The 470,359-nt window shown below is 37.4% G+C and overlaps 3 protein-coding genes across 8 annotated transcripts; 1 reads left to right on the top strand and 2 right to left on the bottom strand.

Annotated features, from left to right (window-relative positions):
- Nucleotides 1-34,998: 34,998 nt before the first annotated feature.
- Nucleotides 34,999-101,106, bottom strand: MON2 (MON2 homolog, regulator of endosome-to-Golgi trafficking). 3 transcript variants are annotated; one of them, XM_036400597.2, is made up of 35 exons: nt 100,910-101,106; nt 87,912-87,975; nt 83,862-83,989; nt 82,933-83,064; nt 81,309-81,438; nt 80,649-80,746; nt 79,332-79,457; nt 78,363-78,557; nt 77,522-77,646; nt 76,998-77,137; nt 74,239-74,392; nt 71,450-71,679; nt 70,258-70,339; nt 69,393-69,574; nt 68,017-68,129; nt 66,764-66,868; nt 66,432-66,512; nt 66,271-66,344; nt 66,102-66,192; nt 64,808-64,909; nt 62,417-62,527; nt 61,564-61,739; nt 58,200-58,362; nt 57,391-57,684; nt 56,456-56,654; nt 54,492-55,120; nt 51,477-51,620; nt 50,936-50,953; nt 50,541-50,669; nt 48,417-48,607; nt 41,652-41,712; nt 40,264-40,387; nt 39,289-39,496; nt 37,942-38,024; nt 34,999-36,036 (listed from the first exon to the last, which is right to left on the bottom strand). In XM_036400597.2, the coding sequence occupies exons 1-35, from the start codon at nt 101,018-101,020 to the stop codon at nt 35,873-35,875; spliced, it is 5,157 nt and encodes a 1,718-aa protein (XP_036256490.1). In that variant the 5' UTR covers nt 101,021-101,106; the 3' UTR covers nt 34,999-35,872. The 3 variants fall into 3 exon arrangements, with proteins under 3 accessions (XP_036256490.1, XP_054370838.1, XP_036256492.1); XM_054514863.1 differs by lacking the exon at nt 100,910-101,106 and adding an exon at nt 87,052-87,068 and having other exon boundaries at nt 87,912-87,965; XM_036400599.2 differs by lacking the exon at nt 50,936-50,953.
- Nucleotides 101,107-111,699: 10,593 nt separating this feature from the next.
- USP15 (ubiquitin specific peptidase 15) lies at nt 111,700-172,227 on the bottom strand. 3 transcript variants are annotated; one of them, XM_036400709.2, is made up of 22 exons: nt 172,101-172,227; nt 161,112-161,239; nt 157,965-158,095; nt 155,184-155,310; nt 150,661-150,806; nt 148,084-148,145; nt 137,934-138,017; nt 131,473-131,617; nt 122,571-122,744; nt 122,085-122,243; nt 121,177-121,401; nt 119,729-119,812; nt 119,544-119,638; nt 119,183-119,371; nt 118,254-118,369; nt 117,849-118,124; nt 117,476-117,546; nt 117,067-117,182; nt 115,032-115,181; nt 114,543-114,646; nt 113,898-113,986; nt 111,700-113,588 (listed from the first exon to the last, which is right to left on the bottom strand). In XM_036400709.2, the coding sequence occupies exons 1-22, from the start codon at nt 172,187-172,189 to the stop codon at nt 113,403-113,405; spliced, it is 2,946 nt and encodes a 981-aa protein (XP_036256602.1). In that variant the 5' UTR covers nt 172,190-172,227; the 3' UTR covers nt 111,700-113,402. The 3 variants fall into 3 exon arrangements, with proteins under 3 accessions (XP_036256602.1, XP_036256603.1, XP_054370841.1); XM_036400710.2 differs by lacking the exon at nt 137,934-138,017; XM_054514866.1 differs by lacking the exons at nt 157,965-158,095; nt 161,112-161,239; nt 172,101-172,227 and adding an exon at nt 155,928-155,956.
- An 18,493-nt stretch (nt 172,228-190,720) lies between these two features.
- TAFA2 (TAFA chemokine like family member 2) lies at nt 190,721-372,273 on the top strand. 2 transcript variants are annotated; one of them, XR_004981791.2, is made up of 6 exons: nt 190,721-191,364; nt 322,408-322,514; nt 348,653-348,805; nt 349,771-349,895; nt 363,355-363,603; nt 370,079-372,273. XR_004981791.2 is itself a non-coding variant. In XM_036400397.2 (5 exons), the coding sequence occupies exons 2-5, from the start codon at nt 322,409-322,411 to the stop codon at nt 370,088-370,090; spliced, it is 396 nt and encodes a 131-aa protein (XP_036256290.1). In that variant the 5' UTR covers nt 190,722-191,364; nt 322,408; the 3' UTR covers nt 370,091-372,273. The 2 variants fall into 2 exon arrangements, 1 of the variants encoding a protein (XP_036256290.1); XM_036400397.2 differs by lacking the exon at nt 363,355-363,603 and having other exon boundaries at nt 190,722-191,364.
- The last annotated feature ends 98,086 nt before the right edge of the window (nt 372,274-470,359 follow it).

The raw sequence follows: 470,359 nt of genomic DNA, 5'->3' as shown, positions 1-470,359 counted from the left end.
GTTTTGCTTTTTTGGAAAGTACCTGTTACATATTTAGGTGCTTGCCTCCCTGGAGTGTCTGGCACATCTCTGATCCATGCATTAGTACTTGGGCTTTCACTTTTACCTGCTTTCAGTAGGAGGTTCTTGCATACCTGAGCTGGGGTCTGGTGCTCTGCTTCAAGGCATGGTATTAATACATATAAACACCTAAGGCTCACAGAAACAGAAGGCAGAAGTCATTTATTGGGGAGGTATTCTTATTGAAGAGAAGCAAGAAAAATTAAAAGCACTTCCAATTCCCTTTAAAGGCTGAATTACTTTGCATCACACAGCATTAGGAAAGACTGATGGCAGGGAGGATTCCTGGTGCACAATGCCATTTTTCAGATGCAGGATGGCTACTGCCATGTTCAGACTTGCAGCTGCTCTAGGGCTCAGTGAGGCTCCTAAGTTAGGAGCAGACAGCTTGTGTCCTCAAACTGGAGCAAGTTAGGCACTAAGTCCAAATTTTAGATCCCTGGCATGTCATCTTAGCTACTGCCTGATGCTGGCAGTGCTCTGGCTTTTTGCCAGTCAAGTTCCCTCAGTATCCAAAACTGTTACAGCCTTAGCAGCAAGGAACCTCAGTCTCAGTTACATCTGCATTCATATTGCTATTGCACACAGTGCTCTGCCTTGCCTGTGCTTAGAAAGTTGGGCAAATTCTTGTCCCTTCTTGGATAATGGCAAGGAAAGGTGCCAGTAAAGGAGTTCTGTTAGCTGCACTGTCTTCTGCTGCCGAGTCCAGTCCCATTTCTAGAAACTCAAAACCAAGAAGCTTTTACCATTCTCCCAGAAATACTCTTGCAGAAAGTAGAACAGCCATTTCAGATGTTTTTCTCTTGCACTACAGGCTAAAATTTTCTTTCTTTAATTTTATTAAGAAGGTGGTTAGAAATTTAATTTACACCAGATTATGTAACACACAATCATTTTTTGGTGCATTAAGACAATAATGCTTCCTTCATGAACACAAAAGTGTATTGTCTGAGAGGGCTGCTGTTTAGTGGCCTCACACTGAGATTTTTTTTTTAATACATTCTAAGAAACAACAGGGCTAACAGACTAAATGAAAAATGGTCAGAATCTGCTGTTAATAGTGGATTTCCATTTGCAGTTACTTCTGTGTAGAAATATGACAAGAAGTTTTGTGAGGTACTGTCAGCTCTGTCCCTCCAGGATGTTTCTGAAGAACTGCTCTTGATGTTTGGGCAGATTTTGGCTCTGAACTTCTTCTAGGTTTATAAAGAACACTACATGCTTCAAGCAAATCTGCTGTGTTTCTTCCAGCCTTGGTGTTTTCCTTTTATTTTACATTTTATGTACTAATACTTTCAGCATTTTTCTATCAAACATGAATGGCAAACTGTGTGAAACTGTTGTTCCTCTCAGACATTTTAGGTATGTAAGTAGTTTTCCTCCATGTGTCCTAGACGAAGACTCAGTGATGTGGCTGTCATAGAGAGAGTGACTAAATGATGCTGTGACTGTGCTGCTGTATTTCTACCTGTAATGTACTTGAAGGAGGATGCCCTTCTCCACCTCCACGCTCATTCTGTTTTCCTCTTTTTTTTAATCCATTGCTGTTGATGTTCTTTCATAGGTGTCAAATTTTGATTTTTTTAATACTTGCCACATTTATCTTTCCTTCAATGAGCATCTCACTTAATATCTTGAGATCTGTACAACTGTCTAGGGTTTATATGTCCTGAAGAAAGGAAGGACCTGCTGGAGGAAGATGTTTTGGACCAATGTACTTCTGCTTTGTGACTGTGAAATGTTAATCTTTTTGTAACCTAAGAACAAAAAATGTTTAGTAAAGGGATATATTTTGTGTTTTTTGAAACTTTTCAGTGCAATGAACAAAAGAGGAGGATACTGAAGAAGTGTATGTGCAAAGTTTTAAAATAAAATTTTAAATTATATATTATATAATCCATCTAGATGTACAGTCATTTTTATTCTGCCTTTGTCATGAACATTCCCTGAGTCTCTTTATGTGTATTACTAATTGTGCAATGCGGACAAGTAGCACACTGCTTTACAAGGGAATTGATGACTCACTGACAAAAGGTCTGACTCTTGAGTTAGGGAAGTGAATTCCTTTGAGGTGGATTAGTGGATGGGTTGATCTGGAAGAGTTCAGCTGTGGGGTCGCTGTGAGAGCTTTGTGCTGCCATCAGATCACGATTCATCACTCAGACTGCCAGTTGCCATGTTCTGACTCAGTGAAGAGCTGTGCAAAGTGATCCAGTACCAGCTCTCTGAGGCATTGGATGTAATTTTGGAAGTGACAGCATAGTTGGAGGAAGTTTTCCCTCATCCTCAGTTCCTTAGGAATCACTGTCTTAAACTCTGCTCTGAGTTTATGTTCGAGTAAGGGTGAATTTGTGGGTTACACTGAAGCAAGCTCTCAAGGTTATTTAGTAACCAAAGGTGCTTTTGCAGGTACTGAAGGTGCAGGAACTGGCACCCGCCTTGCCCTGTGCCAGCACAGCCATGGGCAGTGGGTTGCCAGCAAGACAATGAGAGCTGGGCATGTACCTACTCATTATATTTTGAAATATTGCATTGTAGCACAAGTGGTTCTCCTGCTTCCTGTTTCACCTCATGGTTAGTAGAAGAGCACTGAAAACATCTGTTCTAGTGCTACTGTGGTTTTTAAATGCTGCACCTGCCCATTGTATTATCCACTGAGCACAGTGGAGAGTGCAGAGAGAGGCAATGTGTTACTTTCTCTCACTCTTGCTTCACTACTCTTCCCTTAAGTCCTACAGTTGATTACTGCAGTCTGACCTCAGTGTCAAGTTTAAAATTGCTGTGCAAATAAAACTTCAGCACAGCTTTGCCTGGCTTGCTTGTGTCAGCTGAATAATAAGTGCTGGTAGCATGCAGTGACAGGGAACTGTTGCACACCAACTGAACCTAAAGGACCTTATTCCACATCATCCTTTTGCATTTCCTATGCCATAAATTCTATAAGCTTGTAGATCAAGTAAGGCTTCTTATTTTAATTTTTTTTAGGTGATTCACACAACTCTTAAAATTTGGACATCAGTTTCTGTAATTCATGTAGGCAATAAGTCAAGTGCTTTGCCAAATAATCCATTCATGTATTCTAATGATGTGCCCAGTTAACTAAAGTGACATAAGGGAACAATCCCAGTAATTTATTGTATTTTGTACAGTTTCTGTAAAACCAGTTTCTTCTTAATGTATCCTGGTAGAGCAATGTACTTGCACAGAAAGTTGACTTCTTTATGCTTTTACACAGTGGCTTTTACTGATTCTGGACTTTCATGCTTTCCAGGAAGGCTTATATCAGTCAAGGCTTTTTCACATCCTGTTCTTGTTAAGAGGAAGGATGAAGGTTGTTTTAAAAAATCCTCCATTTTGCAAAACAAAGGATGCCATAACTTTTTGGGGATGTAAAAACAATTTCAGGGGAAATGGTGCTTTGAGGGTGAGATTGTTACAAAGGAGTTTGATGGAGGTAGACAAAATGTGTCTACAGGTAGATAAAGACACATTAGTTGGAGACTCTTAATAAATTAAGAATAATTAATCATAAATTTGAAGCTGTAGCAATAGTCCACGACACTCTGTCACAAAATGTTAAGGGAAGAGGGAGGTGGCTGTAGCAGAAGAAATAATTAGATATTTACTGTAGCTAATTTAAGACTGATTATTTTGATGTATAGATAGATAAGATCTCTCAACCTTCATGAATTTGAGGCCATCCAATACTAGAATTATGTTCTTATGTGTTTTAGTGAATAATTTCTCAGCCTCTGAAGAGACAAAGTATCCCTCATCTTGACCACAAGCATTTATTCCCTCAAGCGACAGGAATCAATCCCTCACAGTGTTCCTCTGTCAAGATGGCAAACAACCAGCTGTAATGGTGTTTTCTGGTGTTTTCTGTGAGCTTCTCAGTCATCCCTGGATTTACAAGTCTGTTGGTTCTGCTCGTCTGTGGTAATTCAAGGACTTTCCCAACAGACTGGACTCCAACAGAGCATCTTCTGGGTTTATTTATGCTATGGGGTGGTATTTTTCCTTCCTTTCCTCTCCTTACTGTGCCCCTCTCTGATTTAAAATATTTTGGAGTAGTTGACTGCTGTTTGAGATGAGCCACTGAGTCCCTGGCCATCCACCTCCTCCCACCACTTGCTTCCTGCAGGTGCTGACAGCGAGAACATCACCAGCAATGCAGGGATGCTGCTGCCTAAAGGGAAGACTCATAGAAGGGGAAATGGTTTCTTCATTATTCTAATATTGCTCATTACCTCTAAATTAGTGCTTACATGCCTGTAATATTTTAATCCTCCAGTTTGAAAGGGGAAACTTTAATGGTCTTTAGGTTGGTTTTAGAAGGCTCAACTTTTTGACCATTGTTACCCCAGTTCTTTGGCTCAGTTATTCTCCAGGAAAACTACTCCTCTTTGGCAAATAAAGGGCTGTCTGGAGAATCCAAAGGCTGTCATGCAAGCTCAGGTGGAGCATTTAGCTTCTCATATGATAGTCATTGTGCATTTCTGTAATTGCTACAGCTTTCTGGGGACTAAGCAAAGAAACCTGAAATTTTGCTATTTTTGCTTTAAAAGGGTAAGACTTAAGAATATGGAAAGTCTGCAACATATCCATGAGTAAAACTACAAGGAAAGATCCTGCTTTCCCATGAGAGTTACTGTGGAAGACAAATTACTAGGCAGTCACCTTATGAAATAGCACAAACTGTTCCTAAAGAGAGACCATTTCTCTGCCCAGTATAATATTCAATAAAGCTCAAGGATGTAAAAGCAGCTGACAGCCCTGCAGTCATTTCAGTCTGTTCAGAATTTAGACTGACCCTGCCCATTCAGATCTCTTAAATGTGTATTAGTTTAATTTTTAATCCTGCAGCCCTTTGTGGCAGATGTGGGCTGAGGCAGCTGTTTACAGTGCAGTATCACAGCACATTCTGGGATGGGCAAGGGGAGACAGGGAGAAGCCAAACCCAGTTGCAGTTATCCAGGATCTAGAAGCAGACAAATCAGTTATTTAAAGAGGGAATTGCCAAGGAATGTACAAAGAGCAGGGGATTCCTGGAGCCATGAGCTGTTTAGCCCTTAATTCTGAAAAATCCTCTTGTCCCCATGTTGTGCCTGTTTACTTTCATTCCTGGGTTGGTACCACAGCTAATTGCACCAAATGTCTTATTTCTTAACATCCGCCAGCTTTCCCTAGAGCTTTGTCTGCCAAATGTCAACTGCATCTCATCTAGCTGAGATCAAGGTACTCCATGAACAAGCTCCTAATACAAAATTCTTATGCTGTATTTTCTGAGGATTGTGTTCACTATGCTCCCAATTCAAAAAATATTTACTTTTTTGGTCTTTGTGCCCCCTTTTAGAGCTTGATTTTTGCCAGGACTCATGCAATTGAATTTTACATCTGGGAATTTGGAATATGTTAAAAGATCTGGAACATCATTCTTACTCCTTCTCTGCTTGAGCACCAGCATAAAGCAGTTTAAATGAACCAGACAAGGATCAAAACACAACCTTCAAACTCAGTTTCATGTCCAGACATATAAGTATTTTGTGAATGGGAAAAATATAAATCACAATGCTGAGATGGTAAATCCTGCTGTGGTTACATTTTTTAAGAACGGTGTTTTAGTGAAACTTTGTTTAGTGCCAAAAAAAAAAAAAAGAAAGGGAAAAAAAGAAAAATATTTATTGTTATAAAAAATTTCCCAGTCATTCTTTTCCTGCAAGGTTTCCCTGGTGCTGGCTTCATTAGGAAAGCTAGTAGCCGAGGACTTGGGTACTCAGTCAATTAGAAAATGGGAAAAACACACCCAACAAACCTGGAGTCCTGAGCTATATGCCACAGACAGAGTTCTAATAAATAAGCTTTTGTAGAAATAAAAACTGAACATACATAATTATATATATGTAGTTATACACATACACACACATATATGTACATATATGTATATGGAAATATAGGAAAAATTAATAACTAACTTTAAGCAGCAGCTAATAAGACATCCACTTCTCCAGGCACCTCATACTCAATGGAGACAAAATTGAGTTTTAAAAATTGAACAACTCAGTTTTGTTTGTTCTTTGGAGGATTCCACAGCTATCTTGTACTGAAAAGCTGCATCTCTCCACACGTACTGGGAATGCAGCAGACAATGGCTGTCAGACAGCTTGGGCCAGTGAAGCACCTGCACTGGACAACCAGCAGGCTCCTGGTAATTTATTCTATTTTGTACAGTCTTTGTAAAACCAAGGCCTGAAATTTTTTCTTAATGTATCCTGGTAGAGCGAGCCTACTGGGTGATGAGTTGAGCCTACATCTTGTGAGGATCTTCAAGGTTGAGCAATGGCTAAAGAGCATATCTAAGTAAAGGGATAAATCTCTCAGGATATAACCTCCTTTCTTGTTTTTTTCCTTTTCCTTTTTCCCTTTTCCCTTTTTTTCTTTTTCTTTTTCTGTTGAGCTAGGAGATGAATGCTTCTATTTGCACGCCACCTAAAACAAGGCTCAAGAGCATGAACACCAACTCTTGTAAACCTCAGCAGAGTCACTGCTCCTCCACTCAGGAAAATGGAAAATAGAAGGACTCGTCTCTCTTTCTGCTCTGGAAACAGGCAAAGAGACAAAAGCATGGTTTTACCTGCAGTCAAGAACTAGCACAGCTTCTGCTCTTCAGGTCAGGGTCTGCCTCACAAATAGAGCTTGGAAGAGAGACTCGAAGTTTTAAGGGTCTCCTTGTTGTACTGGGCTATAGTTGGTACTTAACAATATTGCTTGTTGTCTTGCAACAGCTGAGGTGGATTGTGTTGCTATTCACCAATTCAGTGTTGCTCTTAAAAACAAATGTGCTGAGGTTTCTGGAGAAATAGTTATTGTTTTTTATTTTAAATGCATCTAGGGCCATAATGTGATGATTGCCTGCCAGCCTTCCCCAGACACTCTCCCCTTGCCCTCCCCAGTAACAGAACATGCTGCTGTATGCAATGAGCTGCTTGCTCCCAAGGAGGTGATTCATTTCCAGGAGGCATATTTGTAGGAGAAAAATGCTTTGAGGGTGTTGCTGTGGCTCTGTGTGACCTGCATTGGGCATGAAGTAGAAACCTCAACATTGCAGACATACTCAGGGTCATGTTCACAGGGGTTGCGGTGGGGGAAGGATGCGAGCAGAGCATGAGCAGCTCTGTTGCTTCATGTGAAAACAAACTCTAATAGCAATTAAGAGAAAGGAGTAGGAAATTAATAAGGCAGTAAAGATTTTTCAAAATTGGTCACAAACCATTGGTTTATCCCTTGAAAAGCTTAGTTGACAAGGATTCTCTCATCCCTTTGTCCTCCTATCTCTTTCAATAATCATCCTTCTTCATGCAAATATAGATGGAAAGGGGGGAACAGTGAAAGGTTAAAATGGAAGCAGGCTATCTTTCATCAACATGGTAATTTCCCTGCTTGGCTCAGTGCCAAGCGCTTACTGCAGCCACTAGCTGCCATTCCAACATGAGTGAAAGGATCTTTAATAAGAGTGTAAATAAAAGCCAGGCTGAGAAATGAGTTTTCCATCCCAGCAATCACTGGCCTAACCTCGGCTGTAAATAGTCTCTCAGAACAGCACAGATGGAGTACCAGCACCTGGGGATCAAGGCAATCTCTGCACAGTGCAATTTAAACAGCTGGGTACAATTGAAACACGAATTAGCAGGGATAGACGGAGGGATTCCATTTTGTGTGCTAGGTAAAAACAAATAATTCCGTCCTTTTTCCCCTTTTTAAAAAAGGTGGTGTATGGGGGGAGAACTTTTGACATGATCTTGTGGGAGGTGCTCATTGCTGCAGCTGTTAGATTAATTTAACCATGAGAATTTCCCACAAGGTGCTGTAAAAACAGAGCCCTAATTTATGATCATTGATTTAACAGCTCGAAAGTGATTTATCTGACCTCAGTAAAGATAGTGAGGACACCAGAAGAATGATCGGTCATTCTGGGCTTTGTGTGGCTGTGATTGGCTTTATTAATTTAGAGCAGAAGGTCTGTTTCAATGTCTTATTGAGACAGTCAAAGGCAGTAGGCAACTGAACCATTTTAAAGACTTTTTTTTTAGCATTACTAATGCTGCTAAGAACTAAAGATTTATTCCACATGGAAAAGATTCTCATTAGTTAAGAAATTGTAAGGCTTCGTTTAGAACTGTGCAGAAACAGATGCCTGGTCTTGGATTTGCAAGTTGTTTTTTCTTAAGTAATTTTTTTTTCTGTTGTTGGGAATCTAAAGCACACTGTGAAATGGAATTGTTAAGCATAACAGTAAATGAGAAATAGCTTTGCAAGAGATAAAAGAGGTTGGCACAAGGGATTGCTGGCTCTTGCTCTTTTTAAGGGCAGATTTCAGAAACACCTCAACGCTTCACATATTTTATTATTTTTATAAATCAGTCCTCTTTATGGAAGTTATAGAGCATATCTGTTGACAAGTAAATATATTTAGGTTTTATTTCAGAAGAATATGCTTTCAGTTAAAATGGGTGTAGCATCCACTACTGAAATGTCACAACTGAGTGATAGAATTTCTTCATACAAATAAGAGGAGAAAGGATGAAAGGCAAAGGGAAAGGTGACTACTGTCTCTCCAGAAATAACAACTGTTTTTAAGAGGAGCATGAAAAGAAATTCAAGTGCTTTAAAAGTTTGCCTGAACTAGAAAATTTGAATACAGAATAAAGTATGTTTGCACAAGTGTGTGCACCTGCACAGAGATCACACGGGAGGTGTGTGATAAGGAGTGCTAACCAGGAAAATGGGCTGGAAACAGTTCTTACCAATTTCTCTTGCCACCTGGACTGACGTGTGGTGGGGTTAAATGTCACTGATTTGTATGGCTCTGCATTTCACTCACCACTGGATTATGCCCAGCTTTTAAGCCCATCTACAAAGATCTCAGTAATCGACTTTCCAAGGTGAGAGACAGAAATGCTGCAGGTTGGGATTTCATCCATGGGGGATAAATGCTTATAGTCATTTTGCTGTCCCAGTGACATGCTATCTGACCTAAGTCCACTTAATCTCCATACAACACGGGAAAAAACAGAAAACAATATTTCAGACTTTCAAAATATAAAATAACAGTAATTTTAAGAAGTGAAAAGACTAGGACAATAGAATAAATTATGATCTATGTAAAGCTTCCACAAAAATCTTATACACATTGTCAAGAGATTAAGAATACATGCACAAACAGCTATAAATCTCACTAAAAGGCTTGAGGGACCAATGGTACCCCTACAGCCAAGCCTCAAATCCCATACAAATAAAACAAAGCTGAAGCCCATGTTTGAAGAATACAGAAGGTTTTATGTCAGCTTGAGCATCTTCTTTCCATCTTGTGATTGCCATCAATCTTGTGTTGTTCCCTATAGCACGCTATAAATACTTCAGGAGAATTTTATAAATTATGTGCAGTATTACTTTACCTAAATTCAAATCTACAGGGAAAAAAATTAATCAATGAGTAGCACAGTAAAATGTTTCCTCACACTGTTTTTACCCATGACAAAAGTCTCCTAAAAAATAAAATAAACCTCCAGAGTACTGACCTGCATCTTTGTCCATCCCAAAATAATGCTATGTATTTCTTCCCACTTAAATCCCATTCTGGATGAGTTCAAATTTTCTTCTGGAAAATTACAAATAACTATCCTCAACAGCACAGATGTCACAAACACTTTGGAAGAAAAGACTGCTTCTTAGCAAATGGTTTGTCTTTTTTTTCCTATCCCTTAATTTACCACGGACTTATTCCAATCCTTGACACGATGGCATAAAAATGTAAATGAATGTCACAGGTTACTTTAAAAGCACAATTATTTTTCATCACAAAAACAACAACCTAAAAGATATTCTCTCTTAGGGGCTAGAGTCCACATGATATTCTGGAGTACTGTTCATCTCAGACTTCTCTTGTTTAATATTCTTAAGGAAGGCTAAATTGGCATCTCAGGATCAAAACTATGATGTGACTTGTTTACTGCTGAAGCACTAGCAGCCCAGGACTAGAATCTAGAATATACAGATTCACTTGGGCTGTTGGTTTTTTTGGTTAAGAAAAAAATCTCAGTTACTGCATTCACAAAAATATTTCTGCTTAACAAGAGACAGACAATGTGAGAGGACAGAACCTTTGAAAAAAATGCTAATAACTGATGAGCCCTACAAGGTGCTCTTTTACACATTGTCCTCCTTCATTTCTTTGAACTTTTAAGAACCGTTTTCATGAAAAGGTGTCTTTAATTACTGCAAGAGCGATCTGCAGACAAATGTGCTCAAGTGCCAATGTGTTTACCATTAAGACACGGAAAGAGACATTCCCTTCCTTTGATGGCCACTTGACCTCCCCAGCTCTGGATCAACCCACTCCCACTCCTGCTTGTGATCCAACAACAAAGACCATAAGCAGACTTCTCTTGGAAAACACTAGAAGGAAATCTCTGACTGCCCAAGGCTGTGATTAAAGCAGCTCTTATATAGTTGCAAACAAAACACAACAAAAACTGCTGCTGCAAGTCTCTTGCAAGTACCCACAGGTTAAGAAAGGACACAGCTTGGGGGTTTGCTGGGCTCAGATTATGTGGCATGACCAGGAAAAGCCTGGTTCGGCTTAAGGAGTGCACAGCATAAACAGGATGGATTTCAGGGGCACCTCTTTGCAATGCTCCAGTCAAAACACTGCACACCTTACAGCCAAGTACTCTTCCCACAGAAAGGCATAACCTATGTGTGAGAATTAAAGTCATGAGCCAAAAGCACAGCACTGCATGTGGTGGTGTGTGCAGGACCACGGGCACAAGGAAGGGTTTGGGGCAAAGCAAGCGCGTGTGCGCTCGGTGACACCCTCACTGTGGGGACACGGGCCCGGCGTGAGCCCACCCAACACTGCAGGGACACAGGCACGGGCAAATGCCACTGTAGGACATCAGCCACCACCACAGCAAGCAGAGCAATGGCAGCAGAAGTGCCACAGAAACCCAAATCCAATCTGCCTGGGACAACAGGCTGGGGTTACGCTGCTCTGCGTACGAAGGACTTGAGCTAACTCTGGCAGCTGAAGTGAATATTGTGCTCATATTCCCTTCCATGCGAAGAACGTTGCTGGAAATAAGCTCATGGAACTGAGTTAGGACAGCGGTGGGGTGGGGGGTTGTTTACCTTTGCAGAAGTTTTAACATGATTTGAGATCTCCTAGAGAAAGGATCAGGCCCAGAAACTTCCGTCCTGATTTGGTCTTCAAAAAAAAATGCTGTTTATTATCAGTCAGGTATACAGCATATTGCTTATAAATGCAGAAGTAAGAGAAAGCCTCCAAGTAGAGTTTTAAAGCTCCAGGACCACAAGGAAAATCCTTTGTAAAGCTCCATTTTTACTCCCACACTGGCACCTTTGTTGCCATCCATAGACCTGTGAGAGGAGAGGTCGCCAGGAGTTTTGATAGGGAGAATATAAATCATCAGTTGCTTGTGTGCAAATGCATGACACTGCAGTACACAACTGGCTGGGGACTAGCAAGTGAGGGTTTGTGAGATCAAAGATGTATGATCACCCTTGCTTACCTTTAGGCCAAAGGTGCTGACTCCACCTCATATTCAAAGAACTATCTGTTGGGTTACAGCTATTACTGACAGGTGTAAAAGTGGTACAGAATATATGTGAAGTTAGGCATAAAAACAGTCTTGTAGTCGAGAAGAAGGAATGTATTTGTGTAACAGAAAAATGCTGAATGCTGTATTTCCTGCTTTCAGCTGCTTTCCTATGGAAAGGAACTAAATTGCTCATTATCATCAGTGGTAAATACAGTCAGAGTTATTTAACTTAAACCTCAGCCTTTAGTGGAAACATGTTTCATCTGTACTGTTACTATTGCTACCATCATTGCATTCATAGTCATTTCTTGTGGCTGGTGTTGCATCACCTTCTGTCATCTGCACTGATAGGCACAGGTAGAAAAGCAGGCTTTCAAGAAATTACTCAGAAGAATAAAATTTGCAAAGTCATAACTTCAAAGTAATTACCCTATGTTCTTAAAAATTGCACTTCATAATAGAACCGCCATGAAACAGTCTTGTTCTCAATATATTCTCCTTTCTCCTAACAGCAGAATTTTTATTTTTAAAAGAGACTCTTTGAATATATGTTGATCCTGTGCCACTGCTGAGAAACCCTAGGCTAGTTCTTAGCACGCTTTCTATAGATACTTAGCTGGGGATGATCAGTAGTCCTTTAAAACTGGTACCAAGAATGATTCATGTGTGTATGCCACTAGTTTAACAAAGTTCTAAAAGTTCTAGTTTTCTGTGTTTTTCTTACACTGCCATTTACTCTGGAGTTGGGCCTATAGGATGATGTCCTCATGTGGATTTTAATGTAACTGATGAGACTGAGCTCTGATGAGACAGCCTCCACTAGCAGGCTCTCTTCCTTATGAAGTTGTTTAGCTAAAGACATAATTTTTTCAGAAACAACATTTCTAGTTTTTCCTCCTGTTGGTCAAATTTGGATTAAATAGGCCAATGAATTCAAGGTTCATAAGGAAAGATTAGTGGATATTAGCACAATCACATAAACCTTATTTTCTTAAAAAGTCAGGTTACAAGTGCTCAGCCATAGCAAAGCAATTGATAAAAAAAAGCAAGTGAAATTACATTATAAAGCAGAACAAGCTTTAGAGTAAGAAAGAACAACAAAGAAGCATGTGGCTATGGATTTATTTTACCCTTCTGTTTCAAGTGACATGGGGATTCTATTAGAACCCATTCCTACAACACACTTCTCTATGTAGTCATTAATAATTGGCGGTTGGTGTAGGGAAAATGAGATTTTTACCAGCATTATTTGAAACATAAAAGAGTAAGTCTAGTCACTATGGACTCTTTACCATGTTGATAAAAAAAATCACAGAATTATCTAGGTTGGAAGAGACCTATAACATCATCACGTCCAACCTTTGACAGATCACCACCCTGTCAACTAAACCATAGCACTAAGTGCCATGTCCAGCCATTCCTTGAACACTTCCAGGTATGGTGACTCAGTCAGACCTGGGCACACACTGGTTCATGTTCAGGTGCTGTTGACCAGCACCCCAAGGTCCTTGTCCACTGAGCAGCTTTCCAGCCACTCTGCCCCCAGCCTGTAGCACTGCCTGGGCTCATCTTAACAAAAGAAGTCAGCATAAAGAAACAAAACATCAGAGGATGTGAAGTCTTCTGATAGGAAGAAGTAAACAAATTCAGAAAAGGAAGAAGGGGTTAAATTATAAGAACATTGAATCAGCAGATACGTTTTATGTTCCTTACATGGTAAGGTTATATACTGTTCCAACAAAAATAAACGCCATAAATTTTATGCAAGACAAATGAGGTCATTAGTTTATGTTTGAAACTGGTTTGATTTCAGTCACAGGCATAGGATTCTCTCTAGTACAGCGTATTTTTGGGAAAAGCTAATGAAAATGGTCACATGGGAATGGTCAAAATAATTTTTAAAAAAAGGAAAATAAGGTCTGTCAGGCAAAGGTATGAAAAAGTGCCTCAATAGATGCATTCATTTTAAGAAAATTATTTTCCATGTGTATGTAAAATCTGTCCTTTTTTCCAAACTGCTAAATCACTTCAGGGAGAATGGAAGTTTATTTTTAAATGCAGAAAGAAAAAAACAGCCAAAATGGAAACTCAATAAAGAAGTGCAGTTATTGCTGGAGAAAATGACCATACTTTCATCTTAAATTTGTGCAGCTCTTAAGGACCTGCTTATTTACATACTTCTTGATAAATAAGCATGTTCTTATGAAGCAACAGTCACATCAAGCCAAAGAGTATAAGAACTCCACTTTCTTTCCATCATTTGCAAATATTGACATAAATGCAATAATTCACCCATCCTGCAGTTTGCCAAATTCAGGTTAGAGTAGATAAAAGAAGGGAGGTGAGAGTAGGAGAAAATATAAATACATGTGTTGCTTTTCAAGCAGTTCCTTCTTTTCTTTTGTAGATACCACGAACAGGCATTTCTGATAACCTCAGCGTGACAGTGAGATAGAGAAGATTGTTTGCTCCTTCACCTTTTTCCCGTAGCTTTCAAGACAAGCTGAGCTTTCCAGGCTCTTACTAGAAATACAAAGGCGGCCGAACAAGTTGTATTACACAGCAACACACCTGAACTACAAACAGGAAATTATGTTTTGGGTCAGGTTCAATACCAGGTTTCAGAATACCGCCTAAAAATGCAGTGAATGTGCCGCCCTGGGGTTTAGGTGACAATACCACGGCAGGTGGCTGCAGACTCCTCATATGAGTACATCCAGGTTTCACAGAAAAGGTTAGTCATTTTTGGCATAACTTCAGACTACATCCAAAACACCAGACTCATCTCTGTAGCACTGTGTTTGAGTCCCTGTTCTCTCACTGCTTCAAGTTCACTTTGGGCAGCTGAAAAAATCTCAGTCTGTTTCCTGAAAAATTTGTAAATGGCTCCTTTCGAGTATTGAAAAAGGCTGGGATTAGGTTTAGCTGGTTATCCTGTAGCAGAACACATAGGAGTGTCCTTGGAGAGGAAGAGCAATCTCAGCACTAGCTTAAGAGAAAAATCTGTTTGCACAAACACAGACACTTAAAATTAAATGTATCATTCCTGTATAAAGAAGGAGGAATCTAAGGAAATTAGCTTTTATCACAGATTTTCTGATATCATTTTTATTAACAAGCAGGCCATAATGTAGATTGATCTAATGGCCCACGTGAAGTGATAGTTTCTTGCTGCAACAACTGCTCAGATGCTTCCATAAATAGAGCACAGGACCTGTATTACTTCAAAGGAATACTGACCATACCAGCAGTGGATCCATCAATTCCCCTGTTGCCTCCTATAGCAAAAAAGACATAAGTGGAAGATCCACTGCTGAATAAAGATCCATATTTAATAATATGGAAAACAAAATATGCTTGAATTAAGATGAGACCAAAGAAAAGAGAAGTGTTTGAGAAGACTAACATTCCTGAAGCAGAGAACTTGTTTGAGGGGGGGTTTTTGCAGCTGTACTTGAATAAGCACCCCAAGAGAAGCAATGTCTATTCAGAACCAGAGCCAATGATGACAGGAAAGGAAGAGAAGCTCCAGTGAAAGCAAAGGAAGCATTCTGTTACAGCCACACCACGACACTAAAATGGCTGTAACCTGCTTGCCAACGCAGCCCCACTGACAAGCTTTATCTCATAGCATAGAAATTCTCCATTTATAAGCAGCATTTTTAAATTGTAACACCAGCAAGTATTTACTAGGTATTTGTCACTGCTTGCTAAAGGCCTCTCCCCCAAAAAACAAACAACCAAAAACCTCCAACTAACAACAAAACCAACCAACCAAATGAACAAAATCAACAAGAAGAAGTTTCTTCCTACAGTCAAATCAGCAGTGCAGACTGTGACTTGTGGAGATTTTCTGATTAGCCCTTTTCCTTTCAGGTGACAGCATAACACTTCCAGAGTCTGTTCACACTCCACATGTAACCTCCCACCCTCCAACCCCCCCAGGAGGAAAAGAGAAAGGAAATCACTGACTTTGAATATTCAATTAATAGCCATAGGCAGTCTGCAGATTTTTATACTGCAGGAAGAAGAGAAGAACCATTACAATAGTCATTGTCTCTTTTGGACTCAATGGAGCTGAGGACTTTAAGTACTGTATGGATGGCAGATTACCATCTCCTAAAAAAGAGAAGGCAGTCCGGGGCCCAGACTGCCAAGGTAAAAGGAGCTGTCTGTTTTAAAGACTAGACTTTAAAATCATTGAGAAGCTCATCCATTAAGTAGACATGGAGTCTGATGCTGCAGACAGTCCCAGGTATGTTTTGGCCTAGCAGTACCAGTGCTGTCACTTGCTCCATACAACAGCCATATAACTTTCTCAAATGTCAAACATCAAACATGGGTCAGTGTGTGTTGATTAAAGACACAGTTGTTAAGACTCTAGCATGCTTCAATTCCACCACTTTTCCCAGTCAACTGTTCAAAGGTTTAATCACTCCTACAATTCAAACTGTAGAAATTAATGGCATAAGATACAGCTGCATCTTCTGTGACTTTATATATTATTAAAAGCCGCCCACAGTCTTTGGCATATGTAAGTGCTATATAACCTTCCATCCCGTTATTTGATCTGCTGACTACATATATTGCATGTATCTTGACAGTTTTCCCCAAACACTTAATTTTTTGAATTCTCTCCAATAGACCCATTTTCTTTCTGAATTAAGAGGATCAGTTTATCAATATACAATAATCAAGTGTTGCATACTGGGAAGATCACTTTGTTCAGCTTAATAGCTTTCTTTCTGTACAGTGACACTGTGTTATGTGAGTCCAATTCAAGAGGACCATGCCAGCCTCTTTCCTAAATCTTTACCTAATGAGATACAGTCCCGGTGGTGACTACCTTGGTCCTTGTATAGTGCCAGAATCAGTGCAAAAGAGTTAACAAAATGCTGCCTTGCCTTGTATGAAATGTCAAAGTTATGCACTCAGCACTTTCATCCTGCTTACTTCCATTGCAGACAACCATATGAGAAATATGCAGGCGCTTTATAAAGAATGTGGGGGAGGCAGTACTAGTCCTACCCAGTTAAAGTATTTGAAGGGTAACCTAAATCTTCTGTTGTATCCCTTTCCCATTATGTTAGATATACAAAATATAGAACAGAAATAACACTCCTGTTTTCACTGTCTTGACAAACCAAAATGTTGGTAATAGTGTTCATGGTATTTTTAGGGATGGGAAACCAAATTGAAATAGCTTAGAGACTCTCAGCATGAAGCCAAAAGGGATGTATAAACACAACTAGAGAGAGAGGGAGGAAAAAACCCTGAATACTAAAAAAGTAAGAAAGTGCCATTTGGTCTTACAAGGTTCTCCCATACCAGCCACTACTAATGGAAAGGTGTCATCTTTCAGTCACTTAAAGCTCTACCAAAGCTTATTGTAACATCAGACACTGCTTTGTACCTCATCACAAGGTTGCAGAAGGCAAGTTTTTGGCTAATTAAATGAAACTTAATTAGCATGAAGGAAAAAAATCAGAAGACTAGAAAAGAAAGAGGGAAAAACAAATGCACAAAAGGGGCAAAATGAGTGAAGTCTTTGGTATTTTGAAAAATGGTTGGGACTAGCTCAGTCAGTAAAGATGGTAAAATCACCTCAGTCCTTGCTACCTAGGCTTAGTCTGAGAACTTTGGGATTTCAAGTATCACGATTGAACCCTGAAGTGTCATGACCCACACTGGTGTTTACTTTGAAGGTAAAAGCTGCACTCTTTTTACCCAATCAACAAATTCTAAAGGACATGAAGAGAGGGGACGCCCTCCTCTTCTACCATTCAAGCTTAATTTCAAAACACTGGGTCCACTGCAATAATTTTCCTGTCAAACACTCCTATTATCCATCAGATATAATCTCAATATGTTCTTTAAACCTGCAGGAATTTTTGACTGAATTAATTCTATTTTTATCTTTTTCCTGACGTTTACAAATAATTTTATATAACAGACCGAGAGTTGCCATCTGTTACCTTAAACTACTTTTAGGTCTCTATACAACACATCCTGCAGATGTAGCCTACTTTTTTTGCTAGTGTATATGGTACTTCATGGTTGACAGTGTTAAATATGTTGGACTGTGACTAAAGAAACAATTGGGATTGCTTTGTAACAGTAAATGCTCCACGTGTACAGTCCCATCAATCACTCTGTCATCTGCAGCTGTCATTATGGATGGTATTCTGCCTTCCTGAGCATTGGTAACTGGAATGAACAATACTGGCATCCATATAGAGAAGTGCAAATTTTAGCCTTGAGTGAACTGTGCCAGACTATGAGTGCCAGAGTAGAGGGGCCTTGGGAAGCAGCCCTGTGCACAGCTCAGCTCCAGTGGTTCAGTCTCTGCTGGATGTTGACGATGGGTTGTGCTGCTCCACAGCTGCCTGCAATCCCTCCTGCCTCTCCACTCAGTAGGGGGCTGTGGGGGTACCACAAAGACCTCAGAATTACCATAAAGGATTTTCTGGGCAAATGCCAAGTCCATCCTTGGCATGAGCTGACCACAGCCATCTGGGCAGCATTACACATGATCATCACAACCAGCTGAGCCACCTGCATTAAGGATTTCTGACACCAAAGTCTTAATGGCACCTGATCTGTTCACACACCACCTCCAGATTCAGCTTCAACTAGCTGCAGCTCATGTAGTGGCTGCTGGAGGTTGTCAGGAGCCATAAGATATCCTAAGAACTCGACCATCATGCTGCTACAACAGCAGGGCCATAGGTAGTACAACACTGGGAAAGGGAGGGGAGAACTTATTGCATAAATATTTAAGCAGCTCTGCTCCCACTAGACTTGGCACTGATAATTTTGTGCCTTGATTGCCATCACTACTATTTATCTACTTTCTTTAAGTTCTGCACTTGTGTTATTAGACCTTTTTACTTTTCAACTGTTAAAAAGGATTGGTAAACTTAAGCACTTGCTTCCTCTGCCACCCTTCCCCATTTTCTTTTCTACTCTAGCCTATAACCATGTACTAATGTAGCAAAGGCAGCAGCTGGGTACAGGATGCATGACAGATCATGTATGACATCAGGGACTAACATGATGAGAAAGCAATCTTTCAGGTGCTGGAAAGAAGAAAGACAGTCATGAGGCTGGGGAGTGGTGGAAAAGTCAGTCACAAGAAAGGGAAGAAACCTGAGGGACCTGGAAAATACTGGCCTCTTAGCTGGAAGACCAGCACACCTATAAACACTTAATGTATATATCACTGCTAGCTCTCACTTGATACCAGCTCAGACCTACCTTCCTCTAGGCATTCTAGCCAAACCTACATGAGATTACACAAGAGTAACCTACTGCATCCTTGCTGACAGAAGCATTTTTGAGTCCATATGCAGGTTTTGCAGCATGAAAGGCCACCATGATGGCACCAGCAATGGGCCTAGCTCAAATGATTACTATTTCAATACTATACTGTATCTCTAGGCTGCCAAATTTCAGCACAACTGAAATCACTGCATAAATCAGACAGGATTACGAGACACAGAGCAGCACAAGACAAATCTGGACTGTGACAATGCATGTGTGCATCTTCATGGCACTTACAATTATCACCTTGGGAAAGAAGACCTCAGAAAGCACAGATACCTCATATTCAGTACAGCCCACTGTCTGTGTAGATACTGGCTCCTAATGAAGTAAGCAGGTGGGTAAGTAGAGGTACAGAAGTGATTTATTTTCTACTTAGCCTGAGAACTGTAGCGAAAACATCATGCAGTAGATTTTTGAATCATCATCCCAGTAGCAGATTCAGGCATCAGATTTACCCATTCTAAATTATCCACTCCACCAGCTGACCAGAACTGGGTGCAGCAAGGCTCACAGAATCATAGGATATCCCAAGGTGCAAGGAGCCTATTAGGATCACTGAACCCAATTCCTGGGCCTGCACAAGGCCAGGGCACCCCAAGAATCACACCATGTGCCTGAGAGCACTGTCCAAATGCTTCTTGAACTCTGTCAGGCTGGTGCTGTGACCACTTCCCTGGGGAGCCTGGTCCAGTGTCCAGCCACCCTCTGGGTGAAGAACCTTTTACTGATATCCAGCCTAAATGTCCACACAATGTACAGAACCACAATGCATGTCGGGTATCATTTTTCTGGACAAGACTGCTACAGCTTTCACTTATACCTACCTAAGGAAAAAAGGCACCACTTCATATTTCAAATACTGAAATGTAATTCACTATCATGAGTAAAGCTTGTAGTAATTAAAACTTAGTATTTTTAGGTTTATTTTAATCTTGCAGAAGCTTCATTCTGGAAACTTAATTGGACCAACCTCCCCTTTAAGAACATGGTGCAGAAACTCTGGGGGTGAACAAGTTTTTAGACTGAAAAGTAAGCTTCAGCCTGAAAAACAACACCTCAGCAAAAACCACACAACACAAACCACACTGATTTTTACCAGATAAACTAGAAACCAGATTAAAAAAAAAAAAAAAGTAGATTTCAAAGCAGCTGAAAATCTGTTGCCATTTTTTTTTTAACTTTCCTTCACACCTCCTATTTCTCTTTGCAGGTGGCACACAACAGATGCTCTTGCCTTTCTGGTCAAAAGCCTTGGCACCACAGTAATGTTCTTTCTAGGAACATACACCTCAGGTAATACAAGGTCACTGGGATTTCACCTGGAGAGTTCCTCCCCATGTGGTTCTTCAAAAGTTAACAGCAAAACTATCCCCTCCTCTCTTCCAATACACACCAACATCCACAGAGAAGACAGGATAAACAGGACCTTGTCTCATTCAATACCAGCATTTTCATACCAATTCCTTCTCATTTTTGTGGAACAAGGCTGCTTAATTTTAAGACAAAGTCCTCTCTTCTTGCAAAGGGTGAATTGGATGGCAAAGCATCCTTCAGAATTGGATGAGACATACTCCAAATTCTCCTCATGTGAAAGGAGGAATTTGGCTATATCACACTAATTTAACAAGATGTTTAAACCTATTTTCTGTGAAGTCAGATGTACATAATTTTCTTTTAAAACATCAACCTTCTTTCAAGTGGCTGAAAAGAATTGAAGTTACTGTGGAGAGGGTAGAAAATAGGGATAAAGCGATCAGGGATCAGGAAGGGAACTGATAACCAGGTGCCATGGATGCTATTTTCTTAGCTGGCCTAGAATAAGAGGCTTCCAGCATTTATGAAGGAATGTGCAAGACTAGATTTCTTTTCCATGTGCGTACTGACACATTGGCATTACTAAGTTCTGGATGTAGCTAATCTCATGCATCAATACAGTTCTTTGTTGCAGCCACTGCAATCCTTCACCAGCAGCCTAAAACAGGTAGGCAAACTTCAAATGCTCTTACCTGAGAAAATGCAGGCAGTTTTGCTTGGGTTGCAGAGACAAGCAGGCTAGACAAACTGGCAAAGCAAGAGCAAGAACTTCAGGTACAAAGGAAGCAGAGTAACAGCAGAAACAACCCAAATTTGGTAAGAGAAACTAAGCCCAGGTAAGAGAGCCTTTTCTGCTGGTAAAGTCTTGGACAAGGAAAAGAAAGAGAAGCTCATCTTCTGGCTTGCTTCTCACAGCAAACATGGCAGCTTTCACTGTGATGTAGCCCTTTCCTTGTCCAAGGAAACACTCCTGCCCCTTTCCATTAAATGCAAGCCTTTCACTTCAGGGATTCCAGCAGATCCCCAGTGCAGGTAACTTTTGCTGTTATATTTCTCCTCATGTCTAACACCTTCAGTGGTAGGATACATTCATTTGGACAGAAGTTCACAAAGCCTACACAATAATGTAGCTAGAGGCTAAAAGACTCTTCTCAGATAAAAAGGCTGACTACTTTCTTAAAAATAAATGTATGCATTTGTAAAAATAGACCCAAAATGTATTAGAAAACTAATATTCAAGACATTCTAGACAAATGTAATGCAGATGTAAGACCAGATTCCCAAACATTCACACTTGAGTGACACTTCCATTTCTGCTACAGAATCTCTCTAGAGGCATATACCATGTGTGGATATGCATATATATACATATATATATGTATGTATGTATGTGTGTGTGTGTATAACAGATATAAAACCTCCTCCAGAAGCAATGTTCTAGAACTAATTTCTCTGATTTCACTGAGTAACACTTAGGCACAGGATAGTGGAAGATGCACATGAACTATTTAAACACAAAGAAAGTGGTCCACTTTCATTTGTGATTACTAGAGTAAACATTTCCTTATGTTAATTTAGTACTCATTCTTATGGAGAAGTATCAAATGAAAAGCCACATATAATTTATCTAATGCACTGAAGCATTTTAAGTAAGTACTTAGGTATTTAGAGGTGTAATTCTCTAGAAACCGGCATTTCCTCTTACTGTCTCAAGCTGCTGCCCAGTGTAAAGCAGGAGGTCTCAGTCATTATTATGTGCATAGTCCAGGACCTAATAAAGTAAAAGGCCCAAGCCAGCCCCCAGTGAAGACAAGTTCTCAAATATCAATTTTGCCAGCATGGGAACACAGCACTCTCCTTGGTGACAGAGAGGGCAACTGCACCCTGCAGGGAAGCAACTATCTTGGATCTAAGATTTTAGGTTGATGCATGCCAGTATCTTTAGAAGCAGAATTGACAGACAGTAGCTGGAGGGGTTAGCAGCTGGTGACTGCTCTTCACAAAATAGGTAAGACAATAGCACAAAAAGACATCAAACCGGGGAATAAGAGCATCCAAAGCTTAATCGACTATGCCGTGAATCTCTGCATTTTTATTATTCCATGAGTCAAAAGAAGTGCTCAGAAAAGCTACAGACGAACATTTCTTGCAGTACTTTCTCACCCAGCACAGCAAACAATACACAATAGGGACACTATAAACGAAATAACTTTGCAGAGAAATTCCATCAAGTCAGCTATGTGCCTATTTTAATGTTTCTATAAAAAATTCACACAAAAAGTTTGACTGAGTGAAATCTCTGAAGAATAAAGGGGAAAATGTCTCAGAAAGAGACGATGCCATGACAATAATGTGCCAGCAGTACTGCTTTTTAATTGGCATGATGAAATTTTTCTTTCCAAACTAATTCATCAAATCACAATAAAGAATTACTAAATTTACAAGATACGAGCTACTCCTGCCATTTTGGGTTTTCACAGTATTTTCAGAGCCCTGACTTTTACAACATCTCTAAGGTAAGGCTCTCCATTCCACCAAGAATTAATCTTTTTGCCTCAAAGCTCTATGTTGCAACTTCCATCATACAAGTACATTAGGGAAGGCGGACAGTTAAACAGTGGCTGAGACTAGGACAAAACTAAGGATGAAATCTGACCTGGATTAACTTCTCTATTTTGAATGCTACATTGAGCAGTGTTGTGAACCAAGAAATGTATGGAGAGCCCTAAAGCAAAGCTAAGTATCTTGTATGCAACTTCTCAAAGAAACAATTCACATGTACTTACCTAAAACCTACTGAGTAATACACAACCAAGACCCATGCGGACATGGGGACAAACCCCCTCATGCATTACAGAACATCTCAGTAGACCACTGCAGGCATTATTTCAGTAGTATTGTCTCATTTTAGTACAGGTTCTTAACATTGTCCTTAAGCCATCCACAGTACAAAACCCTACCAATTCAGGAGGCAAGTGAAGTTTAAGGGAGATACTTTATACAAGAGATAAAACAACTAAGTGCTTAATGGCAGCATGGTCAAGCACATTTTCTCTCATTGATTCTTTCCCTCAAACCCAAAAATCTACAACGGGAGCCAAGACCCATCCTACCCAAGTTGCCTGAGCATAAGGCAAAGCAACAGGGAGGACAATTTCACACAACCAACCTACAAGCACTTAGATTAGCTGAAGCACCTTCACCTCCTTTACAATCAACATACAGAGACAAGCTCAGTGAAAGGCTAATTCAGATCAAATAACACTAAGGCACTTGCCAGCATGGTTTGTATCAGGGATATTTCTCTGCCTTTTCCACTGAGGAGAAAGGGACTGGTGGATTAGCCAGTTATAATAGGATGACTAAAGGTAGATGGGGAAAATACCACCCTAACTTCTAGATCAGACAAGCTCTGCTTAGTATGTGCTGTTTGTAAGGATGTGAAAAGCAGGCAGATACAGCATCCTTTTTGACCCTTCAACTAAGTTAGGGAAAAAACCCAAGGGTGTTTTAAATTTGGAAACAGTCAACAGCTAGGGCTGCTATTTTACTTCAGAGAAAAGCTACTAGTAACAACACTTAATGTGTTGGTTTGTCAGTGAGCATAATAATAGCCAGCTTTTGAAAAGTTTAGTTCATTACAAAGGTTGAATTAGAGAATAATGCAGTGCACAGGGTCAAAATGAAGTATCATCAGATTAAACTTTTTCTCTGTGTTCTGCAAGACACTTTACATTCAGCAGAGGTGCAAGAGCAACCTCTGCATGTCTTCTAAACACATAATGAGTTCAAACAATTCAAAAAGAGAGGCTGAGTTAAATATCTGCAAGTTTCTTCTCAAGATTATAAATACATTAGAACTATGAACCAGAAGCACTACTAAGGCATCAACTTAATTTCAAGTGTTTAGCTACAGCTTTAATTTTCACTATAAAGTTAACAGACTCATAGTTAGGTCTTACAAAAATTCTGACTGAAAAATTAATTTTTAAAAACATGAGACAGTTATGTATATTTATTGTAAAGGTTTTAATATATAACAAGTTTAAGCCATTGTAATAAAGCAATCAACACACTAAAATTTGTATCCAAAAAATACCCTTAGCCATCACTATAAATATACCAATGATTTTAATTAATTCACAACAGCAAATTCATGACTTTGCTTGTCACAATAAGTTAAAATACACAGGAAAGATATCTCAGAAGTTCACCTAAAATTGTGAGCACCAAGCAGTACAATTGGTCAGCTATACTGTAAAAAGACTCTCTTATCTATATAATGTGGTAATTACATATTTTTGCTTTTGCTAGAGAAATACTCTAGATTTTTTACCATTCAGACAAAAACACTTAATAGCACACATACAAGTTTTGCATATTCAGAACACACAAAATACAAGTCTGTCACTGATCTCCATCTTCACAAAACAGAAAATCCACCTCTTTCAAGGACGCCAGGTGAATAATAAGGTCTAAGCACGAGAAGAAATGCAGGCACTTGCTCTTCAGCCCAAATTCAGGTACCCTCCGAGCAGCATGAAACTAGTGATTTGTCGTCCAGCTCTGCGAAGGAAGGAGCATCCTACTGATGGGGTCGAACCCCACTACTTGTCTCGGTGGCCAAGGCTAGATTCCTCCTGCAGAACTAGGAGGAGAAGGAATTGTTGCCACCTCAGCAGCATGCAATCCCGGGAATACAAAGGGGATTCCCATTGTCATTGTCTTCATCTGCAGCTGATCATCACCAGCACTAGCAAGGCAGTAGCTTGCGCAGTTATCTCCACAGCGGGCAATGTCACAACCCGACCAACAGCACAAACTACTACCTCAGCCAGGGCCCTGGTGCTCCCGACCCCTTCTCAAGGGGGAAACAAGCAGGCAGACAACACAGCAGCGACAAATGAAATTAGAGGGAAAAACAGAAGAAAGATAAAAGGGTTCTGAGGTCTTTTGATGATCCTCGTCTCCTTATCTGCTGCAGACATCAACCAGACTCCTCTCGCCTGACTGTGAAAAGCAAAGGGAAACCCCGCCCAGCTCCCTCCCCAGATTTGCCCTTTTCCTTGCATGACCTGAAACCGACGGGAAGAGCTTCATTTATCAGATACATTACAGACCCCAGCTGGTACAGTAAAGATCACGTTTAATTTCAAACAGCCACAGTTCCGCAAGCCTGTAACAGATGGGGCGGGGAGGGGAAGCAGGGAGGGAGGAAGAAAGGCGAGGAGCCGGGGGGGCAGAAGGGGGGAGAGAAACACAGTCGAAAGACAAACCCCCACCCCCCCTCCCTCCTCTTCCAGCCGCCCTCCTTTCCCCCCCGCGGAACGGCGGCGGCACGGGATCTGCCCGCCGCCCCTCCCGGCAGCGCGGCCGCCCGCCGGCCCCGGGCAGCCCGCCGAGGAACGGGGTGCGGGGCGGAGAGGCGGCCGCCAGCCCGCCCTGACCTCCCGCCACCCCCGCCGGGCCTGCCCGCCCGCTCCCCGGATATGCTGCGATGGGCCGGGACGCTCCGGACCCAGCCCCGCTCGCCCGAGGACGCGCCGTGTCGCCGGCCGGGGCGAAGGGGCCGCAGAAGGACCCCCGCCCCGGCCGCCTCAGCGGGGAGCCCCCGTCGCCTCTGCCGGCGGGAAGGAGGAAGCCGAGCCCTCTGGCGAGGGCGCCGGAGGGCCGGGAAGGGGAAAGCGCTCGCCTTGCCGAGGCCGCAGACAAAGGAGGCGCCGCGCGGGCGCCGCGGCTCCGTCCGCCCGGCCGTCCCTCGCCGCCGCCGCCCGTGTGTCCGGCTGAGCCATAGAGACCGCGCGGCGCGGGGGGAGCGCGGGGCGATTCGCGCCACGTGACCGGGCATGTCACTCACCCCGCCGCCGCCATCTTGCGGAGGGAGGGGGAGCGCTGCCCCCGACGAGCGCCCAAGATGGCGCGGGCGGCGCGGGGCCGCTGCTCGCACAGGAGGGCGCTGCGCTCTGCCGGGGCCCCGGGCACGGCCGCATCTCCCGCTCCCCACACGGGGCCCACGGCAGGGGCAGGCGGGGCGGCCGGGAGCAGCAGATTCGGCCAGGTCTCGGAGCGGCGCGCTACCGGCAGCGGCTGGCCGGGCAGCGGACGTGCCTCCGGGCTCTCACCGCACGGGCCGCTTCGGGGCGGGATTTTCAGCGCCTCAGCCCGAGAGGCACAGTGGGCACGGGCTTTCAGGGTACACAGTACCTTCCTTGGCTCTAGACTTCTAATTTGGAAGCTCTTTTTTTCTAAATGTAAACAGACTCCATGACGATTATTCCACAGAAACTGACCCACTGTGCACCTCATTCACGAAAGTTATAAATACTAACATTCTTATTCTATCTGTCCTTCACCACCAACACAGCTATAAACAAATCTATTGAAAAAACAGCTACCGGCACACCAGAGGGATTAGACTGGAAGAGTTAAAAAATTAAAACGTGTTACTGTCTTTATGAAGACTGTATTAACATCACTGGTGCAGAATATGGAAATAGGAATATGGACAATAGTCTTGAAGTTTCTAATGCAAACATCTGTCTACAACATGGCTTAAGAAGGAAATGCAATGCCTTTTATGACAACTTGCAACAAATTTGCAGTTGAGAAAGTCGCACTGGAAATGAGCCAAAACATTGCCACCTTAGAGACAAAGAGACAAAGATAAAATACATTAAAATTAGGTAGTTCCCCCTTTTTGAAGTTGCTACACACATGAAGCATCATGCACAATCAGATCACTAATCACTTGTTTAAAACACATTTAACCCAGTGACATTCTGTTGGAGAAAACATGCTAAGAGATTGTGCATGATGAGGTGATCCTGAAGCTCATATGGTTTTGATAGCACGTGGCATGTTAAAGAACATTCTACAGCTGAGGAAACAGAAGCATCCAGTTACTCCGAGTCCTTTACCTGTGGTTCTGAAAGGGACTGTTTGATCTCCTCCAGACTGCTTTCTCTCAATTCCTGTTTTCCTCTGTAAATCCATATTTCTCACAGAGACAGTGAGACTTAACTCTTGTATTCTTTGAGGTCAGCTAAGGAGAGGCAAAGCATTACAAATATGGATGCACTAGGGAAATGTATGCTCCGTTCCTACTCAGTTAAGTTGGTGAACATATAAAAACTCAGTTCTGAAAAAGAAATACAATTTAAAATTGGGACATTTAAGTGTTTATTAAAAAGCAAAAGCTAGATATTTTAATATTATTTTTCCTATTAAATAAGCAGATTTATTTTAAAGTATATTACAAAATATATTAGCAGTGGAAAAAATCCTGAAAACTTAGAATATTAAAGTTTTTATTTAATTCTGGGTTAATTTTTACCTTTAATGTGCTCCCTTCTATTCTAAGGCCACCTCAACTATAATGTAAAGCAACTTTTACACAAGACTATTAGTATTTCACATCTCAATGACTTACTTTCCTGAATTAAGGAATCTTTTATATTTGTTCATTAACAGACTGAAATTCATTTTAATAATCATGAGACTATTTAGAAAGTTTCTTAGATAAGGAGTTAGCAATTTCTATTTGAAGAAAATCAGCACTTCAGGGCGAATGTAAAATGTAAATTCAAACCACATCATTTGGATAAGTTCATTATAAGAAGGGGAGATAACTGCAGGATATTGTTTCTTTTTGGAGTTTGGTAAGTTAAATAATTGGAATATTTATCATGTCTAAACAGAAATTGTTTTTAAAATTATAATTGGATATCAGTACAAACTACTGGCAGATACTCAGCATACATCACAGTTTATTATATGGCAAATCAGAAGACCTACCCATCTTTTTTGACTCGCATTTATCTAAAAAGTCCAAGATCTATTACAGTAGATCCTGGAAAGCAATGAAAAATTACCTAATAGGTTAGGAAATATGCAAAGCTGCACCAATCTGCAAGCTTTCAATCCCTAATGTTTGTCGGAACCACCCATCTTGCTGCTTCATGCCATAATACAAAGCTCTGAAAGATTTTGAGGATGGGAGCCCTAGTTACTTTCAGTAACTCAAGTTTTGTTTACCAAGAGTGTAAATGTGCAGCGACTTTCAAAGAACTCATGTTTACTGCCAAGTATTTTCTCATTATCCTAAGAGATGAGAAATTCAAATGCCAAAAATAAGAATTCAGGCACCCAAGTGGACGGCATTGGAAGTAACTGTAACCTTGCTGATCTGAAACACTTGTGAAAAAAGCAGCAGTTAAATGTAATATGTAAAACAATCAGAAAAATTGTCTGACGAGTGTACAAAAGTGTAGCAGTGACGGAAATGGTTAGTTCTGTTTACTGAGCAGTAACATCATGTACTCATCCAAATTGGGAAACCAATGGAAAACCAAGATGGATCAGTAGTAGGGAAAAATTAAGGCTCAAAAAGAGCTCAGCTTTGTACACTAACAGTAACTGCAGATTGTTGCAGTGTGAAGCAATATCCTGTTTTAGCTATCCCAGTTTCCCAGGTGTGCCAACCTCTCCCTTCCCCTCCCCTTGCCCCCTTGCTAAGTGCTGTCCGTCAATCTTAGCATTCCAGCAAGGGCGTCGTGTGATTGGTGAAGTTCAAAAGATGCCCCTCAGCCCTGGGGTCATTGGCCAGTCCAGGTGTCATTGTCCGCTGAGCCTTCCCCCCTTCCACCTGGTTGGTGGCACACCTACCCCTTCCCCTTGCCCTTTCCCTGGGCTTAAAAGGGCACTGAGAGCATGCAGTCGGCATTTTGTTGGAGCTGTTACCAAGATTTGGAGATCTGTGACCATGGGATAAAACTCTGGATTAACCCTCCGGCAGAATCTGTCTCCTTTTCCTCTTCACCTCGCCTAAAGCCTTTCTATTAGAGGTAAAAACTGAATTCCTGCTTGCCTGGACTTGTTCCAAGTGCCAGCTGCAACATCCAGCCAGCCAGGGGTGTCTCTGAGGTGAAAACACCACAGTTGCTGCCTCTGGTCAAGCAGCAAGGGCCAGAAGAGCCCAGGCACGTTCCACCCGGTAATACTGGGATCCCATTCCAATAGCAGATCTCAGCTCTTCATGTAATTAGACTAACGCCGTGACTACAAGGAAGTCACAGCATGTTGTCCCTTGCAGACACAGGGTACAACAGATAAATATTTGAACATTATCTTCACCCATGGAAAAAACAGACAAGCCTTAGAGCAAGCCCTTACAAAGGATATAAGGCATAAACATATGCCTTATGTTTACCCAAAAGGCAAACAACCAAACAAACAAAAGCCACAAAGAAGATGCTCTTAGGGGAACTCAAAAAAACCGTAGCACCATTGACACATTGCAACAGCAAAGTCAACTGCTTTTACTGTGGCTCTCTCATCTTCTCCATTTTGAGATGTCTAAAGTAAACTAAAAAAACACCATGAAACACCAGAATCCCAAGCCTAAGGAAGCTGTCCTATGCTCTGGTAGCAAGAACTGCCACTTCCATATAGCAACTTAGATGACCTTTTAAGATGGAATGACTCTACCTATTTTGTCTTCCCTGACTGCAAATGTAAGCCAGGTTAGTTAATCTTGTGGTAGACCTCAAAATTTTATTTACCTAAATCTCAGAAGAGAAATCTAACTTGTGCATCTCAAAGCAAACATTCCATACTGCCTCTACTAAGTTTATTATAGGAAGAATGATTTCTGTCAAAAGTAGCTTAAATTTAATAATGACTTAAATAAACAAGAAACTACATTTTAAGCCTGATTTTGCACCTACACACATCTCCTCTAAAATATTATTATTTCATTAGCAATTACTTAAATGTTTGCTTGCAATTAAATATAGTCCCACTAAGTCTGGTAACTTTTTAAAACTAGGGAATTCATTTTACGTGGCTAAGATTACATCGCTTGTTAGATGCTAAATGGTTACATTTTATTTGAAAACATCTGAGTACATTTTTTTGATAATTTAACACTTCATTAGTTTGACAAGAGCTCTGTTTGGATTCAAAGTAAAATATGAAAACTGGCATTCAAAATCATTCTTAGATTGAGCTCTTTTAAAAGTATTGAATACATAAATAAAATACATTTTGTTAACAAAGAGCACAGAACTAATTGTTTCTGGTTGTCACTGCCTTCAGCTTTTAGAGAGAGCAGATTTTACTTTCACAGGTCTATCCTGTGTATGGAAGAGGGAAAAAAAGGCAGAATTTTTTTCAGTTCCTAACCCATTTCCAAGTTTGACCTAGTTGTTTGAATTGAAGTGGTTAAAGTGATACTGAACTGCAAGAAAGAGCTACTACTATCAGACTGAAGATTAGTACTTCAAAAGTTTGCTTCCTACTCTATAAAAAGGGAGGGCTCATGCTACTCCATCAGTTCAGTGAATTCTCTTTGAGACTATGACAACAAAACTGCTTAAAATTTTAACAGTATAGTGCGTACAGCTGTAACAGACATTATTAATTTTGTATTTTGAGAGAAAATATTTAATTTAAATAAGTCTGTTCTAAGATAAATGTTTATCTTTCCTCATTTGTTCTAGGGCAGTACTTTGTGTAGACTCTGGAGCTCATTTTAGTGGGAAGGTAGTACCATATAATGCTTCACCAAGCCCAGAGGCATGAACAGATGTTCAGTAAGTAGATCTGCAAGTAATAGTTGTGATGTACTCCAGAAACCAGTTCTTTGTACATGTACATCCCAGCAGCACAATGCACTTAATATTTCTGTCCCCTTCCATGTTTCCTCATGACAGAGATTGATCAAAACCAGACTGCTCTCTGTGCTCTCTCTGAATTGGTGGCAATCCAGTTTTGGCTGCCATTTTTCTATGGAGCCTTTCAGCCCCACCCCTCACAACCAGGCACTGGTCTTTGATGTGATGCAGGACAGAAGTGTCAGTCTTCTGGCAAGGAAGCCAGAAATGTAAGCAATTCCTTGGCAACTTCAATTGTTCTAAGTAAGAAATAGTTACCATTAAAAACATCAGACTGAGTGATATCAGACTTCAAGTTTCCAGCCACCACAGCCTCATGAACTTCTGCAGTCTTCAAGCAGCTTCAGCTTTGGAGATACCACTGGAGACTTGTGTCAAGTCTAAGGCAGATATTTTGTGCACAGAGGGCAGCAGGAATGACCCCAGTTTGAAGATCAGGGTCTTCAGTAACAAAACTGTGAAGGTGCCAGATACCTGACTTCCAAGGGCTTGCCCTTCTTACTTAATTATTGATAATCTCTTCTGAAAACAAAACAGAGGGGCCGATGCCTTTGAGTATGTTTCAACATCACAATATTTTTGATGGAAGAAAAATATGGTAGCTGTACTTAACTCATTCTTTCCATAAGGAATATATTTTAGGTGAAAAAAGAACTACACTGTTGATAAATGAGATTATTTATGAAGTAAGTTCTTAAGGCAGGCATCTGGATCACCAGTGGAAATAAATGTGTTAACATGGAGAAAAAAAAAGCTTATCAAGCTGATCATAAAAATAAGCTTATCTGAGAGTTCCTCTAAACATAGATAATAAAGTAAATTCAAGCAATGAATAGTCTCATCTCTTGCTAGTGAAATCCTGTAGTTAGCACAGTAAACACACAGGTAAATCTTATCCTTTTTATCAGTTGTTTCATAGTCAAGGCATAAATTCTTAAATAAGGAGCTTAGAAAGAGGGATCAGTTTTTAGCAGGTTACTCTCTGACAGACACAAGGACACCACAAAGATGATCTTAAAAATGCTGAGGTTACTCAGATTAGTTCTTTAAATCCCAGGAAGAAATTCTTCAGGCTCAGTCAATTTAACAACATATAACCATTTTCTCTCGTTTCCTTTTTCCTAGGCAAGTAACAAAGGTAATCTTTGTTACTCATATCAATTGCACAAGCAATAGACTGGCAGTAGATTTCTGATGTTTTTGATTAGCCATCACCATAACAAACCAAAAACTTCAACACACAAATTGCATACAGAAACTGAGTAGCTAGCGGCAAATGTGAGGTGAACAGCTAGTGAAGAGACAGAAATGAACTGTACAGAAAGAGATGAGTAGAAAATGTGCAAAATGTGCAAAATGTGCTTTCCTCCTCCCTCCCCACAAGAATACTCATATCTTGAGCTTCTAAATGAGGTTCTGCAAAATACACTGATGACTAGTACTTGTGTTTGCCATTGTGAGGAAAAGAAAGGCATTAGCCTCACTAAAAGTATCTTGCCTGAAGAGTTCAAGGCCAGCTATGAGAAGATTTGCTTTTTGGCAAGAAGAAACAACTCAACCTGGGTAAAAAAAGAACTCCATCTGCAGAGTACAATGATAAACTACTCAAGTTTCACAGACATATTCTTATTTGCTCGTGTAATTAACTAAGTGACCATGTGTTTGATGTGGTTTAACGTCCAGTAACATTCCACAGTTCACCAATAAAGCAGGTGGAGAAGCAGGCTCATGTACAAGGGAACAAAACAGATGTCCAGTTAGATAACCATCTCTGATGATAAGCAAACTACTGTAGGTTACATCTGGGAATAAAGACTTTCTGTAAGAACTTCCCAGCTTGAGACATCTGTTCTTTTTACATAACCAGTTCCTATGCCATCTTAAATCCTCATGTACATTAAAGCAGTGGTCACAGCACTGAGACATACAAGTTTCCCCAAGTAAAGCAAAGTCTTGATATGAACGTGCTAATAATCTTATAATTTTCTCTTTGGATTCCCATCCACATCTTTTTTTAAAGTTGTTCACAAGAAGGAAAAAGGTGAAGATTGTGGTTACATTTAATAAGCAATTAATTCTTATCTTCTAACTTCCAGCTGACACCTTTCTATACGGTCAGCTGTAGCACTTTTCTAGCTGACTTCAGCGACACACTGCGGACCCCATCCTGAAAATGTCCACAGGTTTTAATTCTCATGACTAAGCAACCCTACAGACTTGAAATTAACTTGGACATGGGTCTACTCAACAGGTAATGTTAAATTAATTCAATTTCTTCTGGAACAAGATTTACCTTGCTAGAAACATGTAAAAATTTGAAATTTAAATATTCAAAAATGCTGCTTGCCTCAAAAAAGCCCTAAGAATGCTTAGCAAAAAGTACAAATAGAAAAAAGACATTGATATTTCAAGTTGGAAGAAATATTTGAGTGTTGGACAAGAAGGCACAGTAAAGGGAATAATTTTTGTTCACAAACAAAATTAGTCAAAACATTTTCTAAGCTAAGGAGCTTTGTTTTTAGTTTTCAAACTATTTATACAAAATACCAAAAAGCAATAATACGGTCAACCTCAGATTGCATGTCCAAAACATGCTTCAAATAGCACAGATATTATTCATTTTGTAATTAAGAGGAAAGGATGGTAAGTTAGCTTGATGGTAGTTTATTTCAAAATCTTTTGAAGATCAATTTTCATAGGTGTAAAGTAGTCTAAGGTCTAGAGTCAAGAAAGACTCATGCATCCTTTTTTGAATTACAGATAAAGATGAAGATTTGCCTCAATGAAAAATCACTGAAAAATCCATTCAAAACTAATTAGTAACAAATTCACCCATAGCTTGGACTGCACACCTAGATATTGTAAAACAAATTAATTCCCTTCTTTCCTGGCCTACAGTTTGTTTCTTTAATGACCTCAACTTATCTTCTACTTAATTAGGAGACCAGTTGTCAGGTTTTCACTTTCAGAGTGTGGATGATGTCGCTACTTTTATATAAGATCCAGTTCTGCAGTATCCTGGAACTGCTCTTCCAGAGAGGGTATTTTGACATAAATTCTATTAACAAGAAACATTTGTTTCCTTCATATAAACTGTGTATTCTCTTAAAACTATTCAGGTTTCACAATTATATCCCATGCAACTTTGGTCACAGAAATGTGCAAGGTCTTGAAGCCTCTTTAATATTTACCATCCTTTGAAACAGAAAGCTTTTAAAAAGGACATAATCTGGAGACTTATGGGAGCAAGCTGTCCAAAGAACTGCCTGGAGAACATTATTAATGCAGGGTAACCCTGACCAGTTCATCACACCTTCAGCTTGAAGCTTCTACAGCTTTTACACCTATTCACATGTACCAATCAGTGTTCATTGAGAAAGGAAAGTGCAAAGCAAACAGATGTAATACCATTTCTTATGCATGACAATTTTTTAATATCTACAAAAGACTTGAAGAAATAAAACCCTAAAGGTAAGCTCTGAAATCCATAGAAAGGCACCTGTCTTTTTTTTTTTTTTCACATTTGTCCTTTGTGCTTTCACATCACAGATTAAAAATGTGAATACAGGTGAAACATTATTAAAATCAAAATTCATTAAATAAGAGTTTAAATGCTAGATCACAAACTTTAAAAACAATACCATTAAAAGTGGTTTGCTTCAATTGTGTGCTATGTTAAAATGAAACAAATTCACATTTATTTAATGACAAATTTTACTGCATTTCTAACTGAGTATCTGTCTTCAAAAATACACTTCTCATGGTTTTTATCAGACACAGTTTATAATTAAAAGATTAGAACATTTTTTTTTGGGTTGAAAAGACACTTAAAATTATTGAACAAAATATCACAGCCAAGTATTTTAGGTATTTGAACTTGCTTTTTCTGGGTCATGATTCAAAGACTCTGATACTTGCCAAGAAGGTCAAAAAAGGCTAACAACCCTCAAATATGTTTGTTTTATTTTTAAAGCAAGGCTGCAACTGCAAAAATGGATAGACTTAAGTAGAACAAAAATCTTGAAACAAATTTATTATGAAGTGAGGTATGGTAGTGTTGAAGTGCTACAGTGGATTTGTGCATATTCAAACTTATTTCAGGTCAACTACTCTGAAGTTTGAGATCAGCAGACTGCGACTGCTTGCTTCAATCTTTTGTTATATGACCCTTTGCAGATGTCCAATGGCCACAAAGAAGATACATTCAATTAAGCAAAAACTAACATGATCAGATATGAATGAGCATATCTGGTAATTTAGAAGGCAAACTGTAAGTAAAAATGCAAGCATACAACTTATTAATAATAAATACATTTTCAAGCATTTGACATTATCAATATTTTTAAAAGAATTTAAATAATAAATGCAACTATTTTATACATAACTGTACCATTTATTATACACACAAGTATATCAGTTCCCTTTGTTTACAAAGGCTGGTTACAGATATATGGAATGTTACAGTACCATCTTGCATAAAATTTTAGTACAATTCGTACTTCAAAAAAGGGTGCAAAACACCAGCCTAATAAATCTGACTGAATTGAAATATTTTTAATTACATCATTAACACATACACAACAAGCTGTACATAAGCCCACTTTTCAATCACCACTTCAAGATACTGTAGCAAGTACATTAGATTATAAATGATTCCAACTAGTCAATTAAATTTATTAAAGGTTTGCACTGCTACTCACTCTGGAACCTTTGAGATAAAGCCTGTATTCACGACTTACTGAGCTCTTGTTAGTACAGTTAAGAGGCAGTCAGCACTGGTTGCCAAAGTACTAGTCACAAGAGATTTCCTCAGAGAAACTTCACCCAGGAGCAAACATTTTTGGATATTCCCTTCAAGAATAAAAAAGAAGTTTTATGGGGTCAAGACTCTCCATTCTGTACCTTGGCTGCTGGTGGATGCATGAAGTCCTTAAAGGGAACCAGTGCCTCCTTCAAAGCAGAGCACACTTCTGAGGATGAGCAGGTGATACATTCTACTAAGGTCGGGTACAAGGCAATAACTTGTGCCCATGTGCTAGAATCAACTGCAGGGAAGAAAAGAACAGACTGAATCACTTACCACTGTCCAAATACTGACAACAGATTTTTTCCAATACCTTCTAGGAAATGGCAGATTCACAGTGTGCCTAAACATAGGTACTTAATGCTGTACTGTGGCATCCATGCAAGGCACTCAGATACCGGCCAGGATTTCTGCAGGAGAACCATTTGTTTTTTCAGCTGCAGCCAGAGGCCATATGGGATAATATCCTTAAAGTAGTGCTACACACCTGTGTTTCTACATATGAGTCCTTCACTGTGTCTTTGGGATGAAGAACTGACAAATTTAAGATAATACTTCAATGTGTAATACACGTGTTTTCTGCCTGCTTTTCTCAGCTATTGACAGAAAATTGAACTGGATGCACATTTCACTTTTGGAAAATTGTCAGCAGTGAGACTTTCTATTGACTTCAGATCATTTCAGAACACAAGAGCTATAGAAAGCAAAGGTAAAAACACTGGACAATGACAAAAAATATCCATGGTAAAGCTTTGTTCATCCAACAAGTAAAATTAAACATTGTAGCATGATTCTTAGTATAATGTCACTTCCTTGGTTATTTCTGTTTTAGCTCTGCTTTCAAAAGAGAACAAACCCCAAACCAGACATTAATAATTATCTTAAATAAATAAAATTATTAAAAGATAGAAGAAGTGGGAGTGAAGTGATTCTGCAATTTGTCCAGGAGTTCTCTTTCTAAGAAAGTGTGTGGGAGGTTTGGCAAGCACTACTGCATATGGACCAGGGGAAGAATGTCTCTCTTTGCAGGAAGAGAGATGTCGGGAACAGTCCAGCTGATTCAGCTTCTCTGCTCCTCTAAGAGGAAGACCCACCAGAGCAGCACTTCAGAGGAAGACCCACCAGAGCAGCTTCAGGGTTAGCCAAAAGGCTTTATGCATCCTGGCATAGTTCTACCTGCACACTTTGGCCATGAAACCTTGAAAACCACATCATTATAACTCTGGCTGCTCAGTGATTATACAAATGAGGCACTGCCTCTTTCCAGAAACTGACCTGCCTGTGTTTTTCTGGAAAGGCTGGTTTGTTGGTTGGTTTGTTTGTTTGGGGATTATAAAGGTTGGGTTTTTTCTGTTCCTCCTAATATCAAAAACAGGGAGGTAGAGGGAAATGTTGTATACACAATTCTGTCAGAATTTGAGAGTCCAATACAATGGACTTAAACAAGACTCATGATTAAGTTTCCTTCCAAGAACTCTACACATATACCAGAGGTGCAGCTTACAGGAGGAACAGGATAGGTAATTACAAATGAAGCTGAAGTCTTTCATTTGATTCAGCCCTTTAAATAAATCTGTCAGACATTTACTCAGGCATCAATGACCTAAGCTCAGCCCAGGGGACAGAAAATAATAGTGCAGGAAGAGAGGGAAAAGCAAGACCACAAGTGTAAGTATCTACCAGCCTGTCCATGCATTTAACTTGTATACCCCTTTAACTGCAGAATGCACCCATGTGAACGTGATCCATAACAACCTAAAAAGGTATCATGAGAAGGAAAAAAAAACCTATCCAGGCTTCATATTTTTAAGAATTCCATTAATATTTTATGGAACGGTGTTTTTTCTTTGTTTTCAGAAGACACTAAGCTTTATCTAATAAAGGACACCATAAATTGATGTTTTCTCTTTCATTGAGCATATACTTTTATGTCCTTATACTTTTAGTCATACTGGAAAAACTTTGTGGGGTTTCTTGTCATCTACCTGTCACCTACATATACAAAGAATTACAGAATACTGACTCTTACAGAGTACACTTTTTTTTTCACATTTCTGTGAACACTACTAAAAGAAATAATAAATCCATCTTTGGGGCAGATATAATGTTACCTTGTTTGGAACAATGTTATTCAACAATAACTTACCATTTTCAGGTTGAGTCTTTTTAAGTGAATCTATGAGAGTACTGACAGCTTTTAAAACAAATATGATTTCTGTTACTTGCTGCCTACAAATGAAAACAATGCAAACAATCAACTACTCGTTTTTGTTTCAAGGATGCAAATTTTATAGAAAAAGTTTCCCACTATCATTGCTGTTGTGTCATCTAGGACAGCTTTAACTTCAAACAGTAACACCATACAAATCTCAATCTGAAAACACTTGTTGGAATCCTGGATGCTGAGAATTTTAAACTTTCTGTGCCTAAAGGCACAGACCCACAAGAGAACACTACATTTGACCTGAGGCTGTGAAGAAGGCTTCCAGAATTGATTGATAGTACTGGGATTACGGGTATGTAGTTGATAAGAAGTGTGTAATACCACAGGGTGGAAAACTTAAGAGTTTGGTATTTTAGAATATAGAAATAAATATGAAGCAAGATGGAGGTTTTAGGGCAGAGGCAGGTTGTTCTTCTTTACCTTCTTCTTTCTTCTTCTTCATGGGTTTGGGTGTAATTGGACAGAAAAGTCCGCATTGCGGGCTTCCAGGGATCAGTTATTGGGTTAAAAGGGAAGATAATCTAGGTGTCAGTTCTTAATTGGACAGTTTAGTCTTAAAAGACCTTGTAACAAGAGGTAGTTAGCCATTTTGTGCCTTGCTAATGAAACACTGCTGAACTCATGGTTGTGAGAATGTTTCACTGATAAGAAATAATAAACACCTGAGTCCGAATGTGAACTACTGTCTCAAGTGCCTTCAATCCAGACCCAGAGAAATCAATCCTATCAAAGTACATGATAAGGCTAACAAAGATAATCAATTTCCACATTCATGATTGAAACCTTCAGAAGTAAAGTGCATTTCAAGTAAATTCCCCTTTAAGAGAATTTCCTAGTTTTTTGATCTAATTTTTCCATTTCAAGAACAATTACTTGAGTAATGATTCCCAATATTGCTGTTTGGATGCTTTATTTTTGAGGAGATTCTACTCACCTCTCAATTTAGAAACTACATGTAGCTCTAACGGGTATAAAAGGAAATCAGATTTCAGAAATATAATGCTAGAGATATCAGAAATATTGTTTCAGTAACTGAAAACCATTTTAACAGCACAGAATATGGCCGTTGTTACTTAGAGGCTTTTTTATTTAAAAAATGGGGTACTAGCATTTCTTTTGAGATATCTTCCCCTAAACATTTCCCTGCCTTTTAAACTTCATTTTCTCCTATCCCCCTCATTTTTTTCATGGCTAAGTGATATTTTGAATGCAAACTTCTTCTTATAAAGTCCAGATAATACCTTTATTTTCTAAAGACAATGCACATACCGTGGAAGAGGACATTTCCCACTCAATCGCTCATCTTCTATGTAGCGATGCAATACATCCTGTGACCTTTTCAAGAGCACAGAAAGTGCCATTCTAGAGATGTAGCCTTCTTGAGGAGTTGTGACTTTATTACTGAATGAAAACTGGAGCAGTGTTTCAAAACACACCTTAGAAAACTCTTCTCTCATTCGAATATCTATTTCGGCTTCTGTCAAAGTAAAACGATGCATTTCAATTGTGCACTGCGCATGATGCTGCATTTCAATCCACTTATTACATGCTGAGAAAAGGTTATCACTCTAGTATTAAAAAATAGTAACAGTGATAAGACCAAATATTAAGAATATATTCTAATGAAAAAATGACTGTGCAAAAATCACAATAGTTCTGAACACAAGAGATGAATTATGACACATTCTCAGTAACATATCACATACCTGACATTACTTTAATTAAAAATACATTAAATAATTTAAAAACAGCAAACAATCCTACATCATAAGTACTCATATTTGGAACTGTACAATTTAAGTATTTTTCTATGTAATGGCTTATGTTCACTTTTTTCATCTTTCCAAAAACCCCTACAAATGGTTTTTCTTAAAGACAGAGAAGGTATCTGGCTAGGTACACCATATAGTTACACTAGGGTCATTTAGGTTTTAAGAACAGGATGTCTGTCTTACAATTGTCTGAAATTATTATTAGAACTGGCACAAAGGAAAATAAACTATGTAGAAAGTAACACAAGTTCAATATGATACTGTCCAAGCTGTAAGGAAGCAATTTTTTAAAAATTGCAAGGAAAGCTTGGCAACTTCCACAAAATATAATTTATTCAAGAAGTTGGATATCAAACAGTCTGTACTGAATACATGCCAGGGAACTTCAAGTCTTTATCATAAGCACACTGAACATTTAAATTATTTTCTAGTAGATTTAAACACTGTAATTTTTGTCATTGAGGTACCATACCTGTAAAGGAGGAGGACTGAGAATGTATTGAGCCTTTATTGAGCATAGTCATTATCTGACCAACAAATTCCTTCGGAATAAAATTAGCATATGGCAGTATCTCCGTGCTGATAAGCTGCACCACCTAAAATAAATTACATATATTTATATAGGTTTTCTAAATACTGTAAATCTAGTATGAAGAAACAGTTAACAAGAGAGAAAGGCCTAATTAGACTTCACAAAATCTTCTATTGCTAGCATTTAAAATTTGCAGATATGTCCTAAAGTGTGGTCTTGCATGGGACATTAAACTTGAAATAAAAACCTTTCCCCTGCCACTTTGGCCAGAGTTTCTGATCAGACTTCAAATGACATTTGAAGTACATTCTTCAAGTCAAATGTATGGTTTTGAAAAGAGAAGATTTAACATTAGGAATCTCTCTCCCTCCACCCCACTTCAATATCCTCTCTATGACATTAACACACATAAACATCCCTGATAATGTGATATCTGCAAAGCAGAACAAGTGTGTTAATTATCTAAACCAGCTTAAGGCAGTACATGTGAACAGAAATGCTCTCTATCCTTGTCTTGATGCTCCCATTCAGGAACAAAATAGGTTTAGATCTCCATAAATTAATGCATTAGATTTGAGAGTTCTGCTCACTGCAAGCAGAACCACTCTCTTTTCATCCATATATTTTTGTGTCCCAGCCACCCCTCTGGAAAGATGATGGGTGATGAAAGCACAGATACTGCCGTGTCTTCTCTGCAACTCCTTTTGCTTTGTATCCCTAATCTCTGTTCTGCCATAGCTTTTGTCCTGGAGTGAAAGGAGAGAAGTCCCTCCTTACTTCAGGTATAATCTTCTCCTAATTTTCTTCAGCCTTATACAACCAAACATACAGCGATCTCTGTGCTGCACAAACTACACATAGCTTCTTCATTTATGCCAAAGCTTCTCAGTATAGAGAACACATCTTAAGGGCAACAATGTCTAAGAAAAAATGGCTTTTTGCTGACCACCCCCTCAACATAGAAGGCATTCATTTCAGGTTTAATTCTCAGCTTTCTCTGTGGTCTACAATTACCAGCATAAATGCTCAGCAATAACATAATAAATAAGGATAAAGCTAGAGTCAGAAATGCATTTTGGTTTAGCCAGTCTATACTGTTTTGAAATTGAGATGACAAGAAATACTTTTTGGCATCCCACTTCCTACTTTTTGCATCACCCTGAAGCAGCTGAATTCTGGGCCTATGTCTTGTTTTCAAAAATGAAAACAGTATCACAGAAAAAGTAATGAAAGGGTAACTTTTCAAGAAATTATTTCAGAACAAAATGCAACTCATGAATGTCACTATTTGTTAATTTTAACAGTATTATTTGTTTTAGGCTCCTTACCTCAACATCAATACTCTCATTCTTCTGAAATTCTTGAATTGAGAGATTATCAGGAGGTGTACTAAAAATAAACATACTACGTTATACTTTAAATTTACAACATAAGGAGAAAAGTATGGGAAAGTGCATTACATTTACAGTTATTACATGCAACAAGTTGGTACTATTACATGGTAATGATTAATGATCACAAGGTCAGGTTGGATGGGGGCTTCAAGCAACCTAGTCTTTTCACTCACTGTGCCAAAAATACTTTTGAGTTCCAATGGTACATCTTAATTTTTTTAATTTTACATTTTCTTCTATATTAATGAAACATTTTTCATTAATGGGGTATTACCATGTCCTTTCCCCCTGCTAACTGAAATGATGCATTTGTTCTCATTTTAATGAATTTTATAAAAAGAAAAACCCATTTTATAAACAATAGTTTTGAAGAAATTTAGAACTTTTTTGAGTTCTTCCATTATATACATATATATATATATATATATATATATACATACATATGAATTTGTTTTCAGATGAAATACCCAGAGGTGATTCAGCAGACCCTGGTGAGTAGTTCAGAGCTAAGCAGAGGCTCACAGGCAAGGCAGCTGCCCAGGATAGGACTGTGGACCTGTGCCAATCTTGTCCTCATAAGGGTACTCATCTGGGCCTGCCTCCTCTGTCCCATTGCCAGTTTTAATGAAAGTTTAAGAACCTTGAAGGTTTTGAAATCTCATTCAGATCTGATTAGTTTAGCTGACAGACATTTTTTTTTATGTGATTTTTTCTTCCAATGCTCCTGTATGTTGCTGACAAAGAAAAAGATTTTTCTGAGATAGGCTTTTTTTTCCCCATCTTCTGAATACTTAACATAAAACACTGAAGATCGGTCTTCACATCTACAGCTAATTTTCAGTTTTGACAATTAGGAATGTTTTATATATGTACCAATGTTTCTGCTTGAAAAATAAATATATCTCTGCTCTTCAAAGAGACTTTATGCAGATAAAGTCTAGATCACTTTATCTATGAAACGGACATGTGTTACATGTATGAATAAAAGAATAAAATACTAAATTATTGTATTTATTACTGGATTGTGTACTAGGGAGTTAGGAAGTTTAGAATTTTATGTTGAAAACATAGAATAAAATAAAATATTAAGTAGCTGTTCAATCAGTACCTTTTCTAACACACAAAGTTGTTAAAGTATGGAAAACCTTTTGATAACAATTTAAGTTATTATAATGCATAGAAATGCAGGTCATGTTGAAATACAAGGGAAGATTTCAGACTGACACTTTCCAATTTATGACTCACTCTCTGAGCTGAGGTTTACCTAAAGAGGTGTTCAGGCTTTTCTGCCCAGTCATCCATACCTGATCTACCTTACCTCCTAAAGATTATGTTACATATTTGTTCATGTAGCAAATTATTCCCAAGTAAATAGATTTTTGTCTATGTGGATACACCTATCTGGGGGCCAAATGCTTTGCTGTTCTGGCACAACATATCCAAACCATACCAGAGGGTCAGGAGCCAGGAAAGATAAGAGTGTGATGCAGCAACTTTCCTCAGAGAGGAAAGAGCTCCCAGCCCCTGCCCACTGAACAGGGACGGCTTCAGAGCCAAGAGCAAAGACCTAACAAGCACCTGGAGCCCTGCTGAGCACAGCACTCTGCTCAGAAGCTACTTTACTTTCTTTTTACTTTCTTTTGGGAAAGTATTGATTTAATTCCCTCATGGGCGCATAGACTTCTGCTCTAATAAATTATATATATACACACACACACATATATTTGGTGAATTTTATTGTATATAGTGGCATGACATGTCTCTATGAAAGCCTCTGGGAAAGAAGAACAAATATGAAGTAATAAACATACCAGCTTCTTACTGGAAGACAATTTTGTGTAAATTAAGTTATATGAAATGTATTAATTTTAAATGTCGTCTTGATTTATGACAAAAATCAAGATTATTGAGTCCCCTCAACTGTAGATTGCTCTAATTTTTTTTTTTTTAAGCTGAAACTTCTGTCTTAGAAAGCACTAATGCTCTGACCGTAACATTTTCCTTTTTCATTTACCTGGGCTCTCCTGGCTATATTTGAAATTTCTTGTTGTACAAAGCTGCAGAGAGAATTTCTGCTGTGCTTTATACTTTTTAAACATCATTGAGTATCACCTCTCATTTAAGCTCCATAGCTGGCTTGAAATTCTGTTCCTATCCAAAAGACAGAGGTGGGATACTATTTTAAATACAGCTATTCACAGAGTTTTAGGGGTTTAAGGGTTCAAACTACAGTGGCCTCTTGTCTAATCAATGCCAACTCAGTTTCAATGCCAGAAGTATTGGGCTATCTACACATATGATTTCTAGGACTATGGTGACTAGAAGAGTTACGAGTTAGATCAGAAAAATGTTTCAAATATTGGTTAAAAATTTAGAACATCAGTGAAATAATTTCATTTTTCTACCCAATGCTTAGCCAGGTAGAAACTTGGAGAACATGCATACAAAAATAAGGCAATGTGCACTGGCATATTTTAATGTAAGCAAAAGGAAAAAAACCTAATCAAATCAGTTAGGAAGACTGACTGCATTAAGTCTTTTGTGAGTCTTACAAAGATGCAGATGTTTCATATATAGAACCATCCCAGCAGTCCTAAGTCAGGCTTGGAGAATAAAGATTTGAAGACGAGGTACAAAAGGAAGCCATTTACCTAACTTTGCATATAGCCTGGACAGACAACAGCACAGAACATCTACAACATTTAATAGTGGAAAATGTGGAGTATGAAAATCTATCAATACTGAAGGAAGAAAAGGAAGGGGGATTTTGTGACACAACATTCCAGTTTCATTGAAACAAAGAGCCTAGGAAAAATTACAGAACGCCAGCATAAGAAAGTGGATTTTCAGTTCTAACCATATTCAGGTCTAACTGCATATATCTAACTATTCCTGTCACAAGGGGTGACATGTTAGAGGATGCTAAAAATCCAGATAATGGTTACTCTGTCTCGCTGTCAGCCTCTTGGGGGGCTCAACTGAACTGCATTTCCCAAATTCTTTGTGCTTCAAAACCTTTTCAATCCATGCTGGTCTTAGTGAGATTTGTACACTCCTGCACCTAACTTAAAAACCTTCCTGTCCTGTGTGACACATTTGCAAGTTGGAAAGCCACCAGAGATGACCTGACTCACAGCTGCACTAAAGCCATTTGGACAGGTTCAGCAGAGTTACTAAAACCAATTCAAATTTACAAGTCACAAATCTAACTAAAACCACTCTCCTCTTCTCAGCTGTGGCTTGGTTAATTGATTTGGTGTTATGGACAAAAATGCAAGTAGTTCCAGAATTTTAAAAAACACAACTCATTGTTAATATAAATAAATCAGGAAACACAACAAAACCGGTTCTATACCACATAGCTGTCCTTAAATAAAGGATTAATATGGATAGTTGGAAAGTACATTCTCACTGCCTTCCCCTGCAACCTGAAGGATGACATGCATGTCAACTCAGCAATAAATTTTAGCTGTTATTTTCAAAACAGTGAATAGATTCTCTCAAATTACCCTGGAATAAGGCACCACTATGACTAGCATATGTTTTCTATTAGAATTACAAAAAAAAAAAAAAAAGCACGCACTAAATTTGAAAATTCTGAATTCAATTTCCTTACAAGTGGAACAACAACAAATTTAAGAGACTAAATAAACTGCAATTATAAACCACTAGAAGACACAATTTAGCAAATTTCAAACCAAAAAGGGCAGGTTGCCTTACTTGCCAAGGGTAGTCTCATAGCATCTTGCACAGAGTGCAGAAAGATTTTAGCAGAGGAAATCTGAAAAGAATTACCTCAATGTGGGGAACTTCCACAGCTATCTCTAGAGCCCTCCTTGCATCACAGCGAGAGAGATATGCTTCAGTAGCAATATGGGGAGGAGGAGGAGAATGAGGATGAAGAAAAGGAAAAATGACTGCTATTACTAATTGTCCTGACTAGTGGCATGAGGAAGATGTATTCCCTTTTCAGCTTTAATGTTTTTTTAGGAGCACAAGGTTCAGGCTGATAGAAAGAACAGAAAGTCTATCTATCTATCCTAAAGATACCAAGGTACAAGGCTCTAACTGTATGTAGGACAACCATACACTTGGAAGGCAAACTGCTATTTAGAAAAAGATGAGCACTAGGGAGTTAAAAAAAAACAAAACAACCCCAGACATTCTGTAGCCACACAAAATACAAGTACATAAGCAAAATTAATCTACTCACAAGAAGCCTGGAAAGCGTAATGATAGTGGCCATTAATTACACTAACAGGTCAAATTATCTTGCTGTAGCCATGTGGTTCTACAATACATTGGCCTATTTTTAGTGCTTTAAATTAATTTAAACTTTAAAGTTTCTAAGTGAAAAAAAAGTTTCCTACACTTTTCTAAAGACACCTTTAATTAGGATGAAAAAATTTTCTCTAAAACACATTTTGCATGTTTAGCAACCAGAGTGTATACTATAATTTAAGAGGCAAAACCAGACTGAAGTCAAGACAGACATCATAAGGCATCATAAATATTCACACAAGTACTATTTTTTCTTCTAACTCCAGAGAGTATTTGTCCATACATGATAAATGAAAAAAGGTATTAGAATTAACATAAAGAGTAATAGTTTCTAGCAAGCAACACATTAAGATGAAATTTCTACGTTTGAAATAATATTCAAGTAAAGTATAAATCGCTCACTGTAAATTAAACATATTTGTTATAGACAAACAGATTTGGCCAAAAAGTCATGCAGATGATCGTGGATTACCCTGAATTACACTAAAGAGCTGAGATAATTTTGCTTCCCTGAATTTATGACCAATTAATACCAAGAAGCTGTAGTAGTACTAGTCTTGTTCAGCTAAGAATATGCAAAACAGAAATGTTTAATTTGCTTTGCAAATATTTAGGAATAATTAAATTACAACAAATAGTAATATGTATTTCCAAAGCAACTTTTAAGTGAACATACATTCTTCTACAATAACCTGAAAAACCTTCATTTGAATTCTGATCACCCAACAATGATATAGATTATAGAGCGTTAACTGATGTGGACTGCCTGTCTCAGAATGGAAGCAAGAATACTAACTGCAGCTGAAAAGAAAACCAAGCAAGATACTGCAAGGATTATTTCACATTAAAGAAGTAGTGAAGCATAAAACAAAAACTTGGATGATTGAAGTACCTTTTATGTCATCATGGATGACCTTTTCTATTTTAAGGTCCTCCTACTTAACAGAATTTTTTTTCAAGGAAATGCAAAAACAACAGGAAGATTTTTCACCTGATTGCCTTTCTATGGATGGTAATCCTATTCATGATATTCCAAACTCATTCATTATTATGCATTTCCACTAGCGACACATGTGTCTCTAAAATAAATTTTCATTGGTATTTTTTTTTTGTTTGCCTGTTTGTTTTGGGCAAGCTGGTATTTATCCATCATTAGTAAATACAGCTGTGTTTGGTTGCTGACTTTTGTGTACTTCAAAACTAAACACACAGCATATTAGTGTAAGGCTGAAGTACTGAAGAACTTTACTGTTTTCTGTTCAAAAGAAAGATTTATTTGTTACTGAAAATATTTTTCTTTTCACCTTGTTCTTTATTCTAAAACACTATTAGAATACTTAAACTACTCCTAAAAGATGCTTGTCCACAGCTGTTTACAGAAGATGGAAATTCCATACCACTCCTAAGCAATTATCTAAAATACCTAACCTTCCTTAGAGTAAATGATTCTCTTAGTGTCTAACCTAGAAAATCTTTGCTGTACTGAAACAAGTTTTTACCCATTGCCAAGGGACAAAAAAAATTCTTCTCTGAAGCAAGCTTTTATTATATTCTGAAAATTTACAATGTTTTGCTAATGTTGTAGTCTTTTATTTGAACAAACAGATCAAAGGCCAGGCTGGATGGGGATCTGAGCAACCTGGTCTAGTGGAGGGTGTCCTGCCCATGGCAGGCTGTCTGGAACTAGATGATCTTTAAGAGCCTTTCCAACTCAAACCATTCTATGATTCTGTGATTAAACTGTCTGTCTCTGATCATTACTATTTTTCACTTCTGGACTTCCTCAGCCTGCCCATTGTAGACTGAGACTGTGTTTCATTCTTGAGAGGAATCTATCCATCTTTATAGTCTTAAATATGACTATTTAACTACACTTTTCAAAGAGTATAATAAATAAAGTGTGGTTAATTATTAAGGTGCAGTCAATTTATCTTAGGTAGAAACAAATATAACTATGGGCTTCTAAGTGAACAGCAGTGTACTAAATAATTTTCAAAAATTCACAATAAGTGGGGTCTTTCATAATGGAACTCAGGACAAATACATATAGTTAATGCTGTTAATTAGAAAAAATACCATTGCAACTCTGTTCAAAGTGAAGAAAGGAACAAATTGTGTACACATCAGCAGCTCTTTATCAAATCTAGAATAAACATACTTGGAGTCCATACAGAAAGACTATGCCATATATTGAGAGTTCAGCTGAGCTCTTTCTTGCTCTTACACTTCACCTTTTGATTGAAGCTTTTTGTACTACTTTCTAAAAGTAGAGCTTTTTGAAGTTGGCAGATTGGTTACCTCTTCTCCATCATTCATTAAAATAATTTTCATATATCAAATAGCTCTACTGACATGTATAGTGAACAAATTACTTATGAGTATTTTCCTTTAAAAATAAAAAAAGGAAGTTGTGTTTACCTTTTTGTGAATAAAAAGTCTTCAAAAGTATTTGCTAGCTCTGGCCACATACTGTCAAATTTTCCAGAAGAAGCATGCTGCCTTGCAACAGGCAGTCCAATGGAGAGAACTTTGAGAAGAGAGGACACAGCTAGCTTCCATGTGCTTTCAGAAGGACATGAGTACTTCAGACTAAGAGGTATTCTAAGTGTCTGCAAAATGAAAGTCAAAACAAAATTTATAGTTGCTCAGAGAAATCTAAGATTACAGCAAGTTTCCGCACAAGATCTTGGAGGACACTGTCATAGATGGCAATACACAATCCCTACCTTTTCTGCTAGTATATGAGATGGCCTTTCACAAATGCAATTCTGAAGATAATTTATCATATTTATCATATATATGCTGGCTAAAGCACACGTCTGTAGCCAAGTACAAGGTTAGAAGTCAGAATTGATCCATTATCATTTTCACTACAAAATCGCATACTAATTTTCTTTTTCTGGATTGCCATCCACCATTTCTGCTAAGTCTGACAAATGGGCTTTCCTAGCACATAAGAGACTGCAGGCAGTCTGTTATCACAAATGTATTCTGGAGAATTCAGTCCCTACAAAGCCATCCCAAGTGCTTCCACAGTAAAGAAAAAGAGCCTCATTGCATTTAAATTTTTCCTAGTAAAGTTGAACTTTAAACACTGGAACATAAACACTGGAAGAAATCTGGTCATTATTGACTGTTAAACCACATGAAATTTGAAAGTAAGAACAGTTAGAGAAATTCTAAGATAAAGGCTTCAATACAACTCAAATGTAAAGCAGATGAAAGTACAGCAAATTTTAAGTCTTTTAGATAGAAAGTCATCTTCAGTATCTATAAAAAAGTCATTAATAATTTTTTTTAATTAGGCATATGAACTATTTACACGTATATGCATTCTTTTTAGTATTGTTAGTCAAACTTTAGAACCTGATAGTAAGTTTTTGGTTTTCTTGGAAAATCAATTATTTACTTGACATTTCAAATACATAGTGACTAAATTCAGGTACTGTATGTATACCCTCCATGCCTTTAGTGCAGTCTCCGAGTTGAGGAAAGCAAAAGGAGGAAAGACTCCCTCTGACTCTCACAAGGGAGTCAATTATAATTAACTCTCTATGGCAAAAAATCACGACAGCTAGACTCTAACCCTAGAGATAAACAGAACTTTTTTTTCTGCTTTTGGTCATATGTGTCAAATCTAATTCCAAAATCAACATGGGCTTTAGAAACATGAAAAATAAATTTTAAAGCATTTTCGTATATCACAATAGATCCTACTGTTATCAACTGCAAATGTTATAAAAAAGTGGTATTTCTATCAGTTCCACCAATCCCATTAAAACAGAAGTGGAAAACAACTATTTAACTCTGAAATACAAATATTTCATTCAAAACAGATTTCAAATAATATCATCTGTTTTAAACACATTCAGGTTTCTATATTTCTATACAGGAAAATCCTGATGTCAGCCAAGGCATTGCAAACAAGCCAGGTCAGACACATTCTTATTTTCCAGACTTCTGGAAAATATTACTTCTATTATTTACTAAAATTTTTTACTGAAATTGAATGGTCAAAAAAAGTGAAGCATTTGACAATTTCACTTTAAAGGTATATTAGGTACATTTATTATGTATTATAAGGTGTATTAGGTAACATTTCAGAGCTGTATTGACACATGAAGTCATTAAAAGCAAATCAAAAGTAACAGAGCATACACCTTTGAAGTTTTTATGCCAGTCTACAGAAACTGGGCTTTGGCCTTCAATGCCATATTTACTAAGGCACCTACTTACCACACTCAGGTGCATAACACTTTCAAAGATGAACATTTTGGGGCCTAACACGTTTGTTAATTTTTATCCTAACACTGAAATACTGATGCTGACATTACCCAGCTAAGAACAGTACAAATAGACTAATAAATAGCCTTTCAGCTTCAGAAGAAATTATTCCCTGCTGCTCATCTTCATAAAATATCTATCTGTTTACTACAGCTTGAAGCTTCCCAGGAAGTGTTTGTCAACACTAGCTGAAAATAAAACTCATGATTTTCAGTATAAGCTCATTAAATTCAGAGTACATGCAGGTCAAACTTTTACCTTAATAATGTTCTGAAGAACCTTCTCTGTTACTACAGCTTTGTGGCAAGCTGTCTTTTGGTATAAGTCCACCACAACTTCCAACGATCTCTCTGCAAATGGTACGTAATTCAATGCCACCCATTCCGCCTAGGAAAAGGAATTAGTAAATTACTAAATTATGTGTGAAAACATATTAATTAAGGAACAGAAAGTGTATGTTTTGCACTGAACTCTCAGTTTAATGCATGCAAGGTTTGCTAAGAATATGGTCCAAGCCACAAAACTGCAAATACAACATAGTCTGGCTATGAAAATGTACTCTACATTGAAGTAAAGTACATTTAAGTAGAAGAAGTGTTGCAGTCTAAGCAAGACAACTACATTAGGACAATCTTTAAGGAAATTTAACTCACCGGTGCAAATAGTTGTATCTAGTGTGATTCCATTGTGTTGCAGGACAAACAGAATAAGAAGAATTAATACATACATAATAGTTACCTCTTTGATTACACTGAATCAGATGCTCATGCTTAGTGAACAGCAGTGTACACAGATAAAAAGAATTACTGAACACGTTCCATTTCTTTACAGCACGTGCAATTCAAAAACCTGCAGCTTGAGGGAATTTTCTCCATTCAAAATTATCATGCCTCTGTGTTAAATTTAGTATCTCTTGTAGGACAAATTATTTTAGATTTATTCATGTACAAATTCAGACACATTTGTCTGGTGTCCAAGCCAGACCTTTCCTACATGAAGGAATACGAAGTACAAAAGCAAAGAAAAATGCAAAGGGAGTAAAAGAAGATAACAAAAGCATGTAAAAAAACTTATTACACAACATGCAGTTAAATTTTTACAGATTGAACAAATGCATCTTGCTGGACGACCTATATCTGAAGCTGAATTGGATTAACCAGCCAAGTGAAACGAGTGAGATTTCTAATTAATTACCTGATTATACTTTGCATTTGCTATGTGCTTTGTTTCCAGCTGTCCATACTGTGGAGGCTTGCAGGAAAATTCTACAAAGGCCAGTAGTTGGTCAAAGATTGCAGGATACATTATCTGCATACCTTCTGAGCCCACACATATAGCCTTTCTCAAAAGAAGATAAAAGAAGTTTAATATATATTTCTTGAGTTTTTGCTTTAACACCTGCATCAGTACAAGGAACTCCTACAGAAAACTCCCCATATAAGACTATGCAGGAGTCCTGCTGTATGAAAGATTGTGTATAGTTCCAATAGTTTAAGGAAATTACATTTTGTTACTTTATTGAAGTAAATAAAGTTGCAAGATACCTGGGCATATATAGTCCAGTAAATACAGCTATCTCATCCAATAAAAGATAACTTTTCTTCACTCTGCTTTGATTGTCAGTAAAATAAAGTCTTATATAAGTCTTGTACATAGATCTCAGCCACATCTTCTTTAAGTTCTACTTCAATAAACATTTAAATCTCAGAAGTCAATTATAGAAGGCTTCAAAAAGTAGTTAAAAGAATGTCTTATAGAAAGGAATAGAAATAAAATGAGAATTATATGGTTTGGCATAGCTAAAACTCATGATCTTGCTTTAAAATGGGAAACATCTCAGGAACAGTGTACTTACACTACCAAAAAACCTCAATCCCCTCTATACTACAGCAGTAAAAGATTAGAAGATGAGTTCTAATGAGAAACAAAAAGAACAAACCAAAGGGTGTAAAATGGACTCCATATATGGAAGCCTGAAAAGAGATGCAAAGCTCCCTTCCATTCCCATGTTCTTGAGTTGCAATGGTGTCCTGTCCTTTGTTAGTGGAATCACATTATAAGACATATTTATTAAACTAGTCAGGGTTCAGTCTGAAAAATGTTAAGTTTTTTTCATGCTATTCAAACTGCAAAGTTGTTCCACAACTTCAGAGAAAATCAGAACTGAGCCAAGTTTTCCTGTATCAGCAAAGAACCTGATCCTACACACAGACACAGAGAAATGTTTTGTTTCAAAGATTGCAAGTATTTACTTCTTTAATGCTTTCTGTGTGTACTCCTGAGAGTATCAATTGATTTCAAGAGAGGAAGAAGGTACTGTGGCCTAAAGCAAAACCAGCTGACTCGTGGCCTTTGCTTCACATCAGCACTGGCTGGCTGCCCTGCCATGTGAACTGTACTGTGTTTATACAGCCAAGAGAAGCAATCACACAACTTCACAGAACTTACTGATGTCCAAAAACACATTAATGTTTTTAGGAACTTCAGTGCTGTTGTGTTAGTAACATAACTATAGCTGGGATAGGAGGTTTGAGGTACCATCTTATGGAAGTCTGTATTTGCAAAGGCTTGTAACTGCCATGGTAACCCATTGAAACTGGGAGTGGGGAAGGGGAGATGTCTCACTTTCTCATGTAGAGTTATGGCTTTTGTTACTGTTTAGAAACCTTTAGCTAAAACATCTTGACAAGAACAAGAGTATAATAATGTGTAGTTTTTCCCCAGGTTAAAACTTTGGTAACCCCTTTTTTGAAAACCTCTAATGCCTGCAGCCTTTGGAAACTAACATCATCTGGATATGAAGACTAAAAACCAGAAAAATCTGAGATAAATAAATGGACTGATCAAATGGGAAAAACAGGATTTGGGTTAGACTGACTTGCTGGAAAAGGGAGGATAAAAAAGGGTAAGCCTGACTGGAAAAGGCTGAAAATGCAGACATGACTGGTTTTAAAACTTTTTGTTATTTACACACCCACACACAAAACTGAGATTCAATACCAACTTCTATCCAAGCAAACTGAATTGAAATTTAAACAAAATAATTCACTCCATAGCATTTTCATAGCAGGGGTGGTTGGAACTAGATGATCTTTAAGGTTCCTTCCAACCCAAGCCTTTTTATGATGCTATTCTTATACCTCTGTTTTCAAAATACATGAATGAATTTTTGTTAAAACTATCAGCTAAAGGGATGGCTGAGATTAATCACCTCACACTACACAAAAGAGAAAACAAGACACTGAATTGCTGCTCATTTGTCAGCCACCACGTGTTTCGTGAGCTAAATGGGGCAGGATCCTGACAGCAGCCAGGGGGATACATGGCCACATAGTTAAGCAAAGTAGTCCTAACATGAAATCCCAAAGGAAATGAAGTCAGGTCATGTGGATATTTTAATTCTGGCATTTCCCAAGTAAGTTTGTGAGGGCTTTTTTTGGGGGGGGGAAGGGGGGTGTTTTTTTAAAGTAGTGCTCAATATAAATGCATTATTTAATTCATGACCAACTCTGCTTCTTTTGAATAAATAAGTTTTGTGAATGAGCACTGAATTTTGCAAGGAGATATGTTACAACTGCAAAAAGAAAATAACAAGCAGCGTTATTTTCTTTTTTTTTGGCTTTCAGAGAAAGAGCGCCCTCATTTGTTGTTAATAGATTTACTTGCATGAAGGGTGCTCTTTGAGCATGAGTTCTATAGTAAGAATTTCTTAAGCAGAGATGCAGCATTTTCCTTAAATATCTGATTATTAAGAGTCCAGAATGTAGGTAATCTGCCAGAGAACCTTCTATATTTTATGCTTTGTGTGAACTGTAAGTTCTCATAATTGCTGTTCTTTCTAGACTGTTCATAGCAGCACCTGGACATCATTTGGAACACTGTGGGACTGCTCCTCCATCTCCATGTACAGACCTTCAGTATCAACAGTACTTCAATGTTAGATGGACACATGAATGGCTACAAACACAGCCCAACACTTAAGGTACTTCTGCAATCAAGCAAAGCACATTTCATAAAGATTACACCATTCCTTTCAATACTTTCATCTATTCTGCAGCAGGAATGGAGATCTGATTGTTAAAATACAACACACTGTGCAATTAAAAATAATTTTTTAAATCATGTTTAAATCACCCCACTATAGTTCTATAGAGTAAAAGTAGCACACACTGTAGTTTACCTTTCACACACTAGAAGTTGCATGATTACCTTTTGTAAAACATCTAAAGCTGTAAGCACTGCTTCCTGTAAACTTGTCAGAACTGCTTCAGTGTAAGATGGAAGGATGAAAGGGGAAGCATCTGAACTGATTGGAACTGAAACAGCACCGTGCAAAATGACACCGAGCTTTTGGAGATCATCCATGCTGAAACCAGTTTTGATGTGTTGGTAAAGAGCTGGGAATATTTGAATTAAAGCTGTAAGAAAAGGCTGGCTGGGAATGAAAGTCAACTTATCACAAGTAATTGGAGGCCTTGTACTTTCTGATCCAATCCTATACCAGCTGTTCCAGGCTGCCCACCAAAGATTCAAATCTTCAATCTCATCTGTTATTACAGGAGGTTCAGATCCATTATATCTTCCTATTCTTTCTCCTATGGAGTCAGTTCTCATGAATGATCTGCCAAGACTAGTGGCAGTAGTTGTCCCTACCACCAAAGGTACAGAAACATTGATGGCAGGTGGTGTCTCAGGCTTCTCAGAGTCTCGAACAGGAGAAACAATTTGCAGGATTTCCTGGAAGCTTTTCAGAGCAGCCAAGGAAACTTCATTATTTTTGCTAAGTGCTGCTGACTGGATGTGATCAAGAAGAACATCCCAGGCTTGGGAAAAGTCTCCTATTTAAAAAAAGAGAGAGGACGGAAAAAAATCAATTTGGAACTTGCTTCCTATTCCCATTCCCACCCACCCTGCCTCTCTAAAAGGCTGCTCATGTACATGTTAGTCTAATACACAGAAATTTCAAGAGATTAGGTGGCCACTTGAATGACTTTTATATCAGTTCAACCATAAGCTGAAAGAATGAATGTGACAGAGAAACACATAAATATGAAGAATGAAACAATATACCTATGTTCATGCTAAATTTGCTAGCAAAAAATCACATACCACATCCCATACCAGTAAAATACATTTTATTCATTCAGTATAGTAAGCCAGATTTATTCTTAAACATACCAGATGCCTGTTGATTTCAAGAAGGGTTAAACCCACACAAGGAATTAAGGGTCAAATTAATGCAATTACTCATGCAATGCATTTATAAAGAATTGATTTTAAAATGCTCTGATAATTGTACTGTGGAAAGATTTCATTTGAGGCATTTGAGTTTTTCATTAAATTTAACCTTAACCTTCAATTTTCTGTATTACTAATTACAGGGTTTAAATAATTAAAGTAGTTCTAATTTTTTTATTCAGTTTTAACTCAAGTTTAATATAGCCTAAATTCCACCACATTTCTGCAAATGACTGATACACTTACTAGCTGTTAATATGTTGATACCTGTATCACAAATGACCAAAATGAAATACAACTTATATCCAGTTAATATACATTAACTGCATACTATAGGATGCTGAAGGTAGAATAATCTAATGAGAACTTTTCTTTATAAGCTATACAGTCTCTATTCCTTTTGCACTTTTTCCTTGTAGAAATTACCAAGCTATTTTAAAATATTACTACATACAGCTGAACAATGAAAATGTTCAATACTCCACTGACTTTACAGGTAAGTTCTCTTTATGCTCTCAGAGTGCTGTTAAATGTGACACACTGATACCACAGAAGAGTTCCAGGCAAGTGTGGCATTCCCTTAGACAGATAAAAGGAAAAGCATGTTCTGACAAGAACAAAGAAAAGACAAAGTACTATTGTTGTCAGTCTACTATAATTTAAAGCTATTTAGCACCCAGAATTGGGACTGAATTGTGACTACTGAGATTTAATCTCAAGTACCATGATACAGAAGAGGAAATCTGTAGTTACAATTTTTTGCTCTATGAAGCATGAATTAATAACTCCATAATTTTCATAACTTTTGAGGTGACACAACAAAAAACATTTTTGAGCTAAGATTGAGCTAAGCATCTTGCCCAGTACATTAACTGAAAAGAACATACAAAAGAAGAAAGTTTATCACTGTGTCTTTTAATATCTATAAATTTTACCTAGAGGCTGCAGTAAGTATCTCCTAGTGTTAAATATCCTTGCAACTCCAGCCAGTGTTAATACCCATGTCTCAGCCCACTGTTTCTCAGCTGTATCCCTTGAATGATGAATGAGAATGTTGCCTCCTCCTGATTCAATCTTCTCTTTGTCAGCTGTCGTAGAAGATTCTCGAACCCTATCCAACAGGTGAAATAAAACCTGTAACAGCCAGAAAAAAAGAGGAAAAACGCAACTTTTCAAATAACATGGCTGCATTCATAGTAAACCAACAAATTCTTTCATTATCCTTTCTGTCACTATGTCACCTTGAAAATTCCCTTGTTCTAAATAGTCTCCATAGCAGTCAAGATTAACAACCAGTCAACTGATGGCCACTTGAGAAAGGCTGGAAATAGGACACTCAAACCCACCAAGAACACTGTCAGCACCAGGAGAACGCTTAAACCAGTGGATCTCAGACGCTTCACAGGTACAACAGGCAGGTTCAAATATAGCCCAAAGTTTCCATAAAGCACAACAAACACGACCATGACTTAGAACACAGCATTCTGATAGATCCAAAACAGAATGCAGAGCAAAGCTCTATCCAATACCAGATCAGCCCTGTCACATGACCCTCAAACATCTCCCTTTTCACACAAAAGATAAGTCATTCTTGTAAGAAAGACACCATCTTTTTATCAAACTCCTGAGTAAAAAATAAATTATTAGGATATTAAAATTGTATTTTAGAAGAGGCTTTAAAGGCCAGAGAAGACAGAGTATAAAAAATATTCCCAAAACCCAAGAGATTAGATTTCTGCCATCTTACGTTATCTTTTAAAAGTCTTAATAAATTATCTAAATGATGTGGTTATTAAATGGTAAATGGTTAATGGTTAATAAAACGTAAATGCTCTTTACAAAACCTTCAGAGGAAGCTTACACATCATACCTTCCATATTACTGTGTGCCACGTTGAATGTTGCAGCAAAGTTCCATGAGCACCAATAGTAGAAAACAATGTCTGCCCTGCGCTCTTTCTAACTGCAGGTCGGGGATCCACACACAGCTCTCCAAGTTTGGCATACAGGCATAACCAAAGACAGTCAAATGGTGATGCAGGATGGAAAGGTCTGTTCAGCAACACCCCCTTTTCTTCTGCCTGTTTCTGCAACACTGCTTCTTCTTTGTTTAGCTCCTTTTCAATTATTTCACCTCTTTGGAAAAAATAATCTGAAATATTCCACTACAAAATAAATAAGACATATGGTGTTGTACAATAAAAATAGGGTAACGCTTTAATGTTCATGAAATAAATTGTCTCTTATTTTCACAAAGTATTTTGCAAAGTACATCAAGATATTAATTTCCCCACACTGTTGAAATAAAATCAGCACATAAATTTTGCAAGATCCAAAAATTACTCTTCTTTCTCAGCTTTTAGGATCCTGTTATGAAGAATGAACTCATCATTTTAATACATTTTTTGTAAAAAAATGTATTAAAAATAAGATACTGATGAACATGCTTGCAATGCAATGCTATTTCTTTTAGTAGGCAGGAATCATGGAGATTAAAGGTAAGATGTGCTAACTCAATTTACCTACAATTCCAAATGACAGCATAGGAGTTCAGTAAGAACCCAAAAAGCTACGTTGTGGTTTTCATTTGTATAACTGGCTACAGAAAAGTTGTCATTAAAAAAGAAAAGCAAAAATGAAAGCCTGAAGCAGCATCTCTGTAGGTTAATAAAAAACTCACCAGCAAACCAATTGAAGTTAAGCTAATATTTAGCTCTTGATTGTGAAGTCCAAAGCTTCCTGCAACTTCAACAACTATCTGCAGACAAGTACATGGCATGGTAGGAAGGAAGTCGGTCACAACCAGCTGAAGACACTGGAATGCAGTCCGTATTAAGGACTCTCTTAAAAAAACAAAATGAAAACAAAGCACACACACACACTCATTTCACATTTCTTCAAGAGCATGGAAATATTTTGAATACAGTACCTCAGGAGATAGCATTATTAAATACAAAAAGAAAAAATGAAATTAATGTTTTTGAGAAGAATTTGCATCACTTTAAATGGGGTTTTTGAGATATAATTTTAAGTTGAAGCTTAAAATTCTGATGAAGTAGTTTAGTCCATGTTAACTACCTAGTGGAGTTGGAATTTTAAGCTTTCCAGTGGTCCTTAGTTAACTTTACATAGTGAAGCCCATTTCTCTGTTTTAGAGTTCTGAGGCTTGTTAGTTCAAATGTGTTAGCCAGAACATTAGAAAAAAGCCACAATGGACCAAAAAAAAAAAAAAAAAAGACAAGCTTAATTTAAGCATGATAATCTTCCAAAGAGCAAGCTGTTCTGAAGAGTTTCTCATATCAGCAGTTACAAATTACTTCAAATATACCAAGCAGGTGGGCAAAATTTGTTTTTATTTATTAGGAAAGATGCACACTAATATAATTGTAGTCTTACTTGCTTCAATACTACATTATATCAGACAAAAACTTTTCAAAATATCTACTCTTAAATAGATCCTTAATAATTACTTTGCCTTCAGAATTTGATTCTGAATACAAACATAAAAATATAGTACAGAAAAGGTTTGCAAGAAGGAGTTCTCAGAAGAGCAAGGCCATTTGCAACTAAAATCTTGTTCAGTGAGAGACAAAATGAAGGCATCAAAAGGAGTGGTGGAGTGCAGGTAACATAAATAGGGAAGCTGCATTTAAATTTCACTGCAGGGTTTTTCAATGTTTAATGTACAACAGAAATAACTTCAAAGCTTTGTAACACAGAAACTTGGTGTCCTTCAGGATATACATCCTGAGAAAAAATTTCAGACTATAGACATGTCAGTTACCTATTTCAAAATTACAAATGAATTTTTTTTTATTAATCCTAAATCAAAATCAGATGTGGGTCATTTCCACTGTATTGTAACAGCCAACATGATACAGAAACCAGAGGAATATACAAGAAACTTCACATGGACAGTAATGATTTAACTAATAGTTCTCTAATATGATGAATACTGCAGAGAAACATCCATCCTACCATGTAAGATCAAAGTATTTATCATTGCTATACTGATGGAGAAAAGACTCAAACAATACTTTCCCTCATACTCATTAGAGGAGTCCATAAAGTGAAACAGACCCAAAACTGCTGCAGTTCCCCCTCCAGTACATAGTTTCAGAGGTATGTGACCCTCAAGGACTCTAAGAGAAAAGAGAAGGAGGCAGGAAATCGAAGTATAGTTCCACTACTCATTCTGAAGTACTGAGCTAATGCAAAAGTAACCTGTCTTTCTAAACTTCAAATGGAAAGCTACAAGAACAAATTCAGAACAGTTTTTCCAAATTAAGGTCCCACACTGCTATGTGCTTGAAGAAAGGTTTTAAAGTCCCTCATGCAAGTAGTAACAGTGATACAACTCTTCAAATTGTGAAACTGTCCTTGGTGTTACAGGTGACCACGAAAAGGTAACTATAAATAGAAGAAACTTAGCTCAGTGAGAAATCTTAAGATTGTGTAGGGCTTTATCTATGCTTAAAATAAACAGAGGCTTTCCACTGAAAAAGACTTCAAAGACAGGCTTCCTTTTGTTTGGCAGGATATTACTGTACAATCCAGAAGTGACCAAAGTATGGTTTTTGATTATCAAAACAGCATTTTCTGTTTTTATAAAAGCCTGGAAAGCAGTTCTCCAGGAAGATAAATGGACTCTGTCCTGGAATCCAGGATGTTCACCGATCAGAGGGAAGACAGTTGTGAATAAAGTCTTGTGGTCAGTAAGTTAATATTTAAAGTACAATAATAACATCTGCACCTAGCACTCACAGCTGTAACTTAGGTAAAAAATTAAGTTTTTTCTGAAGGAAAAGGAGGCATGCTTTTTTTTTTTCCTACTTTACTTAATATGATGGGGACAAATAGTGCTACAAACATGTAGGTGAAGTAGATTATTCCATATACTTTGTGGAGGAGACTAAGATATAACACAAGATGTTAGTAACATCTTGAGATATCAGCCAGTGAGATATGGGTTTGAGATTTAATGGGATCTGAAGACTGTCTTGAGAAGGAATTTGTGGTGGTTCTCATCCATCACTAACAACAGTGAAAATCAAAAGGCATGCAGGAACACATTGCACCAAGTGTGGAAACAACAACTACCAAATGAAGCTTAATTACAAAAAAGAGGATGCTCACAAAATGAAGAATGCCAAAATCCTTGGGAATTTTGGTAGGTATTACTGAAAATGCAAACAATACTGGTCCAAGAGCAAAATCCTTCAAGCATTTGAAGGGGCTTTAGGTTTTTATATGACCAGAAGACTAAAGCTAAGGTGAGACAAAAGGAGAGCTATGCCAAGGAGAATTCTACTGACACTAGAATATGTGATGACCTATCCTGCTGCTGGTCTTGACTAGCACCTAAAAAACCAATACATATGGTTTGAGTGTGTGGGTATAATTCTTGGTGCTTACAGTTACAAAGGCAGATGTTCAATTCATTGCTCATTTCAAAAATACTCATTGCAACTTCATCTCTCACTTTCCCTTGTGGGCGGAGAACAAGTCCACCTCTGCTGGCAACAGAGTCAATTGTCTAAGTCAAGGGATTCGCCCTCAGCCAGTAAATAATCTTCCATCCTTCTGCTACCAGCAACCATTTAGGTACGAAGGCTTCAAGAAAAAGAGAGAGCTATCAGAAGAAAACACACACTAGAGACTACTAGAAGATTTAAGAAGAAAAAGAAACAATAGATAAACTGAGCAAGAGCTGATTCACACAGAAGTATTGGCAAGCAACAGAGAGATGTGTCCACCAGATGGTCAAGATCAAATGAAATGGCACACTGAGTGTATACTGCATGACTACAGGAGAATATAGAGTGGAATAATATTCTGGTCTTTTGGAAGATTAATTCAGTAAAATAAAGTGTGCTTCAAGAAGAATTAAAAAGTGTACTTTTGTTGAGTAAAATTTTTCACAAGCCGAAAATTACATTGAAACTACGATTATTGAAGTGGCTATTAAAGTACAAAAATACAAGCAGAATTTTTTCTACTGTTCTTACCTTACATGAGTTTAAAATTTTATTTCCACCACTTACCCCTGATCACTTTGGATTGCCCCCATGACTCCAAGCACCAATGGCCAACCAGGTCCTAGGCTGTCACCCTGACTCTGTAAAATCTGTAGCACACACTCCAACTGCTTGATCCTGATATCAGGATGACTAATGTTTGACAGCTCCTTTAGTGGATTCAATAAAAGCAACTGCAGTCTCTAAAAGTAAACAGTAAAGCATATTAAGGATGCTAACATTTAACTGATTCTTAAGTATTTTTATGTATGAGTTAAAACATCCAGTACAAATTAAAGAGTCATTGAATTAACTCAGTAGCTCACTCACAAAATGCTCAAATTCAGACCATAAAGGGTCTTTGCAGAAAACCTACCTACCTGGCTCCTGTTCTTCAAGTTCCTCAGGAAGCAGCTACAGATGCTACTACAGTTGCATAAAAAGTGTCATGCAACTTTTATGTTTACTCAGCAGGGCTACACTCAGCTTCCTCAAGAGACCATGGAAAAAATATCCAATGACTATCAGTAAAAATATTAGAATATTTTATTAATCATGGATTGAACTGCTGTAATTTAGAAGGTTAGATAAAACACATTTTCTACCTGCCACAGAATCAATCACATATATACTACTAAACATTTTGTAATTGCTTTGCACTCATGGAGGTGACCCATAATTTGTTCTAAGAAATGGACATAATATGCAAGCATTACTCTTAGTTAGGTATTTGAAAAATGAAAGAGGATTGTTCATTAGAATGCATGTGATGGTCCACAACAGTTACAACTGAGTGTTACAGCCACTGACTTTATATACTTAATAGCAAAGCTACTTTAAGAATGAAGGAGGAAAGCATCTGCTTTTAAACTTACTTTACCTGGTTTTGAGATAATGGAGGATCATGTCTGAATGTCAGTCCTGCTTTAATGAGAGAAGTTAAAGCTTCTGCTCCCCATTCTCTCATTCTGGAGTTGGGATGCTGACAGACCTGAAAACACACCAATGTTTTGTTTAAAGACACTTTTATTTAACCAACATATATAATACATTAAAAACTGGTATTTTAATTATATTAGAATGTACATACAATAGTATAAGAATAATACAATAGATCTCTAAATGGTAAAATTTGGCTTCAGAGTAAAAAAAGAAATTTATCTTTTGGATAGACATACCTTCTGAATAAGGAAGCAATAGGAAGCAGAGAAAGACACAGAAGGAAACATAATGAAAATTACATATATAATTCAAGTAAATAAATTTTCCAAAATGAATAAACTAACTGCTAATTCTGATAATGACTGATAAAAAAGCACCAAACAACCCTTCAACAAATGCCTGAGAGTCTCAGGTTTAACTTAACCTAAAGCTACAAAATTGGAATTTTCACACACTGCTTAACATAATCAAGTGAGGAGCATGACAATAGCCAACAAAGAAAGAGTCTTCTATATTCTCAAATACAAAAAGTAACTACATATTGAAGACAAAATAAACCTCACACTCCCTTTATTTTAAAAACTTGACAAAGCAATAGTGAGCATCTTTAAACTTGAGTTTCAAATGCATATCTTCATTTCTCTTGTCTTTAAGTTCTCTAAACCTAACAACTTTTCTAATTGCTTTTTTAGAATATAAAAATTAAAAACATTGTGCATATTCATTTCTTAGATAGCTTGTATGAACTGTGCTGTATCTAATACATTACCCTCACACTAATATGGGAAGTGTACAGTTTCATTGACCACTCCATAATTATTCCCACCCCCTCTTCCAGCCCTAGCTCTGATGGTGTGAGAACCCAGAGTCAAGTCCAAGGCAGTTTCATGAAGAAGGCTGATGCCTTTTATTGGTGGACCATTCTCCTCTCAACCACTAGCCAAACTGAAAAGGTGAACAATGTAAAAGAGATAGCTTAACATTTAAAAATGTGGACAAGAAATAGCCAGTCTCCTGATTTAATTGCATTTAAAAAATTTTATATAAAATAAAAAGAGAAAATTTGAAGTACTTCATGCTCTGATTCTATCCAGATGACCAGTTCCAGAAGCAGGGAACAAGCTATTCCCTCAGGTTGTGTTTAATTAAATCATAGCTGATAGTTTCCTCCTTCCTTATTGTACCTCAACAACTTAGGTTTAAAAGGAAATAAGGCAGTACACTTTGAAAGAAAATGAAAGACTCTGTACTTCCTACAAAACAGTGGCAGATTATCTGCACTGCGTGGGTAACAGACTGAAACAGACTGCTCCCTAGATGGAAACAGTCTTAGGATGTGGACGGTGAACCTTACTGTTTTGCAGGGCAAGAAATAAACAAGAGAAAGAGATGCCTGTGCTTTAAGTATTTAAACCCAGAAGTATCTATTTTTGTTTTCTAGATAAAGCAAAATGTGGCTTCCATAAAAAGATATGGCCAATCCTTGATACTGGTTGAAACAATGCACTGGTGCTAAGGAAGTATCTGATATATTCTGAATTATGAGGAAGAAAAGCCTTCTCCTTTACCCACTCTGAAACAAACCCTTTTCTTACATTTTATTCTCCTATATAGAGAATTACATTCTTTTCTTACATTTTATTCTCCTATATGGAGAACTAAAACTACAGTTACATTCAGTCACCTGTTGTGAGTTTTCAATTCAAAATGTAAGGTTTTTTCCCTTCGTAAAGTATATTTTTCATGTTGAAGTTAAAATACTAAAAAAATTGCAACAGGTTTTTTCCCTTCGTAAAGTATATTTTTCATGTTGAAGTTAAAATACTAAAAAAATTGCAACAGGATTGAACAGTATTCTCTTAAAGAAAGCAATCAGAAGTTAGCTTAAATATTAAAAAAACAAACCAATAATCAACCCTTTCTTAATAAATCTCCTGGCTTCAATTCTAGGAAGATTCTATCTCAGAATCATCCTAAATATGTGTACTGTGTGAATTAGTAAATTTGCGCTACCTTAATTAGAACAAATATGTGAAGTATAATTACTTGATCTTTTTAAACACTGCTGCGTCAAAACCATATAAAGAGTGACAGCACCATAAAGAGAAAGTTACCAAGAGATATTAAAATATTGCAATTTAAATATAATAAATTCACTTTTAAATCCAAACCATAATGCACTCAAGTTGCAACAATAAAGTGCCTAAAGTAAAATATATAATTATGATTTAGATTTTTTTTTTTTAATTACACATTAACAATGTAGTTCCACAAGATTTTCATTAATACAAACTAAATTCTAGTACAAGTGATAAAAGCCATTAGTTACCTCCAGAAGATGACCGGTCAGAGGTCTCCAAAGAATCTCAATCCTGCGCATGTTAACTAGTCCCGTTTCCAGTAGTTTAGCAACAGCAAAAAGTGATGGTTCCTAAATGAAATGGAATCGGAGCAGGTGACTCGGAGGTAGCTCGATAAGGCGTTTCGCTGGGGGTGATTTCTAAGCCGCGGTGCCGCTCGTTCCGCGGAGGCCGGGGAGCCCGCGCGGCCAGCGCAGCGCCGCAGAGCGGCCACACGGGGGCAGCCGGCTGACAGAAACCGAGCACTGCCGGCCCCGCACGAGCTCGCCCGGCACAGCCCCTGCCTCCGACCGGCCCTGGAACGTGACTGCCCAGCACAGCAGCTTCTGCCCGCTGCAACTCTTCAAATTACACCGACGTGACAAAATCTGGAACGTTTCATTTCACAATACCCTAATTATTTAGCTTTCACTGGCTTCATAAATGCTCTGCAGGAATATGATACATTTTGCATTCATCAAATGTATCTGCAAATATTTGTCATAAGCTTCATTCAATTTTACTTTCTTTTTAAATCAACATATAGTCAAAATGACTGTTGCACTGAAATCATTATCTCTTCCCATTTCTGCTGATTTCTTACTCTAATTTTCAACTGCTTTTAAACACAAACTTTGCTTATTAAATTCATTCTTTGTTGCTGTAATAGCAAAATATTATAAAACCTGTTCTCTGCCTTAATTATATCTAGTGTAACAGATTAAGGACAAGCTTTCAGAAACTCTCCTCTGGGATAAGATTATGACTAGGAGAATATATATTCAATTTTACCCAATCACAGGGTCTTCAACCTTTCTGGGATAAAGGTTGTTTACTGAAGCCAACATGATTACTAACCATGCTTTCCCAAGTAAATATGACTTACCAGGTTTTTAAATACCTAACCGTCAGGCTTTCTCTGAAGTACATTGTAAGAGAAAATTGAAATGAAAATGAACATCTCACCGAACATACTGTGCTACTCAGCATCCATAACCTCTGAAATTACATGGGCTTTTAAAAGTTTCATCCACCCACAACCTTATTAATGGAAACACATGACGTTCCTTAAAAAGCACAGGAATGCAGTGAGGATGTTCAGAGAATGTAGTAACTGTATGAACCATTAAAAACAAGACCTTCTCTGGTTCATATTTTATTTTTTAATCTAGCATCAAAGGTATTACTGGTTTTAGTGTTAGGAATAATTAATTAAAGAATAAATGTACAAGTCTTCTGCCTGTTTCATAAAAACATCTAAAAAAATAAACAACTTTTTTATACCTTATTGTTTCCATAGGCCATATCCATGGCTTCCAGGGACAAGGAGCAAAGGGCATTTATTAAGTGATGTAAAGACACATCATCAAGGTACCTGAAAAATAACTGCTATCAAAACACTGTCAACTTTGATATACAGATATTATTTTGATTACAAGATAAGGTTTCTTACTGTGAGTTTTCAAAAAGCTTTGAAATCATACTGGATATAGATGGCAGATCAGTCATAACTGCTGTAGTCAGAACCTTGAATAAAAGACAGAAATGTATCTTACAGATTGTAACAGAAAATAATATGTAATCATTAACTGCAAAACAAACAATCATACTTACTGTGCTTGGCCCTTCCACAGCTCTCCCAGGTTTTAATGCACCCCCAACACTAGGCTTCAGTCCCAGAATCCACACAAGATGCTGAAAAATACAAAAGGATCATTTTTCAGGCAGAGAAGAAATTAGCACAGTACTCAAGCTAGCCACCAAACAGAACTCAAGAGAAAACAGCTACAGTACTTATTCAAGGCAATTCACAGAACACCATGAGAAGACTGAAAGCTTCTTCTATTCCCCACTGAGCAATCGAAAACCAAATTATAGCAAAACACCAAGGCATAACAGCAAGGCATAACAGCAAGGCATAAATATTTCCTCACAGGAAATATTACCTGAAGGGTAGCCAGGACAAGTTGCCACGATGTACCAAGAACAGCTCCATGGAAGTGAGCTAGGTTGAGTAATGTCCTCATACACTGGATATTTTTTGATGTCAGCTACAAAAAAAAAAAAAAAAAAAAAAAAAAAAAACAACCAAACAGCCATCCAGTTTTTATCATTCATAATGATAGTGTTTCTAGCAAACTTCCAATTTTTACTGAAGTGCCTCAAAATTACATTTTGTTTGCACTACTGAAATATATTATTTTAGAGAATTAGTTCAGTATTTCTACTTCTTCTCTCAGCCTTATCTTGGTGAAGCTGAATATGAGTACTTGAGTGCAGCATCCAGCTCTGCGGTCCCCAACACTGGAAGGACATCAATCTGTTGGAGGCCCACCAAGATGTTTAGAGGGGTAAAACACCCTTCCTATGAGGAAAAGCTGGGAGAATCAGGATTGTTCAGCCTGGAGAAGAGAAGGCTTAGGGATGACCTAATTGCAGCCTTCCAGTACCCGAAAGGAACTTCCAGGAAAAACAGGGCAAGACTATTTACAAGAGCATGTGAAAGTACAAGAGGGAATGGGTTCAAATTGAAAGAGAACAGGTTTCAGTATTAGGAAAGAAATCTTTACTTTGAGGCTGGTGAGTCACTGGAACTCACCAGCCTCACTGGAACAGGTTGCCCAGGGAAGAAGTCAATGCCCCATCCCTGGCAGTGTTCAAAACCAGGTTGGATGGGGCTTTGAGCAAGCTGGTCTAGTGGAAGGTGTCCCTGCACATAGCAAGTGGGTTGGAATGAGATGATCTTTAAGATCCTTTCCATCCCAAACCATCCTGTGATTCTCTGATTTGATCACTGCCCTCTCCTCCCAGTTTCACATTGTTATCAGACACAAGTTGAAGTACTCCAGCTTAATTGCACCAACTCCACAAAAATCAGTCTATCTTAAATGAACATCATCTTAAATGAACTTTTACACACATGCACATAACACAGCTGGGATCCAGAATTTTCCAAGTGGAATGGATAAGAACTTCAGCGCTAGAAGTCAGAAAAAAACAAGAATAAGAATTCTTTGCAATTAGATAACTTTACTGTCCAGGACTGTTCCAAATGAAAGCCTTAGGACAATAGACCAGCTCACCATTCTTACACCATTATTTGTAAGAATGCTGTGCATCTGTAGCCTGGTTTTGAGACACGCTGAGATGCAGAAAGAAGTAATTAAGCAAAGCAAGATCACTTACAAGTTGTACTTACCATAACTGTTCCCTGTGGCTGAAGAGCTAAGGGTTGCCCTACTGCTACAACTTGCTGGTGAGACTCACTTGAGGGACTAATCATTTGAACATTCTGTCCCTGAATGGAATATGCTGGAGGAAAATTGGAAAGAGAAGGAAAAAAACCCTCTAAATTTAAAATCCAGTATTTACTTGTAGTAAGAACCACCTCCTGGCAAACAGACTCCACAAAATTTCTTTACAGTGTTACCTTTAACATACCTCACTTTGAGACCTTTGGTTATATTTAGATTACAGTGTCATTGCCCTAGAGATTTAAAGATCTTGCAATTAATCCCTGTTTCTAACTATTAGACATTGCTTGACTATTAGACATTTATACATTTTATGTCAAGACTGAAATATTTATGCTTAAGAGATGAGCATTAGACTTTCTCAACTCAGTTTTTTATAGTAATTGTGTATAAATGTATCACTGTGTATCACTGTGTGCTACCATTGTACCAGTACACTCAGAAAATGACAGTGCCATTGATGCTGTATCATTATATTTTTCCAATATGGGACTCCAGGACACCCATTTTATAACTCAATTGTAAAAAGAAGAGCAACCTACACAAAATAACTGAGGTTCCCTTCTTTGTTTTTATAGATATCTGTGTAGTTCAGTCATGTGTTCTTAACAGACTTATAATCTAATAATACACTTAGCTGGTACACTGGACTGAAGTAAAGGTGCTGGTCCTTGTTCCCAGAGTAAGATATTTTTGTTTTATATTAAGAGCTCTAATGTTAGATGCATCTGTATATTTTTCAGGTAGTTGCTTTTCTTAGTAAGTAGTAATTCAATTTCAAAGTTAGAAACAGAGTACATCCTAAACCAGCGTATATTATGAATTACAACATTCTCTCAAGATGTGGGATGCATCAGTTCAGCTTTTTGTAGGCTATAGAGAGCCCAGAACTTAGATCTTCCATTTATGCATAAGCATTACCATCACCAGACAATTGTAGATAAGACTGTAGTACATCACAAATGCAGGAGGTTCTAGCCAAAGCTTCAGAATCCAAGTTGCCCAGAGACCTCTTCAGATTTTGAATGCCTTAATTACACATCCTATCAGATCTTTACAATGGTAGACAGACCTCAGAATTTGAATTTTTGACATATGTGAATCTTTCAGGAAATTTTAGGTTGATCAGAATGGCAGTAAGCAAATGCTGCAAGACTAACCAGTTCTGGAAAGCAGGTGATCTAGGTGCTGTCTGAGGATTCTAACTTAATTTAATATAGTCAAATACTACAGCTGCATATCTTTGGAACCACATCCCAAAAAAAATTGGGTTTAGAGGACAGTACGAAGAAACAGAATTAAGAAAAATGTATATATTTACATTTGCTGGACAGAGCTGCAGTTGTGCTGTTTAATACAGTAAGGGCATAGTGAGGAGGCAAAGATCCTTTGCAAATGGCAGTGATAAAGGCATCTCTTGATGTTACAAGACCCAGTCTCCCACAAAGTGCAGCCATGGTCAATTCTGCTTTTAGAATATTTTCAGTGGCAGCTTCATCAGTGCTGAAAGAGTACACATTGTTCAGCAAGAATTAATACAGAGCACAGAGGCAGGCAGCTAACCAAAACTGAAAGCCATAAGAAAATATACTTTAAACCCATTAACAGTATAAATATTGAAGAACAAGCATAACCAATCAACAAATTCTTCAGAACCACTTCCTACAAAATTGAACTTTACTTTTCAGTAACTTGATAATGATATTATAAGAAGATATTTTAAACTAATTTCAGAAAATGGTGTTTGATTACAAAAGGCCCTTTGAAAGAGTCAATTAATTTACCACAGTCATTTCCAAGTAAAAAGCTTTTCCACTTTAAAGATTAGATAGTACTAACAAGTACTAACACATTACTTAGTCTCTTACTTGCAGTAATCAGGACCTGGAATCACTTCAATATGTTGAAACATGCAAGCAAAGTAAAAAGAAATAAAGATAATTTAAATAGCTTAAATGCAACCCTTTGAAAATGCAGTTAATTGTTCTGTATTGAAATACGTTAAAGGTTTATGTTGGACTTCTGTGTCATTTAGCCACTCAGCCTAAGCCACAAACCTGACTGCTCAGATGCCATGAACAGCACTTACATTCACAACTGTCAATTTGTCTAGTATCAAAAGTCAGTTCAAAATATAGCTTGGAATATCAACTTAGAAAAATCAAGAGAAATGAAAGACCAGATACCTTGCATCAAGTAGAAGGGATAGAGCAGCCAGAAGACCACACCAACAAGCGTTCACCATTTCTTCCCAGACAGCTCTGCTAACTTAAAAGAAATATATAAACTTTTTAATAGCAGAAACACAGTGGTTTCCTTAATAACTTTCAACTGTATCATAAACAAAATGCTTACTACGGCATTTTTTTAAGTGCGTTTCTGTACGCGTGTTTACACAGCCACATATATGTGCACACAGAAACACACCTACACCAGTATTATCTAAACAGCTTGCATTTAAGGTAACATTTCTGAGGTAAAAAAAAAAAAAAAAATCACCCGGTAATGCCTCTTCTAAATAGCATAAAAAACCCCATCAAAATCCAACTTACTATGGTATATATAACCATTTTTGATCTTTGTCTATAAAAATAAACATTCACAAGTGCAAAATTATGGGATAAGAAACTCACTGAAATTTTGCAGTGAAGTAAAAATATTCTCCTGTGGTATCTATAATTCTCCATAACTTTTTTGTTTCTTTCATTTAATAGGGGAAAAAGGTACTGGCCTAGCAAAGGGGCAGCTGCACAGCCCATGTGCACCTCCCTCTCTGCCCTGCAGCACCACGGAGAGTGCCCTGCTGCCCTGCTCCCGAGGCAGTGCCTGGGATGAAGCCCTCTGCTTCCCCCTGTCCATTTGGCACCCCCAATGCCTTGGCTCAAACTTCAGCTGTACTGCCTTGGCTTCCTGGGGCAGGAAAACTCACTGCTCAAACACAAGTCTTTCTGTACATACAGACCTCCCTGTACAGACTCATATGTTCCACAAAGACAATCCTCACTTCACAGCAGTTCTGCTTTTAAGGAAGTCCTTCTCTATATAATGCATTCTTACTAAAAATTTCTCCATTAAAACATTCCTTTTATCTTGTTACTAGAAATATATGTTTCTTTTAACGTGGTCATAATTCCATTTCTGTCAGTCAGGTTGTCTCTTATGACCTTAGATCTCGGTGTTCTGCTTTTGGCTTAACACTAAGCCAAGTATTTTTTTTAAATGGAATGCTGTTCCATTAAAAAAATCCCCAAAAATCACACTTCATTGTAAGTTTTTATATAGAAATAAGAAACAATTTTAAGCAAAAATGCATAAAATTTTAAAATCTGCTTTCCGTAAAACTGTTGGATTTCATATAGTTTTTGCATTTTGAAATACCTAGTTCTTTCTCTGATTGGTCAGAAACAGACTGCAGATCTTGCTCTGAAGACTCTGCTGGTAATGAAGTTGCCTCTGTTGTGGTTTGAATGACAGTTTCTGCCTCTCCCAACTCTCCTTCAATCATGGTAGTGATACCACGGACAAGATCCAGCAAACAGTGAAATGCCACTGACATTGCATAGCCCTCAGGAATTGTAGGCGGCTCAACTTTGTCCAGCATCTCCAAACTAAAAAATTGAAAACATGACAAGTGTGTAGCAATACCACTATTATTGTTTTTAGAAACAATAATAAAAAACAAGATTCCAAATGAATCCTAAGTACAAACAGATCCCAAATACTTCAAGATTTATTGCAACTCAAGAAAAAAACCTTTAAGTCAAGAGGTAAAAGAGTAAATGAATGACTAAATAAGACAGTAACCAAAAGGGGACAAACCCTGAGTACAGATCTGCAAAAAATATTTCTAAAAATACACTAACACATATAAGCAAGCATAATGAATAATTCTACTTTGTATTATTATTTTACTTAAGGCCACTGCAACAGAACTTATTCAGAAGAATTATCCAGGAACAATTATCCAGGAACAACAGAAGAAATACATCAGGAAATCATGACAGTGTGAACATAGTTATAACAATCTGAGGACAAGCCAGACATTCTATTATCATTATCTTTGAGTCCACATGACTAGAAAAGCGTGTCCATAGCTAGGTATTACATGGCCAAATACTCACCACCTACATGCACAGGTAAACAATGGAAGTTATTCGTACAAAAAGGATATATCTACATGATTCACTGCTGAAAAACATGCAATTAAAACATCACTGTGCTGGAATAGCAGTCTCATTGCCACTTTTCTCCATTTTTTTCTTTAAAAGCACATAAAGAACTGCTGAGTTACAAATCCAACAGAAATTGTAGCTGACACAGCAGCATCTATACAAGTAGAGACAATCTGTTACAAAAACCACCTGCTACCCCAACAATCATTATTTCATCATTTTTTTACTCTACAAACTACTTTTTAAAAAGATATATATTCCAGCTAAAATATACCAAAGATACTTTTATACTCTAGTGTCACCACTCTTGAATGCACAAAATTTTTCCTTCTCCCAAACTTCAGTTATTACTGTGCCACACTTATGCCACACTTCAGTCATTACCTCTAATTTCCTGAAGATAGCTGCCTCAGATATCTAGGGGAGCAGGAACTACAGCTAAATCAGATGGTCAGCATTTCATTCTCTATATACAAGTAAGTGTGAATATATATACAGGTATAATTAAAATTATGAGTGGGTTTTATAGTTACAATATATTTGTGAGGTAGAGGTCACATCCTTTACTTTTGAAGATAGAAAATGCTAACTACTGAAGAAATTATATGAGTTGTTAATGTTAAACAGCAGTGGTTGTGAAAAGTCTTGAATAGTTTGTCTATTTCTCTCAAAAACATTTAGTTCCTTAAGTAAAGGGGAAGAGAAGGCATAGTGGTCTGTGGATAAAGTTGTGTAAAAGTATGAAATGTGGCCATTGTTTGAAAATCTAATGGCAGCAGAAGAGAATTGGTGCTAGAACATGACATTACAGCAAGTCATCTCCTTACATACAGGGACTACAGACAGAAGTACAAGACAGAAGAAAAAAACTGCTGTGAAATGCTTGTGACAACTCTGTAATCTTATACAAAAGAAAAAATGCAAAAATTATGCAGAGAAAATCACAGAGTCACTTGAGATGTCCAAAGGTAAAACACAAGCAAGTTTAGAGCAAAACAGGAGACGATGATGGTGGCTGCAAGGTTCTTGATCCAGTTAAGAATAGATAGCAAGAAAAAAGAAAAGGGAAAAGAGTGGAAGTTGTAGTAGCTGAGCAAATTAAAAATTTGTATTCTCTGAGAACAGGCAGGTAAACTAAAACAACATTTATGTCCACTGCTGGAATAAAAAGTCAACACATACACATTAACTATTGAAATCTGAGGATGATTTTTTTTCTCCGTCTGCATCTCAAAGGCAGATAAAGGAGTTCCTACCCTAAAAATATTGAGATCCAGGCTATTTGCAGATTTCACTGAATTTTAGTATGCCAAAACTTTATGGTGATACAAACAACTTCAGGTTTGGAAGTGCGTGCCCCTCAATGGTCATGACTGACATGAAAAAAAATTGCACTATTTGAAAAAGTAACAGTATTTGCAGCTTTAAACTGAGAACACCATCTCCATTGTACAAAGTCATGACAAAATAATTTGTCATTCTAAGGAGCATTCAGAATCCAGCCTTGGTATGTAGGTCAATACATTGTTGAAATGACAACCAGACCAGTATCTACCACAATATCCTGCTCAATTAAAACTGTAAATACAGTAAAGCTGGTGTGAGAAAGCTATTTTTCATTCCCACTGATGTCCTGTTTGCTTAATGCCCTTCATGTCTGCCATTACAAAATGCAGCAACAGGTTTTCCAAAATTGTTCTATACTACAGGGAAGCCTAAAAGTGAAAAGTTAATACAGATAATATGGTAGGGAAACAAAATCCAACTGATGCTAAAACCATAGGGGACACCCCAATCAGAATCCAGGGCATGCAGAAAAAAACAGCAAAAAGACTGGAACACGTCATGGCACCAACAAAGAGAAAATTCCTAATAGACTTCAACACCAGTGAAATGAAAATCTCAATATTCACTAGTGAAAAAAACTCCTTACATCATCAAATTCAAAATAAAAATACCTGTTACATACATTTTCAAAAAGCTAGAGGTACTCACTATGTAGCTTTGGCACTGCCTTGTACTGTTACATTCAGGATGGGTATCCAAGTGCCTCTGTACTCAAAGGCAGGTAATACAGTCGCACCTCCACCCATTCCAAGCACTCCTGGGTTTGTTTGTGCTGAGCCAGTATTCCCTGATGCATTGCTTCCTGTCACAAAAACAAAGTGAGAAAATCAACCAATTTGTTGTGATCAACAAATATCCTTTTCCTTTTTCTACATTTAATTTTTGAGACACTAGGATTAATTTGAAGACACCCAGTTCAATAAAAAAATCAACAATAACATAAAAAACTATTTCTGAGCTCCCTCTGCTGTCTAAAACATAATCCTTTGTGCAGTTCATTGATGCCAACTGCCTAATGTTCAGTCAGAACGTAATGTTTCTGTGAAAGGTACAGCAACATTGATTCATTCACAGAATGTTATTAAACTTTCACAGTCTTGATGAAACAATGTATTGTTTTAGCGAAGAGTCAGACAGATACTTGAAAGTTAAGGATTATTTACACAGTTGTATCAAGAACTCAGTAGCTAGAAAGTTTAATTATTTTAATAACAAACTTCCAAGATTTCAGAAATGCAAAAACCACAAGAAGAAAATCAAAGAGAATGGCAACATTTGAATCTGTTCCATGCCAAGGCAGAATAAAACAAACCCCATCAGGGATGAGGTGACAATGTGCCAACCAACAGCTAGGAAGGGACAAATTTTGGTTCCAGCTGAGGAAGCCAAAAAAAAGTAGCTAAAAGAACAAGGAAGTCTGTATATATACACTTCCTTCATAGAGAAGGACATCTCTACTTACTAAGAATAGGTCCCACCAGTTCAGATTCTCTCTGAAGAGACAATGGGGAGAGAGAGCAGAGTCCCCAGGACAGAGACTCACAGTGTAACTCACGGCCATTTTGGTGTGCTTGCTTTTAGTATGTGAAGAGTAAGCTACTAATTTTGGCAAAAAACTCCTAACTTAGGCAATATGAATATACAGAAGCTTATGTATACACTTTAACACAGTAACACTTAACAGACTAAAACAATAAAATCATGCTGCTAAACACATGGTTAACCAAACACAGTTACAATGGTGTCATTTTCTATGATTCCACTGTGTAGTCAGATATGTGCAATTAATTTTTTATTAATCTAATTCATTAAAGTGGGTGGTAAACAATGGCCAGTATAGTAAAAGTGACACAGAACTTCAGCAGATGCAGCTTCCAACTCCCACGAAACAGGTAGCCTGTTGCAAGACTGAAGCTCAAAAGTCAAGTGTATAAGGAGTGCAAATGTCCAAAGCCAGGCTGGATAAGGCTTCAAGCAACCTAGTCTGTTGGAAGGTGTCCCTGCCCATGGCCAGGGGGCTGGAACTAGATAACCTTGAAGGTCTCTTCCAACACAAGCCATTCTACAATTCCAAAACACAGCCTTCTATGAGAGGACTGCTGTTATAATCAGAAGACTCAGCTTGAGAATTACATTGCATTGATCTGCTCTTTGCATGTCAAATATGGCCACAGGAGGAAAAAAGGTAGTAAAAAAAAAAAAGGTAGAAAAAAGAAATGAATGAGAAAGTGACATGAGAAGCATTCAGACAGAAAGAAGAAGTGAAAAGAGAAAAAAACCTGAAATAATTATCCAGAGAAATAGCAACAGCACTAGAGGCATGACCCTACTGCACTGCTGTTTCACTTGAGGCAAAATTTAGGTTTTCAGAATGAGTATTACAGAATGGCTTCTCATATATGTGCATGTTACATGGTGAAAAGAGTTCCTCTGATTTACTTTAAGATAATTAAGCTAACCTAGAAATAATACTAATAGAAATGTATAGACAGCTACTGAACAATAGACACTGACACAAATTTTCTCATGCTATCACTCCAGCATGGGATTCCAATTTCATGAGTGAACATTGAAAAGTGTGAGTCTAAACCCAAACTTCTCCAGTAGTAGTGGCAGATATGATAGACAATAATTACATTTATTATCTGGCTTTTATGTCTTTTAAGTAGGCATATCAAAAGACACCCTTACGAAATTTTTTTATGTTGCTTGTGGGTGAGGACTGCTTCCAGAACTACAAGAAAAAGCAGAGAGCCTTAACTTGGGACATAAACAAGTGCAAAGGCATTAACAGGATGATCATTTCTTCTTATTAAAATACAAATATGCCTAGTGAAATGCCAAAACCCTGACTGCAAGAAAAGACAATCAAGTCTTTTCAACATGTGTATGATTACAGCTTACAAAAAAGACAGAGATCATTTGTAAAATACACATCTCTTTCATGGTGCCTATTGGCTCCCTCAACTCCAGTTCTGGCCTTGCACATCCAGTAGAATTAGTGATTGCCTCCCACACACACCTTCTTACTACTTAAATTGTGCACTGCCATAAATGACATCCCCACACAATGAGCCTGAAAGCAGACACATTTTTTAGAGTCAGAAATTAGAAATAACTCCTTTGGAATCTCCCTCTGAAAAGTTGTGAAACAAGGAGCTGGGTCACTGCAGAAACAGGAATCAAGGCAGGAGCACTGCTCTGCTGACTGGGGTCTATGCCTTCCCCACAAACCCCCCAGGTAGATAAAATCCCCTGTTGTACCAGAGCTGAGAACACTAGTTGGTCTCAAGCTAGCTTTTCACCAAAATAAACACAGAAGTACAGAGCTGTACCAGAGCTGAATCAAAACAGAATTCATTATTACAAGAAAATGATGGGAAAATAAAATGACAATAAAGATTTACCAGTTTGGTTCGGTGTTGCTGATGTGCTCCCTGTGCTCGGTACAAGAAATAGAGACTGGATAAAGGACCCCAGTGCATTCACAATATCACGGAAAACTTTAGTGGAATGTTGCTTCATATCATACGACTGACAAAAAGACCTAGAAGGTATTTTGTAAAACAGAAAGTATTTGACAAATCAAGAACTAAAAGAATATTTTAACAGCAACTTCACCTCCACATACACTCCGAACTGTAGACTAAAATCACATTTTATCAGCAAATATTTAGGTAAACAATAATATTTAATTTGTGGTAAATGCTCCTTTGATACTGCTAAGACACAGACATACTCAAATAACTGTAATTCAGCCCTTCCTGCATAATAAGCATTGCCTAATGCATTACACAAATTATCATGAAAAGCTTATTGCATTTAAGTTTCTACACATTTGCAATGTTTTAGGAAGCATTTTCCATTAGAGAAAAATAATAAAAATATATCTTAAACTTTATGTAAAAGCAAAAGCCAATATATTTAATACCTTAATAGCTGAGGCTGCACACAAAGCCTGTGAATAGATTCTACTGCAACAGCTCGTAGCCACTGTGGTTTGTCTGCATCCAGAAACTTAACCAGCAATGACAGAAAGATTTCACACTCTGTTACCTAAAATATATAATTTATAATAATTAATAAAAATAAAAAGCCTCCTACCAAATATTTTCTAAAAAAACCCTCCATCTCGGGAATCCTATTACGGCAAGTTTTGTACAGAATCTAAAAAAATCCCTGGAATGAGTATTTACTCAGAATTATATAAAAATATAACATTTTTGACAAACTAAAATGACATATGCAATTGTACTGAAGGAACTAAATTCCTCAGAGACATTGCAATAAAGGTCATACATTTGCTACAGTAGACAAATGAAAAATATCTTTTTTAGCAGATACCCAAACTCAGGACATAAGAACAGCTGAACATGTGTTTTTATCCACATTCTGTCAACAGCTTTAGCAACTCAAGTCAAAAGCCTCTTAGAAAGAATTAACAAGGCACAGTAATCATCATTATCTAAAGTGAGGCAAACAACAGAAGATCAAAAGGTTCCCAGAACCTGAAAGGCAGTTAAATAGAGAAAAGACAAGAGCTAATCCACTATGAAATTCATACAAGTCCATGTTTAACAAAAATGTACATTTAGAATGCACAGTTTACATGTAAACATAAATAAACGTAAGAGGAAAAGAGTATTTCGCCTTTTCTTCCCTCAGTAGACATCAACAGTTCCCAAGAACTAATCAATACTACTACTGATCACAGCACTGGCATATACATAGAAAAACAGAATTGCATGAAGAAAATTTGAGCATATTCTTACCAGCAAGCTGTAAAACTGTTTAATCAAAACAGAAACTACTCGCAGCAAACGCATACAGATGGGAAAGTATGGTTTTTCCACTGGTGCTGGGGAAGATGAGGTGGTGGAACCTTGCCTGAATTTGATATTGGGGGAGAAGAGCTTTATAACAAGAGGGCATACCCTTTCTTTAAGAAGAAAACTGAATTCCTGATGCTGAAAAACAAAATAGAAAAAGTTATATGCAGATATTCCTTAATTGCTACCAGCAGCTCTGATTATGCATCTTATTTACATTTGTAGTCATGATCAAGCAGTCTGAAATCATGCAAATCTTGGTATAAATTACAATCAGGAAAAGAAAAGGCAGAACTGCAGACACCATTGTAAAGCTACCAAAACCCATGAAATTACAATGGTCAGGTTCATGCCATGCACCCTTCTTGTATTTTGCAGGTTGAAATAGGCTGCTAATATATCACTTACAAATAGATAAATTTCTTTAATCTACCTATTGTCAGCTAGTAAAACACACTACTGCAGGATCATGGTGCATTTATATGCAGTAGATGGATGCAATTCACAGTCTTCATTCTTACTTTACAAGTGGATGAGGTTAATGTTTTTGTAGAAATAACAATTCCACAAATTTAGTTACAGAGCTGTCATAAATCAGGTAAGATAAGAAAATGCATTTTCAGAGGAGATATAAACAGCAAAACCAAAAGTGAAACAGAGTAAAACAAGCAGCACTACAAAATGAATAAACATAAATAAAGTGTTTGGGAATAGAAAAATGATGGGGATAGAAAAACATTCATAAAGCACAGAGAATTTTTCTGTTAAACCCCCCCCCCCACCAATATGTAAAAGCTACAAGTCCTTCAAGAGAACAATATTCTTGTTAAATTAAAGAGGATTTAATAAAGTGTAGATTTTACTACCTATGTGAAAAAAAGTCTTCCTGTTTTCTGTCCAAGAACTACTCACTTGTAAAAACACTTGTGGAAAGTCATTGAGGACCGACTCAAGAAGTTCAAGGCCAAATGTCCGTGTCATTTCTGTCATACCCACGAGCCAGTAGGGAGCATCAGCATTAACTAACTGACAAAGATCCTTAGAAAGAAACACAGCAACATTAACATTCTCTGTACAGTCCTGTACCAAGAAAGTTTCCCGAGTTCATAATGAAATCTACACGCTCTCCTCTTCTGCAGGTAATTTTCTGATTTCAACATAATTTTTCTTTAAATACCTTTTTAACATAAATTATAAAGTATAGAAAAGACATTTCAAACTTTGCTGCTATCCTTGCAGCATGTGTGTTCATTCCTACCCTCAAAAATATCCCAAGACCAGTGACTTTGGTAAGTCAAGAAGATTTTTATTGGTGTGATGAATGCAACTACTCCTTTTCATTACATACTTGCCTTTAATGTCCAATACCAACCACAAGAGACAGGACTGAACTACAGTTGCAGCATTTTGCTCTGTATGGGGTCTGGCTGAGAGGGAGTTAATTTTCTCCATAGCAGCCCTTACAGTGCTGAGCTTCGCATTGGTAGCTAGAAAGGTGCTGCTAACACACCACTGCTTTGGCTACATCTGAATAGCAATGGCACAGCCTCAGTGCTGCCTCTCAAGATTTCCCCCCCCTACCACTAAGGGGCTGAGCAAGATCCTGTGAGAAGACAAAAAATGTCACCCCAAATTAACCAAAGAGATATTCCATACCTCAGTTATAGAACATAAGAAATGGGAGAGGAAGGGAGGCATTCATTACAATGCTTGCCTTTGGGAGCAACCACCATGTATTCTGCTTCCCAGGAAGTGGCTGAACGTTTCTTGCTGATGCACTTTGCTCATACACATGCAAACCTTTGCTTTAGTAAGCTACCTTATCTCAACCTATGAATTGTTTTCCATCTTATTTTCTCTGCCCATCCAGCTGGGACAGGGAGTGGTGGAGTAGCTGGGTGGGCACTTGAGAATCCAGCCAGGGTAAACCCACCACAGGCTCAGAGAAATAAGAATTTTGAATTTAAGGCAGACATGTATGCTTAGCTATTATTTAAGATTTATAGCAGAACATTTCCAAGGCCACTTAGAATCATTTTTCCATCATTCCCCTGTGACAGAGCATATCATCACCAATTAGAATAAATAGCATAAGAAAGCCCAAGGCTCTGGTTAAGGACATTGTCAATATGCAAATCTGCAAAACCAGCAAATTCTTGGAATTTTTTAAAGAAGTGTAGAAGTAACAAATCTTAACTGCAAAGACATAAATACATGCTCCCCAACTACCTGAAAAAGCATATATGCATCCTTAGCACAAGGCTTCAGTGTACTGACAGATCTTCTATTACTATTCCCTTGAACTGCAGCTGGCTGGTCAACAGCATCTGTGAAAAAAAAAAAAAAAACCAAAACAAAACAATGTTTTGTGAACATAGGAGCTGTTAAACACCAAGTATGCATTACGTGTTCCTACAGGAATATTCTACAAGAATGGCCAGGCAATTCTTCTCCAACTTATCATGTCTATAGAAACATTAGATTGATTACCAAAGATCATCAATACTAAGCACTGCTTTCCAATGCTCTCTTCAAAACTACTATTGCCATATATTTCCCACTCAATAATCTATGGTACCTACACCATAAATGACATCCTCACCTGAAATCCCTTTACAGTACTAACCTGAAGACCAGTTCTCACAGCTTGAAAAAAAAAAAATCTAGGTTTTATATATTGCTGCACTGAATTGGACTGACAAATTGGTGAAAGATTTCATCTCCTTTAAATACAAATAAGTGTATAAAAGACAGATAAAATTAATAATGTCTGTGACTTTTTTATAGCATCTATAGACATTTTATTACTTTGTTATCTGAAAGAGAAACATCTGATACGTGTCAAAAAAGCAGGTAAATAACAGCAAGCTGAGTAAGCAGCATGCCCACCTTTGTATCGCTCATCTTCAGCAACCACTCTCTCAAAAACGACAGTCACCACCTGCCGCACTGTAGCTGCTGCAGTGTTATTTGTGATATTATCTTTTGTGAAGTGCAGTCGAAAGCAAAGTACAATAGCCTGAAAGGAAAAAAAATCAACAGAAAAAAACATCATGTTACAGCAATACATTTCATCTTTTAGCTAAGAGTCAAGAAGGTTGATGGACTGAGGAATGCTTTTTGCTACAGTTTGTCAAAAGGTTGTCCAAAAAAAAAGAAAAAAAAAATTAAATTTGAAGAACCAGAATACATTTTATGGATTACCCTAGCCAAAAACTCTTTAGTAATCCTCCACAAAGGCAATCAAAAAGTGGTATTTAACTGAACATATTACAATGTACCAATAAAATTGCTGTCATCATACAGAGAATACGCAGTAATCATCACACAGAACAACTTGTATGAATATTATGTCAAAAGAACATTAGGATTGTAAGGTTAATCACAGAAAGGTCAGTCAACTCCAAAGCTAAAATGTCATTCCTCCTCCTACACTGAATCACAACACTTTCATAATCTTGATGCCTTGACTGCTATTATGCCTAAGACATGCAGTTCAACGTGTCATTGTGCTGGCAATGACCTGAATGCTTTTTCCCACTGGATTCTGTTATTACCTCCAACTCATAGTTTAATACTTACCTGTTTTATAATGAATTTTGAAAATTAACATCCGTATATGTAGTGAAACCTGTGTTTCTTGTTCTTCTGTCCATATACTGTGTTCTGGCAATTTGAAGAACCTCAACCCCACCCTGCCATAGTACTACATGCTGTGAGCCATACAAGATTCAGAATTTCCTTTTGCCTCTTCTTCACGTCTATGATTTGTGGACTCCACTCTGATGGTATCACCACATTAGTTTAAAATCTTACAGCAACTTGACTGAAACATGAATGTGCAATAAATGTCTGGCTGTAACAAATTTTGTACAATGTAATCTAAGAGAGAAACTTACAAAGCAGTTACACAATTCACTGATGGTAAACAATGTTGCATCTTCAAAGAGAAGTATCTTGTAATTTAAATTAAATGGACTGAGGCCTTACTTTTTGTCTAGTTGAAACATAACATCCAAAATGTTTCATGTTTAAAACTATGACCCTAAATTAGTAAAAAAAGAGCAATAACTGGACTGTTTTCAGGAGATTTAAGGCAGGATGGAAAGCAGGTTCTTTTAACATTTTCTCTGTTAGTGAGAGTGTACACTGTGCTATGTGCTCTGATTCCAATTCAAAACCACAACAAATTTAACACATGAGAAGGATAGGCATTAGCTCAGTATTTTTATTTCAAATTTCAATCAAGTCCAAAATGCATATTAGCTCAGTATTTTTATTTCAAATTTCAATCAAGTCCAAAATGCATTATTGTGGAGGAATTACAAAACACGTGGAAAAGGAAGCTAAAAGAAATTCTGTTTTCAGAGTCTAGCCATAAAGACAATAGGGACACAACAGAATCAAGAAAGTCCTCTTCTTGTTCACGGTTTTTGCATGCTTCATATGTGAAAATTCTCCATCTTTCCTCTTGGATATTTCAAATTCAGTAGCTGATACCACAAATTCTTACCTTGGACAGTGCTTCATCATGCACAACTGTATTGGTTGTTAAAAGTACAAGAACTGTTTGGAGCAATTTAAGTTCTTCAAGACTGTTCTCCATCAACTGCCAAAGCATATTGATAATGTTTCCGGCTGCAGCCTACAAAGAAATATTTTTTTGTCACCTATTACAATATTCATGTACTGGTATATCATGTACATATGTAAGAATATCACTGCCATAAGGACATATCACCACTGAATCTGCCTGTTTGTCTATACCATAGCACTAAATTGAGATTTCATTATAAAGCCAATTACACTGTCATAACCTTCCCAAAGTCACTTTGAAGATGTGACAACAGAAATGTTTTAATATGTAGTACAAATTAAAGCCTGTACTTCATTTTTTACTTGGAAATATGGAAGACACAGTAAAAAATTATTTTACCCTCAGAATTCACTAATGTAAAATTAGTGTAATTTTACATTATGCAAGCACAACTGAAGGTGTATTTTAACAGCATTATTTTCATCAGCTTCCTAACACACTATCATGACATTTATTGCTGCAGAAAATGTGCATCCATTTTACCTTATTGTTAAAAATAAAATGTAACAAAAGCACAAAAATGTTATTGCACAGAGTATATTTGTGGATGCACAAGGTTCATTACATGTTCAGTTATTGCAGTGGAAGAATGTGAACTAAATGAGCTGGTTTCAATTTTCATGGATTTCCTTCTAGAGGTTACTAATATTGCCTCACCGTTTTATTTAGTAATGTAAAAGGTTTTCTTTTAAATTACTGAAAAATAGATATAAGTAAAATATTTTGTGTACTATGTTCATTATAATATAAAGAGCCTCCTCCTAAAACAACTCATTCACCTTCCATTTGAGGTCTATATTTTTCACTCTGAAATATTTCTGCTTTTGTATAAAGATCGATCTTACCTCTGAAACAACTTCATGAGACATGAGCCTCTGTATGGCTGCTAGACACAGCTGAGTGATCTTTGGTTCTTTTGTTCCACAGCCCATCAGAAAAGGCTGAACCACCTCTGAACTGTTCTCTTTCAATGCTTTCAAAGAGAAATATGGAAGCAGTCAATGCTTAATACTTTGAAAAATACAATGCAAACACTGTTAACCACACCTATTAATAAAAGCAATCTCTAGTTTTGGAAATTTGGGATTTACACGTGGAACAAGGGAAAAGCCAAGTGAAGACGGACACTAGACTGACACAGCTCACTTCCACAATTACCCTGGTCAAGACTCAAATTCCAAGCACCTTCTCCCTTACACACTCAAGCGACTTTCCAAATCCAAAACGTCCACTTAAGAGTCCATGTGGTTAGCAAGAAGGTGTAAGGTTCTGCCACCCCCAGGGCTTTCCCTGGCCTTGCCCCAGGAACCAGGCTCAGGCTGGTAGCACTGTCCTTCTGCTCTGCGTCACCTCAGCACCTAATGCAGGAGCAACCCACTCTGGCACAGAGCAACATCCCAAAGCACAGGGCAGGAAGGGGAAGAGAAAACTGCCACTGACAAAACAGGAAGAGAGAGACTAGACTGTATCCTGGGTACGTTCACCTGGCTGTGAATTTGTCAAATGCTGTTTTAGTGATAAAGGGTAGCTTCTTAAAATGGACTTTTGCCAGGAGAAAACTAGTTCCCACAAACTTCTCTCCTTTTTTTTGGTTTGGATTTTGTTTGTTTTTTGTTAAGGAGAAAAAGCTTCATAATGAATATAACATTCTACACTGCATATAAAACAGGGTTTTTTTTCATAAAAGTAATTCAAGAAATCTGACATAATAAAATTTTAGACTATGAAAATACCAAAAATATGAAAGGAAAGCATGTCTCTGACTGATAAGTGGTTTTCCATTTGCAGGTATGTTTGCTGATTCATGCAAACTTCTAAGATTTTAGCTGCTCATCACCATTTCAGATACTAAAAATTTCCTCACAGTTGAAAGTTCAATGTCTGTTCTTACACTGAATGTCATACACTGTGTTTTAGTCTATGTGTAATAGAAGAAATGTATTCATGAAAAGTTTCGCATGCTTTTCAGAGGACAGCAGTTACCACAAACAAAAAATACATTCTCACATAAAAATGCAAACATGATCTATACTACTAAGCATCACTACAACTAATTTGGAAAAAAAATGAAACAAGATGAAACTACAAAAAAATACTTCAGTGATATTCTCCAACTGAAACACTAACTGACTCAGAAGTTTCTACAAAAAGAAATGGATGCCAACTTTCTATAAGATAATAGTTCTGCCAGGGTGATATCAACACACAGTCCAGTTTCATCAGCCTCTTCAGAGCCAGTGCAGGCTCAATGTCCAGTTGACATTTCTGAACTACCACTAAATTCTAACCATTAAGCAGAAAAAAGCAAGCAAAAAGATACTACAAAACATTTATCCTTAATATGAAACTCGAGATACAGTTCTGAATGTTTAAAATGGCATGAGTTAATAAATAACAAGACAAAGAACAAATTTAGCCTTTTACAATACATTCTTCTATAATCCATTAAAAGCAACACTCTCACAACAGAATCTATATAAGTATTTTTAGTTAATGAATCTGAAAAATAAATGTTTTGTAGACCTCCTTTGGTACATATCTGGTTTTACAGCAATCAGGCAGAGTTGTTCCTTATTCAGAGGATCTGGAGCTAAATGCTGATAACCCCTTCCAACTCAGAATATTCTGTGATCATGTGTTTCTGTGGCTGTATTAGCTTCAGTCTTAAAATGCACAATAAATTTCTTATTCCCAGGTCTGCCTCCATTTTGCTGCCAATTTATAGCAGAATATATTAAAAAGAAATCTACCTTACTGAATCATAACAAATGAGAAGTTTTTGGGAAGTATAACTTACCTATTCATTTCATCAGCAAGATTATAATTGCGATTTTTTAGAAGAACTCCTAAACCATAAGTTTTTGCACAGCTCAAAGCCACATGGAAATAATTTCTCAAATTTATCTCCTGTGATAAAAGGCTTTCTCCTCCTCTGGAATTTCTCAAATTCTTATAAATAAATAATAAAGCATGTACACACTGCCAAGAATGAAGACTTTGAAACAGCTCAACTTAACTTTTCAAAGAGAAAGAGAGAAGTTAGATCAATGACCTCAAAGTTCTGGCAGATTAAACATATCCCACCAAAAATAACAAAGATTTTAAGATTTTAATAAAGATTTTAAGCCTGCATCTATTTTCCTAAAAATTATAATCCTACACAATGAAACGCTTCAAGAAAGCACCAGATTAGCTTATTCAAAACAATCTGATACATTTGTTCTTATCTATGTTAGTGAAATGACAGTTTACATCCAGATATTAAAAAATCATATCCTGATCAAAATATTTATTTGTGTTACTAGAATGTCTTGTAGATGCTCTTAAATAATCTAGCAGTCAAAATGTATCCACTAGATTCCACAATTACATTGTAGCATTTTGCAGCTTTATTACTACAAAGTGATATATATAATTTTTCTTCAGAAGACTTTAAATATTAGATAGACAATCTCTTGACACTACCTTATTATAAGGTTAGCTTTTAATTGATACCTCAAAAAACACAAAAGCTCATAAAGAATTGAGTCTGTTTAGTGACATTAGGCTTTAACTGTGGAATGTTAGGATAATGTGCAGGCACATTACATTTTCCCAGTACAAAACTGTGGAACAGAGGAAGAAAAAGTTATTATCCTATTAGCAAAGATTAACTAATCAAAATAACTTTTAGGACCTGCTGGTTTCCCACACCTCTTAACAACAAATCTGCACAGGTTTTTTGAATGAAATAAATACTAAGTACATTCCAGTTTGAACTTTCCAAGAGTAAATAATTTTAAAAATTTTTCCAACTAAGAGAAAGTGTTCCCTCAAAAAGATGAAAGCAAAGACTGCCCATCCATGACTAAATTTAATGATCTTTCCTATCTCTTCCCTTTGAAAACTAAAAAACAGAGAACTTTGCAGGATAGTTTTAGAAACTAGCTTTCTAAAATAAAAACTTCTTTATGCAGTAATATGTTGACAGCTTCCAAAATGGCTAACTACTGCTTTCCCTTTTTCATTTGTGTATTTTGATATAGCTGACATTACCTGGCATACTTTTCCCACTTATGTCAGCATACATGACAGCAGTAAAAACAAAGAAAATAAACAAATAAAAAAGAGGCATTAAAGTGAAATACTGAGGAGTGGGTCTGTTAATACAAATAATCCTAGAAAATGCCTCCTTAACAATACCTGATTTACATATCTCAAAAGTAGATATGGTTTTGCAGCTATTTCACCGGACTTGCCAAACATTTCTAGCATTTCAAGGATTTTGACTACATCTGGGCTAGACACTCAAGTATTGATGCAGGGACATTCAAATCCAGCCAAGGGCTTTACCAGCAACTGACAAGAAGCCAACTTTATAAAGCTGAAGACAGTCAGGAGATATTGTTTATGCACTTACAAATCTGCATCTCACAAGATATGTCCCATCTCTTAAGGCATTGGAACATCTTAAATTGAATGACCTAGTCTCAGATAAAGATGGATTTTTGCCTGCCAGTTACAAGTCCCAAAGGCTGGACTAATACATGATGTGGATCATACTGCAGAACTCCACACAGAGCACTCAACCACAATGGCTAAAACACTGAGAATGTAGGGCCTGAGTATTTCATGGTACTTTTCTAAGTGGATGATTACTTTTGTAGAGCATCAACTGAAAATGGAGCCCTTCCTCAGCATCCTAATAGCACTAACAAGAAACAAGTAGTGTTAAAAAATTTCTATGCTTGTATACTTTCTACACTGGATTTTTTGCTAGGTGCCCAAAAGTAAAGCATCAACAATACAGCACACACTAAAAGATGTGTAGCATTATTAGACATATCCAAAACATATTTTTAACATTTTGATCTGTAACTCAGCTTTATTCTTCCTACTGCACAGCAAATAATTACCTGCCAAAATATCTGTGTTTCGTGCAGCTATTGTTTTCACTTTTATTATTCCTGATTCAGCAGCCTGGAAGAAAAGAAAACAAGTAGTTTAGATGCTATATCATACATCAATATCTGCAAATAAATAAAAAATATTGTAGATAAATAAAAAGGTATAGTCTCAGATAAAGAAATCCATTTGCAGTGGTTTCTGCCAGCAGAGTTAACGCAGAAGTGAAATTTTTGTAGTTGCTGGACTTCCTTTCTAGAATTCCACAGGAAGAGTTATATTCAGAATTTTCAGAAATCATGATTCTCATTGTATTACTTTCCAATCTTATGAATGGAAAAAAAAAATCACTAGTAAGCACAAACACTGTTACAGTCTCTAGACAGTTTCAAATTACAAGTAGAAAAATGAAACCCATCTTCCCCCTGGATTTTGGCTCCCAAATGTCCTATACAAATGACCCCATGGCAATGCTGCAAAGGTGACTTTCTAACAATACTTTCTGCTCTTCCCAGCATGCCATACAGAGCACAGCACCAGCTCCTCTTTCCCTTTCCCCCAGGTATGACTTGGCAGAGCAGCAATATCATCCTCTCCCCTCTTCCACTCCTCCAGCAGGGCCAGGGCTGCCCAGCCCAGCCCAGCCAGGGCATCACACATGGCCCCAAGGGAACAGCAACTCCCTCTCCAGTGCCCACAAACACTTCCCTGCAGAAATCACTCAAGTCGTGCTCTCTAATAGAAATCAAGCCAAACTGGAAACATAACACTGAAGCTTTGCATTTCAAGACCATGACTTCTGAAAGCTTTGTGTACAAAACAAAAAAGATATATTCTACATTGTGCTTTTCCAGTTTTTAAATTGAATTAATACACTATAAGCCTCCGGAAAGAATTAAACAAATCAAAATAAATGGTTTTCCCAAATGACTGGATGCAAATTGCTGGAAAATACTGTTCTGCAAATTTGAAAGCACACTTCCCCTTTTATTTTAGCTTTGTATTTCTGTGCACTTTCCACAGTACACATCACTATTTTTCCTCTGATACTACTATTTTAAGATGTGTGCTGTCACCACATAAAACAGATTAGAGAAGCAAAGAAACAGTGTCATCAGAAATATGAAAATGATATTACATGAAGTTTTACCAAGTGTTAATATTCCCTCTCCATCAGAACATTATTCCAAAAAGGTTTCATAGAAAGTCAGGTTAAGGTGACTGTATAAATTCACAATTAAATATTTAAATTAAGAGTTGACATACATATTTCTCAAAATAGCGAAATGAGAAATGCAAAGCTGAGGGGTTTTTGTTTGGTTGTTTTTTTAAAAAAAATATTTCCCAAAACAATATAGGAAGACTAAACACTGCCTTAAAACTCTGGAGATTTATTTAAATTTTTCTGAACACGTTTTGTACTTTAAAAATGAAGTCAATAATATTCACAGTGCCTGATTAACAATACAACATGTTCAAATGAGCACAAAGCAACATGACCATATGTATTTTGCATAACTAAAATAAGGCATGCCAAATGCAGCTCTTATTTATTTTAATCATATTAACTTAATGTGTTGAACTTCTTGTCATAACACTTTGTTTCTATTAATTAATATGAAGGATTTGTCACAGTCCAACTTCAATCATCTTTAAATGAAAACTAATCACAATTACTAATGGCAATTGATTTCTGTCTTGCCAGGAGTAACAAACTCATTTTGATTCCAAGAAATAATAAGCCTTCACATAGTAGTGGCATTCACAAACACCATGCACTTTGCACAAAAATTTTCCAACATAATGGCTCTCAGTTTTTTCCATGCTGGCTTTATATAAAATAATATATATAAAAAAAAAAAAAAAGTAAAACAAAACAACTGCTGAATATAAGCATTCTTCTCCATGAGATACAGAAATTTGTATGATCATCTGCATGATGCTATGGTTTCTATTCCGAATCCCAGTTAAAAATGTTTACAGTTAAAAACTAATTACACCACATGCACCCTACAAAATACTCTATTGTATATGTAAAAGAGACAACATATTAACACTATAAAAATATACCTCAGTTGATCACAAATAGCCAATAGAAAACATGATAACTACAAACAGTTCTAATCTGTATACATTAATGTAAAAGTGTGCTGGGATTGCATCAGTTTAAGTGGCAAATTAAAAGATATATCCCATAGCTTTTAAGTTTACAAATTTACATCAATTACTATAGCAGTTTGCAGGACACTGTCACATGAGAACAGGATCTTATAAAGCACTAATCAAGGAGAGAGCATTATCTTGTGTGTATTTATGGGTATAAATATGAAAATTTACTTTCACATAAATATAAGACACAAAGTTTTTTAATCAATCACCAATTTTAGCTGTAACATACCAGCTTTCCTTAGCACCACAACTCATAGTAGCCTAACAATCAAGTCAGTTCTCTCTTTATTTTGAAAAGAAGAAAATACACATGTAATTCCTGAAACTTAACAAAGCTTAAATGTATTTAAAACCTTCAGCCAATTAGATTTCCAATTCTGCTGCCTTAATAATTGTGAAATGAACTGATATAAAATGTCTCAAACACACACATGCCATTACTGAGTTTTGGTTCATGTTTCTCCTGAAGCAACTGCAGCATCCAGTCTGGGAAGGTGAAATATTGACAAAGAAGAGAAATTGACTCTCAGTGATAGCACATATTCAAGTCAATCTCTTCCAGTACTTTGACCTGATTTTAATCAAACAGTCAATAAACTCAGTAAAATTCAACAAGACCCTCTACACTCAAACACTTGCCCCGTCATCTTTCTGCTTCCTTGGAAATTACCAAGAATTTGCTAATTACATGGAAATCACCCTTCACAGAAATCAAAGTAAGGCAAAGAGACAACCTATGTAGCAAAAAAAAAAAAAAAAAAAATTAAAAAATCAGGAGAGTGCAGTTTCAAGCAGACTGAAAAGGAGTCTGTGCATAACATCTATCTTCTGGCCTGAAAGTTCCTCTCTGAATGTACAATCTGACAACAACATTCACAGCTGCCTTACAGCCAGAGGTTCTCTGCATATGAGAGACCACAACGTGGAGATGCATAGAGACTTCCAAACACAGCTTCAGGAGCTTCTCAGATCCAAAACTCCTACCCTCCTAATGGACTTCTCAGTCTTCAGCTGAAACAGAGAAAACTTTCAGCCGTCCTGTCATCAGATATGCTGTGACCATCTTCCCAATTTTTGGAAACTTTTACTTTGTTTAGGATCTAAAGCACTTATTGGGTAAGAGAGGCAGATAATATCCACTCAGGCAATCAGGAAGGAAAGATTTAACACATCCTCAAGCAAAACCAACATTTACCATCATCCAGGTAACATTCATGAGCTAAATTTTTCCACATTACATATATTTAAAGATCTATAACTCAAAAATCACATATGAAGGTATTAGGATAACTGGGATATTCAATTCTTCATGAATTCAACATGACAGAAAGGCAAGCCATCCACACCATGAGCGGTAAGTGGATCTAGAAAGCACCAGTTCTTCAAATCTGTCTGCTGGGACATTGTGGAAGCTCCTAAATCCAGCTGCAGTAGGCAATCTACATTAACTAAAGATACCACTTGAGCTAACTCCATGATCACCATAACATTACCCTGCAGCCCAAGAACAGGACTTGTCTTGGCAGTACAAAGAATAATGGCATGGCATATGCTTGAACATTTAACATTAATAGAGGTACATCTTGGACCTCTACTGCAATGCATACAGACAGGCAAGTAAAGGACCAGAGGCATCAACTGGGATGTGATCTGACAGTACATCAGGTGCTCTGCAGTAATCTCTATGGATTTGTCATTCATTACTCTGGGGTAAACATGAAAGCACTACCCTTCTTTTATTGAAAAATAATAACACAGTTAACAACTTTTCCTAAGGGAAAGATGGCACAAAATTTGAATCTAAAGTGAGAAAAAGTAATTGTTGTCTCTGCCATAGCAATCGTTTCTTTAAAAGTTTCAAACGATTTTTAAAGAAGTTTAAAAAGGATAAACATGCTGATCTTCAAAGGAATTTGTATCTAACAATTAGGAACAAAGTCAACACCTTTTTTACTTTATTAACCAAAAAAATATATATTCCCATAAGGATATTTAATGCAACAATCAAACATGTACTAATTTCTACTAAGGATTGATCTAACATCAAGAATCTTTTTGTATGAATTTCTAAATGTGATAGCATGGTTACCAAAGGTTAATAAAACCAAGAATTTTCACTGCTAGTGCTCTTGAATGACCATTTGTGTTTTCATTGTACATTAGAGCAAATTGCTATCTCTAGAGACACTAAAATTGTTTTAACATTTGAAGTCCTTAGCACACAGGTTATTGATTTCTCTATTCTCAAAAGAAAAGCATTCAGAAAGAATGATTTTTATTGGTATTTACATTACATTGTTTGCCAACCTTTTATTAAGACTGGATGAGAGTAATATGTTACCTGTAGTCACTTCCATATCTATTACATGAAATAAAAAGAGCATTTTTTTTCTATCCATGACTGTCTGCCTTTCCAACTGGGACACTAACCCTATATCCAACAGTTTAGATAAGAGGTCCTCCTGTCTAAAGTAGAGTTTCACTTCATTGTTATTCTGGCTTGCTGTGCAAAAGCACATTCTGGACCATTACTATACTGCTAAGCAATTGCTTAAAAAGAACACACAAAAAACTCCTCACTAAATCAGTCTCATGAAAGCACTCAAGTGTACCACATTTCTGTGAAAAAGCACTGTACTTGCCTCCTGTATTCTTGTCTTCCTCCCCCTGAGTACAACCCCTGCTTTGACCCTTCTCTTTTATGTATACTCATTTTACATGTAATTTAAACTGGCAAAATGCCAGTCTTGATCTGACATTGCTGTGCACTCACAGGGGTTTATTACACTGAACAATTTATCATTTTGTTACAAAATTATCATAAATTAGAAAAAAAAAAGCTTTAACAGATTTTATCATACACTTTCTTCTCCAGCTGAAGATTTAAGATATTGCAGTTTTTGTTTTTTCAAAAACACACAACTTTGTTCATTTCCAGCTTTAGTGCAACTATATTAGTTGCTCTCATATTCAGAGTGCTCAGTCACAACAGGAATGACTACTCCTCTGGCCCATTAATCTTCTGAAATTGTCAGTTTGCAGTACCAGTAGCCAATTCAGAATGCTGAAGGTTAACCATCACTAATGCCAGAATTGCCAGCTGCTGCCTCTGGAGATGCCTCACTTGACGTGAACATAGAGATATTCAAATAGAAATACTTACTACCACAAGTTTTCATTTGACAGTCAAAATACTACACCTCAGCTGGAAAGAGCATCACATATAAATTAAGAGATCCAATCACAAGGCATAACATAAACCAACTCATTACTGAACTGCACTAATGTAGACAGAAAGGCAAAAAAGCTAACACCTGAAAGAGAAGAAACACAAGCCACATAGCAACAAATTTTAAGTTCTTCTTCTCTCTTCAACAGAGAGAGCAAGGATGTACCTCATATGTTGTACTGTATTCTGTGTAAATTATATGGATACCTAAATAGTATGTAAAATACATTATACATGGTATCTCTCAGGATAAGGATATCTCTTAAGATACCCTTACACTACATAGGTACTTAATGTATATAACACCTTATATACATGTATATATCTAATGCATATAATACATTAGATACCTATGCAGCATAAGGATGTTCTGAGAGAGCCCGTGTCCAGCATTAAGAGATTTCTGAGTGATCCATTCAGATACTACACAACTGTTTTTAAACCACTGAAACAGAGCACTTGCACTTGAAATGTAGTTACATACTTTTGACACAACAATTATCATTCTATGTTAAAAATAAAACAACACCCTGTTTCAGAGCTTCAGGAGACATACACTTGAAGTTCAAACTAATGTTGCCTTCAGCTTCCCAAGCACAACAGATGGGACCAGGCAACTTTTGAGGATTTGCCACAAGTACTATATTCAGTCAGCAATGTCCATTTGCCAGACACCTGGTAAAGGGAAACAACAGTTCACAGTTTAGGCACTAGTTGAGAACTGGAATCACCAAGGATTTCCAACTTCTGCTGCAAGTTTCCTGTATAATATTCAAGAAGCCATCGGAGGCAGATGAGAATTAAATCAGAGATTAAGATGCACAAATTTAAATATTTAGACTCCTGTTACAATGGAGATTGTCTCTCCTGAATGCCCCTTAATTCTTAAAGCCTCTCCTTAAGCTAATTCAGCTGACCCACTAGCAGGGGCTCAATGCAGAGGTCTAAGCTTAGGCCTCTGTATCCAAGACATCTACACGCAGACACCAGAAGACCCAAGCTCTTCTGGACCAGAGGCTGGAAGCCAAGGAGGAAACATTATTGAATCTCAAGTGGCAATGCAGAACACCCAGTGTGTAGGTGTTCTGCACAATCAATGAAGCTCGGATACCCAACATCAGGCAACTTTATCCTGCACTGAAAAGTGTAACTTGGAAAGCAGAAAGACAGACCAATATAGTGAAAGTTTTACCAATTTTCTTCATTCATTACATTTCAAGGCATTACATGATGAAGAAGCTTGACCTGTGTGCCTTATGTGAATCACTTCAGAACAAGTGACATTTCTATTCACAGACTAAAATGCTCACATGAAACTTATGATTTACAATGGACCACGAAGCTTAGAACACATCTGAATAGATGATTTCCCCTGTAACTGTAAGAATTTACTTTTAAAAACATAATTTTGAAAAAATACTACTGTATAAAGGTCAATATTAATAAAAATCACTTCAAAATTAATGGACTCCAAACATGAAGCTAGCAGACACAGCAAATGGTAAAGATCAGAAATTATAAAAGAAACTAAAAAAGATATTAGGATTACTGGTTTCAAGTTAGCAGTTCAGCTATGGGCTGGCAACTCAAGAATGCTACAGAGTAATCTCCAGTCACATGCACAAAACACATGCTTTAGTGCAAGCTGCCTAAGTATGACAACATACATTTTACAGAGCATTGTTTCTCTATTTCGAAAGAACCCTTAAAACACATTTAAGTGAATACCCATTAAAAAAAAACCAACCAACAAACAAAACCCTCTAGTTCTCATCCTTTTAATGTTGTGAATACCTGAAAATAAACCTGGAAAGTTCAGTGTAGGTTGAATTCCCTGTGGGCCATAGTGTCAGAATTACTTAAACCATTTTATTCAAAAAATAAAGCAGGAAACCCAAAAACTTGGTTACTCCTACAGAAAATGGTTTATCTCTTCTTTCCTAGGATCATTTGGCTCATCCTTTTACCACTAAAGTAGCATGAATGCAGAGCACTCAGAAACTATTCAATGCTAGAAGTACATCAAGTGACTCAGATGCTCATATCACAAGACAGCTCAGCATGTAATTTCTTTCTTAGCCTTCTGCAGTATGTCGACTGCCCTATATTCAACAAAATTTCTAAAATATTATCACCATTACAGAACAAACAGCTAAAAATATTCACACGTTTTAACTGCTCCTTCCAGTTGCATTAGGAGTCCTAATGATCACTTTGACATTACACACTAAATTAACTGATCTGTATCTTTTTAATGAGTGTTTACCTTTTGCAATTCATCCTCATGTTTAGTTTCACACAGCTACCCAATGACATCAGAGGTTCTCTAAAAAGAACAAGCTTCCCAATTACATTAGCTTTAAAATGTGTTTGGCATATCATTCCTCAACAAGAATGATTTAACCCAGGGGACTGAACTGTCATGTATGTCACTCAATGCAAACAAGACTGGACCCTAAAGGAAGAAATGTAGAATAATGCTCATCTTCACACAACACAACACACAGCCTCTCAGTAACGGCAAATCCCATCTCTTGCCTCAGGCTAGTCCACACCACATCTACTGCAATTAAATAATTCAAAGTTTGCTTTGTCCAGAAATCACTCAAATCCTACCTTTTTAACTTTTACCCTATGAGCTTTGTAAGACTACTTGCCTGCAAGAAGAGTTACTTATAAAAGAAGAAAAAGTAAGTCTGCAAAATTGGATTATATTCTTTTTCCTAGATACAGCAAATTACAATACAGTTTCAAAAAGATGTCTATGTGCCAAAGGTGCACAACTCAAGTAGCTAAGTAAAAGCAATACTGCTCCTTCAAACAAGGATTGGGTAAAGAAACAGCACAGTGAGGCTACCAAAAGCTTTCTTCCAAGAGACTCAAGAGAGCACTTCTATTGATCAAAATATTCAAAGCTAATTCTGTGATGCTCTTCCAGTGGAGGCAAGTCAAATACAACCTTTTTTCCAGCCCTATTACAGCAACAAAGACCCTAAAACATACAAGCACCTGCAACATGTTACAGAGCTCTCAAGAAAAGGGCAAGCCCTGGCCCAGGCCAAGCTGATCCTGCCAAGGGATGATGCAGTAGTCCCTGTCTGCCCCAACACTGCCAGCCCTCTGCCTTCCCCTCTCCTACCAGCAGAGATGTGCCTGAAACTGTGCAGGGAGCTGGATAAGAGTTATTTTTGTTTGTTTGTTTGGTTTTGGTTTGTTTGTGGGTTTTTTGGTGGTATTTTTTAAACTCATTTTGCTTTTACTGCTATTTAAAAGTCAAGAAAAGACTTGAGAACTTGAGACAACACAGAGCATACAAGCCACAAGCCTACAAGAAAGTTGCGACTGCTTGATTGGATCTGTGTAAACAACAAGGATTTACATACAACTGGAATTCAGGCTGCAAGAAACTTTTGGGTATACTTATTTCTCATTTTAACTCCATTACTTCTGCCAATTATAAGTATTTTCCCCTTGTATTTCTAAGTTTTTTAATGCAGTGGAATTATCTAACCAAATCAGATGCAGTTTACTGAGCAGTATTTTCATTCTGTAATAAGAAACAGCAGGTAAACCTATTTAGGACAGTAAACCATCTTCAATTCAGTGATAAGAGAAAATTCTTACTCCAGTTCACTAAGGAGAGCACCACAAGCTTTCCCCAAATGCAGCACACAATACCAAAACTCCAGTCAAAACAGTTTATAAAGCTCTGTGTGTGCAGCATGCAATTCAGTGCAGCATAAGCAGCATTGCAATACTCTATAGTACAGAGCAAATCTCAGAGCCCACTGTATTAAAAATTATGTGTTAATGATCAAGTAGTATTGTTTTCTAGGGGAAACACCAGATTATTTGAGATAACATCAAGAGGACTGATGCCTCTACCAAAGACTGTTTCATCCTCTGTAATTGCAAGCTCCAAAAGACAGTGTTTTATTTACATTTTCCCTGAGAGCTTCTATCCCATCCATGGCTGGCATCTACTTTTCTAATTGGGCAACAGAAATACATCATGGAAATACAAACATATTTTCCAGCAATGTCATTATTTGCATGTCTGCCAGTATAAACAGGTTTGGTATATCAGAGACATAGTCACCATATCCCTTCTTGGTCATAGTGTATAGCATTCATGCCTAGTACACTTCTGTAGTCACTGCTGATCTGAGGAAGTATCAAACATAAAAAACATCTAGCAACAAAGAGAAATGGGCTTCAACTGTAATAGTAACTGGTATTCTCCACACCCTTTAGAAAAATAAGTCTGTTATGTTATTTAAACCCCAAACATTGTCAGCAATACAATTTCAGGTTCTTTCTGCAGCTCCTATTTTTAAAGCCTTAAATGGCATAACCTAGGAAAATCCTACTTTGGTATTATTTGTTAACATAGAGCACAGACAACATATGGATACTTTGGAGCCAACATCCTGTTATTTCTCAGTTAAAAGCTCTAACTAAGGGGAAGGAAGTTGGCCATATTTGTGTCCAAGTTTAACAATGGGAGAAACTCACTAATTTGAACATTTCTTAACAGATTATTGAAGTCAGCAAAAACCTCAGACTCTACAGCTTTAAGTTACTGGACTTAAAACTACAAAATTTTCACATGAACATGACCTACTAAGAAAACTTTACAGACTCACAGTAACAGAAAAAATGAAATTAAAGTCCTCAAAACATTGAAGAGTTCAAGTTCCATTTTCAATAAGGTTTCATTAAGAACTCACTTCTACTTTTTAATTGAGTATAAGATCTAGATCCCATGGTTGGTTGTCCCCTTCTTTTCTGTATACAAACCCCACCCTAATCCTCCTCCTCCAAAAGAACTCCACTAAACTTCAGCTGTGTCATATACATGCCTGTTCAAAGAATCATTTAATATTGTTTTGGGGTCTCTGAACCTAAGAGATTCTGCATAATTTTGTAATAACATATGCCTTAGAAAGGTGTTTAGAGAGTGAAAACTAAACCCCTTTTAATAAAACAGGCTCTATTTTTCTGATCATACAACTGGTCTAAATCCTTACAGTACTCGTTAAAGAATTTACTCAGGTTAATCATCTGAGCAAAAACCAGAACTGAGAAGTACATTACTACTTTTATCACAGCAAACCCATCAGCTAAATTCACTTTGTAGAATTTTAATACTATTAATATAAAAACAAAAAAAACCAAAAATAGAACAGACAGTTCATTTTACAAGTGGCTGAAGATAACAACTGTGAGCAAAATCTTTGACTATGTCAGACACTAGAAAGATTAGGAAAAACAGTTTACCTTTATAAAGTACCTATCAAATCTAACAACTTTGATAGACATCTCATAACTATGAATCTGGGACTAGGAGTTTTTCAATAGTTTTATCCCAGTATGGTAAGCTCAGTAAGTGACATGAAAGCATACAGATCAACTGCAATACAAACTCATAAATTACAATGCATGTGGGAGAGTTTAGTTACACTGCAAGTTAAAAAGTGAGCTCGTAAGAATCTGTTTTTAAAAGCCAGTATTTAAACATGGTTTAAAAAAGTGGTGCTGTTTCAAGTCAGTAAGAAGAATATGGCATTCCTCTGATCATTCTAGCCAAATCTAATCACGATCAGACCAAAAGAATGCAATTAAAATATCTCTTTAAGCAGCTGAGATTTGACAAAAAAAGGACACCCATTTTCTTTAAAAAAACTAGAACAAAAAAGGGCTTCCAGAAGTGAGGAAGTAAGATCGTTTCCTGCAACTGTATCATGCATCCTACTGTAAGACTGCTTTCACCTCAGACTCTTTGTAAGAGCACACAACTCCCAGCAGAAAGTTCCACCTCCTCATAAACATCTTCCAGTACTATTCCAATAAACTTATCCAAATCCCAAACAATTGTGAAAAAGTTTGTTAAGTGCTTTTAATGAAGAAAGCTATACAAATTGCTGTCAATTTAAAGTGAACAACACAAAGGTTGAGCTTACACAAGAATATGATAAACGTGCTGAACAAGTATGAAGTACACGCAGTAGTTACTCTAATATTCAGCCATGGCAAACTTAATGAAGCATTACTAAAAATACTAGCTTATGAACGACACTGCCCAAGTCCTTTGGAGATCTCGAGGAAAATAAATGTTAACACAGTGGGGAAACTTGTTCAGAGACGAAACAAGAGTCACACAGTAATAGACAGAAGGGAGTGCAAGCAGCACTCCCATCTCCCTTCAAACACACAGAAGTTTCTGTTCTACTGACTGCAGTTTTTTCTTATTTACATGTGACCACACACAATTCGTCAGGACTGATTGTAACTTGCTCTCGTTTTTCTGTGACCACACAAAATTTCACATAACACACCAGCATTCCTCTGTAAACTAAAATAGTACACAACATTCTCTGCTACAGTGTGTCACCTCATGTCTTTCCAAACAAGCACAGTCATTAGCTTCAATTCAGCTGTTAAAGTGTATATTACTTTGTACAACATTAAATATTATATCGCTTAATTGGAACTTAAGTCACATAACACATGCAATGCCTTTCTCAGATGCTTCTGGGGCTGCATCTTAATCTGACCTGATTGTTTCATATTTTTCTTACCACTATTTCATAGAAAACTTTTTTAAAGGGGAAGCAGCAAACTGCTGATAGGGAGAAAGTTAAACTAACTCTATAAAAACAACGGAAAAACATATGGTTAAAAAGTATATTTTAAGTTAGCAAGAAAAATTCGGATTCCTCTTCAATTAAAATAATCCTGTTCACCAAGATTACTGAGGTCTCAGGCTGCACAGCATAAAGTCACGTTTCAAAACCAAAACACACAGTCCTACTGTAATGAGTATATTAAAGGATTTCTTAAGAAGAGGAAAAAAAAAAGTAACCCAAACTTCTGTGTCTCCCAGGCTTCCTCAGTTGTGCCCACACCGTTGGAAAGCCACACAACCCCAAAACGACGCGGTAGCGATGACGAGCGACCGCCACAGCTCCCACCGGCAGTCACGGGTGTGCAATGCTGAGGAGTAAGGCACCGGGGCCGGGCACCACAGCCTTCGACAGAGGGGCAAGGCACAGACCCGAGGGGAGACCTGAGGGGTCCCCGGCTCCCACGGCAGCCGCAGGGCCGGCCGGGGCTGAGCACGGCCCTCCTCGGCCGCAGCCCGCCCGGCGGGCTCCCCGCTCGCTCGGGGCGGCCAAGCCCCAGCGCCGAGCTCGCCTCGGGCGAGTTCCGCTCGCTCCGTGGTGCCGAGACAGCCGAGCCGAACTTTGTGTTTTCCCCCCAGGGCGCCGAGGGGCCGCCCCCGCTTCGCCCGTCGACAGCCGGTCTGTCCGCCAGCCCCGAGGGGCACAGCCCGGCCCACGGCCCCCGCCTCGGCAGCGCACTGACAACAGCAGCCACAGAACACGCGACAGGCACAGGCACATCTGGGCACAGCCACATCTGGGCACAGCCCGCGGCCGCGGAGGTCGGAGCTCAGCGGGAACGGCACCGGGCTGGGTACCGGAGCATGGGCTCGCCGGCAGCTCCGCTCCGGCCCGGCCCCGGGGCCAGAGAGGCCCCTCCGGAACGGCGTCCGCCGTCCAGCTCAGCCCAGCAGGGCCCGGCCTGATTCGGCTCAGCGCCACTCACCTCCTTGACGGGGGGGAATTTTTTCCGGCACTCCAGACTCAGGCCCCGCAGGTCCCCCTGCATGTTTTCCAGCAGCTTCTTCACGGCCTCGGGGCTGCTGGTCCCGGCCATGGCGCCGCCGGGCCGGCCCCGGGCCGGGCGCTGTTCCGAGCGGGCAGGGGCAGCGCCTGTCGCTCCGCGGCCCCGGCCGACACGTCTGCGCCCCGCACCGGAACCCTCCGGCCCCGGCCGCGTCCCCTCCCCGCTCCGCGTCCCCCCCGCTCCCACAATCCCGGGCGCCGGCAGCTTCCGCACACACGGCCGGGGGCGGGGAGAGCGGCGGCCGCCGGCTGGGAGGGAGGAAGGCAGGGAGGGAGGGACGGAGGCGGCACCCGGAGCCGTCCTGCCGGGCTGGGCCGGGCGTGGCCCGGGGAGCGGGTCTCTTTCCCCGGGGTCCTTTCCCCGCAGTGTTATTGGGTCGGCGTGAAGGGGCAGGAGAGGCGCCGGGACCTGGCCGAGGGCGGGGAGCTGCCGTGGGGAGGGGACAAACTGCGGCGTTCGCGAAGGGTCACTGAGGAAGGAGGTGGCGAAGCTCTCTGGGCTTCAGCAGCCGCCAGCCCCGCCGAGCGGCCCCAGGGGTCGGTCCCCTGTGGCCAAGTCCCGCTCTCAGGAGCGTCTGATTTAAAAAAGCAAAAAGCGAGGTACACTGCTTTTCTTTAGAATCCTGAAGTTCTTGCTTTCTTTCCAATGCGAGTGAGTGTGCTCTGAAACATAGATTGCCCGGAGAGTTTGCGGAGTCTCCCTCGCCAGAGATTCAAGAACCGTTTTGATACAATTCTGTGCAATGTGCTCTGGGGTGACCCTACTTGAGCACGGAGATCGGACGAGATGACCCAAAGTGGTCCTTTCAGCCTTGCCCGTCGTTCTGTGGTTCTTCAGCAGGAGTGAAGCTTTGTGCCCTCCTCGGCCCCTGGGCGTGCGCAGCGCTCCATGGTCTCCTCCAAGCAAAGCGAGGGTGAACCCTTCATTGAGAAGCTTTGAGATAAATACAGGCAGGGAAAAAACGAGGGCATGTGAAATGGTTGGGTCCCAGGTACCTTCCATGTCACCAGCAGTGTCCCTCGGAATTCCATACCAGCAATTTTTAACCCATTTCTAAGGCTGGCTCCTGAACAACTCGAACACGCTCTTCAGTATCTGTTACTTATAATGCAGGGGAGCTTAGGCCTGATGGTTGTCTGGGAGCTTCCTTCTGGAGGATACCATTCATCATTCACCATAACAATTAACATTTCACAAAGATTTTGGTCTCTGCAATAATTTTTTTTTCCATATTCTTGGTACTGCAAATGCTGTACTGTGCTGGCTGCCCACATGTTATGCAGCATGGTTCTGTTCTCCATCTATAAACTCAGGGAGTTGGGAAACATCCACAAATTTTGACATGCTGTAGTTTTCCAACCTGGGAATCTTGAAAGAAAAATTATGAAGAAGCCAAATGAAGGACAAATTTTAACTGCCATTTGATTTAAAAATTTTGAGTAACAGCTTTTCTCTAGACTTTCCTGAAAGTCTTCAGTCTTACTCAGACAATGGTCTAATATATTGGGGTTTTTGTCTTGTAATGAAAAAGTAAAAATGTTTCATAAACTTGAGCATCCCTACTTGTATGTTGAGTTCATTTACTGTGAGAACCATTGCAAATGATAGAGTAAACAGGCTCCCACTGGCACAGCATTGACTGTACCTGTATACATAAATCTTTAGGGGTGCTTTCTGAAGCAAAGAGTGCAGTCTTGTTTTCTAACTAATTTGTTATTTTAAGATCTTTATTTTTGTATTATTTTCAATATACTGGCTGTTAGCTTGGCAGTACTGGATACATGGATGTGAGTTTTTAAAACTGTGTGTAATGCTGCTGCAATTGAATTAGATAGTTCAGCTTTATGTGCCTTCAGACAAGGAATTAGGATTTCACCCCCTGTGTCCAATAAAATCAAACATGATTCTATAATACTGTTATACTTTCAAAGTGCATTGGTTTGTTTATTCTCAAAAGCTTTGATTTTTCTATGCTTGCTTAAAAAAAAAAATAAAACAGCAACAAAAGAGCAAGACTGTTGTCTTTAGTAGAAAGATTTATGTGTTTAATCAATAAGCATTTTCCTAAGGATTTTCCCATCTTAGTGCATCTGTTCTGGGCTTCAGGCCTGATGCATTTCACAGACCAGTCCAAATACCTTAATAAGAAACGTGGATGATTAGCTAGGAGAATTAATTAATTAATCAATTATTGACTATGCACATGTATTTCTTAGGTAAGCTTTAATGATTTACTTCCTTTTTGATGTTCAGATTTTTCCACAGATTTACTGTATAGTAAGCCATGGACACATTGATATTCCCTGAATCTACTTGTCTGCTTGTTTGCACACTTGATATCACTTACATTGATCACACATATCTTTTCAACTACCAGCTTAGACACTCAGTCTGCTCAGCATTGCCAGCCAAATACTGCCAGATTGTTCATGAGTTTGGAAATGCATCTTACACTTTGTAGAATTCTTACAGTTGTAGAATTGAAAACTCCTCTTGGATCTGCTGAATACAAGAACTGGGAACATGTGCCCAAATCTCAGACATGTCTCTTAAACAACAAGGTCATCTTTCTCACCGTTTTGATGTATGCCTTTTGTAAATGCAGAGATTTATCAGTTAACCTAAATCAGTGCAGTTAAACTGTTTAAACTAGCCAGGATCCTTTTAAGATACACTGATTTGATTGTGAATGTGACTTCTGCAGTTGCATTTCATTTCAATAGATTCTATTGCATGCAGTCCTAACCCTCAGCAGAAGTGCTTGCCAGTCTTTTGTACACTGAAATACCCTGGTTACAGTTCAAGTCACTTTTGATTCAGAAGGTGGCACAGTGTTTGTGGACATCTCTGAGGGCACATTTTTGACCAGCAAGTTAAGAATGCTAGTTAGCTGTTAGGCTGACTTAATTGGGAATAGGACATTTGCCTGCATCTCAGGCTTATCTCTCAGCTTTTAAGCTAACTTTGTATTGCACTGCAATTATTATGTTGTGGTTTGCTTTGTTATTAAATTATATGTAATTTTGTGATGGGCAGTGGGTGATTGAAATAATTCCCTGTAGCTTTATGGCTCTAATTAGCAACAAAAATGCTCATGAGACTTGTTGTGACTCATTAAGTTAGCTCATGTTCATTCCAAATGATGTGCATCAGTCCTTTTAATTGGATTAAACATTGGCTGTATTAATTTCAGGTGTTTAGTCCTAGTTATAGCCCATCCTGGCAGATGTATGCAGATGCAGGCTTTGTATATGAGAACAGGGTTCTGTCATCATGTTGTACAGAGGCAAAATTATCAGATTTCATTCACTGTGGCAATGAATTGGTTTCATTGGTATGGGAAGAGTTGTGATTTTTCTCTGAGTTCACTTTACCTACCCTCCTGTATACTTCTGTAAGTGATATGAATCTGTCAGTAGTTACAGTACTAAACTAACTTCAGGATATGAAAAAACAATTGTGTGGAAAAGTAAAGGTGTTTGCAGATGTCTCTGGTGATTTTTTGTACTGCAGAGTTAAGAATCACAATGGAGAAAATTTTGTCTCAGATTAAGCATAGATACTGATATCAAAGGACAAAGTTAAATTTTAAATTAAAAGACAGTGAGAGATGGATTAATACTAAATATGTCCTATAGCCTTTTATAAAAACTATGCATTGTATTGGTCTGTGTAAGCACAAAGGAGGTCATTACTATGTGAACAATTCAGTAGCTCCTTAAATTACAGACCAAAGAAGCAGGCCAAGAGAGTACTTGTTGTGACACAAATGGGTTAAAAGAAGTAATAAACTTCCCCCTAGTATATAGTATTCTTCAGGGTTTTTTTAGGGAATAGAAATTAAGTCCTTGTTCCTTTAGGATGTGGCTGTGCAAGGAAGTTAGATCTACCAGCAGACTGAAAAGTATGTTTTCCAGTGTAAACTGCTCACTAATTTAGCCTGTGTTCCTTTCTGCATAGGAGTGAGCTTATGTTTACATGTTGGTACCCATTTTGTTTGTATGTTTACAGCTAATACACATTTTATTTCATTTGGTCAACTAAAAAAGCAATCCCAGCTGCTCTCTGGGATCATCCTCTTTGCCATTAGCAAACTATTGGTAATTATGTCATGTTTTGTTTAAGGTCACTCACAGCACTGTTAAGCAACAATGCCCAAAATGTCAGACCTATGATGTGTACTAGGTACTCAGCAGTGATTTCCTGTTGAGTGCAGAACTCCAGAGCCTACACACAAATCTCTTGACCAGAGGCTTAGATGTTTCCAAGACTCTCATGTAACCAGCCAGCAAAGCCATTTTTCCAATTTTTCCTGCTTGAATTTTGTCCAAACAGATTTTCAAAGCAGTGGGGTATTTGTTGTTGTTGTTCTTTTTTAATTAGCCTTTTGCATGCTGATAATTGAATCAGCTGAACCTGGTAACACCTTTTGTGAGAAAGAACTGCTGTCCAATGCTTGAATTAATTTATTGCTGTGTTAGAGCTGGCAATGTAACAGCAGACCAATAGAGACACAATAATCACAAAATTTTATCAGCATCTCCCATGCCCTTCGTACTTTCCAGCTCACACAGAAAGTATGTGGCTGGCCTGGGAAACAAGCATTACTCTGTGCTTTAAATTGAATCTGTCTTTCATTCCCTTACACAAATAACAGAATTAATATCTGTTCATCTCTGAGTTTTCCCTGTATGATGTGTAATGCAGCCCATACATGATACATATTTTTTCTGTCAAGTGTAGAAAAAAGAAAAACAGAATGTGGAGATGCTGCATGATTTACACAGAAAAACCCAACACTGACCATCCTTACCACCTTAACAATCTGTCTCCTCACACCAGTGCATGGATGTGCTCTTGGCAACCTGCTGGGTAGAGCATAGGAAATTCCAGGTCTGAATACTCAGTGTTCCACCTGAGAGCCAAGCCCTGGAGCTACTGAACAGATGATGAAGTGGGATGTAAAACTTGTTCAGCCAGTCTGAAACCTTATTTCCCTTTGACAGCATGGTCATCAGTGGATTCCTATGGCTGTTTATTTCTAAGGGCCTTGCTTCCCTGCTTCAGTCATAACTAACTAAACCATGCCATGATCTAAGAACATTTGATAAACAACTATAAAATTAGAAGTTAACATGTAGTAAGTATTGATAGATTCTTTACCTAATGGCTCTACTCCTGACCCACTCAGCCACACTTTGTCATGGGTGATACAAATGTCTGGTGGGCTTGAATGTCTTAGTTTGTTGGAGGCAAGATCACAGAAAGCCAGAACCAGCCTCACCAACAGTAGAATTTCAAAGAAATTGATGCTTCATTGTCCTGTGATGAGCAGCTGAGGGAGCTGGGGTTCTTTAGCCTGGAGGAGGCTCAGGGGTCACTCACTCTCTACAACTATCTGAAAGGAGGTTTTAGCCAGGTGAGGGTCAGCCTCTTCTCCCAGGCAGCTTGTGATAGGATGAGAGGACATAGTCTTAAGCTGTGCCAGGGGAGGTTTAGGTTGGACATCAGGAAGAATTTCTTCACAGAAAGGATGATTAGACATTGGAATGGGCTGTCCAAAGAGGTAATGCAGTCACTGTCACTGAAGGATTTTAGGGAAAGACTGGACATGGCATTTAATGCCATGATCCAGTTGATATGGTGCTGTTCAATTAGAGGTCTTTTCCAATCTAATTGATTCTGTCATTCTTTTTCCCCCTCCTTCAGGATATTTTAAACCTTCCTTTGTAAACTAGTTCCTAAAAATTATTAGAAACTCAGTTCCCGATCCTTATAATGGGCTGGAATCACCTCTAGACTGTTTCCTTTCTACTGGTTTACCATTATCTTTCACTAACAAGTTAAATCTATTGCTAGAAACCAAATTTATTTTTGTTGTATCTCTGCAAGACAAACCACCACTATAGAAGATTTTAATTTCTAGTTGCCTGTTAATGACTTTTGCAGTAGTTGCTTTTTTAGCCATAGGACACTGCTCCTTTTTGAAATCCTTTACCACCTCCTTACTAGTATCCTACAGCTACTTTCTCATTACATTCCTCTTTTCTATTCGTGCAGTATAGGCTTGTCCATACTCTTGGCTTGTCTTAGTGTGATTCATCATTTTTACATACACTCACAGTTCTGCACTATTTCTTCCTCTCTGATATTACAGAAACAATGTGAATCATAAAAATGAGCTTCCTAAATTACAATTTCCGACTGACCGTGACATAAAGCAAAGAGAATTTCAAAGATTACACAGAGGATAACCTAATACTTCCCATATTAAGTAGTACTACAGCCTTCTTTGATTTATCTTTTAATCTGCACTACCTTATCTCAAAAATATTATATAAATAGCTAAGGTGAAATTTTCTGAAGACATCTGCTAAGACATTATTTCCTATACCTAAAATCAATATGTTATTTGTATTTGCTTTTAACAGGTATAGATGATACAGAGTCAGTAATTACTGTCCCTTGTGTTTGCAGACTTTCTTCTCAGGCAAAAGCCACATTTATACAATACCCAGAGCATAATATGTATTTTAGAATGTTGACAGATGTCGAAAACAAGCATAGCTCATCTGAAGTCTTTCCAGACAAGCATTCGTTGTGTTCTGGAAAATGCCTTTATGCCTCCAGAGCTGGTTGCAGACCTCTTACCAATTGCACCATATGTAGGATTTAATTTTCATTTTTAAGGAATTACTAATTTTTCAACAGGGGCATGTCTGGAATGGGTCATTTTGTTTTAACAGAAATTGTCCTGGAGAGGCAAGGATGTTCCTCCAGAATGGAAAAGAAAGAAGGAAAAGGGAGATGTATGTTTTGGTATAGGCTGTAATGGGGGGAAAGTGTTACTTGGAGGAAATGATAATAAGTCAAAGGTCTTTTTCATGGTTTAAGCCCAGCTGGAAACTAAGCCCCACACAGGTGCTCCTCTTCCTCACCCCTCTAGTGAGAGAGAAAAAAGAGAGATCCTGAGGTAAGAACAGCTGGAAACAGCAATGAGATAAGAAAATGTACAATATCAGCAACACTATTAATAACAAATGTAGACAAAAAGGAGGGTGATTTACATACAAAAAATGTGTAACTGAGCTACCCAACTTGGTGCTGCACAGCTCCAAGACAAAGAAAAAAATGTCCCTCCGCCCCTCCTCATGCCCTGTTTCCCCCCAAGCCCAAAACAATGGAAAACAATGGTAGAGAAACCCTCTGGTCAGGACAATTGTTACCCCACTTCTCCCTGGAAATAGGAATGCCTGCCCTGGCCCGGGAAACAAGAGCCCTCTCCCTGCCCCTGGCCATGATGTAAGATTATATGGAATAGCACAATGACTTGGCCATGCACACATGGCTCCAGGCTCCATCCCTCATGTCCCTGGCCAGAACTAGGACAGTCTAACACGAGAGTTTGGAGTGGCTTCATGGGTTTAAGTTGGAAGCCATGGTGAAAGAAGGGAAGGAAAGTCATACCATTTGCTATGCTGAACAAGAGCATGGGTTTTATTCCCCTGTTAATTAATTATAACACTAGTGAGTAAAGGCATTCCCTCAAACCATGGTGAGCACGGAGCAAATACATATCTATTCAGGCCTCCACTCAAAACTTCCAAGTGATTTTTAATGGGTACAGTTGGTCTAAAGAGGGAGGAACATTCCTCTCAAAAGAACAGGATGTTTATGGATTCAAAGATCTCAAAGCTGGGGCAGGTGGCTCAGATGACTCAGACTAAGTTTCCATCCGGGAAGGGGAAGGGCCTTTGCACCTCTCAGCTGCCTCCCTCTGTAGCCCAGGGAAGGCATGTAGCCCAGAGTTAATAGAACAACCCACCACTTGCCTCTGCTGGTTGTTCTGCCAGTGTCTTCCTTCTCCTTTTTAAAAAATTGCATAAAGACTCCCACACTTACCTCTATTTTCAGATTGTCCTGTTCCAGTTTTGAACCACTAGTTATTTGAATGTTTCCCTACACTCCAAGACTCCCTGCATAGAGTTAAGTCCCCACTCATAAGGTGTCCCATGCAAATTGAGGCACCTAGGAGTAGTCTGAGAAAGTTACTTTTCTGAGAAAGTAACTCTTCCTCTCCCCATCTGTTAGTGCAAACTCTGGGGTTGTAACTTTTTTTCTATAATGTGTCCCAGGTTACAATCCAAACTTTGAAAAGGTAGGAACTCAAATAGTGTATTTTCACAGGCTCCTTACCGGAGACCCAGAAAGATTAAGCCAATTTCTCATTTCTGTTTATGTATCCAAGGACTAGTTCTTGTGCCACTGTTTCAGTGCTGAATGCTTGTTCACTGGGGCTACAGAGGATGTAGGGGTGCTTACTGCTTTCCACATGCTGTAGATATGATCTGAATATTTTGCACACTGAATAAAAACATTAATTTAAGACCAAGTGCCACCAACTTCTTCAACAACATCTCTATTCCACAATGACTTCCTAATGGAAATTATTTTGAGGTTGTTGGCAATTTCCTAAACTTTGTGTTGGATGATACTGTGGAACATTCATGTGTTGATGAGAGTATTGTGATACTTGAAGTGACAATTAAGTGCCAAGTACTATAATAATTTAGGCACATCTGTATTACCAACTGTCTATTTCAGTTACTGCCCTGACAAATAACAAAATTTACCTTTTATTAAACCATACAGACTGATGTGAATTCTTTATCAATAGAGTCCTGTATTAACTGTTGCATAATTTGGCCCAGGATGACTGTTAACACTACCTGGCATATAGCACCTCAGTTGACTCCCTAAATAAATTTGTCACATTTAGACTATTCTGGCTTTCCATGTTATTCCAAGATGTAATTTCAGTACGACAGGTCTCTCTGCTTGTCTCAGGAGAACATGATGCCAGTAAAGCATGCAATCTTAGAACTAGAGAACTGGAACTGTTTTTACAATGTTTACCCCCCAGGGAAAGAGAACTAAAAAAATCTGAAGAGAGCAATTTGCCTGCAGACTAAGAATATGCTTATTCTATCAGATACAGTTTTCCTATTGTTTCACTACATTTATGGTGATTTTGTCAAAGTTAGTAGTACTTAGAAACAATGAAAAAGCATACCCTGCAACTACAACTCTGACATAAAGAAAGCAGCATAAATTTTTAAAAAACCTAGTGGGTTTGCCAATTAATTTCTTTGCGTGCTGTACAGATTCCCCTCTAAAGATTTCAAATCTCTTGAAAAAATACACTACACTCCAAAACAGGGGGCTAACTTCTGGGAAACCTAGAAGTGGTTGTGGCCTTCCCATAGCAAGTAGCTGTAAATGCTGCAGATGTTTCCACATCATCTAACTATGGAACATCTGACAGTTTTCTCCTCTCATCAGCTCTAAAGTAAGCTGCAAACTTCACCTCAGTGTGCCAGGAAGGCAGGTGGGACTTCAGTTTAGGTGGACAAAGCATGGAGCTATCTGTACCAAAACATGCAGAACACTGAAGCCAACTAGAACAAGAGGTCCTGGGCAGTGTTTCTTTATCTCTCCTTCCCTCCCAGCCTGGCTTTAAATTACATATTGCTGTCACAAAATCCACGGAATAAGTGGGAATTGCAAGCTGTCTCTGGCTTCCTACTCTGTTTTGTTTCTGTGACCGTCACATTAACAAAGTTAACTGAATCTTGTAATTTTAGAGTTTATGCTGATACTTACTGACAGGAAACTTTTTGATGAAAAAAAGCATGGCAGATTTTTATCTGACATGATTCTTAACAGGTGGTAGGGTTCTCTTCTCCATATAAATGATGAGAATAACTTTTGATAAACACGGTAAAGAATAATATACTTTCTGTACTTTAAAGCATGTCCACACTGGAAGAACTGTATCTTACACATGAATGTGTTTTATAAAATGACCGAACTCCCAGAAACCTTTGAGACACTCAAATAGAGATATTAATGATTTTTATCTCTGATTAGGAAGCTGATTATACAAACTGTGTGTTTGTAATCTTGGAAGCTGAATTAACTATAACAACAACAAAAGAATCTATGTACTTTTTTTCCTAATTAAATGTTACTTCGATCAATATCCTTTTAAGTTCTAGTTGGACGATCCAATTATTAGTAGGTAAGTACATTCCTTCAAATACAACTTTCCATATGTGTGTGTTTATTTGCATTTTCAAAGGGAGAACGAAGTACATTAGACCTCTGAGTTATCAGATATTAAAGCTCCAATCTACAAACTCCTAAAGTACTTTGGTAAGTCAAATCAGATCCTTTGCTCTCTGTGGTTTTTCCAAACAAGTTTTAGGCTCACAACATATGGAAAAATGGGAGCATGAATATAGGGGGGGCTCTTTGTATGTGTTATTCAAAGAGCTGATCACTTCTCTAGAATTGCTTCCAAAAGCCTGTATCACTTCCCACCCCACCAACCCCCTAGGTTTGTCTAATCTTAAATATATTCTCTCATTTCCCAGCCATCTCACAATTAGTGTATTTGCATTTGATTACTGTTCCAGTATTACTTTCACAAACGAACAACATTATGACATTATTGTTTTTACAGTCTTATGTTTGAGGGCCTGAAGAGAGAAACCTTTTTATATATACTATCTACTTGAAATCCTAATAATCTTGTTCTATGTTGGTCATTACATAACCAGGTTGTAACTGAGAATCTGTCTCAGACAAAGACTACCCATGACACAAACACCGTGGGAAGAGAATTTGTAACAAAATGGAACACTAAATAAGGCCTTGAATAGCTTTATTGAAATCTGTATAAATAAACATGCGCATTTCAAATGTAAACCCAAGTGAACTCAAGTGCAGACAAAATTTTAACCTCTGTCATGCAGGAGGTTAGTTTACATTTAAAAAAAAAAAACCTCAAAGCAGCTTTAAAATACCAGGATGAAACACCAGTTTAATATCAAGGTATAAAGCAAAGCCATGTCCAACATATCTCATTTATATCCTGGTCAAATGCAATTTTTTAAACTTTTTAATGCTAACATAAATAAATAATTTACCAAAATGTGCACTCACAGAGTGAACTTTTATTTACAATACACAATTTATAACCTATTGTATTTGATTAGTTCAAGTGAAGAACGTCATACTTTTTGCTTTTTTCTTTTTTTAATTTTAAACAGTGGGACACAAAGCAATTCTCCAGGTAGTAGATATGTGACATGTGCCCCCACATTTAAGAGCCCCTCTCAAAGGCAGTATTGTATGCAAATCAACAATACATTCTTCCAACTAGATCAAAGGGAAAGCAGCAAATCAAAAAATATTTCAAACGGTCACACTTATTTTGGCATCCTGGACCCCTGAACACAGTTAACTGAAATCCAACTTGGAGTTTGTATGCCTTATATACTGTACAGGTTCTGACTTGAACATGCAAATGCCAATTCTCTTATGAGTTACCTTTTCAGATACACTGTAAGGCTATGGTGAATTCCATCCGGAACACACAAAGAAAATTAACAGGCCTACCTTTAAAGTGATTTTGTCAATTAACATTTTAAAGGCAGGTCATATTGAAAAAATTCTCAACTAAGCCTGATAAACAGTCATTACTATGGATACAGAATACTATTAACTCTGACCTTAATACAGAGTGGTTTGCAAGCTGTCAAACTACAAAAACTGGGGAGAGAGAACTTATAGCACAATTTAAATTTTGGACTGTTACCAGATAAAAAATTATGCATGTCTTAGAAGCAAGATAACAGGAATTATGTCTGCAGAGTAGATTCCAACAAGCAACAACGGATACTTACATTTAATTGAAAACCCTTTCTGTTAATGCAGCATGAAATCTAGAACCTGTTCCACAGCAGAAGATAAACGTAATATTCTGGATGTTCCACTATGTCACAAAAGGTTAAAACACCTTTTTCAAGCTATTTCTTCTATTCTGACCGAATTAAAACAAAAGAAGAAGAATAGGGAGAAGCAAAAACTTGTTGTTTCAAGAAAACTACTTTAGGTATTTATGACATTTTTTCTTGTACTCTGTTGGCAGCCTAAGGAACATGTATATATTCATCCAGAAACTAGACTTGGCAGTAGTATTCTTGCAGTACTAGGAAAGTAAATGTCAGAAGTCCACAGATTTATTATTTTAGTTATTAATTCACATCCAAAACAAAAGAAAACATAATCCATCAGAACAGCAGCAGAAAACTTAAAAGGGGTTTATTTGTGATTTCCTATATATACCTTGTGAATATGAGACTGTAAATGCATTAGAGACAATTTCTGTTTAAGTTTTTATTGTTTCACTTCAAGTACTGCACATGTTAAAATGTAATAAAGATTTACATTCTATTATCTGAAACTCCCCATCTCAGATTTTTATTCTTAATTTGGTGGGCATTTTCACTCTTTCAATCCGTATCCCCAGTAAGAGAGTCTCTTTTATGGCTTCTAGTTCTTCCCATCAGTTAGTGTGCATACAATTTTCATTTTCTATATCATTATCATTTTCATTGCTGTCTTCATCACTTTCTAGTGGGATGCCTGTGGCAGCTGAAGCACCTTGTTTAGTTTCCCGGTCAAGTGGGAAAAAGCCAGTTCCACTGATTGTGTCCTGTCTCTGGTAGAAGAGCACATACGCTGCTTTGGACTGTAAAAGAGGGCAGAACATTATGTTCATGAGGCATCAAACAAAACATTTACAATCCAGGTTACTAACTCTTTTTCTTTGCTTCCAAGTATACAAGGTGAAATTACAAAGAAATGCAGACTGTGTTATGTGTTATGTTAGCTATTTTCGCATGTTGTAGCAAAGCATTTTTGGTTTGTACTGTCCTTTGAGAGAACACAAACTACTGCCTACAAATTTAACACAGGTTTCATGGTTTACTCTTCATTTTTCCAGCCCTGACACGAAAACATCAACAGTCCCAAATTTGGAAACATAAAAGATACTTGCCACTATCTGGTCCTCACTTGCAGTGGACACACTACTGTCATCAAAGTAGTACCATTTTCCATCATCCTTATTTTTTGCAAAAGCAGTATCTAGGACAAAAAAGTAAAATGTGTCAGGACATTGTATATTCATAGATGCAATACAATCGGTTACTAGAGTGTGTTACTGTCTAACACTTAATATTTAACTAACTAAACCTCATTATCACTATTAAACATCTTTAACACTTTATTTTTAGCAAAGAGAGTTCAATCACCAACATTTCCCTTCTAAAGACAATGAAAAGGACAGTCAAAATACAATCCCCTCAGTCATTTTTTCTCTCTGCTTTCAACGAGAAGAACAATGAACAGAAGTACAGACAAGCAAGACAAAATCAGGTGTAAGAGTACAGCAGCTCTTATGTTTTCTCTTTTCACAATATGCATAGCTAGAAGTATAAAAGAACCTACAATTACCCCAAAGGATCATTGCATACAGATTTTTGTGTTGAAATACTTGTGAAAGCATTTCAAGGTAATAGAAAAAAAATTGTCCCTCAACCATTAAAAAGCACCATTGATTCAAAGTGATCAGTACTTCAATCAAAATCAACATAGAAATAAAAGCTGACATCTAGAATGATGACACTTGAAACCAACTTACAGTGCCCTCCTCCCATTCCTCCATAGTGGTTGGAAACAGCAATCAAGTTGTAGCGGCAAGGCCCTGCATTGGGATTAATAAGGAACTCTGACATGTCCAAGTCACTGTTAAATACAAAACAAACAAAAATAAAGTAAAACAAGCAACAAAACCCAACCAAAATTCAGTCATGTTAATAGCATTTTTAACCACAGTTTGGTGGTCTCAGAGCCCTTTATTTCATATGTCCTCCAAAAATACACCAGACTACTCTGCCAAAGCATCTCTTTCACTCTGTAAGAAATGGAACAGGAACAAGCAATCTTTCATACTTTTACATTATAATTATTTTGCCAAGTTTATACTTTTAATCCAGAAGCATTTTGTCATTAGTTTACTGGATCCTCTCATGGAAACTGAGAACAAACCCATTTTATGCAATTGCTGTATTAAACAAATGTCCTAGTCACGATTTTATACTTCTAGCATCAAAATATTTGAATTTCTTACTTTATCGGAAAATCAACCAATGTATCCAACTTGTCCCTCATGTATCTGCTGTAGGAAAAGCGCTTCAGATGAACTACCAGTACGGGGGGCAGTGACCACAAGTCTAACTTCTTAGTAGCTTGCTGATGTTCTTTACAGTTTGGACAATACCTAAAAGGAAAAATCATAAATTTTAAGTAACTGTAGTCCATATGAACGTTAAAACACATTACCAAAGAAAAAGTCACATTCATGGGAGAACTAAATGAGCAAAAACCAGACATTCTTCATGTTCTGTTACTAATGCCATAGACATCCCTTCCAGCTTACAACGTGCAAGTGTGATCCCAGTGAAGCTCAACATCATTAACACAGAAGCAGCATCCCCCAATATTGGATTCTCATCTCCTACATCCCTGATCAGATACCTGTATCCTTAGTTAAAACATAGCATTCTTGTATTTTATGAAAAAGAGATAAAGTGTTAAGAAACTAACCATTAAAAAAAAAAGCCAAAAATAACAAGCAACTGTGATTCTTTCAAGTTTCAGTTTCCAAATTTATCCATCCACCACCCTATCCCATCTGCCATCTAAAACCAGATTACAGTGATACCTGGAACCTGGAAAAAATCATTACCAGAAATTTCCCTTATTAGTAGGCAAGTATTGAACAGGCTGTGACTTAGAAATTTCTGTTCCCTGCAATGCATACTTGAACCGTTCAGCAACTAATGCTCAGGAAGGAAGATAAGTAAGAATGAATGGAAGAAACTCTTCTTTGAAGTAATCTATGCATATTCTACACTTTAGCATCTAACAAGTAAAAATCTAGGGGAAAAAAAAAGAAAAGAGATGAACCCTAATGAAAAGACTGCACAAGTGTCTTTAAATAGCAACATCAGATAATGACAAAAAATTAGGAGAACTGTAAGGGCAGGCTGGAATTGAAAATCTGTTTTCCCAGTTGGCTTAGAATATGTAGAACACAAACAGTGCTGGACTAGGGATGGTGAACTCTCGCAGATTACACTTGTGATAACCTAACAAATAAAGAGAAATGTGATTAATGACCTCCAGTGAGATGCATCTAGTAGCAGCTGCTTGACTTCTGCAGTTGTATTTAGTAGTTAAAATACTCTGCTTAAAACGTGCTGCCAAATGGAAGTGCTGACATACCACACCTGAGTTATATGGTATCTCAAACAATCTATCCAGTTTTGTATAATCTAGCAAACCCAAAAAAAAAAAAAAAAAGAGATTTTGTAAGTTAGCTCCCTACCCTGCACAAATATAGGAGAAACTCTGGTGACAGTGTTTGGAGAGCTTCAAAACTTTTGTGTATACACAGAAGAAAAATTAGCAGACTCTCTTTTCAAACTTAATTCTGTGCTTAAAGGTGTTGATGAAAGATTATCTGCTAGAAAATTCCTGGGAAAAAAGGATCTTAAGGGAACATACCATAATTATGAATATTCAGATGCGATTCCAAATTAGAATTTGGAAGAACCATGAATAGCATTAAAGTCTCTGCCAAAACCTAAAGGCTAGAACATGAATTTGAGGGGATTATTGACTACAGACATCCCCCATCCCATACACTTGCTGTTTACGCACATCCCTATTTAATGTATCGATGCAAGGCAAGTTATGTATTTGCATAAAGAAAATAGAGTATGCACCAACCTCTCTCATCTCAGAAAGGAGTATTTGTTTAAACCACTACACTGAATTTGTCACAATATTATTCATTCACTGTCCATCGAAGTTCACAGACTAGAGCACTTAAAGTATCAACCCTTCCTCCTAACTGCAAATGCATTAAATGTCTTCCTTAGAAATAAAACCTTCTTTTGGTAAAAATCTGGTACATGGTAGAAATTTTGGTTAACTAATGGACCAAAACAAAAGGCATTTTGAGAATTTTCAACTATGTTTGAAATGACAAGATTCAAAATGCCATTAATAAATCAGCTACTCATCTCTATGTTCAAGCATGGTTTTGATTAATTTTGAGAAATAGACCACAGTACATAATTTTAATTTTTTGTGCTTACCATGGATCTTCAGCACCTAGTTTTTCCTTTGTTGTGAACAGCTCAATGCAGTCTTTTAATTTCACAAAAGGCTTTTTGGGAGGCTTATATTCCACACTTTCATGTTTTTCAAAATCCTAAAGAGAAGTATTTCTTGAGTTAAGAGAACAAATGAAACAAAACTCATTTTAGTGATGTCGTCTTACTATAAACAGTAACTACAAAGCTCCTATATATGGAAAAACTGATTTGCTAATTACATGGATGTATATATGAAGTTTATTTATGACAACATATTTACTAAGAATAAAATGAAAAAAGATATAGTTGCTGCTTCTTGTGAAGACTTACAATCTCGTATGTCCCACACTGCATTTTTTATGTTTAGTTTTTATTTGTGCTGGGAAAGGGAGCAACATAAACAGCTTACCTCTGCTGCACTGTCATCAAAGTATCTCTTCTTCAATTCAGGATCCCAATCCAAAGCAAGGAAAGATCTTTCTGAGATTAAAAAAATTGTTTTCTCTTAATATTATTTCCTGCTTTACATGAAATTGTATTAACTTTGGGTAAACACACTTCAAAATAAACTAGACAATGGTATAATGAATTAATTACAAAAAACTGAAGCATATAAAAATTCTGTATTTCTAAAAGTCAACTGCAATAAAAGTTTAGTTAATTATACAGAATTTACTATTTAAAAGAAAAATATATCAAACAGCACACAAAGAAAATGAAACGTGAGAGTCAGAGAAGAGTCTCAGAACCAAATATTGCCCACTCTGTTCCCTGTGACTTACCATCAAGCCTAGGTTGCCTGTCATCAAATCTAATATGCCTGGTATCGTCTTTGATGTAGTTTATGTCAGTACTGCCTAAATTATTGAACTGGAATGTAAACAATCGCTTTTTGTGTCCCGTGAGCGGTTGACCTTTGCAAGTATCCTCAGTACACAATCCATTTTCCGAGTCATTGTCACCCCCAACTGAGTCTTCTGATTGGCTGTTTTCATTCTCTGAGGGAAGTTCCTGATCCTGGCTGGATTCATCATCTTGCTCATCTGTTTCCATTTCACCTTGAGCAATTGGAAGAATAAAGAGGAAGAAATGAGACAGAATGACAGTAATTGAAAAAGACTAGAGAGTTAACTTCCATTTGAAATTCAACACCAAATATTAAACAAGTGTAGATATTCCAGTCTTACTTGGAGATCCTTCTTCATGTATTCCATTTGGGCCATTACCATTGATACCATGGTCCTTACAGCAATGCAGGGAACCTTCAGTGTCTTCACTTTCAGTACATGTTTTTACATATCGGCTAAATGTAACAAATGAAAGCAACAGTCAGAAGCAATGGATTGTTAAACAATTTTCATTGTTCAAACTGGTAATTAAACTGTTTTCACAAGTCCTTGCTACTGTACTGTATTTCTGCACTCCTTTCTGATTTACTCAGATTATCAGTTTTCTTGCCAAACGTGTCTAGTGTTACAAGCACATAGGAAAACCTGCTCACATGTGACTGTATATTTTTGGCAGCGACTTGGTCTGAAACAGCTTGATTGTTAGTCTCACTCTTTGTTTGTCCATTATTCAGTTTTTTAAATTGCTCATTAACCATATTACAGAGAAAGTTACAGCCACAGAGAAAGAAACATAAATTTAAATTAGAGGTTATATGATTTTAATTTCTTCTATGTAATGACACTAATTCTAGTCTAGTTTCAGGAAGTGTCTACCATGTACTTCTACAACAAAAAATAGTGCATAAACCTGAACAGTAGCTACAGGAAGTATAACCATAGCATAATAACTGGAAAACATTCCCACTTTACCAAGACCTAACCAACAGCTAAGCATACAAGAGAATTATTTAACAATACAGACTGACTCTCTACTATTTGTCAAACTATTTGTCTTCTCAAATACTTTTTGGATGAGGTCATGCTAACAAAAAAATTAAAACCCACATTAGTGGCTAAAATTTTATATTTAATATTCAACAGAAAGCAAATACAAGTACTCAAATCTAATCAGTATGTTAGAAATGCACATGAATGTACATGCCTACTGACTCCAACTATTAGCATTACTCTTAACAAACTAGTTTTTCTTTTAACAATAAACTTACCACATTCTTAGCAGCAGCAGGTTATACAGTTTATCTTCAGTATTGTTTCTAGGCACTGCTATGAGAAAAGGTTGACCAAACAGTAAAGAACCACTATGGCTGTAGCTAGTGTGCCTGCACTTTTCCCTTAAACAAACAGGAATTATGACTTGTTCCGTATCTTCTGTTCTATTGATGGCGATTTCAAATCTAGAAGAAAAACAATCAGAAATACAAAGAAAAATGGTCAAGGAAAAAGCTACAAAGGGGAAAAAGAAAAAAATATCCCCTCCTAGTTTGATCTTTATCTGGTGTCTAGGTTTTAAGCTTTTACAAATAGCTAAAACTGCAAAGAGACATGAAGCGTGTTATCTACACTTACACATAAATGTCATCACGTTCCATAATGCTACTTAGATTTTCATCCATGGCAAATATCCTGTGGAACCTGTGATTGTATATATCAGTAACAATCATCTGAAAAGAAAATGGAGTATACATTGTTAAACCAGGTTAATACACATTAAAATGCTATTTGTTGTGCTTTATTTAAGAGATCACTCTTACCTTATCTGCAGCAACACCAGACAAAGCTGACAATGCTGTGCAAAGATCCAATATATTTCCAATTTTGGGAACAACTACTTTGTACTAAAAAGGAAAATATAATTTAAATTTATTAAGAGAACAAATATACAAAATGCCCAAACAACACATGCCCAGCATACTTCACGTATTTCTTTCATATTTTTGAAACTTAAGGTGTAAAGTATGTAGATCAACTAACATAAATTCCAAAACCTGCATAAAATATAGTAATTCTATGCATAACTTTACAAATACACATACACTGACTACAGATTCTCATTTCACATGCAGAGAGAGAACTTGAATAAAGTCAAAGAAAACCTCTCTGTAGCTTCCCTTATGCAGTGCTCCTGAAGTTTGTAATAAAACTCCACACAAAATTCTTATCTGTTATTTGCATAATAAAGATAGGATTAATTAGAAATAAGCTATTATTAACTCTGTAATTAATTGCCAAGCATTGCATGCTATATCCTTAAGTTTTATAATAATTCAGACTCACAAAAACTCTACTGAACTGGTACTCTTCCCAAACTATTAATTCCAGCACAACCATCTCGCATGAATCACGTTCAACTACTTCAGTAGTTTTCAACTACTTTTTGTCCCCTGTGCAACTACTGTGCATCCCCTATTTTCACAATTAAATTTTTAGCAGGCTCATCTCACATCAGTTAATACATCTCCCTTCACCTTCAAATTCCTCAACTCATACTGCCTTTGAGAACACTCTTTTCTCCCACTTTCCTTCTTATAGTACTGATTTCAGGTGTCAGAGCCTTTTTGAACGCCTACCGAAGTGCCTGTGTTGTATTTTTTTCACTTATCCTCACTTACTGTATAAAGTACAGCTAGAACCATTTAATCATGACTTGGTTATGATAACGTTATGTACATTTTTTCATGACATTCTAAGGTGTGTAATATCATCCCCTTCCTCAAGAACGGCAAAAGGGATACTCTTCACAAAGAAATCTCATCTGAAATGTTTTGACTATGAGGTGAGAGACTACCCAATATATTTAGTCATGAGGGTTTTTTCCACCACTTATTACAAATATTTGCCTTTTGTGATTAAGAAACCAAGAAATTAAGTCTTACAGATTAAGTATAGATATTTTTATAAACATAAAAATTCATCACAGCAGCTCTCAAAAAATTACGTCAGCATACATTTTAAAGATTAAGAAGCCCTATTATAACAACCATAAGAAATTACCAATTCTTTCTTGAAACTATACAAGGTATGTACAGTCTTCCTCAAGTATGTATAGTCTTCCCCACTTTCCTAAGTGAGACTTCAGAACACATACCAGAAAAATAAAGCTTGTTGGATTTGCTTATAAATTTGCACTGTGTAAAGGAACTTGGGTTCACTGTTAATGCCTCATGAATCAAAGTGTTTGTATATAAACTAAGCTGCTTACCTGCATAGGCTTTGCAAGTGGATCCATTCTAACTAAATAAACTTCCAAAGTGCGTTCTTTTTTCATGGGTAATGGAAGTGTCAAGTAACAAAAGGGATCAAAGGTTACAGATATTTTAGCACATTCAGGACAAACTAGAGTAGATTTAAAAAGGCCATGAAATATATCTACAATGATGGAATCATTTCTCTTTAAATGGTTTTCCCAGGCTTCTTCAGCAACCACCTGTAAACAAAGCATGATCTGGGTTATGACAAAGAAGTAGGAAATGAATAGTGAGAATCATTAGTAAAAGCCCTTGACAGAACATTTTCAGTAACCACCTAAACACAGAAATGTCGCTCCAAAGGACCCGTAAGGAATGTTACTACTATCAGGTTTGCAGGTTAAAAGATGTATGCTATTCCTAGGACAGAAATCCTGCCAGTGGTATTACACAGTCTGAGAGTGACTTTCAAGTAGCTTGGAGGAAGACAAAAAGCAGATAAACCTACAAATTCCATCTGAATTAACTCATACTCATAACAAAAGAAGGGTTTCTCTAAAGTAAGAGTACTGGCGAGAGACAGAATGCTGCATCCTGCAGGTATAAAAATAAAAGAACAACAGAACAGAAATTGTTTTTTCAACTGAACTCAGAACCGAATTGAACAAGAACGATTATCTTAATGAAGTCTTAAAAAAGAACTTACCATCCTCCCATCCCCCGTCATTATCTTAAAAATAAATAGAAATTTACACAGTTTCTCAAGATGTCAATTTTCAAGTTTTGTCCTATTTTCTGAAATGTCTTCCAGAAAAAGCCCCACATAATCAGTTTCCCAACCTTCCAGTGCATAATCATGTAGAAGTATCTTACAGCATACAACTTTGACTAAAATGAAGATGATCAGCTCCAAAATCCCTACCTTGTCTGGTCTCCCATCTGCATCCTTTAATTGAATATAAGGCTTTTTCCTAATTCTATTCAAATCCTCATGTAAACCATCCAAGAGAAAAGCCAGTAGCTCTTGACAATCTTGTTGCTGATAACCAGAAAATTGTGGTGCAAATCGTCCCACTTGTGTCTAAAAAAAATAAATGCAAAACACTCCTGATACCTAAACTGTCAGAAAGAGTAGATACTTCTAAGATGCTATTGCAGCATATTGAAAAGGTAAAACTTGTAGTTATAAAAGGTAAGCTTTTCAATGGAGACAGGAAGTCAAAACTAATTCTCAAAGCACAAGTGACACCTACTGAAAAATACATCCAAGTGTTCTACCAGTGCAATGAATGAACTGCATACTGATAAACAGTACTTCATTTTTTTTTTGCACATTTCTCCAAGTTTTATACACGTAAAAGTACAAAACCAAAACCGACATGTAATTCCATGTAATTTCCTTACTGACCTTAAATGCTCTTGGGGTAACATAGCTGTATTTTCCTGACCACATTTGCTTGATAAGCTCAGCATAAGATTTTGCTATTTCACCTCGCATTCCTAAAGGATTGTCAAAATTCAGCTCTTCTTGATATTTATCATTGAGGAAGTACTCTGTAAGAGGAGGTGTGTTGCTGAGACACTGCAAAAAATAATACAGACTTTTTAGAAAAGTGATTTGAATCAGTTCTACACAAAGAATGTTTTAATTTTGTTAAAGCAGCCATGAACTGCAATGTCTAGTGCCTGGAAGGAAAAGAGAAAAAACCCTAAACAATCTTTTCCAGAAACAAATAATGGCTTTAAACCAAGACTGGCAACAGCTGTCATTACAAGTTATGCAAAGATAGTATCTGTCAAGAGCTTTACCTCAAAATTTATAAAACAGAGTAGTCCAAACAACCCACAGCATGACAACATAATTTGTATCAAGATTTAAAACGAACAAAAGAAGGTGTTTCTTGAGACACAAATGGCTTTATGAAACTTGTTGCTGGAGGTTGTAATAGACGAACAAAGTGGAGAGTGCACATGTTTGGAAGACAGAGGCAACAGGGCTTATTACTTCAAATTATAACATATTCAGAGCATTATTTGAAAAAAGATTTCTTTTATTTTGGCAGGAGAGGGAAGGTGAGGATGCTTGGCCTTTTCCTTCTCTTTGTTAATATCAGCTTATGGATGCTGTTGGAGACAGCAATCTGTGCTAGAGCAACTAGAGTTTGAATCACAGTGCTGTAGCCCTTGCTATGTTCTTTTAAATCTTGTGATACAGTTTAGAGCTGAAATTAGTCCAAGGAAAGCAAGGACCTTGGTTTAGACTTACAGGCAATTATACCAGTTTGTCTCTTCTCTCAGAATTTGGAGACAGCAGGATGTAATCACTGCAGTATGATTTACAATTTCACTTTCCATTTTTGTGTGTTTCTCTTCATACTCCTTTAAACATAAACATTTCCATCACTCAGGAATAATCCCCATGCCATGCCTTAGCATATATTCTTAAGAGTTTGTTCATTAAATATTGTAAGCTTTTCTGCATTCTTTCCTTTATTAAAAGATTTGAGGAAAGGTCAAGTATTTCACCAGTCTCGTCTGCCTCTCTGTAAACAAGGAGAAGAGCTCCACATATGCTATTGCATAAGATAGAAGAATTAGACTGGAAGAATTGCAACTTTATTGAGTAGGGCAAAAAAAAATATTCCTATGTCTGCCTATCATACCTGTGCAATATTACAAAGCAAAACCAGTCACATGCTGTAGAGAGCTGAGTTTCATGCCTATATCAAACTCCTTCCTTTCTCTTCCTCCTCACCTAAAGCTTTCAGGATCTGTCAACACTGCAAAAAAAAATTCCTGGTATTACAGACACTTTTGGACACTCGAGGTTGAAGCAATCTCATTTTTCTCTTGCTATATGGCAAAGAGATTTTACTTCCAGTAGTGGTGATCCCAACTCCCCCTACCGTGCAGATGTGTTGTCTTCTGGATTATTTTTGGGCTGGTTTAGGAAATGAAATCAGTTCAACTGTTCAGTTTAGTGTGAGGAATGTCCCACACAAGGAACTAAATAATGAAAAAATAGTATATTTTTCTACAGGTCTTTCTGTTAGTCAAGCATTATACAATGTCCTGACAATGTGGAGTCCATTAAAAAATAATTCAATAGTTTCTAGTTTTCACCTAATTTACTGATTTTGTCACTTTCTCAGAATATTAATCAATATTTGTAGTACAAGTCAGGAGGATTACTACAGATAACTTCCTTTTTTCCTTTAACAATATTCACATTACAGCATAAGATGACACTAATGGTAGTACTGGAATGCTAAAATGTCTATCGCAACACAGCAGGTTTTGAGGTACAGAGCTGACATATTTTTCTAAAATAACAGATACCAAAATTTTTAAAAGAGTCGCTTCTAGAGGAGCTAATAAAGTTGGCCATATATGCATTGATCTTTTCAATGTAAGTGACAAAGCTAAATGATTACAAACATGTTTCCTCTTTGAAAAGGCTGACAATGGAGAATTATTTAAGATCATGATTAAAATCAGAAGATAAAAAGCATCCAGAAGCCAATTTGAAGGGAATCCTACATTCTTATTTTCTCATGTCATATGTTGTAGGTTATCAAGGAAGCCTTATGGAAAGTGTCTATTAAAACCAAGACAATCTACTGGATAGTTAAGTTACCAGATTTATGTGTCCTGTTCAACCTAATCATTTGGGGTTTTCTGTTAAGCTTCAAAACACAGACAATAAGTAAACTAAAAGTATACCAAAATGTGAGGAATAATAGCAGCCAAAATAGGCAAACAAATACAGTAAAACTATAGAAAACTGTCTTTGAACTAAAGAGCTAACAGAATGTCACTTCATTTCAGGTACTACTGTCTCTACAAGTTTTCTTTAACTAACAAAATTTCTGTAAAGTTCTCTGAACCTGAACTGATCATTTGAAAAGATCATGGGAAGTATAGAACAGAAGGCAGAAACTCCAAGAGACAAACCACAGGAGAAAAGGTTAATCTTCAGCATGACAAAGGTTAACACCGAAATTATACTTCCATATTACATATTAATAAACTGGAAAAAAAGTTATTAAGATGCACAGGAAAATGAGAAAGAAATCATTATTTTTAGTGTTATGTACACATGCACAAATATATACACACACATATCTCAATGCTGTAGCCTCACTGGAATACTGTGTACAATATCAGCCCATGATAATGATTCCAAGTCTACCTGTCCTATGAAACCTTCATAGAAGGGGGAAATATAATAATAAAAATAGTCAAGTCATACTCTTCTAAATCTCTGTAGTTTAAGTATGGAATAATTCTGATGTAAGAGTTTGCACAGACCTAATTGAAAGAAAAGGAAAAAAAAAAGAATGAAGAGGGCCACCAAGACTGTGAGTGGCCTAGAAGCACTTGCCCTGTGAGAAAAGACTGAAGCATCAGGGCTTGTCCAGGCTGCAGAAGAGAATGTTTGAGGGAAGCCCAAGAGCAGCCCTCTAGTATCTCTATGAAGTTAAGGGGAAGATGGAACCAGGCTCTTCACAGTGGCACATACTAGGAAGAAAAGAAACAACGGGCATCAGTTGAAATATGAGAGGTTAAGAATATAAGGAAAAAAGTTTTCACTCTGAGAACAGTCAAGTAGTGGAACTAAGAGGCTCCACCTTCTTGGAAGGTTTTCAAGATCCAACTGGATAAAGCCCTGGGCAACCTGCTCTGACCTCAGAGCCAAACTTCTTTCAGCAGGAGGTTGCACCAGAAACCTCCTGAAGTTCCACAAATCATTCTATAATCCTATTTCCTTGTTCCCTTAGGAATTCTATAATTCCTAAGGGAACAAGGAACTATTTCTCCACATCCCATATGGAATATTGCACAAAAATAATGATAAAAATAAACTTCCAAAACAAAGAAAACATCACTACCTATCATGCCAGTGAACTGGGGAAATGAGGAGGAGACAGTAGGATCATTAATGGACATACTGAAAATTGAACAGTCCTCTAAGTGTCCTGGCTCTTCAACTTCAGGTGCTACTTATTAAGAATTTTATGCAAATGACACTGAAGTTTCGTAGTTCATCTTTCTAACAAAAGACTAAGAGCTGCCAGACTGAAAAGAAGATCCAAGGCACAGGAAAAAAAGTAATTTACTTTACACCTACTTGTGTCTATCTGACTTTTGTCGGTATGCTATCAAACATGGCAAAAAGTGCTTAATTAATACGCTCCTTAATCCAAACTCAACATGCCTATGGCAACTGAAACAGAACTATAAAAACTTAGGAATTTCAGGTATTGGTGAAATATGCCATCTTTTGTCTAGATAAACTCACAGCCATAAGTAACTTCAGAGGGAATATTATTCAGCTTTCTGAAGAAAAAAAAACTTCTGAAACAGCCATTTCAAAGCTCGTTCAGAAGTCAGGTGTATTTAATCACACTAATGGAAAAAATGCATCAAAATAAAAATCTTGGAAAAAATGGATCTTTTTAGTGAAAATATTTTTTTTTTTCCTTCTCATATTTTTTAATCACAAAATGAAAATTCTGGAACTGTCACATTTTCACTCTAAAAGAAAAAAAGACCCAAACATTTCCACAGAGCTCTAATCTGTAATATCCCACCAAAAGAGGAAAGTAATACTTGGGAAACATCCACAGGTGGCAGCACAGCAATGCTTAATGAGACTCATTTTTTCTAATTTATTTTCAGCTTAGCATATACCTATGTACCTAAGTGAATGTGAATGAAAAATCTGCTTGACAAATATTTTTTGTAATATGGGTTCAAGTAGTCATAATACTATCTATTTCATAAAATCTACATATCTTTTGTCTTTCCTGTTTTATTTATGCAAAAATAGATCTGCAAAAGCAGACATTTAGGCTGAAGTAGAAAAAAATCAAGCCTTAGATGTTTACACTGAAATAAAATAAATACATGGAATACTCCCTTCAAAAGAACCTGAAAAAAACTTATACAAAGATTCCATTACAACCAAAGTAAGAATACCAAATTATTACTTTTTTTAAATTAAGGAGTGGTGGCAAGAGAACAGCACTTGGGAGATAGACAATGGTATTTTAACCTTCTTGGCCTTACTCTAATTCAGCTTGCAGCTGTCTGTAATCCCACAGAGGATCTTACCTATCTCTTCATCATCTGTCCTCCAGTTGTCCTGAGCTTAACACTGAAAACCCCTACTTGGAAGGGCAAAGGTCCCCACAATAATCACTTAGAGGGATAAAGGGTCAAGCCTAACCTATAGATTGAAGAACTACTAAAGAACTTGCAACAAAATTTAAGACATTGCCAGGATTTTCACACTTCTACCTAGTGTGTTTACAGGGCAAGAACCTTCACACAAATTTGTCAGACTCAGGAGACGAAGCTGTGTGAAGGAATTGTCCCTCTTTGTCAAGGAACATTGATAACAGCTCTGATGCAAACTTTCTTCACTGTACATCAGACAGGACCAAAGAGAAGCTGTGTGATAAATGCAGTGGTTTTTGAAGCAGAAATGGCTCCTATGTGAACACTCAAGGGCCTCAATGTTCCCTGGAAAGCAGAGAGATCTGAGAGAAGTGGCAATCAGCTGGAAAATGGATCAACCAAACTCTGCTTTGGTTGAAGGAAGCTACACTAATCACACCCAGCATGAATGGAAGGGATCGAAGCAAAGCTTTTGGTACATTAATGGAATCCAAACCATTTCAGAGTCTAGTACTCTACATTAAACTATTTTGTTTAAAGAAAACACATTTATCCTGAAAACCAGCCCTGTGTTAGCACAATTGTGAAGGAATACACCTTAGGGGGATAGGTAAAATAAAGCAGGTGACCAGAGCAGATCGGAGAATCACAGAATAGTGGAGATTAGAAGGCATCTCTGCAGATTCTCTGGTCCAACCCACTTGCTCAAAGACAGGTCACCTAGAGCAGGTTGCCTGGGACTTCAGTTCGGTTTTAAGCACCTTCAAGAACGGAGGCTTCACAGTTTCCCTGAGAACCATTTTCTACTGTCTGATAAATCCCATTTTAGAACAAAGTTTCCTATATTTAGGAATTGCATATGCTTCAGTTTGTGCCCACTGCCTCTTTTTCTCAGTGGGCACCGAGGAGAGTTTGGCTTAGTTTTCTTTACTTTTCTCTACCAGGTACTTCCAAAAAATGGTAAAATCACCCTGGAGTCTTCTCCAGGTTGAACAGCCCCAACTCTCTGTCTCTCCACACAGGTCAGATGCTGCAATCCTTGGTCACCTGTGTGGTCTCTCACCAGACTTGCTCCCTAAACTCTCTGGGGAGCCCAGAAGTGAACTCAGAACTTGCAGGGTCTCTCCAGTGCTGAGTGGAAGGAAAGGATTGCTTCTTTCAGCCTACTGGCAATACTCTTTGTGCAGCCCGGGATGCTGCTCTCTGCCCTGGCCACAGGAACACACTGCTGGCTTTTTGTCCAGCAGGATCCTGGGTGCTTCTCTGCCAAGCTGCCTTCCATCCAGCCGCTGACCCCCTGCTGCAGTGTGTACCGGTTCCTGGGGCTGTTCTCCCCAGGCACAGGGCTCTGCATGTCCTGGGATTGAACTTCATGAGGTTCCAGCCCACTGAAGTCCCTCCGAATGGCAGCACAGCCATATGATATAGCAAATCCTCATTGCAGATTTGTGTGATCTCTCATCTTGCTGAGGGTGTCCTCCATCACCCAGGTAAATGCCTAGAGCAGCCAATATTCCCCAGCAGAATTCTCGGTTTTGCCATTCACATACTATTTGGGCCCATCTTTTTGTTGCTTCCAGGACTAAGACAGATCAAAACATATTCAGAGTGCTCCAGCTATAGGCATAATAATCCAACGTTACTTTGATAAAACATGAAATTAATAGCAAATTAGCAAAGTGAAATGCACGCTTTCTGTGTAACTGAGAAAAGATGAAAGTGGTGGCAAGAGGAAGACTGCAGCCTGTCACACCTCAGTGAAGAACATATACTTTCACTAAAACGCACTTCCATGGATTTCTTAGATGACATTAAACTCTGAATAGTACTTTCACTGAGACATACAGTAGGATGAACTGAAAGATACACTTCCTTGCTAAGAAAGCCACTAAATAATGCATTTGAAAAAACACACCTTCAAGGACATATTAAAGGTGCCATGCCAAACTAAAAGCTACACTGCTCAATAAACACCTCATTTTCTTACCTAGAGCACTGTCTTGGTAATCAGCAAACCTGTGTTTATTAATTTACACTACAGTTTCTCAGAATTATTTGAAAACTTAATTCTCTAGATGTAACTGAAAAGCAATGAAGTCAAAGCTGATTTAATTTCTAGTGCAGACCTCAGAATGAAATCTGTTTAACACAATGGGATAATGATATGATGTGTAACAAGTCTGTTATGCTGCACAGGACTCCTAAAGGCAAAAACCCATGCTTCAAATTCTAACTTAAAGGTTACTTTTGAATTACATACATGCAAATCACATATACCAGCTCAATTAAGGTTTGAATGAGTAAATAAAATTATCCTTATTTAATCAGTATAGCTTGATGAACAAGGCAGAATCATCAAAAAAACTTTAGCAAGAATATTCTTTGAATTCAAACCTAAAACATAATTCTGGTTGATGCACTAGACAAAACCACATGCTTATCTTTCCAACAGCACAATGACGCAATTCAGTAATCATGAGACGTTATGTGTAGCATTTTTAGTTAGAATGGACACTGCAAAATGTGCGTCCTTCCCCCTTTCAGTTTAGCCATCTTTCACATAGCATGCTAAAAAAAGATTTAATTTCTGCACTGTTCAACTGCTCTTCAAGTATCTTCATGAAAACATTTTTACAAACAAGTTTAGTTTTATGGATGCCTTGTATCAATAAGTATGGAACAAGCATGGAATTACCCTATATACCACTAACAGGTGAGGGCTGACAGGCTAGAAAGCAATTTTGCATTATGACCCAGCAGTTCTTTTCTGTGGAAATGTGATCCTGCCATTCATCCCCATGGAGAAGGTATCCAGCTGCAAACTGGGCTGTATTAGCAACTGCGGTCAGAGGCAAAAGGGAGCAAATCTTCCCCTCCATTTGGAACTTGTGAGACTGCTGCAGGAGCACTGTCCAGTTTAGGGCTCCCCAGTGTAAGAAAGAGCAGAGAAAGGACACCAATGTGGTCAAGGGACTGAACAACAATATACAAGGCAAGGCAGAGCTGTATGCATTAGTTCAATCCGAAGAAGACAAGACTAAGGGGAGAGCTTTTGGCTCTCTGCAGCTACCTAAGAGGAAGCTACAGAAAACTAAGGCCAAATGATTCATTGATTGTCATCACAAAGAAGGGACAGAAGTATCTACACACACTATATCACTCTGGAACAGTGTGTTTTTTCTTCTGAACAAATTTCAACAGCTTCATACAAATGTACCCGAAATTCCTTTTTTACTCCAACAGGCTAAATAACGACTGCAATGTTTGGGTTGTAGTTTTGGGTTTTCTTTAATTTTACCCAAAGAAATCATAAACATAGGCCAAGAACTCTTGTCATGACCAAGGAGGAAAGGAGGATAACTATGCAGCATGCTTGGTTAAGATCTAATATTTTCATACTCAGCAGGAAAATATGTGATACATAACAGTTCTGTTGACAGAAGACTGCTCCAACAACAAAAGGTGAATTCGAGAACTAAACATAACCAAACAAAACTCCTAGTTCTGACTGTCAATTATTCAGCAACTGCAGCTTCCATTTAAAATTAGAACACTAAGGTTTCTTCATCTTGGTAGAGGAGTATTAGATATACTAGTACTTCTCTTGCATTCATAGCAAGAACAAGCGAATGCATTCCTGTAAAATATCCCATCCATGAAATAGCTATTCTGAAAGGTCAAAGGAAAATATTTTCCAAGGTTCCTGCATGTTAACCTGTGCAATAAAAGTACATAATGAGTGAGAAATAAAGGCCCAGTAATCTATCAGTCATCTACTTTTTGACACTTTTTTCAGTACTGCAATTGGTACTCAAGTGCATTTCAAAAGGAAAAGGCAGTTTTTGTAACATAATATGAATGGCAATTACTACAAAAAGCAAAGAATCCAACTTCAAGAGTTCACTCATGTAGAACACTGGTCAAACCTCTTTCTGACATTGAGCATTATGAATGCAGCTATGTAAATCAACTTTTAAAGTATACCAATAAAGATGTATTATTTCTTCACTTTAAATCTTATCCCGCTACTTATCAGATCTCTTAATATCAGTTTTGAAAATGACAAAATAAAACACGATACTATTTTCAAGTAATAACACTAGCTGATTTTATTTTAAGGTACATACCTGAATTGCTGAATTCATGAAACATGTATTCCCCAAGTTACTCAAGCCACACAGGCCTGGCTGCTCATTGTGTCTTCCTGGCTCTGAATAATCATAATTCTTATAAGCAGTATATGATGGGAGACAATAGTTTGAATTTTTCACACTGTAAGAAAACAAGACATCTTTCACAATGTAAACATGTACTCTATAGTACTTTAAAGCATACAAGTACTTTATAGACTTAAATGATTAAAAATGTTAAACTAACTTTTGCGAACAAGTAAAGATTTAAAACACTTAACTTTAATGTAATAACATTAATGTCAATTTAAATGTCACCAACAACCAAAATCAAACGTACTGCAGTAACTGCAATTATTACATCCCTACCCATTTTTTATGGGAGCAGCTTCACAGCTTACTCTATTCTTCATTGTTCTATCATAGTTAAAACACTCAGACTTTAGACACCACCAGCAGCAATCAATCATTTATGTTCCTTTTGCATCCTGCAACTGCAAGAGTGAGGTCGGTGGGAATGGGAATGCAGAGTTACAGGTGAAAGCTGAGATTTCCAAGGCCACTGTGGCATAGCTGCCTCACTGCATCAGACAGTCTATTTATAGCTTCCCTGCTAGGACAGCACAATCCAGCATGCAAATGCAGAAAAGCCTTGAGAGGTAAAGGAATGCGCAAAATGCCTTGCAACAACTTCAGTATAAATCTATGCTGCATTTGTTTGCAGACAGAAGGAACTGCAGAAGACTGAAATAGGTAAAATGATGAGATTTAAAACAATTTGTTTCCAGATGAAACAAAATATCAAATATAAACTAACCCTCAGAACAGTAAAGTGAGAATATCTGAGAACACTAGAAAGGTTAAGAAATCTTGTAAGGGACTGTTTTGCAATATGTTAGAAAAAACCAAGCAACCACAACCACTTTAACCATTTCAGGCGCTGATCATAATGAAATCTGTGTGACAGCAGCTTTGTCTAAAGTTCAGGAGTATTTCTGCAGCTATTAAGCATCATTCATATTAGAACATGAACAAAATTTGAAAGTCAGATGCTAAGAATGAAGGAAAAATGTTGTGCAAAGAATCAATCCTGATAAAAAACTGAGATTTGTAATTGCAAAAGTCTGAGGATGCAAGTGCCCAAAGGTTAGACTCCAGCCATTACTCCTGAACACTACCATGCCCTTTTACTGAATTCCAACTGTCTCCTCAGTGCCCAATTACTCACTTTTCATAAATAACTATTGTTTTTTAATTAAGTTATTAAAAATTTCAAACAGACGAGGATGAAAATTTCTCCCTCTTTCAATGGTCTTAGAAATTTGTGTAGTTTATAGCTCCACTGTCCATAAAGCTGCCGTTATCACACTTTTACATTTGCTCATTTCTTTTAATAGCTGACTTTCCCATTAGTCCTTCCCTTTTCTATAGATATGCATTTTCTCTGCTCTCTGGCTTGCCCCCAAACTAGCTAAGAGGTATTGTTTTCACTGGTCATTCTTGATGGAAAAAACCCTATAAAGTTAGTGTTCATCCATGTATGAGAGATCCTCAGGAAAAATTACCTTCAATCGCCCAGTTGCAGCCTAGTTACTGCAGTGAACTCCAATTCCCTTAGGCTGGTAAGCCTTAGCTCCCCCAGGAATCAAAACCACAAGCTTGCCACTGGTGCTAATGCAACCCCCACAATACAACCAATCCAGCAGTGCACAGCAGTAACAGCAATGCACACACACAGGGTACACAACAAGCTTCTACACTTTCAGCCTTGCTTCCTTCCTACTGCTGTCCTGACCTGACTTACAGATAACACTTTTCATATGCTTAATAAAAAAGAAATCTCTTTGAAATTTAGATGTAGGGGTAATGAACAAATTGAGTGTAATTCTTCTAGGGATTTTCATTTTTATTTCCTTCTCTGCAGCTTTCCCTCCTTCACAAATTGACAACTTTGGAGGGACACTAGAAAGCTAAGGAAATGCAACTGGTATTTTGTGGCTGTAGCTTACTCATGTGAAAGATTTTCTCAAATTAGCTGAGTACCATGACGATAATTTAGTTCAAGATAATTGCAGTGCAGATAGATGCAGTGTGTATTTACTCTAAGGGACAAACTGTCAGTTTACTTCTCAAAAGGGAAAGGAAAGACATTTCGGAGCTCTTTTATCTTCTGTACTGGCCCACAGAAATATATTTGAGAGGTTTAGAGATTAAGGTTACCACTCATCCTGTGAGTCAGGTCTATTAATATATTTTTATTTCATGGTTCTATGATATTTTATCAAAATATCCTACAAAACACTGCCTACTGTTTGCAGGATACTAGGAGATGTCTCTTTACAGCTCCATCAATTTGCAAACTGTTTTGTTGTGGAAAAATTATTTTTATATAAATTACATTGTTGCTTTTCTTTTTACGCTTTTAAGATGGATGAAAAAGAAATTATTATTAACAGTCAATAATAAGTAGCTAACAATGGAAAGCAAAGAAAGATGCAAGTTAAGTCTACACTAATTTAATTCAAACAGAAATATCCTAGAAAAAGTAACTTGTGATAACTGTGTGTCCCCAAGCCTCCAGCTGCTTTTCCTGCAAAACCTTCCTAACTTTAAGGAAGGAACCATGCAGGGAAAAGCAGAGGGCTAGTATTAGGATAAGCCAGTCAAGTAAGAGCAGTAACAGAAAGAAAATACTAACAGTTCTTACAAAAAACAGCTTCACAAAAGTAAGGCAAGATCTGAAAACATGAAACCATCTTCAGACCCTTGAACAGAGCTCTTGAAATGGCAAAAATGGTAAAGGAGGTTTCCAAATGAGATTTTACTATCTGTAGATCTATAAATTTTAGATCTGAAATGACTTGTTTGTACCTTCTGTATGTGCCTTTAGACATTAAAGCAGCTTTCAAACAGTGATGACAAACCCAGAGCACTCACTGTACAGTTAGAGCTCTGCGAAGCATCGATGTTGAACAGAGAAGACTGGAAAAGCATCACTAGATTTGGAAAAGACCTAATTTGACAGAGGAATGCCATGTACCAACAGGTACATACATAAAGGAATTTGAGTTGCAGTGAGTACAGAAAATTAGAAGTTGAGAAGACTTACTGAGCTCTGTAATATTTCAACCATTTTAATGCACTGCCAATGTATTTTTGTGACCAGCCCCTTTAAGAAATCTATTATCAGGTTTCATCAGATTTTAGAGATACCTGAAGCAGTAGCAGAGGCCCATGTCACTACATAAAGATTACTATCTTTATTTTTCGCTCATTATCGTTGTCCGGAAAGCAAAATATAACATCATATTTAAATTGCTTTTGTCATAATATTTGGTTATGTGTCAAGTACAACATGAAGAAACTGTTTTTAGAGGTAATGCAATGTAATTAACACTTATACTTCTTAGAATAAGCATGTTGAAATATACCAAGCATATAAACAAAGCTGCCTTTGACAGGCTGACACCACTAAATGATGCAAACAAGTCATTTTAGGAGCCTAAAGCAATGGTTACAAATGAAGGAAACAGAACAACTTCGCACTTAATTCCCCAAGCAAAATCCCCGTTCAAGTGTTTTTAATTTCAATTCCACAGAATTTAAAAAACACTGTATATGATATGTATTGCTTTATTAACAACAATAAACAGAAATTCCAGTAAGACCTAAAAGATGCATGTCTCTCCCTGCTCTTCTGAATCCCTTAACACACACTATGCTAATCCTCCTGTGTTATTCTTTCAGTAAGATCACCAGTAAAGGCAAAAGAACATCAATGATCAATTATTTGGAATCCTCCATTCCATCAAAGGCAAACTCACATTTACATAAATGAAGGCTTCAGACTGGATAAAATTTGCACAAGCTATTTCTGGTATCTAATGTATAACTACCTTAACACAAAATTAAGTATCTACCAATCTGAGGCTTACTCTTACACAGAACACCTCCTGGATTAGAAAAACATTACAGAAATGTGTGCCATATAAAAAAAACCATGAAACTTTTAGGTTTTTAACATAACTTGTACTCTACAGGTGAGCTCTAGTAATTGCAAAAGCAGATTTGCAATGACTACTATTTATGACCATAAATACACAAAACCTGTTTGATTTTCCTGCCTTATAAATCATATTTGTCAGGTAAAACTATCTTCAAACCAAATGCTGGTATCTCCTTTAGAGTCACAGCATCTCATGCCCATATGGGGAGGCCAAGAGGTTCTAGAAAGCTACAAATGTATAATTTCACTAATGTACTAAGGACAAGGTGCAATATAATATAAATAAGGCAGAAGCATAAGCATGGAAATAAATTCAAGACAAAGGTGACATTAAGTAGTTAACTAAGAAAGTAACAAAGATAGTATTATTAATTAATTAAAAAGAAATACTTTCTTAGACAAGGAAATATTTGCAAGAAGAGTGGAACATTCTGAACTCACAATTATATAACAGAATTAAATACAGAAATGTATCCTTCAATTTACTATTTGAAGCCAAAAATTCTTAATGCAAAAGTATGTATTTTAAAGTACAAAGTATATAATGGATATGACTTCATCACTGAACACAGACTCTGAGATAAGTGCTGCTAAAGATTCATCTGTATTACATCTTGTATTAAATTATTAATTTGTGATTTATAAAATATTTTTAAGTCATCATAATTGGATTACTGCATTCTAAGGAAAACCATATACTTCTGCACTGAATATCTGTCTCAGATAACATCCAGATGTACTGTGTTTTGATATAGAAGAGAAAAATGACTGGTATTTCATAATACTACAGAGTACATGTACCTATTAACAGATTTACAAATGCTTAAGTTATAGTTAAATCACTTAAAAGGACCAATTCCTTACCAAATCTAAAACTTATATGACTTCCTTTTAAAAATGTATTTCTGTTGAAAATTATAACTTGTAAAATAACAACAAACAAACATACCTCTAAACCCCAAAATTTTTTCTCAAGTTCTAAAAGCTCACCTTTTGGCTCCAAAATAAACCAAGAAATAAAATTAAAATCAGGTAAATTGTGTGAACAAAGTATCTTTAAAAGTTGCAATAGCTGGCAGCAAGTTTCCTAAGTGCCTCCTAAAAATAACTATATCACCAGCAAGAAGCTAACATAAAGAAAAAAAAAAAAAGAAAATAAGAAAGCCTTGATGGTTTGATTTATAAACACAGCTCCCTAAAAAAAAGTCACTGTTAAGTGCTGTGCTTGGCAACAGCACTGCCTTTTGCCTAAACACTGGGAGAAGAAGAAATTAGTTCTCAGCTGGAGGCTCAGCTCTGATCAAGTAACTTTTAGCACAATCATATATACAAAACTCTTCCTATTTATGACACATTCACACACAGAGTACAATAGACTGCAGTTAATTACACAGATTTCAACTTTCAACAGTGAGAGTTGGGGCTACTCACAATTGGTAGAAGCACAAGTGACACTTCACCCCTTAGGAAAAATCACTTCTGATAAGTGCAGTATTTAACTGGAAGATATTGTATATTTAATGTTTATGTCACCTTTTTAATATTTAACATCTTCAAATGTGATCACAAAATGCATGTTTAGAAAAATACTAAAAATTTTAATGAATTGTAAGAGTAAGGTTCTTCAACTTCCCTCAGCTTCCATTAAACATGAGTGCTCTTTGGTTTCAAGCATTTCAAAGATGCTCCAGTATCTGCCAAAGTGAAACAATTCCATGGTTTTCTATATTCACCAACTTTTTTTACAGTTGTGTACTGTAACAACAACAAAATTACACAAAAAGTTGGCCAATGCAATAGAAAAGCTCTTCTTTTAGAGTTTTATCCCATTATTTATTTAAAAAACCTTCTAATTTGGAATATAAAGGGGAAATAATGTAAAAGTGAGAAGTCTCTTACTAAGCCTTTGTTCACTGCAAAAGTCAAGCACACAGTCTGATCTCTCTTAAGACTTCTAGCACTAAGAAAGAGAAGTTAAGCTGCTGGCTACATTACAGCTAACACGATTCAGCTGTCATGATTTGAAATCTAAGTGTAATGGTACATAGGCTGCCCTAACACTTTAGGAGCAATAAACAAGGAAAACCTGATCATAAGGACAAGTACTTTATACCTTTCTCGTTGTCCATTTAAATTCAGGCAGGATAATAATAGCAACAATGTATTTTCAGAATTATAAACTCTAAATGAAATCTATACCTTTCCTTACAACTGCCGAAATTCTTTTTAGCGTCTTCCCTGCTCAAGAGTAAGAGTTACAAACATTTCTAATGTTGTTTCATTTCTTGGTGTCAGCATTACCTATGCTATGAAATAGTAACCAGCAACAATTCACAAGCCAAATATTGCAAAGCAATTCAAAATCCTTAAGAGAGGAGTTATAATACATTGAACTTTGTTTATATTACACTGGGGTAATTAATTAAATAATGTTTTAAGGTATATTGCTTACTTTCTGTTGTTCATGTTGTTATAATTATTTGATAGAGATGGAGAGATCTTTGGTAAAGTTGAAAAATTGGATGCACCTGGGGACCTTTAAAAATATGAAAATGATAAATTAGACAAAAATGCTGAGATATTAAAAACTGTGAAAGAAAGATAACAAATGAATGAAGCAGATAAACAAGCATGGAAAAGAAATACTTTTTTAGAAGTGGGCAAAGCACTAAAAATACCCAGGACATGCAGCCCTCAGAATCTGCCTTTTAACACTTGAAATGTTTCACAGTACTTAAAACTTCCATAACTCATTGAAGAAACAGAGATATTAAAAACCAAAAGAAAGCACCGGCCACTGTGCAAAAAAAAAAAAAAAAAGTTTTCAGCTTATAGGACAACTGTAGATATTCTGATGTTCTAGAACTTAAAATGTGAAGTTTCTAATGTGGGAATTTTATTAATTTTTCATTTCAAACTAAATGGATGTTGAGATGAGATATGAAAATGATCAAGATAAATACTTCACATTAATTTAACAGCAGCATGGAACCATTTAGTTAAAACTGTCTCAGTAATATTGTTAGAAAATTTCAGGATATTATGATGCACAACACTGGATTTTTCAAAACTTTTTTTTTTGCCAAAAAGAGAAGCATTAACACTTATCCCCATGGTTTAGGACTACTTTAAAATAGAAGAATAGTGATTATTTTCATCACAAAGACTTCTGAATACAACAAATACAATATTTCCAACTATCCTGCAGTGTATTTTTCTCGAGCAAATCTTACAGGTGCACAAGGAAAAGACAGCATGCTCAAAGGAGTTCATTTAACTTCCTGGTTTTGTGTGCTCTATGTAACTCCAGCTGGAGTTCTGGCTGTCATTGAAAAGCTTTGAAGTAAACATCGCTTTATTAAGAGAATTACTGCATGCTCAGGACTTTTAAAGCACCTTTCAAGAACTAAACTCCATAAGGAAATGAACATTTTTACACTGGGAATTTTTCCAAGTATATCTTCACATTTGTTTTCAACTTTCTGTTAATAAACCTTTTCCAAAAGAAAATTTGCCATGGAAGGGGAACCTCAATGCACACCACTCACCAACTGATGCCAGAGCTAGCAAGAGTTGCTGCTGCCCAGAGCCTGGAAAGGGTTTGGAGGTCAGGAGTAATGAACCTGAAGTACAGCACAAAAGAACTCCAGCCACTGCAGCCAGCACCAGCTTTGTTGAGGGTCCCGCTTAAATGCCTCCATGCAAATGCACAAGAAGAGGCAAAACACAAGAGGAGCTGGAGATGTGCATATGCCTGTGAGGGGTGTGGTCCTATTGCCATCACTGGCAAATAAATAGTGGGATGGCTACTATTCCTGGTGTGTTGGAATGAAAAGATAGAGACTCTTTAGGAAGGACAGGCAGAGGAACCTCTTGGGAGTCCTCTTAGGGATCCATGATCCCTTATATGTAAGGAATAAAGGGTGGGCAGGGACAGACAACATTATAGTGGGGCTCTGCTATAGGCCATCCAACCAGGAAGACTGAGGAGATGATTGGTGACAGCCAACATGCTGTCAACTAAGGGCAAATATTGTCAGACAAATTTCCTGGCCTTCTAAAACCAAACAGACAGGTGGATGAGGGAAGACTGACATCATCAGTCTGGACTTCTGCCAAGCATTAGACACTGTCTCTAAGCTGGGGAGACAGATTTGACAGTTGGCCCATTGATAGATAAGGAACTAGCTGGATGGTTGTACTCAAGGAGTTGTGGTCAATGGCTCTGTGTCCAAGTGGAAACCAGTGGTACTCCTCATAAATCAGTACTGGGACCAGTTCTGCTTAGCAGTGACATGGACAGAGGGATTGGTGCACGCTCACCAAATTTGCTGTTGACACCAAGCTGTGTTGTGTGGTTGGCACGCTGGACGGAATGGATGCCATCCAGAGGGGCCTGGCTTGAGAGATGTGCTGATGCAAATTTCATGAGTTTGACAACAACAAATGCAAGGTTCTGCACTTGGGTCAGGGCAATCCCAACCACAAGTACAGACCCCACAAAGAATGAATCAAGAGCAGCCCTAAAGAGAAAGAACTGGGTGTGCTGGTGGAGGAGAAGCCCAACATAACCCAGCAATGTGAGCTCACAGCACAGAAAGCCAACTATATCCTGGGCTACATCGAAAGCAGTGGGACCAGCAGGGTGAGGGAGGTGATTCTCCCCCTCTGCTTTGCTCTTGTGACACCCCATGGAGTGCGGTGTTCATCTCTGGGACCACGACATAAAGACATGAACTTGCTGCAGTGAGTCCAGGGCAGGGCCACAAGATGATCAGAGATCTGGAGCACTTCTCCCATGAGGACAGATTGAGAGTGGGGCTGTTCAGCCTGGGTTGACTGAGAAGAGAAGGCTCTGGGGAAACTTTAGAGCAGCCTTCCAGTTCCTAAAGTGGGCTATGAAAGCTGGAGAGGGACTTTTTACAAGGGCATGTGGTCATTGGACTAAGGAGGAGTGACTTTAAACTGAAAGAGAGTAGGTTTGGATTAGACATTAGGAAGAAATTCTTCTCAGTGAGGGTGGTAAGGCACTGGAACAGGCAGAGAAACTGGATGGCCCATCCCTGTAAGTATTTGAGGTCAGGTTGGATGGGGCTCTGCACAACTCAGTCCATTTGAAGGTGCCCCTGGCCAAGGCAGGGAGAAGAAATTAGATCAACTTTTAAGGTCTCTTCCAACCTAAATCATTCTATGTATAACCATATAAAGAACATGTTAGTTAATTTTTCAAGTATTCTGATCAACGTTCATAAAGCTTTCCTGAAATTTCCTTTATCAATCTAAATCCCTCTCTTGGAATATTGTCTTCAAAGAAGTAAAATATGGACTGTCCACAAAAGATACCAAACTGAAGTCAGTTTAATCCCATTTAAATCCAGAACAGTATTTAATTATGACATTCATACTTGTATTTATTTTAGAAGAAGCTATTTGATTTGAAGAATTTTGAACTGAAATGGAACTTCTCAAAAGCAATTTGAAGCTTTTGTATAATTTAAACCAAATTCAAATGCAATATAGTTTTAAATTTTAAAACTCAATGTATAATTGCTGTACATAAAAACTGAAAGAAACCAGAGGAAACCAGTTAAGGTCTACTAAATCAGTAAATAGCTTGCTTCTCAAATGCAGGAGAAGAGTAAACTAAACTCTCAACATAGCCACAACAGCAGAATCTAACAGGTAATTTTGAAAAGTAACTTTTTAATGATGTAACAAACAACTCCCCAAAAAATATTTATTCTAATTTAGCATTTTAACAGCAAAAGATAGAAGACAGGTTAACAAAACCCACTTAACTGTAGTATGCCAAACACATTAGATACTCACTTTCCCACATACTTCATTTACACTATGGTTAAACTGCTGTAGAACTCCCCTAGGGACCAACAGCAAGGAGATAAATATGGCCATCAGCAAAAGCAACTGCAGCTAGAAGTCTTTTTTCCTCTGGGGGCACCCAGACTGACTGGATCAGGATAAAGGAAGGCAGATAAGACTTTTCTGGATAAGCCATTCACAGGCCCCAGTCCTTACAGGGGACCTGCGGGTGGGACAACATAGCAGGGCACAAAAAATGCAGGCAAGTTCTGGGATGCAATGAGGGCAACTATCTGATGCAGGCGACTGAGGAGGTAATGAGGAGAGCTTCTCAACAGTATCTGATACTTAAAACCAAGGAGGAAGAACTAGCTGGGAATGTGAAGGCTGGAGCCTTGGCCAAAATGACCTTAAGATGGTGAAATTTGAGATCTTGAGGGAGAGCACAGCAGAAAACAGGAACACAGCCCTAGATTACTGCAGAGCAGACTTTAGATTTTATAGGGATCAGCTTGGACAAGTGTCATGGGATACAGCCCTGGAGAGAAGAGGGGCCCCTAAGACAGCTGGATGATATTCACAGAATCATTTACACTGGAGAAGACCCCTAAGATCATTAAGTTCCCTACGCTCAATAATGGTCGATCCAGAGAAGTAAAAAATTAATCAAAGGCAGCAGAAGGTTGAGTGGATGAACAAGGAGCTTCTGACCCAAGGTGGATGTCAAGAGAGAGTGTCTCAGTGAAAGCAGTAGTAGATATCTTGCTTAACCAGCCTGATAGTAATCTCTTCATAGAAGGCTATCTTGGCAGATGAGGGGGAAGCAATGGGTGTGGTTTATCTCAACTTCCTCAAGTCTTTGGACAGTGTCTCCTGCAACACCCTCATAGACAAGTAGATCAAACATGGCTTGTGTGATTGTACAGTGAGATGGACTGAGAACCATTCAATCCTACCCCTGGAGGGGCAGGTGACAAATGGAAAGCAGCTTGGCAGGGAACCACCTGGGGTCCTCCTGGACAAAAAGCTGCACATGAGCCAGCAGTGTGTCCTTGGGCCAACCACCTTGGCCCACTGTGCTACACTGGGAAAAGCACTGTCAGCAGCTCAAGGGAGGTGATCCTTCTCCTCCACTCAGAACTGGCTACACACACCTCGAGTGCTGGGTTCACTTCTGGGCTCCCTAGTACCACAAAGACAGGGATACTCTGGAGCAAGAATCATGAGATACCAAAAAGGTGCATCATTTGAGCTATGTGAAGAAGCTGAGAGAGCTGAGACCATGCAGCCTGAAGAAGAGAAGGTTCCAGAACGATCTTACCACTTCTATAAATACCCAATGGGAGGGAATGAAGAAGATGAAGCAAGAACCTTCTCAGTGGTGCCCACCAAAAGGACTAAAATCTATGAGTATAAAATAAAATAAATAAAATTCCATCTGAACACGGAATATGCCTGGATATGGTCTTAAGCAATCTGCTACAGCTTCCCATGCTTTGAGTAGGGGAACTAGGTGATACTCTCTCAAGAGGTCCTTCCATTACCAAGGGCTCTATTCCTTAGAGCTGTAGCTCTGATTGGGCTAGCATACAATTTTATAGCAAGCTTCAGTTAGACTATTCTCTTCTTACAAACCCTAACTAATTCAGCTAATCACACTTTGGGGAATTTGGCAGTAAAAAAGGTTGATATTTTAACATTCATCAATCAAAAAAATAATGTTAAGGACATGCATTTATTAAGAGTTTTTCAATCCTCTATTACTTTGTAGTAAAGTTTGTTAAACTAACTTGAAAATGTCTGTTGAACATCACCAATGTTTGGTGTTTACCCTCAGGAGCTCAGACACATGGTTATCTCAATTACTAGTTATCAGCAAACGGCAGTCCAACTCTTGGGTGACAAACAAGCTGACAGCCCTTGCTCATAGAATTTAAGACATCACAGTAAGTCCCCAGTTAGCTCTATACACCACAATTCTTTCTTACAGAAAAGTCCATAGAAATGCACATCTGTCTGCATAACAACTGCTCAAGGAAAAAACCAAACACACAATCTTCCTTTGAAGATTCATGGATATACTTACCTAAAAAACTTAGATAAATGGGCATTACATTATTTTAAAAAAGACTTCTAAACATCTTTTATCCTTCTTTTACCCTCCTCTTAACAGACATTATGGGGTCCAACACAGTAAAAGAAAAGAGTTGAGAAAGGGCCTTTAATGCTTTTCCAAGATAAAAAGGCCTATAGTTTGAACCAGAAAAAAAATCTGAAAAAAACTGTAAGAAAATGTTCATTATAACAAGGAGAAGAAGTTAAGCTATGAATGCGTGCAGACTCACCTTTCTGTAGGTCAAAAAATGCCCCAACTACCAACAATATATTCCCTTTCACATATGAGACTTGTTTAAGGTTAACAGCAGGCCATCAGTAAATTATACTAAGTAGCCAGCTATTAGATTAGGATTACTTATTCCACAGTGATATCTAAATGAACCAAGTATCAGAATGAAATCCATTACTTTTAAAACACACACAGAGATATAGATTGACAGGTAATTAAAAATTCTTAGTTTTTTACTATATGGAAAGCACTTTTAAAGAATAGGATGGATCAGTAGATTTAAAACTTGTTTTAAGTTTTCTAGAAAAACCCAGCTACAACACTTTTTAAAAATTAGAAGGAAATAACCTACTAGTTTATAGCTTTTTTGTATGCTTTCCTAACTTGCTTTTATATTTGCATATAAACAGGTATTTAAATAACTTAAGAGAAAACTAAGGGAAACCCTGTCCTGGCTATTCAGTCGGTAACCCATGGAATGTCAAAACTTGAGTTCCTCATTTCTCCTCATCTTAAATTTTAAAATCACAGATTGGCTGAAAGGTTTTAAGTTATGTACAGTTTTTCCTGAACATAAGTCACTTGATTTTGTACTACAGTTCTTCAAGTAACTTGAACTACAATTTTAGATTTTTTAAATTTATAGATATTTTTTAGTTTAAAACAGCATCTTGACAATAATAAACCATTCAAACAGGATTAGCTGTTTTTTCTGCATGTAGAATAATTTCTCATGTAAGGAAACAGATTAAAGAAAAGATGTCTGCACAGAGATCTCAAATCTTCATTAAATACTGGGATCAGCAGCAACTAAGCTACAAAAACAACTGGGATCTGTACATTTGTATAAATTTGTCATGGGTATGACACTGAGAGACAGCTACTCACAGACATGTTAGTGTAACTAAATTTTCTCAAAAAATAATCATTACTGCTAAGTAATACCTCTTTTGGGAGCAGGTGATGTTTAAGACATTCCAGAATAAACAGAAATTTTCATAGAAGTCAACCTCCCAGAGCCAAAAACATCCCAGTAGCTGATATAAACAACCTCTCAGAAACCAAAAATCCAGCTATTCCTAAACTTGACTAACCCTGTGAACATTTGAAGAATGTACACCACATTCAGATACTTTCACACTAAAAAACCCAAGACTCACAAATATTTTAAGCAGCATTAAAATATGACACGATAGCAAATATCATTAAATCATGCAGGGTTTTTACAGCAGATATTGCAATTACTTCCAAAATTAAGTAAATTCAGAATTTAGAAGAACAGTACACATAAAACAAATGCAAACACTGGCAAGCTTGAACACAGTGCAGAACTTAAGTTGTATGGCATGGTCTCTACTCCTGCATGAAAAGTATCTCAAAATCACTCTTTTCTAATTTCAGAAGAAGAGACAATTATGATGATAATTAATCTTTTTTTCTTGTACGAATTCATTATACTCTCAAGAAAAACAGAATTATCATTTTCAAAAGTGTTCCTTCCTGTACTGAACTGAGGTCCCAACCTGGCCACTTTCAAAGTAAGTATGTTCTTTTCTTGCATAAGAAAAGATGCTCACACATTTAACATACTTCTCATGAAAAACTGACAGCAATCATCATTTGTAGTAGGAGGAATACAGAAAATTTGCCAAAAGAAGCAATAGAAAAATTGCTGTTAGGCTTCTGAGAGAAAGAGGCAGGGAAAACGTGCAGAACATCTTTCCATCTTACTGTTTCTCATTTTCAATCATCACAATAAAGATTCTGCTGTCATTCTGACAGACCTCAAAAGGCTGGAAAAACGAGCAAACAGGAACCTCCTCAAGTCCAGTCAAGGGAAATGCAAAGGCCTGCACCTGGGGAGGAACAATGCCAGGAACCAATACACCAGGAACAAGTGGGTGTGTGGGCAGGTGACAAATGGAAAGCAGCTTGGCAGGGAACCACCTGGGGTCCTCCTGGACAAAAAGCTGCACACGAGCCAGCAGTGTGTCCTTGGGCCAACCACCTTGGCCCACTGTGCTACACTGGGAAAAGCACTGTCAGCAGCTCAGGGGAGGTGATCCTTCTCCTCCACTCAGAACTGGCTACAGACACCTCGAGTGCTGGGCTCCCCAACACCAGAGAGACAGAGATATCCTGGACCAAGTCCAGTGAGACACCACAAAGGTGATCAAGCATCTGACCTCTATGGAAAGGCTGAAAGCTGGGACCGTTCAGCCTGGAAAAGAGAAGGTTCCATAGCAGTTTTATCAACATGTATAAATAACCAGTGTGAGGGAATGAAGAAGATGGAGGAAGACCCTTCTGAGTTATGTTCACTGGAACGAGAAGAGACAATAGGTATAAACTGAAGCACTGGCAATTCCTTGTAAATATAAGGACTTTCAAAATAAGAGTTACCAAACAGTGGAACAGGTTTTCCAGGAAGGCAGTAGAGCCTCCATCCTTGGACATGCTCAGAACCTACAAGGATTAAATCCCAAGCAACCTGCTCTAGGTGACCTGTCTTTGAGCAAGTGGGTTGGACCAGAGAATCTGCAGAGATGCCTTCTAATCTCCACTATTCTGTGAATCTGTAAAAAAGCTTAGCTCATGTTCTGAAATGATCCTAACTTTTTAAGCATTATCATCCTTCATGCTTTCCAGTATCCTATATTTTGACATTTCTAAATATGGCCTTTTATACCTTGACATCAGAATTTGTTTACAATTTGTGCTCTTCAAAAAGAAGCACTACAAAGAGGTAATTTCAGCACTGAGCCAGTGTGTGACCAGTGACAGGGCTGTAGGAAGGTATGTGGATATATGCTATCTCTCTTGACAAACTAATACTTCTAATGGACCTCACACAGAAAAACTGCAAAGTGAGTTTAATATTTCTATCCCTTTAAACATTTATTAGGTTGTTCAGATGTAAAAACCTGTCCTATTACCTGTCTCGGCGTGTTGATAGCTGCTATTTGAATTCACAAAATTTTGCAAACTTTCCATTATTACAGTGTATTTGAATATCAAATTCCCAACTTCCTGATAGCTGCCAGATCTTAAAACCGTACCAACCTCACAGTAATACTATTCATCCTCATTTGCTGGTTTACTAACAGCCTTCTCTGACACCAGCATTCTGAATTAGCATTTCACTTGTCCCCAGATCAAACATTTTTCAGGAGATATTCTTTAATTTATATACTGCTCCTGAATGCTTTCCATAAAATGAAAAAGACGTTTGGCAGAAGAAAAGCAGATACCATCACCAGAATATCTTCTAACCAAAACTTCCAAAATAATCCATGACATTGATTTATGTAAGTTCTTTTAACCTTTCAAAGATGCATCTAAAATTTGACTAAGAATTTAAATTTCTACTGGATGTTTTTTGAGGTCAGAGAGGAAATTTCAAGTTTTTAGCATCCCATTCTTTCTATTGCTTCACATTCTTTAAAGCCTTGTGTTACAACATCTTGATAAGCAAGATTATACTGTTAATACTAATCTTAAATTGAACTCAGACTTCATTAAACAGCTCAATAGAAAATAGTGTTCCAAATATAACTGCTTGAGATAAAACACCAAAGATAAAGAAAGTGTCCTTCAAATGATAAGCAATGATACTATAAAAATGCTTTAGAGCAGTGACTTTTAACTACATGGATACATAATCTCAAAAGGAATAAAGAGAACTTAAAAGAACTTAAACTTTTTAATGAAAGATACGATCAAGAACCAGCCAACAAAGCCAAGAAACACAGTTAACTATTTGTAAGCCTGACATCGTATTAATTAAATGGTTCCAACTGTTCTTAAAAATCAAGAGAAAATTATTTAGATACTGGAAATAACATTAAAAATAGTTAAATGAATAAAACCACACAAGTCTTTCTATTCACTGCATTATCAAAGTGCTGTTCATAACAGCAGTAGGAAAAATAGAAAATAAAACCAACATCATTCTGCATTAACTGATGACAGCCCAACAAAGAATAAAACCCACATGATGGTAATGTAGGCTGCAATTCAAATAAACTTGCTGGGTAAATATGCTCTGGACACGAAATGAACAAGCTGTCCACGAAAATATTTACGTGTAAGAAAAATACTGATAAAATCTGCGTTGACCTAACAGATACACTGTGCTTTGAAACAGAAATCTAAATAAACTATGCTGAGCTTTACAGTTTTCTACTATGGAAGTTTTTTTCCATTTTTCAGCAGGATAATGTATTGGTTGAAATTAACAAAGTTAAGCAGTGTATATGCAGGAATTAATTATTATGCTATGTTCTACAATGCATGACACAGCAAATGTATTCAGGTGTACTTTCAATTAAATACCTGAAGGCTAATTTTCAAAATAAAATGCGACTTTTACAAACTTTTTTCATAAAGCAAAATAATATGCAAACTAATCATGTGACTGGAATTCATAACTTACTTAGGAGTTGAAGGACCTCTTGGCCATGTTCCATCCTCATTCTTCTGTTCTATCACCAGGACCTACCACAAAAAGTGTAGTAAGAAAATGGAAATAAAAATACCAGTAGATTGCTTTCTGTTCCATCTTTTTAATGGATTTGCTGACATGTGATCAAGAAAAGACTGATATTTAAGTTACTATTCACTGACATTCAAAAATATGCCATTACACTCTGTATTCCATCCATTGCACTGGTCCTTCCTCTCTACTTTTTTCACCCATCATCTTAATTTGGGCAAGTCACTTAACAGTTCTATTCCTCTACAATCCATGGATGGCAAGCCACTTATCTCTCTAAGAGGTCAGAAAATGACCTGCAATGTTTAAGCAGCATCTGTGAATCTACAGAAACCACATGTCTATACAACAGCCCTGTTAAGGAAGGGATAATTCCTGAAGGAATTTTGCCTCACACAGATGGATAAGAAAAAAACCCAAAACACCCAAACAAAACTATTTTCTGCCTCAATAGCCTTAAAACCATACCTGTATGGTTACTCCTGTACATTTTACCAAAGCATTTATCTAATATTATTTTTTCAACAGGAGAGTTGGCTAATGAAATTAATTTCATTCTATTTGTTACTGGTACGGAAAGCAGGACAGAACACTCAGTCCCAAACACAGGCATCAGGTGTCATTTGAAATTCCTTTGGGTATTTGAGATAGCTCCTTTACGCTGGCAGATATGACACAGGACCTACAAACAGCTCATGCCTTTTTCTGGATTGACAGCTGAGATAGCTGGATCCTTTGAAATGGCAACTAGACTCCAATGCCTAAACTGAATCCAACTCCCCACTTCCAATGCAACTAATTCTGCACAACTGTACACTGATGTTTCAGGACACTAATTGCTGTGCCTGTATGCATCTACACTGTGACATAAATTCAGTTAAGTACTAATGCTCAAAACCTTGTGCATAAGCCACTTGGAAGGTATAATCACATTTTCAGTCTGAACACACTTGAGCATGAGATTGAAAACAAGCCTTCTATCATGACCAGCTTTCTATCAGGAACATAGTCTGCTATCCTTGGTCATTGATGCTGAAAGACTGATTTTGCCATACTTCCTTGACTTACTCAGAGCTTACTAAATAGAAAGTAGATTTAGACTGAAGAGTTCAATAGAATCCCTAGAGATGTGCTTCAGAAATCAACTGATAAATTCAAAGCATTACTTTACTCAATTGTGTACACTGTTATAACTATTAGGTTAGACAGACTGTAATAGTCAGAGTAACTATTATTAGATTAGGAAACTCAGCAAGAAAAATAACCGTGTGTGTCAGCAAGTGGAACTGACTGAAAACATATGGCCTACCACGACATTTAGCATTTTCAGAAACGATGGTTAAACTCTGTTTTAAAAACAGTATTAATTTTGCTCAAAGTACAGATGTCACCTAGAGATCTTGTCATGGCTTTATTAGACTATGATTGCTTCATAGTTAATGTTTCACTGGGATAGAGATAATTTGCAAGTTACATCTTTGACGTGAATCTTTTATGGGAGATGTGATCTCTTCCAGTAGGACTTCTGCATTGGTAAAATTACTGGTGCGAGCGTTTAAGTGCATGCAGCATGAAGCTACAGGACACAATAGTTCAAGCAGCAATTTTGGCATACTGATTACCTACCTTCCATGCCATTAAAAAACCTGAAAGCCTAAATACTGCAGGTAAGTAGGTAATAGTCAAATATTTCAAAGCAAAAGGAAAGGCTTTAATATAATCTCGCCTAAAGTTACTGCCATCAAATTGCATCCATTTGCATTTGTAGCGTGACTGCATGAACTACAGCTGTTGAAAAAACATTCAACTCTATTTGAAGACTAAAGAATCAGTGTAATAATCTGAAAAATTATTCTATCAATGAAATTGCACAATCTGTTTACATTTCTATTTTGTAGTTTAACGTTCAATGCTTGTTCTTTGCATTCATCTGGAAAGGTAAAAAAGTTAGCTTGTGAGGAATTCCTCTGCAAAGGATGATTTTGAAGTGATGACATTGTCTCATGTTAAAGCAGGTTTACAAACTTCTGTCTCTGTTGTTCTTAGCAAAATATTTTCACACTTTTTTGCTATTTTGTTTGTGAAATCTAGACAGTGCAATCTGAGAAGACATTATTCTTTTAGAATACCTAAAAAGTTCTTCAGGTTTTGGGTTTCATTATAGGAACATATCAGAGATTCTAGGAATAATTACTTACCTCAGATTTTACCAAATTCATGTCAGCAATTTCATGATATTTGGTAAACATAACATTTAAAATTTAGACATATATTAAAATTTTTAATTCATCAGAAGAGTTAAATCCTCTTTCATCTCTCTTTTCAATCTTTAATCCTGAAAATACGCACAAAGACTACTTTAATTTCAACAAATTTGTTCACAAAACCTTCTATCCCTAACATAATCTATTGGAAAGTGATTTTCATTTAAAAAAAGCAAAAATCATTGAGTACAGCTACATTTTTATGAGCAAAGAGATAAATGTATTCAAGAAAATAAATAATATTTCACTGTACCTGTCCCTGGTATAAACCAGCATCCTGTATGGTACTGTCTGGTTTATTCAAAGGTTCAAAAGTATTACTCATGTACTTGTTCCACAATCTCGTCTCTTTTTCACCTGGAATATTGAAGATTTTTCTTATCTCCTTTTCAATTGTGTCTGTTTTGTGAAGGAAAGAAAACAAATTTAACATTTCAATACACAAACAGTATACAGTCAAATAAAGCATCAGAATTCATCTCCTCATATTCAAAATATGAATGAAATTGTATAAATTGCCATGCAACGACATCATTTTGTAGGACAAGCAGGAAGTTGCTAGCTAGCTTGCCTTTAAAATGGAAACAGTCAGATGACTGAATCCCTTAGCAGGGCAGACCAATTAAAGAGAAGCTGATAAGTAACAGATGACAGGAGCCATCTACTAATTTCTGAGCATGATAATGGAAGAGTGTGGGGAGGTAGCAAATTATCAGAAGTGAGACTGATAGCAAAATCAAGTGCAGGAAGTAATTCTGTTCCCTAAATCAACCTTTTTTGGGTTTTACGCTTCTACCCATATCTGAGTGCAATTAGCACTAACAACAGCATATATGTGCGAAGTTTAATTCACATGACCACAGAAAAAAAATGACTGCTCTGTAAAACTGAAGCACATAAATTTATTGTAAAAGGAATGTGAAAGATTTTATATCCCTGAAAGATTCAAAGAAGAAAGGTCTACCAGCTCCTACTCTACCTAACAGAAATATAACCAGTGTTACATAATTTTAAGGTAGCATAGCTTATCTACAACGGAAATTTAAGTGAAGTTTTTAATTAACACTATTCTTCTTACACAAAAGTAGAGTTTACTAAAGAGTTGGGTTTTTAAACTACTATGTACAGTGCTGTATCATAGCAATCCCACTTAGCTGCTTTTTTAATTGGTGGATTTACAAAGGCCCGTGGAAGCTATGTCTCATAACAGCTATCACAGAACACAAAACAGGAGCCAAAAAACATACACTTTATCCCTGATGATCACTGAAAGCACAATTATAACAATGGGCCCTGTAAGCTCTTTGAAAGACATTCCTTCAAAGTCTAAGGAGAAAACACTAGTGGTGTCAGCTTCTCTTGCTCCCTTTTACTCAAGATTTTTTTCTCTTCCACTAGGTTAAACAGGAAAACCAAAACGGAGACCCAGAACTTAAAAGTCCTTTGCAAATGTCCAGACATTGGCTTGTGAAATGTATGACAGTGGGCCGATATAGTATTTGTAGATATTGTAGGCAACTGAATACAGTTTGTTTCTATACTACTTATCACACATTTCAGTCTAAAAGAAAGCATTAGACTGGATCATCTGTTTTTGTTAAGAGAGATGATATATAGGCAAGGTAGGTGATATCAACAAAGCAACAGACTTATTTGATTTGTTGAGTTTCAAAACAAAATCATCTACTGTCTGAATCAATTCTCAACCAATGAATTAAAATAATTTTATCTGAATATAAGTATAAAACTAGTCAGCAACAGTCTTGCAAAAAAAGTAGAAAATCTAGATTTTTCAGTGGCTTTCACTAAAAGAATTATTTACAAAATATAATTTTTCATTCTATTAATACCATGGCAATTAATTATCTGAGCATTGCAGGTTGTTTTCTTCACAAGCACTAAGATAACATTTATTAAGTTCCAGCTTTGCTAAGAGAACTATTACAACACAGGAAGAATGAATCCCATTGGATGACTACACATTATGTCCAAGACTCTGGAAGAGCATGTTCCACTTGACTACTATGCCGATTTTGAGACTGTGAAAATAAGATTCTTTTATGTACTTCCATGAACATATAACCAATGCTCACTTTATAATTCTTCCTCCCATCCCCACCAACTATTACTGGAGTGCTGGCTTAAGAAGTAAAGTGGAAGTGCCTGTTCCAGCATAAATGAAAACTTAGCAGATATTGTCTGAATCACATTGTGTATGGGGTTCTCCCCTAGTAGAATCATAGACTCATTCAAGTTGGAAATGACATTCAAGATGAGAGTCCAACCTTTCACCAAACACCAGCATATCAACTAAATCACAGCACTAAGTGTCACATGCAGTCAGTTCTAAAACACTTCCAGGGATGGTGACTCCAACACTTCCCTGGGGAGTTTTGGTTATATACATCCAATGTATGACATGATCAGTACTAGCATGATGTCTAAAAGGGACAGGAAGAACTGCCATTTAAAGATGCCTCTCACTCCATCAGCTGTATACCCACAATTTGAAAAAGTTCAATTTGAGAGTTAAAAGTTACAGCTCCCATACAGATAATAGCCTATACTGTTAAATATCCTACAGCTTATTCATAAAAACAACTGCACGCTTGAAGTACTATTTTGAAAGACTACCTGGAACAGTCTTGATGAGATGCTGAAAAAGTTCAGGGAATCCTAATACAAATACATCCTGGCTCCTAAAGCTAGTGCAATCTCAAATGCTGGCTACAGGAAACTCTCAGATGTTAGGCTCATGTTAAGATGTCAGTCTGAACTGACTTTGTACTAATTTATTGACACAGCTTAGCTTAGCTTCTATTTGAGTGAAAAAGCAAAGGTATTCCAGGAATAACAAGTATCTGAAGACTGATAGGTGAGTATTATACTTAGGATATTTCTCTGATTTTCTGAATTAAGAAAGGTCTTGTACTTATTTTTGAGTGCAGTAAATAATATAATCAACGATGGTGGACAGAAAAATTAAAATTTCTTGAAGACCATACTACCCTGGGTCTACTTAGTTCCTTAGGGCTGTTACTGACTGTTTTGTTCTACAAGCCTTCTGCAACTATAATAGAAATGCATCTCTTACTGGAATATACAAGGAAGAGCAAAAAATAATCAAGATTCTGAAAGATCTCTCTTGCATATTATTTACTGATATAATAAGCACTTCTACTGTGTATTTGATGAATTACAGAACTACCTTAAATATACTCAAGGTAATAAACAGGGGGGAAAAAAAATCACAATCTTAGTAATGGATAAGAGGGATCAGTAACTATTTCACTCTTAAAGTGGGTTATATTTTTCTAGCTCTTCTTCTAAGGTACAAACTCTTCTAGATGCCTTGCTAGGATGGCTCTGCTTTGTACACTGCACAAGAAGCTTCAGGAAGGGCATGTTTTTAAAGGCTTCCAGGAGCATATCATGCACATTTCAGGAAAGCAAACAAGGCCAGTGTCTGGAAAGGGATTACCAGTGAATTCTGACTGCTTCTCACTACCTTTTACAACAATTTATTCATAATTTTAATTCTCTCTTTCCTAAGAAAAAATGAAGTTACTTCAAGTAACTGTCATTCCAAAATGCCCTGCTTCTGATTAGAGAAAGAAAATTCATCCATTACCTATAATTTCAGTGATACAATTAAATTCAGTATAGCTGCAAAATAGTTTGCATTTGGTCCTAAGGGAAGGACAATGTTAAATTGCCTTTTTCAAGTTTCTGGTTTCCTCAGAAGATAATGAAGTATAACTTCCCAAGTCAAAACAGATCTCAAAAAGCCAAATTAACAACAAACCTTGTTTTGAGAAGAATTTTCAAAATTTTAAAGTTTTTATTCTAGTACAAGAGGTGATTAGTTTTCTAACTTAAAATACTGAAATTTAACAAAGTAAAATAACTACTTCTAAAGCAAGTAATTTGCAAAGAATTAAAGGTTGGTAAGTATAAGTCATGTGAAAAGAAGCAAAAGCTAAAAAACATACATTGCTGTCAACAAATGTAAACAAAGTGATGGCTGGACGTACATGCCAAGGGCATAAAGTACAATTCTGCATGAAGTACAAAACTGCACAAATACAGACAACTGAAAGACTCTTATCTCAGATACACATGCACAAATACACCAAAAAATGAGAAGCACTATCTTTGAAAATGTTCTGATTGTTATTTTCAAAGTCTTATTAAAATACTGTTTCAAACAATGACAGAATGCTCAATGAGCAGTCAAAATAAATACAAATAAAGGTAACTTAAAGGTTTAATAGACAATTCAATTACTGTAAAAGATTGTGCCTGGCCTGCCACTTCACAACATGAAGAATACTGCCTTTGTAGGTCACCTCTAGGCATTAATTTATTAATTACATTCTTTCTTGTGTTTTGTAATATATCCTTCTCTTCATAGATATGATTAGAATGTGTTGGTTAATGAAACACATAAAAAATACACTTCTTACACATCAAAAGCCAGGAAAAAGTACTGTGAAATCCAATAAACAACATCACACTATTCACTTTCTTAAAAGCTCAAACCTCTAAAGTTAATACAGATGGTTAGATAATAAAACATGCAATTTTATTGTTACAATTGTATTAAACCCCCTCAATATTCCAATTTGTTAACTTTCAACTTTGACCCAAACAAAACTACTCCCATTGTTTTTAATGGTCAAAATAGCTATCTATCATTTTATCTAGACATTTATTCAGAACTTGCTACCACATGCAAGTACCAACCACATATTTTTAGAAAACAATTGGGCATACCTATTGTATCAGCTTTACTAAATCTCCGTGTGACAACGTTGTTCATATTTCCATTTTCACACAGTTTTAATTCTGTTAGATATACCTCTACTTTGCAGTGCTTTACAAACATACCCTGTTCAACGACCTGAAAAACAGAATGGGAACACATATCAGTCTGAACATGTTTTCATATACACACACAAGATATTTTTAAGAACTGTTCAAGAAACTGAAGTTCATGTAATATAAAACACTTAATAAATGCAAAAAATGAGAACTAAAATTCTCCTATGGCTTTTTAGAAATATAGTAAACTAGAAAGTACATTTTTCCACGATGATGACTGTCTTACCTGTGTATAACATAGTGACTTTCAAAGTGTAGAAAGCAGAAATCACAAATATGCAACCTTAATCCAAAGATACATGACCAAAAGGTAAAAACACCCAAAAAGTACTTTTATTTCCAAATACATTCATTGTATATCCTTTCCTCAGAACATCAAGAACTAGTTTTCACAGTTAAAGAGTACTTACCAAAAATATAATACACACTAATAAAATCTGGATATCACATTTTTAAACAAAACCTACAAATCTTTCACTTACATTCCGATAATGAATATATTCATTTGGAATTTTAACTACTCATTACAGTTGTTTATTCTATGTTCATTTTTTAAACACAGATTATGGAATAGTTAAATATACAGGATTTGTTTTTTAATAAAAGTAAAATGTAGAAAAAAATATTCAGGGTCACCTCTTAAATGTTTTTCCTTTTGATCTTCCAAAGTGTAACTGCATAGTCATGTAGACTGCTCCAAAAATAACCATCAGCCTGATATGTGATACATCTGACAAATACGGTTAAAATAAAGCCACCAGCTAACTGCTAGGAGAGATCTGCTATCTGCTGTACAAATATAACTTACATGTATGTGCCATAGGAAAAAAATGAAGAAATTAGTGAATTATTTCATTCTTGCCATAGCTTTAATGACTGTCAATCATGGCATTTAAGCAAAAATGCATCTTAATTTGAACAGCTTAATAGTTTGCAGCTACTAGAGTCGCAACAAAATAGTGGCAGTAAACAAAACTATGCAGGGTGACTAACACACTTGTAAGAATAAAAACCAACATTCTAGTGGTAGGTACAACCTATTACAAGAAGTCTTACCATTATTTGATGTAGACTAAATACAAAATTTTATCAATTTCAAATTTGGATCCACATTGTAAAAATAGCTGATGTAACACATCATGAAATAAAGTATAATACCATGTTTATGAAAAAAAAAAAAAAGGCACCTCATAAAGGCAGACAGGAAAAATAACGATGAATGACAAAAGCATCAGAAACAAAAATGCTGAACTGGAATATGCTTCACAGAGGATAACTGCTGTTCATACTGGCAGAAAATAACAAAGCTATGCCAGTTTACCTGGCCACTCATTATACTCCATGTATTTTTCCAGTTAGCTACTTTGAAGTGGAATGGAAGTTACTCTTAATTTCGCTGCTCTCTCTTTCCATTTTCCTCCCAAAATGAAAAAATTAGACTTTTTACTTTACCATGATGATGGAAGAGTATGCAGTTTACTGAAACCCATCCTCAGAAGATTGATAACAGATAACAAGTTAATAACAGATATATTTTTAAAGAAGGAGAGTTATTCTAATGGATTTCAGCTCTAACAGAACTAGACAAAATGACAGACATTTCAGGATGTCTCTTTAAAACACGACCAAAAACCAAACAACTACTTTATCATATTAAAGAACATATAAAAACCTTTAACAAACTTCTGTTACTGACCAAATTAATTTTGAAGACCCAGAACCTCTTTTACAGCTATATCTACCATTTATTTCAAGGGTGGACTTTAAGTAAGCAGCCAGCATGCAGTTAGACCATACTTATGTCATAAGAAGGAAACAAAAGTTGTATTGCACCAGAAATCATAAAACTAAATTTAAGTCTAATATTTTTTTAGCAATTTAAAGAGAATTAAAATAAAGATCTCTGTAACTGAAAAAATGCATCCCAGTAGCCAATACAAAAAGAATAAATATACCAAAATATATTTTAAAAACTAAGTAATTCAGTCCAGTGAGAATGCAACTGAAATCACTAATTCAAAAATTTTAAGGAATAACACAAACAAAAAAAGATCGTATGATCAGCAAACTGGTGAAATGTCCTCTCACTTTTAATAATAAGGGGATTATGAGATTGGAGCAAACAAAAAAAATTTAAAGATGTTAATTTTTCAGTATCTCACATTGATGGAGGGCCACACTATCCACCATACCATGGCCTACTACTTGTGTTGAGGTAAGCCTTTTGCTTAAAGAAATAACTCCCTTAGCAAGCAGCTGAGCAGAGTATTTATCAGCAACTACTCCACCAATGTTAACATTATTAGAGCTAGACTTTTCACTATTCACATAGTCAATACAGTTTTAGAGTTATTTACCTAACTACAAAATCATTTGCATTAATAGCCATACAAGCTTCTAAAGCAAAATTTTCTTGACATATTTATTAAGACAACTTACTTCCAGAAAAAGAAAGTATTATGTCCTCTGCATCCCCCAGCCTCAATATTACACATTTAAGCCTCAAAAGTTTGAATAAAAATTAGGTATCAATAAGCAACTAAAGCAGGAGTTTTTTATATGATTATCATAGGCCAGGACTTAAAAGTCTGCTAATAAATTCCTGTGCAACTCCTGTGTATTTGCAGGAGTACCTCTGAATCATACTAATCCCAGCAGGCAGTTAAAGAGTACCTTGCGTGCAATTGGCTCTTGACCTTCCATCAGTGTGTACCAGCTCACTAGCCTATTCCAGCCTTCAGTTGGCAAAAGGATGTAGTCCAGCTCATCAATGAGATGTTCCTTGAGAGACTGAGAATCACCATCTATAAGAGAAAGATTATTTTCATTTAAATACTGTAATTCTGTACTTGAGTTTTTAATGTAACATTTTTCACAAACAGCAGACAAAATATTTTGAGTCACAATTATGTTACCAGTATTATGGTGTTCAAAGCAGGTCTTCTGAAACCACGTAGGCAAACTATCCAGTTTATGCTTAGCACACCTATTACAGGTGGTATTCTTTACTGTATGAGTGACAACTTTATATTCCCATGCAATTATAAGCACCTAGTTTGTTATCATACACCATCCTAGCTTTCAGAGAAAGCAATTCATTTCTCCCACTCACTTCACACATATTCCCACATCATCATGGATACTTCCACAGCTGAAAACAAGAATGAGTAGTTAACTGTAGATTCAAGACAAAGTCTGAAGTAATTCTAAGTCAGACTAGGAAAGTAGCTTAGTACAACCTCCTATTTCAAGGATCCTATGCGCTCTGTTAACAGTCTCTACAAAATTCTTTGCAGAGAAGGGGAGATGTTGCACTTGAGTGAAGCACAACTTGGAATCTCTTAAGGTAAGCAGCATGCTTTTAGTTTTCATTCAATCCTTATTACTAGCAGCTATCTTTTAGGTCTAAGAGGTGATTCCAGATGTGAGCTACTGTGAGCTTCAAACATTTAGGGCAGCTGTCCCTCTGTCTGGAAGCATCACACTGTAACTGGGAGCATAGTGAGGGTAGAAATCCACAAGCACTTCTTCAGGTGTACATAACTCTTCACAAGATTCACACTGTATTTCTGCACTGATCTTATATGCTGAGAAGGTGTAATTTGGATTCTATTAACTCCTAAAAATACCAACATTCCTTCTAATATAATTTTTTTCAGAACCATCAACAGATACCCTGATTCTGACAATTCAGTCCCTCATATACAGCGCTGTTTTCTATGATGAACAATCAGCTACTCTAAATACCTACTTCCTTGTGCCCGCTTTGACGATGTATCTCTTCTTTTGAACATGACACGTGCATTACACCATATTCGATCTTTTTTGCACATGTTGAGATTAACTGAAATCTCTACCTGTTACTTTTCATTGCTCTCACTTCATCCAAATGTTCTGGAAACAAGGGAGAAGCATTTAAATAATATAAGCACAACATACTGCTTCAGTTTCCTGGAATCAGTCTTTTGTGAATTCAATTACAGTTTTCCTTATCACTGCATTACACTGCAGAATATCTGAGAAAGCATGTCCATTTTAGATTATTTTATTCTTTATATCAGATGCACATTTTTAAAGAGAGCAGCATGACAGCAACTAGAGCATATTATGTGCCAAATACAAGATTAAAATCCAAGCATTTTCAGGGCCAGTTTATGCTACATGGAAAACCTAGTATAGAGGAATGTTGCTTTGCAGAGGGTGAAAGAGAAAACTATTATTTGCTGGGAATTAATGCCCTTAATTTTAAAACTACCTTTACACAGGAACAGTAGATGTCGCAAGGTAACTGGATGCATGGAATCACTGCCAATGTGGAGCCACAGTTTACAACCATGAATGAGCAACAAGTGAGTTCACAACCCCTGATGTTGTTTATTTTGAAAGGGGCACTGGTAGTGTCAAAACAACACAACACAGGTTTTCAGAAGCTTTTAGGAAAATGGCTAACATGACTTCTAGTTTGGACCACTAAGCCTACATTAGACTTTATAACAGTAATTTTAAGCTGAAAAGGTATGCAGATTAAGTTATAAATGGTACAGATGAACTAACAGTCTTTGACACAACTAGAAATCACCTATTTTTGAAGAGGAAGACACAAAAGAGAGAACAAGCTGATGCTACCTCAGTGAGGATAAAAAGATGTTGCTACATCTGATGTCAGCTGAGATGTATCACCTGAACATCCCTGCCTCACAGCAAGATTTACTACAAGAATGTACAAAACATCTAAATCCTCACATTTCAGAAAAACACAACACAACACTCACCTGGAGCAAAAACACCTTAAAGTTTCTGGATGGAAGAGAACATATAAATGTGTATGACAATACAGCACCTTCTACAAAGGCACTGGTCAGTGCCAGACATACTCATTCACACCGACAATTAGTAGAACATGGTACAACAAGTTTTTTAAAAAGTGCAATCATCTGTAACACTCGATTTGTAAAACAATGAGATACTAATTACAGAAGTTTTGAATTAAGAAAGCCAAGAGTTCTTCATAAACCATGTGAAGTTGGCAAAACTGGTATTACTCTACGTGCCAATAAAACAAGCAATATTATTACATTACCTGTAACTGCAAAGAAGAAAACCAATTATCTGCTCAATTTTGTATCTGCTAGATTAAATATTAAAATCTTTAATGGACATTAAATACAGAATTTGATGTGAAAATTAAAATATGTGGAAAAGTATTCTGAGACCTGTGTTCACAAATTTGGCTACAGTTCAGCAGAAGTCAGTCGGACCTGAGTAATCACAGCAGTGACAGTTCAACATCCTTACAAGACCATAAAGAAAAAAGGAAATGATCCTCTATCATTTCACACAACTTAAGTCACTGAACTGAGTAACAGCACTTCTTCAATTGTTCCGGAACTAAAGTAAGGGTTTGGGCCTTATTTACAGAAGTAAGTTTTAGAGTGCAACTTAAAAACCTTATTTTAAATCAACCAATTTGGTTAAGCTACCAAAAAAAAAGGAAATCATAGAGAACTCAAGCCACCTTTTTGTCAACTTGACTAATTTTCAGTTCTCAAAACAGCCCAAAATCTCATCACAAACCAGGAATTTCTACATTGTTACATATTTTGCTACCATTACAAAGAATTCCAATAACTGTATTTATAAAATTGTGATTTATTAGGGAAATCTATTCCAGTTCCCTTGTCATGGTCAGAAAAGAAACCAAAATTTTTACCTTTAAGTATGCTGAGGTTCACTCACACTGCCAACTTCAAAAGATGAACTACCTGTGACAATTTCACACTTAATGTACTATAGGCTTATTTCACAGTGAGAGGCAATTACCTTTGAGAAGTCCAGAGTTATCAATAGGACCAGGGTACACATTCTGATCTCCCATCTGGTATTTGTCCCAGCTGTCAAAACCAACATATTTTTTCCACTGTTTGAACCAGCGACTATCCACTAGATACCTTAAAAGGAAGAAGACATACATATTAATTACTGGCATTCTACTACTTCCTACCTCATTCATGATAATGCACCAGCATTCATCAGCCTTGTGAAACAATAATTCTTTTCTCTCTGTTCTGCTCACCATTATCAGCATCTGCTACCAGTGAGGACTTTAACTGGGGTCAGCTAAAGATTGCACTAACAGCGCCAGGTACAGTTTTGCAAGACTGCCAATAACTCCTATCAGAGGCTGAAAAATGGCAAGTTGAAAAAAATATTTCCCTTTTTAGCATGAATGATTGTCACCTATAATTCCTCTTCTTGATTTTCAAATTCAGGAGATTCAAGTTAAATCTCTATAAATAGACAGCCCTTTAAAAAAGTGAGAAAGAACTTTCAGTAAAGAATTGTCTAGTGATGGAGTTTTATTTATTCAAGTGCAACTTAAAAAAACTTCAGGACTCTGATGCCTTGCCAAGAACCAGAGAGTGTGTTTTCTTCCTGAGTTAACATCAACACAAACAGTAGGTGCTCTGCTTTTGACAGAGGACTAGATGTTCCTCCTACAAATCATTATCAACATCACACTTCACATAAAGAGATTATATCTCATATCTCAGCTCTACAGTATTTTTATCCAGATTAAACTGTTGTCACAGTCTGGATTCTACAATGTCCAGTGATACCTACATTTTATACCTTTTTGTCCAGATTTCTTCAAGATCAAGATACCAAATTTTATCAGTGATACTCAGATTTGGTTTGTTTTTTTTTAAGCTACCATATGCATTATTTCTCCTTCCTAAAAGTATTCACAATCTGCTGCTTTTCTGTTCTAAATCTTTTGCTACTATGGTAGGATGAAGCTGAATTTGATTAATCTGACATGCCCTTGCCTTTATACACTATGTTTTCATTCTCATGAACGTACTTAAGGCCAACAGCATTCTCCCTTTCTCTTCTGCTGTGGCCATCCAGCTCTATTCCATAAGAGCTGTAACTGCATAACTGTTTATGAATGCAGTCACCACCAAACCTGCTAGCCTTGTCCCATTGGTCTCTACTTTCTTGACCTAAATTTGAATGAACTATCAGTCTTAAGAAGCAAAGATATAATTTTACACAGAAGAGAAACTATCATACAGGCAAACTGCCTTTAATTAATGCTTAAGAAATTAGTGGTCCTGGAGAATCATTTTACTTTTCAAATGTTTTGTGTTAAATGTCTTATCACACCCCAGTAACAGAGTGATTAATACAAATTTTTGATACCAAAATTTAACAGTGTGAGAAAGCTTGGGGTCCACTGTTCTAGATTTTAAATATTCAACATTATCTATTTCAACACTTCATCAGCTTTCTTCTTCCATATCCAATTAATTTTGCCATCAACCAAAATTTGCTGCGCAGTATCTCTTTAGGATCCTCCTTAACAGAGATGTTGCAACATTGCTGTTTCCTAAGACGACATGCAAAAAAATCTTTCATAATTTCCCTTCACGTTTAGGAATTTTGCATTTAGCAATCTTTTCAGGCTCAAATAAGAGCTTAATATTTCTTGTATAAAGAAAGCTGAAAGGCCACTTATAAATCATGCAACTCTGTAAGTATGATAAGAACTAAACAGTACAGTCAAGTTCCTTTATCACCAAGTAAAGGTAACACGCATTACATGGAAAAGTTCAGTAAATTTATTTTGCCAAGAAAAAAAAAACTGTATGTAGATATTTAAGAAAGTGCTAGCAGACACTATAGATGTGGATTCTTAGAGCAAATTACTGGCTATAGGCATGTGTGTGCATGTTACATGTATATCTACATTCTACACATATTAGGTGTTTTAATGAACATTCTGCTACTTTTGCTTCAATAGGAATCCGGTACAGGTGAGAAAAGCTATTTTGAGTTACTGTTGAACACAGTCACAGCAGCTGTAATCTTCTCCCTTATCCTGGTTTAAGAATGGTAATCCCCAATTTAGCACTCTGAATTAAAAAACCCAAAACCATAAACTGGTCCCCTTCCCTCATGCCACAAAAAGCAGAGATTACAGGCTGAGATAATAACAATTTACTGGAAACATAAATGAGATAAGAAAAAGAAACAGTAACAGCAACAATATTAATTACAGAATTGTAAAAAGAGGGTGATTTACAAGCAAAATGCTCATCCTGGGGGACAATGAACAGCGGTGGATGGGCTTCCCCCTCCTGCCATGCCTTTCCTCATCCTGAAGCCACACCTCCCTTCTCCCAAGCAGGAGCCCTTGACTCCCACCCCTGGGGGTGGTAGAGCATAATAACCTGGACATGCCCAGGGCTGGGTTCCAGGCTCCATTCCCTCACCGTGGAAAAATTAACTATATCCTGGCCAAAACCTGAACGCCCCATTACAAGAACTTGCTCTTAATCAAGACATGAAATACTACTTTCCCAGTAAGATTAGAGAAATCAGAAATTTGCATTCAAATGCCATACACTACCCTCATTTTATGCAAGAAGGATATGCCACATTAAAGATTATGCCGGGGAAGGGAAAAAAAAAAGGAGTACAATTACACCATGCTCAGTTTAAGGCAAATCAATCAACCTGCTAAAGCACTTCTGTAGCTAAAATCCAGACTTCTTAGCATTAATGGGAAAAGTAATAATCAGAGATTTATAACTTACAGCTTTTGACTCTAAAAACACATTCAATATAGCATTCTCATCAAGATCAACAAGTCTACTCATCTGCACAAGAGAAGGGACACCACTAGAAGGGAACTTATCAACTTATCTTTTCATCAGCGTTTTAATATCCATGACACAATCAACCACCTGAAAACTAAGTATTAACCATGAGGGACATCCAGTAATTTAAGAGGAAGCTCAAGTAATCAGAACTACATCTGCTAAATCCTCATTTGTTAAATGATATTTGATCTCTTTTTAAGGAAAAAATATTAAAAACTTGGGGTAAGCACTTGGATACATTACCCTGAAATGTGTGTTGTCCCAGATACAAAAACAGAATACCATGCATTGCTAAAATACAGACCAAAATGTATGTATATTAAGCTTGGTGCAATGTTTTGTCTTTATTTTTGTTACTATTACCTAACGCAGCAAGGAGTTCCAAATGAGTCTAATGCTGCAGTAGTTTTTTGAACTGTGGACCTGACCAAGAAAGATACCCCAGAACTCCCCATCAAAGTTAAAATGTATGGCCTATCTGTTTTTTAGAATTATGATTAAGAAATGGTTGTTATCTGATGGAACCAAGATTTCAGGAAACACAAATTTTGCTCTCTGGAATGTCATCAATTTAGCTAGTGAGCAGGATAACCAACCCATCTTCTGAGGTAAAAGAAATCTGGAGGATTTGAATAAAGATTAAACTCAAGAACAGTCTCAAATTTCTAGATATTCTGCTTTGGGGGGCAGAAAAACTAAGACAACTGCACAGCCAAATGAACTGGTTAACTCTAAAGCAGCAAATACCTCACATTTACAGGTATTTCAAATAAATCAGTAATTGTTTGAAGAAAATAATACAATCAAGTCACTTAGAGCCAGCCGGTTGATAACACAGAACACTGGAATAGACCCAAACCTTTACCTAAAAGTAAGCAAAAACTTGCATATACCACTTGCTGAAAATTACACTCAAATATTGAATTTTCAGTATTAACAATACTGGAAGTATCTGCACAGTCTGTTTAACTTTACGAGGTTTTTCTTGGTTATATTATGTATACTTAAAATTTTCTTTGAGCAAGTAGAATCAAAAAAACTACAGAACATGTGAATATGTTCTCAGTTCCAGTCTGGCCTACTTCATTACCCAGTATTTACTTCTGAGTAGAGCTCCAGATTGCTTTATAAGATATATCCGCTCTCTTCTATAAAATGTTTCTTGCCTGTCTGAAGTGGATTATCATCTACAAGGGACAATTTATACTCTAGACTCCTCTGGAACGCCAGATAGTGGAATAAAACATGAGGAAATGGAAGGAAGCTGCAACAGGGAAGTTCATACTCCACATCATGAAAAGCCTGAGAGGGTGGCTGGTCACTGGAACAGGCTCCCTAGGGAAGTGGTCACAGCACCAAGCTGGTCAGTTCAAGGATCACCTGGAAGACACTCTTAGCCATATGGTTTAGCTTTAGGCAGTCCTGCAAAGAGCAGGAAGTAGGGTTCAAAGTCCCTTATGGGTCCCTTCAATTTGGGATATTTGGCCTTGGCCAGTGGTCAGTCCATCTGGAGCCGGCTGGCACTGGCTCTGTAAGACACAGGGGAAGCTTCGGGCAGCTTCTCCTAAAAGCCACCCCGGTAGCAACCCTGCTACCAACACTTGCCATGCAAACCCAATAAAATTGGGTCACCCAATTAAATTTACCAGAAAAGACCATATCCTTATGTATGACCAGATGTAGAGACTCAAGGCAGCCCAAAATAAGATTACTTACAGTCTTTGCACATTATTCACAGGTACAAAAATGTGAAGCTATTACAACACTTGAAATTCACCTTTACTTCTTAAATAAAAACTCAACAAATAATAAAAATCAATTTTAAGTTAATGGAAGTTTTAAAATTTTGCAGCTGTATGACTACATGGGCATTGTTCACTGAACAAAAGAAAGTACTAGCAGGAAACTTAGTGATTTCTAAAATTCTCCCATGGTTTGAAACTTTTAATGTAATTCAAGTTCACAGGTGATTTACTGCATATTTTGACTTAATAAACCTAATTAACATAATAGAAACATTACACATGTACAACAGCTTTCATTCTCTACCTCAACATCCAAGTTGATAGAAAAATATCTGAACAGTATGACTAAGATCTTGGTATTTCCCACTGCTGTCAAAAGCTTCTGAATTCTTGTGACCATTATATATAGACAGAATTAAACAACATGTAACCTAGATGTATTTATAATGACTGATACTTCAGTTTTTTGAATCCAAAAGTAAACCAGAAAACTTTAATATGCAATAAAGGCATTTCACAGAGAGACACTCATTCTGCACTGTGTACTGCTGGGACATCGTATCTTCTGAACAAAAGCTATTTCACTTTTAACAGTAAAACTGTGCAAATCGTCCAGAGAGATAGGTGAAGATTTTTTTTTTACTCTCCTCACTGTGCATGCGTACAGATTAAGCAATACAGAGGACAAAGTGGAACAACTGTTTTGCAGAAAGCAAATTGGGGCTCCTGCTTAAAGGCACAGCATCTGATTTTTGTTCTTGCACAACTGCAACTATAAAAATAAGAATATAAGAAAGGGTTTGTATCTGTATTTCTGCTTTGATTAAGGTCACAAAAATTGCTTGACCAAATACATTCAAAATTAATAGATGCCTTCAAATTCAAATTTCTTCCAGAATTAAGAAGTTCCTAAAGTTCAAAATGGTGGTAATTATTCTACTCTATCAGACAAACCATACCATCTTTTTATTCAAAAGATAGGTAAATCCACAAGACAAAAGTGCAGGGGTCAAAGACAAAAAAAGATATAGCTTACCTCCCATTTTTAAGAAATCCATCCAAGTATTCCAGATTCCTCTTCAGAACTAAGTGTTTAGCTCAACAAAATGTACCAAGATTTCAAATCAGCAAATAAAATTCTCCTACAGCTCATGATATGCCCCACTGCCATAATGTGCTACAGTAGCCTAAGACGCACATTCTTCATCCATAGACCGAAAGAGGCCTCTTCAACCAAGAGGCCGACCAAAAAGTACCTTTCAGCCAACATTAGTGGAGCGCAATTTTATGCTAAAATTTCAGTGTGAACATTATATTAAGAATCATGTAAGTGTTTTGTATACCTTCAGAAATTTTCCATTTAAGTAAAGACTTTTCATTAAAAAATAATCTAACAAATCAATTTTCAGGCAAAAGCCTGGAACAAATATGATTTGAACACGCTCTCACCTCACCTAATCAATTTACAGAAGAAAAATACATCTACTCATCTCCAGTGTAAGCATTGTCCAGAAAAATTAAAATCTTTGTAAACTACTGGTCACATGCAGCACCACTCCTTGTGCAGCGAGAGAAACCTAACACCAAACTTCAACCACAAGGTTTAAAAGTCAAAATCATCAACTTAAACCTCATTTGAAAATAAAAACCCATCCAACTCCTAATCTATCCTTGGGACGCTGACATAGTGTTCCTTGTTTCTCATTTTATGAAGTTATCAAAATAATTTAGAATATAATTCCAAATATTACTGAAGTGCAGGTCCATAACATTTCATCATGCCCTCAGTGAAATCAAGTAAAACCTTCCATTAACATTCAGTCTAGGTTCTGTTCACGTACAACGCAATGATGGATGATGCAATGTGGAAAACACTGAGAGGACAGTACTGAGAAAAAGGTACATGGCCTGACTCTTGGGGATGTCCTGTGCAGGGCTGAGCTGGACTTGATGATCTTTGTGGGTCCCTTCCAGCTCAGCATGTTCTTTGAAGTCCACAGTGCAAAATGCTATTAAAGCAAAGCACTTCAGCATCAAGGCTATCATCAATGATGGCGCACAATTATTAAGCACAGCTATAGATGTAGCCCTGGTCATCAAGCTTCATGAGTTTTTACTGCAGCCAGAATTAAAATGCTTTTATGTTCAGTGGGGAAATTCACTTCTGGAGGAAAAAATCCCTTAAGGTTGAACTTATCATATCTACTGATCACTCACTGGGAAGGATTTTTACCCCACTTCATTTTTACTTACTCTTTTCAGTGACCAAGTATTACAATTGGAAAGGCAATGAAATTCCCACAGGTTAAGAATATTTTTTTCACCATCCAAGAAATGTACAACATTACGCTACCTAGACTGAGCAGAATTTCAGAAGTGATGTGTATCAGACACATTTGAAAACTAAATATACTAAAAAACTAAAAAAACTTCTGAGGTTTTACTAATTTGCATGTCTTTAAAACCAAGAAGAGATTAAGAATCCTTCTCATCACTCTTGTGAAGTGATGACTGGCACCAAAATTCATTGGCTAACAGGGCTGAAAATCAACATCTTCCTTCTGGCCTAAACCTGACTAGCTTCAGTTTACATAGTGTCTTAAATCTTTATCTGCTTGTCTAAAAATTCTTATCCTAGAAGACATCTTCCTCTTATGTAACTATTTCACAACTCAAAATTCTAGCAAAACAGACAAAGGTTCTCCAAGCTCTTCTCTGAAAGACAAGGCTTCTGCTTTCCCTATTAGATTTTGAGATGTCTGAACTCATTCTAAATGAACACCTTCTGTCACATGTGGACACAAGAACTGGACAGTAGAATGGTTTCACTATTATATTCTGTATACAGTACATACTTGTACTGCTACTTGGTATTCCCTATTCAAACATCCAATGATTGCATTTGTTCCCTTAGCCACTAAATAAACTCCATGTGATAGTTTTTGTCCACTGTAACTGCATAATTCTTATCCAAGTAACTTCTATATTCTCATCAGCTCACAAATTATTATGGCAAGCAATAGATGAAAGAAGCACAGTAGGGAAACTCTGGAAGGAAGAGAGAGAAAAAGTAAAACTGATTGCTGAGCTATTAGCTATTTTTAAGTCATTATCATGCACTTTAAGTAAAACATTCATTGGCAGGTGATACCTAAAGGTGAGAAACGTGGTTAAATATCCTAGACCATGGAGGGACAATATGTGCAAGAGTGTGAAAGCATTTGTAATGTCATATCCAAGCTACTCCGACATTTCTGACTAAGCCACAAAAGAACAGGAACTACAGGGAAGTAAGGGCAGAAGGTGGTTTTAAAGGTAAGCCCAAGAAATCACACTTTAACATGGGGAAGAAATTACAGAGAAATCACTCAAGAAGTCACATACAAAAACTGACAGTCTTCCCCTCTATGACAAAACTGTTCCAAGATCAATAACTTTCAGTATTGAAAATTGTACTTCCGTGATATTGTAAAAACAGAAAAACTTGGCAAGGTTCTCAAGAATATCACTGCAGCTACAAAGACATTAAATTACATCATCGAGACCAGTTGGTCACACAAATTATACTGTGCCTAAAATCTGATGAACATCAACAGCTCTTAAATTTGATAGTAGAAGACACTGAGTGAGTTCAGATTTGCCTGCAGCTGTAACAACCAATAATTTTTGTCATTCTGAATGAGAGGGTAAAATCTCCTCATACAATAAATTCTCCTCACTTGTCAAGCACCAGTAGAATTTCAGAATACTGAGATGTAATTGTATCAGATGCCAAAACTGTGAGACATATAATGAAATGCAGCATTTTTTCTTTTCCTATAGAGATAAGAACCACAGAACCTTAAGATCCTTTGGACAATACTGCAAGAAGTAAAACTTCTATTAATTCGGGTTCTGTGGAACAAAAGTGTAGTTTTTATACTGACCTTACTAACAAAAGTAGACAACATGACTCAAAAGAACTGATAAACAAAGGAAGTTCATTCTTGGAAAAATCTGATTTTTATTTAATGTATGTTTGGAAAATCAGGATAAATGGAGAAAGAGAAGAATCCTCAATCTCTCAGAGTTTAATAATTTATTAACTGGCCATAAAGAATGCAAAAAAGACCACTGGGACAAACTAGCCCAATATCTTGTCCCTGCAGCTGAAGCAGTTAAAAGACACTAACCTTGTCTGTCCACTGAAGCAATACAGCTTCATGCATGCTATTCCCAAGCTACCCTTAAAAACATCTAATGGAACAAACTCTACAGCTTACTAAACCACCTGTTCAACCAGTTTCCAGTTCTAGCATTTCTTCTTCCAATACCTAGCTCTAAAAATGCTGCATTTCAAGTCAATTTTCTTTCTTTCTCTCTGCAGTGTACGTGAAGAACAAAGAAATTCATCAGCCACTTCATAGATGCTTTTAAGATTTGCCTCTCTTTGCCCTATTCTTTAGTTGCTTTTTTCTTAGAGAAAACCCCCAAAGCTTTATACTTTCCATATGTAGCTTATTGTTCTCTCCATTCTAAATTCTGAAGAGCATGGAAAAGACTTTCGATGTACAAGCCAGTATTTTTAAAAGGACTGCATTTGAGTGTTTTAAAGCTCACACAGAACAGGTTGGTATGGCACTCCTGAAATTTTTTTCAGCAATATTTATTACTGAATCAATGCAATTTTGAATCATGGCTTACAGCACCTTAAGTGTTGTTTCCTTACTGATGTCCCAAAAGACCTAAAAGCCATTTACAAAATACCTCTACAAAAGCATTTGGACTAAACGTACCATTTAATTTGTGAAGATAGCTGCACAGTCAAAATATAAATCCTATGAATGCACAAGCATACACATTTATCTAGCTCGATTTAACAGCTCATGAGTAAAACTTAATGGGACTTTGCTGTAGCTTATTCAGTTTTAAAACACTTGACTTATATCAGTGTCAATCACAGCTAGATATATTTTCACAGAACATTTAGAAGCTTTTCCCACATAACTGATTCTTCTGTATTAAAATATCGAACGTACTAAAAAAAGTAAACAGCACAGTAAACTTACTGTTTCGGTCACGCCATCAACTAGTCATAAAAGTACTACCACTTTGAACAACATTAACTGCCTGAAACATTGTTTTAGTAACTGGGAATTACCCAACAGAACCATAAAAAAACAGTCTTGAAAGACATCTATCCTGAGCACGCTTTTACTACTGCTGGTCATTTTCAACACTACCATGTGAATTAATTTTCTTTTTCTAGTTTCTTACACTTTTCCAGTTTCAAGAGCAGTCTGTTCGTATGCCAAAACTGAACATATACTCAGCAGTATTTGAATAATGCATCAGAATGTATGCTTCTGACACATGCTGCAGTATCAACACTGTTAAATATAGTCTTTTATAGAACTGGAACAGTGAGTGATGACAGCTGAAATGAGGTGGGCTAGTTCTACTTCTGTGTATTCATAGTTAATTTTCTGTAAGTTAATGCTTCAGCCTTTGTCTTTGGGTGACAGTTTCACACAGGAAGAGATGAAGATGTTGAGTCGTGGAAAAAGTGTCAGTTCCTTATTTTTTCCCCTCCTAAAAAAAGTCCCATTTCCTAGCCTCACAGCACTACAACTATAAAACCTCAATTACCATATTTACGCCAAAAAGAGGTGCTTATTAAACCATGGATTATTCTGTTGACAATTTGTATGATATACTAAGGAATATTTTACGACTGACCAGAAAAACATAATTATCAAACGTGTCATAAGGGTCCGTTTCGCACCTTCAGGGACTCTTTCTTAGGAAACCAACACGTTTATAGTCACAATAAAATTTAAACTCAAGGCTTGTCACAGCCACGGACGGGTATCAGGGCACCTAGGCCAGAGTACAGATATCAATTCTGATAACGCGAAGGTGACGCCGGGGCCATTTCAGCTTGGATAATGGAAGAAACGCCTGCTAGCAGAGCTCTTCTCCCCCCACCTCAAAACTCCGCGCTCAGCCAAACCAGCCCCGTGCGGGCTCCGGGCCCGCCATCCGGGGCTGGCGCCCGGCAGTGCGCCCCGGCAGCCGCGCCGCTCCCTCGCTGCCCTCCCCTCAGGGCGCTGACCTCGCTGCCTCCCCGCCCGCCGCCCGGGCCAGGCCGAGGCCCCGCCGCACCCAGGCGGCCGCTCCCCGCCTGGCAGGAGCTGCGGGAACCGAGCGGCGGGAAGCGCGTGGTACAGCCCTGCTTCCCTGCCCTTGTCACCCGCCTCCACTTTCGCGGCAGCGGGAGAGACGTCGAGCCGCCCCCGGGAGCGGGTGGTGGGGGGGGCGAGGGGAAGGAGGTCGGTCCCTCCGGCAGCCAAGCGGCCCCAGGGGCGGGAGGACGCCGCCCGCGCCGGTCCACCCGAGCCCCCCCGCTCCTCCCTCACCAGGTGTCGCCCTTGCGGAGGGCGGTTTTGAGCAGCGCCGCGACGTCCGTGCGCTGGGTCTCCAGATCCGCCGCGCCTCCCTCCGCCATCTTCTCCGCCCGGCAGCGGCAGCGGCGGCAGGGGCAGGAGCGCGCCGCGCTGCATGCTGGGAGTGACGCCTGCAGGGGGCGGCCGCGGCCCCGCCCTTCCCACAAGCCGCGGGGCGGGGGCGGGGGCCGGAGCGAGGCCGGGCAGGGCAGCGCCCCCTCGCGGCCGGGAGGTCCCTCGGTCCCGTTCCGTCCCGTTCCGCCCCCAGAGCCGGGGAGGGACGAGCGGGCGACATTTCCCTCAGTGCCGCAATTGGAGCGCGTGCGTAATTAGAGCCCTTACGCCTCGCTGCCAGATAAGTGGTTCGGATCACCATAATTCCTATGATGATACCGTCTGTGTTGTTGTGCAAATACCGTGGCGGGTTCAGATAGTCTGTGTGACTCGCGTTAGCTTTTGCAGACCTTCGCAGAAGCCAGCGGATGATTTGTTGTGTTTGTTTCAGTCGCTCTTGCTTAAATCTTGTAGAGACAGCGCAACCTGTTGCTTGGCATGTCATACACACACACAAAAAAGAAAAAAAAGAAGGCACATATTACATTACATAACCAGGTTTCTCTTTGTCTTCACGTCTGTATAGAGATTTCAAAGAATCAGAATGGTTTGGGAATATAGGGCTGGGGTGCTCGTTGCAAACACTTGAAAACAAGAGTTTGTTCTTGTAGATCTAGCTGCTGTAAGTGTAATGCCTGGAATTGTTTACCTTAGCCCCTTCCTGGGCCCAAGTCATTCCACCCAGCCCCATGGAGTGACTAACACCCGCAGTGTATCTCAGGCTGCCTGTTAAGTATTATAAGCTATTAGGCATTATTAGCTAATTAGCACTTAGAAGCTACTAGCATGTAGCTGTTACAAACAGCACTAAGAAGTGCTATTTAGATCTGTGAACTGCAAAAAAAAAAGATAGAAGGAAGGCTGTTATGCAGACATGGTAGTACAAAGTATTTTGTCAGGTGCTGTCAGGATTTGTCAGTGAGGATAATGACATTGAAATAAAGGCAAAATTATAATACAAAAATAATATAGAATATGTAAGAACACCCAAGAGCTCAGAGCGACTGGTGATGACATTCATGGCTTTTCTAGGAGCTGGAATGTGAAATTCCAGGAAGTAAAACATAAATGTTAGAGAGAGCTACATGGATATAATGGCTACATTTAATGAGAGAAAACTTAACAACAAGAAGAAGGTTTCCAGCCACTTCAGGAATAAATTTCTTCGTTAGAATCTCCATGTTTAGAAAGAACTTTGACAAGTTCCCACTCCACACACACCAGGGCTTAACAGATAAGAATATGTTTTACACTCTGAAAGTTATCTCTGTTCCAAAATTGAACTGCATTCACTGCTCATCAGGCTCTAGCAGGACCATCAACATGTTACTTTGCCAGAAGGTTCACCTGGAGCCACCCATGCCTCTGTGCTTTGGGTTGCATAACTACAGTTACTCACTGAAAGATCTCCTATTCCTGGGTTCAGTCTATTTGTGGTACAGAAACGGATACTAGACAGGTATTAGGTGCTACAAATAGAGACAGCAAAGCATACAATGTGCCATTTGAAGCAAAGCTTTAAGAATTTCCAAGGAGAGACAAGAGTAAGACTCTTTCTAGAACTACCAGTGCTTCACATAACCAGTGTTTCAGATACTGTTCCATTTTTCATAATGGAACAGTATCTGAAACTTAATTCACATTTTTGGAAAATGCATAGTGTTAAATCTGGGGGTTTTTTTCCCAAGCTTTATCAGTGGGCAAGGAATTATTTCCGAGTTCTAGAGAGTGCCTGAGAATCCTTACATTTTAAACCCCCTGGTTAACAGAAACAGTACTGGAGGTAGTGATGAACGACCTACCTTCTCTAATAAACTCCAGGCATTTGTAATACAAATGTGATATGAGTGAATGCAAGATACTGTAAAGCTAGCTGAGGTGGCACACCTTTTAGCTATCAGTGGGCCTTCCACCTTGCCTGGTTTCATTGCTAACGGATGAATTTTTGTAAACATGTTTTTTGTTGATCTTAAAGAAGGATGCAATTAATAGAGTGTATAGCAGTACAGATTCAGCAAGGGGGCTGCAGATAAACCGTGTAAACTGATGATTCTATTGATTCCCAATACAACATAAAGTTTAAGCTCCCAGTTCTTGTTTTCAAGTCAATTAGTGGACTTGGCTAACAAATCTTAAAATACAACTTGTTTTTTTGGGATGTGAGAAGCTCTGTGTCTCAGTAGTAGAAACTTCTGTATACAATAAATTCTGTAAAAATAACAGTTGCAAGTCTCACTCACAGGTAATACAGAATAATTCACCACTTTTTATTTTCTTTCAAGACCACTGCCACAGTTTAAGAGTGGTACTTCCAAATTTAGTGCTCCCACTGAGACTCCAAACCACATGCTGCTCACTTGCTCTCTCTTCCATGCCCCCATCTCTCCTGCAGCATGGCTGGCGAGAAGAATTGGAAGACCAAAAGGTGAAGATCATGGTTGAGATAAGAACAATTTACTGGAAACAACAATGAGCTAAGAAAATGGACAGTGACAGCAACAGGGTTAATAGCAAGTGTTCAAAACAGAGAGAGTGATTCACAGCAAAACTGCTCACCCATGAGCTCCTACTGGCCACAGCCACACCGCTGCTACCGCTCCCTCCAGCTTAGCACCAGGCCACACCACTGCTCCCTCTGCCTCCCAAAGCTGGCCAGAAGGTACTCCCTGTCCCAGGAGGAGGCTCCCCTTCCCCCAGCACTGGCAAGGACGTGAGGTGGCACAGGACATGTCCTGCCCATGCCCCCTCCCAGCTATTGTACGATGAACCCCATCCTGGTTGGAACCGGGAAAACCACCTGCACCACATTTGGGAATTTGTGGAGAAGGAAAAGAGGGCATCAGATTCCCCTCCCCAGTGGTCTGTGGTGAGCTCACAGCCACTGGTGGCTGTGTGAGCTTCCTTTTCAGTATGAAGCTGCATCAGACACAGAGTTTGACATACTAGAATGGATACGATGAGTGCATTTTCTATGTAGTGTTCACACATACTGTTAGGAAAACATAGATAATTTCACTTTTGGTTGAGAAATCTGATGGAAACCCTCATTTAATTAATTGAATTAGCTAATATTAGCTAACCCTAATTAAATTACTTGAATATGTTTTCTGTGAATTCAAAGTGGAGCAAAAAGTCAATTACTAGTGCCACCACTGCTGGTTTTGTTCCCTATCCTTTTTTTTTACTGTATGGAAGTTGGTAATTTTTAAATAGTGATGGAATTTCAAGCCTCTTTTAAACAGTTCAGAAAGACACCCAAGAAAGCAGAAATAACTGTAGACTAAAGTTAAACAAGACAAAGCAGGGCTTCTGTAAGGTAAACATGAGGGAAAGATACAGGAACAAAACTTCAGTAAAATTTGGGCTACCCAAGAAAACATGAGTTGAATGATGGACAGAAGGAGATAAGAATATAAATTCTTTTAAAGAGAGAAAGAAAATGCAGGATAAATTTTACAGACTGAGAGACAGAGAAATAGTGTGTAATTAAGAAACTCATTTCTGTCCCAAACATAAAACTATGACTGCACTGTAGATTTGAATCCTGTTCTGAATCCAGTCTGTGCCTCACTTACCTCATTCACAGAGGCTGAACATAGCCATGTTAAACTCTTGTTTCAGCTAGATGGAATTGACATTACTAGCTATTATTGCAATAACACACTTTTGTTAGGATAAGAAAAAAGCCAACACTTAAAAATGTGTTTGTTTTCTATTCAGTCGATTTAATCAGATTGTTACATTTTTTTCTACAATTTTAGTAATTAGTATTACCAAAATTATCTTTCATATGAGAGAAAAAGACTCTTGAAAAAGGATAGTTTTCAATGTGTATAAAGCTACATGCGCAGTTCTTCTTTTACCTTCTCTCCTTCATGGACTATGTCCAGGATCAGGCATCCTGGACAGACTAAGTCAGAAAGATGATAGATGTAAATATAGGGAAATGATAAAAAAAGTTCAGTGAAATTAACAAAGGGTGTCCCAGGAGTATTCCTAATTTAATGACAATGGAAGAAACGCCAGTGTCTTCCATTTTCTCCAATTTTGAATTTTTAAAATATTGGAGAGCATTCCTTTTTGTTTTTAATTTTCTGAATAACAAATGAAAGAATTAAAAGAAATATATTCTAAATAGAATATATTTAGAGTATTAATATAAAAATATTCAAATATTTATATAGGAATATTAAAATTATGTTTTACATAAACAAATATACTTAAAAAATTGTATTCCTATTGATTAATCATGTGTTTAACACATGCTTAAATATATGTTAAATTCTAAGGGCCTAGGACTTGAAATAAGAATGTCTGAAAAATAAGCTTTTTAATGATCTGATCAGATACTAATGTAAGCAATAATTACCCATTCTTCACAAGATAAAATTCCTTTTCCTTAATTCAATGTTTTTTTCTACACAAAACCCCATCCTATTTTAGATTACTGTGAATTAGTTAGCATTTGTATGTGTGTTCAAAGATGTTCTTCCTTTAGGAATTTTAAACACAGAAACGAATTTCAAAGGTATGATGGTTTTAGCCATGGTTGTCTGATATGTCAAAACTGTTCCCAATTCCTGTATTTGATTTGCACATCAGAATGAATCCACATTTTCTCCTGTGTGGTTGCAAAATGAGCTGGTTGGTTTTGAAGGCAAGAGATAAAATTAAGTGCATTAATTGTGCCCAAAGCATATCAACAATGCAATTCAAGAGCCATGGTTTTAAAAGTATGATTCACAATATAGGCTTTAAGTACTAGGTGTTGGAGATACATGAAATCTAAACACAATGTAGAAGTTAGGTTTTGTGAGATTTGCACATTGTGTGATAAAAATAGACTGCTATTCAAGGAAAATAATTGGTGCTTAAATGGAAGGAGATAATGGTGAGATTTATAGCAGGACCTAGTACAGCCAACAGACAAGTTGCAGAACTAAATGTTGTTGGCACAAGTAAAATTGCTTCAGCATATTTTTATTGTTTGACTATCTAAACTATGAATAAATTAACATTCAATTCATTAACTAAGTATCACTGAAATCCAGAAGAAAATGCAGCAATATGACAAATGCATTAGAATAACTTCACATTTTACATGCACAAACATCTACATGTTGGAAGGACAACCATTAAGGAAATATCTCATTGAAGGTGTGTTTTTTAAATACATGGTACACAGAATTACATGCAGGTATATTTTAGTACTGTACATTTTAGATATGTGGTTTCTGCTTTCTTTTTCTAAATCTCCTTTAGAATAAAACATTACTGTTACTATGGAATCTGGTTAGACTTATTGTAACCTGAAAATATATTCACACAATCTTGTAAAGCAAAGAAATTTCAAAGTAGAGTGTCAGTGAATTTGTAAAACGAAAAATAAAACATTTTGACTGAGAAATAAATATTTTGATCAAAATATCTCAGACACAGAGAAGTTTTAGAAATTGAAATATTCTTGAGTTGCTGGTCTGGCATTCCATCAGAAGCCGTGGGAGCTTTTGGTGATTAGAGAATTTTTCACAGTAAAAAAAAGTACATTTGTTTTTATGAATGTCAGTGTTGTCCCTTGCTGTGTGCATGCAGGACTATAGTGAGAGGAAACAATGGCAAATTGTAGTACCTACATACAATCCAGTCATCCTGGAACCTGTTGCACAAAAAGCCTCTTTCACCTTCTGCAATGGAATCAAAGTGCCTCTTGTAATAGTACATGGGAAAGTGATTTCCACTGAAGTACTTCAGGGGATGATCAGTCAGTATAGGTCAGACTCATGCCTTGTTCAGATATTGACAAAATTATTTTACTGTTGACATTTGGAATAATCTTCAACCTATAATGTAATAAAAAAAAATCACTGATTGACAGTCAACCCTGTAAAATGAAATTATTTCCTTTTGAATTTGCAAGGATCTCCAAACAAATACATAAAGCATCTTGTACGTTTTGTTCTTTTTCTCTTTTTTCCTGAGGTGATGACGAAGCAGAAGTGGTTTCAAAGAACTCTGGGTCAGAGCTGCCACATCCCCCAGGGCCTGTCGTTGTCCCATGCCTCCCTGTCCTGGAGCACAGCTGCTGGAGAGGCCTGGCCTTTGCACCAGCACTGCGACCTGGTCCTTGAAGTGGACGAAAGTCAGAGTCACAACACACTGTTATCACTGTCCTGCAGCTTTTGTGCTCATACTTATGTTTTTTATTTTGAAGTTAATATTTGCATATGAAGGGACACAGTTTTTTGCTTTTTAGAGAACGTCCCTTGACTGTATTGCAGCGCAAGGAGTTCTTTGTCTGAAAGGGTTGGCTGTGCACAAGGAAGGTGTGCTGTTCTCGCAGACCACAGGACCCACCAGTGTGAAAAGGAGTGAGACCACTATGGCAAAGTTTTCCTGCATACATTTTTACCTCTTGAGATGTCATTTCCAGTGCATTATCCTTGTAGCCTCACAGAAACTCTCCTCGTCCTTTCTATTTGGGGTGAATATATAGGAAAATATCTGGTGTGAAAAGGTGCTTGAGGCTAGAAGCAATTAAACTGAGGATGAGGCTGTGGTTTCTTTAAAATAAATGTGTTCAACCTTTTGTCATCCACACTTCTGCATCCTGGTCCTTTTGGTAGGATCCCGTATGACATTATTTTTTTCTGAAAAAATGGTGAATTTCCATCTCCCCAGCCATTTGCACATTTTATAGATTCAAGCAGGATTACTGGAGTATGATCCTCCATGATCTGCCCAGGATACATACACAAACTTCAATTAGATTCACCTGGATCCAACAGCCTATTACAGTAATTTGTTTGGCATAACTCAGTGTTGCTTTTATTCAAGAAAACATCTGAAGGTCTGGATTTCCATACACTAGAAAACCACTGTACTTGTGTACTTCCAGTCTGGACTGGACGAGATAGCTTAACTTATTACACTCCTAGGAGCAAAACCATTTTTATTGACCATTTGTTCTTCCCTCCTGATCTGTGACAGCCCAAGAGTCTTCAGCTTCAGTTTGTTCTGGAAAGCCTCTTTTCATCATTTCTTGTCCACCTCTTTGTCTCTTTGAGGGCCTCTTTGAGGGCAACTGGGAAAGCTGCTTTTACACTCTAGAGACAATTCAAGTAAGCTGGTTTGAGTTTACTTTAGAATAAGCAGGATGCGCATTTGAGGACTAGTGTAAGTACTTTAAAAATAATGTCTCGTGGTAAAACTATGATATTAAAATTTCATATATTTTGTCAGTGGTTCTGATTGATTTGATTTGATTCAGATATCTAAATAAATGGACTCATTGGCTTAAAAAGGTGTGATGAGAGTATGTGTTGCCCTTGATAATACAGGAGAGGAGTAAAAATGAAGAGCAAGCTTACCATAACAGACAGAACTTGAACTGGGACAGGGATGTCAGAGTGGAGGTGAGCTGAGTAAGCATAAGCTGTGGAAAGGGGTGAAGAGAAGGCTTGTACTGTGTGGATACTGCATGATTTTTAAAAAGTCACCGAAACGCACAACCAACACACCCAAAACTAACTCAGGAAAATTAATAAGGTGTATGGACTTTGGTTTTGAGCAGCTGTCATCAGCATTCTCAAACCTGTTTACACTAAGGGTAGATTGGCTTGCACTTTCCTATATGTGCAATTTCCAGGTGTACCATTAAGAAATTTTTCTTGCTATGACTACCACAACTGCATTAGTAATTGTACAATAATTGTACAGTTGTGTTACCAGACACTGAAATGGCTCTTAATCTATCTGCTGAGGATGATATTTTAAATGTGAGAATGATAAAACTTAACTTTTCAGTCTTGTCCAAGTGTGTTTAGCTATATCTTAAATTTTCACAGAGCTCATCCATTTCTGTAAAAATAGCTCAAAAAGGGATCATTATTATAGATGAACATAGATGAGTCCACATGACTATTATTTGTGCTTCATAAAAATTCTATTTAATTTTACAAATCTGATGCTGTATGTTTATGATGCTATATAATCTCAGGTCAGGAAGGATAAGTAACCATTATAATGAAAAAACAACTTCATAAAACAAGGGTGTTTTGTGAATTTAAGGGTGTTAATTTAAACAATAGCGAATAAAATCAAACTAATTTTATGTACATATTAAGAGGTAGACTAATCAAAGCTTAAAAATATCATTCAAAACAAAGCTCATTGATTTGGCATTGTAAAAACACATATAATCAAAAGAGTTGGAATAAGCACAAGCTTACATTAAGAGAAAAGTTCCAAGCATTTATTCTTGCTGAGATCATTATAGAAACTCAGAGTAATTTCAGCTGGAAGTCACAAGACACCAGTAGAAGGCAAATCTGCTGTCTCACTGTTATCAATGATGCCTGCTTGGATGTGCTGGAGGGATGTGGGAATGGTGTAGAGGATGGCATTTCATGCTACCTACTCTCTGTTCTGGAAAGAAGGGAGAAACAAGGGAGAAGAGGTAACCTACTAATGTGCAGTCACAGGAACAGGGTTTTAAAGCAAAGATTGATGGTCAATCAGACACATTTATGTATATGCCATAAATTCATAATCTGGTAGGAAAATGAGGAATCATCAGAATACTTAATGGAACATTTAAATTGTCAGTGAAATTTCAGGTGTTTAAGTAATTCTAGCAGAGTTATACTATGAAATAAATGGCCTCATTAATCTGAGTCTGTAATAGATTAAGTTGTCCTTGCATTTTCTTTTGCTAGGTTTCCTATAGAGAAAAGCCTTGTGCATTTTGGAGCCCCATGTGATTTCAACAAAATTTGAGAGATGGGTAGTAGTCTTAAATTTATTCAATTCCATTAGGAAAGGATGCCTGGGAGGAAACTAAAAAAGCCACAGAAAGATGCTTCAGCATCTCTCTGAAAATCTGTCCCTTGGGATCACCATTACACAAAACAGCAAAGATTTGAAGTTTCACAGCATAGGAAAAACTTCAATAAACCATGAGATAAAATCCATAAAAAACAAGACTTCATTAGTTCCAGAGCTCACAGAACTTGTTATCATTCAGCTTGTTTAGCAACTTCAAATTTTAGACAACTTTTTTCCTTGTGTATGTTACATGAAGCTTAACAGGGTATTGAATCTTCTGTATCTGTGTAGGGCTCCAATGAAAACAAACAAACAAAAAAACAAACAAGCCAGTGTTCCCTTAATGATTTTCTTTATGTATGGTTATGCATATATGTGCCAGGAGAGAAGGAGATGCGAAGGCAGGCAAGGGAAGCATAAAAAGACTGAAATGTCATTTTGAGGATTTGGTGAGGCAGTGTGTTATCTACGTTCTGCCTTCTGACATCTGCTGGCAAAACCTCTCCATTGCAATGCTTGCTCTGAATTTTTCGGAAATCCCTCCCCCAGAACTCTATGGGCTTCTCTGACATTTGTGGGTGTTTAATGGCAGTGAAAACCAGGGCACTTATGGATAAGCATGTAATTCTGGTGGCCGTCAGGAGCCACAGATATGCCGTGAAGCTTAAAGTGGGAGGAAAACAAAGAAGATTTATATGATGGGTTTATCATGCTAGCAGCTGCATCTCTGCATCTTGGGCTATCCCTTCTGTATAGAGCAGACATTTGAGTACCTCTGAACTGCTTGGATAAGCAAATGTTTCCACACCAAGCTCTAAGCACTGAACTTGCTTCTGGCTGCCAAGTGCCAGCACACCTGCCTGACACTGCAGCTTCTATGGATCTCTCTGTCTCCCAACCACAAGTAAAAATGCTAATGATGCTTGTTGTGAATCCTGACTTTCAGGACCACGGTGCATACAGAAACAACTGGTCTGAAAATATGTTTTTAGAAGAAAACTATACATGATTAATCATTGGTCAGAACGAAAATGTCAAAATTATTCTCATGACCATACAAGATATATGCCCAAGGATCTAGAACTCCCTAACTGCTTATCATCCTTGCATTATATTTGGCCTGTGTTTTGGAAAATGAGAATTACACACATCCAAGATCAATCCAAGATGCTTATGCTATGTTTACCATGCCCTGTGGGTGAGAAAGAAATGGAAATTTGAACTGCCTTGCTATGTGAGACAATCTGGCAGGTGGTGGAGTTCTGCAACTTGGCCAGAAGTGAGGCACTCAGTCTCCAGGGTAAATGTTTTGGCAGGATGATGAATGCCAGGCAGGACATGCACGTACAGGAGTCAGGTGGTGTCATTTATGTCCATCCACAAGTGACTGTTTAGCATGGGTAACAAGAAACTAATTTCACTTTGGTAAGGTGAGGGTGGAATTAATTCTAGCCCTGGAGAGAGGCACACATGAAGACTTCTGAGCACCACCACAGCATCACAGTGCTCTGCCCTCATGTAGTCCAAGTTCAGAAAAGGCTGCCTACTACATTCTTCAAAGGAATCTGTCAATGAGAGCCATAAAAGCAGAAAAATTCAAAGGCACACATCCTTTAGCTTTTCCTGCCATGTATGTGATGAAGGAGGAAAGACTTGAGACAGAAGGCAAAGCTCAGTCAGCCTGACCTCCTAGTCCTGCACATCCTTAGATCTAAGGGGCCATAATTCTCTTTAGGTATATAAAATCTTCTGCCATATTTACACAAGATAAATTACTTATATTCAGACTATTAACTATATAATCCATTAGCTCCACATTTGAAATCTGATTGAAAGGTATAGTAATTCTAAATAGATAATGTAATCTTTTATATATATGGACTGGGTGTATTTGATTCTGTATTAATCAGCATTTTTTTCATGCTGAATTGATAGTTGATTATCTTCAACCAAGCTGAAATGCTCTTTAGTTCTCTTCTCTCAAAAAAAGAAGTGCTTCCTTTTGGTCATGCATTTGAAAATATCTTGAAATCTGCAATTCAGAGCATTTAAAAATGATCATTTTCTATTCATGTTTTGGTCCCATCCTGTTTTCCACTGCCCACTTCCCCCTCTCAGATCAAGGCTGTCTTGGAATAAATATGGTAATATTCTAAATAATACTACTTCTTCTGCTCTTGACTTTTGAAAAGCTCTACATTTCCTGTACTCAGTATGCAGAAAGATGATATAAAAATACATCTTCTTGACTTACTATTAAAACATCATAAAATGCAAAGTCTTCAACAACCTTTAGGCCATCTTGTAAGGTTTTTTTAATGCACGTACACAAGCCTGAGTGCATTTTTTTCCCTCTTCCTTTATTAAAACATAGATGGTTAAAACTTAGGGGAAAAAAGATTTAAAATCAGAAAGAAATACTGGGGAACGCAACAACTAATTCCTATTTAATTATTCAACATACTTTACCTTTCACTAAACTTACTTTCTGAAATATGGATGATACTGTAACTATTAAACAGGGGAAAAATAATCAGGGTGACCTCTTGTTTTTCAGCAAACAATCTGACCATGCCTTAATTTATCTCTAGCCTGGAAGGAACTGAGTTACTGGGCTGGTAAGTTTTGATACCTCTTTTACCAGAAAGTGCAATGCCTGCTTTTAAAACAACACTGTGCAGCTTAGAAAATGCTGCATTATGAGATAAATAAATGGCACCATGAATGTTTACATTGAAGTCTAATCCTTTTTATAGATGAGTTCACAAGTCTGCCAGCACATGTTGCCCTTGGTAAAGAGGTTTCAGACAAAAAAAAGTATGATTTGTTTTGTTAAATCACATTGATCTTACTTATCTACTTTCTACTATTGGTCTGTCGAACCTCCTGTTTTCACAAGGTAACCTTGATGAAAATATATGCAATATATGTTTTTGGAAATAATTATATTTATTTTAAAATTGAATTTTGAAAATCATTAGGTAAGAAGGTCTGCTTTATTTCCTATTTTTGTCTATAATGTAATCTTTAATGTAAAAAAACCCAAAATCTACTTGTAACAAAATCTACTTTTAACCAAGGATGAAACATTAATTAATTTTGGAGTTCTTTGTAGCATAACTGCAAGAGTTGGTGCTTTTTGATACACAGGAAAATAGGAACTCTCATATAGTATCAAATTAAGAAAAATGTATGCACTAATGACCTCTCTAATACAGTAACCCAAATTTAGGCCAGATGTACATGAACACTTTTGGTACTGATTTTATTCTTTTGCTTGTTTCTTTTTCTTTCTCTGGATGCCTGATTTAGTGATTGTTTCTATTTCCTGTTTCCAGTCCCACAGATGCAGGTGGAGGAATGATTTAGAAGAAAACTTGTTGGTATTCTTTAAAGAAAAAAGAAGGAAAAAATGGCTGATATTGCCCTCTGGAATAGTTTAAGGCTTTTCCTAAACATGTGAATAATACTTACTCTATCTCGAATAAGAAGATGGTACTACACTTAATATTCTTGTCATTTACAACTTTGCTGTGCAATAAAGCCCCATAGGGCACCCCTAAGTATTTGGCTCATGGACTCCTCCTTTTGATGTAAAAAAGCTCAGACCTGTTACTTATGAAATATATAATATAGCTAAGTCAATAATTGGTTAAAAAGAAAATTTAAGACTAAATGCAAAAGGTGAAGAGGTCAAATATTGTTCTACTTTTGATCTGAACTTCTGAACTCTTCTGATGGTTTTTTTTTTTTCTCTGCTTTTCACAGGGATTACAGTCTAGATTCAAAAAGAAATGTAGAAGCCATGGCATAAAATACTGCAACACCTAACATTTTTGTATGTGCTTCACCCAGAGCAAGATTCAGAAGCTATGCCTGGCAGCATAGGGTCTCAAATGCATAGAGAAAGTAAGGTGCCTTATGATGATAAAAGATCTAAAAAGCTCAGCAGTGACTTGTCAGGAGGTAGCAAATGAGAAATGAGGAGAGCAGGTTTTTAAATCTTTCCCCTTTAGGGAGCTTAGGTGCTTTACAAAGTATAAGGAAGAAGCATCTTTATTTTTCAAAATAGCTACAGTTTTCAGAGTCTGGGGGATTTTACTCTTTTTGATGAAATAGCATCAGACCTGATCATGTGATATTCCATGAGGTAAATCAGACAAACAGCATTCATCTGAGGGTTTCTTTGTGAGTTTGGGGGAGTAAAGCATCACTCCTGATGGGAGACGATCAGCAGGCACCATCTAAGCAAAGCAGACAGACTGTGGTACTGTGTGCGTCCAAATGCCCCAAGGGAGTGGGCTGATGTCATTATGAGACCACTCTCTAACATCTGCAAATGATCATGGTGACAAGAGAAGATCCCAAATAATTGGAAAACTAGTAAATATGTCCAATTTCAATAAGTCAAGAAGGAGGATGTGGGAACTACAGGTTATTTTGCAGGAAGTTTATAGAGAAAATTCTCCTGGAAGTAATTTCCACATGCATGAAGGGCAAGGAGGTGATTTGGAATAGCCAGTGTGGATTTAGTAGAGGCATATTTTGCCTGACCAACATAATTGCCTTCTACAATGAAATGGCTGTCTGTCTGGGGAAGAGCAGCGGGTGTTTACCCTGACTAGTTAGGCTTTTGACATTGCATACCACAACATCCTTATAGCCAAACTGGGCAGACCTAGGCTGGGTGGGTAGTTTAAAAAATGGGTGCAGATTGATGGAACTGCAAGGCTTGAAGAGCAGTGGCTGGTCACTAGTGGCATTTCCCCAAGTGTAGTACTGGAGTTGAACTGCTGACAGTCCTCACCAACAACCTGAATGACAGTGGCAAACTCTCCCAGCAGGTGATACTGAGATGCTGGGAGCTGTCAATACACTGGAGGGCAAGGCTACTGCTCAGAAGGCTGAAAACAGGCTGGAGAATTGAGCTCAAAGAAACCTCATCATGTTCAAAGACAAATGCAAGTCCAGCACCTGGGACAAAATAACCCCAGGCAACAGTACAAGCTTCTAGCACTATCTAGCAAACATTCTTGCAGAGAAATGCCTGGAGATGCTGGTGAACAAGATGAACAGGTGTCCTAGCAGTGGTGAAGGCATGACATATGAGAAAACTGGTAGCTGTGTTTGCTCAGGCCCTTTAAAGACGGAAAAGGGGAGAAATAGCTGCTGCACTCAACAGCATATGGATGGTTACAGGGAAAATGGAGCTAGAGGCTTCTTGGAAGTGCATAGCAAAGGGATGAGGCAACTGACACAAAAGGCAGAAAGAGAAATTCAGAGAAATTTGTTTGGATGTAAGGAAGGAAAACCTTTCCAGTAAGGGAGGTCAAAGGCTGGAAGAGGAACAAAGAGAGTAGCAGGCACAATTCCTCCTTGGAGGTATCTGATACCACTGGTCACAGCCCTAAGCAACCTGATTTAACTTTGAAGTCAGCCCATGCGTGACTGAGCTGGAAAGACTTCCAGAAATCCCTTTCAACCCATTTTATCCCCGATTTCCAGCCTTCTCTCCTCTTGAATGAAAGCAATGAAGTCTCGCTCCCCAAATTACCTTGAATATACATGCATCTGTGGGTCGTTTTTCTCTCCTTTTCCTTTTTCTTTGTTTTTGTTATTGTTTTTGTTTTTCCCCATCCTGGAAGTTGTCATTACTCTGCAGCATTTATGTTGGCATGCACAAGCAGCATTTATGTTAGCATGCACAAGCATACATGTGACTTATATCTTAGAAGAATTGTTTTAAATGGTAAAAAACCCCCAAAACATAGTGTTTATCTGTATAACTTAAATGTTGTAGAAAAAAAAAGGCTGGTTACTTTCTGTAATTGTTTTGCAGTCAGTTTTTCCATTTTATGTGGAAGCTTTGAAAGATCAATGATCATTCCAGCATGCTAGTTAAAAACCTCTTTTTCTTCAAAATGCAATACCCAGCATGATTTTAGTAAATGCCTGTGGGAGACTTATTAGAGGACCCCAGAATAACTTTGCTCCATCATCTTTTCATTTCCATCAGCTTTTCAGGAGTCAATTACTTTTATTTTTGTATGTGAACATCTGGAATTTTGCAGAGCTTGTAAAGAACTTAAATTTGGTGGACCAGATTCTCACCTGTGATAAAAACATGATCGTGTGTTTGGGTATCTGTACACACATTGTAAAGGGGACTTGTATGCACTGTTGGACTGCCTCAGCTTACACAGTGTCAGGATGATAACCACAAATAGTTTACAGCAGCTGACATTGGAGATCCTTGCTTCCTCTTCCCCAGCTTTATGGGATGGCAATAAAGGAATGCTGTAGGATGCTGCTGTACATCAGGCTCTACATCACTATTTATATCTCCTTACACTGAGGTATTCCTGGTGAGCACTGTGGTCTGAGCTGCTGCTTATTTTAGTGTGTGAAGCTCAATATTAATATAACTGGAAAACCTAACCAAAATCCTAATCTTTATGTATAAAATGAGAAACCAAGAACCTAACTGCTAAAATGAAAAGCAGTGCCAAAAGTGGCACTTTTATCTAGTTTAGATTAGTAGCATGGTGAATGGTGGGAGGGGAGGAGTCTCTTCAGAAAGATAAAGGAGCAAAACTATATAATTAACAGTACTGACAGTACTGACATTGGTGTAAATTCTTAGAGACTAATCTACATTTGGCTATCAAAATACAGATTTTCCATTTTTTCTATTTAGCAGCTCCGAACATGCATGCTTCTGAGTAAAATTAGTGTTTAAAAGAGATACACACCAGATCCACACAAAACTAGTCAGAAACAAGTTTTTACTTTCCTGATTTTTATGCTGTGCTATTCACCTTGAAATGGAAATGCTGAAGTTGTTCCAAATACTATACCTGTTGCAAATGCCAATGCCCATTTCCATATATTATGCTTGCCTTTTAGCATGTGGAAGACACCTAAAAATTGATGAAAAGTAAGAAACAGTGACACTAACTCAAAAATGAAACTAGCTGAAGGAATAAAGAGAGAACATTCATGTAATAATTGTGGTTCAGAACTACATTGTGCCACAGTATTCAGCTGGGGATTTTCAATCAGAAAGATATAAATACAGGCTGTGTAAGACAAAAAGTGCCAATCTGGTGTTTCCATAATATGGTAAATTTATCATATTGTGCATGTGCAGCATGTACAAAGGCACCTTTGGAGATGAGTCAGATTTACCAAGTAAGCATCTGTAAAACCAGCTGCACTCTATAGGTGCAACAGATCGTTTCAGTTCTTCCCAGGAGAGTTGACCACACCGTGAAAGCAAGCAGAAAGCTTTCTAAAAGCATGTCTTACAGGACATGCTTTCATCTGCACGGAGGCACACAAGCTGTGTGTGAGTACTGCAGATTTGTTCAGATGCTGTACGAAGAGATTTGGAACTGCTCATGTGCACCAGCATCATGACATAAACAAAGACTACAGTTTTCAATATTTTCACTGACAAAATTCTTGGGTTTCAAACAGGTCAGCTTACTTACTGCTTTGTCTGCTACTTTTTCTTTGGTTGGTTGCATAGGACTTGTTTGTTTCAACATGGTGATAAGAGTTCTGTGTCGACAGATGTATTTACCAGTTTTCTGCAACAGCAGGACACCAACATGAAACCACCAGGTTGCTCTGGTCTTACAACATGCAGTCAACTTGAGTGTAATGGTGCATGCAGGTAAAATAGACATATGTGCTCCTATAGCAACAGGGTGTTTGCACATCTACACTGCACAGCTACTGTAGTTGCATTTTAGTTGCTCTAGTTGTATTTCTGGTGTGCTTTCACTGCTTTTCATGGAGTAGCAATACCTATGGTCCCACACTGAGGCAGGGAGCTGGAAAGATTACCCTTTCCACTATGTATTCAGGACCCCTGGTCATTTGGAATTAGTGGGGCATGAGCATCCAGCCCCTGTGGATCGACTTGACTTTGGATCTATCTCTTTTCCTGAAATTGTGGTGCCGATAGCCGCACAATCTTGGCTTTTTCCAGTTCCCTCTAAATTATTTTTTAGCTGTCTGCAAATCTAGAAACATGGTTACCAAATAGGGAAATTCTGAAGTTATTGTACCAGCTTCCAATGAATGAGACAAGACCATATTTGTCTTTACAACCAGCAGCCTTTTAATTCAGCTGCAGTCAGCATCCGGCATGTGTGTGCACTGCAGTGCTTTCTGCAACTGCGCTTGTGACAGTCACATACCAGGCTACTTTTAACTTGCCCTTTCAATACCAGCCTCTTTGTATTTCATCCTAAAGCTGCATCACTGCATGCAGAGTAGTCCACATTAAGTCTTCATTTTGCCCCCCCCTTTTTTGTATTTTTGACTGTATGGATCTTTAGGTCTGCTTTCGAAAAAAAAATTCAAACATTCTACAGATTGCATGGAAGAACTCTAGCATGGACAATAACAAGAAGACAACCCTTCCCTCATCTGTTTCTGACAGCTGATTTTGAACATCAGGTAAGATGTGGTAACAGAGCTAAAGGTTCTTTTCTGAAAACTGGCCATTACACTAGCTTGTAGAATTGAAAAAAAACCCCAACAGATGATCAGATATATCAGTACTTCTCAATGCTGCATGCATCCATCCCCATTTAATCTAGAAGTAGACCAGAATTATAGGAAAAAACTGAGGACTTGACTGATGTCACTGTAACAAACAAGGTTTCTTTCTCACCTCTTTTAGCTCTCTCCCCTCCACTTCTCTGCACTACCTTTTGAACGGCAGAGAATACAGCAAAATAAATTACAATAATCTGCTTTTAATTATCCTTGCTCAGCAAATTTCCCCTTATTATTCAATGGTCGTGGCAGACAACCACGACCCGCCACCCGTCTTTAAAGCTGTCTTAAGAGAAACAAGAGGTCTTTAGCACCTGGCCCGTACTACCTTTACTCACAACCTCTCGAGCGCAGATACACGGACCAAGCTCGCCACCCCTCCGCCCAGGGAAGCGGGGCCCGGCCGAGCCCTCGGCTCTCCCGCCGCCTGAGCTGCCGTGCGTGTCTCCCTTCTCCCTCTGGAGGGAGACACAGTCCAGTTTTTGGCTGCCGCCGGCGCCGCCGCGTCCCTCCTGCCCCTGCTCCGGCAGCCGCGGCCTCCCTTCCCCGGGGCAGCTGCCCTGTCCTGCCCGGCCCGGCCCGGCTGCTCCCTCACGGCCGGGTGCCCCAGCCTCGCGCCGCAGGGCCAGAGGGGTCCCGGGGGAGCGCGGCGGGGCCGCCCCGGGTCCGCGGGGATCTCCCCGGCCACACGCGCCTGGGCGTCAACTTCGCACCCCCGCCCCGCCGCTTGGAGTGGAGAGAAGGGAAGGGAGAGCTGCGCTGCAGAGCGGAGCGGGCGGCGGAGGGGGGAGGCGGCCCAAGGCCCAGCGTGCGGGGGCGGCGGGCGCTGCTCGGTCAGACAGAACAGCGGCCGCTGGGACCTGCTCCCTCATAAGGGCTGGGGAGGAGAGCCCCGAGTGGCCGGATAAATACGGGGGAGGAGAAGGGCGTCTCTCCCTCTCTCCACCTCCCTCCACCTCCTCCCTCCCCCCCGCCGCGGAGGGCGCGCTTGGAACTGCCTCTGTCTGTCCGGGCGCCCGGGGCGTCTCCGCGCCCTTCCGCGGTGCGGTGCGGTGCGGTGCGGTGCGGTGCGGTGCGGTGCGGGGCGCAGGTTGGGCGCGGGAAGCTGCTGTTGCTACTGCTGAAGGTGAAGCTCTCGCTCTCCAATTACTTTTCCCAAGAGAGAGAAGGAGGCAGCAGGAGGGAGAATTCGTGCTGTGTGTGGAAGGCACACCAATCAGAGATGCTCTAACGGAGGGACTGCTGCAGGACGCGCCGGCTTCTCCTCCTTCCTCTGCCGGCGGGGCTGAATCGGGACCACGCTCAGCTGGCGTAGGGGCCGGAGCCGTACTGGGCTGCAGGACTTACTCTCCGCTTTTCCATTAGCTCGACCATACTTCGTCCTCTCTATTTTTCTCCTTTTTTAATACTCTGAAATCGTGCACAAGAAACACTTCAAGTCTTCTCTCCATTCCCAGTTACTTCACCCTTCCTCTAGCATCTCTTAGCCAGATTCCTGGTGTGTTCCCAGAGAGGCGGGGTGAGGGAGCCGGGCCCTGCGGACGGCTGCTGCCCCAGCCGGGCCGAGCCGAGGGGAGCCGAGCGGAGCGCGGCACGGCGCCGCTCCATGCCCCGAGCGCTGGCGGGGCGCGGGGCGTGTGCCGGCGATGCCCGGGCGGTAAGGCTGGAGCTCCCCCCGGACGGGAGGCGGCCGATCGCTAGGCATTTCTAGCAAGAATCGGGACTGCAGGTAGGTGAGCGGAGCGCTCCAGGGTCGTGTGTCTGTCTGTGTGTCTGTCTGGGAGCTGGTGGGGTGATACCTTCGCGGCTGGCCGAGACCCCGCGGGCTGGCGGCGGGCGCAAGCGGCCGCGGCGGGGCCAGGTGTGAGGTGTGCGAGGCGGCTGCGCCCTCCCGCTGCCCTAAAGTCGGACGAAGCCGCATGTGAAGAAGAGCTGCTTTGCCGTCCTTCTGCTGGGCAACTGGAGCAGCCGGCTACAGCCTTTCGCCGGGCGATTCTCAAGGCTATTGTTTTCCCTTTTATTTTTCTTTGATCTTACTTAAAATATTAGTTCAACAGAGCCGAGAGGGAGGCGGGGGGGAGAAGGGGAATCCACCTGGTTTTCAACTTTTATGGAACGGGTGGTCGCTAACTCGCAGGACCTTCGGGCACTTGGGGGTTACTGTGCCCGGACGCTTTATAAGCCGCCTGCAAGAGAACGGCTGGAAGAGCGGGTAGTGGCTTTATGCGTCCTCTAAAAACAAAACAAACAAGCAAAAAACGTGTTAAAGGGAAGATTCGTGGCTCCGTTTCTTTCTATGTGTAGTGCTCTTCAAGTTGTGCATATATAGTATGAAACGTACCTTGTCTATCCACGTTGCTTTTGCAGAGAAAGTTTTAAAATAACCTGCTTTATTCCTGTGGAGCTGTAGGATCGGACACCAGGTTATCAATGCAAATACTAAAGAGCAAGAGCTTGCACTGCCCTGTTAGGGATTGCCACGCGTGGCTCTTCTGTACGTTTCATTCCTACAGGAGTTAAAATGATTGCTTAAAGCATTTTAAATTATATGTGTAGCTACAGTTCTCTCTTTCCAGCTTCTGCTTGGAGCTTATCAGTTGTGGTTTTTTTTTAAGTACCTCAGTTCTACCACCCTCCCCCCAGTAGACACTGGCTCAGTATTTAAAGAACCGTGCTTTGACTCCTGCAGAACTGTCAATTTAAATAATAAACATACTCAACTCCTTTCTCTAAAACCCCATAAAGCACTCCAGGTCATAGGGTCTTTGCACCACAGTGGATACATTTAAATTACTATTGACTAAATGATAATTGTTATCTGGTTTCTCTGTCTTACCAACTAGTTTCAGACTTTAGCGTTCAGCCTACTATATGTTTAACACTTTAAAGCTACTTTATGGGCTAATTTAAGTCAAATTGAGAAATTAAGATTCTTTCCTGTAGTGCTGGGCACACACTTGAAACATAGTTCAGTGATGCTAAGAGGATAGCTTAGCTGAAGTTGGAAAAGAGCATACTCAGATATGTTTAACAGAGGTGGCAAAGGTGCAAGTTTCATTATACTTTTTCACATTAATTGGGCTGTCATCTCATACTGATGCCTAAATTGTTTTGTGAGTGTATAATTAACAGTAGTAAAGTAATTCTTATAAATTTCACTGTTAATATTTTATTTCAGAGAGCTGATGCTGATGAGGCAGTATTGAAAACCATGTGGGTTTTGTTTCACATAGTCCCAATTTCCAGTAGTTATTCTTATAAATGTAAACTACCTCAGTACTGTAATTTCAGTGGAAAGCTTTGCTCAGTTGATACAGCAAATCAGATTTACTACTACCAGTGGGTTCTGTATATTTTTTGGTATATAGAAGATCCCTCAAAAATGTGGTATTAGTTTTAGATACACTGCTGGTAGTGGGTGACTGAGATAAAATCTGGATTCTGTCTTGCTGTTTTAATCAGAGAATGATGACTAAGCTGCCAATATCTTCAATCATACTGGACATGGGGTAACTTTTTTACCTGTCTCACGATCTAAGGGATCTCAGATTTATGTGTAGATGCCTATAGTGCACTTGATTATTCTGGTGGGGAATACATGAAAAACTTGTTCTGAATGAAAGTAAATAGATGTGTGTACAGATGGATATTGGAGATTGTTTTACTGGCAGGTTGCAAAGTGATGATTCATTGAGCCCTATCAGATTTACATAAAGCAAATAATACTTTATACTGAATTGTTATGGCAGAGAAAAATGTAGCAGCCAAGAAGTTTCATGATTTCATGAGAAGTGATGACAGACTTGATAAAGGACATCTTTACAAATACAGGCAGTATGTTTTTGGTAAGCAAAATATAACCATGAAGTTTTTCAGATCTGAGCATCTTCACACCAAAATCTATTGCTGTCTGTGTTGCTACTTACCAACCAGTGTAAAGCCTAAATAATGTACTAGAAAGATGTTACATTTATTATGTTGTATGTTTTGCTTACTATAAATAAGTAATGCTACAATGCTAACTAGTTATCTCACCAAAGGAAATCACTGACTTGGAAGACTGAAAATTACAATACCTAATACTCATCTACACAGAAATGTGATCACCATCTTGAAAAATTATTCTGAATGATACAACTATCAGTGAGCAAGTGATTCTGTGCCTCTGTTTTATCTTCTGCAGGATTTTATTAGAAATGCTTCATTAAGTCACATTATTCTGCAGCTGTTTGCTCACTGAAAATTAAAATAAAAATCAGGAAATTTATCCAGCAGAGCAGTAATATTTCCTTTGTTAAGTACTGAAACTTCAAATAAAACAAAATCTTTTAGCTTCAGTGTGCCAGAAGCACTGAGTACATCCTATTTTTGTGATGTATGGATGGCATTTACAGATGCAATTCATCAATGTATTTATTAGTCAAATGTCATCAAACAAAGAAGATAAATGGCAGTAAACAAAGGCTGCATGGTAATACAGAGGCTAAACCAATAGAAGACCCTACAATCTAATTAATTAATGTTCAGTTTCATATTTCCAGTCTGTATTTAAACATCTCATTTAAATGTCTTTCATAATTTTTCTATTGCATGTCCAAGTAATTCAAGTAGCAATAGCTTTTTATTAGAAAATATATTTTTCATTTACCTTTTGAAATGCTGAATTTTGAAGACATTGAGCCAAAATTTGTGTAAGGATGAGTGTAACAGAAGGGTCCTATGCCAGCAGAACTGAATACTGACCTGTCCCTGTTCATGACCATTTTTGTGTTGAGGGTTATCCCCAACTGATGTAGACTTTCACTGCTCCCTTGGCGTAGTTGCAGCTCTGACATTTTAAACCAGCTGGAGTATTTGCTCCGTTATCCTTAGATCACTGAATTTAAGAGTGTATTACTTAGAAGGATTTTGCTTGTGCTTTGTTTTACTATTATTTTTTTTTAGCATGGTCAAACAATTACATAGTATACTCAGCTTCACAGAGTCCATTGTAAGCACACACTTTGACATTTGAAATATTTTTTAAAAACAGAAGTTCACTCTTAGGGCTATTTCAACAGGAAATTTGGCTCATTGATTTGGTTTTATAAACTGTTAATATTTACTTTGAAACACTTCTCCTCATGACTAAGTTCAGATATATAACATTCACCAGACATAGGAATGAATGTGGAACCATCAACAGAAATGTTGTTCATTTTTCCTGGTGACAGCTACAGAGCTATCTCCTTTTGCTCTTGTGGAACTTGGGAAGATAGTGGGGTTTATGCTTTGTTTCTTTATATACCCGAGCCAGCCACTCTTGTTTACCATATGTAGTGAGCTATTTATCAAAAGAGATAACAAAACAATAATGGCCAACTAATGTACCTTTTCATATTACTGCTGCAGAACAGTCACATTTTTAAGATAAACAATTCAAGGCATCTTCATATAGCTTCTTTCATGTCATGTGTTTTGAAAAACAGTGGAGATAGAAAAGAGAAAGCAAAGACCTTGTGCTTTACTAGTTAAAGTAGTTAACGAAACTACCAGGTATGGCATGACACTACGTAGTTAGATAAAATGGGATGAAGTCCCTGCAAAAAGCTTCTTTAGCTTTTTCTTCTGTCTGAATACATTGGTACAGTGATCTGTAGAATGCACTTCAAGCTGTTGCTTGAAGTAGCACTGGAAAATGCTTTGTATGGATTTGATCCTTAGTCCTTAACTAAACACTTATAGGAGAAGGTCCTATATGTTTTGTGGGCTGGAAGAATCATTTATATAATTGCATGTGTAAAAGGTTAGAAAATGCTTTTCCCCCTCATTTTTGAAGTTTATCAAACCTCCTAATCTGTGCTATGTTCATAGCTTGCATTTTCTAGTTGCCTCACTTCACATCTTGCTGATCTTGTAATAGGAAACTTGAACACAGGTCTCTTGGCACCAGGACAGTGTTCTATACAGCCGCCTCAGCTGTGAGCATCCCTTTAACAATGCCAAGGGGACAGCCGCGGTACAGGCTAGCACTCAGCTGAAAGCACACCTAGCTTTTTTTGACTCCTGGGTGTTTGGTAATCTTCTATGCCTATACCACAAATCAAAGCTAATGTGGCAGAAGGTGCTTTACACTGGCAAACTTCATGGGTAAATAATAAACAATCACAGTTCAACAAACCTAGCTGGTTGTATAAATAGCAAAATATTAATAAATGAGTCAGTAAATATCAAACGCTTTTAAAATAGATACATTTTTAGTCTTGGTTGTATGCTGGCCTCTCTCTCTGTGGAATATTTCTTGCCTCCTCTGTTGCTATATTAAGGTCCAGTATTTGAAGATGAGGTACTGGACAAGACAGACCACCATCCTGATTCAATAAAGCAATTTCTTTCTTGAAATGCAAGGAGGCAGTATTGCAGTACTGCATATTTATTTTACTTGCAAGAACCGAAGTGCAAGAACCAAACTGCAATTGCTTAGTGTACTGCTTTTGCTTTTTTTTCACTTTTAAAAGCAGGATATAAAACATTTCTAAAATAAATCTGTCAGTGACATGCAGTCTCACACTAGCTCTTTTAGAGACGGGAGCACAGACCTGACTAGTCTCTCACATTTGCAGTGATACTCTCATATTGGATTTCTTCTACTCCCTCACTGCATTTTCTGCATCACATATTGATAAGGCCGAGCTGTGGCCTCTGATCCATCCTGCCACAAAGCCGTCAGTTATGCAGCGGGTGTTCTCCCTCATCTCTGTCTGACAGGTTGTGTCATGGACAGGGTAGAGGGTGTGGCTCAGCCCTTGGGTTACCCAGTGGATTTTCACGCTCCTCTGAGCGTCTTTATACAGAACTGTCTTCCTGGTTACAGGCTGTCCCTGCCTCACCCCTCACCATGTGGAACTGTACCGTGCAGTCATTCACTCGTAGGATAGGGGCTGCCTTCGGCCTTGTGACCGTGCATTTGGGAGAGCTGTGAGCACTGCATCCAAACCATGTACTCTAGATCCCCTTTCAGTTGAGACTTCCAGTGTTTGTTCCCATTTAAGATACCTGTTTGACCTTTCAGGTTCTAGGCTCAATGATATTTTCTCACTGGGTATTGTATTACTGCATTTAATGATACTGCAAAGTCACATAGAATGGCTTGATGGCTCTGAGGAAAGCTAATGTCTTTCTGTGCTATTTGTATGTTGTACACTGTTTGAAATGTGGATCTTTTCCAGTAAGGGATGAAAGTGGGTACCATCTGAAGCTTGTCTCATGGATTATCTAAGATGAATTAGTAGTCTTAGTTCAGTTTGAACTGTAGAAGTGTCCAAGTCCCAAAAGTCATCTGGGAATAATTAGGATGTGCAGAGAGGCAAAGCTTGAGGTGTGATCATCTGAGACATTTCAGCTGGTGTGGCTTCAATGGGACCAATCAAATTAATTATGTGATTTAAGTCTTTTCTGAAGTGAGCCTGAATAAATATTTCTAACTGTTTAGACTCACCTGTGCTGAAGGCATGTAGGTGGGGTGCTGTTTTGATAACTATGTTTGTGTCTGTATCATGGGTATAAATTTAAGACTTGAGCTTTATTTCAGTGGTTTACCACTGAAATAAACACCTTTTATGAAGCTTCAATTCCATTATATTCAGAAGAGAGACTATATAACAGCAAGCAAAATTCAGAAAGATTCTACAGGTGTATGGGTACTCTGCATTATAAAGTTAGAGGCTACTATTACAATAATGTAAGTTTTCAAATATGGTATTGCTGGTGTGGCAACAAAGTAAAATATCACTTTCTGACTAAGCATATCAGGCTCTGGTATTTGTGCAGGAAATGAGGTCATGTTTAGAGCCTAATTGCAGAAAAAAGGATCTGTTTCAGCACCGTTAAAAGAGAAGAATACTCTTACTGGAGTATATCCTCTCTTCAGACTCTGTTACCTGTGTGAATTTTGGGAAAAAAAAGTCAATCTATGCATTGCAACAAATAAGCTATTATTAAGCAAGATGGGAAGGTTTATCTTAAGATCTGGTAACAGCAGCAAATACAGAGAGATAAGTTCAGTTCTATGGGCTTACTGGAATCAAGACACAAGAAATATTGTATTTATATGCAAACATCACATGCCATAAATTTAGATATGGTATTATCAGCCAGTACACTGACATTTCTCATTATTATGATCCTGCTTTTTTCTGTTCAGTCTAGATTCACAAGGGATAAACCTTGCATTGGAATTAAGGTAATATTTAAAATGCATTACTGCCAAAGTGTCCAAACCTTTATAAGGAAGGCATTACCCTGGTATTTGTGCAAAGGATGTTCAAATAAAGAAGTGGCCGTGAATCCTGGTTGAGCTTCTGATTTAGGAAATGTTGGAGTTTTTTTCCCTTATGCAGATTCAATTTTCCTTTATGGCAATGAGATTTTATTATTCTGGTTATAAACATTGTCATTGTGATTGTTCTGGTTTAGCCCCAGTAGGCAGCTCAGCCCACTCAGCCACTTGCTCACTCCCTCACAGTGAGATGGGGAAGAGAATTGGAACAGTAACAGTGAGAAAACTTGTGGGTTAAGACAGTTTAAAAGGTAAAGCAAAACCTGCACACACAGGCAAAGCAAAACAAGGAATTAATTCAGCACTTTGCACTGGCAGGCTGGGGTGCAGCCATCTCCAGGGAAGCAGGGCTCCCTCACTCGTAGCCGTGACTTGTGAAATGTGTGCAATTCCTGCTTCTTCCCTTCCTTGGCTTTGAGAATGACCTCATATGATATGAAATATCACTTTGGCTATTTGGGGTCAGCAGTCCTGCACCTCCAATCTTTTCACTGGTGGAACAATGTGAAGAAGAGACAAAAGGCCTTGATGCTGTTTAAGCATTGTGTAGCAGTAACTAAACATCTCTTTTATCAACATTGTTTTGGTCACAAATCTAAAACAGCAACCTAAAATCTACTATAAGAATATTAACTCTTTTCCAGCCAAACCCAGTACAGTCTCTACCACTAATTCTTACAATTTGCATCACACTTCAGTCCCGTATTGTCCAATATCCTCTCATTAACCACCCCTTTTCCCTTCTCACTCCCTAATATATGCAGGTATTATTCCTTTAGTCTGTGGCCCACCAGTGTATAGTCCATAAAATGCCAATTGAGTTTATCTAGTCCTTAACTTGGATTCTGTTTGTTATGGTGGTCACTCAGGAGCGGAGAGGTGGTTGTTTTGTGGAGTTACTGGACACAAAAGCCAGCTCAGGTTGGGTCGCTACTGCACTTGCACTGGTTGCTGTAAGGCTTATCCTCAACTGGTTTGGGTGGTTCTTGCTGTAGAACTTACTGTAACATGCAACTCAAATAGGGACTTATGGCAATTTAAATGTAAATCTATTGCAGTCTCCATCCCTGGTCCCTTTGGACCAGGCCATAGGGTTTTACATTGCAGTGAACTTCTCTGATTGCCACTGCTGCAGCACGGGTCTATCCATAGACCACAGCCTGTTCAGGGGTGTATCTGCTGCCGTGTGGAATAATCCACAGCTGTGGTCACTGTTAGGTGTGCTCCACTGCTCTGATGTGGCCTTATCCTTAGACCACAGCCCATTCAGGGGGGTACTTGCTCTATTGTGGCCCTACCCATGGCTGGGTCACAAATCTGAAACACAATGAGCTACTATTAAGAAATGTAATGCTATTCCAGCTAAAACCAGTACATTGTTAGAAATATTTTTGGTGATCCTATTCCAGATTTTGTTTTATCACATAGATCAGTTTGTGACCAAAGCCTAGCAACATAAAAGAATGTAACTCTGGGTAACTTTCTTCCTTGTACACTGCTTTTGTATCAGATGTGTTCTGAGCTCTCAGCTTGCAGCTCTTTCTACATTACCTTGGGCCTTTAGATGTCTCTGAGAGGTTTTAGGCAGCTTTAGCCCTCCTATTTGTGCAGGCTGGCGTGGCAGGCACCTGTTTGTGTACACGCAAGTGCATAGCTGCCTTCTCCCATTCTGCTCGTGTCTGCGTCCCCTTGTGTAATTGTTGGGGTCACTGCTTATGGAAAATGTACTAGGAGAAAATTTAAGCCTAAATCAGATATTCTGAGCTTCTCTCCCTTTGGGACTGTGGTATAATTCTTTAGGTTTAAGGATTTTTTAGCAGCTTAATTATTCTTGAGTATTTCAAATAGTCTTTGGACTCGCTTTGTTTTGTTGCATTATTATGAAGATATATTTGACACTGAGTAAATACACACTTGGTATGTTTTTTCATTGGAAGAAAAATTAAAAATTGCTAATTATTCATCAAATAAACTTTTCATAAAACACATCTGTAAGAAAATGTTGACTCAGCTATTGCTATAGCTGCTTGAATACTCAAATCTCTTTAATATGACACCTTGTTCCCATTTCCAGCATTTTCAACTTGAAAAATTGAGCACCCAGTAATGACACTCATATTCTCTCTTTCCTCATCATGTCTCAGCTGCTCATAACCTAACTTTTTCTCCTCTGGTTCTCCTTGCTCTTCCTTTTCTCTTCACTGTTCACCTCATCTGCATTGGTGTCATATGATCTTTCCGAATGTCAAGTAAATGCAGACTGCAGTCAGCATTACCAAATTGCTTTCCTGCCAGAAAAGTCTCTTTTCATGTGCATGACCCATCATCTCACAGTTAGCTGCAAGTCATTCTGATTCCCAAATTTACAATGTATTTTCTATTTAATGAGCTATTAGACATTATGCACTTTTTAACTTCATTTTTTTCTAACTGCTTTCCTCCTGATAATTATAGCTTTCGAAAGAAACAATTAATTTGAAACCAATTCTGCAACAGAAGTGGCATTATTTAGATAGCATTCCTCCATCTACATGCACTAGGGATTATCTCATTAGGATTCATTTATATTTAGAAACTCCTGGAGACCACTATATCAGTCCAATAGCCACCATGGTGTCATCAATAACATAGACAAGGCTATTGCATATGCTATTTTAATAAAACATAAAATGAAGGTGGATACATGGCTAGCTGGGTAGTTGGTTTTTGCTTTGTCTAAATGAAAAAAATTAGTTTATACACTTTCTTCACCCATGAGAATGCTTTGAGTAAGCCTGAACACAAACACAAATAATATTCCATGTGTATTGCAAAGATTTGGACATTTTTGAATTTGTGTGTTATTCTCATACATTCTTTTGGTAAGGATAATATTCTGTTTGTTAGGATAATTCTTCAAATTAAGTGGTTGTCTAATAACCAGCTGGCAAAAATTGCAGCTGACTCAGTTACTATGAAGGAGTGAGTTCAACATTTGTGGCTCACATGTAAGGTTCCCTTACATCTGTGTATTTATTAAATCTAATAATATGTACTAATGCAGGCTGTATAATCCTGGTTTTGTCATTGTGGTTGATTATACCTAGTTAATAGATATAAACTAAATGTATATGCAACCTGCCAAAGGATCACCTTGTGGTAAATCCTAATAATCTTTCCACAAATGCTAATATTTTTGTTTTTGGCTACTTTGAGTTCCACTTAAGAAAAATATGGAAATTATTAAAGGAAGGAAAACTTATCCGTCACTCTGCCATGGAAGTTGGTAGAAATGTCCCAGCTACTGTAAAACAGTCTCTGATAGACTCCCTTCATTGTTTGCATATTGGAGCTCATGCCTCTTTCCCACAGTTACTTTGTGGGAACAATATTGAAAATGTTCCTGCAAGAAAATTTCCTTTCTCTGAATCTGTACATGTTAAATGCAGATTCAAAATGAATACAAGATACATATAATTGAAAAATATGGTGAAAGTTTAGTATTATGTAGAATCCTTGTAACCTTTGTAGCTGAAGGGTATGTTGTTTATTCCCTTCTGTCTTGGATATTGTAAGGTCACAATTTACCTGTGCCTTATGCACCTTTTCACCCCTGTTTGAGAAAATAGCTAAGTGTAAAAGTAATTAGTCAAGCAGATTGCTTTATGTCTCCCCTCATTTCTCTGGAACTTTTTGGTTCAGCACTGCTTCAGTTCAGTCGCAATCTTTTCTGGTTTCTTATCATGAGAGGCCTAGTTCTGTCAGCTGAAATAATAAAATATTTCTCACTAGTGAATGATTCAGGTGATTCAAAGCCAGATTTTGAAAGCAAAATGTTTTTTAGTCTCCCAAACTTCCTACCCATTAAACAAAGAGATAAAATAGTCTGCATATACCAAATCCTTCCTAAGCTTTACCATTTTACGGGAAAAGGTAAGAAGCTCTGATTTCCTACTTTGTCCACAGCTACTCTATGAGCTGCAGATTTCAGTCTCTGTGTCTTTTTAGTGTCCTAAGCAATTGTTGATAATTTATGGCCTCCTTCCTGGAGAGACAATTTACAGCTGTCTGGTTCTTCTAATTTCTGTGTGTATTCTGGTCTTGACCAGAAGATCTGTATAATTTTTATCTAACACCTGAAAATAACATTTTTCCGTTTGCTGTCCTGGCCATTATGACTTTAAATTATTGCCCCTCCACAGATATAATTCTTTTTCTTTTTATTTGCAGCATGCAGTTGCCTTTGCATGTAAAATACATTTACAGCCCTGTAAGCATAACAATCCTTAAAACGTTATGCACTGACCACGTATGAATAGCTGTGTGACAGTCTACATTGTCAACTGAAACCATAGGACAAACATACATGGTTTTGCTGTATATACAATATGCTCCTAGATCAGGAGTGGGCTGTGGAGTTCAGGTAGTTTTGAAGGCAGAGGGAAATGGATGATGGAGCTGTCTATATAATGATAAGGTGGTTCCCACAATATGACTGTTTCTGGTAGAAGTTATTGTTTGAAAATCATCATTTGCTTTAGTTTCTCCTTTCCCCTCAGATCAGGAGAATTCTTGAACTTAATTCATTGTCATGAAATAAGTGATTGGAGCCCACTGAAAAAGGAAATAGAATAGTGGACAAAAAATTTCTCTGTTTTGTTTTTATCAGCTGTTGCTGAGGTTCTCCAGTGAGTCTGATCTTAGTAAAGATTTTCAGTTTTTATTCATTAGATCTCTTTTGTGAAGGAGAAGAAAAGTTTCTCTGTTAAGGTACTTCAGTAATGGCCAGAGTCAGAGAACAAGTGGGACTACAATCTAACAAAAGAAGGAACTGAGAATGTAAGAAAAGTACTTCTTTGTACTTTGATGAATACTTTGTCAAATTCTTTCTGCTGGTCAGTGGCAGACAGTGTTTCACATAGCACGGTTACAGGACAAATGCAAATGTGTCCAGGCACTGAGTAGCTGTTTCCACTTCGGAGGAAAGAAACTGTACCTGGACTCTGCCTTCTGTTCTATTTTTGTTTTATGCTCTTTTCATATTTTTGGAAGACATTTCATTAGAGTTTCCCAGAAATGTCTAACCACGCATTGTAGAAAAGAATGTCTGCCTATGATTTTCTATGGAAGCTTGGTTTGTAAGGCCTTTCATTTTAACTATTGTTAATGCTTTCTAGCATTGAAGAAAACAAAACCACAACTGGGGAACAGGAGGATGTCCATGTCCTTTCTTTTTTTAATTTAAACACTTTTAAACTTAGAACTTAGGCTTCTGCCCAAGAAATACTTCCTTTGAAAAATGAACCTGAATTTATTGTTCTACTACATTTTTGGGTGTTTTTTTTTTCTTTTTTTAAAGAATTGTTATTGAATGAAATAATGTCTTTGATTAGTAGCAACATATTAATAATTACAAACTTTTATTTACCTATAAATACATTCTTCTACAAAAATTTGATCTCTAAGTTAAATACCCCTCACTCCAATGAATGAGTGCCAATTACATTAAGTAGTGATGTAATGAAGGAGCACAACTTGGGTTTGTTTTTATCAGCATAATAAGTTATAGTAGTAATTTTCTGTGAGAATTTTAATTTTCCAGTATAATATGCAGTGAACTTGTAATGGTTCCTGAACTAGATCTAATTTTTTCTGTTTCTTTGCCATTTGAGGGCACTTCCTCATACCTTTGAATGCTTTCAAGCCTCTAGTCCTTTATCTGTCTTCGAGCATAGCTAACATTTTGCCATTCCACTGACTTTCAACACCAGGCTACCTTGGTGAGTCAAACTGATTTGTGGTCAGGGTTCGATAAAACAGACAGAAACATTTTAAATCCAAAGTTATTTTTAATATTAAAAATCAAATATAAAGTGGATTTTAAAATACAGTCGGTTCTTTTTATCTTATGCTTCAGCTTACCTCTTCCATTTGGTGCCCTGAATTGGTTTGACTTCTGCAGTTGCTCAGAGATCTGTGTAACACAGTAGCTTTTTCAGAAAAAGCTAAAGGACTTCAGCAACAGACACTGCAATCATTAAAACTGGTTTTTAAAATAGCATCATATCCCTTCATGGTTAGTTTCATGTGTTCAGTTTCTCTGCTAGCCTACAATACTATAAAGCTTTCAGACTGAGTACTGCATACCTCCTTTTTAATTTCAGTCTCAGAGGTGACGAAGGAGGTTTAAAACCTGCTCAGATGGCCTAGATCTGTCAGAGAAAAGAGAGTCGAGCCCTTCACATAACCATTGCAGATACTCTGAAATTCACTCTGAGAATCTCGTATAACAAAAGCTCTTTGGGTGGCTGATTTTGACTGAAAGGGTGAAGGTGAAGCCACCTCTCAGCATTTTCAGCACTAATAAAAGTTGTGGTTGGAATTTACCTTTTCACTGATATTATCATATCCAGAAGCTGGATAACAGCTACAATTGTGTTTTACCACCCCCTTGTGTTACTTGATTGGCCTGAAAATCTTTTTCCAGCAATTAAATTTTGTGACTTGGAATGATACAGATAGATGCAGCAGTCTCACAGGTCTCATAGTATTATGTTTCCTTGCCTGTTCAAACATATGGTAGTAATTTTATTTTTTGAAGTTATTCTTTTTAATCTTGAAGCCTCTGCTCAAAAATGTATTAAATCTCCTGGTATCTGGAGAGGAGTAATAATGGTGCATCATCAAATAAAATTCCTGAGCCAGCATACAGGACCTGAAAAGAACACCTTTTAGACATCTCCCTCTCTTTTTCAAAGACCCCCAAACACCACAAGCTACACAAAATTAAAAGTAAATACACCTTTAATTGTGATTTATTTTGTTGTCAGATAATGAACCTTTGCAAAGCTACATTTGAAATGACAGTATCTTATTTTAATGGTAAAATAAACTCCTTTAGAGACTTCAATGTTCTGCAAAATTGAAATACTATGTATGCCACCTTGTTACTGCTTTGTGAAGTTTAAAGAAGTGCTGCTTGGCTTTAGGTGTTGGAAATTTGGTCATAACCTACCAAAATAGGGTATTAAAGGCAGGATTCAGCTTGAGACTGACACCTAAAATAGGCGTCCAATTGCAATGGGAGGTGGGTGCTTTAGCTTCCTAGTCAAGGGAGATGCAGGGTAGGTTCAGGTGTATAACATAATTTAAAACTCTCTAAAACCTCTTGTCTGGCCTCCAAGTGCTGCTTCAGATGGTTGCAGAACCCTGTCTGGATAAGATGCAAAATGGCTTGCATCACATCTGCTGATCCCTTCTCTTGGGCATTTCAGATGGCTCTAGATGGTTGTTTGGGCACTCGATTCCTGTTGCTTATCAATAGACCTAGAAAGTTTGTGGAGGGATAGAATGTAAGAAAATAAAGATAGTGCAGAAGGTAGTCTCACACCTGAGGAGTTGCAGCTGTACTAATCACCAAAGATTAGGAACAGGCCTGCTCTTAATAGGCCACAGCTGTGTCCAATAAGAAGACAAGTGCTAGAAAAGAGTGGGTTAGCTGGTTGGGAGGAGAGTTGGAATTTGTTGGCTGTGCTGTGGAGAAGAAGAAGAAGGAGGAGTCAGTGCTGCGAGTGCTGCCCATGAGAGATCACCAAGAAGGTATGGAACTTTGCAATAAGATGGTAACAGAAAGTGATTCGGCTTGCTTTAAAATGCCTGTCTACTTTGGATCAACTAAATTGTACTTCAAATCACAGCAAGTTGATTGAGTTGAATAGCTTGCCTTAAAGGTAGCGTTTTAACAATTTGTAGTGAACATTTGAAATGTTGCAAAATATTTAAGATGTTTGGATGGACTCTATAGTAATGTACCAGATCAATAACATGTCAATTATGTTTTCCTCTGCACTAATCACTGGTGGAGTTGCACCTTGAGGACTGTGTTCGGTTCTGGGCCCCTCCCAACAAGAAGTATGTTGGTGTGATGGGCAATGAAACTGGGGAAGGTCTGGAGCACAAGTTGTATGAGGAATAGCTGAGGGAGCTGGAGGTGTTTAACCTGGAGATGAGGAAGTTCAGGGGAGACCTTATCACTCTTTATAACTGCCTGACAGGAGCCTGTACCTTGGTAGGGCCCAGCTTCTTTTCACAGGCAACTTGTGACAGGACAAGAGGACAGAGCCTCAAGCTGTGTCAGGGGAGGTTCAGGTTGGACATCAGGAAAAACTTGTTCATGGAAAGGGTGGTTAAGCACTTGAACAGGCTGCCCAGTAAGGTGGTGAAATCACCACCTCTGGAGGTGTTCAAGAAGTCACTGGACATGGCACTAAGTGCTGTGGTTTAGTGGACAAGGGGGTGATCAGGCAAAGGTTGGACTTGATCTGGGAAGTCTTTTCAAAGCTGTGATTTAGTTAACTGAACTGAGTACTTATATTTCAATGCCTAAATGTAGGTCCCATAATCGTGAACATATCAGTACCTATGTTATTGATAGATAACAGGAAAAATAGTAGCATCATATGCAAGAATAACAAAACTAATTAACATTGGAGGCTATTTCTGCTAAAACTTTTATTTTCTTTTTTTGTCTCTTGTTTAATGATGTAGTCTAATACAAAATCCTGATGTGTGAAAAAATCCTCTGCTGCCTCATGAAATATTAAGCTGAAGTCTGAAATATGTCCCAAGTTATGAGCCTGTTAATCAAACTCTTTAAGCTAGATTTAATGTTTCTGATAATTCTAACAGAAATAAATAATCAGAGATTTTTAATAATAAAAAATAATGTATAATATGTTACATATATATGTTAATAAGAAAGAAATAACAATCTTTTAAATGTAGGTCTGAAAAGGGTGCTTCCAGCTTTCCTTCTAGTTTATAAGGAGCATGACTTTAACTAAATTTTATTTCTCAGATCAGGTTTTGTTGCTGATACCCTGATCCAGAAGATAGTTAATTTCAGAACAAGCACTTATTGGACTGTGATGTAACGGGGAAATGAGAGAAGACGTTTCCACAAGAATTAATGACCATATATTGAATGTGTGTAGAAATGTACTTAGAGAGTTTCAGAGCAAAAAACCAAATGCAAAGTCCTGAAAGAGGCATACTTTTTATGAAGTGTTTTTGTGACAGTGACACTTAGCATGACCTTTCAGGACTGTGGTGCTTAACAATGATAAAAAGCCCCATTTTTCTGTCCTTTGCAAGACTGATGCCTACAAGAGAATCTTTCAATCCTTAGTCCTCACTGCATCTGCCTGTCATTAAGTGTACAGCTCTAAGTCATAACATTGTTGTAGCTGTGGCAGTGGTCCTTGTGTCCTGGCCTTTGAGGAGTGGGAAGTATATACTTGCTGACGTCTACTAGTGTTTTATCAAAATACTGAGGATGTTATGAGAATTTCTTCTGGGGTTTTGATTCTCTAATGGGCAACTTGACTGTGATTAATTAAGCTCCTCTAGTTTTGGCTCTTTGTAGAATATAGGTCTACTGGCTTCAGTCCCCAAATTCCCACTCTGCTCATTGGCACTGGACAGCATCCATCTATGGAACTGGAAAAAATGACCATCATAAAACAAAGCAACTCTCCTTCCTTTGTTTTATGGGAGCGAGTAATTTAAGAAACATGCCTGCTTTGCTACTTCTTAAATTCTATACTACAGAATTACAGAGAATTTTAAACAGAAGTACTTTTGCTTATCATTTGTGTGGTAAAGTGAGTCTTAGTGTAGACAGCAATAGTTGAATTCACTTAGTAAATAAAATGCTTGGGCCCCAATTCTGACATGATTAGCCCTTGTACCCTCTCTCCCCTTATTGCCCTTTTTTTGTCTTCCCCAGAATTACTCTTTCCTCAGTAAATACAAAGTAACTTTTGACTGTATTTTTATTTGCTGAGGGTTGTCACGGCTCTTATGAAGAACCTGCCTGGATTCCTCCAATAGCTGTATTTGTGAAGTATTTTTCTGCAGGACACTTCTATTAACAGAACATCAATATCTGACTAATTAGATATGGAATATCCAAGCAGTATTTAGTAATGCAGTTTTCTGACTTTTTAATTAATTGCAAAACAGGAGAAAATGTTAATTATGGTTGCAAAGATCCTAAGTACCATTTTCCCAATTTTTACAATTTAATTGCAAGAAATTATGCAATTAACCAAATATATAACATTTGAAAAAAAAAGATTTCTTTTTTTCCGTTTTTTCATGCTACTTGTAATACAGTCATGTTTTATGGTAGGTAAAATTTTAAGCTCCTGAAGGAATTTGAGGATTAGAATTCTCAGTGAATAAACATTATCTTTCTTATGTACTCAGTGGCCGTTCTGTATAAATGTCCCCTTCAAAAGAAAGTTTTCTACAATTTTCCTTTAGAATGCTTATACAAATGAAAAAAAATTGATACATTATTTGTAGTATCATATGACAACTATAATTGCAAGCTTCAAAACCAAGGACCTAATCTGTCTTAAAATGTTAGAGTGGATAGATGCACATATATTGATGGATGCAGTTTAAAACCCTACGGCCTGTCTATAATGGAAAGAATTAGCATCAGCATTTTGTGCAGCTGAACTGATGGTGAGTGCTATTTGGGTAAAAATGAATGAGGGATGAACTTTGTTCAGCCCTGGTTCAAAGCACCATTACATATTGGACCGGGTTTTGACTGAGCCATGAGCCTGCATGTGGCTACAATTCCCATGAGCTGTGTGAGAACAGCTTTAAAACAAGATATCTGATGGTTAGCCTATTTTTAGGTTATCTGCATGGTGGCTTTTGTAGGAGCCACATTGATGAGGGTATGTGTATATTGTGTTTGTAGTGAATGTCTGTCAAGAGTCAGTAAGTTCTTTCTCCATAATAAGCAGATTGCATTATTAAGTTTGGGTCACTATTTATTATTAAATTGTATTTTTTACCATGGTTAGCTTTGGACAAGTTTTATTTTGGTTGCTATATAGATGTACTTAAAATCAGTCTTCATTCCTATAATGAAATAGGTAGGAGATAACAGAACTTTGCAAGTTCTTCTGAATACTTTCACCTTTCATTTCCTCACAAGTCTCCCCAAACAAGTACATCAGCATCATTTTCCAGAAGAAATTTTTCTACCATTACTTAATTCTACATACAATTTTATTTCATTTTCAGAGCAGCACAGAAGAGACCATCAGAAAAACTCACATAAAATCTTGACTTTCATCCTACTTTTACTCTAAATGTAGACCAGGAAGTCTGCTTTCTGGGAAGCTCACTTGTTTTTTGGTAGTATCCATCTGACCTGCTGGGCTACCTCAGCAGCACTGCTTAGAGTTCATGGGAATAACACTTCAACATGGGGAGACTTTACTCAGATTTTACTTTGGGTGATGCAGCAGGTGTCTTTCTCAGAGGCAATAAACTGAATAATCCCCAGTCAAAACACTTTTTGGACAGCAGGTCCAGCATTTTCAGCTGGTGCCTGTCCATGGTACTTTATGGAAGGGATATGAAGTTCTTAGAGCTTCCATTGACCTCAGTTAGAATTTGCAGTTCTGCAACTCCATGTGGGAACTTTCTGTGAGCACAAATTAAGATCGCATGTGCAAACTGTGAGACAGTCTGCATAACTTACTGTCATTTGCACATGTAAAACGATTATGTGCATACAATTCAGGCCATATGCTGAAAAAACAACCCTGTATTTTAATCATGTCCCTTAGTTAAATAAAATTTAAATTACTTGCTAATCTATCTGCCCAGAAGAGTCCTGTCTCAGATGAGTATGAAATTCTTTTCTACACTGAGCAGGTAAAAATTTGAAAGTTTTCTGGACATACAGCTTGCTTTAAAGACTGTCATGAAATCCTGGAAAAAGGAGATGAACATTAGTAAGGTTTGTAATCAAGTAGTCTGCTCAGAGAAGCTAATAGCTATCTTCAAACAATCTTTGCCTAAACATTATTGCACAGTGTCCTGGTTTAAAAGGAAGTGTGTTTTTTGGGAGTTTGTGGTCAAACTAATCAGCACTGAAATTTGAATATTGGCACCTGGTGTGGCCGCTGAGGACATGGATATGCCCTCTGAGAACACAGGGGTTTAAAAGCAGAGAACTCCCAGGGGGAAGCTCTCCTGGTTCCAGTGGGTGTACTGTACTGATAGCTGCAGTGGGTTTTTTTCCTAAGACTTGTGCAAAACTTTTCCAAGAGAGAGAAAATTGCAGATTTCTAGTAGTGTGTATAATTTATTTTTTTCCCATTTCATTCAATTGAAATTTTTGGCTTCTAGCCAAATGTGATTTAAAACATTTTTAGGTCTCAACCACTAAACAAATTGTTGTAAGAACTGCATCCTCATTGCACAGAAGATGGGTTGGCATTTCTAGTTCAGCTTATTTAGTTCAGTGACTGTAGCTGTTATGCAGCACAGGTGACAAGAAGGTCCTTTGCCTTTGTGCATTAGTTAGAAAGCTTAGTTAGCTGGGGGATGCTGTTGTGTCAGCTACAAGGTTAGAATTGCTGTGGACTTCTGATGCTTGAGAGAGCTGTAACAGCCTTGAGATGAAGAGATGTGACTCCTAAGTGCAAGGACTGAAATTCAATGCATTTTGAGTTGTGACATTCACTGTTTCAATCCCTAGTGAAACAACCTTGAAGCAATATTCACCTTTGCTAATCCAAGCAGAGTCTGAATCACTTTTCCTGCTCATGGGAGACAAGGCTATCAGGATAGCTGCATGTTACCCTGAGGACAAAATCTGAGTTTTCTGCAGGTGTTTTTTATTGGTTCATGAATGTATCTGAACTTGGCCTGCAAACAGAAAAGAAATCAGGTGATCAAATGTCTTAGTTTAGGAATGGTACTCCCCACTTTAGTGCTCCCACTGGGACTCCCCAAACCATGTGCTGCTCATTTGCCTCTCTCTCCTGCTCCAGTGGTGGGATGGAGAAGAGAACTGGGGGCAAAAAATGTGAAGGTTATGCATTGAGATAAGAATATTTACTGGAAACAGCAGTGAAATAAGAAAACAAGCAGCAACAGCAACAATGCTAACAGAAGTGGGGGTGGGTGGGTTGGGTGGTACAAGAAATGAATGATTCACACAGAAGCCCCCTGACAATCAGCAATAGCTGGCTGCTTTCTTTGTGCCAACCCTGAAGGTAGCACTTCCCTGTCCCTTCCCCCACTCCCTCCCAAAAATTGTGAGGTGGTATGAAGTAATCTCTGGGTCCTAGCCATGTCCTTTCTTGGCTATAACAAAAATTTTCCCAGTCTTGGAACCAGATTATCAAACTTTGGGATTTTTCTGTGGTTCAGGACTGACAGATTTTGATCCATCCTTCATATGTGTTGAATTTTTTTAAAATTCAACAGAGGAATGCTTTTGTGACCTTGCTTGTAATTATTGAAAATGCTGTATTTTGACATTATAGTTTGGAGAGCAATTTTCAAAGTTATGGAAAATGAGAACTTGCATAGCCACACAGTGATCTATGGTGACTTGGACAATTTGTATTGACCTGCTTTAATTTTAAAGGAAAAAGTATCTCCCTTTAGAAATCTTTTCTTTAGCTGAATCTGTACCTTTTACACATTCTGTTTGATCTTATCACCTAGCTGTATTTTTGATGCCTCTGTATATTGGAAATTTACTGTCCTCTTTTGGGGATATATACTGTGTTTCTCCAGGCAGGTGCAGTAGAGCATTATTGAGTGCCAGTGATGACTTATGCAAATTGGAACCCCTCATCTGGTAGGCAGGTGATTTAAAAATCAGGCTTTGTAGTTTTTATGGGTCTGGAGTGAAGGTACTGATTTTCAACCCTCAGTTTGGAGGACTGAAATTTCTCCAGAAACCGAGAAACTGGGTATGAATTGTGTTCTTTGACATGGTACTAATTAAGGTTGAAGAAAAACATACTCCATGGGTGACAACATCCCTCATTTGGAATCTGTTTGGAGGTAGCCAACTCTTGGAAAAAGACTTTGAATTCTTAGTAAACACCTAACACTGATGAGTAGTCCAGCACAGTGTGCAACTCTTGTGCTCTGCCTGAAGCAGAGTAACTGCTTTCAGAATCTTTATGTAGTCAATAAGATGACCCACTTCAGTTATGGTATGTCCTTCAAAGGACTTAGGGATGGATGGTGTTCATGGGATGGCAGTTCTGTGGCGAAAGGTCATCCTCATATTATCAGAAAGTGTTTTATAGTAAGCATAGGGGCCAAGCAATTGAACTTGTGCATCTTCAAAGAGTGCCAAAGGAGTGTGACAACATTTAAAAACCCCAACAAGCAAACATAATCAACCTACATTGTTTTTCTGTACAGAGCTCAAGATTTATTTTTAGAAAAAAATCTGCTCTCTGTGGTTAACTTGAAATACAAAACAAAATTCTGGTAATTATAGGCCAGTTAGCCTGGCCTCAGTACCAGGTAAGGTAATGGAACAGTTTATATTGAGTGTCATCAGGCAGCACTTGCAGGATGGCCAGGGTATCAGACCCAGCCAGCAGAAGGGTAGGTCATGTTTGACCAACCTGCTCTCCTTTTATGACCAGGTGACCGGCCTGGTGGATGCAGGAAAGGCTGTGGATGTTGTGTACCTGGACTTCAGCAAGGCCTTTGACACTGTCTCCCACAGCACACTCCTGGAAAAGCTGCAGCCCACAGCTCAGACAGGAGCACTCTGTGCTGGGTTAGGAACTGGCTGGATGGCTGGGCCCAGACAGGGGTGGTGAACAGTGCTGCATCCAGCTGGGGCCAGTCGCCAGTGGTGTCCCTCAGGGGCCTGTGCTGGAGCCAGTTCTGTTCAATATCTTTATTGATGACATGGGTGAGGGTGTTGACTCTTTCATAAGTAAATTTTAAGATGACACTAAGCTGGGAGAGTGTGTTGATCTGTTGGAAAGTAGGATGGCTCTGCAGAGAGACCTGGAATGGTTGGATGGATGGGCAGAGTCCAGTAAGATGCAGTTTAATAAGGCCAAGTCCTGAGTCCTGCATTTTGGCCACAATAACCCTCTGCAACGCTCTGGGCTGGGGTGCTGTGGCTGGACAGTGCCCAGGCAGAAAGGGACCTGGGGGTACTGGTGACAGTCGGCTGGACATGAGCCAGCAGTGTGCCCTGGTGGCCAAGAAGGCCAGTGGCATCCTGGCCTGGATCAGGAATAGTGTGGCCAGCAGGAGCAGGGATGTCATCCTTCCCCTGTACTCAGCACTGGTGAGGCCACACCCTGAGTGCTGTGCCCAGTTCTGGCCCCTCAGTTTAGGAAGGACGTTGAGAGCTTGAGCGCGTCCAGAGGAGGCAACGAGGCTGGAGAGGGGCTGGGAACACAAACCCTGTGAGGAGCGACTGAGGGAGCTTGGGGGTGTTTAGCCTGGAGAAAAGGAGACTCAGGGGTGACCTTATCACTCTCTACAACTCCCTGAAAGGTGGCTGTGGTCAGGTGGGGTTGGTCTCTTTCACCAGACAGCAACAGACAGAACCAGAGGACACAGTCTCAAACTGCACCAAGGGAAATATAGGTTGGATACTAGGAAAAAGTTTTTTATGGTAAGAATGATGAAATACTTGAATTGTCTGTCTGAGGAGGTGGTAGAGTCACCATCCTTGGATATGTTTAAAAAAAGACTGGATATGGCACTCAGTGCCATGGTTTAGTTGAGGTGTTAGGGCTGGGTTGGACTCGATGATCTTAAAGGTCTCCTCAAACCTTGTGATTCTGTGATTTTTGTGAAAATGTTAAGGATGCCTTTCCTCTTTTGACCTTTCCCACTTCTCAGCATAATGTTGTTTACAATGTAAATACATTTAAGTATTTTAGGAAAAAGAAGCAAGACCTCAACTTCTGGAAAGAGCAGAAAAATGATGTTGGCTGCCCAAATGAAGTTTTGGCTGCCCTTCAAAAACTTTAAATCCACAAAATCTTAGATCAATGAATTTACCTCATCTAGACTTCTGAGAGGAAGTGGTGTATGTATGGATCTGTGGCCTAAGCATAGATGTTTTCTGAACCATGCCTGTGCAAAATGGATCAAATACTAGATTTCATAATCTGCTGTTCTTTAATTGTCACTGAAGAATGTTCACTAAAAAAAAGTTTTATTTTCAAACTATATGGACTGTGATTACTAGGGAGATTATTGAAATTGAGATTTTTTTTGGTAATCTTCTTGAAGAAGAAACATACAGTGACATGGTTTTTTTTTTTGGTTTTTTGTGTCTTTTTTTTTGGGTTTGGCTATTTTGAGGACTCTTAAATGTAACTGTCAAAAGAAAAGTAGCTTGCTAATATCAGTGATCAATAAGAAGCTAATGTTGATTAGTTTTTTTCTTGCTTATTACTGTGACTCACCTCTCTGATGTTATGGAAGGGGGAAAAGTCAGCTTCTCTTTTGAGTGTTCTTAGGATATTTATTTACAATTCAGTCTCTATCCAAAATTGTAATTTTAGGGTGTGGGACAAGTGATTTCCAAAGTGATGGATGTCATTTGTGCATGAAGCCAAACAGATTTCAAAGTCCTTTTCATTGCCACATTGAGAACTCAGTGAGAGCTGTTGCAAGGGCAGCATGACAGAAGCAGCTCTGGCACAGTAAGGGCTGCTGGTGGTGTCCAAATTCAGCTGCTGCTACCTGGGATGCCCAGGACTAATGGTTTCTGTAGGCAGTGCCAGCAGCTGGAAGGAACACAAAAATTTTCAAAAGAGGGAACCAGAAGGCTACAGGTAGGGTCCAGCACATCAGTAGATTTTGCTTGGAAATGTGTTCTGAGGACAATAAAATTTACTAATAAATTGGCTGGAAAGGGGTGGCAAATGACCCAGCTTCTGTTTTCAGTACTTTTGATCCTAAACATATAAATAGCAAAACTTTTACTGATATGTAAAAAGAAAGTAGTCTAAAGTCATAACTGGCTGTAGAATTTGTTGGAAATTAGATGCGTGGAGGCAGAGGTGTGTGTGGCTGTTCCTTTCTCCCTCCCATGGACCACTCACGTCAGTGTTGCCTGCTTTGCTTGCTCCCCACACAGAGCTGACCTTGTTCTGGCTGGCCTTGTACTTTCTCATTTCTTTGTCTGTGTTAAAGCCAGCTGGTTCTCTCTATGGAAATTCACAGCCAGGACCCTTTCAGCAGATGTCTACATGGCTTCTGCAGCTCTTCTCCTTTGCCCTTCTGTGGCTTTATTAGACTTTTACCCTCACATTACAAAGCAAAAGCTGGGTTACTCAACTTTCTTGAAGTATGTAGCAATTTGAAGGCTATTTATAGTTGACCTTCAGAGCATATGGAGTGAGTATAGCCAGAATATCTATGACCTCCAGATCGCTGGCCTTTCTTCATTCAACCCCCAGATTTACGTAAGACATTGTAGCCTTTTATTTTTGAACCAGGATCTGTCCTGGTGCATTACACAAGAAGGTTTTCTCCTGGAAACTGCAGATAAGTTAGGCTGCTTTCGAGCAGCATAACTTTATAGAAGTTTTCACACAGTTTATAACAAGATTATAACTGTGAGAAGGATGATGTTCATTTTATGTGTAAGGGAGACTGAAGTCAGGTTTGAGATGGTATCACCCACAAGACACGCTGAGAAGTCAAATAATGGTGTTGTCAAAGGAGTGCAGCAAACAATGCCTCTATCTCTACCAGCTTTGGTAAAAATGTTTGAGAATATATACTTGCTACACTTGTTATTGCATGAGAATTCTTGCTGCTTTATCAGAAGGTGGGCTCAATTTGCACCAAACCAGGTGTTGAGAGAGTGGCTTGTATCAGTGACTGAGCAGAAATACACATGGCTGTTTAGCTGCTGAAAAAGGCTGGTAAACACCCTGGAATGTCTCAGGAAAAACATTAATCTCAGCAGAGATTTATACTTTTTACAGCTCAGATTTTAAAACTGCTTTCTGGAAACTTGGGATAGTCTAAAAGATCTCAGATCTATGTTTGAATAGTCAGGGTTCAAAACCTCAATAAAAGTATTTCTAAATGTGCTGCTTGCAGAAGTGACAAAACTTGGAGATTTTTGTACAAATACAAAGCTGGGCCAATGTTGTTTATACCTGTTTTTATTTTCAAATAAAAATTTTCCTTAATGTTTTGAGTTAACAAGGATCTTGACAAAACCTCATGTAAACATCTTTCTCTGCTTACTTGCATTAAACTGAGGAAAAAAAATCTTTGTAAATGGACAGTAAACAAAACTGTTTCTCTTGGATGAGCATATGATTTTGATGGGCATTTTGAGTATCTCATTGATACCAGAAGATATCTGGGTGAAGGAATTACCTGTACTCAGGACTTCTAAGGCAATCTTGTTTGCCCTGTATAGAGACACATTCTTGAGAGTATTTTTCAAACAGAAAAAGACAAATTGTCCATTGTAGGTAGGAGACAGATTCCTCTGTGATATAAATTGACTGAAATTCCCAATGAAAGTTGAAAGTGGAAAAAAGAAATTAACTGCTACCACAGAGTATCAACTGTACTTAATTTTCATGCTTTTGGAAAACGTCATCATTCTGATAGGGAACTGAATAGAAACATTTTCCTTTGAGTTTTTCTCCAAAGTCAGAAATCTGTTTTGGAGTTCAACCTGATGTTTTTGAGAGAACAGGTATGGTGACTAAGGTGGACTTCTGGTAGTGGAATGTATGGGTTCAGTGTAAGCAGTTACTCTGGAATGGGAGGCTGCATAATATTGTCAAAAAAGCATTGTAGGAGAACTTCTACATTCCCTGGCTCGTTCCTTGCCATCTGTCTGCAGTGTTGTGACCATCTCTAGTTAATTATTCCTTCAGGCTCTCAACAGATCCTGTACCTTCCAAGGTGATGCCCTGTGGAGGTTATGGTTTTCTTCAGGCACTTGGCAGAGCATGTTCTCTTAGCTGGGGACCTCACTCAAACTCTGATAATTGAAAATAATGTCATGACTCCTAGGTGTTTGTCTCATACGCTTAGCAATGTGGGTCGAAGGGAATATATTACAACACGCTTCCAAGATTCTGTAGATTTTTGTGAGTGTAATTGAGCACTGATTTTGGTTCAAGGTGGTGCTATTGATCACTGTTTATCTGAGCTTGCATCTTAACTATCTAGGAAACCAGTAAGACAAGAGGTGCACCAGACTGTAAATATTCAACCCAATAAGGTGGCATGTTTCCTCACATAACAAAACTAGAGAACAAGAATATTAAATAAAAAGATGGAGGTCTCTCTTGGGAAGAGCCCTGCAATTTTCTTGGTCTCAAGATAAGTATGACAAGCAAGGGGCATATGTAGTTCATAATGTTTGGAGGGTTCAAGCTTTTTAGTAGATCAGCTGTCGTCAATGTGGGAGTGATCAGCTAGGGATTGGGAAACTTTGAAATGCACTAGGTTAGACAGAGTGATGGAAGAATATGAAAGAAACACTGAAGTATCTATGGATGGAGGAGAAGGAGGAGAACAATGATGGGTCTTGTAGAGAGGCAGAGGGTGTTCTTGGCATGGTTTGTGCTGGAGGTGCAGAACTGCTTGCTGCAGATTGTTGTGGGCTCTGAAAGTGTACTTGACTCCAGGAATGGTCACTTCCATGAAGAAATTTCCACGAAGTTCTTACAAAAAATAAAAAATGCCATCTCTGCCTCAAGAATTAACTGAGATGCAAATTGCTAGAATTTGTGAGCATGGGGAAATGATCACTGCATGTTTACCCTCTTACAAGCTCTGTATAGACTTCTTACAAGGCTCCTGCTTTTGATGACTGTTAAAAACTATTTCTGGGGGAAGATGTACTTTCAGTCTCATCCTGTACAACTGTTCTCATGAGCAGGCAGATGGATTTTGAGAGTGAGACACCTGTGAAGAGTAGACTGCCCTCTGGTAGGGGAAAGGACTCTCTTGTGTCTGCTTTCTGTGAATCATAAAGTAAAGTAAAATTCCTCAGAAAATATTTGTATTCTGCAGGAACTCTTATTAAAGGAGTTGTAAGCTTGCTATTTGGGAAAATACTAGGATAAAAAGCGTTATACCACTGTACTGTTTTTTCAGTTGATGATTTTCTCTTCTAGTAGAAGTTAATTTTGAATTATTTTAAGAGAATCATAACAAATGTTTCTATAAAATGCTGGATTTTAATCACAATTTAAGATGCTCATTTACACTGACAAAACCTTGCTGCTTCTTAACTCTAAATGTGATTAATGTTATTTGCAATATTTTTCAAGACTTTGCATTGATTTATTTTTCATGGTAACTGAGGCGAAAGCCAACTGAAAATAGAAAGCATCAGTGACAATTATGGGAAAATCTCACACTCTAGATAGCAGTCCCACTTAAAAATACAAGGAAGAAACCAATTTTTAACAGAGACTTTGGATAATAAAAGGTTATCAGTGTCAAAAAAGGCCTTAAAAGCTTACACTTAAGCTTCTGTTCTGTTTAGTCAAACATGGATGGCACCAACTTTTCAAAATACTTACTATTAGTGAGTAGGGTTTTAAACTTTGGAATTAATTTTCCTCCTTTTTTTTTTTTATTATGTCAAAAGCTCTTACCTTTGCATTGCATATAGGTTGTCTAAGTACAGATTTAAGATTTCATTATGCCTAATGAGACTCAAAAGTAAGCAGTCTTTAAAAACTTTGAATGGATGCATGAGATTTTTATTGTTGTCTCTGGGATTGGCCATATAGCTCTTATGGAAATTTTCCAAGGGACTTTGGAAATCAATACCTCAGGAGCAACCAGAGCATCGAGGTGTGCCTATGTGCATTTTTTATTTCTACATACTATGACAGTCTCACTGGGGTGGAACAACTTGTTCCCATCTCAATCTGCCAACTGTGAGTTCCCTTCAGAGCTACATTAGGCTGAGAGTTTTGTCCAGTCTTCTCCCATGGTTTCGGATTGTCCAACTTAAGTTTACCAGTGAGGTTCCTCTATAGATGTCATCACAAGAGTTCTACTTACATGTGAGCATTTTGCTAATCTTTTATTAATCATTAAACTTATTTTGACTTCCTCTCTGTATAATTATTGCAAAAGAGAACAATACTATTGTGTAATGTTTACATCACTTCTTCCACAGCCTTTTCATACAGTCCTTTGGAAAGGGAATGATAGAAAAGATCACTGAACAACAGTATGAAATAATGTAGCATCAACATTTGGAGATTGTAATTTATACAGGGTAACCTTATTTTAAATATCCTGAGATACATTCTTACTTGATTTACAGGTTCGGTGATGTGGTAAGGAGAGGTTGAAATATGAAACGGGTTGAAATCTGGCAAACAGTTTTGGCTGGGGATAAAAAGGGATTTTTGAAAACATAAAAATGTTCTTAGGTTTCAAGGGAAACATCCATGTATTCATGCCTACACAATGTTATAGAAGTGAAATTACTTGAATTTTACTTTAAAATGACATTTTTATTTTGAAGTAACCTGAATTATAAAATGATTGAAAAGTGTGACACCAAAACCATAAAAAACACCCTTTTGAGTCTGACAAAACTTAAAATTTTTAGTTAAAATTTTTGTAATTCTTGTTTGCTGAAGAGAAACCCATTTTCTGTTTTATTCTATTTTCCCCCTCTTTATTGCCTCACCTATGAACTCCAATGTTTGTACAGATCTACTGAAGGTAAATTATGTGGGGCCTTGACTTTTTATATTAATTTAAGTGGATACAATGGGGTTCTTTTCCCACATATGTGAAAATCATGAAAAAAATATTTTTTTGTACTTGTTGTTAGTGATGCAGTTGCTTGGGATCTAGCTTGTATACCCTGGTGTTACTTTCTATATGAGTTCTCTTCCCAAAGAACTGAGGGGTGAAAGAAGAGGTTTGAGGAGCTGTCTTCCTTGTTCTTTTTCACTCACTTTGCAGATAGGTTTGTAATATGTAGAACCTTACAGTGCATACTACAGCATTTCCATCAATGTCCCATTCAACTGTTATTAAAAGTGAATATGTCATGACACTGTCCCATGCTGCACACCTATGATCGATCAATCAATCATCTTACCTTCTAAATTCTTTAAAGTTACTCATAATGTAAGAGTAATGTGAATAGTTCAACCCCGATACTTGAAATTCTATTAAAAGTACCCCTAATTCAAATAAGTCAGATTTACCAAATCAAATCACTTGTGGAATCTAGATTTTTCTTAACATTGTTTTGGATTAAGAAGTGTTCTGAAAATCTCATGAAAAATAATTTTATATAGTGATATTTTTATCTGGGATCAGTACTATCTGTGATTCCATTAGAAACAGCACCACTGAGAGGAATTATTTTTAAAAAATTTCAGATGTGCAAAAATTATTTTCTGTAATTTTCTAATATTTTCTAATTTTCATTAGTATTTCAGACAGTGCTGCATCTAAGGCCTCACAGATCATGTTGAGTTGTAAGGAATCCATCAGGATGATCAAGTCCAACTCCTGGCTTTGTGAAGGATACCCCAAGAATCCCATGATCCTAGCCTGAGAACTTTGTGGAAACACTCACTGAAGTCAGACAGGCCCAGTGCTGATAGATGTTGGATATGTAACTTATAGGGTGTTACATCATCTGAATTTGAAAATATTCACCTTTTGAGAATATATGTCTAACCTAGATGAAATTTAATATTAGGTTATTTAATGAGATTGAAGACTTGGTCAAATATCTCTAAATTGCTTCCAAGCAGACGCCTCACCATGGAAGCTAATGAGTCCTGTAGATATGGTATACTTTATGCAGACTAGTGGAGAGACTACAGATCTTTTACTTTTCTATGTGCGTTCCTTCAGCCCAATTCATTCCAACTTAATATGAAATGGCATAATGTACTGAAAAACTGTTATTATTTTTGGTGAGTGGCATGCTAATTTTAAACACAGCTGTAGGCGGGAGTATTTCATATGGTGTGCATTGGCCAACCTGTGTTGCATGTTCCTGTCATCTGCCTGTTTTAGCAAGTGTCTCACCTAAGATTGCTTTGAGCCTGGAAAATTTTATGTCAGACTCCTAATTTTCTTAGTATATTGACATCCCCTGGCTTTAAGCTGAGCTTCCACTAATTATGGGTTGCTCTTGTAATCTGTTTACAGAGAAGATGGTCAGGGAACACTTCTAAATTATACGTTTTTAAAGTAAGTATTTAAGTTACCTCAGTGCATAGAGCTTCCTGTACAATTATTTTCAGACATACTCATGAGTGTATTTGTGAATAGATTTAGAAAAGGCTTCTGCTTGGATACTTACATTTACTGAATGACAGAATGAGATGGCTTTGTAGATGAGAGGGGAAACCAGATATATTCCTCTGCAAATTATTCAAGCTGACAGAAGGATCACTGAAGAGACAAAACTTGTCACATCCTATATGATTTAGGCTGGTATCTATTTGACCCATCTGCACCCATATCTGTATTAGATTGGTTCATAATACTTATAGGCATTCTGTTTCTAACTAATCTGTCTTCAAAGCTTTCTAGTTCCTTGTTATCTAAACTTGAGAAATTCTCTGAATTTGCCTGACATAATCCTAAACATTTTGAAGAGTATAAAGCTGTTGATTACAGAAGCTGGATTCCACTGCTCCTTTTGTCTATGTTTATATTGAGGCATTGCTGCCAAACCCTGAAGAAATATGTTTGTGTTCAGTACAATAGATGAAAACTATCTGTAGACTAATGTTTTTCCGTGATAGTTATGATATTGTTGTGTCAGCATTGCTATTCTAGCATGAAAGATAACCTCATCTTTCCTGAAACTTCTCGTGTATTAGTAAAAGCAAATCAAGACAAAGGAAAATTTATTTACCTTCCCAAAGGCTCTCTCTTTCTTTTAAGTTCAGTTAAATTTATGAGACAGTTTACAAATAAAATACAGTACACATCTGTATAGACCAGTCAAAGAGTTTTCAAAGAGTATTCTTACTTAAAATAGCTCTGCATAGTCTGTGTTCCATTGTTAATGTAACTGACTGTAGCTTTCCATGGGGGGCACAGTGATTGTTAAAAACTCTTAACATCTGAAGTGGCATTTTGTTATTTAGGGTATGTTGTTAAGATATTTTTTTTTCTGTCAGGTTGTTTTTTCACCTTTCTCTCTCCTAAGTTTTTCTGGTTTAGAATGTGGATTTGCTGCATAATCTCATGTTTCACAAGAGCGTGGAAAGCAATTAAGAATACTTTTGGACTGGTTTGGCTCAGAAAAGCCTTCCCCTGAGATAATTTCATGCTGAAAGCAAACTCTGATTCTTGGCAGCAGAAAGAATTGAACCTTTTAAAAAGCAGACTCCCAGTAAGCACAATTAAGTTATTCGACCAAGCGAAGGTTGAATTTAGCCTCTCAAATAAACAATTCTGCCAGCTGCATCAGTACTGCACTGGTCCCAAATTCCCACTTCTTTGATCTGGCATGGCAAATTCATGGAGAGGAAAAGGCAAGATTCTGCATTTATTTGATAATCTGTCAGATGGAGTACAGGCTGAGGCCAGCCTCCACAGTTTTCTGTAGTGTCAGGGGGACTCATGTGAAGGTCATGAGGAGAATAAAGAATTTGTCCCTAAATTCATTTGTATGTATTGCTGCTTGGACTCTGCATCTTGTGAGTCTTCTTGCCTTTTCCTTGCCTTCCTTTGTGCTAAGACTCCCATTTTGCACACCTTTGGTGTTGTTTCTACACCCTTTTTCTGGATTAGGTTGTGAAAGTATTACAGGCTGTGCCTGTGTGACACTTCAGGGGGGAGCAGTGAGATTGTCCCTGTCACTGAGTCATGGTTACAGCTTGTGTGCAGACTCAGGAAGCCCAAGCTGATGTGATGTACATGCTAGTGTTTGTTTATTGTAGGTTCAGAGGAACAGGAACTTGGGTGACAGTGTCCCTCAGAGCACCCTGAAGAACCAAAAGCAGACAGAAAATATGCACTGCTATGTTGAACTATCTCACTCCAAATTTTAAAGTTTCTAATAATACTGTGAGCAGTCTTTGTGTTGTATTCATAGCCAAAGAATAGCTATGAATGAAATAAGCAGTTTGTGCATTTAGTATTTCTCCTGATGGTAAATTCTCCTCCCTAAATAATCCTCACACGTAGTATCATGTCCAAGTGCCAAAGAATTAAGCAGTGCTGAGGCCTGCAAGGCTGTAGAGGAGAGTCTTGGTTCTTTTCCCCCTCTATGAGTAGCTCTCATCTTGGAAAAGAATCCCCATTTTAATTTCAGCTAAACTAGGGAAAGGAGAAATAGAGGGTAGCTAAGAAGATGAGGAAAACAAATCTTTATTCTGAAATATAATCTTAATAACATTTAGTAACTTTAGTGATTTTTGTGATATGGTTCCCTGCCTGGTTCCCAAAAAAGCTGCTCATTTTTCTTAGGCACTGTGTAATGATAAAGCCAGGTCTGTGTGAGCTTTCCACAAAGGAGGCTATGGCAGATCTAAGCTCCTGTGTGCTGAAACACCTCTAAATATGTTGTGCTTCTCAAATGCTCCTTGAGAGGAACATTGTGGAGGGATAGAATGTAAGAAAATAAAGAGTGTGCAAAGGTAGTCTCACCCCTGAGGAGTTGCAGCTGCACTAATCACCAAAGATTAGGAACAGGCCTGCCCTTAATAGGCCACAGATGTGTCCAATAAGGAGAGTGCTAGAAAAGAGTGGGCTAGCTGGGTGAGGAGAGAGAGTTTGTTAGTTGTGCTTTGAAGAAAGTTAGAGTTTGTTGTCTGTGCTGAGAAGGAGTCAGTTGTGAAGAGATGCCCATGAGAAACCACCAAGAAAGTATGGGACTTTGGAAATAAGATGGCAACAGAACAAAACTTCAGTGGTGTATTGAAGTTACTCAGAACCACAATGAGAGAGTATGTCAGGGCAGCAGACAATGAATTGTTACTGACTACTTCAGAAATCCAAATGTCTTAAAAAAATTTAATACTCTTCTTTTTCTCTGGACAGCTGTCATAGTCCTCCCATGGCTTTTCCTATATCAGTAAGAACCATCAGACACATCCAGAGGATGTGTGTTTCAGAGCATCCACCTTAGGTTCTTTGAGACATCCTGCAGATGATCTGTACCTTATCCTTGTTAGTCTTCAAAACCAAATCTTTCCATGAAAGGGTTCTGCTGAGAATGTCTTAAGATTTGAAGAGGACTTTTTGTGTCAGGTTTGTGACATTCTACCATAAAGATCACTTCTCTGTCTAAGAGAACAACACATGCTCTGTTTCATTTTTTTTTTGCACAAGTAGGAGAAAAACTGAACCAAATAGTCAAACTTCTGCAGAACAACTCCAAACGCTATAACTGTGGATTCAGTGTTTTTCTGTAATTCTATTTTAGAATCAACCTAACTTTGTATTAAATAATAAAATAAACTCTGTATTTTTTGACCCTTGTGGTTGAAGTTTTAAAAACACATCCAATTGAAACATCTCTTTGTATCCTTGTAAGATGTACAAGTTGTAAGCAGAGAATAGAAGTTATGGTGGCAGCTTTGTGTTTCAGATTTTTCTTGTTAGAACTTGGTATTACACCAGGTGTCTGGGGCTTGTTTTTGTTTTAGTTTGTTTTGTTTTACTTTGGTTTTGGTTTTTTAATGTTTTTTTACGCTTGCTACTTAGCAAGTATTTATTTTAATTCTGTAAAAATAAAAGATTTGTCACATGTAGCAATTTGTAAACTTTATTTCGAGTATTTTGTGGATGTTTTGTACAGGATGGAATACAGCAGGCCATCTTCTTCTAATGGGACATGGAAATTCATATTTAGTGGCCTTAATAGAGCCACTGGTATTTTCATTTGATTTCTGCAACCCATAAAAAGAAGCTGACCTCATTCCCTGTTCATCTTCACAGCAGTGTCTATCTTGTGCTCTGAACTGCTGAAATGAAAGTTACAGGGATGCTTCAAGGTCACAGGGTAGAACAAGGGAGAGAGATTGGATACTCTTTCACTAAGGACAAAGGATTAGGTGAGACTTTCAGCAAAAAGAGAATTGAAGAAGATCTCTCAGATCCTATGATTAGGTTAACGGCCCTTACTAGCAACTTAAGAAAGACTAAGAGAAATACTTTAAATAATCACTTTCTCATATGGGATCTCTTCATGTCAGCATCAGAGCAGTCCTATGTACTTGATTTGAAGCATCAACAGCTCTCTTGTATGTATAACCTGTTCAGGAATGTGAGAGGACCTCACATTTCAACAGTGTACCATGATGAGGGAAATGGAAAAAGATAAGGTTTGAACTGTAATCCTGTATGATTCACCTAAAAGTACTTCAAGTTGGATTATGTTTGTACTTACGTGTTTTATGTCCAAACATAATTTTATTATTTGCATCTGTTATGGGGATAAATGTTACACAGAGAAAACTACCTTTAGTCTATAGACTTAGACACAAGATTTCAAAGGTGACAGAGCAAGTAAGCTGTAATAGGGAGTTGAACATTATAACATTTACTTGGTTAAATTTATTTCCAGGTTGTGATTATAATGGTGATTGTGGCCTGTGTTAAAATGTCAGAGTGCTCTAGAGAATGAGAATAAGATTTGAGGTTTCCAGGATGAGTGAATTTTTTTTCTCCAGGAATTAGTCAAGATTGCCATAAAGTTTACTGCAGTTTATGTAGAAGCGGTTTCTTAATTGCTCATATATAAGATGTGTAGTGGGGCATATAATGCTAACATGTGTTCCAAGAATTCTTGAAATTTTTGGTTGCCAATAAATGTCATAATAAGGAAAAACTCAAGATGATTAATGAAGTAAAATCTGTGGTGACTAATCTTTATGTAAATAATTAAAGTGTAGTTTTGGTCTGATCTTGGAGCGGAACAGATGTGCACCTTGGCAGTGCAAATTTCCATGCGTATTCTTCCTCTTCTCTTAGCTGAGAAAATAACTAATGTCAGCAGAAAAGGGCATTGGTTTCTTTGTGGTCAATGAATCCTCAAACTCTGAAATATCCAGATGGTTTTGAGGGTTGTTATTACTGTAGAGTTGAACAGAGAATAATCCATTACCTGCAAGATTGTTTTCAAAACAGCAGCAAAATTTCATAAGGAATATTTGGCAATGCATAAATTGCTAAAATGGAAGTATTTGAACATTGACAGTAAAACCTTATTTGTATTTATTAATGCTAATTTCAACATGGAGAGACATCACTCTGCTTTCAAACTAATGGGAGCTATTTGCTTCTAGTTAATTTACCAGCATGTATGCTGCATCCTATAGGAAGATAGGAAAGAGGTTATCACTTAGTCTTAGGGCCATAAGATTACAGAATAATTCAGGAGAAGGGACCTCAAAGTCCACTTCTGCTCAAAACATTGTCAGATCTGAAGTCAGACTGAATTGTGCAGAGCTTTATCTAGTATTGTCTTGAAAATATCCAAGAGGAAGTGCTGCACAGTCTCTCTGAGCAACCTGCTCCCCTGCCTGACTGCCCTTAAGGGTGAAATTTTTTATCCTTAAATCCATTCTGAACCTTTTGTTTTAGGTTACATCCATTGGCTTTTGTCTTCATCCCATGAAGATCTTCCTCCATCTTCTTGTTAACCACCCTGTAGGCATTGGCAGGCTGCTGTTAAATATCCCCAAAGTTTTTTTAGGTTAACCAAGCCCTGGCTCTCTGTGTCTCATTGTAGGGGAAGTGCTTTAGCCTCAGGCATTGTGGGGGCTCTCTGTTGAACTCCCTCCAGTTTGTTCATGACTTTCTACTATTGGGCACAGTTAGGTGGAGTCTAGTGAGTGCTGAGTGTGGGGGATTAAGGGAGGATGATTTCATCTCTTGATCTGCTGGCTGTGCCCCTACTAATACAGCCCAGGAGGCTCCTAGCCTCTGGCTAGGGTACAGATCTGGCCCATGCTCCGCTGCCCACTAAGGCAGTTTCTGCAGAACTTCTTCCCAGTTTATCCCTCCCCATCCTAGGCTGCAGCAGGGGGCGGCTTCCTTTTGCAGGGCAGCACTCGGCTTTTCTCCTCTCTGAATTGCTCGCAATTTTTTTCAGCACATTTCTCTACCCTGCCTTCACCTCTCTGGAAGACAGCTCTGCCTTCTAGCATATAAACTGGCCCCTCTCTCTTAGGTGTTAATCTGCAAACTAGATGAGTGTGGACTCCACTGTCTCCTCTGAGCTAGTGACAAAAACATTGAGCAGGACAGGTCCCAGGCTAGAACTCTGCAGTTCTCTGTGGTCACCAATTGCTGCAGTGTTGTTGAATGTCCCCAGGGCAAGGCAAGAGGTGAGAATTGACTCCAAGTTCTCAGAAGGCTGATTTATTATTTTATGATATTATATTTTATTAAAAGAAAATGATATACTAAAACTGTACTAAAGAAAGAGAAAGGAGACATCAGAAGGCTAGGCAAGAATGAATAATAAAAACCATGACATACTCAAAGTCTGATACAGCTGGCTGTGATTGGCCATTAGTTAAAACAATTCACATGCTGGGTAAACAGTTCTGCAAATGACATTCCAGAGGAGAAAATCATGGAGAAGCTGAGGTTTCTTATCTTGCCAGGAGAAGAAATCCTGGCAAAGGGATTTTTCATAAAATATCACAGTGACAGTTTTCTCTTTCTTACTTGCCAGAATCTTGCACCCCACTATGGCATAGTCAGTACAGCCATGGCTGCCACCCACTATCCCACCCCAGGTAGCTCTGCCCTGTCAGTGAACAGCAGATGCTGGCAAGCATTGCCTTGCCTGGCTCACACACAGGGCCACCTCTAGCACAGAGTTCTTCCTGACACCTTCAGTGAACTTAACTGCTTGTGTCCTGCCATGGTGCCCTTTCAGCACACATCAGGGAACCTTGGCAAGTGTACAATGAACATTTTGAATCATATCTCTTGAACTACTAAAACATTCTAGGAAGTTCATTTGTCAGTTTTTAAGACAGGAAGGTATTAAGGAATTAAATGAAATTTTATTTATAATTCTGTAATCAATCTCTGAAGAGATTAATATTTTCCTGCTCAATATTTGATTTTGTATCCTGTTTGATGATCAACCCCTTGAAATTTTTGTCTTAAGAATCATGAAAGTGGAAATGATGGAAAATTGCTTTCCATGAATGCTAACTATTAGTGCTTCTACAATATGCCAGAAGTTTTTTTTTTTTATAATATGATTGTAACAATTATGACAGTCGGATGTTCTATGTAAAGAAATTTACTTCATAAGTGACTAATTTAAATGCAAGTAACAGCAAGGAATAGCAAATAATTTATAAACATAACTTTTCTATGAAAGTGAAAAATGGAATGGAATTTCATTCAGTGGTATAGTTTAGTTCTGAAGCGCTGCTTTTAGATTTTTATTTCATTGAATGAAATTATGTTAGTCCATAGTCATTACTGACAGGTTGAAATTCTGTAGAGACCTGGGTATGGATTTTTGGTATGACAAGCAGTGTGCAGGTGGACTGAGCAGAGCAGGTGTGCTGCTTCAGGAATCTTGTTCCAGTGAGTATCCTAGCTTGAGATCCAAATTCACTCAATTTTTGAAACCTTGGAGAATAGAATGCATCAATTCTTGCCTCAAATTTAGCAGTAAAACTAATGTTTATCCTGTGTAAACAGTCTTGATAAATTACAGATACCAACCAAATATTGATTCTGTAAAGAATGAATTTCAAATTAATTTTAGTTGTCCATAAGAAGAGCTTTATGAAAAGATTTAAAAATCCAAAATGTATTAGAGCTGATAACTAACATTTAAAGTAATTGAAGCTTGTGATAATGTAATTGTATATTTGAGGGTGGCAGTAATATACATTGGAGAGAAATGGTACAATTCCAATGACATTTCTGTTCAGTCTCTTAAAACACAGTGTTAGCCATCATTTGTTATTTAAGGTTGTCACTATATCCTCTTGTTAGCATCTTAACTCTTAATAACATTCTGAGTAACCGTTGGATTCGCTGCTCATGCTAATTTTAATAGGAAGTTGTTATTGCTGGCTAATAAATGTTTCATGTTTGGAAATCTGCTTTTTCTGCTGCTCTTTTCATTAAGTGAAAGGCTGCTTAAAGGAGGTTCTGAAGAGCATCAGTTTTTCATGGGGTGATAGTTACATTATTAGTCTTGCTGAATTAGATAATTAAGGGGACAAGCACTTAAATAGTTTTCAAGATTCTTGGGTGAATGTATTGCAGGAAAACAGCTGCAGCTGAAGGCTGTAGAAGATTTCTAGACCATCACATTTCGTGAAAGCAATTGACTTAATTTTATAAGAACATATTTCAAACAATAAAATGGTTTTTGTAATATCTTCTGTTTCAGTATAAGCAGAACTTTGTAGCTTGCCACAAATGAATCTCTATGTAAGTTGATAGGGTGCGAGTTTCATGTTTGGTTTTTTTTCCCTTGGTATGAGGGTGCTTTGGCTTTTGGGCTTTTATTCTTTCTTGAGAGAGAAACATTCCAGAAGTCAAGCTGATAACAAGCCAGACTTGTGCATGACACTGCTTTATGAGCTAAATTATTCCTACAGGTTGAATATTGACTAAATTTGCCCTCCACAAATATGCACTCTTTGTTAATATGCTGTTTACAATGTGCTAATGTTCCCACAAAGCCCACTGAAGTAGAGCAAATTTTCCCATTGCATTAGTACAGGATTCTGTCTTTGAATAATTTTATTTCAAGTCAAATAGCTTTTTAGCTCTACAGCATCAATATAGCTAGTATTTATTGTTTTGCAAAACAAGTTGTTGCTGTTTCCCATTAGTCATCTTTCTGCCTTGCTGACTCACACCAGCTTTTTTTCTGCTCTCTCAAACCATTGACATTCTGCTAAAGAATTTGCAATTGAATGTAACAATTTGCCTTTATGTTCAGTTTTCACTCTCTTTTTGCTATCATGGATAAGTGGAGTCATACAGGGGAAGCTGGTTCAGGATGACAGCTGAATACAATTTCTGTCTTTATGTAGAAAGGAGCAAGCACTTTTTTTTTCTCTATTTACTCTGCTCAGAGCAGGAGAAATTTCTATTTCTTGTGTTGTTACATGTCACAGAGGAGCCGTGGACACACAGGTGTTGTTCCACACGTGTGATCAGTGCACTTGTAACAGGTAGTGCTGTGCCTTGCAATGACTCCTGGCCTGGTTTGGTGTCTTTGCTTCTTAGGTGATGGTTTATTGATAAATTAATATCCTTTGGAGGGGTACAAGCTCATCTGCTCTACATAGAGCAATGTGCTTAAAGCTAAGAATATGTTTAGAGGAAATGAATAATTATTAATTTGTTTAGGTGCTGGGCAGAGTTATTTATGTACAGAGATGTTTTCTGCTCTTGTGTCTGTCCCGGGGTGCTGTAGGAAAATACCACATTCCCGGTGTAATGAATATATTTTACCACTAGATGGTATTGTTATATGAGATTAAGTGTTTGCTTTGTGCCAGGGGATGCTGAAGCCGAGAGGACTTTTAATGGCTGTAAGTCATGTGGGAGCGTGCCAGTGGTGGCTTCTGAGTGAAGGGCAGATGGCCCCAGGAATATGGCTTAGCAGTTAATTAAACTAGAATTTAGGATTCTTTTTCCACCATATTGCTTGTAGGATTCTTTGAATAATGAAAGTTCTTGTGAGTAAGCTCAATGAGTATGCTGACAGAGCACTGGAAATTGGGGAATGGCTTCAGTTGCTTTCATAGTTTTCCATGATATTTTACATCTCATCTCCACTAAGGATTTGATTTTCATTATGCATATATCTGCTTGACAAAGAGTGTTTTTTCAGGAAATACTGAAAAGGAAGGGGAAAATACCTGTATGATAAGGAACATGAGGAGACACAATTTTTAGCCTGAGTGAGGCAGTGATACTCATGTGCTTACACATCTGCTTCTTAAAAATCCAGGGAGGAAGTAATGTGAGATGTATTCAATCACCTAGCCAAGTTATTATGCATCTTATTTCTTAAATAAAAAGATAACAAGAATTAGCAGCTGCTAATTGTTTGTGTTCTTAGGATGCTTTGTTCTGTGAAGTACCAAGAAAGTCTGCATGAGCTCTTTTATCTTGCTGTTGTGTGAAAGGTATTATTCATTTAACTCTGGATAGGGAAGCAGCTCTGAACGCAGCAAAGCAGGCTGCTGCTTTCATTGGAAAAACCTGACATAAAATAAAAACAGTGAAGCACTTTGTATTTTTTTTAGAATGGCTTTAGACACTTCCTTACAGCTCTGTTTTCTTAAAATTTTTGAGAGAAAGTATTTTATACTTCAGCTGATTTGGAGTTTAAATTGCTTTTTCATGGCAGGCTTTGTTTGAAAATCTGCTGATTTCCTGTTTGAATCACAGATAGATGTATTGCAGGATCTCAGTGCTGCTGTGACTGACATTTACACTGTTCTCGTGTTGTTGCTGTGGCAGTGCTATGCTGCTGCAGTCTTAGATCAACCCTATTTTCTTGGGAATTGTATGAATCCACAACAAAATAAGGTACCTGCCCCAGAGTTCATATTAGTTCATGTATTTAGAAGTAGCTTTCTATACAGAAAAGTGGCAAAGAAGTGCATATTTTTCAGTCATGCTGAGCTTTCCCAGAGTCTTGCCCAGTCCCCAGCAGTTCACACTAATCTTCAGGGAGACACAAGCACAGAATTCAGTGGTGCATGGATAAGGTGGAGCTCCTGGTGCTTGCTTCTCCCTGACTCTCTGTTCTTATTAGACTTGAATGTGTAGCGTGTTTACAGTGTATGCAGAGCCAAAGCCTGGCTGCTGTGGGTGCCTGGCAGCATGCTGGGGAGCAGCCATCCGCAGCAGGCAGTTGGTCTGTCTGCCTTGCTGGCATACGGTGCTGCCTTGAAGGTGCTCTGTACAGCGAGCATCTGCCACCAGGGCAGGCACCAAGCCCCTGGCGCCTGCCTGTGTCATGCCAGCTCTGCTGATGGGACACTGCAGGCTTGCCCTGCTCGACAGCCAGCTCTGCTCTGCACAAGGGCCTCCAGGATGCTCAGGGATGCAAAATCACCTCATGTGTTACAAGCAGAGTAAACAGTGATTTAAATGACTGGATTCCCAACAGGTATACAGCGCTCCAGCTCTTATCCCACTGGAAGGCCTGGCAGAAGAAATTTTATATCAAACTCAGAGTGATTACTAGGCTAAAATGGCCTGCAGACAGCAAAGTCCAAAACAGAAATGTTGCATCATGCAAAGTTGCCAACCAACCTTTAGCAGAGAAATGCATTTCATATTAAAAGTCATAAATATTTTAAAAGAACATGAAAGCTACTGGGCTTTTAAACTGGCATCATTATAATTTCCTATATTAATTTCTTCTTGCGTTTTCTTTCTTGTACAGTCTTCCATTGAATGGATGTTGCTGCTTCCTTTTCCCTGGATTTCATTTTCCGTTTTGTTTCAGCTATCTTCATGATGCTGTTTAAAAACATTTGAGAGGAAAAATGAAATCTAGATTCTTTTTTTTTTTTTCTTCTGTGTTTTGCCAACTTCTGAAATTAGCTGCTGTGTGTGTTCTGTTACAGTTTTCATGTATGAGCATTTGGAAACTGGTGAAGAAGTTTCTTTTTCAGTGAGGGAATCCACTATCAGAGATTTTCTTCTACTGATGGTATCAGAGGTAGATTGTATTTGGGGAGGAGTGCTTGATCAAAGCCTGTAGCTCTTTATGAATATGTATTTGTTTAAATTTCTTTAAATGAATGACTTTTGGATTGACTTAAAAAAATTAACTTCATCTCTGATAAGAAATATAAACAATTGAATTTTAATAAAAATAACAGCTAATATAGTAAGTGGTCTCACTTATCATAAATATGTTACTATTCAGTTCTGTGGAAAGACTTTTAGGAATACAGTTATTTTCATTGTATTGCAAAAAGACTACAAACAAAACACAATTTAAAAAAAACCCTCTTGGACAAATCTTTCTTTTCCCCTTCCAAATTAAGTTAGTGTCCTGATTTTGGCCTAGGACAAGGTTAATTTTTTGAAGTAGCTACGAGGGAGCCTGAAGCCATGTGGGCATGGCCAAGACCCCACTGTTATTCAATGCCATCTCACTCAGGTCTTTGCCAGGGGTAGGGGGAAAGGGACTCTGACCTATGAGAAGAAGGGGGTTCCATTGCTGTTTCCAGTAAATTAGAAAATGGGCTAACTTGCATATCAGCAATATTATTTATAAGAGATATATCCCAGTCATTTGCAGTTCTGGTAATAATTAATTAGATCCTCAGTGACCTGTAGGGAGTCTAACAAAGGCAAGAAGAGAAAATCCAGCAATTTCAGTGACTTTCTGGTTGCCCTTATTAGATAAGAGTGGAAAGCACATTGTAACTGAAGAGAAAGAAAGCATCTCTTCCTTATTTTTCAGTACTTGTTGGCAAATGATGGTGAAAAATATCAAGAAGGATAGCAATTGTTACAAAAGATACCATTTTGTGGAAGGGAAAACTCACTTGTAGCCAGTCTGTCCTATAGAAGCAGTTGTAGACTCACATAGAGTTCTTCGGTATTCTCAATATCAGATTTCTGCGTAATCACTCTCTGATGGTGGTGGTTAGTTGTGCCTCTCCTGAATTTGAATTAAAACTATTAATAATGATTGAAATAATCCTTCATTTAAAAAAATCAGATTGACTGATGGAAGGACCACAGATACCTCCTCTGACTACTAGCTCGATTCAAACCTTGCATTTGCTGCTAGTATTTCATAGCTCTTTTGCTCAACCTGTCAAAAAGGAGGTTGTATTTTCCTCTAGTGCATGTACACTGAAAGTGTGCTATGTATTTCCTCTGTAAGTTTAGCTACTGTGTCATTATAGTGCTATCAACAGCCTTGATTTATATTCCTTTAGCAATACTACCTAACTTCTTGTTTACTTTCTTTACTACAATGGGATACTTGGCTAAAGGCTTTAAAGGATTTTTCTGTAATAACTTCCATCTCTTTTTATGCTGCAGAATCTTTCTTTTAGCTGATAGTCTGCCAGTTTGGTTCTTTGTTTCAGGGCTTGTCAGTCTGCATTCATCTACATTTGCTTTTGGCAAGACCAGGGTCTTTAATGATAGAAATCTTTTCCTCTTCAATTGCAGTTTCCATATGATATGTTGTGGCTCCTCATCTAATAACACTTACAGACTTTGAAATCTTCCCCTTTAACACTCTGGTTTAGGTCTTTTAGCAGGAGAAAAAGGCAAAAGTAAATTAAAGCAGGAGAGAATGAGGCATTCAAGGACACATCTCTGACTTTTGCAGCATCTTTTTGCTATATTCTTGTTAACCTGTTTATGTCCAAAATTTGACCAAAACCCTTAAAACTAATAGAACCTTCTGGATGCAAATGTGCACTTTTCCAGTAGATTATCCAAGTCTTGTCTTGAGAAAAGCACATCTCAGGTGTAAGTCTTTGGTCCTAATTCAACATAAGGTGTGAGTCCCTTCCTAAAGGACTAAAATGCTGAAAAATGCTTAACATTTCTTCAATTCTGAGGAATGAATGGACTTGGTTAAAAAACTGAACATTTGCCGGTGGGTTTTTTGATGCATGATTTGAAGTGTGTTTAGTTTCCTGGCAGAGAGATGCTGTGACTGCTCCAGCTGTGAGACTCTGGATTCTCTGGTCCTTGCACAATCCTCTCAAGGATAGCACTCATGTCTCTGTGCTGTGCCCTGGATCTCTCCCACTTGAGGGGACACCTGGCTCACACTGGGGCAGAAGTCTTTGACTCCATCAGCCTTGGCATCACACCTCTTCTGCCAAACAATGACGTTTTGGGGGTATTATAGCAGAGTGGGAGGCAGAAGCCAATAGATTAGGGAGCTGAACATCTCTGATTGTCTGAGGGAGACAGTGCTTGCTAGTGTTCTCTAAACTTGTTTTGTGGATGAAGTTCTTACTGTCAGAGCCAGGCTAAACAGAAATGCAAAAAATGAAGGTTAATTTCTCGCTGTTTGGAAGTGTTGTCTTTCTTAACATAAGCTTAAAAAAGTTTATGGAATGACATGTCCAACATTAAGGGTGAGACAATAATTAACCCTAGTTTCTGGGAAGGTACTTTAAACACTCAAGAACAAGAATGGGTAGAAACGATGAAAGGTCTCTTGCTAAAAGATATTTCCACTTGAATCTTTTACAGCCCTTCTGATTTCTGCCCTTTGGCCTGCTTCCAGTTCAGTGCATCTCCTAGTCCAGTACCAGGGAAAGCTTCACACTGTTCCATCAAACTTTTGTCAAATGATTCTCCAGATAAAATGTAACTGACATTTTTTTTCCTCAGCCTCTTTTTTCACCCTGTCAGAACAGTCAGAGCAGCGATCAAACCATCCAGCCAGTGGTGTGGAAACACGCCATGCTGGTATTTTTGGCGTGGCCTAGAAACATCCTTTTCTAGGCAGACACGTGGAAGGGTGTAGTGAGTTGACCCTGGCTGGATGCCAGACCAAAGACTAAAGCCTCTCTATCACTCCCCTCTGCAGCTGGACTGGAGAGAGAAAATATAACAAAGGGCTCATGAGTCAAAATAAGGACACAGAGAGACCACTCACCAAATACAGTCAGAGGTAAAACAGGCTCAAATTGGAGATATTAATTGAATTTATTACTAACAATATTGGAGCAGGATAGTGAGAAGTAAATTAAGACCTTAAAAACACCTTCTCCCCACCCTTCCCTTCTTCTCAGCTGCAGCAGCATAGGGAGAGAAGGAATGGGGTTTATGTTCAGTTCATTACAGTTGTTTCTCCTATTGCTCAGGGAAAGGAGTCGTTCCTCTGCTCCACTCTGGGCTTCTCCCACGGGAGACAGGTCTCCATGAACTACTTCAATGTGAGTCCATGCAGTGGGCTACAGTCCTCCACAAACGGCTCCCGTAAGGGTCACTTTTTCATGGCGTCCTTCAAGCACAGCCTCCTCCAGCATGGGTCCCCCATGGGGTCAAAAGTCCTACCAGAAAACTGCTCCAGAGTGGGTTCTTCTCTCCCTGGATCTGCAGGTCCCTGCCAGGAGCCTGCTCCAGCCCATGGGGTCACAGTCTCCTCTCAGGCATCCACTTGCTCTGGTGTGGGGCTCCTCCACAGGATGCAGGTGGATCTCTGCATCCCCATGGACTTCTATGGGCTGCAGGGGCACAGCTGCATCATTGTGGGCTGAACCACAGCCTGCAGGGCAATCTCAGCTCCAGCACCTGGAGCGCTTCCTGCCCCTCCTTCTCTGTTGACCTTGTTGTCTTCAGAGCTGTTCATCTCATGTATTCTCACCCCACTCTTCTCTGGCTGCAAGTGTGTGTGCAATAATCTTTTTTCAAAATTCTTAAATCTCTAGTCACAGAGGCATTACCTCTATTTCTAAATGGCCCAGCCTTGGCTGGTGGCACATCCATCTTGGAGCTGCCCAAGATTGCCTCTGCTGGACATGGAAGAAACTTCTGGCAGCTTCTCACAGAATCCACCCCTATAGCTCCCCACTAGCAAAACCTGACCATGGAAACCTACAAAGGTAGAGAATCCTTCACATCCCTTCCCAGGGAGAAGGCAAGGACATTGAAGGGAGCTGCCTGCAAATTGGATCTCATGTTTCCAGCATGGAAGGCCAGCCACAGGCTGGGCCCCTTTGCCATGTTTATATTCTCCCACCATGGACTTCATTGTTCACTTTAGATCATCTGCCAGATCACCCCTTGGGGGGAGCTGCTTTCATCAATCCTCAGTGGGAGTGTTGAGCAGAGCGTGGGCAGTGCCCAGTGCCACATTACTGTAATTCAATGTTTCCACTTTGTGCTGGGCATCAGATAGACATTGTCCATTCTGTTTATTGTTCCACTGCCTGTTTTAATCTCCTGTGTGTCACTCTCTGGTGTTATAGGACCACATGGACAGGACTCCAGGGATTGTGGAGGTAGACATGCCAGCAAATCTATGATGAATTCTGTTTTTTTGGCCCATGTCAACATTAGTTCAGCAATAGCATGTTTTTCACTGGATGACTTTCCTTTGTCATAAAAAGATGCCTGCTTCAACTCTCTGTTGCACTTGCAGAGCATAAACTTTATTTTTAAACCAGATTTGAAGATACTGTGTTATATAGTGGAAAGGCAAGGGGAGAAGGCAGTTGATAAACATTTTAGCAAACAGGAGAATCCAGGTAGAGAGGTTTTTCTCAAGGTCTCTTGAGTCTTGTTACCTATCCTGGCCTGGGATATGATTAATTGAGCCTAAGGACAGCCTCTTTGTTCACAGAAATTTGCAGTATTTGGGCTGGGAATCTTTCTTAGGGTTTCACTAGCCTTTACTATAGAAAATGTTCCTCATGCCAACAAAAAGGTGAAGGCAAACAGCAGGGTGGCATTGGGTAGTTTAGACAGGAATCTGAAACTTTCAGGCATGAGATTAGTACTGAGTTACTGGCTTGATTGAAAAATGATCCTTTTATTATGACTAGAAGCCCAGAGGACCCCTGGTTGTGGCTGTGGTTAAATTAGCATGAGAGTGTCTGGGTCGTGGCAGTCGGAGAAGCAGTGGCATTCCCCTGGTTCCTGCATGCCATGGCCCTGCGAGGCACATCGGGAATGAAGCACCTCAGTGTGGTCCCTGACATAACATGGCACAGCTACCACTCCAACCCATTCAGGTGGTGGTGTAGAGCTTGCTCTTTCTCTGTGGACCTGCCCTTCTTTCCCACCAGCCCCAGTTTTAGAAAATTTAAAAGATATAGCTGTGTTATACCACCTTCCTCTTGCCCCTCTGTCTGCTCTGCTTCTCTAGGTGTGTTGTGGGGGGCAGTGGGGTCCTATAGCACAGCAAGTGAGGGATGCCCACCTTTCCTTGAAGTGCCAGTGGTGTCTGTGTCTCCAAAGTTGTTAGCTGGATGGGGAAGTCCCAGGAAATGTTATACAGATTTATGCTGCACTAAATTGTTGAATATTTCAGGAAGGCAGTAGCTGGAGGATGAGTGTGAACAAGCTCTTCTCTTGTATTCTCTGTTGTCAGTAAATTTTTTATAGAGTTGAGATTTATTCTAGTGTCAGGCTTGTTTGGATCTGTATAGTGGGGGCAAGATGGAATAGCCTGTTTAAGTAAAACTTTTGGCAGTATGTAAAGCCACCCTTCTTTTTTAATCCTTAATGAATGTTTTGTCACTTCATACTACTCTTTCATTGTTAGCCCCTTACATGCTGTTCTTCATCAGAGCAATCCCGTGCATGTTAATTTTTGATAGAGGGAGAGAGTGGGAGACAAATATTTAGTCAGAACTCTTTGTTTGGGAAAGTACAGAACCAATGTGTCAGTTAAGAGAGAGGCTAGGCTTTTTTTTTTAGGTATAGTCTTTGCTAGCAGATTGATTTTTTTTTAATTTTTTTTTTTTCCCCAGAAGGCAGCTAGAGAAAAGCCCACCCAGCCATTCGGGTGCTTAACATGCTCCTTGGCACATGTGGTGGCACCCTCCCCCTCCACCCAACAGCCTGGACTGGAGGCAGCATCAGGGGCTGCTGGGGAGGCAGGCAGAGCAAAATGTTAATATGACATTGTGACATCCCCTGGCCACCAAGGAGCAGTGTGTGGTTCCTTCTCACCGACCACATGAGGCTGTGCAGGGAGTTTCTGCAAATTGTAGAAGTGGTTTCTTGCAGTGTGCAGCCCTTCTGCTGGTGTACAAGGGCTGAGTGAAAACAAGATGCTTAAAAATTACAGCAAGGCACATTGCAACTGAGAGTTTTCCTTAGTACTTGAAATAATACAGAAATGCAAAAAGCAGACAGAACTGTCTGACTGGAAAATCCTCAAACAAGGAGGGATGTTTGTACATAAGGAAGTCAATCTGCAATTTCAAATGCAACCCGAGATTTTGAAATGTGTTGTAAAGTACTAAGTAGAAATCTGAGAGTTTGAAATATTTTCAGTCTAAAGTAGGACTGTATAAGAGTAGACATACTTTGTTTCTCAAGAGACTTGAAAATTATGGCATTTCTTTATGTTTATTTCATATTCTCTGCAGAGAACTGCTGTGACAGAAGGTAATACATAGTCAACTTAAAGTGGAATTTAGTAAGAAAACTAAAAAACATTGGAAGTAGATGGGCTTGGTATTTTAGTAAGAAACTCTAAGTACAATACAGATATGATTTCCCTAGAAGAAAAAATTGTTTTTTAAAATGCAAAAGAGAAAATAACGTTAAATTGAAATCAGTATTGTGCAAGGCAGAATTACAAACAAAAAACTGATGGGAAATATCCTGATCTATTGAAATCAGGAAGGGAAAATCATTAGCATAACTGGCATTACAGTGATCTTTTATATTATCTATAGGCTTCCATAAACTGAATTATCAGGCCTGATGTTAATAAGAAGAAATGGCAAGCTCTGATTAAACTGTTGGTGCCTTCTCTCAGCCCCACCTCCAGAAAATAATCTAGTAGTGGTGTTAGAAGACATCCTCAGCAAATGCAACCAGTTTGTTTCTTTGTTTGTGTGAACAGAGGATAAGGTCTCATAATTCGTGTGTGTGCAGTGTGTGTGCATATATAAAATAACCATTCCTTTTATATAACATTGATTTTTCTCACAGTTTTATAATGATCACAGCTGTTATCCCTGGCAAAACCCAGTCTGCCTTGCAGAGTCAGACAGAATAACTGTGTCAAATAAGATTTATTTCAAGGAAAATAAATGCCACTGCCTTTACTCACACAAAATTAAAGGCTTAAAAAAAAAGAAAAGCTTTTGCAAACTCCTTGCTTGCTTTGCTTTCTTGCTTGACCAGCTCCAAGCCAGTGAAAGACTCTCAGTGATTGAAGCAGTTGCAGAGGCTAAATGAAGTTTTTCGGTGAACATTTTAAATTGAAGCTGGCTAGGAGGTTCATGAAGTAATTTGAACTCTCAGTGTGTGCATGTGTAGAACACAGGTAAAAGTATTTTCCCCATTATCAGCCAGAGTCAGTCTGTGAGCCAGGGTCGATACAGGGGTATACCTGTTGTGACACAGACTTACCCACAGCCACAACCACTTTGAGGTGCATCTTGTTCTAGTGTGGCCTTGTACATGGGCTACAATCCCTTCAGAAATAAGCCTGCTCCATTATGACTGACCCATAGCTGGAATCCCTCCAGGGATGTGCCTGCTCTGTCATGGGCTTGTCTATAGCCACACACTTTGATGTACTCCAGCATGTCATCACGCACAGCCACAGATGCTTCAAGGTGTATGTTCTCCAGCATGGATTCACCCTTGGACCACAGTCCCTTTGGAGGACACCTGCTGTGGCACAGACACAGCCATGGGCACAGATGCCCCAAGAGGTACCTGATACGGGCTTGTCCACAGCCACACTCTTTGAGACATCCTGCTCCCATGTGGGCTTAGCTCCCTTCAGCTCGAGCACTCACTGGAGTTTCAGCCTGTCCAGTATAGCAGTACAGAAACAGCAGTGATGCCTTCATGATCTGTCAGTGCATGGGCAATGCTAGGGTGGAAATGTTCCCCCAGGCACCATACAGTAAGGTCATAAGCAGTACAGCACTACAAAAAAAGCAGCCACTAACAAGCACTAGACTCTAATTTACAGTGAAGCAAGCAAGCCCTGTTGCAAGCACAAGAATCTGCCAATTAATAGATAAACAGCAATAACAGCCATAAATTCAATCTGGCACATTCCAATCAAATCTGTTGTATTCTTGAACCTTCTGAGCCCCATGTTTTTGGGTGCCAAAAAAGGATTGTTGTGGTGTAACCCCAGCTGGCAGCTCAGCATTACCCAGCTGTTGCTCCATCCCATGGTGGGATAGAGGAGAGAATCAGAAGGGTAGAAGTGAGAAAAACTGTGGGTTGAGGTAAAGACAGTTTAATAGGTAAAGAAAAAGCCACACAGACAAGCAAAGCAAAACGAGGAATTAATCCGCCATTTCCCATGGGCAGGCAGATGTTCAGCCATCTCCAGGACAGTGGGCTTTATCAAGCATTACAGTTACTTGGAATGATAAATGCCATCACTCTAAATGTTCTTCAGCTTCCTCCTTCTTGCCCCAGCTTTTATTGCTGAACAGGGCACCATTCAGTATGGGATATCCCTTGAGGCATTTTAGGTCAGTTGTCCCAGCTGTGTCCCCTGACAATGACTTGTGCACCCCCAGCCACCTTGCTGACAGAAAGCCGGAGAGGCCCAAAGATTTGATTCTGTGTCAGCACTGCTCAGCAGCAACTAAAACATCTCTATGGCGCAGCACTGTTTTCAGCAGAAATCCAAAACACAGACCTATACTAGCTACTGTGGAGAAAAGTAACTCTATCTCAGCCAAATCCAGCCCACATGTGTATGACTGGATTTTCTCAGCTTTATTCTCTAGAAATTTTGGCACATTTTGAATTCTTTATAAATGTGCCTGGCATTTAGGGATACCTGATAAACATAGTGCAGGTGCCCTGCTCCAGCTGCTGCACATCAACATTTCATAGTAGTCTCATCTGGGACTCTGGACATAGAAATGATCTTACTTGAAACTTCTGAACGTGTGTGCTGTGTGTAGAGCCATGCATTATAAGTGTGACACTTCTGAAAGGTCCCCTGTGTCTCTACTCTCCGTGCTCTTTGTGTGTGTACAGGGGTTCTGATTGCCCTGCGCACAAAAGCATGTGCTTTACAGTGCACACACTTTTCAGCCTGGTGAATTCCATACCTGGAGGTTGATTTGGTTCCCATGGAGACCTCAGACTATGTTGTCAAGTTTGAGGGTCATATTCAAGGAATAAAACGATGATTTTTTTCAGTTTTGTCTTTAACTTTAGTGGGGCATAGCAATCCTGCTTGCTGGGCACTCTGGTTAACAATGGAGTTTTCAAATAAGTTGTATTCACCATATCTTGTACATTTATGTCTGTAGCTGAATCATTCTTTCTGGTCAGCACCTTTCAGACACTTGATCCCTTTCATAACATAAAACGAGCCTTTCTTTTATGGTAATAAAAAGCATTATCTTTTCCCTTCTTAGCCTGCCCTAAGTGACCTGTGATTTTCTTGACCTAGAAAGGAACTACTGAAATGAAAATATAATTCTATAAAGAGTTAATGTGCTGTATATTCATTACTATTTTTGTAGAAGTTATTCTCACTTCATTAGCTTGCTCTCCCCTTACACCCATTTTTATAAGAATTACTATGAAGCCAGAATTTGATTAGTGTTACCTTTGTCAATTCAAGTTATTAATGATTAGTTAATTCTCTCAAGGAATCTATTTTTACTGTGTCAGTATTCATTTTAAGACATTGAATCTCATGTTTAAACATTTTTAGTACATGCTTTTCAATTATGTAGTCACAGTAGAGTAAAAAAAAAAAACATTAAATACTTCCTTACAGGTGACTTGTGAAGCAGAAATGATTTATGTCTGATTTTCACAGCTCTGAATATATTGCCTAATGTTACACAAGTGTATATGATGCAACTCACGAGCAAAATTATTCTTATATTCTAGTCTTAGCTTTGAATATCACTTCTGTACAGGAACAGAAACAAGTGACTTCTCACTTAAAAAGAAGCTCATTATTTCTTCACTAGTAAGGGGTGTGAAAAGCTATTAAGGTGATTTTTCTTGTTGATAATCTAAGTCTTGTCAACATTTTCTCAGCTCTTCATAGTGTTTGAAGAGACCTTTTCCTTCCAAAATTTGCAGATAAGACCACCAATTGTATGCATAGAATGACCTGACCTGGTACATAAAAATAAATGTACTATTCTAAAAATGACTGTAAATGTAAATATAAAGCCATGAGTACATGATGTAGGACAAAGAAAATGGGACGCTTGCTGGTTGGGTTGTCTTTTTCTTACATTCTTGTGAAACTACAGTAAGCTAGAATAAGCAAGTAGTGTGTGCTTTTTGGAATATTTAGACTGCCCTATTTGCACTTTTTATGCTGTATGTGGATGTTGGGAAGAGAGAAAAGTAGAGTTTCCTACAGAATGTGCATGAGGATGTGCGTCAGGTCTCCAGGGAGCGTTTGCACGGCTGTACGAACAAACTGCATATTCTGCAGAGGGACTGTGACTCATGTCTGAGGGGGATATTTTCTTACTAAGCCTTTTCAGTGCAGCACAGAAATTCCAGGAGTGTCTCATGAGGATACTGTGCAGATGAGAGCAGTTGGAAGTGCCTGTGCTCACCCCATTAGAGTAGCCATCTGCCAGCCCTTTGAGAGAAGGTACAGTTGCATAGGAAGTATAATGAGGTCTGCAAAAGTCTGCAGAAGAGCCACTACCTCTTAGGCAGCCTGACTGAGTAAAAGATGTGGAGACAGAGCTCATGATGCCCCAGAAGCACCATCCTCTGCCCTTTCTCTTGTGGCTTGAAATCTCACCAGAGCTGAAATCTCCAACTAGGACTCTCTAGAGATTGTTTAAGAACGCACAGCTCTCGTGCTCCCTCAGTTGTCTCTGTGTCTTTTTTTTTAAATCTCACACAGACAAATTAAATAAGTAATTAGGTGCATACTTTTAGTTGCTGACTTGCAGGATCAGACCATGAAAGGTTGCATGTATTTTTAGGAGATTGTCTACTTGCTGGTATTGTTAAAAATACTTGTTTTTCACCAGTTTTTCAGGGCTTCTCACATCCCTTCCAGAAGGTGGATGCTCACAATTCCACCTCATAATTTTTTATGAATTAATCTATGTAAAGATTGTATTGCAGGGAAGATTTGCTGGTCTGGAGAGGAGTGACTTTATAAGCGTTCTCCAGACACAGAGAGTATCATTACTCCTTGGGCTCAGAGGCTGGTAATATTTCCACTGCTTTTGGACTGTTGATGTCAGATTTTTGTATATACTAGCCAAATTAACACAATTCCCTTCTTGCCACAGTTGCACTCCAAGTTCTTAGCTAGTTTTCTGTACCTAGTTTTCTGCATGTTTTTTTTGCTGTTCACGTGCATTGTATCTAGTATGACATTTCTTCCATTTTGTCATATTAAACACTAGTTTTTTATCCTGCTAGATTCCCTGTACAAAGTAGCACTTTTGTTGGAATATTTGTTATAGATTAGTGGTGAGATGTTTTTAAATTTTTGGTGGTATTTTGTGAATCCATTAACTACATCTAGGCAAACTTACATTGTGTTGCCACTTTTTGACAGCATGGTGCTAAAACCACTGGAACTGGATTGACTGTTTCTGAAGAGTGGTTCCATTACTTAACTGGGCTCTGGAGATTAGATATACTGAATGGCAACTTCTCTTTCTTTTCTTTCTTAATTCATCTCTGTTTCATGGTTAAATAGACTATGTGCTATTGAATGAATTCAGATTGTCTAAGTATTCCCAATATGCTTTTTGTCAATAGCTGTGCTCTATAAAGTTATCACTGCTTTTTAACTGCTTCATCACTTTCTTCCTGGTTATTAGTTTGAATAAAGTTGTTCCATGTTCAGGATTTTTCTTGATTTTGTCTCCTTTGTAGTGGTCTTTGTTTTTCTCCCCTAATCATATTTAAAAAAAAAATCCCCTTTCTTAAGGATTAAATAATTTGATTGTAATTCTCTCTATTAATTTCTTTTGTGTCTATTTCACAACTGTGCAAAGCATTGTATATAAATCACTAGTTCCCATTTTCAGCAAGGTTTTTTTTAATCCACAAACCTGCAATCAATCTCTCTGAAGTCAAACTGACCTTCTTGAACTCTTATAGAATAAAATCCTGCCCCAGTTGAATTCAGTGTGAGTTTTGTCATTCATGTCAATTACTTCAATGCTTCACTCACAGTTAACAAACATTAGGTTTTAATTATAATGCTTTTTAGGCACCTCCAGCCTTCTTCCTTCTTTATGGCTTTTAATTACTTCTCAGTGAGCACACTATTTACTCCTCCTAATTCCAGTCAGCTTGGGTTTTTTGTTTTTGAAGCATTTTTTTTCTCATTGCTTGTCAGTACACAGGAGAAGGATGACACCTTAGGAAAATAGAAATATAGCCAAAAGGGAATTAAGGTAAATGTTAAGCATTAATCATTCTCTAAAGGCAAAAACCTATTAATTTTGATGGGCTTCATAGGAAACATGGACTTCTGCATGCCATCCAGTGAAGGAAAGCAGTCTTGCAGTACACAATTATCACATCTCGAGCACAAAGTGGTAATGTGTTTAAGAGTAAAGGAAGGAAAAAAACCCCAATTGCCTGTGGCACACCTTGTGGTCCTATGATAAGGAATTTGTAAGACATTTTGCCTGAGAGATTACACAGAAACAAAAATTATTGACAGTGATTGCAAATCAGAGAAAGAAGTACTGAATTTATGGTCATCTGCTGTTTATCAATTTGTTGATAACAATATCATGTTTACTGAAGTACTGTGCTTTCTAGTCTTTATTGGCTTGCTTCTTTTTTATCTTTTGAATAGCAATTTTGCTAACTGCATTTGTATAAAAGTGCCCCATGTCCAAGGAATTAATGATCACACAGACTGTTAATGAAATAAACCTGATTCACTCTGTGAATTTTCTCATGGCTGGTCTACAGATCTGAAGTTGCAGATTTATTAAGCTACTAAGATAAGCAAAGATGATTTTCTGTGTTTATCTGTGCGCCTCATGATCGTATATGGCTTTGCTCTTACATGGGATGATATCTGCTATTTGCTTCAGGTTTGTGTAACACCTTGATGAATAAGGGCTGATCCTACTCATTTCTGTATGCTCTGACCTTCAAAGTTGCTCCCTCATTACATGAGACAGTATTCTGTTGGGTCCTGAAAAGGACGGTAGTAATGGTGCCAAATTTCTTTGAGCAAGATGTTCTACAAAGAAACAGAACTACTGGAAAGCACAACGTGGTATCATTACTTACAGGTTTTTGGTATGTTTTGGAAAATGTGACTGGTAAATAGCATCTGAGGAGGAGCTCTATGTGCATCTGCAGGCTGCTGAAAGGAAGATCCTCTTACTGGTCTACATAAGTGCACGAGTTCCTTTCATGGTGGCAGCACATGAAGTGAAATACCGCATCATCGATCAAATGCTGAACATGTGAGACTTAAAGTGCTAGCATATTTCTTCAGGAGCAGTATTAAATAAAATTCCTAAGAGCAGAGGAGGAGAATATGGTGCCTGTAAATGTCTAAGCAGGAGTAAATGGTGTTGTCTTGTAGTCAGATAATAAGTCTAGTAGTCCAGTGTGGTGATGTTCTTGTTAGAGAACTGATCCATTTCAAAAGGTTTTGTCAGGATCAATCCCAAAGAATTGAGGTGCTATCTAAATTCAGTATATATATTTTCAGACTTCTGAATACAGCAAAGTAATTATTGTAAAAAGAATTCTTGTATAATAGTGAAAACAACTATCCTGTTTGGGAATTATTTTATCTCTCAGAAGTATTGCTGATGACTAGAATCCCACTGTATGCAGCTATCCTATTGTCATGTCTATCCTGTCCCTGTCATGGCTGCACGGTGGAATTAGATAAGAAATACTCTGGTCATTCAGTCTAAAAATAGTTTTGACAACTATTTCACCTCACAACAAGGAGGTGAAGATAGCTAGCTTAGTAGTGGGGAGAGCAAGAGGCATTCACATTTGTTTCTTACCAAGACTGGTACTCCCATGGTAATAATTTTTTTTAAACAAAAAAAATCCCCCTTTTGTTTACAGAATTTTGACTTTGAGTGTCTTGAGCCATCCATCAATCACTTTGCCTCTTAAGTACTAAAACATCAATATCGATATTCTGAACTTTCTGCTTTCTCTTTGATGTCTTTTCTGATTGGTAACACTATCTGAGTCCTCTCAGATGAAGTCTTTCAGCAGTAAAATATAGAATTAGGTCATTGAAGAATTTGTAGATAGTGAAATAATGTAGATAGAATTTGTAGATTTTCTGAAAATTAAATAACATTGTCTCTTATTTACCATAGTGTTGGTAACAATAACTTAACCTCTTCATCCCTCTTTTCAAAAAATGTAGGAAAGATGGTCCTAGTTTGCTTGACGCCAGTTTCCTGGAACTGAGACTACACAGAAGTTTGAGCAAAATATAATAGCAAAGAGATATATATTAAATAGAACAGCAATGTTAGCATTGTGGGAACTGATGCTGCTCTTTGAGAGAGGTCCAAACCTTTTCTCATGACAGAACAGGCTGCTACTAGCCCTGGCTCTTTCATTGTAGTTGTAGTGACATTGGAGGTGGATTTAGAGTAGATACTTCTTTTGGTAATGCATTTTATCGAGCAGTTGGCTTATCCCTGCCTCTTACATTCTGTCTGGATTTTTTTGCCGTCCGCACAAGTAAAGTAATCAGGAGGAGCTTGGACTGTGCTGCTGTGACAGGAACTTACTGCTGCTCTGTGTTCTTTTGTGGAAAGGATGTTTTTTTCCATCATGGTGCCAGCATGGAGAATGGGACCAAATCCCAAAAAGTCTTGTTTGCTTTGAATGGGATGTTTTTTTCTGAAGTGTTTCTCATACAGCTCCTCTGTAACGGGAAAAAATATCTTGTAAAGAAAAGAACTGGCCCCCACAAAAAGCCACTAATGCAGCAAAACTCCATCCTGACTGAAAATAGTAATGTACTTCCTATGTACTTAGCAATAGCTTGTGCTGACTGCTTTGGGAAAACAGTTGTGAGGCTTTGAAAATCCTATGTTTGCTTCTTCTGTGATCTTCCAGTTATCGGCCTTGCTGTAAGGCAAGCTGCAGATCCACTGTTCTGAAAAGATGTGTTTGGGCTTGGGAGAAATGGGAGAAATCTTAGAGCCTCTGGATACTCTTTGCTTTAAAGAAGTCATCTGATCCTCCATCACCACGTGGTGGGGGCTGTGTTCTGCGTGGGGGAGGCAAGGGGGAGATTCTAGAGCAGTAACTTGTTACTCACAGGTTTTGTATGCACTTTTAGAGTTTAGGCTAACTGACTTTGTTTCTTTCTCAGTTCTGAGGATTTCAGAATACGTTCTAATTGAAGAATTGGCTAGAAATAGTTTTTAAGAGTGGAGGAAAAATATTTATCAGTTGTAAAGAAGGAATTTGTTATACAGACGTGAGGTAGGGCAGGTATAAACTAACACTGTCATTAAGTCTAATCCCCTGTAATCACTGTGAATTATTACAATTATTACAACAGATGTCTTGTTCAGGGGTTCACACAAGGGCTGCCTCATAGAATCTGATGTTTAGAGAACATCTGCTGCACAGATAGTCACGCATCATCCATAACAAAGTGATTCCTACTGCTCTGTGACAAATGCTAAGACAAGACAAAAGTAGTGAAAGGCCAAAAAGAGACAGCTACAATGTCACAGTAAAGCAAATAAGAGAGATTAGAGACATGGGCATGTCCTATATCTCTGAGATGTCAAGGATTTACCCAGCTACAACTCAATCTCAAGAGGCAATCAAAAGTCCAGTGATCTACACTGGATTTGATTCTTCTGAAGGAGAAGGTGAAGCTCATTCAGATGTGAAACTGGAGAGTCATTTGAAGTTCCAGTGTGACAGTAGCATCTATGGTACTGGATCCTCTCTTTCTTGCTTTATCAGTAATGGGGTAAATTCCAATGCTTCAGAGAAAAAACAACATAAATTAAGCTGTCTGTTAAAAGGAATTGGAAGCCTAAGTCACACAAGAGAAGGACCCAGCTCCTGTGATGCGCAGGGTTTTAACTTACCACCATCTCTCTGCTAATATAGCATCCATCTTCATTAGTGTGAGCTATCTGTGGTTGAAAGCTGTCAGAATTACCTAGCAGCACAATTTCATTTGAGAAATTACTAGTTTCAACTCTTCACAGTGTTGTTCCAAGTCTACATCTTTGTTAATGAAATGAGAAAACTTGTTGGTAAGGTCAGCACTTCAGTTTGCTTATAAATTGTTTGCATTTTTTCCTGAAGCTTGTGAAGCTATATGCACTAAATTCTGCTTGTAGAAATGTATTTTTAAGAAATGACCTAAAAGAATATTTTGAAGGAAAGAGTCCCATCTACCCTTGTTACTTGGCCTGATGAGATGGGACACTACTGCCAACATGTAATTCCATGTATTGCATGTAATTTGACATAATTCTTGGTTCAGTACCCAACTTTTCTTTTGCATGGTGTCATAGTTTAGCAATGGTATTCCCTAGTTTGGTGCTCTCGCTGAGGCTCTCCAAAACATGTCCCTCCTGCTTGCTCCCCCTCTCCCTTCTGCTGTTGGGCTGGAGAGGGGAGTTGGAGGCACCAAGGATGAACATCAGGTGTTGGGGTAAAACCAATTTACTGTAAACAGCAATGAAGTAAAAAAACAAACAACAACAGTACTAATGACAGAGGGTACAAGAAAGAGCTGAGCAATTCACACAGAAACCCCCCAGGAACAGACAATAGCTGACTGCGCCCTCCGCCACGCTATGGGGGCCCAAAAGAGCCCTTCTCTATGGAAGAGAATCCCTTCCCCCTACCACTGGCAGTGGCAAAGTGGTCTAGAATAACCTCTGGGTCCTAGCCATACCCCCTTCTGGCTACTGCAAGTTAATTCATTCCTGGCCAGAACAAGGATACTTGGAAGGAAAATAATATATTAAAAGACAGTCCTAATTTATGCATTAAGATTCTAAAAAATTAAATACATTGAGAATAGTTTCTTGCAAAGCATATACTAGGGAGCATATTTAAAATTAAAATAGGCGGTTCTACAACCAGATGCAGGCCTCTGTACAATTCTGTTATCTTAATAAAAACTAATAAGTCCTATACCTGTATTCAGAATCTAGGATTTATTTCTGTTTGTCAAGTTAGCAAAAGAAAGTTTCCATGATGACAGCAAATCATAGAACCATAGGATAGAATCATTAAGGTTGGAAAAAACTCCCAGGATTTAGTCCAGCTTTTCACCATCAGCGCCTTGCCAAATAGAGAACCATAGGATAGAATCATTAAGGTTTGAAAAAACTCCCAGGATTTAGTCCAGCTTTTCACCATCAGCACCTTGCCAAATAGATCATAGCACTATGTGCCATGTCCAGTCATTTCTTCAGCACTACCAGGGACAGTGAGTCCAGCACCTCCTGGGGCAGTCCATTCCAATGCTTAACAACCCATTCCATGAAGAAATTCTTCCCAATGTCCAATCTGAACCTCCCCTGAGGCCATTTCCCCCTGGCCCATTGCTAGCTGCCTGGGAGAAGAGGCCCAGCCCCACCTTGCTACCACCTCCTTTCAGGTACTTGTCAAAAGCAATAGGGTCTCCCCTGAACCTCCCTTTTCCCAAGATAAACAATCCCGGCCACTTCTCATAGGACTCGCTCTCTAGACCCTTCACCAGCCTTGCTGCCTTCTCTGAACGTGCTCCAGCACCTCAATGTCTTTCGTGAAGTGAGGAGTCCAGAACTGGATGCAGCACTTGAGGTGCGGCCTCACCAGTGCCAATGAGGGGGGATCATGCTGCAGTGAGGTGGCATCTTCCTGTGCTGTACCTAGAAATGACAGCTGAGATGGTTAAAAATTAAAGGCAAGTGTTTGTTCAGGTCCTCAGATGATATTCTGGTATAGGAATAGGAGTTACACTGATGTAAGGTCCCTTATAGGATTTAGGAATAGCTATAATTAGTAAGACTAATTAATTATCTGTTTGGTTCCTTTTTCAGTAATGGGAGCTAATCAAGTGTTTTGTGTGTGTTTTTCACTGTTTGTGATCTTGTTTCTTGTCATATTAATGCCACTCTTTAGTAGGAAGCAAACATTAATTAGTGCAAAATTTAAAGTAGGAGAAGCAGAGGCTTGGGTGCTTAATCAATTTTTAGCAGAGGATTTTATCTAGAGCTGTTTATGGGATTTCCCAGTTGTGAATCTTTATGTAGTATATTTTTACTCTCATCTCAGTTGATGCTATATTTAAAGTGTCCATGAAGAGGTATTCTGATGTGTTTAGAAATCTGACCTAAGGTGCATGGGAGTGCACAGAAGCTTTAGGGACAGTTAATGCTGAATTTACAGAGCATTACTTGCTTACTTACCTACTATTGTCCATTACTTACTTACTTACTATTGTCCCGTTTCAGAGGGAGTCATACGCCTCAGTGATTTTATGGTCCCCAAAGAAATAGTGCTGACTAGCGTACTAAAAAATTACTTAGGAAAATGTTTCCTCACAGATTTTTAGGAAGGGGGGGGATTTTCCTTGTCTTTCCTTCTTAAGGCATGATTCTACAACTAACCCATCAGTCATACTGACAAGGCTGTTGCAGGAAAGATGGCCCCAGGTGTCACTGTTTCATCTGTCAGCATGAGAGAGAAGTGCTCCTGGTTCCTGTTTGTGTGATGAGTTTGTGCATCCTGCGGCCCTGGTGGCAGGTAGGCATGGAGCAGCCGTGTGCCTTGTGAGCAGGGACAGCCAGGAGCCTCCTGGGCTGTGCAAGCAGGGGTAGAGCCAGCACATTAAGGGAAGGGGTTATCTGCCTCTTTTCAGCATCTAGATACTGCATTTGGTTTTGGGCCCCCCAGTCAGTGGGAGAAGACACCAATGAACTGCAGTGAGCTCACCTGTGAGAAGATGGGGGAGCTGGGGAAGGATGTTCAGCCTGGAAAAAAGACGACTTCAAGGGGACTTCACAGAAGTCCCCCTGCCTCACACCTAGGGGGATGTCAGCTTGAGACAGGCATTTCACAGTGTTGCATGGTGGGAGGAAAAGGAAAGGAAAGTTACAACATGAGGTGTTCAGATTGGACTTAAGGAAAGGCTGTTGCTGTGAGAACCATCAGGCAGTGAAGCAGGTTGCCTGGACGCCCTGTATGGTATCCATCCTTCTTTGCTCCCAACAAAGTCACTGAAAAGCAGTCTGTGGTTTGTTTTTTCACCTGTCAAACACTGCTTGTGGCTTCACTCCCTGAGAAATCCATGGGGCTGTTTCTTTTCCTTGGGGAACTGAATGTCACCATTTAACGAGAAGAAGTGCAAGGTGGAAATGGTTTCATTAGAGAGGGTGTTAAATTTTATAGTTCCTTCATCACATGTGTCACATTAATACGAAGAAAGTGTTTTAAATGGTTGACTTTAATTAGGAGAATGGAGAAGTCTGCCAACAACAATAATCCATTTTTGGTGACCAAGTGTTTAAGTAATTTAGATGTTATTCCATTTATTCTTAATTATGTTTTCATTTATAGAAGTGTGATCTATTCAGAAAAATACCAGTACTAATGCTTCACAGAGCACAAATTGTTGCAGAATATTTAAAACATTTTTTCCTCTAGTATTTCCTTTTTGCTATTACAGTCTGTAATGCTTTTAGCATCATTTGATACATCTGGTCATAAAGTGTCACCTTGCTGTTAGTTTTACCATTTGCTAAGTATTTGCATCTGGTTCAAAGGCTCGTTTTTGCAGTCTCTATATCATTGCCAAGCTGAGACCTTGATCAGCATAAAGCTACAGAAATGCCAATTAATGCTTTTGTCATCTCAAGGGCTGATTATCGTAATTCACTCTTTTAGGGACTTTCAGCCCATACTGTTAGGAAATTGCAGCTGACTCATTATGCTGCCATGAGGATTCTCTTCAAAATGAGATTATATGAATGTATTATTAAACTTAAAAAATACTGTTTGTAGAAAAATTCATATTAATTATTATATTACATTGCAACAGGATGCCCAGGGAAGTGTGTGAGTCACCATCCCTGGGGGCATTTAGGGATGTAGTTTAGTGGTGGAGTTGGCAGTATTGGGTTAATGGTTGGATATAATGATCTTAAAGGTCTTTTCCAATCTAAATGAGTCTATGGTTCTATATATTTGGGAGATTTTAAGCTGTTATTATTATAAGCCTGTCATGTGAGTAATAATTTCATAGTTTCTATATATCATCCAATTTACTGAGCTGTCTTGAGGAAGTCTATTAATATTTGTACATCATCAAGACACTAAATTATCCATGGATATTCCCCAAGCTGAATTTGTGTTGTTTTTCAATCAACATGGAAATGCTTTGTGTTTACTTGAACATCTGAATTGCAGGTTTTTCTACTCCTATTTTTAATTGGCAAGTGTGTAACACGGGCTTGGATGAGTATTCTTGAAAGCTAATTAATCACAGACATTGAAACTGACCAAATGACAGTCCAGATTTTATGACAGTTTTGATATTAGCACATAGAAGATGTAAAAAATGTTGGTTTTACTATTTTTCATAGCTATTTTAAATTTTGACAGAAAAAAAGGAAATCATTCTCTTTCTGTTCAGCAGATCTCTTTTTCAGTATTATATAGGTGAAAACCAAAGGTTTTTAACTTTCCTAAGCAGAATAATCAGAGTGATTTTATCAATATCTAATGTGTTTATGCATGCCAGCCAGTTCTGTCTCATTAGCAACCTTATGTTACTAAAGTCTTTTTCCCTCTAAGAGGAAGCCTGAACATCTAAAAAGTAATTTTGAAAGGTTGGTTTCAAAAGAAAAGCAGCTTATGCCTTATATTACAAAGCCTAAATGAAAGCTTTCCATTCTGATAGACTCTTGGGTACCTATATTTTGGTCTACAGCAACATACAGGCTTTGGAAAGGCTCAAAAAATTCACTCCAGTGAATCCATGGGATCAAACATATTTCTGAGAGTTCAAATTTTAGGCTGGGATATAGTATTTCATTTCAGTCTACTATGCCTCCAGAAAGCATCTTTCCAATGCATTCTTTTGCTATTTGAAACATGTAATATTCTTGAACAAAGAGAAGAATGCACAGGCAGATGGTCTCCAGAACATAGGAGCTGAGATTTGGTTTGTGTTGAATAACTATTATCTAGCCTTTTATTCACCGGCCCCAGACTGCATAAAATGAGGAACTAACAGAAAATGTTAGCTGTTTTTCAAGTCTGTTGTCTGCTGAAGAGAGAAGGAATAATGTAGGAGCTGGGCGTGTCATAAAATGAGACCCAGAGAAGGGGCCCAGGCTCAGATCCACACTCAGGTGAATGTGCTGTACAGGTTTTTCTCTGGGTTAAAGCTCTGAGACCAGCGAAAGGATTTTCTGCATGAGATGCCAAAGTAGCCAAGAAGGACTCTAGAATATTTCCCTTTTGCAGTCTGATTTCTAACCTTGTAGTGAATTGCCTTGTTAAAATAACATGTTCTATTTTGCTGTAAGAGTCTTAGGCTGGTGAGCTGGGATACACTCCCTCTCCAGGAGTAATTACTATAAATGAGCAGAATATATAGGATGTTTCATCTGGGTATACGCTGCAGGGAGCTTGGAGCTGGGAAGCATCCCCTTGCTGAGCACCATGGAGCTGTGAGGCTGGGGTAGGCGAGCCTGGCTGCAGGGCAGAGCTCTGTTGCTGTTTGTCCTGTGAGAAGCTGGCAGCGGAGACAAACCCTGAAACACTGCAGTGAGAAAGTCAAAATAACTTACTTCAAACCAGATAATCCTCCCAACACAATAGAAGGATTTTCTTCTTTTTCTGTATGATTTATATAAAACTTACTGCAGAAAGCAAAAAGGCTCCTTGGAGGACCCTTTGCCTGGGTGTTTGGTATTTCACTGATAGCCTGCATTTATATTTCTGGGCTGTAAATTCTTTAGGGTGGACATCAAATTATTTACATTTAGTTGAGTGTTGTGTGCTTTTCCTGGAGTTTAATCATATTTGTAAGAAATCATCTCTTCACTAGGGAAACAACATATCTTTCAGCCAAGTTAATGTGGAGTTTGGCCTATATAAGAGTGGATTTGAGCTGAGGACATCATATTTTGGTGAGTGTCAAGATTCATTATCATGGATTTATAACATGCATTATTGATTTCAAATCCACCTTTGTCATTAGCTCTTTTGTTAGGTTAGTGCCTTTTAATGTGCTTGTTTTATATTTTCTGATTTAACAGCATTTGAAATCATGAGAGTTGAAATAAACAAGTTCCTACTTGCCAGCATCTTGGAACCTCCCCTTTTTTTTCCATTTAAGCAACTGTTAACAAGGGCAGAATTGAAATTAAAGGAGTTTCTGCACAATAAAGTTATTTTGCTTATAAGCTTGGAAAGCAACAGCCTCAAGTCTTCAGTAAACCTATCAGATTTTAAATCATTTATATTGCTGAAATCTGTTAATGTTCTATGAAAATTTTGGAAAAATTGATATTGTTCCAAATATCTGATATGTTTTATTTATTACTAAATATTTCTTAATTTTCTTCCTTTATTCTATAAATGTAATGTAAGAAAGATAACTTTTTAGCTGGAGTACTGTGGTGATTCTTGGTGAGAAGGTTTGGGGAATTTCCCCCACATGAAAAGTTTAGGCACTTTAGGATAATAAATTGCTGTATGGATATATACAAGACAATAATTGTAGAACTCGTTGAAACTTGTCTCCTTAAACTGACAATTTGAAGGTCTGTTTAAATAAACTCTTCTTTCAAGTGATATTTCTCACTACTGGCTGACTTGCTAAGCTTCTTAAGCTGCACTTCAGTTCATTAGGCAGCAATGTGTGTTTGCAGTGCCAAAAGCTGTGGGTTTGACTCCTGCTGACAGTGGTGACAGATCAGGATGCGCCGCTGCTGCGAAAGTGAGGCAGCCACAGAGGACTGTGGCCATTAACCATTCTGGAGCAGATCTAACCTTGTACTCTTTAGTCCTGGCAGAGCTCCTGTGCTAGAGCTTGTAGTGTGGAATGAAGGAGATGGGACCTGGCTTTGATATGCTGAATCTCACTGCTCTAAATATTGGAAAAAATACGTAGGGAATTACAATGACAAAAGAGGTATGCTTGCAGCCGCGTAACTTCAACAAAATCCCTCTTCAGTTTCCACAGCATCAGTGAGGCTGAGAAGTCAGTTTTGTACTGATAAAGATGATGTTTCCCAGTGGGAAAAAGGGTTAGTATAGTAGATAGTGTGTAACTGCCCCTTGTTGCGGAGAACCCAGTTTATGAGGGCTGGCTCTCTAAGCTGAGGGAGTTAGTGTGGCCTGTTTTCTTTTCCACAGTCCTCTGTCTCACTAAGAGATTGTTCTTTCATCCTCTTAATACAGAGTGGTTATTGTGTAGTCATTGGTGCCGTTGTAGATCTGATCGGAGTCTGTTGTGTTTCACTCACACTGTTGTGTTTAAATTAATTTAGAGCATATTCAGACATCTAGAAAGGTGTAGCATGCAGCAGTGGGCTTCTTAAACAGAGGCACTTTGAGCATATGTTATATGAGACTGACAATATTCAGCTATTACTTCTCAGTGTGAGACAGCATTTTATTCTAAAATAATTGGTTTTTAATCCTTGTGAAAAAGTAGGTCACTTAGGGCCTGGCAAAAGCAGACAAGCTGGATCTCTCATTGTTCCAGTGTTGGAACACCACTGTTCAAGGAAGGGGTCTGATGTTTTCCACTTCACTTGAAGCTGTTGAATTTTGGGGTATGCAGGTAGTATAGCTGCTTTTGCAGGTATATTAAGGGTAGAACATGACAGGAGCAGTCCATGTTTTTATGACAGCATGGTTAATTTTATTTATTTTGCCTTGGATTTGGGATAATAGTGCTGTACTATGCCATTTATTGTAATATTATATTTTAATTGATATAAAGCACTTTTTTGTAGTAAATAAAGTTATTGTTCCTCTGATGCTCTTCAAATATTCCTGTATCAAGAATATACAGCTTTGAAAGATCTTCAAAGTTAAACATAACATTTCATTGCTATTGAAGTATGAAATAAGAGCTACTAAAGTGTTGAAAAACTTTGTTGTGTTTTCTACTATACAAAACTATCATTTGTACATCAGTGTCCTTGAAGCAATGCATTTTTGCATCCATTTGTTATAAACTAGGATCTACAGCTGAACCATGGCAGCCCAAGGGCTATGAATGTTGTTGGACACTATACATGAGGCAGTCAGGGTAGGCAGTCTGGAACTTTAATGGGATTTAATTTTTTTTGCAGTACAAAACCCCCCACATTGATGTGTAAGAATAGGATTGTGATGAAGAGCTAATAATGAAAATTAACATAAAATATTCCTACTGCTAAAGTCCCGGTGCTACAGGGACATGGCTGTATCATGGCTCTTTTTCTAGGACCAGAGCTTCAAAATTTCTCACATACCTTTTCTAAGATGATCCCAGTGCTATCAGATCTGTATTTGTCTATTTTAAGGTTTATTTTAGGAGATGTAGACAGGAGTATCTCTGAGAGTGTTCCTGGAGAAAATTATAAGCTAATTACAAGCTAATAAGCTAACTATAAACTAATAATTATAAGCGAATATTTTGGGATGTAGATCAGACATAATGTCAGAACTTTCTGCCAGGTTTTCTTTTTAGAAAAGACTTTGATGAATACTTGTCTCTGTTTATCTACAAGAATGCATTTTGGAACACAGGAGGGTTAATTCTATCCATTTTCTTGGATTCACTAGTACTCTGTTTTTTAAAATAAGCACTTCTAAAAAGTGACTTGTACATTGACTCTAACTCTTCAGTAATTCATTGATTAGTCATATGACAGCTATCAAAACTGCAATGTGGGAAATATTAGGAAGGCAGAGTTTCTGAATTATTTGTCCATTATTAGCAGTTGCACAATAATTTGTGATGATGTTTCTATAAATACCTTAAAAATGAATGAAGAGAATCCAAAGAAATAGGTTTTAAACAGAGCAATGTAGCATACTGCTGTTTGAACAGAGGAAAAATCCAAGACAAGGAAGACAGATAAGCCTTACCACTAACTTAATAAGACTTTGGATCAAACCCAACCCAATGAGAGCTCTGAAGCTGTTATTGTAGAAATCACTGTAAATCATATTGTGAGTGTGAAATCACTCCCAGCTTTTCATTGACTCTCCTGGGACCAGCAGCATCCAGGGATTTTATTTTGTTTGAAATATTTTTGGGACTGCAGCTTTAACTTTTGTATAATTCTTAAATCTTACATCATTAAATATCTGATGCCTCATACAAGTCTAGAAATCTAATGATTAGAAAAGTTCTACTATCAAAACAAAAAACACCTGTTCAAAATATTTGTTTGGCAGAGTCCATGAAAATTTTTATCTTCTAAGTACTTACTGCACTTTGTGAAGCGAATACCTGTAATCCAATGGATAAAATAAATTTTCCAAGCATATACTAAAATATGTATGAAATATGCATGGTATGAGAAAATTTCAGGATTGCATTATTTATTTGTTATTTTACTTTCTAAGGAACTCATGTACTACTCATTTGGAAATCTGAATCCTATGTTTGGAGTCTTATCTTTGTAACCCCTGAAATCCTTCATTTGCCTTATCTTTCTGTGCAAGTATAGGCTCATGTGGAAGAAGTTCTTACTTACTAGCAAAGTTGTTATCTGAGCAGAGGGTATAGGAATGATCACAGTGTGTTGGTGGCATTTACTAAGTGGCTAGCTTATATTTAGCTTTCTTGTATAGAATAATTGTGTTCCAATTACAGTTCTGACTGATCTTTAGTAATTTAGAGTTCTTAACACTTGTCTTGGAACACTTAAATCTTTGGCCAAATATATCCTTGAAATTGGGCCATCTTAAGGGGAATGGCTAATTTCCCTGCTCTTTGACTACTCAGCTGTAAAACAGGAACATTTTCCTTCCTTATCAGAAGAAGGGATGTGAGAGCCATCATTATTAATTAGAGGATAATGCTTAACAAAAAAGTGATGTAATCATACTGATCAGCAAATTAGTAAGACCTGTCCATTAAAGCTAAGTTCAAACATTTCAAATGCATAATCCCATGTGTGACTGTCACAGGTCTGCTCTCTGTGCCTTGTACTGAGCTACTGGATTTGGGCGGTCAGTTAAAATTCATCCATGAGCATTGCTTTATATAAAGTCAGCTGCACTGGGTCAGTTCAGCCTGGGCTTCCTTGGTGAATGGAAACCTGTGGAACTGCAGAAACAGGACAGAAGGTCCTGCCTACTTGGTAACACCCCTCCAGCTTCTCTGCATCAGGGAACCTTTTAAATCAGAGGTTGTATCTTTGGATAGACAGTGATAATTTTCTTGCATGAGCTCATCTAACTGAACCCATATAAACTTTAGATACCAATGTATCCTGTGACAGTGATTGCTATATTATCTGTCCAAACATTTCTATTTGTATTTCTTTCTAACTGTCTGATTTCATCTTATACTTAGTATAAGTAGCATTCATTATTTATTATGAAATAACAATGGATAATTATTTCCCTTTCACTTTTCCATGCTACTGCAAGCCCATCATTCTTATATTCTCGTGGTTATTTTTCACAAAAATGCATTTAATTCCCACTTTCAGTTTCTCTGGAGAGAACAGAATGTTCAGGAACTATAGAATACTGTCCTGTTAAGCTGCACAACTTTTTGACAGAACAGAAGAAAATACAATTTTAATATTTCAGTAGCTGAAAGGAGGTAGTTCAAAGAGTGTAGGAAAACAATGATGAGAATGTGTTGACAGTGCATGAAATCTTTGATGTGGATTCCTTTATAAAATAAAATTACTTTTTGGGGCTGCAAGGATGGCTGTTAAAAACTCCAGTTATAAGCCCTCATGAGAAAATAAGAAAGTCCTTTTGGTTTTAGCATTTCTCCTCAGCTGAAAGAATGATTGATGATTTTTAAAGAACATCTTGTAGAGCAAAGGACCATAACAGAGGCTATCTAACAGATGCTGGTAATCAGTACTGTGTTTTTATATTCATTTACTCACTCTTTGTAGGAAATTAAAATAGATTAATGGGAGGGTTTTTTTTTTTTAGAAGAAGGGATTAGAATTCAGGAAACAGAACTGTCAAAATTTGTGCTTACATGATGTGGATGTGTAATGTTTGTCAAAGAAGAGAAGAGTACTACAACCTTTTTCTGTGCCCCACTATAGAACATTTATCTGTAGAGTGCAAGCAATGGACTTATTTGTTCCACACACCGGAGGCACAAAGAAGGAATGAAAGTGTTCAGCTGGATTCCATCTTATAGACAAGCTCTGCTCAGGTTTAATCATTCTGTGTGCTGTAAGAACATGAGAAAATAGCCTGCCTTGAAAAATTTGAGGCTAAGTACTCTGCAAGTCATGAAAGAGGAACAGAGGCACTGAAATCTGCTGCTCACTGAGGCCCTGGATGAGGTCTTCCTTGCTGTGGAGATCATGGCCTGCATAGAACCTTCCTAGTAGGCTCTGAAGGGACCTTAAGTGGCTTCCTGTCTTCCCAGCTACTCATGCTTTATTGTGAAGAGCAATAAAGCTGTTTTCTATGAATAATCTTAAAAGTCCTCTCGTCATTTGGCTGGCGGTCATGGTAAAGAGGGAATCAATCCCCATCCCCAGTCAGATCGTTTCTGACACTTAACAGTCCCCATCCTAATCAGATTGTTTCTGACACTTAACGGTTGATGGACGTTTGTTTTTCCTTTCACAGACAGTGAAGTGCTCAAATGATGAGCTCTTCCTTACTGAAATAAATAGGTCAGATACTTGAAAGTTCTTTTATGAAAAAGAAACACTTGTTAATAAAATAGCTGGGAGATGATTGCGGTCTTTGATTTGAGATTATATTTATTCTCTAGATGGAGAACTATGCTGAATGACTTCCTAATCCTCTGGCAACAGCTCTGTAGAAACAAAAGTAAGATGTGGGGATGGACAGATCTCTTTAAAGGATCTGATATTCTGTATGGAACTTGTGAGAAGCATCCTTGAAATATGGTCACACACAAGATTTCACAGCCTAGCAGCCAACAAATTCCTGCCCTACCACTTCCAACTCCAAACAGGAAATAACTGCCTGAGAAATAATCATGAGTGCTCAAAGAAAGTGCTCTTGGGAAAATAGCACAGGTTTTGTTTTGCCTACAGGAGGTACCCACCAGGAGTGTGTAAGAATGGTACTACAAGCCGTAGTGTGATATTTGAGTGGTAGTCTCTTTTAAATAGTACAAGGACTTGTTCACCTAAAGTTTTGTTAAAACCTCTATAATTTAACTAAGATGCCATGTCCATTACATAATCATTTTTTTGTTGGCACCTGCTTGGTTTTTGCCCCTAAATGTTACTTAACATCTCTAGGATATGGCTGATAAAAATGGTTAGAAATTTTTGTACAGTGTCAAGCATTTGTATCGTAACACAATTGGAAGATTAGGTATTGATGGTAGGTATATGATCCACCTTTGTTAACATCATATTTGAGTGTTTAAACATTTTACTTTATACTGTAAGGTGATTACTTGTCTTACTATGCCTTCCAGTTTTATGGATGTTGTCTCCATATAAGAAGACTGACTGGGTCGCCTAAGGTCCTGTAGGAAACCTGTAGAAGTTTAGAGAATGGAGGCAGACTCTTTTAGACCATTCACTAGACTCCCGTTTCCTACTGTCTGACGTCTTTGATACTCAAGACAAAGGAAACATAGCTGTTCCAGACTACTCTGCTGTACTGAAATTAACTTACAGGGAAGGATTCATAATATGTGACCCAAAGATTTCTGTATCTCTTGTTCACAAGGATGCAAATAGTTTTGCTTTCGATAAAAAAATTTCAGAGACACAAATACAAGCTTCTTTTCAAGCATGCAAACTAGAATCAGGTATCCAGTACTTCTGAAAATATTTAAATAGTGAATTATCTGCAGGAAAAGGACATCTCATAAACTGAGAATCCAGGTAACTGGAACTGGATTTCAGAAATCTCTTGCTGAAGGGGTACTGAGCAATCCTTGGATAGAGGAAATGGAAATTCTTTGAAAGATCTGTATTTCTGTGAAACTAGTGATTAGAAGGGGGTAGTACCCTTCAGGTAATGCTTTCACAGCAAAGATGGAGAGGCTGAGAAAAGTTGTGTGCAGTAATGTGTGACAGAGAGAGACAGATTGTTAGGTGCAGAGTACACTTAAACAAAACATCACAGTTGTTCTGTCAGGTATGACAAAATTATATAATACCTATTTTGAAGAAAGTTTATGGCTTTTAGGATCACAGACTCACAGGTAATTCAGGCTGGAAGAGTACTTAGGTCGTCAGCCTCCCCAGCCTGGGTGGCTGCAGGGATTCTTCTTTCCCAGGAAAAGTGCTTTGCATTTCTTCTCATTGAATGTGAAGAAGATTCTTGAAACTCCTGTCAGCCAATTTCTCCAGCCCACCTGGGTCTCACTGAATGGCAGGCCTACCCTGAGCATATCAACTGGCCCTGCACCTTGGTGGCACCTGCAGACTTCAAGAGAGTGCATGCCACTACATCCTCCAAGTCCCTAATAAAGGGGTTCAGCAGGACAGGTCCAGCATCACTTCTCACTGGCCTGCAGACAAAGTATGACCCATTAGCCATTACTGTCAGAGACCTATCATCTCAGCAATCCTTTACACCTCTGGATGTCCACCCCTCCAGAGCATAATGTCCTAATATTTATAAAGGACCACTGTGGTAAACAACGTTGAAGGCCTTCCTAAAGTTGAGGTGAATGATGTTCACTGGTCTTCCAGCGGATATTTTTCTTTAGTTATATTTTCTTCATTCTTAATGGAATTTTAATTGGAAAACAAAGCTATGATGGAGTTAGTATGCACAGCTGGACAGAGAGAGGCCAGAAGCACAGAGAACACAGCGAAGGGCAGCTCCTTTTGCCAACAGTCCAGTGAGTTCTGTTGTCTGTCTGCTTCAGTTCAGCTGGAGAAACCACCTGTGGGTAACAGCACATAGCACTTCCATATGTACTTAACCATTGTGCAGATGTTAAAAATATAAGCTTAAGGGTTGTGAAAATATTAACTCATTCTAATGTGTCTTGTTACCCTGTCGAAGCCAACAATAATGTTAGGAAAGGCCAAAGCATCTGTTCAGTGCATGTGTGTGCAGAAGACCCAGGAGCAGCATTACAACCTTTTAAAGCTGCGAATCGGATTGTAAAACTACTGAAGTTGTGGTAGAATAGAGAGAACACACACTTGGGAGACTGATTTGCTACAAGACTACAGGGATCATCATAGAACAGACATAACCTGCAGCTGAGGAATTGAGTAGCTTGTCCATAGCTGGTGTGATTTTTTAGTAGCAACTGATACCAAATCAATTCTCTTGGCATATGCTTGAGGAGATAACCTGCAAGAGTAACCCCAACTTTTAAAAAAGTTGTTATATTAAAACCAAGTAAAATAATATTTTTCCTGGATTATTGCACTTCTATAAAAAACATACAGAAATTTTAAATAGAACATGGATTTATTTTAAATAAAAAAGTAGTCATTTTGTAGCATTGTCTATGCCACAGTCTATTGGGATTTCAAAGATAGCTTTTGTTCTGTACCAAGAATTTACCAGAAAAAGTGAACCATTGAACACTTCCCCAAATATTAAATCCTTCCAAAACAGGATCTATTCAAAATACAGTAATCTGACTCCAAATTATATGATATTTAACCTATGCAGATTCTTAAAAATAACATGAAAGGGAATAATCTGAAGGAAGGGGTTGCGGCTGATGATTCATATGATAACCTAGGTTGTGCTGAAAGAGGTAAGGAGTGATTTCTCTTTTTACCCTTCTATTTGAGAAAGAAAATGGATGATACTTACAAGAATTGGAACAGGATAAGAAGAGAAAAGTGGCTTGTTGAAAGGGATTTGGTTTATAGCATTGGAACTTGGAGATCTCTGCTTAGTGAACAGCAGTGCTGCCTTGGTGTCAGTATACATCACTTCATGCTACATTGGGAAAATATTTGAGATTTCCTCCAAGGTGTGTGCAGTCCTCCATTATTAGGCATAATTTTTATTTTTCTCTGTGCTGTGTTTGTCACATGATGCTGATTACCTGGCTTAAGATGAGTTTTCCATTCAAAATGTCAGTTTTTATGTATAAGTGCTCTCCCAAAGTGGTGTGAGGTGGTTGTTAAAGAGCAGTGGCTCTGCTTGGAGAACGTGATCTTTGCCACACTTTGCTAAATACTTGGTTCTTGTGTTACTCTTCACAGGTGACTGTGCATTGTTACATTTAATGATATCTTAATTTTATCACAGGTAATGTGGTTTGAAAGGGAAAATTAAACAAAAAGTTATACTCCTGCTTAGTTAGCCTGCTGTGAAATTCTGGCTCTCTGGGGTGGAGACATGTTAAGAGTGGGATTAAAATGTATATCCTCTGGGTAATGTGATAGTGGCATTTGGAAACTGGTGTGCTAGAAGGGTTAGTGCTTATTAACTGGAAATACTCTGCATGTCTGTATTGCTGAAAGAAAAAATGCTGAAGTAGTGAGTAGATTTCTTTTCATTGTGACTGAAATAAAGAACATGAAGAAAAAATTTAATGTAGTTTAATGTATATGTAGAAAATTGTCTTGGTGGTGTGCAGGCAGTACTTTACAGTAATTGTAGTACAACTAGGAGAATATTAATGCATGCTGCTTTGACCTGCTATCAGTCATTGTGATTTGAATATAATTTGCATAATATTTTGCATATTAGTAACATACTACTCATTAGATTTTATAGTGCTAGGATGGTGGATTAACAAAATGATTGTAGTAGCATTATTCCAACAAAAGGGATCAACTTCTATGTTTCTCTTTTTTCTCACTATTTTCCAAAGTAATTTATAACAATGTTTTTAGAATATTAATATTATTTTTATCAGGATTAGTAATAAATCCTGGATGGACCATGTTAATACTACCTACCAGTTCCCTGTTAGCTTCTTATTTGTATTTATACTACTTTATTTAAGCATTCCATGACAGTTTTATTTGTGATAAAAGCTGTGTACTTTCACTGTGACTTTTAAAGGTTTAGCATATTTAACAGTGACAACAGAGAGCTTAAATACAGTGGTTGAAACCTAAAGCTGGACATAAAAGCTATTGATTTTCTATAAATAGTTAAAAGTATTAGAAAAATATTGCACTACAGATGTATTAAAAAATGTTATGAAAACTGCCGACTTGGTTGGTAGCCATCATCGCTAGCAGAGAAGGCTTCCAGGATAAAAAGTTTGTCCAATATGTGTCTACAGTGATTCAAAGTGTATAGGACTTGGATCACAGGCAAGACCAGACAGAGAACTTGTCAAATAAGGTGGGTTATTTTTGGCTAGGAAGAAAACTTGCTGTTTGTATGCATTTCCCAGACAAGTTGTTGCAGTTCCAATGCATTATTGGAACATGTTGATTATTCCCTGTGTAATACTTTGATTTGACCTCATGCATTTAGATCTTTTAGAGATATGTTAGAGGTAGACACTGCATAAAAATCCAGAATGGCTACAAATCTCTTTCACCCTCAGTGTGAATTATCACTATCAGAGTTTCTTTCTTCCTAACTGCAAATGAATTCAATGTACAATAAATGTGAATTCCACTGACCCATAGTAAAATTCCTGGTGGTGCCAGGAAACTGTATCAAGTTCTTAGAACATATATGCTCTATGTTCTGAATGAGTTTTTTTTTTTTAGTTGAAAGGTTACATACATTTGCATTGATATGTAATGGTTTCAGTTAATGTAAGTCCTGCTGTAATGTCAGTAATCTTTTTTTCTCTATTTATTTATAGCTTTCAAAGGAACTTTTACAATTCTCAATAGAGCTGTCTCCTAAAGTTCCAGTGACATGCAAACTATTTTGTTGTTAATCAACCTCCCTCATAGCCAAGCATCATGAGAATTCCCAAAGAGCCTTTTTTGCTTTCAATGGAAGATGCACATTTATTTTTCAAACATTGACTTTTTAAACTGAAGTTTTCATTGTTATTTAAAGAAATAATTTTTCATATATCCCAAAAGACTTACCCTTAGACAATATCTCTGTGTACTTCTTTGGGTTCTTGAAAGAGATATGTAATGTAGGACTTTGCACGACTTAATAACAGAAATTTTACAGTGTAGCCAGCTATTTTTTATGCCTGGTAATAAAGGTACTGTTAGGAGGCCACATGTGTACTACTGCTGCCTTTATCTCAACCGCTCCCAATTATTTGAGAACTTGTCAACCTCTCACCTGTTCCACATCTGCCATAACTATTATTGACATAAAAAATTCTGTGGGGAAAACAAGTGGATCAAATCCCAATGTATGTTTATGAACTGAATTAGAATTTTATGTAGAATTATATGAATACAAATAGCCACTGGCTAAATACAACTTGCATGAGTATTGAATGGTAAAATATTTCCTAGATGGATTTAATTTAGATTGCAAGTCCCCAGTAAAGTTATGTTATGTATTTTTATAGAACATTTGCTCTTTGAATGGTGGTTCATCTCAGAAGCTTTAGTATAGTTAAAGAACTTATATATGTAAATCATAGAAATTAAGGATTGAATTTCAGTTTGAATTCTAAAAGTCTAAGAATTTTAAGGGAAAACCTATCTTGGACCCTGGTTAATATACCTCCCCATATGGATTTACCACATGTGTGAAAATTAGTTCAAAAGAAGTATCTTTCGTCTCTTTCAAACCTCTGGAAAGGATGTACTCTGGACACTTTAATTTTCAGGTATGTATGGGAGGGGTAGATGAAAAATACTTCCCACCAAATGTTTGACCCTTCCAGATACCAACTTGTGTTTCTGGTGTTGCAGCTGTTACTGTTAGGGAGGTAGGGACTTCTGTGAAGGGACACAAGATCTAGTCTTGTGTGTAGTCTAGTCTAGTCTTGTCTCAAGTCTAGTCACAGTGGATGTGACACTTGTGCATTCAGAGAATACTAGAATAGTATTTTTTAGTAGTACATAAAAAATTCTATGTCTTACAACATAACTGGACAAAAGTCTCCAGTCTGCTCCCAAAGGACTTATTCCTAAATCTTAGCAGTTTTTGGAAAATATTTTTGGAAAATACTAGAAATACTACAAGATCTTTGCTTTACAAATTCAGAAGACAGATAAATACAAGAAAAGAAAAATTATATAGTATGTGATTTTAGATATAAGCATGCTTTTTAAAATCAAAAAATTAAAAGGAATCAGTCTATATTTGTGTAAAGATGTGTTTTTAATTCAAACACTGATAAACAGTTTTTAAATAGAATCCTGAATACTGTAGTTGTAGAGATTAGGGGAATATAAAAATACAATTTTTAATGTAGAATTTCGCAGAATTCATACTATGGATTTGCAGAGCTCTACTTTATTGACATAATTAACTGTAATTCAGAATCAGTATTAATTGAACCAAACGTTATTAACAACACTTTAGAATATAAATGCTAATTTAATAAAGAATGACGAATTCATTTAACTCAGCATGGTCATCCTCTTTGCTGAATTTTATCATTTGCTTTCAGTGTGTAGAGTCTCATGGCACAAATCAAGAATAGGTCATGCATGGTTGCTTAGTGGTTTCTTAATTAGTATTATAACCCATTTGCTTTGTTAATAGCTTTGCATTTGCAAATATCGTATCCCCTTTTTGCTGAGGAATTGTCAGTGTAGCTAGTAGAGTAGGCCTGTTAAGGAAGCAGTAGAAATCAAATCCTGTATAAACATGTTTGTCGTGTTCTGTGATCCAAGTGACTGTTCTTTGTTGTAGCTTTCTTTTATACCCTTCTGTGAAAACCTGGGCTGACACATGACCTGACTGCAAGATTGTATCTTTAAGGGTGGTGCTGTCATTCACTGTGATTTTAGCTATCTATGTTAAATGCAAAAGTTCTTGATACATGTAGGTCAAATATGTAATCTCTGCTGTTTTTTTTTTCCCATTTCTACTAAAAAGGGAAATGGTGTTATCAGAAAGGAAACATCTGTAGAGTGGAGATGTGGCTGCATTGCTTGCTGTTTAAAAGCTTCCTTAAACCCTTGCACTGCTTTGCTGAGCAGTGCAGCTGTTGGTCTCTAATGACAAACCAGAAGCTGTGATGTGCCAAATCCCACATCCTGTGGGCAGACGTTTACTGCAGCTCCGTGGTGTGCCATGGGGCTGGAGAAGTGGGGTGAGAGGTACTGCAGAGCTGAGCTTGGTGCCAAGGAAAGAAACTTCTGAGACTCCCTTTGGCTGCTACTCCTGGGTGCTGGTACAGTTCATAGTCCCATACTGGCTACTATGAAGAAAAGCAGCTCTGCTGCATGCAAACCAGGCACAATGGTGATAACTATCTACTTCTGAAAATGACAGCCAGCTACACAGAGGGCACAGTACCAAGGGCTTTAGTGTGCCTGGGATGAAATCTTATTTTGACATTAAAAAAATACCAGCATTTTTAAGTAGGAAAAAAATTAATTTTCTCATTTCCTACAACAGAGTCATGTTGTGTGATTTGAACTAATGTTGGTCTTGTTTAATGATTATTCACTAGCTCATGAAAGAGGCTACAGAGTATAACAAAACCAGAATAAGCTCGCTCAGCACATGGTTGGAGGTTTATTTGCAGTTCATGCTGCACAGATGGGTAATAGTTTGAAAGTGCAGATGGAATTTAAGGAACAGCAAGTTCAGTGGGGAAACTGCTGTATTGAAAAGAGGAAGAGAACTGAATGAATCAACAGCTTGAGAGAAAAATATTGAGATCCAGCTGGTTATTACACAAATTATTTCAGCATCTCCTAATATATAAACTGTGAGGGCAAACAGCAAATATTTTACAGGAATTGTCTGCTTCCTCATTATTTTCTTATACAAGAAGTACCTCTCAAACCTAGTTAAAATAGAAGGGTCTTTTTTCATTGAATGATGTTGTATTGGGAGTTAGTGAAGGAAAGAGGCAATGATCTATCTAAACAGCAAGACAAAGCTAGAGAAAATGAGTAGGGCAAAGTGGCTGGAAGTTTTAACCCCAGGGTTTGTTAATCCAAAGAGAGGGATTAAAAAGCCACTTTGGTAGGAAGGGCAACCTGCCAAGCTCATCAGTCTGCAGGTCCTGCTAGTGCTGAGTGCCTGCCTCTTGGCAGGACTTGGTTCCACGTCCTTCAACAGCATTTTCATTGTGCATCATCTTCAGAAAGGGCGGGCACAAAGAAAGCCTCACTACTCTTCTGGAAAGAGTAAAGGGAAGAATACTCCCAGCAAGGTTTCACCCACCTGCTTCTTTCCCTGAGCTGTGTCCACTTGTCACACTCTTTGGATTTACCTGCTTCCCACCAATGCCACAATTAAGTTGTGTCTGCAGTGATTTAATCTAATGCCAGTGTGTTATAGACTTCAGCTCTTGAGTGATTTTATTATCTGGGGATCTGTTTACGTGAAACTTTTCCGTTTTAGCTCAATTGAGTCTTTCATCATAATAAAGTAACTGGGCTACTCTATACTTTCAGATTTTCACATCAGAGATTTTTTGGAAAAGTTTCATTCAATAAATAAGATCTGATAAGAAAAAATGAAAAAATATGATGAAAACTCATTTTTGCAGAACATTTACATATTTTATATTATTCTCTCAGTTCTCCAATTTTCTAATATTTCAGTAATAAATATGAGGCAGATATTTTTAGCCAAGTTATAAAACAAAGAAAATTATTTTTGAAGTACTAAATTACGTATATATGTAATTCCAAGAATAATGCAGAATCCATCATTCAGAACAGGAGAAGCCTCAGCAATAAAGTCATTCCTTCAAGCGCTGATTTAAAAAGAGGGAGGAAGAGAAGAATAAAATTATATAATCAGATGAATTAAGACTATAATTTACTGCTGTGCTCTGATTTATCTCCTGCTGTTAGAGATTGTCTCATAAGTGAAGCCAGAATGGCTGAGCATTTAGATTCAAATTTTTTTAGAACTGTTTTTTTTCTCAAAGTTGTATATTTCCAAATATTTAAATTCTAGTTTATTAAAAAAACCAAAACAACCTTACCCTGAGAACTTGCAAGGTTATTTGCTGTGTATAACTAATTTTGTAAAAAGAGATATTGTAAAGAATTGTAAAAGCCCCAAATAAGTAATTCTGCATCACAGTGTGGTAATGGTCTATTTAAAATAAACCACCCTCATGACAATTTTTCTGTAGAGTTCTGTTGTAGGAGCTGAGAGTCTTTCATCATAAGAAGAAATACCTAGGAAGGTATTAATGGTTTTTGTTGTGTTTATTGGATTAAAGGAAAAAAAATACATTTAATTTTTCTTTCTTTCCATGAACTGGCCTGTTTCTTCCAGAAGCCCATTGAGATTTACTCTTCTAGTTTGTCATTCTTCTGTTTCTTGAAGTTTATAAATGGTGTTGGTTGGTTTTTTCAATATTGAAGTCATACCATTTTTGTTGGTAACATCAGTGTCCTGATTGATGTTTGATTAAAAAGAAATTAAATATCAATTTTTAACACTTCTGTAAAGGAGCCTTTCTTTCTTTTTCTGGTCTATTGAAATTTTTCTTTCATGGAGCTTCTACGTTCTGTCAGAAGATAAAAAAGTGAAGGTTTGTCTTGTTTTTGAAGGAAGCATTGATGCTGACAGAAACAGAGAGGTTTCTTTTTGAAGGAATCACAGCATGGGTTTCTATCTTCCAGCTAAGAGTTTATGATTGAAAACAACTGGAGGGGACCTTGCAAGGTCATCTTGAAGGATTTAATAGGGGAAGATCCCAGCATTTATATTGAGGATCTGTTGATTCATTTTCTGGACATAAATAGTGGTGTTTTCAACCCTCACGTACAAAGAGTCTTCTGAAACTCAGAGGGACTGAAAATGGGAAAAAAGTGTTAGTGCTGTTCAGAGAAAAAATACTAATTCTCCAAGCTAGCAAGTTGTAAGGACATGTCTGTAAAGGTGATCCCTGCCCAAGAGGTGCCAGCAGACATACAGTGAGTGCATTTCACTGCCCATCCAGCCAACTTTACTGAGAAATTAGGTATAGCTAATCATGGAGTACCATGCCAAGGGAGTTATGTCCCTTCTAGTAACTAGGCTAGTTTTGTCCACACTGATCTGAGCATCTCTATATGAAACTGCTCACATCTGCACAGACAGTGTTTGGTTAGTAAAGACAGCTTCCTTGGATGCAGAGAGACATTAGAACTGTCTGGAGCTAAAACCTGTACAGCATTAAACCCCACTGCCTCCTACTCCCTCTAAGTGTGTCTGTGGAGAATTTCCTTCCAGCAATGGTCCAGACTGGACTCACTGGATTTTCAGTGGTTTTGGTTACACTTCAAAAGAAAAAAGATGCTAGATTGTATTATGGGGATTCTGATGGCTCAAGGAAAGAAGTGATTTTGTGTAAAACATCATTCCTTGCAGAGCATGTATGGAGATACCACAGCAGGAAACTACATCAGCCTGGCTTTTAGAGAACAGACTCACAAATAACATTCCTTAGCAGAAACTGACTGACATATTCTCGTTGGTGTCAATAGGTAGTATCATAAATTACCATTTATCAATTTTGGTCATTGGCTTGTAAGGAAATACAAAGAAATTTCTAGCTATGAGACGGTGACTGACTGTTCACACTTTGACTGGAACAGCAGCTTTATAAATAGAGTAACCAGTCTGTATAGCCCTCTGCTGTGTCCTGCAGAAATAGCCGTTGTACCTGACTGTACGAAGGAGATTGGGTTGAATGAGGTTAAAAAGTAATGCATTTATGTTGCTGTGCTTTTGACATGTCAGGCTCCATGTGTAGAGGGTGAGCAGAGTTGAGCAGTTTATGAGGTGAGTGGAAAGCACTGATGCTGGCAGCCATCAGGCTTCATCCCTTGGTGCCACGGACTACAAAGAGCCAACCACTGATTTTGTTACAAAACTCTGTTAAGGAGTACAGGAACCTCATGTAGGATGGCGTGGATGGACACAGCTGTTCCTGTCCTGGCTGCTATGAACACAGTAGTGCTTTGTTCTGTAGGAATATTGGTCAACCTGACCAGCTATGGTCAGTGGTTCTTTCTGCAAACCACACAGCCTCCCTGACTTGTGTGGTTATTTATGAATTTTATCTCTTTGTTATGAAGAGGAAAATAATACTGAGCAGTTTCTATCCTATTTCTGGCTTTTCACTTCAGATTTTAAATATCCTCTTATAGTTTTCACAGTCTTTAGTAATAATGGAAGTCTGACAAAAGAAAAACGGATATGCGTGAAATACAGAGATACATTCTTTGGCCATGTCCCCTCAATGGTACTATATGTCCTAGTTTAATTTTTGAATTCTAGCTTTTTCCTTGCTCTCTCAATCCACAAACAGAAAGTAATTGGTGCTTTCAACACAGGTTTGATGTGCCCTCAAGTTCTATTAGTATAGAGAAACTCAATTTAAAAAGGCATAATTAATATTAATTTCTTTAAGCATCCAAAAAAGGCTCAACTTGAATGAGCTAACAGTTAGCAGGGCATGTGAGAAGCCTAGATGTTGGCTTGTCCTTGTCCTGTCAGCCTAAGGAGCAGTTCCTAACTCCATTCTGTTCCGACCTGGGGCTGTGAAGTGGAGAGGCCTTCAGTGGAGGGCGTAGCCAGGCTCCTGGTTTGGAGGCCCTTTGCAAACAGTGTTGAAATGCTGTCACTGCAGTGGTTTTGACTTTGGTCATGTTCCCCCTGAGCAACAAGTCTTTAGGGAGAGGACTTCTCTCTAGGTTGTTAGATTTTTACCCTCTCCCTCTATGTTTTCCAAAAGGATATCAAGGAAATACTGTGTATCTTTGGTCAAAACTGTTTTTTATGATTTAGTCTGAGTAGTTCAGAACTTTCTTTCTTACAAAGAAGTAAGTGCATACCAAGTAAGTGGATCCACTTGAGCTATGCAGCGTCAAGCTTCTGTCAAGCCAGAGAGAAAAAGATTAAAAATAAAAGGGCCAACTTTTGGTCTTCATCTCTCTGATGCAAGTGCCAACCTTTTCCTCAGTCAAATTTTTTAATTAAGTGTTTTAAAAAGAAGAATATGCTTTGAAGTTGTTGGATAAATCAAGGAGGATGGGGATTCAATGGGTTTTAAGCATAGGCTTTGAGTAAATCATTAGGGATTTTATGAACATAGTGTTAGTAGAGTGCAAACAGTAGATGGTGAATTTGAAAGAGGTTATACAAGGATATCTATATGCTGGATCTCTCTGGAAATAAGATTTAAAAAAATATATTGGAGATAAAATGATAAGATATGAAAATCATAGCAAAGAATAAAGTATTTTAATAAGATCACCATAGATAATTATCTGTAAAAAAAATAAAATGTGTTAAAAGGCAGGTTTCTTGTTATTTTAGGTCTAAACTCAAATCAACACTTAACTTTTAGCAATGGAAATTCTTTCTCCTGCATGAGTTTATGGTGTCTCTAGGGTAGTGCTGTTTTCTTACTGAAATGCTTGAAGTTTCTATAATATTCTGTTCAACAGATTACATAAAGAATTTTAGAAATAATTTTAGTTTTGTTTGATTTTCCAAGGAGGAATAGGTAGATGACTCTAGTGCATTCTGCTTTCTTTCTTTAAAAAAAAATTACCGTGTAAATATTTTTGCCACCAAAGGTACAAAGGTTTTAAGATATTCTTTCTTATTTTGTTGACCTTTATGATGTTTCTGAACCTCAAATAATTATAGTGCTTATTGACATCATTCCATTTAAGTTCTCTTGTCTGCAGGGACTTTGATGAAACAGTGGTAAATCCTTAATAAATTCCTTCTTTCTATAATACTAGAGATAATTTGGAGACTAATGGGAGAGAGCTCAGCTTTTTACTGTTTATGGCAGAAAGTTTTGGTCTCTTCAAAATGAACCTCACTACTGATATGGTAGACATGTCATAGATAGAAGTATAGCACCATCCAGCTTCCCTGAAGAAAAATATGGGCTAAGAAGTGTTTGACCAATTGATGCCACTATTCTGTTATGGTTTGCTATTCTTTGATAATCCCAGAACTATACAAACTGAAATGAAACCATACAAAATGAAATGTACAACATAATTGATAAACTTAACACTGTTATTGCATTTATTTATATGATGGCTCTGCTAGGCTCTGATAAGCCATAGCAAAGATCAGATTCAAGGGGTTGTTAAAGCTTTGCATTGCCTTCCTCTCAGTGCAATGCACTGTATCTATGCTGAGACCCAGGAAAACTCTGTTAGGTGCCAAATGCTTCCCTAGATACCAAATTAAACAGGCTTGTACAACTAGTGTTTTCCTAGTGTTTTCCTTTTCCCTCTATTTCCTAGAGGGAAAAAGGAAATTAACTAATATTGTCTTGTGAACCTCCAAAGGATAAAGTGAATCCTCCACTAAGGAACATGCAAAAGTTCTGCCCCATGCTCCTCTGTAATGGGGTGGCTGCTGCCTTGCTGAGCAAGCATCTTGCTGTTCTGCAGCCCTGGCCTTGGGAGAGTCCAGCTTCTGGTTTTTAAAACATGCTAAGCTGGTAATCCCAGCCTACCTTTATTCAGTGGTGAAACTGAAAACAGGCATCTCCAGAGAATGATTAGTCATCTGGCCATTTTTTAAAAGTATTTTTTCTCCTGACTTGACTATTTTTCTCCATTAACTGGATTAGTTGGTGGTATTTTGATTACATCTGCTGTCCATTACCCACCTTTTTCTCTCTCCAGTCTTTTAGGTATTTTACATGATCTAAGTCTTCTTTTCCAGGGACAAGGATTCAGCAAGTGGCCCAACAGTGAAGCCCACCTGAGTAGTGGCAAGGTACTGTCAGATCCAGTCCACTAATAAAGTTTACTCATACAACTACTGCTGAATAATATACACTGGAAGCTGAGACTGGAGCATGGAATTTTTACTTGCTGATTATTTGTTCACTAAGGGCTGGGCAGGAGTTTGGATGTAGGGATTTTGTAAGTTGCCCATTTTTTCTAAGTCGATTAAATGGTGCCTAAGTCCTATTGTTGACATGGCTACCAGCCTTGCTGGGAGATTCAAACAGGTATTTTCTGCAAGCTGTCTGCAATTCTAGGTGATTAATCTTCTCAAAATCTTATGTTACAATTCGTAAGGATTTAGTATGTGATACAGCTTTTTCTGATCCAGTTGTGGATGTATATTCAAAAGACATTTTCTAAAACAAGATTAACCTACATGTACCTATTTTTCTACAAATACTTTCTGACTGGTACAATAAAAGTTGCAACTCCATCCTCTAATCATTGACTTACAACAGGAGGACTGTGTGTCCAGACATGGCATCTCAAGGTCAGCCAGCCTTCATTTCTGGAAATAAATTATATGTTGCTTACAAAAATGTTCTGGTTGTCTTTCAAAGTACCCAGGGCACCTTTATACTTGTTGAGGTCAATATTGTAACTCCTAACACCAAAGAAAAATATATTTATCTTCACACAGAATTGAATTCTGTTACTCCATCTTTTAACTGTTCATTTTTATTGAACTCATTTGAATTACAAAATAAGCTCCTTATGAACTTTTCTGGGGTTGTTGTTTATAAAGTACTGTAAATAAGATTAATTTTTTAAAATCACAACTGAGTAAAACATGTCAAAAGAATTTCTGGGAACATTAGTATGTTGTAAAAATGAAGAAAATAATTTTTGTGTAGACTCATTTATTTATAGTCAGAAACAGTTTTGCCAAATCTAAAAGTAGCTTTACGTCTGATTGCTTTTTAAGTGTGCTTATGACATGCAAAATATGTTAAAGGAGATAATGAACTATCTGGTCTCCTAATCTTATGGCAGAAGAAAACTAGTCAGAAATGAAAAGTATATAACTTAACAGTTGGAGACATGAGAAATCCAGTTTGTATTCAGATTTCTTTCTGCAACCAAAAGAAAATGGCCATGTTTCTCACACTTTGTTTGAAATGCTACAAAATCCAAATGTTTTGTAAACTCTGTGAGCTGATAGCAGCCTAGCTTTTACTGATGAATATAAACCATCTCCCACATTTCTGAGTTACTTATTAATTTTATGCCATGTAAAAATAATTATAGCAGAAGCTGTTCCTAAAAAATATTTTTCCTGTTGTTGTAAGACTATGTAGGACTTTTTTCAGCATCTTGAAATTACTTTGACAGGACATTAGTCATGACTTAAGAGGAAGAGATCTAAAGCATGATGACTTGTGCTATGCACATGTAAAATTTATATGACCAGAATACTTTGAAGACCCTTAATAAGGGTAGTTTTTTATCAGTAAAATGGTAATTCTTGCATGGTAATAATGCCTTCCTACATATTTGGAAGCTGTGTCAGGGGCAATTTAGATTGGATATTAGGAAGCAATTCTTCACCCAGAGGATGGTTGGGCACTGGAACAGCACCAAGCCTGACAGAGTTCAAGAAGCATGTGAACAAGTCTGGTGCAGGGCCAGGGATTTGGACTTGATGATCCTTGTGGGTCCTTTCCAGCTCAGCATATTCTGTGATTTGAGAGCAGTTCTCAGAGCAGTTAATTATTTCTCTCATACTTCTGGAGATGTAGTAGCCATAGCTGGCAACTCGGTATCTTGTCATCCCACTGAGCAGACTTTAAAAAAAATGTGCTTGGTAGTAGAGTGGGATTAATGCTTTGGTCTGCTGAAAAATAATTGCTCAGAAGCAGTAATTATGCAGAGTGCATAATTATACAGTGTATAATTATACATTAAACACTGCATGTCTTGAGTTGTTTATTTCTGTTGATTTTATTTTTATTACACAGAAGCAAATTCAAGTTAGAATTCCTTCAAAATATCAAATATCTAACAAAATAGTTTTTAATCATTGCTGAAGTATGACTAAGGTACAGATGTATCATAATCCATTTGGTGACTATGCAGTGTAATTTGATATTCAGTATTTCTTCTACTTCACTCTGCACCGTGACCTCTGTGTCAATAAATGTCTGTCTTTTGTCTGTGGAGGTTGCTAGACACTTTTGCAGCACTGTATATGCTTTTGCACCCCAGTTGTTGGAATCACCTTTTCCAGAACAAAACTGGAAAAGGAGGCATCTGACAAATCTTTCCCCTAGAAAGGTTAGAAACCTATATTTGTTCAATTTTCTTAGCATGCCTTGTCCTGTCTGGATTGTGCCAATGGTTCTTACCAACTCCAGGGTGCCAGAGTGACAAAACAATATACCTAGGCTTAATCTTTTTTCTTATTATGGAGCAGTTATAGCTATTGTACAGTTAAGGTTGAAGTTTACTTCCATTACAAGCCTGATCTACAACTCCTATCAACCACTTATCCCCAAAAAAAGCCATTACCTCTGCAATTTCACATCATATCTCATGCAGAGTTGTATATTTCTATGAAGGCTAAAGAAAGAATACAGAAAAGGGCTCTTAAAGTTCCAAAGCTTGAGTCTCTGCTGCCATGAACTAGTTTTAGTCATCATAAACAATGAATGTGTCATACAATGTCTATGTGTATATTTTATTAAAGGGATTACTACCCTGCTTATTGTCAGAATCCCTAATAAGTCCTGTCATAGAGCCCTATTTTTACTTTCTTTTTGCTTTGATGAATGTTTACTCTCTTGAGATTTTATTTCAGCTTGATATTTGTGTTTATGCATGAAGGTATGTGTAAAATATCAGCCAGCTCAATGCAGTTATTGAGAAGCAAGACAATTGCACAACAGATCACTCCTTTCTTTATGTAAACACTATGTTGTAGCTTATGAAAATAAATATCAAAAAGCCTAAAAAATTCCAAAATGAGATATCAGCTACTGGTTTAGCACAAGACAAAAAAATTTCTGGATAACACCCTGCCAGTTGGCACTGGCAGACAGTAAACCTTATATTCCATTTGGTGAAGCTGGCATTGGATTTAAAAAGTCCCAAATACTTACCTGAAATTAAACTAGCTTCAACAAATATCCAAATTATTCAAAACTTTTTAGTAGTTTTCTGTTTAATCTCACAGTTTCGTGGTATGATAATAAGTGGCCGAAAAATATATGTGCTGCTCCCTCTCTCCCTATAGTATACACTAGCATTGTTAAACTACATTTTTCTATTATTTGATCAAATTATTCTTTTAATTTGGTTAGGAACCAGTTGTGCTAATTTAAAAATGTAGTCCAATGTAAAAAAATGGTCCTTAAAATGCTTGTGTTTTCTTATCAAACAATTTGCTTTTGAAGAATAATCAAGACTTATATCTTGAACTAAAAAAATTCAATATCCATGTTAATAAGCTTTGCTTTTTTATAATGACAGAATCTAAATATAGAAGGGACAGAACCATATTAATTCGTGTCACATTTTAAAAGGAATATGTAAAAAGTGTTAGACCTGTTCATTTGATCCTAGGTGCCTTACAACACTTTTTACTTCCTTTTGTAACTCATTAGACAGACCCTGTGGAATTTGAGAGGCATTTTTTTTTTGTATAGGAGTTTCACCATGTAACTGACAGTTTTTCTCTGGAATAACCTTCTTTTATTTCACTAAGATATATCTGTAGAACTGGCTATCAGTTGTGACAAATTGATGTTTTCTTCTGGAGCTCACTGACTTCCTTTGGATTAGGTGTATGAGAACAGTAAATCTCATTTCCAGTCCTGACTTAAACTCAGTGCCAAAGAGCTTTTGCACTTAACCCTCTGTGTCACCTATCTTCTCATGAACAAAGTGAACATATGAATAAAACTCTCAGTTTTGTTCTTGAAAATCTATTCCATATTGAATTAGCAGAGATACCAACTTTTAGCTATTTAAGGAAGATGAAATATTTATAATCATCATATTTTAGTAGCACATGTAGTTATTTTGCACTGAAGACTGAAATAAATTGCATGTTATCTTGTAGTACTAATGAAAACAAATAGCAGAAGTTATGTTTTCTGTTGTGCTTGCTAAGGATATGTCATTAAAATTATCTAAAACCAGTCACAATACGCACCAAACAGGGTTTTTTTTATACAACTCAATATATGGTTTTGCTGCAGAATTCTAATTAATGTGATTGATAATAGTCACCATTTATTGCATATCTTAGAACTGCTTTACAATGGCTACTGCTTGAATTTTGGTTGGTCATATTAATTATTAAGTAGACTCCTTACTGATTCCTTTGCACAGTTCTATTTTAAAATTGATGGTGTGAAAGGAGATGGTCTTATCTGAACTGAGATAAAATTGAGGGTCATAACTTATTTTAAAACCATAAGGTGTAACAGACTGTGATCTACTTGGGATGAGACCTCTCTCAAATAAATGTCAAACTGTAGTTCCTTGCCTGGAAAATTAAGAGGCTTGACTTTTTCTTCATTAACTTTACTATTCATGTGCATTAGAGTGGTGTGGAATGTCTTTAATTTTTTTTTTAAATCTTAAGTCTTTACATTTATTTAAGTTATATCTTAAGAATTGTTTTACCTGAAAATTTCTTATTACACTATTAAGCTGAATTGCAAGGATTTAATAAAAGATGTGTGGGAGTATGGATCTTGATTTCTTTCAGTGGATTCAGAGATCAATATGTCTTTCTCAAATTTTAAACATTTAAATTAATTCAGTATTTTCTTATAAATTGTAATTTTGGATAATTTACTGTCCTGCATTTTCGTTGCTATTTGTAGCAGATAGTCCAAGTAAAGCAGATTGGTGTCTGACATGGACATGTAAAAATTCAACAACAGCCTTAATTTATTTGACAGCATCTTCAGATAATCTATACATTTCCTTTCACAATATGCAGAATTTTAATGGTAGGGCCATGAAAGCCTCTTGGGCAAAGGATTAATTTGCAACATTGGAACAAAAAACCGCCTCTGTGTGTGTGTGTGTGTGTGTGTGTGTATCAAGGCTATGCAGCTCTTTTGTTAACTGGGAAATTTTTACTGCAGTGTCTGTCTGCAGCAGTATATTTGCAGATGCATTCTGCAGTGAAGGTGCAGTCCTCTCCTTAGAGTACAGATCTGAAGGATTTGAAAGATTTTTTTCAGACTCTCCAGGAGGTGATAACGAAAAGTTTTAAAAATATCTTTCTGAAACAGAACTCAGGGTGTTTATTTTTCACGGTTTGGGGGATCTCTCATGGTCTTTGGTAAGACATTTTATCAAAGGGAGGCTGAAAAAGAAGGGGCTGATGTAAAGCCATTGAAGAATGACATAAATTCAGCTGGTTCCCTCTTTGGGCAGGAAAAACATATAGTAACTTTCTATTCTGGTCTTTTCTGTGAAAAATTGAACATTTCCCAGTGGGATCTGGGTCAAGATTTGTGTTTGTAATGCTTGAGGTTTTGACTTCTTTGGTGTTTAGACAAGAATATTTCAGCAGTGTTTTGGAAAGGAAAAATAAAAACAAGGCTGTCATTGATTTTGGTTTAGAGAAAGCTGTAGTCACTGGCTTGAGAGCTATCCAAATGAATCATCTTGATGGGTCTACACAGGAAAGCAGTTTAAAGGGTAAAGAATAAATTAAAGGATATTCCTTTACATTTAGGGTTTTTTCCCCATATCTATAAAGCTGGAAACAACATATGAACTGCCCTAATTTTAACTGATTCTTAAGTTCCTGAAGGCATAAATTAGAGAGAATGTATATGTATAGATATATATAGGCATATATACATTGGTATATATTTATAGAGATGTTTGAAAATCTGTGATTATAGACTAAAGTTAGCATCTCAGGGTTTTTTTAGGTAAACCACACCTTTTTCTGGGATTCTATTTTATTGCATCTTTTATTTAAGTTTTTCATAGCTATCTAACAAAAAGTACTGTTAAATTAATTCATTCAACAGAGTTCAGCTACTCGGTGCCAGAGGAGATTGGTCCCAAAGCATGATCCCAAAATAATGAGGGCTAGATTTAGCTGCCCTTTTGCTGCTGTTTCTCTTTTCTCCTATGTAAAAGAAGAAATGCTGATGCTGACTTCGTTTTTCCACACTTAAAAAATAGAAGACGACTTCTATTAGTTCATAATGCCATGCACAGGTATGCACTAGAGATTGCTGCTTGATCCATCTCTGGGACTGTCACGCTAATGGAACATGCAAGTGCTCTGATGAAGAGGAACATAGTGCCACAGATGGATTGAAAAGATACCCTCCAAAATCTCCCGATCTTTGGCTCCTCCAATGTTTTTGTTTGACAAAAACAGTGACAAGAAAAAGCTCCCCAGCTGGGACAAGTCAACTGACAGCAGTATACAGAGCCATAGTAACAGATTGTGAGGACTATGAAGAACAATTAGAATTTTCATAACATACTTAGTTAAAATACTTGGAAAAGCATTATGCTGGGAACATAATGAGCTTGTATGACTTAGAAAAAATAACATCAGGGATGAGATTACTGCAGAAGCATAGTTACCTAGTAATATTATTTTAATGGAATTTTCCCAAATCCCTGTCGTCTGTGCTGCTTAATATGGGTTTTAAATGGATGGCTGTCAAAATGAAGTATTTGGAAAAAAATAAATATCCAGGGTAGTATTGTTATTGTTCTATTTCTAGGGTCCCATACTGTAGTAAAAGAAAAGGAGGTATGGACTTTAGAAATCTGACAATAACAGTATGGGACTCAAGAAATAGAACAACGACATAATACAACTTTTTTTTTTTTCCCAGTTGTTTGAAAATATTTGGGTGGTATTAATCTAGAAAAAAAAGTGTGGAAATTGCCTGTTTTGTGATAAAATTCTAAGTGAAGTAAGAGTTTTTCACATCTGCGCTTCCTATCTAAAACCAGGGATTTTTTATTTTTCTTTTGTTGTGTCTATATTCTGTTGTTAAAAATATTTATATCACACTTCAAACTGATCAATGGAAAACCATTTGATGTTAAAAAAAATTTCTCTATTCACAATATAAAGGTACTGTGATAACAGTAGTATCACATTCACAAGCATACATAGATGCCACTAGTTTTCTCTGGGGGATTCTTCATCGTCCCTTTTAAAATGGTATAAATTTATGCAAATATGTATTCTATCCTATCTATCTTAATGTCTTCCAGGACATTATCCTAATAACTATCTCCAAAATATTCAAGGCAGTTATTTATATATAAAAGTCATTTATTTATATGTAAATTTTGATTAACTGGTTGGAGAATGCTGATATCTCTCCAAGCAGTATTAAAAGCTGTGGAGCAAAATTGCAAAGTGCAGCTCCTGCGAGCACAGTGGTGGCACCGTGGCACCATGAACAGCAGCACTTGCTGGGGGTCCCAGCACGGGAGGGAGGAAAGCTGGTGCTGGCACGAGGTGCCCTGGATGCTGCTTCCATGGCCCTGCAGAGCAGTTTGCTTCTGATATGACCTAAGATCCAGGGAGGAACAAACTGGAAGCTGGAAAGGCTGTTAGTCAATTCTGAGCTCTTACATGACCACCCCTGCCAGCAGCACACAAGTGTCTATTGCCACAGCTGAGGTTTGAAAATGCAAATTATCTGAAGTGCAATCTGTAATTATTATTTATATTGATAAGTAAAAGGGCCTTACTGCATAGCTGTGACATATTCAATTTAGTATGACATTCTAGTTCTGGAATTATTGTGCAATATTTTAACCTTTATTTTTTAAAAAATTAACTAGTAATAATAGTTTAAAATATTATACATAGACTGTAAAGAAGAATAACTTGAATTTTTTTTTATAAGGCATACACATTATTCAATGTTCCCTGCCTTTGGCTGGATGGCTGTGGTTCCTTGAGCTTATCAAAGCAGAAGGATTTACCAAATAAGTAAAGAGGAAGTACCTAATTTGTACTATTCAGAGAATGGGAAATTGCTTGCACGAGGTGTGTTCTGGATTGTCCAGGGCTACTGAAAACAGAAAATGTGTTGGAGGATGTGGGTTTTAACTAAAAATTAGAAACTATTGTGTTTTGAATCAAAAGTAAATACTTTTGAATATTTTAAACCTAAGATGGTTTTTGAATCAAAATAGTCTTAAAAAATTAGGTTTTTGAAGCAGATATTTGCTTAAAATATTTTGATTTTTTCAAGTTGAATTCATTAATTGGTTGTGGTTTTGCTTATTGATTTCTCTGCAAAAAACCCCCGAACAACATTCCTGTAAAGTTTCACGGAGCTGCAGCTCTGCTACAACACATTTTTTATCCTGTGTACAGCACATATAGCTGTCACATTCCAAAGCTCTTGGTAAGGATAGACCCAGTCTAAATAAAGTGATGAGGTTTTATAGCTGCCATTAATTTTTGTGAACTCTTTTTGCAGTTGAATGGCCAAATATTTATTTCTCTCTCGACACGTGCAGACAATCTTAATAAGCTGACCAGTACAGGATACTAAAGGATGTGTGAAAATGTGTTCTTCAGTCTGGGTTGTGTTATTGCCTTGGTTTATACAACTCCCCAGGGTCCTTAAGGTGGGAGAATAGATTGTTTCGTAACACACTAACAGGAATTGAAGTGTTTCACCTCTAGGACATTGATTTATGTCCCAGGCTAGGTTGGCACTGTCTGAGTGTAATTGTCACCTGGGAGCTTTTGTTTGGCCTATGTGAAATGAAAAGCTTAAATTCATAGTGGACAGATCCCAATAATGAAATTACCCTCTTGTTTTGTGCTAATTATGGTTTTTCACGTTTCAATAAAGAGACAAGGTTTAAGTAGACATTAAAACTTCCCTCATATCCCTGGTGAGTAATCTTTGTTAAGGCTCTTTGTCAGGTTATCCTTGACAGTCAGGTGTTGCTGTCACCATGCCAAATACCCATTTAATCAGTAATGAAAAAACCTTCAAGAACAGAAAAACTCCAACACTACCTTAAAAAAGCCATAGAAATGTTCAGGATGAGAATTTCTACTGTTTAGAAAACTGTTATTCCTCAAAGACTTGGGGTCTAGCAATCTCAAACTCTCAGTCATCTGAAATGGTTGATTATCATGTGTCTAATTTCAGTGAAGAAACAGGGAAAAGCTGCATGCATGAATCACATTTCTATTTTTATATCTACTGCACTACAGATGCAGATAGTGTGCTCACTGAATAGAAGCAATTCATGTTGAAATATGGGGAAAGTTCTAATCCTAATTGACCAAGCATGATATTAAATACAAGAATAGTGCCTGCCTGCTGAAGAAAGTGTGTGAGTCCTATGCTACCTAGGTTATAACTTAGTGGAAGGAATATTAAAACTTAATTCTGGATTTGCTGTGGATCAACAAGGTTGGGGAGAAATTTGACTCAGATAGGAGATTTTATTTTGTTGTATTTTTTGCCCCAGAAGCATGGTCAAACAGTCCAACAGGTACCTGAGCAATGGGTGATTTCAAATGCCAGGACATTCCCAATCAAAAGGATTATGATCCTTAAAGCGCAGCTGCTACAACAGTAGGAAGCACCCAGCTCCCCAGGATGTGCAGCTTGAGGATTCCCAAAAGGGAATGTATCCACGGGAGAACATCGCCCAGATCTTGTGTCTGAGGGCTTGGGAATGACTAACATATCTTCCAGGAACAAGAAGATCCTTTAAAATACATTAAATCAGAGAGGAGACTCCTTGACTTTGGATTTCTAAAGCATCATCTAACAAACCCAGAATATTTTAGATAATTATAGGCTAATAATTTTATTTTATTTTATTTTGTTTTTAAATTTTATTTTATTTTATTTTTAAGGACTAGAGCATGGCTGTTCTAGTCCTTTCTTAATACTTTCTGGTAAATTAGATGTCAGCCTGCAGCCATGTAACTGCACAGTCCCCTTCTCTGCTAGTAGAAAATTGGTAAGACTTGGTGTGAGATCCCATGGAAGAAGAAAATGGCTTTATTCCAAACAATGATTTAGTTCACAGAATCACAGAATGTTTTGAGTTAGAAGGGATCTTCAATGTATTATTTCAGTCCAGGGCACATCAATTTTGTCAGGCAAGAAGGCAAAATAGAGGAAAAGATTGGAAAATGCAGAGTTTCGATAGGACTAACTTGAAATTTTATATGAGCGTATTGTATGTTGAGAGGAATTCTTACACTATGAATAGTGAGCATTTACTGAGTACATGTCTGGGTCAAAAAACTTAGCACCCTGCAAGGTGAATTGATTGCATATTTGGGACTTGACAGACTTTCAGTACACACTGCTGACATTTTGTCACTAGAATGGGAACAGAACAACAATATTTTGCATTAAACCAGTAAGGAGACCTTCTCCCTAAACTTACAAAATCCTGGATTTTTTACAGTCATTTCTCTAGTTGACTCATTCTACCAATTAAATCAATCTACCAATTTCTAGATGCAGCTACATAATATTTGTGTCATCATCTCTTTTTATTGTGTAAGCTGCTAAATTCATGATGGGTTCTTTGAAAGCAATTGTTTATTACCTCATTTGTGTACTTTTTCTTCATGCTTTTAATTTGCCAAGTCAACCAATTGCCTCATTTTTATGAAAGCCAGCTTTTAGCATAGACTTTGTTGGTATCATTAAATGAAAGACATTAAATGATTACTGCAGTTGTAGGGAGTCGTGTAGTGTAGTTTAAACCTTTCGTGAGTAAAACTTACGCATATGCAAAATTTTTCTACTGAAATCTGTTACTAGCTTTGTCAGCTGGCGCAGCAATATATAGAAAGAAAATAAACTAATTCTTTTGGAATAGTGCAGGGATAAAGTACATGGCATTATCTTCTGGGGAAAAAAAAGCTGAAAGGAGAATGTCCTGTGGTTTGTGTTGCCCTTGGTTTTCTTTTCCTTTCTGGTTTCTTCCAGGTTCAATGTGGAATGCTCAAGTGGTTGTTCATTGAAAAATGTCTTTATGATCTTTTTGGCTGTACAGTTTGTATAGATCTAAATGGATTTTCCCCCCACAGATTTCCTTTCCTATAGGAGCTTTTCTCTTCCCATTCTCCCCTACCAAGAAATCTCTTTTTAGAGCCAATGGAGGAGGTGTCAAGGCCAAGTGGCACCAGAAAAAATGGTTGCTGCAGCAACAAAATAAATTTGGCCAGGCATCAGGAGCTGCTGTAAATTGTGTTTCAGAAGCAGCTGGGGTGGGTGAGCTCCCCAGGGCCCTGGTTTGCAGAGGTGGGAGGCAGCTCCTTGGGCTCAGTGCTGCTGCCACTCCTGTGCAGGTGCCTCCTTATGGGGCTGTGTTCTTTCTTCCACCCAAGGTCCAGGCTGCCCTGGAATGTGCTGGGAGGGAGCAGTGGAGAAAGGCAAGGATCAGGGCTGCAAACCTATGGCTGAATAAAAGCTGCCTATCTGCCGCCTATCTGCTGCTTGCTGAGCAGACATGAGCTGCTCTGTGTGGGTATGTGAAGGGTGTAACACTAGATCTGAACCAGCATGTTCATTTCTTCATAGGGCAAGTTAGGAGATTTATCACTAGAACAACTCCAACCACAGCTTCTGGCTGCAAAGCCAATGTAGAGCATGAGCAGGGACAGCTCTTGCCTCTTTGCAAAACAGGTGTTTACTGAACTTTTTGAAGGGAGACTTACCTATTTTTCAGGCAGAGAAAAGACCTTAATCTCCTTCTGGAGTTGTCAGAGCATTTCCTGATTACACAGGGGTACCTTAGAATAACTGTTAATCATGTTCAGCTCTCAGGATGGGCTCTGTGCTGCTTTTGTCAGATTAGGGGCTAACAAGAAGATTGCTTTTTCCCTGAGCAGCTCATTGGACTTTGCTCATTGAGACTGTGACTGGCACTTCATTTGATATCCTTAAGCAAGCCTTTGAGTTGCTGTTTGTAGCCATCTTTGGTTTCCTGGGCCAGCAGGCACAGGGATAGCGATTGGACCTGATTCTGTGGCGCTGCTGCTATGTCTGCAGCAGAGTCAGTGATGCTCTGACAGGCACAGTGGCTGCTCGTGCTGCTCTGGCCCTGCTCAGGCTGGAAATGAGTGGTTTTGTTGGGCAGACAATTACTGTAAGACCTTCAGTTCCTTCTCTTGCTGGTAGTCTCAGTTATCCATTTCAGTAAAGTGTTTGGACATGTATTAATTCAAGGAGGAGAAATGCCATCAGTGGCTCTAGGAGGGAAGTCCCCTGCAGCAGCCCAGGCTGTGGGATTGTTGTTGGCTGGGAGCAGCTCTCTAGGGCTCTGGTGGGCAGCTGAGCATGGGCAGCCCTGTGTCCTGGCCTCAAGGATGGCCAGTGGGCTTCTGGGCTGCACAAATAGAGGCACAAATAGTGGTAGATTGAAAGAAGGGATCATTCTCCCTTGCTCAGCAATCATTAGACTTTGTCTCATTGAGCTCAGTTTTGGTCCCCCAAAAGAAAGACACAAACTGGAACGTGTGCAGCAGAGGGCTCAAGATTTGAGCATTTGCCCTATAAGGGGAGTCTGAAGGACTTAGTGCCTCCTGAGGTCCTAAGTACAGTTTATTGATGCTTATGTTGTGGTTAATGAGGGGATGGAGACATGTTCTTTAGGAGACTGAGCAAAAATGAGTGTAAGCTGGAAGAGGAGAGGTACAGACTGAACAGAAGGAAAACTTTTTTTTAATTTTTTTTTTTTTACCATAAGAATGTCCAGGACAGTTGTGCTCTCTGTCCTTGGGGGTTTATAAGACTCAACAGGATAAAGCCCTGAGCAGTCTGGTCACAGCTGAAAGGTGACCCTGCTTGAGCAGGTGGCTGCAGTAGAGACCTCCTGCCTCCTGATGTTGCTTCCAGCCTTGCCTGACTAAAATAACCTTTCCTTTGCTGGTGGAAAAGAAGTGAACAAAGGAGATGAAAACTGTCCTTGTATATCCCATATTTTTTGTGCAGACCACCAAGTATGGCTTTGACATAGTATTGCTATTGCTTCTGGCTTGTCCTATTCTGTAGTCTGCCAGACCAATGCATTCCTGAGGGATTAACCCTGTGGCTGGTTTTGTGAAAGTCCATTTCTCAGGGGATTACTGACAATCCAGAGGAAACCAGGCACTAATGGACTAATATAAAACATGATGTGTTGTTTTTTTTTCTTGTATCTTTATCAGTGTGTGTTGCAACACAGGTCAAAGAGCATGTCTGGCAGAGGCTGGTTGTTCTCATGCCTGAGACTGACACTCTCTGCATCTTTGAAACCACCAGTGAATGTGGCAGCTTTTCTGTGCAAGAATTCACCTCCTACTCCGACTAAGCTTTTGTTTTGTCATTGAAGGGAGAACCTGAATCTGTTGTATTTTATTAATAATAAGAAACGTTTTTGTTCTCCAGTATGTTCTTTTGCATGCCTCCTTTTACCTGATCAAATACTTCTTAGCAGTTCCTTTAATGCTTATGTGTCATGGAACATTAGGCACCAAATAAGGGCTGTATCTAATAGTGCAGAATGAATGGTCCTCCTGCTGAAGGCCTCACTTATCACTGTCATAAAAGAAGGAAAACAATATAGCACAGTGGGCACTGGTGTTTGCTGCTTAAAGACATCAGTAGGGCACTTGAGGAGATCCTTGCAGCTGTGTCACAGGTGTTGTGGACAACTATGTGAACAACTGCAGCTCTTTCTGCAGGGAAATGTAAGTACAAGGCTTTGGCACCTGTATCCTTATGAAACTTCAGCTGCTGTTGCTAAAGGCCAGGATGAAAACCAAGAGGCTAGGAAAGGAGGTGGCTTTATTTTTTTGTTACATAGAATTTGTCTGTTCAGGAGCCTTTTGGTTTTAATAAAAGGAAATCTCATCATATGTAGATTGCAGTTCTGAAATTCAGAAAACAAAGTAATAGGTTAAATTTATTTGGGGGGCTTTTAATTTAGTAATGTTTTTCAACAATCTTAGGAAACAGGTTATGCTGTCACATGGATTTGCACTAGAGGATACTGAGTTTATTTGCTCGTGTTCCAGATGTCTAGCCTGTAAATAGCATTCTCTAATTTTAACACTCAACATACAGAGCAGAGGACAAAACCAGTTAAAATGGTAAGCTGGCATCTCAGTGTTCATTGAACCTAATGTAGAGACTGATGCAGTTTTTTAGTTATCAATTGACTGGATTAACTCATAAGCAACTAGCAATATCTAGCTATGCACTGTATCTGTATTTCCTTCACATTGCTTTCATACTGTTTGAAATTAACTTAATTTGAAAAATGTTTTGTCAATAGACATCAAGTTAAGTGCAAGTGGTTCTGCATAATTACCATTTTTTACTGAATTTAAGTAAATTTTATTTATTTAAAAGTTGCATAATTTTGTAAATATCTATGTTGGCGAACTTTTAATCTCTCCCTTCAATTAAAGATAAACTAGTCTGTTCTTAATGTGAGAAAACCTAGGATTCATTACATAAATCAACAACCATGTTCCCTTGTCTCAGCAAAAATGCTATTTTTAATTAAATGAAATTTCAGCAATGAAAGTGTTTGTTGGAATTGCTGCTTGCTTAGTCAGAAAGATTTTCACATGTTCACACATACACAGTTTATATATTCTGTCAGACTCTCTTTGAAAGATTTTACAATCTGAAGATGTGATATGGAATGGTCCTGTCTTTCTGAATTGTCTGTATTTGAAGTTGATTCCTTTGTAGGATTGGATTTTCAGAAGAACAGAGGTTAAAAAGCTACATTTTAATTTATGTCTCAGTTCTCTAAAGTACCAGTGTTGATCTGTCCAGCTTTCACCAAACTTGGGATGTGAACTATAATAAAGAATGAATCTACTCTTTCTCAGAATTTTTTAAGTATAGAGCTCACAGTTTTTATGTAAGAGGTAAGGTTTGAAAATGTTGGAGCTATTTGAACCTCATCTGATCTTGGTGGAATTATGCAACGAGAAACCTAAGATGAGATCCATATTGTTTTGTAATGCATTTTAAATAAATAAAAATAATAATTTAATAAACAAATAATAAATAATAAAGTTTTTAGAACAGCCAAACTAAAAAAATACTTAGGAAAAATTAATTGTAAATACAACATCAATAATGTACAAGAAAGAGTAGATCAAAGTAACTTTTGATTAAACCATTTTTAGTTGGAAAACATTGACAAAACTGAACTGCTTGTGGGAGATCTTTTTGATTAGTTTCCTGGCTTAAATTAGTTTTGAAAAAGTTTTAAAGTTGTGGAAACAACCCACTTTGCCATTTTCCAAATGAAGATTTTAGTTTTTCTTAATTGAAACAATTGTTTTGAAACATGTATTTGTTTTATAGTAACATCAGCAATAGAATGGGAATTTCAAACTACATATCTTCTGTAGATAGCATTCTCAAGTTGCAAAAGTTTGGCAAGTTTGGTCTTTGTTTTCCTCTCTTTGGGAAGGAGAAGTGGTTGAATATTTTTGTGTGCTGGGTAGTTACTGTCCTGTTGAGATCTGTTTCAGCACATGGAAAGGGATAGGATGTATCTACCCTAAGGAATCTGCTGAGGACACAAGAGTAGAGCTTGAGGAATATCTGCTAAGGGAGATGGCCTTCCCACCCTGCTTGAGCTTTCCTGTGCTAATGTTCCTAATTTATCTCTCGAGAAAGCATAGAGTGAATAGTCAACTGATGATGGGTAACAACCAAGGGAAAGAAAGATAGAAATAAAGGTTTAGAGGGTCAAGGGCTCAAAAATGGTGAGTGAGTTCAGGAAAAAGGCATGGAGCGGAGCATGTCTGAGAGAGCCTACTGCTTTCAAGAAACATCTGCTGGTGATTTGCTCAGAAAGGTGTGCCAATAAAGGATTCTTACCGTTATTTTCTTCCTTCTGCTGATGTTGATGCCCAGGAAGCCAGGTCCAGGAGAACAAAGTGGTGTAATGAGATTGTAGGGCTTCAGAGAGAAAACATATAGAAGAGTTGAGGAGAACTATGTATCCAGACTATCAGCAAGTGAACCTGGAGGACCTGAAAAGGGAATGGTGACCTGGAGCTCTTGGGGCACACATGTTCCTTTCACTAGTGAAGGCACACGAATCAGGGGTTGATGAACTGCTTTATGAAAAACGTCTCTGCCCACTGCCTTCAGAAGATTTGCCAGATGATGATCTGGCATGCTGTGGGAAGTGGTTTGACCACAGGCTAGCCCTTCCAGGGAATAACAGGTACTCTGATAGTAGAGAGGAAAACAAAATATGAACTTGTGGTAAATCAATGTAGTTAGGGAGATAGGAAGGGACAGAAATGCAGAAAGTTAGGAATCACCAAGTGAAATAACCTAGAGGATATGCCAGGAGACAAATGTGTTGCATATAAAAGTAAGGAACATAGAGAAGGCGAGGACACTGTAGTTGTGAAGAGCGATGAGAAAGTAGAAATACAGGTATTGCAGGTAGGGTAGAGGCCTCTACTTACTTAAGTAGAGAATAACTGAAAATAAGAACCAAAAGAAGCCTCTTAATCCAAACCCTAGCTCCAGTGAAAGGTCACTACTTAACCATGCATACTTAAATAATTTACTCTATTTCTGGTAGGTTTTCATGAGAATCATTTAGCATCATTTTAACAAGTATGCTATAGCCTCAGGGATCTTTCTCCTTGGGGAAGCATGAAAAAAACTACCTTCAGACACTGGCTTTTGCTTGTATTGCAGCAGCCTCCTAAATTATCTCTCCAAGTGAAAGTAAAATTGAATGAAAGAGATATCAAATTCCTTTACTGAAAATCTTGAGAAAAAAATACTTGTTCAATATAGTACCTGGAGAATTTGAGCTGTGTAAGTTATCTGAGCAAATAACTGAGAGAGCAAAGAGGATTATAATACCACAACAGGAGTGTAGCACCTAAACTGTTTACAATGGTTTCTGCTCTGGCAGAATATTACTGTCTGTTGCAAGAGAAAAACTTTTTCTTCTTTCTGCTTTTTATTTTCTTTCAAATATTTTGGCTTTCTAGATTTGAGCTTTGTCAAATGAATTATTATAGGCTTTATAAAGAAATAGGAAGTATCAAGTTGCATTGTTAATATGCTAAAGAGATAGATCAATGGTTATTATGATTTCAAGATTTATTTGCATGCTTCCACTGACTTGGTCTTTGGAGGAACAGCAGATTAGCCCTTGATTACTGGTGGGTGAACAATTCACAGTGAATAATTTATTTGGCAAATGACTTAGGACTTAGAATAATTTATTTCCCTAAATGAATTCATTTGATGTTGCACAGGCTTTTTAGGTGAACAGTTTTTCATTCTATAGATTATTCATAATTAGTTATGCAATTTCCATAATTACATAAGTTTGTACACTGAAAACAAGATAACAGATCTCAGGCTCTTTACCCTGACACAGAGGTCCTGCTATGGTAGAGGCTTAGCAAAACTGAAAATCTGCAAGGATCTGTAAGAGTTCTGCAATTTTGGGCTAAATGACACATTTTTCATTGACTTCTTGCTATTCCAGGTATGTATTTTAGCTAGCAAACATTGCTTATATCTGTTCAACGTGGAAAAATGGCTATTGCAACTCTGAAACTATCTGTGTGATGCATTTGCTGTTCTTGAAGCATCTGCAGATGCTTCAAGTACAATGTCTACTTCCAGTATTGAACAGATTTTCCAGTAGTTTTGGCAGCTGCTTGTAGTGAGTGAAACAACAGGAGAATGTTGGAGAGCATGGACAGCATGAGGAAGAGGAGCGCACAGAACAATATCTGAAATACTGTCTGCTACATGACTTTTATTCAAGACAAAAATATATGGAGGCAAGCCCAGACTGATGATTGACAATAATGGTCTAGATCTGGAATGATTAGCAGTCTACAGAGTCTACTCTGAGGTTTATGGATCTCATCATGAAGTGAGATTCCGCTATGGGTGTCCTTTAACTACTTAGCAGTATGTGCTAACACTGTCCAGAATTGCTAGCATGTCAAGGTAGCAGCTAAAGTACAGGTAGATAGACTTTAAGCTCCTGGAATGGGTATATGTATACTGATGGAGAACCTAGTAATCAGCCTCTGGCTCAGGAATTTGGAAATCTGATAATGTGGGAGTCCAGCATTATAACGGTAGTGATAAAATTAATACTTATTTTTGCTTCTGCCCTAGACATCTGAGTTTATTAATACAAAGAAATAATTTTCCATTGGACTACAAAGTCCAGCTGATCACAGCAGAAGACTGAATGGTCTGGTTTTTTTCCTTTTCTTTTTGTTTGTTTGTTTGTTTGTTTTGTTTTGTTTTTTAAGGAATTCAGTGCTTTGCTTTGTGGATATTGAAGTTATGTGATTATTGCTGCTGTCATGGGAAACTCAGTTGATCTTTCACTATCTTAATGAGTGCCTTTACTGTTACGCAGTTGGTTGGGGCACAGTCATGTAGCTGTTACCTGCACTGGGGGCAGCTGTACACTTTGGAGACCACAAGGGAAATGGTGCTGTGTCTTGACAAAGAAGAGATTTACAGAACAATATTTCTGGGAACTATGGCTGTCTGATGTTTGCTGAAAGCAGTTTGCAGAGAAAGCCTTACTACACTTTGAAAAATTGTATTTGGAGACTTTCCAAGATTTACAATGGCCAATGAGATGCTGATCCAAAATTACGGTCTCCAGGGATATCTCATCAGACATATTATGTGTCCTTATTTTGGAAAAAATAAGATACTTAAAAAAATTAAGTAAAATTTATTTCCTTTATATTTCAGATTATTCAGAAATTAATGAATGAGTTCATGAGGGCTTCCTGGACTATATCATAAGCTTCTAAGACACATAAATAGATGCAGTTGTCTTATGCAATCACTAGATGCCATTCCTTGATGTCAACCAAATATGATTGCAGTGTGCTACAAAGCTGAATTTTTCTTTTCTTTTATTGACTATCACTTTTAGTTGCAATATTAATACAGTGAAGACTTGGTCATAAATAAAATAGAGTCTGCAGGGAAGGGTTGCAACAACATTAACAGTGAAAATCATTACTATTTTTAAAATTACATCTTGAAATCAACTGAAGAAAATATTTTGTAATTTGATAGATATAAAGCTGTGTTAAGTAAAGTATTTGTGTGTGCTCTGGGCAAAATAAATCCACAAAATTCTTAAGGAGAACTCAAAATAACTTTTTTTCCTTCGTAAAGGGGAATTCAAAGCTTCTTCTGCTGTTATGCACAAAGTGATGATTTAAAGCCTAAAGGATTTTCTCCCTAAATCACCTATTCAAATTTGTATGATGGAAACATATTTAAATATAAAATTTTTCATCTTGTTTTTCATTTGAACTTTTAAATACTTTTTCAGGAAAGCAAGTGTCTCGTTAATCCTTTTCACCATTCCACCGTACAGATCTGCAAGTAGATGAGAATCATCACCTTACCTTTCTTTTAAAAAAAAGCCTAATTATATCTACTTAGTTTTTAAACACAATATACATCTAGTCTCATTGAATCTTCCCACTTTTAAAATGTTATACAATAATTCCCTCCTCATCATGTATATTGGAATTTGTTCATTCTGTGCCTGGACTCTGTGATGCTAAATGTCTTTTCCAACATAAAGGGTGCTATGATTTTTTGAAAATGTTCAATTTTTAGTGAAATATTTAAGTTACAGCACAATGATAGAATGGGAGATGGCATAGTTGACCCCTGGCTGTATTCATACAATTCTCTTTACCCTTTACAGGAGTTGAGAAAGAGCCAAAGACGATCATGCCATGTTGCACAGTTTGGGATAAGAGATCATCTTCCTACTTGAAACTCTGCTTATTTTTAGAATGTTTTGTATCATTTTCTTACTTTAATAATCAATATTAAATGAAAATAATCAAGGAAGATTTCACATACCTTTAAATAATTTTAAATGAAAATTATTTTATGTAGGATTTTATTTTCTTTCCTGGGGATTTTTATGGCACTTTTAACAGATTTTATGAAAGCTTTACTACGTTTTTATTCTTTAAATTAAGATTTAAACCAAAAACAAAAACAAAAATATTTTATTGCCTTAGAAACCTATGAAAATGTACTGCCTTAGAATAGCAAGGAAAAAAATAAGTGACAAGAATTACAACTTAAAAAACAAATATCTACTAAAAAGTTTGAGATTAGCAGTTGGACACTCAGAGGCAGAATTGAATGCACAGGGGTGAAGACTTTCAGCTAACAGCACGGTGCTGTCATATGTTCCATGCTTGACTGCCCCTGGAGAAACAGAATATCCAAAACACATTTGAGGTGTTGCTTATGGTGGGGCATGTTGCTTGGAGGGGTCTGCAAAGGTTACTGAGTATGTTTTGGGAAGTTCCCTGCATTGAGCAGTGCAGGATCTGAAAGCATTACAGGGGCAAAGCAGAAGATTCAAATATAGTCATACAATTCCCTTCAATCCATGACAAAACTTTCTGACTTTTCCTTGCTGCATTACCTGCTTTTGCTTCCTCGTCCCTGACACCCTGTCCCCCCACGCTTGCCTCTCTGTGCTTCAGTGTAGTCTAGCCTTGTTTATCTGGGTGTTTGAGGAGTTCTCCTATTTTCATTCCTTATTTTTCTATTTCTTTCCTAAAATTGGCCAGATACTGGGAGTTCTGGCTAAATTTGCTGCCGTACTTGTGGAAAAAAAAGAGAAAGAGACAGGAAACAAGTCTCCTCCCTGTTCTGTTCCATGTCATAAAAGATATTTTCCTTTTTTTTTTTGAGTGTATGCCCTCAGTCTCCACTGTCCACATAATTTTGGATGTAGCTCATGGGAGTAACTACCATTTCTTTCTGAACAAAAGTACCCTGAGGTGCATGTTTCATTTTTATATTGCGAAAATGGAACAGTCAAGGTAATTGCTGGTTTGAAGGATTTGGTTTGTATTTTGGACAATGTGTAGCTCCTGTGGTGTGAAAGCAGCAAAGAAGGTGCAGCTGTAGGAAGGCAAAAGGAAGCTTGGACATTGATGCTGTTAAACAGAACAGTTCTTCCAGATTCCCTTTTTAGTGGGAAAGACTATTTGTCTTGGACTGAGTGACAAGGTTAGTTTGCCCTGTAGTTGTTGGAGACTGCAGAATAATTTCTATTGCTAAATCTCCTGAATTTACTATTAAGGAACAGTCTTGTAAGAAGTGCTGAAGTGGGATATTTGCCTCATCATGAAGAGGGCAAGAGAGCAAGCTGACTGAGCTCAATTTGTTTATTGATTGGGATTATAAAGGCAGAGATATAAAGTTGTACTTCCAGTTTATCTTTCTTTTTTGGTGCTTCAGTGACTGAAACTGAGAAATCTCTGCATCTCCTTTTACAAATAATATTGATACCTTGTTAATAAAATGTAGCACTACAATTTCCAGCCCTCTTCAGCAGCTTATCTGAAAAGTAAAACCACAAAGTAAAACATTCACAGATCATCCATGTTTGGTATCTGCTTGGCAATTTTGAGGTGGCTAATATAAAAGCACAAGATGTAGAAATCATCTGAGTAGTTCAAAATGGAAAAATGAAACAATTTTTAAAAACTCTAGAAGAATAATGGTTATAGAAAGTTCAGCTAAATCTCTTGATATTAATTCTTTGTGTTGTGGCATCCACGTTCATATTGTGCCAGCATACTTGAATAAAAATTACACGAATAAAGTCAAATCAGCATAGAACATCCTGAAGATAAGTCACAGAAACTAATATTAACCTGTGCTTTGGATTGTTTTAGCAGATTACTAAACTGATTTCTTTAAGCAGATTTCATTAAGCAGATTTCTTGCATTTCAGAAACTATTTGTCTACTGTTAAGGTTTACTTCAGCTCATTTCAAACAAGAAGAAAAAAATTGAGTACCACTGCTTTGAGAATCTGAAATGTTAAGATAGGTGGTAAATAGTCTTTTGGGTGGGTATTGAAGAAGATGATAATATCATTATGGAGAGTTAATTTGGAAACTGGCTGCTAGCACCTTGATAACATCCTAAATGTCTAACTCAAGAAGTACACATGACATTTTGGGACAGAGAAGAGAGATCTATAAATTGTGTGTTTTCAACAGCTAAGTGACCCATAAGCCAATAACAGTTAATGACAGATTTCCTGTGTAGCAAAATTGCCATTTTTAGAAGATAATAGGGACATTTAAATTTTACCAGGCTTGACTTCTAGCAACATCCACCATGCATAAAGAGCCAGAGTTATCATGTTAGGAGTCCAGAGGGGAATAACTGCTGTCTGTGTCTCTTTTTCAGAGCTGCTGTGATCTATGCATATGCCATCCTTTTACATGTCCAGCATTTTCTTGGATTCTCATGCAGTGAAGGTGCCTCACTTTCTTAGTGATATCTTTTGATTTTTTTGATTCCAGATGGTATTGGAATCCTGTGATCCTCTGCTGGCTTGGCACTTTCTCCAGTAAACTGTAGCCTGCAGCAGTATCCTGGGGAAAAAATCCTGATGTTCTTCCTGTTATAGAGGCCAGTGCCGTGAACATTGCTGGTTTTAGAACTTAGCTAACTTAGCTAAAGGTAAAGCTTGTAAGCTGCTTTGCATTCTTTGGCCCTATATTGGTACTTCTAGATATCCTGGGCAAATAAAATGGAAAGAAGTGCTGGGAAGGTAAAGAGAACAAAGCAGACAACATCATTATGGCATTGTACAAATCTCTGCCCTGTCTTCATCCTTGAGAACTGGCACACTTCTAGGGTTCTAGTCCTGAAAACCATATAGCTTATATAGTAGAATTAGACAAGATAAAGAGATGTGACTCTTGAAAGGTGTGTAATGACTTCCTTAAACAAAGAGGGAATTTGTATTTCAACCTGAAAAAGAGAATTTGACCAGCTCTGTCTTGGAGTATTTTATGGACCAAGCAGAGTTTATAATGGCATTGCCACTATGTGCTTTATTTTATATTGTTCCTTAGGTGTCATTGTTTAGTATTGCCAAGGACAGGATGTTGAGTTATACAAATGTTTGGTCTGACATCCTGCTTCTCATTTGTTTTGCCTTTTTCCTATGGAGAGAAAGATGAAGAAATATTTTCTTGTGATTTCGTGTTCACTTGTTAACTAATAGTAGACTAGAATTTTAGGACTGAAGAAAGGTTCTAGGCCTTTCTGTCTGTCTGTCTTACATGTCTGCACAAGTATGACATGGTAATATCACATAATAGGAACTGAAAGCCAATGAAGTACATAGATAATTTTATATTTTACTCAACTTCTGGAAGATATTTTGAAATTTTAGGTTGGAAACGACTTCTAAGATCACCAACCTAACATTAACCCAACACTACCAAGTGCTCCACTCAACCACATCTCTAAGTGCCGCATCTGCCCCTCCATTTTATTTGCCTCCATTTCACTGTTTTATATTATTAGTTTTGGTTTGGCCACTTCACACTTATCATTGCAATTTGCATTTGAGATTTCCATTCAATTGGAAGATTAAAAATAAAATATTATTGTAGAATTTGACTTGGGAAGAGAATTCAGACTTAATTTTTTGAAAGCACACAGCAGCCTATTTTAGTGTTGGTAGAGAGTCATATGACATGAACAACATTGTGTTTATTTTGTATAAATTTTTAGAGAAAAGTAAGACCACCTGTCACTGAATACAACTTAGGAAAATGAACAATTTAGTTGATGAGAGATTTCTGAAAAGTTGTTTGCAGTAGAGTCTTCTGATTAATGTTATTTATATGTACACACACTTTTGGAAATAACTGTTTTGTAATAAGTCTTTCTTGTTTTACAATGAGAAGATCCACACATGGAATTAATATGACATAGTTAGTATCTTGTAAATAAACATATTTTCCTAGTTAATGTTTGTTTCTAGCTGTTGGAGTAACCGTTAAGCAATCCTGCACTTAACTTGATCAGTGGTGTTCCATACAACTCCCTGTGTATGTCTTCCATGTCCAGCTCCATCTCAGCATTTTAAATCTAACCCCCAAATTTAGAAATGAAAATGGCTAACTTTAAATTTTATTGGTATAGAAGGCATCTCTGGAATAATATGGAGAGAAGATAATAAGGGAGACATGTATTGGTAGAGTGGAAAGTAAATAGAAATTACGTGGTAAGACACAATGGAGATTGGTAGGAGTATTAATTCTTATATGGTATCTGTTAAAATAAATCACAGATTTTTATGGAGGTTGTCATGGCATGCCTAAGTAGGGAAATATTTATTATACTGTTTTGTTGAACATCTAGCCTAAATCTGACAATTAATTCCATAGTCTGAAGAAATACTGGATGAAAAGTGTCCTTTCCATTGCTGATTGCCAATTTTCTATTTTAAACTTTCACATAGATACCTGTAATTCCTTTACTGAAAGAGATAGTAAATGAAGATTCCCCAGATGGATAATAAGAGACAAAAGCAGAAAACACATAATGTTTAGATATTTCCAATGCCTGCAAATATGTTTTAGAAAAAATCTAAAAAGCTCCATTGTACCTTTTAACACTAAAAGAGGATTGTGAGAAAGATGAAGCCTAAAGAAACTAACTGAAGGAAGCAGCAACATGGATAAAAATGCTTGCAGGTAAATTTGATACATTTAAATAAACTATAAACTTAAGGGTTAGTTGTAAAATACTTTCAAAATAATGTTAAATAAGGATCAGAGAGAAACTGTTAGAACTCATAGACTAGCATTCAAAGGGGGAAATAAATGTAAACTTGGCACCTCAAATGTAAAATTGCAATGAAATGAGACAAAACTGTTTTGAGGGACAACTTGGTAAGGGAAACCTACAATTAAAAGACACCTCCCCTCCCCCTCCCCCCCAACAGAAATGGGAAATTTGCAAGAAAATGCTAAAAAATAGGGAGATAATCAAAGCCATTGACTATAATAAGACCATTCTGCAGGAAATCTGATTGGTTGTGTGCATTTATGTATTATGCAGAGAAGACTAGGAAAATACCTTATTCAAAGTCATTGTTTATGGATGATATATTTGAGGGACTTTCTCAAATTAATGTGTCAATAAAAGACATTTTCTAACAGGTCAATAAAAATAATAGTAACAGTTCACCGTTATCTGATAGTTCCATCCAAATGTTCTAAGGAATTTCAATATAAAGCTGGTGGCCTGCTAATAGTAATAAGCAACCTACAATTTTGGATGAGTAGGAGGTGGAAAATATGATACTAGTGTTTGAAATGGGGATTCTCAGGATGAGAATTACATACCAGTAAATTTGAAGTTTGCATTAAACAATTTGATAGACATTATTATAAAGAATAAAATTGGTGGATGCATAAATAGATGCAGTAAGCACTAATATGGCTTGGAAACTAGAAGGATGTCATGAATAAAATCTAGAGTTCTTTGAATGTGCCAGTAAACATTGGCTAAAGATGATGTAGATGATATAATCTAGTTGGAACTGTGAAAGAGATTATATCAAATTCCTGTAAAAAAGACCTATATTGCCACCTTATTAAAAGACAGATAGGAATCAATGGTTTGTTCTTATAATGAAGTGTAGTTACAAAAAAATCCTGCAAAAGTCTGTTCTGAGCCTAGGCTGTTAACTTGTCCATAAATTTGAATATCACAGACTCATAAATTATTCAGAAAATGAGATGAGCATTATAGTAACAAAGTTTGCAGACAAAACAAAGTAATGCCTGGTATTTAAAACAGTCTGTGATGAGATTCTGATGGTACAATACTGGGTTACTGGGTAATAAAATGGCAAATGAAACTCAATGTCAATAAATACCAAGTGATGCATGCAGAGGAAATGGTCTTAACTGCACATACAGAATAATGACCTCAAAATTTCCATTGTTATTATAATTTAGCAATATTAGAATCACAGCATATACTTAATACAGAATGTCACTTCAATGGTAAAGACTGAAAAGGAGAAGGGGGTGTTGAAAATGTAAATGTAAAGCTTTGAGAACAAACACTGGAACTTCATTAAACTGATACAGTTCCATGCTGCAGAGTTTTTTTGAATGCTACATGCAAGATTAACTCATTCTATCACAGAAAGGTGTAGAAGAACTAGGAAGGGTACAGTGAATTTGACCAGATATGAACCAGAGGCATGGAGCACCTGTGCTATTAGAAAAGACAATGTAATCTAAGACTCTTTCCTTTGAAAAACAGGTGTGATGAAATGTGAAAAAAGGCATTTACATTCCTTCTGGTTACTTTATAATTAAGGAGCAGCATCTTAAGCAGTCTAAGACAAATAAATGGAAGTGCTTTTTCCTACAACTGAATAGTAAATTCTAGAATTTATCATGATAGGATATTTTGAAAGGCGAACACAGAGTTTCTGAAGTGATGAAACCAGGTTATTGAAAATAAGGCATTCATAGTTGTTGTTTCCATGTTCTTTGTACAGCATAACACGCACGAGTCCTTACATTGCTGACTGCTGTATGAGGAGTCATGCTGTTTGAACTCTGTCCTGGGTTGGTGATTTTTAAATATAGGACAGAGTTCAGACTGAGAAGTTCTAAAGTTGACTTGTCTCAAAGTTTGCAAATGAACATGGAAGACCTCATTCTAAACAGCCTTTTACATCCTTCCCCATGCAGTCATCAGCACTTAGACAAAGAACATCTGATATAGTGACCCTATTCTGTGGAAAGGTTTTTTTCTTTGTGCTGGAACCAGGGATGTTTTAGGTACTGCTGAGCAGCACTGTCACAGTACCAAGGCTTTGGGCCTCTCCTGCTGCTCTGTCAGTGAGCTGGCTGGGATGCACAGGAAGCTGGGAGGGGACACAGAGAGCTGACCCAAACTGACCAAAGGGATAGTGCAGACCAGTATTGTGTTCAACAATAAAAGACGGGGGAAAGAAAGAACAAGAGGGGACATTCAAAGTGAAGGCCTTTGTCTTCCTAAGTCACCATTATGTGATGGAGCTCTGCTTGCCTGAAAATGGCTGAGCACCTGCCTGACCAAGAGAATACTGGAATTTGTTCCTTGCTTTGATTTGCTGGAATGCATGACTTTTCCTTTATCTATTAAACTTCTTTTGTCTCAGCCCCTGAGTTTTCTCCCTTTTAGCCACCTGATTCTCTTATCCATCCTTCTGGAGGGAGAGTGACCTGGGTGGTGCTGAGCTGCTGACTGGGGTTAAGCCATCAGCATAGGTAGTTTTACAGTATGGACACACATTTAATCATGTTTCCTAACAGCAGTCTTGTGTCCAGTTTCTTCTGTTATGTGAAAATTCATGTCATTTAAACACACTGTTCACTGTATAGGAATCCCTGCAATAATGAATACTTCTAGCATTGTGCAAATTATTTTTAATCGTTCATTGTACTGAAGAGTGAACAAATTCATATTAATAAAAAATATCTGACAGTATAGTATGGCTCCTGATTCAGCATGCAATTTGCAATTTTACTTCAGTGAACAGTATGTGTACAAGGCAATGCTTTCTTGCCCATTGCAGAGATATCTTGTATGCATTGTTTACTTATAGGGTAATATTAATACTTAATTATGTGTGAAGCAGTGACAAAGCTGGCTAATTATGCTGAAAGGACAATGTTATTATCCAGGCTCAGCCCTCTTCTCCCTTTGAGGAAAGGAATGGAATAGAAAAATTGAAAAGTTTATAGGCTGTACTTTATCTACAAGGAATTTCCTCTGTGCTTGGACATTCTTTAAAGTTACCAAGGGACTTGGCCTTCAGTCTTCTTTGTGCAATGCTGAGGTACTTAATCTCCTGTTAAATGAACTAACTGGAGTAACAGAAACATTCCAGCTGCAGCAGCATGGAGCTGCATTTAGGCTGGCTGCTCCATTACCTACAATGTACAGGTCTATCACAAGTACTGGGATTTTTAGTTTCAGTTATATCAATAAGACAGTAGGAAAGGTAATTATCTTTTCCAGAGTGCTCCTTCAGCAGTGCTGGGCTTTCACTATGTTACTTTCTAATTAGAAGAATGAAGACCAAAATACATATTTGGAAATAAATGGCATTTAAAAGGGAAAGATTATGTTTAAAACCAATTGTATTTAAATGAAAGGATTTACTTCTTTTATCCTTACATGTGTCCAAAGCATTGGCATTCTGGAGCTCTCCTGGGAGGATATCTAAATTTGCAGGAGAAATGCTTCAGGCCATCACCACTATGTGGTGTTCTGTCCATTAGAAGTCAAATATGCTGTCTGTATCTATGTGCAGATAGTTAGAATAATTTGAATAGAAATTTTGGAAGGAAGATTATGTGAAAAAGACTTCCCTGAATATTATTTAGAATTACCCTTTTTGTCCTGTCGCTGCATGCACTTTTTTAATGAGTTCATATAGTGATTGAACAAGAAGGAATGCCTTTAAACTGGCAGAGAGTAGGTTTAGATTGGATATTAGGAAGAAATTCTTTACTCTGAAGGTGATGAGACTATGGAATAGGTTGTCCAGAGAAGTGCTTTTACTGCCCCTATAAGTGTTAAAGGTCAGGTTGGATGGGGCTTGGAGCAAACTGATGTATGGAAGGTGTCTATGCCCAGGGCAGGGGGTTGGAACTAGATGATCTTGAAGGTTCCTTCCAACCCAAACCATTCTATGATTCTGTGGATTGTTTTTTCCTGATAATAATTTCTGAATAAATTTTTCAATTCATACACATTGGTGAAAAAATGCTTAACATCTGAAACCTAACTGAAATAAAAACTGCATCTGCATCTGTCAGAGCTACAAATTGTCATAAAATAACTAGGAACCTGGTCTGATTTCCATGTGCTATTTTGGTTTGCTTCTGTCATGGAGTGAGAGGGAAAGTGAATTAATTGAATACTGTTCTTAAAAAAACAGAATTGTTCATAGTAACAAATAAGCCTCTTCTAGATAATGAAACCTGATGTATTTTTAAATTATAGTGTTACCTGAACTAAAAACTGGGAAGAATATTACAGTGCATATTTCCTATTGGATTAGGTTCAGTTGTATATTCCTGGGCGGAGTGTCTCAGTCTCTAGAACTTACTGGTGGTGGCAATTTACTCCTCATGGATTTTGTCACAGAAGAATCAGTACTATTTACTAGTTTAGGGATTAAGATTGACTATTTTCTTATAGAGAAAAATACATCCCTCTTCATTATCCTGAACATATTTGCAAAAATTAAAAAGTCAGCATTTAAGAAAAGCAATGTGTAAGTCAGCAAAGTCTTCCTCTAGAAGTGTCTGGTTTGTGTCCCAAATTATATTTTCAGTTACTGTAGACAGATCTCCTTGAACTGTGAGCATTTGTGTTGGGATCATTATTGTGGAAAATTACTGTATTATGTGCCAAGTTGCCTCCATTGATAGCCATGAGAAAAACACAAGAGTCCTGGCTGGTTTGCATATTCTCTGAGTGTCCTTCAGATGGCAGGAGAGGAGGCTGACTGTATAACTGATATAATTGCATTTATGGGGGCACTGGATTGTGTTCCCAAAGTTTTTTGTATGTAGAGGTTTTGACCTTCCAGGAGAGAATGGTCCAGACTAACTAAGTGTTTGGATTTGCTGGCCAGACCTAGGACTGATCCACATCCATTAAAGTTCCATTGCGGGGTTACTGTGGTACCTAAAGAACTATACTAAAATGAGAATGCAACTTGTCTGTAAGACCAAAATATTGTCATATGAATTCTCAGAACTGTAAACTGAAATCTGACATAATGGACAAATTCCCATGTTGTGTCTCATTATGTGCAGCTTTGATTTCTGTGTAACTGAAGTCTAGGAAGAAGTTACACTTTTGTTTACTTTTCAGGCTTCAAAGTTAAACATTTCACATTTTGAACTGGAGATGGTGTGTTTTGGGCCAGTATCAACCTGTGTGCATTTCTTTGCACTTAATTAGTTAGGCAGTGGCTCTGATTATTTCTTTCCTGTAATTTTAATGTTGCCATTTCACCCAGATTTCACTGAGTTTGGTACTTTCCTTCTTGATACTAGTTCTTACTTTTGACTGTTTCATTCCTAAGGCAGAAGCAGTGAATTAAATTATGTATTAAAATCAAGGATATTTGCTTTTTTTGAAGTAACTGCCAAAAGTGTTTTTCTGGGAAACCTTTCATTTTTTATAACTTCTAGTTGATTATAATTTTTGAGCCACAAGTCCAAAGTACCATTCTAGGCATGAAGAAAGGAGCCAAGACATTCCTTTCACTAATTTGTTCTGCCTTTTTTTATAATGGCCAAACTTTAGGCATTTGCTTATCTTTGTGCCCAATGTATACTTTCAGTGAAGCTGCTAGGAATAAGTTACTTAAATCTATCTCATAGGTTGAAAGTTTTATGACAGTTCCTTCAAATGTAGAAGAAACCAACTTCTGGTATTGCTCCGCTGAAATGGTGATGGATTTGACATGTCACAAATGTTGCGAACTTCTGCTGCCCAAATGGAGCAGGTACCACTTTGTGGAAGTTTAATAAATATTAGATGTTGATGAAGTTTGACTTTGTAGATAGTGAGCTTATACTGTTCTTGTGGTTAATAGATGGATGGAAGCACATATCACTCCACTGGAAATCCATACCTGTCTGTCTTGAAAATTGCAAGTCTTTTTCAGGAAAATTATTTTGATATCCTATTCCCTCTGGATGTTCATATGTAAAGGCATGCCATAGCTATGATGGAATTGTTCTCTGGACATAGAGGTTGTGGCCATATTCTGGCAGTCATCAGGTCTTTGGCAGGCTTATGCATGGCTGTTTGCACTTAAAGGACCTAATGCATTCTGGACATGTAATTGGCTGTGAGGATATTCTACACTATTTTGTATACAGCTTTCTGTTTGAAAGAATATTGCTATTGTAACTGCAAGGGAAGCTAGCCCGTAATAGCAGATGCTGTTACCAGGCAGTTAATTTGCAAAAGGCCAAGAATTAACAGTTTTGCTATTTATGTGGCACACTAATTTTTCTGCAAAAGGAAATCCGCATTGATGAATAATTTAAATCCCAGTCTCCCTGCGAGTCTATAATCACGTGCCCCACAGAGACTGGAGTACATTCTACTGTGAGCATTGTGCAAAAGATTAGTAGCTCTGTGGTGGCAGTGCTGCTATAACAGTGTGAATTGCACTTTTAATTTGTCTTCCCATCTGACAGAGCATCTCATTATACTTACAAAATCTATTTTAAATTATACTTTTTAAATTCTCAGTTGAAGATATTTACATAAAAAAGGTGAAGATTAAATAAATTGTTTTAAGTCATATCAGCAAATCATTTTAATGAGAACATCCTTTCTTCTTGCATTTGGAAAAGAATGTGTGTTTTATTCCCACCATGTTTAGTTCCAGTCAGTCAAACCCAGCAATGACTGGATCCAATTTTTTACATTACAGTCTAGATGTGAAATGTGTAGTAAACCTACTTTGTGTCATAAAATTATGCAGGATCTCTAATAGCTAACTTGTTAGCTATCTTCAGCTGAGAAGTATTTTATACAAAATCTTATATAAGATGAAAAGTTGGTTTTTTCCCCATAAGTAGTACTGAGCTGAAAATTATTGCATTTTGTTAATCAGATTAAATTGTGAGGGAATGTACACATAAGGTCCTTAGGCACACATTTTTAATAACAACATTACATTTCTTTCACTCCTTCTTTTTGCTCTATTTGCTCTTCCTTAACTACATTATTGAAATCTAGGAAGCATAATAGCTGATCTATTTAATCCCACATCATTATCTTCCCACAGCATAATGCATACTATTCATTCTCTCATATTATTCATTAATTCATTATATTTATTCTATCCTAGTCTTTGTGTAACAATGTAAGGAGTCAGACTTTCACTGTGCAAATGAATAGTATTTTGAAGTGTTCAAAGATCACAATTAATATCACTGACCTGCTAATTTGATGGTTCACTTGTTGGTAGGATTTCATGTTAGTTGGACACTACTTGTTGTAGCTCTTGTTTATTTTTCTGGACATTTGCTGCTGGAGTTAGTCCTGTGCTGAGCACGATGTGAAAGCTGTGGCCATTTATATGAGACTTCAGCGTGAATAGGACTTATGTGAAACAATTGTATTTAATACTTTCTCTTATAAAATATATGGCCCAGGTCCTTTGAGGTAAGGGGAGGTTTAGGAGGCTGTTGCACTGCTCCTTGCTCCTGGCGATTGTTTTCCAGCAGTGCAGTTCCTGGGCTGTGGCTGCTGCTGTAGCTGCTGTATCTGTGGCCGAGGGCTGCTGTGACTGGCTGGGGACACGAGCACCCCTTGCTGTGGGACAGAGCTCTGAGGTCACATCGGGGCAGACAGGCTGCTCCAAAGCACGTCCCTAGCTGTATTCCTGTGCTTTGTGGGGCATGTCAAGAGGTGGTTTTATTGCTTTTTAGTTTCTTATTTTGTCTTTTTTTGCACACAAGTTATTCTCAAATATTACAATTCTTAATGATTGGTGAGGCATGGGCTTTGGGTTCAGATCCAGATTTGAACTTCAAAGGCTGCTGGGAGATATTAGGACCTACATTTCTGACTTATGTTACCTACTGTTGTTTTTCATACTTTTTATTTGCCAAGAAGAGTTCATGTAAGCTCTTCATTTTTATACCATTGTTCTAGATCACTTTCAATTTTGCAGCACCCACAGATTTAGCTTGGAAGTTAAAGTAGAAATTCATTTAAAAATTAGTTTTTACTATATGCCTATTTGACTTCTACAGCTGTAAATTGCCCACATTTAAAACTAATAAAAGAGTAGTTATATAATGAAAGGGTATGTAATGTCCAGCAGTGTTAATTAAGATCTGTGTCTCCCAGGAATTGAAGGGGTAGCCCCAGCTCCACAGAAAATGGAACATGTGCTGAGTTGTAAATACAGAAACTTTCCCAGAGCAGAGTTCCAGACTAGAGAGCTCAACACCTTGCATAGTTGGCCTCTAACTGTGTAGGCACTCATGAGCTGATATTTCATGTGCATACCAGACAGCAATTACACTTCATAAAGCTATGCAAGCATTTTGGAAAACAAGTCTCACTACAGTGTTAAAATCAACTTCCACCATCTGTTTGGGAGAAGCAGTGGGCTGGTTTCTTGTGACCTTGGCAATTAAATATGCTAAAATATAGTAGTGGCAGAATACAATATTTGCAATACCTATTAAGAACAAAAGATAAAATCCAGCTAAGTAACACCAAACCTCAGACCAAGAATCACCATCTGGCTACCAGGTTAATCAAAACTCTTGGTACTCATCAAACTCTTTCAACTGGAATACATTTTTAGTGATTAATTTTAAAGCAACAGGAGTTAAATTCTGATTAGAAAAGCAAAGTTCTTATTTCAAGGGTTTAAAAAGCTGTAAAGCATGTAAGTGTGTATATTATGGGGTCTTATATTGAGATTATTTTTCTGGGTTTTGTTTTTAGATTTTTCAAAATTATTTTTGGAGGACAGCAAAAAATGCAGAAATTTTAGCAGTTCTCTAATGCTAGAGGAATTAAGGCCAGCACAAGAACATAGTAGACTACTTTTCCAGTTTTTAAAATAATGAAATCACAGCTTTTTCTGGGTGAAATATAATTTCTGCTCTTTCCAGTAATAAAGCAAGCTAACAAACACAGAATACCTTTTAAGGGTATGTCAGGACTTCTGGTATTCTGGAAAATTATGTCAAAGAATAGACTTGTTTCTAAATCTCATTTGGGTGCTCAATTTCCAGAACCAGTGCCCTGGAGTATTCTATGAACAATAATTTAAGTGGAGAACTCTGCATGACAGAAGATTAGAGTGAACAAAATGCTCTCAAACAAACACACTTCAGTACCTGGCATAAGTGTGCAATTTGTGCTGCTCCTACCAGGAGGAGATAGTTGTCATAACTGTGTGAAAAGAGGAAATTGCAGCTGTTTAATATACTCTTGCTGGATAAGTAAAAGCTCCATTGAGTGGGTTTCATGTCATCCATCCCTGCTTTTCAAATTATTAATTCATACATATCTACTGGCATCACTCAAGCAATAGTAATACATAGCATTTTCATTTTTAATTAGTATTTGACAAATATAATACTTTGAGGAACAGGCCACAATAGAAAAAAATTATGTGAGGCTCAAAGACTTAACTTTTTTTTCTTATACTACATGTAGATGAGTATTTCTGAATTACAGCCATCATGACAAACGTCCCATTTATCTTTTACCTCACGTAAAAGATTTTCATTATAGCTGAGCAAAGAATTGGTATTTGATGAGCTTAATCTGGCTGACAGTGCACTGGAAATATATAGTGGTTTATATTTATGGGAACAATACATATTGGAGAATTGCTTTCCCACTTCATTCCATTGTTTGTTCATGTAAACACTTTGCACATCTTGCAGTTAATGAGATGACAAATAGTTTGAGATGACTGCTAAACTTTGAGGTCAAAGCATACAGTTAAGGTTCATCAGCCCTATGCTATCTTAGGTGAAATACAATGGGAACAGAGGATTGGAAAAGGGCACTGCTCTCACTGTGCAGAGAAGTGTCCTCTAGATACTTTCTTCCAACCGGACTTTAGTCCTTCTTTTTCTGTTGAAGAAACATGAATTGCCACCATCAAATAAAATATATTAGACTGGACATACAGGAGAAAGTCAGCCACTGGAAATACCTGAAGACAATATCTTTACACATTCATGGCACTTCTTGTTTCTAGATTTATTTCTGAGATGTGAATTCATCCTCATTCCTGCCATTCACAGGAGATTTAGCAGCATTTGGATTAGCCAGTGAAAACCAAACATGCATTGCTGTGATACCAGTAAAAGAGGAAGGTGCACATACTATTAACTATTACAAGAAACAGAAAAAATTACCAAAACAGAAGTCTTAATCAGAATTTTACTTCCATCTACCTTAGTAGCTTTTTGTTAAATATATGTATTTCTATGCTATGTAATTTTCATCATTTAGGCAGCATTTTTTAAATTGCTAACACACCTTGACCTTGAAATTTCAATTTCATTTTTCTCTGAAATTTCAAAGTTTACATAAGGAAATGATGGGAAAATTCCCCTTTCCAAAATTTGTGACTTATTTTATGCAAATTGCTTATATTCCTGGTTCAACATTTATATTAATGAAACATGAACAATAGCAATATAGTGAAATGATTATACTTAATATAGCTATCCAGAATAAATTTCCATACAGCATCTGTAGATAATTTGGAAAAAGAAGCATATAATAAATATGTGACTCCACTGATTATTTCCAGATCAAAAATTTGGCAGTACTTGCCAAATCTGATTGTCTGGAAATTTAGGTCAATCTTTTTCAAGTTCTTAAGGTTTTAATACATGAAAATGAATCCTTTTGTTTCATTGCCTTTAGAAACCCCATTTTCTGTGAAACTGCAAAAGATAATTACAATTGAAGTTCTTGTCTAATTATTGGACTTTTGGAGCTTTCAGAGAAACACTAAATATCAAAGACTCCAGAGAAGCACTGGGGAAACCGTGCTTCCTTCACTGTGCAGCTGAAATGGAGGCCCATTGTGAGCAGCTGCAACTGCAAATTATGCAAGGAGAAACATAAACCCAAAGAATGTCCTTTCTTGAGTCAGTGCTGTAAGAAGAGCTTTCACCTTTAACTAGCAAGGATTTTGGGAAGAGCGAGGCAGATAGCTGTTAAAATGAAATAAAATTAACTGATGCAGGAGGAAATACACTTTGGCTTAGATTGTATTTTGTTTCTCTTTAAATTTTGAAAGCTGTGGTGATTTTCCAAAATTAAAAGAATATATTATGAACTGCTGATCTCAGTATTGTACATATAGTCTCCTACAAGTCTGGCAAACTCATAATCATTTCCTTTAATGGTGATGGCACTGCAATAGCTATATTTGTGACTGAAATGATATGGAAATATTATTATAGCCATTTTTTCTTAGTAAGTAATATATGAACAGTGTTATAACTGAGCTCTTGCAAAATATAACATTCCCTTGTTAAAATTTAGTAATAATTTCATTGAGACAGCATTCTAAACCTTTCTATCTCACCATTTATCTTTAGAAGTTTTGGTAATTTTCTGATGTCTTTCATTTATGGCCATTCCTATGTCATGCTAGCTAATTCTATTTCTTACCTAAAGACCGTTTTCTGGTCTTGGACATTTAGAGAGTAATACTCTCTTATTAATGGACTCACATAAAATGCCTTTCTAAGACAGCACTAAAAGGATCCTAGTTGACTGTACTGCTCTTGTATGTTACCCAATTTAGATTATTACTGGCAGCAAATTAGGCATTACTTGGTTGAGTTCCTATACAGTTCCAATTAATTATTATAAAATGAAGAATGAAAAGGAAAAAAACCAACCCACTCTTTTATCATAAATACTGCAAACACTGACTGTAACCTCTTGCTTAGGAAAAAGTTGCATGAAATTCTGCATATCCTTGTCTCTAATAGTGGTGCTGTTAATGTAATTCTTATGAAAGTATAATGACAGAGCTCTCTTTAATAATAATATGCAAATAAAAGTAAGTAATTTTTTGTTGTTCCACGAAGCATGCATAAGAGTGCAAATGCAGAATTTGTTAAGAACATTTAAACCTGCCGTAAATATGGTAATATCTGAGTATTTTCTGAGCCAAGTCTGCATTAGGAAGAAAAATCATCTTTATTGAAATTTAGTTCACTCTTATAAACTTCTAATTCAAGGACATTTCACATTGCTAGGCTGGAATAAAAGGATCTTGATCTAGTTATGAATAATGACCTTTATATTTTATTGATAAATTCAGCTGAAGTGTTCTTAGGCTTGGTTCTTTACTCAAGTCCTGTCTGCCAGGGCAACATGAAGCCATTTCCTTCCCTCTGGGCTGGAAGATGTAGGTGGTGAGTAGGGCAGGTCATTGCTGGCCAGTGTCTGTCCCACTGCCACTCAGTAATTTCTTAGGCTTTCCATTTTAGCATGTCATTTTCCGTATGTTATTCACCTAAAAGGGTCAACCTGCTCAGCAGTGTCACTATTGGTAGCTTGGCTACGAGACTCAGGGAGAAACTGTCAATATTCTGATGGCTGAAAATGGCAGGTATGGAGCCAGTAAAGCATCCAGTTTGGCAGTTTTACAATCATTTGTGCTTTTCTTAACAGTAGAACTGCTTGTAGAGTAGGTAATACTTCCTGTGAAAAAAAAAAAAAGACAGAAAGGCTCTTGTTGTTAATTGCATTAAAAGATAAAGGTTTTGCTGTTTCACAAAAGGGAACAATTCACTGGGTAATTTGAAGTAATTTATTCTGCATTCTATGCTCTAAATTAGGGGGATGTACTGCAGGTAACTGTTCCCTGACTTTGGTACACAAGCTGTCTTTTCCCTATGCTATGGTGTCACAGTAGGAATAATGGCCCTAAAATGCAGATCAGAACTTGTCTGAGGGCCTCCTGAGTGACAGGTCCCTTTCAGCATGCCATTGAGATTTTCTGAGGATCTGAAAAGGCTTTTCAGATTAATCACAACCTAAAGGGCATCTTGTACAAGTATAAAATAATTATAATAATTATCTCCTTCCTCATGAGATTATAGGGTTGCATCTACATTAGCAAACAGTTTATCCCTGCAGAAGTGATTTTGTAGACCCAAACTGTTGTTGCTGAGGGCATGATGTCCACATTATATTAATTTAGTGGAGAAAGTTTTTTTGACAAGCTCTCTTGTCCTGAAGGGAACACCCCTAAACTGTAGGAATGCATTAGATTCGCTCTTGGGCTCATTTTTTGCTTTATTTTCATCTAAAAGGGATTAATTTGCTGTGAAACATTCCAGGATCATTCCATATATGATACAGACCATAGCAAGTGGAGAAAATTTGAAAAATTGTTTGAAAATCAAGGTCCAGCTCCAAACTGAAATGTGGATATTAGTGCCCCTTGTAAGAGTCCAAGGAACTAGAGGAACAAAACACTATTTATTGATTTGTTTTGTCACTAATTCTCCTGTTGTACACTACCTACAAGTCTACATATTATGCAGCAGGAAGCTGGGTATAGAAATTTAAGAGGGGCTGGTTATGACTGGCTACTTAGTGAGCTCCTGGACATATTAAAATGCCATTTCAAGGCAGACATAGTACATGCCAAAGAGAGTGCATTATTTCTTGAGGTAGACTCACTTGGATGAAAATCAGGGTTGAAGCTCCATATGACTCTTACACAGCTGCTGTTACCTTCCAAAGAGGATATTTGAAAAGGGGGTGGGAAATAGATTTTATATTTCAAGGAAAACTGGGTGCCATTTAGATACTTCAGCTATCATTAAGCAATGACCTAGCTTGAATTAATTCCTAGCAAGCCATCACAAGAATACCCTGAATTTTCTGTTTTCAGTATGAGCTGATATTAATAATATCTTAGTGTTTTAGAATATTGACAAGGAAGTAGAGACTGAGAGTCAAAATTCTCTAGCATATCGGGTGATTCTAAAGACAGCATTATTAACATTATCACATATTAGATTAACTTATCACATATTAGATAAAGTGCCAGGGCCAAAACCCCACTAATATTTAATAAAGCCTTGTGCAGAGAGAAAAAAACCCCATTTTTCATTTGTATGAGTGGAAAATTCATATTTTCTTCTATGTGGGCATACCTCTGCTGAGTACAAGACACTGTATCTGGATTACCTGCTGGACTTCACGTTCTACTTCCCAGCTGGTGGCTGAAGGTTGTTTGTGCAGCGTGGATGCCCTCCTTTAGCATCTCTCAGAGTGAAAAAAGTATTTTTCTATGCATATCCTCAGAAATAGAGATTTGTATTGTGTACCAGATCCATATTTTGGAAAAGTCTGGTCTAACTTTGATCTCACCTTTTTTTCTCTGAATGTTGTGCCTGTGGTGACTGTGACAAATGAGCATGGGTTAGAACTTGACATTAAAAGAGTGGAGGAACACTTTCCAGCTGTGTTTCAACTAGGTTTACTCCCAGTTGACAACTCTCCTGTCTTCTTAGTGTGTTATGTCAACTGTTAGAACTATTTTTGGTCATTGCACAAGCAAGCTTCGTATTTTCTGTGATTTGAGCAACCTGTCATTTTTATTTACACTTGAACCCTTACTTTCAGGTGTGGCCCAAAATGTGTAGGAGTCAGGTATAAAACATAGATTAGGCTCAGACCTACAATTATTTGTCAGAAATGCTACTATGCCTATTGACAGATATAATTGCCATGAAAATAGCAGAGTAGATCTTAGAGTCCTGCTTCCCTGTTCAACTGCAGAGGTCTCTCATAGTGCTATCTGCCAGAAGAGTTCTTTGGGGAAAAAAACCAAAAAAACTTTCAGTTGGATATTTATGCAATAGAATCTGAACATAAAAATTTCAGGTCTGACAAGATTGTGTAATATAGTGATGGCCTTCATCCATACTCATATCCATGTAAGAATCCCAGAATTAGTCCTCCGCTACTGATTGAAAGATATTATGTTTAAGACAGTAGTCACTTTAAATAGAGCTAATAACAACAGGGATTTTTTAATTTCTGTATCCAAACTTTCAAAATACATCTAATATATATAGTATAGTTTCTTCTGTTATCTAAAAATATTTGCACTTGAAAGTACATAATTTTTAGGTTCTAAATCTCTACATTTTCTACATATTTTCTACATTTTCTTTGTTTCTGCTCTTGCAGGAAACAAGATTTCTTCATATCTTGACAATTGTTACGCTTGCCAGTTTTACATTTCCATGTTGTCATTGTTAAAAAAACAGGATGACAATACAACAAAGATTTTATTTAAATTTAAAACATAAGTGATACAAAAGAGAGTGAGTTTTAAATCAAGTGAGGGAGCCTTAATCATGGAATACTCACTCATGCTCAACAGTTTGACTTTAACTCACTGAAGTTAGTAAAAAAGCTATTTTGGTACTGAATAATTCACCTGTATAGTACTGTGACATTTTGGGTCACCTTAAATATTATGACACCGAGATGGCAGTTATGCCTTGAAGATGTTAAAATAATAAGAAGGAATATTTGTCTTAATCAAATCTTCATCACCGTGGTTAGTTTTTGAGTGGAGCACAATGTGGGTTTAGGAAATTAGTGAGACTAATTTCCTGAAACGCACAGTTTTTTTTACTGTGAAATGCTGTTACTTTAGGAGTTTTTCTGAGGAGGATGAAATGACATGGAAGTAATCACTTCATTAATGAACTTGCAAAGAACTTGCTTATAGTTTTCTGCATGAAAAAACTTAGTTCTTGTGTTCCTGTACTAGAGTACAAGAAAGGAATCAAGGCATTGATATAGAGACAAGACCCCAGAATCCCTGAGCTGTGTCCTGATCCTGACTGCTGGCAAGATACTATCTGATGCACTTCTTATGGATATGTTTTTTTGCTGCAATGTGTTTATTTCCTTTTGATTTCTCTGTTTCCCTTCAGCCTTTCCTTTGCTTCACAAGCCAAGCTCTTTAAAACTCCTCCTGTGGTAGAGACTTTATTCCTCTGACTGGAAGACTGTCCCCGTATTTTTTGTGGGTTCAGTTTCACTTTCATAAAGATGACTGGCCAGAATTGTGTAGATAATTCTGAATGATAGTTCAAGAAACTTCATACTTATCTTTCTGTGTCTTTATTAGAAATAGATAATTTAATAATTTATAGGATTTGCCTTTTTACAGCCATCTTGTGTCATATTAATAAGGATGTGCTCTTGATGATCAGCTTAAAGAAACAAATTGGTTTTACACATGTTGTTTCAGATGATAAATTTCCAACTTGTAGCACAAATGCTATTAATCCCTGATGTTCCCTTTCAGTACTACATGCTGGTACTGCACCTGGATTCAATCCACCTTTCAATTCTTGTAATCCACAGCTTCTTCTGCTTAATGTAGAAGTCCTGTAGTGACACTGTAGAAAATGCTTAATCTAAAACCAGACAAATTATATCTACCCCATTTCTTTGTCTGGAAAATGAGTTATCAAAAAGAACTGTCATGTTAGTCTGGCATGAGGTACCTTTGGTAACACTGCTTCATTTTATCCTATGTTCTATTTACTTCCCTGTCTTTAATTTGTCTTTTTCTTCAAAGCTTTCAAAGCTCTTGCAAACTGAAGAGGTTAGACTAATAGGCTTACACTTGCCCAGATCATTTTTGTCCTTGCTTTTAAATATGGGCACTTCAGTTCCCATTCTCACTAATATTTGATGCTTTCTTTGCCTTAGATTTTGAGGCTTATCTCTGCCACTGCATGGCCTTTATGAAATCACAGTACACCTAGTGATTCAGATCTTAGTGAGGCATTTTGTTCAAAGCTCATTGCACAGTTATCTTTTTTTTTTCACAGTTAAGCTTTTGATTGGTTAGTGAGATATGAATAAAGAAAATTTAAATAACCATCTGCAGGAGGATCGCATGTAAGATACAAGCAAATACTGCTGCCTTGATGATTAAGTGAATAGCTCATACCTCCTGCAACTTAAAGCTCCCTTAAGCATAGAAACTGGGAGAAAAATAGCTTAAAGTGGCATGATAATATCAGAGAAAATGATGAGAACTGGAGCCTGAGTACCCTCTAATACTGAGCACTTCATGGTCAGAGATTATTTCTCAAAGCTGTTGGACATCATTGGGCAGCTTAAAGATATTTTAATATTTTGGATGTTTAAATATTCCAAAATGTTTTATGCTAGTACTTAAAAAGTCAGTGAACATGTAGGTTTGAGTCTAGATTATTGCTTTAAGTTCTATATTTTCGTAAACATGTAGAAGTATAGAACCTAACCTCCCAAAAATTCATGGGGTTTTCTTTCTCCATACTGAGTAATGTGTCAGCATTAACATTCCTCAGGTGAACATTTTTTTGCTGGTCCTCATGAAATGACCAAGAAAAAATTTAGTCAGTTAAATACATCTGTATTGTTTGAGTTGAATCTGGCTAGAAAGGTTGTGCATTTCTTGTTACAATTTCTTTGCTTTCTTCATTGTTTTCAATTAGGTGTTGTATTGAAAAATTAATGAAGATGAAAATTACTATCAACTGTGTACAGAGAACTGGGGTTAATCTGGAATCAGGGGACATTAAGATTGATAGCAGTTTAGAGGGAAGACCATTATCACAACCATACATAAGCTTTTGGAAGAAATAAGTTCTTTCCCTCATCTCTCAGTGTTTCTAGCTGGGAGATGAAATGCAGCTAGGTGCCTAAAGCATTTTATACCTCTGGCAATTTGAGCATTCATGCTTATCAGATTTTGGAAACAATAATATATATGTAAATTTCTCATCCAAGTGCTATGAGACTGTCGGCAAATGTAATTACCTGTATGTGCATCTGTCTACAGTTTCCCTCTGCTGGCAAACTAATTGAAGTATGCAAAGAAGAATTTTTTTTTTTATTGCATGTTTTCATATATTCCATAACTTTTTATTTTTCAGATATTTGAGATATTTTCTTTTCTTGAAACTGTCTCTTATAAAAGCTCACTTACTAATCTGTTTCCAAGAACTCATGTTGTGTAGGTACATTTGTGCATGCGCTTAAATTTAAGTATGTGCCAAGTTACACTGATTTAAATAAAAGAAATAAATGAGCATACCTGTCAATCATATGCTAAAGGACTTTTAGATTTAATTTGCCTCGGAGTCCTAAGTTTTAGCACAGTAGCCTGTCAAAAGCCCTCTTTATGGCATTAAAGACCCAAAATCTTCAGTCTGCTTCCACTGCTACACTTAACAAAGTCACAGTGACAAGACTGGTGTATCCATCTGCCTTGAGTGATTTAACTATTTTTGAATGTTTCTTAGTAGTGGGGCTAAGCTCTCTATCACTACTTATTCTAGATACTGAAATATCCACACTGTTAAACAACTTTTTAAAGGAAAAAACCCAGAAACCCACCCCTTCTGCTTTGTATGCACAGATTTCCCACATCTCCTGTGAGACACTAGTGTGCATTGCTAGGCTAAATGCCTCTTCCCTTTTTTTCATTGCCCACCTGGATCAAAGAAAGAGAGAACGTGTCCGTGTCTATCCCCAGCTTCCTTTTGGAATCAGAGTGCCCTTTGTGTCTGTTACAAGCTGTGTTGTATGAAGTAAAAGGAAGATTGATTTTCACAAGCTACCATGTACCTGAAGTAATGAAAGTGGCAAATTACTTGTTCCCTGAGCAAACATGACAGGAATGTCATAGAGGGAATTTATATATATGCAAATGCACAGGGGTCACATTGGTGTTACTTTTACAAAGCGACCTTATTCACCAGGGGGGCATTTTTAAATCTGCATTAGTCTACACTGGAAAGGCTGAATAAAACTGCAAATACCTGCATTGTGTGGGATGTAGCAACTAACACAACTAATAAATAATGTACGATTCAACACAGTAGAGAAGATAATTTAAATGGCTGCATTATTTCTCTACAAGAGACTTGGGGTCTCAAGTGATTTCTACTACTCATTTAGGCTTTTTCTGAAGTAGCAAATAAAATATTTGTCATAAAAACTAAACTAAGAGGATGTGGGACTAATTTTCTACCAAATTTTTTGTCTCTTAAGCATTTTGTCAGGATTCAGTAGAAAAATAGGCTTATGTATCTCTTTGTGAACCCTTGCATTCACAGGGTCTGTGTATTTGCAAAAGGCAAGTGGACCTTACTGACAGTGAAACTTCCCACATATGTAAAGCAGGAATGAATGAATTTTGAACAACTTCAAAAAACCTGAGAGTTGTTTTGAGAATCTGTTTTACGTAAAGAAAAGAAAAACAAGGAGCAACAGAGAAGAATGCTGTTACTTGTAGGAAACATGAAAATTTTATTTGTGTATTAGCTTTTAAAGGAAGAATAAAAGCTATTTTTTTCCTTTTAGTTTTTACTCCTCAACAATAGAGATAACATGAGTTTTTACTTCACCTAAAACCAGAAAGCAAGGCAGTTTAGCACTGGTCATACAATATAAGGTAATTCCCATGTGATTCTCCTTTAATTCTGAATTGTTGGCAAGGTGGCTGATCTCAGGTCCAGAAACAAAGAAGGAAGAAAGTAGAAACACAAAAGCTTATGGATGCTACATTTAAAATACACATCTGTGCATGGCATTTTCAGGACAGCTGAATGGTTGGAGCCCATCTACTGTTGAAAGTGGGCTGACAGCGAGGTGGAGCAGTGACAAGGGGAGCCTGTGCAACACTGGAGTGTATTCACAATTTGCTGTTGTTGAGCTACACAGGGAGGGATTTCTGCTGATGTGCAGCTTGTGAAACTCCTCTGCGGCATCAGATATGGTTTCTCCCTGAGAAAAAGCCCTGCAGTTTTTTGTCACTAATCACTAAAACAGTCTATTCTTGAGTTCATGATACCAGACTGGTTTTGGTCTCATGGAGTGTGCTTCAGGCAAAAGAAATCTTAGGGAGCAAAAGTAACAAATCCTACGAAGGAATCCTTGTGTTGTGGTTTCAGTGAAGAGCTGGGCACAACAGAGCCATCTCACACTCAGCCACTGCCTGTCTGGATTATGTGGGTGACATCTTTTTGTTATATTTTGAATGTGTTCCTGAACCACAAAAGGAGCTATCTTTCTTTTTTCTTGCTTCAAAGCACATTGAAAAATGAACTCAAACACAGCAGACTTTCATGTCCTCTTTTGTGTGAAAGTGCAGAGAATTACTTGGGTTTATTTCCAATATGTTAGGTTAGAAACTAAAGGAAATTGTTTGTTACACATAAAGCTCATGTGTAAAATTGATTTTCACATGTAGGTGTTTCCTATAGCATGGCTATTCTCTGTTTTGATCGGCTTTGGCTTATGTAGCATTATTGAAGACTGGATGGATCACAATGAGGGAGTGGTTCTGAAGAAAAGAAAGTAAATAAAAGAATAAATGTCTCAAAAAGAAAACTATTCCAGTTAATATCTATAGTTTGTCTGTGGAGCTCTGCATCACCTCTAGTAAAAGTAGACATAATTTCAGAGCTTATTTGTTCTACTTATCACAGCCAGTTATATTAGTGTAATGACAGTACTGAAGTGGACTCAGTTTTATTTCCTGGATGTGCTTACCCGACATAGATCAGGGTTGCAAGAGGCTAATAGTTATTTCAGAGCTGAGGTCAAATGCTACCTAGGCCCAGTGTCTTCTCAGTGCCCTATCATGGGCTGTTTTGCAAATCCATAACAAGATAACCAGCATCAGGGTTTCAGAGCCCAGGTGATAATGCATGCAGTGAGATACTGAGCATATCTCATGGCCTCTTTGTCCTCTCCTTCTTTCCCAGCTCCTGACTCAATTTGTCAATAATGTACCTCCATTCCAATCTCAGCTTCTTGGACCCCTCATTTTTTGTATGTAGGGCTGTGTTGCTGCAATGTGGTCCTTGTGTGTAGCAGGACTTCTCCTAGCAGAGAGCTTCACATCTTGTTTGTGCTTATGCAGTCTCTTGCCTGTCCTTGGACTGACCACTGGGAGTGACAATGCAACAATCCCAGGTCTGGGTCTAGGGCTGCATAGTATAATTACTTGGAAGGTTAGCATCATCTTCCAGCTTTTTCTATTTGAACAGCTGTATGTTATGAATACGTTAACTGATTAGAGTTTTTTTCTGTAGTTCTTCTGATGCCTCTGAACTATTAGTCCCAAACTGCTCCTTGCACTGATTTTTCTGTTAATTATGTTTATTATGAAACTATTATTAGACACAGTTCAGATTTTAGTCTTCCTAAAGGTGAATACCACTAATAACTAGTGCAGATAAATGTAATAGGCTTGTGGTGCAGAAAGTGATGAATAGTTTTTCTCATGATCGGGAAACCTAGCAATGGCAATGAGCCCGGATTTTCAGTGTCAAAGCTGAAACCCTTCCCTGGCTTTGCAGAAAACAGTCTCACTCAGTGCTAGCTTACTCCTTTTTGGTGTGCTCAGCTGTGTGCAGGGGTTTACATCTTCACTCTGCCATGCATCCTGAGGGCTGCTGTTCTCAGGCAGAGAGGTTGGTTTTCTCTCTTTCCCCTGCCACTACTCTTTTTCCTGAGGCATTTACATTTTCTGATGTGCATTTGCTGCCAGTCTCACAGAGCAGTGAGGGAATCTGGCATCAGCGGAATACAGGAAGAAACTGTATTAGATTCAACCTTGCTTTAATGGTGCAAGTCCCACTAGGTTTCAAGAAATGTTATGTAGGTGAGGAAGAAAGATTTGATTTTAATGAGAGATGACTTGGCACCAGCAGCATAACAGGTGCAGTATGAGAATGTAGAGTGAAAGAGTTAATTCATATTCTTTTCACAGAGATAGCTGTGAAAGAGCATATGCTGAATGTGCATTCTAGTCTCATTTTTTTGTTCTTATTTACAGTGACACATAATGTATTTCCCTTTAGCTTTGAGTGCTTCATAAACCTGGAGCTGATGATGAATATGCATTTTACACTCCAAAGGCACTGGGATCAGTGCAAGAAGGAAGACCTTAGAGTGGTTCACATCACACTGTGATCTCTGCTGTGATTATTAATCAGTCAGGCTTTCAGGGGCACATGCACCATCCTGGCTACAGCACTTGCTTACTCCCCTCTCCTTTTGCTTGATAAATGTGATATCTAAACCTCTGGGAAACACATAATAAATGTGTGACTTCTGTAAAAGAATGCTGAGTGTTGTTTGCTCTGAATTCATGTTTAGAAGGGTTTGGTGCACTCTTTAGTGGGTTGTTAGTTTCAGTCTTGTTTTCTTATACACAGCCTGCTCATCAATCTCCTGGAGAGCAAGATTGGCAGTTCTGGGAGAAGTGGTCTGGTTTCAAGTCTGGAAGATTTAAGTGGAGTTGTGGGGTGTGTGTCGCCTTATCAGCATGCAGGGTTATACTGGAAAGAAATTTACTGAAAGGAGAGGAATTGTTTTGAAGAAGTGGAAAATGATTTAGGACTTTTAACATATTACTGGTTAAATCTGTATTAAAGTAGTCTGCATTTCAGAGTTATGGTTGCCCAAGATAGTACACAAGCAGAGGAGAAGAGATTCACCTGAATTCCTTTGGATTTCTTAGGAATACAATAGGAGACAAATGTGCAACCATAATGAATTAATGCATTTTTTTCTGCTCATAAAAACAACCTATTTCTAGGCATTACAATACAGCAACAATTTTGCTCAAGTGATCAAATTTTCTAGTATAAATGGTTTGAAATAGTTATCATTGTTCTATTGGCCTATCAGCAGACACATGACCATTGTGTAGAGCTGTTTTATAGCCAGCTCCCTAGGGTTCTTCCACAGGGATGAAGTGAGAGAAGGACTCCTTACTGTACCCTCTTGCCACTCTCTGCACAACTGTAATCCTTAAGGACTAGAGCCTACGTGCCTGAACTTGTCTTTTTGGCAGGTGGAGGGGTATTTTGTCTTTGGAGGAGGTTACTGAGAAATAAGTCATGTGCCATCTTGTGCTTGAACCACTCTGGTGGCTTGCTGTCACAGTGAAAACATCACTGAGAAGATGAGGGGAGCTCTGTGCAATTTTCCTTGGTGCAGTTAATCAGATCTTTTCATTACCCAGAGGCAGTGAGGGAGAGGGTAGTGAATCTGCCCTGCTCTATTTCATGTTTACAAACCCCTCAAGTCTTCCTAAGAGGATTTCTCTGCAGGAGGATTGAGACATGAACTGAAGGTCTATTCAGATCTGTTATTGCCTTAGGACTCATTGCACAATCCGAAAAGAGCTACAATCCCAAAAGTTAGAAACACCACTGTATGATCAGAGACAACTGCAGGGCCATGACTGGCTGCAGACAGAGCAGTGGAGCTGCTCAGTTTGTCAAGACCTGCTCAGAGATGAACAGGTTCATCCTTCTTGCCAGCTTTGGAGTCTGCTGTGGTTATGAACACTGTTTGTGCCCTGAGAGAAATTATGATGATGCTGAATTCTCCTGGTACTGACTAGGGTGGAGGAATGCTGTCAGACCAGGGTGGGAGGTTATGTTGCTACTTTATGTACCTCATTTAGAGCTCAGCGGAATTTAAGACTTTAAGACTGTGAGCTGGACACTTATGAAAAATTAGTAAATTCTCCTTAAATTAAGAAAAATATGTATTTTTAAGAAATCTTAAGATAAATATTTAATTTTGTGTATTTTTATTTTCAGGATGAATAAGAGATACTTACAGAAAGCAACAAAAGGAAAACTGCTAATAATAATATTTGTTGTAACACTGTGGGGGAAATTAGCATCTGGGGCAAATCATCATAAAGGTAAGAAATTCTGTTCTATTCTATCATGTTGTGTCTGTGGCCTCCACCAACAAATTCAGAAGGGTCTGGGCTATGCCACCTTTCCTCCTTATGCATATTTATGTCTCCTAATACTGGTTTGCTAATCAGTGAATTAGCATTTCACTAAATGCCAAAAAAGAGTAATAAAATAAGAAAAAGATAGTGAGTACATTTTATCTCATAAAAATAGTTATCAGCAGATATATATGATGCAAATGAATTTCTGGAAAGAAACAATTTTTAGTAGCTTATATGATGTTTCTGTGTGCAGTTATCTACAAAGATAAACTTAATGGATAATGTATATTGAATGAGATTGCTTCATCATCAAAAAAAGACTGCCACTTTGCAGTATTGTCTGGTTTCTATGCTTTGGTCCTAACACTTCAGCAGGAACTTTTTGTGACAAATGTGAGATTTGTTTCCGCTTGGTCATTCCAGACCTTAATATGTCTGTATTCATACCAGCACAAGATGTGATGGATTATTTAATATTGTAAGAAGCTCTTTCTTTTGCATGTGTGTTTCTGTTAACCCTAACACAAGGAACAAGCTCTCCAGATTCACAAACAAATGCCTTCTTATAGGCTAATAGGACTTGAAATGTGATCTGCAGTATTACAGGATTTTGAACTCCATTTCTCATCATTATATAGCGTCTGTTGGCTGTTTATCTGCTTATACAAGATCAGAATAAGCTCTAACAACCTGGATAAAGCAAGGATGGGACACAAACATTACCACAAGCTAAGGAGTTAAACCCAGAGGAAGGATTAAAAAAAATCCCAGTTAGTTAATTTCTCTGATGCCATGTACATTTTATGATGTTCACTCTGATGATAGGATTTTATGAGCAGGTGCTTTTATGTATCAAGCTGCTAGATATTTTTCTGTTGTGTGAAGATACCTTTCTTCAAAATGACCCTCTGATTAAGGACTTCAGGATGCAGAGACACTTAGGCAAAGTGTTATAGAAGTTGCAATTTGACTGCAGACAAAACAGAATGTGATGTGGTCCAGCAGGCCACCAGGTGGGTGTCATGCCAGTGAAGAACTGTGCTGATAGCCGTTCCTGTTCAGCCTTGTTCCCCCTCCAAACCAAAACACAGATTTCTGCTGTGGCTTCCCAGTTTAGTTGTCTATTGGAAAAGAGCCAAGATATCCTAGCCTGCATTCAGAATTCTTTTGCTTTGATTATTTCTCTTTAAACATCCAAAAAGTCAATATCGAGACCATTTTGATTCCATGTGCAAGGTCTGATCAAGCTGTGTTTGCTTCTGTGGAATTCAAACTTTGCCAAAGTATGCTTGCTGTACTTTTTGGAAAACTGATGAGTAAAACATATCACCATGGATTACATAGAAATTATAACCATAAGGACTATTTTGGGATTTAGTGCTTCATAATTGAGAAAAAAAAAATCCACCACCAATTGTAGCTTAGCTGTGTGAGAGGAACCCAAGCAGAACTATACATTGATTATCTGGACAGTGTTTGTTGTTTAAACCTCAGCCTTAGAGCAGAGATAACTCAAGGAATATTTAATTTAATTTTTATAGATAGAAAAATGCATGGTCCCCCTTAAAAATGAGATTATTAGCTGTAGGGTCTTTATATTCCTGCAAGCTAACAAAAAGCTCTCTTTTCTTTTTTGTATCTTTTCATGCCTTTAACAAAATATATGAAGTTTTGCAGGAAAAAATAATAATGAGAAGCATGACTTGAGTATTTAATTTGGAAAAGCAGCTACTTTACCTGTTCTAGTTCTTTTGGAAAGAAAATATATTCAGAAATATTTTGGCTTGTGGATTTAGTAAATCAGCTGCACTCACTATACTGGGGATTTTTAAAAAAAGCAAAACTCAGAGTTATGCAGCTCAATTACCATTGATTTCTAAAGGTACTGGGAGTTTGAATTCCCATTGTGTCATAGAAAATCTTCCCCCTGCTCTCATGGCAAAAATGGAGCTAAGGTACATTGAAGGACAACTTGATGCTGATCACCTTTGCATGGATTTTCCAAATACTGAGAAACGTGAGTTTTTTTCAGCCCTAATTATCCATAGCGTCATTAATCTTCATTTATAGAAGTCCTTACTAACATATTGACATGACAAACCCTTAATGACTTTGAAGGAGCCCCTACAATTCCAAAAATCAATAATCTGCATTTTAAAAAAATCTTTACTTTCCTATTGACTTACTCATATTATTCACTAGTTGCACTAAATTTCAAACGCATCTCTTTTTCGGAAAGCTATTGTTAAAGAAAAGACAAAGTACAAGAAGAAAAAGTTCATCAGTGTGTGAAAAATTGTTTAATGAGCATTCTGCTCTCCAGGCAGACTTCAGGAGGAATATAAACAGATGACTCTGACAGGCTATGAGTAGACTTGTTGTGCTTATTTCTGGGATATGGCACAAATGAAAACTCCCAAGTCAGCAGCAAGAAAAATAGCGGCCAAGGCAGGGCATGGAAAACAAGGCTCTGAGGACCAATTGAGCAAGAGGGTTACAAGCTGGGGTTTCAGAATACATCTTTTCAGTGTGATGTGTGTGGGTGCCAAATCCACCTCTCTTTCTCTTGAGAAGTCTGGTTTGAAGAGACTTCTGCTCCCATTATCTTGACTGATGGCTGGAGTTTCATCATTCTGGACAGTAAGTCCAAGAGCTAAGAATGTTAAACAGTGTTTAAAACAACACAAATCTTGCTCTTTTTTTTACTGCACACAGGATTATGAGTTCTTCAGTGTGATTCCTGGCTGTGCAAATGCTTATATTCCATTTATCCTGTCTTCTGTAAAAAAAACCCCAGTAACTTTGCTTTTTTTTTTCATTTTGCTGGAACCTGATACCATGGTGATGGGTGCCTTACCCAAGCACGTGCACCTGACAATCAGCTTGCAGCACCAGAAGCATTTGTGCTGCAGTAGCTACAGCTGAGGAGAAAGGCATATCAGTCTCCAAAAGGATGTTGTCAAGTGTATGAGTCGAAAAACTGATAAAGACTAATCCTGATCCTCCTACACATTGCTAGCCCTTGGAAAACAAACAAACCTGTACAAACATACAGTGTTTGCTGGCAGATATGGCAGGCAGGCATCAGTTTGGCATCACTGCCTTTTTGCTATTTCTGTCATAGGGAGCATGAATTGATTTGATGACCATTGTATCACAGCCCATGTTTAAGGTGTCTAGTGTTGAACTGGTCCTTTTGAGAAAAAAATATGCTGATACCCCCTTACAAGCACTCCTTTCTAGAGAAGAGACTACTGTGACACAAAATTTCTTCTCTAAAATTAAAAACTCTTTCAAAATACATAAATCTATGAACTTTTTTATCACTAAGGGTTTTTTAAATTGATAATGCAATAAATATTCTAATTCAATGAAGAGTGCCTTTGAATCTAAGTATAGTTTAATATTTCTCAAAATGCAAAACAATAAGTTTAACATTAGTTTTAAATCCTAGAAAAAATAAGAAGTAACTTAAAAATATGGCTAACGATGAATGCTTACATGCCAGAAGGAATTTGTTACAGAACCAGAAAACACTCTAGGTAGATAAGTAATTGAATATTTTTTGACTTATCATGAAAAGTCATGATAATTTATTTTTATTTTTAAAAAGTCACTCAGAAGCTGAACTCATTAATCTGATGCCTATTTTATAGATAAACTAAACTATCATACAAGATGCAGAATTGCTGCTCCTACTTGTCTGTGACTTTGCACTAAATTAGAAGTCTGAAGGAATGCCTTTCTACTCACAAGGAGAAAATGAATTTTGGTTTCTCCTTGCAGAGGAGGAGCTGTTCCAAAATCCAGCTGAATGAAGGAACCCCTAAAGCTGGTGGTTAGGTCACCCTTCTTGGATGGGTCTGCCTTCCTCAGCCACCTTGCTGAGGCAGGAACACTGCTGGCACCAGTGCTGTGATGTAGCCTGTGCCATACGTGCCTGGAGTTTGGGAATGGGTATGACTATGAGAACCAAGAAACTACATTCCTAATGTTTTGAGACTCTGTCTAGGTAAGACTAGAGAATATACCAAATGGTGACATAGGAGGTCTGTGAAGTATTCAAACTCTCAGTAGAAATACCTTCAACATGAGGTTATAGTGGTTTAGTATGGGTTTACATTTGTCCTTTCTGTTGAGTATTTTACACTGTGTAGAAGATACCATTCATAATGCAGAGGCCATTTGTATTAAAATTAAAAACAGAAAGTAGCCTCAGTGCAGAGTACAGAAACCAGATACAGACATTCCTTCTTCCACCTAAGTAACCACTAGAGAGCTGTATGCTCCCTTGTTTTCTTTTGAGTGAGCTGAGTGAGCCCGATCGGAGGTGATGCCATTCTTTGGGGACATAAGAGATGTGGTTTGAGCTACAGAGGGCACCAAATTCAGGTCTCCCAGTTCCACTCTGGGGGTTCTAATATAAGGGGTAAGCAGATGCAGTACTGTTTTTTCCTCAGTTTGCACTTTTTTTGAAGTACCTGTACTGTAATGTTTGTTGAGGGATCTGACCCTGCTGATACATTCACCTTCTGGTTGTGTGGACCTGTCAAAGGACAGAAGAGTTGTTCTGCATATTCCCAGGTTCTTTACTGGAATTAGAAAATAAATTTTCCAATATTTAAATGAAGGAAGTTTCAGGCATGAAGAGGAATGTGTGTGGATGCCTTAGGAGCTGCCAGGCGAGGCTGGAAACTGGTGGGTAGGGTCTGTCAAAATATTAGATGGACACATCCACTCATGTATTATTTTTCTGTCAGTCCTGCTTCATGCAAAAACTCTTTTGTCATATTCGCTGTCTCAAACATGGACCATCTTATCTCTTGTAGAAGTTTGGCCCAGAGATAAATTCTTTTAAATGAGAGTGCTTTGTGTGCAGCTTTCACTAACCTAATTCTAACTGTAATTAATGTTTAAATATAGAAACAAAGGAAGATGATAGTTATTTTAGCAGGCATAGGGAAGAAAGATATTAGATGTTCTTATCTAATTTGAGCCTGATTTGACAGTTGCAGTCATCAGGATCAGAACCTATCCAAAAATTGCCATTTCCCTGAAGATAAAATAGAAGAGTGAGTCAAAAACTTTTGTATCAGTATCTGTCACTGCAATCTAAAATGTTAATACCACATCTGTTAGAATTCAGGAGATAACATTCCTTGGCCTTCTGCCAGGATCAAAAGGGAAGAAGAATCTCTTATTGCTAAGGTGCCAGTAGTTCTGATGGTTCACTAGGACATGGGTGCAGAAATCATTGCAATAGCAGAGTTGTGCCTATTTCTTCCCTGTGCTGCCAGCTCCATCACAGCAAATGTCTGCCTTCATATTTACCCCATTCCCACCCTCACCTTGGCTGTGCAACTTGTCTGTCCTTGAAGCAGCCATGGAGGGACAAGTTCCAGCATTGCAATGATGCATCATGCATTTTGCCTTAGACTGATCACTTAAAAATATTTCTATTCATATTTGGCAAGTAGTATGGCTTCTTGAGGTTTTTCTGAGAAAAGGAAAAGAACAGGTTTTTTTTTTTTTTGGGCCTGGTCTTGTAATCCCTATGTCAGATTTTTACTAACTTGCCACAAGTAAGTACACAGGGTAATTTTCTTAAATACATTCAGATTTTGAAATTGTGGCATAAAGAAGATGATCGCAAAAAATATTATATTCTTATAAAAGTTGTAGAGTTGATTTTACAGTTTCAAATTCCAAACTTTTTAATATTTTCCTTTATAGTAATGCTATCTTCCTTTAGATAACTGTCCTACCAATCAAATGTTTCTTTAGCCTATTTCTGTTTCAGAAGATTAAACTTTCCTATACTTCTTTGTTAGGAAAATATCGTAAGATCTTAGGACTGAAAAAACCACTGATAATATGCTTATTCTCCTGTTACTTGTTCCTGTCATGAGTAGTAAATGTCGACATTTCCCTAATACTGGAATCAGACCCACTTTTCCAGTTTTATATTCTTGATCTCAAATTCCTCCAGAAGAGTTTTTATGTGTACTGAGTAATACATTCTTCTAGACTCCTTTATTCTTATGCCTAGGAAAACAGAGTGATTGCGTTTGCATGCCACAGTTTTTACTAAAATCATAAAAATAATATAAAATAAATTGTCACGCAGTATTCTCTCTTGAACCTGTGGATCAAATTTTTGTTTTTTGTTAACTTTTTAAATGCTCAATTAATGTATCACATAGTGATGTATATTTTGTTAGCCTTTCCATATTTAAAATATTATTTTCTGGGCTTGCAGTTATATTCTGAATTTTTCATTTGCCTAAATGTATATCATGTCATAAAGAATGTCTTAAATAAAGATGTTAGATGCAGCTGTGATCAGAAAGGAAGAGAAGGACTCTTTAGTGAGCTGGAGACACCTGTCATATATCATGGAGCAAGATGCTGTGCCACAGCAAGCCATGGCATTGCTGCAGTTGCCTGTGCCCACTCTCCAGACCCTTCCCTCTTTCTGAAAACAGTTTTACTCATTGAGTGTACTGGCTGTGCTCTTTTAAGAGGATCCTTCCAGTACAGATATGTAATATATGAGCTGTAAACAGGACAATTATTACAAAATTTTAAAGGTAAATATCAGATGAGTTTACACAAGTGAACCTCTTGAGGAAATTTTCTGTCTCTATATAAATACTTATAAATACTTATAAATACTTATAAATACTTATAAATACTTAATTCTGGTAACAAAAGTCTACTGAGTTACTCTGAGAATGTGAATCCTTATGTGCAGGAAAGCTCTGCATGTATTGAATTGGACATGAGATGTAGAAAAGGCTGTGTTTGGATCTTCTGATGGCTTTAGAACCAATGGTTGGATTATCTTGAGATATATTGGATGGTCATGACAAGTTTATATCCAAGACCCTGAAATCAGCTTTCTGTGGTAGAGAAATCAAGCAGATTTGTCTCCACTAGTGTGACACTTTAATTTTTTCATGTCTTTTTTCCTTGAAGAAATACATCTGGGAATATCCAACAAGAATGTAATTGAAAAGAAAATCTGATTAGTTTACAGTTTCCTTTACATTATATTGTCTCAAAATTTAACATTTTAAGATCATAGAATTCTTATAAATCAAATATAATGAGTTAGTATCATGTTACAATTACAGTCTGATCCTTAACAGTATGTGTGTGGAACTAGATGATCTCTAAGGTCCCTTACACCACAAGCCAAATGTATGAAATTACTGTAATGGCAGGATTAGAACCAATTCTATTTTCAAAGTCAACATCTGCTTTCCTGTACGGAGGACATATATATATTGTATTGTCAGTATTGTTTTTTGTGCTGTCCCTTGGGCTTTCCAACACACATTCCATAAAATCAACAATGACTGTCCCTTATGTGTGCTGGTGCCTGCTGCACACCCCAGAATCCAGCTCAAAGGATTTCACATACTCAGATTGTTTGGTTTGTGCCTGAAAAAGCACATCTCATGTAGAGATTATTTCTATAACATTCAGGGCATATGTTAATCTGATTTTGATTTGTATTAGTTTTCTGCTGCTGATGTATAAAGACTGTGCCCTTCTCTCTTGACACTCTTCACTGAATTTACTCAACAATAGCGTTAGTAATTGCTTGTACAATGTCATATTTTAGAACAGCTGTTCTTTAGTCATACAGGTGCCAAGGAAACTTTCAGAAACAGTCAGCTGTTCTGGGAAGTATACATATAAAAATATTTTCCTTGTTTTGATTTGCAGTTTATTTCTCAGAAAGTTTCTTTCTGAACAAAAAATTGAGTTGTGTTCACTGTGGGGCTGAGGGAATTTACTCATTTAAGGTTCACTGAGGCAGTCTTTCTCCGCAATAGAGAGTTAGAATTATAGAATAATAGAATTTTTTTAGGTGGGAAAAGGCTTTTGCGTTTGTGAGTCCAGCCATAAAGGACTCAGTGCAAATTTGTAAAATTTGTAATCATTTTAGAAGACAATGTACGTACATATGTGTATGTCTGTAAGAGGTATGAGAGACTTGGATGAAAGAGGAAAATGCAAGGTCATCAGTGCTGAAATAGCTTACATGGACCATTTTAGTTTTTAAGTGCTTATAATTTATTTATGGGAGTTTCACAAAATAGTGGTGATTTTCAAAACTAACTGAAAACTCAGGGAATTTTCCACAACATCTAGTTTAGGCATCTCTTCTAGATTCTCTGAAACAGCCTTCAGAGCTCATTCTTTTCAAAAAGTGAGAACTCAAGCTTTAAGTGTAAGTGTGAGTTTTTCCCTGAATTCCTATATCAAATTATTTACAAACTGTTGGACAGCTTCTGGAACTTTTAGAAAGTCTCTTAGCAGGAGGACTTGGTTTAGAAGTTCCTTCGTCTGCCTAAAAGCTCTTCTCCTGTATCAGGGTCATAATGTCTGAATAAAATTCTAAAGGTCCTATTTTATTTCTAATTTTCAAAAAGAGTCTCATTTTGCAGTTCAGAAGCCAGTGAAATCTGGTTTGTGACAGATTTATTTATATCTGTGTATTATTCTGCAAATGTCATTCTGTTGTTTAAAAAAAGGTTTAGCTGTTAAACCTAGATTTTATATTTGTTAAATTTTTCCTTGTTGAGCAAAAATACACAGAATCAGAGAATTGTTGATGTGGGAAGGGACCTCTGGAGATCATCTAGGTTCACCTGGAGCAGGCTACACAGGATAGTGTCCAGGCAGGTTCTTGAATATCTCCAGAGAAGGAGGCTCCACAACCTCTCTGCACAGCCTGTTCCAATGGTCTGACTTAATTAAAACTTTTAGAGAAATGCTTCTGCCTGAATTAAGGTGTAAATGAGATCATACCTTGGAGTCAATAGTATGGATTTTATTTAACAGTAAATATGAGATAGAGACAGAGAGATAGAAAGAAATAGAAAAATGTGGAGGGGGGGGACGGACGGTGGGAGGGAAAAATAGTGACAGAGGGACAGATTAAGTAGAAAATGTCACCATTCCGTGGTACCTGCTGGTGTCATTGAGCCTCTTTGATTTTCTTGGTGGTGAGGGTCCCTAAAACAGAGTTCAGTGGATTAATACCTGTTCAGGCAAGGTGGGAACCCCAGGTGACTCTCCTGGGGGAGACAAGTTTGCCACTGTCTCTTGCAACAGACTCTGGATCTGTTGTGCCACTTTGGTCATGTGTAGTCCCCCGGTGCAAAAAAATCCTTCGTAACAATGTTTAAGCCATTAACTCTAACATTTTAGTCTCTCACACACAGGAAAGCAGTTTTTCATCAGATTCAGACTGAATTTCCTGTTTCAGTTTCTGTTTGTTGCCCCTTGTCTTGGCACTGGGCACCACTGAACAGTCTGGCCTCATCCTCCTGGCAGCAGCCCTTAGGATATTTGTGTGCATGCAGGGAAAGTCTGGAAGAGCTGTTACATTTGCAAAGAAATAGTAGTGAAATTCTGACCCTCCTTTGGGAGTGTGGAAGTACCCTGTAACTGTGGCCAAGAAAAACCCACTTCTGTACTTAGATGGGAGCAAAACCATGGCATGCTTACTGAGGGATGGGCACTTGCTTGGGGTTCGGATGACAGAAAGCAAGAAAATCATAAAAGAGCAGTCTGCCTTGTGCAGCTGTCTTTTACCAGGCTGAGCAAGAATTCTCTCTGTAATGATGAGGAGGCTGAGGCAGGAGCTGCCAAATCTGTCTTGTTCTTTTTTCCCCATAGATTTGTATAACTCTTGTACTCAAATTGTTCTCAAGTAAATGCAGTAGACTTAGAATTCCTTCTTGCAAAATACTTCTGGCTTCAATATCAAGTGCCCTTGAATGACTAAAGTATAAACCTGAATGTGTGTGTTATTTTGGGCGAATGCAGAGCTGCAGAAAGGATATACACAATAAAAGTATTCTGTTAAGACCAACACAAATCTTGGGTGCATTGTGCCATTTTATTTTTAGGTGCAAGTTATTAGAATTGCTTCAGCTGAGTCTATGTTCCAGAGCTGTGTATGAGAGGAGAGCTGCCTGAATTACTGAGAAGGTCAGAATTGTTCTGGATCCAGGTTTTGAACCCAAAGCTATGTATGTGTCTGATGAGTGGGGAGCAAACATGAACCACTTCAGCCTGTAGTTCTAACTCAGTGAATAGAACTGATCATAGAAAAGACCAAAGCCATCATTAGATTCCTTCAGTGAACTGAAAGACTGAGGAAAAAACAAAGTTTTAAAAATCAGACAGATAGCACAAAGTATCGTACCTGTGAAAAACACAATGAAGATATTTCTAACGTAAACAACTTATTTGAAACTTTATTCAGTTTTGCTCTATTATGTAATATGCTACTGATAGAAAAAAAAATATTACTAGTGCTAAACTTTCATCTAAGATGCATTGGCATGTGTCAGATTAACTGTGGAAATTTTCTGAAATGGAACCCAGAAGGTGTGCTAACTGCAACACACCACAGCGTGGAAAGTAAATATATATCCAGCAAGTGAATATTGAGAAAAGAAGCATCTGGAAGAAATGGGAATTTTGGATTCTTAATTGCCTCATTCACCCCAGAACATCTGCCAGAGATATTAAGAGCAAAAATGACTATATCTGAGAGGAGATAAAAGTTTAAATAAGGAAGGAGGAAGGGTAATTTTGTGCCATCTTGGTACATTGCTGAACACTGTGCATATGAAAGCTGTTTAAATATCTTTTTTCCTGCTAGTTTTGGTAAAAATTGTCTTAGGAGAGTTAAAATACTGTTTCCTCTGTCTGTGTTTATGTTTTAAAAACCTGTGAAAATCCAGAAGATCTCAGTTATGAAAAGTAAATGGTCCATATTTTCTCCTTTATGGTAACAAAATATTGCATGCTAGAAAGGTGTGTTGCGGAAGACAAAGGGCATCCTGCAGAGGTTGTGCCCTGGAAACATTTGAGTGCTTTGTATTTTTTTCTGAAAGTGAGAGCAAAACTACATTAAAATACTCTGAATGGCCTATGAAAATCATACTCTTATTTTTGCAGTACATGTGATTCATTTCATCACAGGCAATATTTTAGCCTCATTATTTCTTCATCTTTCTGAAATAAAAAGTGCTAGTCTGTTTAGACAATGGGACACTATTGACAGTAATTACTGAAAGTATTTTTAAAAATAATGATTTTGCTGGAGGAAATATATCTCTCAACTGTAATTCTTGTTTCTAATTTCAAATACGAATTAGCCTAATGAACATTTTTAACCTAGATGTGCAATAAATCCTGTGAAGAGCTCCCATTTAAAACTGTCATACTAAATAATGGTGTATGGGAAAAAAAAAAAAGTAAAAGGTCCCACTAATCAGAATATTTTGCCTGCCAGAAAAGCTCTCCTAAAATCTATCTTTAGAACAGATCTGTAGGAGTGATTATAAACTAATTTGCTTTTCTGCTGGGTGCTAGGACTACAACAGTCTACACTTAAGCAGCATTATGACCCACACTAAAAATGTAGGAAAATGCCAAATTATGGCTTATCCTAATAGAGTCATTGTAAGAGAGGGGTGTTAAACTATAAAATATCACTCAATTTTTCATAACAATAATCATTAGGGGGTAACAATTTCAGTATTTTTAATGGAGTTCTTATGCTTTTTTGGCATTTTTTTTTTATTTACTTTATTTTATTGAAAAGTCTCCTAGGTTTATGCATAGCAATTATGAATAATCAGAGGAAAGATAGATGGGAAAAGATGAGATTTCTTTCTTACAGACAATCTGGAGAAAAATGCAGGAATGTTACTTTAGAGTTGGGATTTCGAAGGTTCAGATTTTGTGTATTTTTGTGTCCCTTTATTAACACAATGAAGAAATAAATATGTGATGTATTTTAAATCCAAAATGTCTGAGTCCTCTAAGTTTATCTCTCTTTTTTTCTTTTTTTTCTTTTTTCTTTGCTCTTTAAACAGAACTTTGAAAATCAGCCTTGATTTTCTACTACCATAACTAGTAAAGTTTTAAAAGCTCCTAAAATAAAAACTAGGGGAGCATGTTTCTTCCTCTGACTCAAGTTCTGACCTGCATGTGACTCCTCTGCTGTGTCCTGGCAAATGTCATAGATCTTAAAACCCAGCTTTACAGAGGACAATAAATCAGTGGATATATTTTAGCTTGGTTTAGTTATACAAATATGTTATGACTGTTGGAGTAGACATGGACATTACAGAGCCCTGATCTCTGCTAGGCCTGTTTCAGTATTGTGGCAATGTCAGATTCCAATGAGGGCAGTCTCACAGATGAAATGACTAACCAGGGATCAAGTAATATCTTTCCTGATGTAGCTGTTTCCCTTAAGGAGGGATCTAATCTTGCACCCTTAAGATTTGTGTGATACCTTCTGTAGGTGCTTCTTTCTCTAGCTGCATTGATCATATAGGGATGTCCAGCTTAGATTAGGCACTGTAGACATCCAGTGTGTGGTGATGTGTCTTTGGTTTTGTAGAGAACAGTTGAAACCCTACTCTCATTATTGTAATAATAATGCAGTAAATGATGCTATAAAGATTCGGAAAGTGAATGAAAATGTCAAGATGCATTGCTATGTTAAAACATTGGATGCTTCTACCTGGAGACCCTGGTATGTCCTTGATATGTGTGTTTATCTCAGTAAGCTTATGTACAGTATTTGAGAAAAAATAATCAGGGACAAAATTCCAGCAAATCTTACCAGTTTGCAGATTTGGACACTGCTGTGCACTGCTTTTGGGACTCTGAACCATGCATGAACTGCAGAAATTCAGTTTCTGCTCTATCAGATGACAATATATATTCATATAATAGAAGTAGGCATGCTGCTTGCTAGACTCTAGAAACAACTGAATGAGAAATGAAAGGTGGATGAACATGCGGCTCCCTTGGAGAGATGAGGCAGAGGATCAGAAATAACCAGATTACATTTGTGTTATGCACCATGTTCATTAAAGTAAGAATCCAAGTGAAGAGCAAAACAAATATCGGAGTGGTTGTGTGTGAAATAAAAGATTCACAGTACCCATGATTACTTTTTTTCTTTTTCCTTAGAAATTATAGGTGCCCAGTCAACATAGAATTCCTAGACAAGGCACCACTTCCATGTAAAGAATTAGGTGTTAAAGCAAGGCTGTCCCACTGGAGTTGAGAAATGCTGGTTCATTCTGCTGCATCTTCAGTTTCTGATTTCTTCATATTTTTATTTTGTTTTACAATGATCTGCTAACTACAGCTGCACCTAAAGGATATGTGCTAGGATTATTCTGAAGATTTCCCTGACTTGTGAGCCCTGTAAAGATAAAACTCCTGCTAGATTTGTGTGTATGATCAGACAAGGTGTCTCATGAATGGCATTTTGTCAAATCCTCTGGTGTATCCCCTTGCTGTTCAGCTTTTAAGGTGGTGAATTGAATGGGAAGGCAAGTTTTTTTTGAGTTTTCTGACAGTCTTCCACAGGCTAAAGAAAATTACACTTGGCTCCCTTCACAGCATATCAGTGCTGTGGACCTGGACAGTTATTTAAGTCATGTATTTTTTCTGGTGTGCATTTTAGAACTAAAGCAGTAAAAATATTTTGTTGTGAAGCAGTGTAGATATTTTTAAGGAATTGTGGATAGTCAGTTATTTCCCCATTGCAGTTTCATCTAATCTTGGAAAGAGGCACAGCCCTATGGATATTTATGAACAGTCTGCTGTCATTTCTGACACATTCTTAGACCATGGCAGACAAATACACTGCACTACAATGGATTGTGTGTGGCATTCAGCTTTGCACTTGGGACTTTGAAAGACTCAAACCAGCCCACAGATAACAACTGTTACCCAATCTCTCAGTTATTTCACTAAAAACCACACTTCAGTGCAATGTGAGGTCTGAGGTTTTGAGGTTCTAATGTTGACCTCTGTGAGGAAATTCCTACATTAAAGTAGCAGAAAGATCAAAGAATATGCACTCATAAAAATGTATGAAGCCAGTAGTGGATGCTATAATTTTATATGCAGTAGGTAATTTGTCTGTTTATCTTCCTTACAAATTCCTATTGGCAAGAGTTGCATTAAAATTCAATTATTAATTATTTTTCTTTTAGATTTCATATCTCCCTGAGAGACAACCACTCTCCCTTCCCCCCTTTGCACTTTCACAATGGTGAGAAAGATGTGAATACTGTGGATGCTTCTTTGGACTTTCCCTTTGGCATGACCAGTCTCTGGCACTGACATAACATCTTGGACAGGGCCTCATTCCTGCCACCTGCAGAAGCAATGCTCAGGCTCTTGTGGGAGAATGATGGATCTGGGTTTTGGGTAGTATGGAGAAGGAGGAGCTCTGGGAGCTGGACCTGTTTCGATGCTCGCCTTTAGCAGCAGCCCCTTCACCAGCCCTTTCAGCAGAAGCAGCACAGCATCATGGGCTTCTCTCTGCTCCATGGCAGGAGACAGAGTTGCTTGGCTGGTCTGTGAGTCTCATATTCAATGCAGGAGGCTTGACTTTTCTGGGGTAATAGAAAATAAGTTTACTAATAATTTGCATTTATTTTGCTCCAGGTGTGCAGTCCCAAAAACCTCATGTCCAAGAGCTGCCCAGCTCTGCTGTGCTCTGTACTTGTGTCCCAGCAGTGGTCTAGCTCCATAAGGTGCCTGGCTTATTTTGTGGATAGGCAGGAAAAGGGATCCTGAAGGGGCCTGGTATGGCCTCTTACATCCCTATGTGCAACGTATGAGCTTCCATAAAGATACAGGATTAAGATGCCAAACATGAAGCCAAATATTCATTGTCTGAAAATGTCCCTGAATAATTATGATGTTTTTTGGTCCATATTGTTGTTTTGAACAGTTTTTTGAATGTGTGAATTATTTCAGCTGCTTTTGTTACAAATAGTTGTTAAAAAACACACTTCTGGAGTTCTGGGTTCTTGATATTTTTGTAGCTTGTGACTTTGGGTACCTATGAGGGTGGTGTGTATGTTTCCTCTCAACAGCCTCTGTTAACAAGTGTTCCTTCAGAAACAAATGCCAGGGAGTCTGTGAGGAGCATCTTAAAAGGTATGTTTCCAACAAGAAGACATATCTTAAAGTATTATCTACTGGGAATCCTTGGGCAAAACTATTCTTCATAGCACTACTCTGAATGGCTCTCCTGGCAGTTTCTCCTCTTTTACTTGGCCTGTTGGAATGTGCTTTCTTTTCCTCTGTCTTGAAGAATAGCCAGCCTCTTCCCAGGCCATCCAATTTCAATTCATAGACTCTGTCTAGATCCTTATTGATTAATCATACCCATGGCTCAGAGACTTTCTATTTATATGGAATCAACAATGTAGAGGGAAGGTTGTAGCAGGGGAGATCACTCCAAAGGAAGGCATTTCATAGTACTAGACATGTGCCTTGTTAGCAGTTTTTTTCTAAAGGTCTGCGTTAAGTTTCCCTCTTGACTCTACACTTCAAAGAGCTTGCCTGGGGCTCTAAAGAAGCAAGCTGAAACTTAAAATTAAGATCTTTCTTTCAGACAGTGAACTGTGTACTGGGACATCCCATGGAGTTTCTCTTAACACATATGGAGGAGTCTGAAGGACGGTTGTGAAGTCCTAGAAGGCAGAGGTGTAAAAAAGGAAAAAGGAAAAAATAAAGAAGCAGCTGTCAGGAAGGTGAATGTGCATACATGTGCCTATGGTTTGTGGGAGGAATATTCCAAAGCGTATTTGATAATTTTCTTTAGCTGACTGGTTAAGTAAAAATGCATTACAGAGCTGCAAGCTGGAATGCAATGTATTATAAAAATACATTAAGAATTAAAGAGACTTTAAAAAATACATTAAGAATTAAAGAGACTTTAAATTAATGCATTCTATCCAGTCATGAAAATAGGTAAGGCGAAGAAAAACAAAATCAAACCAAACACTGAACGAAAAAAATTTAACATACCATCTAAAACTATATGTAAAATAAAATGGACCAACCAAATAATGATCAAGGCAAGCAAGCAAGCAAAAATCTTACAGAGCTTTTAAAAGGTAGAGTTTCAAAAATTAAATGCTATTTATAGATATTATGTTAAATGTCAACACATAAATATACACACATACATACGTGTTAAAAGTATAAGTATACACATAAGTGAACACACATACAAGTGTTAAAAAGTATTTTCAGTGCCGTGTGGTGTGTTTTCATGCAAGTAGTGAGTGCAGAGCTGTACATAAATGCCTTTCTGCATAGAAGAGGGATAGTGAGTGACTCAGTATTCTGATTTTTAATCTTTTAATCTTTTTAATCTTTTAATCTTTAAAGATTCCCATTGTGAAATATCTATCCAAGTCTTTGGAAAGGTTTTGCACAATGGGAATCTTTACATTTGTAGAATTTTCAGAACTTTACCTTGACTTCACTATCTGGTTTCTATCAGGTCATCATTAAAATCCTGGAGTGCTTCTGTTATAGCAAGTTTCATCAGATTGATAGATCTTCAATATAGATATTAAACAACTGATATTCATATTTGCCATCAGGAAAAAAAAATTGGGCTGCTTAATTTGGAAATCATGGCTTTCTCTTACTCTTCTTTATTTGATAGGATTTATTAGATTTTCAACATAAATTTGGGGGACTGTTGCTTTTCAAAGCTTGAAAAATCTTAGCATAGGCTGAATAAGGGGTGCTACGCATAATTTTTTGAAAAGAAAAGTGAAATAAAACATGGATACTTTGATAATGAAATTCCTGTTGACATGTTTCAATATGAATTGACCATCTTAAAACTGAGGTCTTTTGACTACAAGAAAAGTGGAGAAGGTCTTTTTTCAAGTGGGGGATAGCTTCAAACTGAAAGAGAATAGATTTAGATTAGATATTAAGAAAATATTCTTTACCATGAGGGTGATGCACTGAGAAGCTGTGGGTGCCCCATCTGTGGAAATGTTTAAGGATTGGATGGAGCTCTGAGAAACCTGGTCTAGGAGAAGTTGTCTCTGTCCACAGCAGAGAGGTTGGAACTAAATGATCTTTAAGGTCCCTTTCAACCCAGTCAATTTTAAGATTCTGTGAAAGTAGCTTCTGGACCTTAATAAATGAAGATCTTAATTGCAGAAGAAAGATCACACATAAGCAGTTAGATGTGTGTTGCAAAGGAACTATAATGCAGGGACACAGCTGCACCTTTCTTTGGGGAAATCATATTTCCCCTTCCCTGGGCTTGGCTGTCTCCATAGAGGCACCTCTAAGTGCTTGAGATACTTTTTAATAAGCATGAGAAGGCTGCAAGCAGGCAGTTCAAAAGCACTGCTGAATGCACCTCTCCACCTTGTTGCACTAATCCTGTTCCACAGAAACTTCCACACCCAATATTTTTCTTATGGCACTACTTAGGGTAAAGATGTTGTGTCAGAGGTTCATGCAAATACAGGGAGGTAGAAACACAATTTTTTTTTTCTTTCTGATGTATCCCTGAGAACATGTTAATTTGTCATCTATACAATGTGACCATTTGGGTCAGCTAGAAAGAAAAGAAAATCAATGATGAGAGTCATCTAGGGGAACAGGAAATATATTCCCCATAATTGTGTAAATGACCAGCTTCTGTCTCTCTGATACTGAGGAGAAAATGTGGGGGTTTTTGATTTCTGCCAAAGGCTGAGGCTGCACTGAGACATGTGCTACTGCTTCTTGCTAAGTCGAGATATTTGGCAGAAGGCCCAAAGAGAGAGTATGAGAGAATAAAAAGTCTTTGTGCCAAATGTTCTTTTGAGTGCCTGAAAGCTGGATTAGTCTTTTTTCTCTGTGAAATCATATAATTAGTAATCTCAAGCATCAGTCTGGTAATTTGCAAAATGTCTGCACACTTTAATATGTCGTTTGCTTAACATGTTTGATAACAACCTCAGAGATACTGGGGCTTTTGACTTGCAGTATTTATAAACTGCACCTCGCCCTGAGTGTTTTTCTACCAGTTCTACACAAACTTTCTCACAGATTGTGTCAGCTCACAGCTGCTGGAGAAGAAATGTGGGAAGCATCTCATCTGCAAAAAGCCAAGTGGCTCCATTTCTGTCCCATAAAGGAACACGCAGCCTTTGCTGCTGTCATCATCCTCTCATCCACTGCCTGTCAAATGGGGTGGCTGTGGTGGAGCAGCTCCTCTCTGGGCACCTGCAGTGGGAGGTGGGGTAGGACACAGCAGGCAGGCTGCTGTCAGGGAGCCCATCCTGAGGTGAGGACTGGGATAACGTGCAGAAGCTTCTTCTGCTCCTCTTCCAGTGGGTGGACATATGCAGAGCTGGAAACTCCCAAAATGATTGCTGCTTGTGATCTTGTCTCTGAATGCTTTGTGGTTTTGTGAACCTAGAGATTACCCAATTTCAAAATTAAAAAGTTGGTCCTAGGGAGAGCAACACTCTAGGCTGAGTGGGGTCATATGGAGAAGAGGAAATTATCCTTCAGGCTACCTGAAAATTGGTTGTGTTTTGAATTCCTATTTCTTTGGCTAAAAGCTTGGTATGAAGTAATAATTTGTAGCCATTGCCATAAAAAGGTACTGACTTTTCTGAGAGAGAGGAGGTAAGATTATTTAAGACTGGCTCACTCCTGCCAGAGGACTGACTGAATACAATTAGCCTCAGAAAGGCTGGGAGATGGCTGTGGGCTCTCCAGGTCCAAGAGATGCTACATGAAGTGCTCCATCTGTAGTTTTTGTTTATGAGAACAGCTAGGACTATGCCAGCTTGCTACTTTATTCCAGTAAGTCTTTCTTCTTGTAGGGGAGCTATCTCAGCAGTCCATTTCAGTGCATGGATTTTGCTATGGGAATATCTGAAGCTAAATCTCACAGATTCATTAGTGAGCTCTTCTCAAGGGAATGCTTATGTTGTAGTTTTTCCTTGATGTTTTTCCAAAAGGGAAAATGTCTTCCCATACAGATGGCTGTAAATGATGGCTGGCAGACAAACTGATGGATGAGATTTTTCTTGGCACCATGCAGAAGATTATGCTTGGCAGTGTGACTGTGGCAAACCATTCATTAGTTCAGGTTTTAAAGGCTACTGGATAGCGTTGTCATATGAACTCTGCTCATCCTCCTTCACCCAAGTGGACTAATTGGGTTAATTGAGGGGTAGAGGAGCTGGGCCAACATCTGCAGAACAAACACTTATCAAGAATGACTCTTGTTGTTTTAAAATGATTCTCTCAGGAGAGAAAAAAATCATATCAAATCCAAGAAGCCTGGAGGAACTGCAGTTAGCAGTATTTTCTCTGTGTGTGTTGCCTACAAGTGGCTCTGCAAAATATTCCAAGCAATCACCTATGGTTTTTTTAGCAATTCACCTGAAAACCTCTCCCAAGATGCTACAGACATCAGAGTAAAATAGAAGTGAAAAACAATGCTGTACTTTTGACCTAAAATTGATTCTCCACTGGTCTAAATAGAGCATACTCTGTCTGGAATTTTCAGTGCCCAAAGTGAACAAGTGATTTTAAGAACTGTAGCTGAGGTGCAAAGCATGGGAATGTGAATATAGTAAATAGGACCTGTCAATAAGGTGTGTTTGTAGGGTTTTCAGAAATAATTGTATGGGAATATATAATATATACACCGATGAGGGTTGGCTCTCAGTTGCCTCTTCTCAAAGCTGAACAGGCTCAGCTCCTCCAGCTTTTTCTTGTAAGAGAGATGTTCCAGATCCTTATTCACCTTTGTATGATCCACTCCAGGAGCTCTTGCACTGAGGAGCCCAGAGCTGGACACAGCACTCCAGATGTGCCTCACTGGGGTGGAGTAGAGGGGCAGGAACACCTCCCCTGACCTGGCAATGCACCCCAGGATGCCACTGGCCTTCTTGGCCACAAGGAAGCACAGCTGGCTCCTGACAGCTTGTATAGATACAATGTATATAAGGATCTGGAGGGAAGCTGCCAAAAGGATAGAGCCCCACTGTGGTCCCTTCCAACCTTACCTATTCTATGATTCTGTGATAGTGTAGAATAGGATAGCAAAAAATTAGCATTTTTGTCCTGCTGTTACTATAGTACAACCCCACATGTCATCTGAAAATAAAGCAACGTGAATGCCTTTCCTGAGATGCACCACAACTGTGTCATGCCTCATTGTCACCACTGAGGACACAGGAATTACTGCTGTGTCTGTAATTGATTTTTCTGTTCACTGGCCAGACAAGGAAAAAATAGCCACCAAAGAAGAACTCTAAGTAAGTTTTTAAAAATAAAAAAAAAGCTTTGTTTTTGATAATTTTCCCAATTTAAAAAATATCGTAAGATTTTCAAACCAATTAAAAATGTGCAAAATAAAATTTAAAAAAAACCCCCTTGTGAATACAATTTTATTTGATTTTGTTTTATTTAATAATCTTAATTCACCATAGTTTTCACATGTCTAGACTATATATCATCATTTGTTCAATCATTGTAAGAGGTGCTGCATTTTCAATCAGAATAAATATCTCAGTTGCAAATCCAGATGTCACCTTTATTGGAAAAAAAAAAAATTACTCTGTCCTTGACATTCTGGCCCAAAAACCACCTATCAAACCAAAAATATTGAGTTCAAAGGGTTTTGAATTTGATCTTTAGAGGTAATGTTCACTAAGGTTGCTGCTGATGTACATTTACCAGTGCTGCTTTGGGAATTATGCGTCTTTTCCCAATGTCTGTGCTGCCAATTCTCTCTTCAGTGCATGAAATGAAGCTGAAATGGAGTTGTGCTTTGTTTTGTGTTCACAAAAGAAAGCTGAAGCTTGTGTTCCCAAAATCTTGGCTGCTTTTTTCCCCAACTGCACTAATGGCTGGTCAAATCAAAGATTTCATCCCTAACAAAAAGTGTCACATTGCTTGTGTCCTCACATCACAGAACTGCAGTAATGTCAGAACCATTGCTGGTAGAGTAAAAATAAACTATGTTCAAGTTTTTCCCTAACAGCTGTTGCATGGATATTATATAAAATATTGCAGAATGTTAAAATTAATTGAATGAAGAAATTAGATAGCGTATTTGTTTTCATATATCTTATTCTGACATTTAAAGAGCAAGTTAGATGGAAATCCTGACTTGGCAGTGGTTATATAAAATTCTGATTGGTTAGAAATGACAGCTACCAACACTTATTAAAATATTGAAAAAATGCAACGATATTGTGTGAGAGTGTGTGTTTTGTGTGTGTGCAGGAGATTTTGCAAGTTCGTTTGCATCCTTCCTCTCTACAGTGACACATTGAGACTGATATGACATACTGAAATTGCTGAAGTGTAGCAGAAAAATAACTTACATTTGTTTTCCTTGTCAATCAGTATGAACAAAGCAAATAAACTATGTGAACAAGAAAACCCTCTTTCTTTTCTCTGTTCATTTAAGAGTAGGGCAGTGATCTAGAGCCCATTCTGGAAAAGTGATATATTATAACCACTAATTTTATTTATTTTACCAATAACATCCAATCACTCATTTGTTTGAATATTGTGGTATAGAATAGTGACTAATCACTTAGGAAAATGGATGAAGTAAGTTGACAATATCCTGAAATACTGTCTATTTTTCCTACAGATGATAATTTAATAGGGTCATTCCATTATAATCATTAATGTGGATATGCTTTACATGAATAAAAAGTGCATATGTATCTACTTTGAAAGCATATGTACCTACTTTGAAAGACTGGGTTACTGTAGTACTTCATATGGGAAATCTTCCTCATCATACCCAAGATGATAATAAGTCTAAAGTGTATAAAATATTAGATACAATGTGGATTGAGAATCATGGATAAATGTAATTTCCATTTTTCTATTTATTGTTAATGCTTCTTTTCTTACCTATAGCATAGACTCAAACAAATAAAGCTTTGCAGATTTTAAATAGTCTCTGTGACCTCCAAAAAATTACCTGGAATAGAATAAAAAAAGAAACATTTATTTCATGTAAGACTACAGAGCTGCAGTTTCTGCAAGCTGATATAGGAACTGGTTTCTGCAGGAGTTAATCAGGTATCTGTGGTTACCATCTCCTTCCTCTTCCCTTTGGTTGAAAATGCTTCTCACTGGTCTCTGCACCCCATTGTAGGAGCTAAACTGGTAGAGAACTAAACCTAAAAGAGGGGAAATTTTTCTTCCAGTTCAAATCCCTGTCGTACCATCTTCACTATCAAATGACAGTGTTCATGCAAGCAGGGGGTGAAAGAATGCTGGACAAGACACAAGGGATCTTCTTTTGCTTCCAGTAGCTCTTAGTCATTAGATGGATTTAACTGTATCACCCAGCTGTCCTGCTGTCTTTGCAGAGAGCATACAATAGGGCCTTTTTGATTTTTTCCCCTGCTATTTATATATGTCTACTGCAATGATGGGAATCCTGAAGATAGAAACATAATAAAGCTGTGACAATTTTTTTAGCTCTTGGCAACATGATTTCTTCTTCTTTGCTAATGGCAAGTATATGTGTTGATGCATGATCTGTGCAACTTTCAGGAAAGAAAAGATCCAAATGACTGAGCAGAAGGGTAACAGGAATAAACATCAATGTTTAAGTGTTGAGGCTAGGAAAGGTGATCATGATGAATGATGCTTTTCAGAAGATTTTCTTGATTTAATGCAAGGTTTGCATTCCTACACTAAATACCTTATATTCATATTTTTGAGTTGAATTACAAAATAGCAATCTAGAGTAGTAACTTCCATTCTTCCCTGGGGTAATCTTCCCACAGAAGTAGAGGAGTAAGGGTCATAACTTAGAGTGAGATGCACTTTGCCAATGTAACTGAAATTTTATTCACCTGAAGGAAAGAAATATAAAGGTTCCTTCCTACCATGAAGGAATAAAAAAAGTTTTATCTAAAATGAAGACTAGTAATTGTTTAGTTTTATTTTTTCCAGGAACATGATACTGATTATTGAAGTTTCTAGTTCTGATTTATGAGATAGGTATTGATGATTTCTCTACAAGAAAAAAGTCTGTAAAAGTGGCAGGTTAATTACAGCATATGCCATTAATGAGTCAGATAGGTTATTTCTGTTATTTTCCAAGCTCCAATCTCATGATACACTGCTAGATCTTCTGGAACATAATTTATATGTATATTATGTTATGTACAATCATTAGGAAAACTTTACAACCTGTACACATAAAGACCTCAGTCTCTTTCTTCAGTCCCTCTCCACACTGATTGCAGAAAGGACTGCTTGCATTAGCAGCAAATGAAATACTTTTGCAGTGGTTTTTAATAACTAATTTCTGTGGGATTACAGAAATGACATTCGGTTCTTCAAACAATTTCTGCAGAGCAAGCAGCCTACTTTGAAATCTGTGCTAGGACGAAAAGAAACAAAACCAAAATGTGAATCACCCAAAGTATTATCCTCCTTTTGTGGAATGATCCAGTGGCTTAATGAGGGTAATTTGTTTTAGATTGTGGGGAATTCTTTATCTACTGTATAGAAGCTTTAATTTCACATGGATATGACAGAACCTGTACTTGCTGCACTGGAGCTTAATTATTTGATAGCATAAGGACCTGAAATCCCTACTTTTCCTCTCAAAGAATTTTCATGGCATTTTCTAGATGGCAAATAGAAACTAGAGGATGGTTAGCTAAGATTTCTCAATGTTTGAAATGTCTTTGTATATTTTTCTAAGATGTTTTTGCTTTATTCCCAGAAAATTTCAAGGCATCTTTATTAAAGATCCCCCAAATACTATTGATAGTATGTGGTTTTTTTTTGTTCTCTTCCATTTTTCATATATATTTTGACCCTTTGAAATGCTTTTCTTTATTGTACATGAATATGAATGCTTCATTTCATTGCACTCTTTTTCCAGAAGTCTTACAATGCTTATTACTACAAAGGAGGCATTCAAAGTTTTTTGTCTCTGTGTGAAAACTTTGCTCACAGAATTTTACAATATCTCTTTTAACTGGTTTCCATTCCTGATGGCTAATTTTGTACATGGTACTTTGTTTTCCCTTAGTGGTTATATTACGGCTTTTGTGTAGACACAGTAAAGCAGTATAAAGTTATATGATAAGAGAGTGAGGACACAAAATTTCAGGATGAGTGATATACAGAATACAAATTAAAACTAATATAGTGAAAAAAGTAAGTGGTTTGAAGTTCTTATCCTACCACTAAATTTACTTTCTTTTGTAGATTCGGTGTCTAGGGTTTTTTATGTACCTTTCATAAAATGAAATTTAGTGAATTTGTGTTAGGGTAAGTGGATATAAGATATGTAACTCCTATCAAAATTAAAGATAATGTGAATCTGCAAAAGTGGGATATGTTTGTTCTACTATATATTATACGTGCCCAATATATCCTAGGATAATTTTTTTTCTTATTCACAAATAAAGAACTTTACAAGCATTTTATTATGAAAAAAATGAATGTATTTATTTAAATTGCTTTATTGGCATATATACCAGTGGAATTGTTTGGAAAATAATTAAAAGTAATTTTTTGGGCAGCCTGTGCTAGTAGCTGTAAAAATATTTGCTCAATGTCATTAAAGGTATAAAATAACAGAGATTGCAAAGTTCAGACAGATAGTATGAATTACTTTCCTCATCCTCTACTGAATTAAAAATTACAGTATAAAGTGAAGAAAATCAGTGTTTGTGTATAAAGAGATTTTTTTCCTCCTAGATTTTTGATTTAAATGTAACATTTCAGCATATCAAAATATGATGGATCATGGGTCAATTGCTTGCATTGTGTTATATAATTTCAGCTGTAGCACAGCATGATGTGGTTGAGTATAATCAAACCTGACATGGTACAATACATTGAGTGGTGACAAAGACCACAGACTGTTCACTGGAATTTGTTATACTGAAAAATGCATAATTCCCCAATGAAATGTTTAGCAGTTTATGTTTTTTTGATGAAGATCCAGAGTGTAATTGCTATCTGTGGGTTTTGCCTCTAGAAATTCACGGGGTATGTAGCCTACATCAAGTTTTGTTCCTTCCTCAGGCCTTTTAGGTGCTGACACTGTGAAATGACAATGGGGTGAATCTAGACATCAGTGTTGGTCTCCTGTTCTTAGGGCTTTTTCCTTGTAGAAGCTCTTGTTTATTGTTTGACATTAGAGATATTAAAGATTGCTGAAGTATTCAGTACAGAAGCTTTGCATAAAGCACACAAAAAATCAAATAGCTGCAGAACTAAGGGACACATATTGCTTCACATAACTAGTATTCCTGCCCATACAAGGTTGTAGGTCAATATCAGCTAAAGTTCAGATTTTTTTCTCTCTTTCTTCTGATCGTAATGAGCTATCCTCAGGAATATCTGGCCTTGTATAAGCAACTGCTGAAAGTTTAGTTAAAACATTTCCAAACTCCAGATCCTTTGGTAACTGGCTGATGAACCAGAAAGGGTGTTTTGGTAGCTCTCCTCTTACCAGATTGCTCCTCTTATTGGACTCAGTTAGAGCAGCATGAATGGAAATGATAGGTACAGATATGGAATAATGAGGATTGTCCTGTTGCCTCCCTTGTTTGAAAGATTTGGGTCCCCATGTTCCCAAACTAACTTTGCAGTGCCAGGCAGAAAAATTTAAAGGGTGATTCCTTAGTAGATTTTATTTCTGAATTTTGTTTGAGTGTTTTCTCTGTATCCTGCCAGTTGTTCTCTGTCTGCCTGTAGGAAGGTTTTGGAATACCATGTCGAAGTCTCTTCTGGGCATAAAGTCTGGAGACATGGATTGTGAAAACATATGCCTGTATGGGTACTTTGGCATTGATATACTTTCATTTTAAAGTTTTTGCCATAGGGAAAAAGAAAAAAAATAATATTGCTAGAGGTACACAGCTCTTTATGGGAGTCCAAAAATTAATGTAGTTTCTAGATTAAATTTATGTTTCTGCTTCCCGCTTCATTGGTACAGGCCCACATGGAGCCTCATCCAACTGTTCTTCTTTAGCCAGTGTTTTCTGCCTGAAATAGTTATACTATTTTTGGAAAAGAGATCAACTCTCCATTCGAGTGTTAATTACATTGCAGCTCTCATTTCATGTATGGCAGATTGCCTTACAGAGCTGAGTTTAATGCATTTCTAATTAAAAAAATCCAAATGAAACAATATGATGTTACTTCTCAAAGATATCAAATTGTTCATCTTCTTATTTTCACAGCTCACCATGTTAAAACTGGGACCTGTGAAGTGGTGGCGCTTCACAGATGCTGCAATAAGAATAAGATAGAAGAAAGATCACAGACAGTGAAGTGTTCCTGCTTCCCTGGGCAGGTAGCAGGTACCACCCGGGCAGCTCCTTCTTGTGTTGATGGTGCGACTCCTTCTATTGCTTCTTTTCTTTGTGTTCCTGGGAATTTTGCTGGCTTAAGATCATTAATGAGACCCACTCCATTACAGTTAACTATTTAAAATAAGTAGGAAATCTTCTGCATTTTGAAGGAAGTGTCCAAGGTGAATGGGAGAAAGATGGAAAAATTAATTATTTGCTATTGCTTCGTTGAAAATGCTAAACAAAATTATTATGCCAGAGAAAGAGGCCTCTTGAGAGGCTAAATTTGATCTAACTAAAAAGAGGACTTTTGGAATTGTATGAAATTCACTTAATTAAAAGTATTTATGCAAAACCTACATAAGCATATAATTTTCATGTACTACAGTATTACATCTTTATATATTTATCTCACTGGAAAGAAACCAGCAAACAAATGAACACAGTTCTGTCAGTTTTTCATCTTTTTAGACCTACACTGTTATTCCTATTCACAGTGCAATATTAGTGTCTTACTTAGCAATTTTGGTACAGGCTCCTATGTTTTATTTTGGAAAATACTAGATAATTTTTCACATCTCTTTTTCTGAGAGAGTGGCAGGATTCACCCTTTACATGATCTCTTTAATGTTGATATGTTGTTGGTTGTCAGAGAAGCTGTAAATATGTCATCACTGGGGAATAAATTTAATCAAGCTATGCTAGGCTATATTCTAGACCAAGCAAAAGAAGAGATTCTACTTAAGACTTTGAAATCTGGCTGAGCAAGATAAAAATGAAGTTGGGAAGAAATGCTGTGAAGAAATTGACTTTGAAGCACTTAGCACCTTTTGCAAATTGGAAACCTAATTTCTTCTGAAGGTTCTGAGGTGGCTGAAAATCACAGACTGGCTGTCAGTCAACAAGTTTCTCATATTTTCCTGGAAAATAAAAGAAATGTTGCAGCATAATGACATCTTAAAGTTTCCATTTCCATAAAACACAAATACATTTGTTTTCTTTTGTAGCTTCAATAGTGGAGCAGAAATGGTGGTGCCACATGCAACCATGTCTTGAAGGGGAGGAATGTAAAGTTCTTCCAGATCGTAAGGGATGGAGCTGTTCCTCTGGGAATAAAGTGAAAACAACTAGGGTAGGTATGATACCAACCTGACATGTTACCAACAAGTAAAAAAAAAGAAAGGTGCACAGGAAATTGGGTGCACAAAGAAGACCTAAGTTGAGAAGACTAAAGAAGCATGGGAAGAGAGTTGTACTGGGATTGGACTTCCTGGTCCCTCACATTTTTCTCAGCATACTTTTCAATTGTTTGAACATAGTAAGCTGTGTCCAGACCTTCTCAGGTAAGCACTGGAGATAGTAGAGTTGATCCCTTCAACTAACAGTAATGATCAAATGCATTATAATCTAATATATATTTCTCTCTGAAATCTGTTCACACTGTGTCTGTACACTTTTCTAACCTCTTCATTCAAAGGGTATCAAACCAGCATATTTTTCAGTGACATGGAATTACCACATTTCTACATAGAAAGCACTGAGCATGGTAAGCATTTGAGGTGTCATTACAGGATGATCTGTTTTTTTCCATCTTGTATAACCGTGATTTACTAAAAAAATTTGACAGATTTTCAGGGAGTTCCTTTCCTCCACTTTACACTTTTCATATTATTGGTTAAAATTTATATTAACAGAAATATATAAGCTCATATACAATGTCTGACAAACAAGTAAACATGCTGTCAACTTTGCATTTTAGTGGGTAACAGAAACAGAAGAAAAACAAATTTTTAGATAAGCATTAAACGCACAAACTTCCTAAAATTACGGCATTGTATCTTGTCAGGGTCAACACAATTCTTCATCAGCATACAAAAAATGAAAATGTACTCTGAAGACACATATGCATGTGTTTAAGTATAAACACCTTCCTCCCTGCACCCCAGGACGTGTACTCATGACTGATTTTTCTTTTGTGTACTTAATAGTTTGTAGTGTCAGGCCATAACATGCTAGGTTGGTGTTTACTCTAAACAGGTGTTTGAGCATCTATGTAATTTTACTGAAATATTCCTTACATAGGCACTAAATTTCTGGTACACATTGGTTGTGGTGAAATAAAGCATGTACTGACTGAATTATAGTTCTTCTGTTCCACAGAGTACTCTATGTTTCAGTTTCTGTATTTATAAGTCTCCAAAACATTTTGACATTCTTTGAAGGAAGGATGCTTCCAAAATGTTTGCTTTAAAGTTCCCTTCCTGAAGCCACTTTTAGATGTGTTTCTTCTGAAAACAACCTTGCTGGAATGCTGCCCACACTTAACTTTATAAATGCCAATGCAAATCTGATTATATGCATGTAAAATATATGTGCATATAGAATATAATCAAAAAGGAACCAGATTGATGCTAAAGAAATAAAAATATATAATATATAAATATATAAATATATAAATATAAATATAAATATATAATATATAAGCATAAGCATAAACAGAAATAGAAATAGAAATAGAAATGTGTGTGTTTTGAAATTTTTCCTAGTTACTACTACGCAACACTATTAGTGTTACAGAATACTTGCCATTTTCTATGTATTGAGAGAGTTTAACGAATCGTAAGTAAAAATGTGGACCTGAATTATATTTCTCCTGGAAAAAAAGAGGTTACAAAAAGGGGAAAAAACCATTATGATTGCTTTGATGAGATTTATTCTTCACAGATTTATTCTTCTTTGTCAGACTATAGGTTTCTCTGCATTGGTTGAGGTGATGAAGTTTTTCTGCTGTTAGGGATCTAAATAAGCCCAAGGCTCCTGTCCCCAGGAGCTTATGCCTTTGTTGTTGTTAGACTTTTAGGTTTGTGTCTTTGCAGCAGCTGGAACTTTCTTGTTCTCCATGGTGGGGGCAATCCTCAGGACTCATTTCATAGCTCTTCCATAATGATGCTTTGGAAAAGCCAGTCCTTTTCTATATATGCTATCATGAACGCTGATTCAGTACGATGGCCACCATAACTTGCTTACAGACCTAGCACCACTGGAAAGGGAAACACTAGTCACCTTAAATCCCCCCTATTTGTCCTGCCTTCCAGTTTGTCCAGATGCTCTATGTTTTCCTCCTTTTCCTTTCATTTCCCACAGAGCTGCAAGGCTATTCTAAGACAATAGCAAACTTCAATTCAAATTCTGACTGCAAGTTTCCCTAAGTCATTGAAACCAGGTCAGTGACAGGTGAAGGAAGGTCTCTCTTTCAGAATCAGTGACCTGTGATTTTAAGAGACATCATTCTGATGGCCAGTAAAATACATATTGCTATTGGAATTATGTGTGGTTCTTTGTGTTAACAGAGTAGCTTATTATCAAAGGGCAAGTAATTTTCCCTTATATGTAGTCACTACCATATTTTTGTAGCTCCTCTTTCTGCTCCCCAAGGTCTATAGAAATAAAAGGAAAAAATTCTAAATTGCTCTTTTTTTTCCAAAATTCTCCCCCTTTTCTTTTGAGAAAAATAAAAAATAACTGTACAGAGAGCCAATATTAAGAAGTTATGAATAATAAGTTTCTGATTGTCAAATGAAATAACCTATATGTGATTATCATGTGTAATGTAAAAGCGTAAAGAAATAAAGGGAACTAAATAACTTGGGTGATTTAAGTAAATTACAGAAAAACCTTCTCAAGGCTTTCCTGAAAGGCCAAAAAAAAGTTTATCTTCACCTCCAAACATTTTCTGTAAGTTTGCCTTCTTCATGTGCCAAAATCCTGACCCAATTACCAGCTGAAGTACTGTCTTCTACAGGATACCAAATTGAAAAGTAGCACCTACATTTCCACATCATGAGTTGTTAATAGTTAACCTCTATGTTAGAAATAAGAACAGTGGAGGAAGGAGGTATTTTGAATGTCCACCTCTGTTTGTTTATATAATCTCACTATTGTAAAAAATTATGATACTGACTTCCTAATAGTTATGGTATTAGTCACTAAGCAAAACAGGCCAGATAAAAAATGGCAGAAAACTAATTGATTTTTAAAAATGTGGTCTACTTGAGGTTTTGTATTTTGTTCAATTATGTAGATCTAATAAGGTCATACAAGAATAATGAATTAGAAGTACTCAGAATTCAAACGTTAAGAAATCAAATTTGGAAATTATTTACCTTTAGAATGAAAACCTGGGTATTATTTTCCTAATCTGTTTACATATTAGTGGGGAAAGGTTGATATTAAGAATTAACCATAGAAAAGAACTGAATATGGGGAAAAATGTGTATGAATAAGATGAGTACTGACTATTTTGAGGCTATGTAGCCTGCAGGAGAGGAAGGGAGAAAAAGACACTGACAACTTAGGTAAATCAGTAAATTTTTCTACACCATATAAAGAAATATGGGCTTGTGTTCCCAGTCATAATACCAAAACAAAAGAGGATGTTCATTAATACATTAGGAGAATTATGCCAGGATTATGACCATAGCTGCAATTTTACCAGGCACACTTGGGCATCCTCCTCCAGGCTAAGAAACTGTTGTGAAAGGAAACTATTGCATTTTTCCCCCACATGGCAAGTCTCAATTTTTGATACATAAACACAAAATTTTTGTCACATTACCCTCTCTAAATGATGAGAAAAGAGTTTCAAAAAAGTGAAAAATCCTTTTTTTTGTTTTTTACATTTGCAGTACTCTTTCTTCTACAGCCTCTTTCTAATATAATTATTCTAGTTCCAGAAGTTCTCCTTCTTGTTTTCTTTCTTTTTTTTTTTTTTGTGTTTCCTTTCTCTTCTTGCAATACAGGAAAGGGTCTGTATTAAAAAAAGAAATTTTCCCATCAGCTGAAAAATATACTGTTATTACGTATAAAACTGAGAATGACATTTTAAAAATTCTCTGATTTTATATCAAACAGACAAGCTCTTTACAAAGAGTGAAAACTAACATTTTGCAGTCAGATAAAAGCTGAAGAGAAAGAATTAAATATTTCTCTTAGTTATAGGGTATATTCCACATCAGAGGTCTGTCTCTGGATAGGGCTTTTCCCTGGGCAGATCTAGATGCCAGGCTTTATTTGTACTTTTAAAAAGAGCACATTGCCTGCTACCTTTGTGATACAGGTAGGCTTTACATAAAGTGCTCCAGTGCCTCCTGGGGTCCCAGTTCTCCAGGCAACCACCCTGGGAATAGCTTGGAACATGTCATGGCTCCTGGGCAGCTCATAAACCTGTGTGCCTTTCCTGCAGAATTTAGAGAAAAAGAACAAGGTAAAGTGGTGTATGCTGGGTCTCATCTTGAGATTCTGGAAGTGGAACATGACTGAAGAAGTGTGTACTTGCTCCAGGCAGTGCGAGAGTGTTCCCAGACTGATATTTTATAAACATATAGAAAAGTATGCAATGGTATTTTTCATGAGAAAAAGTATAGAAAAAAACAAGCTATTTCAGTTGAAAGGGACATACACTGATCATCACATCTGGCTACCTGAACAATTCAGGGCTCATCAAATTAAAACATGTAAATCATAACATTGTCTAAATGTCTCTGAAACACTGATAGGCTTGGACACCTCTTTAGGAAGCCTCTTCCAATGTTTGACAATTGTCTTGGTCAAGAAAACCTTCTGGGTGTTCAGTCCAAACCCTCCCTGGTGCAGTGTCGAACAATTTCATTGCATAGTAATGAAATGCTACCTTGTCCTCAGTCTTTTCATTTTATTTGGTAGAACTGCCTGTGGAATGAGGCATAGTTTAACATTAAACTGTGGTTAAATTATGTGGGGTAGAATTTACTGGACTTTGCTTGGGTTAGGACTCTCTAGAGTGAGATAACCAGCCCAAGCTCTAGACTGTCTTTTTACTTTTAGATAGAGTTGTTCACTTCCAGAGGACAGTTGATTTTGTTCTAAGTCTGATAAATTGTCTTCTGGTGGTGCTTATGTTTCTCAAATAATCTAGAGGAAAACTATCATGACTAACTTAGCTGCTAATGTTTAGATATTTAATGTTGAATAAGAAGCAGCTAGCTTAGATAATTTAGTCACTTTGATGTGGTTTTCAGCAGGAAGATGACCATAAAGGCCCATTCATTCTTTGTCAGTTTGGGAAGCTGTGGACTTTGACCCCTATCAAATGCAATATAATATAGTATAATATAATATAATATAATATAATATAATATAATATAATATAATATAATATAATATAATATAATATAATATAATATAATATAATATAATATAATATAATATAATATTTTAAAAATGCTCATATTCTGAAGGTACACAGCAGTGAGCTAAATTAGTGACTCATACGATGATGAGCAACATGTCCAGTATCTACTACTCACTAAAAATTGGCAACAGTTCCTGTTTTAGAATTGTTGGTGTAATACTAATACTAATAATATAAATTAAAAACAATGGAAAAATCAGATACATAGTCAATATTGATTATTAACCCCTGAAAATCTCTAGAAATTGAAAGTGAGTAACGTTTTCCTATAAACAAGGGAAAGAAGTATTTTCAGTCAGGTTATTAAGGGCTATGGTTTGGAAATGAGCATTCAGCTTCTGGAATAGCTGAGGCCCTCCACTTTTAAGAAGGGTTGAAGGAACTGGAATGTGGAGGAAAGCAAACTGCAGAACAGAAAGAAATCAATACCTAGTATATTACTATGTAACTATATGCCAAACCAATAGCAGAAATAGAGTACTGCAATAAAATAAAATAAATATTACAAGGGCAGAGAGAAATAAAAGAGAAATATTACAGATCCAAAAATAAATCCATAGTGAGTATATTTATCTACATTCCAAATTCAAATCTGAATTCCAAATCAATACCAAAGACAGACGACTAGTGTGAAAAGAACAGATATATTGCCAGGATGCTGAGAAATCCATACTCATACTGAGAGCATCTATACCTTCAAAAACAATATAGGAGATAGCCTGAGCTCAGTTATTTGAAATATTCCAATTTATCTAATTTTACATTATGGCTTCCAGAATTTAAAGAAAACTCAAAATTGAATAAGATCCTTGGAAAAATAGAAAATTTACTGTCTGAACACACCAACTGGCTTCATTTGAAGCCAAATTGTGTTCAGTATATGCATCCCACTGCTCTCAATCAATGCAGTTTTGTTACTATTTATAAATGCTGCTTACATTTTTAGTCTATCACCTCTTTCTCAATTGCAGATGCTGAGTTGTTTCTAAATTAATTACAGCTGATGAAAGGGGAGACAGTAATTTTATTTATGTTTCAATTTATAAAGTATGCTGTTCATAACCCTTTCAGCATGAGGAATGGAAGGACCCTTGTCTGGTACCTTTATATTTTGGTGGGCTACTCAGATTCCAAGTATCAAGAGGCAGCATAAAGTGGTGACTCAACTGCTATCAGTGCTGTAATAACTGCTGCTTGAGTAAGACATAATAATAATAATAATAATAATAATAATAATAATAATAATAATAATAATAATAATAATAATAATAAAATACAAGAGAGCTAAAATGTGTCCCTGGATATGAAAGGAGAATGGCATTTTTCTTGTAACTGAGCCTTACCTAATGTTAGCAATGCAGCAATGTTAGTTGTTGGTCTGTAGTTCAGACAAGCAACAGATCCATAGGTTCTTTAAGTGTTACTGTTTTTTCTGCCAAAGTTAAAAATGTGGTTGCTTCCTTCTTCATGTCTTTGTTCCTCTTCCTCCTCTGGGTTTTTCAGAAACAGCAGTAGTAATGATATGGAATTAGAAAAAGCAGAAATTCATCATCTAAATACAATGTGTAGGCTATTCCAGGATGTTTCTGGTAGGCAGAATGTATGGTAGTTGTGCTCAGTGACTGCTAAGAAAGCAGTGTATTTCTCACATGACATGTTTTACAGAGTAAAAATGCTACTAACTTACATGACATAAAAAAATTTGACCACTGAGAAATGTGAAATAACTATAAGATAGATGAATGATCTGCCATGTGTCAGGTACAGGAAGTACTTTTTCTACTATTATGTAAGGGGTTTTATAATTGAAGAAACCACCTCACTGTAAAACTACTTTGCTCCTCTGCCTCACTTCAGAGCCTCTGTATAGACTCCTCATCTCCTTCTTTAATTTAAAATGAAGATTTATTGGTATAATGTACATATATACAGTGACCAGCAATACCTGGAGGTTCATAAAAATGATATGATTACAATATAAGTGAGTGCACAAACTGTAGCAAAATATTACCCATGGAAAAGACTGATTGCACTTGTGACAGCCTCTTTGTTGCTATGGTATTTCTTTCCATGCCTTTGGCTAATCTATCACTAGGAGAAATTTGCAGCTGTCTCAGCATGTTTCTCTTTGCTAACTCAGAGACCACTGTATCTAATCTGTCATTAAAATAGCAATAAGTGGCAAGCACATATTTTCTAAGAATAAATACAAGTTTTAGGGGACAAGTAAGCTGGTAGTGGAAATAGGATGACATTTTCTAGGGTCAAACTGGACTTTTGTATTAATCAGTAATTATTGTTTTGATCTAGCACCGCAGTTCTTTCCTTTTGAAGCTTTGTATTTTTTGTAGGGCACCTAAACACTAATCTTTTAGGACACTTGGACATTTTGAAGGAAATAGTTATCATGCCAGCCAACACATGTTAAAAGGAGTCATCAGTATTCAGGGCTATGCAATTTACTGATTTTCCTAACAATAGCTTTTATATACCAAATTTGCTTCTTTAATGTGAAGTTGGTGTGCCTAGTTCTACCCTAAGTAAAGTTGTGAGTCTCCATTTGGCAGGAATCTAGGCCTTGCTGATGTTCCTTTGTGGTCACAGAAATCTAGACATGTCATCGTCCTTTCCCCAGAAGCAAACCTACTCTGAAATGTCTGCAAAAGAGCAATTATGGAATAAAGGATTAAAGGAAGAAGTGTTGTGGTGTGAAATGCAATAAGCAAATAATAGACTGAAAGGTCAGTAAAACTTGTTGGGTGAGTGAGGATAATCCAAGCATTCAAATCCCATGACATTTTCAGTTTCAAATTTTGTTTAGCTCTGTTCTGAGTTTGAGTCCTATGGATACTGAAATGAAGAATGAAAGTGAGTAACATCAAAAGAGAGAATAGATTAAAGGCAATATTCACAGGTACAGGTCTTTTGAAAAGATGGAGCCTGATTATAAATTACCTTGCTATATCTCCCTGTGAATGCACTGAGTATGGTCTCAAGCTATTCATAAGAGGCAATATAATTTTTTTTGTTTGTAGACACACTGTAGAAATAATGAAAAATGAAATGTTTTGCAATCCCTTCATCACACCCACAGCATAGTAGTATAAGCTGTAGTTTATGCATTTTTGTCAGGGAATAGTTTTTCTGAAGGTAAGATTGCAGCTAGGATGCATTGTAAGGCACCATTTTAGCTTCTCCAGAACCTGAACATTGACAGAATTATGCTGCAATCAAAGCAAACTATTCAATATTTAAAGAAAAATGCAATTAGATTTCAACTGCATGCCATTAATTACTAACCAGTGATTTTTGCAACCATTACTTCTTTCCATGTGCAAATTCTCTAATTAATCTGTCCAGCCAAGATGTTTTCTGCCTTTGTCCCAAAAAATTCAACTTGTGATTTAATTTTTTTATTCTTCTCCTTTGTCCTTTGCTGGCATGTTTGAGATATTGACCTCATGTCTGAAAAATAATTTTCTGCCTCTGTGGTGGAAAATAAGAACAAGTACTTAAGGCCGTTTGTTAATGACTGGTTTTCTTCAATTCATTCACCCCATGAATTTCCACTTTTCCAAAGTCCTGACACCAAAATCAAAGGTGTTTCCACTTCCATTTGCAGCTTCATCCTGCCAGTCTCTTTGCCATTCACAGCTGTGCAAAAAGGGCTCTTTGAATATCTAGCAGTCCTTTTAAATTTTCTTGGAAAAATTTTGTCAGGTTCTAATATCTCAGAAATTACTGTACAAGATGATATTCAAATGCCAGTATCATGTGAGTCATGCTGGCATGCTCTAAGACTAGTGCTTCTTTTTGTCTTGCCCTCCTTTTCAGCCTGTAGGGGCTTCTTTGGATCATTTCTGAAAGTCAGAAATGATATATTTCTGGTCAGAGAGACCAGGGTATTCTGAAACCTCACATGATCTGCTGCCTAAATAGCTTCAGGCAGAATTTTTTCCTCTTTCCCTGGGTATTGGGCTCAGGCTTCACAAACTCTACATCACTGCTAAGTTGCAGAAATGTATGAGGCTGGCCCTCAATTGTTCAAAAGGTAATGCTTTCATTTCTTCAAAACAACATAGTTTTCTTTCCTTACTCATTAGGACTAATTATAGAAAACATCAGAAACACCCCCTTGGCGCAGCTCTGCTTTTCTGCCTTCTTATAGGGAAGGAAATGAATAATAATCACTATGAAGTGGAGAATCAGACATACAGAGCATTCTGAGCCTACAGAGTCACAGAGTTGGAGGAGTGAACAACTCTCAAACCAATTGAAATCAGATTACTCAGACATTGTTCCATTGCATAGCAAAGTAAGCATGGTTGTAAATCTTAAATATTTCTCCCTAAGAATAATGAAGATAGTCCTATCCTTTGTGAAAACTCTTCTAAACAAAGAAAAAACTCAGGTAGGAATAAATGGAAGATTGCTGCCTATGGCTAAATTAAGAAAGAAAGTAACCAGCATAGAGTTAATTTCCATGAGAATTTCAAAATTGCACATTTTTTTTTATGACTTTTAGTTTACTCTTCTACCACCCTGGTGAACACCAAGTCAATTTCAGGAAAGTTATTACGGCTGTGTATAGAGAAAATACTCCAAAGGACTTTTCATGTTCTATAAAATGGACTCTGAGCTTTCTTCTGCGGCATTATTAGAATATACAGATGATCCCTTCGTAGATCTTACAGTCCTGATTATCATCCATCACCTTCCATATCTGCAATGATAAATGCCATAGAACTCTGAAGTGCAGATTCTGGCTGAAGCTACCAAATATCCCGTCCACCAGGGCTTATTTGTATGATGAAACCTGTAAAATTATGTTGGCAAGACCAACCAAAGTTTGTCTCCAGTTTATGAAGAAGAATGGGTTCTCAAGGAAACACAGCATTGTGTCAAATCAACGTGCATCTACAAATTCAGTAGTAATAGATCTGAGAATTTTAATAGAGCTCCAGTTTTGTCTCTTCAGATTGAAGAATGTCGTAAGATAAATTACTGATGCCAGCCAGAAGGACTTGTTTCTTCATCCTGAGTTCAAACTTTGTGGCTTAGAACCATGTTCCTGACAAAGGAAAACCAAAGAACTATATCTCTGCTCATGCTGTTTCTAATTCAGGCAAATGCACTCCAAAATCAGATTAGTTGTTATAGAAATTTGACATCTCTCTGTCCTGATTCCTTGTCACCTTTTCAGTCACCTTGGAAAATGTAAATTTCTCATCTTCAAGGCATCATTCCAATTCCACTTGCTAATAATTTTTATTCCTCATTCATGAAGAACAAAAAAGGAGCAGGAGACTTTATTGTAGAACTCAACTTGACAAATTTGAAGCCTATTTCTTGGAAAGCCAATTACTTTTTCGAAGGTCAATCAGGAAATTGCCAGAATCATTTTTCTTTCCCGCAACCTTAAAGCACATTATTGGTACTTACATTCCTGAAATTTGAAGGCTACAACCTCTTCTGAGCCTTTTGGTCTTTCCTTCATTACATGAGATTTTAGAATTCCAGAGTCTAATTGCAATTAGCTACTTTGATTCATTCATACTTTGTCTTAGGTCACAATCTATTTAGATAAAATAATGAGAAAATGCATATATGAAGACAACTGGACATGTTCTATAAGGAAGACATTTTAAATTGAATGCCACAGTAGGTTCTTAGTTGAAACTCCTAGCATTCATTTTTAGCTTTGACAGAATACTTATTTTCTCTTCACTGTGAAGTTCAAAAATAATATCCAGATGATCCTGAGTACAGAGATGTTATAAGGTGTTGTAACTTTCACCTGTATGTCTCCATAATGCTCAAGCAAGAAAACATTTACTTATTAAACTGACAGCACTTGTTCTTTTCATCTTTGACCAAGATGACTACAACTATTGGGAATCAGAAACTATAATCTTGGCTGTACCTTAGTGAAAGAGGCTTTATGTGTTGTTTTCCTGGGCAATGAGAAATCCTTCTTATTGTTCAGCCTCTGGGTGAAAAGCCATGTCTTCCTTTTTCACAGCTCTATTAGGACTTGAGAAAAGATATCAAAGATTTTTCTGAAATCCTCCAGATCTGCCATCTTTCTTCTCTTTCTTGTCTTTCTTATCTATATTGGACTAATGGCATGATGGGTACTCATACAGGAGAAGGTTAAAATTAGATTTCCTAAAAATTAATTTTATATTCTCTGAAATGGTACCCACTACTCTGTCAGTGCCTATTTTTTAAGCCAAAATTTCTCCAAGCACAGAAAAGTCTTTTCTTCATGTGGAAATTCTAAATGGATGAAAAGAGAAAGGAAAATTATCAAAGGGATTCAAGTTGATGACTGATTCATTGTTTTTAAATAATTTTTCCTTCCTGGATATTGGTTCTGTTGTTTTCTAACTTGTTTTTTAGTTATCTTATATTCCCTCAGCTATGGCAGTATTCCTGGAGGCAAATGTGAATGCACTTCCTCAAAATGCCAGCAGTGGAAGCTGGTAAGCAAGTGGGGAAAAATCACCAGAGAAATCTCTGAAGCTTGGGACAAAGGCAGAAAACACATCAGTACTGCACTAACAGAACAGCAGGTACTCTTATAGAGACGATAAAATTACAGGTAAGGAAATAATTTACATTTCTATTTTGAACTTGTCCAAATGGCTTGTTACTCTCCATTCAAAATATCAGGAAAAACCCTACAGCATAAAATTTGAAAAAGAAAAAGATCTCAAATTTGATTAACTTGGACAACCTGATTTTTTAGTGGGGATAATTGGAAGTTCTGACCTCATTTCTAGAAAAATATATTAAAAGATGAAAATTTTTATGCCTATTAGACAGTTTAGAACCTCAGTCTAGTTTTAAAACAAGGCTGGATTTGAGTTTTTTAAATTTGTTTTGCTTTTTTGTATTTAGAATGTAAACACAGGAAAATGCTTGTTATAGGTTTTCCTTTCCAATAAAAAACAAGTGTAGCCTTTTCCATAGGTACATGAAGTCAGATAAAGCCAAAGACAGAAGGACTCTGTTCCCATCTCTCCGTTAACACTTCCTGACAGGGTAGCACAACTCTTTCTTATGCTTCAGTTTCCTCATATGTTGAAAGGAAAGAGGTTATTTTTCTCTCCCAGTTGGGATGATTAGGCAGGATAAGTGGTGTAGAAGAGAAAAAAATTACTCTTTTGTAATTAATTGTCTTGCAGTCTTTTATGCCGCCATGCTGCAGTCCCACTATGGAGTTGTGAGCACCATAAAAACCTCAAGAGGATAATCCTTGTCTGAATTGCTGCAGTTATTATCTGTTACAGAAAGTAAAATAAGGTTTTTGTTTAAGTCTTCTTTTAATTTAAAATAGTTGTCTGTAAATGAAACATTGTGTTACATTAAAATAATTCTACCACAAACTCTGTTCTCCACCGAGTTACAGAAACATTGAGAAAATTAGGGTATGTTCAATACAGTGGCATAACCTTTTGGAAGACAGTAATAATGAGTATATAGGAAGGACTAATGAATTGGATTTAGCCTTGATGTAACTCATATATCTTCATCAATGATTCACTATCATAATTATCCCAGTGAGATGTACCAATTTATTTTATTTTGTAAACTATCCAGTTCAAGGAAGTATGAACACAGGACCATATTAATTGATTTCATAGTATTCAAATATGTAGAGATTTTATTTAAGCAAGAAATTTTTGAAATTTTGAGTTTAATCTTGTATATTTTCAATGATCTGCAGCATGATATTTAATTTAAAAGGGTTAAGAAAATAAAAGAAGAAAACTTCAAGAAATTTTGGTGATCTGTTGAGATGCTGTGTATCACATCAGAAGCAATTATTATTGGCAGGTTCAAAATCTATCTCAAATATCTTGATAAAGAACTATCTGTCTGAATTGAATATTGTCTTTTGAAATGTGTCCTCTGTTATTTTATAGTGTTTCCTGTAACCTTCTAATTTTTTTTTTTTTTGCTTTAAACATATGTGAGGAGAACACACTCAAATCTTTCATTTTGAAGGAATTGTCTTCTGACTTCATGACTCCTTTCTGTACCACAGGTCTATGTATGAACTTATTCTCAAAGAACTTTTCAATTACTGTTTTGTCATACTTAAATTTTGCTGATTACTTTCAGAAGTGAGTGTAATCTATCAGTTTCTGTTGCTTTTTGGTTTGAATTTGAGTATGTTTGGGTATTTTAAAGACCATGCACTTTTCCTACGAGAATTTTCTCTGATTCTGAAATGTTTTAACCTGTCATTTTTTATTTATCCTTGTAAGTTAAAAAAATATTCCAACTATCCCCGTTTTGTCTTCTGTAACTAATTTCATAACAGTGTAGTACTTGACATGTGTTTGTTTCTTAGGCAAACGTGTAAAAACTCCTCAAGTCCGAATGGAGAAGTAGAGAAAGGAGGTTTCTGCTGTGCCTGATGACAATTTTTGTTTTTTCCACACACAAAAAATATTCTGGCTCCACGATGGAGCACTAGTTGTGATGAATCCTAGTCTTGGTCGGATTCTAAGGAAGGGCCAGAACGTTCGTTGAGGAATAAAGAGTCAAACCACTCCAGAAAATGTGTTCCAGCCCCGGTTTATTACTCACAGAGCAGCAGGTGTGTACAAATACAGGTTTTACACAGTATTAACAGGAATTGTTGTGCCTTACTCCTCATTGCAGTTGCTTAGTTTGCTGTGGACATTGAAGATTTGTGGCTCATTTGGGCAGAGTTTCTGGAGGGTGGTTGGAGAGATTCTGACTGTGCTACTAAGCAAGCAGCCTCAGAGCGTTACTTAGATGCTTCTGGGAGCACTAAAATATCTTCACACTCTTGACTTTCAGAGATAGACCCAGTTGGTAAGCTTAGTTACTCCATGGGAAAACAGCAGATGCTCTAGAGAACAGCACTTGGAAGAGAAGTCCATCTTAATACATCCAGTCTGGTGTGGCACCTGTAGTTGAAAGCTCAGTATCACATACTGAATTACTTAAATTTCATAAAAAAACCCTAAGAATTGGGTATTTCCATTTCATTCCTAAGACAGGCTAGAAGCTGTTTACCTATCTTAAAACTGTGTTAAGGCTGAAGACCTTTATCATTTACAGGAACGTACGCCATGCTCTGAGGTATTTTTCCATTACCTACTTTACTAGTCCTACCTTTCAGACTATTTGAAGTAAGTGGAAAGATCACTTTACATGGGAAAGGTTTCTAAAGACTTTTAAAAATTTTTAACACTGACTGTCTAGATCTTCACTTTACAACCAAAAATTTCCAGCTGAAATCCTTAAGAGCAGTGGGAAATAAAGGAGTACAGCTGTATTTCAAATGGCATTGCATGAAATGAGTTTTCAGAATGTTTGTCTCTCTATAATGGAAGTCCTAAGCACAGGAACTATCAAAAGTGAGTTTTGATTAGTCACTATGCAATAAAAATATGAAAGAATTATAAGGTTTTAGAGTTTCATGGTTTTCAAAGGGAGCCTTTTGAGTCATGTCCTGGGAAATACTCTTTTTAATTATTAAAATGAGCTACTCATAGCTCCTGAAGGACAAGCGTGAGGATCTAGAATTCTAAATCGCTTAACAGGCTTGGGAACATGTTTAGATTAATACTTTTCATACTGCAGTGCCTAAAATAAAACTAAGGGAAAAATTTGAAGCTCTTGAGTCCTTAAATAAAAAGTTAGGTAGGATCAAAATTTTATAAATAGGAATGAAACATTTGATGACTTGAAAAAGTGTCTTCCGATACATAACCTTCTCTGAAGGTAAGTGAATCTGTGTAGTTATCATTAAATATCTGTTTTCCAGACTGCTCAAAAAGTAACTCAAATTTTGCCTTTTGTCATTAGCCCAGTCGAAGGGCTGTCTGTAATACTAAAATAAGGGCCTATGTCCTCATTAATGGTTTTCTCTTGCAGTTCTCTTGAAATGTGCTTGAGTCACCTTCATTTCTCAGGCTTTTGAAATGGTTCCTCCTCCCTCCAGAAACTCAGTTATCTAGCAATAAAGACCCAAATCCACATCTACCTACTGTAAGGGGTCTATACATATATGAGCCCTATTCCAGAAAGGTCCTTAACATCTTTTTGTCCACTTTACCCAATTCATTGGAACATAAATGACATGATTATCCATCTGTGAGGAAATTGTGAACCTGTCCTTTGTTAACATTTGCAAAGTACTTAGGATTATCACTGGTACAAGACAGTAGTACTAGAACAGAAGCATTTTCTAAGCTTACAAGTTGAACTGTTTCAGTGAATGAACAGGCACGAGTGGCAATGCAAGCTGTCATTTTCTTTCGCAAGCGATGTATGAATGATAGCGCATGGCAAACACACTGCATGGATTTTAAAGTTCCAGGAAATAGTGTGCTTCCATCTGTTCAAAAGATCCATTTCCAACCTCAACCTCATTCTCAGAGGGCATGAGTAGAGAAAATGCACTGGCAGATGTTTGTTTCTGGTTATATGGGCCCTGTTTCTACACTGTAGTATTGATATTAGTTCTTGCTACCACAACAAAATTATTTATGTTTTAGAAAAGAACAAGACTGATGTAGCCCTCCTGAGTTCATTCCTTTTTAGAAATAATTTGCTAAAGAATCACTTTGTTCATAATTTTATTAAATTTTTTGTGGTGTATTGCATACTGTTTAAGAAAGGATACCGCAATAATGACACAAAATGGACAGGAATATACTGCATACAAACAAGTGCTGTTTTGGTATGGGATCTCTGTCTTTTCTCCAGCACTTGGAGGACAATTCATGTTAGGCATTTCTTCAAGCCATTACTTATGGCTTTTGTCATTCCCTGTATTTAGCATATCTCATGTTGGTTATTAAATAAATTTGTGAGACCCCTTTTATTTTTGCTTGAAATCCCCGTACCTTTTTTGTTTCCCAGAGGCTTTTAATAGTTTAGAGAAAAATGGAAGGGGTGCCAAGTCAACTTTATCTCATGAAATTACACTTAGGTCAGGGTGAGCTATTAATTGCTTTCACAAAAAAAAAAAAAATTCTTTCTGTGTCTTACGTATCTCAAGAAAAAAAAGAAAAAGACAGCCTGAGTATGCTTAGATGACATGACCTATGATCACACACAATCTTATATAGTCAATGGAACAGTTCTAACTAAAAAGAAAAAATCCTCTCTTAATACTTTCTGTTTCTTTGGAGAAAACCCAGAACAGAGGGTCCATCCATTCCATGTGGAATCATCTGTCAAGGCAAGAAACATTGGCTTAAATATTTTACCTTTTCTGCATTTCCATTGATGCAGAGCCCTGTCTTCCCTCCAACTCTCCTCACACACTAAAGTCACTTTACTGTGCATGATGGAAAAGAGAGAGAATTAAATTGCAAGGGGAGATATAAAAAGGCAAGTTGCTACCTTTCAAGTGCTTGACTTTGCAAACTTTAGAGTCAATTTTCAGTATGGATCCTGTGTATGGCTTATGATAAACACAGAAAAAAATTCAAAAAGCTGCCAGTCAAAAAATAGTAATGTACAAGTTGTGTTATGAAATTTTCCAGCACACACTAATTTCAATATACCATATATTGTTATCTGTTTTATTCTAACATTATTATATAATAATTAATTATGTGCCTAATTTTGGATGCAGAAGCTATTCTGTAGCTAGCTAATGATTTGTGATATATTTGTTTCTGTGAAGAAACAGAAGAATTTTACTATACCTAATTGGGGTTCTGTAACTTTGATGCTAATGTGCTTGACTTTAGGGAGAAGTGCTTTATTATTCAGGGAATATTCTCTCAGCCATTCTTTACATCCTACTGCCTTGATGTTTCTTCCTTTCTCTTCTAAGGCAGAAGAAAGTCCTGAGTAAAAGTATCAGACTTAGTTTTTATTGAAAATCTATTCTAATGAAATAAACACTATTATCTGCTGTATTCATCCAATGTGTGGATTTCACAAATGAGGATATTTTTCACCCATTGTGGTTGTCCAGAAAAATATCTTGAGGCTGGTAGCTTTTCTAATGTGATGTCATGAGATCTTTTAATCTCTGATCCATTCTGCATTATTCTGGCAAAAAGATTTTACCCAAAGGCTCAGTTTGTTCTGAACATTTAGTAAGTAGAATAATGTGGAAATCTTCAGGTAAATTTAATTATATGTTGTGTTAAAATAAAACAAGCGAGTCCACATACAATTACAGCCAATTTACAGCAGCCACTCACTAATTTAAATTAAAAAGTCTGGAACTGCAGAGTACTTATGCTTTAATTGCATATTTAGGACAAGAAAATGAAGAGAATCTAATTTAGTGTATTTATGATATAACAACATGTGAGAAAATTTGTTATTATAAAGGGAGTAATTACATCCAAGAATGAACAATTTAATTCAAATCAACACATAGGATGCTAAAGGTTTCATGTACTTTTAAAATTTGTATTGTTAATTTTCCATACATATTAATTATTAACTGAAAACTTGATTTGCACACTTCAGGGTGTTACTGTTCTCTAAGGATTTTAAAGATCAGACATGTATTGTTATTGGTCCCTCTTTTCCTATGAAGGTCTTTGGCACAATACCTTAATACCTTACTTCCCAGAAACTTGAATCAAATAGCATTTACTATATCCAAAATTAAGCATTTCTGGGATTACCATCACTAGGTATTAGCTAAAATTTCATTGCTTCTTTATGAAACTGCCTTTAATATCCAAGAGGTTTATTCACTCCCTGATGTGTATGGTGTATGGATATATAACTTCCATTCATGTTGATGTGCAATCTATGCTTGAGCACAAGAAGTATTAACATCATACATAGAGGTAAATGTGGACCACTAATATATTTATATTTGTGTGTGTGTGTGTGTGTGTGTATGTAGGTGAGTGACCTGATATAGAGCAGAAATCTGAATGGCTATCTGCTCTTTTTCTTTCTTATTTTTATCACCTATCTAATTTATGTGACAGTGTATGTTACTCTCATGGGGATATTTTCACCACAGGGTTGTAGTGCTAGGTGGGGGGGGGGGGTAGATAGGCCTGCAGATTATGATTTTGCTGACTTTTCTGTGATTAAAAGCACATTTGCACTTCAAAACAGCCATGTAACTGAGAAGTCATGTGTGTGCAAAAATACCATTTTTGTTATCTGAAGTTTATCACCTTAGCCCATGCATAGATCTGTGTGTAATAGAAATAATACATCACAGGATAGTTGAGATTGGAATGCAACTCTGAAAGTGCCACCCCCAGGCTCAAGTAGAGACATCTAAAGCCTGTAAGGGCAAGACAGCTTTTGAATATCTTCAGTAATGGAGCCCACAATCTCCCTGGGCAAAATGTGCTAGTACTCAGCCACCCTCACAGTAAAAAACTTTTTTCTGAGAGGAAACTGTCTGTGTTGGCTTGTTCTCGGTTTCTTGTCCTGCTGCTGGGCACCACTTTCTGGCTCCATTTTCTTGCCCCCCTTTCTTCACACATTTGTACACATTGATGTGTTTCCCCCTGAGCCTTCTCTTTTTCAAGTTGAAGAGTTCCAGCGCTCTCAGCCTTTCCTCATATGAGATGCTCCTGTGTCTTATTTGCCTTAGTGGCTATTTACTGGATACACAGATAGGTAGAGATAGATATAGATATAGAGACATGTATCACAAATGAAGCCAGTAAAATTCCACCTGCGGATAGTATCAGAAGATGTGTATTTTACATTGTGTAGCTCAGTGGCACCTGGTTCTATGAGCAGAATTCCAGCTTGCTACAATAAAGCAAAAAAATAAATACAATAAGATGGTGCATCAACCTTTTGAGCTTTGGTGCAGGGCACAGAAATATGTTGCCTGACTGTTAAATTAATTCTTTATTATTTTTTCAGGCAATCTCCCATTTTAGAAGGGATCACATGAGGCTGTTTCCAACAGCAAGACCAAAGCAAAATAAAAGCAGTGTAATAAATAAGCCTGTGTATCATAAAAATCACGAAGCACAATTTTATTATTGCCTCAAGTGCAGTTCCTAGAAACAACTCTGTGGAGAAGGCAAACTGAAGTAATGAACTCCTTGAACAGTCTGTTTAATATTCTGTTTGTTGTACGGTTATGCTCTGCAGAGCTGACAAGAGCTGTATGCAAACAGTTTTGCTGAGGGCAAAAGAATGTTTCATCATTAAGGAGCATGACCCTTCTCTCTGTGATCAAAATGAAAAGCGTATGTCCCTTGATGTCATAAAGTGTTGTGACCATTCCAATGAGTTGTTCATCAAGCCTTGGAATGTTTCCCCCTGACACAGTTTTATATTAACAGATTACGTGATTAATCGTATCCACTGACACAGCAGAAATATTCCTCAAAGTTATGTTTCTTTGATATGACAAATTTTTTCTTTTAAAGTTTAAAATCCAAATCAGTTAGAGGGAAAGTCCAATTATTGTGAAATGCTTTGTCCCCCACTCTTTCTTTGTGGTCCTTCTGTTTCCTTCTTGTTTCATGTTCGGCTGGGTGAAACCACTCTAAATTAAATCCTCTGTAATTTTTTACTTTGTGAATAACAGGATCTCTATCTCTACTTAATTTCTGCATGATTTTTTCCTGTTTCTCCACTAGGTGATTATATACATTAAACCTTTAAAAGGACATTGCCTTTTCCAACCTAAATGATTTTATGATGTTATGATTGCTTTGTAAAAATGCCTGCAAAGAATGGAAGAATACAGCTCCAGTATCAGTCATTGTATACTCAATAGCAAACATTTAAAAAGCATAGTTACATACAGAATTTTTAACAACAACAAAAAAAGAATCACAGAAAACATAAATGCCAACATGTGGGTTGGCAATTCATGGTTTTATTATATTTTAAAGCATGGTCACAGTTCAATTTTTCATTGTCGAATCCTATTTTCACTAAACACTTAAAACCACAATTTAGTTGGGGAGCAATGCCATTTAATATCATTGGGGTTTATTCCCTTATTTAAAAACAATAGAAAGAGGTTGCTGGACAGAGATCTTGCACTGCAGTCTCATTTCCCAGTACTTCAGAAACAGATTCACTATGCCCAATTTCTGATTTTCTCATTTTCTTTTTCTTTACAGGTAACCCGATAGCTAAAGACAACTCAAGCCAGTCTCAAGGCTGATAACATTAAATACAACACATAGGAATTTCATTCATCCAGGCAATCCTTGAAGTGAAATTTTATACTGCTGGGGTGTATCCTTCAGAATCAATTGTTTCAATGAGAACCTGGCTTGCAATCAGCAATAGCCTTGAGATCAAAACTACTGGAAAGTTATTTTGAACTTCTGTGTCACAAATATTTCAACTGATTGAACTGTGTACACTTGTAGAATTACACTTGCTGAGGAATTTGCAGCTGTAATCATGAACTAATATTCTAAAGGTGCAGAAAAGCAGCAAACTTTTGGGTTCTCCATTGCAGAACAGTGGCTTTTCATCTTGAAGAGAAACTCTGAAATGTATTGAATCCTTCACTCTGAAATGATCCTTGGTCCACTGTTCAGATTGCTGGTGGGACTGCACACTGCTTTAATTAAATTTCTGTTGCAGAAATTGTCCTCAAGCATGGCGCAGTTTTAGACATTTTTATTTGTGTTCTAATCTTGCAGCTCTCAAAGGTACATATTTCAACATCTTGAAGTTGCTTTGTTATAGGAATGGAATTATATATCCATTGTTAATAATTATTGTTGACAAGTAATATTTATCTGAATACATCAGTCATATTAGAATGTATAGTCAGGTTGACATGTTTCCCTAAGGCTAACCAACTACTGCAGCTTAACAGTTAAAGAAAGTAGTGGTCAAAACTCAATTACCACTTCCATCATAAGGCATTTTATATCTTTAATATATGCATTTCGATTTAGTTTGAAGGAAATGGGTGTTCCCAATATGTACTTTACTTTCCTAACCTTTAATTCATTTAAATTGATGGTAAGAAGTCAATTACACTATTTCATCCCTTTTTTACAAAGACAGGCAGGGATGTAAATGAGTTTTGCAGTTATGATATTGGATGGTAATCATTCAGAATTTTTGTCTTTTTATTAAAAAATAAAATCTCTTCCTTGAACCTAAATACTGATGGATGCTTATGTAGATGTCTGCTCAGGCTGTTTGCCATAAAGGAAAAAAGTCCTAGTGCTCTCCCAGTTTTACACTTCATGGGTATTTTGCTTGCATACAGTCATCCAATTCAGATCTGTTTTGTTAGAAATTATTGAACTTTGAAATGTGTTATTACATGAAAAAAAAATCCTCAATATTTGAAGGCCTTAAGCATCTTTGAGCTTTTTTCTAAGTTATTACAGAATGTATAATTTTATACTCCATTTAATGTATATTGGACCATCTGTAATGTTGATACAAAAGAAATTTGGCAATTCCTTTTAGTGACACTGCATAAACACACTGACTAGAGGGAGTTCTGACTGTATGCTTTGGTGAATTGAAATGAAAGCCACACACACCTAATGGTAGTCAAAAATACATAGAAGTAAGCTTGTTTAAGTCTGTGGTTATCAAACACAGCAAAAAACCCCCAAAAATAGAAAAAAAAAACCCGAATAAAAAGAAAAAAAAAAGGAAAAAAAAAAGGAATAGAAGGAAATGGTTTAATCATTACAAGGCATTGACATGGCTAGTTTAGTTATATATTAAGTTCTGTGATGGATGAACACCCTGGTGAGCTCTGCCTGTCGCCGTAGCCCCTGCTGTTCCAAAACCATTTCATTACCTCTGCTGTATTATTGCACAGGAGAGCTTAAATACAATAAATGACTGTTGGGAATAAAACTGAGAAGTATATTCTATCATTTTGCTGGGAAATAATAAGAAATATGTTGACAGAAAAAGATCTTATTTTCTGATTAAAATTTAATTAGAATAAACCGATTGTAGCAGAAACTGAGTCTCTTGGTATTTTAGGATGGATTAGTATTATATGGATTTGTGCTAAGAGGTTCAGGATGGAAGGAACATCTTAAAGAGGTTGTCTGGGACAGTGCAAAGTGTAAATGTGCTGTTTTGTAAAATCTAAATATGACCTCTATTTGGTCAAAAATCTACATCATGCTTCTCAATACTTGTTTTCTTTGTTTCCTTGTTCTTAAACAGCGCTGAAAATACTGTATTATATACAAGTGTAACACATGCATACCAATAAATGAAAATAAATGGATTTTCAAATATACTGAATAGATTCTCTGCAGTAGATTAATGTTGTGACTATTCATAGCAAGTGAATAAAATTGTAATATAAAATAGAGTTCCCTGTATGGATGTGTGCATTGGAGATCTGTTTACTCACGGAACAAAATAATTTTTTGGTGAATAAGAATCTCAAAGGTTTTATTAACTTTATATTTCCTACCACTTTGAAATGTCTTTTGTTTGAAAGGAACTGATACCTATGGGAAAGTCTGGTGGGTGTACTGTTGTTTTCAGTTCAGATTGAATAAATTTTTTTTTCTTCACAAAATATGAATCCTGAAAAATTATCATTTAGATGATTTAAGTAGCACCAAGACATGGTAGACAATCCTGAAAAAGTAATATTTCAGGTTAATTTGTGTAACTGTTTAAAAGAAAAGAAAAAAGAAAGCCAGTTACTCAGATCTGCTTGTGCACCTTGAAGCAAGCCAGGAGCCACAGTTGAGGTGTCCATAGTGCAGGTTTAATGCTCCTTTAAAAATGGAGTACAGGTGACAGGCTCAGCTATGTGCATTCATGTAAGAATATTAATTGCTTCAATTAATAATTTATTCATTTATATAATATTTTCTAGATTGTTTCATCTGATTGCAAAAATGATCAGGCATTAGGATCAGATCCATGTTACTCTTTGAATTAAGTAATCATCAAGAATGCTGAACTGCAGAATATGAAGTTCTGCAGTTCCAAGTGGCAGTGCATTGAGAGAGGAAGAAAAATCACTGCTTTGTGATACCTCTCACAGTTAGATGTATTGGATCAGTTCAGCAAAGCACAAAAGGAAGTCCTGATATGAATCTTAATGAAAAAAAAATCATATGGGATCAAATCTAAAATAAGGCTTAAAAAACATTCAAGTCTAGATCTTGGTTGTATGTGGTTTATTGGTCATAAAAAATGTTAACCTTTTGAAACAGCACTGCTGCAGATAACACTGTTACTACCTATAAATACACCTATTGTGCTATATATTTTCAATTCCTGTATTTATCCTGTATCTTTTAGATCTTGGCTCCTTCAGCTCTGCCTAAAAATGTTACTGTTGTAGCATTTCAGTACTTCACCAAACAAATGCAGTTCTGTTTTGTTAAGAGTCTATATGCTTTAGGAGTGCATCAAATGCATTTATTTTGAAAATAAATAATCTGATATAAAGTATTTAAATTTGTTAGTTTTCATAAAAATATATGCAGGGATCTTTTTTGCTCATTATAATTGTACAGCTGGCTTTTATAATTTCTAGATAATGCATGAAAGTTAGTAACAACAGAAGAGAAATATGTGATTGGCATCCTTTTCTGTTGATTTACTGCCTCCTCCTTCATGCCTCAGATTTTACACATCTGTTGTTAACCAATCTATTGGCAAAGAAAAGGAGCACAGTTTTGATTTGCAAGAGAACTGTTGCCCTAATTTCTAGGTTTTTTTTGCCAAAAGTTATATAACTCTGAATCAAACCTGTCACACCTGAATAATGTGATGCCATTAAATGATTTCTCATGAATTCAGTGGTCTTAAATTGAAAAATAAGAATTTCCTAATCACTTTGTCTTTATAACAAAGTTTGTATCCTGAAAAACGTTTTTGTTTATTCTTTCACAGAATGAGTGAATGTTTCCAGATTATATCTTTGGTCTTGTTTCTGTAAGAGCTTATTTAAATTTTGGACACTACTTCACAGACAGTCATTGCAAATATTTTAGCAAAAATATGGCTGAGTTTTTTGTACATTCTGTATTCATCTGTACTACAGAAGAGGTAGTACATGAAAAGGTTGAATTTCCCACAACTTTCCTTAACAGTTGAGATTACAAGTATTGTCAATGTCTCATTATCCAAAATTAATTTAAGACCATCTGGCAGGAGGGCCACTGATGGTGACACTGGAAACTCTTGTGTAAGGGAGTGACAGTTCTTTATCAGACTGCTGTGAATAGGATGCTGGGAGAGTCAAAAATTGAGGTATGGTTTCACCACCAGAGATATAGGGTCTGGGGAAGTGGATCCAGCATGTGAGCACAGGGATACAGTCAGCATCCTGAACCTGTGGCTGTGGGGGTGACAGTAGAACCTTAGACCTGTTCTCTGGGTTGTAGGAAAGATCTGACTCCTGTCTCTGGGATTTCTCCTGACTCCACAGTCAGATGACAGAAATGACTGGGCACCTGGGTAATTTCAGTGTGGTTTGTATAAGGCCGTCAGATGCACATAATTGTTTAGCATTTTGTTTAGAAAATTCTGATCGAGCAAATTCATTAAAGTTCACATATTCATTAAAGTTCATATCTCTCTCTCCATTCAGGTCAATTGTTAAAGAAACTACTCTCTATTTTCACTCTTTCCTTGCAAGTATACAGGTAGCAACTGGAAGTGAAATCCAGTTATTCCTCGATAACAGATTCTCTTGATTAAATGTCCCTAATCACATCAATATTAGCTGTGACTGAAAGACTTGAAATACATCTGGATTTCAGTTCTGAAAACCAGTTTACTGCCCAACTAAATGAAATAAATAGTTTGTGTAATAGAAATATTATTGCATATATGTAACCCTAACAGTAGAACTTCTATATCAGCTCTTCAAATTATATTTATGTTCATAACTGTGAAATGTAAAGTTTGGTTTAGATCCTTTATAACATCAGGGAAATTCTTTTTTCTGCTAAAACACTGGGGTAACCTAAGGACACTGCAGTTTGGGATTTATGCCTTTCACTGCTTCAACTGCGCAGCTGGGAAAACAACACGTAGAAATACTTTTGTTACTCACATTGTCGAGACATTTTTCTTGAGTGTGAGGAATATGTAAAGTTGCAAGTTTACTCCATATAAGCATAGTGGTTGAATCTCTTTAACCCTTTTCTTCTTACTGCCATAACAAACATCACAGAAACTGTGCTAGAAAACTGTACTGCAGCCTTATGTCTTAGTATTTAAATCAGAACTTGCAAAATGCACACTACTTTAGTCAATATTTCTCCATATAAAGTAGGTTTTTTTTATAGTCTCTTTCCTCCTTATGATTAATTATTGATGCCTTGTCATATTTGGGCACAGAGAATACAATCCCTACTATTACTGATTTAGGGTTTGTGCATCTTTGTGTTACTTTTATTTTTCGTTGGTCATTTTCTCATGTCCTGCAATCCAGTCAGTTCTTTCAAAACTCTGGTAATGATGAGAAAAGTTTTTTAATAAATAGTGGCCTGGAACTGAAGACAGGAGAGAAGAGAGAGAGAGATGATGTGTTTCTATAATTTTATCTTAGCTTCCAGTTTGAACTATTCTTTCTAAAGAGAAGCAGTTTTTTCTAACTATAAATGGATTGTGTTTCAATACGCTTCCTGATCATAAAGCTGATGAAATGGTCCTCTCTGTATGTCAGATTACCTCAGCAGAATTTACAAATGGAAGATGATGATTTTGCTAATGTCCATGGGCAGGTAGACATAATTTGGTCCCAGATGCTCTGCAGAATGTTCATGGCAAAAGTGACTCAAAAACAATGCCTCCATATGCCATAATTGCTGGAATTATTTCTCAGGCATATTCCCTTGTCATCCCTCATATGTAGAACTCATTAGATTCCTAGTGGGAGAACATATGGAGAAGAGAGTTGATGGAAAACATTATAAAACAGATTGTGTATTTAAATTTATATTATAAAAGACCTCTGTGCACAGGCAAACTTAGCAGAGAAAGTTCGAACTCTTTCTTTCCACTTCATAAGGAAACTGACATTTATGGAGCTGTTAGTACATTCAAATCCACTTCTAGATGGTGGGTTAAAACCTGGTTTTACAGCTAACAATGCTAATTTTGCTGCTAATTTGAAGTCAACTCTGTATTTCCTACATTTTTGCAAATATATACTTAAACTACAATTAAGATCTTTTTAACTAATAGGATAACCAGAAGTTACACCCATACAAATCTGTTGGCAGGATCAGGCCTTTGGCTATGGGTTGTGATTTCAGTGTCAACATAATATCTTTGATGAATAACGTGTTTCTGTTTCACAAAAAAAATATTAATATTTCTTTCATCCATCTCAGCTGACTAATGGATGGTGATTGTATCCAGGGCAGAGATGTTTTAATGACTACTATTAGATAATTATTTATCCTCTACAGCAGTTAAATACAACAAAAAATAAGTTAATCATACATTTATTCAAAGTATTATACACAGATGTTTGTGATGCCTTTTTTCATTACACTTAGGACGCTTTCTTGTTTTAAGGTAATTTATTTTCTGTTATGTTTTACACAAGACTGACCATGAAACAGGTTTCAATAGGGAGCACTGTGGGTACCATAAAGTGTCCCTCCCGGTAGTAGAGGTGGGCACTAGCAGGAGCTATCTGTCAGACAGGTGGGGATGGACAGACTGATGTCTGTGACCTTGCTGCAGTGGCTGGTAAAATATGGCCTATCACCAAGAGAAAGTGTAGAAAATGCTTCCAGAGAAACACATCTACCCAGCTCCTAAAGGAACAATTCTGACAGAGTGTCTCTCATTACATGGAGCTGAATCAAATGTTATACCCAAATCAATAGAGAAGGACACAGGGAAACTGTAGGGCATCTCTGGCTCTATAGTGTGGCTCTATAGACCTTAAAAATGTTTGATATGTCCATAGGATGTCCATTTAGGTCACTGCCTCTTTAAAAGAAGACAGAACATAGCTTTTTAAATAGTATCTGCAGTAGAGTTGTGTGTGTATTTGCTGGCCAATATGCCTTCCTAAAGCCAAGATTTATCATGTTATGAGAGACAGAAGTTCAGATCCACATCTTCTCCTTTGCTGCTGGAAATGGACTGTGTTATTATACTGTTCTTCTAAACCAGAGTCACATAGTACACTGTTGGCAAGTGCCTGAACCCTTCAGAGGAAAATAGTTACTCTGACAAGCCTCAGCAGGAAGCAAAATGTGCATTACTATAAATGCTTTGTCTTAATACTGACAACCTTGATTGTTCTCTATGTGTGGATTTTTTTTCCTGACAGCTACAGGAAAAATGTTAATTATTAGGTGAAAATGTAATTTTTTTTATTTTGCACCAGTCTGAACATCACACTTAAAAGATATATTTTGCAGTTTCTTATATATTTATCCTATTATGATTTAATAATTTGTGCTATATATGTATTAGTCTCTCTGTCAGCTGCTGGTGGCACCTTTTAAAATAGTGTCATCTATTACTGACTTTTTTAATCACTGGAGAAAAATGGTCATTGGGTGGTAAAGTCTTTCATCAGCATTTTGTGGTTTTTCCATTCTCTCAGTATGTGCATGAGAAACTAGATGATGAAGTAGTGAAAGAGCCTTGAAGACGTACTGATTTAATTAATTTCAGGCAAATAGACCTTGATTAGTGAAGAAAGTTATAGCTCCTCTGTGTAAGATTGTGTTCCATCATTCAGAATATCCAGCCCTCTGCTTTGATTCAAATTTGATTATAAGAAATTGGGGCAGTAGTAATATCGATATAAAAGATTAATAGCAACTTGAAAGATGATTCCTTAAGTATTGATGTATGCAATCAAGTATCCATCACATTTTAAATCCTGGGCTTTACCTAATGCTCCTAATGGCTAAGGAAAGTAGCAAGTATGTTCCACATTTTTATGTCCTTGGAAGGAAATACAGACATACCAGAAGACTGGCAGCAGTGCTCACTGTACTTCAGTTAATGATGTGTTTATTGCTCAAGTCCATATAGCTTGGATCTTACCTCACACTTTGTTAAAGCATGTAACATGAGGACCTTAAACTAATCGATTTCTGCAATTAGCAGTTCTGAAAGGAAGCACAAAAGCAAGTTCAAGGCTGTTTATGCCTGGGTTAACTCCACTGTCTTTAGTGACATTATTCTCCAGTTAAATCTAATCTTAACTTTCTAGATAAATAGTTCAGAAAACTAAGCTGCAGGTAATTTGAAGACCTACATTAAAGGGCACGTGAAACTCCAAGGGCTTGGGTAAGAATAAAACAAAGATGACAGAAAATTTAGGTTTCTTTTACTGTTTCACCAGATATCACATTGTTATATAATTGTGGGAATTATAGTTCTGGTCCCATCTCCAAGAGAGAAATATGTGAAATTCAGTCCTGGTCTTATTCCTGCCGTAAAATTCATACCAGAGGCAGTTTGTGAATGTCATTTGGCACAAAACTTTTTCTCTCAAAACCCCAGTGTGAGGTCTCTGTTCCATGCCTGTGCACCTTGCATCCTGAAAATAGAGCTTTCTGGGAACTTTGCTGATGACTAAATCTTCTTATGGACTTCTGCTGAGGTTTGCATTTCATACTGACTCTCTATGCAAGCTGTTCCAAAAATTATGTCATTGGTTCATACTCCTGCATCTCCTCACTTTTTTGTTGATCAATATAGTAATAAATGCTTTATACATAGTCTTTGAATTTGATGTATCTGATAATTTGCAGCAATCATGAAATGGTATTTCTTACTTTATTTCAAAATTGTAAATGATTCAAATATCATGAACAGTAATAAACTCAGTCAACTCATTCACAATAAAGAAATGTGATGCCTTAAGCTACTTTTAACCAGTCAGAATATTGTCAAGGTGACCTTTCATGCTGCTTCAATTGCATAGCCTTGCCATTATTTAACTATTAGAATGATGGAAAGCTTGCACTTTGCTATTTGAGTGGCAACATTTCTAGGCATGAGGACCTGAAGGAATGGAACCACAGAGAAGCTGTAATTAATGTGCCCCATTAAGGAGTTAAGGATAATCAGCCAAAGAAAGACTAAACCTGGTGGAGCAAAGCAGCTGCAGTCTAGTGTTGAAAACTAAAAATTCAATTGCAATTCTTTCTAGAATCCTAATATCTGATGCTGGTATCTCAACCACCCACTGTTGAAATGTATATGAAAAATGCAGCTTCTGGATTGCTATTAAAACTCTTAAATTTAAATGTTAATGAGATAAATGCTGTTCCATATTATTACCTCCTATTTTAAAAGGATAAAATTAATTTTTGTTTAAAAATTTTTACATACATATTTATACAATAGAAGTAACTAGAAAAAAATAGTAGTAATAATAAAAATCCGTCCATTACAATGTTAAAATGTAATTGTTTCATGACTTTATGATTAGATGTATTCTGTCTACATGAAGCTTGACTTGTGTTGACAGAAAGCAAAATCATCAGAAAGATGTGGCTGTTGAGAAACCTTTTGTCTTCACAAAGCTAATGGTGGAGGATGAGCATCACAGACTGTGGGAGCTGTGTAAAAAGCAGAACAGAAGATGGTTTCTTTTTCCGTCAGCGGTTAGGTGATTTATATACATGACTCTCATTAACATTAATGGAAGTTATCTGCCTCATTTTTTATGAGCCTGATGTGAAGTTAATGGCAGTCTTCCCATTGTCTCTAGTGGGCTGTGGATCAACCAGTAAGTGCACAAATGGGTCTGGTTGAAATATCGGTGCTTGTAGAATGGTGCTTGCTTAGAATTTCAACATGCTTCATTCACAGTTACAACAAAAAATGCTGTGTGAATGCCTAAGTGTCTGATCTGAGGAGTGTAATGGTGCAGAGTGTAATGTGCACCATTATCAGATCTGCGGCACCGTGGGGCATCCACATGGCAGACTGAAGAGATGTCTGAGCCAGCTCGGAATGAGCTGGTATGAGCAGGAGCAAAAATCTGCCCAGAAGCATGAGCTGCCTCACTTCTCAGAGATTTGAACTGGAGTAGGTGTAGTGGGGTTTGTGGTCCAGACTACAGGATGGGGGAGTTGCAGTGCCATGCGATGCGGTACTTCTATCAACAATACAGTAATGTACAAGCCCATTTTTTTTTAAATCCAGCCTGAGATCTGCCTCTATGCTGAGTTCTCTCTGCATTTTATTTTTTTTTTTTTGTGTTTTGTTTTGGATTTTTAATTTTTTTTTAACAGAGGAATAATATTTTTGTTTCAGTAAATCCTTCACTGACTCACGAATGCTTTGCAGTTTTAACAAATCTAAACTCTGCTGCTTTTTCTTCTGTGAGGAAGGGAAGGAGACCTGATGTTACCAGAATTTGAAGGACATCTGTTCAAATCTGTCCTGGGATAGAGTTAATTTTCTTCTTAGTAGCTGGTACAGTGCTGTGTTTTGTATTTAGTATTAGAATAACGTGGAAAATGCACTGCTATTTTGCTTGTGTATAAGTGGTTTCTAAGTCAAGGACTTTTCAATGCTCCGTGCTCTGCCAGTGCAGAGCTGGGAGGGAGTGTGGCCAGGACAGCTGATCTTAAGTGGCCAAAGGGTTTATTCCATACCACGGAACATCAAGCCAAGTATACAAACTGGGGGATTTGGTTGGGAGGGGTGATCACCAGGATGAGCACTGGCAAGTGGATGGTGAGCAATTGTATTTTGGGCCACTGATTTCTCTTGGGTTTCATTTTCCTCTCTCTTTTTTTAAAAAATTATTATTATTGAAATTATTATCATTATTATCATTACCATAATCTATATTTGTTTCAAGTATTAAACTGTTCTTATCTTAACACACTTTTTTTTGACTCTCATCCCAGTTCACGGGGGAGGTAAGTGAGCAGCTGCATGGTGCTGGGGTTGAATTGCAGCAGCATGCATGCCCCTTATTATGAGCCAGTCACTACAGGGACAGGTGACCAGCCTTGCTGTCAGTGAAGAACATTTCTCACCACACACAGACAAGCCAGTACATAATAGCTTTTCCATGCATTGGGAACTTCTCTTATAAGCAAGTTCATGCTAAAGTATTCCCAGCTGTACCAGGTTTCTCCTTAATACAGTGTCACATTTGTGTCTACATAAAAAAACTGGCCTCTGGAAGAACTTGCATGTTGAAGCTGGGCCTCTAGTAAGAACAGGGGAAGCTGGATCCTGAGGGCTTTAACACACAAAAGCCCTCTGCTTTTCTGCTCCTACTCTGCCAGACACGGTCCCTGATGGTCTCAATCTCAGGTGCAGGCTGTAGCAAGGCTGGGCATGTACTTTGAAGATGTAGATGTACACACAATACAAACCAGACTGACACAGGTGAGAGATTGGCACTGGTATCTGAACCCTTAAGCACACACAGCTTGCACGAGGCCATGAGCAGCACGGACCGCACAATCACCTCCTCTCCTCCGGCTGCTCAGGATTAAAACCTGTGCACCAATGCTGTTTGCTGCAGCTGAAACGTGCAACAAAATGCTGTTAATTTCTGCTTCACACTGTGATTCTGCTATGATCTTTTTCTCTGCATGACATCATGAAATGCAGACGCATTGGATTTTCCGCACCTCTGGGCTCCTCACAGTTTCAAAATAAGAGCTGAGAGAAGTACGGAACATGATATTGGCGATCCATCAGGTAGGGAACAAGCAAGTACCCAAATGTGGGATTTACTAGCTACATTCAGAGATTTTAGGGGATGCACAGCTGGAGTAATTGTGGGAAGAACAGAACAAATACTCCCTACTTGTTCAGCTGTGCTGCAGCTCTACCATGCATAACAGAAAAGGTAGGTGTAGAGAAGAAAATAGAGATTAGTGCCATTCAATTTGCCTGTAGAATGCTTTACAATGTTATTTACAGGCTGTGGTTTGGTGCTTTAGTTTTAATTAACTTTTTATTTTATTTTATTTTTTCTTATTTATTTTTAGATTAAGAATTGTTTAATAATTTAAAAAAAGGATTTTCGTACCCTGTTGGCAATCACAAGTTGGACTGCACTGCTCTGGAATTTTTTTATTGTATTTAAATCTAAGGCTTATAAAGTTCTGCATTTTTATTAAGGACTTGTTTTCTGCTTAATTGTAAGGAAATGAGAAACCACAGCAATGCCAAAGGGTTTTATTAAACTATCAAAAATCAGCAAGCAATATACACAAGCCAATTAAATAGCACTCTATGTCCCTAAAAGTAGAAGGCATACATGCTTGCACTTAAATTAATACTTTCTTTGACAAAGAAATCAACCCTTATAGAGTCAAACCCATAAAATTTATCAGATGCGATATACTAAGTGCAGATTAGCAGTCCTTTTACCACAGCAATAAAAAATTTAAACCCACAATTCTTGAAAAACCTGATATCAATACTACAGGTTTTAAGTTATTTCTATTAAAATATATGCATTTGCAATCAATGATTGCACCATGTGTGCCAGAGATATCAGCATAGGGAGGAGTGCCAGAGTTTTCTTGCCTGCATTCATGCTGGGTCTGTACTGCTTCTAGGATTTACTGTCGGGACTGTGAATATGCTGTTGGGTACACTAAATTACATGAAGCCCCCTCCACAAGAAAAATTGCTATCCTTGGTGATGCAGGTGCTTCTTTGGTGACTAAGAACAGGTGCAGATCATCTGAAAGGTGTTTGGATATGATTAACACTGGAGCTTCCAGAAAGCTCTTCCTGCTTTGGATCCTGCTTTTGACAACAGAAACACAGAACTGATGGGTGTGGTTAGCCAACACAAAATCCCTATCACACTAACAGGAGTCCTTCCCCACTGTGCATCATGGAGCTATTCTTCGTACAGTTCTATGAATTGCTGGCAAATCTGAGATGGCTCTGAAGGCATTCCTGCACACGACTCTGGTGAGAATCAGGAGGGATATTTGGATGCAGATACTCAGCGCTATGATTTTTTTAGACAAATTTATGAGGAAGCAATAGAAGCATTTTTCTCACTGTCTGTGTGCTGGATGTAGTTCCAATAAGCCTTTCCTGGGCCAGAGAAAATCCTATCATAGAGCTAGTAACAAATCCAAATTAGACTAATTCCTTTTAGTTTGGTGCTGAATCAGGAAGTGGTTTCCATTTCATGGGGATTTTTCCCCCCAGGGGATCTTACAAATCTGTTCAGTCTTTTGCTCATTTCTATTTGGATGAATGTTTGTATTTCAAAGTCATCATCATTGAACATGTTGTGTAGGCAGCTTTATCAAAAAGGATAAGGGTAGAGTGATCACAAGGTACTCAATCCTCACTTTCAAGATGACCCTTTATTGTAGGACAGGAGTATGCAGCATAATCTGTGGATACTATATTTCAAGCACTTAATTTCACTTAGCTCCTTAGTGAATTGGGAGACCTTTTTAGATTCCAGAACTGTTAATAATCAGCTGTATAAATAAAAGCATGAAGTCAGAATTGCTTAAAATGTTCAGTAAAAAAAATGGCCAATTTTTATGGTTACATCACCACATGGTGATGGTAAATCTCATCCTTCATGGGACCATAAGAAATGAGGCTCAAAGTGGGTTCATTTTCCCCTGCAATAATCTCCTTAGTCTACAAGAGGGAATTAACCAATGTAATCTCATATCTGTTAGAAATGGAAAATACTACTAAAAGGTATTAACAATTAGTAGCACATCTGAGCCAAAAAAAAAAAAAAAGAAAAAAGTTCCATTATTTGATCCACTTTTATTAAATACAAATCTTACATTAGCTGAAGATTAGCTTCCAGAAATGTGAGAAGTTGTTTAACGTCACAATATTTGAGACACATGCAGCACATTGTCATTGGACATTAGCATACAAAGTCCAGAAAACAGTGCAGAAAATAGACCCATGAACAACATCCACCTGTATTTAGTGTTCAGTGTGTGCGTGTTCTAATATTTTAGATCTCTATTCTGTACTTGTTTTTGAAAACCAAACTGTAGTAATAGAAGATGTGTATAAATATATAACATGCTCAGAGGAAGAGAAATAAGAAACATTGGAATAAAAACATGAGTGTTTATACCATAATAACATTCTGTACCGTAACAAGAAAATTCTTTACCACTCTAACCATCTTGCTGAGATGGCAACTAAGATTGCATGGACGAGTTTATACAAATTTTTATATGACTTTTCAAGTAAGGTAGTATTTTTAGCTTTTCTTGGTTCACGCATGTCTGCCATACAGTAAAAAATGTTTCATAGTTCTTAATAGCCATAGGCATAACTTAAATGGAAAGAACAACCTTGCTCTCAGGACAAATCTCCCACACCCATAAAACCCTGCTTAACACTATTTCCCTTGGAACATGTTTACTCTTCAATAGTTTCCTGCCCTCACAGAGCAAGCATGACATTTGAACATCCCACCAGTTGCTGCATGCTCAGCATAGTGAGAATTTCCCCCAGTGTTATGAATGACTGCTTCTAAAGGGCACCAGTTACTCGCCTGAATGGAAATCAAAATGTTGTTCATAGTTAAGCTTTCTTGTTGTTCACGTCAACACCTTTAACACTCAATTTATAAAAGCGACAATTTTTTTTTCAGTAATTGTTTTGATTTCTCCCAATTCTTGCATTATTTTGTATCTTTTGCATTCTCTTCTGTATTTACAGAAAACCTTAGGGTAGGGGTGAAGGAACTTGGAATGAAAATATGAACCACTCACAGGCAGTTAACCAAATTAAACAGGGACAGGTGGAAGAGAGTTTAAACTACATTTGAGCTTTATTTGGGTGAAATGAGATGTTTACAAATTTTATTTTTGTGTTCTATTGCTGGGTTGGTTCTGTGCTTCCAAGCAAATCTCCAGTTGGTATTTATCAGCTGACTTTATGCACTGTTTCAGAACCATAATTGTGAACTTTCCTTTCTATCCATTAAATGAAACAGGGCACCATGAGGGGTGATAGTTCCACCTTCACATCTTTCTGCCAATGTAAACTCCTTGGCAGAGGCATAATCTCATCAGTTATCAATTATATCCTTCATGCAGCTAGCAAAGGGGAAAGTGGGTTTTGCTGACAGAAAAATCCATCTCAGAAAGTGACAATGAATTTAAAAAAGAATAATGTGAGCATCATCCTGCAGCAACTCTGTTATGGCAACCTATAAAAACCAAGCACATCAAGAGCCCTGCTTAGAGACAATTGTCAAGAAAGGAGCTACTGGTACAATTCCAAGATCTGTTGTCGCATCCCTGCAGGCTAAAGAGGCTGACAGCTCCTCTGAGTGGATGACTCCTCCCTGAAACTCACCCTCTTCTTGTGTCATAGTTTGATGATATTTATACTGACAGATGTCACAAAATGACATTCTAAGATGATTTGGGTTCAAGCTCAATGGAATGTTTGGTTTGAACTCAAAAGTTTTTGAGGTAAAACCACGCCAAACTTCTATGGCATGCATTTATCTGCAGTTGAGACTGATAGCCTGCAGAAAGAGACATCTGCAGATATGACATGTTTACAAACTCATCAGAACATGCCCACTGTCTTGACTGTTTTCAGATATGCAAATGAAATTTTTGATGTACAAAGTTTCTTAGGATTGCAGAATCACAGAAAAATTCAGGCTGAAAGAAACTTCCAGAGGTCTCTAGTGCAACCTCTGACGCAAAGCAAGGCTGTGTTTCAGATCAGACCAGGTTATTCAGGGCTTCATCCAGATTAATTTAAAAAATCTCCAAGGATGGAGACCATACAATTGTTTAAATAAATCTTTCACTGGTGTTTTCATAAGGAATCTAATTAGAAAAAAAAGGGGTATCAGTGCAAGGAAGATTAGTATTGGGAAAGTGTCTGACAAAATGAACTTGACATATTTTCCCTATTCTGTTGCTCAAAATGTCCATTTCTATTACTCCTTCCTTTTGTATGGCTTCCTCTTGTGCATTCTTTCTCTTCTAGTACATACAGAATTCTGTGAAGGGCCATGGCTTGAAGCATGCATATTTTGGCAAACATCTGGCAGGCTTTCTTTGTTATGAACTGTAGGACATCTCCCCTGTTGTACAAATACCACAGCCTTTTGGTTTCTTTGCAAGTTTGAAAAATTTTATTTCACTTAAAGGTGTTTTGCCAATCCAAATCAAATATGCGATAAGTAAGTGACACTTACAAGCACTAGTTTGAGCTTCTGCCCACTGTGTGTTTTGTCAATGTTTTATTAGATGTTTTTGAGATATGAGGATGAAAATTTTTACTATGAGGGTGGTGAGACACAGGAACAGATTTCCCAGAGAGTCTGTGGATGTTCCATCCCTGGAAGTTTTCAAGGCCTTGTTAGAATGGGCTTAGAACAATCTGGTCTACTGCTGGAACATATCTCTGCTTATGGCAGTTGAGTTGGAATTAGGTGACTTTCTGGGTCCTTTTCAACCCTAAACTTTCTTTTCTATGATTCTATAACTGTTCTCAGTGTGATACACTTTTCAGAATCCAAACAAGTCCCTACATACTTATTTGTTGTCTTATAGTGTTATTGAAGAACCCTCTCCCACAATTTCAGGATTTGCCTCAGTTTTCTGTAGATTTCCCTTCTTATAATCCTGAATGGGCTTCTCTCCTGACTAATTAACTACCTCCTTCCCATCTCTGAATGCAATATACAGTCACTGACTGCCTTGTTCTCGCTAAGCTGGGCAGTTAAAGATGGTCTACGCAGCTGAAAGGTACACAGAGGGTCAAAGCACAGCAGGGTTGGCTGCAGGGGACCATGGGAGACATGAATATCTCTCCCTGTCTCTCTCTCTCCCCCCTTCTGTCTGAGATAGAGAGGTATATGAACTCTTTGACTATTGGTATTCCATTCTGCTCAGTCAGAGGTGGGAGCAGACGAGGCTGTTGTGCTGCGTGTGTTTGTGCGAGTGCTGTGTATGTTGCATACATTTCACAATAGGTACAACGCAGACCTGAGCTCTGTTATTGCCTGCTAAGGACCCACACTCAGTCTTGTTACTGGCTGAACCTGGGTTTGCTCATGCAGCATCCTCACAGCCCTTGATCTGCTGAATCTGGCCTGATTTCTCCTGACATACTGCCCTTTTACTCTGGGCTTAACTTGGGAGCTGATAATTGTGCATTTCTCCAAGATCTTTCTCTGAGATCTGATATTTCTTATAGAAATATTATAGATATTCTTATAGAAATATTTCTTATAGAAAGATCAGGGCTATTTCTATAAATAGAACAAGCCCTGATATAAAGAAAGAAACAGTCTGATTTAGGAGCATTTGTAATCTCTGCCACCACTCCCGCCCCCTCCATTAGAAGCAATTACCTTACTGCCTTTCTCTCTCTATTTATCTATCCATCTATCTGTGAATCCTTAGCAAGTAATTAGACCTCGTGCTCAGATTGCAGCCCAAAGTAAAAAAAAAAAATAGTAGAAAAGAGAAATCCACTGCTAAAACTCCTAAGAAACATTCTAGTTCTTATTCATGAGTTTTAGTGGGTCATACTCTGTCCTAGTCAGATGTTAGGAGAGAATATAATAAAAAAAAAATTAAAAAGTAAAAATAATACTTGTCTGCAATGGAAATATGCTATGAAATGTGGAAATGCTGCCTCCAGCAATGGAAAACTGAAATGGAGGAGGAAGTACAAGCTTACCCTAAATTCTCTGAAAAGACACCCTTTTATGTGACTGAACAGTCAGCTTTGCAGGTTGTCTCTATCTGATGGGGTGTGGGCTGAAAAATTTCCAATGTTTATTTGACTCTTACCTGAAAAAGAAATTGACATTCTTTTGCCATTCTCTGCACTCAAATAAAGGTTCAGTGCTTCATGTAGTGTGTGGCATACAGGATGTATATATCCATATATGATGGATACATATCCATATGTGATGGATACCATTCCTCCAGCTTCATCTTCCAATGTAAACAAGGGTGTATGATCTTCCAGCTGAAATTCTCTACTTACTGATCCAGCTGATAAAATCTAACTGTTATTGCCATCTACCTGAAGTCTTGTAAGACACTTCACTCTACTCAAGTGCCATCAAATGAGCTAAGTTTCTTCTGTGAGAATGCATCCCTTGTTTATGGTACTCTGGGAGCGAGGTAGCACTAAAAAAGTAGAAATCAGCTGAGAAGTATGATTTAAACTGATATGATTTTAGAGCTGATTTAGAATATCTTCCTGATAACAGACAGGAATTTTTTATCTGTATCTTGCATATTTTTTATCTGTACTTGCATATTTTAAGGATTATGCATATTATCAAATATCTGGTCCTAAAAGTGGCAGATTGATTTATACTCATAGATGTATCAGTGAGCAAGTCATGCGCTGAATTAAATCTAGTCAGTAATGTGTAGTGCTTTTTCAAAGGCAGATTAATTTACATACTACAATCACAGAATTATTAAGAATCGCTGTAAGAAATCAGGATTTAGGTGGAGAAGTAGGCTATTTCAGTTTTAATTTCCCCAGCTATTATTTTGCTGGTAATATGAAAGAATTTAGTCTAGATTTTTTTTTAACCAACTGTCAAGGAAAAGACCTACTCAGGACGAGTCAGCTGAGGCATGAAGATTGTGACAGACCATGGAGCAGCAATGACAGATTGGATCTTGAGTTTCCTTTTGATTTTTTCAACCTAAAAATACCCTGTTCTTTTATTTACTTATATCTTCCTGAAAGTTTGCCACTGAAAACTGGACTCCAGTACCTGCCACTCTAGTGCCTTGGACAGCAGGATGGTTGCCTTCTATTTCTTATATGCTAAACTCTTAATAATATAACCCTTCTTTGCAAGGACAGCACACTGTTGACTTGTTTCCAGTTTTACAGCCTTTATATACCTCAGACTCTTTTTTGCAGTGTAGCTATCTAGAAACTTGTTTGCCTTCTTCTATGTCTGCCCATGAGTTTCCTGGAGTACTTCATAGGTGCTGCTATTGAATTTTGTTGTACTGATCTGAGCCCATTTCACCAATTTATCAAAATTATTTTGAATTCTAAACCAATACTCCAAAGTGTTTGCAGCTCCCCTCAGCTCTATTATCTACAAATATGAGGAGCTTTTCTACTATCGATATTGTTCATGAAAACACTGACTAGAATTATGTGTAGTGCAGCCTTACCTTCTTCCCACCAAATGTGATCTTACAGTGTGATGCAACCTCGTGATAATTATGTTAAAACTGGCTCTTTTACCTGCATGGCGGCTGTGTTCAGCCAGAACCAAAATACCAGATACACCATTTTCTCCTGAGAGTGACTGGGCCAAAGACATTTCCCAGTTTCATCACAGTTTGGCCTGGGCTTCTACTCTGTTTACTGAGGGAGTGACAACCAGGTAAAGACAAACACGTTGGTCATTGAAAAGGTTTCGTTTCAAGAAATGGATAGTGGATGCTTAAAGCTACTTCATTGCTTTTAGGAGCTTATAAATTGATTATTTAATCATTTACTTCAGCATCATTCTGCAAAGATAAAGTTATGTTTACTGATCTCTAATTCCCCAGGTGTTTATTTTTCTTTTTCCTAAAGTTAAGATCAATATTTATCCTTCTCCATCCCTTTCAGATTTCATCTATTTGCCATGAAGTCTAGAAGATAATCGCTAACAATTCCAAGATGGATTTGCTCTACAATAAATTTTCTCAAGCCTTGTGACTTGAATACATATAACTTTCCTGAATACCTAAATATTCTTTGATTTATTTTTATTCTATTCTGGCCTAAGTTCACATCCCTTTGTTGTTACGAATCACCTGATCACTATTAACCTTTTTGTGAAAAAGGAAGTGAAAAACCCTGGGACATTTCTGCCTCTGATCTGTTATCTGTTAATATCTCATTTCCTCCACAAGGCTCAAGACATTTTAATTCATTTTGCCATGCCCTCTATAGCTTTTATATATTGTGTCTATTTTTTTTTTTTGGGCTATCATTTGCAAGTTTAATACCTATTGCTGGATTTCACGCACTTACATTTATCACTCCTTTTTTTGTTTGTGTGTACGTCTGTACTGCTTTCTCAATCATCCTAAGTAATTTCCTCCCATTTATACTTTTGGACAATCCTTACTTGATTCTGAAACACTCCGAAAGCTCCATGCAATCCCAAATTAGTCTTACCACATTTCATATGCAGAATAGTTTAACTTCAATATTGTTTGCTTTTGCACTGGTTGCAGCACCAAAATAATTTCACCCATTATTCCTTTGCCCAGGATTTTACCAAATACTGATTTTATTTGTTTGGTTTTGTTTTAGGCTCATCAGCAATAATTTCCTACTCTTACTCTTGTCCACTCAGAAATCATGAATTCTAAAGAAATGAAAGATAAAGTTCCTGTTGCAGGAATTATGGTTTTTAAAAAGCTGGGGTATCTTTTTTCCTATGCTCCTGCTGGGGCATCATGTTGCTGAACAGGACTAATCTGCCATGGTATTTTGTGATACCAAATAAAAGAGAGAAAGAGGATATTTCACAATGTGATAGTCTGCTGAAAAGTACTAATTTTGTATTATAAAGAATGGACTGGAAAGGAGCTAATAATAAAAATGGCATTTTATTTATATGTTAGGGTTTTTTGGGCATATGAATTAGAAAGAATGTTATTTCAACTCCTATTGAAATGCAGCCATTCCAGTGCAGGCAGAATACAACAATACTACTTATTATAAGACTGAAAGGAGTAGAGCCATTATCAGGAAGGATGAAATACTTTTTGTGAAAAAGCGTTATTTGAAATTCTGCCTCTGATTACTATCTTTGAAACTGACCAGGAGTTCAGTTGCTCCTTCTGAAAAGGGATATTGTTTATTTATAATTCATATTAGAAAACTAGTTCTGCATTCGTATCTTCCATAGTTATTATATGTTGAAAGCAGTGTCACTTCCTCTAAATCTAGAGGAAGAATTCATCGCTGAGTCTATAAATAGGGCATTATTGCTGGAAGGGGATGTATGAGCTCCTGGAGAACTTACAGAGCTTCACTCTGGGAATGAAAAGCCCATGTACCTTATGTCAATCTGCATGCCTTAGGATCTGACCAGGCTTTGTGTCTCACTATGCTCAAAATTCTGTTATGAACAAATGATGTCATATATATGGAGATAAGAATTTGTTGCTAGCCCAGTTAATGTTTTAACAGGCTAATAATGCAAACTAACACAGAGCATCTTCATCAATAGTATTAACATATTTATACTAAACCTTCCTAATATTTTTCCCTTTGTTCAATGCTGTTGTCCTCACCCTTTCAACATCCCTCTGAGTCCAAGACTGACCCTTCAACACTTCAGTAGAATGGAAAACGGAACTATGAAAAGTCATCAGACTCCTGAGGTCTTTGTCAGATGGAGCATGATGTTCGTGACACGGATTTTTTCAGTCTTGCATCTGCTTGGATTTACTTTTATATATTTTCTTCACACAGACTTCTTATATGCTGGTTATTTTAATGGTTTTCAGATTATTCAGCTTTTCTGTTTGCTTTTTTCTTTACAACTAGTGCCACATTACTTATGAGGCTGCACTTGTATAGTGATCACCTGTTGGACTCTGGTTGATTGTCATTGGCATTTGCAGTTTGGTACCTCAGATAAACTTTTCAATTTTTGCTCTAGAGTTCTAGATTATTGAACCCACTTGTTGTTACAAAATAAAATTTATGGCAAAACAAACCTATGGCAATAGTTGCCTCACTTCTAGACAATTGATATCATGGCTAAGTCATGACAAGACAATCCCTGGTAAGTACTCAGGCCCTTGCACTGTAAGGGCAATATAAAGCCTTTTGTTAATAACAGCAAAAATGTATTTGCTGGGCTACTCTCTGTGTCAACAAAGGGAGGGTGGTGTGACTATACTCCTAGCTCGACCCAGATAAATGCAGCTAAATGAATTTGTGTCACCATTTCTGGTTTTTATGGCTTCAATGTGATTTACCATTTATGTTTTGTCTAGTAGCATTTCTATTCTCAATATCCTCAGTTTAAAATGCAAATAATGTTATTTCCTGGACTGTCATTTGTAAAGTAATTTAATAGCCCTTTAGGATGTGTGTCTCATTAACTACTAACAATACCAAATTGTTAGTATCAGGAAAATCCTAAAATAAGTTTGTTATTTCTGCCTTTGACAACTTAATTATTTGGTACAGTATTTAGAGGCATTAATATAACCTTTCCCTTTCCAGCAGCTACTCATGTTTAAGGTACAAAACAACTAATGGAGCTCTGGGAAGAACACCATACATTGCAACTGACTGATTTTATTTGGGAGTTCTGAAACAGGTAATAATAACAGAGCAAGTCTGTTGAATCACTTTGTCATACTGTATGAATTTATCTTGGGTAATGGAACTGCAAATTGTGTTTTGTGCTCTAATTTTTTGGCAGCTATAAAATGCATTTTATCTAAATATTCACCAAAGAAAAGATGAGAAACCTTAAATCTTCATCTTCTGTAGAATTAGTTACTACTTCTCATCTTGCCTTTGGCCATGAAAATGAGTCAAGAGTTCAATGGGCACTGTTATATTGCTGCAGCATATATTTCTGATGAAATGTGTTATATACCTTCCAATGGTACCATGTGAACAGTTATGCAGGCATGCTAGTGCCAAAAAAGGGGTTGATGAGCTGTGATGAGATCATGGAGTTCTACCTCAACATACCAGTATGAAAATCAGACTTAAAGGAAGGAAAGGAACACAAAAATCATGAGCAAGTGTAAAATGGTGGGAGAGTTTGCTGTGCCTAGGGAGGACCTGTGTACAACTGTCTCTGTGGTGAATCTTGTGAGCTCCTGCAGATAGAAGAGGGGCCCTGTGACCTGATCCATGTCTTGAGTGGAACGTTTCACCAGAGAATATCACAGAATTATAGAATAATTTGGGTTTGAAGGGACCTTAAATATCATCTGGTTCTAATCCCTCCGCCATGGGCAGGGATAACTTCCACTGGACCAGTTTGTTCAAAGCCCCATTCAGCCTGGCCTTGAACACTTCCAGGGATGGCATGTCCAGAACTTCTCTGGTCAACCCATTCCAATGCCTCACCACCCTCACCTTCTTCCTAATATCTAATCTAACCTGCCCACCTTTCATTTTAAGCTATTCCTCCTTGTCCTATCACTGCATGTCCTTGTAATAGCTAAGAATTTCTAAGGGAAGAGTGTTCCACTTTGTGTTTATTTCTGCATCTGTTTTTCCTTCTGATCACTGACAAACCCAGAGAGGAAGGACCTTCGTGCGTGTCAATAGCTAGAAGGCTGTTTCCAATGGTAAGGGTAGAGGACCTTCCTAAGGCTACAGACTCTTTTCTGGATGATGGTAAAGCCTTTTCATACTTTCACATCTTCAGGAGAGGAAACCAGTGAGAGCCATGATACAATTTAGTTAGTATACAATTTGACTGGGAGGAAAAAAATGACTGATTTTATTTATTAAAGCAATCACATAAAATACTTTCCTATTCTCTGTAGAAAAAAAATGAGGTTTCGTTGGGGACTTCTAAAGGTTCCAAATTAGAGTCTGACCTAGTGTTAAAATATATATTGTTGTACATACTTATATTATTTAGTATACATATGTTTATGAGCTATAATAGTTTTTCATTGTATCTGGAGTATTATACAGCTTCTGAATGGTTGCATGGAGTAATCCTCTCCAGTGTGGCACATACACAAGTACAGTAACCTTTCTACACTGCAAACATCAACATTTTTAATAAAAGAAGCAATCTGAAAAGGGCACATGGAGACCTTTAAAAATATGCTTGAAATCAGACATGAAAAAAATACCACCTCTGTAGCAATAAATGCTGGCTGAAATATGGTGTGGTCTCCTTGAACCACTTCCTAGCTCCCCCAGTTATGGAGGCACTGCTACTTATTCATTAAAAGAGAAGGGCTTAGCGTTTAGTTTTGCAGTGGGAGTTTGTTAAAAGGAAGGGCTCAGCTAGTGTTCTTATACCATTGTTTAATGAGCTGATATGTCTATAATCAGAGGAGAGAAAGGTACCAAATGTACCTGTAATGTCACGAGTGAGTTATTTGCCATTTTTAACTACTGCGTCAGTACATCAGAGTAGAATCAAGGAGATGACATGCACTTAGCAGGAGGGCATTGTGAAAAGCAATCCTGAAATATAATTGGTAATAAAAAAAAAATCTATTAATGTGCTATAATATGTTAACAGGATCTTAACACTGAGTTGCTGAATGATGTTAGTAGAAGGAAATAATTGAGAAGTCAGAGGTTAGAATGTTATTAGCAGCTATATGCATGGATATAGAAACTCCCCAAAAAGTCTGACTGCTTGCCATAGACCTACACATGCTGACTCAGGGTGAGAGGTAAATATTGTGTCATGTCATGGGCAATTTTAAAGCATATTTTCTATTTTATTCTCTACTTGCTGCAGCAATAGAGCTGAAAATTTTAGCTCATGCTGCAGTTTTTGGTGGCAGCAAAATACATTTCTGAAATATTCACTAAAGAGAATATGATGAGAAACCCTGAATCCTAATTTACTGAGGAGTTTCTCATGACTTCTCATTTTGCCTTTGGCCATGAAAATCATCCAAGAATAAGATAGCTACTTTGTCGTTTCCAATTCTATATATTTCTACTATAATTCTTTTACAAATGAATTGTATCCCTTGCCAGCTCATGCAAAACTCCTATCAATCAGCACAGAGTTAATAAGAAGCACTAATTGATGTGCAGTGAGTTAACTCATCAGGCTGCAATACCTTAGCAAGCTCTGTGGTATCTGTAAGTGCCAGGATGATTTCTAGCAAAAGTCAGAGTTACCACCATCTTTATCCATGATAGCCTGAAGACTAAAGCAGATGGCCACAGGTGGTACTTTCACTCCTTAACAGCTGCCAGTTGCCCCCTGGACTACACTGAAACCAGGATCACTGACAACCCTTGATTAAAACCAGAGTGCAGAGAAAGGGTTACTGCTGCTTTTTAAACTCATCATACCCATTTTAATTGAGGGAAGAACATAGTTCTCTGTTTTCTGGGTTTCTCTTGACCTTTCCACCTCCTTTCTGGACAAAATTTAGGACAGAACTAAATGAAGCTTCACAAATGGCAGGCTGAATTTGCCCTTTTGCTACCAGGGGAATCCTTCTGGTTTAACAGGTCAAAAATTAATGCCCCAGACTGAAGACAATTGTCACAATTGCAGCCAAGAACAAAAAACTAGTCCTTTGCCAATGTTGCTATCTAATAAAGATGGTTAATAAAAACAAGCACAGCAGCATTACTGTTTTCCTCAAACTACAGTTTAGAGTTCTTCTGGGACATTCTTGGTTCTTGTCAGGCTGGGACAGAAGGTTTAATTGTGGGGAACATATTGCAAAAATAATCCACTTGACTTTCACTAAGCCACTAAAGCAGTCAGCCATAAATGAATGCTTTTTGAAATGTTGTCATATTTATAGTAACAAGCAATATATTTAAGTAGCAGAGGAGTCGTAGAGGAAGCTCAGTATTAAGAGTTTTGAAGCAGAAACTAAATTAGGCTTAATTAAATTATTTCCTCCCATGCTTTTTCCATGACTCCCCACAACTGCCTCTTTTGACCAAGGAATGCATCTCAATCTCAGGATTATATGAATTCACCTACATAATCAAAATCACCCAAAGGAAGTTCAGGAAAGATACTGATCCCGTGAATACAGAAAAAATCTGAGTATGCATGACCAAAAAAGCCCTTTCCATCCATGCAATCCAGTTGGGGAAGATTTGAATGTTTAAGAGTTGCTTTCTAGTGCCAGGTGAATTTTCCTCTAGGAAAAAGAAAAGAAGGAATTGTATCTGGATGCAGGCAAATTAATTCAGAAGTTACTGCTAGTGTGATCCATCATGTAATAGATTTAATTAACTCTAGAGTTTTCTGCCATAGCCCTGTACTTTTTGACAGACTTTTTCTATTTTTTCTTTCCACCCTAAATTTCGTCACAGTCACTTTGTACTAATTTGTTGTCCCTCTGTTCTGCTAATGCATATCATTATAAACTCTGTTGGGCTAAACAAGTCTCCTTTCCTCTCATCATCACAGTATCATGCTCTGCAACAGTTCTAGTTTGAGTGAATTTTTCTTAAGCAAGACTGATTACAATTATACTGAGAATCCAGATTTCTATATTAATTTGCTTTCCTTAATTAAAGTTTAACTGGCTCAATAGATCTAATCTTCTACAAGGTAATAATTTGGAGTTCTCCAAAATTTAGATAATTCAGCCTGAGAAACAGATATTAAAGATATTTTCTTCAGGAAGCTCCAAGACTTTGCCCTGTGATATCTCAAAATGGTATCAGCTTAGGTACTCAATGGCCCTCAGTTCCTGATACCCTGATACTCTAAGTTGCTGTGTCTGTTTAAATATTTATACAACTGATATATCTACCTCATTAACAGAGATTTTTATTTTTAAATATATTGTCTTCTGGATAAAAAAGGGGAAACATTTTATTTTAATAACATTATTTAGCTTGAATCTTGGAAATAGCAAATAAAATAAGAGGAACCCCATGTTTTGGAATGGTGCTAACTTATGGCTTAATGGCTTAAATCAAAACTGTGCTTTCTATCACATCCCACTCACACTGTGAAATAAAAACATTTGACCTTTTCTGACCTAAACTAGGATGGTGTCTCAGTAATTGCTGTAATTTTATTGCACCATGGTGACATAGCTGAGTGGTAAGATGAAGATGTAACTCTTGTTATAAGGAAATATATATTCAAAACTTCGGCTGGGATGGACAATGACTGTTTAAATGAGGAAAGAGGGAGCTGGACAGCTGTATTATAGACATGATGGAATTTGGCCCAGGAAAATGCTTGTTCTTATGAACATTGAACTTGAGAACACTTAACAGTAGAGTCAGATGTCTCTTTCTTTCCATAATATATATGATATAGATACACACACATATATATAATAACCCAAAAGGTTTATATGTTATTATTTAATTATTATTTATGATGTTGTATGTTATGCTAATTTACATTTCAATGTTTCCTCATTTGGAATTTATGCTACTAGCTATTAGACAACATGTTGGATCTGTTTTTGTAACATAAAATGTAACATTATCCTTTATTCCTACACTTCATACACTTTCCTCATATATTCTGTGAATTCTGCCTTTGTACCTAGACTAGAATAGAGGAGATTCTCTCTCAGTCCTGACTAATTGGGAGAGAGTTATGACAAAATCTAGATGGGGACTTTTTAGTGAAATGAGTCCCATAGATAAGAAGCAGCCAAGATTGCTTTATTTGTTTATGGGGAAAAGGTAAAGAGGGAAGACCTATGCCTCTTCTTCATATGCAATTAGTCCAAAACTATCTTCCCTTCTGAGCAGGTGAATTTGCTGAACAGATAACTGCAGTGGTTATGACAACTCTGAGTCATTTAAACCAAGTAAATAAATTACTATCCTCTATTATTAGAAATCGAATATCTATAAAGAAGGTTTTTTCTGAAAAATAGGAGCAAAAAACCATTTGAAAAATTCTTGGAAGGTAAGTGGTACACTGAGAAACTTGTTGACCAGTATACTATCTCCAGAAGTGAGAAAAACATACTGGGAGATAAATTTTCTTTGTAATTAAATATCAAGATCTGTGTTTAGTGATTTTTGATCCTTTTAAAACAATTTTCTCTGAAAGTTGCCTCCTTAGATGTAGAAGTAGCACAGTGTATGCTTTGAAGTATTGAAAAATCAATAAAAAAACCATAAAAGGTACCTTTGCTACATTATTTCAAAATCACCAAGATTGATATTGTAGGAAAGAATGAGAAAAAGCAGAAGGATGTGTTTTGAAATAGCAAGAAGTTCTCTGCTAAAAGGAGAATAGCAGAAGTTGTTATTAAGGGTGAGCTAGTGAAGTGTAATCTTTATTGTTTTAGACAAACTGACTGGACTAAATAGAGTTGAAGAAAGACAGGAAGGAAAAGAAGTGGGGGGAAAGTAATTTTCCTTTCCTCCTTTTACATAGCCTCAGAATTTTCAAACTCAAAGCTGATGGTGTTCCCCCTTGTGCTCCACCTTTTGTTTGGGCTTTGCTGGGTTGGATCACCACCCTTGCATGTGGGTTTTGCTGGAATATTATTAAATCATAAACCAGAAATTCATTGGATATGGATGTGTGTCTTGCAGTGTGTGATCTCTGTTGAACTAAGTTGTGTTCTCAGTAAGTGCCTGATGGCATGCAAGGGCACTGGGAGACAATAAATGCAGCACTTGAACTGATGATATTGACAAAGTTAATCTGAGTCAGTCACTGACAGTGTCTTCTCTGAAAAATATGCCTCTACTGGCCTCAGAACAATAGTGCCAGTGCATACATCTTTGGAAAGGAATGTGACCCACCAGCCTGTGTTGTTCCTCCCTGTGCTGAATGACTGAGTACTTCATATTTCATCATTCAGCAATGCTCATGTCTTGTCACTTCTCAGGCAGAGGCCTTATTTCAGTGAGAAAGTAGGTGAGAAAATTTCTTCCTTCTCCTTCAGAGCTCCAAGAAAGAGCCTCAGGTCCTTGAAGAATGGAGACTCATGTGTTTGAAAACTGGTAATCATTGGATAACAACTGGTGAAAGAAGCCATCTCATTAAGTTTCTTGATAAACTGTGCACATATTAACTGCTTTCTTTCATGTTTCATTGTTGTCATTAGCCTTTGTACCCAAATCACAGTCCAGGTAAAGTAATTTCTGCTGGTTTCTTCTCATGAATTAATTTTCCAGAAAGAGCCTTTCCCCCCACATTTTCCTTCCTTTTCTTGCTTTTAGAAGACTGGTTGCAGGAACAAGGCAAAGCTGTCCAAATAGACTAGAAAGTCCACATACCCTCTTTGAGTTTGAAAGAAAGTGTGTTTCACTCTGGTTTTCCTCTCAATTTTCTAAAACTGAAGATAAAAATTGAGAACGGATATTTAGATTATGCAGATGCAGATGCTGTTGTTTCCTACAAGAAGAGGAAAGGGGAGACCTCACACTGTTCAGAAATGCTGGAGGAATTATGCCTATTGCTCTCCCTGTTTTTTTTTCACTGCAGGTGTAACCACATGATATAGAGATAAAGATCAACATAACTTCTGACAAATTAATTGAGTTAATTGAAGTGTGTCCTGGATTATGGCTTAAAATGCCTACCATCAGCTGGTCAAAACTGAAACCAAGCTTACCCAAGGAGATAATGAACGGGGTGATGTGGAACTGAAATTAACTTTTCTATCCTTTGGTGGAAATAAAAGCCACATAGCTAGTCAAAAAGGTAAAATGGTAACAAATCAGCAGAGGGCTTTTCAAATTGCCACACAGCAGTGTCTCCAGGAAAGTCACCAAACTCAAAAAGGCTGTGAGAAAGCCTCTGTGTTCAACAAATGGATATAATATGGATATAGTTGGCAAAAAACCCCAGGTTTAACAGGGTGAAGGTAAGTTTGCTCTGACCTTACTATTCATGCTGTGCTTTTTAAAATGACTTAGCGTGTTTTGTAGCAAACCAGGATCAAAGATAGAAACATATTAGAGACTGTAAACCTTTTTTTTTTTTGTCCCAAAGTTGCACTATGCAAGGTGTGACAATTTATAAAAATTTGTGATCCAACCTGGAAGATATTGAGCTGGGGCAGTGAAACAGTTACCATCATGGGAAGGGGACTAACAAAAGGAAGATGAGGTGGGCCAGGACAGGGGGACTTCTGTTATGGAAACTGGTTAGCCACATGTCCACCACATGCTCCCTCAGGAGAGCAAAATAGGCAGCATCACAGCTTCAGCATTACCATCATGTAAAAAATCTTCCTGTGCAAGGGACTAAGAATCTGGAAGATTGTAAGTGTAAATCCTGAAAATCTGCTGTAACATTTTTAAAAAGTGCAATTCATTTAGAAACTGCCTTTTTATGTTCCCCCTCCCTTGTGAAACTTCAACTACTGTTCTTTTGAGAAGCAGCATAAACCTGAACTCCCTCTGCTGCCTGTCTACAGCACTCTGCTGTTCTTCAGTGACTGACATATTAATAAACTATTTAAAGTTGTTCCCCAGATGACAGTAATAAAATTATTGTTTGGTGTATACCTATCATTTGTTTGAGTATATTTCTCTGTGAATGTCAACATTTTACATTGCTTAAAATAGTTACAAACTCAAGTAGAAGGATTTTGTTACTTCAATTGACATCAGACACTTTAATGTTTTTTGTTGCCTTTATGTGGAAAAAACATTCTTGTTTGAATGAAACTCAAACTTTGTCAGTTTGTGTAAGTGAACAGACCATATTACATGTTGCTATGCTCAAAAATGTCATGGGAAGATATGATGCTGTCATTCTCCTGCACTGTTCTAAAAATGTAAATAGAATAACTAAATTACAAGAAAGAATGAAATTCTGTAACTATTTGTTCTAAAAGAATAAAATACATTTCTATCTGAAATGGAAAACACTAATTATTAAGAGTGAGCAATTTTCTCCTTTAATATATTGCCAGACAGTTTTTTCATTCTTGCTCTTCTCTTTGAGTTTGCTAAAATGAAAACAAATATTACAACTTTATAGGTGCACCTATATAAGTATCAATATCAGGAAAGTATAAATAAGATGCTCTTCTAGAAGGAAACAAAACTTTTACAGCCAATCTTTATACCACTTTTTCCAGACTGCTGGTTTTTCCATTACATTCATTACTGGCCTGTTAGTTTTATGTTACCTAACATTAAGTTGTGGGATGAATCTTCCTAAGGGCTATCACAGTTCAGATGAAGAGCATGACTGGGAAACGCCAGCATGGATTCATCAAGGGCAAATCATTCTTGATAAACATGATCAGTCTTCTAGGACAAATAACCTGCTCAGCTGATGTTGGGTGAGGAGGAACATTATCCACCTGGATTTCCCCAAGGCTTTCAATATAGGAACCATAATCCAGGAGTGAAGCACAGATTGGGATCTACCTGACTGAGGAGCAGCTCTATGAGAAGGGAACTCGGAACCTTTGTGGACAACGAGCTTCAAGGTACGAATGCACAGTGTGCTCTGCAGCAGAGAACCCAACACGATGCCAGGCTGCATTAATAAGGATATCACCAAAAGGTTAAGGTGTTATCCCATTCAGCAACTATCAGGCACACAGTGCTTAGTTTTGGTTTTTGCTATGCTAAAAGGGTGTGGACTGGCTGGAGAGGGTCCAGACATGGGCCACAAACATGATCAATGGACTAGAAATCCTGCCATATGAAGAAAGGCTGAGAAAACAGGATTTGTTCAGCTTGAGAAAAGAAGGCTTAAGGGAGACCTTATCACCATATTACAGTGTTTAAAAGATGACTATAAAGAAAATAGAGACTCAAGTGGAGTCATATGGAAAAGAGGAAGAGTAATGGGTACAATTTAATGTTATCTAGAATAGGATTTTACCAAGAAAAATTGGACCAGAAAATGTTTGAGGTCCCTTCCAACCTGGGATTCTATGAATGATAATCTTCACATAATGTTTAATGAAAATATGACAACTTTAATTAGAATGTACTTTACTCTTATGCATGTAAGTTTGTTGTGCCTTTTAGCCATTTTGCTTTTATGTAGGAGGATAGAATATAAGTAAATAAAGGTAGTATAGAAAGTAATCTTACTCTCTGAAGAGTTGCAGCTGGGTTAATTATTAAAGATTAGGAGCAGGCCTGACTAACAGGCCAGGCCTGTAGCTAATAAGAAGAGTGTTATGAAGGAGTGGATTGGTTGGTTGAGGGGGAACTGGAGTCTGTTGGCTACTGTGAGGACAAGGAAGAAAGAGTCCGTGCTTGGAGGAGCTGTCCTCAAGACTCTCGAAGAGGTATGAATGCCTAGCAATACAAAACCTTTGCAATATAATGACAACACTTCTAGAATAATTTACTATTTTCACTTTATTTTTTATGCTAAAGCAGCTCTATAAAAACATTTTGTGCAAACTGGCCAAATGATTTATGCTTGCAAATTCTGATTTTTAAAAATAGATAGTGTTTTATATAGCTTCCAAAACTGTGAATGTGGTTATATTGATGACAAATGAGGAGACTGGTGAAGTGCTTTTCCATATTACATTAAACTAGAATTTCCTTGGACAGCCTTCTCTACTGGTTGTAATTTTGTCCTGCTTCTGCTTAAGAAAGAGCAGGGGTATTTCCCTCTTTTTCTATCCACAAAACATCCTCCTTTGGGATGTTTCCTTCCCCCTTTCTCTCTTTTTTTAGCAACAAGACTTCTGATCCCCAGTATAGGGAATACTACTTGTCAGACTGCACAAGCACCAGCCTATGCTCATCATTTCTCAGGACAAAAAAAAAAAAAAAAGCTGCTGGTGGGTAATGCATCTTTTAGCAGAGCTTTTCTTTGACTGGTAGTACAGCACCAAATCTTCTCTACTCTTCTACAAGATACAGACGCTGAGTGAAATGTTTTGCTGTAGTACCAAACATGGAATATCAGTGTGTAATAGGAGAATGTAAGTGTGAACAACTGCACTTATCACAGGAAGTGTGAGACTTGATATGTCTGTAACATACTCCAGAAAACAGTGCAGAAAATGTTTGTGATGTTTGCAAATCAACAGATTGGCCTCTGTGCTTAAATGGTTTCCCACACTTTCCGCTCTCTGAAACACTGTGTTTTGCACAAACTAGAAGATCTTTTAGGGAGGACTTCACTTGATCTTTGTTTGTAAAAATCTTTGACCTAATATCATCACTCTCTAATGATAAAAATTAATAACATTAATATTAATGTAGAAATAACACGAATGTTTCTGACTGCCCTGAATTTATCTCATAATGCCTTTGCTTCCTAATTCTGTCATGCACGACCAAAACGACCATTAGCTACTGACCTCTTTCTTAGTCTAGTTGTTTGCCATCATGCTGCTTTAATAGTTATCTTGAAATTCTACCATTGAAAATATGGAAAAGTAACTAAATTTTAGTACTGCAGCAGTCTCTCCCTTGCCAGACTCCAAAAATTTTAGCTGTAAGAAAAGCCCATGTGACTGAAATTCCTCAGTATCTCATTCATCAACATATGGCACTTCTTGAGTCACAAAAAGGATAGCCAAGACTTCTACCCACAAGCATCAAATTAGAACAAACACAAATTGGTGGAAATGGTGTCACTGGAAATGCAATCATGTTGCCTAATTTGGGCATTCATACATGGGTCTCTCAAACAATGCCATTTAGAACTTAAAAATAATACATAAATTTCATTTTTCTCCTCTTTTATGAGAGAGTGGATACTCCCTTATTGGTATCTGGTCAAGGAATTTTTCAATTCAAAAGTAGTAATAAGAAAAGGAATAAGCCATAAAAAAGACACAAACCTAAGAGATGAAAATAAGGGAGGCAAGGAGCAGAACACACCTCTTCAGACACATAATTATAATTCCTTTCTTAGCTATATCTCTGTGTCATCTCACTCTCTACCCCATGTGTTCTGCAAAGAGTAGGTGCCAATTATTGGGGCAGTCACTGTGACCAGATTTGGTGCCAGCCAGAGCCAGACTGTGGCTGGATACCCCTCAGTCTGTGGTGTCAGCTACTGGAGCAAGTGAGATCTCAGTGTCAGCTGCCTCAGAGGGTGGAGCATCTCTGCCTCTCTCCATTACGTGTTCCAAAAACACCCAGCTACTGTGGGTCTCCACTATGAGTGAGGTCACTGAGGTGCTCAGTGCCTGGCAGCTGGAGTGGGACAGCCCATGTGCCTCATGCCAGCTTTAGGGGAGCCGCTGTCTGCATCATCCCCAGACTGGGATGGGTGCGGTGTGACTGTGTCACTTGCCAGCAAACCTCAGGCTGGAGCAGGCAGCAGTCACGGGGGCCTGGGTTTAGGCAGGGGATCAGCCTGCTGGTGGGGGGAGTGGGGGGGTTCTCTGCAGTTATTCAGGAGAGCTGAAAATCTGTGTGTGTGTGTAACTCCAGAGAGTGCCCTGTGTGTGCCTTCATGTGTGGGTGCGTGTGCCTGGGGTATGTGCTCGCCTTCACTGCCTGTTGAACCTGAAGACCTGGGTGGAACCCCTGGGTCCACAGGCATACCAGGCTGGGGTCCAGTGGTCAAGCAGGAAGAGTCCGGATCCACAGTTTCAGAGAGAGTAGTTGCTCCTAATATTCCTTAATAAGAACCACCAAAAAAAGCTCCTAAATAAGAGAAAAATATAGGAGCATTCCAGCTTGGAAAAGGTATATTGTGGAGGATTATAAACCCATGCATGGTTTAGAGAAGGTGAATGGGAGTTGACAACTTCATCACAGAAGCAAGGAGCTTGGTGAAGACAGGTGTCTGTCTTGACTTTCATATAATTCATGATGAAATTATTGTATTTGTTGTCACAAGAATCTGTAAAGGCCAGGAGTAAAAATGGATTCAAAGACAGGTAAGATAAGCTCATGGAAGGCAGTTCCCCTGGTAGCTATTAAATGTGATGGACAGATGCAATGTCCAGCTCATGAAATCCCTAAACACACATTTCTGGAAGCTGTGAGGCTATGCTTGGATACTCTTCCTACTCTTCCTGATATAATCTTTCCCAAAGCATCTATAAGCAAACTGCTAATGGAAGTAGGACTGACCTAGTTTGGCAATTTTTATGCCCTGATGTCACTAAGGCCTGAGCATGAGTCTTGATTTGCCCTGAGGTACTGCTATAAAATCTTCACAGACAGTCCTCCAGCACTGAAAAGAGATGTGTCCTCCAGGTCTTTTGTGAGGGGGTAATGTTTACCTGCCTTGTGACATCCTGTGTTTAAACATCTTCCTTCACCATGTGCTGTATGCAATGTTGAATACATTGCTTTAAAGGCAGTGATTTAGGAGAAGAGAGGAAGGCTCCCTTTTTGCCTTGTCAGGTGGAGTCCTTTCAAGGCAGAAGATGAGAACCTTTATCTGGGCAGATGGGTATGAAGGAGACCAAAGGGAGCTGGCAGAGAGAAAGGCATAATCTGCAGAATGCTCCAGTGACAGCCAGACTGGAAGGTTAATGAAAAGCAAGGTAGACTGAAGCATAGTCAAAGCTGTGATGGAAAGTAGCTTTTTTTCACATGAACCAGAAAAAGATCTTAGAATGACAGAATATTTTGGGTTGGAATGGACCTCTAAGGGTCACCTAGTCCAAACCTCTGCAGTGAACAGAGATATCTTCAGCTAAAACAAGTTGCTCAGAGCCCTCTCCAGCCTGGCCTTGAATGTTACTGGGGATGGGGCAATTTTTGTAGAAAGCTTTTGCAAGCTGAACTGAGAATGAAACTGATCTAGGAAGTGTGGAAGAATGGCTATGTGACAGGGGCCACGTTCTGGACCAAGAATCGGGAGGATGCAGCCAATCTGGGTCCCTGCACCTGCAAAACACTGTGTCCTTGAGCATGGCTGTGGTACAATGACAAGCAGTGAGAGAGACATGAGAAAAGCAAGATGTAACCCCTAAGGTATGAGGAAGAGCTGATATTGTAGTATAGCCAATAGATTGCTTAGCTCGCAGAATATGTATGAGCTTATTACTTGTTGTGCATAAAAGTCTGATGCTGTCTTCAATAAATGAAGCCTGCTAAACACTCATATTGAGTATCCAAGTTTCCCTCACCGCGACAAGGAAGTACACAAGACCAAAGGGATTTAGTTGTTTTTTTTTTTTTTCTCACTTAACAGATCACTTTTTCTACTTTAAATGTCAGATTTTTCTAAAATGAGTTTAAATAAATGCATCTTTTAAGATTGGGACTTGTGAGACCTAAGTGTGTTTACTATGACATGTAGGAAATTAATCTCGAAGCTTTGGCTCCATTGGAGTCCTGTCACATGGTCCAATGTCTTTTGAATATTATAAGAAAGATTTGCTGAAAGAAGCAGACTTAGACCACAGTGAATATGAGATTTATTAAAACTGCTGTTGTCTGATCTAATTTTCCTTTCCACTTGCTTGAGCTTCATTCACAGCACTATCTTTTTATAGTAAATCACTGTTCAAGATGCATTACTCTTAAACTATGAATGACAGGCTATTGGTGGTGGCATAATATCATTTAGCTCAGCTTGGTAGGTAAATTCTAGCATAACATTTCTTTGGAGACAAATCCCACCTTGTTTTTGCCTTTGTAGTCTTAATTTCTAGCAAGAGTGGAACTAGAATTAGATCTCTTTTGTACTTAATGGTGACTTAAAGTAGGGAAAATATCTCTAGAAGGTAGATTTTGGAAAAGGAAGATAAAGCTAATATGTTCATGCATAGGTTGAATACTGTCTGCAATTACAGCAAATCATACTCATACTAGGGCATCAGTTTAGATTAGGAGACCTTTTCCTTGATTAGCCTGCGTGTGTATGAAATGTAGCAACAGTCAGTCAAAGGAGACTCAGCAGAGGAGAGAGAGGTGTGAGAGAAAACAGCAGCTACAAACAGAACAAGCCTGTATCAATAGAGGAATAATACTTTGGAAAAGACAGATTTCTGGACAGAAAGTCCCATATAAATTATTAAAACAATGGAAGCAAAACCCATCAATTTTCAGAACTGACCATTGGAAATAAAGGAGAAGAAAAAAGCAAGTTATTGTGGCAGGGACAATATTGCTGCTGTGGGAAAGGCTGATAGCAAAGTGTGTGTATTAGAACGAGACTGGAGAGAAAGGGAGGTTACTTTGATTTTAATTTCTTTTAATCTGAAACCAGCAAGTAGAATAATGAATGAATGCATTGGAGAACTAAGCATTCTGGCATATCTAACTGCTCTGAAACCTCCTACTCTGTAATTCCCTAATTAGAAAGAGGCTCAGTTGTGGAAAACTACATACAGGTATTCAGCTAAACCTGGGGAACTGACTCCAAGGAGGCTCTTTGAACTGCTGAGTGAAAGGATTAGGGCAATGATAGCAAGGAGTGGAGATCCCTGGATCTCTTGAAAGAAACCTTGGATTCAGAGCAGAGAAAGACTGTGATAATGTTATTATTGCAGTTTTTCATGAAAGGAACAAAGAGGAATACTATTGCCAGGATTATGGGATATAAACTCACTTTAATTTTATTCTCCCAGTATTGCAGCAGCTTCATAAAGAATAGAGAAAATTGATGTAATAACTGAGACAATGGCTTTTTTTCCACTGGAGTTCTCTAGCTGCAGGGTGACTTGACAGATCCAAAGACTCATGAAATATGTGTGAGGCAAGAGAATGCTTCTGGCCTTTGTGCTGTGTTCCTAAGGTTCTTCATCTGCATTTTAAAAGCCCTACTGAGAAGCTGAACCATGTGTATTTGCTGACCATCCATTAACTTGGGAATATTTGTACTGAGCTCTGCTGTGTGGTGCACACACATTCTATAGCTTGCTGGGTGGTGAAAAAGTCTTTATAGAGGAAGTAATGTAAATCTGTCAGAAAATAAAGTTCTAATTAAGGGATAGAGTCAGGAAAATAATAGAACCACAAGTGGGCTTATTTTTATTTAGTGGTAAGGATAACTTTTTCTGGAATATGATGGCTTGTTTATAATGGAAAGTTTTTGGATCAAAATTCAACATCTTTCTAAAGGTAAAGGCACCAGCTGTAAAGGCACAGGAACCAGCTTGCCTGGGGTTTCTCATTTGATGCAGGAAAGGATGGGTGGAATTCAGTGACATATATTATGCAGGTCAGATTATGTTAGCCCATTAATGCCTGTTGGCTTTAATATCCTTGAATCTATAGAACTTTGTGCACTAGAGTAGCTAACAATGCTGACATTTTAAATTGTCATCTTCAGATTTCAGAGCTGGAAAAAATGGGGCAGTTCATCCGTGTGTTTGCTGTTTTCTTAGCAAGCATGAAGGTCAGAAACTTTTCTTCTCAAATATAAAATCTTTCATTGTACAGCAAAAGGTCCTTGTTCTAGGAGGGGGGAGGAGCTCTCACCCTAGTATTGTTAAGTCTGATATGACGTAAAAATTCATTCCTTTTTTTTGGGTAGGAAAAGACTTATATGAGAGTATTGATTGTCAGCTGTACAAAAGTCAATTAAGCTTGTAGTGACTCTGGTCTACTAGGGTTTTGTAGCAAGCTAGCTCCATCCTGGAATGCTATAAGCTGTTGAATGTGGCTCCCAATTGGTAGAGGACCTGTGTAACTATGGGGCTGCTCCCCAAAAAGTGTGTGGCCCTGGGCAGCGGTAACTCCCTTACCTTTGATGGATCATTGTAAAGAAATAAAGACACCAATTGGAGATCAAATAATTCCAACCAACCTCATTGTGAACATATTTAATGAGGGCTTGGTAGTTGGAAACAGACTGGAGCACTCCAACACATCAGTCTTTTGTGTATGGAGGGCAACAGAAGCCAGAGTGCCTCAGCCAAGCCAGCAGGGCTGGCTGGGTGAGGCTGTTCTTTTTAAATGTGGCTCTTAAGCAATACAAAGCAGAGGAAGCTTTAACAGAATTTAAATTTAATAGAATTAAATTTAAAAAGGGAACGTGAACTTCAATTGATTCTCCATTGGAAAACCCCCTCATGCACTTCAGATAAATCAACTAAACTAAACATCTTTTCAAAATTACGGAGACTTTACATTACCCTAAAATTACTATATAATGTGCCTCCTCAAATTGTGCTCTCTTGTGCCTCTTTGTACAGATATGAAAATCATTGTGCTTGTTTTGGAGCTCTGGTCTCCGTTTGAACATAGCTGACCATGTTTGAAAGTGATTGAATTAGTGTGGCTTAATGAGTCAGCTGAGCCTATGGAGCTGATAGTGAGCCTGTTGTTACAGGCTTGTAAAGTAAACCTGCTAAGTTCAGACATCTTTTTGGTGGACATGAAGAGAAAGGAAGGATTGAAATGTGCTTAACTTTTTAGAAATTTGTTTGACTTTGGCATTTTACTGCATGTATTTTCCTTGAATATTTCCTTATTTAGAGCATGAGTGTTTAGTTATAGTACAACAAACTCCTGCTAACTTTGTTTGCATCCTAAAATGCAATGAAAATTTTAAGGGGCTGAACCATGCAGTGTAATGGGTGTAAATGTATCAACTTTATCTTGAATAATTTCATAAAAATGTGGTTTTGCTGGTTTCTAAACATAAATCATCTTAAATTTACATTGAGCTTCAAATGCAATAACTGCACAATATTAACAATTCTCTTAGAAAACATAATAAAATGCATATTTTATAATTTTAATGTACCTATATAGTATCTTCTTATCTGAAACCCTTGCTTATTGCAGTAGACATGCAATAGTTTATTGTTCAAAGTACCATTTCTGACATAGTATGAGAAACAGAAACAATGTAACAAAGCCATGTTCTGTAAATTTTAAAATTGCAAGATATTGAAAGAAATATGAATAAGAAAGGTAAGAAAGATATGAAAAAATAAGAAAGATATGAAAAATTGAAAGAAGAGGGACTTTCTAGAATTGGGCCCATAGGCTAGCTCATGGATAATTTAAAAAAAAAGTTTTTTTTCTGCTGAAAGATCAGTCTTGGATTGAGCATGATGAGTTTGTGATCTTTTTGTCAAGTCAGTCTGTAAATCTGTAGTATGGGTGTCTGCACTTTGATGTGAAACAGCGTTACAAAAAGTGATAAAAGAGGTGAAGTTTGATATTTAAAGAAAACCAAACCAATGCAGCTTTTTAGGGTAAAAATTTTCAAGATACATATAAGGAGCCAAAGAGACTACTTAAATTACTTTTTATAGCAAGTAAGCTGGAGGCCCTTGAACTCAATGGGCATTATTAGATCTCTGCAAATCTAATACTTTAGCTAGACATTCAGTTACTTCCACTACTTTACCTCAGGGTTTTCTGCTTGGCTGCCTTTCCTGGGCTTTTTTTTTTGAAGGCTATGGAGAAAATGCTCAGTGTAGGTGGATTTAGATATGAGGTAACAAGCAATTAACATCTGGGCAAAGATGAGATGGTCTCCCACAACTGATTTTCTAAACTTCAGAGAGGGTTTCCAACAAAACCCAACTTGAAAGGTCTCATTTCTTCCAAAAGTTCCTTTAAACACTTGCAACCCAACCTACCTATTTTGCTTAGTTTGACCTCAGTAAGTTCTCAACTCATTTAACTTATTTAGGCATTTTCTCTTAATCAATCTATAGATATTTCATGCTCTAAGTATTTCCTGTTAAATTGTTCTCTCCTCACACTCTTATTGCCTTCATGCTTTTGGTTCCCTCAGCTTTTCGATGTCTATTGGGCTGCACTTAGAATTGAATACATTAGTCTAAATTCTACTAACTTTTTAGAATGGAATATTTTTTTCTTTCCTATAATTAAAGGTAGTTCTGTATGGGCTGCTCAAAGTCACACTGTCCTTTATAAGCAACATGCTATTGTGAAATTCCCACTTTACTGTACTGAAGTAGCATTGGTGGTCCAGTTTCTTTTCTCATATTTTGAAAAACAACTTCATCTAGTTTCTCCATCTTCTACATATTTAGTAGAACCTAAGGAAATTCTATACTGCATTTCTGTGCCTTTGCTGTAGAAGGGTCATTGACCACACTTCCCAATTTATTATCATTTGCTAATTTAATTATTGTGCTGTTTAACCTCTTCCTCGTTGCTAATGAAGATGAATGTGTGACATTTTTTCCATTTTCCATAGTGATGAAAAATGGTATGTTAAAAGAGTACAAATCCAACACTACAGATCTTGCAAAAAACCCTCTGGTTCATTTTACAGCTATTTATTTTTATATTATTACTTTATCACCTGTGTTTCTTCATTTACTTTTCTGATGATGACCTGTTGATTTCCAGGATAGATTGGTTGAACCTCAACAGATGCCCAAAAATACTTCCAAAACTTTTGTAAAGTTGAAAATTGCCTCCATGTGTTTGTATTCCCATAACATACTAATTTCATCCAATATGATAGACTTTTGATAAAGCAAGAATTTAGTAAGTTCAATTTATATCTGGAACACAGGCATTTTTAGGTTATCTACTTCATTTTCTCAACCTGCAGTGAAGTTTGTTAGGCAATAACTGTTGGGTTCATGTGTATATTTTTGAACATTGGTTTTCTATTAGCTGTATCTCAGATTACACAGCACCTGCAGTTTTCTACGCATGTCCTCCAATACCTGCTAGTAGGAAAGGGTATTCATTTGCTAACTGGGTAACTCATGGATTTGCTAATTGACCATCTTCCTATTATCTTGTATTCCTGTTCCTTATTTGTCAATATACTCACTTTGCCATTGTCAGTTTTCTCTTAATAAGTAAGTCAAGGAGGATGCTTAGAAGGTAGTTCAGCTTTTCTGTTCCAAAGCTCAGTTTTTGATTCTCTCACTATGACATGCCTTTGGAGTATTTTGGTGATGTCAGTCCATGGCACCGTGAGTTTTCTTGCAGTAACAAACCACTGCTCTGGGGTCTTTCCTTCACATCTTTATCCTCTCTCCCGTGAAGCTTCCTCCTTGGAGATTTCTTTCACGAGAAAACTAGTGTACTAATTATATGTGCCAAAAAAGATAAGAAACTGCTAGCCTAAGTTCTCTGTTGGACATAGAATATAAGAAATTAGAAGACTCTGTTCCTAAGCAGCCTGCTGCACACAGTGAACCTAGAGGGGAAGGATAAATGTAAAGAGTTTGCTGTCTTTCTGACAATCAGAGATAACAGAAGCTGATAAAAAAATCCTTTGAATGCTTTTCCAAATTCATCTGGCCCGTTCTGAGATTTGAGATCATGGCCATTTCCTGCAGATACTTACCAGTCAAGGTTCCTGAGCTGAATGCCTGTTCTTTTTTTTGTTTTTGTGAAGGGATGCAGGTCATTACATATATTGTCTAAGTTTCTGTGTCTACCCAAGGCACTTTTAGTCTTAGCACGGAAAATCAAGAAGGTTTTTCACAGTGCTATTCAAAACTGGACTGTATCTAAGATGCTGTCTTTAAAATGCCCTTTTTTTCCTTATAATGAGCATAAAGTCTAGCAGCTATAGTAAATGGTGTATAAATTGCACTACACCTCTAGCAAACACTGGATTCTGCAATTTACCTGGACTCACAGTAAATTAATGAGATTTAAAAAATGCAATATAAGATTAGCTCTCAGATTCAGTGTCATAAGCAGGTTCAGCTTATGAAAAAGTATGAGCATTAACTAGCTGTGGGAAGGCTTTCAGTTAAAGTAATCCAGAGAACTGAAAATGATAGTTGAATCTACAAAAGGATTCACATCAGAAACAAAGTGATTAAGTTCTTAACACTGAAAAATCCAGTAACTTCAAAGATAAAGCCCAGAAGGAATGGTTTAATCAAATGTCACATTGATGTTGGCAATAAAGATTGTTATTGAAATGCCTTACAGAGCTTCATTTATGAGGATAAAAGTCATAGAAGATCAGTGGAATCAAATGTTAAAAGGGGGCATTGTGTCTGCTGCAGGTTGTTCTTGGGCATCTCCACTCTTATTAGGACATTTGCTCTGGTGAAATTTTAGATGGACTATGGGAAGTTAAACAGTGCCACTCAGTGAGGACAGTATCTGCTGTCTGAGGTTTATGACTCATTTGGTTTTGGAAGTGAAGCTTGGTCCGTTAACATCCAAGACACATATAGGGATAACAGTCCTGCAGAAGTTTCTGAACCTAAGTGGAAAACCAGCATTCTATAGTAGGAGGATACTGGATCATTTTCAAGTCTTGTTCTTTAATTCACCTGCAATGTTGCAGAGATTACGGAGTAAGGTTATGGCAGCTTTAATTTTCAAAATGTATGTTTCTCTTTAGATGATTTAGCAGAAGCACCATCTATTTTCCAAAAGCATCCTCAAGATCAGCTTTTGCAAGCATAGAAGCATTTAATACAATATGAAAAGCAGGGATTACTTGTATATTAGAGAAATGTCAATTACATTTCTGTTTGGAATAGTGGGTAAGGATTAAGAACAGATTTTTGCAAATGCTAAAGTGGGATTGAAAACACAATCTGATAGTCAATTAAAAGAAATTAGGTCATTTTGAGGCACCATCGAGTGCCACTGAAACTACATGCCTGAGTGTTCTGGTAAAGCTTCCCCTTCAAACATCTCACAAGAAATGCCTTTTGAACAGACTTGGATATGCTAATAAACATTTCAGCTTAAAAGCATTTGTCAGCAGTTTTAAAATATTCCCAATTCAATTCATTGGAATGGCTTTTCTAAGATTTAATGGCATGCTTGGGAGGATTCATCACAAAGCTTCTCCACAAAGGATCATGTAGTGTGATAGCTTATTCTCTATTTCAAGAGATAAAGAAATACAATAAATAGTATGAGGTGGGGTGATTTCACATTCATTTCTGCTGCTTAACACTTCTTCCTACAGAAGCAGTTACTCTGGTATTCAGCAACAGAAAGCAATGGTCCAGCTTCCCGGTTGCTGTAAATTGGCAAAGATTCACTGACTGCAAATTCATTCAAAGTCCACTGTAGTTCACAGAATCCTAAAGGTGTCTAGTAAGAGGGTTCACACAGTGAAACACATTCATAATTCATTTTAAGGTTTCCCCACAGTATTGTCCTTCACAATATCTAACCTTGTATTCACTGCTTTCGATAGGTAACCAAAGTAATACCTCAGTTTTCAAAAAGTTTTGGAGTTATATGAAGATGAGAACTATAATTTACCCTTCTCTGCACACAGGTTCAGATTAAAACCTGGAATGCAATTTCCTCTTCAAAGTTTGCTCAGTCATCTCAAATTGTGAGGAAAGAATATAAGTACTGTAAGAATAGTAAAAAAACTCATAAAAAGAGACAGAAGAAAAATATTTTTCCTCCTGTCCCTTGCAGTTCAGCAGGATTTAGAGTGACTTTTAGTCACTTCATTTGCAAATGGGGTAACGATGTTAAGAACTGTAAAGTAATTTATTTTATATTTCTAAAAGTTTTCCAATTGATCATAGATACTATAAAGTGAACTGGATGAATGGCAACTGAATGAGGGACCAGAAGTTATGTGTACTTTAACAATCCAATGTTAGAGTAAGTAAAGGCTAGTTGTCCTCTGCTGGGCTGAAACCTTGGAAAGGGAGTGCCAGGTTGATGGTTAATGACACCCTAGTGTAGAGTAGTCTAAAAATAGAGTGTAGCTGGTGAACGAAAGTGAAAGAAATGAGAGAGTGAAGAGCAAATCACTCCTTTTCTGGTGTGGAAGTCCTCTCTCCACACAGGGGAGGGGGAGCTTACATTTCTGTCCTTAATCTCTAATCCACACAGGTAGTGCACTGCGTCTGTCTGTGATGGAGTCAAATTTCTTCATACAGTGCTGGTTTGATTTGGTATTAAACCACCTGGTGTTTGGCTGCTGCTGAACAGTGCCTGCAGAGCACTGGAGGCTTTGCCTTTTTTCCTCTTTGTTCCCTCCTATCCCAGTGAGTAGCTGGGGGTGGGCAAGAAATTGGGAGGAGACACAGCTGGAACAGATGGTTCCAACTACTGAATAGATACTCCTTGCCATAGGATTTCAGGCTCAGCAGTAAAATGGGTAGGAAGAAAAACAGTGGGATTTATTTTACAATTGTTGTTCAGAAACTGCCCGAACATTGATCTGCTTGTGGGTTGTCAAGAGTTGCCTTTGCATCACTTGTTTTTTCTCCTTCTTTCTTCACTTATTAAACTATCTTTGTCTCAACTAATAAGTTTTGTTGCTCTTGTCCTTCCTATTTTCTCCTAATCTTGCTGGGGGCATGAATAGCTGAGTGCATGCTTACCTGCTACCTGGGGTCAAACCACAACAGCCAGAAAGCTGCAATAATATTGAAAATGTCCTTCTAACTTAGTTCCTAATAAAGCTTGTAAATAGGAAATAGCTAAAGAAACATACTAGGGTTCGTCCTGCCTCACCAACAGGTCTCAAACTATTCCACCTTCTCATCATGCACTTTGTCTCTACTGTTTTTTCAGCAGAGATCTAGTTCTGAAAACTGCAATTGATTCCTTTCATTTGTCTGATCTCTGTTAAAATCTATCTGTGTAAAAATACTGATCTGGAATTTAGATATTTTCATGCAGTTCCTTTGCTGTTGGTGAGAACAGAAAATCAGGCTTGTAAATGGTCCCTATTGGTCTCAGCACAGGAAAATTTGGCTTTTACTCTCCTGGTGTCACTAATCTGCATTGACCAAGTGCAACACATTTTTACCTCAGAGATCAAACATGGTGGCATGTTCAGGACTGAAGGGCATGTTACTCTACATGGTCTAAAAAAGCATTATCTTGAAGCATAGGCTGGTGCCTCTGCATCGTGGGTGGGTTTTTTGCTTTGTTTTTAGGAGAAGAACAGACATGGAGGGGGGACGGGTGGTAACACAGAGAGAATTGAGACTGGTCTGATAAAGATATTTAGATAGGAACAATGATAAGGGGATCTCATTTCAAATGGCCTAAGTCCAAAGTCATGTATGAACTCAAAGATATAACTGATTTTATTCTTTGAGCATGTAAGAGATACCTTTATGAACTCAGTTGAGCAAAAAAGGCACAGGTTGTCTTTGTTGCTCCATCAAGGTCAAAACAAGAGAATGTAATAAGCACAAAAGAAAAAAAAAATTCAGCTTTCTTTTATAATAGAACTTTCTGTGTTTCACAAATAATTTGATCTCTACCAAAACAATAGGTAACAAGTATCTGCTGTTGTATAACACCAAGAGTCTTCTGTGGCTTCTTAAAAAGCCCCTTTTATTCCAGCCCATGCTACTCTTCTCTGCTACAGTAACCCCTTGGGGGAAGCTGTGTAGTGTGAGAATGTATTTATTCAATCTCCAAAACCAGCAAAATACTTTGACATTTGGTCAGGTCTTTTTGGATTGATTGTTGACATTTACAGTCCTGTTTAGAACATCCACAATTTGACCTTGAGGAAAAAGCTAATCATATGCTGCTCTCAAGACAGCATCAGTCTGGAGATCTGTGATGGGCTGCTCCTGTTTGTCTTCTGGAATGGAATCCTAGGTGTGTCCAGCAGGCTGCGGTCACATCAGCCATGAGAAGAGCCTGCAGCAGCTGCTGCGCAGGCTGCAGAAGACAACACTGGCACATCTGCCTGCATCTGCCACGAGATGTAGTGGGACACTCAGGCTGCAGGATCTAAGCTGAGTGATACCTGCTTGTGCTAGGGCTGGATCAATCTAGGCAGCAGCATGAGATCATGAGCACTAATGACTTATATAGTTGTAGCTATGTTTCAGGTTTCTTTGTGGTTCAAAATTTGTCTGGCACAGACCTTAGCTGACTGATTTGATGTATCTATGCTGGGAGCTCCTCAGATAAAGCCAGTGTCATGGGCAAACACTGTCCCTCCAGGATCAGTTATGTTTTTGGAAAGAGAATTTAGGCTTTGAGATTATATGTTGGCCATTGGATAAGTCAATTATTACCATCTCCTCTTGGCAATTGGATAATTGCACTGTATGTGTCCAGTGTATTTTCCAATTTCACTGCTTAAATAATTTTAAACTTGTTTCTGGGCAGTTTTCATTGTCCTCAAATAGGAAATACTGTTTCTGTGACTGTATAAAACTACAGTAGCACTTCAAATATAGAGATAGCAGCAAAATAATTATATGTTAACCTTAGATAGCTCTCTGATGTCTTTGCAAACTTAACAGACCAACATCTCTAAGACACAAAAAATAAACAGTAAACCCTGAAGTCAGCAAGGTCAGACTGGGGCAGATCACTATAATGAGTCCCACAGGTGGCTGTTGATGAAAACTGAGCAGAAACTGGATAGCCAGATCACCCAAATGCATCTGTGATAAAATATTTAAGAAAAGGGAAGAAAACCCCAAATAATCCAAACTATTTTGTATGCACATTTGTGGTCAGATAAGAAAGGAGTGAGAATTTGTGAGTGCAACAGCTCTGCAAACACCAAGTGAAGAAGGAGGGGGAGGAGGTGCTCCATATACTGGAGCTGAGATTCCGCTTAGCCCAAGGTGCAGACCATGGTGGGGCAGCTGTGCCTGTGCAGCCCCTTGAGGGCCATGGGGGAGCAGATATTCACCTGTTGGCTGTGGAGGAGACCCATTCTGGAGCAGATGGTTGCCTCACAGGCATCTGTGACACTGTGGGAAGGCCACAGTGGAGCAGGCTCCTGTGAGGGACCTGTGGAGAGAGGAGCCCACACTGCAGCAAATTGGTTGATAGAATTTGTGACCCTCTGGGGGATCCACACTGAAGTAGCCTGTTGCTGAAGGAATGGGAAAGGGACCCACTCTGAAAGAGCTGCAGCCTGTGGGAGTGACATATTGGAGAAGTTTGTGGAGGACTGGCTCCTGTGGGAGAGTCCCCTGGAACAGAGGAAGGACTCCTCTCTCTGAAGAGAAAGCAGGAGTAGAAACAATGTGTGGTGAGCTAACTGCAATGTCCCTTCCATATCTCCCCTCACCAGCGGGGTGAAAAAAGGTAGGGAGTTAAGCCTGGGAAGGAGGGAGGGGTATGACAAAGGTGTTTTTAGGATTTGTTTTGCTTCTCACTCTCCTGCTCTGATCTTAATTGGTAATAAATTCAACCAGTTTCCCTAAGTGGAGACTGTTTTGCCCCTGATGGTAATTGGTGAGTGTTCTCTCCGTGGCCCTAATTCATGAAGATTTTGTGATATTTTCCCTCCCCAGCTCAGCTGAGGAGAGGAATGATAGAGTATCTTTGGTGGGTACCTGGCATCCAGCCAGGGTCAAACTACCGCAAGAGCTACCTGGTGTTAAAGGGAATGTGGAGGAGGAAAAGGTAAACCAGATATACATTATTCATGTGGGAAACTTTTTTAAAAATCAAATTATAAAGCACATGCCCAACTGTGATGTTACCCTGTCCAAATATTGGTCTGAAGAGTTATTTATAGACCTGTTACATGAGGGCTTTGCTTGTTTACTTTGCACTTTTAAGGATTTGCATTTAGACTTCCAAAGATGGATTTTTTCATTGTGAGTGGTGCATACCAGAAAGCAAATTTTAATTTTTAAATTTAGCAGTAGTTTTCATTAGCAGAGTCACTCATATGCCCCATTAAAATGTGGATTTATTATTCTTAGGTGCCTCTTTCAAGAGGATTTATTTCAGTGTTTTTGGATGCATTAGAATTGGATACAGGTGCTGGTAAAGTGCTTTCAAACGTGTGATTTCTATTTCTTTCTTCCTCTGTCTCTTTCTGCTCTTTCCCACTCTTGTAGCTCAAATTCTAATTTTTTTGCTCACCTTGAACAGTGCTCGGCACTCTACTTGATGTTTGTTGGCCTGCTCAAGGTACAGGACTTTATTGTGAGCCGAGCTTTCATGGTAGTTCCCTCCATGTTGCAAGAGAGATTTTATTTACTAGATTAACTAGATTTACTAGATTGTGTGCCCCACCTCCCCTTTTTTTTAATAGACTAACAGGTATACTCTATATATGAAAAGCGCTAAAAATAGTATTTCTCTGCTTTCTCAGAATGAGGTTTGTGTAACAAAGTAAGTGAAACATTTGGAAGTGCTGACCTTTACTATGAAACATACTCTAGCTGTAACAGAGGACTAGTGTGCCCTTCAACATGAATCTTTGTCACCACCATGTAGACATATCTTTCTCTGAACACCAAATTGTTATGTACAAGCTCACCTTGAAATGTGCACACTGCCTTTGCTCCTGAGTTAATTCTGCAAACTGCCCTGTGGTTTCTGAGATGTCACCTGAACCATAATCTGCTTTTTTCTGCTTTATGCAAACTGTTTCTAACTGACCCTGATTATTTTCATGTCCTGTAAATTTTTCCATCATAATAAACTGAGGATGTCCAATCCACATATTCTTAACAGGACTGAGAAATAAATCAGGTTCTGGTCAACCTTTGGTATGGATCCTGTGGGTCCCTAACTTTTAAAGTAGTAGGAGAGACCTGCATCTATGTGAACTGGTGCTTTCAACTGGAAGAATTAGAACTGCTTCTCTGAAGGGACAAGGGGTTAATCGCTGGTGTGAGATTAAAATTAGAGATTAAGTCACTTAAAATTATGGGTATACAGGTCAGTGAGGTCCAAACTTCTGCCAGGGCAAACAATTACCCAGTCAAGCGAACCAGTGGAGTCTGGAAAGATAATTAGGTCACTGTATGCTAAGTAAGAACTTTATGATGAGCTGAAGTGTTCCACTTGTTGTATCTGTTAAAGTGGGAGTTTAGACATTAAATTTGTAGAGGTTAATATGTGTACCTTTGAATTTGGAGTTATTTCAGCATACAGATATGTTGCCTACATAGAGTCTTAATGTCATTAGAGATGGCCCAAGGTAACCAAGGCATCTACACAGCTCTGTCATGTCATTGTCCCCATGTCCACTGCCTGCTACACTACACTGTAAGTCTCTTTCCCTACACAGTTAGGCAGTGAGCAATATTTAGTTTTCAACGGGATTCTCTTTTGTTCTGTTTGTTTTGTATTCACTCTGAATTAGAGCAAATAAAAATTTTCAAACTCCTCCAAATCTTTGAAGTTCTCTTATCTTCTGGGAAACTGGAGTGATTATTCAGTATCAAGGCCAGTGCCATGCTGTTTTCCCAGGAAGATTTGGTGGTCTGAGGAGCCCCTGGTGTATTCTGCATATTTTGCATTTTTTTGATTTTTTTGACAAAGTAATATAGGAGGTATTAGAGCCTTCTGGCTTGGACAGAGCATGTATTCACTAAGGTAAAGTTTTGAGGCTCTTTCTGTACTACTACTTTTTTTTTATTACAGGGTCAGAAAGCCACCACTTCCACATTTCTTGGCCTTGTAGCACATGGATGGTGAATAGAGACAATGTTGCCTTGAAATCTTGCCTTGAGTGCATTGAAAATTTCTTGTCACTGAGGCATTTATGAAAAGAAATTTTGAGCTTGATGGACACAATATTTATATAAAATTATTCCCTTTGAAGTTCCCAGACACCTCTATTTCCACAACAAGACAAATTGTCTCTATTCTAATACTCAATTGACTGTAATTTTTATGAAAAAAATCTAACTTTTGGTTATTACAGTTGAAAACAGTCATTACAGTGAAAGGAAATTTTAACAGGGCATGTAACATCACATTTGTTTTACACTATTTTTATGTGCCTATACAGGCTTTGCAGGTGAGTGCTGCTTTTTCCTACCTGCTAGAAAAAATAGTTCTAAATAAACTTTTGCCTTTTCCTCCTCTTGTGTAAGCTTGCATAGTTCAAGAGAAAGGAGACAAGAATGGAAGAGAGTGTGAGGATTTATGTGTCTCAAAGATTTTCTTGCTAGGCCTGAATAAATGATTTTCTGTGTGCTCTTAGCTTTCAAAAGCTTAGTCGACTGAGTATTTGAAACATTAATGCACAGTAAAGTCTTACTGTTGTCATAAGTAAGGCCCATCAGATATTTGAGTCTCAGAAGCTTTCTTCATTCCAGAAAAGTGCTGTGGTGGCAGTTCACCACATCCTTTGACTCAGCTCCTGGAATCAGTGCCACTTGTATCAAATATGCTAAACACCACAGCAGATCCCCTTGTGAATAGAAACTGCAAACAGAAATGGTTTTAAGATAAAACCCTTGTGCCATTTTCAGATTAAAACAAATTTCTTTTGTTATTCTTTCTGCTGCTCCTGGAATCTTTGACTACCTTTGAAGAGTAATTTAAAGGCAGTGGCCTAAATTTCGGAAGTGATTAGGAAATTGATGATTTACTTTCAGGAGGACCAACTACTGCTCTCCAGAACAGGGTGTATTTCTGTAAGAGTACCTTCCTTCCCTTCAGTGTGTGATATTGTCTTTCACTAGCATGGAATTCCTTTTAAACAGAACTCTTCTGGGAGCAGGAGTTTTAGTTGCCCTTTTTTTGAGTATGTTTTCTACCTCAGGATCATTATACAACAAAACCAGACAACCGAGCACACAAAATTACTAATGGACTCAATCAACACAATGTTCAAGAAGTTCCCTGATGTTTATAATCCTTGTTGTCCCTTTGCCCTTGAGCCATCACATTTAACCACTTAGAAACATAAACTACACTGTTGATTGTTTCTTTCCCATATAAGCCCATTACTGTAAATGTAGGAGTGATTTCTATGCCATTTTTGCCCTCATTCATCCCCAACAGCTGCACTGTCCCAGCATTTGAAAAGCCCCAAAATATGTAGTGCCAATCAGCAACTCACACTCTGTGCAGATGCCTGACTAGGAGTACGACATTGATAATTGAGAGTATTTATGCCAGTTATTTCTTAGACCCAAGAGTTGTAACTGGTACCATGCAGATGAAGGTTCTCACTGCCCAACAGTGGCCCCTGCTTGAGTTCTTCCTGCTCGGACAAGACTCATAGTCTGTGGGAGTACATGGCTGCAGGTGGGAGGGATGAATGAGTGGTAGTGAGAAAGGTCACTCTGGAATTTCTATAGGGAGATCCCAGCAGAGTGAGGAAAGGGGAAAAGGATACGGTGGTGAAGAGACATATCAGAAAAATGAAATCAGATAACGAAGGGCTGAAGCAATTGAAGTTGTTGGTTTAATACTTGGAGATTTCCTCCACCAGTGTAGAACTAATGTATGGTTTTCATCAGGAGCAAGAAATTGTAAATGCTTCTTTTGCAACTAAACACAATGCTGGTAACAACATTTGTGGGGTTCAACTGTGTTGTTTCTGACTTAACCCCTTCTTGGGTTTAAAGTTGTTTTTGTCTGAACGCATATGATGTGTTTGCATTTGATGTCCAAAATGAAAATATGAGAGGTTCCTTTTTTACCATCTTCTCTGCCTCTTCATACTTGTCTCTATTTTAGGCAGTATCTAGTATTTTGTTTTCAAAATATAACATTTAATTTTCAAAGTACTTAATAAAGGACTATTACAGGGTTTCAAAACTGTGGTGAACAAAACAAAAAGATGATTGTGTTTCCAGCTGATATCTGGCACTTTTTTGGGTTTAGAAATGTTTGCTACTATGTGCCACTTGACTGACACCACCAAGGAAGCAGTATTTTCTAATTGCCAACTGCCTGTCCTAATTTGTGCTGATGTAAACTACCACCACTAATTGTCTTATTACACAAATTTTCTTCCTCCCTCTCTCCAAATCCCTCCCTAATTAAGAGCCTATTCTTGTTAAAATCCACCCTACATCATTTATTTCTCTTGTTAGAAGCTTGCTATCCCCTCTCTTCTTCTGCAGTGCTCTTGAGTTCTTTTTGTTGTTGTTGACAGTATTTTAGGTTATAAGCTGTTTGGGGGCAGAGAGTGTAGTTTCTGCACCTTTTTTTGCCAGTATGCTGTAAAGGTGGTTTTCAGGGCTGCAAGGACTTGCAAGTATGGAAAGTTTCCTAAAATATGATTCTATGAGTGACAACTATAATGAAATAATCAAATGCAAAAAAAATCTAGTTCTGTATGAATGGATTTTATTTTTATTTCTAGTTTTCAGAATCTAAAATATGGAAAGAGTAATTTCAGGAAGATTGCAGAAAAATATGTCTTTTATGAGTTTTAAATGAAGACACAGCATTGGCAATTCGAGAATGATATCTATTTACATAAAGACTAAAGAGATAATTGTGCTATCCTTATGCACAAGAAAACACTAGTTAGAGATCTGCTTGGTATTGAGCAAATAATGGATAGTACCTTGTGGTACTTTCATCACCTAAATGTGCAGTACTTGAAACACAACTTCAGTAGGTTCCTCTGAGAGGAAGAGGATGAGCCAGCCTATAGAGTACAGTACTATTTGGGAAAGTTAATGCAAATTTAAAGTTTCTGTAATTTTGTAGAGAAAACACTATTAAGGCTGTCTCACTGTATAGAGATGGGAAATTAAAGTAACTTTTTGCCAGTCACTGAAGCATATATAATCTTGAATGTAGAAAGACAATGCATTATGCTTATTTCTGTCTTTCAGTCAGGTGTTAAACAGAAGTCCGTGTGTGACGTGCTTCTACTTTCAAGCACTGTTTTAAGCACAGAATCACAGAATACTTTGGGTTGGAAGGCACCTTAAGGATTACCTGATTTCAATCCTGCTGCAGTGGTCAGGGACATCTTCCACTAGAGTTGTTAAGAGTCTCATCCAACTTGGCCTTGAACACTTCCAGGGGTGGAGCATCCCCAGGTACTCTGGGTAGCCTGTTTCAGTGTCTCACCATCCTCACAGTGAAGAATTTCTTCCAAATAGCTAATATAAACCTACCCTTTTTCAGTTTAAAGACATTCCCTCTTGTTCTATCACTATATGTCCTTGTAAAAAGGTACGTCTATCCCCCTTGGAATTATATGGAACAGGTCACCATTTGCTTGAAAAAAAAGTCAAATTTAATCACTATTAAAATGAGCGTGTTTTGTTTATGTGGTGAACTTTGGTAGTAGGATAGTTTTATGGGTTTTTGCCTTCTGTTGGAAGATGCTAGGAGCTGCCCCCAAGTAGGACAAAGCCACTTATGGCTGGTTCCAAAATGGACTCATTGTTGGCACAGGCTGAGTCCACCAGTGATGCTGGTTGCGTATCTGTGATAATATTTAGGCAAGGAAAGGGTAAAAATTACTGTGCAGCAGCTGTTATAGAGGAAATGTGAGAGAAACAGCCCTGTAGGCAGCAAGGTCAGAGAAAAAGGAGGGTGTGCTGCAGGTGTCAGAGCAGAGCTTCCCCTGCAGCCCATGGAGGACCCCATTCTACTGCAGCTATGGTACAAGCTCTTCCCAGAGCACATTAACCAGAACTTTCAAAACACAGGTAAATTTGCTTGATGGACCATGGTCTTTTGAAGCACAATCTTTTTGTTTATTTAATTTTAAGAGTCAGTAATATTGTTTAGAAGATGGAACTTTCACTGGAGTTCAAGCACCAAGAGTATTATGGTGGTGGCAATTTGAGAAAGTGTTTGTAACACCTCTCTGGAAAGGTGAGACTTGTGTCACAGAGCTAAACTATCTGAGGGAAAAAAAAAAGAAAAAGGAAAAAATTGAGTAGAAGCATAATCTAGGTTTCTTCTTTTCCAGATAAGTACCTTTTACATAGAAATGGTTTGTCAGCTGTGAAATTGATGTCCTTAAACTCAAATGAGTTAAAGCCACCAGTAGAAACAGAGATACAAGACTTGGCGAGGAAGTGAATCCGAGAATCAGGATATGCTGAGCTGGAAGGGATTCGCAAGGATCGTGGAGACCAACTCCTGGCCCTGTGCAGAGCACACCAAGAATCACATTATGTGTCTGAGAGCATTGTCAAAATGCTTCCTGAACTCTCAGGCTGTGACTGCTTCCCTGGGGAGCCTGTTCTAGTGCCCAACCACCCTCTGGGTGAAAACTTTTTTTTAGGAAAAAACCATTTTGAGCTTTTCTTCTTTGGGCAAGATTTTCCAACAAGGAAACTTGAAAAGAATTGTTGAACCAGTCTCATGATAGTGGGATGTTTCTTAGTAGCAATAATACTAAGCTGTCACTGTCAGCAGTACCATTCATTTTTGTTGGGGTAGGTAACTTCATTGAATAGAGGGAGTATGTATCACTTCCTTGGTACAAAGATTTATTTGACCCTAATAAGGAAGAATACTGTCTGAATGGTGTGTTCATCTAATTTTTTAACATATAGTAAAGAGTCTTCCAGAAAATTATTACAAATCTGTCTTTTTCAACAGAAAGGTTAAAAGCATTTTCCCCTCATTTTTGAGCTAGGATTACTTGATGGTAGGATGATGGTAATCTCTTTGGTCGGTTTTGAAGATCTTGGTATTTGATGCTATGTTTGTTTGGCTTTTTTTTTCCACATTAGCATTTTAATATTTTATAGCCATTTTTAACTCTCCAACCATTTGTAACTAATTTTCTTTTGTAAAAAACCCTGCTAAGGTCTCTTTATATGCAATTGCAATTGGGGCATGTAGAATATTACCTCAAACTTAATATTTGGCTAAAAGCTTGAGAATCTGGAATGATATTAAAATTAACTTCCAATTTATTATGCCTAGACATGGGTTTAGAAAAATATGTTGAGTTAAACAACATGTCGGCTAAGATACTTTTGAAGACCCATTAGTGTCTTTAACTAACTTTAGATTTAGACACATCTAAATATTAAAACATAGTCATATCCAACATTCATTTTTGTTGTTCTTATTAAAAATTGTAAAAATTCTAATATTTTTTTTCAAAATAAAACCTAAGTGAATTGTGATTAATCTCTCTAAGAACTTAGGTATATTTTTGTACTGTTTAGTAATCTAGGAGAAATCTCATGGGGAAAATTTATGGTGAATAAAAACCAGAACATAATTTTCTTTAGTTCTACAAAAATTATTTACTTTGTATGCCTGGATTCCTGTTTCAAGGGAGAAAACTTTTCAACCAGTGACAAGTCTGTTCTAGTATACAGAGATTACAAAGTGGAAGTTGCCCATGAGTTCTTACTCTCAAAAGTAACTAAACTATAGAAACAATTCCTTCTCCCTCCTCCATGCCCTTTCCCTCCCCCACTCCTCCATAATTTAAGTTTGTAACCACAATAAAAATTATTTAGCAGTGAATTTTCACTAGAGTATTCATCTGAATTAATACTTGAGGTGACTATGTATAATCTGTCCTATCATAAAATAGCTTATGAGGTGTCAAAAAGTAATTGAAGGAAAAAGCATTTCTGACTTAAGGAAGAGGGTAAAACTAGATGGTGCTGGGGATTTTCTTGTATATAAAATGTGCAATAGATTGTGACTAAGGTGTGGACATTCTTTCTAGTAACATTAGCACTTCTCTTTGTATTGGTGACAGATTGAGCCGGCTGTGAATACATGGCATGGATGCAGGTATGAGACAATGAAGATGGCAATGTTAGTTCAGGGGGTAGAAATTAAGTTAATTACTCCACTTTAACTTTGACATAGTTTTGGATTTTGTAATGACCCTGCTGATTTAGCTGTTGCAAATGGGTTTTGTCTCAGCTCGGCAAGACAGTGATGATACAATGCTTAATTTTTGCCTTAAATTAAAAATTCGAGTTTGAATTCAGACTATAACTAGGGAAGTGGCAGCTTGTGAATTTACAGTGTGATTGAGCCAATGCAGTCATCAAAGCATACTCACTCTTGGATTAATAAATATGCTATACTGAAAAGCCTGAAGAGAGCAGAGAACACAAACAAGACCTTAACTTATGTTTGAATGGAGTTTTGGTGGAAGAGATAATGAGACAATTGCCCTCACCTGGGGATTGTACCCAAAGCTAATGGAAGAGATCTATATGAGCTGCACTATTATGTTCCACCAAGAACTATGCCCTCCTGTGAAAGGCTCATGGGAAAGGAACTACTGCTCATAAATAATAAATTACTGTTCATAATCAGTTTCCATGACAGCTCTTCAGTGACTGGCTATAGAAAGTGACTGGACAGCTGCAGAAATGGATTTTTTTGGTGTCCTCCTTGCATAATTTTTGCTTAATATTAAAAGGCATGAATACTGTGGGGTAAAGATTGGTCAGAAAGGCAAAAGATTTGTTAAATGCATTTAATGAATTTCATTTTACTGTGAGCAAGACTCTTGTGAGTCACTGAAATTTGGGACCAGATGTGCATGCAAGCAGTTCTGTCTTCTGCCTTGATCAGTCTCAGTATGATCATGTTAAATAAATCTTGAATTGGAGGCGGATGGGGAGGGAAAAATTCAAGCCAGTTTCCCTAGTGAATGACACTTAACACTTAATCCCTAAAGTGCTGATAATGCTTTCTTTTTTGTGGCATCCTTAATATGCTTAAATGTAAAGCAGCTGCATGAAAAATGCTGCCAGGTTATTCTGTCTCTCTTAGTGTCTTTGGTGTTTTAAAAACAAAATAAATATTTGAATTTACAAGTGCTGATTAGGGAGTTTTGTAGTCTTGTTTTTTCAGTCTGGGAAAGTTTTTAATGACATTTCAAAATCCTTTGTAAATCTATCTGAAGTTGCTATCTAGGCTCTTAAAATCTGCATAGCAATAGAATCTGAAAATTTTTGGGTTTTCTGTTTAAGTAGCAAATAAGATGACTGGAGATTTCCATTGATTATTTTTTCTTGTTTTTCAGATAAGTGACTAATTTTCTGTATGAAGTGATTCCAATTATCCCCTTCCACCTGTCTTTTCTTTTTCCTCTTTTCTTCTTTCACTTTTTGTCTTTCCTATTCCCGTAGTCTATGATCATTTTTGTAATGGTTAATATTGAGAGTGATACAAATACTTCTTGAAGAATTCTACTCAGTGATTTTAGTAATAATCTGATGTATTCAAACTGAAGTTTAAATCTAACCTCTAGTATTGCAGAGAACTCATCTATATTCTTGTTCATGAATTATGTTACCACCTTTCATTGATTTGTATAGCATTCTGTAAGCAATTTCAAATATGGACTAATTCTAAATACACTCCTATAAAATGTGGATTACTGAGTCCCTAAAGGAGAATAGGGATGACATTTGCTGTAATGTGGTCATAGTAAGGGAGGGAGGAGAGGAAAATAGACATCCTTCATAGGCAGGAGCTACTGCAAAGATTCCTGTGCCAGGGTTTCTTACTCACCATTAGAGGCAAAATAACTAGTTCAGTGACCCTAGTAGGACTGAGTACACATGTCTTAATACACAATAAATACAGGAGTCTTCACTGAAAGAAGGCTAAGCTGAATTATGTTGCATTTGCCATAAACTAGGAGTGTGCAAGTGAGCAGTGTAATACATGATAATGTATTCAGCTACAAGACCTGAGCCCTGATACTGTGCATTCATATGAAAGGAACAAATTTTCAAGCACTCTGCACTTCTTGTGTATGTCCCTCCTTGATATTTGCTATATTACACTTATAAATATACTTGGTCTCTCAAAACCTAATATTAATGCAAATTGTCTACTTTCAAAATACACTTGGTATTACAGATACAAGGAGACATGGAAAGTATCTTGCTGTACTTGTAATTCTTCTTGAAATAAGAGAATATAAAAGGAGATTGTAATTAATTTGCTCAAATCTTGTAGAATCTCAGATGCACTAAAGCCTGTGTTTCTACACTGAAATCAGTGGGAACATATACCCTTTAAAAATGAAGTCCTGCTACATAATGAAACCATGTAATGGAGATCTATCATTAAGCTAATATTTCCATTAATCAAAATTGCTCATTCATAATATCAGCTTTTTCATGCACATCAAAAAACCACAGATTTTTGGAGAGTTTCAGTGTTATGCTGATGTGCAGGCTTAATGGAAAAGGGCTTGCTGCAGTAGTACATATTCTTGAGTACATTCTCAAGTTAAAAATCCAGGACCTGATTGTGTGCTGAGTCAGAGCCTTAGAAGTCAATAAAAGTATCCATCAGCTTCTATGAAGTGACACAGCCTAGTTCTCCACACAGTCCTTCACACTTAGGCATGAATTGAATTGCAATGGTGTCTGTATCCCCATTACCTCTGCACAGTGCTCACTGCACTCCTTGTCTCCCTGCTGGGAGCACTGTGTGGCTTTGGGTGGGGAAGAAGTGCCCAGATACAGAGACCTGTAAGGAAGGTGAGGAAAAGATGGACTGTAGCTTGATGAGTTTAGTGATGAGTCAGGTTCCTATCATACCAAGACCTGTTTGTTAATTTTTTGAATCAAGTAGGTTGAATGGGGGTTTGACAAATCTGGCCTATTGGAAGGCGTCCCTTCCCATGGCAGGGAGGGTAGGAACTAGATGATGATTAAAGTCCCTTCCAACCCAAACCATTCTCTGATTCTAGGCAAGAAAAGATTTCAAATCTTTTGAAAGATTTGAAATGTTCAGTGTTTGTGAATCTTTATTTATTTCAATGTGCTCTTTACATATTAATGCCTATTTTTTAATGTTTCTGAATGCATATTAGGCATATAAAGTCACATGAAAAGAATCAATCTTTCTCTTTCTTGATGTAAGTGAATGTTTCCTCTCCTTGCTGTATGTGTGCTTCTTCTGATGTTTGTGAAGACTTTTTGTCTCTGTGTTATTTATTGTAGGAAAGAGATTGTTCATTAAGTCTTCCTAGGTCAATTCAAAAGCTGTTATTTAGACTCCTGATTCCATTAGTGCTTACATCAGTTAAAGTTCCAAGAAGATCATGATGAACAGTTCTCCCCAAATCTACAGTCTTTTCTTTGACATAGTACTATGTGTAAATTCTGTTTTTCTTCTGTGATGGTAATTTTAGGTAAAGGATAAAATGGATGAAAGAGCTGAATCAGTGAAGATGAGATAACATTGGCTGAATTGTATAATGCTGTGTGGTCAGGCTTGTTCAGTTACAGAAGGGCCTATACTCTTACTTGATAAAGTGCTCTGTGAGTGTACTATTTCTCAGAAAGGTATGATGTGTAGGCAGAATAAATGGAACTCAAACGTGGTGAAAAGAATTTCGCATGTACATGAAAGTGCAATTACTTTTCAGGAATGTGGCAGGAGAAAGTAGAATACTGTGTGCTACTACACAGAGTCAATAGAACTAGTTTCTAGGGAGTGTAAACTTTTTTTGTTGATGCTTGAAAAAACTAGTGTCTATATATCTCACCAAAATACCTTCCTGATTTAAAAAAATAAAAGGAATCTTTGAGGGTCTAATTGCCTTCACTAGATCTGCTATTCCACCTACTTACACTTATTTAAAAAGTCAAAAGTCCTGGAGAGTTCATCATATCTTCTGATTAGAAAGCCTTAATTAAAAAAGAAGCCATATAATGAGATTTTGGTGACCATTCATAGAGTTTGAGTACTAAATTGCCCTGCTGATTTCTACTGAGCACTATGTTCAGTCATTATCTGTCTGCTAAGTTCTGTAAACCTGTGTATTTATCAGTTTCTGAATTTTCCACACTTGAGCTTTTTCAGGTTGACCCCTAACCCTAAAAATGCTTTGCTTATAAGGCCTAAAGATACTTTTAAAAGTATGGCATTTAAGATGTTATACTGAGACCATCCCCTAATGTCCTGACCAATAGTATCTCATTGTTTCCTGTGATATCCCTGCTGGTTTATGTTAATATTTTTCTCTTACATTTAGTTGATGCAAGGACAGTGACTGTCTTTTAGTTTCTTTTTTGCAATGTGTAACAGAGTATGATTCTGGTTCAAGAAAAAGTTCCAGAAAAGTACCCAGAATAAATTGTAATTAATAAGAATTAAGAATTCTCAGGGGTGAAATAGTCCCTGTCTGTTTTGTAATACAACCTTTAGGAAATCTGTGAAAGGTGGGGGATTAAATTAAAAAAATTAAGGAGAAAATTGTGTTAGTTTCAGCCAACAGCTGAACTTAACTATATATTGGTAACATCATGGTGCAGGTCACAAATTACTTCTGATAGTCATAATCCAGAGGGTTATTAAATTGTGAGATGTCCTCAGAATATTTTGTTCCTGGGCTGTCCCTTCAGGTTAGTAACATCCTAGGAGTGAAAACCTGGTGAGAACTCATAATGCTGCTCTGTGGGCAAGGGACAGACAACAAATCTTTTTCTCTGAATCATTCCTTGGAATTGCACTCTGCTATGCTGCAAGATTTGCACTGGGGAAAAACATATTAGATATGACATAATTCCTAGGACCTAACCTATTGAGATGTACCTTCTTATTGTAATATTGCTTTACCTATTGGCAAGAGGAAAAGCAGCATATGACATGGAAGTAGATCAATAACTGGTAATAGCACATTGCAATTACACCCGAAGAATTGCAAGAACAGAAAATCTCTCTCTTGTATGTGTGGGGGGTGGGATTGTGAGTGGGTTTTGGGGTGGGTTTGTTTGTTTTTTGTTTGTTTGGGTTTTTTTCCACAGAAGACAAAATAGCGCTAAAAAATATCTGGAGTAAGCATTTTTGGACTCTTACTGCTCCAATATTCCCAGGAGCAATACTATATTTCAATATTCTGGTTTCTTTCTCACAGGAATGAATATAATTTTAAACTCTCTGGTACTATTGCTATATAGATAGTACCTTGCCTACACAGTTTGCATACTTTTGCATTTGAATATTCTTTACTCAGCCTTTTCAGAAAATGAAATATTTAGCAGAGTCAATTCATTTTAGTTCAGATATGCCAGTCAGAAGAATGCAGATGTAATCAGCAATCCTTGTCTCATTCTTCCTACCCTCTTTTTCCAAAGAGGGGCAATGTGCTGTAGTCGGCCCTATCACAGCTCACTGGGGTCTGACCATCTAGAAGAATAAGAGTCTATCTTGCCTGCTAAAACCTCTCTGAGTGGTACAATGGAACCATAATGCCACACTGCTCTTATCTTTGCTGAACATCCCAGTGTGTTAACCCCATGCTACATGTTGCTATCCTACTGGAGTTTCAGTTGAGAAAATTAAATGGATATGGTAATTTAAAGGTGTCTGAGGTGAGTCTATTCAGGCATGTCTTACTTTACAATGAAATACTGACAGGTTTCAGAAAAGGATTCTGCGTCTATTAGAATGCAAATAAACACCGTTTTCCCCTGGAGTCCCCTAACTATGGAATAATAACTCTAGACAAAAGCTGTATATTGTCATATTTGACATTTTACCTTTATTACATGCTTAGTTTTTCCATAAATATAACATTCTTCAAATGTGATTAGATGTGCACAGTGGTGAATCAGGAATTGTTAATCAAAATTGCTTTAAACAGTCACTTATGAGAGCAGGTATCAGTGAAATATGGGAAAGGGCATAATGAAGAGAATATCTGTAGTTTAAAAGGTACCCTTTAGCAGGATGCAATTTTAAACAAGATGTTGGAAAGGTAATGTGGGTGTGTGTATCAAGCACTGTGGCAGAAATTGAGTTCATAATCATGTGAGCCTCAATGAGCTCGCTTAAAGGTTGAAGAAGATGTAATAAGCCAAACTGAAAACTGAACTTCTTTTTTTGTTCTTTTTGACTGCAGTGTGAGAAAGAAGTGACAGGGAAGAAAGAGGGGGAAGGAAGAAGAGGAGTGGGGTAGAGAAAGAACTAGTGAACCCAACGAAACCATACTGAATGTTTGAGACGCTTGAGTATGAAATTCCAGGTGTACTCAGTTGTAGACAAAATATTCACCTACTGAGGGAGCAAAACTGTGAAAATGTGATTCCAAAACAATTCTACACTTCTGCTAGGGTATTGGTCTGGCTCTCATATGTTGCATCACTGCTGAGCTTCAGGCTTCTATCTCCCTTATCTAATACAGGTCATTGATACTTGGAGGATGACCCTAACAGCATGGTGTCCTCAGGTCCCCAGTCTGTAAGTTTTTAATTACTCTGCATCAGAGTATGTGTTTGCACACAATATGGTTCAGAATGCTAAAAAAGAGTGATTATGGTTTCTTTTTTAAAATTAGGTATTTTGATGCAAAATTCTTTTTCATTGACTCTATGTGCTCAGTGTGATAAATATTACACACTGATCCTAATTCAGTTTTGTGAGGATTTAAATTTATTTCTATTTGTCTGAGATATATTCAAATAGCATTCATAGCAACCCTATGGTTGGTCCTAAGGGTTTTCTGCTAAAGAAGTTTTTTAAGCCTATGTCTTTGTCTGTATTCTAATATTGTGTTTATTTTTGTAGTGGCATATCTTGCATCTTGTATGTGTGGAGCAACCAAGAGGTTGAATTGTTGACATATTGTTTAACCTGTGATTCTGGGTTCTGTCTGTCTGCTTTGCGTGCACAGGCAAATACTATTTATGAGCTAAAGCAGACAGATTAGCATTTTTGAACTTCTATTTATCCCTTGATAGGAGTTTAGTGCACATAATTTTCCAACATTACCCTTAACAATAAATCCCAAACTCCAGCTGCAGGGACTTGTTCTTTAGTATGCATCTAAGCAGTTCAAATCCTTAGTCTTTAGCTAAGATTTCCAAAAAGTCTAAAAATATTTTGCAGATTTGAAATGAAGAGCCTATAATCATAATTTTACATAGGCTAACCAACACATGTGTTTTTTACATTATGATATAAATATATAAATTTAGCATAATATCTTAATATATCTGAAAAAATCCAATAAAATGTAACTACATTGTGTGTGTGTGTGTTTGATTTTACTTGGTTGAAGGTTTAGTACATAGTTTCAGAATGAATAGCATTTTCTTTCCAATCTGCTACAAATTGGAACCTGTTGGTTGTCAACAGCCTTTAATGAAATTCAGTCCTGGGCTTTGGATCACTCCAGAGGCTCTGTAAGCCCTCCAGCAGCTTTTAAGTGGGGGATTGGACCTGTGTTCTTAACTCCCTTAGCAGAAGTGAGCTGAGTGCCAAATCACCCTGCAGATTTGGGAGAGCTCCGCAGTGAAAGTAGGAGTAGCTGATTAGTGAGGAAAGCAAAATATCCTTGACTATTGCCAGAAAAACTTAATCCACTTCACTGTCAATAGCAACAATGCTGGAATGAATCTGCTAAGGCTCTACTTAGACCTTAGGGCTTGAAAATCAGGTTTTCAAGCAAAGAACTTGATCAATGTGTCCTCATTTTCATTTTGCGGAGGTTGGGTCTGTTTAACTGTCAGATACTAAAAGGGAGCATAAATATTTCCCACTTCTCCTAACTGATTAAAAAATAAACACCCTAATGCAAAGTTTATCTGCACCTTAATATTTATTCTGTAGCAGATCACACTGTAAAAATTGCTCAGAAGCTGGTTGTTTTTGTTTAGAACAAGATTTTAATCACAGGGTTAGGTATTTCTCTGTGGTCATGTATGCTTTTCTCAGTCCATGTAAATACCTCAGACAGGATCAGGCTGAGGTATTTAAAGGCTTTTCATGGCAGCCCTTCTATCTTCCTGGAAGACCAGTAGACCTTTGCTGTCTGAGGTGTGAATGAAGTATTGATTCTGAGGTGATCAAACCTCCGTGGTGCTTTGTGAATCAGGAAAACATCAATGAATCAACAAGGATTTTATGGCTGGAAGACTTAAAAAAAAGTTACTTACTTTCCCTGAGGGTGTTCTAAGAAAATAAGTGCAGTTCCAATCTTAATAAAATCTAATGACTGTGGGTGAAACTATCTTTCACTGCCACCAGCAAAGCTAAGAGCTGACCTGTGTGACAGCCTTGATGATGACACTCACCTGTTACGATTTGATTCCATTTGCTCTTTGGGTTCACCATGGGCATTCATAATTACTGTTGACCTCCTTAGTAGTGTCTAATATAATTATGGTTTATTTCATTATGGTTGTCATTAGTGGTGATTCATTTATGCTTCATACAAAATGTTGCCCAAGTTCTTTCAAACTGTGGTGCAAGTCCCTCAGGAAGCTTGCACATAACACTTGAATGTCAAAGGTCAGATGTAGCAGGCTGAGGGTAGCAAGTTCCATTAAGCATATTTTTAAGGTCTGTGCAACTTGATTATTTGGCATGGTTCTCTTATATCATTCTTGTAACTGTACCGTAAAATTCCAGCTACAAATTAAATATTAATTGGGATGTTGACATTTTACATACTTCCAGGTAAAAGAATGTTTAGGAGATGTAGATGGTTTGAGTCTCCAGAATCAAATCTCCGGTGATTTCCATTACCACGAAAGGGTTGTAAGACTAACCCTGGTGATTAAAAAAGGGCTTACAAAGAAGGATAGAGATAAGTGTTATTTCTTCTTACACCATGAGAGGAGCTTCATTAGAAGGCAGATGCCTGCTAGGGGAGCAGAAGGATTACTGCTCTTACAGTGAAATGATGAGATCTCTGTCATTAAGAAAGCATGTAAGACTGTGGAGCACACTGCTTTTGCTTTAGTGTAACTTAAATACACAATTAAGCCTGGAATGTAGATTTCTTCTCAAATGGAAGTTCGTTACATTTGGTGGAGAATCCTTTTCAACACACCATTTACTTCAGTCACTACATAGTTGGAAGTAACTGATTGCTGTTTTCTCTCTGATTGCATTCCTAGCCCAGTCCTCATGGTCCTCTGTGCAGTCTGACCAGTGGTACACACTGTTAAATTTCTTACCAGCCATCCTGCTTATATAAGTGCATTTGAGAGACTGATTTACTTTGAATCAAACTAATGGCTTGTGGCTACTGAGTACAAGGGGGAGAGGCTGACTCCGTGCAGCTGATTGTAGAAAATCCATGCATACTTTAGGACAGTTTCAAGGTATTATAAAGAAGCAGACTGTGCCAATAGGAAGGAAATATTAGGGATCTGGGACTGTGAGCATGAATGTTATTATTATCAATGTATGTGTCTCTCTTTCTCAGTATAGATATATTACTTTCTGTTCTCATTCATTTTCAACATTGATTTTGATTTCAACTCTTCTCTGAATTTATTCACGTTCACTATAACTTGTCTGCTGAAAAGCAAAAATAATCTAGACAGGAAAGAAGAATATATCAAATGACTGATATATCCAATTAAACCTTCTCTGTGGAGATATGAGATATTCAAAATGTGATGTTGGTAATCAATCCACAGGGCAGAACATAGTTATATGAAATATTATTTTAATAAAAAAATTCATCTAGGAAACCCTTGATCTGCTGACAAACTTTTTTTTTGTCAACAGGAAATAAGTTTGAAAAACATCATTCCTACTTAATACATTCTCATACATGCTTTTCTGGTCTTAAAATAATTGCTTTTTATATTATTTCTTCTATGAACTTAATTTCCCTGTGAGTTGTTTCTTCCTTTTACTCATGCTCTGTAGCTTTTAATTTTGTTAGAAAAAGAAGTGAAGCTTCCCAGTTTCGTCATATTCCTTTCAAGCTAGGCTTGCTCTGTCCTTGCACTGTCTGTGGAAAATGTGTTAAAGATCACAGATAATTTCCTGAGTATTCATTAGTCTTTGGTAGGTTTGTCTGTGAGGTGTAGATAAATGCATATAGCAATGCTACTGTGAAGGATGAGACAGACACCTGTGCCTTTGGCTTGCAATTACCAATTAAATGCTGTGGAGAGGGTGAAATTTAATTTCTGCATTGCAGGAAAATTAGACCTTGAAAAATTTTTTATTCTGATTCTTAGGGAAAATTATTCTTTTCAGCCATGAAGAAATTTGAGACATTAAAAGCATATTAGAAAAAGAGAATCACCTGGGTTTACTTTTTAACCAAAAAAAAAAAAAGAGTGAAAAAAAAGAAAATTTAAAAAATGGGAAAGAAAGAGACGGAGCTTTTATAATGTCTAATCAGCCACCAAATCCCCAAAGACTTACTAGGCTGGCTCAAATTCATAGCAAATGCCCCAAAGCAAGGGATGACCATAGGCATGCATGAATCTGGGAATTTATATACCTTGAAGAGCACAGTTTAAAGCCCCCAGTCCAGGATCCTGAGTCTTTAGAAGGGTGCACACAAAGCCCAAGCCTCAGCACGCTCTGGTTTGGTCTGTAAGAGTTCTCTGCTAAAGAAGTATTTAAAGTCTTTCTACCTAATATTGTGTTTATTTTTGTAGTGGCAAATCTTGCATCTTGTATATGTGGAGCAACCAAGAGCACACAAAGCTAAGGGCTGCCATGCATCATGCCCCTCCTGCTGCATCAGCACTGCTGTGTGCGCTGCTAGCTCCAAGCTCAAGATGTCCAAGTTGCAGAGCTCCTATTTGTGAAAGAAAACCTTAATGTCACAGAATTCTGGAGTTCTGAGGCAATCCTCTTACTGAGATTGCAGACAGTAAGTGATTAGAATTTTGAATGCCTTTCTGGTTAATCAGGTTGAAGCTCATTTTTCAGCACCCAAGCCACTAAGAGAAGTTCAGTGCATAGGACCACGCTAAAAAAAAAAGTCTCAAATAAAATATCCTGAAATACCTCATTATGGACCTCAGTCCTTTAGTATCCATGATGCTGATTTAGGCTATGATACGATTGAGACATGCCCCACCTGGGTTACAAATTATATTTACATTCCTTTGGTATAAGGAATTCCTAGGTAAACTGCCAAACACCACCACTCCAAAGTACTTTTTGCAGAGTGTCAGAAGTAGAATGTTTTGATAGCCATTTTAGGGACTATTGCAGGAGTAAATGTAGCAGATACATGTCCTGAATACACAGACTACAGGGAACTGTTTATTGTGGTAGGAGGATTTGAGATTATAATTTTTCCCTTGTAATGTCAGCACTATAAACATCAATCAGGTAATCTGGCTGTGTAATCTGAATCAGCAATCCCACTTTATAGACAGACACCTACAGAAAGTTTTGAGGTTTTTATCTCATCCTTGTTTTGGTAAATTTTCACCTTTCTGTTCAAAACAATATAGATTTACATAAATGATTTAGATTATTGAAATTGATGCAGATATTTATGCAAAAAAAAAAAAAGGCAAACTAAACCAAAATGAAGCAAAAAAACCAAAACTGAACACCAACAAAAGAATAAATGAATAAGCATGAGATTTACTGTTAAGGGAATGTTGGAAAATTATGCGCACTAAACTCTTATCAAGGGATAAATAGAAGTTCAAAGATGTTAATCTGTCTGCTTTAGCTCATAAATAGGATTTGCCTGTGCACACAAAGCTGACAGACAGAACCCGAATCACAGGTTAACCAGTATGTCAACAATTATTTTCAGAACAGCCTTTGCCTTTCCATTAGCTATGGATAATAGCTGTTTGTAATTGTAAATTAATACTTATAGGCTGGAGATCTCAGAATACAGAATAGATTTCTGAATGCATACCTGAGGGGGATATGATCTGAAAGTTTATGTCAGTCTTTACTGTGGGTGAGTGTAGTAGGATGTTCTGACAAAGTGGGAAGTAAAACTTTGCCCAATTCTCAAAAGTTATCAGCGGTGGGTATAAAAGGGGGGGTAATGCTTCTTTTGGAGTTCAAGAATTCTGAGACCACCCTGACTCATCAATCCCAAAGTTAAAAATTCTGAGGATGCGAAGAACAGAAAGTTGCATGGGTGAGGATGTGTCAGACAAAGTTCCTCATAAAGGAACCAACAAATGGTAGAACTGACAGCTTGTCTAGAGCTGCCAAACTGGGATGGCCAGCCTGGAAACCTGTGAGTGATGGTCAGTCATTATAAAAGCACAGTCTCACTTTTTAACAGCAGGAACCTCTAACACACCCATTCTACAAATGTGTGGAAATTCCACTCTTGAGTGGGATACCCCTCAAGGTTACTCCTCAAACTGAGCAAAAGAGTTCTGCCCATAGTAATTTCTGTGAGTGAGCAACATCAATCTCTGCTTAATAATTGTTTTGCTACCTCTAGTATAGTTGCTTCAATATTGCTTAAAAAATAGTGCAGTGTACTAGTAGTTATAGCTGCCTATATTGAGCAGAAATGCTTCTGATTAAGGTACTTTAGTTTAATCATTATTATGATAAATTCATATAAAAAATTTTCTATATTGGTTTGCAATCCTTCGTCCTGCAGGACAAAGTTGCACAAAGATTCAATTGCATCTATGCAATGCTTTAGATAGAGACTGTTTACCAAGTCTTGGACTTGGATTTAATGCAGTTGCACCTACACTCCTCCCTGAGAAAGAGTTTAGAAAGCAAGGGGGTCCTTAATAAATCTTGTGGTTCAACAGGAGGACTCCTCTAATAAACCGTTCCTGAAGCCTCCGTTCAGCCTGTGACACTGACAAAATGCACATTATTAGTATATGAGAATAACGTTTAGTGCCTAATGAGTCTGGGCCTTTCAGATGTTTCTCCTTACAATAAAAAAATTACTTTGATGACATGCTGTTAAACTGGTTAGCATGGTCTTCAAGAAGTAATTTTTGGTAAGCACAACTGTTTCCATGAAGTGGTGTGTGCTTTCAGCTAATGCATCCAGTAGGTGCAAGGCTGCTGGCCATTGAACCTCCTGCTCCTGCATTTTTTAATGTTCATCATGGTTTCTCTAATGAAGAAGTAAGCATGCAACAAGGAGTCCTGAAAAATTTTTGCATGAAAGATGTGGTTTTGGGAGTGTTTCCACGGCTTTTGGTTGCCTGAGGCCTCATATGCAGAGAGGACTTGGACAATGTCAGAAATACCTGTACAATTCCTATCCTTCAGCACCCACAAGCAGTTTTGGAGCTCTTTGGTCTCTTACAGCTCAATCTCATTATTGAATAGCACAATTAAAGACTATCAACTAGTTTAATCCTTTGCCTTGTCTGTGGAATGGGCACCATGGGGAGAGGAGTTACATGAGTAGTGGCAACTAGAGTTCCTTCCAACTCTTGTGGAGACCACAGTGGAAGCACAGATAATGCCCTTGGAGATCTTCACATTTATTGTCCCTGATGAAATGCAGACATTGTCCCCTGTTCTGCAGAGAGAACAGTTTAAAAAACAGGTTAAAACTGGTGTTCTTTAGACCTAGAGGGCTAACTAAATAGTCTGCCAGATTCTTTTTTAATAATTTAATCTGCAAAATATAAATTAAATCCAATGAAGAAACCATCTCTTCAAGTTTATTGTGGTTTTCTTCTGTTATGGAAAGAATAAGAAGTTTATTTTTCTTTCAATAAATAATGTAAACGTTACAAATGAAATCTCTATTAGAAAACTCTGTATTTTCTTTTTTTTTTCCTATTGAACCTGAAAATACTGTTTCTTTAATTTGATATGAAAGCTGTCCCATGGTTGGAAGCTGTACTACTACTTCACAGCTCCTTCCTTGTCAAAGTGACCATTCCTCAATTTTTTTCCTATATAGGCAGTTGTCTCAAAAATTAACAGAATCCCATTTGTTTAGTGTTTTACTTCAAGTCTGTATGAGTATCAATGAGAGATCTCCAGAGAGGTGAAAGCTTTCTCATGAGATAAAATGACAATCAACTAAGTTGATAAAAGTCTCTATACATCAAGTTTAGTTAGTTTATTAAAAAAAACCAAGCAATTAAGAACTAAACCAAATAGGTTATTTTAGCTCACCTGTTGAAGTCAATTTTGTGATGACATTAAATATATGTGGTAGTAACACTTTCAGTAATTCATTAAAAAATCTGAGATTGATATTTAACCAAATTTACCAGCCACTGGTCACCATATAATTTCTGATACCATGAACACTTTGCCTTATATGATTTATGTACTGTATATAAATAGGTAGGTATGATAAATTTAAAAAATTATCATACCTACCTATTTATATAGGTAGGTGTGATAAATTTTTAACCTGTGTTAATTGCATGAGGTAGTTTTGAGAGAAAACTAGCTACTATAATTATTCATACAGAAAAACTCTGTGTGAAACAAAGCAATCTCTCTGAATTGTTTGTAAAAATTTTAAAAATTGGTCATGTGTGAATATAAAATTAATTTTTTTTCTCTAAATTTTATTAATTTTTTGGATATGATCTCTCATATCCACTGAAAAGCATCAAAATGCAGTCCTCCCTGTTTCAATAGCCTGTTCAGATTTTGCCATTGGTACTAGATCATTGTCTTGAAATAACTATTACTATAGTTTGTCAGCAGCAAAAGGGTTGCCTCCTCCACTGCAGCCTTTGTGCTGTATACCTGCATAAAAGCTTCCACAGCACAGAGTAAGCCACAAGCCATGGAGCACCCAGCTTCTCATGAAAGGGTTTTAACTTCCCATAAAAACGCTGCTGGGCACCATTTCAGAGGACTGTATTGACGAATTTCACCCTTCATGGTGTTTTTTATTCTAGCTTCAGGGAACGTTTTGTCTATACCTTGACTTACATCCATAATTCTCCTTGAAGCCTAGATACCCTGCACTTCTCTACCACATAGAGCTACATCCCTAAGTTATTGTCCAAGTTATTGTAATGAACTCTTAATGTACAACATTGTATGTTGCTGCTTTTGTCTTGCAATCTTCTTATATCCTGGTACAGCAATTGTAAAGCCAGTAGAGGTCCTGGTGAAAGAGAAGAAGAAATTTTCCTGTATCTGGCTTTGTTGCTATAGATCTACATAAGAGTCAGTTAAATACATTACAGTTGTTTTGTTTGACTGATTTTTATATAAAGAAAATAATATAACATTCAAAATAAACATGAGGAATTTCTTATGGGCTGTGTTAATTGCTCATATTATTAGTTACATTTAGGTAGAAAAACAATCTTACCTATTCTGTGTCATGTTCTGGAATTCTGATTCAAGAGTTCTGAGTTTTAATTTTCTGCAGGTTTTGTTTTCAGGGATAATATTTCTAAATGGTATATTGCATCATTTATAATGATAGCTTGGTTTGATCTTTATTAGAAACATCTTAAAATACTGTATGTTATCAACAAAATCCTTCTGATTATGGTGAAATATAGAGCTTTTCTTTATCTTTCAAATTTGTATCTGTGCCCACAGCTAAATTATCACAAGTCATTTTAGAATAGCTGTTTTGTCTCACAGCTGTCTTTACTCTAATGTACTATAAAGCCCAGATTACTTTCCTATACTAGTTTACCAAGTATTGTGCTGCCAGGATTACCTCTTCTCCTGTTTAACTGAACATCTCTCTTTGTTTAAATTTCTTTCTTGGCTTCCAATTTCCTTTTATATCAAGTTCAATCTCATGCTTTGCCTTCATCCTTAATATTTCACCTATTTTTTTTTCTCAGCTTGTTTACCTGTCTCTCAGCTGTAGCTCTTTGTACTGGAAAATCAAAATACTTCTTAGGTAAGCAAGATCTGTGTAATGTGCAACCTGGGATGATTGAAGCTTCTCTCATGATTTCACTTCATGTTTGCATTTATGCTGGTACTAATGAATCTCAGTTTAAAAAGTGCATTGAAATCTAAATATTAAAAAGACTGTAATACTCACCCATTATTTAATTTTAATTTTAATTGCAGATTCCTCATCAGGGCCGCTAGTTATAAGATCTAATATTAAGCTTGTTCTATTCAGGGTTATATACAAAGACACCTAGAGGAGAGCTGAATCCCTTACTCAGTGAATTTCATTGTATCTTGGATTTTCAAGCTGATTTTTTCTTTCTTGCAATGGGCAGCTGTCATAGCAAATGATGAGTGAACACTTGGATACTGAGACTACTGAGGTTTTGCAAAATGAGAAGGCTCAAAAGTGAACTACACATAATCCACTATCTTTGAGTGAGGAAGTCAGTCTCCATTATCTAAGTCTGACAAGAGCCTGGTTGTATAGGGGATCATGCCTCCATGAAGAAATAATCAGGAACTTAATCCAGGCTTTTGTAGATCCTAGTGGTCTTGTATTATTACATCTGTTTCCCTCAAAATACTTGGCATTCTGAATATTTGCAGTGACATTCTTACAGTAAGTGTATTCTCAACATCTATATTATGGTAACTGGGATTTGCAATACTGCTGGGCAGTGGAGTCCTGGATCACTTCAAGAAATTGGGAAACTTAGTTTATAAAGTCCAACTACCTGAATTCCATGTTGAGCATGCTTAGCTATGCAAGGAGACAGAGCCTTTCGTGTGGTCCCCTGAAATCGACACTTTACCAAGACAAAGTACTCTTTTCCTCCTTTGGATAACGCAAGGTTTTATTTAATGTGCTAAATTTAATTTATGATCTTAGAGGAATGTGCATGTTTTATAAAATATGGTTAGGGGATCACTAAGTGGAAAAAACACAAAGTACATTTCCTTCTTAAAAAGCAGTGCTATTTTGTGATGATTTGTAAATGTAAAAACACTTTGGTTCTCACGTGAGATATCTGCTGTGCTCTGCTTGCCAGTTTCTTTAGACTGGAAAGCTTGTGGCACTGAAGGACCTATTCATGTACAGCTCTGATCCTAAGGTCATTATACATGAGGACAAAATTAAAGAGAAGAATAAAAAGAGGAAGGATCAGGAGGAGGAAGAGCATTTGCGCTGAACTAATTTCATGATATAAAAGAAAATAGGACGGTTTTTTTCCTGTTTTTCTAAACTGAAAAAAATATTTCATAGCAATAACCTTTGCAATTTTCAACCGTCAATTATAAAAAATATTTAATGTCATTTTTCTAGTATACAATTAATGCTAAATGCTTAGAAGTTTTTATGTGTAGTTAAAATTTATTGTTTCCAGTTTCCTCTGCATATTATATGTTTTACAAGTTATTAATCTTTAAAAGTTAATAATCTTCATTGACTTTTTGTTGTTTTCTACACTGAAATGGCTTGATAAATTCAATACCATGTGGGACTTAAGTCTCCAGGGAGGTGACATATCTCAAGTCAATATTATGTAGGCTAAACATTTACACAATTGACCAAAATGATTCCTTTAGTCCCATTATGGGATCTTAAAACCCTTTTACTGCATGTCTACACAGCTGGTCAAAGCATCTCTGAAGCCAGTGTTGTTAACTGAGTCAATAATTACTATTTCATACAGTAATTAAGTAAAAGCTATCTGAGCTTTTGAGGCAATTAGATTTTATGCCCTGTATGTAAGTTCCACAAGAGACTTTGAGCTGCACAATGCTTCATAATAGTTAACAGTACTGAATTTGATTTACTACTGTAGAAAATGCATGGTGCTCTGAGTAAGAATTAACCCACTGGTAAAAACAGTGGTTAGTGTTTCATGCAGTTACTGAAATGAGTGTTATAAAGAGTTTCTTTACTGTCTTTGCGTAACATAAGCTGACTGATGTGCATCAAGTGTAGGACATTTAATATAGATGGACATCTGGAGTCCTCTTCTTGTAAAAGATTAGAAAAATTGACAAAGATCCAAAGCTGAGATGGATGCAATTTAAGGAGTTATTTCCTTGAGCTAGAATTGTTGTTTTATTATAGATTATATAATTACACTGCGAGGTCATCACTGACCTAAATATTTATTTTATAGATGTTAGTATTGATACCAGGTTCAGAGACAGAAATTTTGAAATCTTTGAACATGCTGAGCTAGTTCACAGAAATTATGGAATTTATAATATATTTGTGAACTACATCATGGAACTTATAATCATCCGTGCCCCAAAGTATACTTCTCTTATGGTTTTTCAAGTATTCAGTACTTTCAAACATTAGAGTTAGACTTGAGCAGCTTAAAATCATGACTTGTGCATATGCAGACTGTTTGGTTTTGATTTTTTTCTTGACCAAAGAATCTTTTTTAATTAAGCTTTATACATATTTTACAATTTTTAAAAGAAATTCCTTTTTAAACTGCATTATTTTGACACCTTTCTTCCTTCAGGTCCAAAGTTCTGGGTGTTGTCATTTCATTTGGGGACAGTATTAAGCATACTTAAATTAGAAATATGTTTTGCTTTAGTAAAAAATCTATACATGAAAAATATTTCATTTTCTTCTTGTACCTGTTTGTCATACATAGCGTGAACAGGTTTGACTTCATTAGTATAAACAGGGTGTGAGAAATTGTTTGCAATATTTCTGGTGAACTATTGCTTTCAGTATTTTTTCACACTAAGGGAAAAATATTTTTTTTCATCAGAAACATCAGATTAAATATGTATGGATATGAAAAAAAGACATGGAAACATTGAAATCACAAAGCCTTAGTTTTGGAGCTCTATAATACGGTATGAGATATTTTTTATTTGACAGTTCTCAAATTATGTATGTAGTTCACTAAAGAAATTCCTGATGGCACATACAGATGTGATGTATTTACTTGTAAACAGAGGAATATAATGCTGAATTTGTAACTCAGTCCCACAAAGGCAAGGTGATCTTTGCTATCCCTCAGAACTCTAATAGGATTGTGAGGTGCTGCATGCATTCTGTTACCTTTTATAATGGGATAACTTGTGTTAATATAGCTAGGCATAAACACAACTATCTACAATACTGAGGGCTCCATTTAATTTATGATGGTTAAACAGTCCATCATAAATTATCATCTCCAGGTCTGGATTAGGAACATATTTTTATAATCGTTTTTGCAAAAAACCAAAAAGATATGAACAGGGAAATCAGTTTAGAGTCAACCAAACAAAATTAAACTCCAATGAAATAAAACATCTCATGTATAGTAGTTACTGTTATTTCCTTTGTTGCTTTTTATCTGAAAGTTTTATCTAACCATTATCCTGTTAGGGTTGTTTTAACATATAATCAACTGTCCCTCCTTTCACCTAAAGCAATTGTAGCTTCTCAGTTTGAAGAAGCATTTTTTAGTTTTGTGCCAGAAAGACCAGAAAATTGCCAGTCAAATTCAAAGGTTCCTAAAATTTTTATTTTGCTTAAGAAATATCAGCAAACAATGGCTTTTAAACTTTCCCATTCCTTCTATCCTGTCACATACTTTCAGGCAAAACGACTAGGAAGGCCATCCCTGAGCACAGGATTGTGTTCAGACAGTTGTTGAATATCTCCTGTACAACCTCTCTGGGCAATCTGTTCCAGTGCTCAGTCACCCAGCACAGTAAAGTTCTTTCTCATGTTCAGGTGGAACTTCCTGTGCATCAGTTTCTGCCCACTACCTTGCTTGGCACCACCTAGAAGAGCCTGGCTCCATCCTCTTGGCACCCTCCCTTCAGATTCTCATAGACATTGATGAGGTCCATTCTCAGTCATCTCTTTTTGAGGCTGAACAGGTCCAGCTCTTCATCCCATCTTTGTAAGAGAGGTGCTCCACATATCAAAAGTCAAATAATATACTGAAGCATTTTAAAACCAGGAAAAGTCCTGTCAGAATCACACCTATTGAAAAAAATCTTATTCTGAGGGTCTGTGTTGAGTTATGGCAATTAACCAGTCCTCTCTTTCTCTCCAGCACACTGAATTTTAGTGTCAGAGGTTATACTGAGGTTTCATATACCTCTGCCTGTGCATCTCTTAAAAGAACTGCAAAGATCTTTCAAGTAACCAATACCAACAAATCAGCTAAAATATGATCCTGCAATCATGAAGAATGTCTTCTAAAAGTTTATTGGTATACATGCTCATTCACTTTTTATGGTGGCTTCAAAATCATGTTTGGAGCACAATTACCACTACAGCTCTTATTTCTTTTTATGCTTAAAGTTGCAGTTGATTATGTGATTGCCGTATGTAGCATACCAATAAAGCTGAAATTAAAGTTTTCAAGACTTTTTTATCAATTAAATCACTTTATAGTTCAAGATAAAAACAAGAACTGTGCTATATTTTATGCAAATTTGTTTTAATTTACCTGACTTACTTGTTATTATTCTACTTGAAGTCGGAGACGTTAAAAATGGCTGTTTGAGAAGGGGATAGTAGGAAATTTAAATAAGCAGACATTCAGTACTTTCAGTGTGAATAGTAGGTCCTTAGAAAAAAATCAGTGGGTGGATTAAGCATGAAAGGGACCACTCTAGAAATTTTTTTTCCTGTGTCCAGAGCATAGACCCCAGTCTCTTCCATGTGACACTCCCTGCAAAATTCCCAGCACACCAAACCAAGGGTGAATAAGGTTTTTGCTTTAGATGAGGAAGCTACAGGGCAGACAGAAGCTTCCCAAGGAGATGCACTGATTGCAGTAGAAGCATGCATCAAGTGTAGCACTGAGACAGTATGAGTTTGTCTTAATAATTAGGTTTGAAAGAGGTATAATGAGCAGTGGACAAGCCCCAGCACGTGGGTTTGGGGTTTCACTCTTTCTTTGTGCATGTTTTTCCTGCGTAAAGAGTGTCCTCCGATATCAGATCCTTTGCACAGAATGCACAGAATCCCAAACCACAGAGCCTCAGGAGTTCTGAATCTCTCATCCTCTGCCCAGTTATGCTCTGCTCTGGGTGGTGCTGTGATGCCTGTCAGGCAGTAGGGCTCTCAACAGCAAGACTTTGACCACACTTGTGAGTGCACATACGTAACATAACAGATGTCTAAGAGAGCAATGGTGCATGAACAAGAAGGACCTTTGCAATATATGGTGGTATGCATGGTACTTTTTTGGGTAACCAAGATGATGCTATCAAGAGGCATATACTTAAGTGGAAAGTGCTGCAGAACAGAAAGAAAATGGAATTCTTTTCTCAGGGACCTTGAAACCTTTTCCTTGATGCCCTTATACTGCTGAACACAGAAATATGATAAGTCTGAAACTTAATTTCCTTCTTTTTGCTGGTATATTGTTTGTGTCTGTTTGAAGTAGTAGTACTTAGGAATTCAGAAATGAAATAAAATGGTTTCTTAGAGACTGCACTGAAATGTGCTTATGCGTAATAATGACTTTGAGCTATAATTTGTCCTTAATGGAACTTTATCTTAGTTCTGGTAGATAGACCTGGGCCATTGGTTATGATTGGTCCAGAGGAATCTTTAGTTTGTAGACTTGTGACTTAATGCAGGGTCAAATGATACCATGCTGAAACTGCAAAATGGAAAACAAAAGCACGTGGTCGTCAGCATATTGCCCTTGACTGACATTATGCAGACCAATACACTTTTGCACAGCTCCAGAGGTCTTGACCTATGAAAGACTGAATGCTTTAGTTACTGAGCTAGTACCAAAATAATAGCTCTCCTTAAGAGAAAAAATAATCACACTGGATTAATCCTGAATGCCTGTGTAAAAAAATTGCTGGCTAGCGAAGTTTCATGTCATCAACTATTGAAACCTAAAGAAGTGCACCTAATGAATAGAAGATTTTGCATTTGTCAAGGTATTCCTGTCTTCTAAACCTGTTGGAGGAGCACTAACATAATTGTGATACAGACTTGTGATAGGTCAGGACTTCTTGAAAAACCTCAAAGTTTTGAGGCTCAAGAAACATTTCTAAAAATGAATTAAATCCTTGAAATTTAAAGTCTAACAGTTTAAGGGAAATGCTTAGTACTCACTGACTCAGACACATGAAGAAATTACATTCTTCCGTGTACAATTTAAAAGCGTAATGTTTGAAAGCTATCCACCATAAAGAAAAGTTTTTCTTCAAAAGCATTATCTTAAAAAAATGGGGAAGAAATCTATATGGATGACAATGAAACTGACTGACAAGCTCTTTTTTTCTACTTTAGGAGTCTGGAGATAATATAGTAATTAAAAAATATCAGGAAATGTTGACTTCTATTTCCATAAAGAAATAAAGTTCGTAAGTAAATTCTTCTAGTCAGGCTAATACTACTGAACATGTAAAACGTGAGGGTAAGGTAAGTACAAAGATGACAGGCCAGAGGTTAAAGATGGAGGGAAGTTAGAGCCATAGGATAAAATGACTACTTCTGTTTTCAGTACAGCTGCTGACTTTGAGCATGGGAGTGAAAACAGAACTAATGAGACTGCAGGACAGACAAAAGTGCGTAACACATGAAAAGAAAAGCTCTGAGAGCTTGACACAAGAAGAATTGAGGCTCTGGCTCACACAGTGAATCAAATTGTAGGTCAGTCAGAATTTTTAACAAGTCTATGAGCTTATGAATAACTTTTGTTAACAGTGAATCTCTAATATCACTGCATCTGCTGGAAAAGGAAGCTGGAGTGACTCAGCAGTTCATTTTCAAAAGAGAGTGTGCATGTTTAAGAACTCTTTCTCAGGAAAGTAGACTGATGACATGGACATGAAAAGAAAGTTTAGTACAAATAGAGCATAGCTCATCAAAGACAACTCATGTCTGAATAATAGATTATCCTTCTTTGATTAAAATAAATAATTCCTTAAATAAAGGGAGGCAGTAAATCTGTTTTCCACAAAATGTTTGATCTGTGTCTTCACTGGAAAATGTTAGTCAAATCGGAATAGGAACTCAGTAAAACATATAATAGGGAAGCAAATGCAGAACATGCTGTGACAAAACATGAAATCTGAGGCTTAAGAGAAGTTCCCAGAACTTTAAGGATTGGTCTCAGAATCAATTTTAATCAATATTTTGAAAATTGTATTAATATTTAAAGTATTAATAAGTTTTCTGATTTAGAAAAATTTGATTAATTGTCAACATAGAAATCAATTTTTTAACTAGAAATAAAAAGAGTTATGCTAGCAAAAGGAAAAAGATAAACTACCAAGGGCCTGATATGAGTTTAAACCAGTATTAAGGAAGTCAAGTGAAAGGTAATGCCAAATGTAAAACTCTAACCTCACAGTGGGTGCAATTCTAGCTGCAGAAGTGCTTTAACTGCCTCATTATTTTGTAGCAGGATCTCACCATTCCCTAGGGTGCCTTTTTTTTTGGCTTGTGCTGAGCATCTTTGTGCCCACTTTGTGAAAGGAACACCATTAATTAACCATGCAGTAATTCCTTTACTGAAACACTTCTACCTCATATGTGTTATGACCCACTGATAGAAGCAATTTACATCGATAGTAAACTGACTTATGTATTTATTTAAATATAAAGCGTAAAAACCATACAGGCAGCAGGGTCTATATTAATTTCCTGAGGAATGCCACTTTGTATCATGTCATGTTCTTACTTTCCTTCTGTACCTGCTTTTCCCCTGTGACTGGGAGAGCTGGGAGCACCTTGCTGCACAGCTCTACAGAACTGCTGGATACTGGGTTAAGCCTCATTATGGTCTTGCTATTAAGGGCATTCTCCTGGGAGGGGAGCAGTGGGTATCAGAGTTTGTTCAGCAGGAGCAGGACAATGCAGCCAGGCCCCTCCTTTCTTGGCTCTCAGAATAATGAGCACCATCATACACTCCTCACAAACCTGTGCTTCAGCTGACTGAATGTCATGTAGCTCTTTAGAAAAATATTACAAGCATCATTCCTGGGAAGAGATTCCAAGTCAGTGGTTTACACCTGGATGACAACACCTCCCCAGCACTTCTGCATAAGCACCATCAGATTTTAAAAAAACATCCCTTTGCTCAGCAGTTCTTTCTCATGTCTTGGACTTTGAATCTTATTTTAATAATTTTATCAACTCCTTGGTGTTAACTAAGGAATCTAACCACTTGACCAGGAGTTGTGGCTCACTGCAGGGTGTTTTCAGATGCCTCAGTCTTTTCTTGAATCTAGTCTTTGTAGAAAATTAACTGTGATATGGAGGGGTTTGGAAAATGGCAGGCAAGATGATCTGGATATTATTGATTGGTAAATGTGGTGTTGAACCACTAATATGATATAAAAAATAAATGCAGTTTTAAGTACTACTATTACATGGTATTTCTGGTAGAAAAAGTAGTATAGGAACAATAATGCATTTATGCTTTGCACTAATATTATTACATTCAAGGCTGGTGCAATTATCATTTTTCAAAAGCTTTTAAGATGGAGCTTCACCATTAAGTGAAAATCTCTCTGTGCATGCTTATCTTTCATCCCAGGGGCTTAACAGAGAAGCTATTTTCTACAATTCCCCAAAACATGTTTCAAATATGTGGTGAGAATCATTTATCTGCCTCACTCGCTTGGGTGAGGCAACGATGCCCTCATTCTTATTAAAGTAATTTCGATGCTCATTGTAAGCTTGACAATTATTTGGGAAGTAAAGCTCTTCTGGGAAAGGGGCATAAACATATCCTCCTAGAACCAAAACTTCCCTGGACCACAGGAGATGTTCTAAGAACTAGGTGACTACGTAGTCAAGTGTGGGAGCAGTGACACTTTGTCAAGTGAAAGAAATATACTGTATTAGAGGTGCACTTGATGGTCATAAAGGCTGTTTCCAGCATAAGGGATTCTGTGATTCTAACTGACTCCTTGGTTCTAACACTGAAAAACTGCAAAAAACACAGAGGAAAAATGAAGTTCAATATCACCATCATAAAATTCAAACTAAGCCAAAGTTTTTATATTTTTTGTCTTTTTAGTTTTGAGAGTAAAAGGACGGTTTTCTAATAACAACGTACGTAAGGTTTTGAGTGCTTGGAACACTATAGACACATTAGTGCAACTAATAGAATAAATCTAACTGAGAATTACTAAATTAGAGAAAAATAGATGGAATTTGCTTAATTAGTATAGAAAGTTTTAAATAACCTCTCCAGTGGCCCAATTATGGTTCAGGAAATATCAGAAGACATCCTTAAAATAAAACAATTAATTACTTTAAGTTTAATATCAGTTGATTCCGCCAAGTAATTAGTTTTATTCCTGGTACAACAATCAGAATTAGAAACATCAAATATGTGGGGGAAGAAAGAATAATCAAAATATTCTGAAAGCAGCTTTGAATAAAAAAAAAAAAAAAACAAGTTTCTCAGCTGGATAGAGGCACATTAAAGACTGGTAGAAAGAAATTATTTTAGGAAGATACTTACAAGAGACTAACAGTAAAGTCCACTAAATTTGGAAATGAATCAGCATGTTACCTATTCCCATGCTGAGTAGATGATGTCAATGTTTTGTAGCTACCAGAGATTTTTAAACTTTGATTTCTCAAAGCATAAGACAGTTCCAACAATGTTTCTGAACTCTGGTCTTGTGGTCAAACTCTCTTCAGTTTGCTGCTGCAGACTAAAATAACTCCAGCAGATTTATTTTGGATGTACTCTTGGGAAGGTGAGTATTTCTAACCCTGAGTGTCAGGTAGCCTGATATGATTACTTCTTTAAAATTTTTGATCTCTCCCACTTCTTTTGAATGTAATGATTGTAGGTTTTGCTAATTAAATTTGTTATGAATCTATTTCACATGATTGTAAAAATGTCTTTAGGTATGCAGTCAGTTGAGACTCAGTGAATGGAGGTTCAGCAAAATCTTCCGCATCTCTGGACAACTGGACTCATGGTCCCAGCAGCCTACATATGCAAAACCTACCTGAGAATTTATATGGCAAGTCTAGGATCCTTATACTAAAATAGTAATAGATGCTAGTAACAGAAATAAGATAAAAGAAAAAAGATGTTTGGAACTAGATTCAAGGTGTTTATAAGTCTTCTTATACCTTCTATAAGGGTACTCAAAACTATTGAAAATTTTATTGCTATTATGTTCCTATTTTGGATCCAGGAGGTTTACTTAATGTTCTAGTTTTTACAAATAACTTATAGACTGGATTTCATGCTAGTAAAGGGTCAATGAATAAAAAAGTGTCAGGAACTACAGACTAAGGAAAGAAGGGCTACAGAAGTAGGAAGTGGACCTATTCTGAGATTAATGATTTGAAGTTATATTTTTATGTTCTGGAAGTTTTGTTAATGTTGGATTTGATGAATTCTTTCTCAAAAGAACTGAGAAATAAAATTTTCTTGGAAATTAAATATTTTATAAGGTCAGGAAGATTTAAAAATATTTGTAACAAAATGAAATAGTTTTTTGGTTTTTTTTTAATATTTTTAATTATTTTTTCTCTATGAGAAATGAAAGATTCTGCATTTACTTTTGAGAAACTCAGTCCTGGACAACTACAAAAAAAAATTGGCAGTTTCTTTTAAGAGCAAATGATCCCCACACACTGAAACATCCTAGTGCTATTAAAAGGTATTAGTTTGAAGAGAATATAATCCGGGAATTAAGACAGGAGTAATAAAAGATTTTTGCATCAACAGTGTGGAAAGACAAAGGCCATAGGTCAGGCTGGCCCCCCTGACCACCAGCCCTGCCTGATGGAAGGTGGGCTGGGGTCTCCTGCCTGGAAAGGACCCTCAGAGGGATGCTCTCTCCAGCCTGTTCTGCTTTATGTTCTTGTGGCTGGACCCCAGTCCTGGTTCACCCCTCACCCTGCCTGGGATATTGTTGGATGTTAGTAATCCCTGGTTCTCTCTACCATGCTCAGTGCCCACGGGATGGAAACAACTGGCAAGGGCATCAGCATTGCTCCCAGCTCCAGGTTCCCCTGAGCCAAGGGAGTAGCTGGCTGTCACAGTGTTTCTGCTTGTAACTGGTCTGTGGAAAAATCCTGGTGTCCAGGACAGAAAGTGGAATTTTAAAAAAGCATGATGTGTGAAAGCAGACATGCAAAAGCAAAGGCAAAAATGTTGGAATTTGAGTCGTGAAATGTGAAGGCTTGTGCAGCAGCCAAAACTGAGCTGAGAGGCTGAAAGGAGCTGAGCAGGTTCAGCACTAGGAAAAAAGATCAGCAGTATGCTCATTAATTGGTTAACTTCTTCAGAGCTGCAGAAAGTTCTTTCTGGTAGGTGAAATTCTATTAGCTAAGTTAAATACTGTTAGTTAGCAGCTGAGTTATGCTTTGCGTTGTGATAAACTATCAGCTGCTGGTCCCAAGGGGGCTAATTGAGGCCTATATATGCATTTCTTGAGGGACACCTGTAGGCTTGTGAGCTCCTCAGCAGAGAGCAAAAAGCAGTGTAACTATCAGAAACCACCCAACAAAAAATACTGGAGTTTCCCATGAACAGTTAGCAGAAATCTATGCCACCAACTTCATTGCAGTAAAGACTTCTCAATATGTTAATCTCTGTTCAGAAAAGATCACAGTGAAAACATTATCTGTCCAGGCAGCAGATGTACAGTCTTACACCTCCTACCATAAACCTAATTGCTTATGTAATTTTTCTATCAGAAAATTAGAATCAGATTACAAATATTTGCGTTAGCTAGTGTAGGAAGGAAGAATAAAGGCAGTATAAAAATATTTAGGACAGTTACTAGGATACACTGATCTTTTTGTAAGTTGATCTAACAGACTTAGTATAATGTTATTTTTTAGAATTATAGAATATCTTGAGTTGGAAGGGACCACCAGGATCATCAAGTTTCTGTGCAGGAAACCCCAGGAATCACACCAAAATGATAATTTGGAATAAATTATCATAGATTAAGAAATTTCAAAATAGCTATGATAAAAGAGCATCACATGAGAATGATAGCATGCATGGTAAAGGAATGAAAGTGGGAAACAATCTTTCAGCTGAGGTCTTTTAAGATCTGCAAAGATGTTCCTGCACTTAGATTTCCATCCATGCAACACTCGTTGCAGGGTTAATGCATGTGACACGCATGTGAGTCATAGCAGCTAGTAGAAACTTGTGGGGTTTTCCTAGAGATTTAAATCCAAGCAGTATAAATCTATTATATAAATTTATTTTATGCCACATGATAACCGTCTCATAGATTTTAGTTGAATCTGTTACATGCTATTAGATTAATGGAATGGCCTTGGGTAGCTTTTTAAGAGGATGACATCATTAGTCAATACTTTGTTCATCAAGATGCAGCCAGTGAATGTTAAGGACACAAGATTTTGGCAAATGGAATTGTCTGAAGCTGTGCTGAAACTCAGCTATTCCATATTAAATGTGTTTCTCCATGCTTCCTGATGTGTGTGTTTCAAAACTGGACTCTGTCAGGAGATGCAGATAGTTTATTGTCAAAGATCTACCAGAAGGCTTCCTCTGAACTGAAAATCCCTGAAAAAGGATTATGCACTTTTCTTTTTACAATATAAAACCAATTTTAATTTCAATACAAGTTATGCAGTACCAACCATAAAGCAGTAAACAAAGAATTAATTTGTGTTCCTTCTGCACTTATCAGTCATTGACTAATTAGTTTCTCTCTCAGGTTCTGAGTGACTCTTAGAAAGAAGAATCTCTTGAGGATACAAAGGTTAATTTTAAAGTGATTACAAATATTCAGCTAACGTTATAATTAATAGCAATACTTAAAGCACAGCAGTCATCTCCCATCCCTGTAAGGAGCATTTGCTAATTAGAGACACTACTGGAATTTTTCAAGATATTTAATTTTTCACTCTCCAATCAAGTGAGCTCATGAATCTGGGAAAAATGTTAAACCACTTCATATTCTTAAGCATCTAAACAAATAAATCTTATGTACTTAATTTTATCCCAATAACTCCTCAAACACTTTATAAAATACTGGGCAGATCGTGCCATTACATACACATAAATCTTCCATGGATTCACAAACATTTTTTATGCTATTAACAAATAAAACCAAAATTACTTCTAGGCCTACTGATTGCAAAGAATAATTTATCCACCAGAGAAATTAATTTCTGTTCTGATTTGAGGTGGGATAAAGTTAATTTCTTCACAGTTGTTATTATGAGGCTCTGTTTTGGGTTTGTGCTGAAAACAGTGTTGATAACACAGAGATGTTTCTTACTGCTGAGCAGTGCTTCCATGGAGACAAAGTCTTTCCTTTTCCCTCATTCACCTCACCAGCAAGGAGACTGAGGATGCACAGGGGACTGGGAGGATGCACAGCCATGACAGCTGGGTTCACCTCACCACAGGGATATCCTAGCCCACGTGGGGTCATGCTCAACAATAAAAGCTGCAGGAAGAAGAAAGAAGGGTGTGAGAGTCAGAGTGATGGTGTCATTGCATTTGATAGAGTCACCTGCCTGCTCAAGAAAAGTGGTGAAAGAAGTCCTTGGTTTTCTTGGTAGCTTTTGTTTTACCTGTTAAATTGTCTTTATCTCAACCCATGAGGTTTCTCAGTCTTACCCTTCTGATTCTCTCCCTTGTTCAACCGGAAGGGGAATGAGTGGTGGTGCTTAGATTCTCACTGGGTTTGAACAATGAAATTTTCTTACTAGCAACAGAAATGAGTGCGAAGTAAATCAAATTGTGACATTAGGCCTAGTATAACGTAAAATATACTCAATATTTCAAAATGGAAAATTTTATAGCCAGATAAAATGAGTTGCAGAAATAAAGAAATTAGCTTATTTATTGTAGTTCATAAAGTTGCTATGGGAATTTCTGACCATGGTCAGGTTAGGATACAGCATATTCTATTCAAATCTGGTATGCTTGTATTGAACTTAAACCACACATAAGATGGAAAATATATTTCTTTCTTTTTGACCTGTAAATGTCTTTTGAATGAATGCAGGTAGCCCCAAACATGAGCTCTGCTCTGAGAGCTGTCAGTAATTTAGCTTTAGGTGATCAAGTCTCTGGCAAACAAAAGCATTCCAAATTTTCATTCCAAATTAGGATTCTCAAAACCAAAAACCCTTTAACACCGACATATTCACCGACATATTTCTGGCAATTGTTAGTCTGCATTCCTTATTGAGGAGGGGCTTGTGATGCACCTGTTTGGATTAACAGAGATATAACAGTAAAGCAGAGAGCACATGTAGCCATAATTTGTCAGTAGTTTATAAATGAGCAGCATTTTGGACAGAACTTGGTTTGTGGCCATCCACCACCCCTCCCTGCAGATGATCTTTATTAAAAATACACAGTTATTTATATTTACATGCCATCATTTCAATAACTAGTTCAAACTATTTTATTATTATTTGCTGTCTGGAAAAAATCATAAAAGGAGTGAGTGTCAAAAGTTGTTTGCAATGGTTTTTTTTGCACATTTTATATCCTTGGCAGAGTAAGAAATGGGCATGAAATGTGTGCATGCTTGACTAATATGAGTCTTATCAGAACCTTTGTGTGGAAAGGTCTTTTTCTGATTAATAGCAAATCGATTTGAAAAGGTAATAATCTTTTTTAATGTCAAATAGAAAGACAAAGCTTGAAATACATATTTTTTTGTAACATTTTAAAGTTCAACCAGAAACTCCAATAGGAGAAGGGCTGCTCAAAACATAATTTCTTACATTAATTTTTGGGATTTTTTTTTCTGGACTCATAAAATATATCTGGTATTGTTTTTAACAAGTGGTTTTTTAAACAGTCATAAATGCTGAGAACTGAGTAAAAATTTACATAATATCAAAGCCGAATTTAAATTTGCTACTTAGAGAAAGGATGGTGTTTGTATACTAATTATTTTGAACGTTGCATGCATATGAAGGACACCTGCTGGAATCTGACCTTTTTTGTAAACCCTGTATTATATTATGCCTCTGAAACTTACAGCATTTTTTGTTAACAGTAAAAAAAACCAAATAAAAAGAAATGTTATTTCCATGGGGAATTATTAGTTTGTCTCAGGAATGAAGTATATCACTAAATTATAACTACTGAAATATCTATTTTATTAGTTTGGAATTGCAATGTCTGGTACTTTTTTCCTGAACTGTAGGACCTACTCTGAAGCATGGGAAATCAATATCCTTTAATTGGGCTTTAGCTTTGAAGTAACATGAGAAAGAAACTACTATTCAAGAGAAGACTAAATATCAGACTCTTCATTGCACTGCTTCTATGTGACAGAAAATGTATTTCGTGTGTTTGTATTAGGCCTTCCTAGATAATCCTTTTTTGAATCCTTCACTAATATAAATATTTTTCTTCATATTGACTGAAGCATTTAGTCTAGAACACTATTGTCCCAGTTACAAGTGTGAAGAGATTTGTGCTAATGTTTCGGGAAAAGGTAGAATCTTACCTGAGCAGAGCTGTATGGCTAGGTGAGAAAGAAATGGATCTAAGATACTTCAGGCAGCAAGTCTAGAACTGTGATTAAAAAATTCTGATTTAGTTGTCTGTTACACTTCTACAACACAGAATGGCTTGGCTAACCAAATGTCCAGTCAATATCTGATGTCTGGAGGTACCCAGAAAATCAACAAAGCAGGAATCACCTGCAGAGATGTCCTGCCCAAGAGATACCTGTGACTATGGATGGTATAATTAAGACTGTCTTGTCACATGAAGAAGCAAAATTTTTCTAACTACTTTACTTTTAGATTTTTTTTTTACTTGTTAATTAATTTAAATCTGGGCATATTATTTTGTCTGCTATTGCTCCATAAACCCTGTTCAATTTTACATTTAATGGTTTGTAGCAATTGATTTATTGAAGATCACAGAAACGAGGTAGTCAAGGTTGGCAATGTTTTTCTGAGGAGATATGATTCAGAACTTTAAGGCCAAGATGAGATGATTTTCAGAGTGGTTGGGAAGAGAAACAGGAATTGTTTGGTTTGAAGCAAAAAGAGGGGAAAATATTCTGCTGCAGAAGCTGACATTTTTTTTATTTGGCCAAATAGCTGACATTTTTTTTATTTGGCCAGGTTGCTGTATATATTTATGGAGCCCACAAGCAATATGAAGCGTGTTCCAATGAAGAATTTGGAGCACCTAGAGTAATTATATCATATAGAATATGAAAAATAAGCAAGATGGGTTTTTCAAAATTTAACAGAATCTCAGTAGGTTCAAATGCCACACCAAAGGAATAAGATTACAGTCTTAGGCTGTATTGGGCTGACAGTAACAGTAACCATGAGATGCGAAGGGAAATTTAGAGCGTGGTTAAGGCAGAAATATATTTGTACCAGGAAACTTCACTTATTCCTCTGCTGACTCTGTAACAAAAAATGCATGATGTAAACTCTACATTTTAGATCCCTTGAATGCTTATTTATTGGAAAAAAACTGCTCAGTTAGTGAGCAAGAGGTGACATGAATCTTGATTTACTTTTCTGTTGTGCACAGGACCTATGTCTAGAATGGCTTCATGCAGCTCTTGGGATATCAGATTCGTAACACCTGAGTAGGAATGCAAAAGTACATAAACCTAAAGCAGCAAATTTAATATGGAAATGGAAAACTACAGGAAAATGTTTATATGAATTACTTAAAAACATAAGAGAGCAAGTTAAATAGAGAGCTGAGAAGGCAGAACATTCATAGATAGTATGAAGTTTTTTCAAAAATTCTACTTTATAGACATGGTAAAAATGTAAAGTGATCAATAGACTCTCTGAGGAACAAAAGTATTTACTGGGTTAACAGCAGAGCCAAAATATTTTGCTTCTATTGAAAAGTGCAAATATTGACTCATTTAAAAGAGTACAAATTTTGGCAGGTTAAAAGAATTCTTTTTATAAAATCAAGACATATTTTGAGCTGCATCTAATTTTTCTTAAAAGAGTGTAAAAATAATTTTAAATTATTTTAAATTATAGGGAAATGATATCTATAAATTAAGATGCTGCTTCACTAGAATGCTTCACTCACCATTCTGTATAGAAAATGGATATCAAGAATAATATTAAATTAATCTTACATAAGAGATTTTAGAAAAAAAATCAATACAATGATTGGTAGGAAAGCACTAAGAGTGAATAACATGCAATCTAAAGAGAACCAATTATGAAAATGCTGAACTACTAATTTTATGTACAAACTGCTGTCTAAATCAGCATTACCAGAATTATTGCAGATTCTTCTTTGAAAACATGAGGTCAAAATTCAGGTGTGCCTCAAAAATCTAATACAGTGTCAGGAATCATTGGGAAAATAATTAAGCGGAAAGAACAGTTCTGAAAATTGGTTTATAAGACAACGAGGCGCTCAAATGTAAAATATTGAGTGATGCATTAGTCAATCCATCCAAAATTGATTTAGTAGGCTTAGAAAAGTTAGAAAGAATGGTTCTTATCCAAAGTGAGATTACAGACTAGAACTGTGAAAACAGTGAAAAGAAAAGGAAAAGAGTTGAAGTCAAAATATTTCACTTTGAATTTTTCTGAATAGAACCTTTTTTTTGCTTCGGCTTCATAATTACAATTTTTGAAACCATCTAGCAAAAAACTTGATATTTTAGGTTTTATTTAGCCTATTTTAATTTGAGCATATAATTATGTGAGTTGTTCTAAATAGAATTAACTTATCACTTAATTTTTTTTGATTAATTGGAAAAAAACCCCTTTTTTTTTTCAATCCAATGTATGCCCACAAGATATCTTACTGGTTATGAACCACTGTTATTGAACTTCTTTTTATCAAAACTGGGAGTGCCTGAGGTAAGAAAAATCAGAGGTTTTTTGCAATCTGTATTCTCCAGATGTGCTATTGTCCTGAATTTTTCTCACCCTCAGTTTTGAAAAGTTTCCTATCTGCCTGGTGCTCACAATACTTTGTGAGGTGTACATTTATAAATTTTTATGTTCATCCAGATGAAAAGTTTTGTGCTTGTACAAGTCCAGTTTCATTATTTACTGTCACCTTTTGACTTTCACCAATTTTACCTGAAAATTATTTATGTGTAAGAGAAAGAAGATGAAAATGCTTATTATATCACCATACACAAGCAGAGAAACATGGGATATTTGGCCATTCCTGAAACACTGGAAGGGACATATAAAGAAAAGTCAATGGCAAAGCTGCTTGTATTCACTGACATGCCCTGGTTGTCTTCTGCCCTTCTTTTTTACTCAATTTCATATCTTTTAGACTGATGGTGGAATTTAATTGAGGAGACAATTATTTGCTATAAGGTGTGAATTCCTAATATTACAGAAACTTCCAGACATCTGGTAGGGAGGAAAGAATAGTAGACTGCTAATGTTTTATGTATATGACTGTTAAGGTCAGCTTGTCATGTTATGGCCTGAGATTACCACAGGCTTCAGACAGCAGTGAAACAACACCCATTTTTCTCTTGGAAATGGAGGACGCACTTATATAATGTCAGATATGAAATTGCAATGGTAATTTGTTATTGGAGTAGTATGGAAGAGTATATGTAAGTTTCTTTACAGGAATATTATGGTGTAAAAATAGCCTGTTGGTACAGGGAAGCTTTGATATCAGTGGGAAAAATAACCCTTTAAAAATGGGAAATTCTCATCTTGAGCTAAACGGAAAATAAAATAAGACAGTTCTCAAAGGGATTTCAGAAAGTAATAAGTGTGGTAGGCAGCCAGCCTGCCAGAGCAACTACAGTGTTTATTTTTCCCCTGTTTTTTTTTTTCCTTGTTGACCAGAGGAATCAGTTTAAATGCAGGCTGCCTGTCTGAGGAATCATCACTGAAATGGCTTCTGTGAAGGTGGGTTGATATAGGTTAGACTCAGCCAATTAGGTCTATGAAAAATGCTTTGTGACTTGGGCCATTTGACATCTACTAATGTGCCAGTCTCAGAGGTAAAATATACTAAGAACATCAGCTTGAAAAAGTTATTTTGCAATGCACGTAGCAGGAAAGAGCATGGGAGAGACAGAGAGAGGGAAAGCAAGGGAGAGCACTTTTCTGTGTGAAGGCTGAGGTGTAAAAAGCTAAAGGCAATTTCTGTGGAAAAAAAGAAATAGCAGAGAGAAACTCTCATGCTCCTTCTTGGATAAAATTCAGGCTTGAACCAGAGCTAGTTGAGAATACATCTAGGGTATGCATTTACCTCATTTGTTATTTGCTGTGGAGAGAATATCTATAGCATGTGCTAATGCAGCATGCAATGTGTGCATGTTGCTGTTTATTGAAATACCCAGGATTGACCAAAAAGGTTACCTATGATAAATATATTATTTGTAAAAAATACTTCAATTTCGGGTCTCTTTTGTTTTGGGTCTTCCCCCAAAATATTAGTGCCTAGCTGTTTATATACTCACCTCCACTCTAGTATTCCAAACAGTTATTATCTGCTCCTCCACCTATCGTGCAATTTCATGACTTCATTCCTTCCTGATTTAAGTTTTTATACTCTTAGTTTCACCTTAACAATACTTTGATCTGTTAAAAATTTTTAATGCTATTGAGAGGAAGACAGGTAATAAACTTTGGCTTTATAGTATTGGATGATTTTTGATAGCATTTTTTTATACATATTTCCTTCAATGCTTTTGGGAATTTAAAAAAAAAATTCCTTAAAGTATTTTAGAAATATTTAGGTGATTGTTATGAACCAATTAATATATATATTTGTAATCTATTCAGTTCTCAAAGAAATAATCTTAGTAGGAAGAGTGGAATGATATTTTAAATCATATGAATTAGTTTTAATGAACAGTATTTTAAACAATAAACTTTAAATTTTACTGCAAAAAACTGTGGTTTTTCTTTTGTTTGATCTAAAATTAAATACTTCTTGAAAGAAGAAAGAGTTTCCATGAAAAAATATAGAAAGATTCATATACGGATAAGTTAATTTTTCTCCATTCTATTTTTTTTATTTCCTTTGTTCTTCCTAGTAAAAAGTAGATTGCCTCTTCCTTATTCTTGTTTTCTATTCAGAAACAAGAACATTCTTCAAATTCAGAAGAAAATAAATGCATTTTGATGATGTCTGAATGATCTACGAATGCATGCAACTAAAATTTCCTGTCATCTTAAAATGGATGTCATCATGATAAAGCATTTTGTATTTGTAAGATATTCAAAGTATTTCATGTTACAGAATATTACAACCTGCCTTTTTTTAGTTACTCAGGTCTGGGTAAAAGCAGTTTCCAATTTAAAATTTTACACTGGCTGGAAGCTTAAGCATCTTCTTTTGAGTTCTTATTGGCATGGTGAATGTATTGCTCTATACATCATACTTTTTTGTCTGTTGCTTCAGGCAGTGTGGCAAAGGCGTCACAGACAACAAAGCAAAGACAGAACTCAGCTCAAACCACTGATGATGGACTCCTCTTGGCCCCCACAAGCACAGCCAGTGGAGATGGAAGGCGTGGCTGCTTGACGAGCAGCAGTGACCCAGAGCCATGGAGCAGGTTGGTAAAAGAGATGAACCTTTGCTGCAGCTGGTTTTATGTAAAGTAGTTACAGGAGAAGGAAGCGAAATTGAATTGAATGTTGTGCCTTTTACAGTGCCTTTTTGACAGAAAGTCCATTGCGTCTATGTTTAGAAATGTGTTTTGAATAAAGAGAAGCAGTTTAAAGATTGTCAAATATCATACATCTTACAGCCAGTTTACCTAAATTATTATGAAGGTTGAAGGTTCTATTTTGTGATTGTGCTTTAAATTACCATGACATTTGGATCAGATCTCACAGATATGAACATGTGGGCAACACCTAGGGGAAAATTTAGATTAATACTGCAGTGAAGACATGTTTGTAGATACTGGTGGATTAGGTAAAAATCTTCATTACAATGAAAGACATTGCACAAAACCATGTTGTCACTCAATCATGCCAGTATAGCACAAAGAGAAGCAGACCATGAGGTGAATCAGTCCAGCCATTCGGATGGGTAAGCACTGCCTGCATTTGTTGTTTTAGAATATAGTTTCATCTGATCCTGGGGCTGTGATTTCAAAGGTAGCTAAGGACATTATACATGCTTCAATTATTAAGCTGTTTTAAGATGTTCTGAGTATTTTGTAATAGCTTAAATCTGAGATTAAAAATTTGAAGAGGAATATGCTACTATTCAATTTTAAATAGAAATGTCACAATGTGATTGAGTGATATAACAAATGCTCTATCACTTTTCTCAGCAATGACTTAAAACCAGCTGTAAATTATATATACTATGAAGTTACGACAAATGAACTTCCTCAGCCAGATATCTTGGCAATATTTGTATGTTCTACGGGTATTCTCTGTTTGCCATGTTTGAATTGAGCTCCACATTTTTCCCATATCCTAAACATGACTGGTAACTGGAAGAAATAATGAATTTCATCACCTAAATAATGCAAACCAGAAATCCACAATGTGCTGTCAGTCCTGTTTCACAAAGGCTTACAGCAGCTTCATGTGAATAATGAGAAGACACGTTTGAATGAGACAGTGGAGAGGTTTTTATTGAGGCAAGCAATTTCTTTTAGATATGGTTTAAAGTCTTTTTTAAAGCAATGAAAAAGTGCTACTTGAAGTAATCAACATTGGAGAAAATCCTTAGCTTGACATATGTGGGCGTAAGTTAAGAATTTAAACTTACTGTTAATTACAGTAAACATTTGTTTATTTTTCTAACTTGACCTGGAACCTATTTATACAGGTGAATTACATATTATTTCTAAGGGGTAACGATATAAGCAAAGCAATGAGAGGAGAATGAAATAATGGAAATGATTTAACATCAATGACAGTTTATTTAAAGCAATTCTTTAAAGAGAGAGAAGCCAGTCCATTCCTTTGCCTTTGTAATTGTACCTATAAGCACAGTATCTAAATGGTTGACAATTAAAATATTCAACAGCCTGAAATAGCGCTGCACACTCTGTCCTCTTAAGAAGAATAGTTACACATTCTATTACTTACTACTAAAAGGTGCTGGTAACCGAACCATATGTGATGCTTACTGTTCTAGATCAAACACAAATAAGAGCAAAATTTTAGGCAACTACACTACTAGAGATAAAGGAGCTATATTATGAAAATAAGCCCTCACTGTTCTTGGATAAAACTGTTCCAAATTGCACTTTCTCTTCAAATTATGTTTCATCATTTCATTATGTTCCCTTTTCATTGTGTTTCATTGTTGTGCATCTTTCTGAGATTTTGAATTCAGTAGACATGTGTCTCCTACATGTAAAAGACTCTGTCTTTTATGTGTAGGAACATATGATAGCTACTTCATGGTTGTCAGTCTGGCAGGGCCTCTAGAATCCAGCACAATGTTAGTAATAATAATTAGTGACAACTGTGTTTGCAGTAGATGTATATTACATTCACCTTATGGATTGGAAATGATAATACTTTGTAAAAATTGTTTTTATCTTTCATGCATAATGTAGACTCTTGACTACTGTCTATATCAAATTAGTATGAAAACAGAAAACTTCATAAAAGTGTGGTAAGAAATTTAAGTTACTTGGAAATTTTTTGGCCCTAGCTTATAGTCCTTTTCTTGCCTTGTCTGCAGGACACAGTCTGGTAACCAGAGAACATCTTGTTAAGGACTGTCAGCATTTGGAACACAAGTGTTAGCACCTGTTCATGTCTTTTGTAAACATATTTGACATAATTATAATACCATATGTTACAAATGGTTGACAAAATTTGATTAATACACATTAGTAGCTCACAGTACTTCTCATGCCACTTAAGTGTTATACAGTAGTTAGCATTTCCCTAAGCATTCACAAGATGTATTTTTTGACTTCTGAGACATGTAAAAATTGAAAAGAAAAATATAGGAGGAGTATTTGTTGAAACAGATATTTCAATTAGACTTTTTGCAAATACCTTTTAATTTCTACATATTTGAGAGTCAGCATTTTCTCATTTCCAAATCTCTCACATACATATACAGCATATTTGCATGTTTCTGAATTGTTCTGTAGTACCAACAGAAACAAAATGCAAGTGACTGCAAGCTAACATGCTATGTATTTACTTTTCTTGTTTCTCATCCAACTGTTTTTATGTTTGTTTACCTGTGGAGTTTTTACAGTCTTATACTGCAGTAGTAGCTTATCCCTGTTTAACTATAATCATGGAGTCTTGATCCTGCTGACATCTATGGTACCGACACGTTACAAAAGTGTTCCTAAGCAGTGTTTGAAGTGAAAAATGAGTAGTGTTTTCAGGAGACCCCCTTCTGCAACCTATTAACTGTTTCCTTGGGAGAAAAAGTGACTGTGTATATCTGTTTTGCTCAGAGAATTATCAGCAAAGTACAGGTCCATTTTTTGTCATGCCATAAAGGGTGCTATGAATCTTAGCCTACCTGTGTGCAAGTAAAACAAAAAAGGTAGGAGTATATGAAAAAAATTGTGGAAGAAGGAGGTACATCAAACTTCCAGGAATGCTCTGGTGAAAATTCAATGTGTTTGTCTAAGCATGGTCTATTTAAAACATGGTCTGTTTGTTTGTGGACAAACTGTATTTGTGAAAGCATTTATAGATTAAAGCACAGTGGGAGATAATATACAGAGTGAATATTTCAGGGCTTTTGTTTAACAGATGAAAACTCGTATGTATTTATGTGTTAGATATAGAACATTCTGTAAATATTATTTCAAGGAAGAGGAAGTGATTTCAGTAGGCTATACCTATGGTGTTCTGTTACATGAAAAATATCTTCAAGGATGCATATATGTTGAGGTCTGAAAAGCAGCAACTATTTCAACATTTCTAATCATATGTCTAGATTAGCGTGCATGCCCTGAATAAGGACACAGAACTGTAAATAAAACTCACCAGCTTATATCTTGACATAAAATAAAGTTTTCCTCAGAAGCCTTTAATCTGATTGTCATCTTTTTTCATTCACAGCAGTGAGCCTGTAAAGAGCTCTGCCTCTGCAGTGAAATACTACTGTATAGAAAGAGGGTTATCAAAAAGCTACTCTTGTTTGTTTATTGAAATCCCTATCAAAAGAATGTCAGTGCTTTTGAGAATGAAACATTTTTAGTCTGAATCCTATGTCTGAGCAAACTGTTTCTGTTAGATTTGGAAATGATAGCCTCTACTGTAATAAGTCTTTGTCTATGCACGTTTTTCCCCCAAAGGATAGACAACTCTAGAAAAAAAAATTAAAAAATAAACCTGCTTAGCTACTGTTACTAAGTCTTCTTTAAGAAAATATATCTTGTAATATTCACAAAACTCCCCATCAAAACCACCTGAGACTAGTTTTGTCTATTAAATTATGCATTATTTATGCTAAGAGTCATCCTTTAGAACACATTTTACATGTTAAGAATCACAAGTACCTAAAGATCAACTTCTGAGAATAGTCATTGAGAATATCTCATTACAGATAGCCATGAGGACACAAAATGCCTTGCTTTTTTTCAACTTTCTCTGTCAATTCCATTAGAACTCTGACCTGTGGGTGGGCAAATACATGTTAAATACCGTTTAAATTGACAAAACCTGCTTACAGTTCAAAGTACTGGAGTGAGATTTACATGCCTGACTAAACCAAAACCCTGTAAACAAAAAACTTGTTGTTATAAGAAGAGCATTTCATGAAACACCTTGATTTCCACATATACCTTAGGCAAGAGGAACTATATTGTCCTGTTTGTGGAACCACATGGAAGTAAACATCTTCCTTAAACACAGAACTTCCTTTATTCCTATAAATTGGTATCAATTGGTGTCATAGGTTGCTCAGGTGAATATTTTCATTGCTTTCAAGTAGAGTTTTCAAGGCAAGATTCTGTGTTCCTTTCTTCAGTGTTTTAGGAATAGTTCCCTAGTAATTTCTAAAATGATGAATTTGTTTATATTCCAAATGCAACCCCACAAATCTTTGAATTTTGTAGCCTCCCTAGCCTCAGAAAAATTAGATGAGAAAGATGTTTGGGATCTCATATCCCTGATGTATGTTTTATTGTGTCTGCAGTTTAATCATCCAGCTCTCAGAGGGAGGCAAAGATGATTTTGTCCTTCTTAGATCAAGTCTCTATGTTTACAGTACTCAGTCCAAGGGGATAGATGCCTAGGAAAATCCCAAGCTGTCACTCAGAGAATCTATTTAGTGGGTAGAAAATATAGTTACTGGTTAAAGATCACTATTCTATATGTTATTCTATTAAAAAAAAAAAGAAGTTTGCATATGTTATGGATTTAGTCTTGAAGAAAATAATAAGGTCAGGCTCCTCAAACAGAAAACAGGAATGTGCTTACAATGTCTATCACTCACTTCCTTTTCAAACTAATGCCATGGATCAGGCATCCACTAGAAAGGATCCTGAATCTTGTTGGGACACTTTGAATTGGGTCTGTAGCTTTGAGGTTGGAGGCAGAGACTTCCATATGGAAAGTAAGGAATCAGGCCTGGATAACTGTAAAATATTCTAAGAATTGTATAACCTAAGACTTAAACAAGATTTCTTGGGTTTTCTTACAGTGGGAAATACTGTGAAGATAAAAATGCAACACTTTCTGTATGATATATGGTCTAGGTGATGAAAATGGAAGGTTTATTTAGTTTTTAGAAATTGCAACAGTTTCTTAACAAGGTGTTTCTCTGTCATCCTACTCCCATTTCAAGGATAAAATCTATTAAAGGACAAAGGCTTAGATAGATTGCCTAATTTTCTCATTTGTTTGTTTGTAAATAACTTGCTGTGTTTCTTCTTCATGTGGACAGAATCCCCCAAAACAGAGACAGAAGCCAGAACTATGTGTCGAGAAAACATTGCAATGATTGTGCTATAGGACTAATTATTTTACTGGATTTTTTGCCTCTCTTTTTCTTTACATATTGCATAATTGATTCTGTTACAGAGATGTCAAAAATAGAAAGCATGCCATATTTGTTCTTTGCTTCTAAATAGAGTTGAATGCAAAGAATTCAACAAAATGTGTAGTTGAATATTTATTTCTGCCTTGGTAAATGTATTAAGATCTTAAATTAATGAAAAAATAATTTACTTTTTTTTAAGGAAGGGGTAGAAATCATACATAGAATCATCTTTTTAATTTTAAAAGTTGTTTTAAATGGAATTTTAGAGAAGAGTAAAAATTGTCTCAGAAGTTTCCCTCTTCTAGGGAAGTGTAACTGCTAGTGTAACTTAATAGGCTAGATGGATAATATATTTTCATCAGGGTAACACTGTGACAATATTTCCTTCCAATTTGATTTGTCTCTTTTCCAGCAATTTGTGGGTTCACTTTATATATATAAATGATTTTGAAAAACATAGGAGTTAAATTCTTAGTCCATTAGAGAATGTTAAAATGGAGTTTAGACAATTTTTTATACTGCAAACTCTGTTCTTTAGAGTGACCGAATCTCCATATTTCTGTGGTTTTGAACTTTTTTTCTCCTGTGAATATTAGAAGAATTCAGATAAACTTGAAATGAATGTCAAGTGATTTGGTCTGGATTTTAATGTAGAACATATTTTGCAAGGCTTGGTCACCTAAAATGAGAACTTTTATGGCCACCAGATTTCAAGTTCGTGTTCACTCTTGACAATTTTTGCAGAATTCTGTTATCTTCCACATCTTTCAGAACTTCACCCAAGTGAGTCCTTGAAAGAATTTGTGGAGAAGGGATTGGATAAAACAAAATTAAGCTCAGAAAACACAGAGCAACAGATTTTTTCTCTTCTCAAATTGGCAAGAAAAATAGTTTTGTTTCTCTTTCCTGTATGTGTATGTATTTATATTTTCATGTTTTGTTGGCAGCTTTCATTGTGCACCAGCTTGTTTTTGTCTTTGAAGTGTTTGTGTTCCTTTATATCTTGAATAATGATCACCGTGTCAACAGCCAAATCAAGGACGCTCAGATTTTTCCTGTTGACACCGGGCAGCTGTATGTCCACTTGCTGACATACAATTGGAATTTTGGTGCTCTGTTTTTCATGGCCAGCTGATAGCAGATTGCTTTGTGACTGTCATGCTATTTCTCTACTTTATCAAGATACTGATTTTTTAAATTTCTATTGAAGCTGTTCAGTTATGAGTTTTATCTTTATCAAAGCTGATACATGGTTTCTTGTAATGAGGATCGTAGTGGTTTATAATTCTACATCCTCTGGAGCATTGATTACTTTGCAAAGCAAATTAAGATAAATGTTGGCATAAAACTATTATTATCAACAAGAAATAAACTGGAAATTTTTAGCCTCTCTACAATTTTTAATGGGTATTAAAAATGTATTTTCTTCCATTTTGTCCAATTATGAATAGAAGCTGGAAAACACTGGGAGAGAAAGGCAGCATATAATGTTCTCATACTGTTTCTAGCTACCTGTACCAGAATTCTCTCATTGACACATTCAGCTGTTCATTGTAATTCTACTGTTCTTAAGTCCTGCTATGGAACTCTCTGCTACAGCTGTGTCTGCGAATCCCTTCAACAGATTTTGAAAACAGCTTCTCTCCCCACTAGCCAGTGCCTCTGACCAACACACAAGTTTAAGATCTCTGCTGTCATTACCTTCCACAACCTCCACTCCATCTGAAAGGATGCTCAGGGCAAGCTCCCTTGCAGTGTTGTGGAATGCCCTCCGGCTTTCTCCTTCATGGGAAATGGCAGTCCCTACTGCCCTCCCTTCTGCTGCCTCACCTGGCCCTTTAAGAGAAATGTATGGTCCTAATCTTTCTCTAACTTGCTTCTCTCCTTTCTGCTCCTCTCTCAGGAACCAGTCCTGACCTTTTAGTCCTTTTCCTGCTTGCTCAATAGGTATATTCAAGCTCAGTCTATTTAAAGGTGTGTATCTATAGGTTCATTTGCTTATTCTGTTTTATGTGATAAATTCACTTTTAGGTTTTAGAACTCTGAATGCTCTCTTCAAAACAGTTTTGATCTATATTGTTTGCCTCTCTGCCTCTTCATATTTTTTCTTTTATTTTTTCCTGGCAGTGGAGTTTTCACTGTCTTTATCTTAATGCCAGCTTTGCTCATCTTCCCCTGCTGCAGTCAGCAAAAGTCACTGGCTATGCTCAGCTCAGTAGCATTAGATTGTATTACAAGCATCCTGACACTTTATGTAAATAATGTAAGCAAAGTGGTGTCCTAGAGCACAGGATTAATTTCAGAAATCTTTTTACACCCTTGCTGTAAAACTGGAATTTCAGCCAGCTCTCCTGTCACATTCTCTCCCAGTTCTACTGGAAACCATTTTCAAACAATGTCTTACAGAGGGAGGGGAACACATTATCGAGCAGGGAAAAAGCTACCTCAGTAAACTAATGCTGTTATACCTAAATAAGACACACGCTTATTAACGAATTTATGAGGGAGGTGGGTATAATTACTTGATATTCCATTGCAACTCTGGGTTCAGTATCCAGAATTTAATTTCTAAAATGTTCATGTTTAGATCATTTAATCCAAAACCCATATTCTCACTCTTTTGACCCCAGATTCTAAAACCCGTTGTTTGCTAAGGTTGTGATTACAGGAAAAAGTCAACACAACTGCAACCTCCTTTATCCAGGTCCCTTTCTCCTTTAATTCATGTTTTTATAAGGCTAATTTACTGCAAGTTTATCTGGCTGTGCTACTGATAATGTGTCATGCACTTGAAGACAAGCAGTATGGCAGGCAGGACCTCTCATGAGACTGAAATTCCTACAGCTTAATGCAAAACTGTGCTTCTAGTGTTGGCAGCCTCAGGTCCATGGATAAATGAGGTTTATGTTACTGAGCTCAAGAAGTCTTATTTATATGTTCTTAGAGGTTATGATTTTTATTGTCTACCATGTTACAAGTACAATACAATAGTTCAGCAAAAAATGCAGCCCTCCCAATCCATGTATA

The sequence above is a fragment of the Molothrus ater genome, chromosome 5, assembly GCF_012460135.2.
Source record: "Molothrus ater isolate BHLD 08-10-18 breed brown headed cowbird chromosome 5, BPBGC_Mater_1.1, whole genome shotgun sequence".
NCBI classification, from domain to species: Eukaryota; Metazoa; Chordata; class Aves; order Passeriformes; family Icteridae; genus Molothrus; species Molothrus ater.
This window is presented reverse-complemented; position numbering and strand designations above follow the sequence as displayed.

Excerpts from the sequence above, each read along its gene's own strand:
- MON2 (XM_036400597.2), bottom strand. The coding sequence starts at position 101,020 with ATGGCCGGGACCAGCAGCCCCGAGGCCGTGAAGAAGCTGCTGGAAAAC. Across the intron at positions 87,976-100,909 it reads AATTCCCCCCCGTCAAGGAG|GCTGCTGAATCAGGAATAAT; the intron begins GTGAGTGGCGCT and ends CTTTTCTTCCAG. Across the intron at positions 36,037-37,941 it reads AAAGACTCAACCTGAAAATG|TTGATTCTAGCACATGGGCA; the intron begins GTAAGTTATTGT and ends TCTTCCCTGCAG.
- TAFA2 (XM_036400397.2), top strand. The coding sequence starts at position 322,409 with ATGAATAAGAGATACTTACAGAAAGCAACAAAAGGAAAACTGCTAATA. Across the intron at positions 322,515-348,652 it reads TGGGGCAAATCATCATAAAG|CTCACCATGTTAAAACTGGG; the intron begins GTAAGAAATTCT and ends TTATTTTCACAG. Across the intron at positions 348,806-349,770 it reads AGCTCCTTCTTGTGTTGATG|CTTCAATAGTGGAGCAGAAA; the intron begins GTGCGACTCCTT and ends TTTCTTTTGTAG.
- USP15 (XM_036400709.2), bottom strand. The coding sequence starts at position 172,189 with ATGGCGGAGGGAGGCGCGGCGGATCTGGAGACCCAGCGCACGGACGTC. Across the intron at positions 161,240-172,100 it reads CTCCGCAAGGGCGACACCTG|GTATCTAGTGGATAGTCGCT; the intron begins GTGAGGGAGGAG and ends CTTCCTTTTAAG. Across the intron at positions 158,096-161,111 it reads TAACTCTGGACTTCTCAAAG|ATGGTGATTCTCAGTCTCTC; the intron begins GTAATTGCCTCT and ends TTTCTCTTATAG.